We start from the raw sequence: 523579 nt of genomic DNA, 5'->3' as shown, positions 1-523579 counted from the left end.
CTAAAAGATAAAGCTAAGAGAAAGATTTGACCTCACTACTTATAGACAGTCAGACTGCAAATCGTGGTAACTCATGGAAATCTCGGCAGCTCATTATGAAGGGTGCTAGCTGAGGGGAAGCAGAACAGCCAAGAGTGATAAATAGATTCCATTGAAGCTCATGTGATGTACATTATGAGTTTTTGTTGATACAGCTGTAGATGATACTGTAAGAGCTTTTTAAAACCCCATTCCCTGTAGTGATCTCTTTTCTCTGTGAAAGGGAGTAAGAAATTCTGGAGGATCTCATTTCCAGAAACAAGCCAGGTCCCAGGAAAGCAGACTGGAGTTCAAGACAAACATTCAGCTCCCTATAAAGGATGTGTTACTGGCCAGAGGATTTGCCACATAATTATTTTGGATTCAATAATGAGAAGAGCAATTTATGTTAACCTTTTACTCCAGTTCAGTTTAGGGACACTGAGGCACCTCTCCAGGACTGCAGGATTAGCAGTGATGTCACATCCAGTTGAATGTATTTGCTGTGTGAATACAGCACTACCTAAGGTGCTTAAAATCAGAATTTCTCTAGCTCCAGTAGTGGACACCTAAATTTAAATGACCAAGACTGAAAGTCTGGAGGAATTCTTGGGCTGTTCCCAGAGTAAAAGGAACTTAAGGTGCAGAAAAAGGACTGCCTATCTCCACCAGTCAGTGCTCTTTAATTCTGGCTTTCAGGAGTGATCTCAAACACCTAAATGAAAAGGCTACAAAGAGAAATTGCTACTTTATGCAGTGAACTGCTCTCACACTTAAAAAAAAATCCAAGCTTCATGAGCAGGGGCATTCTGGAAGTGCAGTTCAGCCCTTAAGGAATTTTTTTTATTATATACACAGGATGCGTCACAGTCTGAGAAATAAAATATTTTTAAAGGACTCTTCTCTCTACAGCTGAGATTGGCAGGTGAGAAGGGCACCAGAGGACAGGTTTTAAGAACACATTTTTTAAGGTTCTGTTCAAATTCTAAGCCATTCCTACCTCTCAAAGCAGGTACATCATATTGAATCATTTTTTTCATAAAATGCACATGTAATTCTGGAAAATGAAGAATACAATAAACCTTCATTCTCAATGTTACTCTGCTGTGAACAGGTATATTTTTACATACATCAAACTGACTTAAGTGTTCTTAGATCTCTTCCAAAAAATGCCTCTGACAATTTTTCTGTTTGCCAACTCTTTATATTAATAAGTTGAGAACTGTCTTAAGACAATTATTAAAAAAAAAAAAACAGCTTGATTACTCCTACATTTATTGATTAGGTTATTAACATTTGAAAGGCTCATTCAGCCTTTACCAGTTGACAATGATGGGGTCAAAACAATTTTTTTTTTTTAAATAGATGATGAGTCAAATCCAACTATGGGATCAATGTGAAGTGAACAGAACTACATCAAACTTATATCCCAGCTTGGTCTGCAACTGGGAAGTTGAGAAAACAGTGGCTGTAATTCACAATTGGAGCAAAACAATTTCATATTTCCTGGACTCTTTTCAAAGTTATTCTAATTAAATTGATACCTTTTTTCAGAGAGGCAACAAATGCTGAGAAAGACACCTGTGATGACTATAATTCACTGTCTCTTTCCCAGATCTCTCATTATATGGAAGAAAACCACAAGCAAATATTTCCTTTTCTTCCTTTCTCAAAGGTCAGTGGTTCCAAGCTAACTAACTTCATTTCATGCAAATATATAAAAGAGCCTCATTTTTTTCAGAGACTCCCCAAAACTAAATTAAATAAAAATGGCAGGGATTTTTAAGGACACAGTACAGTTTAAGGAACATTTCTTCCATTAATTTTAGAAGAGGTATAAAACTGACTCAACAATAAAAGCACCTCATCCATCTCCTTTGCCTTTTGACCATATTTAGGAGAAAAAAAAATATTATAAAAAGCAGCTAACAGTTTTGTTTCCATTGAATAGACAACTAAAACTTCTGACCCTCTCTGGTGCTGTTTACATGAGACTTATTTCAGCATAAAATGGCATTTTTACCATAAGTTACTTCCAGGACCAGGAACTCTTGTCACCAAAACACAATTTTCTAGATCACCTCATTTTAGAGTGCCCTTTAACAGCATCATATAAAAAGCCATTACTCACAGAAACCAAATGAGAAGCACTTCAGGGAATGGAAAATACATTATTATTAGCTAATCTACATTAATTTCATGCCAATACAGGGACGCTTATTAGCAACTGTTATACAGATCCTACTTGCAACTTCCCAAGGCATGCATTCCTTCACAAGTATATCATTGTACATATTGAAGGGCACTTAATTTGCATGTCTTAATAGCTCAGTAATTAGTTAATAGCAAGCACCTGGGCAGGAATTTGCATCCTTCTGTTTCAGATTTTGTGGTATATTTCCTTTTCCCTTTTAAGTAAAGGATCTGATAGCTGTTATTTTGCCCAGTTAATCAAGTTTGTTTCCACTCTGAAATCTGCCAGGCCTAAGTCTAACATTTACCTTATTAAGAACAAAAAGGCTTAAATATGTTAGAGACATGGGATTCACCTAGGAATTGCTGAGACTCTCCTGGAAAAGAAGCCTTTATATCAGAAAACCAAAAAGTCAGTGAGCACCAGTCTGTGTGCACCATCCTCCACTCAGCAGGTGCACTTAGATGACAAATGCTGCATGGAGGAGCCTGTCCTCCTTTTACCCTTTGAAAAGAACTCTCCCGTTAATCTATTTTTACTGATCATCATGAAAGGCAAATCATCTTTCCTGAAACATTTAGCTGGGTAGAAGCAGCAGCCTAAGGTAACAGGATATGGATTGTTCATACAAAATACTCTTGTAATTATTGCCTCTGATAGTCAGCAGTGAATACAAGAGCTATTCTCATTTTAGACTAATTAACCGTGAAAAAATGTCAGGCTCTTATTATCAATCTCCATCACTCAGCAGGAGCAATACTTACAGATAAGGTCAGAATTTACTTCCATTGTCAAAAGACAATGTCAAAGACAGCATGCTATAGCATGGACCAGAGGAGACATGTCTGCAGAGCTAATTCCCAAATTCAGCTTCCTTGGGTGCCCTTGCTGGCATAAAAAGCACAGGCAGCAGCAGCCACCTTAGCTCTAAAAAGTTTCATGTGCTGGCAAAAAAATGCAACTTTCTGGGATATTCATGTAGATTTTCAAATAACCTACAGCTCCTCACAAGTTTTAAAACCCCCTATCTGAAGAAAAGTCAGGATGCTCCTCCCTTTGAGACCAGCAAGTGGTGAAATCACATCCTTTCACTTCTGACACAGGCAAGGGAAGTTCTGTCTGTTCTGCAGCACTCCCAAATATCAGTATTTGTCTTTTTGATGCAAGCAAAGAGCTGTGGTTTAACTTTAAGCACAGGCATGAGATGTCTGAGCATATTTGTTGGCTGTGGCCAGTCTGAATTCTGAGCATCTCAGAGTCATAGATTACTTAGAAACCCATACACCCAAAATCCAACATGTGGAAGTCTGAGAAAAGACAAAGCCAAGACTCACAGGTCACAGGCACCAAAGAGAGCAGTCATCATGACAAGAGCTTTTTAGGGCACATTATAAAAGCAAACCAGCACGGCAGTGGGCTGAAAAATAAAGGTTGGATTCCCATGCAGTGATATAACTCTGAGCACTGCCAGGTTCCCTTAGACAGTTTCTGCCTCTGGTTTTCCTGGATGTGAGCCTTTGCTGCCTACAAACTTTCCAAAAAGTTGTACAGGGTTATTTGCACATGGAACAAAACATTTCTGTGCCACTCAAAATTATTTTCACTTTTGTCCCCAAGCACAACTGGTAGTCTGCTGGTTTCAACAGAAGTGTAAGAATAGTAACCAGTTGTAATATTTACTCTGCTTTATAAGTTAAATAAAGTATCATACCCAGTAGGTATGTATCTAAAACCCAAAAGAATCTCTTAACAAGCTTGTAATTTCTGTCTACGCTGAGTGTCCTGGTTTGTAAAATAAGCTTGTATTCTATTTGCCATCTGTTGGAGGTTGGGCAGGTTTATTATCTCTTCCAAGAACGATGGTTTGCTCCAAAGAAGTAATCGTTTGTTAATGGGCCATTGAGTGACTCACTGCAGGCCTGGTAACGTAACACCATCCCATTGTGAGATGCTCCACCCAGAGGGGGAAGCCAAGCACTCTTTTATTGGATAAAGGGGTACCTTTTGGGAGACAGAGCAGCTCTCTCTTTGTGGGATTCCCAGAGAAGTGGCTGGAGCGCGGTGAGGCGGCGGCGGCGGAGCTCGGAGGCAGCCCCGGCGCAGAGGAAGACCGGCCCAACTGCCACCAGATCTTCAGAGGAAAACGATACCCTTCTAAAGATCACCACTTCAGCTGCAATTCATCAGCCACCGCAAGAGGAGCAGCTATCATTTCAACCGGACTGCTACCAACACCCCGACTCCTCAGGTTGTGGACTTTATCACTAGTTTTGTTTGTACCAATTGCATTTGCCTTTTTAAATTGTTATTTAGTTTCTCCTAGTAAAGAATTGTTATTCCCATTCCCATATCTTTGCCTGAGAGCCTTTTAATTTAAAAATCCTGGTAATTCAGAGGGAGGGGGTTTACCTTCTCCATTGCACAGGAGGCTTTTGCCCTCCTTCACAGACTCCTGTCTTGTCAAACCAAGACACTGAGTATTTTTAAAACTTCTCCAAGACATATTAAATATCTGTCATTCCATAGCCAGAAATAAATTACCATTGAATACTTATTTTGTGTAACAATGAAATGTCAGAGAAAGCAGATGAAGTTTACTTACTTATTATCATGACTGGGATGGTTATTAAAACCAAATGTTCTGTGCCACTCTTTCATGGAAAAGGCCAAGTACACTGAACACATTTTTGTTAAATAAACTGCAGATCACATGCATCTCACAGCTTGTATCTCCTGCTACAAATACTTTAAAAGGACCGTGTGTTTTTTAATAAAATGGCCTGGTGGTAAAGTGATCTACAAGTCACTGCATTTCAAGGACTAATTTGCTATGCAATCCCCTCCCTCTTGCAATCTTGTTCTCAGGGTAGAGCAGAAACTGGAACCCACCCAAAGCAAACACTATAGATCTTTTTTGGCAGTTTTTATAGCATAAGTTTTATATGGAGACTACATGATAGATGCTGATGCAAGCATTCTGCAGTACATGCAGTCTCCAAGACCTTCAGTTTTTGCAGACACTTATGCACACACATAAATTAAAGTAATTTCATTAAAAGCGGATGTACTGTTCTGATGAAAAATACTCTGTCTGTCCCTGAACACTGCAAGATTTGCAAGCCTACCATTCTATGAAAATCTGGGTTAGACCTCAGGAACCAAATGACCTTCACGTGCTCTCTAGGGGAGTCCCCCTTAAGTTCCAACTTCCACTATTAATGAGGAGAAACTCTCATGACCCCTAGAAAACCTCAGAGCTGTTTAATGGCCATGCTGGCCAGACCTGCCGGGGCTAATAGCACCATTAATGGGCCCTGATGATGACTTGTTCTGCTCAGCGGCTGAGGATGCTGGGGTCTCAGTAAGGCCATGCTCAGCAGGAAGGCTGTGGAGAAGGGGCAGAGCTCTGCTGACACGGGGCTGGAGCTGCATGCTCCCACCCTGCGAAGTCAGAGAGACACCTCAGCATGCCCTGGCACGGGCCAGGCCCCTGCAGGGAGTGCAAGAGCTGGAGTATCTGCCGGTGAAAATGGACAAGGAAAAAGTCCCATCCAGTGCTCTTAGTTGAAATATCCCTCACATTTGCCAACAGAAATTGCAACACAGTGAGACACTGGACCGTGCTAGTAAAGGGGTTTTGCCAAGGGTCAGGCTTTGGGGAGAGGTGTGGCAGCATCCTCCTGCAGCCACACCCATTTAGTCACTCCCTACTAGAATATTTCTCAGGAAATGAAGTTCCCACACATAAGGAAGCCAAATATTAATAATGCCTAGGCAGCAGGCAGGTATTACCACACTATTACTCACAGTTCAATGCTGAGAATGCAGGTGGCTGCCTCTGAATCCCCCAAAACATATATTATGAGTGAAAGAGTAAATCTTTGCTAGTATTTACCCAGTGAATGTTAAGCAGACTGTCCCTGCTGCCAGCAATGCCAGGCTGGACAGTCTGATAAAGCACAGGAGAAAGTTTTGGTGCCTCAATGGTTTCTCTCTTAATCTCCAGGACTAAATACAAGAAATCAGACAAGCTTCTTCTAGTCACCATACCAGCTGCTTTCCACAAGGACAAGCTGGTGCTCACCTAAAACATCCACTAATTTCCCTAAATCCAATCTGAGGATTTTGGTGCCTCTTGCAAGCAGATTTACAGGAATTGGCTATCAGAGCTCAGGTGTGGTACAGACACCACTGTGAACTTCTAATGTTACTGCCATGATTGCAGCTTTGGAGGCTGTCAGAACAGCCAAAATGAGAACCTATTCCAAAGAGAGACCACAGAAAGGCAAAAACCTTTGTAAAATGCACATGCTAGCAGCTATGGCAAGATTATTTAATTCCTGTCCTTTAGGGATGTGATGACTACTATGAAAATTCACTTTAAAAAGCTGAAAATTAGGCTACTGAATTCCTTAATGGATCTCAGTCTCATAAATTCCAGTAGACTTTGGTAAATAACATATCTTTACTAGGGAAGAGTATGTGATAATTTATTGCAGTGAACATTAAATAAGCACAGTATCTGCAAACTCAAGAGGTCAAATAATCAGAGAATTTGCCTGCAATTAAATTATTTCAACTCTGTAGAATACAGTTTCTATAGTGGCAACAAGCTTTTACTCACAATGAAGAATTAATCATAGAATCATTTGGGTTGGGAAAAACCTTAAGGCCATGGAGTCCAACTGTGAACCCAACACTGCCAGGGATATTATTAAAGTTAACAAGTGGGCAAGTGTTGAATGCAAATTAGCTGAAGACATATAATTTTAGCATTGGAAACCACATATATTGGAACTAGAATACTGGAAGTGACAAAGTGAGTGACAGAAGACACAACACATTAAAAATGACAGAAAAAATGTGATTCTAAATAAAGCTCTTGAGAATAAAATAAGAGGGAGACAACACCTAAAATTTAGGATAACAGTTTAAGAAATTCATTGAATTAGTTTGCAGAAAGATTTATTTTCAACCTATAAGCTAAAAGTGCCAGTACACCATGATTAAAAAGAAACTGTAAAGTCTGTACTTCTACCTATGAATTACAGAGTTCTAGAAAAGTAATTCCCAGGAAGAGTGACATTCACTCATTTCTGCTATCTTGAAACCAAATTACATCATGAACCAATGAGATATTATTTTACATATTTGAAAGACTTATCCAAAGGGAAAAGTAATCTAATTTTGTAATACTTAGAAAAATAATTTTCTGGTAAATTTGCATCATTTCTACAGACCTCCTAACAACTATGGAGTCTCTTGTTCTCAGTCAAGGTGAGTTAAGAAATCTCAGTCCTGATGGTTATTATTAATGAGTTTTCAGCCTAGAGGACAAAAAAAAAAAAAAAAAAAAAAAAAGGAAAATTCTATTTATTTGAAAAATAGGGTAGAGTCCTTGTAATGTTTCAGTTCTATTGAAGTAGGAAATATATGTTAAGCAGCCCAAAGCTTGTACGGGCATCCATTTATTTTACTGGAAATATGTAGACTTTTGAGACTACCAAAGGTCAGAACAAAGTAATCAGGTTTCTTACTGCCACTGGACTGAACTCCATTGGGAATGATTTACATGACATTTACATTTTTTCTCCAGGATATTGGTAATCCAATGCTAAAGACAGAATAGCTGCTGGTGAGTCCCACCTGCCCTCCTCAAGGATGTGAGCATCACCACAAGTCCACTTTTAAATAAATGGAAACACAAACATCAACTCTATTCACTGCAGCAGAATAATTCTTTCATAAGTACTTCTTAGCATATATGCCAAGGGGTACAAAAACTTATTTTTGTGCTGAACTTCCTCCTATCAAATTACAAGATCTGACAGCAACATTTTGTCTGATATTTGCCTCAGAAATGCAGTTTCCCATCAAGGCTCCTTTTTCCTAAATTATGCAATTCTTTAGCTCTAAACAGACTCAATACCCCACATAATAATTTAAAAAAAAAAAAAAAGTTCAGTAGAGGGGATAGGAATAGATCAATCCATTGCAAAATACCCCTGATCATCTCGCCATGCAAATTCCAAAGTGTGACCACGCATTAGAGAAACTAAATGAAATGCTACTTTTCCCCTTAATGGGCTAGATATAAAGCTAAAATTCATGTTTAAGTTATGAGATACATCACTAGAAATGACAGCAGAATCCACATGTGTTCTGGTATGGGATCAGTAATGTGTTTTTCTGGATTTATGCACGCCATGAAATGAGGGGTTTGGTACACACAGGGGACAGGGGCAGCTCAAAGGGATGTATTTCAGTCTGTCCTGTATTTCTGGAAATCCAGTACTTCAGCTTAACTCTTGCCCTTCCCAAGTGATCTTTTTGGAAAGATCAGAGTGAGAAAACAAATCAGCTTTTACAAAGCAGCTAAGAAAGTACATATTTTCTTAGTGCTACATTACAAACAAAGTCATTAGAAAAGACTCTGTGAGTGGAAAAAAAAAAAGAAATATTTATTTATTTTGTAGAGTTTTAATGCAATTAATCCAATCCTCAGAAAAACAGAATCAATATAAACACAATCATGTTTGGAACTTTCTACTTATGTAATGAGATTAAGTACTCTGAAATTTAAATTCTATTCATTTTGAATGTGGTGACAGTTTCAGATAAAAGTGTTTCAGAGGTATGTGAAATATGTTTTTAAAATGAAGTATCTTTAACACTTGGATGCATACTCTCTGAATTAAAGCCTTACTGCAAAATGTGCATCTATATTTCAGAATACATTTTTCTATTAACAGGTCTGAGTTTCAAATTTTGTGTACCAGGTATGTAGAAATTTCATCCCTGAGAACTAAATATTTCAAGTTGTCCTTTAAGCATTTAAAGTGCAAACAGTTCACATCATAGTAATAGAAGTTATAACCAAATAATGTAAATGTGTTTTTCCCTGGAAAACAGCTGTGACAGGAAAGACATTTCTCTAGCTAGACAAAAATAACAAAAAGAAAATAATATTCTAATTCCCTACACCAACACAATACATTTAGATTTTCTCCTATCACAGAATATTTACAAGCAGAAATAGGGAATAAATAGCAGAGCCATGATTTCAACAATTCCATCAGGCAAAGACTAGAGCAGGTGACTACATAAACTAGCAGTTATGTCATTTCAGCATCCTAATTAATGTAAGTAAGGGGGATTTTCCTCTGAGCAATAGGTCTGCATTAAAGTTCCATAAGTTTATTTTATGCTAGTCAGAATGACAATGCACATTTCTACATGGCTACATGGCTTCTGGACATAAATGCAGCCAGTTATATTGACAACGGGATTTTTGAATTGCTGTAGAGATTCAGCATTTAATTGAATTATTGGTCATCAGCAATCAGTGATGGTGGCAGCCTAAGCAAGAGAAAGGAATAAAAATGTGTGTACAGACCCAATCAGACCATGAGAAAGAGTTTTTATGATGACTGAGGAAGAAATACCATTAAATACTTTTCTGGTTTACTTAGGACATTTCACAGCATTAAAGCACACGTGAATGAACACTGAAAACATGTAGTTAAATAGCACAAGCACGGGGTATTGGGTGGAATTGCAGCTCAGATTAAAAGTATTCAAGATGTTCCCTTTTCCTCTGTAATTCCACTGTCACTGATGCCTCCCCAGTTCTTCAACAAGGGAGCCAGGATCAACAGGCACAGGGGGTGCAAAAGCCCAGTTCAGCTCCAATGAAGTCACTCATTCCTGAGCAGGGAAGGAGGTAAGGGGGACACTGCCACAGCAGGAGAGCGCACCACGCGAGCTGTATCCTACTGCACACGCACGAGGGGGAGGCATTGGCCAAATTTTATGTGCTGGAATTAGGACCCTTAAGGCACGTCCTTCACGCCGTGCTTTGGGTGCAGCGCCCCGGGGCTTCCCGTGGCTCAGGAGCTGTGCCGAGCCACCTCCAGCGCCGCAGCCCAAAGCCGCGGGGCTCGGGCCGGCCCAGAGCGGAGCGCGCTGCTGGCAGCGCCGCCGGCAGAGCCCACCGCGGCTGCCGCGCTCTGCGGTGATCGACGGCGCGGTGTCTCCGGAGCGAAGTCCCTCAGGAACCAGCCTGCTGCAGAAAAGTGCTTTTAAAATCCATGAAAGAGAATCCACTGCAGACTCCCATCACAAAAATTCATTTGCTGTCTTAGTCTGTATTGCTTTAACCACATCAGAGTTTTGAGGGCGTGGCAGGAAAACGCCGCTTTTAAGGTCCCCTCAGTGACTGCAGACCGTGACGGCTCAGAACTGTTTCTCAAGCTGTGTGAACTCCTGTGGCCAGGCACATGTCAGCTTTCTGTACCTTCAGGCAGCCACACAGCACAGCAATGACAATAAACTGGTTTCTGGATATGTGTGCTCTTGACTTACATAAATTTCAGAAACAAAATGCATAGATTGAGGCAACAGAATTGTTAATTAGGTGGGAAGAAATGGCCTGTCAAGCTTTATGAAGGAAGTTTCAGAGATGATGAGGCTCATGTTGCAGATATCACAAAACAAACAAACAAACAAACAAACAAAAACCCCAACACTTTATGCAGACAGATTAGGAGCAAAATACTCTTAAATATTCTTTCCCCACCTGCTTGGTACCCCAGTTGACACCATGGCTTGTGTTAAAATAATCACCCTGAGAGAAGGAATCTCAGATTCATAACAATTTGCTATTACTCCATGAGACTGTGTTCACTTCAAACTACAAAAATAACTTGGGTTAAGTCTAATCCATTCTTTTATGCTACCATACTTCAGAAGAAAAGGCGGTGTAAAATCTAGAAAAGAATCAAATTCAAGGGTACTAATATCTATTTGACATTAAAAAACCAAACCAAAACAAAAGTCACCAAATAAAAAACCCAAAAGTAATTGTCATAAAAATCTCTCCATGTTTATGGCATTTTAAACAAAGAACAAAAGAATAAGAAATTTATATCTATGCTTATTTTTTGTTCCTTCACAATGGTTACCTAGATGCAAAGGAGAAAGAATGAAACCAGCGGTCAGGAAACCTATGATTAACATAATTACTTAATAAAACCCCCAAAAAGGAAATCAACCTAGAGCAAGATACTTTCATGCACTAAAGCCTTTTGTCTTCAAAACTGTGCAAAGAGCATAAATTAAGGGATTATAAATTGAAAAAGAACAGCTTCTACTTTCATACTTTTTTTTGCCTTTGGCACAGGGACATGAAAACAACAGAAAACTGGCCCTGCTTCATTCAGTAATCAGGCTGGTAAAAGAATTTTTAAAAAAAAAACCAAAGCAGAAGCAAATCGTTTCAACTTCCCCCTCTCTGATTTTACACAGGAGCTGCAATTCCACTGATGCCAGAGAAGTCAAGATCAATTGATGCCATTGAAGCAGGGACAGGTACCGGATGCTGGAAGATGCTTTCATATTCTATCCCAGAGGCACCGTTGTATTATCATCAGTCAAAATAATTAGAAGAATTCTGATGCTGGCTAAAGCATTATCTGCATAATTTCAAATAAAGTAAATTTTCCTACATAGCACTTCAGAAGGTGACTAATTCCTACACCTGTGGAGATTTGCCTTCCTGACTTCTAGATTACCTCAGCCAATTTAAAGTAATTTGGGGCTTCTATGTTCTGCTCCTCAGGTCCCAGAACTCAAGAAAAGTGTGACATTCACTCAAAGTGAATTATTAACTTGATAAACAAAAATCCAGCTTTGCACAGTGCAGATACTCATTATCACAAGATAGCACTTAGATGAGAAGCTTAAAAATAAATAGAAAAACAAGGCACTGTAAGGATCACCAGAACAGCAAGATTTAAAACAACGAATGTTGATAAATTTGGGAAACTATCACCTCCCAGGCTTCTAGGCCTCTTTGTTTACAGTTGTTCTAGAAAGACACACTCTGGTCAGGTGAATTTGAGAAGATATGGTCTGATACTAGCTAGAATTTACCTTTTGGATCTCTTCCTTCTCAAAATAAAAGGCAATATTCAAATGTAGCTCTCTATAGCACAGCAAAGACTGCCTTTACCAACAAGAACCACAGCAGTAAAATAATGGCATGTATGTGAACATTTCTGGAACCTCTTTGTAGAGATTTAATCACTAAGCATAATTCTGCAAAAGGCTTCATTTTGTTTCTGTGGCAGTAAAAGGTTTCATCTTGATCTTTTACCATTATATACTCCACAAGAGAAGAAAACTATGGCTTCTGATAAAATTTTATACCTATTGTCAAAGAAACATGAATCAGATCAGCAAAACTGCAATCCCAGCTCCACAGACAGAGCATCTTCAAAGCTCTCCCTTTTCCAAGTAGTTGGTTTGCCAAAACAGCCCAGCAGTGAGCTGTGCCCTGAAATGCAGCCTGACACCCTCCCTGGGCTCTGCTCCACTCCTGCCACGTGAACAATTTGCAGTTTTATCAAGAAACTTGTTTCTAAGACTGGTACACACTTTTACAATCCTCAGGCATTAGCTGCTGTTCCACCAGTGGTGTTGGGCATCCTAATTTCATGAACTGAACTATTTTTAACATCTCCTTGCTGGGACCCAGCTGAAGGCAGCTCGATGGGGATGGGAGCAGCCACAGAAATATAATGAGACTTACTTCAAACAGCAGCAATGAAACCACACACTGCAATTACAGGTGTTCCTCCTTTCTGCTACCTAGTATCTGCCAGATAAAATGGATCTTTGCTGCTGTGTCAGAAATGTAATTTTACAGACCTTCAAAGACCTTTAAATGCAGTGGCCTCACTGCCCAATTTCCACTGAAGTGTTCTGGAAAAGCACAGGTGCAGGAAGATGCTGGTTTGGGGCAGTGTGGAATAAAAACCCAAGCTGATTTATTTCATTAGGAGAGAGAGAAAAGAAGAAAAAGAATGAGATATAGCAAAAGGGGATGAATCATAAGGACTAATTTAAATTTTGATTAAAAAAAAATAATCAAGATATAATCCATAACACAAGTGGGCTTGAACACAATTGACCCTCCTGGCTTCCAGGGCACACTGATCCTCATATTTTATTATAATAATACAAAAATAAGGGTGCAAAACAAGTAGTTGGTCTAGAAATACAAATCTTAAATCAACTTCCAACTAGTTTTGTTTGTTTTCCTTCAAAAAGTTAATGGTAACAAGAAAACATGAGTTGCAGAACTAACAATACTGGTAGGTTTGTGGCTCCATATTGTGTAGCACATTGCTGGCACTAATGAAAGAGATTTGTTACATTTGGGATATTTTGTGCAAATTCCATGAAGAACTCAAGTTCTAAGCACATAACAAAACATTTCCCTTATGGACACTAACTGGGCTGCTTTCCTTTAATTAGCCATCTGCTTCCATGCAATTCTTCCAGATATTTTAAGTGGAATATCCATCAGGTCAGGTTTTACAGTAATCTGACAACAGGTTAAAAAGTTACTGGGTGAACACAGAGGGACAGACTGACAATGTCTCCAAAAAAAATTTAATTGCCTCAGGAAACAAGCTAAAATAGATGCATAATTTATAGCTGCTTCTGAAGATGGGACTACTGCCAAGCTATAATGAAGAGCTCATAAGTTAATTTGATTATTAAAAAAAAAAAAAAATACATCAGCGGAAATGTACCAATGCTTCAAACATTTGTGGATTTTTGAGGTGCAGGCACAGCAAATACTGCTCCCACAGATAAGGAGGGCTCCTGCTGGATGGACAGATGAATTACAGGGTAGGTCAGATTTTTTAATCCTTAAAGAAGTTTAGTGGAACTTTGATGAAATGTTCAAATAAAATACAACCTAAACTCATCTTTACCTCACTTAGCCCACACTGAGGTTCTTTGCTAACCCCCAGTAAGCTCAAAACAGCCATTAAAATTTGAGAGCATTCTTGCACAGTGCAGGGGATACTATTATTATCTCTGGTAAACCACACTAAGAAATGCTAAAAAAACCCTGCAGTTCATAATAGTTTAGACTATGGCACCTTTGATGCACATTTTTCACTTTTTTTTCACAGCAAAATTAGAATTGTGATAGGCAACAAGAGACCTCTTGCAGCTGAATGGAGATACTGGAGAGCAGCACAGTGCTTCTACCAGCTGGCAGGTCAGGCAAGTGTTCTGTGATCACCTGACTTTTTCTTTCTACAAATATATACTTAAATATTTCCATGTAGCTGCACTGGAGATGCTAACTCATTGGTCAAACCGAAGAAACCCACATGGGCTGTGGGACACAGCAGTGACCCAGCGTACACCACCCTTTACTTTAAAATATGCCATGCACTTTGACTTTCATAAATCCAAGCCAATCCATAGGATCATTCCAGTTTTGTCATTTGGTGAAAGGGGAAAAAAATATATAAAACAAATAACAGGTGAAAGAAGCAACACATTTCTTGCAACACCCACATAACACCTCAGAGAACCACTGCGCAGTTGTCACTCTGAAAAAATTAATTCTGTCCTGCAAAGGAAGAGAAATGCCAGAGTTTCTCTGCAAGTTCTGGTGGCTCAGCAGTTTGGTGTCAGTGCCTGGCTGGCTGCACTTGCAGCACAAATAGGTTACACAAAGCAGCAGTGTCACTGGAGTTAACAACGCCCTTGCACACACAGAAAAGGGACTGAACACAGAGTCCATCACCCCAGGTCTCCTCTGCTTCACAGCTGGGTTTGTGCTGGCTGGCACAGTACTGCTCTGCCTGCTGAGACTGCTCCAGTTCCTAAACCCCCCTCACACCTGATTAACCTGCAGTGACAGTCTTTTCCCTCTATTAACCCAGTATAGATGATGACGCACAAGTAAGACAGACCACATCTCTTCCATAAAGAGATAAGTGTTAGACAGATACACCACATACCCAATTAATTATGATTTTTATAATTTGGGCTCTTAATGGTTTCTTAGTCAGAAAGCCGTTATGAAAAAGCTTTGGAACATAAATACTGCATAAATTTTCATAACTTAAGACAAAAAGTTGGTCGATGTTCTCTAAAGCTGACAAACTGCATGCTATAGTAGTTAGAAAGAGAACAGAGTTTAGGTACAACCTGCATGCAAACTCATATTGCTCCTATCCACTTCTTACAAACTGGCAATTACAGATGGTCTCATAACAGACTTGGAACAGAAAATAGATCTTTGCATTTGGAATGTGCAAGTTACGCTTCTACATTAACAGATTTGTAATTCACAGCATGACATTCAATGAAGGAAGACATGGTAAGGATGTTGTACATTTTAACATACTTACATAATGAGCAATTATGTTGAATATATTCAGAAATAGAATTAATGTAGGTTGGGTGAAGTCCAAAACTAGTAATAGTTTTTCTTTCTAGAAGTTCTGATACCTTGAATGGCTCACATGGATTTTTTTGGTGCATTGATGCTAAACAATTTTCATACAACAAACAGTGAACCCAGCCTGAAAAAGTAACAATTTCATTTTGGAAATTACATAATGAGATATTGTGATTCTATAATATTTGACAGAAGCATTGCTAAGAAGTGCTTTATGATAGCACATTCTTTTATTTTTCCAGTCATCGCAAAACTTCCAATTTTTTTATTGTGTCAGGAACAAAAATGGGACCTGCTCCTTTTTCCTTGTTAGAAAGAAAAAAATTAAAAGGACACAAGTTCTACAAATCTTGAAATACTGCAGTGGTAGGGAGATGATATGGCCTGAAGAAAGGAAGAGCTACTCACATGGATGCAGGGATGGACAACCTGGTGCACCAGTTCCCTGGCCCCTCATCTGTCACATTCTGCAATGCCACTGTCACCTGCCCAACAACCACAGCAGCAACACCCAGGTTTAGAATCAAAATTTGAGATGTTTTTCAATTCTAAAATTGTTTTCTCAAACTCTAGACCACTCACATGCACTAGCCAATTAGAAGAACAAGGGAGGGTGTGATTTTGTCAATGGGAATGAAAAAGCTGCCTTTAACTTTGCTACTCTTCAGTGTCAATCATTCCACCTCCAAAAGTCTTTCCATGCTACATCTCAAAGATGGAGGACTGTATGGAAAATTTGTAATTAATCCAAACTAATGTTACACAGACACAAAGTGACCTTATTCCAATCAGTGAGAAAGGCAATATAAAACCCACCTGCATCTGCAGTCACTTGCACAACCTACTTACACCATAAATAATTTAGTCAGTAATGATCCATAAAAAAGAAAGCTTATTTTGGTTTTGTTACTTACAGCTTGAGCTTGTAAAATCAGGCACATGGTGATAACTTACTTGAAGCAGCTTTGGATACTGGGCTGAGGCATCTTGTAATTTAACCATATATGACTCAAAAAGAATTCATTATTTTTAGTTAACCATAGTAATTTTATGGAAACTTGAACATCTTGCACTCCTGGAAGGGACCATATCCTGCTGCACATTCCCCTCCCCTCAGTGCTGTGCTCCTTGGCTGTGGGTGCATCTGCAATGCCTGGAGCCTCTTTTAGTCTTCACCTTCCTGCTCTGTCCATCACTGCAGCTGTCAGCACGATGGTTTGGGGGCTATTTTAACCACAACAAAGCATCTTCGTTGCTTCTGTTTCTATGCTTAAGTGATTTTTATGAGGAACTATTTTAAATACTAATACTTTGATAGATTTTTTTGGTTTAATTTTGTTCTTTACTGCACAATTGAGTGCAATGACTACTGACAAGAACAGGCAGGAGATCGTGCTCCTTTAGAATGCCTTTATTAAAAAGAGACCAGCTCGGATGGGGGCCCGATGGGTCACACGCACACCACTGCTGCTTCCCGGAGTGGCATGGAGGAGGAGGAGGAGGAGGAGGAGGAGGAGGAGGAGGAGGAGATGGAGAGGAGCAGGAGGAGGAGGAAGAGGAGGAGTGCAGCTTTGTCCACTTTGCATGCAGGCAGAACTGGGGATTCTGTCCTCACGAGAGCGGGAAAGGCCAGGCTCTAATCTGGGGTCCTTACTCTGACTGACATCTCTGTAGGTTAGAGCAGGAGGTTAAAAAGGTCCTAGTGGACACCAGGACTAATTGCTCACCTGTTGTAGTTGTTTAGGTCCTTCAATTTTGTGGTGGCTCGCTGTTTTAGGGGTTTTTCAGTGATGGATTTGTTGTGTCTCAACATTTGCATATGGCCTCTGATGTCACTTCCTCCTCACAGTCCTGGGTGCCATTTCATTTTCTAGGAGGCAGCAGGGGTGAAACCCGACCCAACAGAGAGGGATTTCTAACAGCTGATGAACAACAGGGTAATTAACAGGGGATGAACAATGGGTAACTGATCCACAACAAGGTAACAATAGGCCTTTAGGAAATAAGCAATTTATTATGCATAACACTTATAGAACCTATGACCTGCATTAAAACCCAAAGTGATGGCAGGGCAGCTTATTTTCATGCCACAGTAGCTGTCAATCATCCCACAAAGTGGGATTGGTTGCTTAACCAAGACTGGACCTTTCTTATTTCAGGAGTAGAAGCACTGTGAACCACTCTGGACCGGCAGCAGTGCTACTTCTTTATGCTGAGGAGCTTATAAGTCGCACAGCCACCAGCCATTTGTCATTTTCTCAGGTCAGAAGACTGCTTTGGAAACAGGATTTAGCCCATGAGTCACTATTTGGCCTTCTGTTCTCTAGAAAAATCAATTATCAGTTCAAACTGCCTTACTTCTGTGACTCCACAGCCATAAGGGAAGCACCTTGGATGTCCTTTCTTCCAGAGCAAAAAAAGAGAAAATTACAGCAGCATTATTGCCCTCTTTCATCCTTTCCTCTTTATCAAGTTCTCCAGTTCCAGAGTGCAAAGAGCAAGAAGACCTTGGTCTTCTGCAGCTATGGTCAGCATTTATTTTCAGGGCCTCTTCAACACTAATGAGTGTCACAGAAGAGATAAAACTATATATTAACAATCATGTTTGGCTTCTGTGCAAGCAGCCACTTTTACCTGGGAGGCAAGAATGAGTGATGTACCTCTAAATAATCCCCATGAATAACACTTTGGAAGACTACTGAAAGCATATTAGGGTTACTCAGCACAGCTGGGAAATTTTTCTTCTCAAAGTTGAGTATATTCCTCAGTCCATTCAAAAGTGTCCCAAAACAATGAAGGGCTTCAGGCCTTCATTTCCCCTCCCAGCAGAGAAGCATATGGAAGTCACATGTAGAAACATTTTCCAAAGTAGCCACCAGTAACATCACAGAGGTTTCTTTAGCCACATTCTTCATAGCTATAGTTACATTAGTAAACATAAAATGTACTTTCCTAAGTTAAGCCAACTAATTTAGGACTGACAAATTGAATTACTCATTTCACAAGTGTTTCACATTCATTTCTCAGCAAAATTAATTCTGAAGAAGGAAAGCTGCTTCTATAGTAGGTATTAATATATTTAGTGTCACACTTGTTTCTCCATGCTTCGCCTCCTCAGTTTTATATATTTTCCACACCAAGGAAAACAAATGGCATAACCACAATAAAATATTGGTGTCAGTTTAAGCCTCAGTTTGGAGCACTGGCGAGTTTTCAGCAAAACTCCAGTCTGGTTAGAGATTTCCTCCATGTCCCTGGTGTCCTGAATTCACTGCTGACATCCCAGAATACTTTGTTCTCTACAACTTGAAAGACTTGTGGATTTTCACAGATGAAAAACAGACATCACATGCACTCTTACCATAGGAAACAATTGTGGGGGGGGACCCATGACCTATTCCTGCTGCCCAGAGGCAGCAGATTAAGTGTCCCCAGGGGGAGAGAAGACTCAATTAATCACCACAATTATACAGCAGACAAATACAATTAGACACAAATACTTCAGCCTGATTTCTCTGCTAAGTGTTTAAGCTCAGGGAAGCTGGACAGTCAGTAAATACAGAACTCCACATGTTTGATTTTATCAGAGATAGTAGAACATCACATCAAAAAGCTCACTTCCCAGTGAGTCTGATAACACATTTGGACTGCAGGGTGGGTACCAGCCATGCTGCAGGAATTTATATACATTTTGAATTGTGAGTGCCTGGAACTTGCAGTCAGGAGTAGCAACAGGGAATTTTGTGGAGCAGAGTCAGACTTCCCTGCCTCAGGCACTGCTTTGTCTTGAGTCTTGCTCCCACATTCCTTGAAAGCTGAGGCCAAAGCACAACTCAAACACAAGCAGCTTCCCCTTTGTGTGCAATAAAATTCTCATAACCTGGCTCCCAGGAGACCCTGGGACTCGGTCTCTCAGACACAGAGACTGAGACTTGTTTGCCTCATTCACTTTTAATCAAATACCACTGTTTAATAATAATAATAATAATAATAATAATAATAATAATAATAATAATAATAATAATAATAATAATATAACTACTATAATAATATCATTGTAAATTTAATTTCTCAATAAAAATATTTTGTGTAGGAGACTTCCTGAGATGCAAGGCTTAGGGTCACCCTGTCCACCATAAATCCTTGGTCAGAAGTTAAAAGTGCAGTCACCTTTGAAGCAGGTGCTTATGACTTCTGCTGTGCCACGGCAGACATTTCTGCTACAACATAACTCTGGCACTTAGTATCTGTGACATTAATTACAGTAAATTCAAGAATTCTCTGAACTGGACAGAAACATGTTCTTGAATCCCTTTTGCACAGGTGTGGAGACTCTTTTATCAGTGCCAATTTAGGAAAAAAATTTGAGTTGACTGCAAATGTGGATCACAGCACTAAGATGGTAAAGGTTTCTTTGAAATCTAGACAGCTTTAAGAAAAGGGAAATTTGTTTTAAAAACAATACAATAAGCTTGAGACAAATTCAATCATCTGCAGTCAAATACAATTTCTCTTTGTTTAACATGCTCTCACCTTACCCTCCAGAATATCAAAAACCTCACTTTCGGGTGCATGTCTGTATGTTAGCAAAAGATACACTTTTGTGCTAAATTTAAAATGTTTGCCATGCACTTGGGAAATAGGAAAAATAAAAGATGTACTTAAATACTTTGATACAAAAAAAAAAAAAAAAAAAAATATTTTTAGCAACCTCTTCACTTAAACAGAAACTATTTTTCTCTTTCTGAGTGTTCTTCTGGACTCAGTAGCATGAGATTAAGAAAACAAGTCATTTCAGAAAGATGGGATCATTCCTCCATCCCAAGTGTGTTTCCCTGGCTGGTGTTTGACTGTGAAGGAATTCTCTGCATACATCCATACAGCTGCAGATCTCCATTAGGAAACACAGATGCAGCTGAAGCAGGCAAGGCAAAAATAAAACCCTTACAAATCTCCCTGTACTAAGTGCTGGAGAATATGTGCAACATCTCCTGTGGTGCTGCTGTACATGGGCTGCTGACACCGTCACAGGAGAGAAGAGAGAGGCAAACACATGAAGTAATGAGCACTGCCTGGTCTTCCTGGGAGCCTGATCTCTGGCAGAGGTTTACCCTTGCATGTTCAGGCCACTGACCCCAACATGAGACCTCTTGCCACTGGAGGTACTATAGAAGAAGCATTAAGCAGACCAATCAATCCAGCCATACAGACTTTAGAACATGAGAGGGAAAACTGTCAAGTGATTTCAAAGACTAGACTGAGTTTTGACTTGGTTTTTGTCAACAATTCAGCTTGGAAACTGTTACCAAGGAAGGAAACGTTCATGAGAACAAGGAACTTCATTTTTTGCATTTAGAGCTTTTCCTTTTAAAAAGTAAATCAGTGAACATTTTCAGGACAGAGCCCCTCTTGTGCTTCCATCACCCCCTTATAACCTTTCTCAAGGATTATACACCAGATTGAACCATTCCTTTATTCTACTGATTCTCCCACAAAACATACCCTAACCAGCCTACTTCTGCAAGACAAAAAGAGTAGGAAGGTGCTTTTTATGGCAACATAAGTTTGTACAAGGCTATTATCCTATGACAAGCATAAAGCCAGTAAAATACTTACTGGAAAGAGCTACTGAAAAGGTATCCATTTTTAAGGCAAAATTTTATATAGTAGTAAGATTAAAAAGCAAGTAATATATCCAACTCAAAAGATGCCAAATGCAGAGAGATAAAGCATACAGACAAATATTACTGGCTTCCAGACAAAACTGGTAACTTTTTTTTAAGAGCGATTCTGATATTTCAAAAGATTTCTGAATCAGAATGAAGCCTTAAGATGCCTTGTTTCCTGCAGGAGCATAATTGTGAGTAACAATCTTCTGGAAACTGTAGGTGCTTTTTAAAATAAATGAAGCACTTTGCTCTCTCAGGGACAGGTGCATCCTTCATCTCCCAGTTCTGCTGTGTCCAGAGTGCTGACTGCATTTCACTGGATCCAGATCTGCACCTTGACCACAGTGGTGTCAACAGTGACCCACCACCCCACCGGACAATCTGAAGTAAGTCTGCCAGGGTGTCATGGGAAGCTTGTGTAAGCAAAAGAATTTGTCTGCTGAAGACCTTTAGAGATGAATAAACCTTAAATAAAACTAATAGTTTGGAAAAAAAAAGAAGCTTGTGTAAGCATTTTCTTGAGAAACTGATGAGAATTCAGATTTGAAACTTGCTTTCAAATCTGATGAATATAAAGTTCTTCAATTTTCTAAAATACTGCAGAACCAACACTGCTCTAAAGGAAGCCATCAATCAAGCATATATCCCAAGTTCTTCAAATACAAACCACTGAAATCCATTTGCTATAGTCCTGACAAGGAATGTCAGAGTGCCTTTTTGCACAAAATCCTCTAAGGTTTGTCCAGAGACACTTTAATCTATCAGTGTCCATTTGGGAAGATTAGTTAATCAATCCCCTCTATAATAGAATGTAACATTAAATGGTTTTTAATTTTAATGGGTTTCCCCCCCCACTTTCTTCCCCTTCTTGCCCAGAAGAAAAGCACAGCCAGATATTTCTTGTTACTCTTACTAAGCCCATTTCTATATCCCTGTGTATTTCTTTTCCTCATTCCCGTTTCCACTTTATTTCAATGCTTGATATCTCTCTATTTATGCTGTATCTCCACAGTGTTCCTCAGCAGAGCTGTGTTTGTGTCCTTTACCTTGTTATTGCAAGAGTGACACTTCCTGCTTGCACTCACTACAACAAAATTGCACTTTAATCAATAAGGTTGTTCCCTTTTGCAGCCCTGGCACATTATCAGGACAGGCCTATGAATAGCAGAAAATATTCCTTATTTGTCCCTGAAATGAGGTGTTCTCAAACTCACCTGCCTTTTATTTAGAAGTTAGTTTCTCATATCTCAGCTTTCCCTCACTGTTAACTAATAAGAAACTAATATATAATCTTTCTCAGGCAAGAGGTATTAGTTTGGATTCATGATGATATAAATATTTGTGTATGACAGGCCTACCCTCAGTACAAACATTTTGTATGGATTTTTGTTTTCTGCTGTAGCTAGTTTTAAGTCCTTTCTCCTCTTCCTCTCTGATTCAGCTCTAGATTCCTTCCACCAAAACAGTAACTGCTCTTTCCAGATTGGAAAAAGTTAAAAGAAATAGTGTGATGAAGTCAAAAAAACCATTTTGGCTGTAGTCTTCTCCACGCAGAGGAATCATGTGCCTCTAACAGGAGAAAGCAAGTGCAGGAATACTGAACAAATCAGAGTTCAGAGCCCAACCTGCAACTTTATTTTGCAAAGGGGTCTCCAAACAAGATTTTCAAGCACAGAGAGTAGAAGTACAGCAAAGTTTCAAAAACTTTATAGCTGTACTGTGGACAAAACTAGTTCTGCTTGTTCTTCATGTTGCCCATCCGGAAAGTTATCAAATGGTGGAAAAAGGCTTTAATGTCCATGTAATAGCTGAAGGTATCACACAAATCTAGTAAGTCTGAATGCAGAAGTGAGAACAAAGAGTGCTATCACATTCTGCAGCCAGGTCACTCCAGTACTCCAGATAATCACACTTTTTCAGGTCCAGGTTTCTTACCACTGAAATACAGTCAGAGGTGTGATCTGCAGCGACAAATTATGGCCAGACACAAAAGCATCAAGAATGGAACAAAATAAAGCAACGGGAAAAAAATGTCATTTTTCTTTTTCTTATTTTGGATGTAGCCAGGATTATTATTGCTTTATCAATTTATTACTGCTTCTTCCTTTCTTATCACCACTGCCAATTAATCCCAAACTGCAATTTGTTTGCTCTAAGACACATACTCAGCAGAAGAGTTGTCAAACACTGGCACTGGCTGCCCAGAGAAATGGTTGAGTCACCGTTCCTGGAGGGCTTTAAAAGAGATGTAGATTTGACACTTGGGCTCATGGTTTAGTGGTGGGCTTGGCAGTTCCAGGTTAATGGTTGGACTTGATGAGCTGGGAGGTTTTTTTCCGACATAAATGACCCCATAACCTTATATCTACAACTTTGAAAATGGACTGTCCTCAACTCCAGGTAATTAGGAAGGCTTGTGGCTGGATCTGCTCTCAAATATGATACAATGTAGGTCTCAAAGGACTGCATCAAAGGCAGAAATAGGGGGCCAGGCACAAAAGCAGCCCCTAGACAAGGGATGAAAACATCCCTGCAAGCAGCATAAGAGCAGAGAGCTCTGCACACCTGGCACAGGTAAGAGGCTGCATTCTGCAGTGGCTAGGGACAAATTTCCAACCACACACCACAGCTTCATTTCCTGGAATGAACAGCACTTGATTCCTCACTGCAGTGTACACAGAGCAGAACATGGCTTGTCATCCACCTGCATCCTCCAGGCTGGGAGATTTTAGGGTCTACAACTCTCCCACTCTGCCTTTATTGTGCTGGTCAGTTCTCTGAAGCTCCATCTGCAGCTCAGAAATCAGCTGCCCAAAAGAGTTCCCAGATTTTTCTCAGAAGTCTTGTAGACAGAACTTCTTTCAAACAGGCTCAGGTTATTGCAAGGTGCCAATGCCACAGCCCATAAGGCTGCCAACATGATCTCAAGAACAAAGATGGGCTCCTGGCAGTGACAACTCCACAAGATTCCATAGCCTACCACAGAGCTATCACAGCTCTCCAACAACCTTTACTTCCTCTGCATTTGCATATCTTGCATATATTTCCATATCCTTATTTCCCTTTTTTATAGTAGGAAAAGCCTTTAAACCAATATTTGGGGTTATATTGATCTAACAATAAAACAGGAAATAGAGCTCTTAATATATGTTTGGTAGCAAAAAGATACACAGATAATTTTCACATGCAGGACAGCAATCTAAAGAAAGGAATCCATAAAATGAAATCACTTTTCTGAACATTAGTCCCATAGCACATTAAATTCAAAACTTGGTGTAAATTAAAAAATGCTGTGTCTGATAAGTAACATTTTTTTCCATGGAAGCCCTTGTTTCAGAGTTTAATATTTGGTAAAAGTAATATATCAAATTCAAAAGTCTTAATTAACTAGTCATGAGATATTGAGTTTAACACTGCATATCCTCCTTTAAGTTCTTTCTAGGCAAGGTCCTGGGTGAGATTTGCTTATACAGTAGAGCTGAATTTAACTAATGGATTACAAATTCTAAAGAGGAAATAGATTTTTAAGGGGAATCCTGAGGCTGGACAAGAGAAGCAGAGTAATTTGCTTTGAGGAGACAACATGGAAGATTTAAAATGTGATCACACTGGTTCATCCTTGCATTCTATAACTAGTAAATAAACCCACAGTTACTAAGGAGACTAAGAGAAGTCCCTGCAATGCTAATATAAATTATGGATCCATGTAGAAGAAAAACCCTTGGGAAAATTAAACTATGATCTCTCTTCCCTTGTCATTTCCCAAGCCTATAACATTCCTGACAGGCATTACCTAGTTTCTTCTTTAGAGAAAAAATTCTGTTGACAGATTCTTCTTGATATCCTTTTTACAGAGATGGGATCAGTACAAGGCACAGCATTCAGGATGCAGGTACACCAAGACCATAGGGCTTTCTGCTTTATTTTCTCTCTCCTTATAAATCCTAGCATTCCATTTGTTTCTTTTTAAGAGCTGCTGACACTTTCATATTTCTATTCATTATGAATTAATCATAAATAATATCAAACTTTAGCATGAATAGCTAATACATCCATACTGCTAACAAAAGCAAACACTCTCTGTGGTAAAGCCAAATAGCAAAACAATGGGAAAAGGCATTTTTCCTTTATGTGCTTTCTCAACAATGCTTCAAGACTATTTAAATTTTCAGTGCGAACTTGAGAGGTGGGCACTGGAAGCTGCTCTCATCCCATTTTGTTAAATTGAAAGAGGAGAGATTTACTAATCCTAATTGTTGTCTGCTCCCAACTACTTCAGCACAGAGAAAAAAGCTGATCAAACTCATGGGTTGGAATGAAGCCTTGTCCTTCTTAAGTTTAAATTCACAAGTTCTTGTCACCAGCTCTCACACATATGCATAGCATCTATCATCTCCTCTCACATACTGTGAATATGCATGTTGAATATTAATTTACTACTTTTTCCTGTCTCCTTCTGTGAAAATAATGTACTTTGACCCCACAGCCCTCAGAAACAGAAAATATAAATAAACCAGGACTCTCAATTTCTGAAGTTCAAAGCACTCTGGCACCTTGTATTAACTGGCAGACTTTTAAGAACCCAATTACCAGAGTGGTGGATTGCTGTAGATGATTCCTCTGCCTTAAACAGATTCTGTTTGCAAGGGTTGCTCAAAACCCACTTTATCTCACACTGTACATCCTCCTTCCAACATGTCAGGACCTTCCAGCTCCAGCTAGATTAATATTTGTTCCTCTTCATTTGGTTTTATTTGTCCATCTACATTCCTGAGGGGTCTCTGACAAAGGCATTTGCATAATTGGTGAATAGAGGGGGCAAAATGGTTTAAATTCCAAATAGTGTCTGCTTTTGTAGCAATGAATAGCCGTGATTTTCTTTTACACCTTAAAATGCTCCAAAATATGGCTTTGGCCTGCCTGGGGTAGAAACAGTTCCACACACCATCTGCCTACAGCTTTCACATTTTTACCTGCCTTTAAGTTCACTCATATCTCCTGACCACAACAAATCTGCAACCAGATTTCTTGATAGCAAACAGAAACTGAAGTTGAGGCCACATGCATCCTCTGAGTCAGCAGGACAAGAGCCTGACTCAAACTAGATGTTTTGTTCCACTAGCCCAAGCTCACCTGCCTGTTGACCCAGTAAAAAAAAAAAAAAAAAAAAAAAAAAAAAAACAACAGCATTTCCTCTGACAGAACACCACATTCACATGGTTTTGTGGAACAAGCAATGCCCACGGGGCATCTGGGGCCATTCTTTGTTGGACCCTTCTCAGCAAAACCACAGAATATAAGCCAACATTCCAGAGACTTATGAAAAACCATTGCTTTTCCAATAATTAACAGCATAAAACACTAAGGATTGTTAAACACATTCTGGGTTTGGTTTTTTTAAATAAAAATAATAAATAAATGGGAAAAAACAAGATTTGGAAGAGTAATGTAAGCATGCATTAAAGATAGATACTAAGCTTCTGTTTCCAAGGACAAACCCATTGGTATTAGCAAGCCACAAGTGACCTTTACCAGGTAGTGCTAGAAATTTTCCACTGCTATCCAAAGATCCTGGAGTATCCCTGAGTACCTGTGGTGTAACAAACCTGTAATCAAGAGAGCAAAACCAGAGCAGCTGGCAGTGCTGCATCACAGGGTGCTTGCTAGGGAGTACTTTGGGAGACATGGGATTCCCAGGGCAATGGGATTTCAAGATATGCTGCAGATGGAGCTACTCTACCAGTCATGCTTTAAAAGATCTTATCTAATTTATTAAAACTAAGAGTCTGCTGGAACAAACAAAAAACCCTGAGGCATATTGTAGCAATTGGCACAGATTTTCAAACACTTGATCAATTCTAGTCCTGACCTCCACACACAGAAGTGAAAATAACACTCCCAGTTTTTTCAGGAGTAAAATGTCCAGCATTACTACAACAAAAATGAAAATATTCAACCATGTAAATATTATGAAGTTAATGTCTTCCTCTGATGACAAGAGGAAGAAACATCTTCAAGCAATGGTTACAAATGTGACATTGGCCCAGCAATCATCTATTAAATTAGATAACTACTGCAATTGAGAACACTTGGACTGCACTTACACAGGAAAAATCTCATAGGACAAAATATCTTCTCATCAGAAAGGACAGGCTTTTGGGAAGATGGTTTATTCTGAACAGAAACTTAGTGAATTTTCATGCTTTTGAAAAGATGATTTATTCTAAACACAAACTTTGTGATTTTTTTCACTTCATTGATCAAATGGAGCAGGAAAAAAATCTAGTTGATTTATTGGCAGATCTTGGAGACCAGTAAAAGTATTATTTTTGTATCTTCCAGACCAGGAAGATTCACAGCTTGAAAAAGCAACCTTCTGTCACAGAGCAAGAAATAGATTAAATATGAGAAAAGCAATATGTTTTTGTCATCGGAACTTGCTGCAATGCTATATGCAGGTATCTGAAGCATTTTTCAGCACTGCAGAGCACATTAAGAGATTAATTCATGTCACTATACACTGTATTACATTCCAGGGTAAGTAATTTGCAGTAGATACCAAGTTTCCTACTTTCTTTGCACAAAGTTAGCAAACTGAGCTTGCAGTAGGGACTACAATGAGTCAGAAATGTTCTGGGGTTTGGAAGAAAATGTCAATCCAATGAAACCAAAATGTTTAGAGGGCCATTGGTTCTGCAGCACTAGCACTGTGGCTAGAACACGGGGTGAGAGATCCTCCCCAAAGTTGAGGTCATGCCTCTCTCCTCACTGTGCTTCAGGGCAAAGGAAGACTCACAGGAGGGAGTGCAGGTGTTCCTCTGGCTCCAGTTGCTCTCTGTACTGGAAGACAAGGATTCCTGGATCTCTGTGCACTGCTGTCATGGTTTAACCCCATTCTGAAACTCAGCCCCACACAGCCACTTGCTCAATCCCACACCAGAGAATGGGAAACTTGAGAAAACATAACAAATCAGAAAACTAAACCTGCTATTCTACAGTGGTCCATAATGTCACACCTGTAAGTTCGCCAGGAACTGCACCAAAGCTCTGGGGCAAATACAGTGAATGAAGAACTCATACTTCAGAGGATTTTATGTATGCTAAATACAGTGTACATTTGCTTGGAAGGGGATATATTTCTCCTTGATTTACCCATGTCAGTTAAATGTCACTGCTATCTTTGGCTGCCAGAAGTGGTAAATAAATGTGATGTTAAAAAACATGTACAGCCCAGTCAAATGTAGCCTTATTGCAATGAATCAAGGGAAATACAAAAATGTTTGCAATCAAACCAAGAATATCAACCTATTACATTTTAGCAAATATTGTTATTTTACATATTGGTGCCATTTTATCCATATTATATTCTTTTTCTAATGATTTTTGTCACAACCGTTTTCTTTCATGTAAAATTACACATTTCCCAGTAATTTGATCTCTGACATGTTTTGTATTTGAAAATTTCCACTTGCTTTGGATTACAGAAGAGCCAAATTAACCTGGGCAAAAACTTGGCAAAAGGCAGAAACTATAATTGTCAAGTCCTGGTAATCCACATCTGAAAGCTGTTAATCAAAATTGCACAAGCACAGCAAAAATATTGACTACTCTTCCTATTACCTTGCAAAAATAAACAGATTCATAGCTCTGATGAGACCTTTGCTCATTAATTCCCTGTGAGAGTTAAATTTGATAACTGAATGTTCTAGTCACACATTATTTTGCCATGTTATAAAATTCTAAAGTGAATTAATGTAATAATGAAAAAATCCTGACCAACAGAGGTTAAAAGGAAAAGCCCTGTTTCACAATCCTGTAAAAAAACTAGTAAATAAATTCCTTTTTAAATCTGCTTGTGAGAAAACTGTAGGCTAAATATTTGTCCCTTGTTCACCTTCCCAAGTCTAAAAGCTTCCATGTATTTACATTAGACATTCTAATTTTCAAAGCATATCCAAAGACATTCAAAGCAAATGACGTGTAAGTATTTTTTATAAAGATCTTATATCTGGGATTGAATGGGGCTGAGCCCACAGACAGCTGGTTAAAGAACAGCTCCCAAAGCTCTGAGGCAACAAATTCCTGAGTCTCCCTTTCATCATCAGGATTCTGTCTCAGGCAGGAGCACAAATTACCCAGCATCACCCAACCTCTCCAAGAAATGGCAGGCAAGTGGGGTGGGATTACTGCTCCTGAAACCACAAATGCATTGTCTAGGGCTGACCTAGAAGTGCACAGGAACTCCTGAAGGAGCATGGACTGAAGAAGAAACCTTTGTGATGGAGATATCAAGACTCACATGAAAAGTTTTTCTGGCAGAAAACACAAAAAAAAAAAAAAAAAAAAAAAGAACATATCATCAAAGATGTAGAAAATACTACAAGTTGTGTACTATGGGCAAAAAAATTTGGAATCAGAAGACAAGAGAAAAAACTTTGTGCCACTGATTTCTTTCTCATCTTAAAAGAAAAATCTCCTTCTGCAGAGTTAATGAATGGAGAATCAACTGACAGTTGTTCTGTATAAGGCTCTACAACACGACCTTTCTGAAGCCATGTAGCTCCAAGACATTCTTTTAATTGAAAAAAACAAAACAAAAAAGTGCTTCTGATTAAGAAGAAAAAGTCAAGAGGTTGTTAAATTCAGTGTCCAAATGTGGAAAAAACCATCAAAACATCATCAGAGCATTGTTTTCTGTCTTGTAACAGCACTCTCTATTAAACCGCCTCTTCTGATCAATTTTTTCCTCCTTTAGAAAAGTCCATGCTTTTTTAATTGCATGATATGTAGGATAAAAGAAAGTAACAATGCATGTGTTCCAAACAAGCTGAAAAACATGAGTCAAAGTTTCTCTGAGACAGAAATCAATTTTCTGTAAGTCAATCACACCTGGTTTGATCAGACAGGGTCTTCCTTTGATAGGAGGAATCACCAGTGCCAGAATATCGATATACACACAATCAGTCTCAATGATGACGTTCCCTGTTAAGCACAGTCCTTGAAATTCTGTGGGTGGCACCTCACCAAATTCCCCACAAATTAAATAGAAAGAGTCCATCCATTAAAGTGCCACAAATCTCTAGGGACAGGGAAGGCATCTTTGAGGATGTCCCACTACACCATTGCCCCATTTTTAGACTCTTGCCCAAACATCCTTTTTTGTCTGCCATCAGATAAACAGGGGATATTGGACTAGACCAATCTTCAGTTCAATTTTGTGTGGTCAATTCTTATGTGATTAAATAAGACCTATTTTTTAAGTCTTAATCAATACACTAATTAATTTATATGAAACCAAAAAGCCATGCATTAGGGACATTTGAAGATACCTTCCAACCCAAACTATTCCATGATTCTGTGACACAGCAGATGAAGAGCAGAATCCCCACAGAATATATAACAGCCTGCAGTAATGTAAAAACTGGCCCATCCCCAGGTAGCTGCTTGCTAGCTGGCAGTACAGGCAGCAAGTGCCACACAGGAGGTGTCTACAGCAGGGAGGAAACAACAGAGATGATCAGCACATTCCCATGGCTCAAGCATCTCACAGGAGATGGTCAGTGCAAAAAGGAGCAGCATCCTGGCAGACAGAGAGCATGGAACTCCTGTCGAACACCACAGTGGCCAGAACACTGTGTTAAGCACTGTTCCTCTCACTTCCACCATTGGGTTTCTATCAGCATCCTCTAAGGCATAAAAATGACAAGTCTGAATCATGCCTTGGTCAGCTTTCATTGGATTTGTCAGTGAAACAGAGACATTACACACATAGGGGATTCAGTTCACTCTGGGAATACAAAGCAGCACATAATTATCTTTTCCTTGCAGGATGCTAATTCATCAGTTATGCTCACAAAGAAGAGCTATTTCACTTGTGGCCACAGCTCACTGGCTACAGAGAGCGATACACAACTTTTCCAGGCACTGTCCTGGGGAAGGCTGTGAGGAGATCAGAGAAAAGAACGAGAAAAAATTCTTATCTTCACTTGCTACACCTGCTGTTGTGCACATGTGGAATGTGTTTTGGAGATTTGTTTACCAAAGGGTGATTTCTTAATTGGCCAGTGGTGATGGTGTTTTGGATTTTAAGGACCAATCTGGTCTGTCTGTATTGGACTGTCTGTGCGGGTGATAAGTTTCTTAATTCATATCATATCATATAACATAACATAACATAACATAACATAATATAACGTAACATAATCGATCAGCCTTCTGGAATAATGGAGTCAATGCTAATGATTACCCTCACGTCAGAGACGCCCTGCTATGATATGCACTGGCACACACACAGCTGCAAGTTGTCCCTTGCTTGTGAGAATGTTGTGTTCTCAAGCAGAGCCATGTGGAAACCAAGGGCAGGAATTTTTGTTCTGATGTTCTAGATTGAGCCCTACAAGATAAAGGAAGAACTTCAACTTCCATATATCACGGGCTACCACTAAACCAACAGAATAGTGCAAGTATCTTAGAAACTAGACAACCTATAACAAGTATATATAAACCCCATTTATATATAGATTTAAGAGCCCATCTTTGTCACCCACCTTAAAAGTGCTGGCTTCTCATCAAATCAGTAACTGTTCTTCAGCAGAAGCAGACAGATTGCCTGAAACATGTTGTGAATTGCTGAGCTCTGTAAATATAAACTAAAAAGGTATAAAAATGTGCTTATGAAAAATACATAGCCAAAAAAAATGAAGAAAGTACGCATAGCAAAACAAGTGAGCTATAAATGCAAATGATGCTGCAGAATTTAGGACGTTGTATAAAATAAATAGATTTAACCATTTATATGGGATACTTAGAAAAACCTCACTTTCCATGTTGACAGATGAAGAGGATTTAATTAACAGCAGGGGAAGAGTGGAGGGCAAATTATCCCCAGTTGGATGAGAAAAAATTATTTTTAGTCAAAAGATTTAAAACTTTGAATAGTGTAAATTATCTTGCTTCAAATCTTCATTCAGCTTCTTAAGATGGAAGGAGGAAAAAAAATCCTCTGGTGGAAGTTTTTCTTTTATTGTTTCAGCAAGGTTTCTCATGTTCTTCCTTCAAAAACTTGTCCTGACTATTACTAGAGACAGAGTGCAGAGACAGGGGAACCTTGCTTTTATCTGATGTGACAACTCCTGGGTCAAAAACTCCTAAAAACGCTAAATCCTGAGGCCTACAAAATCTTTGTATCCTCAAGTGTACAAATCCAAATCCAACAGGAAGAATGAACAAAGGTATTTTTTACTGCTTTCTGTGGACAATAAATGGGACATTTGAGACCTCAGCACAAACGAGAACTGTAAAATATATTCACAGTCTTGTCAAAGCCTAAAGACTAATGACCTAATATGAAGTCATTAAGTTGGTGATACAAAGATATCCATCAAAATTTTATTCAGAGGTGTGAACACAGAGGTCTGAACACAGAGGTCTGAACACTTCAAGTGAGATCAGGATAATATGAGATTGTAAGGCAGTAAAAGAATGTGTTTCCTTTTGCTTTTCAAGTCCAGTTGAAAATTGTCATCCTCTACAGGCAAATCATGATGATGGGGAGGAAATTCAATTCACAACTGAGAAAAATGTGCAAATCCACTTGAAAGTGAATCAGAGAGAAAATTTTACAGAAGTCTTAGCCACTGCTGGTGGCCCATGGTGCCACTGCTCTGCTCTCAGGGTCCAACAGCAAGTCCAAAGGACAGGGCAAAACTGGTGAGTGGGGGAAAATGTGTCTGTAAAATTTCAGATAGCATAAAAAACCAAAACATTCAAGAGTAGCCTAAAATAGGCTTTAGAGCAAGTGGATGAAACCATTCATTCTCCAAAATAACTTTGGTGTTCTTTGGTTTGGGGCATTTTTGTTGAAGTCACTTTGTAGAAAACAAAGATCAGTAATCTCACATCAGTTTTGACTTTCTGCCCTAAGGTATAACCACCTACCAAGAATTTATAGTTATAACAAAATTCCCCTTATTATGTTGCTTTAACATAGAATTTGAATTCCAACCTTGTTTTTATAGCATGATTCATTAACTCTTACAAACTTCCTGGATGAAATTTATTTTCCATCCTTGAATTTTCCAGAACCCATTTAAAAAACTTGAGCTTACCATCTGAGAACTAAAACCAGAATGAGTACACTAAAATATACACAGAAGCCTTCCCAGATATTCAGATTTCTCTGTACCCACTCATATACCAATGCAGAGACCTACAGGTCTGATCTAGACATCATTTTAACTCATGTTGCATTGTGGAGATTTCATGATGTTATGCTGATACCTGAACTGAAATTACACCTCAGAAACACTCAAACTCAGATGCAATTAAGGAAGAAAAATTACAAGTCATTCATTTTTAAGTTCTAGACAGTTGTTTGTTTTTTTCTTCAAATGATTGCACTATAGCATGACTAAGATAACTGACAGGTTTGGGTACATTCTGTAATGATTCCTGTATATGCTCTCTCATCCTCCACTATGGGATGTTTGTTACAAGAATTTGCCTTAACAGAGTTCCACATGAAGAAGCAAGGAGGAAAAATCAAGTTCAAATTAAACCAGTCCTTAATAATTTATTTCTAGAGACTAATGCCAGGGTCATTAATTTTTTTTTTAATTACCTTTCTGAGTTTGATTTAAGCTCAGAAACAGGAACAATGAAGATTTGTTGCCAGATTTTAAGGGACTTGTTATGATCAAGAAAAATTTGGCAGTTGTGTGAGAAAAGATGAAATTTGCACAGAATCGCAGTGTATCTAAGAACCTTAGTTTGCAAGGGATCATCAGGCAAGGTTTCAGAAATAAAATCATCATATGTCACTCATAATTCTTAAAAGGCAATGAAAAATCCACAATATCTTGCATTTATGGCTTTTGAGAGGATCAGATATTCTCTATTAGTCAAAATCTTTTCAAAATTTATAAGCGGAGGAGGCAAGATTTGGCTAATCTACAACATGGGCTATCAATGTCCTTGGCTCACACTAATGCAAAATTTTAAATTCTATCTGTAGGGGAAAAGGCATAAGGACTAAACCTGGGGACCAAACATTGACACAGAGAAAAATTAGAGGAAAATGTAGTTTTGTCTGCAACACTCAAATAGCCTCAAGCAGCAGTTCCAGAGTCTGAAGGCAACTCACAAAGGCTTTGAGAACTGATTTTTAGCCCCATCAGGAGCAGAGTCAATAGCAACAAATCATCTCTCTGAATAGGGAAGACAGGCAGGTCTTCAGAAACTGTTTTGGGCTCTTATGGAAACTAACAGAATATTTTCTTTTCAACCAAACTTCACAAAGTGGGGACCATTGGCAGTGCTCCCTTGCTGTGTCATGTTAACTAAGTTGTTCTGTTCCATTAAGTTTTATTAAGTGGTTTAGTCCTGCACCCCCACATAAGCGGTCCTGCCCTCCCTTGCCCTCCCATCCCCATGTCAATCCTCTCCTTCCTCCATCCTGCAGAGTCATCCCAGTGACCCCGCCCCAGGGTTTTGTCTTTCACTCAGCAGCCCTTCCCCTCCAGCTGGAAATTCCATCAGCGGCGTCAAGTGATAGGGCAAGACACTGGGGTCCCCTCGTGCCCATCTCCCTGTTGGTGTCCACCCGGGCCCATCTCCCCAGCTTCCACTCCCCGTTGTGACCCCATTGGTCTGTGGACAGACCATCCCCGCGTTTACACCCCCTGTTCAAAACTGGTGCCCTGTGAGGGTCAGGGCTTCTGCAGGCTGTTGTCCCTGGGCCGGGGGCTCCCAGGAGGCTCCCAATAAACCTGGACTGGGAACCCCTGCAGAAGTTGGCTCCTTCTGCTGCCGCCGCTCGGGTCTCTCTGTGGCTACGGGCCAGACCCAGCGCTGCCCTGCTGACCCCCAGGGCAGCTGGAGGGTGGCCCTTGCTGCCCGCAGTGCCAGCTCCAGCCAGGCAAACCTGAGCCGTCAGCGTGTGAAACTGGATAAAGTTAAAAAAAGGTTTTGCAACTGTTGCAGTTCTTCAACGTTTAAACTACTTATATAAAAGTACGTAGGAGCTCTTGCTTTCCTGTGAAATAATGCTCCACAGAACATGACTGCATGTGTCAGTAGTTCCCTCCTGTTTCCAGGACTGAATAAACTATTAAAGTTTTAGTGCTGGCATAAAAGCTCTCTGAAAACATTTTTCTCACTCAACATGTAGAACATCAGATTCCCCTGGTGAGCCCAATTACAGCTCACTAAGTTAAGCCAAACCCCAGCAATAAGATGTTCACTTAAAATACCAAAAATAAGTTTTGCTCAGTAAACAAACCACAGTTGTGGACTGGTTCGGTTTCTGCTTTGTTTCCAAGTTATGGAAACAGGTTCAGCAGCAGCAGTTCTGTCACACAGTCAGTCTCAGCACTCAGTCAGAAAGGCTTCTGACTTTCTGATGTAATTCAAACAAGTTCAGTGGCAACTGAAGTCTGTGACAGGTCTTCTTCACCCTAATCTTCAGATTAGGGTGAATGAATTTTGCAGCTGCTTTAATGTCTGGCTCTGCATTCAGATTTTTCAATAGGTTCTATCACAATGCCAACATGCTCATTCTTACCCAAAGAAACAATGAGTTTCTATCTCAGCTGTAAACTGAGACCAAATCTACTCGAATATTGTGTAAAAACGGATTAAGTGGAATCAGAATTAAACTATTAACACCTGCAAGGCAGACAAAAAGCAAAAACAAAATAAATACTGTCTGCAAAAAAAAAAAAAAAGAAGACAATTTAAAAAGGAAGTAATAAGTAATTCCATTTAAAAAAACTTAGCAGGAGATCTAAATGTATCATCTAGACAGCTGTACTGTTCTATAACAGATTCTCATGATGATAAGAAAAGCTTGACAATAATTCTCTATTTTAGACAGGAATAACTTTGCTGAACAAAATTATTTTGTTCCAGTTGCTCTCCAGCTGATGTCTTTTAAGTAGGGAACAGTTTGCAGGGGAAGCTAAATGAGATTACCTGTATTTCATCTCCTAATCAAAGCTGGCCAGTTTGCAGTGCAATCTGTATTTGAATCTCATTTGCCTATGTGAAGATACTTCACATGCATTTAGCTTCAGATATTGTGTATTACTGAAAACCAAACAAAGCAGAACCATATTCTGCTACCTTGAAAGTAAATGCAATCTCTTGCTTTGATTTTGGAGATAACAGCAGTGGTTCCTGAATGCAGACAGGACGTATTAACAATAAAAAGCTCACTTTGGCTTCCTAAGGCACAGGGAGACATAGACTTTCAAAGCCATTAACTGCTCTGACAAACCTACAGAACAGCTCTAGGAAGAGTTTCAGAAGCGAACAAAAAAACCCAGCCCAAACCAGCCAAACATCAGTGCACCCCCCTCAGACCCATCAGAGAAGGAATGAACAAATATTTGTCTCCTGCACTTTGCCCAATAAATGTGGGATGTGTTGCTACCAAATGTGATTTTCCTTGCACCCATCACAGCCTGCCAGTTCTAGCAAATCTTCAACTCACCTGAATTCCCTGATAGAAAACTGTAAGTGATATCACTTATCTGTTTCTCAATCATCACAACATTTTTTAAATAACCCCATTAGGTATACTCACTATCGTAACCAAGTATTCCCTTAAATACTTAACCTTCTTGCAATAATAGAAAAGAAAATTTGATTCTTTACTCACTGTAGAGTATACAAAACACTTTTACAAGCTTACAAACACTTTTGGATGATTATCCTTAAGGATTGTTTTGGGATAAACTATAAAAAAATGAGGCTGGAACACTGCTTACTATAACTCTGTGTTTGACCACATAGGTCTTTTCCTCCATAACTACATAAATTCCTGACAACCAAGAGGGATTACTCATTCAAACCCAGAAGTACCTACACTGGCTTTAGAATTGGGGCTGAATTAAAATATTTCTTTCTCTTCACTTCAAATTTCAGTGACATAATTCAGCTGAAGATAAACAAGTAGTAAACATTATATGGCAAAATACCATATATGTGCTATTCATCAAGCAAATATCATTTTTCAGTTCAGTGATGTCTACAGAACAGCCGATCAAATCTAAGCAGTTCTGGCAGTCATCTTCACTATTCCACAGAAGTTTGTATATTAGCACCAGCACCTCAGTAATTTCAATCGTGACAAAAGCCATGATAAGCAGGGGGCTAATCAGCAAATTCTATTAAATTATTTGGCCATTTAATTCTAGGTGGATAATCATGCTTGTCAAAAAAGTTGCCAGCATGGCTGAGCATCCAGTTGGCAGGCTAGACCAATTAAGGAATAAGTAGATGAAGACACAAGAGGTATCTTAGATTAAATTCCGATTCCTGTCATATTTCATAGGAGATAACAGGAACACAAGGCAAAAGAACCTAGTCTTCAGAGGCTTTTACTCACACAATAACTGTGTGCTCACTTTGCTACAGCAGCTTAGAACATGGGGAAGAAAAAGAGTGGTCAGAGTCACTCTCTCTCACCAGAGCAGTGGCAGAGCCAGGAGCACCTCTGCATCCTTTACTCACCTCCTGCTCAGGCTCAAACTCAGCTCTGCCTGCCTGGCTTTAAGTGTTAATCCCAACTCTTACCACTAGCATTGAATGTGCCTTCCTTTTAAGTAAAAAACAAAATACACAGGAAGAAAGAGGTGATGAAAACGGAACTGGATTTCAGTTGATCATCTCTGCTGAGAACTTGGAAAATCACCTCATGAGTAATGAAGTCAAGTGCACTGCTGGCTGCTCTCAGCAAGAAGGGAAGGGATCCTTTTGACACAATCACATAAATATTCAACAAACAAATGGTTTTTTACTTCCTGCAGAGCACTCGCTACACAGATCAACTTTTAGTCTGATTCCTTATATCACTGTACTTTTCCTCTTAGCATAATTTATATCACAACACAAGCATTTTAGGGCATAAATTGTGCTACCTCCAAACAGACAATGATTAAATATGCTAAAAAGCTTTTAGCAAGTATAGGTTGACTGAGTCATTAATTGCATTTACAACATTGTGCTACTAAGCAATCTTAAAATGAAAAATACAGTATGTCAAATAGAAGTAAACAATCTGTTATTTTATACATACCTAGGCAGAAGGTGAAATGATTGCTCAAAATAAACTGACATCAAAAGTTCATTGCTTTCCAGTGAGTATTTCTTGTTTCATATGATGCTATTGCTTTGCAAAAGAGTATTTTGAGAGGTATTTGGTTGTAGCATGAATTGCTTTTTGAATAAAAGTTCCACATTATTTCAAGCAATTCTTGTGGTTTACACCAGCATGATTGAAATGACTGGGTGCAAGATGAACACTGGGGTGCCTCTGTGCCGTTCTCTGTGAGTACTTTGCCAGCTCAGTGAATCTGTCAATTTACAGATGAAGCCTTAACACTTTAAGAAGGACTTTGTTTGTAGAAACAATCTCATTTTAGAAGGTATACTCGAATTACAAGCATGTAGCAATGTAGCACTCTTTGTGAGTCATTATCTTAGAAACTTAGTTCTGAAGGGAGATGTGTCAGAGTGTGACCACCATTTCTGTAATGGCATTTTTCATGACAGCATCTATTTGAGAGAGCAGAGCAGATGTTTTCCTGTTTGCCTCCTGCCAATCACAGAACCTTCAACTCCTTTCCAAAGTCTTGGGAAGGTAGGAGTTACAAAAGTAAGACTCAATAACCCATCAGTGGGTTATTCCTCACTTGCCCTAAAATAATACACAGAGCAGAATACAGAAAAAAATGGGAGAATGGGACATAGGGAGCTTCCAGCAGCTTATCACAGGAGCCATCCCTGTAACCCCCCACCACTACCAAAAACCTGCCCACACAAACACAATACACAAATATATCAGCAGCTCAGGACAAGGAGCAGAGCTCTCAGTCTGGGGTGTTAAGTGCCACCAAAGGACAAACCACAATACCATTATTTCCCCATTTCCATGAGATTTTAGTTAACCACTTCTCTGAATCCTACTATCCCTGCTCTGCTACTTAGGTTTCTGCCCAGCAGCTGCATCTGCTCAGAATGTCAGATTTCCTACTGAAGCTAAGAGAGACCTTGGCCCCACAGTCATTGCTGCCTGACCTTGGCCGGCAGCATCACAACAGAGGCTCAGTTAGGATGAAAACACTTTGCACTGAGTCAGCCAAGTAGATATATATGGTATTTTACTTCAAGGGTATACGTACTTTGAAAAACTGAAGCCTTTCAAGATTTTCCTACCCAAAAGTTAAATATTAACACAAGGCAGGACAAGGGGCAGCAGGGCACTAAAACACCTACTCGTGAAAGATAGATGCTGTTCATTGAAGTCACAGAAAAAGAACTTGTCAAAAAAACCAAAAAACTCAGTAAATATTTCTCCATACATTTTGCTAAGGCGTACAGGCAGATATATGTTTAGATTTTTTTAAGAGTACTGGGCAGGTTTTTACTAAACACAGAACACATATCTTATTCACTGACATCAGCTGTTCTGACCAAACCCGCCTTGCTCTTCAGTGGATTTACCTGTCCTACAGCCAGAAAATTGCTTTTCTAAAGAATCAGAATAAACTAAATCCAAATGTAACATCCTTCCTAACCCTAAAATTGACCAAAATAATTATGCAAATTCATAATTCTCACTGCCCGGAGTTACAAGCATTGAGGTTTCTCTGGGAAATCTTCACATCTGAGATGTAACTAAGCCCTAATTCTTAAAAGACGCAGCACCTTCCTTGGAACACACAGTGAGTGACACAATTCTGTGAGCCTTGTCACAAAAGCCCAGAAGCACAAGGAGACTCAGCCTCTGCCTTACATCCCTGGGTCAGCAGTTTTGCTCCCTATAAATGCAGGAAACCCTGCCTGGAGCCAGCAAAGACGTAGAGCAGCAGGACTGAAGGGCAGCAGACAGGGATGTCTGGGGAATCACACATGTCCTGAAGCATAATCTGCAGCAGGTCACCTCCAAAGCACACAAAGCTTGGATTCCACTTTCTCATGAAAAATGCAGAGTTCATTTGGGGGCAGCACATTAACTTGAGGCAGCTTAAAAGGTACATCAGCATCACTAAAAGCAGCTTGCATTTAAAGTCTGTGATACAAACAGTCTTCCAGGGTTTGCTTCAAAAAGACGAAATTGAAAAATTTCACAAGAAGTGATTATTATACTAATAGTCATTCAAAATGCAACAGCATTCTTTCCACACAAGGGAATTAGTTTGATTTCCCTTTCTAGCAGCAGAATTAATATAGTGTTTTAAACATAGATATGCTTAATTTTAGAACATATGGACTCTGCCATGTGGTTGTTTACTTAGATGGGGTGCTTTAATTTGCTTGGCACTTTCTAGTGTTTAGGGTGTCTTTTAGAATAAGGAAGAGATGTTTGGATATATTGTGGACTAAACCAGAATATAATTAGAAAGCAAAAGCCTTAAGGGATCCTTCTTTGTTATATCCACAACACTTGAGCACATTATCTAGCTCTGTGTTCTATAATAGAAGACCCAACATATACTAAGAGACAAACCAAGAATAAAAATAGCATCATGAGCAGTCCTCCATATGTGTTTTCAGTAAGTACCATGCAAATGCAAAGAAGCTACAAAGAAACTGACTGCATATTTTTCATATATAAATTCTGCCTTATCTGTTCAGAAAAAAACAGTTTACAGATCCCTTAGGAGCTCCCGACAGTTCATGAAGAAAAAAAAATCTGTGCCAAATATAGCATTTATAAAACTGTTTATTCACTTTTATAGGTATATAGACTATTTTACTCAAGGATTCCCCTAATCAAAAGTTTAGATTTAAGCATAATTTAGTAAAATCAGCCATGATCAAGTGTGGAGTTGCGTTATTTGTATGTTTTATTATCCCTGTATTATGTATTGGTTTATTCCTTTGTACCCCCATGTACAACTTGGTTTATCCCCAGTTTTCCCGCCTTGTCCTCCCTTCCCGCCTTTCCAGTATCTATCCATCACCCTGGAAGAGGCACTTTACCCCTCCCTGGTGCCTTGTCTGTCACTCGGTGTCCCTTCCCATCCATCCAGAAGCTTCCACCTTGGGCACTGGGTGATTGGGTGAGGGCCAGGGGCCCCTCTCATATCCTTCCCCCATTGGACCACGTTATATCACCCCATCCCGGGGCCACTCCCTACCCCTATCCCCATTAGTTGTCAGTTACCCCTCCCCAAGAGTTTATAAGCCAGTGTAAGAACCCTGTCGGGGTTCCTGTTGGCAGGCATCGTTCTGGAATATTTGGCCCCGTTGGGCTACAATAAACTTGGACTTAGCCCCCAACAGGATCCGCTCTTCATTTATCACCACCAGGCGTGCCAGCGCTACCCGGAACCCACAAAGGCACTCTCCAAACCCCAGCTGGGACCAGCGGAGGGTGCCTCAATCGCCCGCCCTCGCCCCAGGACGAGAGCTAGCTGGGGCTGAGAGAAAGGGATCTGGGGCGGGAGCGCGGCAGCTGGTGCCCAAAAAGAGGCCCTTTCCGTGGCGTTGGACCCCTTGTCTGAGGATTTTTAGGGTCGTTCGGACCCGAAGAATCGTCCTCCTGGCCGTCAGCTACCCCGGAGGGAGCAGACCCACGTTTTAGTGGGTGGCGCTCCCAGGGACAGGACCGGCAGCTCCGGAACGCACCGCCGGAGTCGGCTCCTCTCGTGGTGAGGTTTTACGATTGGGCTTTTCGTTTCTTCCCTACCCTCCCGGACCCCCCGGTTGGTATAGGGGTCCCTGGCGCTTTCCCTGTCCTTTTTGGTTGGGGGTTTGTCCCTTTTTAGTGGGTTTCTTTCTCCCTGGGGTTCGGGGAAAAGATCCCTGTTTTTGGTGCTCCCTGGCGAGCTTCCAGTGCTTCCCTTCCCGGGCGGGAAGCTATAAGGACTTGGGAAAGAGCGGGTGGGGCGGTCTTCTGTTTTTCGTTTTCGTTTCCCCAATCGTAAACTTTGCAGCACCTTTTAACATCAGACAGCATGGGTGCAAGGCTGTCAGTGCCGCAGAAGAGCGTCTATTCCCAGGTTGTGGGTATCCTTTTAGCGGGGGGTATAAAGGTTAAAAAATCAGAAGTTAAACGGTTTGTCCGGTGGCTGTCGCAAACCTTCCCGGACATTTCGGCAGCTAAATTATACCAAGTGCCCTTTTGGGACCAGGTAGGGAGAGAGATCCTGCGGCAGTCAGATCTCTCTCTCTCCAAATTCACCCATTTGGCTCTCCAAATTCAGGATATTATTAAAAATCATTACGAAAGTCTGCCACAGCCAGCCGCAAACAAACTGATCCCCAGTTCGGCTGTTAGCTCGAGAAACCCTATTCCGCTTTCCTCTCCCTCTCTCCCGAAGTCGGGTATTCTCAGACGGGCATCCCGGCGTTTCCCGCAGGCAGATTCTGGCCCCTCTGAGAATATCCTTGACTCCCTGCAGGACGGTGCAGGCACTGTCTCTGCTTCTACCTGTTCTCCTTCTTCCCCGCGCTGTACAGCCCCGTCCCGTGGAAACTCTGTTTGTTTTAAATTGTTCCAGACCCCCGAAGATCCCTCATCCCCTATCCACCATCCCCAAACCCCACAAAATGGCTTCCCTTCTCCCCCCTACCCCAGGGCACAAGATGGTGGACGCCACATGGCTTTTCCCACCACTTGTGCTTCTTCTTCCCATGATCCCTATCCTCCCCCCTCCCAAAACCCCTTCCGGCAGACCAACCCTTTCCGGTCCCACGACTTCTCCGCCCACCTCTCTCCTCCACCCCCTGCAGACTCCTCCTCTCTTGAATTATTCAACACCCCACCCCTCAGCTCCAACCCCGGGGAGGGGAGTCCCCAACATACCACTCCCCCTGCTCCAGACCATGCCTCATCCCCTGGTTCCCACGACCCCACTTCCAGTTCCCACGCTTTCGGTTCTGGGGGGGGGGAGCGTGGGAACCCCGATCCACCCCAATCCCTGCCTGCCTTCTCGGCCGCACCTGTCACCTGTACCCCGCGGCGGGGGGGTAGGCCCCTTGCACAGTGGTCCCCCATCCCCCAGCAGACCATCAAGGAGCTCTGCAAGGCCAAGAAAGAATTCGGTAGGGAAAGCGAATATTTTAGAGGCTTATTGAAGGCAACCCTCTCCTCCAAAGAATATGTCCCCACGGACATTCGGACTCTCTTCTCCTGCCTTATCACCCACGGAGAATTTTTAATCTGGGAATCCGAATGGAAGTGGGAGATCAGGGAGGTGTTGCCTGACCTCTGGGCCAATGCAGATAGCTCTAGGGATGAAGATGGGGCAATAATATCCGTAGACCACTTGTGCGGGGAGGGGGATTGGAAAATGGGGACCAAGCAGGCAAAAAAAATACCTCGAGAGGAGCTGCAGGTCGGCACCAGGGTGGCAGACAAGGCGTTTTTTAAGTTAAGACCCAGAGGTACGGCTATTAACTTCTTGTCCCTAAAGCAGGAACCCCTAGAACCTTTTGTCGCGTTCGTGGATCGCTTGCACCACGCGATGGAGGCTCAGGTCCCGGATGAGAAACTGAGAGAGGGGATGCTTGCTATGGTAGCAAGGCAGAATGCAAACGACGCTTGCAGGCAAGCAATCCTCAGTCTGCCCCTGGACCCTGAGCCTACCCTTCAAAGCATGCTGCAAGTCTGTGCGAGGAAGGTGACGGTTCCTGCTAAGGACATTCCAAGGACTCCTAAACCACCAACAAGGAGAGTGGCTTTTGCTGCAGCCGTGACGCCGCCAACCACCCCTTCTCCGGACCGCCGCCCCACAGGAGCACCCCCGAGGAGTAACCCGCAACATCAGGCTTGCAATTTGTGTAGGCAGAAGGGACATTGGGCTTCCCAATGCCCGCTGAGGGACGAGTTTTTTAAGTTTAGGCAGCAACATCAGGGGAGGAGTGCCCCCAACCCTGGGGGAAAACAAAAAAACTGAGTCATCAGCGCAGTCCCTCCCTGCGCGAGGACATAAATATGGTGGGCTATATAACACCAGAGGAGGGGAGGGACAAACACCTGCAATGCCCACCTGAGGACATTTCACCGGACTGGACACATCAGACTATGGCTGACGAACCAGCCTATATGAGGGAGGACATGGATTTCATATCCACCGCTTGGCTGGGTCGAGACCCGAACCAGCCCAAGCCGATACTTAACATCGTATCTGATTTCTCCCCATATAGGTTGGCCCTGACCGAGGCTCTACATCTAAGGGACAGCGGCTGGCATTCCATCGCCGTCGACACCGAGAACCCAGGAACCTGGAGGAACCTCCACAGTAAGTACATCGTTCTTGGGGACACAAAGTTCACGCCTCTCGAAGTCACCATTGCACCATCCCTGACATCCAAGAACACTGAGCAATTGGTGGTGTGGCTGCACTGCTCCCATCCTCCGGTCTTCCTTCCCAAGGGCCAAGTCATCGCCCAGGCCATTCCAGTACCTGGGCCTCCGGCACACCCTGAGGATCTATGGAAAAAATAAGCAAAGAAAAGTTATCACGTGTGCCAGGCTCAGGTCATAGGGAAGGAAAGACCAAAACTGTCCTGCTACATGCGGAAGGATGGGGAGTACAAACACCTAAGCGGTCTCCTGGATACAGGGGCAGACGTGACAGTCATTCCTTCACGGGATTGGCCGTCACGCTGGGAATTGCAAAACGTGGCGGGAAAAATTCAAGGCATAGGGGGTTCTCAATTGGCTAAACAATCAAAAAACATCGTAAAAGTTGAGGGGCCGAACGGGCAATCGGCCTATTTACGCCCGTTCGTATTAGATTACACGGAACCCTTGTGGGGGAGAGACCTGATGGCCCAGTGGGGGGTCACAATTAACATCCCGACCCCCCAGGTTTTTCGGGCAGCGGTCACTGAGGAGCGTCCTACCCGGAAACTTAATTGGCTCACAGACACACCAGTGTGGGTAGAGCAGTGGCCGCTCAATAAACAAAAATTAAAAGCGCTCCGAGAGCTCGTGAAGGAGCAACTCGCCAAAGGGAATATCCAGGAAACAACATCTCCATGGAATTCCCCCGTCTTTGTCCTGAAAAAACCTGGCAAAGACGAGTGACGCCTCCTCCACGACCTCCGTGCCATCAACAACATAATAGAAGATATGGGTCCTCTCCAGCCAGGGATGCCGTCCCCCACGATGTTACCCGAAAATTGGGAATTGGCTGTAATTGACATCAAGAATTGTTTCTTTCAAATTCCCCTACACCCTAATGACGCACCACGGTTCGCCTTCTCGGTTCCTTCCATCAACCGAGAAGCCCCAATGGAGAGATACCACTGGAAATGTCTCCCCCAAAGGATAAAAAACAGCCCTATTATCTGCCAGTGGTACGTCTCTTCATTGCTGTCCCCTGTGCGTGCAGCCACCGAGGGCGTGATCATCCAGCATTACATGGATGATATTCTTATTTGTGCCCCCAACGGCGATTTACTTACTCACGCGCTTGAACTGACAACCAGTGCGTTGGTTGCTGTAGGGTTCGAACTGCGAGAAGATAAGATTCAAAGGATGCCACCTTGGAAGTACCTGGGTTTGGAAATCAACAAGCGGACCATTGTTCCGCAGAAATTGGCCATAAAAAATTCAATTCGGACTCTAGCCGACGTGCAGCAGCTGTGTGGGTCTTTAAACTGGGTGAGACCCTGATTAGGTATTAACAACGAAGACCTAGCCCCTCTTTTCAATTTATTGAAAGGGGGGGAAGAGCCCAGTTCTCCCAGGGAACTCACTCCAGAGGCCAAAGCTGCTTTGCAGAAGGTTCAGGAGGCAATGTCTGCCAGGCAGGCCCATAGGTGTGATCCGGGCCTGCCCTTCAGATTTATCATACTGGGCAAACTGCCACACCTCCACGGAGTCATCTTTCAATGGGCAGACCCCCTAGGAAAGGGCAAGGATCAGGACAAAAGGGACCCACTCTCCATCATAGAGTGGGTATTCCTGAGTCATTCACGATCCAAAAGAATGACACTGCCACAAGAGCTGGTGGCAGAGCTAATCCGCAAAGCGAGAACGCGGATTCGGGAGCTGGCGGGGTGTGACTTTGAGTACATCCACATTCCTTTGAAATTGAAATCAGGCCAATTCACAAAGGCAATGTTGGAACACCTGCTGCAAGAAAACGAATCATTGCAGTTTGCACTGGACAGCTACACCGGAAAAATTTCCATTTTGAGACCGGCCCACAAAATTTTCAATTCAGAAATCCAATTCACTTTGTCAACGAAACAGATTCAGAGCAAAAAACCCTTAAAGGCTCTAACAGTTTTTACAGATGCGTCCGGAGGGTCCCACAAGTCAGTAGTGACTTGGAAAGATCCTCAAACTCAGCAGTGGGAGGCAGATGTTGTTGAGGTGGAAGGATCCCCTCAAGTAGCTGAGTTGGCCTCAGTCGTTAGAGCTTTTGAGCAGTTCTCTGAACCTTTCAATTTGGTCACCGATTCGGCCTACGTAGCAGGTGTAGTGTCCAGAGCACAGGATGCAATCCTGCAAGGTGTCTCCAACGATGCCCTCAACAGGTTGCTGTCAAAGCTGATAAGGCTAGTCTCCCACCGGGAGCAACCATTCTACGTGATGCACATCAGGTCACACACCGACCTGCCGGGGTTCTTGGCCGAGGGCAATCGGCGGCCGATTCCCTCGCTGCTGCCCCCGCACAGCTGGCGCTGCTCCCGGACAAGTTCCAGCAAGCAAAGATCAGCTACCAGCTCTACCATCAGAATGCGCCCGGCCTGGTGAGGCAATTCCATCTCACCCGTGACCAAGCCCAGGCCATTGTGGCCACATGCCCATCCTGTAAGTCGCTCCCACTACCATCAGTGAGCGCAGGGGCTAATCCTAGGGGTCTGAGGTCCTGTGAGGTGTGGCAGATGGACGTTACTCATGTCCCCTCCTTCGGGAGGATGAAGTACGTCCATGTCTCCGTGGACACCTTCTCCGGAGCAGTTTTCGCCTCTGCCCACACGGGGGAGAAGGCCAAGGACGTGGAGAAACACCTGATACAAGCTTTCTCCATGCTGGGCATCCCAAAATTGATAAAAACAGACAACGCCCCTGGGTACAAGTCCAAGGAATTCGCAGGCTTCCTGCAGCAATGGGTAATAAAACATAAAACTGGCATTGCCTATTCCCCATCAGGTCAAGCCGTGGTGGAACGGACTCATCAGAGCATTAAAAGAATGCTCAAACAACAACAAGCATCATCCAAGAATGAGTCCCCCCAGGTTCAGTTGGCGCGGGCCCTTTTTACACTAAATTTTCTAAACTGTTCCTTCGAGTGCCTCAACCCCCCCATCGCGAGGCACTTCGATTCATATGAGCAGAGCAAGGTCAGGGAGAAGCCGCCAGTTCTCATTAAAGACCCTGAGACCTGGCGGCAGGAGGGACCCTATGACTTGGTCACCTGGGGACGGGGGTACGCTTGCGTATCCACGCCCTCAGGCCTGAGATGGGTCCCTTCGAAGTTCATCAGACCATACATTCCTAAGATCCAGAAAAGAGAACCAGAAAGTCCTCGGGTTAGGCACGCCGCCCTCAGACAGCGGAGAAGGTCCCCCTCACCTGATCCCCCCTCTTCCCTCTCTGGCTCCTGGGATTCTCTGTTCCCCTTTGAGTTGGACCTCCCCTACCTCGAATATTAATTTATATTTCAGTTGTTTTCTAGAAAAACAGGACTTTTGCTGCTGCTGGGACTCATTGTGTTTATTATAGGCTTTAGCGTAGTGATGAACTGGAACCCTTGAACAAGGAAGGGTTCCAAGAAGAAGAATTTCCAGAAGAAGGAGACATCTGGTTTCAAAATGAGCCCAGAGACTGTGAAGCCCCTGTTTAAATACCTATTTTACCCTCTTCCCCTCTCTTTCTTTTTAAACAAAAAAGGAGGAGATGTGGAGTTGCGTTATTTGTATGTTTTATTATCCCTGTATTATGTATTGGTTTATTCCTTTGTACCCCCATGTACAACTTGGTTTATCCCCAGTTTTCCCGCCTTGTCCTCCCTTCCCGCCTTTCCAGTATCTATCCATCACCCTGGAAGAGGCACTTTACCCCTCCCTGGTGCCTTGTCTGTCACTCGGTGTCCCTTCCCATCCATCCAGAAGCTTCCACCTTGGGCACCGGGTGATTGGGTGAGGGCCAGGGGCCCCTCTCATATCCTTCCCCCATTGGACCACGTTATATCACCCCATCCCGGGGCCACTCCCTACCCCTATCCCCATTAGTTGTCAGTTACCCCTCCCCAAGAGTTTATAAGCCAGTGTAAGAACCCTGTCGGGGTTCCTGTTGGCAGGCATCGTTCTGGAATATTTGGCCCCGTTGGGCTACAATAAACTTGGACTTAGCCCCCAACAGGATCCGCTCTTCATTTACCACCGCGAGGCTTGCTAGCGCTGCCCAGAACCCACAAAGGCACTCTCCAAACCCCAGCTGGGACCAGCGGAGGGTGCCTCAATCGCCCGCCCTCGCCCCAGGACGAGAGCTAGCCGGGGCTGAGAGAAAGGGATCTGGGGCGGGAGCGCGGCAATCAAGGCCTGCAGAATGCAAGTCATGTCTGTATACCCTGGGACTTTGATAGCTGTGCAGCTGTGGAAGAATCCAGAGCCACATTGGTCATCTGTTTAATAAGTATAGACACAGTTTGACTTAAAGAAAACAAGATTAAATTCCTGATATTGTTAGACTAACAAGAAATTTGTTCAGAAAACTTCTACACTATGGAATTTGTATCCAATTATAAGACATGAGTAGCAGAAGTCACAGCTTCTATGCAGAGAGGAATTGGATGGAATTGTAATTGTAATTCAAAGTCCTTCCCAAAGAGGAAGGTAATAGTGTTAATGAAAATCAGCATATCAAAGTGTGTTTGCATATCAAAAGATAACTCAGCCCCAGATAAACAATGTTCATTTGTATTCTTACAAATTCCCAGAATTAATCAAGGCACAATATAAAATTCCCTCACTTAATTAGCATGAACAAAAGGGAAGTGAAAGTCCCTACATACTTCTTTGAAGATTCATTAGTGCTCACCAGCATCCTGATAACGTTCAAGTGCAATTAGAGAGGGGTACCAGAGCAGAATACATTTTAAGGAGCCCCAAAAGCAGAGGACTGAGATGCTGCCAGAAGGCACTGCAGAGAAACACAATGTGAGGTAACAGCTTAATGACAGGCATATTCTCTGCAGAACAGCTGCTTTTGTTCGATGCTTTTTTTCCCCTGTAAATTTATTCTAGTTTTGTAACCACTTCACCAAAATAAAATTTACCGCTCTGATTTTTAAATTGTCAGCAAGAAGACCTCCTACTTACTTTTTACTTCTTTGAAATTACTGATGTAGAGGTACAAAGACATTATGTAGCAGCCTGAAACTTGAGACAAGTTTGAAAAGTTGAAGAGATAAAGTGCACATCCCACTAAATTGAAGTGGTCAGTGCTAGAACTGGGTTTTTCCCAGTGGTATCTCCAACACTTCACTATGAGATATCTCATAATAGAAGTCAGTGCATAAAGAGCCTGTGACAATTGTGAAAGCTGTACCATCAAAAACGGGACAAAAAGTTTAAACAAGGAAAATATTTATCAGTAAAATCTTCTCAGAAGTCCATGACTGGGCAACGCTGAAAGGTAAAAGAGCATCACTGATTCAGAGCCCTATCCTCAGGAAGATTCTCCCTGGCATAAAGGGTGCAGGAAGCACCAGTCATCTGCCCTGTTATGTATGGATGAACAGTCCTTCTTTGGAACTCATTCAAGACCTTTAATTTATGGATAAGTTTCCTATTCAATAAAGGATTTTGGATTTTTCATATTTGGGTTAGGATTATGTGATGTAGTCAATTTAAAACATTTGCAAACTGTTGAGAATATTGATAGTTTTAGCCTCCAATTCTTCAGTAAAAATATTCTACATCCATTCCACCACTTCCCTCAGTGAAGAAGTAGAAATAATAATTGGTACTACATAACTGGAGAGTGACCTCCCTGTCTTTACCTTGGCCCACGAGCTGTTCCAACCTCTTCCCACCCCCACTCCCCCCCACCCCGTGCCCTGTTGAGGAAGGTGAGCCAATAAAGGGGCTGGGAATGTGTCTCATGTTTACAGTAGGATGGCAGGTCTGATGGTGAACTATAAGCATGAGCCAGTCTTGGATTGAGCACTCTAAGGCCAATTTGTTGCCTACTACCACTGCCTGGCTCTTGCAGTTCTCACACATTTCTGAAGGCAAGAACTCATTTGCTACAGAAAAGGAAACAAGAAATAACATTTATTCGAAGGATCCTTTGCATCCTAAGTTATATACTCACAATTACTCTGCCTGTGAATAATGCTTTCCTTGGTATAATTGCTGGGAGCTAAGGTGTATTATAAAAGAAATGGTGGATGTGATGCTGCATAGAAGTAGGCCTGAGGATAACATTTATACAAGATATTTATGAAGCATATATAGCTTTAAGCAGATAAATTACCATGGGTTTAGAATACAAACTGGGGGAACTTTCATCCAACAACCAGGTATGTTACGGTCCTGCAATTTGGTTTCATGAACTCAAATAGCAGTACAAATACAAGAAAATAAACACAAACTCAAATTTAACTTGGACCTGACAGAAGAAGCTTCAGAGCAGTCTCAGTACTTCACGAGAATTACCACACAGAGGTACCAATGATACCTGTTGTAGTGAGAAATTAGTCCTGGTAATCATGCACACCACAGCAGTGCCAAGAACTTTACTGGGATAACCTTCGTGCTTCACTGGACACAGGAGTGCACTTCTGAACTGAACCTCAGCAACACCCCTCTCCAGAGTGCTCTGATGCACACTGTAGCATCTCAGAGCATGGGAATTGAATCCCCTCCAGCTGCACATGGCCTAGAAATTCTATCCAGCTGCATCACAAACCCGGGCTAGGGCTAAGCTGAAGTTAAAAAAAATACAACCAAAAAACCCCGCACAATCTGAAATGCACATAGCATGGACATCAAAATGCAAATAGCATGGACATCAAAATGCAAATAGCATGGACATCAAGCCCTGAGGAGATATTCCACACTCTCTGTTCCCACTGGCCTGCAAAAGCAGTCTAGCCACGATGCCCAGTGCTCCCATGGGACTCTCCTGCCCATTCCACACCAACTGCCTGCTACTCACAAGTCCACAGGGGCCCCCCATCACCTTTCCAAGTCTGTGCCAGGCATCTCCCTGATGCAATGCCATGAATTTACCCACTGATCCATGACACTGCACACAGACCACCCAGGGAAACCCACAGCTGCTGTGGTGTGGGGTCCCACCACACTCACGGAACAGCAAGCCCTGCAGGTGGGACTGCCCAGCATCTTGCTGCAGTTAGGAGAATTAAAGGACTGACCCATTTCACAGAGGAAAAGCTGCTCTGCAGTGGAGTGACTGGAAAGCAGCTGGATCAGCCAGCCTGATAGAAGAAAAGGCAACAGAAATTTCAGCTTGCCAAGACAGAAAGAATCATAGTCACAGTATGGGAACAGAGCAAAAGGTTCACTCTAGGACATTTAAGTCAGCAATTATTCAAAGTATCCTGTCTTCAGCCACTGGCCATGGGATGATCACTATATCACAGAGAAGAGAGTGTTTTGCAGCATATCAAATATTGTACAATTGGTACCACCATTCAGCTGTAACTTGAAGCCACTAACTGGCTTTTCAGCAATAATGGCTCCAAGCTATTTATCTAGACTTACTAACAAAAACAGTCAAGACAAAACCCTATGAGATAATTTAGTCTCTTTCTTTATCAAGTTTATCCATGCTGACAGCAACAAATCCTAATTACTTCAGCTAAGCCATTTTAATTGAAAGCATAATCCTAGCCTGCTGGATTAGTAAAAGAAAAAATAAATCATAGGTCTGTGTGTAAGAGAATTTTTTTTGAGGACAGCTGAGTAGTTTTGTTGTGGATATTCAGAATTTTTCTGCAGTGCATTAATAGTCATTTATTTACCATAAAAAGACATAATAAAAATAGCAAATGGGTTAGAAAGCCATGAATACAATAATGTAAAGAGAGAAACTGGCAACTCAATCTTTCTGCTAGAGGATGTTAAAATGGCAAAGCAAACATAAAACCAATCAAGTATAATGGAACAGGAAAACTAATAGAGCCAAACAAAAATTAAGAGTTCAAACATGTGTGATCAATAGAAAGATTTAAAAGGAAGGAAATAAAATCAAACCAGTAAGACATCAATAGCCAATATAGTTAGAGAAAATAAAACTGGTGCATTTGAAGAAATCACACATTTTAAAATATAGTGAGAACAAAATTAAAGTAAGACAGATTATTGTCAAATGCAATTGATAAAATCCTAAACAAGGATATAGATTAAGGAAAAGTACAGTAGATAGTTGTGTACTCTTTTTTTAAACAGACATGTGTGTCCTGCCTATCACACACACAATACAAAGATTACTGTCTGTGACAGAAGGAGAAATCCATTTAGACTCCACATTTTCCAACTGGCACATCCAAAATATTTGCATCTATGAATCTGTAAAGCTCCACTCAGACAAACACAGAAGGCTTCTAAATTGAATACGAGTCAGCAGTGCCCTGGCAGCCAGGAGGGACATCCATGTCCTGGGGTGCACCAGGCATAGCCAAGGGGGGAATTGTCCTGCTCTGCTCTCACCAGGGTGGCCTCACCTCGAGTGCTGGGGCAGTTTGGGGTGCCACAATACAAAAAAGACATTAAGCCATCAGAGAGCATCCAAAGGAGGCGAATAGGATAGTGAAGGGCCTTGAGGAGAAGCCAGCTGAGGTCACCTGGAGAAGAGACTGAGCACAGATCTCATCGCAGTTCCAGCTTGTTCATGGGAAGGGGCAGACCCTGATCCCTTCTCTGTGGTGACTCCCTCGTCACAGGACCCGAGGGAAGGCTGCAGTTGTGTCAGGGGAGGTTCAGTTGCAGATTCGGGTCAGGCTCTTCCCCCAGAGGGTGGCCGGGCACTGAACAGCTCCCCGGGGCAGTGGTCACAGCAGCAGCCTGCCGGAGCTCACGGGGTGTCGGACAATGCTCTGGGGCACAGGGTGGGGCGCTCGGGCTGCCCTGGGCAGGGCCCCGAGCTGGCCCCGATGATCTCTGTGAGTCCCTTCCAACCCAGCATATTCTGTGGCTCTGTGAAATTCCAATGTTTAATAAATCAAATAAACAGTTGAATTTCACAAGGCTTGAAGGACTCCCTGGGTAGTTTTAAGATGTAAAAATGGCAAGGACACCCATGGAGTTACAGTCTGTATAACATATCAGTCTACAGAACAGTTACTGTGACTCTCATAACAAAAAAGAATTAGAAGCTAAAATGTAATTAATGACAGTCAACATGCTTTCATAATCTTTCCACAGCTTTCTAAGTCTTCTCAAACAAACCTGTAAAGCTGACAAGATTACTCATCTGGTAGATCAAGCTATCTTGACATATATTTGAATCTTTTCAAGCTGTTAGATTTAATTCCATATAATGTTGGCACCAGATATAGTCTGAGAGGTATCAAGAAGGATTACAGAGCTCTGGAAACAGCAGTAAATGACTCTGGAGTGCAGGTAACCTTTTCATCATTCCTCCCACTCAAAGGGAAAGAGTTTGAAAGGGCAGTGCAATCTGCCAAGTCAAAAAAATGATTACAGGACAGGTGCCAGAACCAAGGCTTCAGTTTCTTCTTCACCCAGAGGATGGGAGGGCACTGGAACAGGTTTGACCAAGTGCTGCCAAATATTTTTATGAGCAATATAAAATCTTTGCTAATAAAGTTGGCAGCTAACACAAAGTTTAGTATTGTAAAAATGAAGACAGGTAATAAAAGATACAGGACATGTGAATTGCCAACAGACTAGTCTAGTCAGAATCCATCTAAACCTGTTTTAATACAGCCAAGCTCCAGGTAATGGTGGCAGGATTACAGCACACAGACACAGTAACTAGCTCAGACTGACCTCAGGACATGTCTGGAGTACCCTTCATAAAATGCAGAATAACTTAAAATCTGGGTAATGGCAGTAATTATATATATAACCCTAGTAAATTGTTGCTGGAAAACCACATGCTTTCAGAAAATGAGTTGCACAAAGGGCAGAATAACAGGGGAATGAATTCAAAGAAAAGATATAAGAATAACCTGGAAAAGCAAACTTTGCAGTGAGGGGCATAAAAGCTTAAGGCATATAAAAAAGGTATGTGATTGCCCTATGGTAATTTCACAATGAAGCACATATGATGGTGGGGAATTTTTCCTTCTGATGCAAATAATATTAAAATCCAATGGATTAAAGTTTAAACTTGCAAAATTCAGCATGACAATTAAGATTTAATTTACCAATGTAGGTAAGCAGTGGTATACATAAATGGAAAATGCATTGAAGAAACTATATCAGTTCAGACCATTGAGGCAGTGTGTTTGAATCCACCTTTAGAGGTATGAATAAATGAAGCAAACTGGTGTTTGAGCTGGAATCCTGAACAAAGACTGTGAATGTAAGGGAGTACCCCAAGCAACAGGAGACAGAATGGTCAGTAAATGAGATCCTGCTGTGCTGCAATTCCTTTCATTTTGTAAAATCTTGCACCTATTCATATCCAGAGCAGCATCATTGGGACTCACTATCACAGACAAATAACTAATATTTGTGAGTTTTATATTGTTGTAAAAAATATAATCACAGCTGAGAGGAAAAAATCATGTAACTGATCCATCAAAATAAAAATCTTTGAGCAGTTAATTTAGATACAAATGAATTGCTGCAGAAATGCTGCCACCCAGCTGTAAAAAAAGCACGGGGAGACACTCTGCTCCCAGAACAACTCAGCTAAGTGTAAAGCTACTAAAATTCACTGACTTTTTAGTTATTTGTATAATTTTATATATAATAACTTTAGTTATTATATACTTTTCTTTGCTAAGTTCAGTTAAAATCTATTCTGCCAAAAAAAGGTGAGTATATGTATTTGCTTACAATACACAAATTAAATAACCTTACAGACTCTATAAAAACTTCTGAGCACATAAAAATGTACATCTGATGCATTTCCTGATTATTTTTTGCACTAGAAGGCCCTTTTCATTGATCCATTATATTAAAAAATAATCATTAAAATCCAGTGTAATTTAGATAGTGGCAATACACTTCATTGAGAGAAATTGATGGGTCCTTTTTTAAAGGGGGGGGGGAAATAAAAAGAAAGTTCAAGCCAAATTTTCAAACATGTAATGATATTTAACACACAGTAAAACCAATCTCATTAGCAATATTTTTAAAAGTTCTATTGAGAAGGAAGTTTCTAGATGAAATTAATAACTGACAGATGACTATGGATGCCTGAGCAGTGAATAGAGAGTCAGATGTTTTACTTTCATGTCTCTCCTATATAATACAGAGATCAAATAACTAAGCCTCTAACACATTTAAATACTCACTCTGAATTACTGTATTCAAACCTGACATTTAAGACCAAGAAGATTTTTGGGGGTTGTGCTCTTGACTCATTTAAAATAAAGATCAGAAGTCAACAAATGAATAGTGAGACCTGAATTTTAATTTACTTCACACTGCTGATTAAATCATAGAATCATAGAATGGCCTGGGTTGGAAGGGATCTGAAAAATCATCCATTTCCAGCCCGCCTGACTTGGGCAGGACACCTTCTACTAGACCAGGCTGTCCAAAGCCCCACTCAACCTGGCCTTAATCTGAATAGACAGGGGCACTAGTCCAGGCGTAGCAAAATACTGAAATTCCGAAGCTATTAAGACCATGAAACAGAGATTAAAGGTGACCTTTGTACAGCTCTCCCACAAGACATTTTCTGGAACTGCAAACATTAAACTGTTCATTTTAGCAAATCTTGCCATGTAAATCCAATATATTTCCCCCTCTAAATAAATTAGAGAAAAAGCACAAGGGAAGGAATTTTAGTGGTTAAGTGTTCTGATCATGTACAGCATAGAAGACAACAAACTAACCAGATTTAGCCTAAGTTGCAGAGTTCCCCAGACAGGTAAGGGGGAAGTGCCAAAGGATCAGAGTTCCTCCACAGCAACACACACCTTCTACCAAGCAGTTTTGCAAAAAAGTTGTGAACCAGTGCAGAAGGTCTAAATCTCAGTAATCCAAGAAATCTTGTCTAGTGTAGTGCTCCTGCAACACTTGAGCTTAATTTAATAAGAAATAACCTAGTAGTGCAGAAGTGCTTGCTCCTCTTCAGGCTCTTTAACAGACTGCAGGCACCAAGGGAAAACACTGCAGATCACAGAGAATAAATGCAATTCCAGCAGTCTAATTCAATCACACATTAATTCAAGGTTGGGGGGGGGGGGGGTGGGAGGGGTCGGGTTTCAGCCACAGTTCCCTTGATGTCATGCCAAAATCACGAAATTCTTATTTCACATGGTCATTGCAATTATGTACAACGAAGCTATGTTCCCTTCTGCTGGAAAGATTCTAATTGTAATGCTCATTAACTGGTAACCAATGAAGTAAGTTTAGATAAAACTTTTATCTCTTCCTAACAAATGGAGTGATTAGCAATAGGATAATAGACTAATGTCACTCAGGAACATAAAGGGCTGTTTATAAATTAAGTACAGATGATTACTCACAGTAACAGAGGATTATTCAGGCTGTTAGTGCACCTACTCAATTGCTACCTTTCACAGGAGGGTTTAGGCACATGGCTGTATCCAGACAGAACAGAATCACAGAATGGCCGAGGTACCTCTGGATCCTTTGCACAGAGCAGTGTCAGACAGAGTAGACGGATCACTTTGTTCAGATTAATTTTGAATCGGTCCAAGAATGGCCATTCAACAGCCTCTTTGAGTCACCACCTCAAGTGTTCAATCACTCCCAGAGAAACATCTTACGTTTTATATCCTGTATTTCAATTTCTGTTTTCTGCTTCTTGTTTGATTGCTTATTGCCTTGTGTTTATTGCCACACCGAACACCAATGGGAAGAGTCTGCCTCCAACATTTTTACTTCTTCCACCATCAGGCATTCATTATGCACATGGATAAGAGCCTTTCAAGCCCCCTCTTTAGCAGGCTGAATAGTCCCAGCTCTCCCAGCTTCTCCTTGTGTGTAAGATTCTTCAGCCCCTTCACCTCCCTGTCTCTGCACTGGACTCACACCAGTGTGTGTCTCTCATACTGGGGAGCCCAGTCCTGGACACAGTGCTCCAGATGCAAACTCACCAGGGCTGAGCAAGCAGGAAGGGTCACCTCCCTTGGTGTGCTCTCAATGCCCTTCCCAAAGCAGCCGAGGAGGCTGCTGGCCTTCTTTCCCACAATTGCTTACTCACAGTCAGCTTGGTATCCACTAGAACGTGTCTTTTACCTGCAAAGCTGCTTTCCACCTGGTGCTGGTATGTGGGGATACTCCTGCCCAGGTACAGGACTTTGCATTTTCCCTTGTTGAATTTAATGAGATTCCTGTCAGCCTATTTCTCAGCGTGTCCTAGTCCTTCTGAATGACAGTGAAACCACCTGGTGCACCAATCACTCTTCTCAACTTCATATCCTTTGCAAAACTGCCCAGAGGTCACTCTGTCATGTTATCCTGGTGAGGAATGGAGAGTGCTACTGGCCCCATCACTGACCCCTGGGTGCAGCACGAGTAACTGGCCTCCAGCTGGACTTCCTGCTGTAGACCATGACTCTCCCAGACCAGATCAGACATGTGAATCATTTTGCTTTTTGAAAGGCAATACATTTTCAGCAAGGCAGATGACAAGTGAGTTTCACCATTTTGTACTCTAATCTGGCAAGTGGTGAGTCAAGGCAATGCCACTAATTACAGTTCTGTTGACATTTCAATTGCTTCCCACCAGATTAGGAGCGATCCATAAGCATCACACACATTCTTGAGATCTTTGTTTTGCATAAAAACTTGCATTATCCATTTCACCAAAACAGCAGGTATTTATGACTGGTGGCAGCTTCCATACCATGAACATAATTATCTACAACACAGCAGTTCAGTGGGATATTAAAGACAGATAATGACACTCATACAGAGCATTTAAAGATGGACTCTGCCCCCCAGAAACAATATGATTGTTCTGGACTCAACAGCACTCCAAAGAACAGGTGAAAAATTCAACAGAAGCTTTTTATGGACAGGAAAGAACACATCCAGAGGCAATGCAGCCTCTGCAGGTATGTCTATGGGATTACACCATTTTGTCTTATACAATACTTCCCCTGACTGAAAACCATAAGATTTCTCTTCAGGAAAAGACTTTTTCCTATTAGGCGAAACTGATTGGCAGAACTTATCCAACTATTAAAGAGTTCAGAGATATGCAGACCCTTTGGGAGTCTTAAATCATTAATACATCATCAGGGTTTGGAGTTTTCTTTTATGACAAGGATCACTTTGATAGAAAAGTGGAATGAAGTGGGCAAAAAACAGACAGAAAATAAGCATTTTCATTTCAAAAAACCATGCAACTTCTAAACCCAGGAAAGTCTGACTATTTTTCTACTACTCTTGCAGTTCAGGAGATAAGCCTCAGCTCCATCACATTTCACACTTATAGCTTTGGGCAGTCATCAACTTGTATACTCAGTTACAGAACTTTTGGGAGCTCTAGATGCTTATGTTTGAACTACAGAATCCCATAATAGAAATATCTTTCATAATCTAAATACATTCTAACCATGGGATGTTGCTCAACCACTTTGCCCACATAAAATTCAAGTTACTTAACAGAGCATTTATTTATGCACCTATAACCTCAAATTTTCATGTATATGAAGCAGAAAAACATAGCCATATAAAGTTTTCCAGAATGCACAATTACAGAAATGTTTCAAAGATGAAACAAGAAGCTTGTTGCTTTTTTCATTTTAACCAAAGCTGTGTTGCAATCTGATCTATTTTCTTAACTTGTTTTCATTAGTACTGATCCTATTTAGCCAAAGGAAATAAAGGTCAAGTGACATATGGTCCCACATGGCACAATCCAAATGAGCTAGAAGGAAAGATATGTTTTTCACTTCATTTGTTGATCCTATTTCCTTTGACACATGCAATGCTATTAACCACTAACAATTATGTTGAAATAGTACTCCCATGAAGACAGAGACCAGAGATCTGCAATTTATGCAAGCTTAGAATTAAGGCAGAACTGGTGTTTTTAGTAGCCCTTTAGCACAGTATCTTAATCTGTTTAAGCAATAAAAACCCTCCAGTACAAAACCACCACATTATGCTGCTACTGAAGCTGTTTCATTAAATCAGAAGATATCCAGTAACAGTTGGAAAAAAACCCCATCCACTGCCCATGGAGTGTATCATTACTGGGAGCTGTGAAAGAGCACCATGTGACAGCAGGACCTTCTACAGCTCTCACCTGGCAACTCAAAGCATTAGGATCTATTTAACCAAATGAATCCAGCCCTTTGTTCAGCAGCTCAAGGCTTCTAAAACACCCTGTCTCACAGAAACCCCATGAAAATATTATTTTCACTCACATTTAAGTTATTACCTTAGTCTGTCACAACTTTCAGGCCAAAAATCATACATCTTTCATTAACAGGTTTTTCAGATTTTCATCCACACAGTGGCAACAATCCAGAAGAATCCGTCCATTTCTACCTACAGTTCTGTTCACAAATCCTGAAATTGTGGTGCATAATTTTTTTATTCTTGTTATTTCACTATGTTTTTTCTAACAGATATGTAAAGTTGTTTTGCACAACATCTGAAGAGTTACAACACTAGACTCCTTCAGTCTGTGTGCCTGTTCCAGGGTGATATTTAGACTGGGGTCTTCCCACTGTTCTCTGGTAGCAAAATTTTATTTATCAAGACATTCTCTCTATTCACTCTGTGTTTGTTTGAACAGGTTTCATGATGGTGCTTAGGTTGTAAAATGCATAAGTATGAATATACGTATGTATTTTAATTTTTTTAAATAGCACTCTTGAACATAAGACTGTAATCAGAGAACCTGCACATTTGCAGATCAAAACCAATTCATTAATAAAGTAGGACCTGCAACCAGTTCATTAATAAAGTAGTTAAAAATAGTTCATTAATAAAGTAGTTAAAAGCAACTTATGGCAGAGATGCACTTGAGCTGTAAAACCCAGAAATGTCCTTACATACATGCTCTTGATTGCTAGTTTTATAGAATTAAGCCATCGAATCAAAAATACATCCATAAGTAGATTTAAAACATGAGTAAGTCTTTCATTAAAAAATAAAATAACTCATGTCCCAAAATCAGCAAGACCAAAGATGAAAGATGTTCTCCTCTGAGACCATGCAGTATACTCTGTGTAGGCACATTCCTGGTGTCTACACTCTGCAGAAGTCACTGCTTGAACTATAGGAATGCTTTTTAATTTTTTACATCAATTATATCTCTTCCCACTGCAAAACTCCCACTTTTTAATTAGGAACATCCACCAGTCAAGGTCTTTGTAGCTGTCTTTTTATCACAGAGTAACTAGGAGACATCTTAAGCACCATGTCCTCACCAGCTTCTGCTGGGTAATCCAGGAGGTCCTGTGCTGCATCCCACAGCAATCTTCCAATGCTCCTGCACTCCTGCCAGCACACCTACAGACTAAACTGAACTTAAGCACAGTCACTTCAGGATGAAGCTGCTTCTCCACTTGAGACCATGGGATCAGGCCAAATTATTTTTGTCATCAGTAAGTAGAATCCTTTATAAGGTTTGCTAGCTTGTAGAGTAGTGCTTCCCTTTAATTTTTAAATTACTTCCCACTTGATATCTTCAAGCATCTCTGTTTCTGCTTGATTTTTGTTGTATAAGGAAATTCAGAGATCTGGACTAGGACTGGGAATCTTTGTCTTCCTAAGAATAAGTTAGACAGCAGCAAACATGGCTAAAAGGTGACTCCTGTAGAAACAACCTGGAAATTCCCAGTGAAGTATATTCCCTACAAGTGCTTAATTGTCTAATTCATACACAGATGAGTGGGTAGGGAGCACCCAAAAACCTCTCTTAAGGAAGCACAGTTTCCTCATCCTGGCTGATGCATGCTAAAATTTCCCACATTTCATCCCTCCCTGAAGAAAGACGTGTTCTTGGAGAGCACAGCCACACTGGTCAGAAGCCACTGGAGCTTTCACCATCAACACACTGCGCCGAAAAAATATCATCAGCCACAGCCAGTCCAGAATCAGCCACTTAATCCAGAGTTGTTGATAGCTGAGCCATTTCCCTTTGTCTCTGTGCACATTGAGATGATTTCTACTCAGTATCCATGATGACTCCAGGCCTTCCTTTCCTGCAAGCACTAGAGCCAAAGCTTTTATGGGATCATCTCAACACCCACCATTAAATCTGAGGGACAACATCTCACTCAGAGGCCAACTCCAATACCAGATTGCCCACAAGCAATCAATGGTGGTGCCCAGGCTGCAATAAACACACCTGGCCAGGTCACTGCAATCCCCTTCATTCACAGCCCCTGTTGTGCTGCTGTGAGCCTGGGGAGCATCCCAGGATCTGCGTGTCTCATGCCAAGACTTTGGAAAGGGACACCACACAACAAGACTTACTGTTCCCAAAGCAATTCTTCAGTTGGTTTCAGCTGTGCTTAAAGGGAGAGGAATTATGCAGTTTTATTAAGTAGTGTTATTCTGTGTTAGTATTTAAAAAAAATTACTAGGAATGGGACAGATATTAGCAGCCCCCACAGTTGCTGTTGCCAGATGTGGCTGACAATCTTTTGCTGCCTGTTTTAATAGTAATGGAAGCATTTGCAAGGCACTTACATTTTCATATTTTTCTCCCGGCCTCCACTGCAGAGTTTAATTCAGTTCCGACTCAAAGACCAAGAGAGAACATTTCAGCTTAAATATCTCCACCAGATACTGGCTGTCACAAAGAGCTGCAGAATTTCCCAGCCCTTGAGAATGAGCCCCGACCACTGCAGGCACCATTATCATATCCTCTTGTTCATGAACTGTCCAAACACCATCTCAAAGGCAGTTAACACTTGTGCCTCCTTTGCCTTTAGTAGAAGACTTTTACAGGCCTTCTTGGGGCAATCTACTTTTAGGCTGATTATTAACTGATTTAATTATGCCTGCTTTATTTGTACCCACCTGTACTTGTGGAAATGCTGTCTTCCAAAGTGACTTTTTACTTTCTCTCTGGTACTTATCTCCTTGCTGTACCAAAGAAAGCAACTATACTCCTCACCTTTTTTGGTAAGTTTTACAGGCCGTGCTTTTCCAGTTGCTGATGAAACAGGCAATTCATTCCCTGGGTCATCTTTCTCTGTACCTGTTCAAGTTTAATTTCCTTACCTGTTACAGTGAGCTCATGGGCACTCTGTGCCCCCTTCCCCGGGACCCGGTGACTCTGATCAGATAACCCTGGACCCTCCTTTCTGTCCCAAGGGGTTGGCGGAGAGCCAGGGAAGCCCACCCTGCCCAAAGTCTGTACAGACCCCTGACATTTCCTGTTCGTTCTCTTTTGCCCTTCTCTCCCCTTGGACACCACAGAATAAAGAGAGCTGAACCAACATATCTGGGGTAAGAGCCTCTTTTGGAAATCTTTGCCATCTCCTGATATTCCTCCCCTCACAGCCTCAGACCTCTGGGCTAGCCTAATATTTAGGGGGCTGTGCGAGGGGGGGGAACATCACTTACCCTTGTATACAGTGTAGAGAAACTACTTCACTTGAAGAACTGCAGCTGCAGCCACTTCACATTAAATAAACTTTGTTATGGATAAATGCACCCAGACCTCACTCGAGTGATGTTCAGGACATCACTCGGGGAATTTCCATAGGTGTAAGGAGCTGTTAAGCATCCTGTGCTCTCAATTTTTGAAATGTCTCCCTCAGGCACATATCATGCTAAACAGAAATGGAGTTATGCACATGGCCAGCCCAAAGCATGGGCTCAATTTGAGGAATTCCTTGGTTTGAGGAATAACCGATGTCTCAAATTTTACAATAGGTTTCAATAAGAAAAAGATGTCTCATTGTGAGGTCACATGGTTGCTACTATTAACTTAAGAACTGAGCAATTAAAAAATTAAAATTGACACCAACTCTGTCCTTGAATAAAGAATCAAGAGTCTTATCCTTCTCAGCTTCCCTAGGCAGGGAAAGAAGCAGATGCAGCAAGGAGCTGACACTTCTCACGAGACCAGATCCTCCAAGAAAGTTTCTGTCGAGTTCACATCCAGATGAATCTCTAAGCCCAAGGCAGAGAATTGCTTAATAGTCAATTGTTGGTATTAAACCTTGTAAGAAGCAGAGCTTGTTCAGTTGTGCCTGCAAGGCTTTAAGAAGGAGCAGCTCTAGCACTCAGCATGACTGCCCTCCCAGTGTGACTATCCAGGATGGATCTCAGGTGTCCTGCTGCAGCCCAGGAACCTGACTACTCACCCATGTCTTGGTTTGGAAAGACAGGTGTCTGCTAAGGAAGGCAGCAGCCTCCCCTGAAATGGAAAAAATGTAGACCTCCCCCCTCCTTCTGAATTGTTATAAATTTGAAATTCGGGGGGCTTCTCAGGTAAATATATGGGAGCAGGAATAACAGTTCTTTATTAGGGAGGAAAATAAAAATATAAAATAAACAATGCAGTGAACCAAAACAACACTGACAGAGTCAGAATACAACCTGACACCCTGTTAGTCAGGTTGTTGGCCACAGTCCAATTGGGAATTGTGGCTGCAGTGCTCCTGGAGTGTCAGGTGTGGTTCTGTTGGAGCAGTGATCCTGTAGGAAAGGTGTAGTCTTCTTCTGAAGAGGCAGCTGTTCCTCTGGGAAATCCAGTGCAAAAAAAGCTGTGCTGGTATTTTAGAAACTTGAGATTATATCCAGGTAGGAATGCTTGGCTCCTCCCTCTGGGCGGAGCATCTCACAGTGGGATGTTCTAGTTCTTATCAGTCATGCAGTGACATTCAGTGGCCCATTATCAGCAGATGTCTCCCATGAGAGAGGATTGGTTGTGGAAGAGATAAGGAAAACTGCCCACTTAACAGAAGACAACTGCCATGCAAATGGCAAATGGACACATCTTGCCTTGCAAACTGGGACAACCCACTACAGCAAAGCACTTGGAAGCATCAGAGCACAGGCTAACTGCTTAAAGAAGATGCTACACAGACTACAGCTTCCCCTGTTCTGACCTCATCCAGCCAGTCTTCACTTCAGTTTTTCATTAACTAGAATTTCTACAAGTAGAAAGACTAGAATAAACAAGGGTAAGAATGTCTGTCTCCCCTGCACTGTCCAGGAAGTGCCATTTCCCTGCTGTGTCGTGTGAGCAGCTCCTGACTCAGCCATTCCCTGAAGAATCTCTGTGTTTGTGGCATGAGAACACATCATACTGAATGCTGTGCTATGCCAGATGACCTCAGCCTCTAGACACTCACTTCAGAAGCTCCATCTTTGCATGTGACAATGAGGTAAGGGAGGTTTTCATTAGCAAAAAAATATTTAGAGGGGGAAAAAACAAAGGAAAATATTAATAGGACAAAATTTCTTTATACTGAGATGTATCTTGAACTGCCAGAAGATGCTTCCTAGTAACAACAAACTCTGAAGAGCAACATTTCAAATACGAATAAAGTGCACAATTGAAATCCCTCCTCCTCCAATGCAGCATCTCTTTCAGGGAAGGCACAATCCCTATCATGTCAGGCTTCTCAATGCAGAGCTATGATCAAACAAGATAATCCATCACCATGTTCTTAGGCTAGCTCTAGGACTAAACCAAAAACCTACACAACTTTCCCAACCTCCCTGGCAAGAAACTGTTATTTTTACATGCTATTCATCTTTGGAAAATTTAGTCTGAAATAAAAACAACAGATGGCCTGATGCTGAAAGCTGTCATACAGCTCAGTACCATGGGGACCACCCAGTCAGTGATAAAATGTTTTATTATATCAGCTAGATCTGAGAAATGTAAAAGCAGTTCTGTAAATTTAATCACTGGCTGTTGGAAGAGCTGAAGAAAACCTCTCCATTTGTCATCCATATGCTCAATAGAAATAAAAGGCTGGCTTATAAATGATAGGTTGCAAACACTGTAACGAGTTCTGTAAATTCAGCACCTTTCATGAAATTCCCATTTTAATTTCATGACTCAGAGGCACTGAGCATCTCAGGTGGAATTAGTCCAGTGCCTAATGCAATGACACTTCTAGCAAAAAGTAGTACATTATGTTTTACTCACTTTGTGATTTTTGAATTAGCACAGCATAGTGCAGCACAAACATACAGTAAAGTACAAATAAGTAAATGCTCCCAAATCTCCTGCTAGTACTAACAAAAATATCAAAGCAGCATGTAGTTATGTTGTTTTATTCAACAGTCCGATATCTCAGTGTAAGAATGTAATTTATTCAATTATTTACTCAAGAGACTCCTGAAAGAATAATACATTCAGAAATTCCCAAGATATGCTCACCAGTTGTGTTTGGAGATTGCCTATTTATATTTTACAATGTCTTCACAGAAGAGAGATTAAAATGCCTGGCTGTGTCTCCCCTGCCTTGGAAGCAGGGAAAAACACATCAATACTGCTCTGAATCTGGCTCCCCACTGCAAACCAGAGAGCAACATGCCCTGATGAAAGCTAAGAAAAAACACAGGAGTTTAGCTGAACAATTTCAACATAAAACATCTTGCACTTGGGGTAAATTGAACAGCACTTTAGCAACTGTGCATAATGGCAGGTGTAATGTGCAAGGTTAAGAGGCTAATCAAGTAAAAGTCCAGAAAAAAAAAGTAAAATAAAATAGTGGAGATCTCAGACAGGACTGATATCTCTGGCAAAACAGTTCCAACCCTGGTGCTTCATCACAATCCTGACAGCAAATCCAAGGAGAGAAACAAGTAGGGCCTGCTCCTTTTACTTTTTATTACATTTCTGCTGCTGCCTCTTTGTGAACTCCAGGATATTACAGGTACTTTTGATCTTTATACCATCACCACATTAACATGCAGTGTAATTCACCTCTGTGTCCTGACCCTGGAGTAACAGAGAAACTGTTGCCCTGGATTCATGGCTCAGCTAGTTTCAAAGTAATTTATATAATTAATAATTCACATGCATCATTCTGTGAGCAGCAGGTAGAGCACAAGCTCCAGGAATGGGGCTCATTTTGCAGGAAAGTTTATGCATGGGTCGTTTATCTACTATGTAGGCTCAAGGAATATACTGGGAACTTAAGGACACAAGAGGTATTCTTATCCTCAATACTGTCATATTTATACAGAAAACAATGATAGTTGTTGCATAACATGTATTTTCAGTATGAAAGTAGTTCTGGCAGCTATCTGCACTTTAGGGAACAATCAGAATTACCTTAAGGACCTCTGCTCATCCAAAGGCAAACTGCCCAGGTACAAAGCCCTGTTCCTAGGGCCATGCTACCTACAGGAACCAGAAAACTGAAGAGATAACTAAGGAGAGAAATGGATAAAAACAGGAAAACTCAGCCACCCTGAAGACAGCATACCTGTCAGCTTCTATTTCTGGCCCTGTGTCCTGACATTTCCCGATGTTAAGGAAACTTTCCTGTCTGACCTTTCAGGTGCCACTCCTGGGGTGACAGTGGCACCACCCCAGACTGTCACTGCTCAGACTGAAGCCCCTTTGCAGTGGCAGTTCCAGTGACCCAGTGGGTCCCCACCTGGCTCCCTGCACACCCCACACTCACACAGGATTCCTCACTGGCTCATGGCACAGTAACACAAATCCAGCTGGAGCTGGTGCCTCCAGGGAGGAAGCCTGAACAAAGGAATCCCTTTTATACTCTCACAGTTTTTGTGTAATCTGGGGTTCTCCTGCTGAACCATCAGCTCCTGCTGTGCCTGAGTGCCCAGTCACCTGGCCAGCAGCACAGGTGCCTGTCACAGCAGGTGCAGAAGAGAAGGCTGCACACTGCTAAGTGCACAGTACTTGCAGAGTGCTGCAGTGCTGAGCTACACTGGCACTCTGCAACATTCAGCTGACACCTGTTTCTGGCTCATCTGGATTTTCATGCTCACATCAGTGCTGTGAGAAGAAAAAAGAATGACAGCACTTGAAAAGGAGAACTGTATCAAGAAGAGTAATGATAAAAGAGTGATCATGGGGAAGGAACACAGTACTGTGTGACAAGCAGAGCCCAGTGATCAGACTAAGATACCAAAATGTACTGATCTCATTGGTTTCAGTGACTAAGAAATTCATACTGTTCTTAAGTGCATTTTCTCTGAACTTTAGGTGTTTAAACAGATTTAAAGATCAGATGCTTGGTCATTTGCTGGCACATAAATCCCAGATAATGCCTGCATCCTGAACAGTTACTTCAAGTGCAAAAGTGAATCATGACCATCTGCCCACTGCAGCAGGGTCCTTGGCTGTACCTGCCAGTATCATTCTTCCCAAAAAGCCACCCTCTGGCACTGCAGCTCCCACATGGACATGCCACAAGCAGTAGCTTGTACTCTCACGAAGGCCCCTGCAGTCCCCAGAGATTGCCTACACTTCTGTTTAATTACATGTTGCTGAGGCATATCTCACCTGAATTCTTTATCATAGAATGGTTTGGGTTGTAGAAAACTTAAAGATCATCTTGCTCCAACTCTCAGGAAGAACCACACACTGAATTGGGTTAAGACACCAGATTCCAGATCAGAAAAATTGCCTGATAAGGTCTTCAACACAGCAGTACCCTACCACAAAACCTATTCCCAGTTCAGAGATCCTTTGATTGAAACTCTTCAATCTTAAGGCACTGTGATTATTTTCAAGAATTATGAGAGTTAGATCCCCAATGTGATGATGCTCCATGAATCAAAAGAGATTGCCTCTCTCAAAGTTGCTAACAAATGCCCAGAGTACACAGCAGCACACAATCAACTAGAGTTGGACTGCACAAGAATCCATCTGAGCCTGCAGCAAGTGCTGTCCTGTGTTCTCAGTTTGGCACAGAGTTCCTTCTCCTGCCTCTGCAGCCTGGGGTGCCAGTCAGACTATCTCGTTCTTTCACTTTTCCCCAGAAACCTTTTCTTTCCTGCATGAAGGCCACTCCAGCGTTTTGGAGAACAGTTTCATTCTTTTGTTTCTCCAGCAGCATTAGCTGGGACACACAGATATCAGTATTTAGCAGTGCCTTCCCCCAGGGCCAGCCTGCAGCCTCCAGTGGCACAACGCATCCACACACAGGGATGGCACAGGAAGGTAAATGAAGACTTTTAAATTTGTGTGAGAAAACTATCAAATACCTCTGCAATTACTCAGACATATTTCTTTTAGAAAAAGCTACATCAGCCTATTACAGACTGTGTGGGGGGAAAATAACTATATATAGGATTGGTTTTAATTTTAAATACTGTGTTTCTTAACAGATTAAAAACTGAGCTGAGCAAATATACTGCTTAGTGTGAATGAATTTAAATGGTTTCATCTCGGTAATTTCCAGGCAAGTGCAATCAAGTAATAATACAAGCAATAATGCATGCTGCTCCTTGAAGTATATAAGTTCTGGATAAGAAAAAATTTCATTTAATCATTAAGAGCAAATGCTTTCTCAAAGTCATCAGTATGATCTGCCTTTTGGTGCAAAGTATCTCAGCCTGGTTTTTTAAGACCCTGGCACCTTTCCAAGATTACTTATATTTCTTTCTAGTTACAGACGTCTGAAATTTTCTACTCATGTTTGTTTTGAGGGCTTCTATTCAAGTAGAGTGGTCTCAGGTTATTACAACTTCCTTCAAACAGGGGCTTGAGTCATTGATTTTATTGCTTAATGATAAATTGAAAAATTAAATAACCCAAGAAAAAAAGTTTTGTCAATACTTGAGATGTTGGCACCTCCCGCTGGTAGTGATAGATTAGCCTGGAATCTATTATTTTTTCATGAATAGCCTATTACTGTAAAAGAATGCATTATAAGTATTTCTGTTCATTGTTCACTTTCACCACAAGAAGTGTTATTTATTTTGCTAGAATCTACAGGAGTTTCTCTTGTGCCATCTGGCAACCTCATTTGCATGTTTCACATTGATTATAGAAGCACCATTAAGTCTCCTCAACACAATACTTTATTTTTATTATCAGAAACTGTTTTCCTTCTGATCACCAGCAGTAAATCCATATTCTTCCCAGCTAAACATAATTTCACATTCCATTTAATCTCAGATGAGTTCCTTCCCATATACTCAGAATATAATTTAGAATACAGATGTCAGGGATTTTTAGAGCCCTGGCTTTCAAGCACATACACCGCTTCATTCACAAAAGTCAAAACCAACTACCTGACAGATGTGAAGTGCCTGCTGCACAGGGAATCCACACAGGATCCACACCACACACTTCAAGAGGTAGAAAGGGAAATTTATTTCATTCACTGGCACCACGCATCGGCAAAAAGTCCCTTGACTTGGAACACCACCAGGAATGGCCCATGCTCTTATACCAAAAAAAAAAAAAAAACAGCACCCACCTTTGTTCAGGACAATCCCACCTGCTCTCCTCAAAGATTCCCCATAGTCCATAAAAGGGATAAGCAGGCACTTATTTAAAGGGAACACAAAAGGACAGCCCTGGAACTTCCACACAAGACATTGGGGTAGGAAATTAAAGAGCCAGAAAGAACCATCTGGGTTACCAGTCCCCTGCCATTTAGGGAGCTACTCCAAATGCTTCATCCCTCTGTAACTGAACACAGCCACATTCCTGAAGTGACAAAATCACCAAATTGAGCATTTTCAGTCAGGCTGTTACCTGCCACCTCTGCTTAAATCACAACAGATTTAGAGCAAGTTCGGGTTTTGTGTGTTTGTGTTTTGGCATTTGGTGGGGGTGTCTGTTTTGTCATGTGTTTACATGTGTTTTACAGAAACAGAAAGTATAACACTTATCTAGGCTTCACACAACAGAAAAAAAAAGCCTACAGAAATATTAATGGTCACATAACCTACCTCTGTTAACCAAGTGAGTAACACCCAAAGAGGCTCACTTAGAAATTAACATAATATAAAACACCTACATAATGCACACAAAGTAGTTAAATATATGTTATTACTTAAGTAAATCTTCTAAACTGCTGACTGCTGTATGTTCATTAGCCAAGAGCCTCGATCTGAGAAGTTAAAATATCCTTGGCAAACACCCCCAACACACAAGTGCCACACAGCTCCACCTGGACACAAGGCTCTGACAACACCCATCTAAGCTTTGCATTTTTATTCCCAATATTTTATCACTCAACTAAACCTCCCAGCAAACCTTCAGTCACTGCTGCATCCCTGTTGTTCATTTCATATTCATCCTGAATGTATCCCCCTATATTCTCCCTACCATTTTTTATTTGTTTTGCCAACCAGCATGTTGCTTTCTTCCATGCCAGACTTCACATCTAAGGACTGTCTTAATACATGCAGTACTTGTTCTACTGCTGTATAACCTGCAGAACCCACAAACAAAGCATGACAGTGACAAAACAGCCCAAGTGCCAAGACAAGCGCTCCATCCTGAGCTAGGCATATTCTCAGCTCCTCACAGCCATCTGTCAGTAACTGCACCTGACAAGGCAAGCAAACACAAGTACCTGAGGCAACAATCACCTTGCTCCCATAGCTGTACATATCCTACAGCTCTAATGAAATGAGGTACAAGCTGTGGTGGGAGAGCTTCAGTGACAGCTGCAGTTTATGAGTGGCATTTTTCATCTCAACAACCATTTCAGCCATTGAAGGTCCTCTCAGGGCTTGCTGTGTAACACTTTTTTTCCCAGGTGTACTTCTTTTCCTCACAGTTCCAGAGTTCAGGATTTCAGGCAACAAACCCTCCCATTTCAACATCAACCTGCAGTGATCAATAAGGGAGATCACCCTCTGCATCAGCTTCGCAAATTCCAAACCATCACGCCTTTGTAAGGCACAGACCAGTCCAGTTCTGCCAAAGAAGAACAGAAATTCTTATGGGCACTCAAGCACCTTCTTCAGATAAGGTAAGCTCCAGAAAGAGCCAGTAGATCTCTGTGTAAGTATCTTATCCAGAAAATACTACACAGGTTCTCAGCCTACAGGTTCTCAGTGAGTATTAGTGCATGTGTGCTGCAACACGGGAGACAAAAACTACAAGTCTGGTTTTATTTCCCAATGCAAAATACATTCTGTTCCAGACACAGGATCAAATACTTACTTGGGTTTTGGAGCAAAACCCAAAACAGCTTGGAAAAAAAGCATAAAAGGGTTATTTTAGCACAAGCTACATTGTGAGGGAAAGCAGTTGGCACATTTTTGAGTACACAAACTGTAACTGTATGAATTTGAATTATAATGAAACTGGGGAAAAAAGGACTAAACACACACACATATTGTTTTAAGTACACTACTTTCAAAGTAACTATTTAACTAGTCTTAACAACATCTGAATCTGTGAAGCTTTTACTGATTCAAAAGCAAAACTACCTAGAATCATTATATTATTATTCTATCATTATTTCAAATCACTAATTAAAACCTCACAGGAACAAGCTAGTGGGGTTCCAGAAAACCAGCTACCAAAAAAAAAAAAAAACAAAAAACAAAAAACAGCTTTCTACTGTATTTTCTAGTGGCAGCTCTTCATCAGAACAGCTCAGACACAATGTCAAACCTCTTCATGCTGTGAACCTTTACACCTGAAAAAGCAGCAAGGATCTCTTGAAGTGCAGTTTTTAGAGGATACAAACCATAAGAGGTTAAACTTGAAAATGCTATCCTCAAAACTGCACAAACATCTTCAGCTGCCTAAGGCAGCCACCTTCGCCCCTCAAAATAAGTATTTTAACCATAAATATAGAATATTGAAAACCACAGGCAGTCAAAAGCTAAGCCCCAGAGATACTGATTACACAGTAACTCTGAGAAAATATAAAGAAAAATAATACAAATGCAGACCACTAGCTAGAAATCCCTCACAACCCTTTGCACTAGTTAAAGGGTCGGAAGAAAATTCACACGGTAGTAACTAAAAGAGAGCCATTACAGAAAATCACAGTAGGCATCTATAACAGTTAAATAAGAAAATGCATGCTAGACAGTAATAAAGCCTTTCTTCCTCAAGAACTGCAATATTTTACCTTTATTAAATAAATCAGAAGAGTCTGTACTTAAAGATACTTACATACAATACTTAGAAAATTCTTTAAGCAGGTACAAGACAATAAATCATAAACAAAAACAGCAAGAAAATTATATTTAAAGTAGATAAATAACATTTAACTATTCTAGACCCAAAATGTTGCTTTTATAAATTCTTTATAAAAGAACTAGCTCTCTTTTAGCAACACTACATACTGACTTCACTGTGACACAGCTACACCACCAAACACCTAAGGATATACAAATCCCACAACTCCACCACATTACTGACCACTCCCTAGCCAGGACCCTTATATAAACCCACCCTTAGCACAGTTCTGGAGGCTGTTCCTGTACATTTGGCAATGGCAAACAGCTGCTGCTTCCATACAGTACAGGGTGTGAAACACGAAGTTGCTTCTGTCTGGTAAGTGGAGCTGTTTTGGGCCTTTTCTTTATCTGGAGGGTTTCTTTTTCTGGTTGTTTTCTGGGTTTTTTTCTGCTTTAGTATTAAATTTAGTTGTTTTCAGTTACTGTAAAGCACAGAATGTAGCTACATGTGTGAAAAATATAATTAGTTGTTTCTTGAAAGGCTACAGGACAGGCTCTAATAGCTCTGCAAAGCTGTCTAATACAACAGCTTATAGGTATTAGGAGAAAAAGCACAGTAGCACTGCAAGTCCAGTGGGAGTATTAATGACTGCAGCACACTGTGACTCACAGAACTGTTGCTTACCCTCAAATGAGCTTGCTGAGAACAAGAAAGTGATAGTAAAATAAATGTGCAAGAGGGCTTTCTCCTCTGTGAATTGTTTTACAGAAAGGATGGAATCCCATGAGTGATAAGTCTCATAGGGGTTCTGAAGGGACGCTCCTTGAGTAAGGACTGACCTCAGCCAGGGTCTGTGGCAATACTTCAAAGCAAAGCAAAAAACTAAGGTATTCTGCAGCTTGGGCTGTATCCTAGCAGGTTATAGTTTGAGAGTTGAACTCCTTGTCAAGGACTTCATCTCATTTTTTATACAAATGTTGCTGCAGGGTTTTCTTCTATCTGGACAGCTACCCGGTCTCCACTAATGCTGTAACAAAGTTTGTGGCTTCACAGTAACATCAGTGAATGGTAGTGACTTCATAGTAGGCTTTTGAAACCATAAGGACAGAAAGGCAGCTCAAGCAACAAATCAATTTTGTGTTCCACAGCATGACCTAACACAATGATCTTGCAGCTGCTTTTACATGCTGAATGGGGGTGAAATGCTGTTCTACAGTAACTATAACTCTGAGCAGAAATTAGATGTGTGGCAGGAGCAAACACTCCACAGTAAAGGCTTATCCCAGTGCATAAAATAACTTTTAAGACATACCCAAAAATAAGGGTATGTCTTAAAAGTTAGTAAGTAAGCAAGCATTAAAAGCCATAACTACAAATATGTTTGTAGTAGAGCAATGGCAGCAAATGGCACGTAAGCTGTTTTAATGACAAAGTAAATATCATATATTTTCCTGGAAAAAGAACCCACAAATATTGTTCAGAAAGTAACATAGACTGCTGGTTCCATGCAGAGCAGGTAAAACCAGATCTACAGAATATCTGTGTTGTCACATTCAGTAATTTATGCCTACAGCTTAACTCCTAGTAAAGTCAATTGTCTCTATAAATGAAGTGGACTCACCAGAAAAAAATAGTTATGCTGTAATTAAATGAGTTTATTTCCTTTGTGTAGATGACACAAAGATATGCAGTTAAAATGCAAAATTGTATGCGAGTATACCCTGTGAGCACACCTTCTGCTGCATCCTAAATTTAAGATTTGCTTTCAGCTTGTTATTGTGTGACTTCAGTTAAGTATGCAATAAGGCAATTAGGAAATGACAAATTATAAACATATTCAAATTCTAAACTAGTTCAAGTTCCAAAAAGAAACAGCTACATGTGAACAAAACCAAATAGCCTTGAAATCATGAATGAAGCATGGCATGTGTTATAAGACATAACTATCAGGATCTGATGACTAATTTTTTTCTTTTAATGAAAGTAGAAGTTGCCTGTTTGGATTTTTTTTGTTTGTTTGTTTGTTTTTCTCTTTAGATGTGGCATGACACTGTGCCTAAAAAAATATTTCTGAACTACATTTTGTAGTATAAAACTGACTGGCCATATTAACTGCTGCTTATCCTGACAAGAAGGATTTGGGAATGCTGGGGGATGAGAGGCTGGACAGGACCCAGCCATGTGCACTCACGGTCCAGAAAGCCAAGTGTGTCCTGGGCTGCAGCCAAAGCCCTGTGGGCAGCAGGGGAAGGAGGGAAGGGATTCTGCCCCTCTGCTCCACTCTGGTCAGACCCCACCTGTTGAGAAGGATGGATAAATATAATTATTCATAAATAATACAGCCAAGATAAAACAGTCCTCCCTGCTAGCCAGACAATGCCCCTGCCTACGGATGGGTCCAGGGGTCAAATCATCTCACCCCCCAAAAGATGTATGGTTGGTTCACCCCACACCTGTAACCCTCCCCTAAAACATCAAGTGCCTGTAACCCCATTGGCCCGAGCCTTGTTCCAGCCCACCCTAAAGCCCCCTGAAAAGGGGGCTCCAAGGGACCAGACCCTCTCTTGGAATTTCCCCCTCTCTTGGATCTTCCCCTCCTCTTAGAACTCCCCATCTCCTAGAGCATCCTTTTGTCTCTCCCCTCCCCCACCTCCTTAAGCCTCGTGTGCTGCATCTGGCAGCTCAAGGCAGGACCTTTCTGCATCCCCAATAAACCTTATTCCCCAAGAGCAACCTTCAGAGATCTCTCATCTCTATTCACCTAAACCGTCCTGGAGCAGCAGAGCTCGTTACACCCACCTGCAGTGCTGCCTCCATCTCTGGGGTCCCCAGGACAGGCAGGACATGGACCTGGTGGAGCAAGTCCAGAGCAGGCCATAAAGGTGATCAGAGGGATGGAACAGCTCCCCTAGGAGGAAAGGCTGAGAGAATTGGGATTGTTCAGCTTAGAGAAAAGAAGCCATCTGGGTGACCTTATTGTGGCTTTCCAGTACCTGAAGGGGGCCCACAAGAAACATGGAGAGGGACTTGTCACAAGATCCTGGAGTACCTGGACCAGGGTAAATGGCTTCAGACTGAAAGACAGCTGGTTTGGATTAGATGCCAGGAAGAATTTCTTCACTATGAGGGTGCTGAGGCACTAGCAGGTTGCCCAGAGAAGCTGTGGCTGCCCCATCCCTGGAAGAACTTGTCAGGTTAAATGGGGCTCTGAGCAACCTGGTCTAGTGGAAGGTGTCCCTGCCCCTGGCAGGAGAGTTGGAACTGAATGGTCTTTAAGGTCAATTCCAATTCAGGCCATTCTATCTATGATCTACTGTGGTCTTGTGTTCTCTGTACCTTAATAAATCTCTATAAACACTTGTGAGGTGTTGGATTCCTACCAAAACAGCCAAGTTTAGCCTCCAGCGAGGCTAAACACTGCACTGGTACAATGCCCAAGCTGAGATCTGCTGTTACTGTGCAGCTTGAACTCTTAACACTCCTTAGCATTTGATCCTCAGGGTTCCTATCACTCATCTCAATTACAACAGTTAGTGATTTGCACTCCTGAAAATCTACTCCATGCTGTTTTCAAGTACACAAGAAATTAAACCTTTAAGGACCACCCGTGAAAAGTTTGGGTCAAGTGATTTGCCTTGTATCATACAAACTCTGTGATAAAGAGCTGAAATAAGTACAGTCATCCACAGAGGTTTCTTCCTCAAGATAAATAATACTCTCACAATCTGCATTCCTGATCTCCTTAACTAACCCCATTTCTGGAGAGAAAAAAAATCTGATTCAAAGCTTGTTCACCACAGACTTTAATTCTTTACAAGCTCCTGGCCTTTAGGAAACAAATTATAGAGACTACTGCCATGTTCATATACCCTCCCCTTAAGCAGACATTTTATTGTCTGATTAGTTCTTTCAAACAACTTAATTTCTTAATGTGTCTATGCAGGACAGCTTCAATATGTAGCAAAATCTATACTACTGTAGATTGGCTTTAGATTAATGATGGAGATCATTGCCTTGGTCTATCAGTTTATTTAGGTCTGCTATTAGCTGAGGTGGAAGCACAGTCTGTGTCACTGGCTTTTTAAGTGTTAAAAGCAGAGAAATGGTGAAACTGAGTTTTGTTGTCTATTACAAGCTGAAAGAGTGTGAAATAATGTTACACAAACCTGCATTGCCTTCACCTTTTATTCTTGGTCCTATAGGAGATTACGTGAAGGGAAAACACTCCCTAAAACAGTCCATCTTTAAAAAGAGTATTTCTTGTAGACTGTCTGCAGCATAGTGAAAAACAGAAGTAACTTAAATAATTGCTTGCCTTTTCTTCCTGAAAAAACTCGACTGTGACCAGTTCAGTGGACAAACAGGAACCTAACAGGAAGCTAATAAGTAACTCACATGTGCTAAAAATATCTGTTCTACCCACCAAGTTTAGAGTCTAGGAAGATAACTTCATCTGCACTGTAATACACCAACATAACTTTCTCTGCTTATTTAGACCATTCCTTGTTTTTATCACTTTGCTGTAATCTAAAAGAACACTCAGAGATACACCTTCTCAAGTGAAGGCAGGACACAAACTCTATTTACATCACTTGCATCACTTGATGTTGTACCTGAGCTTATTCTACTGTGTTGACAGGAAAATAATTTTCTTTTTCCCAACAAATTCTGATGCCTCTGACTTTGTAGTGAGATGGGTAGAGCTAAATCAGCTTGATTATACACTCTGATTGTTAAGCTTTAACTGTTCATCTGCGACTTGGCTCCTGGAGATCAGTCTTAGCTGGCAGGGAAGTGGATATCGATGATGCCCCGATGTGGGGCTCGGTGTCACGCTCCCAAGCTGAGCTCTGTCGTCTGGGTATCAAATCTGAGCTCAGCTCTACGCTTTGGGTGGCACCCCCGAGCTCGGCTCTGTCCCCTGGGTCACGCCCGTGGGCTCGGGCCTGTCCCTTGGGCGGCACCCCCGAGCTTGGCCCTGTCCCTTGGGTCACGCCCGTGGGCTCGGCTCTGTCCCCTGGGTCACGCCCGTGGGCTCGGGCCTGTCCCCTGGGTCACGCCCGTGGGCTCGGGCCTGTCCCTTGGGTCACGCCCGTAGGCTCAGCTCTGTCCCCTGGGTCACGCCCGTGGGCTCGGCTCTGTCCCTTGGGTCACGCCCGTGGGCTCGGCCCTGTCCCCTGGGTCACGCCCGTGGGCTCGGCTCTGTCCCCTGGGTCACGCCCGTGGGCTCGGCTCTGTCCCCTGGGTCACGCGCGTGGGCTCGGCTCTGTCCCTTGGGTCACGCCCGTGGGCTCGGCTCTGTCCCCTGGGTCACGCCCGTGGGCTCGGCCCTGTCCCTTGGGTCACGCCCGTGGGCTCGGCTCTGTCCCCTGGGTCACGCCCGTGGGCTCGGCTCTGTCCCTTGGGTCACGCCCGTGGGCTCGGGCCCGTCCCTTGGGTCACGCCCGTGGGCTCGGCTCTGTCCCCTGGGTCACGCCCGTGGGCTCGGGCCTGTCCCTTGGGTCACGCCCGTGGGCTCAGCTCTGTCCCCTGGGTCACGCCCGTGGGCTCGGCTCTGTCCCCTGGGTCACGCCCGTGGGCTCGGGCCTGTCCCCTGGGTCACGCCCGTGGGCTCGGCTCTGTCCCTTGGGTCACGCCCGTGGGCTCGGGCCTGTCCCCTGGGTCACGCCCGTGGGCTCGGGCCTGTCCCCTGGGTCACGCCCGTGGGCTCGGCTCTGTCCCCTGGGTCACGCCCGTGGGCTCGGCCCTGTCCCTTGGGTCACGCCCGTGGGCTCGGCTCTGTCCCCTGGGTCACGCCCGTGGGCTCGGCTCTGTCCCTTGGGTCACGCCCGTGGGCTCGGGCCTGTCCCCTGGGTCACGCCCGTGGGCTCGGGCCTGTCCCCTGGGTCACGCCCGTGGGCTCGGGCCTGTCCCCTGGGTCACGCCCGAGCTCGGCCCTGTCCCTTGGGCAGGCCCGGCCTGGGGCGCTACTGCAGCAGCAGCCGGGCCGCGCTCGCCGCCTGGCGGCCAGGCAGCGGCAGTGCCCGCCGGCTCTGGCTGCCGGCCCGCACAGCCACCGCTACGAGGCCGCTGCCCTGGCTCAGCAGGGCTGCCTCCCGTGGGGGATCAGGACGCGGCTCCGCTCGGCCCCAGCGCCGCTCCCGTCCCCTCTGCCCCCGGCGATCCCCGGAGATGGGGCTCCCTCCGTAGCGCCGGACGGGAACAGGTCGGCTCCCCCGAGAAATGGGCTCGCTCCCGGCGCGGTCAGACGGTGGCCAGACCCCCGAGGAGCCGCCTGTCCTGCTGCTCTGTCTTCTCGGGGTGCCTCTTCCATAAGCTTTGCCTCACACCACTAAAATCCACAGCTTTTTCACCTCCCGGAGCTCTGCTGCAACCTCCCTCCCTCCAGTACCTCCTTGGTCTCTTTATTCACGTTCGGTTCTCCCCTACACACTGCCTAAGGTGTTCCTTAGCTTAAGTGATCCTTCAGCTCACTACTTCATCTCCTCAACACCTGCAATCCAATCCCTGAGAGTCAACCTTCCACCCCATAAAATGGGCTCTCTGCATCCCAGGGACTTTCCTGGGGCGCAGGTCAGCTGGGAAGGCTCCTGCCCACAGCTTTGCTCTTCCATATAGCAGTGCAGCTGGTCTGTGCCAGAGTCGGCAGAGCACACGGATGCAGGATGTGAACCTCCCTGCCAAGCTGCTCACATCTGACAAAATCTGGACGTGCAGGGATGCCTGCTTTTCTGGGGAATATTCCTGGCCATGGCAATGCTTTCAATTACTCATTTGGATGCACAGCAATGGGTGTTCCTGCAAAAACCCTCCTGCAGTGCCCCAGACACTCCACTGATAAGGCCTTAATCAGCACATTCCATGGAGCTGCTCAAGGAGTTGTGCGGAAGCTGTTAACAGTAGTTGAACAAGATCAGCTGAGGACTAAGGCTTCTACCTAAACTGGCAGTTACTGTGTCACTGCAGAATGCCATCAGCTGTCTCAGGTCTTTTGCAAGTGGCAGATCAGAGGGGCCCCTGAGATCACAGGCAATGAGGGATCAATTCAGTGACGCAGAAAAGTCTGAGTGTCCATCGTGCATCCCGGCTCACCAGGAGCAGAGACCTAGAGCAGAGGGTGGGGGGGGACACAGCTGTGCTGTGCCACAGGGAGAGAGGGAGGGAGATGGAAGGCATCAGCCCGTCCATCTTCAGGTGGCATCGGGCCTGTCTGGAGCCTCCCTTCATCTGCTGTTTTAGCAAAGGTCACACGTTCTCGTTCGGAAGGATTTCTCTCAGAGCTGAAGGCAAGAAAAGCACTTTTACTTCTGTGCTTCTGCCTTCAAACCATGCCCCGGTGTGTCCGCCGAGCCAGCCGAGGCGACCTGGGATGTGTCTGTTCGAGCTTCCTCTGCCGTGAAGGGAAAAGTACCCTTTTGTCCGAGGGGCTCCCACAGCCCCTCTCTCAAAGGGGCGGCGATGCACGAAGCTCTGCCTCCATCTCCCGGGAGCTCTCCCTGGAGTCTCCGTCTGCCTGGACGTGGCCTGCCTGCGAACTCCTTCGCGCTGCGACGCGTGACAGCCCCGGGGCCCCTTCCCCCTCTGCCGCGGCTGCCTCGGGGCCGGCGGGGCCCGCCCTGACCCCAGCCCGGCCCCCGCTCCGCTCGCAGTCCGCCCGCCTCTGCCGGCCTGTGCGGACCTGCCGGGCAGGCACACCCAGCAGGGTGTGAGCGCCGCGAGAGCCGAGTGCTGGCACGCGTGGGCCCGGGAGAGCCCAGCCCCGCGCTCACCTGGCCCGGCTGCGGGAGCCCGACGTCCGCGGGGAGCAGGTATTTGGTGCCGGGGCGGCTGCCTCGGCCGTGGGGATGCTGTCCTGTGCCGCCAGGGCTGGCAGGGCGGCACGGGGAGGGGGTGATGATCCCGGCTCTGCGGGAAGCTGTGGGGGGAAGGAACGGGCGGTTGCCCGTGTTGTTCCCATGTTCTGGAGAGCAGGAACGGGGAGCCCAGGACTGGCTGCCCGGGCATGAGACTGAGAGTGGGGAATCTGTGCTAGGCTGTGCCGCTCTTGCTGTTTTGGGGTCACCCTATGCCCCATTACTGAGCCCATGTTCTATTCTGTGTCCTACGAGGAAAGGGAACAGTGGGGTTAGGCTCCAGCTTCTGCTGACCTGCCCGGTGGCACACAGCCTGGGCTGGCTCAGCTCGGCTCCTCCAGGACAAGGGGATCTTGATCTGCATATGGCCACCAGGTTGTCCTGTGCGAGTAACCCTGGGCCACAGAGGTCTTTGTGAGGCTACCAGCACACACTGCCGTGTCGGGTGACTGTGGCAATGGGTTAGTTACCCGTTCAGATTCCCTGTGCCTCACACACTAGGGCTGTGAGCGTGCTGTGGGGGTTGTTTGGTGTGGCCTAAAGGAGGGGTCCTTCCAGCCGTGATGGAGCCCCAGCTCCCACTCTGCTGCTCTCCCGCTGGAGCCTGGAGCAGAAGCTGAGCAGGGTCTGGCATGTGCCTATCCCTGCTCTGTCTGGGATGTGTGCCCTGCACAGAGGTGTTGTGCCATAACCACTAATGCTACTGCTGCAGTCACACTCTGAGCTGGAGAACAGGGTAGCATTTCCCCTCCAAACCCTCCAGACAGCACCACTGGGGAAGATTTGTGACTAGTTCTGTGCCACTTTCTGCCAAGCTCCAGTCTTGGCGGCAACAGTCCCTTGGAGCAGCTGAGCTGCAGCTGGTGCCCACAGCCACTCCTTCTGTATTGCGAACCCTGCGTGGGAGCCTGCCAGGAGCTGCTGACACCAGTGCTCTGCCCACGTGAGCAGTGACAGGGAACAGAGTGACTCCAGGTGAAGACTGGCTGAGCCCACTGGTCCCTGGTGGAAGTGGTGACTATTTCTGGTGACAGCAGGGGTATGAGCCTGCAACCAGAGCTCCTGGGCATCAGGAAGGGAAATATCTGTACTTGTATTAAGGCTGACTCCCTCAGTGCCATCACTGAGTAGGTCACAGCTGCTGATCTGTGGCAGAAGGTGGAGGGGGCAGCAGATGTGGGGCTCTGTTTTGCTGCTCATCATCCTCTGTGCCTTGGCTGGCTGGACCTGCTGATGGCAGCCCCTGGACATAGCCGAGCCTGCAGAAGCTGCCTGGCCAGGGATAGGGTCCTGCTCATAGGGTGCTGCCTGCCTGTGTGTGACCCTGTGCTCAGGGTCAGGCAGGCTCTGCCCCCCAGCCCTGGAGACTCCCATGGAGTGGTACTTAGGAGCAAGGTGCCAGGCTGGGATGCTGCCCTGTTACAGGGGCAGAGCAGGCTGACATTGGCCACAGCTAGGGAATGGCAGAGCTGCTCTGGTCTGGCTGGCTGAGCCAGGGAGGGGCTGGGCTAGCTCTGCTCCCTCTCTCCACAGCCCAGATTGGAATGGGACACAGCTCTATGAGGCACACCATTGCTTCCAACATTGGAGAGGATGTGGCTGGGAGGATGTGGTCAGTTGTCTCTCATGCCTGGCTCAGTGGTCACAGTGAAATGAGAGCCAGGCTTAATCTGCAGGGTGATAGTGTTGCATAGTGTGCCTGGCCTGTTGGGGAGGTTGGGGTGAGGAGGAGCAGCTCCACAGCAGCACAAGCAATAGTAAAGATGGGATTTTGCCAGATGGATTGAGGAAGACCTTGTTTTGGGCTCACTGCTTCTTCCAGCCAAGCACCAGGACTCTGGGGGTCACAGCAAAGCATCCTGGCTCTCTCCCCTTGCCAGCATGGGGAACTCAGTGGTGGCCCTGCCTCCAGCCTGGATCTCTGTGACTGTAGAAATGGGCTCCCCCACAAGTACTTAGACTAAAGCCATCCAGTGCCTGCTCAGCTGCAGCTCCTTCAACCACACTTGGGATTCCTTGGTGTGCAGGTTGAGCTAAGGGGCTGCCAGGATGGTCCTGCATCAGCAAGGACCTGGACTTAGGGATAAGAACAGGAAATTCCCAGGTCATGGCATGGCACTGGACAGTCCTTGCAGGTGGGGAAGCCTGGGTGCAATGCTGCTGTCAAGCTGACTGGCTAGGCTGCTTGCCCCTGGACAGTGCTGCTGCATAGTGGTCCTGGCTCCCAGGCAGAGGGCTGAACCCTGGGCAGAGGAGCGGGCCCTGCTCCCTGCCAGCTCCAGGCTTGTTCCAGCTTGTTGGGTGAAGGGTCCCAGCATAGCCTGCTGAACAGGTTGGGCTGCACCCTGTGCTGCTTCTTCTCCTGACACCAGGCCTTGCCTGGGGACACACTCAGCAGCCCCACTACATCCCAGCACCCTGGGCCACCTGCCAGGGTGCCTGGACATAAAATGCTTCAGTGCTCCATCCACATGGGGTGGAGCCAGTATGGTGAGAGGTTTGTGCCAACACACTGTGTGTATCCCCGCAGGACACCTGACCTTTGCTGACAGTCTGCTGCTATGGCAGACCCCCCTGGTTGCTGCTCTACCTGTGCTACCTGCCTGCTCTGCCCCTACAGCTGCCAGTGGGTCACTGCCAAGAAGGAGAAGAGGAAGGGCCTGAGAACCACCAAGGTGATACCTGAGTGATGCTCAGCTGGGGCTTGCCTTTGTGGAGTCTCATAATGGTGGCTGGGGTGGGGAAGGGCTCTGTCTGGGATGCTTAGCCAAAACACTGAGCTGCTGACCTCTTGCTGCTGCTCCTGCTTCCCAGACCTGAGCCCCAGGAAAGCTGGGGTGCTAACTGGCACCCTCACTGCCCAGGAACTGCCCTAGCCTGGAGCAGTGAGAAGGTGTTCCTGCTGGGTGACAAGAAGGGTAAAGCAGCGTTAGTGTACATCTGCAGTGGGGCTTGCACGTGCCTGGGGCAGAGCAGAACCCTAGGGCTCAGCTGGCAAGCAGGTCCTGGGGCACCTGGCCAGGCACGTTGAAGACACAGTTCCTGGGCTGGGTGTGGCCCCACCAAGGGGGTGTCCCCAGCAATTTGTAACCTGGGAGTGGTGAGGCCCTGGGATTTTCTGAGGTCTCCGACTCCCATGGGAGTGGCTCTGCTGCTGCTTGTCCTGTCTTGCCTGGAATGTACAAATAAGTCTGGGTTGCTAGGTGTCCCTCTGGTGCCTGTGGCACCCCTCACACATGTGGTACTAGTGGTTGTGGACAGTGCAGCTGGACCCAGTCTCAAACTCACCACTACCAGGGCAGTTCTGAGGCCCTGCACTGCTCTCTGCCCCGCTCATGGATCATGCACCTAGAAAGGAATGGGATCTTGCTCCCTGCTCCTCCTTATGTCCAAAGTCCCAGCCTGTTCCCATGGAGTGCTGCATGGGAGAGGAGGCAGTCTTGACACAGGGGCTATTCTCCCCAGCCTGGCATAGGCAGATTTTTAGTTTGTTGTAGGACATGCTGATCCATCTTTCTGTAGCGTGGATCCAGCCAAGGCTGGCTCTGGTCCCTCTCCATGGCAGCTCAGTGCCTGGACCCCTGGGCCTGCTGTGATGCCCTGTGCTCCCTGCTGCTGGCTGGGTGATACCCAGGGGTTTCAGAAACCTGCCTGGAGGCTAGGTGCCCTGAGGGTACGTGTATAACTTTCATCTCTGGCTTTCAGTATGACTGCAGCTGGTTCCTTTTCCTCTTCTGCGTCTTCCTCTTCACACTGGTGTGGCTCTACTTCGCTATCATCATCCTCAATGATTTCCACAACTTCAGCGAGTGAGTAGGATCTACATCTAGCCTTGTTCCCCACATCACCCTTGCCCCTCTGACCTTCCCCTTTGCTGGCAGATTCATCTTCAGGCAGAGGAAGCTGTGGCTAGATTGGCCCCTGGTCCTGCTCATAGCTACAGCTCTGCTGATCAGCTACTCGTCTGTGCTGCTGGTGAGCCCTCCTGATCCTGCTGGGCGGGGGGGAATGGGTCTGTGCTGAGCACAGGCTGCCCTGTGCCGGGAGGAGCCTGCAGCATCTGGAGCCGGGTCAGCCTGAGCACAGCCAGAGCCCCTGCCTGTGCCAGGGGCCTGAGCTTCTGTGGCTGAGTCCTGTGCCCTGTGAGGGGTGAGGCGTGGGGTACAGCCCAGCTCTGACAGCTCCTTGCCCTTGCAGGTCCTTGCTTTGTGCTTGCAGCTCTGTGGCCAGCCCTTGAAGCTACACTGGGTGCACAAGGTGAGAGTCTGGAGGTGCAGGGAGAGGTGCCTGCTCTGGCTGTCCTTGCACCTTCAGAAGCTGGGACCAGCCTACTGGGCCTGTGTATGGCTGCTGTGACCCCACTAAGCAGCTCTATCTCTGCTGACCAGTCATCAGTTCCTCAGCCACATGTCTCTGGGATGGGAATATTCCCAGTGCTCAAAGCATAGAGCACAGAGCTCAGCTGCAAACCCAGATGGGGAAAGTGGGGTATCAGGGCTTGGAGGGGCTCATAAGGAAGGGATGAGGAGTCTGCCTGGACTGCAAGATGCTGTGTGCTCCCCTAACTGCCCTGTGCATGCTCCACAGATCCTGCTGATCCTAACTGCCCTGGTGGTGGCTGCAGCCTTCACAGGGCTGGGAATAAAGTGGGCGGAGGAGTGGAAAAGTGCACGTGTCTCCCTGCAGGTGAGTCACCTCGATAGCAGGGACTTCCCTGCTGTACCCAGAGCCTGACCTGTGGGCTTGAGCTGAAGGCTGCTGACCGAAGCCCCTAGCATGGCTGTGTGCACTGGGGGTGAATTCCCTGCCCTTGACTTCTGCTGCCTGGTCAGGCAAGGTGCTCCTTCTACCCCTGCAGTTTTGCCTGGAGCAGCTGCCACCAGACTTCTGATTGCTGGCTGGACTAGAGCAGGGAGTCTGTTCTCTCCGCCAGGAGCCTGTCCCTCTCTCCCTTGCACAGTGGATCTTCCAGCAGTACTGGCTGCAGGGGCAGATCCTGGCATTGGGGCATGTGTATTTTGGGGACAGGCACTGGTGCTGGCTGACACTCTGGTTTTTTTGCCTCCCCAGGCAACAGGTCCCTTCCTGCACATTGGAGCTGTGGGTGGAATGACGCTCCTTGCCTGGCCCTTGGCCAGTTTCATCTACCGCACCCGCAATACAGGTAATCGCCCTCCTAGCTCTTCACCTGTCACCTTGGCCGGTGCCTTGCTTCCTGCCACCCTGCAGCTGAGCAGCACTGTTGGCAGAGTGCTACTTGGGGAGCATCAGTGCAATCGTGGGAACAGGTCTCCAGTGCTGTAGTAATGCCTGCTCTTGGTTTCTTCTCACGACCAGCCCTTGTTGCAGCTTCAGCCCTCCCTGCTTTGCAGCTGAAGGAGGGCTACAGATGTCAGAATACTGCAGAAGTGCTGAGTTAGGCAAGGGCATGTAGCAGGACAAGAATAAATCCGCAGTTCCTGAGGCTGAAGGTGCAATGTTTGACCTAGGGCAATGACAGGTTAATGCCAGGTGAAGTAGCCTTGGTTTATTCCTAGTGACCTGCAAAATACTTCCTCTGTACCTCATTCCTTCTAACTTCTGTCTGTGCCTGCAGGTCTCAGGGTGTTTGTGCTGCTTGTATACGGTGCAGCGATGATTGCACTATACCTGGCTCCCTTGGGAATTGCCTCCCCTTGCATCATGGAGGAGAACCAGCTGCCCCCCAAGCCAGCCCTAGTTGGCCATCGAGGAGCACCCATGGTGAGTGACCAACACCCTGGCAGTGCTCAAGGTGGAGAGAGCAGGCTGCTCCACTAGGAAAAGCCAGATCCTTGTGGCCACAGGCCTGGACAAGCTCTGGCCAGCCCAGAACAGTGGTATCCCCACAGCAGCCAGGGCAGCTCAAGAGGCTGTGTGGTGAGGAGGGGATGCAGCAGCTGCAGGACAAAGCTTCTTCCTAAGCACTGCTGGACCAGGAGCATGTGACTCCCAGCAGAAGGCCTGGCTGTGTAGTGTGGGCTGGGGAGCAGGGATGAGCAGGCTCTGGCTGTCTATCCCCAGTCCTTTTCCACCCCCCACCACGTCCAGGTCACACCAGGCTCATTGTGGTTGCCCTAGAACCAGGCCAAGCTGCTGGTGCATCCAGGCAGGATGAGTGCCCCCTGCCCCATCCTGCCCACGCTCTCTGCACTAACACCATTCCTTTTTCCAGCTGGCTCCTGAGAACACCCTCATGTCACTGCACAAGGCAGTGGACTGTGATGTGCAAGTCTTTGAGACAGACGTCATGGTGAGGTAAAGGGGCTCAGAGGGAGGAAGGGGATCTGTGTCTCTTGGGATGTCACCTCCCACAGGGGGCATTCTGGAAGACACCTGGAGGACTGATAGAGCCTGCATTTGGAGACAGCCCTGTTCAAAGGGCTCTGCCACTCCCACCTTCCCAGTATGGACAGCTTGGTGTCCCAGTGATCTGGGAGAGGTACTGGGTTTCTGTCCTCCCCATGCAGATTGCCTTTTGGGAAGGGAGGCTCCATTCAGGGAAGGGGTACTGCTTGGAAAACAGACCCTGGCTCCAGTTCATCTCATGTAATCCTGTTATTTGAACAGGTGTTTCCGAGAGCAAGGAAATACTTGGTTGGTGGCTTGATCTTTAGGTGCACATTTTTGTGTAAAGGGCCACAAGCAGAATAAGGATGAGGGTTACTCTGGCAGGTGGCTGGGAGGGGGTAGAAATGCTAAGGCAGGGATAGGAGACAAACAACTTACAACATATGGCTTTCCTCTGTGTTCTTTTGCCAGTGCTGATGGGGTCCCATTCCTCATGCATGACGAGGAACTCACCAGGACCACCAATGTGCAGGCTGTGTTTCCTGAGAGGGCTGCCCTGAACAGCACTGCCTTCAACTGGACAGACCTCCAGCGGCTAGATGCTGGCAGCTGGTTTCTGGAGGTCAGGAATGTCCTTAGGGTGGTTGGTTTTTTGGGTGAAGCATTAGCCCTGCCCTGGGACTCCAGCATCTTTCCTGGTCCTAGCAGACACATGGACAGGGTCCAGAAGCCTGCACAAATCCCTTGGGTGCAGTTATGCCCCAAGCTGCAGTTTGTTCTGACTCCTCAGCTGAGTCATGGAGGAGGCTGCTTTGAGAGGGGATGTCTCATATTTGCTCTGAGCACAACCTGCCTGGGCTTGAAGGCAGCTGTGGCCAGACTCTTCCCAAAAGATGACTAACTACTGCTGAGCAGCTTTGAATGCCCACAGGTGTTGGGGCTGCTTGAATTCTGCTGTTAGTGGGGAGAAGGGTGCAGGTCCATGGATGTGCTTAGGGAGGTTCTCTGTGCCCGTCTGCACTGGAGAGCAAGTGGAGAGGCCAGTGTTGGAAACTGAGAATCAGAGACTGGGAGTCCCCCAGGCACCAGTTTGGGATGTGGAAGCTGACAGGTGGTCTGCCTGCGATGACTGCCCCCATCTCACCCTTGCAGCGGAGGCCATTTCCCACTGTGCAGAGTCTTTCTCCTGGAGATCGCAAGGAGGCAGCTGAACAGAGGATCCCATCCCTGGAACAGGCTCTAGAGGCAGCCAAGCAGAGCAACATCTCCATCATGTTTGACCTTCGGCCTGAGAACCACAGTGACTACCAGAACTTTGTCAATGTCACCCTAGGAGTGATTTTACAGTCAGGCATCCCGCTGCAGCAGGTGAGCTGGTCACCACCCCACCCCTGCCAGGCCTTGCTGTCACACCCCTGCTGTGGTGGGAGGTGCCCTGCCAGCCACACTGACCATCCCTGACACCCCATACACCCTGTCCCCATACGTGATCCCTGCTGGGCAGCCCTGCCCAGGTGTGGGGTTTTCTAGCTGGGAGAAGTTGCCAATAATTAGGGTTTAATGCCTATGGCTTCAGACCCCTCAAAATACTTCAGACCCCTCCAAATACTTTGGTTTCCCAGCACTGGCCAGCCTGGTGTGTAAGCAATGACTCAGGCGAGGGAGGAGACCAGCACTGCCAGCATGAGCAGGAATACAATGCTGAAGCTTTCACCTCCCCACACTCCACCACACCTCTCCCTGCAGCTCTTGGACTCCTGCTGAACTCTCCTGTGTTCCTTTATGCTTCATCCAACCCCTGCAGCACAGGATATCTGCTGCCTCAGGGGACAAATCAGCACTCAAATCACGTTTCTTGGCCTTTTGGGAATGCAGAGCAGGAGGAGACATAAAAATGACTACTTATATAGTGGTGATCCAAGGTGCATTCTTGCTGCAGAGCTGGGGATAAATGAATTCACTTCTTGAGCCATTCAAGGACCCAAAGAGGACTTAACTGTTGCAGATTTCCTAAGCTAGAATTGCTTTCCCCCTTCAGTGGGACCTCTGCTTACTTCCTGGCTGGGGCAAGCTCTTAGGAGACTGTCCTGGCTGAGATCCTCATGGAAGAGCTGAGTGTGGAGACCGGGGGCAGGAAGCAGCTGTCTAAGCAGGCCATGTGGGCCTGGACCTGTGAGGGAATATTGGAAGAGAGCCCACTCTCTGGAGCAGCTCTCCTCTGCACATGCTCTCTGGCTCTCGCCTAGGTCCTCTGGCTTCCAGATGGGTTCAGGGAAGATGTCAAACAGCAGGCCCCAGGTGTCCAGCATGTCTACGGTCGGAAGAGGTCTGAGAATGAGAAGGAGGCAGTACTGCGCATCAATCTTCCCTACCAGGACATGAGCTCTGAGGAGATCAGGTGAAAACGCTTTGTCCAAGTGCCTGGGAGCTGTGAGGGTCTCAGGACTGTCCCAGGGGGCAGCAGAGGTGAGGGTACTGAGTACTGGTGTGCTTCTGGGAACAGCTGGGAGTGTGCCTTGTGAACAAGTGTCCCTATCAGCCAGGGCTGTCGCAGAGGATGCAGCTGGCTGCAGTCCTCAGACCCTGCCAGCAAATCTGCCCTCAGTCTGGATCTCCAGATAGTTGTTCCATGTGGCTGCAAATGCTGGATCATATCCCAAATGTACAGCCCCCTCTGGCTGTGCAGAGTGTGGTGGTGCCCTGCTGTCTGCTATTCTGATCACGGCTGTCCCCATGCAGGCAGTACCGCCAGGAGAACATCTCTGTCAACTTATATGTGGTGAACCAGCCCTGGCTCTTCTCCGTGCTTTGGTGTTCAGGGGTGAGCTCTGTCACCACCAACGCCTGCCAGGTGCTGAAGGAGATGAAACACCCCATCTGGCTTCTGGTAAGTGACCCCTCCATCCTTCACCCTGCCCACAGCCCTGTGTCCTAGACACTTGTGGGTCCCTTTCTGCAGCAGCCCTGTGCAGCTGCCTGGAGGGTGACTTCTGCTCACTGCTGGCATGGGAGCATGCGACCCTGTAGAAGGAACTGGTGGCACAGCAGGCAGGGCTGTGCCACAGCACAGCACCCCAGCTGGCGTTCAGTGGCTCGTCTCATTGCCTTGCAGCCCAGCAGCACGTACTTCATGATCTGGATCGTTGTAGACTGCGTTTCCTTCCTTATCATCATCTGGGCTTTTTTCTTGATGAAGTAGGTCTGATCCCTTTCCCCTCTTGAGGCAGGTCTGTTGGGGGAGGTTGCAGTGTGCCCTGGGTGGCTGATGCAGACCCAAAACTGCTGCCACTCCTCTCTGGATTCAGATACTGGGGGTGTCCTCTTGTGTCTGGCTAAGTAAAACAGAAGAGTGTGGGGGTAGCTTTTATCTCCAAGCTGCAGCTAAAAGTCTGCCCTGACCCTGCCTCAGGTTGCTGGATGCCTTAGTTCACACTTGCTAGCCCACTCTGCACCCCAGGGCTTGGTGGGTTGAAGCTGGGAGATCCTGGTCCTGCTCCTTTTTTCCAGTGCTGCAGGCACTGAGAGCAGTTCCCTCTGGGACTGAGGGGCCTCACAGCCTCCAGCTGGCAGCTCAGGGGAGGGAATGGTGAGACCAGACTTGCATGCTAACATCGATCCTATTCCGTCTCCTAGGAAATGTTCCCACAGAAGACGGCCAGCGGGTGAGTGCACACGGAAGGGGAGCTTCCCTCCCTTGGAGCCAGGCTCTGCCTGTGGGACTCTCCCTGACAGGCAGGCAGCTTTCTCCAGCCAAACGTGATGGAATGGTTTGGCATGGCTGGGGGAGGGAAGGGAATCCCAGCTCAGGGAGTTTCTCCTGTCCTGCCATTAACAAGTAGCCCTGTGGGACAGCACTAGGGAATCCCACATTTCCCGAATATCCTCAAACCTGCTTTTTAGGCTACTTTGCCTGTCGATGTGGGATGGTGGCTGCCCACAATGACTGTTTTTTTCTGTCTCCTCAGAGTCTGAGACAGATGTGCTGCTCACAAAGATCAACAGCTTGATGCAAGAGTAACGCCTGTGTCAGCTGTGGGGAAAGGCAGCCAGAGCCCTGCACAGCTCAAGCGGGGAGCACTCCTCAGGCCACTGCAAGGCTCCTTTCCTTCGAGCCTCACTTCTACCGTGGTGTTCGTGGTTCCTTTCATGGTGCACAGCCGCCCTCATCTGAAAAGACTTGGAACTGAGTTTTCATTGCCAAGCTAGCAGCAAGGAACTAAAGCTTTGCAGGGGTGGCCTAGGGGAAGAATATTTATCCAGCAGTACTGGAGCTGAGACCTCTCCCATGAGGTTTGGACAGGAGCGGGGATTTGGGTCACTCTTTGGTGGAGGGGAAGGGCTGTCTCTGCCTGTTGTCAGCAGCTCTGCAGCCAGGGATGAGACACCTGGCTTAAGGACTGTTCCCCTAGGGGCTGCCCTATCCCATGGCTTGAGGAATAGAAAGGGAATAGGGTGGATGTGGATGTGTAGTGGCTTTTCAAAAGACAAAGGGAATGCCGAGCTCTTCACCCTCTCATCCTGGACATAAAATCCTTTCCCTACTGCTGCTGCCTTCATCTTCACAGGACAGGGTCCTGGCACTCCATGCAGCAGTTAATGCCTGTTGCTCGGGAAACAAAAGGATCGGGGCTGGGGGTGGTGGGTGTCAGGAGCTGGCAGGACCGTGCTCACGCTCCTGCTGCTGCTCACGTTGCAGCAGGGCCTTGAGCAGGGAGATGGGTATCGTATCGGTTTGACTTGCTGCTGTCTATTTATGTCAATAAAGCAGAGGAGCGGCAGACCGATCCTGAAGGGGTGCGGCGGGCACGCCTGCGTCCTCCCTTCCGCACCTTTCCCTGCCGGCGGCGCTGCCGGCCCGGAGAAGGAGCCGGCGCAGCCCGGACGGTACCGGCCCGAGGCGGGCTCGCTCCGCGGCGCCTCCGTGCCACCTACTGCCGGCGGGGAGCCGGGCGGGCGGCCGGGCCCTCCGCAGCGGGCAGGGAGGCGAGGCGGAGCCGGGCGCGGCTCGCGGGGCGCAGGCTGAGCCCGCCCGCAGCCCGGCGGGCTCCGAGCGGAGCCGCGGGGCAGGGCGGCGGTGGCGGGGCGCTCCCGGAGGCGGTGCCTGCGGCCGGGGGGCGGCTCCCGGGCGGGGCGCGGCGGCTCGGCCGCTCGCGGGCTGGCACGGAGCGGAGCGGCCGTCGGCCACGGCGGAGCGATGATCCGCCGGGAAGGTAAGGAACGCACTCCCCGGCCCTGCCCGCCGCGCCGGGGCACCGCGGCCCCGCGCTCAACAAGTGTCTGCCCCGCTGGGACCGCGCCCGCTGCTCCGCGCTCCTGCCTGGCAGCTCCCGCCCTCGCTCCGCACCACGGGCGGCCGTGCGACCCGGGAGTTAAGATCCGACGACTGGGCGCTCTCGCTCCACGCCCTCCTCGGCCTGTGGACACGTTGTGCTGCCGTGTCTCAGAGTGGGTGGCCGCGAGATGCTCTGCTTGCAGATCCCTTGCGTGCTGCGGGGAGGAGAGCGGCCATGGGGGTTTAGGTTCTGCGAGAAGGGATTTTCTGTACGTGGGACTTGCGTGCACCTTGAGGCACGTGGACATGGGCCCTGGACACCGTGTGCTATTTCTTGGGAGCTGTAGGAACGGTCCTGCGGTCTCCCTGCCACGCTGGGTGCGCAGCACTTCCCCAGATCGGGAGCCCGCAGTCCCCTGCTCCGGCTGGCTGTCACCGGGTGCGGGTGGCCAGCAGCACAGAGGTCAGCGCGGTGCCTGCCACTCTTGCTGCACAGTGGAAAGTTTACCAGGTTCGCAGTCTTTGTGTCCTGGTGTGGTGGCCCCCAGCTCTCCATCTGCTTCTTTAGTTCTGCTGATAAGGTCAGGAATGACCAGGCAGTGATATCTCAGCCCTGCTCATGGTATGCTAGGCAGTGTTTGAAGCCACTGTTTCACCATGCAGAAAAGGAAGCTCTTAGTAATAGCACAAGTCTAGGATTGCCGTAAAGCCATCAAGGAAGTCCATGCTTTTCCTGGAGTAAGTGTGGAGCCCAGCTCCAAGTCAGAGCTGTTCATGCTTCCCCAGACTCCTTTCCCTGGTTCAGGTCCCACGATGAGTCAGTGTGGGCTGGTGACACCAGCAGTAGGACCCCCTTTTCTTTTCAGCCGAGGAGAAGCTAGAAGGCTGGGTGAGTTGGGATACCGGGTGGAACATACCCAAGCAGACACAGGCCCCCTTGTTTGATGACCTGAATTCTCAAGAGCCCTCTAATGAGCAGGGTCATCCTTTCTGCATGAGTTCCTGGCTTCAAAGATGAGTCTCCAGCAGTGGCGGGACAGCTTCCCTGCCTTCTCACACAGACACTCTTTGTCTGCAGTCTGCCTGGGTGACAAAGTGAATTAAGTAATCACTGATGGGACAGGGATAGTCTGAAGGTCCACAGGAGCTCACTACCTGCCTGAGGTATGGGTCACATCTGAGGTCGAGGCTGCACTGGCTGTCTGCCCAGAGAAGTGTGGAGGTGTCCAGGTGGGGAGATCACAGCTGCACTATTTTAGGTCCAGGGTTTTCTGATAGCTGTCATTAACCAAAATGTTGCTTCATGGCAGCTTCCAGTTCTCCTCCTCACCAGCATCTCCTCTGACCGCAAGGCATTGTATTCCTTTCCCATTTGTCTCCTGCTGACCCACAGCTGCTTTCTGCTTTGAGCAATTCTTATGCTTCACCCTGTAGAAACCCAAGTTTTGCCACTCCTGTAGCTGAGCTGTTTGCACTGTGAATGGGCCTATGCTCAGTTTTGCTGCAGCCATCTGGCCCTGTGTGGGAGGCTGCAGTTCCTGCAGTAGTATTCATAGCCCTGTGCAACCAGAATGTGTCCAGCTCCTGAACAGATTCCTTGTCTGGGAGGTGGCAGAGGTGTTCAGGCTGCCCAGTGTCACAAGGTTCAGAGTTGAGTCAATCTGATTTTAGCCCCTGATTTTCAGGGTTGGTGGCAGAACTAACTTTTCCTTCAGTCCCTGCTCAGGTCTCTGCAGGCAGCCCTCAATGGCTCTCAGCAGGGTTAGCTTTCCCAGGTGTGTGTAAGGAAGTCTGCTTTTGTGGCTGTCGGACTTCTAAAAATCCAGACTGGAAGGCAGCTTGAGGCATAATCCCAGGCTGCACTCAAGCCTTCCCTTAGCATCCTGCAATGTTAATGCCTTGTTACTCCTGTGTCATCTCTGCAGACACTGAACGGGCAGTGGAAATTCTGACCAGATACCAAAGCACCCTGCAGTCCCCGGAGGAGCAGGAGTTAAAAGCTTCCATTGGAAAAGTTTCGCACATCTTCCAAAGTGAACTCTTCCAGGCTCTGCTGGGTAAGCCCCTGCCTTGCAGTCCCTTGCAGTCCTTGCAACCTTGTGTTTAGTGGGGTTTCCCGGGAGCCTGATCCCATGCCGGTGCCTGGCACTGACCAGTGCATTCTGTGGAAACACATGGCGTGTAATGCCAGGGAGCTGGGCTGTCTTTCCCCTCCAGGGCTTAGGCAGGAGATACCAGGGCTGTGATCACTGGGTGTTTGTAGAGAACAGCATTCCTCAGTCTGATTGAGGGCAAGGGGTAACACCTTCTTGATCAGGCCATGCCTGATCTATCCAGCACCTGCTAAGGGATCCTGCCCTGCTGCAAGCACTCTCCCTGCAGTGCAGCCCAGGTGTGTCCAGGAAGGAAAACGAAATTTTTCTGTCTTTAAGAGAGAACCCACAGGTACCCAAGCTCTTTTGGGGAATTCTGTCCTTTCTTGTGTTTAGACCCACCAACACTTACGAGAAACACACTGTTCCAGCAGTTCCATTTCACACAAGACTTAAGAGCAAGGCTTATCTTGGGGCTGGACACCAGAAAATGGCATTTTGAGCACTGTATAAAGTTCTCCATGAGGACTGAGACTAATGCAGCTGAAGTCTTTCAGGACTACGCAGCTTCTCTGTGCAAGACACACAGCTATCTTGCTATTCTTAAGTTCTGTTCACTGTGGGCCGTGGGAAACATGCAGCCTTGGTGGTTTCTGTTCCTGGATCTCCTGGGAAAGAAGCTGAGTTTCCCTGGTGGGAAGGGAAAGCATCCCAGAGGCTCTGCACTCTTAGAAGAAGACCCAGGCCCCAAGGTGCAGAGCTCCACATGTGGTCTGTGGCTCACTCTCAGTGCATTTTGACCCAAGGCTGTCCCAGCCCTGGTGCTTCCCCTTGCTGCTCTCTTGAGGCTCTTACCTTTTCTTCACACCTCTGCAGCCTGAGTTCCACTTCTGTGCCTGCAGAGGTGAGTTGCCAGCAGCTCCTCTGTGCTTCAGGCTTTCCATTGAGGATGAAGTTGAATGCTGTGTCCTGAGCAATTTTATTCTGTCCTTTTTTTCTCTTTTGCTGCTGGAGCATCATCTGGAGACCTTCAGTTCCCAACATGTCCTTTTAAAGTCTTTGTGCTGGAATGTCTATACCAGCAGCAGCACAGGCATGTGCCAAGGGTGGACTCCCTGGAGCAGGTAGGCCCCCATACTGAAGGAGCCAGTGTACATCTCCTTTCTTATCTCTTAATTTATACAATCCACTCTCTAAATTATCTCCAGCCGGAGGCAGGGATCCCAAGCAGGGCTGTGACCTTGACCAACCTGACATTAGCCCAACACCCCTGGCTGCTTTTGTGTGCTGGCCAGTCCTCCCTGGGGCTATGTGAAGGCAGTGAGACAGCTTTCCCAAAGCCCAGGGCTGTTGCTGTTAGTGCAGAAGTGCTGTGGTGAGACTGTGGCTGCAGAGAACACAAGCTGGCTGCAGCTGCACACCGGCAGGCAGATGCTGCAGCGTCCCCAGCTCCCTGCTCTCAGCCACTTGTCTTGGTGTCCTATCAGCCCTGGCACGAAGGAGTGTTGGGAGTGCCGCTTGTTTACTGGTGACCTCTTCAACTGGTTTAACAGGATATTAATTCCCTGTGCCAGAGCGAGCCTTTCTCTAGATGTGTTTACCTAAACTAGGAATTTGCACTAATTATTTCCGCCCCCCCCCCCCCCCTTGACTGCCTCCCCCTGCTTCCCCTTGGAGTGTAGGTTTGTGAATGTCTCTGTCCCAGCATGGACATTGTCTGGCTGTGTGCTCGCTGTGGCTGCACACAGCTGGCACACACTGGGCTGCTTTGTGTCCACGGTCTGTACCCACTGGAGCACAGTAACAGCACTGCAAGGGTGATAGAACGTTTCTATTTTCATTTTTATTTTCACCCCTCCTTTTCCCAGTGGGCCTCTGTGTCTCTGTCTGAAGTCTGCTCCGAGTCACAGGGCTGGCTCAGTGTGGAAGGAGGATTTGCAGGAGAGCACACACACTGCTTAGTGTAGAACTCCCATCTCACTGCCACACACCATGCCAGAAGCTTCTGGCTCTGAAGAGGCCTTAGCCTGCAGAGTCCCTCCTTTTGCAGCCTTTCAGCAACACAGCCCTGTTTTTTTCTGCCTCTGGGAAAGGTGAATGTGTGAGCATGGTCCATCCCTGTCCTCAGGCCACCTGCTCCTGCAGGTGATGCCGTCCTAGAGCACACAGTCTGATTGGAGTTAGAACATCAAAATACATCAGGCCATAGTAGAGCTACCAGCGGTGCCAAATGTCATGGAGCTTGCCAAGTTAATCCACGTGAAAAATGCCAGGGATATGACTTTCTCTATGCTTTTTTTTTTTAAAGAAGAAGCTGGTTTGGGGTCTCCAGAAGCCCCAACCTCTGTTATGTCCAGGACATGTCAGTGTTTTGCTGGATGGATCAGTCACTGTGATCATGCCCAGTGTTGCTCTGCACATGCACCGTGTTCTGCCAGACTCCTCTGAGCATGGCCCAGCCCTTTAAATCCTTGTGACCACCTCCCAGTCCCTGGAGCTGGCTGTGCCGGGGGCACACTGCCGGTGCCAGGACAGCCCCTGTCCTGGCGGCGGTGCGGGAGCTGCTCTGCACTGGAATGTGCCAAACCCTGCTCCTCACAAAAGAAATTCCTTGGCTGTGCAGAGGGAAAACAGGCTGTGCTGGCTCCCTTCTCCTGGCCCCTCTCTCCCTGTCTGAGGCTGTGGAGCCAAGAGCGTGACTTGCAAGGAAACAGCCCAGCAAAGGGGTGCTCCAGGAGCCTGCGTTGGGGCGATGGTGACTCTGCTTTCTCTTTGCTTGGTGGAGCCCCTCAGGGAGATGCTTCGTCTCTTGTGCTGCTGGGGAGGATGGGACTTGCACACAGAAGCAGCTCCCTGACCTTTCCTTCCCAGATCCAGGGCTGAAAGGGGCCCTTGAGCCCTTTGCAGGGGGAGAAGCTGGTGGACAGGCAGGGTCTGTGTATGTCCAGCTGTCCCAACCGCCGGCGGCCCAAGGAGCTGAGCTTCTTCCAGAAATCCTCTGGGACTCAGCTTCTCTTCTGTGCCTAAGCAGTGGCCAGTGCAGATCTCTGTAGGTCCTGTCAGCTGCTTGGGCCCCCAGTCCTCCCCTGCTGCTCCTTTTACCCCACAAAAGATTCTTCCTGAGCATCCTTAATGTGGTGAAGGCAGAAGGAGGGGCAGACAGTGCTTCCCTGGGCGCAAAACCCCAGCAAGACCTGCCTGCTAACAGCATAGCTGGGGATGGTGCAATGGCTTCACCAGCTGCCTGCAGGAGCCAGCGTGGAAAACTGGAGGAATCTGGAAGTTTCCCAACCCTGAGCACTCCTCCTCTTGCAGATTTGCCCATAGCAAGGATGGAAACTTACAGCTTGCTTGAAAAAGATCTGCTGTGGCAGCCATGGGTGTGAGTGGCAGTGGGACCATGGCTGGGGGTCTGCTGTGAGGCTGGGGTTTCTGCTTGGGGTAAATCTGTGGTTCTGCAGCTGGTAGAGTGCATGCATTGGGGAAGAAATGTCATTTCCTGGAAGTGCATGTGCTGGCTGGTACAAAGGCACTGCTTTAGTGCAAAGATGCTGGTGCTATAGAAATATTTAATTACATTTGTTTGACATGGTAACCCCAGGAAAAGATTGTTCAAAGAATTTTAATCTCTGTAAATCTTGAGTTACTTTTTCTTATTAGATCCAGAACGGATTTGCATGTCATCAGACAGAAACTGGGCTATAAGACAGAACATGCAGCTTCATCTTTTGCTACCACAACATCCTCTTATGGAGGCTTTTCAGGTAGTGCTGCTCTTAAAATGCACAGGTGAGACAGACTTGTTTGCAATTTGTGATGCTCATAAGAAATGAGAGAAACTAGCATATATTTAAATTATCTTAATGCCATGTGCATGTGTCCTAAAATGTACTTCTGTCCTTTGCTGCCTGAACCCTGTCCACCAATCCCAAAACTCCTCTAATCCCTGGTACCAGCAACAACTCTCTCTTCTGGCAAGCACCTAAACTGGGCTGAGGGTTTTGGAGGTGGAGAGTGGCTGCTTCAGGGGACAAGTTTCCTGCCCTTCAGGCACCTTGCCATCTTGGCTGCCCAAGGCTGTGTTCCTGCAGCAGATATCTGACAAACGATGATGCCAGCAGCAGCACACCCCCACAATGGGACTGTTCAAATCCTGTTCTCATTCTTGCAAAGTTTTGTGTGTTCCCAGCGTAATCCACGCAGCCAGAAGCTGCTGCTATCCTGTTATGCAATTATTATTTTTATAACCAGAGGGAGAGATGCATTAGCATGAAAACAAAGTCCAGTTTCTCTGGCTGTGAAGTGAGTTCTTACTGCGACCTCGTGTCTGGTTTGGGAGGTGTGGGAACTCAAAATGTCTCTCAGACATTTTTAGAGGTTCCAGGCCTTGGTCAGAAACATTCTAGACCCTGGCAGACAGCTGAAAAACAACTGTGATTTTGAGTTTGAGCCATGGAATGAATTACCAACTTTGGAGGTGGAACAAGCAATCACAAAAGGTTAGATAGTATAGTATAAGTAGTTACGAAGTAGAGGGGAAATTTTTTTAGTATTGTACAGGGGGGTTTTAGTGCATGTACAGGGGGGTTTTTACTTTGTACATGGGGGTCAGAAGTTCTAAGATGGAGGAAAGTGGGCTGAACCCATCCTTCCTTCTTCTTCCTTAACTCCATGTTCTTGGTGATGTTGGCACTCACAGATTGGTTTAGAGTAGAAAAACACTTGGCAACGTAGGTAGTAGGTATTGGGGAATAATTGTAAACATGTTATACGTAATATATCTTATAAAAGATAGCAGCAACCCTGGGCGGAGAGAGAGACGAAGAAGACAGCAGATAGAGAGGATGTCAGGGTGTGTGTGTGCCTCTACCCAGGCCACTGATCAAATAGCCGCAGTCCAAGAACATAATCTGTTAGATAACTAGCAATAAACTGCCTTGAGAACGAACAGCTAAAGCCTGCGGAGTTTTTCTTTGGAAGCACGGGTTGGAGGAGGAATTTCACCACCACATGTAGCCCCAAAACAAGGCTGGGGTTCCCACAGGAGGGTTTCAGGGGCTGCCAGCAGCCTGTTTGGCAGCCTGGGGGCTGTAGAAGGGGTGCCCCAGGTGTAGTGGGGACATTTGGGGACTCACTCCTCACATCGTTGCCAGCTGCCACATGTCTCCCAGGGCACAGGACAGAGCCTGGCAGCACAGAACAGCAGCTCCAAAAGTGGCACTGATGCCAGGCAGTGGCACGGTGCTCCCTGCACTCAGGCAACCCCAGAGCCTCGCTGGGCTGCCCTTGGGCACCCAGCTGGTCTGCCAGAGAGTGAGATTTATATCAGCTTTGAGCCTACAGCTGGGAGGTCAGCTGGGAGCTGGAAGATTGGGGTTGAAGCTGCTCTCGTCCCATCTGCATCAGGGATGTGCTGCTGCAGGGTATGAGCACGTGGTTAAGCACCAGGAGAGAGGATAGGGAATTGTGCCTGGGCGTGCAGCCCTGCTCTGTGAAAGCAGCCCTGGTGTCATGGGCAGAGTGGGAGCTTCAGACAAAGTTTATTATAAAAGCCCTCCTGTTAAGTCACGAGGTGAAGAAAGGACACTCTTCCTTTCTGAACTCATCCTCAGAGAGGAATCTGGGTCCAATTTAGCTCCAGACTTCATCAATGGTATATGTCTAAAGGATTATACAGGTGTGATTGAACCTTTATACATCTTTGTCCCACAGGATTAAGGATGATAAATCTAATGTATTTATATAAATACATTAAATGATTTGTTTAAATTTATTTCAGTAATTATAAGTATTAGAGAAAAAAAGAGCTTAATCAGAATTATTTATTAAACAGTATGGATAGCTGTAACTACTAATGTAGTGCATTATTTTTGAAGCAATATTAAAGCAATTATATTAAAGCTACCTCAGCAATTACTAAGTAGAGGTTGATGTTACTCACCCATAACAATGGTCAAAGGCAAATCTTTGACTCAGCTTCGAGGAGTGACCATGAAGGGTGTCTCCACCCAAGGGAAGGATCTTCACATGCCTTAGGGAGGTATGATGGAAGTTCTCACTGTGTAAAAGTGTGACTGACCTTTTATAGTATAAGGTGACTGACTGTCAGTCATATGCATTTTTTTAGATCATGTGCTATCAGACTTATTCAGCAAAATATGCTTTGTGCTGAAAAAGGTGTGAGCAGCTCTTCTGTTTCTTTTTCTTACACTCCTGACTCTCACTTCCATATCGGAGTGCACGTTCTTGCTGCTCCCAGCTCCAGTCAGGGAGCATGTCTTGCATGTCCTCGTGGTAGGATCTGACAGTTTGGTCAAGCTGGTCTCAGTATTCTTCAGCACTAAGAATCACAGACCCTCCTTACTTGATCTTATCACTGCTTAGCAGACCCTCCTCTCTCAGGACTTCACTGATGAACCTGTAAGACAAATTTCCACCCACTGTACCCCTGCTTAGGCAGAGCATCCTGTTACAGCCAGGGACCAGCCTCAGGCAGTGGTCAGCATTTCCCTGCTTCCACTGCCAATGCTCACCAGATTTCCTGTTGAAATCTTTGTGATGCGGGCATTTAATACCTCGTGATGCCATGGTGTGGCAGAGTTTCAGGTGAGAAATCATAGACTGGAGGGAAGTGCAGGTGCTTTATCCATGAGCTCCCAGGGAGTGCCATGGGAATGGCCACATCCCCCTCAAGCTGAGAGCCACAGCTTGCCCCTCCAGTCACTCATAAAAGTGGAGCTCTCCAGCTTCCTCCACAGCAGATGCAGGTACAGAAAATAATATCAGGTTCCTGCTGTGTCTTTTCCTGCTTCAAGTGCTCATTTATGCCGCCTTGACTTTTTGGCCCTGCCGGCTCTGCCAGGCTTCCTGTTTCCCAGGCGCTTGAAGGGATTTATAATTTTTTTATGGCTTTTGGAAGGCGTTTACCAAACTCTTTTGGCCGACCTCTTGGAGCTTTACCTTTAGTGTGTCAGCTTTTACCATCCATTCTGGTTTTCTCATTTAGATGCAGCTTCAGCAGTTTAGATTAATGTCTTCTCATTTTCAATAGCCTCTTTTCCTCTGCAGTCAAGCCTTGCTTTCCTTCCCTTTTGCCTTTACACTGTCCTCCAGCCAGACACTTCATGTCTGTTCTGATGTCCCAGTGGGTCTCTCTGAATAGGCTCAGAGCCTCCCACTAGTTTATGTTACTCTTTTCAGTTTCTTCATAAAAACAGATTCTCACTTTTGATGTAGTTTCCTTTTTGAAATTAAACACTTCTGCAGTGGATATGTTGACCACTCTGGAGGTGCTGGCTCTGGAGATAACTGGGGACTGCCAGGGGCCTGCACCTGCTTGAGTGTGCAGCAGTGGGAGCTTCCTTAGGGAGGAGCAGAGCCCACTGCAGCCCTTCTGCTCCCTGGAATCCTCTATGTGTGACCTGAAGAGGGTAAAATCCTCCTGGCTGGGCTAGGAGAGGGTCTGGGCTCCCACCTCTGGAGCTATACCTGGGGAGCTGTTCTCAGGTTCCAGTCTCACCCCATTACTGTCTCTGAAGCAGTGAGGGCTGGCATACCCCATTGTCATACCTCTCTCTAGAGCCATTATGATCTACAGCAGCAGACTCGGGTCCTTGGAGCCCAGAATGAGGGTGCTTGATATCTGTTGTGGCAGTGTGCAGGTGGGAAGAGGGGAGATGTCAGGAAGGGAGCTGGGGTTAACAGAGCTCTAGTCATCAGCTTTAGAGCTTGTGCACAGAGTGCCTTGTGGCTTCTCTGCCTGTCCCCCTGGGAAGGGAGTCCCTCCACGGGGTGGTGGGGAGCTGTGATGGGGAGGGAATAGCCCATGAGCGTGAGGGCAGGCAGGCAGGGGAGCTGGCACAGCCTGGAGGACAGCAGGATGGGGTGGGTTTTGGATTGATGGTGCCGAGCAGAGTTTGCTCTTAGTCCCTGTGGACTGTGTGGTCACTGCTCCATGGACATTCTTATGCCTTACAGAGCCATGGGCACTGCACGGTGAGCCAGGCACCCCACTACACCTCCTGCCTTGCAGAGGAGGTGTGGTGGGCAACACAGCAAGCTCAGGTGGCCAGCAGAGCCCTCTCCCAGGATGCCAGACTCTCCCAGAGGGCTCAGACCCTGGGGGCAGAGCAGAGGTCACAGGTGCTACATGCCACAGAGGCTGCTGTCAGGCATCAGGCTGCCTCCCAGTCCTGAGGATGTCTCTCCTGCTGTTTTGCAGATATCCATGAATTCTACGATTTCACGCTGCGCTCTGCACCTGTGCAATCCCCAAGCCTGGATGCATGTCATGGCACAGCCAGGCAGCACCTTGGGTCCAGCGAGCCCAGCTCCACAGTCACACCCAGAGAGCCCCAAAACCTACCTGAGGTAAGAGCCACCCTCGTGGTGCTACATGGCCACACCCTGCACATTCCTGTGCTGAGAAGGACTCAAGGTGCACCGCAGGCTGCTGGCCACCACAGCCTGCACAGCTCACATCCAGGCTGTTCCCACACATTCTCTGTTGTAGCTTGTCTCATTAAGGAGGCAACCTCTCTGGTTCACAAGCGTTAATTGAATTACTCGTAATGTGAACAGCTCCAGCTCTGGCTCCTGCTCTGCAGTTGCAGCTGGATTATTTGCTCCTCTCTGACACTGTCTCCCATGGAGGCATTTCAGCTCTCTGATCCAGCCACTTTTGAAAAGTGAAGTAGGTTGAGTCTTTCAAGTTTCCCTTTTCAGGATTTTTTCCCAGCTCTCAGATAACTTGTGTCTCTCTTATTTGCATTCTCTTCAATTTTCAACAGCCTTCTAAAAGATACAGCACCAGGTGGAGAGGCAGGAATTGAGCAGTAGGGTCTCGGTTATCTCAAAGGCACCAAGGTAAATAAAATTGCCCCGTGTCTTTGCAGGCCTTCTTTCCATCTCCCACTTGCTGCCTCCATCCCCCACTCACTGCCCTGCCATGGCATGCTGTAGGGTCCCTCTAATCTAGGGATACACTTGTGCAGAAATGCAAAAATTCAGGGATTCCTCCTTTCAGTGAAATAACCCTATCAGACAAATACCATTTTCTGCCCCAGAGATTGAACTGGCTTCCCATCATATACCTGGGGGTACTCCAAATTTAAGTGTCACATAGGGAAGATGGAGCTGAATGGTATCATCTAAGGAAGAAAACTTTACAGGAGCTTGGGGATCAAGAGCAAAGAGGACAAAACAGCCCACAATATTCAGGAGATATTAGTGTTCCTCTGACTCAGGAACCGCTTTAGTCCCATTTTTTTTTTGCCCCCTTCACATTGCCAGTCCCTCTAGTTAAAGTCAAACCTGCAACTCTGGTATGTGTTTAATAACAAATTTTTAGTGCTGTTATGCCATAAGCAGGGGGATCCTGTTTTGTTTTTTTTGGGTGTCCTGTAGCCTTGATCCACCCAACAGTGATCTCTGCTGGCAATAGCCACCAGTCTCTGTGGCCAAGCCAGTCTGTGAATCCCAAGATTGAGCAAGGACATTGAAAAATCAATGTAGAAACAAGCACGGAAGCAGCTGTGGGCCTTGCACAGCTGCTGTGAGCGGTGCCCCTGCTCCTTCCACTGTGCCCTCTCTGTAAGGGGGACGAAAAAATCACCCTGTCACAGGGTTTCCTGGCACTGAACAAAGCCCAAGCCACTGACACCATCAAATCCCTCCCCCTTTCCCCCCAAAAAATGTGTTTGAGATATCTTGTGTTGCTGAAACATGAAATGCAAGCCAGCAATGGCACAGTCCCAGAGTCTGGGGCCAGCAAACCTCCACCGTTGCTTGCAGTGACCCTGCTGGCCTTGGGGCCAGTGCCCGGCCGGCTGACATGAGAGGTGAGATGCCCATCAAAGGCACTAGTCCCCTTGCATGGGGAAGAGCTCATTTTGGCCCTTCCAGAAGCAGTGGAGAGGCTGCAGACAGCTGGCCTGCCCTAACCACATGCCCCCCACTTGTCTCATTTCAGGACTGCTCCTGGGACCGTGAGCAGAGGCTCGCCATGGGAGCTGGGGACAGAGCTGAGGGGACAGCGCCACGGCTGGTGAGGGTGACAGCACGGCGGACAGAGGCACCGGCCAGTGTCTGCAGCCTGGTGCTCAGCTCTCACAGCACCCTGCCCCAGGTGAGCCTCCACGCACCCCACGCCACCTCCCGCCCTGCCAGCCCTGTCAGCGCCTGGCACTGAGGGGACAGCACCGGAGCCACATGCTCTCAGCACTGCAGGGATGGCGTGTCCCTCCCCTGGGGCTGGCAGTGTGTCCTCCTGGCTGTTCTGCTGATGCTCACACCAGGAAATCAAGCAGTCATTTGTGCCAGGGGCTGGATGGCCCTGAAATCATCCCCTTGCCTTAGCACATGTGGCCCTGTGTCAGCCCTCAGGGCTCGGAGGGCAGGTGGATATGGCACAGGAATAACGAGGCTGCGTGGAGCTGGAAATCCTCCCGGATCCATCCCTCTTGCCCCCAGTTCTGGCACGCTCCCACGTTGCAGATTTCCATATTTTTTTCTCCAAGCTCTTAAATGGCAGGTCCATTCCTCAGCTTCCTGGAAGCTTTTCTCTGCTGTCTTATTTACTTGGAAACGGCATATAGTTGGATGTGCATCGTAAAGCTCAGCCTCTGCTTGGTGCAAGAAATCGTTTGGGTTATGCATTTGAGGGGAGTTTTAGGGACGACTGAAGGGCAAAATGTACTTTTGGGAAGGATGAAGTGGCCAGGAAGAATGGAGCTCACCACAGAATTGAAATTATATGAAAATGTTTTTCTTAGCAAAGTTTGAAATAATGCTTGTTTGCTAAGTCTTCTTCCAAAGTATTTTAAACACGAAACTTGCACTGCCTCTCTCTTCTGTCCTTTTTTAAATGTTTTCCTTCTTTTTCTGGACTGCAATAAAATGGGTAACACCCCATTTTTTTTCTTACTGTTTAATTTCTCCTTTTCTCTTGTTTCTCTCTACATTTTCATCATTCACCATATCTTTAGCAGTTTTTGAAGGGCAAGACGGTGGTTTTCTGAATATGACAAGAAGATGAGCTTGGCTGCTGATTGCCATTTGCCAGTGGGTGGGAAACACCACCACAGGGGAGTCACAGGGCAAAACCCATGAGAGGGTGAGAGCCTGAGCAATTTGGAACAGATTCTGTTGTGATTTTAAGGGATTTTCTTCCTAACTGTCCCAGGCCATGAAGTATAGCAGCTCTTGCATCCAGCCCCAAATGTCTGGCTGAGTTGCAATGTCTCCTTTAGCAGCAGGCACCTAGTTTTAATTTTAAGGCTTCATGCAATGGGGAATCTGCTTTGTCCCTGGCCTGGCTGGCCTGATGATTATTTATCCTTCACATTAAAAATCTGTATTTTACTGTTAGCCTCTCTTTCTCTTGGTTTAGCTCCCAGCACCAGAAAATTTTGCTGCCTTTGTTTGCTAGGATGAAGGACCTTGGCAATCAGAAATGTTCCCAACATGTAGGTATTTATAGATGCATCTAAGATCCCTCTTAACTTTCCCTTAGATAAACTAAACAGATTGGCTTCTTCACTTGCTCACTGTTGAGGCAGGTTGTTCCAGACCTGAAATAATTCCTGTCATTCTTTTCAGCCCCCTTCTTTCCTAGCCTGTGTCAGCATGGGGCTAGTCCTTGGTACCAGGTGCTGGAGCTTCTGGGGTCATTCATTTGCAGAGCCTGCAGCTGCCAGCCCTGAGCAGGGGGGTGACCATCCTGAGATGGAGGAACAATGGGGACCTGGGTGGGCAGACTGGGACTCTGGGAGGAGTGTGCTTTGGCAGTGCTCTCATCTGCAACCTCCTTCATCCCAGAGGATGGTCATTTCACAGCATGGTTGCAGACAGAGCAGGGAGCTGGAGGTGAAAAGCTGTGAGGATGGTAGTGTTCAGTGCCAGGTATTGCCATGCCTGTAGTCCCGCCTGAAACTTGGCTTTCTGCAGAAACTCAACAGCTTTCCTGAAAACTGGAGCCAAGCAGTGCTGGAAAGCTGCAGGCTCGAGCAGAGGTCCTCTGCAGCAGCCCCTGTGCTGGGATGCAGAGTCCTTTCTCACAGTGGTGAGCCTTTTGCCAGGATGTCACCTTCACTGCTGAATACAGACCTTGCCCTGACAGAGGGAAGCATTTCCAGCAGTCCTCCATGTGGCAGGATCAGGTGCCTGGGGCAGGCTGTGCTGCTGGACCACAGCACAGGCCCAGTTTCTCATCCTTCACTCCTGCATGAAGGCACTGAGGACACCTCAGCTCCTGCGAGCATCACATCCCATGTCAGTTCTCAACAGCAACAGCATGCAGGACAGCACAAGGGCTGGACAATGCCTACACACCCAGCTCCTGCCCTGCTCCATGGGGACTTGCTGCTTTTCAGCCTTCAGTGTGTACTTTTTATGCCACAGGCATTTCCAAAGCAGGTTTCAGAAAAATACCTGAGCTGGAAAATTGCACTTGGAAGAACCAGGGAAGCTTTTATAAGTTAATGATAGTTAATGCTAGGGCAGGGGAGCACCAGCAGCCACTCAGGTGCCATCAGCCCAGGAACAAGAGCTCTAGTGGATACCCTGCCACAGATGAAAGGCAACATGACTTGGCTTTTCCTACCTGAAGTAAGTGCAATTCTCTTATTGCATCCATCAATGTAAATAACTTTTCCGTTGCCCTGGCTTTGTCCTTTCCCCTGCCTGCAGCTCTCTACTGCAATGTTAACAGAGCAAAAGCTACCATGACCTGCTTCAGCCAGGACGATGCATGTCAAGTGGATTGCCTCTCCACACAAATGCTTGCAGGAACAGGAAATTTCTCCCTGCTTGTGAGAATATGGGTGTGCTGTAAAGAGCCCTGCGGCATGCAAAGGGCTGCTACAAAGGAAGAAGTGCCGGTAAATACATCACCAACATGTGCTTCCTGTTGAGGCTTAGTGGCTGAAACCATCTCTCCATGGTAAAGTGGATATTCAGCCCTCAACGGGGCAAGAGCAAAGGGACTTTTCCAGATAAAAAGCCCTGTTGAGGCTAATAGAGGCAAAACCCTGCCTGAATTCTGGGGCTTGTGCGGTTTTATTTACTGAATCCTTAATTTCAGCCTTTTCCCGAGCCCTGTGGTTGCCTCAGCAGGACTGCTCGGGGCTCAGGAAGGCTCAGGAGCTTGCTGCTGCGGCCGGTGTCACTGGCCCGCGCTCCCAGGCTGCCAGGGAGGCCGCTGCTCTCGGTAAACGCCGTTTCCATCCTCCGTGCAGGGAGTAGCCAGCTGCACAGATAAATGAAAGAGGAACAATGCCGCTGATGAGCAGTGCTTTGCGCCTTCGAGGAAGCGCTGCTCTTCCCGTGCCACCCTCTGCTGCTACCCGGCGTGGCTCCGCAGCGTCTCCGACTCCATGCCCGTCACCGCGCAGTGCGGGGCCGCCCCTCCGCCTCCGCCTGCCCGCTATCCCGCCCGGCTGCCGCCGCGTTCCCACCGCGCTGCCGACGCCAGCGCGCAGCCGGCCCTGGCTCGGCCTGCCAGCTGACACGGAGCGCAGCCGGTCCTGATGCGACAGAGGACAGGCATTCCGTGCGTGCTCTGCCATCGGTGGTGCATAAGAAAGCTCGCTGACGGGGGTCACTGCTGCTCCGGCAGGCTCTGGGTGTGTGGGATGCCTCTGAGCACGCCCGCAGCGTGAGAGGTGCAGTCTGCGCTTCGGATCTGCAGGGCTGAGGCCAGAAATGCCCCAGTCCCCCTCCCTGTGTCCCAGGGAGGACACAGCTCCGACATAAACGCCCTGTCAGGGTGCTGGCGGCCCTCTCTGCTGCCCCTGCTGCGGAAGAAGATGCATCCGTCTGCCCCATAACCCATGGCTCAAGTGCCAAAAGGTCCGTGGAGCTCCCTGGGGCATTTGGCAGAAAAAGGCAAGCTGTGTCACCAGCGTGACGACCGACCGACTGATTCTCTTGTCCTTCTCTCAAGTATCTTTTCCTATTCCCCCGAGTGCCTTTGGCCAGACCGAAGGGCGTTCCCGTGCTGTGCGCCTTTGCCTGCCAGGAGCAGCGGGTCAGGAGGGATGGGCGTGTGGCAGATGCTGCAGCTGCAGAGATGCCAGCTGTGAACTCCCTGCTCCCCTGGCTTGGCTGCAGCCTCACGGCTCTCCATTTTTTCTGTGAGATACAGGAGAGAGGAAGCACCAAGGAGCTGTTTGCTGTTGCGTGGAGTGTCAGGGAAATGAAGCAGATCTCTGATGTGGGTGAATATCTGACAATGAAAGCAGCCCCAACAAGAAGCCCATCAGGTTGCTTGGTTGCATGTGCCCTGCTGTCTCCACCACCCCATGCCCTCTCTGTAGGCTGACTGGGCAGGCAGCTGAAGCTGTTGCTGCAGGCCAGACTTTACAAGGCCACTGCTTTATCTCGATCTGAGCTCATCAGCATCAGCCCTGCAACCCCAAAATCCCAGGAAGCAGCTAATGCTCAAGCAACAGGACCGCAGAAGCAACCAGCTCCTGGGGGAACTCCCCCCTTCCCATTGCATCCCCATGCAAATGGAGAGCACGTTTATTTTAGAAGAAGCAGAGAAGAAAAGCAGCAACCCCCAGCCCAGAGGCTACTGCTGCCCAGTGTTACTTTCTGTGCCTAGAGGTCACTTCAGAGCATTCAGATGCTCTCCAGCGATTTTGTGTTTTCCCATTGCAGACACAGGCTCAAAAGCCAAAGTGCTGAACTCAGGAGGGTGGCTGTCTGTAGTAACACACATAGACTGAACCACACATCAGCTCTGCACAGCAGGGACACCCAGCTGGGCAACCTGTGTCCCAGGGATGCTGCTGCTCACGGGGTGGGGGGGGGGGGTGGGGGGGGGGCAGTAAGCAAGGGCTGTGTCAGTAAGAGATGTCACTTCAGTGGACATTTTGGGGTTGAACAGCCTCAGCTTTACTAGAGGCTCTTGCTATTCCTGCTGTGGAGATGGACATGCTTAGACTTCAGTTCTCCCAGCTCAATATCCAGCTTCAGCAAAGGATGAAGAAGTCAATAGAGACACCAAGCTGTCAATCCAAAATCTCATGCATGGTCACCTATTCCTACTCTACCTGGGGACTTTTTGTCTAATACCAGCAGCAAAAAGAGGATCCTTGCAGATACAAGGTTTTTCTGGCTGTGCAGCATAAGAAAATCTTGATGGATGTGGTGTCTCCATTCACCCAAGTCATTGTCAATTTTTTTGAAAGTATTGTAATGCAGTTCTCCCCATGCACTGGCAGAAAGGGAACAGTGAAGGGGAGGCTCTGGGAAGTGTTCAGCAGAGAGCCATGCTCCGGAGCCATCCAGACAGGCTTGGAGTCCATCCATCCTCCCTCCAGACCAGTGCTTCATCTTTGCCTCCGTGTAGTGTCTGCGTCTGCCTGTCCCCAAGGGAGCACAGCTGCTGCAGAACTTGCACACTGATGAGATTCACAATCATAGGTTCCATGTGTAGCTCTAAAACCAAGAACCAAGACCATTCACAGGCATCTCCAGCAGCATGGGGACTGATCAGGGGCCAGGCCTATCGGTGTCTTGGCCAGGAGCTCAGTGAGCTGCTGCACTGCTTCTGCTGGGTCTCTGTCTGCTCTGCTCATCAAGTTTCCCAAATGTGCTGATGCAGGGTCCACACAGTAGCCCCCAGGTTCCTCCTTTCCTGCTTTGCCTTGTCAGGTGATTGACCATATCCTGCCACAGCCAAGGCGAAGAACTGGAGCCTGTCCCACCAGGGGCTCGGAAATGGAAGCCAGAGCCTGGGATGTGCCACCCTCTCCTCCACATTCCACTCCCTATCACAGCCACCCCAGCACCTCAGGAGGGTGAGGACAAATCCCTCGAGCGCATTTCTGCAAAACAAACAAGCTCCTTTCGCCATTTTTAAATAAATAAACCAAGCTTGAAGGCAGAGCCTGGCAGGCCAGCTGCTTTCCATCTGGAGTGCTGGAGCTGGGAGAGCGTCACTGTATCTTAATGGCATCAGGCTGGACAGAGATCAGGATTCTGGTGGCAGAAGCAGTACTGATAATGTTATAAAAAAAGCAGCAATAATAACTGCTCATGAAGGTTTATGGTCTTTAGGATTTGGAGGATCAGTATCAAGCTATGCTGAGATGTATTATCCTCAGCATTGGTAGGAGCTGGGGGAAGTGCCGGGGGAGGACAGTAAATGAGTGTGGGTTTGGAAATCATCCCTCCAATCCAAGTGTGAGCCCTTGGAAAGGTGCTCTCTGCTGTGTGCTGGCTCCTCTTGCCTTGCTCTGCCTGCTCTGGAGGGTTAAACCGTGTGTGGCTGCAGCAGTGGCAGCATTTCAAGCCAGTCTTGGCCCTGTTGCAGGAAGCAAGGATTCACCCCAGGGCAGCACCTGCCAGAGCCCTGCAGCCTGCAGGTGCAAAGCACCTTGTCAGAGTCTTGCTGCCATCGCACCTAAAAATTATTCCAAGTGTTGAGGCTCAGGCAAAGGCTTCCTGCAGTCTGTGGCCTGGATAGCTGTAGGGGCTGGCACTGCTCAGGTACACCAATGTCTGTGCCCAAAGCACTGGCATGGAGACCATTGTGCCTGGCCAACATTGCTTCCCCAGCCTCACAACCAGCTCCCACCTGCACGTGTCCAGGAAACACAGCAATGTCCTGCCAGGCTGTTCCCCCCTCCTTGAGGGGTATTTTTAGACCAGATCATTTCACAGCCTGGGCTACAGCAGACTGAGGGAGGAGCAGTGGCAGAGGAAGGAGGGGGCACTGCACTGCAGCACAGGGGGAGACCAGGCTGCACCTGGAGCTGGGCTTATTGCAATCCCATTGTTGCACTGTCCATTCCCTCCCCCTTGGCACATACTGCACAGCTGTTTCCCCTCTCTGCAGTGGTAGATTTTGCACAGCTGAGTCTCACGGGGTGCTTCTGCAGGAAGATGTCGTCAGCTTTAGTAACTCCAGCGCTGTGCGAGCACTCCTGCGTTCCTGATCTGGCCTAAACAAGAGTAGGGTGCTGAAGGGGCTCTCTCCTGCCTGCTCTCTCTCACTCCCCCGTGGCCTTTGGGGCAAAATCAGCCCAGCTGTGTGGCTCTGGCCAGTGTCCAGGGATGTCCGATCCCTGCAACCTGATCATCCCGTGTGCAAGCCTTGCAGTCAGGGTGAGGAAAACTGGCACATCACCCTCAGCACCATCCACCCTCCAGGGCTTGTGTTGCTAGCATGTCACTCGTGAGGAAGGCCTGGGTGCGCCTGTGCCTCAGGTCGGCTCCTCATCCCGCAACTGCGACCCGCTGTCAAGGTCACCTCGGAGCTTCCCAAGCGGCCGTGTGGGCACGGGCGGGTGGCGGCAGTGTGCCTTTAAGCGGGTCCCGTGCGCGGGCCGCGAGCCCGCGGCGCGCGCGCTGATTGGCCGGCCGAGCGGCGCGCGCGGCGGGGGCGGGGATAGCCATTCACAAATTTCCGAGCGGCCCTTCCTCCCTTAAAGGGGCAGGGCCGGGCCAGCCAGGCGTGCGCCTCCCGTCCACCGCGAGTGCCCGTGGCTCCAAGGGACACCCGCACTGGTTTGTCTCCCCGCGGCTGGGCAGGTTTCCCGGCCGGGAGGTGTGTTCTGGGGCAGCACTGCCCGGATGAGGCAGCAGCATCCCTGTGAATCACTGCCTGTGGGCGGCGGGAGGTGCAGAATGGGCTTTGCTCCATCTGGAAGGGGCAGGTTGGAGCAGGGCTGGCCGAGGAAAAGGGAGAATGCGTGTTCCCCACAGAATTCCCCTTCTTGTTCCCCGAGCAAGGTGGGAATAATCGAGGAAGGGACATCTCTGGGCCCTGGATGGGGGAAGGTCCCTCTGGGCAGGTGTGCGCTGCCCGGGCAGCCCCAGCTCTGGGCAGAGTGCTGCTGAGCCCTTGCCTCCCTTTCAGAGCCGCGTGTTGACCCACTCTGAGGAGAGTGCCTGTTCCTGCAGGGATGGGGCCTGATGAGGAACCCTGAGAGTCAGCCTGGGGGGCTTTGTGGCCCCAAGATCATTTCAGCTTAGGCAGAGCCAACCAGGAGATCTTCACAGGCTTCTACAGCCCAGGCAGGGTGTGTTGGGGTCCCACTAAGGCTGAAGTATGTGACCATAGCCAGGGACAGCTTGGGGCTAGTGAAGGATGCAGGGAAACAGGATTGCTGGTGGTATTACACTAGGCACAAGCCAGACATCAAGGTACATGACCAAAAAATTAGCAACTGATTCTCTTAAAGATAGTGAGATTTCGAAACACCTCGCTGTGGCCCTGGTGTGGAGTGGCAAAGTTGTGCCCTGGTCACACTGTCAAACCTTCCCTCTGCTCTGTCATTTTCTAAAGGAAATGAGGCACACACAACGAGTGGGCACCCACAGGCCGTGGGACACGTCAGTGCTGTAATTGCCGTGCCCTTGCAGCAGCAAGGCTCCCCCCTGCTCTGGAGGGAAGTGCTTGAAGGCAGCCCACAGCCAGCCCATGCCTCCAGTGCTCCAACACAGGGCAGGAGCATCCCTGCCAGGATGGGAGAGCAGCTGTGGGCATTGTGAGGCTGTCAGGAATTCCATAAAGCCTGCTGCATTCGACTGTTATTAAATAACGCCTCCAGGCTTTCCTTTACAGGCAAGGAGCCTGAGCTCTGCTGTAAGGACCTGCTTCAGGTCTCCATCACTCCTCTCCCCTCCCCCAGACAGCCATGAAGACAGTTGTCCACGATGTGAGTTGCAGAAACCAGCCAATGGTGTTTGTTAAAGACTCTCGTGCCATTGCTGCCACAAGCAAGTGTGGTATTCATATGTCCTCTGAACAGAGAGAGAGACTTAGCTTTCTCAGGAGAAATCCTGAGAGAAGCAGAGAAAAGAGTATCAAAACAATTCTTATCTCGTTTGCCGGCCCTGTGTTTCTGCACATGTGGAATGTGTTATGGAGATTGTTTACCAAAGAGTGATTTATTAATTGGACTCTGCTGATAGTAGTTTGGATTCATTGACCAATTATGTTACAGCTGTGTTGGGACTCTCGGCAGAGAATCACGGGTTTTTCTAGTTAGTGATAGTTCTTGTTAGTGTAGTATAGTTATAGTATAATATAGTTTAATAAAGTAATTAATTTGCCTTCTGATATCATGGAGTTCCTGCACAGCATTCCCGCCAGTCGGGCATCATAGCACCAATAAGCGAGGATGCAGCAACTGGGCAATGTATCAGGGATCATTAATAGAATAAAAATGGTTTTGCCCTGGAGGAGAATAATTTGTTGGGCATCTGCCCTGAAAGTGCTGAGAGCTATTGCTCCCTTGGTATGCCTGGTTAGTATTCTCCCAGTTGCACATTTCCCAGCGTGAATTGCTGCTGGTGGCAGGAAGGAATGGCCATGAAGTGAGATGTTTCTTATCCTGTCCCTTCCCTCTCAGCTGTGACTGCACAAACCCTCCAGTGCTCACAGGAGCCTCCAGCCCTATTTGTGCCCAGTATCTGTGCAGCCAGCTCTGCAGACCACCTCTTCAAGTTCCAATTGAGAAGCCCCAGGCCCAGCAAATGGCAAATTCCTGCTGGGTGGAGTCTGTGTTAGTGCTAAGCAACTGACTGTCAGACTGAGCCATGTTCAGTTGGTCCTTCTCTTTACTGCTCATCTCCTCCTAGTCTGTCCACCCAGATATGTGTCCCTGCTGCCTCCCTGGGCTGCATGTATTGGCTGTCCTTTTGCAGGTGATTGTGATGGGAAAAGGTACTTCTCCCCATGCAAAACTGTCCTCCCCCTCCTCCCAAGCATTATATAGACTCCCTCTCTGCACCCAGGCTCAGAACAAACGTGTGGCTTCAATTCCCCTGGCAGGATCCAGCTCCTCTTGGGTGACAGTCAAGCTCTCACGTGGCTGCTGTTTCTGCAAGGAGCTGGCTGCCTTCAGCCTGCCCCATCTTCCAATCTCCTGCTCCTAGAAGGGCTGTAGGTACTACAAACCTGCAGTGCCTGGTGCCTCACACTTGCCTTCTTGCAGGACTTCATGCGAGAGGAAGGAAGCGGCAGCAGGGGCTGAAATGCTGGTGACACCAGATAAAACCTAGCTCTGTGCCACCTTCATGCCTTGTAAATAGCATCATCTCCGGGAATTCCTTGACACTTTGCTGAAACTAGCACCTGTAAAAAGAGCAGCTGCCAAAGCTGAATTTAAATAAGACAGGGAGAATACGGTAGGAAGAGGGTAGAGAATGAGAGAGCTCTTGAATTGCTTCCCTCCATGAAGGCACCTTGCAGGAAATCAGCTCTCATCTCCTTTAGCCCTGCTCAAAGCTCATGCAAGATGCCCACAGCTGCCTCAAAGTGCTGGGCACTGTGCCTATCCTGCCAGACACAGGCCTGGGCCCCCCAGTGCAGGTGCCCACTTCACTTGGTCTCTCAGCAAAGCCACCTCTAGTTCCCAAAATGCCACTACTCACTAAAACAAGCCGTGGTCCCTGGCCAACCAGCCCTGGCCTTTTAAGTGTGATTAGGTATCCCATGTCCTGTGCAGCATTAGGGAACGTTGCAAGCAGGCAGCAGCAACCATGGATTACTATTTTCCCTTTTAACTGGGGCTAGCAAGTGGCACATGTAGTTCATTACAAATGCAAAGGAATGAAACAACTCTTCTGGCAGCTAAAATGGGGTTTAGGGAGGGGAGATGCAAGGGGTAAGGAAGGACTCTAAAGTGCTGTGACAGCTGAGGCTCAAAACGCCTCTGTTTGCAACTGGCAATGAAGCACTAACAGATAAGAGAGCTGGGGAAAGTGGCATGGGGTGGAGGCTATAATACTGGCCCTCCAGGGCTGGCAGTGAGGGTGTTTCCCATGTGGACATGCCCATTACATGAATGGCTGTGAAGGCTGCAGAAATCGAGCATTGAGAGGACCAGACATCTTCCTTGCGGAGGATGCACCAAAAAAAGGAAAAAAAATGGGAGGGGAAAAAAAATCAAATTAAATGCTTCTCTTTACTGTTCACTCAGCTCCTTATTAAAGCATTTTTCCCTAACAGCTCTTGTCCTTTGCTTCTGCGCTGAGTGAATGCCCATGTCCTTGCCTGCCCCCTTCCCAGGTCAGAGTGACAAGGGATATGTCTGGAGCAGGGCAGGTGTGAGCAGTTGGGGTGACAAACTCTGCTTGTGCAGTTCCCTGGTGCTTTCCTCCCACCCAGGTCGGCCTCTTGCAGACATGGGGCTCCTGACTGAGCTTGGCCCAAAGATGGCTTTGGGGAAGGCCTGTGGCACTGGAGAGGCCTCCCTGGGTGGCCACTGCAGGGTCCCTGCAGCCTAACCATGCCATCCCAAGGTAGGGAGTGCAGTGGGAAGGAGGTTTGCAGCTGGGATGGAGCAGTAATTAGTTATGCCAAGGTACTGAGCACATCTCATTGATTAAGTTATCTCAGAGGTGCCAATGGGTGGGTAGCCAACAAGGAATTCATGTCCTTTTGGTCTCATGGGTGAGACACTGGCCGCCTGCCCTTTTTTACAAGGCTTTTTGCTCTACTTTGGTACAGCAATCCTCCATCACAGCTTCAGTCTAGTCCCAGTCCCTCCTGTCATCCCCATCTGATGGCACAAGGAGCAGTATCATGTGGTGATAATCTAATTTCTTAAAACCTGAAGTGTAAAGTCCTCTCTTAAAGCCAACACTGCATGCTTTCCTGCCATGCACTCAAACACAGTTTTTCATTGATTAATTCTGAACAAGCTTGCTTTGCATGCCAGCAATCCCACGCTGCCCTGCCCTAGTGAACTCCTGAGGTCTGCAATGTCCTGTGGCACTGAGCTCTGCAGTGGAAACACTGTATTGTGTGCTGCCATTGGCTTCATCTTGGTGCATCTCTTTGGGTCCGTGCCACAGTGCCCCTGTGTCCAGAGACAGCCCAGGGGAGCAGCAGGGTGAGCCTCACCAGTGGAGCTATTTCTGAGGGCTCAGCAGTGCTGCTGTGCTTGACTGCTTGATGTCACCATGGTGAGGACAGGTGCTCTAGGCTTGCTGTCCAGGAACATTATGATTGTCCTGAGCCTGCAGCAAGGAAATCTGTGTCTGAGCCACTCCAGCATTCTGTTGCATTAAACCACCCCTGTGATTGAGGTGACCTGAGCACCATCTCCAGACGGGGAAGTGCAGGCAGTGCTGGAGAGGACAGGTGCAGCACTGTGCAGTGGACAACATGGCACTTGGGGCCAACGCCAGTCCTGATTTTGGGGTGTCTTCTGCCCCCTTCCCTTCACTCAGAAAAAAACATTCCACTTGACTGCTTAAAAGCAAACCCTACAGGAGTACCTCTGTGTGTGGAGGGGAAGTGCAGAAGTAATTTTGTACTGCAGTTTAAAGAGCTAAAGGAACAGGGAGTGGGCAGGGGCATTTATCTGACCAGCCACCATGCACTTCCTGTTCCCACAGCCTTGCTCGTGCCCAGGGCCGTATTACACCAGCTGCAGGAGGCCAGGAGGAGCCTTGCAGACCTTGGAACCTGAATTGAGGTGTTGCACCACCATATCTTGTGGCTCAGCTTGTGTCTTTTAGCCATAGCCTTTGGGAGCCCAGTGCACATTTCATCGCTTCTCTACATATTTATGTACCTTTTCTTTAAAATAGTTTTTCACCCAGCCTAGTGTTTTTTACAACATTTAGGCATTAAGAGGCCAGATTCAGGTTCTAAATGGTCAGATGTGGGGGTTTGTAGTGGTTTTTCTCTCTCTCCCCATCGATTTGTCTGGATGGCTCTTCTGAACTTCTTCCAGTCCTGTGCTTCTTTGCAAGAGGTGAAGGACTGCTGAGCTGCACTGGGAGCAGCACCCCTGCCCTGCTGCACCAGTAGGCATTTCTGCTCTGCTTTTACAATCCCCTGATGGCAGTATGTGGAAGGCCCAGCAAAGGCCCTCGTGGTTTCTACACCATTCTACACCTGTGGCTCATGGGGCAGTGGCAGTATCCCCAGGGTGCTGTTCTGGATGGAGCACATGTGGTAACATTTTCAAAAAAGCAAGGTGAGAACTGATAGAGATGCAACAGAGGTACTGCTACCAGGCTAGCGACCAATTCAGATCTGGAAAAATTATTTCCTACTCCAGTGCGGGCCACAGCTGAAGCAAAGCGAACCCTTCTTGGCGTCAATCGCAAAGCTGGCAGGGCTGGCACGGCCGCGCGGGGCTGGGGAGCGGCCGGCGCTGCACAAGGGCTGCCCGGTGCGCCGGGAGGCGGGCTGAGAGCAGCCGCAAGGTGATCGTGAGGCAGCGCAGCGCAGGATTCTGCTCCTTCTGGATGCCGCCTGCGCGGGGTGCAGCGGGGGCGGCGCGGCCGGGGTCTGCCCGGAGCGCGGGGATGAGCGGCGCCCCCGACACCGGGGCGGGGCGCGGAGGTTCCGCCGGCGCGGATTGGTCGCTGCGGGGCAGGGGGGGCGAGGGATGCTCCGCGCCGCCGCAGGTGCCGCGGTCCCCCATCGAGCCGAGCCGAGCCGAGCCGGGCCGGGCCGGGCCGGGCCGGGCTGGGCTGAGCCGCCCCGCGCAGCGGAGCGGCTCGGAGCTGCTGCCCCGCGGCCCGCGCCAGGAGCGGCCCCGGCACTGAGTGGCATTGCGGACGATGCCGCGGCGCGCCCCCGCGGAGATCACCGCCCTGTAACACCATCCCCCTCCCTTCCTCCTCTTCCTCCTCCTCCTCCTCCCACGGGGCCGGGGGCGCCGAGCGGACGAAGAGGCGGCAGGCGCGCCTTGCGCGGGGCGGGGGCCGCTGCCGCCCCCTTGAGCATCCCTACCTCCCTCCTCCCTACCTCCCTCCGCCCTTCCGCGCCGCCCCCCTCCCTCCCTCCCTCCCTGCCGGCTCTATGGTGTGAGGGCAGCGATGCACAAGCACCACCACTGCTGCAAGTGCCCCGAGTGCTACGAGGTAACGCGGATGGCGGCCCTGCGGCGCATGGACCCCCCGTCCTACGGCGAGTGGCAGCACGAGCAGTACGGCTACGGCGGCTACGGCTCGCAGACCCTGCCCGCGCCCGGGGGGGCCGCGCCCGCCGCCCGCGGCAAGGCTAAGCTGGGACCCCCCGCCCGCGACCCCGCCGCGCTGAAGCCGCCGCCGGCGCCGGGCAAGAGCGCGGCCAAGGTGAACGGGAGCGGCCCGGGCTGGTGGCCCGAGTGCACGTGTTCGAGCCGCGACTGGTACGAGCAGGTACGGGCCAGCCCCGGGCAGCGGCTGCCCGGTGCGCTACGCGACGGGGCGGGCGGCTGGCGGGGTAACGCAGGGTTCCTGGCGGGCTCCCGGCACGCTGTAGCATCGCCCCGGGGGCGCCGCGAGCAGCCGCCGGGGATGCTGGCGCTGCTGGGGCTGGGTACCGGCGTCGCTGCGGTTGGCCGTCGGACTCGCTCGGGTTGGCGTTGCCGTTGTTCGGGCTGGCTGCTGCGGTCCTGCCCAGCGTCGGAGCCTGGCACTGGAGCAGTCTTCCCAGGGCCGAACGGGGCCAAGTGGATCTTGCTTGGTGCAAGGTGGTCGTCGGACGTGATGTATTTTGGACACCCCACCTGAGGTGATGGCTGCTTGCGATGCCGATGCCTGAAGCCCTGCCAATACCAAGGGCATCCCATCATGCTGTGTTTAGCAGGCATGGTGCGTGCTGCCCGCTGGGCAGCCTCGTGGGTTCACAGTGTTGCTTGCCAGCGTTCCCAAACTGTCACCCACTCTCCACTGAGTTGTGGTTTCCTCGCTCTGCTGCTGCGTCCCTGCTCCCCGAGATTATTACGTAACCCTGCTCTGGTCGGTGGCGTGCTGTGTGCATTCTGCCCCATTTCACTGCCTCCATTTCTTCCCACACACATTCATTTTATTAGCGTTCTCCAGGACCTATTCTCGGGCTGTGTCTCTCTCTCGTAAATGGAGAGACCAGTCTTGTTTTGAACCCACAACCAGCTTAGAAAATGGTTGGATCTTTTTGCAAAGCATTAAAATGGAGGCTAGACCCTGCCTGAAAAACAATTTACCCAGCTTGAGAGAAAGGCATTTCCCTTTGCTGCTTCTGCTTTCATTCATTATCTTCAACCTCACATGATTTCTTACTGATCTTTCTAATTATTATTTCAAAATGCTGTAGCAGGCAGACACACGGGAATCAATGGAAATTCTCTCCTCCTCTGCTCTCAGCAAACACAACCCTCTTCTTCCCTTCCTCTGTTTTTCCTTCATTACTGTCTGTAGCTCTGGTTGAAATAATTAGATTCATAACTGATAGCTCAGATTATATTTACAGAAGGCACCAAAAACTCCAGCCACTTTCCTATGAGCCTGGTCCTGCTTTCTCTCTCTTTCTCTGCCACTCTTTGTATCAAAATCAACCTCAGTTATCTCTCGCCCGCTGATTCCTGGCAAGCATCCTTTCATGTTTCCTCCACTATCTCTTTCCTTTCCTCCATCCAAAGCAGCAAGCTCAGGGAGCAGAAAATCAAAGCATGTTTGCTGCCTCCTTTGCATGAAAGGTCCGGCCCAGTATTCCTAGTAAGACAATTGCAAGCAGTGTGAGAAGGAAGTGATGCCAGCTGCATTGCTGTCGTGGCAGGCTGGGCAGGGGAGCCTTTCATGGTTTTGCAATGGTGGAAGAGAAATCATTGTCTCTTTGTGGTGCTGCCATGGAGCTTGGGCTGCTCGGAAAGTCCGCGTTGGGAATCTCTGCTCTGCCTTTGCCTTTCTGAACATGAAAGGAAAATCAAACGCTTCTCACGGCATTGCAAGCAACAGAGGATGCCAGTGTTTGAGGCTGTGTGAGCATAGCGGGGTCTGCATGTAGAATATGACGTGTGTGGTATGTGCACTGCCTGTATCAGAGCAGGCAGCCGCTCCCTGGTGTGGAGCAAATGTATGCTGTGAGTAAAGCTTGCAGCAAATGCCTCAGCAATGCTCTCCTCCTGATTCAAGGGGGCAAAGCGCCTGGGCCCCAAGGTATCCATGTTCTTTTCAGTCCAGTGGTGGGCAGAGGGACAAAAGGTGGTAACATGGAAACATCTAGGCATGGCTTGTGCCCAGGCAAGCAGGTCCAGTTGGCTCTGGGAGGCTGGGAGATGTTGGGCTCTGGGTAGATTTGGCTGGAGGTTGCAGATGCAAAGCAATCTCCTTCACAGGCAGCCTCCCTTTCCAGGAGAGCCTTGGCTGGAGGCAGGGCTGCCATTTTTCAGGGCTGCCCCTTTAAATGAGTTCACTGTCCCTGAAAGCACTTCCAGCAGCTGAGATGGGAAGGGGTACAAAGGCCAGGAGGCTTTCCCGAGTAAGCAGGGGTCTGTTAACCTCCTGGGGAGCTTGACCAACTTTGATATAAGTGTTTTTTCTGTCCTTGCTTCTTCATGCAAGCGGAGAAGCATGTGCTAGTGCTCTGACATCAGAAACATGCTCACGGTTGGATATGGTGGTGTATGTTCTCTGACATCATGGCATACTCGTATACCCTGTGTGCAGCTCTACAGCATGTGAGACGTGCCCACACGTGCTGCCCAACACACAGCATGGTCCCAACGTCAACCTGTACCTCCTCCCACTTCCAACCCCCATCTGTTCTCTCCTTCTGCCTCTCCCCTGCTCTAGGACACATTTTAGCTTGCTCAGGCAATGCCAGTAACTGAGAATCCCTAATCCTCACAGAGGGAGGGAGGAAATCTCAGAGGTCTAGGTAACTCACATATTTTTTGCTTTGCTATTCTTCTCCCCTTTGAGATGTCTTCCATTTCTTTTCCCTTATCTATCCATGTTCCCTGCTCATTAGTTCCCGGTCCTTGCACTCGATGTCATTGCTGCACTCTGTTGTTTCTGTCACTATCCCTCCTGTTGTCCCTGAGCCCTCCTTGTCCCCTTTGCTCACTGGTGGGGAATTCAATTCCGCCCCTGCCGGACTGGGGTGACAGAGGACATCCTGGCTTTGGGGGAGGAACAGCAGTGTGATCCAGGGAAGCAACCCTGATGTGCAACGCTAGAGGAGCAGACTGCTCAAACCCCTCCTCTCCCCTGCACAGCAACGCCCATGGCCCCTCAGGAGAGGGGTGCTCAACTGCCTGGCCATGCCAAAGCCCCTTCTCCAGCCCTGCTCAAAGAGCTGAGGGTCCAGAAGAAGCACCTTTCCCTCCCACAGGGAACGTCCAGCCCTGAGTCTCAGCTCACTCTAAAGACTCCAGTGCCAGTCACAGTGACGGGAGCGAGGGCCCCCCATGCGAGTCTCAAGGGTGTCACCAGCATTTTCATGTGCATTTTGGGTGTCTAGGCCATGGGCTAGGGCAGGGGCCCAGGGCGGTGCTGTTCCCTGGCTTGTGGTGAGGAAGTGCCCTCTGCCCCCAGGGTTGTCTCAGGTTTGCTGGCCCTGCTTGGCCAGGAATGCAAGGTCCTGCTGCCCCCGCTTCTGTGATCCCTTTCTCCCTCTTGGGGTGGTCATTGCAATGAGACCACCTGCAGATGCCCGGAGCATGCCAGGCTTGTGTGGCCTCCACCCCTGGCAGAAGTGTTTCATGGCCAGGCAGGTGGAGGAGTGGGATAGATCATCCCTGCCCACCCTCAGCAGTGAGCATTTCACTGATTTTCAGGGGTGGTTTTCGATGCACAAACGTTGCTTGTTGAGTTCCTCCCATGCCCTGGGCAACTAACTGCAGTAGGTAGGCACAGGACAGCACATCCTGGCCAGCATTTGCTGAGCCTTCTGACAATGTTGGACTTAGGGCTCCTGTCTCTTGGGGCATGGGTGGCAGAGGGAGGAAAGAGCCTTGGAGAAACTGGGGGTTCACACCAGGTTTCTGAGTGATGAGCAGGTATGGCTGGAAGGAAGGAGGGAGAGCACCAAGGGGGGCAGGCAGGAAGCCAAATGCAGGTTGCTTTGTGGGAAATGGCTGAAGCCCCAGATGTTCCCTGGGGAGATGCGAGGGAGGGTGAGAGGAACAGGGTGCCGGGGACATGGAGGCAGTGGAGGTGGTGAGGTTGGCAGGGTGATGTTGCTATGGCTACTCCCGTGCTATTCATAGAATAAATTAGCTAAATCTTTGCACTGAAACGTGGAGGAGGAGAGAGGAGGAAGGCGTTCTCCGTGTTTGGAGGGAAGGAGAGAAGCCAAAACAGGAAGGGGGTGAAGTTTTCCTTCTTTTCTCTGTGCCTGCACTGTGGAGGGGCATTTCAGGGAAGCATCTCTGCCTGAGATGCCCAGCACTGGCAGGATGTGGAAGGATGAAGGCAAAGAGGAGCTGTCCCATGGGGAAGTCCCCCCACAAAGCTTCCACACAGAGCCCCACGTGGCAGGATGAGTTCTGTATCATGCCAGCAGCACAGGAGACATCCTTTTAATTAAAGACAGCCAATCTGTGAAAGGTATTTTTGGCAACCTAAATGTAGATGCAACTGTAGTGAAACTTGTCCTTTGCGTCTGGATCCATTGCTGAACACAGTGCTTGTGTGTTCCTGGGCCCATCCAACTGTTCAGCCCCTGCTCTCTGGTCACTGGTGGTTCCCCTGTCCTCCCTCCACCTCCAGCATCTCTTCTGGCATGTCCCCCTGCCAGCTGGAGTTGCAGAGAGTCTTCCCTCTCCCTCACTCCTCATCACACTCCACTCCCTCGCGAGAGTTTGATTCCCCTTCCACAGACCTGTTTGTCACCTCGTCACTCACGATGTGTAAATCTACGTGTCTGTTCCTAATATATCCCCCTCCATCTGATCTCACCTCTCAGCTTGTTTCTTGGGCATCTCCATCTGGTGATCCTGCCATCATCACCCAGCTGAGTTGCTATAACCAGGTACTGAGCTGCTCTCCTTCCCCTAAGCCCAGCCTCACACCCACCCTCAGCCCCTTGGCCCCTGGGAAGAAGCTGATTTTTCCCATGGCTTTGATGTTCCTTTCCTGCCCCATAGATGAAATCAAGGCCTAGATAATGTTTTTTAAAGTCATACCCCTTCCTTGTGCCTCTCCTGGCTTATCACACAGATGCTGGGTGAGCTGGTTCTCCTCACCCACCCCAGAGCATCCCATGTCCTGCTGTCACCCATCTCCTGGACTGAGGGTGGGGCATGTTCTCCCTGAAGGTCAGATGGCTCTCAGTGCTCCTTCACAAAACATGTTGAATTCATTTAGGAGTTGACAGCTGAGGACATTTGCCTCCTTAGTTTATTTATTCACCTGTAAGGGTTTCCCCCTTTTCTTTGGGCATGTGAATCCCTTGGACAGGTGCTGTACACTTGTGCTTGTTGGCTTTTCTGACTCATCCCTTTAATACAGTAAGGGATAATGCTAGAATTAGAGAAGTGAGTTGAAGGACTGAGCTTAGCTCCTCTCCAGCTGGATTACCGACTGCTGCCTGCCAGCCAGCCCAGATGTGCAGACTGCAGCCCTAGAACTGTGCCTGGCTGCTGGGTTTGGGGTCTTGAGCTGCTGGAGGGAGCCCTGGAGCAGCACAGGGCGAGGTGCTGGAGCTAGTGTCTGAACTGCCTGTGCTAGAGATGTGGCTGCTGCTCTAGAGGCAGCATCTGAGGCCACAGAGGTGGGAGAGACCACATCAATGCCACATGTGGAAGAAGAGCAAAGTACCTGCCAGAAATGGGAGGATGTAGCCCTGCCACACTGCTAGAGGAGGAGGAGGTGGAGAGTCCATTTGTGAGGCATGCAGGGCCAAGCACAGACATGTTTCAGCAGGGGTGTGTGCAATGTGGAGGAAGTTGCTCCTGGTGAAGAACCTGGAGGCAGCAGGAAGCCCATCAGCCTCCACTGCCATCACCTGCTGTCATTCCTGTTGGAGGGATGTCCCATGCCCCCATGACTGCGCTTTCCACCAGCTCTTCCACCACCACTGAACCTGCCTGAGCCTAGTCCTGACCAGTGCCAGGCATTCAGCAGGGATCTGCTGGCCATGCTCAGAGTGTACAGTCCCACGGGGGGTTGCATGAGAGGGAAACCCAGGGGACAGCTGTACCAGAGGCCCAATCCAGGTACCCTGGGTGCAGGGGAGGGTGGGAGGAGGAAGCAAAGCAGAAGCTGTCACTGTTCCTGGAGAGTTGCCTTGTTCGGGTAAGCCCCTCTGCACGTCTGTGCTATTATGGGAGGAGAGACGCTTCCGTTCCTTGTTCCTTCCAGAGCTGTGAATGCTCATTTAGAGAGGGGAAGTCATTAAGACTAATCAGGACGTAATCAGGGCTGTGGTGATGTGCCGGGCGCCCGCTGCGCACAGCCCGGTGCAGGATGCCCTCCAAGGGGACCGTGGTCTCTGGGTGCCAGGGGAGAGCAGGCCCTGCACTGCTCTGTGCTGGGCACCAGGAGCTCCGTGTGGGGCATGAGGAGGCTCTGCCTGCCACCCCAAACCTCACGCGCAGGCAGGAGGGACAGTGAGCCTGGGGCTCAGCCTGGCAGCTGTGATTCAGGGATGGGTGTAACCCTTGCTGTGAGGTTGTGCCAGCACTGTGGGTGCAGTGGGCTGTGTTAATGCTCACAGCTGGTTTTAACACATGCAAAGATGGGATGATGTAGGGAGTCCTCAAGGGCCCTCGTTGCAAATCCAGCAATGTGCTGTGAGCATGTATCAGGGACTTAGAGATGAAAACTTTGAATGCAGTGTTTAACAAGTTCAGAATACCTGAATTTGGAATGAACTTCGCAGTTTAACTTGCAGAGCTCGCTTGATGGGGCTTGCCGAAGAACCGTTCCGAGGGTATAATTATTTTTGGGACCGTGTACTGCTTCAGAGCACCTTGGACCAGACCCTAGATACCTTCTTGTCACCTTTGTATTAACTGGAATTTTTCTTGAATCTCTGTTGATGGATCTTGGTTTGCTTTTTTTTCCCACAGAAACCGGTTTCTTAACACTTGTTAGCTGGGTGTGCTCTGGAACTTACTAGAAGAAGAAATTAGGATATTTGAATCCCAGGAACTAAAGAAATCTTTATTTTAACACTATTCCTTATTCCCTTTTTTCCCCCCCTATACATATGTATTTGTCTGAGAGGAAGATAAAAGCATGTGACTCTTTCACATAATAACAACTCTTCCTGTGTGAAAAGGAATCAAGTAAATTTTATTTGGTACCAACGGGTCAAAGAGAAGCTACTGAAGCCCAGCGGCTCTGCAAATTGGGTCACTTATTTTAGTGGGCTGAGCCTGGAACAGGATGTCTAACTTTCAAGTTTGAACACCCTGGCCTTAATGGTTTCTAAATGGAAACTTATATTCAACAGAGCTTCTCTTTGGGAAGCTTTCTTCCTGTGCTACTGAGTAAAGGCTTTTTCCGGTGCCTATTTAAGCTACTTAAAAAAAAAAAAAAAAAAAGAAAAAAAGAAAAAAAAGAAGACACCAAAACAAAGATTAAACCTTCAGTAGCTGTTTGTGTTCACATTACACTTGGGGCACTTGAGTGGCTTTGCCAGAGATCCTTGTGACCAAGGACCTTCCAAGTCCCATGTTCCCTGTTTCCGGATGGCAGCAGTGCTTTGAGCCAGTGCCAAGGTGCAGCCGTGGGGCTGGCTGGGGCTCTGCTGCCACAGCCCCAGAGCCTGCTCATGCTACCAAAACAGCCCAGCTTGGGCATCTCCCAGGGGCAACCTGGAGACAAGGGCTGTTCTTGCTTGCAGGCCACCTGGCTGGGTGGGACTGGCACAGTAGGTGCAGGCACCTGCAAGCTCCAGTCAGCCCCAGCATCCTTCCCTACATCACTGATGCCACGTTTTGAGCTGTGCAGGAGGGCAGGGGCCAGGCTCAACCTGTCACTCCCCTTCATGCAGGCACGCTTGTTGGGTCATGTCCTCCCCCTGCCCAAATCATGTCAGCCAACAGGTTGCTTGTGCAGGAGGTGAGAAAAAGTGTAGAGAGAGTTCCTTTCTCCAGCCCAGTTAAAAGGAAGGGTAATTCATCTCTGGGCAAGAACTTCTTCAGCCTCCAAAAGTTTCCATCTTCTATTTTCTTTTGTTCCCCTTTCCCCTGTCCCACAGGTTTCCCCTGTGGGAACCTTGAAAGATCAGCTCTCCCTCAGAGGTCTCCAGCTCTGTTGATGCTTCCAAGCAACCTCTGCCCTGGCCACCATGTAAAGCCCAGGAATGCAAAGAGAGGTGAGCACAGGGATCTGTGAGGATGGGACCAGCCCTGCCAGCTGTGTGGCACCTCTGCCCTTGAGAATGGAAGGATTAGGTCAAAACACGAATTTGGTCTTGAGATGTCAGAGAAGCCCTACATCTCATGGGCCAGCTGGTAGCAGACTTCAGTCTGGGAAGGAATATACCATGCATTGCTTCCTAACAGGAGGACTGTGAAATGGCTTCTCTGGGCACAGCCTGGTGAAAACCAAGGGGGTCATTGAGGGCCCAAGAGCAACCTGGAGGGAAGATGCCGGCGCCTCTCTGCTCTACACACCTCCTCTCCAGCGAGACTCATCCCCTCCTTGCCTCAGGGAGCCTCAAGAGTGAGTTTCTGCCTGGTCTTGACCACAAGTTCAGGTTGCTGTGGAGGAGCTGTGTCCTCTCAGGTGCAGTGGGAGCTGCGTGTTGGGCTCTGGCTTGGTGCAGGAAGTAGCCCAACATTGGGAAGAGCAGCATCTGGGCACAGGGCAGGCAGCCCTGGCACAAAGCAGATGAGCGTGTCAGTGCTCATCAGGGTGAGCGGCACTGAGCAGGGGCTCTCTGGGTGTGCTGTGCAGGCAGGACCTCAGCTTGTTCCTGTGAAATTAATTCAGCTTGGTGCAAACCCGGTCCCCACAAAGGCAGGATCCTGTTGGTGTCTGGGCACCCTGCAGCTGACCCTGCTGCCCAGCAGCACCGTGCCACCCTCAGCATCCCTGAGCCAGTACCTGCTTTTCACAGCCAGAATTCGACACGGCTCGGTCCTGTGACAGAGCAGCTGCTTTCATAGCTGTAAATGCACAGCTTTCTCCGTGGTTTAACACCCTTTAAAAAAAAATTAAAGCAGATGGAGCTAGACTACAAGCAGCTCAGTGTCAGCCCTGATTAGATAATTCTGTTGGGCATTTCCCCACTCGTGACCTCTGCTCCTGAGAGCTTTTAAAGGGATGTAAAGACCAAATTTCATTTATCTCCAGAGCCATTTCTTTCTGAGTGCTGCTATTATACCTCAGATGGTATGAAACAAAGGATATAAAAAGACAGATTGAATTTTCACTCTGATCCAGTCTGGGGAAATAAAGGAGTTAAATTAGTGCTTTGCTTCTCATGCATTAGCCCAGTGTCTGCAGTAGTCACTCTGTCCTGCACATTCCTTCTTGCATGAGACATGGGACACAGCACCCTTCTGCAGAGAGCAGCTCTGTGTGTTTGGCCTGCTATTTGCCATCTCTGGAGGCTGCTGTTATTCTCATTGCTGGTTAAGATGAAAATGTGTTTATATGTGATCACAGTCCAGTTGCTCTTGTCCTGAGACATCTGTGGCATGTGTGTTTTTCCTCCAGGAGGTACATGTCTCCTGACCTCTGCGAGCTGGCCCCATGCCGGTTCTGTGGAGGATGTGAAGCTATGGCAAAGCTTTGGGATCTCAGTTCTGGAGAAATTATCTTGAACTTTCATTTCAGAGTCTCCCTGCCCAGCTCCTTTGTGCCAGCCCTGAGAGCAGTCCTTGGGAAATGCCACAGGGCAGGACCCAATCCCCAGCAGCAGGCTAGTGAACCTCCTCCATTTGCATGTAATTACAGCTTTTCTTTTGCTTGGAAGTTTTGGGAAATCATTTGCAATTCCTACAGCGGACAACAGCAGTAGCAACTGAGGTGAGGGGTGGCACCTGTAGACATGTGGAGCTTTGGTGCTCCCAGGTGGCTGTGTTAGTGTCACTGGACTGCCACGACCCAAGTGGAGTCCAAATAGCAGCAGCCTCTCTCAGATCACTACCCAGAGAGGATATCTAAGAGTAGTTCTGAAAGGCCACATCCTTTTTTCCAAGCAGTGCTGGCCTGCCTGGCTGCTCCCTGCACGTACTGCAGTGATATTGCTCCAGCCTGGAGAGGAGGAGACATCCCTTCTGCCCTGCGTACAGACCCACAGCCTCCTCCTGACTTCAGCCACAGAGGCAGCTGCCCCAGACAGGCACGATGCTCTCCCAGGGTCTCCAGAGGGAGCCAGTCCCTCTCTGGGGGCTGCCTGGGGCAGATCGCTGCTCCCTCCATCAGTTCCTGGGCTGTGGCTGCCGCTAGGGTTGTCGTGCAGATCTCGGTGAATGCGAAGCTCTGCTTCTCTCAGCCCCCATGAGACCAGAGAGCTTTTGAATCCTGACCTTCAAACTTTATCCCCCTTCACCATGGTTGCCTTTGACTCCTGTGGCTGCCCAGATTTTCTCAACAGCTGTCCTCTGCCTTGCTGGCTTTGTGCCCAGATCAATCTGTCTGCATCTTGCAGTGCCCTCTTCACTCCCCAAGGTCCTCCTTGAGTCCCTTCAGCCTCCATCCCCTGAGGCCAAGTGCCTCTGCCTGATGGAGAGAGTTCAGGGCACCTCCAGCTCCACTGGACTTTGATGATCCTGCTGCCATGGAGTGGGCACTGTAGGATTTGGACCTCCTCTCTTTCTATTTGTAAACCCCCCCCAAGCACAAACAGGGATTGGTAAATACTATTGTGATTAAGGGGTTTAGATGGAAGAGATCTGACAGCCCCCATTGAATGTGATCTGAATGCACAGCCCGGTTCCCTCTCCTCCCTTTGCATGCAGCAAACCCCTGCTCCTTAGGGCATAAATTACTTAACTGTTCTCTATAGAATTGAAGTCATGGTTAATTCACCAGCATGTTCCTGCTGCCCAGCAAAAAATTATGACACTCTCTCTCCTCCTCTGGCTAGTAGAGCTGCTCAGTACCTCTGCCTGACTGGTGGAGGGAGGCAAAAGCTTTTTATTTTCAGGTGTTCTGATTATTTCTGAGTCTTAGGTCTTGTCTGTCTCTTCAGTAGGACAGGCAAAGTGCAAATATTGAATTATTTGCTAGTGGAAGCCAGAACTAATGCCCAAACACTTTTCTTGTAGTAGTTGGAATAGCTGGCTGCAGGAGGTAAGTGGGGATTTCCTGATCTGAATTCCTCCTGACCATGTGTGGCTTCGTTTTAGAGCAGCAACTCACATTCGGTATCTCCTGGGTCCCATCTGGAGCCTGAGTGGGAAATTGTGCTCCTAGCAGTATTTTGAGATGTAAAAAATCACTAGTGTGGAATGGCTGCAAAGGATGCTCAGTGCACAGGGAGCAGGCGAAACAAAATATGTCCTTAGGGCTCACCACTGTGTGAGCGAGGCAATGTGATGTGTGATTTTTGGGCTATTATTAATTCAACAAAGAGTGGAGTCAGGCTCAGTGGAGGACTCAGGCTGGACCTGCAAAAGCCTCTATAATATTATTATATAGAGCACTTCTCCCTGGGAGGGATCCAAAGCATCATTTGTGAAGCTGAATTCTTTTTATAAATCATGGGGCATGTGATAGGCTACATTCACTTAGGCTGCATCTTCTGCATCCTTCCTGGAAACTCATAAGAGCTGGCATCTGGATATTCAAACCTTGATGTGTTACTGGTTGTTAATTGCTGGCAGTAGAAGTGCTTCTTTTCTGCCTTGGAATGTGGAATCCCTTCCTAGAATTGCACTGGGGACTAATAAAAGCCACTGCCAGGTTTAATATATTCTATCTCTCAAATTATCTGGATTAAATACAAGGACTGTGTACTGTTAGAGAGGGGATATTCCCAGTTTAACATTGCTTCTGGGACTGGGAGATCCCAAAACACTGGACCTGAAAATTGCGATTCTCTTTTGTGTGGAGGAGGGGTTTGGCAGGAGTACTTGGAAGTGGTCATATTTGCCTGAGTTAGAGAATTAATTGCCATAAAAACTATGGGTTTGTAACCAATAGTTACAGCTGCAGGAAAGATCAGAAAGCATCTGAATAAATCAAATTAACTACCTCCTGCTCCATCCATATGAGAGCAGAACCTTCCAGGGCAGGATTTAAACCACAGTCTGGTTGGTCCTTAACTCTCTCATCCACTAATTGAGGAGAGAAAATAATCTAGAAATAGGGTCAACTAAAACAGGACATGGTGGGGACTGCTGTGCTGGGTTGTGGAGGGAGTCTAGTCTCAGTCAGGGGCAGGTAAACCCAGGCAGGAGCGATAAGGAGGCAACTGGCTGCTGTGAAAATATCACAGAGTCAGGGTGGGCCATGTGGTCCAACACCCCCGTTAATGGGCAGACAGTGGTCCCTGTGACTGCTTCAGCAGCCCCCCTTGACTCGATGTGTGCTGGCTGAAGTTGTGATGCCCCAAGGCAGACGGCTCACTTCACCTGCCCCGGTGGCTCGCGTCTCCTTGCGTGTCTCGCTCCGGCTGCTGTCCTCCTCACCAGCCTTGGGATGATGAAGGGAGCTCCAACGCACCGCTGACCTTCCAGGCTTTGCACTGCTCCATTGTGTCAGCCTTGGGATTTTGCCTCTGTGTTTTGGCCGCTGGTCCCTCACGCCCCGTGCCGGCGGCTGGCGGAGCCCCGCGCCTTCAGCGGCGGCGGCGCTGGACAGCTCCGGGCGGGCCCGGCCTCCCGCCGCCGCCCCGGCCGCCCGCTCCGAGCCGAGCCTCGGTCCCTGCCCGCCGGCCGTCCCAGCCCGTTCTTCCCGGCCCGTCCCTCTCTACTCCGGCCGTCCCATCCTTCTGCCCGCCCTGCCCTGTCCTTCCTTCCGCCGTCTCCAGTCTGCAGCTCTCTCGTCCCGACCCTCCCCTGGCCTTACCCGCCCCCGCGGCCTGCAGCGCCGCATCTCCGTCCATCCTTTTCCCTGCCCTCCCTTCCGCCGGGCCTCCGCAGTGTCTGCCCTGCCATGTGCAGCGAGCCGAGGGCAGAGGCAGCCCAGGGGAGGGACCCGGAGAGAGGTTCACGGGGAGCCCTTCAGGGCAGGAGGATGCATGTGCTGCTGCGGAGGATGGGCCGAGGCTGCCGAGCACAGGCTTTACCGCAGGAGTAATGAGGATAAGGGACCAAATGTTGTCACCTCTCCCAGGGCATGGTGGCCCTGTGCTTAGAAGGAACAGCAGCTGTTGGAAGGTGCTTGAAAGCCTGGTGTGCTGGAAGTAAATTCCTCCCTCAGAAAGGCTTCTTTCCCTACTCCTCGTATCTCCTAACCCCTCCCTAGTGTGAATTTCACTTAGATTTTGGGAATCTGACATAAACCTGAGAGAATTCCCAGTCTTCCCTATCTCCCTTCGCAGCAGCCAAGGCCATGGAGTGCTTGGGACACATCAGCTTTGAGGACAGGACTGATGCCCAGAGCCATGCTGTTGTCCTGCTCCTGTCCCAGGGCTGTTGGACACCTGGAGGAGGGACAAACCTCTCTGCTGCTTGGCCTGGACGGTCTGTGATGGCATGGCCAGGGGAGAGGCAGTGCACCACAAAGGGCTGGGTTAATCGCTCAGCTTGGTGACATCCCACTTTTGTCTCCTCACAGGCCAACCCCGCTCCCATTATCGTGAATACAGACTCGCTGGAACAAGGGCTCTCTGTAAGTCTCCTGGTTTCGTTTTGCTTCCTTTGATCAAGTGCTGCATTTTCCCTGCTCAGCAATGCAGGAAAGACTTTTCCAGCTCAAGGAGGCCCTGGTAAGGCAGCAGAAGATCCTTATACCCACACCATATCCCCACAGCTCATCCCACCCCCAAACCTTTCTGGGGCTGGGTGACACTGCGCAGAACCAAGGCCAGCAGCAGGAGATGATGGGGACTCCAGCACAGGGAGCTACAAGGCAAAAGGCCTCAGCAGAGCTGTGGGTGCCAGATGGTTGTGTTCAGGGTTAATCATACAGCTATTTCCTCTGTTCCCCATGAAGGGGGATTGAGAGGCTCTGCTGGGGCATCCTTTACCTTCCTGCACTGCCTCAGCCTCCTTAAGGCAGCCCTGGCCCCTCAGGAGTGGGACAAAGCTCTCTGGGTGCTTGCTGGTATTTCCCTCACCACTCCTCAGGGCAGTAGGGCTCATTGGATGCTTCTCCTCTCCCAGTGAAGGCTGCCAGCAGCTGAGCAGTACTTGGTGATTGTCTTTGCAGCCATGGTGCATTTGGCACTCCTGATGTAGTATAAGATAATGCTTCTCAGTTTGTTGCAGACAGGGTTTGCATCCTGCTGCATCCATCCCCAGAACATTTGTAACTCATTCCTGTGGGGCACATGAAGGGAGGAGGGTGGCCAGCATGGGTTTCTGGCCAGCAGCACTGGCTCTGTGCTTGTGGGGTGCTTCCCTTCTTTGCCCAAAGGAGCCCGGTTAACAGTTTTCCAGGGCTGAGTGCTTTGCATCGGGTTTACTTCTGATGTATCAAACTTCAGCTGCCTTCCACAGCAGTGAAGCAGTGCCAGGACTCAGAGCTGGGGTGGGTCCAGCTTTGGAGTCAGGGTAGTGGGACACAGATGACTTCTGGGGGTTGAATTTCCCCTGTAGAAAACTGCAGATCTCAGTCCACAGCTTGTGGTGGGTCAGTGCACATCAGAGCTGGACTGGGCTGGTTGAGAAGAGCTACAGAAAGGAAGGCAAGCCTGGCTGAGACCTTTCCAACCCTGGCTGTATTGTTTAATTAAGCCTGAATTTAAAGCCACCTGACACTGGGGAGAAAGGCAGTGGTGCATCTCTCAGTGTGGTGATCCTGCATCCAGCAGCCTTGTATGAAATGTGGCACAGGGGAGCTGCTGTCCACAAAGGTTACCTTCCCCAAATACATGGCATGGCAGAGGGGTTCTGGGTTAGAGGTTCTCTCACTGTGCTGCCCTGGCTGCAGAGCAGTGTCATGTTGCAGCTTCCTCTCTGCACTCTCCTGGCTGTTTTACAGGGAGCTGGGAAAAGGGCAATGTCTCCTAGAGGGAAGGGACCACCATCATGCTGGACCAGAGCAAGTGAGAAGTGTGCTGTGAGCAGGGCAGGGCAGGGAGGTATTCCTGATGGAAATTCTGCTTTCATATCCATTTTGTACCCTCCCTCAGTACAAAATGTCACACCTTCGGAAGAACATTGCCCGCTCATCATTGCAGGCACCATCCTTTGCCACACTCCATCCATGCCCATCCCTCCTCCTTGCCTGTGGGCCCAAGGGCAATGAGAGGTGAGCCCAGGGGCCAAGGACAGGTTTTGTCACCCTGGGCAGGTTCCTGAGTCCAGCAGAAGCCAGGAACCTCTGGGAGCCCTCATGCAGGGCAGCAACCATTCCTTCCACTGCAGTGCACTCCACTTTGCTGGCCTCCTGGCTGCTTCCCTGGTCTCCTGCTCATTAACTTCACATCCTCCCTCTCCCTCCACTTCCATATCCCTGTGCACCCCTTCTCCCTGCACTTTGGCTGGCTTTCAGGGGGTTCTCTGCACCCCAGACAGATGCCAGCATCATGCTGGGGGTGACAGTCACTGGTCCCATCCATCCAAACTCAGTAGAACATGCTGGGAGAAACTGTCCTGGAGAGGTCAAAAGAGCCACCAGGTTATAGCTGTGCTCTGCTGGCTGTGATCTGGTGTGTGTCACCACTGGGTACCCAGAGTAGGGGAGACACCTCAGTTTGATTCGTCTCAGCATCCAGCCTGGAAACCCTCTTGCCTTCTACTTCACATTATACAATGAAACAAGCCTTGCTCCATCTTTTCCTTCTCTGGGGTGCTGGATTCCTCAGGCTTCAGAGAAAACAACTCCCAGAAACCTTGACAGTTGCCCAGGTCAGCAAAGGAGCCACACCAGGAGCTTTCTGCAAACACCAAAATACCAAATCTGAAATTATGGGATTTTTTTACAAACCCAAAATTTGAAGTCTTTTGGTACAGTATGTATTTGGAAGGGTTAAAGTCACATCTTCCAGTCTTTAATTACTTAACTATTCATTGCTTTCCTTAATGATAAACAGATGGAAGTAGTCTAGTTCCTTCCTGTTCTAGTTCTATTGATTGCATTGGACTGGCTGTCGGGCTTGATTTGGCCCTGACTGTTTATCAAGAAGTCTGTTCTACATTCCAATGTCCCCATCCACCCACTTCCATCCCCAGGAGCATGTAGCACCAGCAGTGCTCTAAGGTGGGGGCTGCAGCACTGGGATGGCTGGGGCTCAGTGTGTGGCTTGAACCCAGCACCCCCAGGGTGTAAAAACCCAAATAACCCATTATAAAATGCCTGCCGTATTAAAACCATCCCTTGATGAGTTTAAGGGAAGTGCTGGAGGGCATCGCCCATGCTCACAGTTTCACATCTTTTTACCCAGCATGTCCATAATGGGGGCACAGCAAATTGGAAAGAGAGTTTCCATGGCACATGAGGTCTCTGCATTTCAGAGCTGCCTCTCTGAAGCTAAAACAACTTCTTGCTGCTAGACAGTTCCAAAATGAACAGGGAAAGTCACTCCAAAGCCCTTGAGGAGTTGAAGGTTTCAGAGTCTGGGTCCTTGGAGCCTAATTTGGTGCCTCATTGCCCAGCAGTGAGGTGCAATCACCTTCAGTTGCTCAAAAGCCAGGTGTGAGGAAGACAGGTGTTTTCCAGGCCTGATCTCAGGCAGTGAGTCCCTCACACTTTGGTCCCATGTGCTGGCTGGGACACATCCCAGTGCCAGTTCCTGCAGGCAGTGTGGCTGTGGTGTCCTCCCAGCTGCTGCTGGGGCTGTCACTCTGCCCAAGCTCAGCAGGTGGGTCCTCACGGCCCTCTGCCAAAAGACTGACCAGAAATTGGGCATTTATTCACTCTGTGCACAAGACCACCACTGTGGGCACTGCACACGAGGGGGTCAGGGATAGCTGGAAGCGAGTCAATAGGTCTCAGTGGTGCGGCGGGACGCGTGGACATGGGGAGGTGAACGAAGGCAGCTCTTGACCTATTTTCCCTGGACCCCCTGTCATGTGCAGGCAGGGAGAGCTCTCCTGTGCCAGCACTGGCAGTGCCTGTGCCAGCGGGGGTGGGGGATGTGCCCATTGCACCCGCTGCCCTGGTGGGGCTGTTCCCCTTTCCCCATGCCAAGGCAACTGAGGAGCATTGCCAGGTGCCCTCCACACCCAGGGCTGGCTGGCACAACCGAGGGCTGGCTCTGCAGTCTTCACACCCTCTCCATTATCTCAATAAACAGCTGCTCCACCAGCAGGTCCCAGTGCTCATCCTCATTGCATCCTAAGCACAGGATATAGGCAGGATCTTGCTCCAAAAGGGACTGTGAGCGGTATTATTGTTCTTGTAGGGTATTTGCTCTTGCAACCTGGTTGTCTATCTGGGTTGCATTTGAGGAACCTGATCTTTGTCTTAGAAATCTGACCTTCTTTTTTTTATTTAAAAAACAAGCAAAACCACAAAAGCAGCCAACCACCCCCCAGCCCAAAAAACCCACCTCAAATCCTTACTCTCCAGCAAATTCCAAGGGGTGTTCCATGTGGGCTGATGCAGTGTTGGCCGGCAGAGCCTGCAGACAGCTTGCAGTAGCTCTGGAAGGTGTGTGTTCTTCTGTTTATCAGATGAGTGTTAGCTCTGCAGCCTTCTGTTGATGAGCTAAATGCCGTCATCAGTAACTATTTCCCTTCTGCTCAAAAGAGGAGAGGGCCAGTAAAGGCGCCTCTTCCTGAGCCATCAGGTGGACTTGTTGCATGGGAAGGACCTGGAAAAAAATACCCATATCCTTTTCCATGAGAAACCAGGTGATGCTTAGGATCAGGATATGCTGGGACAGCTAATTGTCCCCTGACACTGCTGTCAGCTCTGCAGGTGTTACACGAGGAGACCAGGGTGTGGTGCATCTTCCCACCCAGGCATCTTCCCACTGGAGATGGCCCCAAACAGGATCTGGGGAAGAGCACAAGGCACTGACAAAGGACAGGGGGAACAGCTGGCGGCAGAGCCAGGTCCTGGCAGCTCTGGTGGGTATCATGGGGAGGTTTTTGCCATCAATGAGTGACTGGCATTTGATTTTCTGAAGCTGGAACGTTCGCTTTGTTGGCTTGTTCCCTTGGTTACGTGGTATATATTGAGTTCCTTATTTGGCTTCCTTATACAATTAACTGGCTTTCCATTGCGTGAATTTTGAAAACATAACCAGAGCTAAAACTTCATGGTCAGGCCTGGCTGACCCCAGCATGCCTAGCCTGTGCAGGCTGCTCCCAACAGACGCCGTGTCAAACAAGCACCTCTATGGCCAGTTTTCCAAGAGCAGTGCAGAGCACTGCTCAGCAGTAGCAGCCCAGGAATTTGGGGGGTGAGGCTATCCCAGCTCAGCTGCCTGGTAGCACCAGGGTGTGTGACGGGGTCTGTGCTGGGCTCTCAGTGCACCCCGGGTGCCGCTGGCAGCAGCCACTCCTCGCCAGGCTCATGCTGGCTCTCACCACGGCTCACAGATTGTCACAGTTTTCTGCAGATCCCCATCCTGGAGGGATGTGTATGCTGTTCCTCTGCGGTCGTGGGTGTGCATATGGCTGGCTGTGTGGCAACTGTGTTGAATGCCAAAGCAGAGAGGACAATGTGTGTAGTAGCAAAGGGTGCCAGGAATCTGAGTTGCTGGAAAACCGGGGAGAGGCAACTCTGCACCCCACGCAGCAGGATACTGACTTCAGAGAGGGGATGGGATGGGCTGGAGGCCGTGCTGAGGGAGGCTGTGCTGAGGGAGGCTCTAAGGGTGGCATGGGCCAGCGAGCCAGCTGCATTTAGGATTAGTCAGTATGGGAAGATGAGAGGAGGGAGAGGTGGCCCAAGCCAGAGGGGGAACCTCTGGCAAGGGAAGCAATGCCCCTCTGCCCATACAAGCACAACACAGGACAGGAATGTGGCTGAAGGTGGCACTGACCATGTGTCCCTGACCCTCTGAGGCTGGCAGGGATCCTGCTGTGGGTTAATCCCATCACTTCCCGTGGTTTTCTGCTGCAGGATCCTCCTGTAAGAGCTGGCCAAAACCTTTCCCAATGTGCTGGGAGGATCTGAGCATCCTACTATTGGAGTATTTGGATGTCCCAGCCCTGGGCTGTCCCCTGAAATCTTCCAGTGACTGAGAGGCACCAGGCACGGGGCACATCCAAGGAGGGACAGTACATTCAGCCTGTGTTTCCTGGAGCCTCATTCCCATATCTTTGCCCAACCTCATCTTTGAAGTGCAGTACGGGGTGTGGGGTTGCTTTGGCATCCCAGGGCAGGGGATGAGAGTGTGTGGCACAGGTGGCACAGCCCTACCCCAGATCCTGTCCTGCAGCACTGCTCCTCTGCCTAGGACCCTGACTGTAGCCACCTAGAAAAACTCCTGTTTCCCCTTCCTACCTATCAATAGAACCTCACCGTTGCCTCACTAGGTTTTCTTCTGTGGTGTCAGATGATGGCTTTAGCATAAATGATGGCTGCTGTCCCTTCTGTGGAATGACCCAGCACTCTGGGGGTGTGGAGGATGGCAGAGCTGTGCCTCTGCAGGGGCAGATAGCAAGGAGCTAAGAAAGCAGGACACAGCCAGCATGCTGGTGCCTCATGAGGAGGAGAACTGTGTCCAAACAAATGCATGTCAGCTCCAGTTTGGAATACAGAGTGTATACAGAAAGTGGCTCCATATGAGCCATTAGTTAATGGTGGATGCAAAATCCAGATGAGGAACTCTGCAGAGTCCAGAGGCCACAGGCAGAGGCAGGACTGCACAGTGAGAGAGGTGTTTGCCTGCTGAGTGCAGGGTTCCAATGCCTCTGCCTTGTCATACAGAACTACCCATGTCCCATCCCTAGTTTCCCAAAATGACTCAAATTATGAGGCTGAGTTCAGTCCCCTCCACAATAAAAGGATATAAAGCTGTTAGAAAGCATCCAAAGGAGGCAAAAAGGTAGTGAAGGATCTAGAGGAGACCATATGAGGAAAGGGTGAGGTGACTTGGCTTACTCAGCCTGAAGGAGAGGAGACTGAAGATAGACCTCACTGCACCTCACTATAGTCTGCAGCTTCCTTGTGAGGGGAATCAGAGGAGCAGACACTGATCTCTTCTCTCAGGTGTTCAGTGACAGGACCTGGGGGAAAGGCATAAAGCTGTGTCAGGGGAGGTTTGGTTGGACATTAGGACAAGTTTTTCACGCATAGGATGTGGGGCACTGAACAGGCTCCCCAGGGACTGGCCATGGCCCCAAAGCTGCCAGAGCTCCGGGAGCATTTGGACAACACTCTCAGGCACATGGTGGGATTGCTGGGGAGACTGTGCAGGGCCAGCAGTTGGATTCCATGACCCTTTGAGTTCTCTTCCAACTCAGTTTTCTTAAAAAATGTTACTGTTAAGTGTTGGATGTTTCAGTACCAAATTGCATTGCAAATCTTGCTAAATTTTAGACCTTGGCAGCTGTTTGTGGCCTGATCCTGTTGATCAGGAGTGAAACTGCTACATTTTTCTTGTGCAGTGTTGATTATGTGGAGAATTGATTTTTTTTTTTTTTTTGAGCCTACATTTACCATTTTACAGCCTACAATTGCATCCTTTTTTGTTTCTATTCATTATGTTTCCAAGAGCTCTGCTTTGATACTTTGGGTATGGGAGACTTTTAACCATGGGGATCAGTGTGGTGTACAGCACTGAGACAGGCTACACCATTTTTATACATAAGGGCACCACAATATTTTCACCTCTTACTGTGCCCCGCTCTCTCACACCTCGTTTCCTTTGCACCCAACTAATTTCATGGAATAAATTGTCCTGAATTTCCTGTTAATACCATCATGCTACGAAAAGATTTTAAAAATATAAGCTGCTAAAGGTGTTTATTATGTTATTATGTACAGATTTTTTTTTTTCCTTTAAATGGACCGACCCCCTCTCTTCCCTTCCTCAAGCAGTGAATTCCTGAGGTTAATTATATGCTGTGTAACAAAGGTGTTATTTCTTTTTGTGCTTTCAGTTGTGTTCCTTTACATGGCTGGAGAAATGAGCTGGGAGAATAAAGGCTTTGCACAGAAGTGCATTAAAGTCAGTGGGTTTTGGCTCATGCCCAGAGAGAAAAGCAGCACATGGTTTAATTCCAGGGTAGGCTCAAGCAGTTGCATTTAAGGTTTTTTTAGTGGTGATGGTGCAGCTTTTAGGTTGGATTCTTCATGTTCAGCTACCAGAGAGGAAAAGCAAATTCCCCCAGGACCAGCAGAGAGTTGTAACACACTGTCTCCCTCTCTCCAGATGAATGGCAGTGATGGGATATTCAAATATGAAGAGATCATCTTGGAAAGGGTAAGTACTCCTCACTCACCCACCAGCAGCCTCCTCCCACTCGCCCACCCCCAGCACAGCTGGCCCCCCACGCATCCCTGCACAGCTGAGGGGGATCTCTGGGCTCTGCTCCCTGCTCTCTCTGGAGGCTTTCACAGGTGTTGCACCTGCTTTGCCAGCCTGGCTCCCACCAGGGTGGGCTGGCTGCTCCCCTCTCCCCCTGCACACCTCGCCAGAAGGGAGGGAGGAGGGCTTCTCCCTTGCCTCCCTCTTTCACACCCTCACCCCCACAAGCTCATCAGTGCAGAGCATGGGGGGAGGCTCTCTGTCATTGCCTTTGTCAGAAAACAGAGGTGTGGGGAGCTCTGCTTGTGTAGACACAGGTGAGCACAGGGACCAAAGGCACCCTGCCACCAGGCTCCCCATCACTCTAGGGGACACAGCCTTGAGATGCTAAGCTGCAAGAACAGATATAGTAAAACAGCCACAGTGAAGGAAGTTCCTGCTCAAGCCATTTCTTTGTTGGCAACACAGAGGTGATGGCATGCGCCACACCAGCCGTGGCTAGAATTAGCTCCCACCATGTGTGGGGCTTGTCCAGGGGCAAGCCAGCACCACACAGGGCACGAAGGGCTTTCTTGTTGCCCAGGAAACAGCAGGGGAGGAGGGATGGAGAGGGAGCAGGGAAAGCTGGCCCAGGGTTTACTCTGGGAGACAGGCACAGCCCCGCTGGCTGGGAATGGCTGTGGTGGGAGGCTGCCCGTGGCTCTCCACAGCACACCTTGCCTCCCCCTCGCTGCCGTGCCAGGCGGCTCAGCCTCGCTGCGTGGCCAGCACTGCAGGGAAAGACGCTCATTATTCTGTTCCTCTCTGCCTTTAGTCATCTCCCTCCTTCCCTTGGCTCTGCATCACAGAGGTGGGTGGACAGAAGGTTATCTGGGGCTGCCGCCTCACCCACTGCTTCCCCGGCGTGCCTGATGAAACCAGCCCAGAGGTTCCTTCCTTTTTGGGCTAAGTGCTTCTTGCTCTGGACCCAAATCACAGGCAAAAGCCTTGTCTCAGGGGTTCAGAGCATCCTCTGTCCTCAGCCCATAGTGGGAACAGGGAAAGAGCTGGCAGAGCCACACAGAGGGGAAACACTCATTGATGCCCTCATTTCAAAGCCCCAAGCAGTAATTCATTCTCCAACAGCAAGACACCATGAGGGAATCTCACTGCTTAGCAGCCTGGGCTAGCATGAACCATACCCAGGTCGTTCCCCTTCACCGAGTCCCTGGTGGGATCAAACAATCCTGTATTAATGCAGGAGAAGCACCCTGATGCCTGCAGGTGAGGCTGTCCCCTTGCTGGGGTGTTTGGCTTCTAGAATTGCCCTCAGTACCCCAAAATCACTGGTCATTCATTGTCGTTAATCCTTGTCTTTGTTGTAAGGACAAGCGTAATTTCAGCAGCATTTTGGGGGCAATAATAGCAGAAACACAATGTTCAGAAGGACATGGCTTTGTGTTTACCCACCACACATGTTTCTACAGCAGTAACTGCCCTGGCATCAGGGCATCAACCCTGATGTCAGCTAAAAAATCCATTAAACTCCTTTTTGAGGTTTATCAGAATAAAACTTAACACCTCCCAGATAATTTCCAGGCTTTATAGCTAACCAAGGACCTTCCATAGGCTGGCACAACTAATGGCTGGTGATCATTTTGCAATCTCACCTGCCTTGCTGCAGCCAGGCTTGGACTCTGTGACAGTAAAGAGCTTTTTTGAGCTAGGCACAGGGTAATCAGAACACAGCATAGAGGAAGCAGCCTTGACCCTTTACTGTTGAATGCCTCTGTGTCACATGCCAGCCAAATCACAGCTGGCCAGAGAGCATCTGGGAGCACTGCACAGCGACAGGCATTGGTGGCTCCTGGTGCTGTGTCACAAGCATCATAAAGCCAGCTCTGCATCGCTGCAGGAACTAATGCTGGGGCAAAATTGCTGGGGAGAAGTGCAAGCCCCAGCTGGCTGTTAAATTATGGCTAAATTATCCTGGGGAGACAGAGTTCCAGTGTGGCCCTCTGAGCCACAGGTCCCCTGGAAGAGTAGAGCACCCCCTCATCTCCCACTGAGCACTGGGGCCATGGGCAGCCAGGAGAGCTTGGACTGAGCCCACTCGTGTACAAGAGAGGCAGGCACAGGGTGACTAAGTGTCAGTTCTTCCACATGAGGAAACATGGCAAGAAGCCATCTGATTTTCAAGGCAGAGCAAAAAAGGCAGGAATTGTCCACTTGCATCAAGCATGGATCTTGAAGCAGCGCCTGTGAGTGTGTCACTAATGAGGATCCTGCAAGTGGGAGAGGCAGCACAGGGCCACAGCCACTCAATCCTGAGATGCTGGGGGAATGGCCTAGAGATGAGCTGTGGTCCCTGCATTCCCTCCAGGCATAATTCGGCAGGAGATGCTCAAATGATGCTTCAAGCATGTCCGTGAGGAAAAGGAGACAGAACTGGAGAGCCCATTCCATCCTGATAGCGACTTCCAAACAAACCTGTAAATTTTGTCATCAGTATTGCTGGTCCCCAGCTGGGATTTGTGCCAGGGCTACATCCCAGGGTGCAGAGGGGCAGGAGTAGGAAGCTGGTGACTGGCACAATCCCCGCTGGTCTGCGCAGGCTGCAGCATTGGTGTCTCCTCCTGGGGAGCAGCCAGCAAGGGGAGGTTTTCTCTGCCAAGGACCACCTCCTCTTCCCCCAGCTCCCCGCCTGCCTGAGTCTCTCCGTGGCGACGCGGTGATGAGGGAGGTCCTCGGCGGCTCCCACTCTCCCCTCCATCTGTTCAGTGCTCCACACTGCTGCGCCGAGCACTCATCAGCCTCTCCTCCGGCCAGCATTCCTCTGCCCCCTGAACCAGGCACCCCGGTGTGTGATAGATGCTGTAAGGGCTCCTGTGCCCCAGGCAGTCCCACGGCTGGAGGCAACCATTTAAGAAGGGCTGGCAGCAAGCAGTTGCCCATGGGGGAAAGACGCAGTGTTTGATTTCCCACAGGGTAACTCTGGCCTCGGCTTCAGCATAGCGGGAGGCATCGACAACCCCCATGTTCCAGATGACCCGGGTATCTTCATCACCAAGATCATCCCTGGGGGAGCAGCAGCCATGGATGGCCGTCTAGGGTAAGTACAGGGCTGGGGTAACAGCCAGGGTGTCACCCACGATCTCTGCATGGACCTTCTAGACCTAGCCCCTTTTTCCAACATGGTCCCTGGCCTCCATATGTCTCTTTCCCACAGCCAGATCCCCTCAGGACAGGGTTGTCCACCATCGTTGGCCACCAGCCTCCTGTCTGTAGCCACCCATCCTCCCCTCCCTGTATCAGGCTCCTGCTCCCACCCATCGCTCTACAGGCCAGGGCAGGGATCCAGCCTTCCTTCTCATCTCCCACCTCCATTAGGGTTGCACTACAGGGACCAGCTCCGCTCTCCCCTGCTTTGGGATGGACCCCTTTCTCACCCCCAGCAGGCCGTGATCTGGCCAGCTTGAGCAACTCTCATTTGTGTGGCTGGAGGAGGGTGGCAGAGGGTGACCAGAGGAGGGTGGCATGGGCTGGTAGTTCCCCAGGGATGCTCAGGGCCATCCTGTGCCCACAGGGTGAACGACTGCGTGCTGCGGGTGAACGACGTGGACGTCTCTGAGGTTGTGCACAGCAAAGCTGTGGAAGCCCTGAAGGAAGCAGGCCCCGTGGTGCGGCTTGTGGTGCGCCGCCGGCAGCCCCCGCCAGAGACCATCATGGAGGTTAACCTGATGAAGGGTCCCAAAGGTGAACCCCTCACTCTGCTCAGTTGGCCAGGGTGCCCCACTGCCCCACAGAACAGTGTGGGGTGACCCCTCAGTGTAAGATATCATGAGATGCAGGGCAGCCTCACAGGGGATGCAAGGTGGCAGCGCTGCAGTGCAGGATGCTGCAGGATGGCCGAGCAGCATGGAATGCTGTGGGGCATGGGGTATGGGACAGACCCACAATGCTGTGCACGGTGGCCAGGCTGGCCCCAGGCAGCAGTGTGGTGGCCCATTGCCTGCTGGATTTGGGCAGGGTGTGAAGCCCAGTGAGGCACAGGGGCTGTGGTGCCAGCCCAGGACTCTATCTGTCTGTCCCTCACTTGCATTCTCACCCTCCCTCAGGCCTGGGATTCAGCATTGCAGGGGGCATTGGGAACCAGCACATCCCTGGGGACAACAGCATCTACATCACCAAGATCATCGAGGGAGGTGCTGCCCAAAAGGACGGGCGCCTGCAGATCGGAGACCGGCTGCTTGCGGTAAGCCCCACGGCCACTGTGAGGTGAAGCTGAACGGGTTCCACTGTGATGCAGTGTTGATCCTGAACGCCAGCAGCCGTCCTGTCAGCAGCTTCACCCCTCTTCCCTGGGGACCCAGCTGGGATGTTGCTGTGGGAGGGCAGGCACAGTACTGGCTGCAGGCAGGAAGGCCAAACCCAGCGTGATGGGACCATGCCTCTGGAGCTACTGTGGCACCTCCCCTATGGAAAACTACTCCTGCGGGACTGCCCTGATCCTTGCTTTCCTGCTCAGCCAGCACTTTCCCTCTGGCAGGTGAATAACACAAACCTGCAGGATGTGCGGCACGAGGAGGCAGTGGCCGCCCTGAAGAACACCTCTGACATGGTGTACCTGAAAGTGGCTAAGCCTGGCAACATCCACCTCAACGACATGTACGCGCCCCCCGACTACGCCAGCAGTACGTACACCGCTGGCCACTGGCTGGGCGTGTGGGGCTGTGGGGCACCTGAGCGTGTTGGGTTGGGGAGCAGGGCTGAGCTGGTCTCCATGTCCTCATTGTGTATGGATTTCTGCTCCTGATGACCTTCTCCTCCCCTGCAGCCTTCTCAGCCTTGGCTGACAACCACATAAGCCATAACTCCAGTCTGGGCTACCTGAGCAGCGTTGAGAGCAAGCCTGCCTATCCCATCCCTCCCCAGGTGACTCCGTCCCGGTACTCGCCTGTTCCTCGGCATATGATCGGAGACGATGACTTCACCAGGTGAGTACCAGGCAGGAGCATCCCTGTCATGCTCCTTCTCATTCCCTCATTTTCCCTCTGTGGTGGCTTGATGTCATCCCCACTGCCAGTGCAGAGCCTTGAAAGGCCATCTGTAGGTGTGTGATGCAATGCCTGAGATCCCTATAATGAGCTCTGTGCTCACCCCCCTGAGACCAGCCCTGCTGTGTCAATCACTGGCTTGCTGCAGTCACTCCCTCTCCATTCCCTCTTCTACTCTTTCACAAGCCTTACACAACTGCATTTCAGCTTCAATCTCTTGCTTATTTTATAATACCTGGAATACAAGGTGTTCCCCACTCTTATGGAGCCATCCAGCAGTGCCACAGCCTCCCAGGATGTTCCCAGGTGGAGCTGTGCCGGGTGTGAAGGACCAGGGGGAGCATAGCCTTGCAAACAAGTGGGGGCCCTCCCATGCTCCCTGAGACTGGCATCCCAAACCACCTCCACTCAGGTATAATTCCAGTGACTGCCAGCCCCTGGCCTGATAGCCTCCTGTCCAGCCCTGTCCAGCCCCCTTTGCCCCAGTGGCATCTTTTATGCTGCATGACCAGGTTTGTTTCCTGAAGCAAGGAAATAAAGAGGAGCACAAAGAAAACATTGCTCTGAGCCTAAATGCAGTATAAAGCCTCTCCAAAGCCTCAAGCTGAGGGTGGGAGAGAGAGACCTGGAAAGTCCTGCTCTACTAGCTGATTCTTACAGCTTACCCTCTTCTTGTCACAGCCTTGAGGCCAGTGCTCTGAATGTGCTATCCCCAGGGCCAGGACTTTAGGGCTTAGGCTGATTAATAAGGACCAGCACTCAACTTAGGCTTAGGGCCGGCTCTGCAGTTTGGAACAAGGTCACAGGCGGGTTTTAGGAGTGTGCCTACAGTAGAAGATGCAGGAGCTTCGTCCAGGAATCTCCCATCCTGCAGGTGAGCAGTGGATGCTGGAGTGGGAGACCCTGACTTGCCATCTGCTGTCAGGTCTGCCATCCTCCTGGAGAGTGTCTGCACTCATCTTTGTCACAGGCCTGTCACACTTCTTGGTGCTCAGCCACAGCTGGATGTCCCTGCACACCATGACCAGTGCAGCACTGTCTTCCACCCTCACCCACCTCTCCCACTGGTCTTGGCACCATCAATGCCAGTTCTAGAGCATGTTTCTGGCACTGCATCCTCAGCAGGTGTAGCAACTTCTGTGCTGTCAGGGCACAGGGAAATGATGCCACAGGCAGGAGTAGTGCTGTCTGCCATTACAGTGCACCACAGAAGAGACTGCATCACAATATTTGGAAAACACACCAGAGACCCTGGTCCCAGCGGGGTGTCCCTTCTCGCACGTGCCAACATTCCCATTTAGAGAGCAGAAAGAGCAACCCAGCTTAGGCTTAGCCAGTGGCAATGGCACAGTGAGGGCTCAGCAGTGGCTTTTCAGTGGCAGTGGCATAGCGATGGCCCAGCAGTGGCTTGCAGTGCCAGTGACACAGTGGTGGCTTGGCAGGGGTTCAGTGGGCACTTGACAGTGGCCATGGCACAGCGATGACTCGGCAGTGGCCCTGATGCAGCACGTGCTGGTGGCCACTAGAGGATGGTGCTGCCTTATGGAGGGCCCCACTGCAGACAGGCTGGCACCACTGGGCCAGTGTGCCCAGACACAACCCCCTGCTACCCAACAGATCCACAGCCTGCAGTGGGCTCAGCACTTGGCTCGTGCTTCCCAGGACAGTGCTGAAAGCCTCCTGTGCATTGCTGACCCCCCAGGACAGCTCCATCACTGCAGGCCTGCTGGCACCAAGATTGTGCACTGGGACCAGTGTGGTCCAAATGCAACTCACTGGTGTGGGGAAAGGCAGCAGCTGCCCTGGAAAAGAAGCTGTCTCCCACGAGGCTCTTGCAAGCCATTCCTTAGAAAAAGCAGCCTCTCCTCCTCCAATGGGCACAAGTGCTACTTAGATGTGGATGTAGCTCCAGTGACCCTCATGTTCTGCAGCACCTAGGGCTGGGAACCAAAGAATCTGTTTACCAGTGAGTTCCACCACAGCAACCAGACCCAGCACAGCCCCACAGGATCCCCTCAGCTGCTCTGTGCCAAGGTCCCAGTGTTAACACTGTGACACTCAGCATGGGATCTGTCTGGATGATCTGTGTCATGCCTCCTGTGAGGAGGATGGAAGTCAAGAGTGCACGTCAGGACTGAGACCTGTGATGTACCTGTCTGGGGCTTCATTTCCTCCCCTCATTCTTGTAAGGTCTCTTTACCTTCCACCAAACTGTCTGGTCCTCACAGGTGCTGGGGATGCTTCCCCCTACACTAAGCTGAGGTTGTGCTTCCTGCACACTGCTTGGGCAGCAGCAAAACCCAAGGGGCAGAGCAACTTCATGTCCTGGTTGGAGGCAGGGTTTGCAGACCCAGAAACTTGACCTATTTCTTCCCTTAGGAGAACTCTAGCCTGAGGCACAGGTTTGCTGCAGAGGGACTGATAGCTGCAGCCCTCCCTGCCCTCTCACCACTGCACCTAAGCCAAGCACTGGTGACATGTTAAGGACTTGGGGTGGATCCTCTTTTGACGGAGCATCTCCATGGTCTTCCTGATCTCCTGGATCTGGTGTGTTCCAGCCCCCACAACCCCAGTGCCCCAGGGTTCTCTCAGCACAAGTCTGCCAGCATTTTAGGGTGCCCTCACTCAGTGCCATGCCTGGGCTCCAGCATCTCTCCCAACATAACCCAGAGATTTCCCTCAGATACCTGGCAGGTGAGTGGTTGATCAGGCTGCTGAGCTCAATGTCAGGCCTTTGGTCCTTGTGGTACCTGAGGAAGTGCCCAGGATCCAGCCACAGCAGATAACACTGATGGTCTCCAGTATCATGTTGGCTTACAATCACCACCAGCCTGTGGTAATTGTCTAGTATAATTTATTCCTTATTTCTGTCCAGAGCTTGATCTGGGAGCTGCCGTTATTCCCATCACATTGTTTTTTTCTCCTAGACGAAAACTGATGCTGGAGTTTTGGTGATGCCAGGCTGTCTTTCTGCTTTTGCCTACCTTTTGTTTGAGCTGTGACAGAATTAAGTAATCAAAAAATGCAGTACTTCTGTTGAGCTGTGCAGAGTCTGTGGCACTGGAGGGGTGCATGGGGTTGTAGGCACACTTGCCATGCTGTGGAGGGGCTTGATCCCACCCTCCTGGCTCATGTCTTCTGATGCCACCCTGCAGTTCAGAGTTTCTGTGTGTCATTTCACTGTGGATGCTCTGTCTTCGTGTTGTGTTTCATGTCACACCGCCTTCCACCTCTTCTGGTTTATGAGTCTCCACAGTGCTGAGGGCTGAGTCACACCAGGCTGCACTCAGGTGACTCCAGCCCCACCAATGTGCCACAAACCCTGGGCACAGAAAAGCCTGTCATCAGCTTTGCTGCTCCTCACCCCAATGTCTCCCTGTCCATTATGTGTTCTTCCAGGGAGCCCCGGAAAATCATCCTGCACAAAGGCTCCACCGGCCTGGGCTTCAACATTGTTGGAGGGGAAGATGGTGAGGGGATCTTTGTGTCCTTCATCCTGGCTGGAGGCCCTGCTGACCTCAGTGGGGAGCTGCGGAGAGGAGACCGTATCCTTTCGGTGAGTTGGTGGGGCACCCGCTGCCCCTTCATGGCCTCCCACAGCCCCGGGTGGGCAGCTGTTCCCTACCACCCGAAGCACGGTTCTGTGGGATTCATACCGGGTGCCAGTGTGTTGGCACGGCCCCGGGGTGCTTGCGGTGGGGGCAGCCCTGGTGCCTGGGCTGGCCGAGGGCAGGTACTGGGGATGCCGGTACTGGAAGTGCCAGTACCAGGCGTGGTACTGGGGGTGCAGTGGCAGAGTGATGAGGCTCTGGGAGTGTGGGTACCGTGGGTACCGTGGGTACCGGTACAGAGGCGGGGCAGCGGGGCCGAGGCGCAGGGCAGACCCCCGTGGTTCGTGCCAGCACGGGTCTGGTTCAGCGGAGCCGCTCTGTCCCGGCAGGTGAACGGCGTGAATCTTCGCAACGCCACCCACGAGCAGGCGGCAGCGGCGCTGAAGCGGGCGGGACAGACGGTGACCATCATCGCGCAGTACCGGCCCGAAGGTATCGCCACACCGGGCGACCGGGACCGGGACGGGGACGAGGCGAGCGGGACATGCAGACGAGTGTCTGTGATATGCAGATGATGTCTGATATGCAGATGAGGGGCTGTGATATGCAGATGAGGGGCGGGGCATGGCCGGCGCGCTGCCGAGGGGCCGGGGCGGGGGACTGCGGGCGAGGCGCCGCGGGGGCGTGGCCCGGGGCGCGGCGGGTGCCGATTGGCCGGCGCGGGGGGGCGGGGCCGCGGCGTCCCGCCGGCCGTGCCTGCGCGGCTTTGTGCGCGGCCGGGCGGGTGCGGGGCCGCGCCCCGCCTGCAGGTGAGCGCGCTCTGCCGCACGGGCAGCCCCGCCGCGACCCCCGGTAGCGGGGCCGCGAGGGGGCTCGACGGGCCGGGGTCGTCTCTGGGGGAGGGGAAGAGCTCTGCTTGCTGGAGGGCGTCGCCGCGAGGCCCGGCTCCGTGGGGTCCCACGGGCCTTGCGGGAGGGACCCCGTGGTCAGGAGAGCTGAGGGGTCCTGGAGGGCAACCGCGGTGCGGGTGGGGCTGGAACCGGGGCGTCGCTGCTGAGTTGGAGTTCGTCCCCACCTCTGAGCATCCCACCTGGGGCGCCGCTCCGAGCCTCTCGCTATCGCTGGGTTCCGATTTCCTCGCAGCGGCCGGGCCGCTGGTGGCGCTGAGGGTAGGGAAGGGAGCGGGCAGCTGCCTGCGCACAGCTCCCCTGGGCAGTAGCGCTGAGCGAGGCCCGTGGGCTGGGAGGGTGCCCTGCCGGCCAGCCAGGGGCCGGGGGTGATCCCGGGCCTGCGGCCGTGCCCAGGGCGGCACCGTGCACTTGCTGGGATGAGCCGTTCCCATCCGCTGGAAAACGTGTCTCTCCTGGGCCCCGCTGGCTTTCTCCACCAGCTATTCTAGTCCTCTCCAAGGAGGCCGATGTCCCCCCCAGGCATGCCCTTCATCTTGTGCCTCCTCTGTGGCATTGCTGGGTGATGTCCTGCTGGTCCCTGTGTCCACTGTTCTTCCATCCCGTGGCAGAGGCCACTGGGGTGTGAAGTCATTGGTGCTGCTCAGGGCTGTGCTGTGGGTGTGGGGTTTGTTTGTTTTGGCTTGATTTTGGTTTTTTTTTTTACTTTCTTTCCAGGAAGAGTTTAATGTTCTTGTATTTCTGGCTCCCTTTGCCACTTGAGATTTGGCAAAGACACCAATCAAGAGTGGTTAAATGTCAAACTGGACAAGATGTTTTGAAACCCCCTTAGACTGAGGCGGAAATGTCAGTGTGTTGTAGCTGGTGACTTTCCTGGCACGTGTGGGCTGCAGCCATCTCAGGTGGCAGTGCTGTGGCTGTGGAGTACAGGCGGTTGTAACTTGGAAGTTGCCCTCAGCGCTCCAGAGGCTTGAAGGGCTGGGAATTACAGAGAAAGATCTCCCAGGTGTGAGCCCCCAGTGTGGGTGAGGCTGGACCCACTCAATGGGCCATGTACTCTCAAATGTTTGCCTTTTCCATGTTTGTCACGTGGAAAGAGCAAGAGAGCTGGATTTAGGATGCCAAAGGAGGACATGTTGGTGGGAAAGGGAATTTGAGTTCTTCCCCACTAGCAGAGGCAGAGGATGGCACCTGTTTCTCATACCTGAGTGTGGGCAGGGCTTGCCTTGGGGTACCGGGTGAGCACAATGTGCTCTGTGTCTGACCTTGCTGGGGCTCCAAGGTGGAAGAGAGGCTGCTTGTGCAGGTCTCAAGGGATGAGGGGCCCTCCCTGTTTTGTCCTGCCAGACACTAGGAGGGAAAAGAAGCAAAGACCAAACCAAGAAAGGTTAGAAAGAGGAGGTTCTGTCCTGCCTTTCTTCTGAGCACCAGCACCTTTGACCACTGCTGCCTGCTGTCAAGGAAGGGGAGTGATGGTTCCTTGGAGTTTTTGTGAGGTCCATTCCCTCCAAGCACTTCTTCCCCTGACCTTTGCCTGCTATCACCTGGATTTAGCAATTCCCCCTTCTCACACGCCATCCAACAAAGCTTTGACATTCCTCACCTGAAAATACAAAAAGTTGCATTATGGCCTTTCTCTGAGTCAATCTGTCCAAAGGGGAGTTCCAGAGCTGTGCAATGAGTTCTAAAAGCTTCTGAGCTTTCCCTATGGCTGTGCTTCCTTCTGCTTTCCAAGGCCTGTGGAGGAGTCTGTGCAGAGGGAAGGTATCTGGGGCCAGGGTGCTAAAATGCCAGGCTGAAGCTGTTGGTAGTTTTGCAAGTGGCTGGGCTGAAACTTGTGACTGAGCACGGCTGGGCTCCGCTGGTGGCCCAGCCTGGGCCTAGGCAGAAGTGTTTGGTACAGGGCTTTATGTGTACTCATTGTTTCTTTCCAGTGTAGCTCCCCTGGTTGCCAACATCTTTCCTTTGTGCTGTCTCCTGGTTCCCAGATGCGGACCCACGGCTTTGTTGGCCTGCTGGGTGTGTTTGCAGGTGTGTCACACACGCATGCTGGCTCTGGGATCCTTGGGGCAGGCACGTGATCCCTGCCCGTTGATAGTGGTCTATAGCATGTGTACACTCAGGAATTACACTCATGGCATGGAGCTCACCCCAGGGGACAGAGTCAGGCCCAGCTCTAGGAACACCCACGCCCTGGAAAAGGAAAAGCAGTGGGAGGGTACAGTGGTGTTTTTATCGAGCTGCTGAGTGAGAAGTGCAAACATCCTGGCACACAGCGCAATGGCACTCACAGCAAGAGGTGCTGGCTCACCTGTTACATACTTTTCAGTCTTGATAAGCATGTCCTGAACGTGTTGAACACTGTGAGGATCAGCCCTGGCTCACCTCCCCGCTGCTGCACCCTGGGCAAGCTTCCTGAGAGAGTTTCAGCTGCACAGGAGGTCTTCCAGAGTCAAAGTACAGAGCTGAGGTGGCCCTAAGTTAGGGAGCAAAGACAGGAGCACTCCGTGCTGGGGGTGATTGGGTGATCTGCTGGTAATTGTCTTAGACTGTTCTAATGTGCAGTTAAAAGTGTGCCCGTGGCACCTGGGAGTACCCTGTGCTCAGTCCTGGGGTAACCCTGTCTCTCCTGCTCTGGGAGGGAGGCAGTGGGGCTTTGGAGCTGGCTGCTCCTCTACTTTCTGCCCTCCCACAGCTGCAGCAAATCTGGGTTGGTGACTCCTTGGAATTCCCTTCCTAGGGCAAGATTGTGTTTGCTCTCTGGGAGTTAAAGCCAGAGCAGCCCCTGTGTCCCTCAGCTTGCTGCAGCCAGCATGGTTTGTGCTTCTTGTCATGTTAGTGGGCTTTTCCCACCCCTCCAAGCAGCGTGGCCACTCCAACAAAACTAGGAAAGGCTCTTTCTGTGAAGTGCCCTAGCTGAAATGGGGGCATTTGATTACTTTGCCCCTGGGCTGCTTGCAGGGGGGTGCATAAGCCATTTCTGGCAGGGCGGCGGCATCCACAAGTTCCACTTCCAATATCCCCACCCTGATGCTAGGGGTGGAGAAATCTCCTTTTGCCCTATGTTTCCTGTCCAATCCCAGGCAATGCATCCTCTACGCTTCTTGTGGAAAAGAGGGGTGCAGGAGGAGTGGGTCTGTGTAGCAGGAGCAGTGGTCTCCTCGGTGTGGGGTGTGCAGGGAATCTGTGCCCCAGCAGGGTTTGCCATGACCTAGCTGGGTACAAGGGCTGTAGTGGTGCTTTCTGGGGGAAACAGCCCTTCTGTACCAAAGAGGGTTTACGAAGAAGCTGTACCCACTTCTGACAAATGCTCCTCTGGGATTCAAGAGCTTATGGGTATTCCAGGGAGAATGAGCTGTGTGGGTCAAGAGATGTGGAATGAGATGAAGCTCATTCCTATCTGCTGAGAGCTCCGTAAAACCCTGCTGCTGCTTCAGTGGCAGAATTCAGTTTTCTTGTAAAATAAGTGTTGTCCATGCCTTCCTGCATCTGTGTTTCCCTTTGCCAGCAGGAAGGCAGGTGAGGCAGTGGGTGCCCCTTGGCATGGGGCAGTCAGGGGTTCTCATGGTTTCTGCATTAGGCAACTGGCTCTGCCTGATGTTGCATAACAGAAGGGGCTTTGCATGGAGTTTCTGTGAGCCACTTGGCAGTTTTTGTGTCTATTGCTTTTTTTTTCCCAGTCCTTAAGTAAAAATGTATCTTTGGCAACTGGGTGTAGCAAGGGGATACCCAGGCTGTAGGGGTGGAGTCAGGAAATGCCGAGCTGCAGCTGCATCATCCTACAACTCCAGCCCTGCTTTTGTCTGCACTGACAATCCATGGGAGAGGGGCTGGCTCCAAAACAAAGCCTACAGAGCATTTCGAACAGCGTTATTGCTCCCCCCATGTAATGTGGCTCCACAGGCCCAGCACAGCTGTCCTCTGCTCTGCAGCGAGCACTTGCCTCCACAGCTGAGATGCTATGCTCCCCTCCCCAGAATTAAAACCCAAGTCACATTTATACCACTAGGTCATGTACAGGACTTTCTAGGCAAGTCTTACAGCACAGATGAGCATGGTCTTCTCTCACCTGTAACTGCAGGATGTGCCCAAGGGACAAAATCAAGGATGTGAGGCAAGATCTGGCAGTGTGGGCTGTGGCAGTGCCAGCAGCTTTCCTGGAGCTGCAGTTGCACTTTCCTCATTCAGCCCTGGGTAGGGAGGCTAGGTGCCTCCACCCTCTGCATATCAGCCTGACCTTTACTCCTGGTTGAAGGTCGGGCTGGGGTTCTGGTGGCGGCTGCTCCTGCCCAGCTCCCTGGTAGGAAGGTGCTGGTGTCTTCTGGAAGGTTCCCCAGCTCTTCCTGCACATCTCTGCCACTGGGATGTAGAAGCAAAAGGTGAATTCCTCCTCCCTGCTCCTCTTCCAAGGGCAGGGACTTTGTGTTTTGCCTCGCTTTCCCCATTCCTGCTGAGGAGAAGATCTTTGCTGCCAACAAAGCGGTAGCTGGGGACTCCCCCAGTGGCTGAAGTTGTGTCTCGCTGCTCCAGCTGGTGAGCAGTGATCTGGTGGGGCTTTTGCTCTCTCTTCATGTTTTGAACTGCTCTGTAGGTCAGCAGCTTGCCAAGTCCCGCACAGCCTTTCCCTCAAGGAGCTGCAGCTCAGCAGCAGTGGAGGTCACAGCAGCCATTGCCTGAGCTGCTGTGTGGGAAGTTGTGGTGGGGTTGGGAGCAGCTGGAACGCTGCCTGCTCCAGATGCCCTGCCTGAACTCCTGCAGAGTTCTGTAACCTCTTCAGCTTTGTCGTCCCTCATGTGCGGGGACAGACAGGCTCGTGGCAAGATGCCTTGTGGGAGGCCTGGCTGGGTGTGGGGATCAGCCCAGGGGCAGCTGTGCCTGCACTGACCAGCCCTGTCCCCACAGAGTACAGCCGCTTCGAGTCCAAGATCCACGACCTGCGGGAGCAGATGATGAACAGCAGCATGAGCTCCGGCTCCGGCTCGCTGCGGACAAGCGAGAAGCGGTCGCTCTATGTCCGGTAAGGGTGGGATGGGCGCGTCCCTGCCGCGGGGTGCAGGGGGTGCTTGCGGCTCAGCCTGGGCTCTGCGGTGCCTCGGGGGCAAGCGTGTCAGGGGCCTGGGGAGTCAGTGCTGTGGGTGCATCACAAGGCCTGGAGGGTGCAGCAGGGAGAGCGGGGCTTGTGCACTGGCTTGGCAAGGCTGGGTACTCAAATGCCTCTCCCAAGGACTGTTCCTCAGTTTGGAAAACAGTGGTGTCTGCAGAGCCTGGGTGACTGCTGGCCAACACACTGAGGACCACTGGAAAACGGAAATGGTGGACATCCAGCCCTGCTTCTGCCCCAAGCAGGTCGTGGCAGCTTTCAGGGCACTCTCCTCGAGCCAGCTAACAGGCTTCTCCTTGTCTAGTCCTGCCATTCCTCTGTCAGGATCTGGCTGGATGGGAGATGAGCTCTTAGGAGGATTATTGCTCTGAGCCCTCAGAGCACTTTTGGTCTGGAGCCAGGTGCAGGACTGGCAGGCAGGGGTTAAACAGCCATGCAGCTCAAACTGCTGCAAGTCCTGTGTGGACAGGACAATCCCTGCCTGCCTCCTGCCACCTCCTGCCTGCCGCAGCACCTGTGGGATGAGCACTAATGAGTAATTTTAACTTGGTAATTAAAATAATCCTGTAAATCCTAACCCTGAACAGCCTGTTGCAGGTGAGGCTGACAGGAGCAAGGGATGATGCTTCTCCTTCCTTGTGAGAAGATGGCAAGGACAAAGGCTGCATGAGCCTCAGCCTGCATCTCCTATTGCATGGCTGCTCCATGCAGGAGGACTTCAGGCATGGTGGATATGTTGCAATCCTGGTATGGCAGGAGGGGAGAGCTGCAGCTCTGGGTTCCTGCAGTTCACACCTTCCCACAAGTCTCTGCAGGCATCTTGCTTGATTTAGCATCTCAGAGCTTCCTGGGGGTGTGCAACAAGCTGGGTGCAGTGTTGAATAAACATCATCTTGTTAGTCCTGCCCTCACTCCCCTGCTGTCCTGTGAACACCCTCATGTGTGGAGGAGGGTTTAGGCTGGGTCCAGCTTGAGTTGAGTCTGTTCTCTCCCTGGAAAGGTGCTCATGTATCAAAGAATTCTTGTGAACCAGAGAGCTCCCTGTTGCCTCCATGCTACTCATAGCTTTTCGTAATTCTTGGTGCATCCCCCCACCATGGGGCTTTAGAGGCATCCACAGCACTGTGTCCCTTCACACATAGCCCAGGTGGATCTGGGCTGTGCCTTGCTAAGAGGGTGATCCCAGGAGAGAGCTTTTCCCCAGTATGGCCCATCACAACACTCTGCTCAACAGACACCCTGCAAACGTGCTTGAAAGAGCTGCTTGGGTGCCCAGGCTGCCCCAGCCCTTCTGGGCGGGGTAGTTTCAAGTACAGTTTACCCGAAACCAGCTGAGCTGCTGTGCTGCGGACAGGACTTCAATTACAGGACTTGCTACCCAGCTGCTTGAGTCAACCCTGTGTGGCTGCATTGCATCCTCTGTGCTGTGGAAGGGCTGGATCTGGGCACCCAAGTGCCTTCTGGAGCTGATTTGGGGGTGCTGAATCTTTGTGCAGCAAAGGCAGGGGCAAGGCAGGTTCACATCCTGCCTGTCACCTCTCTGCACTGCCGCAGGGCAAAGTCTGCCAGCCCTGGGGCTCTGCCGGGTGGAGATGGAGGTCAGGCAGGCATTGTGCCTGGCCATCAGGAGGAAGCCATGGGAATCCTTGGCACTGCTTCCTTGCCCTCCAGCCAAGCCATCTGCTCTCCTGGCTGTCAGCTGGCCTGGGGACAGAGCGGAGCTGCCACCACGGCGGGTCCTGCAGGCCAGCGCAGCCAGGGGCTGGTCTCCCGGAGCACCGTGCCTTGGGGTGGCCAGTGCCTCCTGTGCTGGCTCTGCAGGTGTCCTGCCTGTGCAGAGATCTTGCTGTACCTGTCCTGGGGTGCCAGTGGCTGCTGCAGGAGGAGCAGGGGCCCTGTGCCGCTCTGCAGGGCAGGGTGCACAGAGTGGGCAGGGCTCCTCACAGCCTGCCTGCCTTTGGGAACCGGTCTGACCAGTTCCCCAGGGCCTTGGCCAGCGGCACTGACCTCACAACTGCCTGCCAGCCACATGCAGCCTTATCTTCTGGCCTGGAGCTGCCTGCAAGGCTTGATTACCTCTGGCCAGAGCACTCATCAGTGCTCTGCTGCCAGCTCCAGCCATGCTGCCATGCAGAGGGAACAGGCACAAGAACTGCCCCAGCCCTGAGCAAGCTGGGCAAGGAGAACAGATCTGGTGGCTGAATGTATCTGGATGCATAGGGCACATTGGGTCTTGTCCCAAAGAGACCTCCCCATGGAGCAGCCCTTCTTCCCATTCAAGACCCAGCCCCAAGTGCCCTGAAAGGTTTCATAGCCCAGCACTCCCCTGGCAGAAATGCCTTCCAAGCTCTGCTGCTCCACAGGGATATGCCACATGATCCCACAGCCCTTCCACTTAAAGTGTGCTTTTAGATCCCCTTTGGAGTTCCCACAGTGGAAGAGGGTAATGAGCAGAACAGAGGATGTCTCTCCCGCGTGAAGAAGGTTTATTAGGGCCAGAATTAAACCAGCAGCAAGTCAGTGTTTGCAGTGCCTAGGCCCATACTGGGCTGGGGGTCTGTATCCCGGGAGCAAATACAGGGTTTTGCTGCCAGTACTTTTGATGACCCGTTCCTTTCTTTGTGCTTTTGCAAATTGATGCATCAAAGCAGGCACAGTTTGTGTGATTTGATGTTAGTAGAATGAGTTGCAGCTGAAGCCACGGAAAGCCTCTTATGAGTACAGGCTGCAGTGCTGTGTGTGATGTCCATGTGTGGGAAAAGTATTAGTGCTCCTCTAGCAAAAAACTAAAGTCTTTTCTATAGCTGGTTAGTTTAATTTTGAAGATAATTTTAAACTAAAGAAACTGTTCTCAGAGGAGGTGTTTAGGGGTATGAGAAGGATCAGTTGTGGAAGCATATATATATATACTCTGAGATGCATTCCTCATTCACAGGCTCTGTACATAAATAAAGGCTATGCTCAATGCTGTGGTGGTCTGGTGGTCTCTGCCTGTGCAACCACCCACCAGCAGTGAGGTCTGATGTTTCCCATCCCATTCCTTGGCCCCACAGCCACAGAGGGATGGTGGGGAGCAGCCCTCCTGCAGGCTGCTGCTGTGAGTCTGGCCCACTCACTTGCCACAGACACTTTCAGTGTGGCTCATGTGCATCCTGCAGCTGAGGTCAGCAGTGAGTTCTCTCAGTCCAGTCTCAGTCACTGTTGTTCCTGCATTGCACTCTTCAGGGTTTGTGTTGAGCCTGTCAGCCAAGGGATGTGCTAGTGGCTGGCAGCACTGCTCACCTTGGCAGAGCTTGGGTTAAACTTTTTAAGGCATGAAGGTGACAGTGCCCCAGGAGTTTGGCACTGCTGCTGCCCTTGCTGCCTGGCCATACTCAGAGAAGGCATCGCTGCTCTCTGCTCCTCCTCAGAGCCCTATTTGACTATGACCGGACCCGGGACAGCTGCTTGCCCAGCCAGGGACTCAGCTTCTCCTACGGGGATATCCTGCATGTCATCAATGCCTCCGATGATGAGTGGTGGCAAGCCAGGCTCGTCACACCCCATGGTGAGAGTGAGCAGATCGGGGTCATCCCCAGCAAGAAGAGGTGAGTGGCTGTCAGCAGGAGTTGTCACGCTTGGTGACCCCAGGATTCCCCCAAACTCTGCAAGCAAGCCCTGCAGCCCTCGGGGCCCTGCTCAGGCTTGGATCTCCTTGTGGTCCCAGTGCACCTGCCCCCATGCGGCGTGCAGGGCACCTTGGTTGCAACCTGGGGCTGTGTGCAGGTCTCCCTAGGTAGGTGTTCTCCAAAGCTGTGTGAGACTCCAGGTGAGGAGGAGAATGGTCAGCCCCCTCTGTGGTCCCTGTGGGGATGTTAGCCAGTCTGGGTCTCCGTGTGAGAACAGAGTCACAACAGCAAGGCTGCTCCTTGTGTCCCCCTCTCAATCTGTTCAGCTCTGTAGCCAGGTCCCATTATGAGGTGGGAAGTCACAGAGAGCAGAGGAGGTGGCTGCTGCTGCCTTCAGGTCTGCAAAGCCAGCCTTGAGTCTGTTGTCTATCCCCGTTGGGAAGGCTGGCTTGGCTCCTCTCCTGCTCCTGCAGACACTGGCCTGGGCCAGACCCTGGGCAGGCAGTTCCACATCTGACCCTCCCTTGGAAGAAGCTTCTATTTGCCAGTGGGGCCACCACCCAAAGGTGCCTTTATCTGCCAGAGGAGCCACTTGGGCAGCGTAGAGGGCACATGGATGGGAATAGCAACTCTTTCTCTCCTGATCAGGGTGGAAAAGAAGGAGAGAGCACGGTTGAAAACAGTGAAGTTCCACGCCAGGACTGGCATGATTGAGTCCAACAGGGTAAGTGCTGATCTGAGGCTCAGTGAGGCACCTGGAACTGGTAATTAATGAGGGCAAGATGAGTCCCAGCAGCAAAAGCTCGGCAGCTCAAACAATCCCAAGGCAAAGAGCTGTGACTGGACCTGCCCCAGACCCACATCTGCTTGGCACAAACCTCCATGAATATGCAGTGATTGAGCAGAGGAGCCCAGGATGGTGCAAAAGTATTGGGGAAGGACCCATGTTTGGAATGATGGGGTGGCAGAGCTCATGGCTTGGAGCTGCCTGCAGGCAGCTGGTGAAGGTAGCTGCCCTCACACCTCACGAGCAGTGCCTAACAGGCCAACAAGCAAGGAAGAACAGCCTAGCTACTCCTGCAGAGCTACTGACTGCCCATCAGCTTCCCAGCATCCCTACCACATGTTTTTCTCCATGCTTAATTTTTTCCTGCATTACAGTCTCATGTAATCTCCATTATTTCATTTGAGGGTGTCTGCCCTGACAGCTCCTCGTTGTCTCTTCATTTTAATTTTCCCCATATGCATTAAACACCACTGTTTTTTCTGTCCTCCTTCCATCTCCATGTTCTTCAGTCGATCAAAACGAAACGTAAAAAGAGTTTTCGCCTCTCTCGAAAGTTTCCATTTTACAAGAGCAAAGAGAACCTGGCCCAGGAGAGCAGCGGACAGGAACGTAAGTAGCAGCTGGCCAGAGAGGGCAAGCCTGCAGCCCTCAGGTTCCCTGCCCTGAGGGAAGAGATTTAGCACACTTCCATAGCCAGGGGTTCTCGCACCTGCCTGTACTCAGGTCTGTGCTCCACAGTCGTGCCAGCAGCTAGGGAGAAACTGGAGCTTGAAATGAAAGCAACAGCTGTACTCTGGCATTCTCTTCCTTCCTCTCATGTTCAATGTCTTCATCTTTTCATCCAACTTCACACCCACCCAACTCCCTGCTCTTCCTCCCCCTGCTCTCCCCTCTTTGCTGCAGGCTCTGCTCCCTCCCTCTGCCTGCTTCCCTCCAAGTGAGGGGCTGGCTGCCTCCTGCAGAGCTTCTTCTGCCCCTGCCAGGGCTCAGCACCTGGGGAGGTCCCAGCTCCATCTTCCCTAGAAGTGACTTACAGCTTCACATTCCCACTGGAGAGCCCTTCCAGCGGATTAAACCCTGTGGACACAGGGAAGCCATGACCCTGCTGCCCACCCATGACTGAGGCACATCTTCGGTAGTTGGCTACAGATGTTGGGGATCCACAGCTCTCACTACCCTGAGATCCCAGTAAAGGCAGGGTGTTTATGTTGTTGCCCCAAATCCTGATGTGGGTAGCACTGGAGCTGCTCACCAAACCCAACCCCTCCTCCGAGTGGTGAGCTGCATCCACTCCTTGGGCAAGCATCCAGGCTGGCAATGCCCACATAGCTGTAAAGGGGTGGTGGCCATGGTAGAGCTGTGTCTGTGCCCCAGTGCCACCACAGCAAGCATATCCCCTCCCCTCTGGGGCTGTCTTGGGTGTCATACAGAGGCAAGAGGTTGCTGCTGGGCTGTTCCAAGGGCTCCTTGCATCCCTGTGCTGCCCATGACAGGCTGGTGCCAGCTTCCAGTGATTTTAGCAGACAGCACAAGCCTCTGGCCCATGCTGAAGGTTGTCTGTGTGTCTGCCCGTCTCTAGTAGTGCCTGCACATCGCTGGGCTCCAGTGAGATCCGTGCAGAAGATGGGGGCTCATTTTTGGGCTGCCTTGCAGTGAGATGACACAGCATGGGTATGGGGCAGGCCACTCTCTTTACCTGCCTGCATCACAGACACACAGCCAGCTCCCTCCCTGTGCTCTGCCCCTGTCCATCCCAGCTTGCAATGGGGGGGGGTCTCTGCCTCACATTTCCACAACCTGTGCAAGCATTGTGGTGTGAGGCAGCTGGCACACATGGGTGGGGAAAAATGCGCCCTGCTGCCAATTGTTATAGGACTGTGTGCTGTTCCTGGCCCCAGAGTGGCCAGGCTGTGCAGAGCCACTGTGCCCTGCCAGTACACTCCATGAGGAGAAGCACTTCAGCCCCTGTGCCAGCAGCTCAGGGCTGCAACTGCTTGCTGCTAGCTGATGCTGCTGTGGTTGCCCTACCCTCCCAGACCCAGGGTGGCTCCTGGGGGCTCTTTGGCAGAGAGGGTGAGCTTGGGGGTCAGAGGGGGTCCAGCCAGAAAAGGCAAGATGTTGGCAGTGGGCTGATGGTGCCAGCTCTGAAAATATTTGACCTCACTTGCAGTTGCAGCTCTGGGCCATTCTGCACTCCTGTCACTAATGCTGGTCTGGCTCTGTCTCCCCCATCCCTCTGACTCCCCTTTCCTGCGCTGTCTTCTCTCCCCTTCTCCCCCTTCTTGCTGTCTGTGAAATCAGGACTTCCCTGGGTTAAGTGACGATTATTATGGAGCAAAGAACCTGAGTAAGTTGAATTCTGATGCACATTGTTCCCTTTCTGTGGCTGGTGGTGCCTGGGGGGTGGCTGGCTGGGCTCTGGCTGGGGCAGCTGTGCTTCCCTGGCTGCAGGGCAGGAGGAGCCCTGGTGCTGCTCCACTGCCGGGAGGGACCCCACGTGTGTGGTGGAGGCTGTGGGGCTTGAGGTGCCACTGCTGCACGTGGACGGGATGGGAGTGCTTGGGTGGGGGTGTTGGCCATGCCTTAAGTGCCTGCTACACCTCCTCATCCTCTTCTTCCTGCTTCTGTCTGGGTTGGTTGGTGCTTTAGCACTCAGAGCCACTTCCAGTGTGGGTGGGAAGTGGCCAAGGTGGGTCTGCTGTGAATGGGATGGATGACAAAATTCTGAGGTGTTCCCACCTTTCTCTGGGTTACCACATATGCAGAACTGCAGAATAATCACAGGAGCATCATGGGCTTCTCAGCTGGGGCATGAGTTCCCTGCCAAGCTCTGCACCCCCCAGTCAGTGCAGAGCCTGACTGAGGCAGGCAGTGGCTGGCAAGCCTCTGTGGGGTGGTCGCAGCATTAGGATCAGCCTGAGCAAGCAAAGCCCCAAACTCTGTCCCATTCTGTCACTGTCTCGTCTCTGTGCGTCCCAGCCCCGTCCCCAGAAGTAGGCTGCCCCATCTCTGTGCCAGCTCAGCTGTGCCCTCCCCTGCCCGCTGTGTGCATGCTGCACTTGCTCCCCTGCCAGCATCGTTCTCCCTGTGCACTCCAACTTCCCTCGGCCTGGGAAGCCCAGTGCCTTCACATCTGCCCTCCTGGCCTCTCTTGTCTTCTCCTGGAAGCATCCCCCTGCATGTCCCCAGGTTCCCAGCAAAGGGTGAAAGATGCCGCCCTTGCCCATGTGGCACACTCGTCCCAGTGGGTGGTGGGTTGCAGGTTTTTCGGGAGGCCAGCGCTGTCCTGCCCTCGATCAGTAGTGCTGGGTGACAGCCAGGGAGCCCCGGTGCCTCCTGCCCATGCTCCTTCTGAAGGGGATCTCTCTGGTTGCTTTGCAGAGGGCGTGACATCAAACACCAGTGACAGCGAGAGCAGTTCCAGTAAGTGTGTGTCCACCTGCTCTCCCGCCCCGTGTACGTGTGTGTGTCCCTGTATGAGTGTGCATGTTTGGGCACTTCCATCTTGTCTTGTCCCAGTGGTGGTTCTGTTCGGAGGCTTGTCCTTCCTGCTGGTGACTCTGAGATGCTGCGGCCAGCTCCCTCCTCGGAGCCAGGGAGAGCAGGGGCTGGGGAGTAGGAATGAACCTGCCTCCTTCACTGCTCTCTCCTGGCTGCACAGCTCTGCTCCAGCGCAGGGTGGTGGGTTCACAGTCCATGATGATCCCCCTGTAGTGCCTGATACAGGAAGCAATGGCCAGAGGCCAGGGCAGTAGCATAGATGATTCCTGGAGCCCAAGCCTGTACAAGAGCATGGGGTCCAGCTGCAATAGATGCTCCCTTTCTCCCCTGAAAGTCCCCTAAATACCTAGGGAGGACAGTACATCCCAGTGGGCTACGAGCGTGCAGTGGTGGGGGAGGGAAAGAGCAGTCTTGACCCAGAGCTGGGACATGAATAATTAAAGTGACTCAGGGGCGCATAACTGCATGCCCATCATGCTTCACATGCATGGGTGGAGTGATGGGGACAGCCTGGAGTGTCCCCAGAGGGGCACTGCCAGGCTGAAGGGGCGGGAGCCAGCTCCTCACAGCTGCAGAAGGGCTGAAGAGCTGCTGCAAGTGCTCACCTACGTCCCCCTGGCTCTCTTGCAGAAGGACAAGAGGACACCATCCTGTCATACGAGCCAGTGACACGGCAAGAAAGTAAGTCCTGAGCTGAACTGCCCCATGCCCACTCTAGTGGGGCTGCCTGTGTCCCCAGCACAGCCAGGGTGTCCGGTGCACCCTCCCCTCCTGCCACACCAGCAGAGGATTGGGTGGATGCAAGAGGAGTCTCGTGTGGCATGTAGCTGGGGAGCCAGGTGTGCACAGCTTTCCCTGGCCTCCACTGCCCAGTTTCAATCAACACAAAAGATTTGTGTTGTGGTCTGCAAGACCAAGGGAGAGATCCAGAGCTAAAACTGAGCTGGGCTTTAGTCCTCAGCTGAGGACAAGACCCCTGGCCACACCCCCAGCCTTTAGCACTGCTTGATGCTCAAACCCTGCAGACCCTTTCATAGGCTGTATAGTCCCAGTCTTGGTGGTCTGCCCTTGCCAGAAGCTGGATCTGACTCTTAGGCTCCCAGGGCTCCGGGGCATTCTCACCCAGCTGTCCCGGTTGCCTGGCTCCTGCCCCAAGCAAGGGAGCAGCTTTACTGATCCGTGACCCTGGAGACCTGCAGAACCTTCCCCGGGGCCAGGCAGATGGTTTGGGTCAGTTGGGAAGTACGCATTGACCGTGACCAGGAGGAGACAAACTCGCACAGAGGAGGCACCTTTGGGTGCCCATGTGAGCATGAGCACCCACTGCCAGCAGGGAGAGGGCAGGTCAATGCCAAGAGTGGCAGTAGGGTCAGCTGCCCGTAGCACAGGTGGGCCTCAGGTTGTGGCTCTTGTTTGCAGTTCACTATGCGAGGCCGGTGATCATCCTGGGGCCAACAAAGGACCGAATTAACGACGACCTCATCTCTGAATTCCCACACAAGTTTGGTTCCTGCGTGCCCCGTAAGTCCCAGCCAGCGCTCAGTGCCCTTGCTGGAGGGAGGGGAGAGAGGTGGTTCTGCTCCTTGCAGGGTCTTACCTGTGGTGTGGGGAGGGAGCTGGAAGCACAGGTGGATTGTGTCCCTCCAGGTTTGTGGTGTGTCACTCTGGGCTCACTCTTGATTCCCACTCTCCTCCAGACACCACCAGGCCTCGGCGCGAGAACGAGGTGGATGGCCAGGACTACCATTTTGTTGTATCCCGGGAACAGATGGAGAAAGACATTCAGGACAACAAGTTCATCGAGGCTGGGCAGTTCAATGACAATCTCTATGGGACCAGCATCCAGTCAGTGCGAGCGGTGGCAGAGAGGGTGAGTGTCAGGTGCCATTCCTGGGACTGGGATGCATCCAGCCCGAACCCACACGTATTCAGCAGTTCCCCTCCTTTTCCCTTGGTATTAATGAAGGGCTGTAACCACGTTAAGCAAGCACATCACAATCCTCTCCTCCTTCCAGAGTCCTGCCAAGTCATGTGGCTGCTTTTCTCAGCTGCGTTACTCTATCTCATTGTGGTACCTCTGTCATCCAAATGCCACTCAAAAGCCTGGTACTGGTCCCCAGCCTTGTGTTCAGGAGCTCACAGGACAGAGATACCTGGGTGCCCTCAAAGCAGCAGTGTTCCTCTGGAGGAGTCCTGGGGTTACCCAGGAAAATCTGAAGGGCTGAAGCTGTGGAGTTGCGTTATTTGTATGTTTTATTATCCCTGTATTATGTATTGGTTTATTCCTTTGTACCCCCATGTACAACTTGGTTTATCCCCAGTTTTCCCGCCTTGTCCTCCCTTCCCGCCTTCCCAGTATCTATCCATCACCCTGGAAGAGGCACTTTACCCCTCCCTGGTGCCTTGTCTGTCACTCGGTGTCCCTTCCCATCCATCCAGAAGCTTCCACCTTGGGCACCGGGTGATTGGGCGAGGGCCAGGGGCCCCTCTCATATCCTTCCCCCATTAGACCACGTTGTATCACCCCATCCAGGAGCCACCCCCTATCCCTATCCCCATTGGTCGTTGGATACCTCTCCCTTACAGTTTATAAGCCAGTGCAAGCACCTTGTGCTTGTTCCTGTTGGCTGGCACCGTTCTAGGATATTTGGCCCCGTTGGGTCACAATAAACTTGGACTTAGCCCCCAGCAGGATCCGCTCTTCATTTATCACCACGAGGCGTGCCAGCGCTGCCCGGGACCCACGAAGGCACTCTCCAAACCCCAGCTGGGAGCAGCGGAGGGTGCCTCCATCGCCCCTCTCGCCCCAGAAGGAGAGCTAGCCAGGGCTAAGAACAGGGATCTGGGGCGGGAGCACTGCATGAAGCACCTTGGGAAGAAATAAAAAACTCCCAGGCATTTCCATGCTATGGCTGTGCTGGTTCTGAAGCCCTGATGCCACAGTTGAAGGCTGGAAGGGGGAAACAATTTGATTATCTGTGATTTCTCCAACTGAGCATCTTGAGTTACCAACTCCAACTAAGTTACCTGGGGCTTATAGTTTCACATGTCCAGACAAAGGTTCAGTCCCTTTGCATTGCTGCTGTCCTGCAACAAGCAGGAATGTGAGGCCATTGGGAGATGGCTTGCATCTCAGGAGTGGGGTTCCTTTCTGTCTCCTCCCTTTTCAAGCACATCTGTATGAGCAAGCCATTTCCCACACAGAGTAGACTCTGATCCTGCTTATCTCCTTTCCAGGGGAAGCACTGCATCCTGGATGTGTCTGGCAATGCTATCAAGAGGTTGCGACAAGCACAACTTTATCCCATTGCCATTTTCATCAAACCAAAATCCATTGAAGCCCTCATGTAAGTGCAGCACCATGTTCTGTGCTTTTCCAGCTGCTTGTCCTGCTGCTTCTGGCCCTGTTAGTGCAGGCTGGAAAGGATGTGAGAGCTGAGCTTGCGAATCTTCTGAGCAGCAGCAGCAGAAAATATTATGTGAGGTGATTCAACAGCTTGAGAGTGACCCTGAGATCAGAAATTCTGCTGGATCCAAGGGACCTGGGAGAGCCATTTCTCAAGTCAGAAGGGGTCAAATTGCTTATTTCTGTGTTTTATGAGGATGAGAAAACCTAGGCAAGCAGGGAGACTTTTGCAGCGGTCTCACAAATTTAAGGGATTGTCCGAGTTTGAATTCCCTTCCATGTTATGGTGAAGGAGGGTGGGGTGGGTGGCAATGAGAAGAGCTGATGGAAGTGGAGATGAAGTGTCAAGGCAGCCTGGAGTCTGTGGGGAAGGGCCCAGCTGAGCTGGGTCCTGCACAGCTTCTATCCCTGTGAGCAGAGAATTCCCAGGCACCCTGGCTCTGTGGGCTATTTTTGCTTCTGTTCATTGCTAAGAAAAAGAGCTTAAAAGTTTCCATTTTTTGTGTGTGGCAGGGAGATGAACCGGAGACAGACATATGAACAGGCCAACAAGGTCTTTGACAAAGCCATGAAACTTGAGCAAGAGTTTGGAGAATATTTTACAGGTGAGTGTCTTGAGCAGGCTTGTATCTGATTTACTTCATTTTTCCATCTAGCAGCTGTGACCTCTCTACCAGCGCTGTCCTACTGTAGGGTCATGGGAAAACATCCAGTTTCCTCAAAGCTAAAAAGAAATGGCACTTTGCCAGAGGGCTCTGCAAGGGGACTGCTCCAAGATCAGTGAACAGAAGTAAACCAGTCATAGAGAAGGAGACAAGTTGTCAGGCAAGATTTTCTGAGTTTGTGAAAGCTTATCATCAACTTCAACAATAAAAAAAAATCTAAAAATCCCCAAGCAGGGGAAGCACAGGGTTTCAGAGTGGTACATGTACAGGAAATAAACTTCCTGCATGGGAGAAAAGGGGAGCATTTTCAAAAAGAGAAAAGAAAAGTTTCTAAAGAGGAAAGATAAAAAATTAGTGACCTAAATGGTGGAGGCAGTCCTGAGTTATTACAAAATATCTACCAAAAAAGACAAAAAGTTTGGCTTGCTTCCTAAGTAGCCTTTCTCAAGAGCCCGTCGGGGGTTGCTGACGCTTTGTGCCTGCTGAGGTGAACTGCTCATGACACAAGCATCCTTGTGCATTAAGGAACTAATTTTTGTAATATGATTAATTCTGGAAAACCACAGGCAGGTGAAGAGGCAGAGGAACTGGTCTTCCATCCTTTTTCCAGTGCAATAGCTGTTTCTTCTGAAGTTGAGGAACGATAATGTTGCCAAACTGTGCATTACCTAACAGCTACTGGGAAAAACCACAAGCAGGATGTTTTCCAAAAATTTATTTCAGCTGGGCAAATACTGGGGTACAAACACAGTTAGCTTTCCCCAGACCTCCTGTCCCGAGTTCCAGAGCTGCTAGCTGTTCTTCCAGGAAGACATGCCACAGTTTTGCAGGCCCTCAGCATGCCACTGTGCACTTGGAGGGCAAGTGTGATGTTGACCTGTGAAAAAGGAATGCTGTTGGCTGAAATGTGTTGAAAGAACTGGGTAATGGACAGAGAGATAGTCACTGTTACAGGTTCTGTGTCAGCAACTTAGAATGAGGGAGCAGAAGTACTGGAGGATGGTCCTGGCTGGGTTACAAAGGCTGGCTGGATTACCAGAAAGCTTTGGCCCTTCTTGAGCCTCTTGGCTGTGATGTGAGTGCCTCGTGCTGTGTCTGTGCTGAGCAGCAGGATGGGGCAGCGGGTGCTGCTGGGAGCCTTTCCCAGCCTGAGAGCTCTGTGTTCCCACCCTGCAGCACAGGAGGCCAACACAAGGAGCCCTCAGCAGCTGGCCAGAAGGAAAACCAGAGGGAAGGGACAAAGCTGGCACCTTGGGGCAGGTGCTTGGTGCACCCCAGTGAGCTGCCCCAGCCCTGCCTTCCCTGGTTCTGGTCAGCGCAGCCGTGGCAGTGCCAGGCCCGGTGCGTGACGCAGCGTGCAAAGCTGATTAGCAGCCTGGTGTGGAGAGCCCAGCTGGCCCTGCACACGGCCAGGAGCTCTGCCAGCTGGGATCAGCACCAGCTAATCCCCACCGAGGTGCTGCTTTAACCCTCTGTGTCACTGGGCCCACGGCAGCTGCTCTGACACCACCTGGTTCAGTCCCTCTGGCTACGCCCTCCAGCCCTTTCGGGCAGCAGGAAGGCTCTCCCATCATTCAAGGCAGTACTGCCTGGTGCTCAGGGTCTGGCTTGTTCTCTCCTCTTCCAGCCATTGTACAAGGAGACTCTCTTGAAGAAATTTACAGCAAAATCAAACAGATCATTGAGGACCAGTCTGGGCACTACATCTGGGTCCCATCCCCAGAGAAACTCTGAAGATGTCTCCCACCTGCTTCCCTGTGAGCAGAAGATCTCCGAAGTCCCACCCATCCAAGCCCTCTGCCCCGAGGGGGAGGGATATGAAAACTATTCCCGTTCCTTTTTTAGATCGTTGTAAAATTGAGTTTTCTAGTCCTGTTTCTTTTGTTGGGATGAACTCATATCATTCATCACGTGACTGTTCCCACCATTCCTGCATGGACCTTCCCACTGCTCCAGTAGAGACAGACAAAAACCAATTCAAGGTCGTTTTTTTTATTATTATATTATTATTATTATTATTATTATTATTATTAACTAAACAAAGAATCAAGATGGAAGAAGGCGGCTAAGGACTAATGTAAGAAAATAAGTGAAACAATGGACTCTGAACACATGAGCTGGTATCAGAGCTCCAGGGGCATTTTTCCAAGTGTGGCTGTCTAGCAGCTCTGAACAGTGCGGCAGATGGGCAGCAGAAAGCATTTTATTTATCTGTATATGTAATTTATATATAATATAGAGGAGAGATATTATATATATATTATATATATATATGTATGTGGAATAGGAAATCTGAGGGACCTCTCTGAAAAGGTGTTGTATTATTGCAAGGTTCTTTCAGTTCATATGTCCCAACCACTCAGCGTAGGGAGTCCACTTGGGCAGGAAGAGCTCAAAATGGTACCAGGTGCTTTGGAAACTTCTCCCGTCCAGGCCAGTTCCCTACAGCCACCCTGGGTCTGAGACAGGCCACAGACTGGTACTGCCTGTGCAGGAGGGATCAGAGCAAGGAGCAGCAGTTGGCCTGTGAGAGGCTGGGAGACAGAGACTGAGCAGGAGGTTGTGGAGCAAGAGAATGGATGATGCTACGTATTAAATTGCACATTGTTTTACACACCACCTTATGTGTTTGCATGAGAGGTTTCCTTTTGGTTCTATTTTTTTAAGCTGACTTTAAACCAAAACCATATTGTGTGTTGTGTTGGCTTTTTTTAAATTATTATTATTATTATTATTATTATTATTATTATTATTATTATTATTATTCCATTTTTTTCTTGTTAATGATGAACTGAATGGATATAAAATCCAGTTTTTTAACTTATTTTTTAAGCTGGCTCTATTGTAAATAGAATCTAGATCTGTGGTGTTTAGTTAAGAAATATTTTACTGGCCACATGGAACAAATGTACTCACTGTCCTGTGTTGCTGTGAAAAACCGGGGATGTTGGACTGGTCCTGTACCTGTGGGTGCAGGTGGAATGACCCTTTCTGGCTTGTGGCAGCACACTGCCATTCTCTTCTGCATTAGCCACTGGCAGGAAAAGCCCCCAGCTGTGCCTTGGATGGACACTCACATTTTCCAGATCAGTAACAGAAATGAAACACTTCTCCCTTCCCTGCTCCATGCTGAGTTCCCAGCCCTGCTGTGTGCAGGTGCCAGGGGTGGCTCTCCCGGGGAGGGACCCTCCTTCCAGCAAAGGTGACTGCATGGCCACCTTGCCTGGCTGTCTCCGATATCTCTGAGTGAATCTGTGGCTGAAGCTGGGCTCTGCTGCCTCCCCCAAGCCACCCCAAAGCCCTGAAGTGGTGCGCCAGCTCGCCGGCTGAGGGGCAGGGCTGCCCCATCTGCTGGGCACTGGCATTTTTCAGGGGAGGCACCGAGACACTTGGCCCTAAGCTGAGACATGTCTGCCTTTGAGGACACTTTGGCTTCTGTGCTTGAGGGGGGCTCCAGACCCTTGTGTGCAGCTGGGGACACTCACGTGGCCTTTGAGGAGTGTGTGCTGGGTACTCAGAGTTCAGGTCCCAGCACTCCCACCGTACAGAGAGCTGGTGAATGCTGTTCCTCACACAGTGCCACACCCCACAGCACAGGAGGTCGCTGTCCAAGCACGACCAGGTAAGTCTCCTCCTGCCTGCGTTTGGCAGGGATGAGCTGCGGTCCCCTCCCCAAGGTGATGGCTCTCAGTGTGTCAGGCAGTGCCCGGTGCACAGGCCACGGCTGCCAGCATGAGCCAGGGCTGCTGTGACACTGTCCATGTGCTGCGTGGGGAAAAGCCTCCTTTGCCCACCCTGCATCCCAAGGAGCCCTGCAGGGACCAAGCAGTTTCTGGGACCAGGACACAGCGCTGCAGGAGAGACACAGCTGTGAGCACAGCGGAGGGCAGAAGGATTCTGCTGTCAGTGGGACCGACCCTAAAGGAGCACACAGAACTTCGTCAATGGATTCCTGTCTGGCATCCAGCCCCTGCCCCGCTAGTCCTGCTCCAGCTGCTAAAAATGTCGGTCCCTGAAGAAGTGGAGTAAGTGAAACAAAAGTCCTTAAGGTGCTAGTCACACATTCCTATTTTTTCTGGTCTTTTTTCTTTTTTCTGTTTTTTTCCTAATAGCCTGTCTCCCTCTATCAAGTCACATGGAGAAAAAGATGATGTACTCCATGGCATAGCTGACAGTATCGAATCGATCATGACAACAGTAGTTGGTTAACAGTGTTTCTTCCAAGGAGACATATATTTTTAATAAACAGAGAGTTGCAAAGAACTCTTGTCTTTGAGACCTTCTTTTAGAGTCCTTCATTGTGTATCAGATCTGGGTTTTTTGGTGCTGGTGTTAGCAACTCTTGATATGGTCTCTCTATGGCAAACTGAAGTGTTGACAGTGGTTTAGGAAAAAAATAGCTTTTTTTAGTATAAAAGGTGATGCCTGAAAACTTGCCTAGTGGAAAAAGGAAATCTCAAAAAAAAAAAAATTGAAAATAAAAGAAAGGAAGTGGGCTTATTTAGAGCTGCAACTCAGCCACTGAAAAGTGCTTTTGGTTGAGTTGTTTTAACCCAAGTTAAGTCTGGCCTGATGACACAACACCATAATGTATTCTGGATCATGGATTGAATTCTGGGGAGGTTGCTTTACAAGTAATAGGGTTTATAGGCTGCTACATAATTGTTCTTGTATTAGATATAAAGACAACAAAGGAAATACATAGTCCAACTAATATAGAGCTTCTTTTCACAGTTTTAACATGCTGTTTAAATATCAGAGAGAAGAAAAGTTATAAAGACAACAAGTATCATTTTTACCTTCAAATGCAAAGAAAAGGAATGTTCACTGAGAGACAAATGTGGTTAAAGAAGTGTCACAGTACTTTCATGCCTGAATCTGCTTTGTCATTTAGCTGAGCTGAAGGAAGGGTGAAGGGGGTTGGTTTTTAAGTACTAGATTTCTTTGCACAGAAGAGAAGCAAATTGTGATTTCAGGGGAACAAGGACGTTGTACCAACTGAGCATGGGCATACGTTTGCTGAGTGTTCAGTTTGTGAAGATCACTGGACAAATTCAAAACCATTTAGAAACTCCTTTAACTGATCAGATCAACAGGCCGGGGGTGGTGGTTGTCCATAAAACACCAGAAGATTAAGCAGTTGCTAAGCAGACCTGATGCTAAAATTAACCACTCTCAAAAATCAAACTTTGCTTGCATGCTGACAGATTTGGAGTCATGGATGAAGCAGCACAGAAATATTGTCTGTTGCTGCTGCCCCAGTGCTGCCAGGCTGCCCTGCCCAGCCCAGCCCATGTGGGGCTGCAGACACCCCTTCCCTTGCAGCCCATGGCCTGTCCTGAGCTCATGTGTCACCTCCATCTGCTGGGACAGGGAAACATTCAGGGTCCCAGGAGGGAGAGCAACTCGGGGTTATCTTCTCAAATAAACCCTATCACTCCTGTAAGGCAGAACAACCTCTGGAAGAGAAACGTGATGAGGAGGGTGGTCTGGAGAAGGAACTTGCTCTGTTAAAGCTGTAATCACCCATTTTCCTGGCTAAGGATAAGTTGCTCTGCCAACCAGGACTTTTGCAGTCTTGGCCCAGAAAATAGAAGAGCATTGGCCTGAGAATGGTCCTGTCTAGTTGTGAAATGTAGGACTTGGTTCTTTTCTCTTCCAAGGTGTCCTGCTAAAGCTGCCTGCAACCAGCAGGAAACTAATCTCTCCTAAGACGCCTCTAGAAAATTAGACTGTAAGCTGCTTGTGCTATAGAGAAACATGTCTGTGCATCTGTCTGCAGCTCTGGGTAATTAGCTGTCTTAGCTCAGCAGAAGAACACAGGTTGTGCTGTGAGGCTACTGGAAAAGGGGCTTTAAAGGAATGTAATTAGAAATTTCTCAGCATTTTTTCTCCATTGATGGAGCTGTCTTAGATACACCCGTTGTTGCTAATGATGCTTGGCAGCACAATCTTCAAGAACTGCTGTTCTCTGCTTTCCTCAGGCTGTCACAGCAGGATTCATGGCACTGAAGCTGCTGTTGTCAAAGGTGTTTCCTCAGTAATCCTTGGGTACACCTTGACCTTCGGTGTTTATTTATATCCCTTGCCTCAAAAAATGCAGGTCATTTGTTTACCCTTAGGGTTTTTAACCCTCAGAAAAAACACTAGACAATGTGTAATGTGTGTAGTGCAGCATTTCTGAATGATACAAGCACATGGGAGCACCTATGGGACTTGCTTGGGGCCACACTAGACTCAGCACAGGGATGACTCTGGAATTTCCTCCTCTATTACAGTGCACTACTTGAAAAAGCTTCTACCCAATCCTCTAGTGAGCCTCAGCCCTCTTCCAATTACCTTGATGTATGATTACTGTGACCACTTTGAAGTGTTAGTGGCCAGCCAGCTCCTCTTCCTTTCCTCCCTCTCCCAAATGCTTGATGCAGCCACAACAGTGGGAGCAAAGCTCTTCTCACACTGTCTGGTGGGAGGTCTACCCTCAGTGGAGAGCTGCTGGAGAAGCCCTGCTCATGCTGCAGGTGCCTCTGGGTGAGAGGTGGTAGAAGGGGCTCCAGGGCTCAGCAGCTCAGCTGGTATCTTCCCTGCCCTGCCCCATTCCAGACTCTTCTCAGCAAGGATGTTTTTCCCAGGGCAGTCTCCCTGTCCCATCAATCCCAGGGGGTCGGTTTGGACTCGCCCTCTCCCTGGACCTATTCCAAATTCACACTGCAATTCCCTTGTGCCTCTGCACTGCTGCTCCTCCCCAAACAGTTACAAAGTCAAATTAGCAGGGGAAAGGGGCATAAAATACTGGCTGGGGAAAGGGGAGGGAAGTTTGTGACCTCCCATCCTGGAGGATCCATTTGTGTTCTGAGAAGCAGGGAGGACTCTGAAGTACAGAACTAGTGTCCAGCACACCCTGGAGCTTCTACAATGATGTGTAAATAGGAAAGTACAGCTGCAATGCCACCCTCTGGAACCATCTGTGGACATCCAGGGATGAGAACACAGGCTCTCTGAGCTGAAAGAAAAACAGGGATCAATGAAAAGGTAAGAATGGGGGAGGAATGAACAGCCCTGTTGCTGTTGTTGGCTTAGAAAATATTTATAAACCGCAATCACCCTCGATGGGCTACTGAACTGTAAAGCAGCATTTAGCCTGGTAAAATAACCTGGACCAGCCTGCATCTGGACCAGCAAACACCTGCAAAGGTGCAATTGCACACAAACTACCTACTGGGAACAGCCACTGGAAATGCAGCTAATTACAGTCTGATTCAACTAGGAGAGGAATTCTTGCCCTACTTAAAAACTTTGGTAAATACTAAGCCTGGAATAAAATGTACTATGTAAAAATGTTCAGGAAGAGATGAGTACTATCAGCAGAGTCTGAAACTTATCTGATATGGGCTCTTCAGTGCTGTCTGTAGCATAACAGAAATCAGAGTATCTCCAAGGAAAAAATTCAAACCATTCTGGCTGTAGGCAAACCCACATTTAGTGCTTGCTGCCTTCTAAGGCTGTATATAATTACCTCCTTGCACTTGCTGGGCAAACATGACCTTTCTCACCAGGTACAGTGTGACACCTTTACCTGTATATGTGTGTGTGCAAGTCAGAACTGAGCAGTAATTAAAGCCAGCCCGGCAGGCTCCAAGATGATGCTGCAGGCAGGATGGAAACCTTTGAGTTTGTGGCATTGTTTAGAGTCCCCCAGTGCTGTGATGCAGCATGATCTCCAAAACTGACTCCAGAAGAATTTTCTGTGGCATTTGAGACCTGGGTTTTTATAGATTTAAAGGTATTTCTTAGTTAAACAGCCAGTACATTGTGCATTAGAGATCTGAAAGCAGTGTCTCAGAGACCCAAACTAGGTCTAGTGAACAGATTTAAGTTCACCGTGAAATGGAGAATTTAAACTAAACAGATCCATTCCCCTGTTAAGGAACTCCCCTGTGCTACCTTTCAGATGCCCCTCCTGGGGTCACACTGACACCAGCCCAGACTGTCCCTGCTGGGACCGAAGGCCCTTTGCAGTGGCAGCTCCAGTGACCCTCATTTCCTCATTTGGTTCCCTGCACACCCCACACTCACACAGACAGGATTCCCCACTGGCTCAATCCCAGGTTTCCCGCAGCCAAGTCCCAGATGTGCTCAGACTTGCTAAGCACCTGCCTGAGCCAGGGTTCAATGAGCTGGAAGGGAGTGCAGCCCTCACAGCACTGCCAGTGACAGCTGCAGCTTCTTCCCTGAGCTCAGCAGTGCTGGTTTTCCTATTCCATGGGACAGTGAAACCAGCAAACAGCTCTGAATTCTTGTTTCCACTGAAATGGACTGGAAACTAAACAATCTGATAAATATTTATGTAGCAAAGCAGCTATGACAACCAGAGGAGATGGAATAGTTTTTAAAAACTTTTATCATGTTCATTGCCATTTGCTACTAAAACCAGATATTTAAACCAACCTGTTACACAATAGCAGAGACATCTCATATAAAAGTTAAATATTTATTTCTAACCATTAAGTAGCTCCAAAGAATGAAAATTATCCCCTAAAGGAAAACAATTACATTTCTTGAATAAACACTTCCTAAAAAGTACACAACTTCTTTGCCAACAAGAAGGAGATCCTAGTCTCTTTCCCACTGCTCCCATGGCCCTGTGCCTTCACAGAGCTAATGGCCTCTCATTCAGCAGAAAGTTTCCCAGAGAGACTGCTTTGTAGTTGTGGCTGTCATTATTCTTCACTTGGAATAAATCCTTTTGCTCTGTCCAGCTTGTCCAGAACCTCACTATAAAGGCCAACCATCTGGAGAATATGAACACCACAGTTGTCAACAAGAATGGATAAAAATGTACCATTTAACTAAGTGTATCATTTAACACAGAATAGAACTAAGAGAATAGGTGGGAGACTACCACCAGCTTCTAAACCTAAAATTTCAAACTGATGTAAAGATTTTTGGCACAGGTTAAATACAATGGTTTAGGGAAAAAAAAAAAAAAAAAAGATCAGTGCAACCTAACGAAAGTGATTTAATTTACAGTCATAAATCATAGTTTATATGTGAGTCTTATATCAGTACATAAACCTATTCACCAAATCACAGATGTTGGGAATTGATGTTGAGGGTGGGGAAGACTTCTGATTGTCAGCTCTTACTGCCCTAACTGATGTATTTAAAATGGTGTAAGATTTAGAGCCAACCTCTTGATTGCTCAGCTTGTACACCAGAGAATGAATGGTGACACCAGCCAGGCTGCATTGGGTTGCAATCTAGACAGGAGCCAAAAGCTGTAGAAAGAAGCTTACTTGTGACAGAGTAAGAAAAAGTGTCATTGCAAAGTGTCACCTACAAATGTGCTAGCCTGGAAATTTCTCCCTCAGGAGAAATTTCTTCCCTTAGGAAGTGGCTAAGCTACACCTGAGGAGATGAGCTTTAGTGATTTTCTTCACACCATTTTAAACCCTACTTATGAGATTATACTAGAAACCAAGCTTGAAAGTATGTAAGAGCTGATTTAAGTGAACTGGTACAGCACCTTGACTTTAGTTAAAGCAGGCAAAGGTACAAGGTTCTACCATGGCCACAAACAGTCAGTTTATTTCTATTCACCCATTTACATCATCGTTCCAGTAAAAGAATGCTATGTTATTCTCTCTATTGTCTATCAAAACTTTTCTGACCTCACTTTGAAAAAACCTTTTAGCACCAGGGTCCCCCAAAATATTTAGATACCATGATTCTCCTGAAACTCTAAAGATCATCAGTGGTTTCTTCCCCCAGATCCACATCTCAAATTCAGGCCACACAGCCAATCCCATATCTTCAAATCCCCCTGTGCACACTTACATGGCCTTCATAGCTCTTCTTCAGAGATCCTAAGTGATTAAGAAAATGCATTCCCAATCCACACCACTGCTCAGCTTCCTTGTATTTACCAACAGTATACTGAAATATTCCTGTATTCCAGGCTCTTGTCATCAGCCAAAGGATCTCCATCTCTGGGTAAGCATCCTGAAGTAGCAAACATGCAACAGCACCTCATCAGAAAAACTGACAAGTTTTTCACTTCAAAACTGACAAGTCAAGAGTGTGTTAGAATTTAATTTTAGAGTAAGAAAACAGTGGGATTCTTTCCTCCTAAGCAAAGATAGAAAAAGCCCTTACAAAATCCAAGGAAATTTGTAATACAGTCCTGAATTTCCAAAAGACCTTTCTTTTGAAGTAATTTCAGTGTATCTTTTACTGAAGAAGTCTTAGCAGCTCCACATATAACACTATGTAATGTTCATTTTACCAATTATTCTCAGTCTAATAAGAATTTTTTCAAACATGCTCAGGATCATCTCCCAGTCTCTTGGTTTCCTGATCAACTTACTGTGCTGCTGACTACACTCAGACCATCTTCAAAGTAGTGCCACACCTCCTGCAGCACACAGGTATCCAAGTCTGTCAGTCCAGTTGGCAAAGAAATGTTAATCAAACTGTGTAAGCATTTGCTGAGGATTAGAATAGAGCAAGAGAGGAAACATTAATTGCCATGTGCACAAACAGTTAGTTCTTAGTATTAGGAGGACACTGAGTTATGTGTCTGTGATTGTCAGACATGTCTACCTTGGTGCTTACTACACTCCTATTCTTGTAGCAGAAACATGCATTTTCATACTACCATATCTTATTCATACAATCTATAAAAAAATAATTAAGTACTAATTGCTCTTGACACTATTTTTATTGCTGGTCACTACAGTAACACAGAAAGAAAATCACAGTATTTCCTAGGGTGCTACACATGACAGCAAGAAAAAAGTACCTTTTCTAACTTCACCAACAAGAGCTACGTAGGCAGCATCCTCAGAAAATCAGTAACAAACAGAGGGTTCTGAAAACAGCTCTGTCTTTCTCAGTGTGGGGTGAGAAAGGCAGTATCAAGAGTTTCCTTTGCCATGTGCTTATTTCAAGGAACTTGGAAAGGATAAGTAACACACAGATATACCAAATAAATCACATATGTACTATGTGGCATCACTGCCTTACAGCTCAGAGCTTTCCTCTCAACCCTTAATTTTTCTTGTCTTTGAAATACTCAGCAGAGTAACATTTTAAATTAACACCATCCTCACAAGAAATAACCAGAGACATCTTCTGGATCCAATTTTCATTTTCCTTCCTCAATAGATTAATTTATTAGAAACAGGACTGTGCCAGAAAATATGCCAAGTAAACAAACTGCAGCTAAAACATCTGTTAGGCAGTCATCCTTCAGAGTTACATTGGTTGGCCAGCAAGAAGTGGAACCTTGCATATAAAGGACAATCTACTTTTTTTCAAATTGCAGGCTTTATTCACTGTCAGCATTTCCAGTCACAGGCTCATGGCAAAGCTTTGTGATAACACTAACCTAAATTTCACAGCATCAATGACAGCCTGCTTTCTGTGGAGGTTCAGTGCACTCTTGAGAGCTTTCTTACACAGTACAGGATACCGAGCTGGAGATTCCATTGCCAGTGCTTCAAAGTAAAAGAAAACAGAGAAGAATAAAAGATAAATTACTGAAGTCAACTTCAATCTCTTAGGTCATTAAAATAAACTACAGCATGTAACCATATCCCTTGTGAAAAACAACTGAAAAGAAATAATCTGCTTAATGGGCTGGTCACAAGCTACAGCATCTCTCCCTCTTTCTTACTAAGCACATCACCAATGAGGACAACAAGGCAGAAACACAGAAAGTTTCATAATTCTCTGCTGTTTACTTCCAGTGCAGTAATTTAAAAAAAAAAAAAAAAATCTGGTGGGGGGCACTGTCTAGAGAGTTTTGTTTGTCTCCTTGAACACAAAAATCCACACAGAAACCTTATGCAGGAGCAGGAATTCAGAATGGTGTCTCCAGGTGCTGGAGTGTTCTCCCTCAGGGCAGGGAGGACAGAAGGTGTTTATACAATCCAACAGGACACCCTCCAAAGATTTGCCATGGTAGTTCTAAATGCTCCTCATTTTTCTTGGATCCTGCTCTAAATTTTCAAGCATGTTTTCATGACTAGGACTTTGTGATGAAAGTATGGCACGGTGTAGAGAAGTGCTATTTACAAATTGACTATAAATCTTTAAGCCATTAAGATAATGTTGAGTTTCAACTTAAATATACTTAAAGTATCTATCCAGAGTCCAAAGCCCAAAACTTCTGTACTGGGGCATGAATCAGTAAGGGTCATTCTCAGGCCTTTGCCAGTTTGGAGCATGTAAAAGTTCATCTGAAAACCCCTTCCAGGCTCACAGCTGTATGAGTGTCTCAGGGTCTAGAAATAGAAAGATATCACAACTTTCTGGTTCATCAACCATGTCATTTGTAATTTCAAAACACAGCTCTCCTAACATTGCTGAGATCCTAAGCATCTTTGCTTCAGGACAAAATATATATGATTAGACCCATTTTCTGTATGTTGTACAATATCCTGGTCACCTCAAAATAACAGGAAAGAGGAATAAAAGCTATTTTTTCAGACTTGAAGATCTATAAAAGTTCTTACATGCAATGATTTCAAGTGTCTTGATCTCTATTTGTGGTTGCTCCCAAACTGACTCCATAAGATTGTGAAGTGTTGGATCATTAAGTTTGGATCTTGCTTCAAATTCATAAAGCAGCAACAATGTGTCTGTTGGGTCTTTAGCAAAATCTCCTATGAAAGAGACAGGATTGACTGCATGTAATGATGTATTTTCTCAAAGCCACACTGTGTAATATAAGATAATTTTTGCTTCCAACAGGCAAGAAAGGCACTCGGACTTAACAGTACAGCAAGTGGAATTTGCCATTCAGTGAATATCTAATGGATTTTTTCTACCAATATCCTACCACAAAAAGTAAACCATGCAGCTGCTAGGCTAACAGCCACTTAACACCTCAGCTTTTGTCATATTGTCATCTATCTACTCCAATAACTTCCATCTAAGACAACAATTCCACATGCTCCGTATTTTCCATTAATATTGTGACTAAGAGTTACATGTGCTGAAAACACACACTTTGTAGCTTACCTGTTAATTTCAGCACCTTCCATATCTCCTTGCATGTCTGAAGATGTTGAAGGGCCTGACTAAAAAGCTCCGTCTATTTTACAAAATTAAGTAAGTTATTTTTTCATTGTTTTAAAAGCAAAACAAATAATTATGTCAGAACTAGCTATAAAATAAATTAAGAACCAGCCTAGTTAGTAAATCACCTCTACCAGTTACTGGAGTTTTGAGGTTTTTTTTCTCTTTTTCCAAGACCTCCACATCTCAGACAAAGCCACTTCTCACTGAACATTTCATTAGCCCAGAAAGAACTGTCCATGTTCCTATGGGACATAACTGTTTTAGCTCCCAAGCATAAAATGGTGCTATTGAGACTGACAAACCACTAAATACCACAACAGAATTGCTGTGCATTGCCCTCCACAGAATTGTCTACAATCACTTTATACCAGACTTCTATACTTCCTTCACGTCTGCATCTTCCTTTATCTTCTAACCACAGTAAGCACAATGCCCTCTTCCTCCCACCCACAAAAAGACGTATACATAAAAAAAAAAGTGAGTTTTATCACAACCACAGTGGCAACTACTTTCAGCAGCAGCAGTAATTGTCTTTCTGACCAACCCACAAACAACAGCAGACTCTTACAATATATATATTGTAGATTGAAATTCCTCTCATAAGTTACTGCCATGACCCTTTATCGCTACAAACCCATTCAAAGACACTGAACTAATTTACAGAAATTCAACTGTTACAATTGACTAGAAAGGTGCATCAATTCTAACTATGAAATATTCCCTTGCTTACATTCTCAATATCCCATTCTGAATGAAAAAACTAGGACTTCAAAATCAGAAGGAAAAAATGCTATACTGGTACACTCAGAAATAGTTAACAGGCTTTGCCCTACCTGTTCTGAAGGTGTTACTTGTTGTCTCCCCATTTCCAGATCAACTGCAGCTGCCATTAACAGGCATGTCTTCTGAGCAATTAGAACAGCTTTGTCAGAGGGACAAAACTGGGACAACTAACACCAAAAACAGGAAAAGGTAATGAGAATTTTACCCATAAAGAGCAATTTTCTTGGGAACAGATAATTGCTGACCCTCCTCTATGACACTTGCAGGAATCAGTCACGAGTACTACATATTCATGTTGTAATTTTACTTGTACAATTTTACAAAAGGATTACTTAAATATAAAGTGTAAAGCAGAGTTGGAGTCCCCTCTCTACAACCACATACAAAGCTGACAGTGTTGGTAGAAGTCCACAAAGATTAGGACTCAAGTATTTAACATGTTTGTATTAATGATACAGTTTACAAACATCAGAATCCATTTATTTAGAAACTTCTCATTGAAATCTTAAGTTTATTACATTCCTAAGAAACAGAATGTAAAGTATGACAATAATGCACATTTGATATTACAAGTCAATCTCCTTGTGACAAAAATGCTCAGTTTTCAGAGCACACAAGCATGTCTCCACAGAGATACCCAAACCATGGATGTGACTTCTAGAAGAACTAGACAGATTAAAATATTCCCCAGTTAGAAACACAATTAGCAAGAGTAAATACCTTGAAAGACAGCACAAAAAAATCCCTCATCTTTTCAGGGCTGTCCTTGAACTGCACAGCTAAGTTCCAAGCTAACAAAGACATAAAAGTAGAGACTAGAATAAGAATCTGCACTGCTACATGTGTGCCCATCTAATCTCTAGCAATAAGCAGTTCAGGTCCTACAATTCTATTTCTGAACCAATATGTCATCAACAGCTCATTTAACAACAGCAAGAAATACTGTTACTAGTGATTTGTTTAAAATAGCTAATTCATGCTTTCAAATTTTGCCTTGATAATTTCACCACAACCAAGAACCAATTCTAGCATACACCCTGCCAACAAAAGTATGCACTGGGAAAAGCTTTTTCTTATATTAGTTAACAAAGCCAGCATATGAGGGGAAGTGTTGTACAGTATTCTCAAGACAAATAAAAAAGCAAAAGGAAAAAAACCCACAACATCTTGAACCATTCCTCATATTACCCCAGCAAGGTCAAGTATGTAGCAATTAAGCACACAATTCTGAATAAGAAATGAATGAGCATCTAAAGGCAATCAAATTATTTATGTATGAGAGCTTGACCAAATTAAATAATTAGATTCTACAGCAACTTTCACATTATTTTATTCTATAGGACATGTCTTTGTAGTCTCTGAATTTTTTATCTTGTGAGTGAGATGTTGCCTTCGAAAGGTCATGATTCCATTGATGCTCATGTCACTGTAACAAGCATCTGCTGCTTCTCCCCCTCCCTTGCTACTCTTTATTGGAGTACAGTTACACTGTGAGGATGTGTGCAAAAGCAGATGTCTTCTGATACTGATTGCAACTGTTTTCTCACCTGTGTGCTCTGACAGAAGCAAGAATCTGAAAAATGGTTCAACTTGTCACTGTATGTTTATATTTCTATTTATAGTCAGCAAATGTAATCCTTTACCAAAACTGTAACAGAGACTGCAAAATGAGTATCCAGAGACAGCACTATGCATAAAGATTAGGGCAGCCCCATGAGAGCTGCATTTCCCACTAGAAACCACTTTATCTGTGATATTTGTTGTTTGGATTTTACAGTCTGTAGTTCAAGGCAAATTAAGGACCAATAAAGACAGGAGATTCAGTTTAGATTCTGAGAGCAACCTACCAACTTTTCTAAACCAGTGAGCTTCAAGGATCCTCATGTCCCCTGTAAATTTTTCTTCTGTGAAAGACTCAGCAAGTTTCTTGTGAGCTGCAGAAAACATAATTCAATACAAAAGTACCACTTTTGGTGCAGAATAAAAACATTTCCAAGTCTAATCCTTACACTACAAAACAGAGATTTCCAAAATGCCTGTGTAATTTCTGATGAAGACTTATTTTCACAACTTAAATCTAATATTCTTCAGAAAGTCCTATAGAACACAGCAAAAGGTGCCACAAAAAACATTTTAGAAAAGATGCCAACAAGTACTGATCTTCTAAGTTTACTGACACTGAAGTCCAATGCAGAGCAGTTTTACTTAATTTCACAAGGAGGGGACTTGTATTTAATTACCAGTTTGAGGCCTTTCTTCTAGGAACCTTTTATTGATTTAATTCTGCTCTTAAAGCTCTTCTACTTTCATCAGTACTGCAAGTTTTTGATAGCAAAACTTATGCCACTGAGATACAACTTCACAATAGTATTGACTCTCCAGCTTTAGTTTTCATTGATTTCACTAGGAAATTGAGAGCCTGGACTGAAATAAGGAATCTAAATACTTCATTGGTATGGATCTAATCATATAATAAAATGTTCACATATGGAAGAACTCCAGAAAACACAAACAAAACAAAAACATACCCAAGTTCAAGTAAGTCAGTATTGAGTTGATATCTCCATCTCTAGAATGGAGAAAAAAATCAATTTTAGGAAATAGATTCATTTTTTTTGCAACAGAAGAAAACCAGAACATATTATTTATGTTGGAATATACTTTTCCAATTATGGATAGATCCACTCATCTCTCCTAACTTTGGAAAGATATCTCACTATTGTCAAAGTTACAGAGATTGCTTAGCTCACAATCTCCATTAAAAATACCTGACAGGCATATACATTAATTAAAGAAGAAAGTAAAGAGCAAATTTTAAAAGAAAAGTTTAGACGAGTTGAAAATAGGTTCCTATGTGATGTCATTAGGTCAAGTTAGGAAGTCATCTGGGTGGACTTTTACCAACATAAAAAATAGTATCTTGATTACTCTGCAAGAAAAAATGCCCAGAAAGAAAACATTACACAATTTGAACATATCCACCATAAGAAAATGGTTTTTGAAACAGACCCACCTTTTCTCTGCATTTTCTGCCATGACTTTTGATAAGATCAGACGGACCAAACATCTAAATTGAGAAAAACAACCAATGAAGAAACAAGATGTTTTTTTCAATGGTGTACTTTGCCCTAATTCTCCTGAAAGGATCCCACTTTTCTTCCTTATGCTTCTCCTTGTAGGTATATTGAATTCTTACTTTAAGGATGCAAATAATTGTTGGCAGTCTTGTAAATGTTCAGACAAATACTCCAAAGCTTTGATAGCCACAATTTGTTGGTCATTCTGAAAAGAATTAAAACACGTTTTGTATATACTGCACTACCTCAGTTACCACAAAAAATACCCAAACCAAGACAACAGCAAAAACAAACCCCAAAGCAACCACATATTCCAAGTCTGTGTAGCCCTGTAGCAGGAAAATGAACAAAGGACTATGCACAGAATTGCCTGAGAGTGCAGAGAAAGCTCTAAGGAGAGATCATATGATTCCCTGCACAATGAGTCTGTGGCAAGAGCAGGACTAGAACAGGTTGGTAAGGCTTTCACGCCTCACAGGACTGGGAACAAGGCCCTGATAGCCTGAAATGCAATCAGCCAGTTCAGCGAGCACTCAGGCCACCAACCAAGAGGCAAACAGGAGAGACAAAGAACTTTCATCATAGATTGATGTGTGTTTTTACAGTTTCCCCCTCCCTCATCAAAGATCAAATCCCAGAGGCAGAAGAAGATGCTACATTTTGTTAAAGAGAATTTTACAGACATACACAATATAATATCCAGATGCCAACATTTTTAACTCAGAATTCTTTCTTTTTATGTCAAAATTTTACATGAAAATAATTTCTACCTTGCATTACACAACACATTTGAGTGAGACCTTTGTTGTGGAAGCATGAAATACTAAGAAATCCAGTAAATACAGGGAAATATTAAATTTAGGCCAGGCTGAAGAGCTTATACTTATATCCTATTATATCAATAAAGCAAAGACAACATTATCTGCTCTACCTCTAAAGCAATTTGGGCAGCTAAACTCAAGAGGTTGCTGCCTGTATTTTTATCCACTCTCAGCTTGTCTTCATGTTGTGACAGCTTTTCTGCTAGCTTCCCCATTTCTATAACTGCCTCCATAGCTGAAAGAGACAGAGGGAAAAACCAACATTTTTATAGAAGCCATTGGAAGGTAGAAAGTTCTACTGTTTTAATGGTTTATAAAAGGCTATTTTTTTTTTTTTAAATGAAAACCCAAGACAAGAAAACCTGAGCATACCAGCACTTCTCCACAAATCGGCATTTCCCCCTAGGGAGGCACAAAAAGCTTTCAAGTTACTAATCTAAGGAAACAAAGATGCCATACAAATGATACTCATCTTACATTCTTAATTTTGTTCAGCTAAGTAACTGTTTGTTACCAAAGACAGAAGACTTTCTCTAATACATTGTCTGGGCATCATTCCAAACTCCCACATCTTGGCTTATGCTAAGGGCACCACTGCTTTTATGTTCACACTGTGCTGTGTTTCCCACTCTATATTATGTGAACAAATTATGCTGTCAATAAAAGTTGTATAGAAAATAATTAAATGGCAGAGAACTCATTGGAAAATAAGCTCTGCACATTACTCTGTATTCTAACTATAGACTGTATTTCTCCATTTTCATTACTTGAGCTAAGATCCTCATTAAAATATGAAACATTAGAACTCATTATAAAGGAGAAAGAGGCTACAGAGATACAACATTCTGTAAGTCATCTCAATAATTCATGTATTTCTTGGTAACTTCAGGCTCCATCTGTCCAGAGAAGTTAAGAGCAGCAATAATGGTTCCCTTAAGTTTCATATTGTATATGCACACTAAAAAGTACAGAATGATTCTCACCCTGGGATAATACTACTGCTTCTGCCCATGGGAGGATTATCTTCTCTAGACAGAGGCTCCATCCAAACAAAAACAAATATAGCAATGGACTCTGCCTCTTACGTATTGTGTGCTAAAAAAAAAGATCCCACTTTTACAACTTAAATCTACAACCTGACATTTTCAATGACTTTAGGAACTCTTCTTCTATCTACCCTCTATTGTGTCTTTCTCAAGATGAACAGCCCAAAGCTGCTTAGTATTTTTTAATATATTTGGCATTTCTCCTTGTAGTGGACCCTTTAACTTTCAGGTTGTACCTTTTTCAGTATTGTTCTCCAACATTGCAATCTTATAGACACTGAATTTAGTAAAGATGCTGTTTGGATCACACCTTTCTGCTTGTTTAACTGCCTCTTTAGCCTATTCACAGAAGAGATTAAAGGAAATCAGTACAACATTACCTTGAAATTAGTATATAATTTACAATAGAAAAGAAATAAAAAGATACACAAAATGTTAATGGCTACATTGATGACATCTATGGAATAACTCAAGATGTTTGACAGGGCAACATCTGCCCTTGAAATAAAAGTGATGAGACCAGAAAACAGCACCAAGGGCTGACCAGAAATTAAAGAGCCAGCATTCCTCAAAAATAAAAGCAATGCAAATAAAGATATAAGTATGTCTACATATGTATTAAATACACCTTGTCAACTTGTTTCAGATGAAGATAGCAAGAAGCCATGTTCCTCTGCAGCTTAGCCAAGTTCTGATCTATTTGCCCAGGTGTATAGAAGCTGACAGAATAATTGTACCAGTGAAGGGCTTCAGAATAGCTTTTCTCCTAGAAAATATAAAAACAAAATAAAACCAAACCCAAAACCACATTGCCATATTAGGGTGATAAAACTGCCTATGTCTTTCTAATTTTTTTAAAAAGGTCACAGCAATGAAAGATTTAGATAGTCAAGTACATTCTAGTGCATCGTCCAGGTTGTCCCAGGTGCAGAATCCACCACTTTCCCATGTTAGACTTCATACAGTTGGTGAAAGCCCAGCCCTTTAATTTGCCTAGACACTGTGAGAGACAGTATGCAAAGCTTTACTGAAATCCAAAGGGATGACATCAACTGGCTTCAGCTGATCAACAAGGTGAATGACCTTGTCCTAAAAGGAAATCAAGCTTGACCAGCAGGACTTCCGCCTGCTAGTGCTGGCTGTGACCAATGACTGCATTGTCCTTCAGGTGCTTTGCAGTAACTCCATGATTTTTTACCAGGCACTGAAGTGAGACTGACAGGCCTGTAGTTTCCAGGGTTGTCCTTCTTGCCCTTCTTGAAAACTGAGATAACTTGGCAGCTTTCAGCCAACTGGGACCTCTCCAAGTTCCCAAGACCATTCAAAAATCATTGAGAAGCCCCACAATGACACCAGCCAGTTCTTTGACTACTCTTGGATGAATCCCTTCAGGCTCCATAGCCATATAGGAACCAGTTGGAGCAGGAAGTCTCACATTAACTGTTCCCATGCACAAACCTTAAGATGAGGCTACCTGAAACTTGATTTTATAATTGAAAACAGCACCCAGATGGATGAAAATAAAACTACTGCCAGCTGGAACAAGGCTCTTAGTAACAGTTTACACTCTAACCAAAAATAGACATATCAAAGAGGTCAGAAAAATAATTTCATTTCACTGATATAAATAAGAACACTACTATTTGGTCCCAAACCTCATAATGTTTGGCAGCTCTGTCCCACAAGATGATGTGCAGCTGATTCAAGGCTTCAGGCAACAGCTGTTTCCCAGTATAATGACCTGAAAAGATACTGCAAATCATCACTTTACAAGAACTTTACAAAGCACACTGAGAAGGATCTAAGAACTATTCTACAACCTGCAACAAAAAACAGGGACACAGCAATAGTCTCAGCTAGGAGCCAGTGTTCCATCCCCTGTTCATGAAAAAAAAATAAACCCCAAACCAACAAATCCACCAAGCAAAACCCAAAAAAACCCTGTGGGCAAGAGAAAAATATTTTAATGCTTGAAGAATGTAAATGTAGCTCTTGCTCCTAGCTAGATGCAACACAAAATAGGATTTGTTTTACAGCAAATCTGACAGTCAAAAAGTACTACAGTGCTACAGGTGCAACAGACCTGAGAAATAAACTATTATCCAGCTCCAACAAGGACATGCAACCTGCCTTACACTGACAAACAAAAATAAATTGGGCTGGATGGACAAAGTATTAATATTAAATAGAACTCCTGGTTACTGTTTCTAATTGCACATGTATCATTCACACATGGTCTACACTAAGAAGGAGGAATTGCTCCAGCAAATGAATTTAAGCCTAAACTTGATCATGACTGTCTTTCAATATGGAAGTTGAGAGTTGCCAAGTAAAAGAAACATAACGGAAAACAGACACAGAGAAAGAAAAATTAGAACAAGCAAAAAAAAAAGTGAAAATTAGAATGCAAGACTTTAGCCAACTACATCCAGCTTTCAGAAAAAAGCAGTAAAAGATGGATACCGACCTACAATAACTTCTTCAATCTTTTGCTTCGCGAGCAGCTCCCTCTTATTCTGCAACAGGAACTCGATGTGGAACAGGGTAATTTTTCCAAGGTCAGGTGAAGATTCAAATCGCTCAGGAACAGATTTCAGAAAATCAAACCCAAGTGATTCCCTATTCACAGAGATGCATTTTTAAGAGGCTACACCAGAAGAGCTGTTAATTTTCCATTCTAGAGATTAACATATTCACACCATACAGCATGTTTGTCATTCAATCACATCAACAGAATGAATCAAGGTATGAATTTGTTACAGTTCATCTATTCAATGGCAGCTTCCTCTTATCACATGCTTCTTCCACTGTACTCACAAGAGTTTATTCTTCTCATTTGCATCAAGATACAAGCATATACATACATAATCATGATGGAGCACTTAACAGGGTAAAAATCTGTGCCTCAATTTATTTTGCAGTAACTGTTATCCTTCTAGTGTTTTTCCCAAAGATGGTTCTAGGATGCAAAGTCATTCTGATGGTTGGTTAGAAAAAAAAGTCAGTCTGATGATTTCAGACATATAATAAAACTACATAATGAATCTTAATCATTCCAAGGTAAGTCTACAGCACTGCAAATTGCCACTACACTTATTTCATACCCTGTTCTGTTGCTGCCATAATCAGTATATCCTTGCTATAGAAGACAGGCTCCTTCTCAAAACCTTTCATCTTACCTCCATGAGCTTTGATTTGAAATAAAGCGTCATTGTATAATAGATGTTCTTTGGTTATAAACATGCAAAACCTCCAAACATTGCGTTTAGCCCACTTAGAGATTCTTTCATACCTTCCATGCTCCAGCAGCAGTTTGGCTGTATTCAAACAGAAGTCTAAAGACATCTCAAGGTGTGTGAATTCTGCAACAGCTAGACAGAACACAAAGCACTTGAGATTATGTAATCGACTTAGACACCTAATTGCTCAATTTACCACTTATCTCTTACACCTTCTTTGAAAGACAGAAACAGAACTGAAAAAAAAACCAGCAACCCCACAACAGATCTACAACAAACTGAAGAATAATACCTATTGTGCTTTGACTTTCCTTTCACTGTACAGTTAATGCAAACTATAGAAAAGTGACAGACTGATAGCCCTGGAATTCCAGTCCTTTGTCTCTTTAAACAGGAACAGCATAAACTTTAGTAGAATTTTTTTTTTTTTTTGCCTCAAGCTGCCTTTTATCAAAATGTCTCATCCTTATCCAGCAGGAACAACCTAACACTGAGGTTAGTGATCAGGCTGTGTGTGGTAGCATATTGCAATGGGAACTACTTCAGCATAATGCCCTGAGATCAGCTGTTGGATTGACTGGCACTGATAAGCAGGTATCAGTTTTACACCACTCAACTCAGATAAAGTTTTGAAACTGTTACTCTGTGCTGAATGGTTAACAACAAAATAGATACATTCGTAGCTTAGATGAGATCCGAGAAGGAATACTCAAGGACATGACCAGAACAGTTGTTAAAATAAGCATTTGAAGGCAGCTGATGCAAATGTGCAACACAAGATTTTAGTGAAATGCCAAAAATTTAGCAGGAATCTTCACTCAAAAGACAGCACACACATTTCTGCCAGCCATACAAGAAAAGAGACAGCCACTCATTAATAAACTTGCTTGAAAAACTGACTGGAGGCTTAGTACCTCTAAACAATAGCCAAGTATGTTCTGATAGGCAACTCTATGGCTTCACAATTCAAACTGAAGAACACAAGTCAGCTGCTGTATGTTTATTTGAAAGTGTAAGGTTTAAATGACTGGCTACTTGAAATCTGGCTGAAAGCCCCAAGGAGGAATGTGGAGTTACCATTTCTGCTAGACTGGCAGCATTCAAACCCCGCAGCTCTCTGCAAGGAATTCCTCATCACATCCTACATTTCTCAGATTATTCATTACATATCTGATAATTTCCAACCTTGAAACATACAAAGCCTCTTTTCCTTAAGATTTCATTATTTATGAAAATTAATTTCTCTGACACATTAATTATCCTTTCTATATTAAAGTCTCCCCAAAAACCTTCTTATCCTTTCATTTCATATCAGAATCAGTTCTGTTCAAGTGATAAATGTGAGGAATAAGGAGAAAAGTGTTTATTTGACTTAAATAAACTCTTGTAATACAGGTTTATAACAACACACTGATGAGCACATGATGTGTCTTGGAAAAATCTGCAAAATCCCACCCAGAGAACAGCAATGCTTCACCATCCATTCTTTTGTGCTTCTGCATAAACTTATGCATAAGTCTAAACAAACTGTAGCTTTACATTGCTATATTTTCACTCTCTTCATTCTAACAGCCTTCAGAGTGTTCTCCCTTCCCTATTTGCAGCAAGACTATTTAAATTATCATCTGGATACCTCCTCTGTGAACACTGAGGACTATGTCTCAGTTCAAAACCAAAAGGATATTTAGCTAATTCAGATTCTGCCAAAAACAAAAAATTGGTTTTCTGTGTATGACACATGCAGTCTCCTTGGATATGGAGTAATATAAAACCTAGGGAGAGCTGTAATACCTGAGCTGATATCTTCATCTGATGCTCCACTTTTAAGAAGAATTTTAACTTTCAAAAAAAACCCTGCTGGATGCAAATTCTCCTGCACAATGGAAAATAACACATTATTTGGACAGCTCTTTGTAGAACAGAGATCCTGTGAGAGCACAGCACATTCATAATACAAATAAATATTAAGGAATCACATACTCTCCACTGAAATCTTCAGTACCATTTTAATGACTGAGGCAAATGGTAGGCAACTTATGCAGTAAATTTCTTCCTAAATGCAATGTGCATCTTTATTATTTATTCTTACGCTGTCAAAAGACCAAGGATAACAAAAGCAAAAGATGTAAAATTCTCAGTTTGCTGTGGCCCATTTTTGATACTTTTAAATAGAAGCTAAACATTACTGAATGATAGAAACATTTCTTGCTTTTCTATGTGTGAATAAACTGGATTAATCTAGAATTAATATGAGCAGATTCAAAGTAGCTTATTGAAAGAAGAAATTCAGGGGTCAACAACAGTGGGAGCAAGTGGAAATAATGAGGACTGTATACTAAAGCTCTCACTAAAACAGTGCATATTTCAGGTTCTAGAATCAACTTTTTTTCTGGTTTTCCATACCCTCACACAATATCAAAATGTGCATTATCAAAAATCATGATAAAAATACATACTGCTTCAAAAAACTTTGCAAAAGCAAATAATAGAAGAGGACAAAAGGCCTAGATACTGTAGTAGCACATTATTTACATTACTAAAATACACTGCCTTTTATCCTGATCTCATGAGCATACGCGTTATGATCAGTCTGTAAATTCAGGCATCAGGCAGAAACTGAATTTCAGCTTCCATTTAAAACAAAATTTCATACTTAAAACTTGTTTTGTACAAAAATGAAAATGAAATTTTTCAAATGATCAACCAAAGACAAATAGGAAATTTTCAGATTTCATTTACTCCACGCTGACATGAATAGATAGAAGCACAAAATTAATTCAAGTCTCTATGGGAAACAGAATTTGTAAAGGATTAAGAGACCTCACTGTAATAGCTGCTTAGAGATATATTAACTCCTTCAAGGTAGCTGGTATGTTTATACACCTCATTTTTCAGGTCTGCTTGCATGCCTGTGTCTGGGTGTTGCTTTGGGGATCCCCCAGATAATGACGCAACGGAAATAATTTTACTCTTTGTGCTTTAGCTGTGGGTTTGTGGTTCTCCCAGCCGCCTGCTTGTATCAGCTCACACATCTGAGAAATTTTAGTCACACCATCATCAAAGGACTTTACTACTAACACAGAGGAGGCAGGAGGACAGCTCTACTTCTACATGCAAAAAAGTATTTCTCTACAAAAAACAACTGGAAACACCAAAATATCCATAGGAGCATGGAAACATAAAGTAAACACACCTCAATCTGTTGTCAAGGATAACACACCAGTGACTAATGTGGTCCATATTATCATGTCAATAAATGCTTGAGTTTTCATCTATTGCAATCTTTAAATAGAGCAAAAATTACTACCTGGTTTGCCAAGCTTATAGCTTTCAAAGCCTTGTCCAGGTACAGACTGCAATCCCACTCAAAGTAGGTCGTGGCTAACAGTCGCAGCACTTTAGCCTGGAAATGAAAAAATACCCACATATGAACATACATATGAATACAAAAGACTTAAATTCTAAGGTCATGAAAAATAAAAGCTCTCTGAGGCAAAAAAATCCTTGCCTGGTATCAGATATACAAAGTGATTTCTCACATCTGAAACATATCCAGTCTTGAAGCAATGCAGTACACACAGGAAACGAATCAACTAGAATTCAGAGAAAAACAGAAGGGTTGCAAGGAAAATCAGATAACTGGGGGAAAAAAAGAATGAAAGAAGAAATTGGAATAACAGGAGGTACATGCTTCACAGAACAAAACAAACAAAAAAGTAGGACAAAGACCTACATGATGATGGACTTAAAATATATAAATTATTTACATAAAGAGAAAGAAATTAAAATCTTCATATTCACAGGTGGAAGTAAAAAAATAAACTGACTTCTGAATGTGACAGAGAAACATCTATCACAAATGACACAGCTCAACTGACAATGTATTGAAAGAGAAGATGAATGGAAGAAGAGATGGCCTTTCAGGATCTACTTCAGCCTTACTTTCCATACTTTGATTTCTGTGAAATAGTAGAATCAAGTGTGATTTAATGGCGCTCATCAGTGACTGCTGCTCATAACTGTACTTGAAATTCTGCCAAACTTCATAGAGAATTGCTAAGAAGGAGACCAAGACATCACTGGGCAGTTTGGCACAAAAAAGGCAGATAATACACTGGAGTAAGTTTAACAAAACTCTCCTATTTGTAAATAGAAATTTCTCTATTTCTTACCTGCATTTCTTTGCCAACAGAATATTTCATGTCCATCTTCCCAATGTCATAACTCTGGCTATCAATGACAAATGATAGTTAAAATTAAACAGGATGACAGAGATAATTTCAGTCTTCTGATATGTGCAAAATTCCTATTCTTTCCCACTTCCTAAGCAGTTAAAAACTACAAAAATCACACAAACTAATCTCAGTAGTCACTTTTACTAGAGAACAGAAAATTGTGGGTTCTTTCTATCCTTACATTAAAAACTGTACTCAGTCACTGTGGGAACCCCAGGCTTGTTCTGGGGTCCCATGTGGTGGTGAAATTTCTCTTTCAACCTGTGCTTCTAAAGAAAAACTGCACAGGCTCTTGCTGTTTGGTTTTAAGGCAGTTTATTGTAAGCTATCTAAAAGATTGTCTTCTCGGGCTGCGGCTGCTTGGTCAGCGGCCCGGGCAGAGGCACATATACACTTTGACATCCTCTCTGTCTGCTGTTTTCTTCTTTTCTCTCCCCGCCCAGGGCTGCTGTTATTTTTTATATTATATATTACGTATTACATGTTTATAATTTTCTCTCAATATCTACTACTTATATTACAAAGTGCTTTTTTACTCTAAACTAATCTGTGAGTGCTAACATCACTAAGAACATGGAGGCAAGGAAGAAGAAGGAGGAAGAACAGGATCAACCCACTTTCCTCCATCTTAGAACTTCTGACCCCTACGTATAAAGTAAAACCCCCCCTGTACAATACTAAAAAAATTTCCCCTCTGTTTTGTAACTACTTTTACTATACTATCTAACCCTTTGTGACTGTTTGTTCTACCTCCAAAGTTGGTAACTCATTCCATGGCTCAAACTCAAAATCACAGCTGTTTCCAGCTGCCTGTCAGCGTCTAGAATGCTTCTGACCAAGGCCTGGAACCTCTAAAAACGTCTGAGAGACATTTTGAGTTCCAACAAATCACTTTCTTCAACCCGTTGCAGCACATTCTGTAACATCTTCTATTCAAACATTTCAGTAGGTTTTATCAATTTTAACCACTGAGATTTTGAAGAACCAAGTGTTTCCATTCTCACCTGACATATAATATGGCAATATATAAAATCTATACATGACTTGTCTCCAGACCACAGCTCATCAACAGCAAAGACAGAACCTGTAACTCGTGCTTCCCCACATTTTTCTTCTAAAAGTTAAATGGCAGAACAAAGAACCACCCAGGAGAAAACACAGTGATAATTCCATAAAACCAGATTTGATTATAAATGCTGTGAATGAAAAACTGTTAGAAAGAAAAACAGTAACTGGGCGCTTGTTTTCTAATATAAGATATTCTCAGACCAGGGAAATATTAAACCACTAGATGGAGCCACAATCTTTCTACAGATTATTATTTGCAATGTGCAAAGCTTTATTTCCTTCTCAAATTTTGCCATCAGGACTTGGTATTTAATTGTCCACAAGAATAAAATATAAAATAATCTCCAAAGCACCAGCTGTAAATAAGTCTGAGAATTTCTACAAATCCTCTTTGACAACATATACAACCATAATGATTTTGAATTTGATCTGTTGCCCTCCATTTTCTTCTAACTATTTAAAAGAAGAAGACATAAACACAAATTTTCTGTAGGGAGCCTGTGACCATGGCATAAGGATGCTCTTCCTGATAGCCTCACCCTTAGTAATACCACAATAGTTATTTGGATCCCACAATAATTATTTGGATCCTACCCAAACCACCTCTACCTCTTCCTTTTCAACCTTGATGTTTGTGTCTTTCATCAGTCAAGGACTCTTCAGAAAACTAATCCCTTTGGAAGAAATGCTAGGGAGAGAATTGGCAAGAACCACTGGAAATTGATTTTAATTCTAATGACATGAAAATCCATGTGGGAAAACAGACATAGATTTTAGGCAATAGTGTACAACCACGACAAAGTATCTGCTCATATAATTCGGTTCAGCTAAAATCTTGTATTCTCTCATATTTAATGAGGCCTCTACCTTCCCTTGCTCCCCCCTCTCCTTCACACACAACGTTTTTACATCTCAGAAGTAGGGGTTTGTTTATTTGACTTTTGCACATTACCTGAGCCAGAAGGAGCTCTGTTCATACTTCTTCCATTCATAGGTTTCCACTCCAAAATTGTAACAGAGGATTGACAGGTAACAGGTCTGGAATAAAAGACTCCTGTTTCTATAATGTTCTTGTAAAACATCATTACATCTATGGCACTCCGGTCTCAGGTTCTTCAAAGTTAATTTTACTTCCAAAATATCACCACTGTTACTACTTCTGGCCTTTTGCAAGGGGATGCTGAAGATGACTAAATGGAATCATTAATTGGGTGGGAAAGTGAAAAGGCAGGATTTTTTAAACACACAAGGAACACAGAGTTCTTCAATAAATCACATTGAAAGCACTAGAACTGTGTAAATTAAACAATAAAAATTAAAATTTGAGAGGAACAACTGTAATACTATATTATCTTTTTTTTTTTTTAATAACAAAAAAGGTTTTACATAATTAAGTGACAAGGACTTTACATGTTTCATGGTAGGCTTCTTCCCAGCATTTCTCTTTAGGGTTAAAAAAGGATGACAAGTTTTAGAAGAAAACCACTTTTGAATGCTTGGTTATTCAGAGCTTTATCAGTCACCCTGACAACATCTGTTCATAACAACTTGCCTTTTCTTTGAAATTATTTGCAGCTGTCATATGTCATCCAAAGAAGAGACAAAAAGTCATTTTATATGCTAGCAGGCTGCCAATATTTACATCCATCTTGCCTCTGCAGTATCTTTTTTTTTCCCAAACATAAATGATGCTTTTTGCAAAGGACTGCAGATTTCAAATTCTCAGACAAAAATGAGAAGGGTAGGACAACATCTTGCTTCAATTGTTTTTTGGGGTTTTTTTTTTTTTTTTTTCTGCAATCCAGAGGCAAAAGCACAGAGTATGTATATGCACAAACACAAAAGAGATCATTCTTAGATGTGAAATCTTATTTTTCACAGGTTCATTTGTGAATGTTTTCTTTCCAGGAGAGAAAGTTTCCTGTAGTGCGCATTGGTTCATAGACTATTGAGGATCACAATCCTCTCCAACTGATCTCTGGTACTACACAACACAATAATCTCCCTGTGATACTCTCCAGGGACTCTCTGGTACAATGGGAGCATGAAAGAGTTTAGGATTGAGAGTTACCCAGCAGTCCAAAAGATTTAGATTCACTCAGAAATCACTAGCTCTTTCAATTTTCCTCATTTTTTAAATACCACTTTTTAAATCAGAAGTAAATTGTATCACTCTCTCATGATCAGAAACCTTTACTTTGTCTGCATCAGTGCTCCTGGTTTGTGAAGAGTTTTTATCACAAGTTTAGTATTATTAAATGAATGAGTTCAAGCAGAAAAAATGAAATTAATTTAGAATTAAATGAGGAACAGGAGTGCAAAGATCCCAGTGAACATTTTCAACAGTAAGAAGTTCTGCTCTTATGATTCAAATCAAAGCTAGACCCCTGCAACTTAATCACTCAGATGCACTTGAACATGGCCTGCAGATGACAAAAAGCAATGTAAAATCAGTTGGAGTTTAATTGGTAAAAAACACAAACTCCAAACATATTTCCCATATTTTTCTTTAAGAATTTGCATCTGCCCCTTTGAATTTTATTATCTGTACCAGAGAGACAGGAACAAATTGTTTCTTAAATACTGGGAAAACACATAAACAAATGAAAATAAATGTCAGGAAGTTTATTCTGATATAACTATAATAGACTTTTATCTTTGCAAACAAAAAACTAATCTGCATATGGTAGTTTGTTTTCTCTGTGAGACAGGAACTACAAAAACCACAATTTAGTGCAATGGGAAGCCTCCATTCATAGCTCTACAGTTTCATGAAGATGAAGATTAGTACTGATGGTACTGATAGTCTTGCACATCAATAACTTTGTCATTCAGCTCTTCTCTTGTCCCATCTGTCCCCAGACAAATGTTCACATGGGTACAAGATGCAATATACAGGATCAAGATGTAAAATGCAGCTGGTTCTGCAGAGAGTAGGTAGTATATTCAATTTAGAAATCTTTCTGCCTTGCTTGCTGATTTGTCTTCTCATTGTTTAGGAAAGAGTTTATTATTCTATTTCAAATTTTAATCTAAGAGAAGCAATAAAAAAATGCACTCTGAAAAAAACTCTGCTGTTTCCACACAAAATTTTTAGCAACAAAATCTCAAAGAGGCAACCAATTGCAGAAGAGATCTTCAGTTCAGAGTACTTTTTCAGAATTTTATAAGGCATATGTCATCCTTTAACATATAGAGAGGGAAGTAGGTTCTCAAAGTTTGAAATTATAAAGAAGGGAAGATTTCACTTACTTCTTTTGGCAATTTCATCAACATATCTTTGCAGCGCTGCACGCACATCACCGCTCTCTGAAAGTCCCCTTGAGCAACTGCCTGAGAAAGCAGCAGAGCATGCCAACAAACTGTTAGTGTGCAACTGGTCTTTAAAATTCACTAAAAACCTCATTCTTTAAAATAGGACTTGGGTTTTCCACATGCAGTAAAGCTAGGTTTGGGATTAGGTATCTGTCCTTACAGTGCTATAATAATTCTGTCTATTTTTCCATATTTCCAGATGATAAAGAGATCCAGAAAATCACTGCAGTCCTCAGGTAGTGTGCAAAGGCCAGAGACATGGGACAAGATCATTCACATGTTAAGATGATACAAGAACTCAGCAAAATTTATATCTCTTCTCTTTTATGATTCCATGATCAAATTAAAAATATGGGTCAATGCCTTGTCCTGTTTAGGGTAGCTCCTGAGAATTTTGGAGATAGCACTTCCCTTCTAGATAACGAGGTCAGTGGTATGACCAACAAACGCAGGAAACTACATTCTTTGTATTTGCACTCCTGGTCTGTAATACTCTGTAGGACTGAGAGTATTCTCAGACACTTCAGAAGGAAAAACAATTCCCCTCAAAACTTACAATTCCTAAATTATATACTTTAAATTACAGTTATTTGCCTTGTTCTCCAGTCAAGCACAGGACACTGTTGGAACTGACCCATTTATGATTCATACAGGCACTTGTTTATTTTATAAACAGCCATGATAGCCAAATCATAAAGCAACAAATCTGAACTAGAAGATATAAACACAACTGCAAGAATAACTGTGATAAATGTGGAAAATTAAAAATCATTAAATGATTTTGCAATACTGAATGCAAACATGAAATCTGCTATCTTATATCTAAGTGCAGGAAATCTATCCCTCAGCAAGTCCTCAATGCCAAGCATTCAGGCATCTAATAACCGAGTCAGATTTCCCTCTATACCTCTAGTGACTTATAAGGAAAACTGAGAACACATACTGATTCAGCTTGGTAAGAGAGTACTTTGAAAATGCTTTTCTCCACATCAGCTTGCACTTGAATATCTGCTTCACCATCACTCCCTTTCCGTAACTTCGCATACAGCTTTTCTATACTCTGGAAAACAAAATGCAGACATCACCCATGGAACTTACAAATATGGGTCTATGTAAGAAATCAAAACTGGGAAAGAACTTACACTCATGGCATTTTCTAGAAATCCATCTGCAAGACCAGCTTTTCCAATATCTATCCATCCTTTCCCAGTTTTCATAGACATCTGAAGGATGAAATGGTAAGTCTTTTGTGAAAAAGCAGTCACTTTCAAGAAAGGCAATGTAAGATTTCATCTCGTTGTCACACATACAGGACAAAGGTATTTCATCTCTGCAATTTCTGACCAGCAACTCTCACTTCTGAATGAACACTCAGATACAGCATAAGCCTTACAGTGGCCTGCTAGACAATATTATAAGATACTGAAATAAGTTTATTTCCTGCTAATATCATATTTTTCACTATGAGAAGATGTGATGCTAACCACACTGTCCAGACATTCCTAGCTCCAATGGCTCAGCAAGAGCCATTATAGTGGGACCTATATCTTACCCTGTAAGATACAGATAAGATATAGGTCCCACTTCAGCATGTACTTTGTTTTCTTAAAAGGGAAAAAATGGGATCATCTTTCCTTAAGTGATGAGAAGAGAGTCAGCAATATTCCTGCCAAAACACCAACTATCTTTCCAGATCTAGATGTATATTCCACTCCCATTCCAAAGCAAAGGTAATAAGATTTGAAGACTTCCCTGGGGGATCAACTATATTTCATTACTCACCCATAATTAGTCTTACCAAAATCTGTCTTCTAATAGTTCCCTCCGGAGGATCGCTGCCTTCACAAAGGCAAATCAGTCTGCAGGCAACAAACCGCACTGCAAGGAAACAGTGCAGGCATTCAAAAGTTGCCTTTTCTCTATTTCTTCATTTTTTTTTTACAGAAAGTCAAGCCCTGCCATATCTGAAAGACTATCTGGCATTTTAAATCACAAGACAGAAAAATCTGAAACTTCAAGAGTCAAAGCAATCTGAATTTTAGCCAAGATGTTTAAAATTGCTTTCCAGACAGTAAGAAAAAAAAAATATTCTTATTAAAATACCTACTAAATAATTTGGAGAGAGTTTAAGTTAAATACATGGTATTCAAATATTTAATTACACTGCAGGTGCTTACAGTAACAATTCTTGAAAGCCTCAAAATAGCCTTCAGCAAAATAAGGAAATTAAGTTTAATAATCTTTACAGTTTCAAAGTAAAAAGCAAAAATATTTTCAGGCCTTCCTTAGACATCAGGGATGGAAAAGACACTATTTAATGTACTTTAAACAGCCTCTCCGTGGCCCTTCAGCAATGATCTGAGAACATCGTGCTCTACTTTGTGTCAACTTACCCTTTTCCCTTTACCTGGTATAATTCATATGATGCAGATTATACATCATTTTGACTATAATCCCTCAGGACAAGAATGTAGGCTTGACACTGCAATCCCACAAAACCACAGAAAGAACACACTAAGGCAAAATCCCAAAAGCTCATTTCTGCTTTCCCCCAGCCCTGCCCCTGGCCCAAGAGAACCTACCAGCTGTGCACCTGGCTAAAGCAGGTCAATAAAAAGAGGACTTAGAATGTTTCTGTATGTAAACGTGGATGAGATTGTTTTTTTAATGTAACTATCTCACTTGATATAAATTAAGTGACCAACGGTCTAAAATTTATCTGTGTTATTTCCATACATTTTTAGATTTGAACCACAGTCTCAGAAGGCAAATTACAGCTTCCTTTGGTCTCATCACCTCCTTACTGGTGCTCTGGCATGGAAAGGAGAGTGATAAAAATGCCTACACTGATTCTGTGTCACAAGAAGATAAGTATTGCATTAGGATGCTTCTTCTTGAACTGTTTATACAAGCCCACCAGTACATTTTTGTCTTTCTAGACCATGTCTACAAAGGCTCAAACAAATCTACAGCACTACTTATGTGCCTGGCAGCAGAGAGTGTTTAGTTTCCATGCTACAGCACATAGAACACCTTTAGGAAGGTACAGAACATACATACGTTTGGCTCTTTGCTCATCACTGATAACAGCAGCTGTGTGTTTGGTCACAGTCCAGTTCCACAAGCTGACTGCACTCTCTTCAACCTGAAGGGGAGAATTCCACTCAATTAAATTTTGTCCCGGATATGGATCCAATTGAAATTTACTACTGAAAAATAAGCATCTTTCATGTGTTTCACAGGAATGGCCTCTCCAAGTGTTTGTCAACTTCCGTTTACACCAGAGTGAAAGGTGTGAGCTTTCCATAAAACTGTCACAGGATCCCACAGGACATGCTGGACAGTGACCTGAAAACAGGCATGCTGAATGGATGCAGCATTTCTTCACCTAAAATCTGAAGGGGTTGGAAAAGAACTCTAAGAATTCTTATCACATTTGAGAACGACCTGTAGTAAGGCTTCACCTCTTTTGCACATCAAAAAGAACACTAAGTAGCTTAATTACTTTAAATACCTACACTGGGAAACTTTGGATATTAGCAAACAAAGAACAAAGGTTACTGAGTATATACTCTTGTTCAAAAGATACAACACTACATAAAAGCAATAATCTGCTTTAGCAACCCACCTGAGGGGCTGCATTTTCCATCACTTTATTCTACTTTTCATGAGAGATCTTGCCTATCTAGGAGAGAGTTCATAGCCCCTCTTATTGAAGTGGCCAGATTACAAATGAATGATTTCTCCTTTCTTCAAAAATAATTTACCCCAATTGACTCAGGAAGAACTTAAGGATAGCACTTTTATGCTCTTGTATTTCTTTACAAACTGTACTATTGACACTTTCTGCTACACCTGCTAACTTATTTTGCTCCTTGTTGCAAATTTAGGACTTCCAAAACCAGTGTTCCTTAGCTGATAATTGCTACTTATTAAATGTCTCTTGAAAATATAATTTTAGAGGAAGAAGCTGGACTATATCTCAGCTGGTCTTCTTCCTTATTTCAGATTCATATATTACCAGATTTCTCTTTGAAAAAAGAGTTTTAAAAGTAATGTTTACTTCTTTCTAAGTACTCCTCTAGGAGAAATAAACAGAAGGAAAAAGCAAACATTATGAACAACCATCTGATAAACTTTAGCAAGGACTGAAAATTAGTACCTCAAATATAATATTGTGTACTGGAATATTGTTTACCAGGCAGTTAAAATTACATGCTTGCTTGTTTTCTTCTTCCTTGGGTTATCTGCTGTCACTATGGGAATCCACAGACAAGGTGAGAAGGGCCTCTCCTCTGATCCAGTACCAAATGCTTAATGCATCAGTGCTCTCTGCTTCCATTTTTCCTTGAAATTACAACTAGATACTACTAGTAGTTTGAAATAATATATACCTTAACAGCACAAGTAACCAGTATTTTTTCCCATTATTATCATAGAATGGATGGGTTGGAAGTGACCTTAAAGACAAGCCAGTTCCAATACCTTTCACCAGACCAGGTTGCTCCAAGCCCTGTCCAACCTAGCCTTGGACACTTCCAGGGATGGGGCAGCCACAGCTGCTCTGGGCAACCTGTTGCCAGGGCCTCCCCACCCTCACAGTATATTACTAATATCTAATCTAAGTCAACCTACTTTCAATGTAAAGCCATTTCCCCTTTTCCTATTACTTCAAGCCCTTGGCCAAAGTCCTCCTCCAGCTCTCTTGGAACCCCTTTAGGCACTAAAGGTGCTGTAAGTTCTCCCCAGAGCCTTCTCTTCTGGCTGAACTCGATCTGCCTTTCCCAGGAGAGGTGCTCCAGCCCTTCAGTCACCTTCATGACTTCCTCCAGCAGGTCCACATCCTTCTGATGCTGGTGACCCCAGACCTGAACACAGTATCCAGGTGGGGTCTCATGAGAGCAGAGTTACTGACACACATATTTTTACATTCAAGATCATTTCACATTGACTTTTAAAAATAACATTTCCCACTTTATTTTGGACTTTTACGCTATTGGGGCAAATGACGAAGAAGTGAACTCTTTTCTTTACGTTTCAGTAGTGTTACACTTTTAGCCTCACCGCCAAGGATGGGAAGCAGCAGCAGCAGCTGGTGTTTAGGGAGCTGCAGCACCAACCTGGGCCAGGGCTGTGGGGTGCGAAGCACATGCACGCCCCGTTTCTTCAGACGGGCTGGGAGCGGGGGACTCTCCCTCCGCCACCTTCCCATCCCCTTCAGAGATGCTCTCCGCCGCCTGGAACAGCTCCTCCGCGAGGGCAGCAATGCGGGACGGCGCCTCTTCCCTCAGCAGCTCCTGCACCAGCGCTGTAAGACAGGAGGACAGCGGGGCATGACACGCAGCCCAACGTCAGCCGCCAGGGGCGGCGCTTATCGGGGAGAGCCCAGGGCCCACAGCACCTTCCGCGGCCGCCGCCCGCGGCCCCGCCATGGCCCCTCAGCGGGAGCGCTGCGCCCCGCACTGCGCCTGCGCGCCCCAGCCCAGCGCTCCAGGCGGGCCCCCGAGCTGCCGATTGGCTGTCCGGCGGCTCCGCCCCGCCCCCGCCTGAGTGACAGCCGGCGCGGCCAATCGCGCGGGGCGGGAGCGGCGTTTCTCGCGCGCCGCTCCCCGCGTCCGGCGCGCGGCGGTTCTGGAAGGATCCCGGCGGTGGGGCCGGCGGGCGCCATGTCGGGGCTGCTGCACACCACGCTCAGCGGGCTCAACAGCGACTCGTACTGCGAGATCAGCCAGTACCGGGACCAGCACTTCCGGGTGCGCCCGGCGCCGCGGGTGGCGGGACCCGGCCCGGCCCGGCCGGGGCGGGGAGGGCTGAGGCCGGGGCAAGGCCGTGCGAGAAGCCGGGCAGCGGGAGGGCACGGGGCGGTAGGAGCGGGACGGCGAGCGCGCTGAGCCCGCGGCGTGCGCCTCTGTGCCCGCAGGGTAGCAGGCAGCTGCAGGAGAAATCCCTGAAGATTTCCTCCACGCTGTATGTCGGTAATCTCTCCTTCTACACCACCGAGGAGCAGATCCAGGAGCTGTTCTCCAAGTGCGGAGATGTCAAGAGAATTGTCATGGGTCTGGACAAGATCAAGAAAACCCCCTGTGGCTTCTGCTTTGTAGAGTATCCTTTCTGGTTCCCTTTTGTCAGTAGGGATGTGGTTGGCGCCTGTAGTTCCTCTGCACTGCAAGTGTATCTGTACTGCTGCTGGAAAGGTGATAGCCAAGTGCTTCCTACCAGGCACATCCCGTCCATCCTTGCCCCTTCCTCACTGTGCCCTGAGACCGATTGTGTAGTGGTGCCATACGTGACAAGTGCCACCAGAGCTGTAGTTTCTGGAGGCGGCAGAGAGCCCCTTTAATTCATTCGTTTAATGGTTTTATGGCCAGAATGAGAGCTGTTACATTCATCAGTCTGATGTCTTCCATGTCCAGAGCACGTTTACTTTCTTATCTCAACTTTACACCTGAAGGAAGTAGCTGGATAAGCCATGGGGGCGTTTTCAAGCAAAGGGTACATGCTTATACAGGTTGTGCCAGGAGCTGTCTATGCAGAGCTCTCCTGTGAAGCCTGCTCCTTTTGTTCTATTTCAGTCAAGCTTTACATAGTACAAAAAGGCATATTACTGATTTCTTGCCCTTAGCAAGGCTTTAATGTCTTGTTTCGTTGTCTTGTCTGTGCAGGTACTAACATTAAAGTACAGAATCCTTTCTGAGCCTTAGCTGGTCTTAGCTTAGATTTACATGAGTGCAGTTTTTGATCTCATAGAGAAGAGCAGGAAGAGTAGAAAAGGCTGGAAGGCAGTAGGGGGGGAGTTCTGCTTCTCAAATACAATACTTTCCCTGTTTTTTTTCCCTGTACCCAACAAAGCACACTTAGTTGTTCTTACAGAGTGCCTCAGATACTACACGAGAGCAGATGCTGAGCATGCCATGAGGTTTATCAACGGCACACGGCTGGACGACCGCATCATCCGCACGGACTGGGATGCAGGGTTTAAGGAGGGGCGACAGTATGGGAGAGGAAAGACTGGAGGACAGGTAAAGGCAATGCCAGTTCATCCCTGAATTTGATCCTCTAAGACTCCGTGTACTTACTTGCTGATTTTGTCCTAGGGAGAACAATGTGCAGGCTGTAAAGACCTGATAATGAAGTTTACTCACTCCCAGGTTGTTTTGGTAATTGACACCTGGTGTTAAAGGCTGGAAATAGAACTTAAGGCCACTTCTGTCTAGGACTCCAAAAGTCCTGCAATGCAAGCAGAATGTTCCCTAAACCAAGCTAGTACTTTTGAAATGATCCAGAATTTGAGTAGAGGGAAGCAGTGTGGCTGCCAGGCCAATCTCAATAACAGCAGTTTCCCCAAGGGCAAGGATGAGGTTTAGATGAGATAAAATGTTCTGAAGGCCAAATCTGGCAGTTCAAAAGGGTGTATGGAAAAGCTGAACAAAAATACTTTGGGGTCTTCTTTGCTTCTTACCTGAAAAATTCTCAACAATCAGATACATCCTTTTGGTCATTTTCACCACCATTACCACGTTTCTGGTGGATTAGTTGAAGAGATCTCAGACGAGTTGAAGTGCTTCTAATCTGAACTTCAGTTCCCCACCAACTGAACAAGGAGGGGATGATGATTCTGAAGTCTAGTAGGGGACAGGCAGTGCTGGCTATTAATACATGTGTTGTTGCTGTGCCCCAGGTGCGAGATGAATACCGGACAGACTACGATGTGGGAAGAGGTGGCTTTGGCAAGATCATTCAGATGCAGAAGGCAAATCACCAGCCTGCAATCTATTAATTGCTTCATGATTCCTAGCTCACAGAGGACTCTGTCCTTCCAGAGCTAGCCCTGTTCTCACATTTGGGTTCAGGGTATGGAGTGAAATCCAAGTTCCTGCAAAAGGTGACTCTCCTTAGACTGCAGATATACATGTGTTCATTCTCCCTTCTTTCTGAGCTAGAGGGGATGTTCTGTGCTGATACAGGGCAACAAGGGAAAAATGGACAGCTCTGTAGGATTTTGGGCAAGAAGAAATGTAGCATGTCACACACATCTTATGCTATGACATACTCTTCGTGTTGCACTTAAGCAGGTGGCTTCCTCCAAGCTGCAGCTGCCACTGTGGTTGCTTTCAAACTGAACTTTTTTTAAAAGCTTGCCACCATTGGAGCCCTCCAGGTGCCTGGGCACCCAGTGAGGATGCACAAGAGATTCAGGTTTCTAATTTACAACCTTACCTGCTTAATAAACAGTATCACTGTCTGAATGAGAGAGAAGTGGACAAGGTCTTACGCGCTTGGAGGTGCTTGTCTGCACATCTAGCCCTTGGGTTGGTCAGGGCCTGCAGAACATTTCTCTTTGTGATGCCCCCAGTGCTGCCTTGCTTTTCGGATCCTCACTGTTCGGTGTGGTTTTGTTAAAAGTTTCTGGTTTTTTTTTTTTTTTTTTTTTTTAAATAAACAGTTGTTTTGGGTCTGACTGAGATTGTGTCTGACGGTAACTTTACCCCTAGCAGCCCTCATAGAGCTGTGTTTTGTATTGGTAGCTAGGAAGGTGTTGATAAAACACCAGTGTTTTGGCTTTTGTTCCCACAGCATCAAGGCTGTCTCTGACATTCCCACCTCACCAGCAGGCTGGGGTGGGGGCAAGATCTTGGGATATTCCAAACGATATGGCATCTGCTGAGCAGCAATAGCTAAGAGAAAGGACATGGGGGGCATTCCTTATTCAAACATCTGTCTTCTGGAGCAGCTGCTCTGTGTACTGAAGCTGTGCTTCCCAGGAGGTAGCCGGACATCTCCTGCTGGTTGAAAGTAGAGAATAAATATTTAGTTTTTCTTTGCTCCCACATGCAGCCTTGCTTTTGCTTTATTAAACTGTCTTTATCTTGGCCCACAAATTCCGTTCCCATCTTACTTTCTCCCTGCCCCGCTCCCACTGAGCAGGGATGTGAGAGAGCAGCTTGGTGGGTAGCTGGTGTCCAGGCAGGGTCAGCCCACCACAGTTTAGTGCCCAGTGTGGGGCCTGAGGCAATGGCTGTTCTGTGCTAAGTGTGCTTTAGCCATAGTAGTTACTAAGTAGGCAGCTCCTGTTGAGTCACGGTGTTTGTTGGCTGCATTTCTTATCTCTTTACTTTGCTGGGCTTTGGGAACATGTTAGTACAAACCATGGCTCTGTGCTTTGCCCTGGCACAGATGGCCTTGCTCTGCTGGGGGAGCTGCCTTGTGGAGAGGATCCCATTTCCCACTCCCACCTGGTGTGGGTGGCTTTATTGTTCCTGCTCAGCCTTACATGAGATGTTTAATACTAGTAATTAACACAGTTGACATATCATGGGGTCTGTGTATTCTGATGTCATCCTAATGTAAGAGAAGACAATTTTTTGGGTGAGTCAATACTGAAATGTGCCCTGAGGTGGCTGGTCCGTGGGTGGCAGGATTTGGGCAAGTGCCTGGGCTAGTTATCACCTCCCATAGCCTGGGACTCCACCTGAACAAGCAAGTAACCCTGGGAAACTGACATGCCAAAGGTGCCTACCCCAGTGAAAACCAGCAGGTTCTGGCACTGTACTGGGGCTTGGCATGTGCCTGCAAAGCCACAGTTCAGGGATGCCAGAGGGCTGTGTTTAACTCGGGAACCCCAGCCACCTCTGAGAGTAACTTGATTGAGACTGGGGACAAACTCCATCTGAGGTGATAGTAGAGATAGGGGCCCAAACAGGATCAACGATGCTTGCCCCAGTTGTGGAAAAAACCCAGTGGACAATGGGTCTGTATCACCAGTTATTAGGGGAGGAGGGAGAAGGGTTCCATCAAGAAGCTGGTCCTCGAGAAAAGAAAATGCAGGAAGGAGTGAGGGAATTCAGGCAAGAAACACAAACCACCCAGTCTAAACTCATCAGAACTTTTGAGATGGGCAAAAAATACAGCCACCAGGTATATGGAATCCTTACTGGCTGTTCTGATGCTGGCATAATGGGGTCCAAAGTCATCAGGAAGATAGGGAAGCCCAACAGCTCTTCAGCTCTTGGGAACAAAATAAGGGATGTCACCATGTGCCTATGGATGTAATCAAGATACCAACTATGCCTCCACCAGCTAACAAGGAGACCCTAGCTTTCCTAGGCTTTGGGGAAAGTGCACGTTCCAGGTTAATGTTAGCTTGTGAACTCTCTCCATGGAGTAACCTAGACGAATCACAGAGTGGGTTGGGTTGGAAGGGACCTTAAAGACCAGCTAGTTCTAAGCACCTTGCCATGGGTAGGGACACCCCTGAGGAGGAAAGTGACACAAGTGGCTTGGTGGGCATCTGGTATCCAGCTATGGTCAACCCACTCCAACAGTGAGTCCCACAGCAGTTGGAGTTTGTGTGTCAGGATCACTTTATGACACAAACTGGGGAGACAGGGGAACTCATCTGTTGGTGTCTTAAAGTTGCTGTCACTTGTAAACATGGAGATAGACACTAGGAGGGTGCACAAGTCTCACCGTAGTTCTCTGCACTTCTGTCTTGCTAGCTTTTCCCCTCCTGCTGTGCAACAGCTCATGGCTGATGTCAAAAAAAGTTGCTTATGCTCCGAATCAGACCAGTCCTCATGTTTCATATCAGCAGTTCTGGAAAATTCAGAAGAATTTTCCCTGTCCTGTCACCTGTCCCACAATTGGAGTAGCTTATAAAACATTGCAAGTGCTCAGTGGTCACTTCAGAGAGGAAGGGGCCAAGAACTCCCTCCCTGTGTTTTTTTTAATTTTAAGATGAGCACAGCCAGCACTCTCTAGCCTGTTCTTACGTACGAACAAGAGACAAGAAGAGATGTAAACCCTTTCTGATCTGTCTGCAGGAACCTCTCAGCTAGGGCAAGTAATTCCGTTGAACAAGTTAAATTCTGTGTAAATTTGGTTTGTATTATGTAAACAATAGCAGCTGCTGCCTGCCCAGTAATGTGTCTTGATTTTTCATGCATTATCTTGTCCAGGATGATAGAAACTGTTGCACACCTACGTGCAGACCAGACAGTTAAATTAGTTTAACACTCACCCCAAAGTCTTGATAACTGTGCTGGTAGGGGTGTTACATTTAGTTTGTCAAAATGTCTCTTACCTGTTTGTTTTGCAAGTCAGGTTGCTGTGCCCGTACAACTGCCACAGGTCTTGAAGGAACTGCATGTTTATTCTTCAGCAGGTTTAAAAAATGTCAGCATTGACCAGCCTGTGATGCAGGCTGCCCCTGAGATGCAGTGAAATGGAACAGGACATTGACTTAAAAATGGAAAAATAAGAGCAGTCATCTGTCCAGCCTTGCAAAACACCAACAGTGTGAGGTCTTGAGTGGAGAATACAAATTAGAATAATTGCTTGGGTAACATAGCAGCAAAATGGGAACGCTTAAGGAGGACAGGAGGATGTAACAGCCTTAAAACTGTGATTAGCAAAGAAATCTCTTGTGTATGAAGTTGGGAAGCCAGCACACCTGTGCAGCCTTTGGCCATCCTGATGGTGGCAGAGAAGCAGTAGTTCATCAGGAAGTGACCACACTGATGGAAAACTACCCATCTGCACCATAAACGTGCCACTTGCACTGCCTGTGCTGCCTCTGCCATCTCCTCTCTGCACCACTCACTCACAGGCTCACTTCCCCCATAGTGGGGTGTGGGTGCCATTGGGGTACAACTGTCTCAGAGAAGCCCCGGGGTGACACCCTTCTGGGTGCAGGCATCATCACAGCACATTGGCAGCTCCAGGACAGACTGAGAGGGACCGCCCTTTGGTTAGTTGCATTGTGGACTGGGGGATAAGAGCAGGCCCAGGGCACCAGCTGCAGCACTGGGAAGAAGGAGAGTAAGCGAAAAGCAACCATGTAGCAGCAACTCATCATGCCAGACCTGCAAAGGCAAAGCGAGGCGAGCGTTAAGCCTGTGTGTTTAGAGAGCTGACCACCTGCCACAGCTCAAGGCAAGAGGATTATTGGATGCACACAGGCTCCTCACAGCTACTGGGTCATGTGAGCTTAAGCTCACCACAGAGAACAGAAGAGTTGGGGCCTGCCTGGAGCCAGGTGAGTAAGGAGTGGTAAGAATCTCACGCATCACCAGCTTTGATTTCCTGGAGCCCTTCTGGACTGTGAGGGCTTACAGCACAACCCAGTGCTGCTGCAGAAATATCAGGAGCTGATACCAGTTTACTCTGTTCCACCAATTACTCCATCTGCCTGGAGTCAATTCCCTAGATTCCAGGACTCAGGTCCTAGTGATGGGTTCATCCCATTCAGCAGTCACTGCAGCTCCACTCCACCAGCAGGGAAGGGGATCTGACAGTGCTCAGGTTTACAGGGAAGAAGACGGCACATTAACTCCTCACAATGAAGCATTTGGTGTCACAGAGCAGACTTGCCAGCCTATTTTAATTCCCAAGCGGATCAAAATTTAATCTGCGGCTACATCTCTGCCTGCCAGGGCCTGTTCTGGCCAGGGAGTAGTGCAGGGGCAGACTCTGCAGCTGCAGCTCTCCCTCCAGAGGCTCAGCAGCACAGCCCCACATCTCCATCTCCATCTCCCAGCCTGCATGGCCACACTCATAGCCTCTTGGCAGCCCCCCTGGAGGTGGCAAGCATCTGGTGTCCAGAGAGCTGCTTTGAAGGCTCCACCAAAAAAGCCCCATGACCCCCAAAACCAGCTGGATATGAAGTTATGAATGCCATGGGATGTGGTAGAGCCAGATGGGGAGGGAGGCTGGCAGTCACCCACTCTCTGCACCCCCAACACCCCAACCCACCAGCACTGCATCCCTGGCATGACCCCAGAGCATGTTGTCACCAGCCTGTGGCCACCTGCCTCCTCAGCATGGCTTGGGCTGGACACAGCGGGACTCAACAGCCCTCCAGAAACAAGGAAATCACAAACCAAGCCTGGGGAGGAAATGACGCAACTGTCAGGGCAAACCGCATGCAGCTGCCTGAGGGCTGGTTGCTTCCCTCCCCATAAGGGTGGCTTATCACAGGCATCTCAACAGCAAAGCCAGACTCTGCTTTTTGCTGATTTTCTCAAACCACAAAATGGCCCCTTCCAGACCAGTACAGGAGGGAAACCCACCCCACGGCCCCCAGCTCCTGACAGGCTTCCCCAGGAACACGCTTCTCTGGCAGGCTCTGCGGGATGGAGCCTGGGCTGCTGTGGGAGCAGGCTGCTGGGGCACCGGGTACAGCGGTGGGAACAGATGGGTTGTGCAGAGAGCACACACTGAGCCTCTGCTGGGTGTGCTGAGATGTGCAGTAACCCCAGCACAGCCTGGGAAAGGCAGAGGTGCTCAGCAGAGGGTGTGGTGCTGTCCCTGTCAGCCCTGCTAGCCTGCACAGAGAGGGAGGCAGGGACCCCCAGAGTGTGCAGAGCTGGGGCAGCCTCCCCAGGCCAGGATGCCTGGCCCGGAGCCTGGCAGTGAATGGGGCTTCTGTACCCATGGCTCAGTGCCACTAACTCCCCAGCCCACCACACCACAGACTGGTGGCTGCCAGACAGCTGCTTTCCCTGATGAGCTGCCATGGTGGGAGCTGTCCAGAGCTTCCAGAAACCTGCTCCATGCCTCGAACTCTGCCAGTCCCAGTGGATGCCCGGGATGGGATGGCAAAGTTCAGTGGGATGGCCTGTAACCAGGCAGGGATGTGCCCATGGGCACAGAGACCCACAAACAGACACGGGCATGAATGTGTACACATGTATGGAGGACACGAACACAAATAGAGGCACAGGGGGCTGTTGCAGTGCCCAGCCAGGGGGTGACATCACAGGCCCATTGCCCTCTAGCCTTGAGTAGCAGCACCCAAAACTGGGTGAAGGAGCACAGGGCTGGCTCAGAGCTCAGCAGGGACCCATGTGCTGCCTTGGCCAGAAGATACCCTTGAGGTGGATGGTGAAATCAGCATGGCACACTGGGGCTCCAGCCTCACTAGGAGGGCTAGCAGCACCCAGTCAGTCACCTGGGGGCTGGAGCCTGAGGCTCTGGCAGGGCACCGCAGCCTGGGACACTGGGGCAGTGAGTGCCTGTCCTGGGGCCAAAGCAGGAGCCAAAACTCCTTTTACAGTAGGGACAGCCCTGGGAGAAGGCTCACAGCCCCAGCACAGGGGCCAAGCAGAGCTGATGGTGTGGGTACCGCACCACTGACTGTGCAGTGACCCTGCACTACTTGCCAATGAACAGCAAGAGATGCCAAAACCAAGCATAGTCCATCTGTCTTAAATTAGGGTTTTTTTTGGATAGTTATGTCAAGTCTGATTTAGACCAGACCAAAATCTGGAAAATCATCTTTTCTCATGGATGCAGCCCAGCTTCTGGTCAGGCTTCCTCTGCAGGCGATTGCTGGCACCTCCAGGAAGCATCATTTCAAAGGCCTTTACTGTATCCTCTGCTCTGGAACTCGGTGACACAATCCCTGCCTGCACATGGCCTGAAAGGCAGAACCCACTGCAAGCTGCTGTCCTGCCCCCCAGGTACCAGCAGCACTGGCTGGAGCTGGTTTGAAGCACTGCTTCACAGCTCCTGTCTCACAGCAAGGACTACCGGCTCCAACTAGCAGGTTTTGGGCAGGGATGTCACCCAGCACAGCTGGGACCAAGCACTGTTGTGCAGTGGCACCAGCCTGGCACCCAGCCCAGTGGCATGTAGGGTCCTGCCAAGGGGCCCATGATCACAGGCCCTTAGCAAAAGATGCAGCAAGACAAACAGAAAAAAAGCACTTTAAAACATTTAATTTAATAGATTTAAAAAATCACTTTAAAATTATGGAAAAGCAGATGAGGTTGGACACAAGTATAGCTACACTGAGGACATCTCACAGACACTTGAGCAAGATATTTATATCAAACAGCATGGTCAGGGCAAAACCAGTTTGCTAGCAGTTGAGTACCAAAAAAGGTTTCAGTAAGCCTTCTTGCAGAGCTCCAGCATGGAAAGCAACTTTCATGGCCGGAGGGCTGTGCTGGTCACTGCCCCTCTGCAGGACTGGAGGAGGGAAGAGACCAGCTCTGGGCCATCAACACTCCCATCGAGCCTGGGGAGTTTCCTGTGAGGGGAAGAGGCAGCACATGACCCAGCTCCGCAGTACTGACTCTGTGTTTTGCCAGTGGGTAGGGTCAGAGACACATACACCAAACTAAGGAATAGTGGAACCCCTATCCTGTAATTTCCATACTGTTTTAAGTCCTCAGTTTCCTCTAACTGGACCCCCAGTTACCTGTCCACAGAGTTCATCATTCTCCTACATAATACACCCTGTGACTATAGTCACTCAAGCTCTACAACATCCAAATAGCTTGAGAACATTTCATGCTTTGGTACCATATGGATTGTCTACTATCAGTGGAGGTAGTTGGTAAGCTAATTGTTTCATAATCATCCAAACCTTAACATACTATGCAATTATCAGAACAAAAAGCAAAAGGAGTAGCATCAATAAAAAAACACCAGGGTGAAGCACTCAGCTGAGAATTCTGGTAGCTGTAGGCATCCATCCAAAAAGAATGTCCCACCATCCGTGTTCTCAATCTTTTTTCACCTGCTCCATCCCATTGTCACAGCATAGGTCACAGCACATGTCACAGCTGAGATGGCCACAAATACACAGAGCATCATCATACAATTTCAGAAAGCTTCAACCCACACAGAGTAACACAGACCACTTCAGAAGGCTTCAGGTGTCCATACAGAGTAACACCAGGCCACTTCAGAAGGCTGCAAGCATCTGCCCGTCTTGTTCTTCAGCCCAGCTTCCATACCCTCCTGTTCATGCACTGCCCTGTGTGCCCCTGCTCCCTTTGGGGGTTGCTCAGTGCCCCTGGGCACTCCGTGGCTCAGTGCTGTCAGTGCTGCTCCCCTGCTTTTCACAGCTGGACCCACTGGTGACCACAAACTGTGTGCCTACATCGCATGATGGATTTCTGCCATGCCATGATGGACAGCAATCCATTCTCCTGGGCTTGTTTCAGCAAGCCTCAGGCCTGTGTGTTGGAACAGTACCTTTACCAGATCATACCACTGGGAGTAACTGCAAGTCTTGAATCAGAGTATACCTAGATTCCGAAAATTGACAGGATATAACAGGAGGTAAAAAACTAAAAATCTTCAATTAAAAAATAGAAATAAAAAATAAATAACTAAAATTGTGTCATCACAATAAAGTTACAGGTACAAATATTGGAGTGAATACTTGTATCTTCAGTACCGTTATCAAAAAATACAAAACACAAGAGATTCTCATGCATCTCGTTGTACACAATCTCACAAAATGTACCGCTGACTTTCAGCTCTTGGCCATTCATTTTCTGCAGGGTATTTAGTATTACATCCAAAGCAGCCAAAGCTAACAAATTAGTATTGTGAATGTTATTCCAGAATGCATCCTGCACAGAAGAATCCAAACTCAAACTAAAAACTTCTTAAGAGTTTAAGAGATAACCCTGAGTCTAGGGTTATCCCTGAAACTCCCTGATCATGCAAGTACACCATCCAAGAGAAAAGAGGTTCCTGTTTTTTCCTAAACTGTCCAAATATTTAATTTACTTAATGTTGAGTATAATCTTCTATGAGTATCCCTCCTGACCATTAGGATCTAATTCCACCTTTCATCTCCATGCTGGTCTCACATCTACAGATTCATCTCAGGAACCAATCTCATCAGAATCCACAGAATCCCAAATATCTCCATTCCATTTATCAGGATCCCACTGCACACCTGCCTCTGCAATCACTGCATGCATTTTCTTGCAATTGACTTGCCCCCTCCTTTCCTTATATTGAGCTACTCTAACTGCAGGCTTCTCAGCAAATCTGGTAAATCCAACTTATCAGCAAGCAGCTTATTTTGGCATTTTAGCATTACAATTTGATTCTGCAACTCACATCTGTTGATCTGTGTTAGAACATTTCAATAACTGTTCCTTTTGTTGGTGTTTTGTTTGATATACTGTTAAAAAATTCCATCCTTGCTTTTCCAAATCCACAAGTTCTTTTCTTTTTTCAGTATGTAATTTTTAGATGCATTTCAATATATCCAGCAGTTCAACTTCTTTTAACTGATTTCCCCATTGCTCACATGGTCCTCCAACCATAGGTCACTTGAGGACCAGAGAACTGCATGGAAGATCTTCCCATCTGGGAATTTCGGACAGGACTGATTACTTTCATTTAGGTTTTAAAAGCAAATTGTTCTGACCCTGCTGACTATGCTAATTTTGTTTTGCTGGCGAGTAGGGTCAGAGACACAGACATCAACTGAAGGAACAGTGGCATTTACTATGATGGAAAACTGCAAAGAATCACAAAAGGATAAGCTGAGCAAAGCACCTAACCATGAGCAAAGAATTATAAAGGGACAAGCTAAGCAATGCTAATCATTGCTAGGAAAGAATGCCTACAGTGATAAAGGAAGATACATCACTGGTTACCCCAGGGTTGATACATCACCCCAACCCAAGAGACATCAGCTCTGGGGGGGGGGAAGCTGTCACAGCCAAGGACTGGAGAACCACGCCAGGAACTGGAACTCCTCCTGCAGTGCCTCCTGCTTTGCAGGCCACAAGGCACCCCCACTTTGATGTCACAGTGGTCCGGTTTTTACACTGCTAAACAAACCAACTGACATAATTTCTAGTTTCACTTTCCTGTCAGCTTTCTCCCAAAGCCTGGCCAGGGCTCTAGGAGGATCCAAGGGAGTTGTCTTTGATCCTATACCTAATTAGTCCAGATGTGGCCTTATCGTTTCTAGATACATAAAGGTGAACATGTTTTGCCAATAAGTAAGTACATATAACAATACTTGGTTAATGAGTGGAAACATACAACATTTGGTTGGAATATTCATCCTAGGTCAGTTTTAGCTCAGGGCCTGCTGTTCACACCTTAGTACTTCACTCTGGGACTCAGTCTCTGGAGGAGAGGGGATGGATGATCTTGTCCCAAAGTGGCAAAGAGGTCCATGAAGCACAGGTCCCCAGGCTCTCAGACCGCAGCAGCCCCGGGGCTGAGGTCCAGTCCAGGATGGTGCAGAGGTTTTTCTACTGTGGTACGGGCTTTTTCTGCATTTTTCCCTTCCACGCTGTTCCAAATCCCATAGGTGAAGTAAATAACAAAACCTGCAGGACATTTTCCATAATGAAATGTGCAATGGTGGCTTGTCAGCACTAACAGACCCCCAAGAGAGACCTGTGGGCACTGCACTCCCCACCGCAGGACACCTACCCACAACCATGCAGATGGCAAACCGTGCCCAGGTGCCTGCACTCAGCTGTACCATCAGCAGGATGTTAACAAAGGTGCTGAAGATTGGCAGGAGTGGGAGGAAAGGTACCTGCAAGGGACAAGAAGTGCTGTGTCAGCTTGAGGTGACAAGAAGTGCTGTGTCAGCTGGAGCTTGCTGGTGCCTTGAGGAACCAGGCTGGGCTCGAGGATGCTACTGGCCAATGGAAGGACCCCTTCCCTGCCACAGCCCAGAGCACCCAGACACTTCCACACTGAGGATTGCACCTCAAAGAGACACGTTTCAGGGCCTGGGCTTTTCTGGTGACTGCCTGGCAGCAAGCCCTGGCAGACCCTGCAATACCAGATCCTCAGGGAGTCCAGGGGGGTGCAGACACCTAGATGCAGGGGGCTTTACTCACTTTGAAGTTTAATCGTGCATTACTCTGAGGCTGCCTCCAAATGATGATGATGAAAACAAGCAGAGCCATGAGGAGCAGAACCAGAGCCACAACACAGTCCACACTGGCATCCCTCAGCGCAACCACATTGAGGGTCAGGACCACACAGATGACTGTGATCAGTATGGCTGCAAGAGAGGAGGTAGTTGTGGGGCTGCATGGCACATGGTCTCCCTGGGGCCCTGAGCCTCATCAACAGCTGTGCAGAGGCACCCACTCCTCTTGGTCAGATCCAGCATGCACTGTCTCTAACACCCACCCCCCAAAGCCTTAGGAAAGTGCTTTGCTGGAGACACTTTCCAGACCAGCAAGCTGCAGGGAGCCTGAATTTGGCTGGGCTTGGACCCAGCTCTGACACTTACCCAGACCTGGCTGAGCCACCCCATTCTGGCTGTACAATGGAGCCATTGATAGATGGATCAAAACTCACTGGCTGAGCCCAAGCACTCTCAAGGGGCTGGGGACTGCCCTAGCTGGTGGCCAGTGTGGGTCAGGCTCATCACAGGGATCTCCCATGATCACCTGCACATCCCCAGCTCAGCACTCATGCCCTCCAACAATGCCTGTGCACCCCAAACCACAGCTGTACCCTGCACTTGGCATCCTGCTTAGGGTTCAGCACCTGCTGGCACTGCCAACAGCAACTGGCAACCTGGCCCCTCTCCTCTGCCTGGCATGCTCTCCATCCCTTCCCAGCTCTACAGAGACGCACCAAAACACTTCAGCCTGTGGCAGGAGGGGACACCAGCCACCAGTTTCCACTCACTCACCAATGACTGCAACACAGACATAGACAATGCGCCCCGAGAGCACAGTCGGGGTGTCCCCAGGCGGGTTGAAGAGCATCGCCAGGGACAATGTCTCTTTGTGCTGGGCACTGGCAGGAGCAATGGCTGGGTTCATGATCACTCTCTCCTCCTCATTCCCATTCAGCTCCAGCATTTCCATGGCCTTCGGGGAGTTTGGCTGCCTGGGCTGGTACCTGAGCAGGTAAGACAAGCTTGCAGCAGAGTCCACACAACTTCCTAGCCCAAGGGAACAGTGGGCAACACCTTCACATCCCTGCTGCTCCAGCAGTGGCTCCGCAACAGCCACTCCAAGGATATGCCCAGAGACACATACAGGCTCTAGTCAGCAGCCTCCATCTTGGGGGCTTGACACTTCCCCAGGATGCATGGCCCTGGAAAAAAGCTGTGGCTACAAGCCCCCAGGACGATGTAAGGAACATCCACCCTGGGCACCGCCAAAAACGAGGAGTCACGCACCGGAGGATGAGCACGCACACCGCCACCAGGGAGTAGGCCAGCAGCGTGCCGATCGACATGAGATCCACCAGGTCCTTCAGGTCAAGCAGGAGGGCAAACACCGCTGCAATGAGGACATGCAGCATGAGCACAGCTCCAGACGACCACAGGGCTGGGTGTGAGGAGGTGGCCAGGAGCCTTACCTGCGAAGAACCCCGAGACAAAGGTGGCAATCAGAGGGGTCTTTCTGCCACTGTGGATCCGGGAGAGGAACCTGAAGAGCAGCCCGTCCTCTGCCATGGCATGGATCACTCGGGGCATGGGGAACATGGAGCCCAGCAAGCTGTCATGGAGAGAGATTAGGCAAGCTGTCCACATCTACCACCCACAAGGGGAAGGGACCAGCTCTGTGCCCAGAGCAGGACAGCAACCGGACAGAGCAAATCCCCAGCCCCACCAGATTATTGCTGTCCCTGTGCTGTACCCCAAGCAGTGGCAGGAATAGAGCCACTCCTACCTGGTGGAGAGGGCACAGAGTGAGCCAACGGCAACAGCGTAGCGGGCGGGCTCCCAACCAACTGCCTTGAAAGCCTCAGGCAGAGGGCTGCTCTTGTTCAGGAGGAAGTAGGGCACCATGAGAGTCAGGGATGCAGAAACCCCAAAATAAGCCACAAAGCAGATGAGGAGGGACACGATGATGCCAATGGGAATCGAGCGCTGTGGGTTCCTGGCTTCCTCCCCTGTCCAGACACAAGAGGCCACATGTGCCCCACTACACTGCACAGCACGGGGCAAGTACTCCCAGGGAATGAGCCAGAGTAGGGACTTTCCATGGCAGCACAGGACTGGAAAGCAGCAAGCAGGGGCTGTTGGAGAGGAGAGGCTCTGGCCATGCTGCTGCTGCACTGGCAGAAAGGATGGAGCTGCCTGGAAGCCTGGGCTTGCAGACCCCCTGGCCATGCCAGCCCTTCCCCCCACCAGCAACTCCCTCTCCCTACAGAGCCTATTGAATGGAAGTCATCCTTGAATGTGTGCCTCAGCTTTGCAAAGGTGTGCTGCACCAGGCTCCCAGCAAGGAGCTCAGCAGCAGGAAAGCAGGAGGCTGCTGGGCAGCCCCTGGAGGCAGGGTGGCACAGGCAAGGTCAGGCAGAACAGCCTGTACCAGCCACCCACTAAGTAGATTTCTGGGGTAATGAGAGGAAATTAAGAGACCTGCCTGTGCTCCAGGAAGCAGCAGTTTTGCATAAACCTAGTCATTTGGAAAAAGGCTGCTTGAGGCACCAGCATTCCAAGCACTGTTGCAGGCTCGGCTCAGCAGTCAAAAGGCTCCCTGCTGCTCTGGGAGCTGGCTGCGCAGGCAGGCTGCAGTTCTGCTCCCACCATGTGGTGTAATGAGCCACTTTTCCTGGGGCAGGGCAGGCTCTGGGTCCTTTTGTCTGGCCCAGCTGAAGACACAGACTCCACAGGGAAATCTACCAGGAAGGGTGAGACCAGCTGTTTTCCCACACCATGTAGCATCCTCCCCATCAGCTCCTAGCCAGCTGCTGGCTGTGCAGGGGCAATGCCCATGCCACCCTCAACCAAGGCAGTACCTGTGGTGGCAATGCAGTCAAAGCCCACGAAGGCATAGAAACAGGTGGCAGCGCCAGTCAGCATCCCTTCCACTCCAAAGGGGAAAAACCCACCGGAGCCAAAAGCTTTTTTCCTGGGAGAAATGCAGGAGAGCAGCTGCTGTGAGGAGCAGGGACAGCAGGGCCTATGCCTGCCCTATGCCAGATCCCAGCCTGACGCAGTTGCTCTACTTACATGTTATCCGGTGGGTCTGGCAGCGAGCAGTTGACACAGTTCTCCTCTGAAAGCTGCCAGTTCTTGATGTCTCCCTTGATGAAGCCAGCAATGATGACAAAGCTCAGCACCAACAGGTTCACCGCCGTGAAGATTTTGTTCACAAGGGCAGATTCGCTGACACCAAAAGCCAGCAGTACTGTGGGGACAGAAGAGGTGAGTGAGGATCCATCAGGCTCCCATGCCATCAGCTATGGTACCAGGGAGCCACTCTCATGCACACCCACCAGTAAGCAGCAAAATCAGAATCAACGCAAAGAAGTCTGGATGCTCGGCCAGCACTCCTGGCAGGTGCATTGGGATCTTGTTGGTAAAGAAGGTGGAGATGTGGTTGCCAATGATGTTGTCAAATGTTGCACTCCAGGCTCGAGCCACACTGGCTGTACCTGGTTGATGGCAAATCCATGCATTAGTCTGAGCCCAGGGCAGATGGGCACCAGCCACCTGCACCTGAGCACCCACCTTCCTGCTGACCCCACCCCACACCCTGCCCCCACAGCTGCCAGCAGGAGGCTAACCCCAGAAGCACCCCATGCTGCCAGCACGAGGCTGGAAGGAGCCCCACACATGCTGCCTGGCCTCGTACCTATCACATAGGAGAGAATGAGGTTCCACCCGGCTATAAAAGCCCAGATCTCACCAACGGTAACGTAGATGTAGAGGTACGCAGAGCCGGCCTTGGGGACACGGGCCCCAAACTCTGCATAACAGAGTCCAGCCAGTACAGATGAGAAAGCAGCCACCAGGAAGCAGAGGACGATGGAGGGACCAGCCATCTCCTTGGCTACCTCCCCGGCCAGCACATATACACCAGCCCCTAGCGTGCTGCCCACACCCAGGGATACAAGGTCCAGTGTGGAGAGGCAACGAGCAAAATGTGTGTCATCAGAGCTCAGGTCCACTATGCGCCGGCGGATCAGCTTCTTCCCAAAACTGGTCATTTTTTCCCCCAACATCTCGTCTTCTCCTCAGTGAAGCTCAGCTAGTCAAAAGCCCTGCAAGAAATGGGAAATGTGAAGCTCAGTGCCCTTCAGGCAGCAGGACTTGGTACCACGGCAGGGTAGGCAATGACGGCGACAGGAGCCTGCTCCCAGCTCACTCATCAGCACCATGCCCCTGCCCACTGGCTGGCCACAGACCATGGTGATGGCACCCTCCAAGGCACTGCGGGGCTGCACATACCCTGCCTGTGCTGCCCTTGCACCATGACAGTGAGTCAGGGATGAACCCAGTCAGTCCATGGTGGGAAATGCTCATTGCTCAAGCCCTGTGTGGTCTCAACCATAAAGCTTATAGGCACATTCCAAAGCCTGCCCACTGTTTGCCAGGCTTGACAGTATGGAGATCCTTCAGTCCAAACTTGACTGCTGGCACATTTCTCCAGCCTGGCACATAGGTGTGCACAGCAGTAATGATGTGGAGACAAAGAATTCCTCCACCACAGGATTTAGCAGGCTGGGCTGACTCACGATGCAGCCATTCCTTTGTTGCTTCTGGCATCTGCACTACAATCTCTATAGGGATGCATAATATACAGCATGGGTTTCTGGTGCAAACCCTTTGTCTGCTAAGCAGTCTGCCAGCTCTACAGGCTGAATGTGTGCCATCCCCACTCCTCTTTCTCACAGCAGCCACCTATCCCCAAAAAGCTCTGAAGATGGGCAACCTGTGAAGCAGGCATCCAGCACAGAGGAAGGAAAGTGGTTCCCAATGCCCATGCCCACAGCTGGCACCTCTGCCTGCTGAACCACCCACCCATCAATGTATTTTCCCTGCTGGCTTCTCCCATCATCGAGAAAGTGAGAAAACTCTATACAGGTGCCCAGGACCGCATGCCACACTACACGTATCAGCCTAAACACACAAGGATAACTTTGTGACCATTTCCATAGAGGATTATCAGGATCTCAGTGACAGCCACCAACTCGGCTATTTCCCCATAACCAGCAAACCATCCTGCTTCTTGATAAACCTCCTCCCGTGCTGGCATGTCTCACAGTCAGCCTTGACCGCAAGTGCAACAAGTGCCCCAGCACTAGCACCATCCTCAACCACTACCTGGACAACTCTAGCTGCCTTCCCCAGCGCTGCCCAATTGTTTCAAGTATCTCCAGTACCCGACTCGAGATCCGCATGAATCAGGCGGCAGCCGGAACCTCCCGCTGCATCCCGGCGCCTACCGCAACCCGGTAGCCATCGGATCCCGCCGCGACTCGGCGTAGGTGTCGGAAGCTGTTAGCTCGGGACCACAGCCTTAGACCCCGCGGGGGCATCTCCGGTCCGAGGAGTGCCAGTCAGGCTCCGTCCCACCGCGGAGCCCGGCGATGCCGTGGGTATGGCAGAATCCCGGCGCGGCCCCGCCACGTGCGGGCTGGCGGCAGCTGATGCAACAGCGGCACCGGTTGCGCCAAGCCCCTCCGGCCCGGCGGCAGCGCCCGCACCACTCACCAGCGGCGCGGCTCGGCTCCGCCCGTGCGACCCCCTTTAGGTGGACTCGGCTCCGGTCCCCGCCGCGGCCGAGAGCAGAGAGAGGGGCGAGTTCCGCCCCGACACACTAGTAGGGGAGGGCGGGAACAGGCGTAGATAGCTTTGCCCCAGAGCCCCGGGAGGAGGCGGAGAGCACTAGAGCCGAGCGGCCATTGGAGCCCGCGTCCTCCCAGCTCCTCCCGCGCCCGGGTTCCCGCGCTGGTTTTTCGGAATATAAATTCCAGCCACAAATGGCACCGGGGCGAGGCACGGCCCGGCCGGCGCGAGTTCGGACGCTGCGGGCGGCAACTCCCAGCCCAGGGCGAGGCACCTTGCTCCGCCGGGAAAGGCCACGGAGGGGCGGCGGAGGGTCCCCCGAACCCCGATGTACCATGAGAACAGAGCCTGCCCCGGCCTTGCCCAGCCGCGGCTGGGAGCGAGGCGAGGAGGCGAGGCCAGCCCGGCTACAGCGGCTGCGAGCGGAGCTCAGCCCGCGGCTTGTGGGGTGACTCTACCCCGACCACCGTACGCTCCGCTACAGCCCCCTCAGTTCTGGGAGCAGCAGGCAGCTCTAAGTGATGGGAAACGCCAGTCCTGGGAGAACTGCTCGGCAGCCAGGAGAGAGGAAGGGACCAGCACCATCCCTCCCAGCACTCAGGCTGGGACCTGCCCGTCAGCAGGCCGCGCCTGATGCAATCCAGTGCTCGTGTGTCGTGAGCTCCCAGTTCAAAGCGGTAGCTCACACAGAGGTAAGCCAGCCCCTCGCTGGCATCACTGGCCTGCTCCGGCGCCGCTATCGAGGCAAAAAGCTTTTCAGTCGCTTGCAGAGCGGAGGGAAGCAGAGCAGGCAGGAGCGTTACGCATCTGCCTCCCCCGCATCCTCCAGCGGGGCAAACGTCGGGAATATGCAGTGATGGAAAACACCAGCTCATGTTTCTAACTGGCAGTGACGAAAGCTCTGCCCCCGCTTCTCAGAATCGAGGAACTGCAGTTCAGCAATCTCCCCTTTCCCCCCTGACCCCACGACGAAGTAAGTTCAAGGGGCAGACGGCAGCATTTCTGGTACCACTCAGACACTTCCCGCTCCTTACAGGGCTGCCAGCTGTACGCAAGGATCCATCTGGACAGCACCATCACCAAGAATGTTCTCAGGCAGGAGAGGCAGCACCACGGGCACAGCAGGACTTCAAGCAGGGTCACCCTGTCCCAGACAAGCAGACACTGTGTACCCAGAACAGTGAGGGGGCAGATGACATTACTTCCCTATTATGAGAAACCTTCTTGCAACATCGGGTGCTGGGAGGCAGTTTCCAGAAAGGAGCAGCATCAGGACACCAGAACATGTCTCCAGCTCCCAGACCTCATGTGCACCTCACGTGTCTTCCCATTGTCCCACCCTCACCTCCCAGTCTTACTGCTCCTCATTCCCATCATCCAGGGCCCCGATCCAGTAGCACAGGCCAACAGCTGGGAGCCACAGAGGCACGGAACAAGCAAAGTGCATGTCTCAACAGGAGCAGCAGAAAGGCAAATAGTGGCAAGGCACACATAGCATCAAAGGAGGGTAGGAGATGGCTCCAGCCCATAAAGGGGGCCTGAAGTCCTGCAGAAACAGATCCACGCCAGTCCTTGGATGTCCCCACCACCTTCCACAACTGAAACATTAGAGTATTTCAGATTGGAAGGGACCCATCGGATCCAGCTTCACCCATGAGTGCCTGTTTACAAATAGCGGGGCATTTTTTCAAGTCAACTCCCTTAGTACCTGCACCAAGAATTTATCTTCACCATGCATACACAGGGAACACACAGCATGTTAGGGCTCTCTGCTGCAGATTGTGCCAGCACTGGAGCTGCCCCAGCAACCAAGTGGTCTCCCACACAGGGAGACAACCAACACAGCTTCCCTGTGCAGCCACCCCTGCGTAGAGTCCATGGCAGTGACCCAGGAAGCAGTGTGGGCTACCTGGGAATGTGCATTCCAAGGCAGCCAGGAACACCACCCAGAAATAACAGGAGCAGGAACAGGCCAGCCTTCCCAGCCCAACCTCAGGGCACTGCCAGCACCAGGCTGTCCAGTGCCTCACCAAGACACAAGGCAGTGCAAGAAGGCGCCTGCATCAACCAACCACAGAGAGAAGGCAGCAGAGCAGGGCTCCCAGCACCGGCCTGCAGGAACAGTGAGGGACTGGACTGAGTCCCAAGAGCTGCTTCCCACCACATTCCCCCCAGTTATAGTAAAAACATGGCCCCCTGGATCCAGGAAGAAATGATGATGTCTGGCTCCAGATCAGAAGGCTTTATTACAACTATATTACATTAATATACTCTTTAAAGAGATACTGTATTATTCTACATACATACTTCTTGCATATCTAACAAACTGGTGACTCTGCTGAGCGTCAGAGCCACAGCTGGATCCAATTGGTCATTGAACTCAACCTTCACCAGAATCCAATCAAGCAATCACTTAACATAAACAATCTCCATCCTACATTCCACATGGGGAAAACAAAGGAGCAGAGATAAAGATTGTTTTCTATTTTTCTGTCTGTGCTTCTCCAAGAAATCCTGAGAGACAGAATTAGGTCTCTCTGTCCAGAGAACGTGAATGTCACATGAAGTCATGGATAATAAAACAGTAATAAATAGCCAAAGGCTGCAGAAGTCTAATGTGCCATCAGCCAGCATTGGCTTTTCCCAAATCCAGTGTGAAGGTGGTCTAAGGAAGAAACCTGCCCATACAGATGCCTACCACCACCACACATCCAAGCATTCCACATGGAAACACCGTTTTGTCTAGAAATGCTTCCCCAGAGTCACACTGTACCTCCATCCACCAGCACCCAGCTCCTTCTTGTAACAGACCTCAAATCTCTGGCTGAGCAAAACCAGCCATAGCCAAGCACAGACCTGCCCTGTTCGGTCAGTGGGCAGCACTGGGCATTGCCTCTACCAAAGCAGACAGCAAGTCACCTTTATTTTACATGCAAGGAGTTGAAAATTAATTCACTCCAGAGCTCTGCATTTACCAGTAGCCCAGAGGCTCGCACAGCTGGACAATGGCTGTTGTCTGTTCCCACGTCCCAGCTGTCAAGTCTCTCCCCAGGTCACCACCGTTGAACACTGCTGCATCTTTCAGACGGATTCCTGTCTGAAAGCAGGAATCATTCCTGTCAGAAAGCAACAGCAACTCTGGCACTCAGCACCTGACCCCCTGGGAAAGGCCACGAGCTGTATCCTTCCCACCTCGCAACCCTCAAGGGATCACTGGAGCATCCCTGCAGCCTGCCCAGAAGCAAAGGCTCACCACAGTGATGGAACATACCTGCTGCTCTGAGCTGAGCCTCCAAGAAGGAGATTGTCTGCTGATAGGTTTTACACTGGGCAGTCTTGTCAGCTGCAGACAGGAGGCAAGAAGGTGTGTGCTCAGCCCATCCTAAATACTTCATGCCCAGGCTCCCAAGGGCAGCAGCTGAGATCCTGCTCTATCCCCTAACCGTGAAACCAGCTCCACTCCCATGGACCTGCAGGTCCTGGGCTCCAGGTACAAGCAGGGGATGTTCCCTGGACTGCAGGTATCCTGCAGTCCTCAGAACACGCACCAAGCTCACCCTTCACTTGTTCCAGCTCTTGCTTCACACACTTGAGCTCCTTGCATAGCTGATCACTCGCAGACTGGCAAGAGCAGGGTGCAAGTGTGATGCAGGGAGTTGTACCCCTACCACAACACAGCCAGAGCACAGCCCATCCCCTGGAGGAGCACTGCAACCCATCCAACACTCCAAGCCCAACACCCTGGGGACCACCGCCAGGACACATCCATCACAGGAGCGGTGCCTGGCAAAGGAGCCACTGCAGCGAGCATCTGCCAGCACCCTTAGGAAACAAGAATGCTTTTGGCAGGCTGCAGCCACAAAATGAAAAGCCCTAAATCTGCTGGAAAATGCATAAACTTATTTTGTAGGTAGGGGATTTCCCAACTTGGAGATTCATCTTGAAGGCTTTGCACTCCCCATCCTGAGGCCATGTCCTACATGTCAGGACATATAAAAGTGACAACACAAGCCACAGGAAGTTTGCATGTTTCAAAAGGCCCTTAGAAAATCTAACTGGACCAAAGCCTGAACATGGAGAGGTGGTAAAGCTATACAAATAACATCCATGGCCTTGTGTAAACCCCAGAGAAAAGCTGAAACAGCTCAAGTGCCAGCCAGAAATTGGCAGGTCCAGATCTCATCATCTCCTGCCTCTGGCATAGCTAGCCCACACCAGAGACTGAACAGTGCTCCATGGTGACAGGAAACAGCTGGCTCTTACCTGCTCAGCAGGGACTGTATCTTCACACCCTGAAGTCAGGCCAGGGGCCAACTCACTGAACAAAGAGGACTTTGCACACACCCATGTCTGGTCATTTATATCTGTGAAGAGAGGTGCCAGCATTAGAAGCCTGCTATCCTCAGTTGCTCTTCAACCTGGCCACAGAGATGCTCCCAATCAGGGAAGGACAGAACCTGTCCAAGAGAGTCAGAAGACTCCCACACTTTCAGCCCAACAGCTGCTGCTGGCTTGGTCTGTACGGGTGCTGCTGGGAGAACATGTTCCTGCATGGCCTTGCTCCCAGCAGCTCTGGGCTCCTGCTAGGAGTCTGCTCTCAGTGAGGTCAGGCAGCTGCCTGGGCAGGGTGGGACAGGCTGTCGCAGCAGAGTGGGGCAAGCCTCCTCACCTACCCTCCCTCTACAGGGCTCAGGAAAGCAGGCTGCCCAGCTGCAGTTCCTGTGAAGGCAGCACCCCCTGCCTGCAGCACAGGCTGGAACACCCACAGCCAGGACCACACCTGGTCAGCCAGGGCTCATCTGGGGAGCAGCACTGCCCAATAAGCAGCTGCCCATGTTTCTCCACAGCCCCCACAACACAAGGCAGTAATCTACACCTCCATACTGCTCACCTGCTCCCAAGACAATGCTTGCTGCAACCAGCCTTTCTTTGCTCTCACTATTTTCCTTCAGCTCTTGGATCCTATTGTGCACCAACTCCTGTGTAGCTGATCCTGAAGAGACCCAGGACAGGAAAAGAAAGAGCATCAACTCCTGCTAAGAGTGTGCCCTGACTGACCACAGCCACTCCCTCTCCTGCAAACGAGCCTCGAGCACCAGATTTGTTCAGGTTCTTTGCTGGATGCCTCTCCAGGAAAAGAGAGAAAAGAATTCACCTAGCCTTACTTGCTCTGCACTTCACCTCCCCTCCTCTGATGTCCCTGATTGAGAAGCAAGACGTTGTCTATTGCCATCTGTGTAGCAGTTGTCTTCTGTTAAGTGGGCAGTTTTCTGTATCTCCAGTTAATGGACCCATCAATGTCTCACCACATGGCTCAGAAGTAACTCCCTCCAGGAGCCAGTTCTGTTTAACAGGGGATCAAGGACACACCCATGACTCAGAATGACATTAGCCCATTGTGAGATGCTCTGCCCACGGGGGAGGAGCTAAGCATTCCCACCTAGATATATCCTGGGATTTTTAGACAGAGAAGCAGCCTTCCCATAGGTTTCTAAGAGGAATAGCTTGGGCTTTTTCACTAGACTGTCAGAGGAAGACTGCACCCTTAAACAGGATCACATCTCCAACAGAACCACATCAGCCACTCCAATTTGGATTGCTACCAACATGCTGGCCAGAGGGGTGTCAGGTAGTGTTCTGACTCTGACAGTGGTTTTTCTTTTGTATTATTGCATGGATTTTGTTTCTTTTCCCAAAAAAACTGTATTTCTGACTTGGAGTGTCTCACTGGTTTTGCTTTCAAACCAGAACATCTGAATCCAAGTATGTGCAGTCTCCCACCCCAGTCCTTTCCCCAGGATCAGCTTTGACCCTGCAGCCCAGACCTGAACGTTCTTCCCATGGCAGCAGTGTCTGTCTCCCACGACTCTGCAGCCTCTGAGGCTTCTGGCAAGACTCACCTTTATTGAGGCAAAAACGCTTGGATGGAATCACTTTTTCCGAAGGCTGCAGTGACAAGAGGGAAGCCATGATAGGAATTCCTGTAGAGAACCTCGAGGATGGTTGTTTATGACTCCCAACCTTGGCAGCAGCTGTAGTGAACAGTAAACACAGAGGCCGCTATTCCCAAGCAGCTCCATTGCCCCTTCTTCAGGCAGCCCAGGGCTCAGCAGGCTGCCTACCCTAGTCACACAGGCACCAGTACACTGTAACACCCACACCACCAAGAGAGAAAGACTTCAAAGTCAACAGCCCACACAGCTCCTGCCAGCCCACACAGGCTGGTGGCCAGAGAGTGTTAACACATCCCTTGGGGTATGAGAATATTTCCTAGGCTCCTACCTGTGCTGCTCCCATGGGCTCTCCACTCCACATGTCCTGTCCCCAGCCAGGCTGCAGCCCAAGCCCTTACCCTTCTCCCTTCTAGATGCAGCACCCTAACCCACATGCTTCCCTGCTTTGTGTGACACAACTGGCAGGTGAGAATTACTTTTCATCTCTCTGTCCTGGGGGCGGTTTGGGATTTCCAGAAGGCTGTGCCTGCTTCAAGGCCCCGCTGGGACATTGAGGCCTGAACCTGGCAGGCAATGCCGGCTTCAGCCTGGTCCCTGGGTATTGTACATGCAGGTTAACCTGGTGGGAAGAAATGGTGATGTCTGACTCCAGTTCAGAAGGCTGAATGATTTCTTTATTATAACTATACTATAATACAGTAATATACCATTTAAAGGAGATACTAAGACTACATACCTATTTTTATAACTACCATATCTAACTTACAACTCGTGACACTCTCTCCAGCGTCCAGACACAGGGGGATCTGACTGGCCATCAGGCTCAAACAATCCTCACAAGAATCCAATCAAGCAATCACCCCAAGTAAACAATTAAACACACTCTACATGGGAAAACAAGGAGCAGAAATAGAAATTGTTTTCTCTTTCTTCTCTCTGTGCTCCTCTATGAAAAAACCCGGAGAGAGAGAAGAATGCGCCTGCCACACCAGGGGGAGAGAGAGGGCTCTGCAGCGCCGGGCGGGCGTGTCCGTGCCGGGGCTCCCCACCGTGACCGCGCTTACCTGGGGCCGGAGGAGCCGCGATTCCCGGGCGCCGCGCTGTGCCGGCCGCGGGGAGCTGCAGCGCCGGCCAGGCCCGTGCGCGGCGGAGAGCGAGCCTGGCGGCCGCGGTGCGGGCAGCGGGCAGGGCTGCCGGGGCCGCCGCCGGAGGGCCGGCCGGGGCCGCGCCGAACCTGCCGGGACAGAGCGGGGCGCTGGGGCCACCGCCGGCCGCGGGAGGCACCCGGACTCCTCTGGGGCCGGGACGGGGGCAGCAGCGACCTCGCAGTCGCCCGCCCTCGAGTCTGGGACCCGCCCGTGGCTCGGGACGGCAGCGGCGTGCAGGCGCTGGGTCTGGCGGGCCCGGGCTGCAGCCCGCTGAGCACCCCCGGGCCCGGCGAGGGCTCCGCGGCCGCCCTGAGGCGCAGGCCGGTGGCGATGAGCGGGGTGGTCGGCGAGGTCAGGTGCCGGACATCCTGCAGCAGGTCAGGGCAGTCTAGCGAGTCGGAGCCGGCCCGGGGCGCCGACATCGCGCCTCGGAACCGCCGGGGCGAAGCGGAGAGAACCGGAGAGCCCCGCCCGTGCCCGCTCTATTCCGGCCGTTCCCCCGCCCCGCCGGTGTCCGTCCTCTCCCGGCGGTTCCCCCGCTCCGCCCCTCAGGTGCCGCTCTATTCCGGCAGCTCTGCCGCCCCCTCGCCGGTGCTCGCTCTCTCCCCGCTGTTTCCCCGTCCCGCTAGCCCCCAGGACCAGGCAGACAATTGGCTTCACAGTGGTTTAATGCGAACGGCACCGGGACGTTACACTGGACAGGGTGCAGACAGCTGGATGGATGGCAGCCCCGTGCAGGGCACGGGAAGGAGCCGCCCCGAGCGCGACTGGCGGCACCAGGAAGCCGGGACCGAGCCCCTCCGAGGCCACGGCCGCCGCCACCGGCACCAGGCTCCGTGCTGCCGCACGGCCTTTCTGGACTGGGCCAGCCCCCAGAGCAGCTCCCTCGTGCTTTCAGCAACTTCCCCCCAGGAGCCACCTCTCGCCCAGCAGTACCAGGTCCTCACCAGAAAACAGAGGAGAGTAGGGAGGGCCTCGGGGACTGTGCCTTGACAGGAACGGGAGGGCATCCACCGTAGGCCTGTGCTCCAAAAAAGGCTCAACTGTGCCACAACAAAGTGACCAAGCACTTATAAACCAGCCAGCCTTGACCTGAGGAGCCCCCAAGTTGAGGCCCAACCTCACTCATCACAGCTGTGGCAGCTGGGGGAGCCACCAAAGGACACTTCTGCTGCAGCAGGTCACAGCCTCGTTGTCCCCTGAAGCTCTGAACACTTCCCTGACCAGTCGTATGTTCTCACTTTCACACAAGTGACTGCCTAGCTCACTGGAGAACAGGGGAGAACACACAAAGAGCCACTGCCAATTCTCCTGCTTCATAAGCTATGTCTAACGTAGGACTAACTGCCCATTTTCTGCTGACCCTTTCTGGAGAGGTGGCCTCACTCCAGGCCCCACTGTTGGACTCCTCCAGTGGCAGCCAGCACAGATGCATCCTACAACTGCTCCCACCGGCTCTCTCTTGCTCCTCCTCAGCCAGACAGTCTGCTCCTCCCAGCTGCTGGGGCCCAGGATAAGGTCACTGGGCTCAGCCAAGCAGGGTGCTGCAGGCAACACCAGCCCAGCAGCCCATAGTACAGCAGGCTCTGGTGTTTCTTAAACTCTGCACCAATGCATCACAGTACATGTGGCTACAGCCCAGACTATCCCATCTCTCATGTGCCAAATGGCCCACAAAGAGCATCACGAGAGCACATGGGATGGAAATCCCTCGAGCTGCCAGCAGCACCTTAGAAAGGAGGGGGAACAAATACACCAAATAGGTCTGTAATGCAGGAGGCTGATAGCGGGGTTTGAGTAGGTGTTGGGTCTCAGCACTTCCAGACAGTGAAGAATGGGGGTTTCATGCAGGGTGAATGGGATGGATGACAGACTGACACAGCCAGGCACCTACTCATTGGCTTGGATAAACCTTACTAAAACTCTAATACCTGATATAATCACTGACCAACATGACAAGTGCTATTCTTCAAAGTCTCCTGCAGAGATGCTTGGGGCTGCACAGACAAGGGACTGAAGGTCATCTCGTATCTTCCTGTACAGGGAGAGAGGCAGCTCCTACACCAGAATACCATTAGCAAATTCCTGCTCCACACCTATCCACATCTGCCGCTAGATGTGGTACAACATGCTCACTTGCATAATCTTCACATCTTTAGGCCACAACCACAGCCCAATAGAACAAACTGCTGCCAGTTACAAAATAGGAAAATACTGAACAAACTGAGAGGTTCAAGAGAGGAAAAGCTGGTTCAGAGAAGACAGATTTAGTGTAAAAATAAATGTCATTTTTGCAGGAGGGAGGGTGGAATGGAGGAAGACAGTGCCAGGTGCTCCTACTGGCGCACTTTCCCTGGGACGTAATTCCTATCAATAGTCTCCTCTTGCAGGAACATATGTAAGCAGCGCTCGTTCTGTGCCAGTGGGTGTCCAGCAATTCTGGAAGAAAATCAGATGTGGAGGTTAGCACAGCTGCCTCCAAGACCCCCACAGCTCTGATATGTGCAGGAGAGAGGCCCGCAGCCAGCTCAGTGCACCTGCACCATGCTCAGCCCAAGGTCATGCATCACTTTGCAACAGGACAAGTAAGACATGCCTGGACACAGGCTGGTCCCTTCCAGGCCGTGCCCTGAACAAATAGTACCATGTTGGTGGGTCTCTGTAGCAGAGCTGTTCTGCTAATACTCACTATGCTCTCAGGAGAGAGCACAAAGCACAACGCCCACTTAGGGCAGGACTTGTTCCAGTTTCATTACATGGCTGTAGACACCACACTCGAGCACTGGCACCTGCCAGAAGCAGGTCAAGACTAAAGACTCTCTCACAGTCAAACCACACAGCCTAGCAAAAGCTAAAAAGGCAGCACACAGCAAAGCCAGGACATCAAACTTACTTGTTAATAAACTGTTCTAGGCCCTGCCTCCGCTCCTCAATGAAAGACTCCTCAAAGATGCCTTCATCTCCTCGGAAGGGAAGCTGTCGTTTCAAAGCTTTTCCAGGCAGTGGTGGCACTACAATCTGAAAGGACAGAATCGTCATGAGCAGAACACCTACCTGCAAGCAGCTACCTTTGCTGTTTGATGCTCATCTCCAGTGCCATCACATGGATAGAGCAGAAGGTGCCCACCGTCAGAGACTGGCTAAGTTTCATGTCTCTAAACATTTTTGGATACTTGGCAAATGCCTGTGTGTATGTTTGATGGGAGGGGCAGATCAGGTCTTGTGAAGGCAAAACAGTGAAATGTTCCACCCCCAGCCCAGAGCCAGCATCTCAGGCCGGGCAGAGCTGTTCATCAATCACACACTGTGGGTGGTGCTAACTGAGCAACCAGAAGCTGCACCTGGGGAGGATGCCACTAAGGCCCTGGGGCTTAAAAGCCCCCATGAGGGAGTTGTCTGGCCCCTGCATCCTCCTGGATTTTCCACCTCACCCATGCTGGAACCCTAGGAGTTGGTAGCTATGTGTGTTTTTCTATATCTTTTCTGTGTTTTTCTCTCTTCTAATTCTCTTTTCATGCAACTTTTTTTGGAACATAGCAACTTAAGGTTTTAAAGGTTTCAAAGCTAAGTAGGATAAGTTTATGCTAAGTTAATAGTAAATTAATGCTAAGTAATGTTATAATAAGTGTTTTCTAAGTGTATTTATTCCTTTGCCAAAATTCTTTCACTTTCTGTATTTTTTCCAGTAAACTTTTGTGCATTTGTGACCTCTTGAGAATATCTGGTTGGGATTTCTCCTTGCACCAAACTAAAGCAACCTCAGTTTAATCCCTGGATTTAAGTGTCTGGGGTGCAACATCCACCACCACAGCTTCATTTCTGGGAATCTCAAAGATTATTACTGCAACTGTTCCCACATCCTGGCTTAAGGAATAGGGAGGTCTGAGCCAGGCCTCACCTTACTGTCTCTTTCCAGCTCATTCTTCAGCCACTCAAAGTCGCTGTATCGTCTCCTCACACATGACTCCTTCAATTTGAAGATGGGGAGGTTTGTCTGTAATGAAGCAAAGCAGTTTATCTGCAGGTTGCTCTGGAAGCCACACATGTAACTGAAACCTGAAGCTGCAGTGAGAAAATCAAACCTCCTGAGGACACATGATGGGAACTCTCAACTTCCTTATTTAGGACAGCACAAACACCAAAATCCTTCAGATCCATGCAAGCCAGCCTCCTCAGTGCCAGCCATTCCCTCCCCCTTGAGTGACCATTTCTGAACATGCCCTCTTCTCAGGGGCACACACTGGAACCAGTGCTGACAACACGATTGTCAGGAGAATGATTCCACCCACCCAACCCAAGTTTACTCCATTTTAAAGTTTTGCAGCAGCCTCCAGAACAAAAGAATATCTGACCTGACACTGGCATCTCCATGGAAGAACTGAGGAAATCTCGTCCTAGCAACTGTTCAAGGCCAGATCTTATCTACAGTCTTCTCCCAAAACAGAGCACCTACCCTAACAGGCTTTTCATGCCCATCCTGTGTCACTGGAGAATGGTACAGCAATTCCTCACATTTTTCCCCTGACACTGGAGTACAACAAATGACAACTGCATTAACTTTACTTTTACCCCATCAACACAGCCTGAATAATTTCAGGAACTGAGGTAGCAAAACCTTCTGATAGACAGGACTCAGGATATTACTGAAACACAATTAAGTGTGTTCTTATGAGGTCTGTGAAATAAACCCAGCTGCTTTCAAAGCATCTCTGCAGGTTTCAGTGGGACTAAGAGGTTCCCATTGCCACCTACAGGCTGATGGGAGTCAAGCACCAGGAGAAAAAAGCAAACACCAATTATTCTGAAAGGCAGAGGAATCTAAGCAGTTAAATCACGCTATAAGCAAAAGTCAAACCAGCACAACACATGCTAAAGGGACCTTGTTTTAGGGGAAGCTCAGTTTTACTTCTCCCATGTGCCAGACACAGAGCTGTGAAGGGGTCCCCAGTTCAGCTCGTTTAAGGCCCAATGAAGAGAACTCTGCTCAGCCTGCTATGCACGCTCCTAGCTCATGAGCTCTTGGTAAAGCAGCCAGCATGCAGTGTGAGCAGGTCCCAGGTTACTGCCCCCCAGCTCCCTGCCTGAGATAAGCAGCTACGTGCAGCCATCCCTGCTCAGTAACTGCCCAGCGGGGCTCTACAGAGGGAAGGGACGCAGGAGCCCGCTGAGGCAGCACCTCCCTGTCCGTGTGCGCACCAGCCCCGCTGGATGCCGAGCGAACCCATCAGCTCTGACCTTGAGTCTGGCAGGCGCGCTGCTCGCCTCAGCCCGGCGCTGCCCGGGGCTTCGCGGCCTCCGCCCCCCGCTGCTCAACAGCGGCACCGCTCCGGCCCTACCCGGCCGCCGTCCCTCGGCCCCCGCGTCCCCAGCGCTGCCGCCCCTCCCCGGGCCGCACAACCGGGCAGCCCAGCCCCGCAGGCCCGACCGGGGCCGCACCCGCATGCGAAGCTCGTAGCTAGTGTATCTGGCGCGGCCCATGCCCACGGTCTGTGGGTTGAAGATGTCGATCTCGAGGAAGTTGCTGGGCGGCCCGTACGCGTCCGTGAGGTCCTGCGGCTTCGCGTTGAGGCGCCGGGTGTCCGCCACCGCCGCCTCCGACATGGTGGTGGTGCCGCCGCCCCGCCCGGCTCGCCCCGCCTGCTACCGCAGCCCACCCCGCCCGCGCATAGCAGCACGGCGCCCGCCCGCCGCCTACATAAACTGACAGCTATCCAGGGTTCGGGGCCGCTCAGCCGCCACCCCGCCCGCACATCGCAGCACGGAGCCCGCACAGCGCCTGCATAAAGTGGTAGTTATCCAGGGTTCGGGGCTGCTCAGCTACAGCCGTGACAGCGCCGCCATACGGCCGCTCCCTGCATAAGCGCAGGGATATTCAGCCCGCGGGGCTCGCTCGGCCGGCCCCGGAACCTGCATGGCAAGCTTGCTCCCGGCGTTGCTGCCGTCGCCTGTCCCGCCCGCGGCCGGGCCCCCGCGGGACAGGGCACAGCCCGAAGCTGAGGCGGCCGCGCTGAGCGCACCCCTGGAAACCGGGACGCGGGTCCGAGGAACGTACACAGGGACTGCAACATACAGCGTCTGGAATACAACCAGCCCCGGGTACTGTGCAGCGCGGGGAGCGTGAGGCCCTGGAACATGGTTGCCGCAGCTCTGACGGGCAGATCAGCACGCAGACCCATCACGCCTTTATGCCAGGGAGTGTCCCGGAAATAGGCTCTCATCTGTGACGGGATGGCGGAGAGCAGCGCTCTCGGCCCGATCCGGAGTTCCGCGGCATGTTCTGAGGCGGGCGGAGGAGCTGCGACCGCCTCAGGGCTGCTACCACCACGCCACTATGATCTCTCTGCCATCGTAGGGGAACTAGGCCCGCACTGGGCCTGGCAGGTTATGTAAGCGCAGCTCGCCAGGATGCCCGCTGGGAGCTGTAGTCACATCAACGCACCGCCTGCCACGCTCACCCGTAGTGGGACACGCCCCGCCCTCCGCCGCAGGGAGAGCTGGGTTCTGTAGTCCGCCGGCCGTACCTAGCTGCCTGTTAACGCCCCGGCTGGACTACCGCTCCCGGCGTGCCCCGCGCGCGCAGGCGCGGGGAGCAGCGCTGCTCCCTGGTAAACACAGCAGCGCGGCGGTGGCGGGCCCGGGGCGCACAAAGGGGTGGCGGGTCCGGCACTCCCGGCGGGGCTAAGGCGGTGCCCATGGCGGAGCCGGCTGGGGCCGCGGCGTCGCCGGACATCGACCCTGACTTTGAGCCTCAGAGCCGCCCGCGCTCCTGCACCTGGCCGTTGCCGCGGCCCGAGGCGGAGACGGGCGGCGCGGCTGGCGCGGCGGAGGAGGGCGCAGGCGGCGCGGCGGCGGGGCCCGGCAGGACCGAGGGGGCGCGGGCGGGCGGCGCGGCGGCGCGGAAGGGCGGCTCCCGGCGCAATGCCTGGGGCAGCCAGTCCTACGCCGAGCTCATCAGCCAGGCTATCGAGAGCGCTCCCGAGAAGCGGCTAACGCTGGCGCAGATCTACGAGTGGATGGTGCGCTCCGTCCCTTACTTCAAGGACAAGGGTGACAGCAACAGCTCCGCTGGCTGGAAGGTGCGTGACGGGCCGCGGCGGGGGGACAGACTTTGCGTGCCGGGGCCAGGCCGGGCGAGGAGCGGCTCCGGAGGCGCCTCCCCGGTGCCCGCCCCGCCGGCCGCTCCGTGCTCACCTTTTGCGTTCAGGGCGTCGGTGCCAGCGCCTGGTGCCCACGCTGCAGAGCCTGGGCTTCAGTTCTGCTGAAAGCTCCGCACCCCGCCCAAGCTTCGGCTCTGTCCACCTGGAGCAGCCGCTAGGGATGGTTGTGGCGTGACCCCGCGAGGCTGCCCCTTGCGCTCTTTGCATTTAGACACTTTTCCAGGAGCGATAGGAGAGTCGTTTAACAGGCTACGTCCAAGATTCTGTGCCGGGTAAAGCCTTGGCTGAAGCGTTTTTAATCACAAGGCCGCAGTTCTTTGTCACGTGACTGTGCTAAAGCTCAATACAAATAACTGTGTCATAGCAGGAGTGCTTGGCTTTCAAGAGTCTCTTGAAAAAGGGTCCTGTTTCCAGAATCGTCATGGGGGCCTCTGCTGGAGTTTGGAACAGAGAAAGCAACATTCTGCTCTAAAGGCTCAGCAGTGTCTCTCGTTCTGGAAACACGTGTGTGCAGGGCTGCGTTAAAAGAGCTCCAGACTATTTCAGTTCTCTGCCTGTGGTGACTTTGTGCTCCCTTATCTTTAATCTAAAGAATTCCAGCAAAGAGAAAGGGAAATATGAGAGGTAGCTTGCAAAATAGCCCCTCAGCCTGTCCTGATGTATCGGAGCAGATGCCATGGAGACTGGACTCTGAGGAGTGTGATCTGTTGCTCTCAGACTAGAGACTGGAATTACACTCTTGTTTGCAGTATTTATTAGCAGTTCATGCATGCTGCAGTTCTGCATCTGTGACTCCAGCCACGTGCTCCTCTGCTTGTCTGACCGAGCAGTAGGTGAGGACAGAGAGTTAATTTCAGATAGTAAATAAAAAAATAAATGTCTCTTTCTGGTAGCTTGGCTTTCAGCTGGCACAGCTCTCTGAAGTGGCACACCACGTGGTGGTGTGAGTGCAAACATTTGCTCCAGAGAGTAGAAACATGGTGAGAGGGATGCAGCTGTCACAGCTTGGGCTGGCAGTGTCAATACAAAACTTATCACCTTTCCCATTTATCACTAATTCACAGTTCCTAGAGTGTGCATCTAGTTTAACTAATATGGATTATTTTCTGTTACTTGTATGTGTAGATTGAATTTTGCATGCTCAGTTCTGATTTAGGACAGTGCTTGGGTTTTGGTGTTCTTAGTGAAAGATAGTTCTTGTTTCTTCAGGCTGGGGCTACTCTCTTGGTCCTGCTGCTCCTGCGTGCAGTCATGTTAATTTAACAGAACAGGTGCATTTTCTTGTCAGAAATATGTATGAGTATCTGTTTGGTAGTGCTTTCTGAAATGCTCCCCAGATACTGTGGTGAAGGTGGAATATAGTGAGATGTCCTGCTGGACTGGATGTTGGAATAAGTACACTTGTGGCTTAATCCACTATGGCTTTTCTTTTGTTATATATCCATTCATGTGTAATGGGACCATCACTCTTTGGTTTTACTTTGTGTTTTAATAATGTGTCACTTTTGGGACATGTACCTGTTGATTTAAATTCCAGAAGTTCACTTTGAGAATTCGTGCATACACAAGAGTGAGATTCCTGGTCAGATGCTGCCGTAGGTTTTCTGTGATTGATTTTTTTAGTGTGGTTTTTCAGCCTGGGAACAGACTAATTCTGGCTTTAGAAGGAGAAGGAAAAGAAACTTTTTGCCAAGAAAGATGAGGGCAGGCAGAACAACAGCTGTGGTGGGAATCAGCCTGCCTTATGAATAGGGCAGTTTAAAGCTCTTGACTTTAACCAGCAAACAGAAAATCATGATAGAAATACAATACATTTTCTTTCCTGCTTACTCGCAAAATCCTATTGGCAGAGCTTGGCAGGATATGCGACCATGGAACTTACTTTTAATCTTTCTGTTAACTCAGAGTTACATGGGTTTGCAAGAGGTTTTGTTTGTTTTACTGACATTAGTCTGTTTGCATTCAGATCCCTTAAGTGAAGGGAGGTCAGACATTTACCTTTTACAGATGGGGAGTCAGTCAAGTGAGTTCAATTTGACTTTTGTGGACTTGGAGCAAAATTAATAGGTGCATATTTAAGACAAACTGGATAAACAAAAGGCATGTCTTCACTTGAGGAATGGACTGGTCTGTTTTGTTTATTTTTTGGGTTTTTTTGTTTGTTTGGGTTTTTTGGTTGGTTTTTTGGTTTGGTTTGAGATTTTTTTATTTGTTTTTTTTTTTGTTTTGTTTTTTCATTCTTGTTATTTTTAGAGCAATGAAGATCTGTTTGGGGGTTTTTAATCTGTAAAGTTAAAGAAAAACTTATTGCCTTAGAAAAACTTATTGTCTTAGCTTTAGTGATTTCTCAATTTGAATGATTTTGCATAAAGGCAATAAATGTGAAGCTGCTCTTAAAGGTAGCTGTATAATTTTGATGCCTGTTAAGATGGTTGGTACAGCTCTGGAGTTCTGGCATTTCTGTCTCGTTTGGACAGAGCCAAACTGGTAATACATTTTATTTGTATGTAGTGCAGTTAAATAGAGAATTTTGATTAAGTAAGGAAAAGCAATATGTCTTTAAAAACTCTTAATCTACTTTGGTTACTATAAACCTCATAAACTCATTGTTGTTTCCTAATTAACTTAAAGCTGCCCTACTCCACTATACAATAGGGGGAAGTGCAGCTGTTGCAGATTGCCAGGGTGTAACCTCCATGAATTCTGGAAGACTCTGTGTTTTCAAGGAAGATGGTGTTGGCTGTTCCTAAAGTGCTTCGAGCACCTTGTAAAGGACAGATTTGCTGTGTGTACAGTCTGTCCTTTCCCTGCAGGAATTCAGCTGAAGTTAAGAATTAACCAGTCTGCAAGGCAGAAGTGTCCTTGCAGGGTGTGTTGGTGGGGCTTCTTGAGAATCCTTCCCTGGGTGCTCTGCAGGATAGTCTGGGTATCTGTGGGTAAGAGCATAATTCCTTTTGGTTTTGAGATTACTTGCAAGCGGAAGGTGTTGAGGGTTTTGGTTAAAGTGCATAAACCCTGCAGAGAAGCAGTTTGCACTGGTTGTTAGATCCATGAGTATGAACAAATTTGGCACAGTGAGGAACAATACGAAGGACTCGCCATTCTTAGTGAAACAAACTGTGTATTCTCCCCAAGGTCTTGTATTTTCCTTTGTAGGAACAGAATAATCAGATGTCTCCTATGTATTTACGTATACAACATAAAGAATGAATGATTCTGCACTATTGCACTAATTATGGGAAGCAGATTTCATATCTCTGCCTCCTGGTACTCCCTATTTATTTCAAATGTGTGCATGGATATACACAACATATGAACCCTCATACACATATATATGTACATGTGTATATATATATGCAATAACTCAAGGAGCTGTATTACAAATTAAAAATTACTAAGTGTTCTGTTTATCTAAAACAGATATCTAGCTCTTAATCTTTGTTAAAGTGGGCAGCATTTTCTTGAAAAACCTTCCATTCCAGCCTTGGGTTATGTGTGTATCGCATGTAGTTGATATTAAATGTTGACCAGATGGATCAGGAGACCTGGCTGAGAGCTCAGTCAGAACGTCACTTCACTGGCTTTCAGTGCCAGCTCCGATGGTCCCCAGCCTCTACCAGAACTGTGGATATCAGATCTCCTGGCTGAACATGTGCAGAGCTCCCTCAGGTTGGAGCAACTGTTCATCCTGTGGCCCTCTGAAGCTCCTCCATGAAAGAGACAAAAGGAACCCTGTCCATCTTCTGGGCTATTTTGGCTGTGCTGCAGCTGGTAGATTCTGCCAGGCTATCTTTATGCCTTGCAAATAAATTCCAGTTCAGTAGATACAAAATCGTGTGAACATTAGTTTTGGCAAAGTTGAAAAGTTTATTGTTTATTGGTGTGCTGACTATCAGTCAGCTTTTTTAGTTTTTCTAAAGTCAGATCTGCAAATATGCAATGATAAATTCCTAAAATAGGCACATTTGCTGTTTCTTTATAGCTGCTGGTATGTCCCTGTATCATTTAAGATTATTTCTTTTTGCTCAGATTTGTCAAAACCTTAGGTTCTTAACTTGAACCGCTAAGGGGCCAAATCATTATCAGGAGAACTTTCTTTAATTTCACTAAGAAACCCTTTACATGGATGGGAACATCTGGTGACAGTGCTGGGCTTACTTTGACTTTTGGTAATGATAATTGCAAGATAAAGGATTACAGAATGGTTTGGGTTGGAAGAGACCTTGAAGATCATCTCATTCTATGTCCCTGTTGTGGGCAGGGATGCCTTCTAATAGACCAGGTTTGCTACAAGCCAAATCCAGCCTGGCCTTGAACACTTCCAGGGATGAGACAGCCACAGCTGCTCTGGGTGACCTGTGCCAAGGCCTCACCACCCTCACTGGGAAGAATTGCTTGATATCCAATCTAAACCTGCTCGCAAGTTTGAAGCCATTCACTCTTGTCCTATCACTCTACACCCGTGTGAACAGCTCCTCTCCTGATTCCTTTTAGGCCTCCTATAGGTACTGAAAGGCTGCAATGGTTTGAGAAGACGTTCAGAATATTTCCCTGTGTTTCCTCACTGAGTCAAAACTGAATGGATGCCATAAACCAAAAGGATACATAGAACTTCAGCTCAGATACTTGGCTCTGAGCAAAGTGTAATTCTGCCCAACTTTCAGCCTGGTGCAGGTTTGTGCATAGATGAGGCACAGTGTGGAGTCTGGGGGTGTCTCTGCTGCACAGAGCCACTGACCTCAGTCTCTGAAGAAAGGCTGCTTTCTGTGACTGTGTTGAGAAAGCCTGTAGTGTTTATTCCTAAATTCATGTGCCTGAAAGCATACAATTCCCCATTAAATCTTCTGACACTAAAAAATGAAGAAGTATGTGTTCTAAACTGAATTGGAATAGCGATGTCATTGCTGTCATCACTGGTACGTCATTTAAATCTGCCTGCTCTTTAATGGTTTTGTAGGTACTCCTGACTGTTAGTTTTGGTTTAATTTGGTTTCTTGGAAGTTGCTGACTTGCAAAGGGGAGGGGGGGTCTGGCTGTTTGAATCCAGGGTAGCTGAGGGTGGGTAGAAACTGCTGGACTCTTGCCATTGCCTCATGTGGCCCAAATGCATTCGTGTGGTATTGGTGATGTGCTTACCCCTGCCTGCAGGGAGATGTTCCCTGTCCCAGCTGCTGACAGCCTAACTGGGTTTCCTTAAAGCAGGGGGAAATAAAAAACAGAAGCTAAATGAGGGCTGTTCAGATGCCATACTGAGGAGTCCATGATGGAAACCTGGTGAGCACAGATGGACGTTGTCCATCATCTTTCTCTTAGAGTATATTACCTTTTAATCCCGGTAGTCTTTTAATGGTCTGGCCACAGCGTGTAGTCTGGTATAGGTGAGGTGGGAGGAAGGCAGTGCATAGAAGTAGGACAGTAGTGCAAATGTGGAATCACCAGGTCCTGTATTCCAGGAAGAAAATTGGTGAGTACTCTGCTGTGAAGAGGGCCAACCATCACGATGTAGCAACATATATTTAACCCTGCTTAAAGTGACACTAACAGGCCCTTTTTGTTGTAATGCACTGAAGAAGCATGAAATATGAGAACTCTTTTTGAAGCCTTGTTGAGTGTTGTTGTTCCCCTCAAAAGTTGGGAAAAGCTTGTCTTTTGATGAAAATTTGTCTACTTCATCCAATGCCAGTCTAATTACTTGAAGATTTTGCTGCTACTCTTCCCTGCTCCTTGTCAGTTTTTTCTGGAAGGCTGCTTTGCTGAATGATTATTCCTCGCAGCACAGCTCAGTTTTCCAGGCAGTCCTCTGAGAAGGCTGTTCCTGGGCTGCTGGTATTGCTTGTTCCAACAAGTTTATTCTGCGCTATCTAATGGTAAACAACTTTTGTTGTGTATGCCTGCCTGTCTTGTAAATCACCTCAGTCTTTGCTTTTTAGAGAGCTAAGATCTTCTTCTGGCCTCCTACTGAAAGATTACAGAAAGGAAAATGTTCTTCTCCTAAGATAGAGATCCCCATCCACTGAGCTTGATGTCTGTGCTCATGTGTGCTTTCTGGAAGGGGATTGCTGGGAAAGTGTTTCAACTCCCTGGCTCTGGAGCAGTTGTTTACTTGCTGGTGCAAAATCTCTACAAGGAAGACTTTTCCCTGAAGCCTTTGGAGCCAAGTGGCTGAGACAGGCACTGACAAATACAGCAGGCGGAGTGTTCTCCCCTTGAAGCCTCCCAAGAATGCCATGGCAAATGATAATTCAGCACAGTTATGGGCCTGGCAGTGGAACACGTGGAACATGGCCCTGCACTGGGATGAGACCAAGTTCTTTGTATGCCTGCAAGGCAGTGAGAGTGTATTACAGGCAGTTGCAGTGATTGCATAGATTTTCTTTTTTTTTTTTTTTTCCTGTCACTCATCCTTTAGAGAGACTTTTTGCTAAGAAATCTGATCCTCTGTGGTTTGTAAGTTTAAACTACATGATGTTTCCTGGGAGAATGGCCAGGAAAGGAAGGAAACCACTGTGTCTTCTGGAAGGGTACCTGTGCTGCCTTGTCTTTCTGAGCATAGCTTGTGCTTGGCTCTGAGTGCTCTGCTAGCATAAGCCATGCACCACTGCTGCGTGGATGAGCTCTGCTGGTCAGGGCACAAGAGCCTCCTTCTGATCCTGCAGATTTCAGTTTTATGGTAGGGAACCTTGGCTGTACCTACAAAGTTGTACAGTCCCCTGGGAAGGTTGTCAGTGGCCTTTAGTCTTCTGTATTCACTTCACCCGAACATTTTCCATGGTGTCTGTGGCAGTTGCCCATGAGACTGACTGAGCAGGACAATGGCTTGGTTGTACTATCAGCTCCTGTGGTAATTCCCTGGTGTTAGACCAAAGCACTGTTTGGTGCTGGGGAGGATCCACAGCAGCACTAATGTTGGTGCTGGGGCAGGCCTGTTTTGATGGTAAGAAGACTTTCTGTCCTTTAACTGTGGCCAGGAGATTTTATCAAAGAAGAAGACTTAATGTTCTGGTAACTAAGATTTAGGGAATAGTTTGCATAAACTCCTAGCCACACTTCTATGACTAGTCCATATATCCTAGTTTGAAGACACACTGGTTGTGACCTAGGGAATGATCCACCCTTCAGTGTACAATAAATGTCTCTAGCCAAACTTGATTTTTTTGCATACTGTGTGTGCTTAATTTCAGACTGGTTTTGTTTGAATGTGGTTTGCAGGAATCATCTTCGATCTATGGTGGATTTAGAGACACAGGCTGGCACTTTTTTTTTTTTTTGTGGCAATATTTATCATGCAGCCATAAGTAACCACTATAAGATACCTAAATAAATAGCAATGTTCTCCCCTAACTAGTGGATTTGAAGGATTCCTGCCTGCACCTCTTCTTCAGGTCATGCTTCTTTATGATCAAAGAATTGCAAAGTCAAAAACCTGTGTGTTCTGCAGATGCTTAGATCAGCTGGGAGCCTCTCACACTGCTGAAGTTGTGCATCTAAAAAGTTAATATCATCTGTATGTTTCTGGTGAGGGTTGCTTAACACTGAGAAAGGAAATATGTCAGGGTTGCCCGGGTGACTGAACTCTGTCATTTCCTCTTCTGTCAGGTCTGACTTGCAGTTCTGTGATTATTTTAGCATGATTGATCTGTCCCTGGGTTTCTCCTTGAGATTGGAGGATGCCCTCCATGTGTTAGGTGCATTGAATCACGAGCAGGTGCATTGTGGTGCTGTCCCGCTGCAGCCAGGCTGGTGGGTGTGTGGGTTCAGGGGGAGTTTGAGACACTCTGGGCTCCAGCCTGCAGCCTTGCAGGCAAGCTGGGTCCTGCAGGTGGGTTAGGGCTCAGGGCACTGTGCTGCAGTGCTGAGCTGCCTCATGCTGTCTGCTGCAGAGCTGCAAAGTGATAACTTTGGCATTGCAATTTAGGTATCAGTTAACCCTGTTGAAAGAAACATTCCGTTATTTTCCTCTGCCTCCAACTACAACTACATGGTGCTTGACCCCCACGGTGAGGTGGTTCAAAAAACAGATAAAAGAGGCAGGAAAAGTAGTGTCAAAGGAAGGATAAGGCTGCTTTTCAGTTTGGTTTGCTCTCTGAACTAGCTTATAATATCACAGATGCTTGTGTTACGGAAGGATGAGAGTTTGAAGATGAGGAAGGAAGGAGTGGTACAGCAATTATCTGTTTCTACAGCTTTTCCATTATGTCAGTTCAGCAGTATCATGTAAAATCACTTTGAGAATGTTTTATAAAAGGTACCAGACATCATTATGCTCATGCGAATCCTATTCTTGTTCCAAGATGTCTTATTTCCAGCTGCTTTCCAGACAGAAATTAGTTACACAAATTGTCTCTTACGATACTCAAGATGCCATCATGATTTCACTAGCTACTTTCAGGAGAATAAATGAAGAATTAGTGACAACTTAGTGGTTCTTATTGCTGCAGCAGTGTGCATTTACTTGGGAAAAGGGGTGGGATTCATTGGAAATGAGAGCAGCAGCCTTGCAGGAGACAGTGCACCAGTCTGAATTATGTGTTTCAACACTTGAAGGAAAGGAAAACTTTGCTTAGCAAAGATGCCAGGCAGGACTATTGTACAGCTATTACTGTGAACAGCTCAAGTAATAAAACTGTGTAAGAGCATTGACTGACACGTGTTCCATCAGGCTCTGGCTGTGCAGTCACTCTCCAAGAACATGTGTATTCTTTGATACTAGTTGCAGCATGCAGCCAGTCTTCTCCAAATCCTCAACAGCCAAAGGTTAAAATGAAAGCTAAGCCAGGATGATTCTCAGATTTCCTTCAGTCTCCATAAAATCTTTCCACTTTGCCTGTATTGTTTATCTGTCTGTGTCTACTTTTTTCTAGGATAGTGCTTTTGGTGAGGTGGCCAAAATTAGCATGGGGAGGACTTTTCCGAGAGGAAAAGGGTGGGGAGAGGGAAAGCAGCAGACAGGAAAGAACTGTGTTGAGAGTTGGTGGAAAAATATAAGAGCGCAGTTAATTTGTTCAGAATTAAGAGAATATGCATGACAACTGAAGTTATATATATAAGTATTAAAACTTAGTTTAGATGAAAAAGATGTTGCACTTGGACCCCTGTTGTGTTTCCAATGCAGCACCTTTTAATGATCTGTAATTTGGCCATCTGAACAAATTAAGTGCAGATATCAAATAAATTCATAGGCCTCAAGGGGAGTTTATGGAGGATCTGTTCAAACAATGAGATTGTTGCTTCCTGATTCTAAAATACTGGGCATTTATCAGTTGCAGGATGAAAATTGAGTTTGATGATGGTGTACAGATATGTTAGCTTGTAGTTTTCAGCAAAGCTAAACCAAAAGGAGGGATCTGGGAGAGGCAAGGAATGTGTGTCTTACCCAGCAGAAAGATGGGAGAGGCTAAAACTGGCATGTACTGTGTGGGAGTACAGTATCCACTGAATGTCTTACCCTGTCAGGAACACGCACCAAGGAAAGCACACAGCCTCTTTGCAGAGGGAGCCTGGCAGTCTCCAGGATTCTAGGACTCTTGTTCCTTGAAGTTTCTCTCCCATTTCTTCAGTTTTGGGGTGAAGATACTAATGGGTGCACTGAATAGAAGCATTTTGCTATTTCTCTTCACCCAGTCTGTTGGATACCATTATGCTCTGTTTGAATCTGACTGAAAACTGGCCATATAAACATAAAAAAAATTAGCCAGGCTTATGCTGGGTAAAGGGGTTGACAAAAGTGTGTGAACAGCCATAGCTCAAATTCAGGTAGGCTCATGTTGAAATTGCAGGTTGTGTTTTAGAACTTGTTTACTTGCTCTGTGATATGCCTAGTTTTTTGAAGATTCTGTATGGTTTTTAAAGTTATTTTGTATTAGTATTTTGCTAGCTGAAAGCTGCTAGTTGTCATGGTAGCTTCACCCTTGATACTGCAGTGAAACATGGCACTGCTTGCTAGTGCTGCAAAACATGTTCAGACAGAAATAGCAGGTTTTTATAGATTTTTGTTATAACTGGCTTCTCTGGATACTGTCTGAATGTCTTTAAGCTTATGTGGTTTCTGGGTGGGAGGTGTGTCTACTGTCAGGTCCTCACATTTTGTGGGTTTTAATTTTTTTTTTTTTTTCAGAACTCTATTCGACATAACCTGTCCCTGCATAGCAAGTTTGTTAAAGTCCATAATGAAGCCACAGGGAAGAGCTCTTGGTGGATGCTCAATCCTGAGGGTGGCAAAAGTGGAAAAGCACCAAGGAGAAGAGCTGCCTCCATGGACAACAGCAGCAAACTTGTAAAAGTCAGAGGTAAAGCATCTAGGAAGAAGCCTCCTCTCCAGTCTGCTCCAGAATCCTCTGCTGACAGTCCTGGCTCCCAATTTCCTAAGTGGCCTGGGAGCCCATCCTCAAGAAGCAACGAGGACTCTGATGTGTGGAACACCTTCCGGCCTCGAACCAGTTCCAATGCAAGCACCATCAGTGCCAGGCTTTCTCCTATCCTGACAGAGCAGGATGACCTCCATGACGAAGAGCTGCTTCCTTCTCTCATGTACTCCAGTGCATCCAGCAATGTTCCACCAACTGTGACTGAGGAGCTTGAGCTCATCGATGGCTTAAATCTGATGTCTCCCAGCTCATCTGTGCTATCTACCCAGCAATCTGCCTCAAGTGGTCAGATCCAGAGAGATTCCAGCTTTTCCTTGCAGAGCCCAAATGCAGCTGGTCAGACTTTTGGCAACTCCCTGTTTAACCCTGTTGATATTTCACTGCAAAGTTCTGTCAGCCATTTCTCTGCCCCTCAGACCTTGGAATCTCTTCTGACACCTAGCTCTCCACCTCCAAGGGATGTTATGATGACTCAGGTGGATCCAGTTCTCCCACAGACTGGTAACAGGATGAGCAGCCGAACTCTTCTGCTTCTGGGTGGACAAGCTGCCCAGAGTAAGATGAGCTCAGGCAATCCACGAGGAAAGCCTGCAGAGCAGCAGGCAGAACCAGTTGGTGCCAGTGTTTTGCCATCAACGCTTCCCATAGTGACATCTCCTCAAAACACTGCCAGCATCACCAGTTTGAAGGCTCCAGTTTCTGCAACAACTGCCCAGTCAGTCCAGCTGGGCAGTCCAGTACTCCTTTCATCTGCCAGCCCTGCTCCCTTGGGATTGAACCAGGACAGGCTTCCCACTGACCTGGACATTGACATGTACATGGAGAACCTTGAATGTGATATGGATTACATAATCAACAGTGAACTCATGGATGGAGGACTGGACTTCAATTTTGAACCTATTCTGCCTACTCCCAGCTATCCCAGCACCTCACAGGCCTCCAACCATACCTGGGTACCAAGTTAATTTCAGGAGCACAAAAAGGTAGGTGTAGTTGTGTAAAATGCTACCAGCAGTCCTGTCTAGGATGGTTCCTGTGCCCAACTCTGCAGCAGTTAAAGGAACCTCTTTGAAAGCATAGTAAAAAGCTTTTGGAAGAATTGTGTTCACTTTTAGGAGGAGAAAAAGCTGTTTAAAGGTAGGTGGATGTAACTTCCTTAACAGGTAGTCAGCTCCTTTATGAAATAGAAGAGCAACCTGAATGAAACTCCTGTTGCCTCCTATCACCCAAGATGGCTCCATCACAGGACATCAGGCAGTGCCTACAGCTCTACAGTTGACATGAGAGCATGTGCTGATTCCATAAATAAAGACATCCACCAGTATATACAGAATGGTTGAACTGAGCCAAGCACATACCGTATTTCTATCCAGGTTGTTATTATCCCTGCAGAATTCTCTAGGATGTGTAGTAGCAAAGCATGTCCGTGTCATGGCTGTCTGCTTTGGTCTCTGTGTAGCAGGTCACAGTCATTCTTATCACACCTTCTTAGTGTCTGTAAAGTCAGATAAGCTGGCTCACCAACATTAACTACTGAATTACTTCCCATTATTAGAATAGGAAACAGGAGTCTGCAGTGTGGATGGAAGTGGAAGGAAGAAGGATGTGTTAGTGCTATCCCATGTGCTGCAAAGCTGCCTCTTCAGCAATTTGTTGTATTTGCACAAATAGAATCAGTTTGGCAAATAGTGTATATGACAAGAAGACTTAAAAATATCTTAATTTTTGAGGCAGTAACACCCTGACTTGAAACACTTAAACCAGAGGCAGTGGAAGAACTAGGGAACTGGAGCTGAAGGCCTGCTTCACACTTGGAACTCAGCTGATGGAAAGTGGACAGGCTGGAGCATAGCATTGGTTGGAAAGTGGAAGCCTTGCCAAGAATATTTCCTTTTTAGGAGACAAATATGGTATTTGTTAGTGTTGCAAATTCAACTGCTAATAGTGTCCAGCTGAGCAGGCAGGAGTAAGGGCAAACTGCTTCAGCTGTGGGAAGCCCTTGAGCTTCAAAATCATGGGGAGAGAAATTATCATCTTCTTGACCTTAATGCTCCTTCCTAGGCTCCTGAGTAACTTAGAGGTGGTTTGGACCAGATGACCACGGTCAGTGCAGCCATTCTCTGCAAGTGTCTTTGGTCTAGACAGAGTAAAATGCTGTCCTTTGAGCTGGTGTTACTTAAACTATGTGAACATATTGATGCACCACTGTATATTGAGGTTTTAAACACAATATAACTCCCCCGTATTCCAAGTCACATCCCACTGCTTAGGATGTCATTTCTTGGTAGTGTTCTGTTCATACCTAGCAGATCTGTTTATTGTAGGAAGAGGAGGATCAGTCAAGCTTTTCTGTTTTCTTATGGGACTTTTTATAGTGATGTGTGTTAACTGTGCATTTGCTGAATTGCGAATGTCTGAATTTAAAGATCTTTGGGTAAAATACAGAAATTCAGTTTCAATTTCAAAGAGAAATTTGGTTGACAAAACTATGGTATCCTTCTGTGTTAGGACTGTTTGTAATTTAGTGACAGAGGCTGTGGCTTTTTGAGCAGTGTTTCCACTGGATATTGTTCTGAGCTGTTGTGTTGTTGATTTTGTTTGTTTGTTAGGGTTTGCTTTTTTGTTTTTATGCCATGCTAGGGCAGGCCGTTATATCTGTGGATTTCTCAAGGGTGAAATATTTTTCACAGAAGTGTTTTCAAAACATATGCAAGCTGTCCTGCACTCCTGGGCCAGGTAGACAAGACCCCTTTTTAAAGCATACCAGGTATAGATTATTTTTTAGGAGTGTAAAGCAGAGAAGCTGAGGAATTATTTATCAAAGGGTAGACTCTAGTACTGTTGAAAATGTGGATATAATCAAGTGCTTAAGAGAGAGAACAGGAGCTCTTGAAAGCAGGGTTATGTTCTTGTTCAATTTTATATTCTGTGTGAATTGCTTAATCAAAACAGAAGAGCTACTGATGTTAAAGCCCCTGGATGCTCTTTGTTCCACACATGAAGTTGAGGTGATACTTTCTGGGAAATGTGCTGGGCATGAAGGACTGAGATCTGGAATAAGTTCTGAACCACTATTGTGTTTGAGCAGAAAGCGTAGCTCCAGCACACATCTTGGTGCTCTGGTCACAGCAGTGCTGCCCCAGGAGGAGAAGCCACACCCTGACAGTGTGCTTCAGTTCAAGGTTTTTATTCTGTCCTTAGATTATGTTTGCCTTTTCTGAATTTAGCAAAGCTTTTCTGTTTTGCCTGTGTCCTGGAGTCCATGGGAGTGGGATGAGGGATGCTCTTATTTTTCCCCGAAGGAGAGTGAGTATTGTGCAACAGGCTGCACAGACAGGGAGGTGAATCAGGTTTCTAGCAAAGGGGGAGCAGGGCACATGTGAAGAGAAATAGGAGTGTTCCTGGGAAAGAAGGCAGAATGTTTTCTCAACGAGTTACAAAACCAAGTGAGCTGTGGACATCAGTGTCTGTAAGGAGGTGAAGACTGTGCCAATTGTCCCTTACTGCAGGGAGTTCCTAGGATCACTGTTTGCAAATCACTGTTCAGGGAAAGCTATATATTGCTCTGGTGTGGCGGGCATTTTTCCTTTCATATCCTTTCTATTACTGTGCTTTTCTCTGTGCTAAATTCACATTGGCAAAAGCTATTCTTAAGTGATCACTAACATAAAGCTGTTCTGAGTAGTTCCTGTGGGCTTAACTGGTGGCCATTTGGGTCAGTTACTGGTGTAATGCTGAGCAAAAACTGTTTATCAGTTAATCACAGTGATCACATTCTGATTTGAGCAGCCAGAATGAAAGTGAACTGGGGAAATATTTCTCTTTGTAGACAAGAGGATATCTTTAGGAAAAGTACTTAAATCTTATCTCCGGCACTTAGGAAGATAGGAGCTAGTTTGTGTTACCCTTGGTGCTCAAAGCTCCCATGATTTTATCCTCTTCTTGCAAGTTAAATGCCAAGGAGCTTGTCCACAGCTTCCCCAGGAGTCTGAACCCTGCCTATGTTTCTTTGCATGGAGATTACAGATCAAACATTGAAGCTTTGTCTCTGCCCATAGTGATGCAGCTCCCACAAACTAAGCTTAATTAGCCACAGAAGCAGACAGGATAGAAATAGAACTGCCTTTTTTGAAAAATGCTGTCATTTTTATCTCATTGGTGAGTGTAAAATCCATTTACTCTTTTGGTGAATATTACTTAATTATTGCTAGTTATTCAGTTAGACTCCCTATAGCTTCAGAGTCTAGAAAACTCTTTATCCATTGCCCAGTTTGGTCTGGATTCATGCTTTTCTTGCTTTATCGAATTCCCTTTGCTCCAATCATTGGATTTTTCTCTGACAGAACATAAATAAATAAAACCCTCATAAACTTGCAATTTTCCAAAGCAGCCCACTGCTCTGTTTTAACTTACTGTCTTTTCTTGTTTGGGGCTGATTCCCTTTTGTAGTTTTAGGGTGGTTTTTTTTTTTTTTTCCTTTTCACAGGTTTATTTAATGCTCATTGTTACTGAATGCAGCTGATGGGATGCCCTACATTTATCCCATTGTTTTGCCTTTCAAAGTGGATCATATACGTACAGTGATGGTTTTACATCAGTGTCCTAAGTCAACTTAGACTTATTCTAAGACTTGTTTGAATGAGTTGTGACAGTTTTATTGAGGTGAGGCAGAAGATCTGAGATCTTTAGACTTTTGGGGGATTGACATAGCTAAAAATGTTTAATTATTTGGAAGGTAGAGACAGGATTTCTCTAAGTGGGTGAGCTTAAACACTTTGTGTGTGATCTTTAAAAGTCTCTTTTTCAGTCTTTTCCCTACCAATTAGTATTTGTGGTTGTTTAAGGTGAAGAGTAATTTTCCTCTTCTCTGCTACTTTCCTGCAATGCCTCTGATGTTAGCAAAGTCCTTCTTTAAACATCCTTATCTTGCAGAGCCTTGTTGGTGCTGTCAGCTTAGCAGAGGAATACTTACTGCTTACCTTTTTGTCTGTTTGTATTTTACTCCGAAGCTTGGAGCTGAGCAATTGCATCCTCCACTTGACTCTCTGTTGATCAAGGTTTCTTGTGGTCTGTTTGTTCTGTAGGGGCAGATTGGTAGTAATTAATTCCTTATCTATGCATCCAGGATTCCCACTGAAGCAGAGCTCTAACCAGTCACTGTTATTTTTCTTCTTCCTAGTGTCCTTCAGGTTTTGAACATTGGGTTCTGACTTCACTTCCCACCCCAGCAGAGAAGAGAATGGAGCATGTTGGATTCAGTTTCCCTGCACATCATGCCTTGGGCAGAAGGGGGCTGCTCATCTGGGAAGAAGGGGCAACCTGCATCTAGCTGCAATAGGAAGAGTTTAAAAATAGTAATCCTGTAATGTGCCATGGCTCTTCCTACAAGCCTGACTCTGCCTTGGACCACCTGGAGAAAACCATGTCCAAAGAGGAACCCTGGTAAAAACCCCAGCCAGAAGACTCTGTGCCAGGCAATAGTGTTTTCCTGTGTGATGAGTTGGGTTTGCTGGAGGAATCTCTCACTGGCTGTCCTCTCTCTGCTACGGCAGAAAGTCTCCCAGTGCCTCAGACTGGTGGAGGGCTGGCTCTGCTCTCGCTTAGCTTGCCTCATGGGGCAAAGTAGTTGGACTTTCTGATTAAGCCACCAGATGTGCACTTGGTATCCTGCAGATTCACAGAGGAATTGGTGGGAGCTTGTTGGTAGAAGCCCTGTGGGACAAGGGTGTGTTGTTTCAGGGGTTGGTTTCAGTGTGCCCATCACTGGAGCATCCATCATTGTTCTGCAGGGAAGGGTGGTTGTTGTGGTATAGAAGGCTTCCAATTGTCCCCCTGGTTGGAATAGGAGGACATTGAGTTTTTCACTGTGCCAACTGAGCCCCATTGAATCAGAAGCATGTTTTGAGAAGTCGTCACTATGCTGTTCTCAGCACTTTCCTGATACACCAGGCTGCTGTAAAATAAGCACAGGTGCTAGTAGCTGCTTTCTGGGACTTAAAAATATTGGTTTGAGTTTGGTTTTGATCTGTCTTGCTACAGCAGCAAAATGGAAAGCCTGGGTGTGGCCTTAACAGAGCCCTGGTTGCTTTTCAGAAGGGCATTTTCTATAGATGAAATATTTTTGTACTAATCTGGGAACTTTCTACAGTGAACATGAAGCCAATGTAATGTGTGTCCCTATTATGCATCTCTCCATCTGAGAAGACAAAAGTGACAGACTCTTTTTCAGAGAGAGCTGTATTAGGAACAAACACATTTGTAGTTTGATGATGTATATGATTGAGGGGAAGGAATTGGCAGGTCCCTCTGGTTTCAAACCACTGTGGGGAAGAGTTGTACATTATTGTAATCTATATGTAAAAGTACATGCAAATTACATAGAAGCTTTTCTAAACCTTTTTAAATATATATTATATATTTTAATTGAAAAACAAAATTATTGGATAAAAAGAAACAAAACAAATTTGCTGCATCTGTCCCCTTCGTACCAGATATCACTACAGTATGGGATGGGGCAGGCCTAAGAAGCTGAAAATGTTGGAAAATTGGGAAGGACACAGCCCTGTAACTGAGGAATGGCTGCTCTCCCCAGAAGAGGCAGAGGGAAGGTGCCTGGCAGGGCATTCAACCACAGCTGATCAGGCTGGGCATTCCTGCCAAGCCAGGAGCACAATGGAGGGAATGCTAATCATTAACAGTGTTCCTTCTCAGCTAATCTGAGTAGCTGGCCTGCAGCTGATCCACAGGACAGATTCCTTAGTCTGCTAAGGAGATGGTGTGGACTGGATCGTGCTAGATCTGCTGACACTCTGCATAGCCCTTATGGAGGGCATGATCAGTTGTATTTGGTAGCTCACTTTGGTTTCTGAGGGTTTTTGTTTTCTTGCTGAAGCTTCTGCTACTGCTGAGGAACTTTTGAAGCCTGTAGGCTCACCCTCAGGGGTCTACCTGGGATCCTGTTATGTCTCTATATTCTTGCAGAACAGAAAATAGGGGGTCAGAAGATAAATTTAGAGCATTAGTGTCATGTTGCTGTCACTGTTTTGGTGTTTGCAGTGGCAGGATCTGTGGGAGACATGGTGCTTTCATGGTGTTCTGGTAGGTCTGGTCTGGCAGAATGCAGTCCTTTTCAAAGGTGGCTTCAGTTCAGGAAGTTTGTATTATGCAGTGCAATGAGCTACACTGTTTCACCAGGTTGTCTGTTCTGTTTTCAGTGGAATGGAGTTTGGAACAGGAGTGATTGGCTGATTACTTCCAACAAGGAGCCTTCAAAAGTCTTATCTACAGTATGCTATGCTATCAAAGCCTTGAATAGTTTAATAACCTTTGTTTTGAAGGCTGCCTTCATGGCAGAACTCCCAGTGATGTTTCAAATTTGCCCACAATCTACATGTCTGGCCTCGCCTCATTGTAACAAATAAACAAAAGGACAGCTCCTAAGCTGGGATCCCAGGGTTTGCACACTTGAGGCATGGATGAACATTCTCACTGGAGTTACTTCATAACACAAGTGGATAGATACCCTTTCACAACACGTGATGGCATGTGCCACACATAAGAATCAGCCATTCTGAGCTGCAGTGAACAGACTGGAGAGATTTATGTTATTTGGCACATAATATGCTACCTTGTTAGCTTGAGTCCTGAAGGGAACTTGATCCAATGATGTACAGAGCAAGTTGAATGGCTGCCCATGATTCGCAGCCATGTAGCAAAGGACAAGACACCAGTATGTGTGGTCATGTTAAATGTGAGTCTCTGGATCATTTCCCATGAAAATGGAACCCAAAGCAATAGAAAAGACAGTATTAGTAGCCAGTGGCTCAGATCAGAAATCCAGGGTGAGCTGTTTCTGACTGGGGTGCTCTGTGGAAGGGGGAGCTGTTACAGAGCGTCCCTTAGCTGGCAGCGCTGGGGAGCCGGCCTGACCTCTGCCTGCAGACAGCCTGGCCCTCAGCCCTCAGGGAGCGCCACAGGGACGTCTGCCATGGTCTCAGCTGCTTCATGGCCTCGACCAGATCCTGCCGAAGGAGGTGCAACACCAGGGCTCATCATGGTTAGTGCCCTAGTGTGAGTTCAGAGAAGACCCTGTCTTTTGAGTGAGGAATAGAGCCCATACCTATTTTTTCCCATATTCCCCTGGCCATACTTTTGGAGATAGGGGCACCTCTGGCTGGAGTCCTGCTGTAATAGGCTCCTGGCAGTGACATTTCTGCCTTGCAGGAGTCTGTACAGGTGCTTTGTGTCTCTTCAACACAGCAGGAGCTGTCAGTGGTTAAGAAGCTTGAGCGTGCACTAGTGCTGAGAATGGTGTTCAGAAGACCTATGGAGTGCTCAGTAAACCATTAATGTAATGTTTCAGGCTCAAGCAAGTAACTTACCTTCTTTTTTGTATGTTTAGCAGGATAGCTTGTATTGTGGGCACAGAGGGCAGAGATGCAGAGAATTTGGGAGTTCTACAGACGCTTAATTTTCATAAACCTTGAGCTTTTTTAGCCTGAGATACTTCCTCATAGGACACAGGAGACTCAAGTTCCTAAACTGCTGCTTGCAGAAAGGCTGTACCTGGCAAGGGGTTGCTCAATCCTTGTCCAGTTTTTTGTATTCTTGCCCAAAGCATTTGCTACTTGCTGCTACTGGAGCCTGGATAATGTCTTGGTGGCTCTTCATCCTGCATTAGCACCACAGGCCCCATACTTTTGGCTAGTTTTTGCTCTGATGAAGGATTTGGGATTTTGAGACCATCTGTGAGTGGGGTGAGAAGGGAAGGGCCGGTGACATGGGGAGTGGTGCTCCTGGATAAGTGCCTGAGGGGAGTGGACAAGGGACTTTTGACACGAAGCATTACTTCATGCTGTGTTCCTTGTCCTCACTGAGCTCAGGCAACAAGCTTCTCCATCTTCAGAGGATCAAATGCCATCTTACACAGCATTGAAGCCACCATGCAGCTCAGGGCCACAAAGGATTCAGGTAACTAGGCCCATAGAGCTTAGTATGAGGCAGACTTGTTGCTTTTATTTACTCTTGGGTTTAGCAAATTCCTTGAACTTTCTTTATAATTTAAGCATATTTAACTTCCAAGCATGTACTTCCAGCTTCATGTCAGAGCTTGGAAAACTGAAAGCTTCTGTGAGCCCTTAATTTTCCTTGCTGGTGTGTCTAAAAACATATCATCCTTATCCTGTGCTGCTTTAAAATAGCAGTCAGATCATCCTGATGAGAGGAATGAAGCATTCCAGAGCCTGGATGTATTCATAAACAAGAGTCATAATAGAAGCAAGTAGCACTAATCAGCTTTTCCAAAAGAAATGCCTAGAAATCTTTTATGTAGATAAGCATTTATTAATTTTCTTACTTAGTTGCTTATTTATAGACACATTCAAATGCTTCAGGGCTAGCCTTGCTCCAGGATTGAGTAACCTGTGTCTGGTGCCATGGGTTGGAGTGCCTTGGGAGTGGTGTGCTGGACTGTCACCAAAATGTGAAAGTTTGGATCCATTATTAAAAAAAAAAAAATAAAAAGCAAATCAATCAAGTCTGGGACATGAGCATGGACAGAGAATAGCTTAGGGCTTGCCTCAGTTGCATGTCTAATGAAAAACATGTTCTAATTAATGTGGGGAAAAGCAAGCAAGGGGTGACTTCTGAAGCCTGAAAGATCTGTCCATGTGAAGGTTTGGAGCATGAGCTAACCCATCGCTACACTTACTTGACCTTCAGGAAAGGGATCCCCTCTCTTCCACTAGCCTGCGTATCTTTCCCTGCACCTTGACATGTCTGTAGCTGATGGAAAGCAGTATCTGATGGGATCAAAATCACTTGTAATACTGTGGTGCAAAGCAAGGAGCAGAGGCAGCAGAAGCTGAAGGTGTAAGAGCTGACAGTGATGCATTTATGGTTCTTTGGCTGAGGCAGTGTTATGGTGTGTGGTAGAAGGGGATGTTCTGGGACACAAAAACAGAGCCCTCGTTGCTTTTCAGAAGGGCAGTGGTGTGGGGTTCCCCCAGGGTGTCTTGGGAGGTTTGGCTACGTAGAAGATGGTTACTTGTCCTGAAAGCAGCTGCCTTCATACGGCACTGGTGTGGTTCTGTGAAATGGTGCTTCCAGCACAGTGGAGTCTTCACCTGCTGCAGTCCCAGGAAAGCTTTCTGCATTGCTAGCACAGATGTCTGCTGAACACAGGACACCACTACCTGACATAGTTTCCACCACATCCCCTGTGCACTCTTCCACCTATTTCTCACAAATTTTTTTTTTAAACAAACCTCTGCTTTTGTTTGCTCTCTGTAGCAGTGTAACTTCTGAACCATTACAGGCTTTGTTACCATCTGTGCTAGCAAGACTGTAGAGTGTGCTAGACTAGGGGGGAATGTTTGAAAAATAAAAATCTTTAATACTCTGCGCTGTGTCTCATCCAGTTTGTTCTGTTCTCATGGCAAGGGCCAGCTATTTTTCCTTACCTTTGTCTTCTTTCCTCTGCCATCCTCACCTGTTAGGGCTGCTCCTCAGTGGAATGCCCCGTAGTTGGCCAGAGGAAGAAGGGTTGCAGTGCCACCACCCACAAAGTCTCTGGTGTGTTCTGCAGTGTGTAGAGCCCCTTGTTACAACTTGCTGGCAGTGCGTGGGGATCCATGGGGTGCCAAGCCTTAAAACTGACCCTGGGGAGCTTCAAATCCTGCAGGTCTAGTCTAGAGTTGGTTAGCCATTAATTTCTTGCCTTTCTACACCTCAGTGCTAAAGATGACTCTGGTTTTTTATAGCTATATTCAAATATCTTTGTGTGTGTCAGCAGCAGTGGTGGCAGGTAAGGAGATGAGAGAGAAATGAGGGAAGGAGTGTAGAGTATGGATTCCACTGGCCAAGTTAGACACACAGAGGGCAAGTTAGGGATATTCTAACTCTGCTGAGGGTAAAGATTCATTTGTGAAACTGCACACTATGTGTACAGCCAGAAAATTTTCATTCAAAGTGTTGGATACTCAGTATATTATTTTTGAATGCTGTTTTTCACTACAGTTAATGCAGATAACTAAATAACTCTACGGAGCTCTTAAGGGTTCTGCTTCAAGATTTAACACAGTTTACAAAAATGGGGAATTAGGAGAAGATCCTTAGGGGAATTCTCTGCCCCTCATCTGCTCTTTGGGTACTTAGGGCTTCTTGCAGGCACATAATGATGGGTGCTGTTGGAGACACAAAATGCCCAAGATTTTACAGGTGATTGGATCAAAGTGAGTGTGTTCAAAACTTGCCTCACAACAGAGGACCATGCATTTACCCAGTAGCCATTAACACTTCTTTTACCTCTGAGCATTGTCCTGTGCCATTTAAGCATTGCCAAGGAGAACAAAATGGGACCTGAATGGCTTGGCTCAGGGTTGCTTTTGATGCATGTGACTGTCTTCAGTGGTCACCAAGAGTCCTGCTGTGTTCTGTGTTTTCAGTGCATTGTGTTTGCACCTTTCTTGCAGTCTTGGAGACCTCCTAGCTCTCCTAGCTTGTCACCGTAAGTATTTTGCCTATGGGTAGTTGCCCACAGAACAGCAGTACCTGAAGCCAGTGCAAAAACAGCTTTTCTGCTCATCTGGGTTTCTGGCCACAGTCCTGCTTTGCCTCCAACCCCTACTGGTTGATGAATATCTGTGTGCCACCAGTGATGAGCCCACATGTGGAAGCACAGTGGGGAAGGCTGCTGCCCTACTGTGTGTGTCCTTTGTGGTGGAGCTGGTGTAGGAGGAAGGAGGGCTGGGGCACAGGTAGGTGCACACTGCTTTCCCAAGCTGTCCTCGGCTCAGGTGCTATTATTTCCCCTTCACAGTTGTGGTGAGAGCAGCAGCCAGAGCCCTGGCTCTGAATGGGTGGGTTGTAGGAGCTGTAGCAGTGCCATTGCTGCAGTGTGACTTGGTGTTGTCCATGGGCTAGGATACACCATTCCTCCCACCGTGCAGCTTGGGAATGGCTCAGCTGGTACAAAAGCAGTCTTGACTGCACCTGCCAGCACTTCTTTCTGCTGCAGGCTTTGCAAGAAACTCAGTTACTGCTTTGGGCATGTGCCTGCGTCCTCCCCTGGGTAATCCCCGGTCCAGTCACAGTGTCCCAGCTCCCATGTGCAGGATATCCTGGAAGGTTCCTGCACAGGTGAGGCAGTCTGGCAGTTCTTCCAGCCACAGAGCAATAGGGAGGAATACCCTGGCCCAGGCACACGAAGGATGCAGGGGCCACTGGGACAGGGACCCAAGCATTGAAATAGTCAGACTTGTGCCATGCTGTGTGTGACTGCCTGCAGTCTCTCCTGGCCTTGCCAGCAGCTCTGCTTTTTTCAGCTCAAGCTCGAGAGAGCATGGAGCCCTTCATCTTACTGGTGTAGCTGGAGTGTGGCAGCTGCCCCCAGCCCCTGCAAGGCCAGCCCTTAGTGCAGGTGTAGAGATAAGGTAAAAGGGAACCGGCCTCACATCACCTGGGACAGGCAGCCCCTCACCCCCAGCCAGGGCCATGTTGTCACTGCCTTGTCCCTTTCCTGGCCAGCACGGGGTGGTGGTGGGAGGTGAGGGTGCTGCTGCTGGCAGCAGGCTGGGAGCCAGCCCCAGGCTGCCCAGCACTGCAGGTGTGCTGCTGGCTTCACAAGTGGTGAGCGTTGTGGGCAGCTGGCTGCTGTGGCTCATCCCAGCGCTGCAGGGGACAGAGCTGCTGTTGCAGGGACAGCAGGGAGACTGACAAGCTGGCTGGCAGGCAGCTTGCTGTAGTCAACCCATGCTACCCCCTGACAGCAGGCAGTACACCCATCTGCCTGATCCCTGCCCAGCCCTCACTGGGGCTGAGTGATAGTACAGCAGTCAGTCCTAGCACTGGCTAGCCAAGCCTGGTGGCAGCTGGCCCAGCACCAGTCATGCTTGTACTGGTGTTGCTGTTCCAGCACCAGTACTGACTCAGCTGGTACTACCCAGCACCAGCTGTCCTGGCATTTTACTGCCCAGGCACCAGCTTGGCCCACTACAAGCTGGCCTAGCCCCAGTGGAGAGAAAGCACCAGCAGCATGGATCAGGAAGAAGCTGATCCTGGTTCCTGGCTTTTCTCACTGAGCGTCTTCTTGGGAGTGTGAGGAAAAGGCTTCTTCAGCTGCAGAAGCAGTACCCCCACCTTGGCCACCTGTGACCAGGTACTAGCCCACTCCTTCCTTTGGCAGACTCCACTCCTCCTTGCTGGAATGCCACAGCCCCTTAAAAACTTTTCTCTTTTCCTATCAAACATGCAATGCTGCAGCAGTTGCTTATCTAAGCGTGGCAAGAGGACATAGCTGAGCTGAACAGGATAGGTGTAGTCTCAGTGACCAGCTGCTGGCCATGGACCAGAGCTGTCAGTGCATGACCCCAGCATGGCTGAGAATGTTGGGGTTTTTTGGCACTTGGGCCATCTCAGTGCTGTAGTCAGCCAGACATTGCTGTCCTACCTACACAGCAACCATGCAAGCTTGGATCCCCTTCCCGACATCTGGCAGAAATAAAGCACACATCCATGTCAAACATAATATATTTCTAGCAAAAATAGGCTTTTTCTGTAGCTTCCATACACAAGGTTTTCTCCTGTATATTTACGCAGTAAACAGGTCGACTGAAGCAGTGTGCACTGGCTGACTTGACAGCTGCCCTTGCTTCAGGCTCCCATTTTACAATGGGTGGCTTCATTCCCCTTTTGTGGCTGTTCTCTGGAGCATGTACTGGTGCCCTTGTACCTCTCCAGCCAGGGGTTGTGGCACAGGCAGGGAGCTGCCCAGGGAGACTGGGGGGGAATTGTGGTGTAGCCCCCCAGGCAGAGGACAAGGCTGGTGGACAGGCTGCCTCCGTTCAAATGGGGCAGTCCCAGGAGTGCCCTCCAACCCGCATTCGAGGAAAAGCTTCCTGTAGCTTACCCTGTGCTGACCACAGGCTCCTCCACCATACTGTTAAGCAAGTGACTGGGCACAGGACCTCAGCCCTCTCATGGTGGTAAGAAGATGCACACCACATTAACTCAAACACATTAACAAGCCTCCCCTTGTTCCTCCTGCCTCTCTGGTGATGTGAAGCAGAGGAGGGGCTTAGGACTGCCAAAGTCCCCAGCAGAAACCTCCAGTGCCTGAACACTGTCAAAGGCCTTCTCATCCTGCTGTCAGAGAAAGCAAAGCACGAGGATGCCTTGCCAGCAAGAGCTTCACAGTTTGGAGTTTGCTGGGTCATCTCTTGTCCATCCCAGAAGGGTTACCTGGGGTTACCATAGACCTAAAGGACATAACACGTAGGCAGCAAGTGCATCCCCTTGATGTCCTGAGGAAGGGCCCTTGCTAGGAGCCAGCGCTTCTTGCTGCCTAACCCTGCAACTTAGAACATTGCAACACACCCACGTACTGCCTGCACTGTTCCAAAGTGAGAGACACCACCCCGATGAGGACAGGTGCCCAAGCGTGGCTTTGCAAGCAGAGCAGCCACTACAGCACAGGGAAGGAAGCCAGTTCTCCCCTCTGCCCTTCCTGTGCCACTGAAGCTCCCACAGCACCCAGGCAAGGAGTATCCCTCTAATCTGGCCCCAGTTCCCTCCCACTTCCCTCTTCCCCATGTTTTTGGCAGTCCTCCTTGGACATGTTCAAGTCTCCAGCATCTCAGCAGCACGGACTTGCCTCACAGTTTGATAATTGCACATAACAGGGCCACTCAGTGACCCCCACAAGGCTGGGGGGGAACCAACAAAAAGGAACAATACAGTCAAGTAAACTAAATCAAGAAATCCCTCGCCGTCAGTCCCAGCGTGATGGGTCTCGCACGAGTTCAGAGAGAGGAGGCTGCCTGGCCCTGCTGCAGCACAGCTCCAGCATCTAGGAGATCATGTACTGGGTGATGGCCTGCAGTGCGTACAGCAGCTCTGCCTGCATCCGGGCTTCCAGGATGAGCAGGTTCACGTGAACCTGGGGAAACAGCAAGAGAGGCTCAGGCAGCTGAAGTGTGCTGTGCTCAGCAGTGCAAGCAACGGCCCACCTGGACACGAGACTTCTGTCATCAAAATGCCACCAATTTTTCCAGCTCAGGCAGCTCCCCTTTTCCCCTCCTCCCAGTCCTGTAGGCTGTAGCTGCTTCCCAGAGCTTCCTGCCAGGGAGTCCCCTGCATACTGGAATGCACCAGCATTCCAGGCTGGCAGCAGCACAGTCCCTGACACCCACAGCAGCTGCTTCTGTGAATTATGGCTTGACAGAGGGCTCACCAGGAGGCACTCACCACTGGAGTAATGACTTTGAAGATGCTTGTGCTGCTGGTGCCCCGGTCTCATCACAGTGGGTAGCCCCATGCCACGCTAAGCCCAACTCCTTAGAAACAGCCAGTTTCCATTCCTCCCCACCTGCCTCAGACTGGTTTGGTGGCTCAAAGATCTCCCATACTCCCCTCAAAACACCCCAGTTTGTAGCCCCTGCCTACTTCCAGCCCCACCACAGCCAGAGCCAGGGGCCAGCTATCCCACCTTTTCACTGTGCTTGAACTGCTTCCAGAACCTGTCAAACATTTCTGAGTTTGTCTTCTCTGGGTAGCAGGTTACAGTTTTAATGTAAACTTTGAGCATTCGCTCCAGGAGCTGATTCACTTCTGCATAGTCATAATCATCGTACCTGTGGGGAGCACAGGGGTGAGTCACAAGCCAGCACCTTGCCTTTGGTCTGCCTGGGGCATGGCACAGCCACAGGGTAGGGGGGCACATGGCAACAGCCACCAGGCACTGAAACCCTGCCCCAAAACCCCCTGCCCTGGATAGAGCAGTTCAGTATCTCTCCCCTGCCTGTCTCAACATCCAGGCAGGTGATTTACCTCTGTCCCTTCTCCATGCTCATCTGCATGAGAGACTGAGTGCCTTACCCTCCTCCCACCTGGGTCAGCTCAGTTTTCTCCCCTGGACCATGAGGTTGGTTTCTCTACCTAATGCCAAACATGCAGTGGATGTAGTTCCAGATGCCCCGCTTGAAAACAGAGGGTTCACAGCCCTGCCGCTTGGCCATGGCACTGCTTTGCAAACCATCCACCATCCTAAACTTCTCATCCAGGAGATGCCCAATGTCAGAGTAGAGCCGGTTGACCAGTGAGAAGCCATGGTCTTCCCAGGAGTAATCCTGTTGAGCACAGCAAGAGGATTTTGCAATTGCAAAATGGAGCTTGGAGCATGTTCCCAGGAAGAAGGGCTGGAGACCTCAGGAAGCAGAAGAATTCAGTGAATATGCCCTGGAGATACCTCTGCCCAAACCACAACATTCCTTATCAAGCAGCTTTTGAATTGTTTTTACCCTTGCCTCTATGAGGGCCATGTGAAAAAAATCATCAACCCTTGGAGAAAGAAGTCACTTCCCTCTTCCCAACCCTAGTGGGGCAGGGCCAGTCTGCATGGGCAATTCTGCCACTATTTATGGGAGGGGAGGGGCAGCAGCTCAAGCTGCTGCCCACCAAGAGAGCAGGAGTCTTACCTGGACTCTGAATACTTGTGTCTGATCCTCGTCACGCCTGGCAAAGTCTTGGTATCCAAAATCAGGGTCCTGCATGTAGCATGCAAGGTTGGTGGCACCAGTGACTTCCCCATCAGTATCTGCAAGAGGGGAGAGCCCTGCAGCTGGGTCAGCTGCCCTGTTCTCAGCCACATCAGGGATTGAAAGCCAGCCCTTGTTCTGCCCCACATGCATTCCGTGAGCCCCTCTGAACCACACATCATGGAAAATGTAAAACATAGAGATGTTTGTGAACATATGAACTCCCACCCTGCACACCCACCTCTGCTCCCTGCCCCTCACCTTCCTCTCGGTCCTGCTGCAGTAGCCTCATCTCATCCCTGCCCTCAGTCTCCACATGGATCTGCTGCATGCGTTCCCGGAGGGAATCCAGCTCCATGCAGGAGTCCAGGGACTGCACAGACACAGGCTTGGGGGTGAGGGCAGTGGTCCCAAGAGCATCCCCCCATCCCCTGCACACCCACCCTCGGGGGCTCACCCGCTTGCGGTTGATGCGCAGCAGCTCCTGGCTGTAGCTGTTGCTGGCAGTGGCCTCGCAGAAGCACTGGTTCCCAAGTGACAATGGCTTCAGTGAGCCTCGGCCCATCAGCCCCTCGTCCTGCTCGCAGCCACAGCCGAAGACAAAGCTGGCAAGTGCATGGCAGTGTGCCAGGAGAACAACGGCATGCACCAGCTCTGCCAGTGACCAGCTCCACTCACTGATCTTCAGCAGCTTCTGCAGAACATGGACAGACCAGCAATGTGACACACGTAGGTGGGCAGGGTGCTGGCAGCCCCTGGGGATGCTGCTGTCCCCACTGCCATCATGGTCCCTGGCTGATAGCCCTTCCCAGTACCTCAATGTGCTCCTTGGTGATAAGCCATGGCCGGTGTGCCAGGATCTTGTTGATCTCGTTGAGATTGCGGAGTTTGGGGGGGATGAATTCGAGGCCACGCAGCCACTGGGGGTCACCCCCTGCCCGCAGGAACTGCAGCACATGCAGGTTCACCAGGTACCGACACTGGTGCCGGGCCGCTGCCTGCAAAAACAGCACGTCAGCATCCATGCACTTCCCCAGCAGCACAGGCATCCCACACCCACCTCTCGCTCAGCCTCCGTATGACATTGTGATTTTGGTCCCTGATGCGAAGCCCACAGCACAGGCTATCTGCTGGAGGTTAAGGAGAGCCTCACAGGGCTGAGCAGAGCCCCCGTCCCCTCTGGCAGCTCCCAGCAGGGCTCACCATGATGGCGATGTAGTGCCGGCAGTCAAAGGGCAGAGGGCCATCCATGTGCATCAGGTGGTGCTGCGTCTTGAGGAAGCTGTCGAGGTACTGTGGGTGGTAGCCCATCTGCTGGGTCACCGCCTCCAGCCGCCCTCGGCTTGTCAGCACCTTCACAAAGAGGAACTGGGGGCACTCAGGGTCACTGTTGGACATCTTCACTACCTGCAGGAAACACGCTCTGCTTAGCTCTCCTCAGAGCAGCCCCTGCTGCAGCAGCACACTCCAGCTAAGCCCAGGCTCTGCAAGAGGCAGCGATCCCTCTCCCAGCTAGGTGCTGCCAGAGGGACACTCGTGGCTGTCAGGCAGAGCACTGCTCAGTGACACAGGTAGCAAGACACACGGGTTTGTCTCTGGGAGAAGGCTCTGCATGGTGAGTGGAAGCAAAGGGCAAACCAGGAATGATGTTCCTTTTAGTGTGCAAGAGCAGATCAGGAGCAAAACAGCACAAAATACATTCCAGAATGGAGCAGCCCATCTGCCAGCATGGAGCTCTCCTACCCAGTACCAAGATGTGAGAGAGCTGTGGAAACAGCAGAGGGGCTCCCAGGCTCCTGCCCTGGCAAGTCAAGAGGCAAACCATGTCCTGATACCTTCGATGTGATCAGGAGCACACAGAAGAGCTCTCTGCATGTTGCCCAAGCAGGCAGCATGGGCGTGGGTCCTGCAGCACAGAGCACAACTCTGTGCCCACCAGAGAAAACACAGATGGGCAGCTCAGCAAGGGGGGCCCAGACACTCCCAGCAATGCCCATGCCAGCCTTGCACCAGGGCCCCAGTCCAGCACAGCTCCAGCCCCTCCTAAGAGGGTGGTGGGAACAGAGGGCAGGGATGTTGGAAAGATGCCCAGGCAGCTGCCATGCTCCAACAACAGTGCTGCCACGATTCCCATCCGACAGCATGGTCTGCACCTGCAGCCTGCCCACCCGAGGTACAGGTACAGCAGGTGTTAACCCTTGTCACACAGGAAGTCACAACTCCTGCTCACATGTGGGAGCCCAGGCAGCACCCTTGGACGCAAAAGATGCATCTCTTCTCCCAGGCTTGAACTGAAATCTCTCCTGTGAAATTCTGGCCCTGCTGACACCACTGTCTTGTTCCTTCCACCTGTCTCTCCAGTGCAGTCACCCAAAGGCTGGTGACTGGAGCATGGCAACAATAGTGGCATAGGAGAAAACCACCAAAGCTACAGGGGTGCGTGGCAGAGCACCCAGGGGTGAGGGGCAGACAGAGCAGGGGTGAGCTGCATGGCAGCACAGAGCAGTTGCACCTACACAGGCAGTGCAGGAAGCGGCTCAGGCCATTTTCCACCATCCTGCACTTCTGGTGAAAACACCATCACTCAAGTGTCAAGAGATTTACTTGACATTTCGAGTGTCCACTTCCTCTGCTAAAAGGGGTCCATAAAACCCCAAAACTCAAATTTAAATGTAAAGATTAGAAGTACCAGCTTCTTTGATCGACAGCAGAAGATGAAAGCCAGAAGTGACCTGCAAAAGCCCCTACAAAGTCCCTTTGCCTGGAGAAGTGAGATGCTGTGAGGACACCCAAGGGGCTACAGCCACAGGTATTCTCCTGGAGGGTTGAGGTGGAGGAGCCAAGGGCCCTTCCACTCCCCCCCGGGGAAAGGTGGTCCCCAGTAAGGAGCTGTGCAACCATGGTTCAGCCTTTAGTGCTGCCAGCTCTCCTCACTCCGCTGGTCTAGGTGATGATGGAGCAAGCAACCAGACAGATATGTCTTTGGAGGAGTTGATGAAGGAACTGGGGGATGAAGGTGCAGAACAGCCACCTCCTCGTCTCTCAGCCCATGGCCAGGCTAAACTGCCCACTTCCAAAGACACCAGCCCAGCCGAGGGTGTCTCCACCAGCACCACCTGCCACATTCCCACAGTTCCACCTCCCCAGCCTCCCGCATTGGCCCCAGTGTCACCTTCCTCATCCTCCTCGGCCACAGCCCTCCTCATCCTCCTCCCGGAGTGCATCCACTTGCACTCCTGAGCTATGGGAGCATCGCCTCCCTGCCAGGGGAACCTTCGTGTCCCCGAGCCCCCTGAACTCTTTAACAGGCACCTAAAGCGCGTACGCACCACCAACCTCGTCCCCTCCCCGCTCGGCGGACCCCCGGGAGAACGGTGCCGCGGTGCTCCCGGCCGGCAGCCGTGAACACATAAGGAAGGCAGGAGGCTGAAGGAGCCCGTACAGCGCCGGGATGTGCGGGATAGGGGCCGGCGGACCCCGCCGCGCTCTGCGCCCGGCCGGGGCTCATCCCTTCGCCCGGCGAGACCGCAGCTCCGTCGGTACCGGAGGCTCCTCCGATAATGTTCGCTGGAGAGGGTGCCGCGGCAGCACCTCTCGCCTGGCCCTTCTGCCGGGGCATTCGAGAGGACGGGGGAAGTACGAGTGCCTGTAGCAGGGCCCCTCCGGCGGTGCCGGCGGCCGGTACCCGGGGCCCCATTGTGCGGGCGGCGGCGGCGGCAGCGCCCCCGGAGAGCGGCGCGGGCAGTGCAGGCGGAGAGAGAAAAACAAGTTTGATTGGCAGTGATGGAGCCACGGCGCCTCCCGCATCCCGCACAAAGGGGACGGGGACGCCACCGCCGCACCGGGACCGGCACCGGGAGCGGCACCGGGAGCAGGAGCAGGACCAAGACCAAGCCGCCGGGCGCGGCATCTTGAGAGCGTAGCCTCACCGGCCCCGCGCACCGCTAGCGGGCAGCGGGAATGTCCCGGCCTGCTGGTGCCGCAGCCGTGCCGGCCCGGTGGCGGCGATCAGGGCGAAGCCCGGTGCTGCTGTACGGGCTCCAGTGGTGGCGGCGGGGCGGGTCCTACCTGCCCCGGCAGCCGCTGGCATCGGCTTCCTCGGGGGTGCTCCACGCTCTGGGGACACACGATCATGGTGAGCCCGTGCCGTGCCGTGCCGTGCCGAGCCGAGCCGAGCCGAGCCGAGCCGAGCCGAGCCGAGCCGAGCCGAGCCGAGCCGAGCGCAGTCCCGCTGGCCGGCCCCGGTGCCCCCGCCCGGTGCGGCCGGCGGCAGCGCAGAGCCGGCACCGCGGCAGGCAGGGGGCGGGCCCGCCTGCGCCAATCGCCGCCGCCAGGGGGCGGCCGCCGCCGCACCACGTGGGCCGGGCGCGCAGGCCCCGCCCCGCCGCGGTGGGCGGGCCGGGCTGCCCCGCCGCTGGGGGGCGCTGCCGCCGCTGCCGGCGCCGCGGGGGCGGAGGGGAGCAGGGCCGGGAGCCGCTCCCGCCCGGTCCCGAGCCTGTCCCGGGCCGCTCCCGCCCGGTCCCGAGCCTGTCCCGGGCCGCTCCCGGGCCTCTCCCGGGCCGCTCCCGCCCGGTCCCGGGCCGGTCCCGAGCCTGTCCCGGGCCGGTCCCGGGCCGGTCCCGAGCCGCTCCCGGGCCGGTCCCGAGCCTGTCCCGGGCCGGTCCCGGGCCGGTCCCGAGCCTGTCCCGGGCCGGTCCCGGGCCGCTCCCGGGCCGCTCCCGGGCCGGTCCCGAGCCGGTCCCGGGCCGGTCCCGGGCCGGTCCCGAGCCTGTCCCGGGCCGGTCCCGAGCCTGTCCCGGGCCGGTCCCGGGCCGCTCCCGGGCCGCTCCCGGGCCGGTCCCGAGCCTGTCCCGGGCCGGTCCCGCCCGGTCCCGGGCCGGTCCCGAGCCGGCCGTGCCAGGCCCGGCTTAGGGTCCCACGCTTCTCTCAAGCAAGCAGTGATACGAGGGGAGGGCGTGCTCTTATGTGCCTCTGCCAGGGAAGGTTGACGCTGGACATCAGGAGGAATTCCTTCCCAGAAAGGGTGATCAGCCACCGGATTAGACTGCTCAGGTTGGTGGTGGAGTCAATGTCCCTGGAGGAGTTTAAGGAACTGTTTGACGCGGTGTTCAGACAAAGGTTGGACTCAATGATCTCCAACGTCTTCTCCAACATAACTGAATCTGGGATTCTGTAAGAGCAGCTGCAGGGGGATGCAGTCAGTGTTGGCCAGAAAGGTCTGGTCATCCACAGGGACAGCAGCAGTGGCTGAGGGCTGCAGGTGGCCCCGGAGCAGAGCCCCTTGCCCAGTGCGGTCACAGCAGTGCAGGGAGCCCTGTGAGACAGCCAGGAGGGGGCTCGTCCATGTGCTTGATGTTGAACATGTTGCCATTGTGAGCCTGGGACAGCACAGCTGGGACAGTAGGACTGGCCCCTGTCTCGCTGTGTGTGAGACGTCAGAGGTGTTCAGGCGTTGGGGCTCCAGTGGTGCTTTCCTCAGGCCCCGCAGAATGAACCTGGGCAAACCCAGAGCTCTACTGCCACCAGAAACTGGGGACACGGGTGAAGGAGCAGCGAGGCCTGGGGGGAACTGCCAGGATGACACAGTGGCTTGCCGTCTGAGCCAACACAGGCAGGACACAGGAATAACCACAAAACCACGGATGAAAAGCAAAGAGGAAATTTATTTTCATTACCTCACCGACTGCAGGACCCCCAAAGCAGCACCCAGGCAGAGGCAGATAAGCAGGGATGCAGGCACTGTGGATCTTGGTCCACCCTAGAGGATCACTGAACCTGCTGGTTTTGCCTGTTTATTAAGGATTTGTGCAGTTGTGGTTTACCACTGTGATTTGATCTTTCCCACAGCAGGCTAGGAATCTCAAACATGTTAAATAAGGTGCCACTATGTCTATCACAGGCCTGTGTTATCTAAACATAGAAGTTCTACTTACTACAAAGCTAAACAATGATGAGTAAGGTATATGTGTTTTTCCTACATCAGCTGCAAGGCACTTGAGCATATTTACAATCTTTCTTGCCTATCTTTCTTTATTTTTCCACACTTACCCCCCTAGGACTCCTCATCCTGTGTGTCCCCATCAGTCGCTCCTGCCTGCTCAGCTGCAGCTGCCCACTCACCAGGACATGTCCCGGGCTGTGCTTGTGGGCACCTCAGAGCAGGGAGGGGCACTTGGCAGGAAGCAAGACTGGGGGCCCAGGGCATTTGGCAGAGGCATGGTAGGAGCGAGGAGCAGGGCCTGAGGAGCAGTAAGGTTTGGGCAGCAAAGCTGTGGAGAATGAGGCATACAGGGGCGCAGGAGCGTGTCACACTGTCCCATAGCTGTTCTGGTGGGGGCTGTGTTCACTGTGGGTGGCTGGGGGCCCAGGCATTGGAGGTGGTGCATGATTGCTGCTGTCCCAGAGGGGCTCATGGCTGTCCTTTTGTGGCAGCTCAGTCACATAGCAGATGCTCTCGCTGTAGTTGGGCTTGAAGCTCTCCACAACATCTTTGGGGACTCCAGTCCATTCCTCCAGGGAGCAGAGCAGGGTGAGAGAAGCCACCATCCAGCCCAGCCCCAACCCCACGCAGCTGGGGTGAGCCCAAGGCAGGGCTGCCTGCACTACCTTACCTGGAAATTGCCATTGTGGGTGATGAACAGCTCATCAAAATTCTTGCTGGGGTTGGGAATTCGGGGCATCAGGATGACCCATACCCTGTGCAGGAGAAGTTGTTAGAGGGAAGAACCCCAGTGCTGCTGTGACCAGTCAGGTCCCCGCACTCACCTTTCCATGCGCACCAGCAGGATGACGAGGACCACCAGGAGCAGGCAGGAGGCAATGGGGACCAAGACCGTGCGGATCCCAAACCAGTACAGCTGCTCCTTTGTGCCTGGAGAGAGCAGGGGTGACACTGATCCCCAGACAGCACGCCACCAAGGCAGTGGGGTGGGCCTGCAGGTGGCCCTTCGTGGGTGGCCATAGCATTGCTCATGGCAGGGCTCAGCTGGGAAAAGAGCATGGAGAAGGGGCCTGTCCCCAAGCCCTGCCATCCTATCACCATAACTAGCTAGTGACCCTGTCCTGGCCCAGCCATGGCCTCCAGTGCTAAGCAGCCCCTGGCAAAAGTCAGCAGATCCCACTGGTGGGGTGTTTTGCTTCCAGAAGTACAAAGAATGCTGCTGCTAGCATCCCACATGCCCAGATGGGTCTTGTCCCTACAGCTGCTGTCTCAAGCCATTCTCTACTTGCTTAGCCATCTCTTGCCTACTGAGCCCTGCCGTGCTCCAGTCCATCCTATCCCACTGCAGCCCTCAGAACATACCCTTACTGGTGGAGTTGCTGCCCCAGATGACAGGAACGCTCCACTCGCTCCAGAACTGGGTTCTGCCACAGTAATTGTTGATCTTGCTGCGCACGTAGAAGGTGTAGGACTTCTCATAGTCCACGCTGGGTAAGGAGAAGACATCTCCATTCACTGAGAGCTCCTGCAGAGACATGAGCCCTGTGCTGCTGGCTGGTATCACCTTGGAGGCTGGTGCACAGCTCACCCCTGGGCACAAGCCACAAGGGTGCTGTGCCCAGGGCTCTTACCGTCCAGCTGGTGTCCTTGTTGCTCTTGTACTTGACAGCGTGCTCCAGGCACTTGTCTTTGGGGTATGGGGAGGCCCAGGTCAGCTGCAGCTGATTGTTGCTCATGTTGTGGATGGTCAGGTTGACAGGTGCCTCTGGTTTCACTTCAAGGGACAGGTAATGCCCAGTGAGGGCTGGCCCCGTGGGAGTTGGGAGCTCACAGGGGAGCTCTGATAACCCACAGCCCTGCAGAGGAGAGGGGGGTTCCCCCACCACTCCGTACCCAGGTCCTGCAGCTCCATGCGCTTGCTGGGGATCTCCAGGGTCTTGCCGCCAACACTGGCATTGATGAGAACGTGGAAAGGCTGGAACTGGATGAGCTCATTCTGCTTGAAGTGGCAGCCAACCCTGACACCCTGGTTCTGCAGGTAGTGCTTGCACTCCACCTCCTTGTCAGATGTGTTCTTGTACCTGTGCCACAGTAGGTTACCAGGACTCCCCAAGGCCTCTCATGCCCCAGCCCTTGCCAGGACCCCTCTCCCCAGCACATCCCGTTCTGCTTGCTCTGGGCACAGAGCTTGCCCCACCCTGGGCTTGGGGAGGAGGAGAGGCCTGATGCTAGGACCAGCAATGCTGGCAGCAGCCCCCCTGCACAGGGACCCGCTGCTGGACACTCTGCTGTAGGACTGGCCATGGGGCGGGGGCACCTACCAGTAGAAGAGGGAGTAGTTGACCGTGGGCATCTCTTTGTTCCCCCACGTGCAGTTCATGTACTCCTCATTGAAGAGGACACACTCCACCCCTGCAAGCAACAGACACTGCTGGACATGACAGTGGTAGGTAGCTGTGCCAAGGCCCAGGGGTGCACAGGAGAGATATGGCACGTGTCAGATCCCCATGTATCCCTGTGAGCCTCCCTCTGTGTCAACCATACAAACTCATCAGCCAGCACTGCAGGGGCAGGAGAAAACCAGAGTTGAGCTTTCCTGGGTTGTAATGTAACACAATGGAGAAAGCAGGCTGTTTCTAGACAGATGGAGAAAGAGTGGAGATGGAGGGCACCTTCCCACCCGCCCAGAAGGTCCTGGGATACAGGGGGGGTTTTACTGACAGCCAGACAAGGAGTGGATTTTTTTTTTTTTTCAGAAAACAGTGGCCAGGATGAGAGTGCCACGTGGAAAGAAAAGCCTCTGTGTCCTGTCACCTTCCTGTGCACAGCACTGCTGAGGTGACCAGGAAGTAAAGGGCAGCTGGTGCAGATCCACTGGCCGTCCTGGCCGGCACCCACAGGTAGCACAGACCAATAGGATTTGCCAGGAAAGTGACAGGGCAGGAGCACTGCAGGACTAGTAGCAAGAGGGCTGGTGGGGGCAGAAATGCTCCAGCACTGCAGTGGGCACAAGGACACCCCAACAGAGCTCCCTGCCTGATCCTCCTGGCAGCCCCACTGCAAGGGGCCATATAGGTGCCTCAGGTCCTGGGACACATCAGGGGTCTCGGGGCCCCTGGTGTGTGCCACAACAGCACGCCAGCCCACACAGTCACACATCCTGTCCTCGCACGCCATCACTGGGGAGCTCTATTCCCCAGCCCCAACCACAAAAGGGGCCTGTGGCCTTCCCATCTGCCCCCTTACCTGGGTGGCTGCGGGCAGCAGCAGGGTAGGGACCCAGCCCACAGAGGAGGAGGAGGAGGACAGGCACGAGGAAGGTGTTAGGAGCTGCCATGGAAGCTGCTGACCGGGGACGCGTGCGAACAGCCTCAGCCAGGGCTGCCGGCTTCCGCATCACACTGCTTCCTGCCCCACGGCACCGCCTGCACCGGGGGCCCACCCTACGTGCTGCCCCAAGGGCCACCTTATGGGAACCATGACTCACTCTGGTGGGGCCCCATAGCTCATCCCAGTGAGATCCCACAGCTCATCCCACTGGGACCCCACAGCGCATCCCAGTGAGATCCCACAGCTCATCCCACTGGGACCCCATAGCTCATGCCAGTGGAACTCCATGGTTCATCCCACTAGGATACCGCAGCTAACCCACTGGGACCCCACAGCACATTCCACTGGGACCCCATATCTCATGCCAGTGGAACTCCATGGTTCATCCCACTAGGATACCGCAGCTAACCCACTGGGACCCCACAGCACATTCCACTGGCACCCCATGGCTCATCCCACCGGGACTGTGTCACCCTCCCTGCTCATTCCCACGCCTCACACCTCTTGGACCTCCCAATTCATCCTGCCGTGTTCCCATGGCTAATGCTCTAGGGAACACCACCAGGAGCATGGCTGGGATGGGGATCTCAACGCCCAGCCCGCCTGGATCCCCGGGAGCATCACCGGCGGCAGGGAGAGTCACAGCGGGGCTTGTGTGTGTGTGACAGCACGGCCGGGCTGCCGGGGTGCTGCCGGGCGGTGACGGCCGCACCGGGCCGTCGGTGGCCGGGCTGCCGGGGTGCTGCCGGGCGCTGACGGCCGCACCGGGCCGTCGGTGGCCGGGCTGCCGGGGTGCTCCGGTATCGGGGCCGGGGGCAGCCAGGGCCGGGCCGAGCCGGGGGCGGTGGCACGTGATCGTGTCCGGACACGCCACCGGCGCGGCCCCTCCGCCAGGGGGCGAACGCGCGCCCCTCGGGCTGCCTCGTCCCTCTTCGACACTTTCCGGCTTCGTTCGGAGCGGGCTCAAGCCGTCCCGGCATTGCTCGGGGCTCTCCTGCGGCGTTCGGCTCTTTTTGTCCTCGCTCGTTCCTGCTTCGGGGACTTCGGCTTTCTCCGTTCACTCTCGGATTTCTCCGTCTCCGCTCGGTGCTCTTCGTGTTTCCTCGGTAGAGTCACAGCATTACTCGGGCATCTCCGTCAATTTTCGTCATTCTTCGGCAGCACTCGTGTCTTTCCGTTGACGCTCGTACTCCTCGGGAGTACGCTCGGGACGCTCCGTACTCCTTCGGCCCGGCTTCGGCGGCGCCCACCTGCCCTGGCGCAGCGCGCAGGCGCGGGCAGCCCCGGCGGCCCTTGTTGTGGCCCGGCCGCTCCCGCCGGGCCGGCCCGCCATGGCGGCCTTCGGCGTCCTCAGCTACGAGCACCGCCCGCTCAAGCGCCCGCGCCTCGGCCCGCCTGACGTGTACCCGCAGGACCCCAAGCAGAAGGAGGTGCGGGGGCCGGGCGTGTTGGGGGGACCCGGGGTGCAGGACCGCTGTGCCGGGACCGGCCCTGAGGAGGCGCCGGGTTAGCGGCGCGGGGACCGGAGCTGGGCGAGAGGCACGTCCCGCCGGGACCCCGGGGCTGGAGGGCGCCGGCCGGGCCCGGGGAGCCGCGGTCCCGGTGTCCCGGCACTGCCCTGGGCGGTGCCTGGTAGCGGGGGCTGGGGGAGGTCGTGGGAGCAGCCGGGCCTCGCCGGGTTCAGCCCCCGCGCTGGGGATCGCGGCTGCGGCGGTGGGCGCGGAGGGGCCGTGCCGGGCGCTGCTGACCGTCCTTCCCCGCAGGATGAGCTGACTGCGCTGAATGTCAAGCAAGGCTTCAATAACCAACCGGCTGTCTCTGGGGACGAGCACGGCAGTGCGAAAAATGTCAATTTCAACCCGGCGAAGGTGAGGGACGTACCGACGGTCGAGGGCAGGTTTGGCAGGGCAGGCGGCTGGATATTGGACAGTCGTTCCTTCCCTGTGTCGACAACTAGGAGATCTTTGCCTTTTGTATGGGTGTTTTTAAGACTTGACCCTCTGTTTCTGTAGAATCCAAGTTCTGCATCCATTTAGAACCGTGTCCCACCTCTGAAAGAGCGGGTTCTTGTCTGGCTCAGTGCATCGTAGGGGCAGGGCTATGGCTGTAGTCTTCATTAAACCAACATCTAGGACTCCTTAAATTATGCAATTAAAGCACAAGGCTTGATAGTAGGAGAGAGAAACTTCTTCTTGTTTTGGCTACGTGATGGTCATGGTAAAAGGAAAGTACGATTTAGTGAAACATCTGGAAATTTAAAAATGAGAGTTATATAATAGGCTTCAACTCCATTTTTCCAGTCTCTGAAATCAAGATGTTGACTTCCTGACAAAACAACTAGTAATGACCTAGGTTGGAAGGCAATCAATAAGCACAGGATATTTGTTTTCCTTGGCTGACTTCTGTCTGAGGAGCCTTCTGTCTGGTTTGACAATTATTTTTAAAAGTTTGTGTCCATCTCAACTTGAGTCCCTGCTTGATTATGGTATGAGTTGCCTAGACACATTCATCTCTGCTAAGTATAAGGAAGGAGTTATTGGCAGTTACTTTGTGTTTCAAAAGTTGATACTGGTGAGACTTCTGGTAGGAATGATATTTTAAGCACACTGATCAGGTCTTTGACCTCTGAAATATAATATATCCTTTTTTTTTGTTTTTCTTCTCCAGATCAGCTCAAATTTTAGCAGTATTATTGCAGAAAAGCTACGGTGCAACACCCTGCCTGACACGGGGAGACGAAAACCCCAGGTCAATCAGAAGGATAACTTTTGGCTGGTAACAGCACGTTCTCAGAGTGCCATAAACAACTGGTTCACAGATCTGGCTGGAACTAAACCTCTTACTCATCTTGCTAAGAAGGTATGTTACAGGAGAGGCAGCCTGGCAGGGCAGAGAATTTAATTTGTGCTTGTTTCTGGAGGTTTTCTGAAGGTCTTTACTGTTTGGAGAAGATCCTTGTCTATACATTTTGTGAAGTTTTCAGCTTGAAGAGTGGATGTAGGATTTGTAGTGACCTGACTAGTCATCCACACTTTGAAATCTGGTCTCTTGGCTGTTATTTTGAGGTGTGTTCAGCTTTACCTTTTGCTTTGTAGGACAAGACTGATTTATTTTAAGGTTCCATTGTTTTCAGAAGAGATGCCACTGTTGCCTTTGGTCTGTTGTTTAGAGGATGTTTCTGTTGTGGAGGGTTTCTCAAGTTCTCAAAAGTCATAGTGAGAATTACTGCAAATAATCACCTAAATGACTTCCCAGACTTCTGTTCCATTGAGACGTTTCTGCTTTCCAGCAGAGGAAAGTACATTTTGCTATCACTTAGTCTTGGCTAGGCTACAGTATTTCTATGCCCTGGGGTCTAGGGGTAGATATTTACCTTATAGCTGTGAATTCTGTAGAGTATGAAAGAAAGGTCTTACTCTGGCATTTTGTCAGAGTGTCTTGGTTTGGAAAGACAGGTGTCTGCTAAGGAAGGCAGCAGCCTCCCCTTATATGGAAAAATGTAGACCCCTGCCTTCTGAATTGTTATAAATTTGAAATTCGGGGGGCTTCTCAGGTAAAAATATGGGAGCAGGAATAACAGTTCTTTATTAGTGAAGAAAATAAAAATATAAAATAAACAATGCAGTGAACCAAAACAATACTGACAGAGTCTGAATGCAACCTGACACCCTGTTAGTCATGGTGTTGGTAGCCGTCCAATTGGGAATTGTGGCTGCAGTGCTCCTGGAGTGTCAGGTGTGGTTCTGTCGGAGCAGTGATCCTGTAGGAAAGGTGTAGTCTTCTTCTGAAGAGGCAGCTGTTCCTCTGGGAAATCCAGTGCAGAAAAAGCTGTGCTGGTATTTTAGAAACTTGAGATTATATCCAGGTAGGAATGTTTGGCTCCTCCCTCTGGGCGGAGCATCTCACAGTGGGATGTTCTAGTTCTTATCAGTCATGCAGTGACATTCAGTGGCCCATTATCAGCAGATGTCTCCCATGAGAGAGGATTGTGGAAGAGATAAGGAAAACTGCCCACTTAACAGAAGACAGCTGCCATACAGATGGCAAATGAATAAATCTTGCTTTTCAATCTGGGACATCAGGCTTGGTAGCAATTGAGATAGCTCTCTCTCAGTGGAAGCCTGCAAACAAGGTGCTTGTGAATCTGGTATGCACTGTGGAAAAAACATAACTCCCAGCTGCGAAATGGTCTGAGTCATTCCTCGGGGGAAAAATAAAATAATCAGATTGTCCCAGAATCTGACTCTCTATAAACTTAGTCCTTCTTTATGTTTTGACTGTCAGTTTCCTGAGGTCATGGTGAAAGCTTGAACCTTTCAAGGTTTTCCCCTGTTTTCCTGCTATGAGCTCCATCCATTTTCATGAACTTAAATGTGAAAGAGCAACTGTCAGTAGCCAAGTTGTCTGACTTTCAGGCATCAGAGAGTAATTGGGAAGAATGTAGGAAATGTAGCAGGTGAATGAACATCAGTAGTTCAGGGATTTTAAGGTATCTGCCAAGTGGACCTATTTTAATGAATTCTTTTCATTCGTCTGTGTAAACACACATACTTTTGCTCTCCAGAGTATTGTGTGGAAATGAGCCCTACAGCTGCACTTTTCCCTGTGATGTGCTATTGCTTCCTGGTTTATAGTCCTGCAGTCTGATGATTTCACTGGTATCCTCCTATGTTATATCTTGAATTTTGAATCTTGGATTAATGAATTCTGTCCTACTATGTACTCAGCTCCCTGATTCTTGCAGTCTTCTGTTGAGTGTTGAGGATATTTTGAGACTTCTGTAACCCCTTGGTTTTATATACAAAGTGAAGAGTCCTGTCTTCACTTTGCATGACATCTACTCTGTCCTGAGTCTGTATCTTTCATAGCTCTTTATGTGCTCTCGGGAGGATTACCTCCAAGATATTTGCAAGATTCAGAGCATGGATTTACAATGACGTAATTACGTTTTTTGTCTTCTTTCAATTTGTTTTGTTTCTGTTTGTACTGTAATGCAGCTCTGGTACTATTGCTTTCTGACCACAAGTGAATTTTGGCAGCAGGTTTTTTTGTGGTAGAGGTATTGTGTTGCTCTGTTCCCTTTTTACATTTTTCATACCTGCAGCAGGTATAGCTGCTTTAGCTGCTTCGGTTCTTATTCTAAGTGCTAGGTTCAGTTTTCCCTCTCCATTTCATTACAGGTTCCCATCTTTAGCAAGAAGGAAGAGGTCTTTGGTTATTTGGCAAAATACACTGTTCCAGTAATGAGAGCAGCATGGCTCATCAAAATGACTTGTGCCTATTATGCTGCCATCACAGAAACGAAGGTGAAAAAGCGTCATGTCATTGATCCCTTCATTGGTAAGCACTCTGTGTGCAGCACTGGGTTTGTCCATCACAGCTGTTTCCTTCTAAGCCTGCTCCTGATTAGTAAGAGGTAGCCTAGAAATCCAAATAAACTTGTTTCCTGCTCATAAATCCTTGGTTCTGATGCGAGTAACTGTCTGAACAACAGGCCCACCTGTGAAAGTACATTGAAAAATAAATCTTAGCAGCCAAAAGTACTTCCCTTTCTCCCTATTAAGTTCTACTGAGCTCCTTTGCTGCCTTACCTGTTTTTTACTTACCATATAAAGATTGTAAAGTTGCAATTTAGTGATGACTGATTAGCTGCTTCCCAAGTGAATATGTACATTTCTCAGAGAATTTTGGTATGTTTGTGTTTCCAATTTCATTAAGCATTACTGGATCAAACATTGTGGCCTGCTCCAGATTGCTGTGGAGTAGAAAAGTTCCCCTGACTGTGTTCTGGTTTTTTTGGCTTTCCCCCTATGCACCATCCTGGTTCTCTCCTGCTTGTCTTCACCGCAGTGCTCACTGCTAACCTGTTTTCTCCAGAATGGACACAGATCATCACCAAGTACCTGTCAGAGCAGCTGCAGAAAATTGCAGAGTTCTACAGACAGCTTCCAGGGCAAGGCTGTGGTTCAACATCAGGACCAATGCCCCAAGAGGTGGAACAGGCTTTGAAGCAGTGGGACTACAATGAGAAATTGGCTATGTTCATGTTTCAGGTGAGGGACTGGCAGGGGCTGCTGGGTTGGTGTGAGCAGCAAAGGGAAGGCAAGTGGATGCCAAGTGATTTATTTCTGCAGGATGCTCCCTTTCCTAGTGGACAGACCACTAGGACTAGATGCAATTTTGAACGCAGTAATAGGACTGGGGTAGCAAAGAACTATGAAAACCTCCAGAGTTATTTCCACTGTTGGAGTGCGAGTGCAAGCTGCTGCTGCTCTGCCTTGCCTTAGTGGAGGTTATTTCAACTTTGATCTGTTTGTTCTGCTTTTATCTGTCTGCAGGATGGCATGTTGGACCGGCATGAATTCCTGACATGGGTTCTCGAATGCTTTGAGAAGATACGGTCAGGAGAAGATGAATTTCTGAAAATGCTCCTTCCTTTGCTGCTGCGGGTAAGAAATACACTCTTAACGCATTTTAGGAAAGTGCTGACTTTTGGTTTGGCCATCCCCTTTCTATTGCCTAAGGGGATAATGAGTTGGTTTGCACTAAGAATGCCAGGGAGAGTCCCTATGAGCATCCTTCTTAGCTCATGCAAAGATGTCTTTTTAGTCCTGCTCTTTCCCAATTCTTATTCTCCTTTACCCTTTTTCCCTGCACTGGATTTGGTAATCCCAGCCCGTGCCAGAGCTGTGATAGTTGCACTGATTATGTGCCATTACATGGAAATTGCCTCCTCCCTGTCCTCCTCCCTGTCCTCCTCCCTGTCCTCCTCCCTGTCCTCCTCCCTTTCCTCCTCCCTGTCCTCCTCCCTGTCCTCCTCCCTGTCCTCCTCCCTGTCCTCCTCCCTGTCCTCCTCCCTGTCCTCCTCCCTGTCCTCCTCCCTGTCCTCCTCCCTGTCCTCCTCCCTGTCCTCCTCCCTGTCCTCCTCCCTGTCCTCCTCCCTGTCCTCCTCCCTGTCCTCCTCCCTGTCCTCCTCCCTGTCCTCCTCCCTGTCCTCCTCCCTGTCCTCCTCCCTGTCCTCCTCCCTGTCCTCCTCCCTGTCCTCCTCCCTGTCCTCCTCCCTGTCCTCCTCCCTGTCCTCCTCCCTGTCCTCCTCCCTGTCCTCCTCCCTGTCCTCCTCCCTTTCCTCCTCCCTTTCCTCCTCCCTTTCCTCCTCCCTTTCCTCCTCCCTTTCCTCCTCCCTTTCCTCCTCCCTTTCCTCCTCCCTTTCCTCCTCCCTTTCCTCCTCCCTTTCCTCCTCCCTTTCCTCCTCCCTTTCCTCCTCCCTTTCCTCCTCCCTTTCTTCCCTCCTCCCTTTTTTCTCTTGGAACAGATTCTGGGCAAGCCTTTGAAGTACTGGGAAGGCTGGGTGTCGGTACGTTTTTGTACATTAAGTCATTGCCAGAGAACATTTCAAAAGTTTTTCTGATGCTTAGTAGCCACTGAGTGATCCATGATGCTAAGGAGCTCTCTGTAAAAAGGAACTGCCTCTTCAAGGCAGTGTCACAGAGTGTAGTACATTGGGAAGGTCGGGGTTTTCCCTTGTGTTCCTTGTGACAAGGATGTTTGTCCCTCCTTCCATCTTCCCCACAGTACTCTGGAGAGTTTGTGCAGTCTGCCTACCTGTCCAGACGTCTGGCCTACTTCTGCACCCGCAGGCTTGCTATGCAGCTGGATGGTGCTGGTGGGCACCCACCACACATCCTGTCTGCCCAGACAGGGAATGCTCTTCCTTCAACTCCCACCCCTCAGCCAGCTGCAGGGAATCCTCCTCCCAGCCCTTTCAGCGACTTATTACTGTGCCCCCAGCACCGGCCAGTGGTGTATGGGCTCAGCTGTATCCTTCAGGTAGGTTTAAGTAATAGTGATTCTGAGGTCAACAGGGACAATTTGTGTGCCATCACAGAAAAATTACTACAGTCTGAGTTGGCAGTAAGTACAGAAATATCAAACCACAATTATCTTTGCTGATGTGTTACAGAGCTTTTGTCAGACAGTGCTGTAGCAGTGCCCTTGACTGACTTGCATAAGAAAAATTAGTTGAAATAGAGCCTTTTGCTCTACTCACAGGTGCCTTGCATAGCTGGGAAAAGAAGGGATGAGAAAAAAAAGAAAGGGTTATTTCCCATGTGTATATCAATAGCAGGTTTTCATCTAGGAGAGGAAATTATGCCATAAATGAAAGTGCTTTGTTATTTTGTCAACTCTTAAAAGCAACCATCCTCTCACCAGAAAAAAAAGTTCCTACCCACAGAACAAAAAAAACCCAAAAAAACCCAACAAAAAAAAAACCAAACCCAAAACCAACCAAACAACCCACAACCAAACAGCACACACAAGAAACAGACCCCACTTTATGGAAAAATGTAGTAGTTTAGGAGTGGTAGCAGGCTGTGAAAAGACTATTCTAAACTCATAATATTTCTAGGTGGGATTGAGTAACTGTTACATTGCAATAAAAGGGCAAAGTTGCCAATGCCTGACGAATAGATATTTGAAGAACAGGTGCTGTTGTGACATTGTGGGATTCAGTCCTTACTGTCCTGTGTCAGAGGGAGGCAAGTTCTGTTCAGTGTTCTGTTCAATGTCAATGGCATTTATTCATGACTGTGTTTTTCTCCTTCAAGAGGAGAGTGACTAGGTGAGGTGGGTACATGCAGGAGTGGAGACTTGTTAAAGCAGAGAAGGTTCCAGAGAGTACAGGATGGAGCAGGAGTTGGAGAGGAAGAGAACACAAAACTTGTGAGTCTGCTGCTCAAGAGCGGAACTTGAGATGAAGGAGCCCTGGCAGGATTAAGAAGCAATCAGCCAGCTCTCAAAAGAAAATTCCTATAGTACAGTTGGCTAGAAGTAAGGATCTTTCTAGAAGCAGGGGTTAGAGAGCAATGTAGGGTTATAAATAAACCCTTTCCATTCTTATTAAGTCTTGTTTGCTTTCTGTTGAAGTTTAGAGGGTTTTTTTTCTATTTTCTTTGTGATAAAACATGTCTCTAATACAAAAGTCTTGTATCTGGGGAGCTTACTTTAGGGAAAATAGATGAGCATATCCACCTCAAAGGTTTGTTTGATTTGGAGTTCAGACAAAACCTCCTTAAAAAGTTTGCATTGGTAAATGATAGTCTGATCTTTAGCATGTCTCAGTGGAAACAGGTGCATTTCTAAGAATTTCCATCATTCTAAGAATGTACATAATTAACCTTTGCTGAAATGTTCTCAAGATAAGACAATTCTTTGGTTTGAGGGTTTAAAACAGATTTGTGAGCCAGAAAATGTAGGGGATTATCATAGGAACTGTTTAGTGAAGTTTTGTCTGTGTTTATGTGAATGTACAAGATCATAAAAAAATGAGTGTATATACCATGATATTGTTACTATAATAATAAGACTTGTGATTATCAAACAAAATTATTTAATTAATTTAGGTCTGTTATCTCATATTTCTTCTAAGACTTTACACACAGTTGTACATTACTGATGTAAATGCTGCTTCTAGACCATGAGGGTTGGATTATGCATTGGGGGTGTGAGTTTGTATGATCCAAGGGGTTTTTCAGAGCTTAGAAAAAAAGAAAAAAACCCCAACCCACCCAGACAGTAAATATGCTGTATAGAGGATAATGAGTGCCTGGACAATAGGATAAAGTAGTGGTTAGTTATGTAAGAATGTAACTTAATTATTTTGACCTTTATTTGCTCAGTGATACTGACTTTTCTATCTGTTGCAGAGTATCATTTTGTGTTGCCCGAGTGCCCTTGTGTGGCATTATTCCTTGACTGATAGCAGGATAAAGACTGGCTCTCCATTGGACCACCTGCCTATAGCCCCATCCAACTTACCCATGCCAGGGGGGAATTCAGCCTTTACACAACAGGTGAGCAGCCTTCAGAAAAGGGTGCTCTTGTTGTTTGGGATAACAGCTGTATCTTAGCTCTTTCAGAATTTTCTTCTCATGTTTTGTGATAAGCAGATCTGGAGGTGCTGTCTCAATCCCTGGGAATTAAGCGCTCTCATTCTACTAAAAGCCAGATAGTGATGTCCTTGGAAGATGGGCAAAATATAACTTTAAGTAAAATTGCTGTCAATCTCTTTGTTTTCTAATAATTTTGTTCACAGGACTTCTAAGGCATCCTTTCGTATGTTTACACAAGTCCTTTGTTTCTAGGTTCGGGCAAAGCTGCGTGAAATTGAGCAGCAGATAAAAGAACGTGGCCAGGCTGTGGAGGTTCGCTGGTCATTTGATAAGTGCCAAGAAACCACAGCAGGTAACTTGCTGTAGGTTAAAGTTTCTTTCCCCCTGATCCATGTGCTGCTCTGACAAAACTCCTGTCTGGCTATTCTTTTTGATTTTTTCCTATTTACTACTGTTTGTGTTTACTGTCAGCAGTAAGACATAGCTCTCTTTTTTTTTTTTTTTTTTTTTTTTTTTTCAGAGCAAAATCTTACAGGGGTCCATTTCTTCCGGTATAGGGAGAGTTTCTGTTACTAGGAGCTGGAAATATTTTCCAGGGAACTATACTCTTGTCTGTATGCCATGCTTTTAATGCTTTCCCCGAAAATCTCCTGTTGGCCACAGTGGGAGTCAGGATATTAAAATGGGTGGACCTCTGCCTGACTGGTAGAGCTTTCCTTGGGTAGTGAGCCCAAGCAGTGAGCTTACACTACCTACAGAATTGTAGTATGGTCTGGGTTGGAAGAGACCTTAAAAATCAAGTGGTCTCAATTCTCATGCCATGGGCAGAGACACCTTCCCCTAGATTTGGTTGTTCAGGACCAATCCAACCTGGCCTTGAACACTTCCAGGAATGAAGCATCCACAACCTCTCTGGGCAACCTGTGCCACTGATTCATCACCCTCACAGGGAAGAATTTCTCCTTGACATCTAGTCTGAGTCTCTTCTCTCAAGTTTAAAACCGTTCCCCTTTGTCCTGCCCTTGTAAAAAGTTTCTCTCAAGATTTCTTGTAAGCCTGCTTTAGTGTGATAGGTGACAAGGTCACACTAGAGCCTTTCCTTCAGGCTGAGCAATCCCAATTCTCTCAGCCTTTCCTCCTAGGGGAGCTGTTCCATCCTTCTGATCACCTTCATGGCCTGCTCTGGACTTGCTCCACCAGGTCCATGTCCTTCCTGTGCTGGGGACCCCAGAGCTGGAGGCAGCACTGCAGGTGGGGTCTGACCAGAGTGGAGCAGAGGGGCAGAATCCCTTCCCTCCTTCCCCTGCTGCCCACAGGGCTTTGGCTGCAGCCCAGGACACACTTGGCTTTCTGGACCGTGAGTGCACATCGCTGGGTCCTGTCCAGCCTCTCATCCCCCAGCATTCCTGGGTCCTTCTCTGCAGGGCTGCTCTCCATCTGTTCATCCCCCATCCTGGATCAATACTGGGGTTGCCCTGCCCCAGGTACAGCATTTTGTATTTGGCCGTGTTGAACCTCATAAGATTCTCATGGGCCATTGCTCAAAGTTGTCCAGGTCCCCATGGATGTCATCCATCCTTCAGGACTATCCACCAAACCACTTGGCTTGGTGTCATCTACAGACTTGCTGTGGGTGCACTTGATCAGTGTCTGTTACCAGTCATCGCTGATGTCCATTGGGACTCTCAGCCTTTGACCACTGCCATCTGGATGTGACTGTCCAACCAGTTTCTCATACACTGAACAGTCCAGCATGCCTGGTGCTGTGTAGGCCCTCCCATTGTCAGAAAAAAAACAGTGTTTTGGTGGCAACACCAACCATGAAGCCATTTGTTAATAGACTGGGCCCATCTTTTTCTTCCAATGTCGTTGTCTGTAACTGGAAGGATAGAAGAGAAAACAATCTCTGTTCCAGAATCCCTTTCTAATGGTCAGTTCCAAGGTCCTGAAGTCCCTTTTGATTGTCTTTGGATTACACTTGTGACTTCATTTCCTTCTGTGTGGGAGACCAGTAAAGTCTGAGGGGTGGACCAGGCTAGGAAGTTTCACAATTTCATGTCCTTAACCTGGGCACCAGGAATCTATCAGACTTCTCTTAAAGAAGGGTCCATCTAGCAATTGGATAAAGGGTCCAAACTTTTTCTTCCACTTAGAAGAAAATCACCTACAGCTACAACCCATCTTTTCTTCCTTCCAGTGGAACTGGTCTTGATATAAGATATAGGCCTTTCTGACCTTAGCTGACTGTGGCAACACATCTGGTGTTGCTCTAGAGTCTGTTGTACCAGGTGCCAAATACACATTTTTCTTCTCTGTTCTCTCCTAGGTTTCACTATTGGCCGTGTCTTGCATACCTTAGAAGTTCTGGACAGTCACAGCTTTGAAAGATCTGACTTCAGCAACTCTTTGGATTCCTTGTATAACAGGATATTTGGGCTGGGTCCAACCAAAGACAGTCATGAGGTGCTCTGGGACTTGGCTGCTGGGCCCTGGTCTTGAATTTGGCTGTGTTCTTGTTTATAACCACACTGTTATTGTCCTGTGTCTGCAGAGAGCTGACTAGGTAGTGGCCTTTGGCCAAGAGACATGATCTCCATTGAAAAGGATTGCATGCAGCTCTGCTAGGGAGGTACTAAAATGATGAGGGGGGAGGTCTGTGCTCTACAAAGTCCAGCAAAGACATGTAAACTTGAGAGAATTCACTGATGAAAGACATCAGTCTGAGTACCAGATTGGTGCTAAGGACTTGTTATGTCAGTATTAGCCTGGTCACATTTTGTGCTGGCTGCTGATTCCTGGGACCTCACAGTTCAAGTTCCTTTTAGCCTGGGAGTTGGTGTATTTATGATGTGTAGGGCCATAGTGCATCCACTACTGCATTGGTTTCTAGAAGAGCAGCAGGACTGGCTGTTCATATACTTTGTATGAGGGTGTCAAGAAGTTGTGTAATCACTCAGTGCTGTGATTAGCACTCTATAGATGTGCTGCTGGAACAGAGATGATTTTCTGAAGCAGTCAGTCTGGAGATTTGTCAGGGGATGTGGACCTCACGTTGCAAAATGGAGTCAAAGCAGGAGGGCTTTATCTTGACATCTGTCCTCCCTGTTAAGAGGAGGGGAATGTAGCAGTCTTCAAGCTCTTTTCTATGGGGAGTAGACCCACTGTTATATCTGCTCCCCTCTTTTGCTTGGCTCAGGTTCTCACTGCAGTGCTTATATCCCCCCAGATCTCCCCAGACGATGACGCAGTGGTGGCCTTGCTGTGTGAGTGGGCTGTCAGCTACAAACGCTCTGGGCGCCACAGGGCCATGGTCGTGGCCAAACTCCTGGAGAAGCGTCAAGCAGAGATCGAGGCCGAGGTACATCCTTATTCCTGGAAGGCTGGGAGCAGTAAAGGAGAGCAGAAATTACCTAACTCCTATTACACTAACAGACGAAGGCTGATCAGTGCAGTGCCTCTTGTCACTGGTGCTGCTAATTATGGCATTTGCTCCATCTGACCCAATGTAGGTCATAAAGGAGCCTGTGGGATGGTACATATCCCATTTCTTTGATACATTTGAGGACAGCTGATTGCAGTGCAGAAGTGCTGACATACTTGGAGACTGTGCAGTAGCTTACAGAAACCTGTGTGGTGGCTTGTTATAAGAGCAAGACAGAAAAATTCTCTTGAAGACTTTTTTTTGGAGATATATGGTTAGGAAGTTTCTCCTCTGTGTCAGCAGTCAGTACTTTTTTCTGTTTCTGCAGAGATGTGGGGACTCTGAAGTCGTGGATGAGAAGGGCTCCATCTCCTCAGGCTCTCTGTCAGCAGCCAGTGCTCCTGTCTTTCAGGATGTCCTTATGCAGTTCCTTGACACTCAAGCTCCTATGCTAAGTATGTAAATAAGAACTTGTGGTCTCACAGTTTCTAGCTTTCCCTCTCTTGCAAACTTTGAATTTGTGTGCAGATCTCTTGTGTGTAGGTAATGGGTGTATCTTAATTCTTTATCTGGCTTCCTTGCAATTCAGAGCTTATCTTGGAAAGGGAGGAAAAGCAGCTTGCAGGGCCAGATGACAGAAGGTTGATACAGAGGGACTTCCATTAACAAGAGCATTGCCCAAGGATAAATTAGTTTAATCAGGAATTACTTCAGGCTGAGAACTAAAGGGAGGTTTTTGACTGTTGACAGAGCTCTGCCTCTGTTGGGAAGTTCTACAAACAGGTTAAGGGGGATAGGATAACAGGTCTGAATGATGCAGGCAGCTGTTTGTACACCCAGGAATAGCACATTCTAGGCTAAAGTCCAGTGCCTCTGGGCTCTGACACTAGAGAGATTTTGACTTACTTAATTGCTAGTTTTTGAAACTGGACTTTATGCTTTTAGTCCCTGCTGTAACCTCAGAACTGTGTATCAGTCACTGAGTGGAAATCTCAGGAAATGCTTTCTCTTGCCCTAGGTTGGGTGGCTGGTGTTGCTTATAGTGGTGCAGAACTACTCTGATAGCTGTGACTGTCTGTGTTGTCTTTTCAGCTGATCCTGGGAAGGAAAATGAGAAGGTGGAGTTCTTTAATCTGGTGCTACTGTTCTGTGAGCTAATCCGACATGATGTCTTCTCCCACAACATCTACATGTGCACACTCATCTCCCGGGGTGATCTTGCCATGGATTCTCACGGGCCTCGCCCTCCCTCACCCTTTGATGACGCTGCTGAGGAACATGACCGGAAAGAGACAGAAGGAAGCAGTGGCATCAAGCTGGAGGTGAGAGCATCAGCCCTATAGCCCTCCTGTACATCTCTGTGTTGTGCTTGCCTGTTTTACCAGCGTTGCAGTCTTCTTGCTGTTGCCTGCTGGAGAATGTACCACTGACTCCTGCTCGTCCTTCCCCCAACTTATTTCCTTAGTGTTTCAATTTAAGGTTATGTTCTAAATGACTGGAAAGGACCTGCAGATTGCAGAAGGGTAGATAGGAAAATCTTGCATGGCTTGATACAGAGCAACATATCATGAGGTGCTTTGTGAGGCCTGTCCATAATATTTGAGGTGTATCAGGCTCCAGCTTGCCAGGCACCATGGGTGTGGTGGCATACTGCTGTCATTGTCCAACATGGACATCAATGTAGTCTTGTATTCTCTTGTTCCCTGATGCATCACTGAGATGTAAAGCTGCTCTGTCTATTCCCAGGACACAGGTCTTTCAGAGCCCATGGACATTGACCACAACCCCAGCATGCTCTTTGATGATATGGAAAAGACAGACTTTTCGGTATGTTCCAGCATTTCCTCTTGCTCAGTAAGTAGGGTCATGTGTTGTAGTGATCCCAGGAGCAGCATGTGCCTTGCTTTTGTGTATCTGCTGGAAGTGGCAGGGTTGTAAGGTAGTTCACATTGCAAAAGGCTCATATAACCTATTTATGTAGCTTGGTGTTCATCAAAGCAGATTGAGTCACAGTTGTTCCTGGGACCTCTTATGTTCTGGCTACTGCCAGCCCAGTGTTGGGCAGGGTAGGAAGTGGGCTGCTTGGAAGTGGATGGGAAATGAGTGACCATGATAGCATCAGATTGGGAGTGACCAGTTGGAGAAGTTTTCTTGATCCTGGGAGAAGACATTAGTCTGCTTTCATCCTTTCGTGTGGCCTTCATTACTATTTCAGGTTTACAGTTCTTCATATCTGTGGGCGTAGTTCATGGTAGCAGAACACTTTGAAACACTTAGCAGTAAAAGTAACTTGTGATGATTGAAAAATCCCTGAGTATCTACATCTGTCCAGCCATCTCTGACCCTTTAAAGTACATGTCAGGCAAGTGTGATGTAAAACTATATGCTTTCCCAGGATCCTCACTTCTGTGGAAGAGGCTGTTTCCAAAATGCTTAGCCATTAATTTATTACTCCTACTGCTACTACTACTGTGTTATTTCCTGTTGTGTTTAACTTAATATACAACATGGACCAGAAGCAAAAATAGGAATAGTGTCTTGGCACTTTATCTTGATTTTTTCCTTAAGAACTGGCTGTTTTTCTGACCCTTCATTTTCCTCCTCCTTTTCAGGCCTGAGCAGAAGTACATTCCTTCAGCAATCTTTAGTGTTGCATGACTGTGTTACCTAACAACATCTTCTTGTTCTTATGTCTCCCCAGATGTTTTCTCCACCAATGCATTGTGAATCTAAAGCCAGCCCTTCCCCTGAAAAGCCAGATCCTGAAAAGGAAGCAAAGACTCTGCTGAAGGATAAATCTGTGGAAGGAATGCTAGCATCGCTATATGACCAGCCTCGGCACATCCAGTATGCAACACACTTCCCTATTCCTCAGGTACAAGACCTGCTCCTCTCTGCTCCCCTGTTGCTGCCCTTGTCATGATGCTGCTGTCTCTCCCTACTGTGGCTGGCTAAGGAGCAGTCCTGCTTTTCTGGATGGCTCTTTGCTTACTCCCAGAGAAGCTTCTGAGATGAAGGTTTCCTTTTTCTTTCAGAGATGCAGATGCAAAACAAGACTAAAGCATATAGCCTTGTAGTTGCTAATGCAGTTGTCTCTTTTGGTTCTCCAGGAGGAGTCATGCAGTCATGAGTGTAACCAAAGGCTGGTAGTTCTTTTTGGGGTTGGGAAACAACGGGACGATGCTCGGCATACGATCAAGAAAATAACCAAAGACATTCTAAAAGTCTTAAACAGAAAGAGCACTGCAGAGACAGGTTAGTAGAGCTTGAGACACTCCTTCTTGAAGTAAGAGCGTCTTTCCAGTTGGCTGATTTCCTTGTCTGGAGTCTTACAGTGAAAGGATTTTACACAGTCTACAGTGTCTGATAGGAGGTACTAGTAGATGAGTCTGGAATGGTGCTCTGTTTTCAAACATACTAACCAGCAAGTAAGACAATTGGTTTCCTGTTGGCAATGTCTGTTTAATTGTCTTCAGAAGAGAATTGAGTCATATAAGGTTCGGAGTGAGACCCTGGCCAAACCTTTGGCTTTTCATATTTTATTTTATTTATTCTTGCATTCAGATCCTTCTACAAGAAGCAGGAAACACTTTGCCAATGCATATTTGGCAAAGACTTTACTAAATGTATTGTTCTGTTACTCTTCAGGCATGTGCTAAAGGCATAGGATAGGAAGTTTTGATACCTGGGTCAAAATTAACAGAAAGCATCTGATGTCCAACAGCTGAGACTCTCACTACAATTTTTCTTTCTTAGTCTGATACCTGAAAGGGAATTTAAAATGTGTTGAAAAGATGATGCTTTAAAATGTGGAGTGCTCTGCCAAAGAAACTTTTGTGGCTGAGCATCTTCAGTCCAGAATGCCTGTTCTCATCAGAGAATATGTATATTTCCAAATCAAGGCAGAAGGATACTCCAAGGAGTACTTTCATTTGGGGATAAATTTGATGTTTGCCCTACTGTCATTCTTAGGATAGGGTTTGTTTTTTTTAATTAAATATAGTCCTTATCAACCTAAGGTCTAGGACTCAGGTTTTTTGCCTATGCTTCATGACAGGGGCTGATCTTGCTGGGGAACTGTCAGAAGCTGATGGCTGATGTTTAAATCCTCCAGTGAGGAAGGCAACTTAATACTGTTTTCTGATGTTTTCAACTTTGGTAGGTGGGGAGGAAGGCCAGAAGAGGAAAAAGAGCAAGCCAGAAGCATTCCCAACAGCTGAAGATATCTTTGCAAAGTTCCAGCACCTTTCTCACTTTGATCAGCACCAAGTCACATCTCAGGTATGAAAATTTGAAGACTGCTGCCCTTCTTTGGCCCTGACTCTTTGTATTACTGAGAGCATCTTCCTGGAAGGAGATGAGCCTGCTGAGGGACTTCTGGAAGGGGAGATGGACTCTGTGTTGTCTTGCACTTGCAGGTATCTCGTAATGTCTTGGAACAGATCACCAGCTTTGCTTTGGGAATGTCATACCACCTGCCTCTGGTGCAGCATGTGCAGTTCATATTTGACTTGATGGAGTATTCGCTCAATATCAGTGGTCTTATCGACTTTGCCATCCAGGTAGGGCAACATGCTCAGGTGCTCCCTGGGGAGGGGTTTATCCACCTGAGAGGCAGCAGATCTGTACTGTGATAGTTGGCCTGCTCTGGTCATCACTGGGGATGCTCTGACCAGTGCCATGGAGGTGGTCAGATTATATGGTCATTGTGATGCTTCTGGGCTACAAGCTGTCAGGAGTAGGTTGTTTGTGGCAGATAGTCTTGCATGTTCTGTTCTGAGGATTATTCTTCCAAAGGTTTTGGGCTTGTTTCCAAAGGACTTGCATTGCATCTCTGTCCCTGGTTGCAGCAGGACCTTGTTCTGAGTCAGAAGGGGATTGTCTGTCCCTGGCATCTTGCCTACCTTGCTACCCTGGAAAGATCCTTGGCACATGGCAGCTCAAGCTGCCTTCTGGATCCTGCTAAAATCCTGTTGCTGTTTCTGCAGCCTGTACCAGGTGTCTCTTGAAGCCTAGCTGGTGGAATTGTGGCTCTTAGCCTGGAAAGGATATCAGAGTGAGACTTAATGCAGGATAGTACTACCAACAAACTGCTTAAAACTGCCTGTGGCCATATCACAATTACCCTCTGATACCTAAGCCCTGACAGCCCCTTGTACTGCCCAAGATATTTTGCCAGCTGTTCTGGGGTGCATCCCTAAGCAGAAAGTGCCTGGAAGTGCCTTTCCTGGCAGGTCCTATAGGCTGTGGGTTTGGTGTGCCTCCTCCCTTTCTGACCATACCTTACCCCTGTGGCTGTTGAAGGGTTTTTCTGTCATTGGGTGCAGTTGCTGAATGAACTGAGCGTGGTGGAGGCAGAACTGCTGTTGAAATCCTCCGACCTTGTTGGCAGCTATACTACCAGCTTGTGCCTGTGCATCGTGGCTGTGCTGCGGCACTACCACTCCTGCCTTATCCTGAACCAGGACCAGATGGCTCAGGTCTTTGAAGGGTAAGGGCATCTCCCCCTCTCTGTGTGTAAGGAAGCAGTATATGTGCTGGGGGTTCCTAAGGGGCATGGACATCTATATCCTTCCTAAAAGGCAGCTACTTGGTGCCTGAGGGCTCAGCTCACTTTCTTTTGCTTCTCTGCAGTCTGTGTGGGGTGGTGAAACATGGCATGAACCGCTCAGATGGCTCCTCAGCAGAGCGCTGTATCCTGGCCTATCTCTATGACCTGTATACCTCCTGCAGTCACCTCAAAAGTAAATTTGGGGAGCTCTTTAGGTGAGTCTGATGCAGCTGAGGTGCAGTGGGTAGTGCTCACTATAGCATTTTGACTTAAACTTTGCTTTTGATCTTGTTTGATGGGATTGCTCCTAAGAAATTCCTTGTTTGGAAAGGAATGGACAACAGAACAAGGAGCATCATTAGGCCCCTGTTCATGTCATGGTACAACTGTGCCTTGTGGTTTGGGGCAGAAAACTGTAAAAAGTGTGTAGTGGATTTAGGCCCAAAGGAGGGTGAGGGGATAAATAACCAGAGGTTTCAAATTACTTACGAGGAACTGAGTCTCCTCCCCCCAGAATAGGAGTACTGATATAAATTTTGTAAAGTTCTGGTTGATGTGGAAAATAAACTGAATGTTCAATGTGTCTTAGAATGCAAGCATAGAAAGCAATGAATAGAAAATAACAAATTTATTGGTCTTTATTGGTACAAGGGATCTTGAGTTTCAACATGTTCTTTCCCAGAGACAGTTTGCCTTTGCTCATCAGAGTTCAGTGGCTGCTTAGTTTTTTGTGTCCTAATCACTTTTCTGTCCTGTTTAGTGACTTCTGCTCCAAGGTGAAGAACACAATCTATTGCAATGTTGAGCCATCTGACTCCAACATGCTATGGGAACCAGAGTTCATGATTGACACTATTGAAAATCCATCTGCACATAACTTTACATACACCAACCTGGGCAAGAGCCTCAATGAAAACCCAGCCAATCGCTACAGTTTTGTCTGTAATGCCCTGATGCATGTGTGTGTGGGACACCACGATCCTGACAGGTGAGAGGCAGAGCTTTCATGGTTCTACTGAGAAAGTAAATTCTTCAGGTGAGGGTAAGGAAACCAGTAGCCATATCTTGGCTGTCTTGGGGTGTGAAGAAGGAGAAGCCAAGGCTGGGGTCCTTTAGAAAATCACTGACCTGATGGCATGCATGAGTAGCAAAGCTGACCCTCTGCTTTTTTCATTATTTATTTAACAGGGTGAACGACATTGCTATCCTGTGTGCTGAGCTAACTGGCTACTGCAAGTCTCTAAGTGCCGAGTGGCTGGGTGTGCTCAAAGCTTTGTGCTGTTCCTCCAATAACGGGACCTGTGGCTTCAATGATCTCCTCTGCAATGTTGATGCAAGTGCAAACATTCAAAAGGGGAAAAGGAATTGAAGCAGGAGTGGAGGGATCCCTTGGGAGAAGGCAAAAGTGAACAAGGGATGGAGGCTTTGTCTTCTGAGGGCAGGGAAAATGCTTTGAATACCAGGGGCTGTCATTGGTGTTTGTTTCAGCCTGGGCAGACCATGGACATTGACCAGGGGTTATGGGCCCTTCTGCCTCCCAGCTCCTAGGAATTGCTGACAGAGGCTGTTTGGATCACTGGCTGATCTCCTCTCTTTCAGGTCAGTGACTTATCTTTCCATGATTCCTTGGCCACCTTTGTTGCCATCCTCATTGCCCGGCAGTGCTTGCTGCTGGAGGACCTTATTCGCTGTGCTGCTATCCCCTCACTCCTCAATGCTGGTAAGTGCATCCCTGAACAAACCTGTCTTACTCTCAGTTCTTGCCCAAACGCTTGTGCTTAATGCATATTTGGTGAACTCTAGAGTTGTGAAACATGACTCTAATACTTTTTTTTATACTTAGTAACCAAATGTGGTGCTTTAGAGAATTTTGGGCCTTTTGATTTCTATCAAAAGCTAATTGTGCTAAGGCTTTTCACTGCCCTGCTCTCTCGAGTTTGTGTGCAAGCTGAAATAAACATGGGGAGCTGTTATCAGCCTCACTGTGTGACCATTGTACTCAACTCTGAACTCCAGTAGTATGCCTCCCACTGATAATAATGTTCAGCTTAGCATTTTGGCTAGACTAGCCAGCTGGGCTTACAGCACTTGGGCCACTGCCTTACTCTGCCACCAGCCTTCCTATCTCTGCTCTGGAGATTGTAGCATCCAGACTCTTGACAGGGTGAAGTTGGAAAGATGGAGCAAGCAGAATGCAGTGCATGTCACTGGGGATAATACTGAAGGATTTGCTTGCTTGCATGTTAGCTGCTGCACATGATCCATATTTGTAAATACTGTAAGGCTGCTGCAGCTTCTTGGCTGGCTGCTCCAGGGCAGTGCACTGTGAATAGCTTTTGGATTGAGAGTCAGCTGTCCTGGTGCTTAAGAAATCTCAGTTGTCTCTTTTCTTTATATAGCCTGCAGTGAACAGGACTCGGAACCAGGAGCACGTCTGACCTGCCGGATTTTACTCCATCTGTTTAAGACTCCACAGCTGAACCCATGCCAGCAAGATGGCAGTAAGTGAATGAACCTAGAGCTTTTTTTTATTGTGAAAGTACTAAGGTTCTTGCAGACCAAAGAGAGATATGAAACCTTATGGTTAGAAATCATAACCTGCTTCCTTTGAATAAAGCAGGCGAAGCCTAATGCAGGCGAAGCCTAATTTTCTTCATAGGACAAAGAACAGTGTCTTTCCATTTATGTCACTCCATGGTAGCCAGGCATTGGGGAGAAGGTTCTTGGAGGCAGGAAACCAGCCAGTAGAGGTGGCCTTGCTGTCACTAAGCCATTAGAGTAATGATCACTCCTTCTTTTGTGTCTTGAGCTTTGTATTGCCTCTTAACTTGGTGCCAGAAGCTGCTGTTTTACAGCACTCTTTTTTTGTGTGATGGTGGAAACATTCCAGGAAGCTCTGTTCTTGGCTTCTCACCAGTATCCTGGTAGCTCAGATTTCTAAATCCAGCTTGTATTTTAGGTCTAGGGTACTGTTGGCAGCTTGGAGTTCATGACACAGGCTCTGCACCCCATTTGGACTTCATGGTTCATTTGTCACAATGTGATTGGCACTATGCTTCTTGAAACTTAATTAAATGGGCCCCATCTTACAGTTAGGAAACCAACTGGCCTCGGGATTCTCCGAGCTGGATTTTACGGTACTTGCTGGCACTAGCATAATTCAGGCAGCTCTGGAGCCCTTGCCTTTCTCTCTTGCTGAGTATCACCTTTCTCCTTTTTCCTCTTTGCAGACAAACCCACTGTGGGAATCCGCTCTTCCTGTGACCGTCACTTACTGGCAGCTTCCCAAAATCGTATTGTGGATGGAGCAGTCTTTGCAGTGCTGAAGGCTGTCTTTGTTCTGGGTGTGTACCTGTGTTAGCCTGAACAAAAAACATAACCACATTTTTCAGGGGAGTGGGAGAACGGCACTGTATTGTTTGTTTTGGCTGTGCAGAAGGCCAGAGGAGATCTGTTCTGGTGAATATGTGGTGTGTCTGTAGCTGTAAACATGCTTTGAGTCTCTTGGCTGCAGAGAGGTCACTGATCACAGAAAGAGTTTACAGAATCTCAAGATGTTTTTTTGAGTCAGACTTTATGGTTAGAGTTGTTGTGTAACACTTGTGCTTTCCTTTTAGGAGATGCAGAACTGAAAGGCTCTGGCTTTTCCCACCCGGGAGGTGTTGATGATCTCATGGATGATGAGCTGGGCACCAGGAAGGCTGGTGGCCGGGTAGTGACTGTAGAAACAGCTAGCTTGGATATTTATGCCAAGTATGTACTGAGGAGTATATGTCAACAGGTGAGTCTGTCCCATCTCTAGGTGCATCCTTATCTCGTCTCCAGACAGTTACATCTCACATGCCTTTCTTCTTCAGGTTGGGTCTGGCAGGTATTTGTTTGAAAGATCAGTGAAGAGCCTGCAATGTTTCTGTCATGTGACAGTACTGAGGATTGCTCACTGTTGGCAAAACACAGAGACAAGCAGTGCTCAAGAATTAGATGTTGCAGTATGTGGGACTGTATTCCCTTTGCTTTGGCAGCAGCACAGGGCTCCTGTTCAAGGAGGGGAGTTCTGGGAGTGGTAAGCTGAGATGTGTGCTGAAGGCAAAAATCAGCACACGAATGACAGACAGATGGTTTATTAAAATGATAAATGGTGTCTTTCAGGATGCTGCCTAAGTGTTGCTTGCAGCTAGGCTGTTGATGTATCCCTGGGTTTTGCATTGCTCTGATTAGTTAATTAAAACAATGACAACAAAAGCCTTTTGCTTAGCCTAATCTGACAGCACCAGTATTTCTATTCCTTTGCGAAAAATTTACACTTGAGGAGCTGAAACCTGGCTAATAATGTTGCAGAATAGAGTGGCCATGCTGTATGAAAATGGATGTTGAAAGGTATCCTTAGCCTCAGTTATAAGTTTATTCTCTCAGCAGGAAGGATGTGGTGTAAGAGTCTGAAACTTTTTATTTATTATTACTAATGTGTAAACCCATTAGTGCTGTGTGTTGTCATCATGCTATTGTTTATTAATTGGCTGACTGCATAGCAATGTTACCAGATTACCAAAAAGGAATTGGAACCACCTATTTTTAAATATAAATTTAACATTCTTGATATCGCTGAAACCTGACTGTAGCATTTACAGAAGTAGATACTCCCTTGCTGATCAAGGTCTATATAGGAAGGACAAAGTCTATATAGGAAGCAAGTAGAGATGTTTGTGCCCAGCAGGGAGTAGCAGTGTCAGGTATCACTGCGCATACCAGTTGTTGGCAGCACTGATTATGTAGAAGTAAGCGTTCCAGCAAACACCCATGAGTTACCACCACCAAATTGTGCCACAGCTCCTGCAGGCTTCCTGCAGCTAGAAAAGGGCTGATAAAATGCTGTGTTTATATTAGCACCTCTTCTGTGAGCAGTGAACTTGCACTATCGATACCTTAAATTGTAGGTTGTGATTTCTCAGTCTCAGATTCAGGTATATATTTTATAATAGATTTCATTGTGAGGGGACTAGGGAAAGGAGCAGACTATAATTAATTTTTTTTTCATAGACTCATAGAATGGTTTGGGTTGGAATGGACCTTAAAGATCATGAGCAGGGCCACCTTCACTATTCCAAGTTGCTCAGGGCCCTGTCCAACTTGGCCTTAAACACTCAGAGTGATGGGGCATCCACAAGTTCTCTGGGCAACCTGTTCCAGTGCCGACCTTTCAAACCTGTCCAAGTCCCTCTGCATAGCATCCCTTCCCCTCCAGCATGTCTTTCATTTGTCTTTATACCAATAGAGTGGATTGCAAATGAAGTCTGAGTTCTTGTAAGAAGATGAGCAAATGATAAAATGAGTCTTCCCAAGGAAATGTGTATTACTTAGGCAATAAAGAGAAGATACTGTGATGTAGCAACACTGAAGGGGGAAATGCAATAGGCAGTGGAGAGGTCACCACATGTCATGTGCAAACTCATGTGCAAAATGAAGATAATGATCTAGGCTGTGGTTTCACAAGGATTTCAAACCAAAGTTTTGACCTTTCCAGTTTATGTGCTTTAGTGTTTAGTTTGCTACCCACTGCTGAAGGGTCTTTCCAACTTTCTAGGCATAGCATAATGAACTGGATCCTCATTTCTTCTTTTGTTGCCACTTCTCAGTGGAACAATTCTCTGATCAGGCTTCCTCTGCAGATGCAGAAATGCTTATATAGCAGTCCTCTGTTGATTTTAATTTAATGAATTTGCCTAATTTTAAGTGTGAAAAATTTCTGCACTAACAAATGCTGCAGGTTAACTGTAAATTGGGTGAAGTACCTACCTCATAGTTGGAAACTGCTGCCCTTATTATTAGCATATATTTAGGGAGCATAAACTGAAATCAAGAGGCTGACAATAATAGTTTTCTGTCTACCTTCTGACTTTATAAGAGGTTTGCATCCAGTCAGTCACTTTCCAGAGTCAGAAGTAAATTAATTGTTTTTTACTAAGTTTGTCAGTGTGTTTTCCATCACTATTTGAGAATTAAGGTGTGTGCTTTACCCCAAGACATGTTCTGGTTTAGTACTAGCTGCAACCCTGAGTTACCTAACTTAGGACCGCTCCACAGCTTTGTTGTGCTGGAAATAGACTGCACAATTTTAAGTGATCCCTTCTGATCTTCTAACCCAAGTGGCAGTGTTGAGGGAGCCTGGACACGGTAGTGACTGTGTAGTGTTAAATCACACCAATATTTTCTCAAAAGAAAGAGCAACTACTGTGTTTCATTACTGCTGACTTGTCAAAGTTTGTTTCCTCTGTTCTGATTACTGTGCTGTGCCTGACGCCTGCTGAATGAGGATAGTACAGTTCATGAAGAGAAATGATTATCAGGCATAACTGAATACTAATAAGGCTTTTACGATTTTGATGTGTTTCATGCATCTCTCTGAGACTGAAAGCAGGGGCGTTGGTTTGGAATCAGACATCAGTTTGACTGTGCTGACTCTGCCTTCGTCTTGCAGGAGTGGGTAGGAGAACGATGTCTGAAGTCTCTCTGTGAAGACAGCAATGACTTGCAGGATCCTGTCCTGAGCAGCACTCAGGCCCAGAGGCTGATGCAGCTGATTTGTTATCCACACCGGCTCCTGGACAATGAGGAGGGAGAAAATCCTCAGCGGCAAAGGATTAAACGCATCTTACAGGTGCAGGCTGCTGGCAAAATCTGAGTGTCCTAGTAAATGCCTCATGTAAATGCAGCCCTCTGAGGGGTCTGATACTCGTTATGGTGGGACCTGAGGCTGTGGGTTGGTATAGTCTGAACTGAGCTAAGGAATTACATGAAGTATGTATGTGTGTGTATTGCAGAATTTGGACCAGTGGACCATGAGGCAGTCCTCACTGGAGCTGCAGCTCATGATTAAACAGACAGCAAGCAATGTGAGTTTCTGCTCAGAGGGGATCATACAGGGGAAGATGGCGTGGCTGCTTGTGAGTCAGTGGGGAGGTGGCCTGGCAGAAGTAGGGATAGGGAGAAAGTAAAAATGAGGGAGTTAGACTGTGGAAGCTAAGCACAGGAAGGAAGCAATGAGTCTGAGACCCCTGGAGCAGCAGCGAAGTTAGCAAACTGAGTTTGTACTGAGTTGAAATGTGGAAGCAGTAGGTGCTCTCAGAGAAGGACCTGACTGTCTTTTTCTTTTCTACATCCAGGAGATGAACTCCTTGTTAGAAAACATAGCCAAGGCCACCATTGAGGTATTCCAGCAGTCAGCAGAGACCAGCTCTGCTAGCTGTACTGGTAATGGAGTCAACAATATCAGTAGCTCGACAAGTGCTACACCTGCCAGCAACAAATCCAAACCTATCCTCAGGTAGGTGTAGAACCAGCATGCAGCTCTCCTGTAGACAAGTCTGAATCTTAAATTGCATTGCAAACAGCTTTCCTCTCCTGTGTTGTCAACAGCTCCCTGGAGAGATCAGGAGTGTGGCTGGTGGCCCCTCTGATTGCCAAGCTTCCAACATCAGTGCAGGGCCACGTACTGAAAGCTGCTGGGGAAGAGTTGGAGAAAGGACAACATTTAGGGTCATCATCCCGCAAAGAGCGGGACCGCCAGAAGCAGAAGAGGTGAGTCCAGGGGAAAGTGCAGGCAGTGTTTGCTGTGCTGATCCCCCAGCCTGGCAGTATAGCTCCTTCTCTGTTCTCTCACAGTATGTCCCTCCTGAGCCAGCAGCCATTTCTGTCACTGGTGCTGACATGCTTGAAAGGTCAGGATGAGCAGCGGGAAGGCCTTCTCACCTCTCTGTACAGTCAGGTCCAGCAGGTAGGGGTCTTGTTTATCCCCTCACTTTCCTCAGGAGCTCACCCCTCCAGCAGATGGGCTCTGGAGCATGGCCTTGGGATGTTGCTTGTCTTACCCTCTTTGGTATAGGGATCTTGAGCTGACCATTTCTGAGTCACCAGACAGTGAATGGTACAAGCTGCTCTCTAAGCTTCAGCATACAGCTGGTGAGGTTTGTCCTCTCTTCTGTATTTCTTAGATTGTTACAAATTGGCGAGAAGATCAGTACCAAGATGACTGCAAAGCCAAGCAGCTGATGCATGAGGCCTTGAAATTGCGGCTGAATTTGGTGAGCAGTTGCAGCAAAAGAGCTTAACCATCTGGGGTGAAGAGTTGTCTGCCTTTTTTTTCCTTTGGAACAAGCACACACTACAGGGTCTATATATGTCCTGAGGCAAGGAAGTAGGAGAGATATTTGTGCTGCTTCTTGGTCTTGGGCCCTGAGTAGAACAGGGTGCATGAATAAACTCCCTTGCTCTGTTTCATCAGGATGAAATCCAGAGACTTGGTCTCTTTTGTAGATGTGCCTTCCCTTTGAATGCCTTTGCAGCCCACAGCAGTACTACTTGCATCTGAGGTTTGGCTGCTGACAGCATTCTCCCTCAGCTCTCAGTAGGAATTAAGCTCCTTTAAACTCCGGTTTAAGCTTCTTTCTCACTTCAGAATCGCAGTGGTTTTTGATGTCCTTGTGACTAAATTCTATTTCTCTGCCAGGTGGGAGGAATGTTTGACACAGTCCAACGCAGTACTCAACAGACAACTGAATGGGCCGTGCTTCTCCTGGACATCATCAGCAGTGGCACCGTGGACATGCAGTCAAACAAGTAACTTGGAGTCTGATTTCTGCTCTATACACTTCCCAAGGGAGGCAGTTGTTAGCATGGCCCTGTTTCTCATGGGAACTGGCTGTTTCTCTAGATGATCTGTCAGAAGTGACAGCTGAAAGAGACTTCAGAGTAATAGCAGGCTACAACTTAGATCCTGATAGCCAAGTACATTCTGTCATATTCAGAACAAACTTGGCTTTTCCAGATGCAGAGATATGCAGGGGAGAGCTGAGTCTGCTTTTTAGAGATGCTGAATGGATACAGAGGAGTCCAGTCTTAATCTGTGATACTGCACCTAACTCAAGTGGGAGTAGAACTCAAGTGTGGTATATAAGGAAAATGAGGATTAGTGTGGGAGGTTATTCTGAAGACTGATACTTCTAAATGTGGGTGGAAGTCTTGACAATCTAATAGTGTTTGGTGTTGCAACGATGGCAGAGGCTTTTTATCAGCTTTTCAGGTGACTGACCTTTCTGCTCTCACCAACAGTGAGCTCTTCACCACCGTGCTGGACATGCTGAGTGTTCTCATCAATGGCACCCTGGCTGCTGATATGTCCAGCATCTCTCAGGGCAGCATGGAGGAGAACAAGCGTGCATACATGAATCTTGTCAAGAAACTCAGGGTGAGGGACACCAGGCCCTGTATGGGGACCAGAGCATGCTGTGTTGTTGTTGTTCAGCTGTGCAGATTTACCTGTGTCTCATGAACAGTACCTGTCCTGTTTCTGCTGTTTAGATGAAGTAGTAAGGGTGGCCCCTATGACTCTGTAGGCCTGAAGGGTATAAAGGTGAGAAGTAGTGCAGGGATGGAGGCCAAAACCAGAAGAGGCATAGGTGGGTTTTAGATGTTTTTTTTTTCCTGAAAAATTCTTCAAGTCCTCTTTGTTCCACTTGTGCAGAAGGAGCTGGGAGACCGTCAGTCTGACAGCCTGGAGAAAGTGCGACAGCTACTACCACTTCCCAAGCAAACCCGAGATGTCATCACCTGTGAACCTCAGGGATCCCTCATTGACACTAAAGGCAATAAAATAGCTGGCTTTGATTCCATCTTCAAGAAGGAGGTAAGTTAAGCAGTTTTGTCTGTATCACAGCTCCTGAGTGCAGGTGTCACCTTGTCCTCTGATGCCTTAAGTCTGCACAGCTTTGGAGGCATCTGTATGCAGTGCCTCATTCCTAGCCTCATTCCCTGTTTCTCTTCCTTGAAGTGACTGGCTGCACGCATAACCATGTCCAAAAAGGGCAAAGACAGAGTGTTAATGCTTGGTGATAGCATGCTGCTGTGACCTGAGATGTTAACTAAATTTGGGAGTTGTATTTATGGTTATATGAAGTGTAAAAAGAAACACATAATCCATGTCACATAAGTTAATGGCAGAACCAATGTGCAGGGGGCAGACAAAGATGGAATGCAGGAGACTACATAGTTGATGAAGGCTTTTAGAAGTGACTGCTTTGCCACCTGGAGGAGCCAGGATTCAGACTGTTTACTGAGAGATCTGAATTAAAGCCTGACAAAAGCACAGAGTTACCTGTACCCTTGTAGGAGCAGCAACAGGGACTTGAAGGTTCTTATCTCTTTTGCTTTAAAGGGTTTGCAAGTCTCTACAAAGCAGAAGATATCTCCTTGGGATCTTTTTGAGGGTTTGAAGCACTCAGCCCCACTCTCCTGGGGATGGTTTGGGACAGTCCGGGTGGATCGCAAGGTGTCCAGGTTTGAGGAGCAGCAGAGGCTTCTTCTGTACCACACACACCTGAAACCCAAGCCCCGCAGTTACTACCTGGAGCCTTTGCCACTGCCTCCTGAAGAGGAAGAGCCTCCTACACCTGTGGCTTTAGAGCCAGAGAAGAAAACTGCTGAACCAGCCAAGGCTGATAAAACAAGCTCCAATCCTGCCGCCTCCACTGAGGAACGCAAGAAAAAACAGAGCAAAACCAAGAAACGCAACCAGTCTGCCAGCAAAACTGAGGTAATGGAGTGTCCAGCAGCTCTGGATGTCCCGTGTCCACTATTCCTAGTCACAAAACGCTCCCTAGAGTCTTCCTGAGGAGCCTGAGGGTGGTGAAGATGTGATGTGTTTTTCTCTCAGCTGGGAGTACTGGAGCTTTATCCTGCTGTCTCTAGCTTGGGGCAAGGCAAATGCTTTCTTAATCCCTGATGGAAGGAAAGGAGTCTGCCCAGCTCAGATAACATGCTTGGCTTCCTCCTGTGGACTTTTAAACCCTTTAATAGTCTTCCTCCATTCACGAATTCCCAGTGCACATTGATCTTTCTTACCGCTTTGTCTTTGCAGGACTTTGTGTTGGGCCCTAGCCGAGGGGTTTCATATGGAGTCGGCATGCCTACAGATCTCTTGCATCACCAGTCAGGAAGCACCATGTCAAGGCTGGCATATGGGCAATCACCAGTGGGTCTCTATGCCCAGAATCAGCCTCTTCCAGCAGGTAGGTGCACCAGAGAGCCAAAAATATTTCACCTCTTTGGGGACCTTTTCTGTGAGATGGTCCTGTTCAGGACCCTTCACTTTCTCCTTTTGCTTGTCACGTCTAGGTGCAATGATGAATGGTCATTGTGGAGCTCTGAGGTGCAGCAATAGCCATGACTGCTCTGTCTGTTTCTCTTCCTCTTGCAGGTGGCCCTCGCCTGGATACATCCTACAGGCCGGTACGCATGCCACTGGGAAAACTGGTTCAGAGTCGCCCTCCCTACAGTGGTGTGCTGCCTCCAGGGATGGGGAGCATGATGGGCATTGACCCCTCCTACAAGCCAGCAGTGTACAGGCAGCAGCCTCCAGTGTCCCAAGGACAGATACTGAGGCAGCAGCTGCAAGCAAAGTTGGTAAGTCAGAGCTGTGCTCTTGCTGTCGTTGACTCCACAGTATAGCATGGCCAGGCTGTTTGATGCTGTCCCTTTTACCCAGAACTGCCCAACTCTCTATCTGCTCTTGAAATAATGTTGTTTCTTGTGTCTGTTCCTCTGATGCCACCTGCTTTGTGGGCCCATGCCACTAACAGTTGTAGGAGGTTGTCACAGGATGACCCCTGGGGGAATGAGAGGTGCATGTCCTGGCTGGGGCTGGCAGACTTTTTTAGTGGCCTATTTGTCCCAGGTCAGGGTGAGACAGAAGTCATGAGCATGTGCCTGCTGTACAGCAACCTTGTAGGTTAGGCAGTGAAGCCACAGTGAAGTCTGGTTTAGTGGCAGCTGCTGAGAAGAGAGCAGCATGTTCCTACCCTTTGGAGATGTTGGAAAAAGCATTTCTCTCTTGCCTTCCAGCAGGGCCAGGGCATAATGGGCCAGCAGCCCGTGCGCCAAATGGCTCCAACCCCGTCTTATGGAGCACTGCAGCCCTCCCAGGTAAGTGGCAGTGACTGCAGGTAGGGTTGGAATCTGGCTTCGGCACAGGGCAGCAGCCTTGCTGCTAAACCCTGGAAGCTCTTGGCTCCTCTTTCTAATGAGCTTCCCTGTGACACTATTTATAGGAGGCTGATCTCCTATGTTCTGTATTCCTTTTCATCCTGTGACTAAAAAAGGCCTTTTTCTTTCATTTCAGGGTTACACTCCTTATGTCTCCCACATAGGCCTTCAGCAGCACCCCTCTCAGTCAGGCACGATGGTACCTCCTACCTATTCTGGTCAGCCCTATCAGAATTCCCACCCCAGCTCTAATCCTGCTCTAGTGGATCCTGTTAGACAGATGCAGCAGAGACCAAGTGGCTACGTGCACCAGCAGGCCCCTGGCTATGGGCACACCTTGACCAACACACAGAGGTACCTTCTGCCCTATGGGATGTTAATAAGCTCTAGTTCATTAAGGGTTTCCCTGTTCTGCTCTCAAAACTCTAATAGCAAACTGTGAAAACCCTGTTCTCCATGCTGTACTTTGCTTCCTCAGAGAAACATCTTTATCCAGCTTTCTATCCAGGGGAGAAACAGAGATAGGATGAAATTTGGAAATGCTAGTTGTAGGCAGGAAACTGTTACTAGACAGAGAAAGATGGCATAGAAAAATATGAGGAAAAATTACACAGGAAAGTCATAGTTCTGGTTTTAAATCTAACCAGCAGATCACCATCAAAGGGCTAAATCTGAGATTTCCATTGTTCTTGAGCAGGAATAAATCCACCCAGAAAGCCATGCAGAACAGTGGGATGGTGACTGTTTCTTAGGGCTTCTAGAAAAGCAGGTTGTATTAAGCCCTTGAGAGGCTCTCATGTCCCTCACCTTTCTGCAGAGACAGCATGGATTGTAGGGGGCTGTTTGGGCTGTCTCATTGATGTCAGAAGTTGTTTGGATTAAAGAAAGCTGGCTGCCTGTGAATCCTTTACTCCATGAGCTTGTCCTTTCCTCTTGCAGGTTTCCTCATCAGTCAATACAGCAGACCCCCATGATGAGTGGGATGAACCATTTGGGTCCACAGGGAGTCCCCTCAGGAATTCGACCCAGCCAGATCCTTCCTGACCAACAGCAGCAGCAGTACCTGAGGCAACAGCAGCAACAACAGATGCTGAGGGTGAGTGGCTCCTGACAGGAGGAAGGCTGCTGGAGCTGGAGGGGGCTTGCCCAGTGCTGCTTACCTCTGCTTCTCTGTGTCAGGAAGGATGTCACTCTGTTGGAGGCTGTCTGTGGTAATTTGCTAGGCAATTCTCCCTTAGAGCTGGCCACTCCTGATGGAGATTCCTGCTTCACTGCCTTGTGCCAGTCACCCAGCATGAGCTAAGTCTGTTCAGTCCTTGGCCTGTGTCCCACCTCGTCCTGCTCCAGCTGAGCCAGTAACTGCAGAAAGTTAGCTGTTGTGCAAGTGTGGCAGGAGCTAGAAACAAAGTGAAAAGCCCCCTATCTACAAAAGAGTTGTTCAAGGTCATCTTCAGGGTCATATCTGTATTTCTCAAAATCAAAATAAGTGTTTGCTACAGTTTCCATTGGCAAAAAATCTGGGATGAATCAGTCCTTATATTCTTACTTCTTACAGCAGATGGTGAAAAATGATCCAAAGCCAACTGTTAGACCCAGCTCTCTAGGTACAAAGATCACAAGGCATGAGTCAACAGACATGGGTATTCCATGGATTTGCATTATGATCTTATGAATACTAAATTCTTACACAAAATAAATATATATTTCTAGAAATTTTAGAAATGTATTGAATTGTCAGAGAAACACAAATAATATAATTGGTGAATCCAATACCTTATGACAAGGCCTAGCAAACCTGTGGAATATGGGGAGACTTTACATGGCACAGAGTGCTGAGTCTTTTTGTTCAGAGAGCGGCCTGAGCGAGACAGTGGTTCCTGCAGAGAGCTGCAGTCAGCAGTATCTGAGAATTGCTGCCTCGCACTGGACAAGAGAACTGCCTCTGGCATGGTCAGCAGCTTAGTCCTTTTGATAAGTAGCACCCCCTGACTATTCTCTTTGAGTTTCTTTTAGCATTCCCCATCACTCATATTTAGAAGAACATGCCTCAGACAAATTGCTAACACTTCTCCTAGCTCAGTAACTTAATGAATACCTTCAGCTTTTAGCTGACTTTGCTTGGCTGCTTAAAAAACCCGCAAAGGTGGTGTGCCCAAGCTATCCCATTAGTGGGACTCCTGCTGTGTTACCTGAGGTGTGCCTGGTGCTGGAGCTGGCTTTCATGATGCAGTGGCTTGTGGAAAGGTTGGGTGGCCTTTTGATGTGTCTTACATGGGTTGGTAGACAGCTGCTGCAAGAAGGTAGGACTTGAAGCTGGATATCCTGGCTCATTTAGTCAGTCATCTGCTTTTCTGTGTAGCCAGGTTGCAGCAGCTGTGTCAGGAACCTGTGACCAAACTGGTGTAAGTTGGAAGGCTGTTCTAGAAACTTGCTCCCTCTGAATTTGAATCCTTGATCCAATGTGTTCATAACTGGCTCTTGTAAGAATTATTATTGTCCACTGTGTCCTGTTTACTGGCTGTTCTTTCTCACTGTTATTTGCCCAATGTTCATTGCTAGAGAGCACTTGCAGCTTCCAAAGGTCAGGGTTTTCTAACCTTCTTTCATAAGACACTGTTCCTTCTCCTGATTGTATTTTTGTTTGTTTTCTGAGTCTGCTCAAGGCTTGAACCTTGTCCTTTTGAGCCAGTGATTGGAACTGTACCTACCGTCACCACGTTTGGTTTCTTATGATAACATTAGTATTTTTTATTTCAGCTAGGAATATTTTTTTTATCTAGAGAGTTAAAAACTGGATTGACATATGAGAGAATTGTCTGAAAATTAGGAGAAATGAAAAACCGTGAGATTTCTGGGTATGTTCTGACTCCAACACACTGAATATTCTTCTCAGCATAAGTAATTCTGTAAACATTTGGTTTTGAGCACTGAATCCAGTTTTATCCACATCCTTTATTGAAGTGTAACACCAGCTGTTGTGAGTGGCAGGGAAGGGCAGCAAGATAGATTGAAGAGTTGGGGGACATGACTGAGAAGGAAAGGCTGAAATAGCTGGATGTGTTGCATTAGAGAGACAAAGACAACAGGAGAGATAAGTCTCCAAATTTTTAATCTTATAAAGAAAGAAAAAAACCCTTTATCTCTTCTTATCCCTAGGCTGTCAGACCAGAAATGGCCTTAAAACACAACACGTGAAATTCAGGGTAGAGATTAGGAAAAACTCCAGTAGTAGGAGTAGCTGACCTGGAGTGGATTGTGTAAGGAGATTACAGGAGCTTTGTTGCTACCTCTGAAAAGAATCTGAGAATGAGTCAGGCAAATACTCATTATTCATTATTGCTGATCTTAACCAGGAGGAAAAAGATGAACCAGCCAGCCTTTTGAATCCTTAGTTTTCTATTCTTGCACCTTGTTTGCTCCTAGTAATGACCAGTAGAATTAGGGTTCTCTTCCTGTTGTCTGTCAATACCTCATCTTGCAGAAAACTTTGTTGCTGTCCCTCTATTTCTTGCCACTTCTCAGCCTGGGGTGGAGTCCTGGTGAAATTTGTGTAATTTAGGTACCTGTAAGGAAAATGGTGCATGAGGTGTTTTACTCCATGGAACTCCTTAAGCCCTCGGTGTACCCCAGTGCTGTGTGCATTGCCCTGATGGTCCCTTCTCTTTTGTCTTCGCAGCAGCAGCAGCAACAGCAGCAGCAGCAACAACAGCAACAGCAGCAACAGCAGCAGCAGCCCCAGCCACCGCAGCCCCAGCCCCAGCAGCAGCCCCAGGTGTCCACAGTGCCTCAGCCCCAGGCGCAGGGCCAGCCCCCAGGGCTGGGGATGCAGGCTCTTCCCCCCCAGCAGCCCATTGTGAGTGTTCCCTCGGAGGCACAGGGACGTGACAGTCCAGCACAGATCCAGCAGTGCATCCTCCCCTTTCTGCCTCCCTGAGCTTCCCAGGGCCTGTGTGAATGCTGAGGCTGCCAGCCAGGTGGTGTGGCTATAACTGTGTTTCTCTCTTTACAGTTCCAGCGCCAGGGCCTTCAGCAGACACAGCAGCAGCAGCAAACAGCTGCTCTGGTTCGACAGCTTCAGCAGCAGCTTTCCAGTAAGCCTGAGTATTCTAGATCCTCTTGCTAGTCTCCTCCCTGCTGTTTTCTATTGGAGGTACTCTGGTGTAGAGAAGTAAGGCCGAGCCAGACTGTCTGTCTGAGGACATAAATTACACTGGCAGGGAGGTGGCATCAGGACTTAGAGCTATCAGCCCAAGGGGGAACAGCAGCAGGGAGGGCAGTGCTTGCCAGCTTGTGAGCAACCTTCCAGACCTTCCTCCTGCTGCCTGCAGAGGGACAAGGGAGCTGAGTCTTTGTAGGGATTGCCACACAGCTTTCCTGAAAGGATCCAGTATGCAGCTTTAAAATAATCTGGGGGTATTTTCTCTGCTGCAGGTGACCTGTGAGGGGCACAGGGAGGCTGTAATCCTGGAGCAGTCACTTGGTGGATGACCCAGAGACATTGTGGTCATGTTGTGAGGCAGACAAGACTTCTTGGAGGCAGGAGGAGTACTCTAGAAAGTGTAGCTGCATGCTTGCTGTCTTTGTGGTGGTTACAGCAGGGTAATGGCATAGATGTTCTTCAGTCTGGCAATGTATTTCTATAGTCTGTATTGAATTACTAGCTGGAGGATCACAATACAGAATTCAGGGTCTGTGCTGTTCCCTTCTGAATTGCCCGTTGTCATTGTCTTCTGTCACATTACTGGCTTTTCTGCTGTAAAAATGGTGGAAATGCTATGAAAATGCTCAGAAATTGACAGCACAGTTGATAGTTTTTTTGTTTTATTTTGCACTGAGACTGATCTGGTAATGTGTGGAGTGGGGAACTTGGAAACCGTGCTTATACTTGTTCCTGATGGAAAATTCTTAGTCCTTGTGGCCAAAAACCTCCCTAAACCAGGTTTTAATGTGCTAAGCTTACTACTAGCCTGATTCACAAACAATAAGTCTGTGCCAAAGGATCTCAGCTGGGAGATTCAAATATAGGAAGACCTTGTATAGGAATCTGGATACAGTAAAACAGCCATATTTTTGTAGCCTTTCTGTACAGCAAATTGAGCTGTTGTATCTGGAATGGGTGTGTGGGTCCCATGCAGCCTTGTGTCAGCATTCAGCTTCCATGCTGCCTCCATGGGTTTGTACCACCTCCCCCTGGAAGCATCTGGAGTTCTCATTTGTAGTATTAGGGATGGAGTGGAAAGCAGGAAGGTAAACCAAAACCAGCCTGCATAGGAGTGGGACAAGAGTCTTTTGGGCCCAGGATAGGCTGCCTAGGATACACTCATCTCCTTTTACTTTAGTGGCTTAGGATCACATATGCTGATGTTGATGTTCAGGAAAAAGAATGACATAATTTTATGTATCGGACAGTACTCATATATAGTGTAAATCACAAAACAGCAGTCCCAGCAGTTTGGAAGTTCTTGAGGTTCTTGAATGTAACTTTACCATGTTTCGTGCCTTTGTGGCATCTGGAAGTCCTTTGGGCCTGTACAGTGATACTGGCAGGAAGCCAGGGAAATTTTCTCTGAAACCTTTGGTTTCTGGGAGTGCTTTAGGATGAGTGACACTAAGTAGCTCAGCAGCTTGTATGGCTGCGGAAATTGTGTCATTTTATAGAGCTGACTTTCTTTCAAAATCAGAAATAATTAGTCCATAAACATCCTCCCACCTACTTGCCACCTTTCATGGCTTTCTTATGGTCCTCCAATTCCACCATGAGGGATGGAGAGATTTTCCCTGGAAACTTCAGGATCAGGGCAAGACTGTATCTCTCTCTTCCTGAAAGAATGAGAGATCCTGGCTGTGCTGCTGCTCAAAGGCTCAGGCAGATCTTCAGCACAGGGAGTACCATAGTGGTTATATTTTCCTTCTCATGGCCTGTGACACTCCTCATGCTGCACTGGTGATGTGGGGAGGGGGATCTCTTTTCTAAAGTAGACCTTGTGACTCTTTAACTCTGTCTTGACCTCAACAGATACACAGACACAGCAGAACAACAACCCATTTGGACGCTACTGACCTGTGGCACTTCAGCCTGATTCAGGAGGGAGAGACATCACTGTGGATGGATACAGCCTCTTCAGCCTGACCCACACTCTGGGGCAGCCCTCACCCTGTGTCCTTGTGCCCCCAGTGCTGCTGCTATCTGTCCCACAGGGAGATGCCAGGAGGAGCATTTTATTGTACAGAGAAAGTGTTTTTACTATCCAATTTCTACAAATGTTTATGGAGATCCCTTGTGGCCGATAGTCTCCCTTCCCACTTTGGTTTCAGTTTTTACTCAGTTTTTAGTATTTTTGTTAAAATTATGATTAAGACATTGTAAAATTTTGTACTTTATTTATACCAGATGAACTCCATACTGCAGACATTCTCAGATGAATACAGAGAGCTTACTTTGCAAACTGAGTGTGTATTCAGAGCCTGCCTTTCCTCCTCAGCACTCCTCCCAGTACAGCCCAGCAGCACCCTCCACACATGGTCTTCATCTCTTCCTCAATAGAACTAATGTCTGCATTTTTAGCTTTTGTGAAGGCTAAACAATTTTGTTTGGGAAGGAAAGCTCTTCCCTGTTTATTTCATAAGCTGATGTTCACATACTTGCAAATGTTTGTGCAAGCTTTGTAGGATTTTTATGTTGATTAAGGGCTTTACTGGTAGTCGTGTTGCATGCTCTGCCAGGACACCGGTATAAAGGGAAGAGGGGGTTCTCTTGCAGGGTAGTTCTGAGCTCTAACGAGCCCAGCTCCCTCCACCACAGCACTTAAAGAGATGCTCAAGCTCCTTTCCTCTGCAGTCTAGGAGGAGCTGCAGACAGTGCACTCACAGTGCTGCTTGCTTCTCATCACAGCACGGTTTGGCTGATAAGCACCAAGGCTCCTCTGTTAGCTCTTTCCTGACAGCCAGGGTGCTTTTTCTGCATGGGAAATGTGCATTCTGAACTTCTGCCCTGCTTAGTGCAGCCTGCTGGCATGAGGTCTGATCTTGGTGCTTGCTATTCCTGCTGTCTGTTGAAGCTGGAAGCCACTAGCACCTCTCTTGGGTTCTTCCTCAGGAGTTGAACCTATGGTCCCTGTGGTAGCTTTCCTTCTGTCCCATTTGTGTGGGATAGGGTGAGACCACGCGGACTCAGCAAGGAGCTGCAGCTGATTTTCATTTGAGGGCAAATAGTTCTGGAGGGTGGGCCACTGCATGAAGGCAAGCTCAGGGAACTGTGAGGGCTGGCAGTGCCCCTTGTCCTCATTGATGGGCCAGTGTCTGCTGTTCCAAGAACTGAAGCTTGAGCCCTTTCCTCCTCGGGAGCACGTGTGAAGCTGCTCTCTGGGCTTGCTTGGCGCTACACCCTCTCTGCCCTGCTTGTCCCCAAACACCTGCGCCTATGCCAGACTCTTGCCGTGTGGCTGCAGGACCATTGGAAGGTGTTGCTGGCCAGGCCTGATGAAAGGGGCTCAGTTGTTCGTGAGGACAGGGGCTTGCTCCCTCAGTGCATCCCTGCTTGTTGCCTTCCGTGCAGATCAGACTGGGGTGCAGCCCTGTGCTGGCTGTTGCATTCCCCATCGTCTCCCCCCTGACCCGAAGGCTGCTCTTTGCAGGGAATCTGCTTGCCGGCAGCCCGTGCTCGGTGACCCAGAGCTGGAAGCCCTGCTCCTGGCCGCGGCTGTGTTCGGGCCGCCCTGCTCGGAGGGACCGGTGCCTGCGGCCGGAGGACTCTGTTCCCCGCATCGTGCCGGGGGCGCGGCCACTGCCCGGGGACACTGGGCACTGTCTCTGCCCACAACGTGCCCCTCTTCCTCGTGTGTGCGGTCATGGCTGCCAGCCCCCTCCTCTGCCGGCCCTGGGCGGCAGCTGAGCCTGCGCCAAGCGGCGTCTCGGATGCTCCTTCTGCATCGCTGCCGCGCCGGGGGTGGGAGCGGGGCGGCTCTGCAGCAGCCGGAGCGGGCCGGGAGGCAGCACGGCCGTGCTGGCTGCACCGGGCTGCGCTGGGGTGACCCGTGCACAGCGGGAGTGCTGCAGTGCGAGAACACCGAGTCGGATGCTGGCCTGCTACGGGCTCTAAGGGAGGGATCTGGTGGAAGCATCCCAGGAGCCGCCCTGCCTTCCGGAGAGAAAGGGGCTAACTCGTCCCTTCCTGTGGCCAAGTGCCTGCTGCCGCGGGATGCTTTATTGCATGGCCCAGCAACAGAGCTGGCCCTACCCTTCCTCTGGCAAAAGCTTCTCCCAGCTGTGTCAGCTGCTTGGCAGGCCAGGTCTGTGTGGGATGAGCAGCACTCCAGAGCTCTGTTGCGGTGACAGACACAGGGCTGCCACATGTGTCCGAGATCCCACACAACCTTCGGTGGCTGCCCAGAGGTTTCCAGTGGGTGCAGGAGGTTCCAGGGGGACGTGGGGACCGGTGGTCACAGCACGGGGCTGTCTGGGGAGCTGTGCTCTGCCTGGCCTGGCTGCGTGCCTTGCAGCTGCTGTGCTGCACATTAGCACTGAGCCGCGGCCGTTTTAAGCAGGTCTGACAGCTTCCAGCCCTTCTGCTCCTTCTCCGAGTCGTGGCTAAACGCTGCTTGTGACAGAGCCAGAGGCAACTGGGGGCATTTTAATACACATTGCCCATTGAGTAATGCACACAGCTGCCCTGCTGCGGCCACCAGTCTAGGGAGGGGCTGGTGCGGGGGTGTGCCTGTTTGATGCTGGGCTCCCTGAAGGCAATGCCACACCTGGGCTGTGCCCAGCATCTGAGGAGAAGCCCGAGATTGCAACAAATCGTGATGCACTGGGGGGGAAGGATGGCCTGAACCAGGCTCTGCCCTACACACACACACCCCACCCAGCAGCCTGGCACAGAGGGTCCCCATGGACCCTGGGCAAAGGTGGCTTGTCAGGCACTGTCAGAACTGGTGTTGTGCAAGAAAATCGATCACTGCTCAGTCAAGCAACTGAAGCTGGGTGTGGAGCAGCTGTGTGAGTACCCAGCTCTCCTGCAGTGCTCATGGTAGGGAGTGGGCGATGAAGCACCATGGCAGCCGTGCTTCATGACCCCATCCTGGACTGGTTTTGTTGGGCAGCGGGACCCAGGGAGCCTGATGCTCTGACTGCTGCAGGGCAGCTCAGCATCGGTCCAGGGCTCCCTTCAAGATGCCTCTCAGTCAATGAACCCTGGTAAGCACAGGGCAGGGTTGTGCATCCATCCCAGGTACTGCTGGACTGTGTTGCCTGCTCAATGGCATAGTGGGTGGCAGCTTGCAGCTCACCCTCTATACATACATACATATATATATACATGCACACATGCACACACACATATATATATATATATATATATAAAATAGGGTGAGCTATATTAGTATGCCCTATATACATCCTGTATATAACAGGCCAGCAACAAAATCAGTCAAGCTGCTGACCACCCATAAGCAGTCCCTGTGAGAGGCAGCAGGGCAGGAGAAGCAGGAAAGCTCTGCCCTGCTCTGCAGCAGCAGCTTGAAGGCACTGGGGCAGGTGAAGCCCAGCTTGCACTGGGGTGCAGGGATCTCCCTGCCACTGCACTTTCACAGATTCAGTGCATGTGCCAGAAGTGTGTGGGAGAGTTGAAATTAATTGCTGCCCTTCAGATGCTGCCATGCAAACATCTTAAACAGGAAACGGTGCCTGCTCTGTGGAGGCATTGCAGCTGATGCTACCTTGGCAATGGCAGAGGGAGGCAGCAATCAGATACATCCATCAAGACCCAAATCCATGCCCTGTTTCAAATGATTTCTGTAATCCCATCAGGCAAGACTGAAACATTGCTATGGGCAGCGGCAGGCTGTAGGAGAGGCAGCTCCTGCCAGGAGGCCATGAGTGGGAGGGGAAAATGCCCCCATGCTCGGAAGGGGAATGACAGAGGTGCTGGGTCTTGCTGCGCCATGCTGCTGGGAGCCTATGGGTGGCTGCTGACACTGAAGCCCGGTGCGTGGCAGGGCTGGGCCGGGCCCCAGGGCTGAGGCTGGGTTGGGGCACCCCATACTGAGTACCTGCCGAATCCTCCCTAGACTCTCTGGGCACTGCGGAGCAGTACGAGAGGCGGGGACCGCTCCCTTGGCTGTGGGGAAACGTGCCGGGGCTGAAGGGTGTTCCGGCTGCCGTGGGATGCGCGGAGCAGCACGGCCCGGGGCTATGCGAGGGTGGAGCGGGACCCTTGCAGAGTGACTGGGGCAGGCACAGGTTGCAGTGGGGCAGGATTCTGTATGCCCAGGACAGTGCAGGATGCCCGGGGCCGCGCCGGGATGCCCCCACAGACGGGATCGTTTACTGGGGTGGTGCGGGGCGCCCCAGGCTGTGCAGGTGTTCCGGTCGGGAAGGTGGGGGTGACCCCCTCCGCCCAGGGCCGATAGCAGGGCAGGTTTGGGGGACCTGGGGAACAAGGGTGCAGGGGCGGCTGGTGCCGGTACCCGGAGGGAGCGGTACCGGACTGCGCGGCGCTCGGCGGGCGCGGCATCCCCTCGGCGCCGCGACCGGGGCGGCGCAGGTGCCGGGCCGTGCGGTACCGGGCGCGGCGGCGGGGCTGCGAGATGTCCGATCAGGGCGGTCGCGGTGTCGGTGCCGGGCAGCGGTGCCGGGCAGCGCGGCGGCAGCGAAGGGGTGCTGCGGCACGGCCCCTCCCCAGCCCGCCTCCGCCGTGCCCGCGCCGCGCGCTCCCGGTGCGGAGTCGGGCCGGACTGAGCGGGGCGCGGGACGGCCGCCACCGGCATGGCCCAGCCGCGCCGCCGCTCCCGACGGTGAGTGCGCCCGCCGCGCCCCGCCCCGCACGGACCGGCACGGCACGGCGCGGCGCGGCACGGCCCGCGGCGGCTCGTGATGGGGAGGGCGGCCGGACCGGCCGCACGGCGCGGGGCTGGGCTGGCCGCCGCTCCGGCCGTGGGGCTCTCGGGGCGGGGGCTGGTCCCGGTTCGGGCCGCGGTCCGGGAGTCGGGCGGCGGAGCGGGGCGCGGCGGGGCGGGGGTTAACGGGTGGGGCCGAGCGCGGCGGCGGCGGTAACGGCGAGGGTTAAGGGGGCCGGATGAGCGGCCGCGGCGAGCCGGCGGGTTGCCATGGCGACGTGCTGAAAGGGGGATTGTGCGCCCGCCTCAGCTGCGCGGCCCGCGGCCCGGCCCCCGCCCGCATCCGTCGGGCCGTCCGGTCCGCTCGGCCCGGCCCGTCAGACCCGGCACGGAGCGCGGAGCGGGGCTCTCCGGCTGGAGCGCTCTCACCCCGGGGGACTGGGATCCCCCCCGGGGCTGTGGGGTGTCTGTGGTGTGGTGTAGGTACTCAGGGTACTGCTGTATGTAGGTCCTGGGCGGTGGGTTATTTAGGGTGCAAGGATGCGCCTGGTGCTGACAGGCACGAGGCTGTCATGGTGTGAGCATCCCTGGGTCAAGGGCAGGCAGGAGATCCCCTTGGCTCAGTTTATTTGGCATTGCATTCGGCATGACTTTAGCCATTGGGCTTCTGGAGTGAAAGGACATTCCCTGTTTCCCTCTTGGGTCCGGGACCGAGTTGGAGGCAGGCTTGCTGTCAAAAAGCTTGCCACACTCATTCCTGACCGAGGCAGCAGGCCAGATATCCATCCATTCATCCATCTACCCATCTGTCCCTGAGTGGGGTGTTGCTGGTGGCCTCAGCCATGCACGCTGTGGCTGGAGTTAGCACCGTTCACCTGAGCTTCTCTCTGTTGTGCTGGAAGCCATGGAGCAGGACAGGGGGGTGGGTGATGGTCAGTTCTGGGATCTGTCTGCATCCGGTGCTGTCAGCAGCAAGGGAGAGAAATGGTGACGGATCTGAGGCCTTTGTCCAGCCAGTCAGTTTCTGGACCACACTCTCCTAAATGGTGACACCTCCTAATGCCTCTACCGGCAGCCTTTCCCAAGGCCACAGACCTCCCTTAGGGAGGTGGCTCTGACATGACATCCCTGACAGGCTGGGATTTTTGTTCCATCCTTTGAGAGTACCTCATCTGATGCTACTGCTGGCTCGGCCCCAGGCAGAGCCAGCTCCCCACAAGCTCCTGTTCTGGCCATGCTTTGTGCCAGCCTGGTGGGACCTTCCTTCCTCGGCAAACCAGGGTCCTCTGTGGAACTGGGAGCAGCTGCCAACTGGGTAAGGAGTGGATGTGTCCTCAGAGAGGGAGCTGCTGGTTGCCAAGGCAGGAGTCACTCTTAGCTCTGGGAAGTGCCTTTGCCAGGCGTGCACCCCAGCACCCATGCCAGCACCCGCTGCAGGGCTGGACACCCAGAGGTCTCCACTGGAACCTGACCTCTGCCTGCTCTGCCGGCTGCAGGTGGCCGCCACCAGAGCTGCTGTCTGCAAAATGGTTAAAGGCTGACATTTAGAGGTCACACTTTTAGCACTGTGCATGTGTTTGCTTCATTTGCATTTGCAGTTAGCCGGGCTCGAGGCTTTGCCACTCGCATGTGCAGTTGCCATGGTTACGTGTGCAGTCGGGATGTGGAGTTTGGTTGGACACCTGCAAACACGCAGCTCTCAACCTCCAGAGCACAAACAGAAGCTGCCAAGGTGCAGGGCAGCCCTCGGACATGGGCCTGAGGGCCCTGCACAGTGCTGGGCTGAGAAAATGGGAGCTGCAGTGCCCCATCTTGGCAGGGTGTGCGTGGTGCTGCCTTGCACAGCCTCCAGTTGCCCACAGCAGCCAGCATCTAGGGCAGCCTTGTTAGAGAGGTGGATTGAGCCGATGTCAAGGGGGTTGCCCTGCATTTTTCATCTGGGGCTGGTTTTTTTTCCAGAGCCCATGTAGAGGTTTTTGTCTCAAAGGGCTGGAAGGAAGCTGCTCAAGAGCAGAGTGGTGAGGGCAGCCAGAACCTGGGAGTCGTGAGTGGAGCTACTGAGCAGACTGCCCAGGGACAGGGGCCTGCCAAAGCTTCAGGAGGCAGCGTGGGAATTGGCAGGGCACTCTGTGAGGCTCCAGATGTGTCTGTGTCTGTCCTGGCTCTCTGTGGGGGCTGCTCTGGGTGCTCATGTCCAACACAGACAGGAAATTTTTTTTTCCAGATGTCTTTTGATCAGCATCATGTCCGCCAGCAAAAGCAAGTAGATAGTGACTGTCAAAATCCTCTGGCAGGTCCATGTTGGCCTTTATGTCAAGGGAGGAGGTGTTTTAGGACAGCTAATAAGAAAGGGACCTTGAGGTCATCAAGTCTCTAAGCTCCATATAAGCAATTCCCAAACAGCATCGGCTCAGCCAGCTCCTTAAGCCCCCCCAGCTACAGTGAGTCTGCTGCCTCCCAAGCAATTTGCTGCCATCTTCCTGCATTCTTCCTTCTAGAAGCTATTTCTTTGCAGCAGGCAGGGGAGAAAGGAAGCTCTCTTGGCTGTCCTGGAGCTACTGTGGCCTCAGACAGAGCAGTGTGGAAGTGTCCAGGCTGCACTGGTGGCAGCTGGAGGGATCCAGTAACAGTAGAAGGGTGGAAGGATGGTGGGAAGTGTCAGGGATGGGGACACAGAGTGTGTGTATGTGCAACAAGTTATGGAGCTGTAGAGGAGCCTGTGGAATCTCGGAGCAGAGCACAGAGGGGCTGTGTATCTGCCATCCTGAAGCTGTGCACCAAGTGTAGAGGGATGGGGACAGTTTGGCTGTGTCCTTGGAACTGCAGTGCCACTGGGAGGGAAGTTGCCGACTCCCTGTGGGATCCCAGACAGAGATTGCTCCACTGGTGGTCTGTGGTTATTGGCTGCCACTGACAGTGCTTTGAAAGGCAGCCAAGGGCGTTGTGGCTCTGGGTTGGCACAGAGGGGAGGTGCTCGCAGGCAGCACAGCAGGAGGAGGCAGGTTGCAGGAGGAGGCAGGTTGGATCCTGGTACCAGGGCACTCGAGGAGAGCTGGGTCTGAGGACTGAGCTGAGCTGAGCTGGGTGGTGCTGGATGGGGGACTGAATGTTCTGGTGGGCTCCTACCGTGATACTCCCCAGAGCTGGGCGCAGGGAGCAGGCTGTGACCAGCACTGTGTGCTGCTGCCCTCAGCAGGATTCTGCTGTGGGTGTGAGGGGAATGAATAAATGGTCCTGCAATTGCCAGAGCTGCCAGTCTGAACCCACATCATTCAGACCCTGGAGCGAGTCTGACTGAGAGGAAATGGGGATGAAGAGGGAGCAGTGGAAAGACATGGGTGCTTCTGGCTGCAGCTGCCAGGTCCTGTCTGGTTTGTGTAGCTCCTGAACGTTTTCCCTGGATGGGAGGTTATGTGCAGTTTGGAGGCTTGTCTGGGCTCAGTAGTCATGTGGTATTGCAGTCCATGATGAAACCTGCATTCCTGCTAAGTCTTGAAGTTGTGTGTGGAAACTCTGCCCTTGCAGTATATTCCTTTTGCCATGTTGTCTGCCTGGCAGCAGGGACAGCACGTGAGCAAGATTTTGTTCTGGGGAATGTTGTTTGGGATGAGACCACCTTGGCAAGGAGCTCAGAGGATTGTTGGTAAAGAAGCCTTGTTCCTGACACTGCAAAATGCAGAACAGTGGAGTAACATCTGTTATTTTCAAACTGCATCTCAGTGCAAGCACATCCTGTAAAGTGCCTGGCAAGCAGAGTTGAAACTTTGCCTGGTGGCCAGATGCTCTGACCGTGCCAGCAGAGCAGGTGGCAAAGTTTGGGAAAGGTTGCAGAGAGGGCATGTTACAGGGCTTGTACATTGCTTGAGCCTTGTTTGGGTCTGGGCCTGGGCTGCTGAGGGCAAGGATGGCTGGGAAGAGTTTGGTCAGGAGGCTTCCAGGATGGGCTTGGGGAGGCGACTTCTGAGAATGCCCTTTTGTGATGATCAGGGGCTGCAGGGACTTGGCCTTCATCGAGCAGTTGGTGCTGCTTGAAAGGAGTGGGAGAAGATGCCCAAGTCTGTAATGTGGCCAAAATGTCTGTGTGGCACTCCTTGTGGAGGTGATCGTGTCCATGTCCTGCTGCTGGCATCCAGTGCTAAAGGAGTTGTGAAGGTGAATGTGTGAGTGCAACTGTCTTCATGTCTTTTTTCTGCCCTCACATAACTCCAGGCACCACTGAGCAACTTGAGGATTCGTGGGACAGTGATGGAGGAGAAGGGGACAGTGGTCGCTCTGTGTGTCTGTCTCTAGAGCTGCCCACGGGGAGCTCAAGAGAGTTGTGTGGGTGTTGAGATCATTGTGCAGTCAAATGCCTGGAAGTTGCAGCAGAGTTGGTCAGAGGTCTGGTGGCCTCTGAAAAAAAAAAAAAAAAAAGGCTAAATAAAGCAGGGTTCTTCAGACTGGGAAATAAACAACAGAAGATGGATAAGATGTGTCTACAAGAGGCCAGGAGAGAAGCAATAGAGGTTAACTGTTCATTGTTTATTTTCATACAAGTACAAGGTCACATCAAATTAAGCTCTCAGGAGGTGCCAAACAGGAGGAGGGGCATTGCCTCTTACAGATGTGCTATCAAATCACAGAAGTCCTCAGGACAAGGTGTCATGAACAGCAAAACCTTGCATTAGTTTTGGGAGAAATGGGATGATATCAAGAAGGACAAGAGGTTCCCTCAGAACTAAAAAATACACTGAGATCCACCTATGGCTTGAGCACCTGCTGAGCTGTGAGTTGCTTTTGTTTCTGACTGCTTGCAAGTACACAGAGCAAGGTGGACTTTTGGTCTGCTCTGTTATTTTCATAACATTCTGCCCACCAGAGAGTGTGGAGCCAGGAGGGAGCTCTGGGCTGTGGTAAAGAAGGATGGGTATATTCCCATTCAGTCCTGTTACTTAGCTTGGCACAGGGTGATAGATTCGTGCTCAGTCCTGCTTCCTCACTGAGAGCATGGGATGCTTTCCCCACATGATGGAGGTGCACCTGCTGGGAGATGCAGGACCTGTGCTAAGCACCAAGCCTTGGCTTCACAGGACCCTTTGCTGGAGACCTCTGACAGGCTTTTGTCTACTGATCAGGTACTAATTCAGTTGGTTTGAAAATGAATGGCAGTGTATCTTCCTGCTGTGTTCCCTGACAGCTCTGGTTCCCTGGGCACAGGGACACGCTGGCAGCAGAGCTAGAGTCTCATCTTAGAGCTGGCCCAATCCCCTGGTACTTGCTGCACATGATAGGTACTGTGGGATCACCAGGGATCTGATTCTCATCTGCCCCTCCTCCAATCCCCTGTCTCTGCCTGTTCTCATACACATCAGTGTCAGTTTTGTTCCTGGTTTTGTCCTCAAATGATAAAAGACTCATTTCCTGCTACCTGTGAGGTCCCGTTCAGCTTTACCTTGATGAATGTGGGATGCCAAAAGGCTGTTCCCAAGCTCCTGAGCAGTCCATAGGCATGCAAGGGCAAAAGGAAGATGTGAGCCTTGATTTGGGAGTGGTTGGTTTCTTGTGGGAGAAGTAGACTTGGAGAGGAGGATGCGGGGATGAGCTGGGGATCCAGCAGTGCCCCGTGGCTTTTGGCTGGCAGGCAGCAGTATGAGGTCAAGTGAGGCTGTTGCTTATGAAGAGGATGCTGTTTCTCATCCTTATTAATTCCAGGAGGACTGAGGGAAGTGTCCAGCCAGTAGCACAAAGGTGTCCTTGGAAACTACAAAGCAAGATTTCCCTTGGATAGCAGCTGTCCTGTGCCTTAAGAAAGAAGCAATCTCTGTTCCTGTCTGGTCTTTTTGGTCTCTGTTGCCATTGGGGTCTCTGGATGAGAATCTGAGATTGCAGATTTGGGCAGGGAGCTGCTGTACTTTGATACTCACTACTTTAAGAGAAGCCAGTTGGTTTCCTACTCTTTGTAACAAAAATCTCCTCCTGTGTCCACCGGGAGCAATGTTTCCAAGTGGGCATTTGCTGAGGCAGAGCTTTGCTCAGGGACCTCTGAGGAGCAGCAGGGATCACAAGAGCTGTCTTGGCACTTGAACTTGACTTTCCTTGGCATTGTTGGTCCTTGCAACATGCCTGTCTGTCCTGCTTCATTCTGGTCTGCTCCCTCTGTTGAGACAGGGTATCCCCAGGCTGCCTGATTTGCTCCAGTCCAGCTTATTTCCTAACATGAGGTGGTATTTGCAGTAAAACACATTAAAGGATTTTTTTTTTGCCAGAGGTTTTAGGCTTTCTGCTTTTTTGTGCTCAAAGATAGAAAATATGAATTTACAAGGGAAAATATAAAATACACTTTGGATTAAATTTGAATGGGTTTCCTTTCTAGCTGCTGGCTTGCCTGGCCTACAGTCTTTAGTGAGCCCTGGCTGCATGGGCAGGACTTTGTGGAGCTGCTGTGGCTGCAGGCTCCAGTCCAGGGTGCTTCCATGGTCTTCTGCTAAACCACACCAGCTTTGGTTTTGGTTTGGGAACATGAGCAGCTGAGTGCCTTGTTGAGGGCAGGCTCCCCTGCTTAAGGAAGCTGCTCCTCTTAGCTGGCTAGAGGCTGTTGTGGGCTCGGGCTGCACCATGGGCTGCACCGTACACCTGGGCTGCCGAGGTCCTTCCGAGGCACTGACACCACATCTGTCTGGGCTGCCAGCTGTGCACACAACCTGTGCTAGCGGTGGTCTCTGGCTGCGACAACTGTATGAACTCTTTAGGTTGCTTACCGGAGCACATACCAAATCTGTGCATTTCCAGAATTCCTGGGAAAGCCTGTAGGGTTTCTGGGGAGACCAGTAACTCTGGCATGGGCTTTTCTCTCACTGAGGCGCAGATGGGCGGTTTTGGACGCTGTGTCGTGCCAGCAGCACTCGGGGGTAGCCCTTGTGTCAGGGCCCCGGGCTCCTGGCGTCTCTCCGCCGTGAGCCGCTGCCGCCGGTGCCTGTCGGGGCTCTGCCCGGGAGCTGCTCCGGAGCTCCAGCCGCGATCCCGGCTCTCAGCAGCGGCGTGGGGCGAGCGGGAAGGCAGATGTGAAGAGGGGGAGGGTGGCTCCTCCAGCACCTGTGCCTTATTCCGGAGCGTGCGAGTGTGAAATTCAATTTGTAGACAGCCGTAGCTGTGAGGAGCACGGGCCGCAGCGTGCGGAGCAGGCGGGTGTGGGAGCGGCGCACGGCGCGACCGCCGCCAGCCTTGCGGAGGCTGACGTCAGGCGGGACGGGGCTGGTGCGGGACGGGGCTGGTGCGGGACGGGGCTGGTGCGGGACGGGGCTGGTGCGGGACAGGGCTGATGCGGGACGGGGCTGGTGCGGGACGGGGCTGGTGCAGATGGGGCTGGTGCAGATGGGGCTGGTGCGGGATGGGGCTGGTGCGGGACGGGGCTGGTGCAGACGGGGCTGGTGCGGGATGGGGCTGGTGCAGATGGGGCTGGTGCGGGATGGGGCTGGTGCAGATGGGGCTGGTGCAGACGGGGCTGGTGCAGATGGGGCTGGTGCAGATGGGGCTGGTGCAGATGGGGCTGGTGCAGATGGGGCTGGTGCGGGACGGGGCTGGTGCGGGACGGGGCTGCTGCGGGATGGGGCTGGTGCAGACGGGGCTGGTGCGGGATGGGGCTGGTGCAGATGGGGCTGGTGCAGACGGGGCTGGTGCAGATGGGGCTGGTGCGGGACGGGGCTGGTGCAGACGGGGCTGGTGCAGACGGGGCTGCTGCACATGGGGCTGGTGCGGGACGGGGCTGGTGCGGGACGGGGCTGGCGCGGGATGGGGCTGGTGCAGATGGGGCTGGTGCGGGACGGGGCTGGTGCGGGACGGGGCTGCCCACCGCTGTGTTCTCTGCGAGCGCAGCTCCCGCAGGAGCTCTGCCCAGAGGTGCTGCCCCGGGATGCTGTCCCCTGCCGTGCCGGGGCGCGGAGCGTGCTGCAGCTGGCAGGGAAAAGGACCTGGTGCCCTCTGCCACCGACAGCTTGCAGGGTGGTGGTGTGGATGGAGGAGTCCATGGTGCTTCCAGCAGCAATGGCATTTTCCTGCCCCCACATTTGGATCTTTTGGATGATCTTTCCAGTGAAACCTGCTTGCTGGTGTGAGCAGAGGGAATGTGCATTACAGCATTAGCAAATGCACCTTGCACTGATCTGTGTTCTGTTGTTCCTCTGCTTTGCTACCAGTGGTAACTGGTCCCCATCTCCTGCCCCAGGTCAGGGTATCCCATTCCCTGCTTCTCCGAGAGCAGCCCTCTGTTGTAGATGAAGAGTCCAGTGCTGTGAGGAGGGGATTGTGGTCTCCCAGGTCAGCCACAGAGAGCTGAGACTTATCGTGCCCCCAGGAAAGCTGCAGTGTCATGGAGCAGTGGGTCACTGCTGATGCCAGTAGACTCAAAGGGACATTTGCAATATGGTCAGAAAATTGTGTCTGATCTTTGGGCAGGGCCACTCACACTAACATAAAACTCAGCATTTGAGTCCAGTGGGGTGTGCTGGGGCACACAGCAGGGCGGTGGGCTGGAGTTCAGCTGGGGCGTCTCTCTGGCAGGACAGGACAGGACCTGCAGCTCTCCCAGCTGTGGGAAACTTGGGAGCATGGGGTGGCACAGCCCTGCATCCCAGGCTCTGTGCACCTGTGTTTGTGCAGAGCCTGTCTGGTGTTTCACCTGGCAGTAGGGACTATGGAGGTGGTGTGGACAATGAGCTCAAACATCTCCTGGGACAGCTTTTCTGGGCAAAGACCCTGCAATGAGGAAACAATTTGGTGCTGGACTGCAATGCTTGGCTTTTCCCGTGCCCTGAGGGAGCGCATGTGGCGCGGCTGCCTGCACCACCTCATGGGTGGTAGCTCTCTTGGGATGGCCCACACCATTCCTTGCACAGGGATGTGCTCTCCTCATAGAGCCATCTTGCTCCACAGGCTTGGTGTTTCGTGGTACAAGATAAGGCAGTGATAACATGTGCACAAAGATGGTTCTTGTACACTGCCACATAACTTGTAACCTTATCTCTTCACAAGAAAACTTATTGTGTCATGTTACAGCTTCTGTGCAGAAGTTAGTTCCTGCTTGTCTTCAGCTATTTCCTTCATCTTTGTTCTTTGTCCTGGGTTTTATTACCTTTATCCCAGATTATTTCCATGACCTGTTTCACAATTCTGCTCTGGAAAACCTTTCTGAGCTGATAAAAAGTGGAGTGATGTTAGGCAGAAATGGGTGGTTGGGGAAGATGTTGGTAAAGGAAACAGTCCTTTACTGGCTGTGCTGCTGAAACCAGAGGCTCCAAAGCCACTGTCTGAATTTCAACCCTTGATAAGTGGATTTGGCTTCCTGCTTTGAGTCAGTAAAAATGAAACATTGACAACTTATTTTGGATGAAGCTGTTCCCATTCAGAACACTCTTGGATTTTGTGCCCACCCTAATCACATTTGCAGGAAGTCCATGTATTTTAAGCTGCAGTCGGTTCCTCTCTGCCCAGCCCACCTCCTTACATTTATAGAGCCTCCCCCAGTCCACACTAGTCCATGGAAAGCATTGGCTGTGCACACTCTCACCTGCCTGCAGCCACTGATGCTTTCTGAGCTTTCCTTGGCACTGTTCTGGCACAGGTGGTGGTATGGGTAGGACATGGTGCAAGTTGCCTATGGCCTGTTTGTTGTCTTCATGTCCTTTGTATGGCTGGGTGCCCAGAAAGGATCTTGAGAGGCTGGGGTGTGGGAACTCAAAATGTCTCTCAGACATTTTTAGAGGTTCCAGGCCGTGGTCAGAGGCAGTCTGGACCCTGGCAGGCAGCTGGAATCAGCTGTGATTTTGAGTTTGAACCATGGAATGAATTACCAACTTTGAAGGTGGAACAAGCAGTCACAAAGGGTTAGATAGTATAGTAAATGTAGTCACAAAGTAGAGGGGAAATTTTTTTGGTAGTGTACAGGGGGGTTTTAGCACATGTACAGGGGGGTTTTCGCTTTGTACATGGGGGTCAGAAGTTCTAAGATGGAGGAAAGTGGGCTGATCCTGTTCTTCCTCCTTCTTCTTCCTTACCTCCATGTTCTTGGTGATGTTGGCACTCGCAGATTGGTTTAGAGTAGAAAAACACTTGGCAACGTAGGTAGTAGGTATTGGGGAATAATTGTAAACATGTTATACGTAATATATCTTATAAAAGATAGCAGCAGTCCTGGGCGGGGAGAGAGAAGAAGAAGACACCGGACAGTCAGGGTGTCAGGAGTGTGTGCGTCTCTGCCTGGGCCGCTGATCAAACAGCTGCAGCCCGAGAACATAATCTGTTAGATAACTAGCAATAAATCGTTTTGAGACCCAACAAGAAGAGGCTGCGGAGTTTTTCTTTGGGAACACGGGTTGGAGGAGAAGCTTTACCACCACACGAGACCCCAAACCAAACCCGGGGTTCTCACACTGGGGTATGAGAGAGTTTTGGGCAAGGACATTGCATCAGCAGCTTGGTTTCATACTTGCTTCAGTTTCAGGCATTTCAGAAATGGGGGTGTCATTGAGCCAGCCTCTTTGTGTTGCCAAAATCTCCTTTCTTTATTAGACTACAAACCTGCTTTTGCTGACATAAGAAATATTAATGTGTTTGGACTTGGACTTTCAGAAGCTTATTGATAAGAGCCTTGTGCTTGTGTAATTGTTCCCTAACACAATTCAGTCATAATGATCCATGTTAACTTTAAAAATGGCCCCTGTTAGCCATGGTAATTTCCAGGGCAATCATTTAGGAGAGGAATCATCACTCTGGCAGATGTGAGGAGGATGGTGTTGAGCAGGTGGATAATGTCAACGTGTGGCTTCCTGAAGCTGGAGAAGGAAGTGAGGGGAATGCTGCTGGTGGAGTCAGCTCTCTCTTCGCTGGGTGAGATTTGCACTTGGGCTGTTAGCTGTGGAGTGTTGATCACAGATTTGAGGGAGATTATACTGCCTTAGAGTAGGTGCCTGATGCTTGTTTGTGATGTGTGGGAGAGTGAGCAAGTTGTCTTGGCATGAACTCTGTGCTGGTGCCAAGGGCTTGCTGAAAGCAGATTGTCTGTCAGCTCACTCCTGAGTACTCGTCTGGAAGTTCCAGGGTTCTGTGCATGCACTTTTGCATTGTCAGTCACCTGCCTGCACAAAGCCAGAGGTGGGGTAATTCTAATATTTATTTGTGAAGCACTGATTAGAATAGAATATAGAATATAGAATATAGAATATAGAATAGAATAGAATAGAATAGAATAGAATAGAATAGAATAGAATAGAATAGAATAGAATAGAATAGAATAGAATAGAATAGAATAGAATAGAATAGAATTATTTCAGCTGGAAGGGACCTACAATGATCATCCAGTCAACTGCTTGGCCCACTCAGGGCTGACCCAAAATTAAGGCATGTGGTTAAGGGCGTTGTCAAATGCCTCTTAAACACTGACATGCTTGAGGCATCGACCACCTCTCTAGGAAGTCTGTTCCAGTGTTTGACCACCCTCTGCCTAAACAAATGCTTCTTAACGCCCAGTGCAACCCCTCCCTGGCACAGCTTTGAACCGACCCCACGTGCTATCGCTGGGCACCAGGGAGGAGAGCTCGGCACCTCCCTCTGCACTTCTCTGCTCAGGAAGCTGCCAGGAGCCCCGAGGTGGCCCCTCCGCTGGTGCCGGAGCTGCGCTTTGCGGTGTGGCGGGGCCGGTGCTGACGGGACAGCTCCGGCGGGCTGCGGGGAGCCTCGGCCCGCCCGGGGCTCGGGAGCCGCCCCGGTGCCGCCGGCCGTCCCCGCTCACCCGGACACAGCTGGGCCACATCCCGGTGCCGCCGGCCGTCCCCGCTCACCCGGACACAGCTGGGCCACATCCCGGTGCCGCCGGCCGCGGGGAGTCCCGGGGCTCCGAGGTCCCCGGGCTGAGCCCGGCGCTTCCTTGGCTGCCGGCGGTTCGGGCTGGGGAGCGAGTGCGGGTCCGGCCGTGCTCGGAGGGTGCTGCTCCTCGGCCTCTGCCCCTGCAGGTGAGTGTTTGCACCTCGAAACTGCAAGTTGCAGGGTGAGGGAGAGAAAAACTGCCACCGTGTCTTCATGCTGGGTTCAGAAAAGCCATAATGTGAGATAATCCAGATTATTCCTATCCAGAACGTGGCAATAAATAGCTTGCTTCCAGCAGCTATCTGAGCCATGTGGGAACCCGCCAGTCCACCGGGAGGCTGCTGCCACTGCCTTCTTCCTGTCCTGGCAGAGCCTTCTGCTCACACAGCAGCTGTGGGCTGTGCCATGTGGCCCTGTCTCAGCTTTCCACCAGGCTCCTGGGAAGCAGTGAGTGCGAAGGTCATTCAGAATCTCTACTGACTCAAGGTGAGCGTGTAGCCCACTCCAAAAAACTCCAGGCTTTCAAGCACAGTTGTCCTTGGATCCTCTATAATGGTCACCTTCTTGCATCAGCAGTATTGGGTGCTGACCCCAATAGTGTCCCTCCTGCAGTGCTCCCAGGCTGTCCTTCAGCAGCATCACCAGTCACAGCTCAGTGACACTGAGAAACCTCCTGCATTTTTTGAGCTCTTGATGCTAAACAAGAGTTGGAAATGATCCAGGTTATCTCACCTGCTGGGTAGCATATCTTCTGGAGCAGGGCATCGAGCAGCGTGCTGACATTCAACACCAGAAATGTCTGGAAAGGCTGAAATGTGGGCAAGGGAAAGGTCTGCTTTGCCCCTGGTGTCCTTCCCAAGGTGGGCTTGGCTTCTTCATGGAGAACTCATTAAAGGCTCTGGAGCAAATGGTGACAGGCCATATTGCAGTGGGAGGCCTTTGGCACCACAGCAGAAGTGGCTCTTGAAATTGTCTGTTTCTAGGGATTTTGAGTAACATTCTTCTGTTATGAATGGAAGCTCTCGAGGATCTTGGCATGTGTCTGGGAGTTGTCAAAGAGCTTCTGTCCCACATATGTTCTTGCAGCGTTGAGGAACTTAACTGACACTTCTCACGTGGTCCCACATCCTCTCCCCAGGGCAAAGGATGTGCAGTGGAGTGTCTCATAGGCTTCTGATGCTCAGCTTAAAATATTGGTGGCACTGTGGGTAGGAGCTAGGAAAGGCAAAGCATAGGGACATATCTTGATGCAGACAAGGGTGAGGTTTGTAATGTTTTCCTTCTGTTCCATTGGAGTGACTGTGGTGCCTCCATACGGGGGAGCTGCAGATGTGCCTCAGGAGAGTGAGCTGGGGAACACTGGACTCTGGGAGAGGCCTCTGCAAGTGGAGAATGGATGTTTTGGGCACCACGGTGCTGGGAAGCCTCCTGAGTGCTCTGCTCTGCAGCCTAAATGCTGAAGGGTTCATGGCCAGGGTGCCTGTGTATACCCAGATGGTGGCAAATGCTGAATGAATGAGGGCAGGGGCAGACCTGCCAGCTAGGATAATGAGAAGTGTAGGAGACTGGGCTGGAGGGGCTGCTGGGAGTCACTTGGTCCATCCCTCTGCCATGTAGCACCCTTTACAGGTAACCATGGAGTGCTTTAACTTTTCCTGGTGTATACTTAACTTCTCTTTCTTAATATGGATGTGTCTCCTACCTTGCACAAAAGGGCAGAGTGTTCTGAATTTTTTTTACAGTGGCCTTTGCATGTTATAAAACTGTGCCCTGTGACTTTTCTTGTCTAGACTAATCCCAATCTTCCAGACATTTCTCCAAAGCTTTTTGATTATCTTTCTGGTCTCTCTTGCATGGCCTCCCTCAGTCCAAATTTTTTGGGGAATGAACTGGTCTCTGGACAACAGTAAAATTGCTTGGTGTGTCTTTATGAGTTGAAAGGAGAATAATTACTTCATGTGTAAGCTGGCTTTTCACACGTCCTCCTGTAGTTGCCTTTTTTTGTGGCAATAATGTGTTGGCTCATGTTCAGTTTGTACTCACCTGAAGCCCTTGTGACCCTTGTGGCAGAACTGCTGCTGTCTCTTCTTCTGTGGCCTCTTTGTGCAGTTTTTTTTTGCCTCCCAATGCCTTACAGTCCTGTCCATCATCTCTCAGTGCTTTTCCCAGTCTGTCAGGAGCATGTCAAACTCCCATCTTGGCCTCTAAAGTGCTGGTGTGTCACGTGCAGATTTTGAAATGTACTCTGTTCTGTCATTTAGGTCATTCATGGAAAAGCAGAGCAACAGCAGCAGCAGGGCAGACCCTTCTGAAACCCTACATGTCCTTTTCAGTGTAACTGTGAGCCATCTATCACTGTTCACCAGCTCTGTGATGGACCTGGGAAATGCCCCCACAGTGCTGTGGGGCCAGGAAACGTCTGCCTTTGGCATGGATGGGTAACCTGGGATGAAACCTGCAGGCTTAGGGATGCTCTTGAGGGACTGCTGGGACACAGGGGCACAAGCACATCGGTCCAGTTGTGCTGCAGCTTCTCTGCTCCCCAGGGTTTCCTGTGGGCTTTCTGCAGTATTGTAGACAGGGTGGGATGGGGCTGGGTGAGAGCTGGGATTACTGCCCAGCAGAGGAGAGGAGATGCCAGGTGGGGAGTGAGTCTGGCAGGTGCCGCTGCCTGAGAGCTGAGCACCAGCCTGAGCTCCTGGAGCGCAGGCTGGTGGACAGGTTTGGAGCTCAGCTGAAGAAGAGAAGGCAGAAGTTTCTCATGCTGCTTGCTGGGTGCATGTTTGCTCTGAGGTGCACGGGCTGGCCCTCATCAAAGTACAACCGGCTCAGATGGTGAGCAGAGCTGCACAAGGCACAGTGGCTGGAGGATGCAAGGGGACATCCTGTCTGCTCTCTGTTGGAGCTCATCCGTCTGTGCCAGCTGGGTGCTTTGAGGTCTCCACCTGTTCTGGCTCTGAACCTCATGGGACACAGAGCCACGCGAGTGCAATGAACTTGGGGTTGGTGCTTCAGGGCAGGAGGCTGGGCCCCGATGAAGGGTCCAATACGAGAGCAGGCTGGCTGCCCGCATCTCCTCGGCCTCCTGCCAGAGGAGGTGTGGATCCGGCTTGTCTGGCTGGTGTCGAGATGCCTGAATATGCATCTGCCAGAGAGGCTTCCAGAGGATCCCACCCGCCCAGGTTTCCATGGAGAGCGTCTCTTTGTTGAGGAGGAAGTGTCTGGCAGACAGTGTGGCCGTGGAAATACCTATAGAGCATTTGTTTTGCACAGCACATGAATAACATCCCCAACAGCTAGCAGCCTCACTTCCTCTGCTCACCCACCAGTGGCCTGGCAGAGCGACCTGGGATGCCTGCAGTGTCTTTATGCTCCCAGTTTCTCACTGCATGCTTGTCTGAGCATTCCCAGTTTGGCTGTGTCTGCCCAGCCCAGCTCCATTTCTGGTTGGCAGGCACGGCTCCTGGCAGGCAGCAGCCCATCTTCGCTGGGGGACACATTTGGCTTCCCTGCTTGGAGGCAGGAGTGAGAGTTCTGTAGGCGGCAAAACTGGGAAAGTTTTTCTCCCACCTCCCATGGGATGTGAAGGGAATTGCTTCCCTGAACGAAATGTCCTTTCTCTGGTCTCTCAGTTCTTTCTCATGCTTTGGAAGACCAAGAAGCTTAAGAGCTGTTGAGGCAGCAGGCAGCAATGCAAGGCACATGCAACAACCCACAGTGGAAGGGATTAAGCTTGGGTTTTCATGGCAGTCTGTCAGCATTAAATTAAGGCTAAATTCCCATCCTAAATGTTATGTTAACATGAAGTTACATCAGAAAGCACAGAGCACAGAACAGCAATATGAGGGTATCGGATGTGTTACAGGGGTATTGTAATTATCCCAAATCAGGCATTTGAAACCCAGGGAATTTCAGATATAGGATTTGCATCATTTTTTGGGTTTGTACTTGAAGAAAACCAAACATAGGAAGGCTTAGAAGCATGTCACTGAGATTGTTTGGGTGCTTTATTCTGTGCTGCGGGGCAAAGAGTCTTTAAAAAATGATGGAACCAAATGTGGAATTACAAATGTTAAAATACTGTGAGCTGTATTTGAGTGTTAAGGCATTGTGTCTCTCCAGAGTGACATTAGAGCTGCTGGGCCTTGACTGTGCATCTCCATATCTGGACATATTTGGCTATCACTGTTGCAGCTCACCTCTGTGCCTCATGCTTTGTAAAACTCGTAATTGGAGACAGTTTTAAGTCCTGTAGCATCATTTTGTTTAAGTTAAGAATGTGTACTTAATTCTATCTTAGCTTAGGTTTTTTTTGTCTTCAGATTTTCTTGTTTTTTCCGAGCTGGATGAGGATTAGACAAAAACCCAGAGGAATATAATCATAGCATAATTCTGAGGAGCTGTAGCAAGAAGCTGTTTTTTGGCTGTGCTTTGTAAAAAGAGATTCCTCATTGTGTCAGGACAGGATGGTTACAGTGGGCGTGCGGAAGCTCCACGGATGCAAAGTGGGTTGTGAATTCAGCCCTGTGACTGGTGCACGCAGCCCAGCTGGGCAGCTGTGCAGTGGCACTGCCTGGTGCCGTGAAATTGCTTTCCTGGAGGAGTTGGTGGAGCAGCAGTGCCCAGAGCAGCAAGTGGCTGCAGCCATGAGGAAGCTCTGGAGCTGGGAAATCAGCTGGTGAGCCACCACTGGCAGGGCTATGGTGTTCCTGCAGACAGAAAATGATGACAGATCAGTTGAAATGGCTCTGCAGAGAGCACTGGATGCACTATCATAAAGATTGGAAGCTGCCTGTAGCTTACAGTCATACAAATTAGATATGACAGTCATTAATAATTAGCTTTATCCTAACCTGTGGTACCGAAGGAACCTAAGCAGAAGATTTACACTGGGCAGTTTGCTTTCCAGCAATGTCAGGCAGAGTGATGAGTCTGAAGCACCTTTGAGATCCTGCTTGGGAATACAGCTTTGGGGGGTCCCAGGCCAGCACTACACCCCTGGGATGTCGCTGTTAGGCAAAGGTCAGTTCTCTGCTGAAGAAGGAGCATTGCGGCAAGGAATATGAGATGAATGATGGTTTTCTTCCAGAGCTGCAGGCAGAACAGGGCAGCCAAGGCACTGTGCTGCAAAGGCAGCTCCAGAAGTGATGGGCAGAACTGAGCTTGGGGTCTCTGAGTGCCTCAGCTGTTTTCCTGGCCCTTGACTCAGCTTTTATTTCTTAGGCTTTGGCATCTGTTTGGGGGATAATGCAGCGGTGTCTGCTCCTGCTGGTGTGTTTCTGTCACTGCCTGGTGGGGCAGGAGGAGGTGAAGGGGAGTGATGTTCAGAGATGTACTGCCCGCCTTTGTCTGGCATTACCTGCATTCCCTTGGCTGCCTCTGGAGAGGTGCCTGCATGCCCAGCCCTGTGAGGCCTTGCTGCTTGGGTGGGCTGAATGCAGTAACATGATTTTCTGAGATGAGTGTTTAACATTTACTGTGTTACCCTGAGGCTGCCAAGTTCTTCGGGTGTATCAGGAGGGCAGGCACAGCATGGGCCCATTTCCTTAATGACCAGCAGTGAGTTGCCTGCACATGTGCAGTACAGATTTGAGACACCTTCTCTGGGGTTTTTGATCGTGTTTTGTTTGGTTGGGGTTTTTTCTGGGTTTCTGTTTGTCTGTCTGGGAGGTTTGGGGGTTTTGGGGGTTTTTTTTTGTTGTTGTTGTTGTTGTTTTGGGGTTTTTTTTTGTGGTGGTGGGGGTTTTTTTCCTGCGGATTTTCCTCACTGGATGAGGTGTTCTCTATTTGTGGAATCTCTGCCCAACTGAACCTCCACCAGAGCTGCAAACTCCCATCTGCATACAGCCCTTATTTTGTGCTCCAATAATTTCAAAGCAACTCTGCTCCCCTCTGAGCCTGGAAGAGATCTACCGGGTGGGGGATGTCAGGATGCCCTGGGGCAAAACAGAGGTGCCTCACCAGCGCTGCCGTCTCTCGCGGGGTGAGGACATGTGGCTGAGACGGGACGAGCGAGCATCCCCGGAGCCAGCCCGGCCGAGGAGCGGAGCGGGCCGGCAGCTGCGGGGAGCGCCGGGCAGCGCGGCCCCCGCGGTGCCCGGGTCCCCCGGGAGCAGCCGAGGCGGGGGGCACTTACATAAGCTCTAAACGCGCCAGGCGGTGCTGGAAGGCGAAGGGCAGAGCGCTGAGAATGCACAGAGCCTCCGGCGAGGGCTCCCTGGCACATCCGCGGGTCCCCATCTGCAGTGCCCTCCCTTCCCCGGGCCCGGGCGGCTGCCACGGCATCCTCCTGATGCTGCCGGCCCGGGCGGGACGCGGGAGCGAGCTCTGCCTCCCCGGGGCAGGGAGGAAGGGAGGGAGGGAAGATGCCCGCAAGCGCTCTGGCTGATCCCCTCCCGCCCGCCCCGCAGCCGGTCCTGCCTGGGATCTCACTGCTTCGGCCAGAGCAGGGCGAAGCTGAGGGGGACTGCGTTGGTGGGCGAGATGGGTGCCTGGCATGTGGGTCGAGTTTGCCGCTGTGTGAGGGGCGCTGGCACCCGAGCAGGGGAGCAGTGCTGTGCTGAAGGCCAGGCAAGGGGCGCAGGCTGCGTGGTGTGGGAACACGGCAGCTCCGGCTCACCGGGAGAGAAGAGGTGCCAGTGGGGTCTTGCACAGGGGCTGTGCTTGGCACGAGGGCTGTCCAAGGAGCTCTTTGTGGGGAGGGACATAGCACTGTCTGCTTATCTTGGCACCCTTACTCTGGGCAGCCCCTGAGTACTGGGGACAGGCTCTGCAGGCATGGGCAGATCATGTGTGTGTCTGCACATGCTCTGCTTGTTCAGCCCACTTTTGCCTGCTCCCAGAGCCACCTGTCTGGGTGGTGGCAGAACCAATGAGGACCCATGGGTGGGAGGCTCAGCCAAAGATCCTGGCTCCTTCTGCAGGTCTTCAACTCTTCCAGAGCAAGTCTGCTGTTAATTGCCTCCATCTCTCCACAGTATCAGCAGTCACCTCCGGGCTGGGACGCTGGCGGGAAGGCAGCAGCAGGCAGCTGGGAGGCTGTGAGGAGCTGGTGCCACATCTCCCTGCATCCGTGCTCCCGACTCACCCAGCAGAAGGTGTGGCTGGGCTGCACACTCCTGACTCCTGTCTCTTCTGCTCCATCTGTTCCTGGTGGGCAAATTGGAGACTTGGTGTGATGGGGGTGCTCTGAGACCTCGCCCCAGGAGCTTCAGGCCTGGATGTTGGTGCTGTTTCTCCCGGACAATGTGGCTGATACTCTGGAGAAGCCCTCTCTTCCCCCCTGTTCTCCAAGTGCCTGAGCTGGTGGCCAGCTGGGACCTGCGTCTCACCCTGTGGTTCCTGAGCTTTGCCTCGATGGTTGTGCAGATGGAGGGCCAGGTCTACTCGCCCACTGTCAACACGCACTATGGGAAGTTACGAGGGGTGCGCGTGCCGTTGCCCAGTGAGATCCTGGGGCCCGTGGACCAGTACCTGGGGGTTCCTTATGCCGCTCCCCCCGTCGGGGAGAAGAGATTCATGCCCCCTGAGCCACCACCATCCTGGTCAGGTATCAGGAACGCTACCCACTTCTCACCAGTCTGCCCCCAGAACATCCACAACGCCGTTCCTGAGATCATGCTGCCCATCTGGTTTACCTCCAATTTGGATATTGTGGCCACATACATCCAGGATCCCAACGAGGACTGTCTGTACCTCAACATCTACATCCCCACGGAGGATGGTGAGTCCCCACTGGGGTGACCGCAGGAGAGTGAGGTGGGGGTCACTCCACCCCTCCCCAGCAGTGGTTGGTCTCACCTGGGTGTTGTGTTTGAAGCATGTGGTTGTGGACCCTGCAGCATGCTGTCTGTTTGTGGAAAGCTTTCTCTGGCCACGCAGCTTGCCCTCTTGCCCTCAGCTGCCATCTTTGTCTCGCGTGCTCCTGCTCCTCCACGCCTCCTGGTCCCACCCCTCCACCTCCATGGCATTGTCACGGGTTCCTCTCTTGTATTGCTAAATCTGAATCCGACTCTGACTGCAGATCCACAGAGTGACAAGCTGATTTGTGCTCCCCACAGGCGCCGAGTGCCAGGTTCTGTCTTGAGTTGGTTCGAGTTCGTCCTTCCTTCCTGCTTCCCACCCTCCCCAGGTCCATGCGCTAGTTGTGGGCGTGGGCTGCGGCTGGGAGGAACACTCTCTGCCTCTCCCTGGGAAGATGCTCCGGCAAGAAAGGGACCACAGAGCCCTTTTCTGGGCCCTGGTATGGATGGGAGGTTGGGGTGCACTGGCAGACACATCGCTTGGCTGCTCCTCTGTCCGCCGGTGGGACAGCAGCAGAGCGATGAGCCTGGCGTGCCGGGGATGCACGGGGCTTGGTCCTGTTGGGGTGAGGCTGAGCGGCGCTGGGTGCCTCCTTGTCTAACCTTTTCCTTTGTAGGGGATCCCGCCTGAACTGTAAGTAGAGGGCAGGGGAGGCAGCGCCTGCCTGCACGCCCGCTCCAGCCTCACTGCAACAGGAGCCCCCAGGGATTTTCAGTGGGCCAGAAGGGACCCGCAGTGGGTCTGCTGCACACAGCAGAGCAGCCTGGCAGGTCAGTGGCTTCTTCCAGGCTGACTGGCTCCACTCCTCTGTCTCTGGGGCCCATGGAATGCATCATGCCTTCCTTCTCGCCCAGCACGGCTGGCCCAGAGTTTTCCTCCCATGGCGACGCTCCTTCCCCACCTCCCGCGGTCCCAGGGGCGGTGGGAGGGTAGCAGCGTGGTTGTGATTGCATGCCCACTCCCATCAGTGGTACCTCCTGTTATTTTGTAGTCTTTTATTCATTTTACAGTAAAACGGATTTCCAAGGAATGCACCCGAAAGCCCAACAAGAAAATATGTAGGAAAGGAGGTATGTAGCAAGCCGACCGGCAGAGAGGCACAGAGAGGAAAGAGAGAGAGAGTGAGAGAGTGAGAGGGTGCCTGGCTGGCCCCCGGCCTGCAGGACGCCTCCAGCACCTCTCTGTGCTGCTACCCGGACTGTGGACCCTCCAAGCAGCCCACCTTGCCACCCCCTGCTTCCCACTGGGAGGAGCGCCACAGATGCTCCAGCCAGCTGGGAGCACAGCTCTGGGGTCAGGTCATGAGGATGCTCATGTTGTTCCAGGCCTTTCAGAACAGCTTCTCTTGGGCTGAGCCTGCACTCTCACCTTCATCCTACTGGCACTGACAGCCTCCCCATCCCTGGGCATGAGGGGTAGCCTCTGGTGGCAGGTAGCACTGAAATGCATCCACCCTTTGGGTTGGGTCACCCCACTGGGGAGTGTATGGACCTGCTCAGGGAAGGACCTGTGTGATGGGGGACTGCAGTCCATCCTGGGCTGAGCTTTCCCCCCGTTGCATCCCTGATGATTTTGCATCCAGAGCTCCTTGGTCAAAAGCATAAAGCCTCTCCTGGCTGTGTAAATGCTGTAGATTCTGCCCTGAGTCTTGTGCCTGCCAAGGCTGCTCCCCACTGCTCACACTCCCATGCTAGTACCAGTCCTGCCAGGTTTGGTCTCCAGCCCATGGCACAGCAGTCTCCCTGAGCCCTAGCTGCCCCATGGGCAGCTGAGCACCTCCAGTTCAGACACATCTGCTTTGCCTTGCCTCCACTGACCTTCTCCAGTTGCCCCTAAATGATCCTGTATTCCCAACCAGTGACATGCGCGAGGGAGTAGAGATGTACAAATGGTAGCTGGCTTGGTTCCATGTCAAACCCAATGCCTCACCCATCCCTCCACACAGCTCCCTTGCAGGCAGGGAGAGCTGACTGCTCTGTGCATCCTAAAGATGAACGTGTGGATGGTCAGGCAGCCAAGCTCTTCTGAAAGGCTCAGTACAGGGCGCCTGGCTGGCACGGGCTGCTGTCCTGGGCAACCTGCAGCAGCAGCATCCCTGCATCCCAGCCTCTGTCTCCCTGCACCCCTGGGTTTGGTGGGGTCAGTGCAGCTGGGCTTGGAGGTTTGGGGAGCGCTTTCCTTCCAGCCATTTCCCCCAGTTCTGTTGTTTGGTTTCTTTGCTTTGCTTTTCCTGTTGCTGTCCTGGCTATTCACACGCCATCTCTCTGAGTGCCAAGGCTGCCCCTGAAAGGGCTGCCGCATTAGGGAGTCTCTGCACGCTGCCTCCGGAGCCGGCTGTGCCAGTGATCACCAGCCACTTCAAAGCGCTTCCTCTCCCGGCCCTCCCACCGGCTGCCAGGGCTGGCAGACCCCCGCCAGCCCCAGCCCTGCAGCCAGGGCCAGGGAAGCAGGCTCCAAGTTACTGCCAGAGAAGGGGATGATATAAGGCATGACAAAACACCTTGGGTGTGCTGCTCATCTTCTGGGTTTCCCTCCCTGCTGGCTCCGCTCACAGGCTGGGTTTCTTTGCAGCCCATCTGCAGTTGCCTCTGGTCACCTCCCAGGGAGCCGGTGGGGGACATTCCCTTTGTCCCCACTGGCCTCTGTTGACTCATGGACCAGCAGATCCCCAGTGCCAGCCATTTGGACATCAGGTGTGGCGTGCCAAGAATTAAAGCACCCAGACACTTGCACTTCCCTCCAGCTCTGGCCAGGCTCTGGTAGCTGTTGGCTTGAATTAATTTGAGTCACTTGTGATGAAACACAGAAGCTCCCACACTCCTCGTTGTGTATCCTAGGTTAGTAATGCTTGGGGAGAGGGTAATGTACCTGCAATGCTCATTTCCTCAGGTTGAACATTTGAACATTGACTCATTCTGGAATAATTATGATTACTATTTCTAAGGCCACAGATGAGCAGTGATAAGCTCTCCTCTCACAGAACAGTATTTTGGTGGTTGAAAATTCCTCAGCTCCCACCTTACTGGAATTTTCATGACTTTTGCTACCGCTAAGCTCTGTGTATTTCAGAGCAGACAAAGGACTAAGAATTTATCAGTCACACTTGTTTATCTCTGGGACAGAAAAACATCCCTGTTTCCGTGCCCAGTTGCCCACAGTCATTTCCTATGTGGAAATTGTCTAAATGCCAGTCTCCTCCATATGCATTGGTCCCTTCTCTGGTAGCAATACCGGGCAGCAGTGCTTTGAGAGCAGCTAGCCATGCATGGTGCCAGGAGAGCTGACAGTACTGAGGCTCATTTGAGGCTCAGATTTTGCTGCAAAAATAGTGCTGCCCACCCAAAGACCATGTACACATACACATGCACAGACACACTTCCTGAGAGTACAGTACCTATGTGCAAGATGCAGCTCTGCCCCATGCTTTGTGCTGCCAACACTTCCAGCCTGTTTTTGGCTGTGGTAGATGCCAAGATGATTTTTCCTTCCCTTCCTCACCAGCCTGGGCAGGGCATGAGGAGGTGGATGTCATTTTTGGAGGGGAAAAATGTGGTTGCCCCGCACTTAGCAGCTCTTCCTGGTTTTCATTAGTGAATGCCCAAATCTCTCTGGCTGGGACTGTGAGGAGTCTGCGACATTACAGAGACAAATGTGCAGGCCCAGTGTCTTCCTCTGCTGTGTGAGGGTGGCTGGAGCTCCCAGCAGCTCCTGGGCTTAGGGAGCACTTCGGCAGCTTCTCTGCTGCTCTCCAAGAAGCTGACTTGTCCAAGTACCAGCTGAGGCTTCCCTACAGCTGCACAAATTCTGCAGTGCTTCCTTGCTGGAAGCTTCTTCCCAGCCCCCTCAAAGGCTGCTGCTTTGCAGAGCTGGCTGTGGGCAGACCACCGCCCTGGTGCTCCGCTTCCACTCCGGGGAGCGATTTGCAAAGGTGAGGGTCGGTGTTTGTGCTGCTGGAGGCAGCAGAGCGTGAGAAGATGCAGTGCTTTTATAGAATCCGCTCAGAGATGGAGACAACTCCTGTGCATCATTCCAGGGCGGGGAGGGGCAGGGCAGCACCAAGGTGTGCTGCAGTCCTGGAGCTGGAAGGGCCCTCAGACACAGGTCCCAGCTGAGCTGTCCCTGCCTGTGCAGCAGCAGGTTCAACAGCTGCACCATTCTTGACCCTGTTCTTTGTCACTACCAGAGAGGCAGCTGAGATGCTGTGGCTGGCAGCAGGTGTACCTTTGGGTGCATGTAGCCATCAGAGGCTCCTGCTCCCTGCAGCATCGTGTCTACTTTGCAGGAGTGGGTGCCCCGGGGAGCTCCCGCTGAGGAGAGGGTGCTGGAGCTGCCTATGGGTGTTCTGAAGAGACATTTGGAACTGGAAAGGTGTCATCTCAGGCTCCTGCTCTTCTCTTATCCACACCATGCTGAGAATGAAGGCTCTGAGAACTGAGGCTCCTTACCCTGCTTTATCTCTGTTTGCACTGGTGTCAGTGCTGCTGGTATGGTTTACTTAAGATAGAATAAATCCAGCATGGATGCCCGTGTTTCAGGCAAAGTGATTTTTTTTTTTTTTTTTTACTAAACTTGAACTTAAATCTTCCTAGTGCTTCCGATAAGAGCATATGCATCCTTCCTATCGGCCCGAACAATGTCACTTTGCAGTCAGCTTAAAGTGAAGTGCCAGACAACAGACATTCACCTCCTGGGTTAGTGGAGGGTGTTTTTGATGGGTAAGGAGAATAAGAGCCACGAGCCCTTTTAGTTTTTTCAGCTGTGAGTCCGCAGGCTTGAACCCATCCTCATGAGAGTGGGTGCTGCAGGGCTCTGCGTGGTGGTGTTTCTTAGAGCAGAGGAAGACCTCCTGGGCTGGGTGTCCCTGAACATGGCAGGAGCCAGTGGAAAGTGAGGGAAGTGAAGCTGTGATTGCTCTCACGAGCTGTGGGGATTGGTGGGTTGTGCTGGAGGTGAACATTGCAGCAAGAGGCAAAAAGCCCATGTGGTCACAAGAATCTGTGTTGGCCGTAACCACCCTGGCCAGTTCCTGCTGATGGGTGAGGTTTGTGCTTTGCATCTGCCACACACCTGCCACTGCTGTTCCCCTTCCCCTGGCCTGCACCACTGCACTCCTGCTTTGCTTAGCTTCCCAAGTGCTGCTTTCTGCCATCTCTTCCGTGGTGCCTGAAGCTCAGGTTGCTGGAGGCTTGTCCCAGCCATCCCCAAACTCTGCAGCAGCAGTCTGCGGCTGGATCCCTCCCTGCTCAGCTAGGACGGTTGCTCAGGTCACAGAGATGTTGTCCACTGCCCTCTTTTACAACCTGACAAGTCCTCATAGCTAATTCCTCCATTCTTATCTGCACTGAGACTTTTTGTCCCCTGAAGGAGACCAGGCTGGAGGGCTGCAGCCTGGCCAATTCCAGGGCTTTAACAGCACCAGGGTCTTTGGGAGTGGAAAATTATCTCCAGCTGCCTGTGGTCAGCTTCTCAACTCTGAAGTACAGTGTGGATCAAGGCTCACTGGCTGTGGTCTTCATTAGAGAAAAATCCCTATTCCTTAGAAGTACCAAGAGGTTGGTGCATAGCACTGGTTAGCAAATACTGCACGAGTACTTTGTCATTTAAGTGCATTCTGGGCATGCAGCTCTTCCTAGTGAAGACACAGTAGGTCAAGCTTGCAGCCTCCTGCAAAGAGGCCGAGTGGCTGCGCACGCCCGGCCAAGTGTGTGGCTGGGGGCGGGCTGGGCAGGCAGTGTGGGAAGGATGCAATAGGAAGATGCTGGGGCAAGAGATGACAGGGATGGAGGTGGTGCTGGCTGAAAAGAGAAGGATGTGAGATGCTCAGAGGGTGGATGGGTGGTGAAGCAGGAGGTGACGGGGTGGGGAGTGGGGGCGCTGGACCATGGTGGGGAAAATCAGCACAAGAAACAAGTGATACATCCTTGCCCTTGGCAGGAGCAGTTCTACCTCACCTCTTCTGACAGTGTGTCTCGCCTGGTCTTAAACACCTCTCCAGGCCACCTCTTTGAGTGCTTCACTGCCCTTTCTGCCAGAAAGGTTTTCTTCTCATCCTGCTTCCTGTAGCCCCAGGACTGCCTGAGAGGGACTTGCTGTTCCACCTCACAGTAGTCTTTCATGTGTTGGGATGTTGGGATGCCTCTGCTCCAAGGTTTCATGTGACCCAGCCTTCTGTAAACTTTTCATACCTGCTGGATTTTTCGAGGTTTCTGGTTGCTACTCCTCCAGATTTTCTCCAGCTGGTCATGGCTGCTTAAGGCATTCTACAAGCCTCTCACCCTGATGGAGCTGCCTCACAGTCATTCCAGATCTCTTCCTCCCCCATCACAGATTCCTTGTAAATTCAAATCCTGTCCCACTCCATGCTACCATTTCTGTTATCCACCTCCCGTGTCACCTGCAGAATGCCACTCCCAGACTGACAGTGAGCATGGCTCCCGAGTTTTGTCTTTCTGACCGGTTTTGTGCATGGAACCCTGTAGTTCCATGCAGCCACAGCTTGCCCCTTGCTCATGGGAGCTTTGCTGGGGGCTGTGAAAGCCCTTGCAGTGTCAATGGGGCCCGTTGGTGGTGGCAGTAGAACTCTGGGATCAGCTGGGTGCCTGACAGGGTGTCAGAGCCCCTTGTCTCAGGGGAAAGTCACTGGGCAGTGCAGGCACTGTGTGGGTAAGTCCTACCTGGGGGAAACCCTGCTGTCTCCCCAGAGGTTGCCATCATCTGGGGAACTTTTTGTTGCAGGCATTAGGGAGGAGAGGAGTTGCAGGTGTTGGTCTGCAGCTCTCAGGGGCTGAGAACACCCAGCCTCTTCCTGAAATTCAGAGCTCCAGAGCACAGAGCACTTGCCTTTGTGCCTACATTGGCATACAGTCCTTTGGAGGGGTGGGGTTTTGGCACAGGTTTTTCAGCACCCCTGCTCCCTGCCAGCCCACAGGCCACCTCTCCTGACTCCTGCTGGCTGCAGTTTGGGGAGTGCCAAGCTCAAAGCAAGCCATCCACAGCAGCATTCCACATGGGGCTACTGGGCTGGCCCATGCCCCAGTTGGTGAAGGGACACAGAACTGTAAGGCATTCAGGATGTTACAGAAACGAATATGTTTAGGAATCTGCCTTGGTCAGGTCAAGCTGATTGGTGCCTTTGAAATCCTCAGTGAAACATGGAACTAGTCTTGTAAGGAGGGAGTTGGTGCAGGATGGAGCCAGACAGCTCATGGGAGTAGGTGTCATGAGGGATCCCTGCATGCTGTGGTGGTCTCATGCAGTGGTACCAGTGGTTTGTGGCTAGGAACAACAAGGAGCCACACACCATGTGAGGGTGATGGACAAAAACCTGCCTGGTGGTCAGTGGCCAGAGCTGGGAGCAGGGCTCCTGTTCCCAGCTGGCTGCTAGGAGAGGGAGCCTTACCTGGAGCTGAGGGTGCATGACCAGGTGGGGGCCAGGCTGGGATGCAGGCGGATGGGCAAGTGCTCTGAGAGGCTCATGCACCACCAGCGCTGATGCTGTCACAGCCTCACTCGTGCCTCCCCTGCCACCCCAGCCCTCCCCAGGGAGGATTGGGGAAGGGGCCCGGGTGAAGTGGCACTCTGGCACACTCCTGGGGCAGTCCTGCCCGTGCCCACCACTGCCCTGGCTCTGGGAGAGGTGCAGTGTGAGTAGCCAGCGGTGCTGTGGGGCACAGGCGTGGCCCCACTGTCTCTGCTATCATGCTATTTTTGAATTCTCTTTTTTTTTTTTTGTGTTCTTTTTTTTTTTTCTTTCTTTTTTCTTTTTTCTTTTTTTTTTTTTTTTGTTTATTTTGTTTTATTTTTATTTCCTTTTCTTTTCCTTTTTGTTCTGTCTCCTCATGTTTGGTCCCTAGGAGCCAGCGCTAAGAAACAGGGCGAGGACTTAGCGGATAATGACGGTGATGAAGACGAAGGTATTTCTGTGCTCGAGGCTGCCACTGCATGACACGCAAAGCAGCTCCGTTTGCCCGCCATCCGCTGCCACCCCAGGGAGCCCTGTGTGTGTCTGTCTGCCGTGCCAGGCAGCTGCGCGGGGTGGGGGGCAGGCTGGCCGGCTGTGCAGGGCACCCAGGACCTTCCCCTCCTCCCGGTGGGGGGAAGCTCATGGGGTTTTTCCGCTTCAGGAGAAGTTTGCTCCTGCTCAGCTGGAGCGAGGGCAGGGAGGAAGCATGGCAGCTTGGGAGGAGGGAAGCCCTCGGGCACCTGGGCCCATTTCACCCTGAGCCCGGTCACATCCCACCTCCAGCCTCATCCCTCCAGAGTCGGTGACATGCATCCGGGAGCCAGCAACCTCCTCATCCACCCTTGCCTGGCCCTGCCGTGGCGGTGCCAGCAGCCTGGACACTTGGCACCCAAAGGGCGTCTGGCTGTGCACAGGAGACCCAGGGTCCAGCCCCGCCTGGCTTCTGCTGACTTCTCTCCTTCTTCACCCAGTGGAAGTGAGGTCTTGCTTGCAAGCACCAGCCAAGACAGAGCAAGTGGCCCTTCAAGCAGATGTGATTCTAGATGTATGCCAGGACTAAGCAAGCTGCAGAATAGGCTATTTTTAGTAAAACAGGGTGATTTGTCTGCAGGTTGTGGAGTCAGCATGTTTGGCTGCAGAGAGGTTATGAGGAGGTAGGAGGAAGAGTTGGCCAGGGTACAGCCCTAATGTGCTGAGGACAGTAAAGCCTCATGGTGTGCAGAAGGCCCAGGGCAGCTCGAACAAGGCCTGGCAGATGGCATTTAGGATCTGGGAAATAGATGAAAAACTTTTCCTTGGCAGTACTAAAACCCTGTTGTTTACTCCGGCTAACCTGTGCCCCATGATCTCTTGTACCAGGCGTAAACTGGCGTTCAGCCTAAGTGAGGCGACTGTGCTCAATCCACACACACCAAAATGTGCTGCAGCACGCTGGAGCTGTTTATTTCCTGGTACATCTGTACGTTGTTGCCATTCTGCCGTGAGGAGGGCCCTTCCTGTGTCAGGGAGAGGGTGCAGAATGGAGGAGAAGACATGGGCACAGGCACTGATGTTCCTGCCCCTCACATTTCAAGCAGATGTCCTGGTGCTGATGTAGCTGTGCCACACAGGCACTGTCTGTCCTGGAGGAGCTGCAAGCACTTTTTGCTCCCCTGGTGTGTGCATTTGTCTGGCTACATTCTGGCAATAGGAAAAGAGCCAACACAGGTTTCTGGTTTGGTGTAGCCTCATTCTCCTGGAGATAAGAGGTTTTCTGTATGGGAGGCCACCTTTAGGCATGCCATGGGCTACAGCTGGAGGTGAGAATGGCCACAGGTACCATTCAGCCTGGCCTGCAGCCCCCTGCAATAGGCAAACCACAGGGAGGAGTGGACATGGGCAGGGGCTGGGTGGCCGTGAGGGAGCATGAACAGCCCAGCTGGGCGCTGGCGTTGGTGTGGCTGTGCCCCGCGAGTCCCAGTCCTGGTGGGGCTCTGCTGCACTGCTGAGGGAGGCAGGCAGGGAGCAGCAGCTGCCTGGGGCAGCTGAGGCCAAGCAGGCCCTGCCAGCCCACCTGAGCGAGGTGCTGGGCGTGAGTGAGCACAAGGGAGGACAAAGTCCATTGGTGCTGGATGGCCAGCCCAGGACAGGGCTGGGCAGCACAGGCATGTGGGACCTGGCATTGTCTCCATGGCAGGTGCAACTGCCTCGTCTGTGTGACATGGGCAAGGTGCACCAGGATATTATTCCCTTGTGAGTGGCCATGAGGGATCTCCAGCCAGTGGGGTAGAAGGGGCAGAATGTCCCCTGAACAGAAGTCAAGAGAGGGAGCGTGGCTCCTCCCTGTCCCCTGGGCTCCCACCATCCTTCCTCCGAGGGTCCCATTCTCCATCCTCACTCCATGCCTCATGCCCTGTCCTCGTCCAGATGCCGTGCTCACCTCCCTGACATGCACACGTGCATACACGGTCTACCTCATCACCATGTCTGTGTCTGGGCACTGGGGTGCCATGGGTTTACATCCAGACAGGCAGGTCTCTGCCTTCCCAGGGGAATGGGAAGTGGGAGAGTAAGACATTGGAGCACACATCAGTGCTCTTCCCCCTACTTCTAGGTCCTGCACACCCCCATCCCTGCCCCCCTCCACAATGCCAGCTTCCAGGACTCACGGAGTGCTTGGTCCAGCCAAAGACAAGACATGGGGCTGCATCCTGGGGCTGGACTCTGCAACTCCCACCCACAGCAGACCTGACCTGGCTCCCACACCATGCCAGAGCCCAGCTCTGGGGAGGAGCAGCAGGGTCCAGCCAGCATCCCTCCCTCATGTGCTCAGACCCCTGAGGGGACAGCAGTGTGGGGACAGTGCAGCAATAGCCACCTCCCAGAGAGGGGCTGGCAGGGTTGGTTCAGTGGTGTTTGGCTTTGGGAGTCCATGCTGTGGCCCCCAGGAGAGCTCTGGCTTTGGCTCCTAAGCCCCCTCCCTGGTCCTGGCAGCTGGCATTGCCCTTGCACTTGGTCTGCCTGTCGGGCAGGGTGCTGTGGCCGTCACTGCGGTCCTGTGTTTAACCACCTCTCCTTCCAGACATCCGGGACAGCGGGGCCAAGCCGGTGATGGTCTATATCCATGGTGGCTCGTACATGGAGGGCACGGGGAACATGATAGACGGCAGCATCCTGGCCAGCTATGGGAACGTGATTGTCATCACCCTCAACTACCGCGTTGGAGTGCTCGGTACGAGCTGGCTGGCGTGGGCTGTGCCAGCAGCACGGCTGGGCAGGGGGACAGCCTCGTGTCTGACCGCACTTGGACCAGCCAGAAAGGGGGCGGAGGGGGGCGGAGGGCCTGGTGGGATGCGCTGTGGGCACTGCCCCTGCCTTCTGCCCTGGCAGCCAAGTGGGTGCCACGTGGCAGAGCCCCCAGCACGTGGTCACAGCCTAATCTGGGTCCTGGCAGCAGCCCCCACCCCGGCTCATTTACACAAACTGGCTCAACTGAAAGCAAATATTGGTTTGTGGTTAAATGAATAATAAATGTGTTTACCCAGCATCTCCTCCTGAGAGGGCTCAGACGGGTGAGGTGCCAGCGGGTACTGCCTGGCTGTCCTGGGGACCTGGCAGCTCTCCCTCCCTGGGCACAGGCAGCCTCCACGCCAGTTGCGCTGCTGGGACCCCCTCAGCAACCCACAATGATGTGGTGGCCTGCAGTGGGGACCATAGAAGGTGTCAGGTGCCATGCAGAGGAGGGTGGCAGTCCTGTTTCCAAAAGCACTGGTGTCTTAGAGAGGCAAAATGAGGACAGAGGGTCAAGAGACAGTGCAGTCCTCTGCCTGAAGCAGCAGAAACCCCCAGGGGCTGAGACACAGGAGGCTTGTGTGGAACACCACCCGTGCTTCTCTTAGCAGTATGAGAACAAGCGGTGTAGAGATTTGGGAAAAGCTACTTTCCAAGCCAAGCTGTGGCCCTCTTCCTAGCCATCCAGCCTAGCATGGTGCTCTCCCGTGGGCTCGTGCCTGGTATCTGGGGCAGCACATTCCTCTAATGGCCTCCAGAGCCCATAGTTTCATGTGGAAGATGATAGTAAACCTATTCAAAACCTTTTAATGTTAGAAGTCCAGCCTTTTAGATGGATAGGTGCAAAGATAAGACACATGAGTCGCAATATGACATTAGATTTACCTGGTGCCTTCATCATTTCGATTGAGGTGGTGCACCACACCCAGCCAGACCACTTCCAAGTGCTAGCACAGACCTGGGGCCGCTCCCTGCGTGCTGGGGTTACCTGCCTCAATTTTACCTCCGACCCATGGCTTTGGCTTCCTGCTTAAAGTCAAAGCAAACTAAAGTGATAACTTATCATGGGTGTTTCCTGTGCTATTGAAAGCATTTCTCACCTTCTTCCTCACTGAGAGCCTTTGTGTTTTAAGCTGCAGTAGGTTTCTCTCTTCCCAGCCAACCTCCTTGCATTTATGGAGCCTCCCTCCCCCCACCCCTCCCATCCACACTAGTCCATGGAAAGCATTGGCTGTGTACACGCTCACCTGCCTGCAGCCACTGATGCTTTCTGAGCTTTCCTTGGAGCTTGTGCGAGATGTCTTGAGCTGCTGTAGCACAGGTGGTGGTATGGCCCGGACAGAACTTTGTGCTCTTTATCTTGTCACTACTTGTTGTTGGCCAGAGAGGCTCTCTGAGGTTTGCAGCTCAGCCTTTCACCCCACCAGAGGGTGTCTGGAGCCCTGCTCCAGTTTAAAACTCACAAAACTCTCTTGGTAGCATAGTCTCATGGTGGGATAGGTCTCACAGAAGCTACCCTAGGTCTGGGGAAGAGGGGTGGGAAATCAGGACCTTGCCTGTTTCCTCATCCCTAACTGGGCTCCCCTTGACCCTCAGGGTTCCTGAGCACGGGGGACCAGGCTGCCAAGGGCAATTATGGGCTGCTGGACCAGATCCAGGCGCTGCGCTGGGTCAGCGAGAACATCGCCTTCTTTGGGGGAGATCCCTTGCGGATCACTGTCTTCGGCTCTGGCATCGGCGCCTCCTGTGTCAGCCTGCTCACCCTCTCCCACCACTCTGAAGGTAGGTGTCAGTGCCTGAGGCTGCTGCAGCTGTGAGCAAATGCCCTGCTGATGCTAACGCCGGGAGGGGAGCCCACCCGGGTCCTGCTGCCCAGCCTAACAAAGTCAGGCCTGCTTTCTAATCAGCCACTGGGGAGTCTGGACCTCAATGGGAAGCAAAACCTTCTCATCAAGGGAAGAAAGAGGTCAATGGCAGAGCATGTGGGAGCCAGGGATGGAGTGGGTGCTCCCCATGCACAAGGCTGCAGCCCAGAGCCTGCCCCTTGGCAGGGGGAGAGGTGGGGACCTCTCCTGTGGTGTCCTGCCCTATGCTCCGGTTTTGCTAGTGCAGGTGTGGAGGGGGTGTAGAGCATCATGCAGGGCACTGGGAACAAGGATCTCAGTGCTAGGAAGGGTATTCATCTTGGAATAGAGGGGAAGACAGAGCACCCCAGACATCCTTCCTGAGCCTGGGGAGGGATGGAGGGCCCTGCGTTGTGAGACTGGCAGAGCTGAAAGTGCTGCGCCTAGCAAAACACAGTAATGGAAGTAATATGATTAATGTCTGTAAATATAGAAGAGTGTTTACTCAAAATAAAGAAGGGAATTATTTATGCTAAAAGACTATGTTGGAATAAGAGCAAATGCATGTAAACCACCTGCAAAGACATTTACATCAAGCACTGAGGGGGAAAAAAATTAACCGTGAGACTAGAGGTGTTTTTGATAAACTTCCTAAAGGAAATTATAGGAGCAAAGCCTGACCCGGATATGGTCCAGAGGGGAGCAGCCTGCCAGGGACCTGCTCATGAGCTTTATATGAGGGTGCAGCCATCTTCCAGTGCTGGGTCTCCAGGTGTTGTGCTGAGGAGAAAAGGACATGTGTGAGCAGTAGACACAGGCATGAGTCTGCCCTTCAGAGACACATGGCAAATTGCACTCAAAGCTGAAGAGCTGCTGCCCTGCTCAACAGCCTGGGAATCACTCAGGAATGGAGACCTCCAGAGCCTCAGCAGGGTTGATGGCTGATGATGGGGAGTCTTTTACAGGCTGAAAGCTCCTGCAGAAAGAAAAAGTGTTTTTTCTGCTCACACTGAGTGTGAAAAGCTGGGGAAGGAACACTATGTGTAATGCATTGTCAATGCTTCTAAGAGTACTCCTTTCCATCATAGGAGTGCAGGAGTGTGTGCTTGGCTGCCCAGGTGGCCCCAGCCTCTTGCAGGGGTACAGACTGGAGCAGCTTGGAGAGAGGCTGCGGGTGGATTGGAGGGGCTGCTCCTTGTGACTTTTCAGCCATGAATAATAGTCCTGCCAGTCTTGCCACACTTCTCAGGTGATGCTACACTTAATGCCACTAAGCCCTGCACCTGCATGACGAATCCTTTGCTGCTCCATCCAGCCCCAGTGCCTTTGGTGTGCCCCCCCTGCATCTCAGAGGTGCTGGGTGCCCAGTACCCTCACTGCTGGGGCAGGGGAGCTGCTGCTGGCTGTAAATGCTGTGAGGAGGGAGGGGAGTGCTCAGTGTTGCAGCCAGTGTCTCATAAAGCCAAATGGCCATAAAACGATCTCAAAAAATTCCCTGTGCCAGGCACCCATATCCCCAGGGATGAGTAGCTGGCTCTGGAACACAGTGTGGGAGCAGTGCTAAGTTGCAGCCTGCAGAACAGGTGGGTTTGTTTTTACTGCATCAAAATAAAACTTCTAGTGATCACAAGCGATTAATGAAGCTGCTGATTTGTGCCTTCTCTGCCAGGTGCTGCAAGAAGCAGACACTGGAGGCTTGGTACAGCACCTTTTGGGTCTGGCCGCTGGGGGAATCCACAGCTCCCTGCCAGCTTCAGGCCTTGTAGGTTCACTCTGATTCCTCATCAGTGACCAAAGTGCTGTTTTTCTCCCCAGCCAGCCATACCAGGGAAGGAGTAGTCTGTGCCAGGCAAACTTTGTATGCTTCCTTTGCCCCATCTCCTTCTCCGTGGGGGCTTCTGTCCTTTGTTGCCAGCCCTCCAGATCTCAATTGGACAAGGCACTCAGCACCCTGCTTTGAGCAGGGCTTGGCCTAGAGACCCCCAGAAGTGTTTCCAGTCTCAGCTACTGGGCAAAGCAAAGAGGAAATCAGGAGCTGGCAGCATCTGGTGGCAGTCTGCAGCTCCAGCCACCCTCTGGCAGAGTCCTGGCCCCACCACTTGAGTCCACTATCCTGTGGCAGCCAGTCCTGCAGGAGGCAGGGTGTGTTGGGACCCTCACCATGGAGGGGAAGAAGAAGGAAAGGCAGAACTTCACCTTCTTGCCTGGGCCTCAGCAGGCTGGAGAGGTCCAATGTGGAGTGAGGGGTGCTGATGCCTCCCTGGGCTGCTTGTCAGGCTTCAGTCAGGTGCTGGCATTGAGTGGGAGGACTTGATGAGTCTGGGCTCTCACAGAGTCCTGGGTCCTTCTGGGTTGGGATGTGGCTATACAGAGACATGGTGAAGGGGTTCCATCAGGGACATGACCAGCTGATAGTGATATCATCTGCCCTGTCCTTCCCCAGGCAGTGGTGGGCAGGGCCAGAGCCAAGCCTGGTGCGTCTGTCTGGGAAGTGATGCTGCTGGCAGGGCGCAATAGCTGCTTCTGGGACAGCATCTCCAGGGAGCCAGGAAACCCCATCCTGGCTCCTTGGCACGTGGATGATGGCGCAGAGCAAGCAAACCCATGGCCAGTCTCCAGCCTGTAGGCTGGGTATGGCTTTCTAGGGCACCAGGAGGTGACAAACAGAGCTTGTGACTTCTCTTTGTCCCAGTGCGTGGGACTGTACGTCAGGTACTTGGCAGAGTGAGGGCTGTGCGTGCAGACAAGAGCTATGGACATGGTGGCTGGGAGCCAGGAGCCTCTGAACACTTCTGTTGCGGGAAGGTGCTGCTCAACTTCCCTGCAGAGTGGCACAGCCTTGGTTGCACAGGGCTTCTCTTCATTTCAGGATGCCAGGGGCAGCCCCATGGCCACCACACCACTGTGCCAGCCCCGTTCAGGGATCACCTGGAACAGTCCCTCATGGCAAGCAAGTGCTGGGGTCTGGCAGGGGTGCAGGCAGCACTTGGGTGCAAAGAGGGCTGGTCGGAGAGCAGGGACCCCTGGGTACACCCCGGACTGGCTGCCTTTCATGGCCCAGAGGCTCTGCTTCCTCACCACCCTTTGTATTCTGAGCACAAGCACCATTGACATGGGACTGGAGCGAAGCCACGCATTTCTCTGCTTGGGCCAGGGCCTTTGTGGCCTCGTTTTCCAGGGCGAAAGTCCACTCCCTCTGTGTTCCTGGTGGCAGAAAGGCCCTCTTTGTGCATCTGGCAGCGTGCTCCTGCAGGGCTGGATTGGCACTGAGCAGCCCCAGCTGGGCAGGAAGCAGCAGGGAGGGGGTCGAGGGGGACTCTGACAAAGAGGTGGGGTGGGACACGGCAGGGTTAAGTGTCCCCAAGGAGGCGTTAACCCTCCCACTGCTGCCAGCCCCCAGCCTGGCTCCTCAGTGAAGCAGGTGCCAACCTGGGCTGCAGGATGGTGCTGAGCCAGGGGCAGCGTGTGCCCATCAGGGGCCCAGGTAACACGCACTTGGGGTGGCTGGGGTAGCACAGCCTGCTTGGCAAGGCCAGACTGTGATGTAACTATGGCCCCTCTTCTCCCCACACCAGGACAGGGATACTGGGTCATCCCCTGCAATGGGATCCTCAGGGAGCACAGCAGCCCTTGGTTGCTTCCAGGAGCATCCACTTGCATTCCCAGCTGCCATCCTGCCATCCCTACAGCAGCCCTGAGCTGAGCCCCCTGTGTGAGCCCAGCTCAGCAGGCAGCACAGCTCAGGGACAAGGCCAGGTGTGGGCTGGAGTGCTGGGTCCTTGCAGGGGTACAAAAGCATCAATGCCTTCTCCATGCTGCATCCTGCACTGCAGCACTGGGATGCTGGAACCCTGCTGAGAGCTTCCTCCACTCCCTGCCTGTATTGCAGGTCTCTTCCAGAGAGCCATCATCCAGAGCGGCTCAGCGCTCTCCAGCTGGGCAGTGAACTACCAGCCTGTGAAGTACACCAGCATGCTGGCTGACAAGGTGGGCTGCAATGTGCTGGACACCGTGGACATGGTGGACTGCCTGCGACAGAAGACTGCCAAGGAGCTGGTAGAGCAAGACATCCAGCCAGCCCGCTACCATGTGGCCTTTGGGCCAGTCATTGACGGGGATGTGATCCCGGATGACCCAGAGATCCTGATGGAGCAGGGCGAGTTCCTCAACTATGATATCATGCTGGGGGTCAACCAGGGTGAAGGGCTGAAGTTTGTGGAGGGTGTGGTGGACCCTGAGGATGGCGTCTCAGGCAGCGACTTCGACTACTCAGTCTCCAACTTTGTAGACAACCTTTATGGCTACCCTGAGGGCAAGGACACCTTGAGGGAGACCATCAAGTTCATGTACACAGACTGGGCCGACCGGGACAACCCTGAGACACGTCGCAAAACTCTGGTGGCCCTCTTCACTGACCACCAGTGGGTAGAGCCGTCAGTGGTGACAGCAGACCTGCATGCCCGCTATGGCTCCCCCACCTACTTCTATGCCTTCTACCACCACTGCCAGAGCCTGATGAAGCCTGCATGGTCCGATGCAGCCCACGGGGATGAGGTGCCTTACGTGTTTGGGATCCCCATGATTGGCCCCACAGACCTCTTTCCCTGCAACTTCTCCAAGAACGATGTCATGCTCAGCGCTGTGGTGATGACCTACTGGACCAACTTTGCCAAGACAGGGTGAGTGGGGATGGGTGCTGTGCCTTGGGGGTCTGTACTCACTGCAGCTGTACTCACTGGGGTTGTGCTGTGGTGGAGGGGTTATCACGCCCAGCTGTGGGACATTGACCTCCCTGTGCCCAGAGGTCCCTGTGTGCTGCACCTTCACTGGGGCCATGGCATCAACCACAAAGCAAGAAGCTTAGATCATGGCCAGCCCAAGCCACTGGGGTGGGGAGGCTTATTGGCCCTTGTTATCTTGGGTAAGACTTGACCCAGGCCTGGGTGCTGCCCTGTCATTCAAGACCTTTGGCCAGCCCACCCTGTGGCACCGCTGGCAAAGGTCCCCTCAGTTTCTGTCTCTGCATCCAGCTCTCCCTCTTTGTTTCTTTGGCTTTTTCCAATGCTAGTTCTGTTCTGCCTGTGTTTCACAGGGACCCCAACAAGCCTGTCCCCCAGGACACCAAGTTCATCCACACCAAGGCCAACCGGTTTGAGGAGGTGGCGTGGTCCAAGTACAACCCCCGTGACCAGCTGTACCTGCACATTGGGCTGAAGCCACGGGTACGCGACCACTACCGGGCCACCAAGGTGGCTTTCTGGAAGCACCTGGTTCCTCACCTGTACAACCTACACGATATGTTCCACTACACCTCCACCACCACCAAAGTGCCACCACCCGACACGACACAGAACTCCCACATCACCCGCCGGCCCAACAGCAAGATCTGGACCACCAAGCGCCCCGCCATCTCGCCTGCCTACAACAGTGAGAACGGGAAGGAGAAGTGGAGCCCAGAGCAAGAGGCGGGCACACTGCTCGAGAGCCCCCGCGACTACTCCACTGAACTGAGCGTCACCATTGCCGTGGGCGCCTCCCTCCTCTTCCTCAACGTGCTGGCTTTCGCCGCCCTCTACTACCGCAAGGACAAGCGCCGGCAGGACACGCACCGGCAGCCCAGCCCCCAGCACGGTGCCTCCAACGACATTGCCCACGCGCCTGATGAGGAGATGCCCTCCTTGCAGGTGAGCCAGGGGCACCACGAGTGCGAAGCTGTGCCATCCCACGACACCCTGCGCCTGGCCGCTCTGCCCGACTACACCCTCACCTTGCGCCGCTCTCCGGACGACATCCCGCTTATGACCCCCAACACCATCACCATGATCCCCAACTCGCTGGTGGGGCTGCAGACCCTCCACCCCTACAACACCTTCACCGCCGGCTTCAACAGCACGGGGCTTCCGCACTCACACTCCACCACCAGGGTATAGCTGCCCGCCGCCGGCGCACACGCATGCACGCACACACACACACGCAGCAGACACTGGCAGAGGGACCAGCGGGGCCCACAGAGCCCCCAGACCGAGGGGCAGCACCCACGGACGGTGCAGCTCCCAGCCCAGAGACCTGTGGGGTACCAGAGTGGCCCCAGCGCTTTCTTTTGTTCCTATCTAACTTTTGAGAAGTGCTTTGACTCTCCTGGCCTCAGGGCCCCGTGGGTTGCCCCGTGGGATGCCAGTGGGGTGCAGGAGGGACATGGTGTAGTCCTGCACAACCCACCCGTGCAGGTGGGCAGGGGTGCCCCACTGTCAATGGCCACAGTGTTCCCAGTGCCATGGCTGTGCCTCCCAGTGGGGCGTTCACATCCCCTGTGCTGAGCCCACAGAGCACCCTGGGACTGACGAGGAGCGGGACCGGGCATCCCTCTCGGCCAGTGCCCAGACATCCCCAGGCATCTTGGCGACCCTGGAAAAGGCTCCTTCACTGTGCTGAGAAGTGGCCCTAGGCCATGGTGCTATAGGCAAAGGGAATGGGCAGAGTCCAGGGACCTGGCCTCGTGCTGGATGCGGGCACTGGGGCTGATGCTGGGGCTCAGGGATGCTGGGAGTGGGGCCCTGGGCTGGAGACTTGGCACCTCTGCCCCTCTTTGCGCTGCAGAGAATCTCTTTTGTGTCAGTCATTTCTCTTTGCAGAGACGTTTTTTAAGCAGATCTTTAGTTCTTTACACACTAACGGAGTTGCCGCGTTTTGTCCTTTGTAAAGATTTTAAAACCAAGTGTTCTTGATATAAAATAAAAAGCCAGTTAGAAGCCAGCGTGTGCGCACGGTGCCGGCCCCCCATGGAGCCTGCCTGCCGTAGTTGGGCACCAGGCAGGGCAGTGCCTCCCGCACTGTGGAACTGCGCTCTTTTGTATTTTTTGATATTCTCCCTCCTCTGTCACCCGTGCCCACATATATCAGCCAAAAAGCCTATCCAATGGCCTGCCTGCGAGCACCCCCGGCCCGGTCCCTCACTGCCACCGCTGGCCAATGCCACCCACTGCCCCGTGTGGGCATCACCTGCTCTGAGCACTGTCTGTTCACTCCCATGAACCCAGGACAGCCCCTCATGCTCCCCACCTTGTCCTGCTCCCCCAGGAGCATCCCACATTCCTTCACTGCTGTCCCAGGCTGTGCTGTGCCCTCCCTGCCCATGCTTGTTGCCCAAAAGTAGAGCCAGTGGTTTGCAGCCTGTGCCAGGAGTGGGGTGACAGGAGCAGGGTGAGCTGCTCACCAGCATCAACTCTGCCTCCTAGGTATTGGGGCCTTTACCCCATGGTGGGGTGACCCCAGCTCTGGCATCCAGGATGTGCAGCTGGAACAGATGCCTGGGTAGGGACTCTGGGGGTGATGCAGTCTATGTGGGGCTGGGAGCATCTGCTGTGGCCACTGAGCCACACGTGGCTCTAGGCAAGTGGCTTTGGTGTGGTCGGGCATGGAGAAGGAGCTGCAGGGGATCCCATGTGGGGTACCCCAGTCTCAGCCCCCAAGGTGAGCACTAGCACCTGGGGTCTGGGGAGGCAGAAGAAAGGGACAGGTCCTCGTGGGGACACCATATCTTGTCCCTGTGCAAGACGGTCCGGCTGGCAGACGCTGCCTGTGCTGGCGGCCGTGACGCACCGGTGCCGGCTGGCCCTACTGCCCGGGGCCAGCGCATCGATGGCCCTGCTGGCCCTCCTGCCCGGGGCCAGCACATCGATGGCCCTGCTGGCCCTACTGCCCGGGGCCAGCACATCGATGGCCCTGCTGGCCCTCCTGCCCGGGGCCAGCACAACAACGGCCCTGCACCCGCCCGGCCCCACCCGGCGCAGGGCTGAGGGTGAGGATGCTCGTTGGAGAATGTATTTATACCCTGTCACCCGTGCAGAGTAACAAATTCCAAATAAAACAGAAGTGATATTTTTAATAGCGGTGTGTCTCGTCTGTTCTTGAAGCATGCAGGGCCCGGGGACTCCTGGGCGGGGTGGGGTGCCCTGTGCTGGTCCTCACGTCCCTGGCACTCCCTCACAGAGGCAGCAGGAGGACCCTGGTATCAGCCACCATGTCAGGTTGCTGGACCCCCACGTGCAAGCTGGCACCATACCATCCAGGACTGTCAACACCATGTGCCCCAGTGGAGGGGTGTCCCCACATCCCCCCAGCCCTGCTGCCCCCTGCACTGGGACCCCATGTGGGAACGTATCTGTCCCACAGCCTCCTCCCTCCCAACTTCAAAACCCCTTTCCCAGCCTTTCCCAGCTGAGCTCCCCTCCCCCTATTTGCCAAAGAGAAAAGCTGCTGGTTTCATGTCTTCTTAATGTAATTTCAACTGGAGTTGCCATGGAAACCAGGAACGGAGTGGGGGGGCTGAATCGCCTCCAGGCAGCGTGTAGACATCGGAGCCAGGGCCAGGGCCCCGAGCCAGGGGAGCCGGGGCAGGCAGGGGGACAGGCTGTGCAGGAATCCGAGTGTGGGGCTCTGTCCTTCTCCCCACAGGGAACCTTCGCAGCTCCAGTGCCATGGGCACATGTCACCCTGTTCAGCACCGTGCTGAGACCCTGTGCTGGGCCCCCCTAAAAGCCCTGGTGCTGCCCATTGTGGCATCCCAGAGGGTGCCTAGTGCCCTTTTGAAGGGGTGATGACTTTCTGCCCCAGATTAGGGGATTTCCCTGCCCTTCTGTCCCCTCTCCTCATCCTTGCGCAGCCCCAGCTGCATGCTGCCACATCTGCCAGCATGGCCAACTCAGCTAGGACCCCAAGGCAAGCTGGTGACAGACAACCCACTGCTATTGTGCTACCGCCTTTGCAAAACTCCTGAGGCTGCCATCTGTCCAGGGTGTCCTTGACCATCAACAGTTTTCCTTTGGAGACCTGGCAAAGCTCAAGGGACACTGTATCCCAGAGGGTATGAACAGTTTATATCTGCATGACAACTGTGAGACATCCTCTGCTTCAGGGGACATGTTTAGGGCTGTTGGCAAGGAGAACCATAAGGGAACTCAACTGCAAAGTTGTCCCTGGAATTGGAGGGGAGTGAGCAACCTGTGACTGGCCTCTGGCTGCTCGGGGATTCACAGTCAGCAGGAGGGCAGGGATGCTGCTTTTCACAGAAGCATCACTGGGATAGTGCCCTGGTGCTGTTCCTCACACCTCTGATGCACCCAGGACACAGGAGAGCAGATTCACAGGCAGGCAGAACAAGCTGTTAAGTCTTAGACTGCAACCCCCTCTGCCCTATGATGCAGCAGCACAAAGGATTTCTGTGCTCACCCACTGCTAGTGACCTTCCTGGCAGTTGACTCAGACCAGAGGGTTTTGTCTCTCTGAGAACAGCAGCCTAGATCCAGGGATGCCTGTGCTGCTGCCAGTCCAAGCCTGGAACCCAGCAGCCCCTGCACTGCAGTGACCATCCAGTGAGGAGGCTGAGCCATTCACAGGGCCAGCCCTGCCAGGAGCAGAATGGCCGGGGAAAGGGGACTCTGGAAGCCTCCCCAACAGTCCTCCTGTCAGTGGAGATGTTTCAGTGATGGTTCAAACTTGACTTTGTCCATCGTTGCTGCCCATACAGCCTGCTGCGCTGCAAGTTCTCTGACCCTAGCAGGATGCCAGCACCTGCGTCACCTCAGTCCCACCATCCGCATGCTGCTGACTCAGTCCTGCCCATCTCATCAGCCGCTCTGCATTAGACGTGCCCACGCCTTTGAACTCGTCCGCTGCAACTTCAGACATCAATTAACTTCACAATTAGCGTCATTAACAAGAAGTCCCTTTCTGGCCCACGTCGTCGCGGGCGGGGCACTTTTCTGAGCCCTGGAGGCAGCGCCGGCCACGGCTGTTCAGTACAGCCTGTCCTTCCCCGACGGCGTTTGCACTTTAACCTGCTGCCAACAGGCGAGGGGGCTGCCTGTGCTCCCGCCCACCCCGGGACCTCTGCTCCTCCCAGCCACCTCCCTGCAAGGACAACGGGCGGGCCTCGTGCTGGACAGCAGCGCCCCGGTTCCTCCTCCTCTTTCCTGTCGGTTTCTTTTCTCCGTTTTTACTATGTTTTAGATGGATTCCCTCGCTGAGTCCCGCCGCCCCCGGCCCGGCCCCGCCGCCCCCGGCCCGGCTCCGCAGCGCCACCTGCTGCCGCGGCCGGCGACCACCCCCCGCCGCACGGCCCGGACCGCCGGCGGCCGCTCCGCGCCCGGCCGCCGGCGCTCCCAGCCACGCCAGTCCTGGCTCCCAGGAATCCCCAGTGACCTCCCGCCTGGTTCCCAGGGCCCTCCCAGGAACCCCTCTCCCCGCGCCAACCTCCCATTGTGCTTCGTTCCACTTAGCTTAGCCCACCCCAGTGCTCACCAGTCTGCCCTCCTCTTGATACCCCCCGTGACCCCCACCCAGCCTGATCGCGCCAGCTTGGCCCCACTAGCCCCTTGCTCCCCCAGTGTGCCCTCCGCTAACCCCAGAACCCGTCCAGGGTGCGGGACCTGGGCGGCGCCGCCGCCGCCGCTCCTCGCCGGCGCTGCTGACTCAGGTGCGGCGTTTACCGCAGACTGAGATTGTGTCCCCTATGCCCCAGCCAGCCCTGCATCACCGGCCGTCCCCGGTATCTCACTGCCCATCGACCCCCGCCCCGCTGCGGAGGCACTCCTTAGCGGCCCCCAGCCGCTCCACGGTGCCACCCTGCCGTCCCCATGCGGGAGGCACCCGGCATCATTGTCACCCTCATGCAAGGGATGGCGCGCGGGCTCCTGCAGCCCGGCCCGGGGGCCCAGGATGAGCGGCAGGGTCGCCGTGTCCCACACGGGGTGCTGGGCGGCGGGACCTTGAAGCGGGCCAACCGAGTTAATCGTTGACAGGCTGTTTGCCTTTTCCCGGCTGCACTTTTACACATTAAATCTGGGTATTGGTGGCTCCCCAGGGACCAGCCGGCAGCCTGAAGCACCAGATCAAGGTGCTCCAGGAGCTGGGGGTACCCAGAGTCATCCCCCGGGTGGAGAGCAGGGCTCTGCCCGCTACGGTGGATGTGCCTGGCTTGCAGCGGGGAGGATGCTCACCGCAGGGGAGCGGGGCCACGGGGACCAGAAATCTCCCCGGGGACCATCCTGGGGGGCTGGCCCTGCCCCAAGCGCTGTAGTAGCCCCGGGGTTGGCCCCGACAGATGCTCGGCCGCGGTGGTGGATGCGGTGGGCGTGAGCCAGGCTGGACACACCTGCGGTGTTTATTTGGCGAGCCGTGGAAGGAGCAAGGCTGTTTGGGAGGGGGTGGGTGACGTGCCTGCAGGGCAGTATAAAGTCCAGAGTGGTGCGGTGAAGACTGATTGCTGCAATCCCAAAGAGCATTGATTGCCCTGGTGTTGAGGTGAGAAGCTGGCGGGCACAGCACCGTTGCGGGGGTGGCTGCGTGTCCCCCAGCTGGGGAGCACCAGCGGGGCCAGAGTGGGGGCTGCAGCAGGGCTCGGCCCTGGGCCTGGGAGAGGAGAGCCGCCAATGCTGGCCCTCATGGCGGGAGTGGGAGAAGGGCAGTGAAGACACAAGCGGCATCCTCACAGCTTTGCTGGACGGTCTTTAGCCGCCACCGCTTGCATAGCTCCGGCTGCTCGCACCTTGGGCTAAGGGGAGGAGGTGGCATTTGGGATGGAATTAATTGCCCTGCCAGCCTACACGCACCCAGCTGGGAGGGTTTACTGGGTGTGCTGTACCCCACCTGAGGCTGGGGACAAAACCCAAGGGACATGGCGCCATCCCTGCAGGGATGGGGCACAGTGTAACAGTGTGGCTGGGACACCAGCCTGAGGGGCACAGGGGCTGTGCGAGCACAGGGACTGTTGTCCCCACCAGCATGTCCGAGCACTAGGGCAGCGTCAGTGAGTCCCTCTCGGGGGAGGAGCGCAGCCCCAGCAGCGTCACTGCTCCGGGCTTTCTCCCACGTCTCCAACGGCACACGCGGGGCAGCTCTAATGCCCTCACAGACGTGGATGCTGGAACCAGAGCCTTGAGGAGGACTCACAGCAGCGGTACCCGGTGCCACCCAGCCCCACGTCGGCACACGGGGTGCTCGGTGCCAGACCGCTGCTCCAGTGCCCTGTGCCGTCCTTGCGGAATGGGCGCAGCTGGGCTCGGTCAAGCCTCCTGAGGAACGGACCTCAGACACCCTGGGTGGCCCGGCCGGCAGCGATGTCTGTGGCTGGGTCCCGCCGGGCAGAGCCACGGGCGGCCCGCGGGTGGGGAGGCCGTGGCCGTGGTCGGTGCGGGGAGTGGCGGGGAGGTGGGAGTGGGTGCGGGGCCGAGCAGCGGGAACGCAGCACACTGGCACTTTGTTTGGCCAGGGTGGGCGGAAGTCAGGGCGTTAGATCTGAATGCCAAAGTGTGTTGTTCAGGGACCGATAAAGGCCCCATTGTATGCAAATACTTTATAAAGCAGCATATGACTTCCAGTGCAGGGCAGTGGCAGAGAGAGACGAGGGCAGGCGGAGCAGAGCTCTCCTGCAGGAGGCATGAGACCTTAGAGGGGCCACTGGGGGCAGCTTGCGAGGACCCTTCCTCACCGGCAGGTACGCGTCGTCAGGATCCTCCACACTGGGGGGTGGCTGGTCCCAGCCACCCAGACTCTTGCAGGGGTGGGAAGCAGCTCCCGGGGCTGCTCAGTGCCAGTGGATGGCTCTGGTGAGGCAGGGGTCTGTGCTTGGGGGTGGGCTCGCCCTGTGTTCCTTGGGCAAGGAAGGCCCTGGGAGGGTGGCAGTGCAGGGCTGCACCGGGGAGCTCCCCAGCTCAGGGCTTCCTGGCCATGCTCCTGCAGATAATGGGAGGACAGAGGGCGGCACTGGTGCAGCGGAGCCCATGAAGTTCTTTGGGACCATCTCTAGCCAAAGAACTCAGCACTGGGTACTGGTGGTCCCTGCAAAGGTGTGGGAGCTTCACCCCCTTTCTCTGTGGCAGCTGTGGGTTAGGATCCCTGTGCCAGTGTGGGGCGGCAGGACTGGAGAATCTGGCACTGCTGGGGCAGCCAGTCTCCTGCCTGCTCTGGCCAAAATGCTGCCTTGAGCTGTATCAAGAGCAGGAGCCACGTTGCCATCCTCCTGTCTGCTCATCCTCCTGCTTGTCGCTCCTGCTCTCCACCTGCCAGGGCTGCCACTCAGTTGTTCCCAGGTCCCTCCTGGGGCTGCTGCCGGTGGAGCCAGGACCTGCTGGCTCTCACCCCGGGACCTTTCCTGCTCCTAACAGCGCTCCTCACCGCTCTCTCCTGCAGACGTGAGAAACGATGAATTGGGCCGGCCTCTACACGGTGCTGAGCGGGGTGAACCGCCACTCCACTGCCATTGGCCGCATCTGGCTCTCCGTCATCTTCATCTTCCGGATAATGGTGCTAGTGGTGGCAGCCGAGAGTGTCTGGGGGGATGAGAAATCTGCCTTCACCTGCAACACCCAGCAGCCTGGCTGCAACAGCGTCTGCTATGACCACTTCTTCCCCATCTCCCACATCCGCCTGTGGGCCCTGCAGCTCATCCTTGTCACCACACCAGCCCTTCTCGTGGCCATGCACGTGGCCTACCAGCAGCACCAGGAGAAGAAGCTGCTGGTGCTGACAGGGCATGCGGATGCCAAGCACATGGAAGAGGTCAAGAAGCACAAGATGCGCATAGCGGGTTCACTGTGGTGGACATATGTCTGCAGCGTGGTCTTCAGGCTGCTCTTCGAGGCCGTGTTCATGTACATCTTCTACATGCTCTACCCTGGCTACCAGATGATGCGGCTGGTTAAGTGTGAGGCTTACCCCTGCCCCAACACTGTCGACTGCTTCATCTCCCGGCCCACTGAGAAGACCATCTTCACTGTCTTCATGCTGGTCACCTCCAGTATCTGCATCATCCTCAACATGGCAGAGCTGGTCTACCTGGTGGTGCGGGCTTGTGCCCGCCGAAGCCAGCACCACACCAACCCTTCATCAGGGAAGGGCTCCTTCTATGGGCACAAGCATTCCTCTGAGTACAAGCAGAATGAGATCAACCAGCTGCTGACAGAGCAGGATGGTTCCCTCAAGGACATGCTGCGTCGCAACTCTGGGCTGCAGGAGAAGGGTGACCGCTGCTCTGCCTGCTAGGGCCACCACTGTGGGGGCTCTGGCCCCACAGTTGCCCCATGGGCTTGTTACTGTCCCTGTCCCAAGGATAGCATCCCTCAGGCGTGAGTCTGGCTCTCCTAGATGGCCAAGAGGGCATCCTGGGCCATTAAATCTCCATTCTCAGGTGTTGCCTCCCTCCTTTCTGCTCTGGCTGGGATATGCCAGGAGCTGGGGTGTCCATCCCTGCATCCGAGCCCTGGTGGGTGTCACGAGGGGCTGTGGGGACTGCAGTGCCAGGGCTGAGCTGGAGCTGTGGCTGTGTTGCCCTGGCAGCCGGCAGCAGCCAGTGACCCCTGGGTGGCATTGATCAGTGTCCAAGGGCTTGCACTCCCCCAGCACCAGTCCCTGCAGCCCCGAATATAATTAGAAAAGTGCCCAGACCAAAAATAGAGGGAAAAAGTTTCCCCAGTGGCTGTTTGATGTGCCAGTCACAATGAAAGCCAATGGGGCACGCAGCTGCCTCGTGCCCCAATAACCCCATGCTTGCCGTTGGGTGGCTGGACAGACGGAGCAGGCAGACCTATCCACACCCCACGGAGGAGCTGGGGACCAGCTGGGAAGGGGCCTCGCAGCATCCCCTGTCACCCCACTGACAGGAGTGGACGGCGCGGGAGCACTGGGCTGTGTCCCACGCACTTACGGTGAGAGGTCCCCGTGCCGGATCACCGGTGCGGTTGTTCCCTGTGGTGCTTCCAGCTCTCTGCTGGAGGCCTTTACTCCCCCTGCTCTCCTTGTGACAGGTTAGGGGGTCCCCTGGGACACAGGATGGGGACGCTCCAGGGACAGCCTTGGGTTGGGTCTGTGCACACCTGCTTGACCAGGGAGTGGGGAGGCATTTTAGCGGGGTGCGGGGCGGCTGTGTCTGGAGAGTGGCTGTCTTGCAGGGCACCACAGCAAGGGCATGGGGGACTGGAGCCTGCTGGGCCGGCTGCTGGAGAATGCCCAGGAGCACTCCACAGTGGTGGGGAAGGTCTGGCTCACCGTCCTCTTCGTCTTCCGCATCCTGGTGCTGGGGGCTGCCGCGGAGCGGGTCTGGGGTGACGAGCTGTCTGGCTTCTCCTGTGACACGCAGCAGCCCGGCTGCCAAAATGCCTGCTATGATAGCACCTTCCCCATCTCCCACCTCCGCTTCTGGGTCCTGCAGATCATCTTTGTCTCCACCCCCAGCCTTGTGTATCTAGGCCACATCCTGCACTTGGTGCATCTGGAGGAGAAGGCACAGCAGCAAAAGGCAGCACGGGCCAGCAGTGGGGCCAGGCGGCAGCGCCCCAGGCAGCCCCAGCTCCCTGCAGGGAACACGAGGGCACGGGTCTGCATGCAGGGGGCCATCCTGAGGACGTACATCTGCAACATCGTCTTCAAGGCTCTCCTGGAAGTGGGTTTCATTGTGGGCCAGTATACTTTGTATGGGTTCCAGCTGAAGCCCCTCTACACCTGCAGCCGCTGGCCCTGCCCCAACACAGTCAACTGCTACATCTCCCGGCCCACTGAGAAGACCATCTTCATCCTCTTCATGATGGGGGTGGCCTGCGTGTCCCTGCTGCTCAACCTGGTGGAGATCTACCACCTGGGTCTCACCAAGTGCCGTCAGGGGCCAGGCCCCAAGTCCCGCATCCTGACCGCTCCTGGCGGGCCTGTAGGGCCTGGCAGCACCTATGTCACTCTGCCCAGGGGTGGAAGCCCCCTGGCTGCTGGCAGACCCCCCCATGGCCTGGCACAGCTGAAGAAGGCAGGTGCATGGCTAGGGGTGGTTGGTGGGTCCCACAGGGACGTGCGAACGGCAGACCTGTCAGTGTAAAAGTGGCCTGCCGGGAGGGTCAGGGATGGGCAATGCATGGCTGGTCACGGTGGTGATTGTGTCTCCAGTCTCCGCTGGGCCCAAGGCATGGACCCCATGGCCAGCAACAGAGCTGGGAACAGCCCTGTGGACACTGCTCAGCTGCTACTGGCACTCCTGGGAGCAGCAGGGCTGAGAGTAGAGCTTGGAAGGGGGAGAAAATAAACACTTACTGCACCTCACTTGACTCCTGCTCTGCTCACAGGCACCGGCATTGCCCTCCAGCTGCTCCCTCCTATGGACACTGCATGGCCAGGGCAGGACCACTGCTGTGTTGGGTGGGGCTGCAGCACTGTGGGCAGAGGGCAAGGCAGGGACAGGCAGGGCATGCCATGCTGGCACCAGTGGGCACTGGGGCAGAGGCCATCACCACATGCCAGAGCTGGCAGGACAGCAGGGCCCAGGCAAGGTAGGAAGTGAAGGGAGCACAGGCTGGGATGGACAGGAGCGAGGTGCGCAGCAGCACAGGGACACTTGCCCTGTTCTCCTACAATGCTTACCCTGCTCAGAGGGAAAAACCAGGGGCTGCCAAAGTTTTCCACATCTTTATTTGAAATGAATGGTTTTTCCAGAGACACAGGGTTAGTCCTACTGCCCTGGCATCACTACAACAAGACTGCTGAGTGGCTCACTCTCCACATGGACACAGGGAACAGATGGCCCCAAAACAATATATACAGGCTCAACAGGAGACCCATGTACAGCTCAAGAAGACTGACCAGAACATGAGAAGGGGCAGGAGGCAGCAGGGTGGCACAGCTGGAGCCAGACTTGTCCTGGGCAGGGTGGTGACAGTCTGTGGCTGTGGGAGGGAGGGGGAGGCCAGGCAGGGCTCCCTGCTTCTGCCAGCAAATGCCTGGGCCCCTGGCTGGAACAGAGGTTTCCACTGACAGCACCTTGCACAGGGGAGGGTCCTTACACCAAGACAGGGAACACTGGGGAGAGAGGGGCAGCACTAGCACAGACCCATCTCCATCAGTTTGCAGCAGACTCAGAAAACATTGACCAAAGAGAGGGAGGCATCCTGGCTGCACACAAGGGAGGTAGCCCTGTGACAAGGCCAGATCTCTGCCCACGAATTCCAGTGCAAGCTCCATCCACTCCCTGCAACCAACCCAAATCTCTTCCATCCTGGGACAAAAGTTCTTCCCCTGACCCAACAGCTCTCAGGCTGCCTGTGGCCCATATGTCCACTGGCTTGAAAATACAATCCTGCCCCAGCAGCAGAGCTACTGTTGGTACCTCCAGCCTTGTGAGGGAATGCTAAAGAAGAGGGAAGTAAAAGCTTTCGGGGCCACTGGTCCGATGGGGCACTGTGTTTTGTGCAACTCCTGCCCTGGGGCACGGGGAGAGAGGAGGGCTGGGGGTAGGGGAGGAACAGGGCTGGGCAAGGGGAGCTGCACCAGGGACTCTGCCACTCCTGTGCCTTGGGAACAGGCCCTGGGGAAGATGGCTCACCCAGCAGCCAAAATGGGAGACACAGCTGAGTGAGGGGGCCACGTACGTAGGGAATGCCTGTAATGAGCTGGACTGGAGGTCCAAGTCTGGTAATGATGCAGGGACAGCACTGCTGCGACACCATCCCTTCCTATGCTGCATGGCCCCTGCCCTGCAATGGGAAGCAGCAAGATGAGGTGTCCAGGGCTGGAGTGCAGCCAGTCCAGCAGCACCTTGCCCTCAGTCCATGTCATCCTCCAGGCTGCTGAGCCGACTGTGCTCCTCGTAGATCTCCCTGACAGCCAGGATGCGGTTCAGCATGCTCTCCAGCATGCTCCGGTCCATGGGGATCACCGAGTACCAGAGCGGGGACTCGGCGATGCACGACCGCTCGGGCTGCAGGTAGAACACATCGTTGCGGTTCCGCAGGCTCTCGGGACTGTGGAGAGAGAGGAGGGTGAGACCTGGGATACCAGCTTCAGGAGCTCAGACAGCCTGGTCTGATGTGTTTAGCAAGGGGTGTTCACAGCTCATCACAGCCTCTTATCATTCAGTAGGATAAGGACACAAACCCATTCTGCAGCTCCTTGTCCAAGGCCAAAACCCCTAACTACTCAAGCACTGGACTCCTACTGCACATTCCTGCCAGTATGGAGAAGGGCAGGAAGCAGAAGAGGCCAGAGAGAAGCATTCTCTCAAACTTGATCTAATGAAGCTGCACAGAACCTGGGCAAGACTGCATGCTCACGTACAAATGTCTGAAAAGCAGCAGTCACTCCACAGGGTTCCATCAGAACTATGAAGTAGCCCCAAAATAGCACATGCCTCTTCTCCAGAGAAAGCCTCACCATTTGGAGAGATAAAACTCATAAAACTTGACTGGGCAGCGGAGGGGATTCATCCTGTTCTCTCGCTGTTCCAGCATCGGTACCTCCTCCTCACGCTTTCGTTTTCCAGAGCTGCCATCTGCAGAGGGGGAAAGAGCTGCATCACAGCTGGATCCTGATGGGAAATGCAGGGGGAGGAAAAGAGATGTTCTTCCAGACCCACCTCGGCTTTTCTTCTGTTTGGCAGGAGCATAGTAGCGGATGCTCACCACCTTTGTCATGCCACGAGCTGTGGTGCACTTGCGGGACTGGCGCACCACATTGGTGAAGGAGAGCTGCATGTGCTCCTCTGCTGTCTGCAGCCCGAAGAACTTAGTGTTGAAGAACATGAGGGTGTTGAGAAGCACAAAGGGTGAGTAAACACCCAGCTGTTTGCACTCCCAGAGGTGCTCCTCCTCGACACGGGAGAAAACTGTGTCTGCAACACACAGAGCAAGAACCAGGTCACATCAGCAGTGGCTTTGTGGTAATCCCTTCATCCTGCCTCTGCAAACTCACTGCAAAAGACTGCTGCTTCACAGCATCTCTTTTTTCATAAGATTATCTCTCCTGAGCCATGAACAGAGCTAGGGCTCTGTTCAGCCATAAGCCTCCCCAGATCACAGTCAAACCACAAGTGAGAACCCAAATCAATCCTAACTGCTCATCACTACAGATGGCCAAAAAGCAAACTCCAAGTCAGTGCTCCACCACACGCGGTGAGAGATTAGGGAAAAGCAGCAGGTAGGAGAGATCTGGCCAGTTCCTGCCTAGATACACAGGTCTGGAGTCAAATGGCTCTGCCTGGGACAGCCAATCTGCAGAGATGAGGCTGGATCTATGAGCTAACTACTGACAAGACACAGCAGGGAAGGCAGCCCAGATCACAGCATTATGAAAAGCCTCTGCAGAGCTATAGGTTAGGCCATTCACAAGACAGCAGCACAGCAACCTTGTCCAAGGCCTAGCATCATGTGCAGGGCTCATCCATGAGCTGGGAACACAAACACATGCATCAGTGTGCCTCCTGGCTTGGCATCCTCCTTGCCAAAGGGTGGAGACATCACTGTGAAGTATTATAGAGATTCAAATTGTCCCAGGATACAAAGTACATGCGCTCTGCTCCCAGCTCCCCTGACTGGGCAACAGAAGCTGCTGAAGCATAAACCACACTGGCTCTGCAGTTGGTTTGGGTCAGTATGACCTCAACACACAGCAGGACTGTGCTGCCTATGCCAAGGCTGAAGCTGGGGGAGCACAATCAGGCCAGAGGATCCAAGGCTACAAGCACAAACTGGATATATGCGGGGACTGAAGGTACTCTGAAGACACGTACTATTTGGTAAGATTGTGGGTTGCCAGCCACTCAGGGATTTGTTCAGCTCCTGCACGAAGGTCAGGTAGTAAAGGTCTGTAAATATATTCACCATACGATTGTTCTCGAGCAGGTACTAGAAAGGACAGAGCACACAGTCAAGAGAAACACAGCAGCACCTGGAATGCAAACCCTCCCCAGAGAGCCCAGGGCACGTATGCAGAGTACCCCTCCTTGCACCACCGGAGCTGGTGGACAGATACTTCTGAGAGCTGCAAGGAAAACCCTGAGGCATGACAAAGCAGACTTAGTGCTGAAGAAAGGCCTGAGTTTGGGGAGATCCCCCAGCCCTCCTCAGAGTTGTGCAAGAAGGGTGCAAGGTTGGGGAATAGATGCCACCCTACTCTCTTGAGCTGGGGAACAAAGACTAAACCAGGTGGGATGCTGTCTTGGGCTGAGGCACTAAAGGAGAGTCCAGCCAGCCTCTCTGGGTCCCCAGAAGGCAGAGAATGAAAGGTACGAGCACCCCTCACCAGATCTGACCCCCGAGTCTGGCTGCAGGGGACTTGAGGGCAGCAGTGCCTCCCTCACCTGCTGGATGCCAAGGCAGAGGTAATAGATGCTGTCCGGTTCATAGCGCTCCCCATTGGGCCGGGTGATCTCCTTGACAAACTGGGCCAGGCCGTAGTTGAGCTCAGCTGCTGAGCAGGCTAAGATATCTTCCTTGATCCTCATGGGCTTGGCTGCAGAGACAAGCACAGCAGCCTCAGACACCAGCTTACAAGGTCAGAACACCTCAACACCCCAAGGTCCAGCTTCTGGGAGGTTTCTGCCACTCCACTGCATCCAGACAAGGCACTTACGGCCAAAGCGTAGCTCCTCTCCCTTGCTGGTTTCTCCCCCTGCATACTTGGCTTGTACCCAGGACTTCCAGGCATTCACACCGTATGAGTAGTTGAGCACTGTACAGCTGGGCTGGCTGCTCATTGAGTCCCGAGAACAGCTTTCAGAGAGCATCAGGCGCTTCTGCCCCTGCAGAGAGGTGTTCTGTGAGACTGGGCACCTACCAGGGACAGGTGCAGGAGTCCTGGCTACCCCTCACACCTGCTGACTGTCAGCTCCCTACAGTGTGCCATGGCAGCAGGCACTGTTCTGCTGGCAGCCAAGCCAACAAAGTTCATTAGTTACGAGGGTCACAGGCAAGAAAAGAGACCAGCTGTCACATGACCTGTAGCATTCAAAGCTCCTCCGAAGTGGCAAGCAAGTATTTTCATTCAAGGAGTGGCCTGCAGGCCAACCATGCCCTGAATGCAGAGGGCACAACCTCCCCAGCACACCAAAAACTCTGGTACACTTCACCTCCTGCATCCCAGGTGGCAGCTCCCACTCCAAACCCGAAGGGCTCTAAGTAGGCAGTACCCACAGAGAACTCACCTTCCGGACAGCTCGAGGCAGATCTTGCTCTGTGGACACATCATCTGGTCCCACTAGCCCACAGTCAAAGAGGAAGTCCACACTGGGGTTGATGTCCAGAGGATCTGAAAGGAAAAAGAGGCAGAAGGCCTCAGGTAAGACTTCTCATCCTGCCCCCTGTGCTGGCCTGATTTTTACAGCAAAATGAAGAGGGAACACTTCACATCCTGTACCACTGCCTGGCGTGAACTTTTAGCCACAGCCCAACACAGAAAATATGGCTCTGGCAGACAATGCTAAAATTTCTCAGAATAACCAGGACCCCACATTTTCCTCTCTGACAGTTTTTTGTTTGTTTATTTTTTAAACCTGAGGAAAATTCCTCATTCTCTGGTGCCAGGCCAGTACTGTGGACAGCCTGGCACAGGCACCTCAATTTCTGCTGTTTGCTGTTAGCATCCTGGCTCAGCATTGCTGTGCTCCTGCAAGTCCCTGCATCTTCTTCCACCTTCTGTTAACAGACATTCAGCAATTCTGCCATTTCTTAGCATGCCATGCCATGTCCGGGTTTCTCATCTAGCTGGATCCTCTAGAATCATCACTCATGAACACATCACTGCTGCTGCCCTGCTCTTTGTGCTGTTAAAAATCAGCTTCTCATTCCCCCTTCTCTGGGTCTTATGTTCACAGCAGGTAAGTTTAGTCTGGATAAACTCACACTTCTTCAGAAGTGGTGGTCTCTCCACCCCTACTGCAAGCAGTCACTGCAGGGCTCTCACACCAGGTCAATCAGAGGGCAGGGGGAGGTAAGTGCACACAGCTGAGGGCAGTGGAAGGACCCTCAGCAGCCATGCACACCTGTGTCACCCAGCTCTTACTCTTAGGGAAGTCAGCCTCCAGGTCCTGGCCTGGCTCATCGAGGACATTTGCCATCTTGACAGCCATAGCCAACACATCGTCCCGCGCTGGTCCAAACAGATCACAGTCCTCCAGGAGACCCTCTGCACTCTGGTTACTCACCAGGTCTGAAATAACAAAGTTCATCAGAAACCTAACTTTCTTGAAAGTCTTTTGTCTGTTTTCCCTGTTACAGTTGGAAGATGAAGTCAGAATCCCTGTGATCAGAGCAGCCCCACCCCAGCTTTCCCTGAAACACATTGGAAAGTTGTTTGTCTCCCCAGCCACAACCCCATCACTGCCATTTGTAGGAATGCAGCCCCCAAGTAAAAAACCTGCAAGACCACGGCTGTATGCAGCTACCTTTTGTAGCATGGAAGTTGCTTTAGGGAAGAATCTGAACAGCCACCTGAATAAACTGAGAGAACTGCACATGTGCTATAAGACTGGCACCCACAAAAGGCACAGTGACAGACACTGCTCCCTGCTGCAGTTCTTCCCTTCTGGTACCCCCTCAGTAGAAGTTAAGGACTTGCTCTTCCCTGCTTCCTTTTGAAAGGCTTTGGGAGAGCCATAATCCTGGCAGGTGTTTTAGCTCCAAGAGCTGGCAATACCCCCTCGATCCCAGCTGTTGGACCAGACCAAACCATGGCAGAACCTACCACACAGGTCAGAGGAAGCTTTGTCCAGTTCCTCAGCCTCTGCAATCATCTCAGCCATGGCCAGGATGTCGGCCTCTAGAGGATTGGAGGGGATCTTCACCTTCAGTTCCTCTATGGTCTCCACAATCTTCTCTGTGCTCTCCAGTGTGGTGGGCAGGAACATTGGCACAGGCACCTGTGGACAGCAGCACACCAGGCAGAAAACTGACACTCAGTAGATTGACATAAAAGCAGAGGCAGGAGCAGAGCATGAACAGAGACGCAGGGAGTCTTGTGCAAGGCAGGATCACAACAGCAGGAGAACACAAGCAGGTGAAGCGTGTTGCTTACCGGGACAGGCATGGAGAAAGGCACAGGTACTTTCTGGCAGTACATATGCATAGGCACAGGCACGAAGATTGGGACGGGGATTGGCAACACAACCAGCTGGGGCTTCCAGTCAGCCTCTGACAAGAGCAAAAATACATCAGTGACTTTGATCCCAGAAGTACCTCCACCCAGCTCTGCTGCATGCTGCCATGCCCCCAGCCGTCCAGCACCACAACCCTTCCAGCCACCAGCTGCTAGAACTCAGGGGCAGAGCTGGAATAGCAGCAAGTCAAGGCCAGCAACAAGAGAACAACTTCTTGTCTTAATCAGAAGTACAAATTCTGCTCTTACATAGCCCTGCTAAGAAATCTAGTTGCCTTGTATATGCTGCAGGCCACACACACATGCCCAACAGGAACTGGAGTGGAACTTGTTTAGCAGCCAGCCCTCAGACAAGCTAATGATCTCCAGAGGAACAGGAGCCATCCCACAAGAGGTAAGATCATGCTACAGAGCTCTCTACATCTCTCCTTTTGCTGGTGATGGAAATAGGCTCCCTACACCCTGCCCTGCCATGTATGCCATGCACCTGCCCAGACACTCCTCAGCATGGTGCCAGACACCCAGCCTGCTCTGTGTAGCATTTCAGGCTGGATTCACAGTTAGTCTGGAGCAGGGACATGCCACTTGCCTTTACAAAATGCCCCTGTAATCCTTACAGTTTCCTACCTGTCTGACATCCTTTGGACTTCATTTCAAACTTGCAGGAGACACCCCGGTTCTGCATCAGTGGTTTACACATGGCAGCTTTGTTTTTCCGAGGGGTAGCTGGAACCAGAGGTGGGGCGGGAGGTGGCACAGCTGGGGACGTTTGGGCTGAGGAGGCCTTTGCTGACAGCTGAGAAAATGCAGAAAGCAGGATGTTGGTGTCCACCTGAGGCAGCACAATCTCTTCCCTATTACAGGTGCAGGCAGATGGAATGACTCCCAAAGCACCTCTTGGAGCCTGGCAGTCCTCAACACATGGACACTCCCATGGTCAGACTGTGATGAAAGACTGCCAAGCTGTTCCTGGCAGGCAGCAAGCCTGTGTGCCACCTCTACTGTGCCAGGAGTCCAGCAATGGTGGCTCCTGTCCCATGGGGTAGAGGGGAACAGTGGTACAGCAACTACACCCAGGCACAGGAAAGCACTCTGCAAAGAGGAACCAGTGCCACAGTGTGAGGATATTCTGGAGTTCATAACTGACTCCTGGAGAACAGTTGTTCTTCCCCCTTGCAGGAGTCATGTTGATGCTGCCTTCCTAGTTCTCTTCATTGCCCACTACCCAGACATCTCAAAATGCATTGGTTGTAGAAGAATGAATTCTCCTTGAGCAATGGCAGAACTGTCCTCTCTTTGGGGACAGCCCCTTTGTCTTGCAAACTCCTACCTTCTAATGGGTCTTACCATGTTAATTTCTGCTTTCTGGGTGGAAGGGACAGTTGGTTTTGGCTCTGAAGTCTGACCTGTAAGAGAAAGCAACAACTCTTAAGTTCAAGAGCTCCTATGCCAACATGTCCCACTGCTGGGACTGGAGGTGCAAGCAGCCAGAGAGCAGCGACAGGCTCCCTAGAAACTGCTCCTGGCCACTCCAGGAACAGTTAATGTTTCCACAATCTCTAGCCCTAACACCTCAGAAGACACTACAACTCCAAAATCAAGTTATTCCCATGTGATTTTGTGCTCCCTTACAGTCCACCCCTTCCCCATCACAGCAGGTCAGGAGAAATCCCAGCCCCTTGTAGAGAGAGGAATCCAGGGCTCTAATCCCAGCTCTGCCTATTGGCTTGCTGTACCGAGCCATGGCCCCTCCCTGTGCCTCCATATCCCTGCAACAAATATCTTGGCAAAGTGCTTCGAGATCCCTAGGAAGAAGGTGACAGAGCTAGTAGCAGCATTATGAGAAATCCCAGAAAGCAGAGAGACAGCTTTGCCCCAGCCCTAGGGATGCAGTTCATTCCCCTAAGGAAAGAGAGGATCACTTGCAGGCAAGAGGCGCATGTGGCAGACGCTGGTCTCAGGTGGTGACGCTATCACCCTGCCTTGGATGATAATTCCAGCTCACGTGCTCTGCAGAAAACCTGCATCCATCTCAAAGGCTGGTGAGCTAACAGAGCACCTTCATCCCAGTCTCCAGTGATCCCTGGTTACCCATGTGACTGGCAAAAAGAATTGCCTTCTACTGGTGGGCAATGCATGAAGGAGACCCTTGCAAGGACACCAGCAGGTCCCAGCACCAAAGGCAGTGGCGGGTCCATTCACAGCTCCTATACACAGACAGGTCCTTCAAGGAAGGACCCAGATTCCTAAAGGTCCAACACAGGGATATTCACACATCCTCGGACCTGAGGAAATGAAGGATAATTCTTGTATAATTTGAGGCCCATCAGGCTCCACTTGCTGACCACCACAGGGGGCAACAGATAAATCCTAGCTGGAGGAAGCTTCCTAGTCTGCAGCTCAGCCTTCAGCCATAGGATCTGCAGCAGTCTCAGGGGCCAAGAACTCACCCTGACAACCCAAAGTAGATGGGCAGCAGGTCCAGGTAGGAAACACCAGTGGCCTAAATGAGAAAAGACAAGCTATGGCTTATGAACAGAATTTCTGCTGCAGCAGAATTTAAAGCAAACACAATTGCCCCACTGGTCAGTGATTTAGGACTAATGAAAACAAGATTCTCCTGCTATGTGCTATGCGTCCAGGCTCCCAGGAAAGCTGCAGCTTGTTCTTTATTCTCATCCCAACACCAACAAGGAGCTGTAAAGGCACTGCCTGCAACAACTGTGACTTCTACCCTCTCCAGCTGGACAGCCTAGTGCAGAGCCAGCTCCTTTTGGAAGCCTTTAGGCACAGTTTTGAAGCAAAGCTCCTCAATCCCATACTACATGAACTGTTCCCAGCAAAGAACACCTGCTTGGATGATCAGCTAGAAGAACTCTCAAGGATCACCAGATTGGTAGCAGCCACTGGATTAGGCAATCACTGGCTGCAAGAGAGTAAGCAAGAATAAACAGCTCTGTCCAAGATTAGCCTGAAATCCAGGTAGCCCCTTGCAAGCTGGCAACACAGCTGCCAGGTCCACAGGAGACCATGCAAAAGCTGGTCCTCCCAAAATCTCCTGCACAGCACAATGCAGCTGGAAAGCTCTGTGTAAGTGGGTCCTGGCTTCGGTATCCTTCCTTTGCAAACTCAGCAGTATGCCACAGTCCCAGGGCAAGGATGTCCACAGCTGTCCCAACATTTGTCAGGGGACTGGTGTGCCAGAGCATACAGAGGGCCCAGTTCAACCAGCAGCATCCACTAAGCACAGCAACTGTTGGGGCAGTCTGGAACTTGTGCTCAGCTGAGCACTGACAATTGAAGACAGGCTTTTTCTTGGCTCCCTTTAGTCTTTACAGGTTGCACGGAGATGCAGCAGTGGCACAGTGATGAGTGATGCCCCACATACCAAGCAGCACAGTTCTGGGGGCCTCCAGACATGTGGTGGAGGAAGCCTGAGACTCTCATGGTTGTTCTTGGTGGTGAAGGTACTTCTCAGTCTTGTGGTCCATGGCTCCAAGGAGACAACAGCTGAACAGTGTGAAATACGCTTCCCTCTTCAGGCAGAGCTTGCCCACTGTGCCTGTCCCAAAAACCGTGTTACAGATCTCTCAAAAGCGACATGCTTTGACAGCAGAGGACAAATGGAACAGCATGGCTAGGGCTGTGGAATCACTTGGTGAGCTGCAAGAACCAGCATGTCACACACCTCTTCCTCCCTTGGGCAGCAGAGCACTGTAAAAGCAGAATTCCCATGGGCACCCCTGTGCCGGCAGAAACCAACAGTTCCTTTTCCAGGTCACTCCACTGTGCTGCCACTTGAGTGTCACCTCACACAGCCTGTTATGGAGCATGGTTCTTGGAAGGCAGGTTGGGCTTCCCCTAGCTGGGGAAACTTTCTGCTTCTGGCAGAGCAGCTCTGCTTTGCTGCCTAAGCAGCAATGACATCTGGAGCTTCCCCTGCTCTATGATTAGTGCACTACAGTCAGGGGAGGAACCTCAAGAGTGTGGAGATGGAGAATGAAGTCTCTCATGAGAAGGTCCTTGTCTTCGTTTTCCCTCCTTGGCACACCCTAGCCAGGGTTTTACATGTCATGAAATCCCAGCGAGGCCAGCAAAGCCCTGGATCTGTAATGCAGGTATGTGTCGAAGCTTGATGCACTGAACCAAGTCCCACTGTAAGCTGCAAGCACTGTAACTATATCCCCCAGGTCACCCAGGAGATCGTGGCCTACGAAAGACCAAACAGAATGAGACTGCAGGTGTCCGAGGGCCAAGCAGTGTCTTGTCACTGTCACTAGGAGCACCTTCCATCCTGAGGGATCCCAAAGCACTTTGCAATCTTCCATAAGGAACTGGCTTGAGTTAATCATAGGAAATGGGGCAACAGGCAACGAAAATCTCCTCTCCAGCTGGTACTCCATGGATGCAGAATAGGGTTATCTGGGACACAAGGTTGGCAACTCCCCAAAGCTGCAGTGAACTTTGGGTAAGTGGTAGGACTCCAATCTAACATCGCAAGACACAGTGCCTCCAGCAGCTCAGTGCTCCCTCAAGACCATTCTAGGTTCAGCTCTGGCTGAAGGAGAGCCCACCTACAGCATCACCAGCACCACTTCCTGCAGCACCCTTCTTTGTCCTTGAATGTTTCCCATCCAAGCACTGACCTGGCCCAATCCAGATTAGTTTATGAGATCTGAGAAGGTCACAGCTCGGAGGTGGTGTGAGGCTGCAGGTGGATTGTCATGCCAAACCACGCTGTCCCCTAACCCTGTAAATCGAGCTCTCCGCTGGTAACTTGAGGATGTTAAATCCCTGAGTATCCTCGCTAAGAGTGTGAGCTACAGGCAGCACGCTGGCACCGGCTCCTCCCGTCTGGGCCCTGTGTGTCATAGAACCATAGATGTTAGAGATGGAGAAGCCCATTAGGTCCCACTCCGTCCTTTCCCCCCCAGGGGCCAGTGCAGGATTGTTCCCTAGCGTCTCCTCCAGTCCCAGGCAGGCAGCTTCCACCCCCTGCTGTTGAGTCTTCCCTGTGTCTCTCAGACTGAGCTATACAGGTTCCCTCCCTCCCTCCTACTCACTGTTCAGAAGGCTCTCGGGCCCCTTCTGCGTGTCCAGGTTGGGCTGGTTCTGTTGATTGTAAAATCGCAGCAGACACTGCTGGTTGCAGAAGTGTTTGATTTGCCCTCGCCAGTGGATGGTTTCCAGCAGCTTCCCCTGACGCTTGCAGGCATGGCACCGAGCTGCCTAAAGCCCGCATCAGCAGGAGAGAAACAACGAGTAACTAACCACACCCCCTCCGAGTGCAACACAACTCTCCAGTGAAAGGTGCACATCACAAGGTGCAGTGAGCTTCCCCACAGCAGTGCCCTGCCAGTGCCAGCCAGGGACTCCAGCGGTGCAAACTTCTCACAGCAGCACTGGCCGCAGATCCAGCACTCTGAGCTTCCTCAGTGCAGTGCTCTGTCTGGCAGGATCAGCTGGGGACTCCAGCTACGTGAGCTTCCCCGCAGCAGTGTCCCGTCATTGCCAGGCAGGACTCCAGCAGTGCCAGGTTCTCCGCAGCAGTGCCAGCCAGACTCCAGCAGTGTGAACTTCCTCAGTGCAATGCCCACTTAACTGGGTGCCGTGCCCACCACAGCACTTAGCACAAGCTGCCAGTGCCAATACTGACCTTGAAGTACCAGAGCAAGTATTTGCTTTTGCAGTCTTCACTACAGAAGTCCCAGGTGCTGCCCTCCAGCTGCTCGGTGACCGCCCGCTGGCAGGTCTGAGAACAGTAGGTGCAGGTGATGCAGCACAGGCCCAGGTTCTTGGTGAAATCCTGTTTGTAAAGAAGCACACACCCTGCGGAGAAACAATAGGAGTGAAACCTTCCCAGGATGAACTGGGGGCCTCCCTGACCCAAACATGACCAGAATCCAGGTCTGCAGAGACAACAGAGCACACGCAACACACTGTAGGGAACAATCCAGCACTGGCCCCTAGGGCTGGGATAAGATGGGACCTCACGGGGACTTGCCATCTCTCACCTCCATGCTTCTAGGAAGAGTCTGACTCCAACCTCCTGTGTGCAGGAACCCAGCAGGCAGGGCAAGGCCAGGTCAGGCCAGCCCAGACGCAAGAGTGTAGAAGTGCATGATGACAGGAGGAGCGGAGCTGCCACCTGCTGTCTCCCCAGCCCCCAGAGAGAGAAAAGCTGTGAGAAGGCCCTCCCTAAGGACACAATGAACGGTCAAGATCTTGCCCTAGGGCCTGGCTGGACAGCAAGCCATACCCACAACAGTCCTCCCTTTGCTGCATGGCAAGGCTCTTGCCCCAAGACCTGGCTAAGACAATCTCCCCTCTGTTCCTCTCCATGCTCTCCTCTCCTCCCCCAGCATGGGCTGGCATGGGGGCTCTGCCTCTCCCATGCCTTCCCCAAGTACCTTCACTGCAGAAGTTCTTCTCCACTCCAGAGAAACGGATCTTCTCATGCAGCAGCTTCTCCTGCTTACAGTGTTCACACTGAGACACCACCCCACGCAGCCGCTTGAAGTCCTCGCAGCAGTCCTTGCAGCAGAACTGATACACCTTGTCCTGGCAAAGAGACCACAGCCAGGTCAGCCAGGCTGGCAGGAGGTTCCCATACACTTGTCAGGGAAGCAAGAGAAAGACTACAGGGCTGAGTTAAATCTCCATGTCTCCTGGCACAGGATTTGGCATGAGTGGTCTCCTCCTGCCCTTCTGACATCCTGCTGAACATCAGGAATGCAGCACTTAGCACAATCTCCAGGCACATCTCTGCAGCTAAGGCATTCAGAGGACTGGCAGAGGAGGGGCTCTGCTTAGAGCAGGGGGATGAAGTACCCAGAGGTTCTCAACAGTGTTGGTCTCCACCTCAACATCCCCCCAGGGGAAGTCCTCACCTGCCAGTCTAGAATCTCCGGCTTCCCGCTGAACAGATTGTGACAGTAATGGCAGTTGAGGTGGATCCCACCTTCTGGGCTGGTGCGCTGCAGGAGACAGAGACAGCTCATGGCGGGAGAGCAGTTGGAGGGCAGCAGTCACCTGCCTCACAATGCCACCTCCTTTATGGCTCGCAGCCTGCCTGTCCCCCATCAGACCTGCTGCCACTATGGGGACTCAGTCAGTCCATCACATCATGTCTCAAGCTCCTGGAGGGATGATTCTTGAGAGCAATTTCACTTTGCTTCCAATGTGCTCAGTCTAGCTTGTCTCAGGAAGGCAAGATTTCAACCTGCCATGCCACTGGATTTGAAAATTTGAATGATTCTTGGGGGTCTGGTGGTTGAGATGACCCCAAGATTGTAAAAAGTCTTTTTCTCCCAGCCTGCACAGCCAAAGAAGAAGTTGGAATGCACAGTGTTGGCTTCTCAAAGTTGTTTCTTTTCTCTTATCTATAACATTCTTTCTCAAGGAGCTGGGTCTGTCTAGCAGGTCAGTCTGCGACAGACTCCCACCCCCTTGGAGTGGTGTTACCATTTTATACCAAAAACTACATGTGCTATGTTTACAATAATGTGCCAATATCTATCATCTATGTTATCTACCTTAAACCAATAGAAAAGTGTCACCATCACAACAAGACATGGAGGGCAAGATGAAGGAGAAGGTCAGGACACACCCAAATCCCTCCATCTTGTCCCCTTGAACCCCTTCTTAAAATCCTAAAATTCTAATTTTTCACTGTGTTAATTCAACTACCACACTACTCAAACCCTTGTGGCTTGTAATTCCTCATACAAAGTTGGCAGGTTTTTCCATGGGCTAAAATCGAAGCCACTGGTGTTTTTGACTTCATGCCAAGGTCTTCTAGCCCCCTGCTAGGGTCTCAAGACAGCCAGGGCAACCAGAGGGATGTCCTGGGTTCCCACAAATGATGAGGGCTCTATTTCCTCTTCTGAGGATTTCTCTAAAAGTTCTTGCAGCACAGGTAACCAATTTCTATTTTCAAGATAATGCAACTTAAGAATTCAAGCAGCCTCTCATCCCATTTTCTGCTAGATGAATCTGCAAGATTAAACAGCATTTGGTGTCCTGTCTACAACCCATTTAGCATTTGGTGTCTTATCCACAAGGATATACTTATAAATAAAGTAATTCCTGATTTTCTTTCTGGTAACTTCAGATAAGACATTCTGCAAGTGCCTCAGTACAAGTGTTTTTCAAGCCCAAATTTAATTTTTGGGTTTTTTTTTTCAGAATACTTCCTATTTTAGTTCAGCATTGAAAATTAAGTGGACATTGGAGAACATCCTTCCTATGTGCATCATTCTAGGCTGCTCTTTTGCTCCCTGGCCCTCAAACGTTAATTCTACATTTGCCTGCTTGTACTTGCAATAAATTAATCCTTCCCTGTGTGGCTGTAAACCGAGATGTTCATACTGAATAGTTTATCTGCTGTAATTCCATAGCCTTTTCAAAATCCTTACTTTCCAGGATTTGCATCTCCACACTACGTGAGTAAGACTGACACAGGATCTTACACTGAAACTGCTTTTAAGCACACATTAGGAGTAACCAGCCTTGTCAATTAATCCAATTGCTTTGCTTTGTGTGACTACCCTGAATGCAGCATGGACTAACACTTCAACAGTTTTTGTTTAATCTGCTAAATTTCATCATGCTTACTTTGACTTTATTGCCAAATGATCAATGAAGATGTTGAAGTCCTTGGGCTTAACACTGATCCCCAAGAAGCCATTTTAAAACATTCTCTTCAGTGTTTTTTCTTTGACAAGTGTGTTCTGAGATCTGCTAGCAAGACAGTTCCTTGCCCAGGTGATGCATGGGTTTACTCATATGTTTACAATGCTGATTTTATACGGTAATAATTCAAGTTAGATAAATTAATGAAGTCCCAGTTGGGAAAAGGGGAAAAGTTGCAACAATTTCTAAAATGGGTAGAAAGGAGGACCCTGGGAACAACTGAACTGTGCAGTGCCTGTGAAGATCATGGGACAGATCCTTCTAGAAGCTGTGCTGAGGCATATGAAGGACAAAGGTGCCAACACAGCAAACACAGTTGCACCAAGGGCAAGTCCTGCCTGACCAGCTTAGTTGTCTTCCTCAATGGAGTGACTACATCAGTGGAAAAGCAAAGACCTATAGGTGTCATCTCTCTGGACTTCTGTAGTCTTTGGCACAGTTCCCCACAACATTCTTCTCTTTACACTGGAGAAAGATGATTTGATGGCTGGACTGTTTGGTGGATGAAGAATTTGGTTGGGTGGATGCATCCAGAAGGTAGCGGCCTAAAGTTCAATGTCCAGATGGACATCAGTGACAAGTGGTGACCCTCAGGGGCCTGGGACCAGGACTGTTTCATGTCTTTATCAAGGACACAGTGGATTGAGAGCACCCTCAGCAGGTTTGCAGATGACACCAAGCTGAGTCGTTCAGTTGAAATGCCTGAGGGACAGAGTGACAGCCAGAGGGACCTGGACAGGCTCCAGCAGTGGCCCATGGGAATCCCACGAGGTTCAACAAGGCCAATGTGAGGTGCTGCAGCTGGGTCAGGGCAACCCCAGCACCGATCCAGGATGGGGGATGAAGGATGGAGAGCAGCCCTGCTGAGGACCTGGAGGTGCTGGTGCATGAGAGGCTGGGAATGAGCTGGCAGCATGAGCTCACAGCCCAGCAAGCCCAGTGTGTCCTGGGCTGCCCAAAAAGCAGCATGACCAGCAGATCAAGGGAGGGGATTCTGCCCCTCTGCTCCACTCTGGTGAGGCCCCACCTGCAGTGCTGCCTCCAGCTCTGGGGTCCCCAGCACAGGAAGGACATGGACCTGTTGGAGCGAGCCCAGAGGAGGCCATGAAGATGATCAGAGGGTTGGAACAGTTCTCCTGTCAAGAAAGGCTGAGAGTTGCGATTATTCAGCTTAGAGAAGGCTCTGGGGAGACCTTATTGTGGCCTTTCAATACTTAAAAGGGGGCTTGTAAGCAAGATGGGGACACATGTTTTGGCAGAGCCTGTTGCAATAGGACAAGGGGTAATAATTTTAACCTAAAAGAGGGCATATTGAGATTAGCTATAAAGCATTTTTTTTTACAATGTGGATGGCAAAACACTGGTACGGGTAGGTGCCCCAACCCTGGAAATATTCAAGATCAGATCGGACACGGCTCTCAGCATCCTGATCTAATTGAAGATGTCCCTGCTCACTGCAGGGGAGGTTGGCCCAGATGACATCCAAGGTCCCTTTCAACCCAAACTGTCCTATGATTCTAGTCTTATGAAGTCTACAACACTAAAAGCTCTATAGCTACACTACTCACTGTTTGTGACCTCAGTAATCAAGGATTCATAAAATTCCCAAACAACCAACCCACCAAAAAACCCCAACCAACCAAATGCCTCTACTCCCCCCCCCGCCCCCCACCCCAGCAAAAATAAAGCCCCAGACAAACCAAATCTCAAAATGAAATGCTGCAAGTGCTGGTAACTCACTCTTACCTCTAGATTTTCTATGTTTTCTCAGTTGCCCAAGACATGTCCTGGCCTGAGTTTCTCAGGTCTTCCTGGCTGTTACTTTGTTCTTTGACAACTGTACAAAACTAAAATTCTTGAAATTGCCTATTAAAACCACAGACATCTCACATATGCTGAAACTTAACATAAGATTACAAATCACCAGTCAAGCCTTTGAGGATTATTAAACAAGAGGTATTCAGGCCTGCTAGTTATAAATTTTTAGACAACACATCCTGGAAGACTTATGTTTCTCAGTGACACCTGGCTGAGAGGGCAGCTCTTCCCCTTTCCACCCAGCTATCAGGTGTGCACTGGTGCTTTGCTGACTTACTTGTGCATTTGCTTTTGCTCTCCTAAGGCCACTCTATCTCAAATCACTCATGCAGCACAGCTCTGCACTGCCCTCCTGCTGATAGACATAACCTGACAGACAGGAATGAACTACAGCCCACTTCATCCCAATGGAGGATGGGGGAGATAGGGCCAAGACTGGGATTTGAGCAATCACAGTCACTGCAACTCCTGTGTTCCAGAAGAGACTTTCTTAGGAACCCTCCCTGAGGAGCTCAAGGAAGGTGGAGCCTCTGCTTTGTGTGAATGGAGGCATGAGCTCCATGGCCCTGCCCAGCATGAAGGATATTTCAGTACCTGGAATTTGGTCCAGCAGCTGGGGCTGCAGAACTGGTAGACAACCCGGTCTGTCTTGTTGTAATAGCAGGGTTCAGATAAACTCTTTCTGCAGAAGCTGCAGGGTCTAGGGGGACCTGATGGAACAGACAGGAATTGGTGAGGGCAGCAGCACAGGATGTGGGACTGGATTCTGAGGATGGCATGCAAGCTACTCACTCATCCTCAGTCTGACAAGCTATTACCAAAAAGCAAGGGACAAGAACGCCAGGAAACTAAGAGCACCAGATTCCACTAGGACAGAAATGTTAAACAGATGGACAGCAGAGTGGTTCACGGAAGTAAACCAGGCTTGATAGGAATTTGGACAAAACAGGCTGCAATATTTGTCCCACTCCTGGACACCCCAGTATACCATGTAATGGGAAGGGCAAGGCCAGCACAATCCAGCACACAACTGCTCCCTGCATTCACAAGAAGCAATGTACAATACCCTCTATTAAGATGTCTACATGCTGCAAGGGTTCCTCCCTCTGCACTTCCACTTGTCTCACTTTACTCTTTTACCTTCTTTTCAGTCCCATCCACAAGCAATAAACAATACCAAGGAAGGAATTAGAGAGGTGATGATTCCCTCTACACAGGTGCTCTTACCAACTAAGCCTGACTGCTTCACTTTGTGAGAGGTAGTGCAGCAAATGGAGCAGAACAGGCCCATCTTGCCACTGCGATCCACGTTGGGCAGCATGTCAAAGTTCTTGCACAGTGTCTTGCACCACATGCAGGGGTAGACCCGAGTGTTCTTCTGCAAACACAAAGCAGAACAGAGCTTCCAGGAGACCATCACAACTGGCAAGGTCCAGCTATCACATCCCACCCCACTACAGGACTGCTGTCCTGCACTGACCACCTGATGCCAGGGACAGGCTCACAGTCTGCAGATTCAGGTAATGGCAGCAAAAAAACCTGCCTTTGGCACTTCAACTTCTCATTTCAAGAGTAGCCTGGCAGGAATACAGAGTTTGGCAACCCCTTCCAAGACAGTTAAGTGAAGACTGCTCAGGTGACAGGGGAACATACCCAGCCCAGCCTTATGGAGACATCCAGAAGACAGTCCATGCTAATTGCATATACCAGTGTCACTCTACCATCAGCTCACTGACTTTCTGATGCATGCTTGGGTCCATGGTGGACCCCATGCAGATGAAATAAATTCTGTTTACCTGCTTCAGTTTCCCCACAGCAATCTTTTAACTGCTTTGTCAGCAATCAAAGACTAAGGGGATTTGAATCACCTGCTATTTAATGAAATTCCCTGTGCCACACCAAGCAAAGTTGCTGTGTGCCCACACAGAACCTCTCCACCCCAGGCAGCTGCCCCCACACACCTTCTTGTAACTGTTGAGACACGCAGAGTTGCAAAAGCGTTTTTGCTGGCCTTCATGGAAGAGGTACTCCAGGGGCAAGCCCTTGTTGTAGATATAAAGTCCACAGTTGTCACAGCAGTTCGTTTTCAGCCCCTTGGTGGCCCGGAACTTGGTGAAGCAGGCATCACTGCAGATGCGGTGAACCACGTTCCCGTTGCTGACCTCGTGCTGGATCTGCAGAGACATCACTGCTGTTACTCCCCAAACCACCACAGGCCTCCTTCCAATGCAGCTGTACCACTACAAGCACAGCCCTTGGGACAGCAGGCACTAAAACTCTAGAAAGTGCCATACTGGAAGCTGGTGTAGACTCAGGGTAGCCTCCCTTGCCAAAAGTCAGAGGAGCAACTGGGAGAGCAGAGTGATAGGAACCACTGAGCCTCAGGGCATAGAAAAGCTTGGGAGTGAGCCCAAGCCAGCTCAGGCCTGAGGCCTCAGACCACAAGAAAACCTGGCAAATGCCCTGGTCTTGACCAAGACTAAGTGCTGCGAGTCCTAAGCACTTCATCCAGGACATGGGAAGGACGAGGGATTTGCTTACCTCGCCAGGTTTGTGGCAAACACTGCAGCGGCTGGTGTCTGAGGGATCTGCAGACTGAGGTGCTGGTCTGTGCTGCTGGGCCTCGTAGAGGGAAAGGCAGACAGAGGTACAGAACTCATGGAAAGAGCCACCAGAACCAATCTGGGCAACCACAGAGTCCTTGGTGTTCCAGATCTCCCTGGGGATCAGGAGGGGATGCATTAGCGCAGGGACACGTGTGTCCTGCCGCAAAGAGATAGGATGGCTCACTGCAATGTACAGGACTTTTTGGTGTCCCAAAAAGCTGGCAAGAACTGTCCTGGCCCAGGGGAGTGGTGCCTGAAGACAGAGCATGCAGGAGGTTGTTTTGAGGGGAAGCTGGAATATGGGGCACTAAGTCTGGAGACAGGCAGAGAAAGAAAGAATGTGAAGGGGTTGTAGGGAGCATGGGATAGGCAGTGTATGAAAGAAGACATGGGGCAGCAGCTGGCAGTGGGCAGGAGTGATGTGGGTGAACAAGGGCCAGAAGGGGACTGGCAGGAGAGCTGTGGAGCAGGTGAGGGGGTGTCGTGGTTTGACACGGAAAAATAATTTTTCCCGGAAAGAAGAGGTCAATTTAGATATTGACCAATTGAAAGTAGACACGCTTTTGAGAACACAGAGGAATTGAAAGTAGAATTCTCAGAGAAACTCGTTTTCTTTAGTTTTAGTCAGCGTGTAGTACAGACTTTCCCCCCCCCAGTCACGAGCTGGGTGGGGGAGGGGAAGTCTCTATGGCTTGATGGAAGTAATTTTGAAGAGTAGAAGAACTGAAATCAGGCTGATTCTTGCAAATAAAAGGGTAAAAGAAATTTAAAATGTCTCTATTTCTTTTTTCAGAGTTCCTCTCCCGAGAGGGAGAGAGAAAGCTGCAAGGAAAGAAGAGCGGGGGGAGTTGCAAAGTACTTAGTTGTATGAAAGTTGCTAGATGTCCGGGCATTGAGCTATTCTGAAAATTCGGACTTTTAACCTTTTTTTAAGAAATGAAAGCTTTATAAATTTTTCTTTTCCCTCTTCGGTTTGAAAGAGAGGAAGAGGGACACTTTAGATCCTGGGATGTTGGAAGGAAAAATTCTAGATAGAAGGGAAACAAGGAGTGGCTTTTAACTGGATTTTTCCGTATTAGCTACAATTCAAATCAAATCTTTTCTTTCAAAAGAGACTGTGTTTTGAGAAGATGCCAGTGAGTCAAGAGACCTGCTTCAACTGAAAAAAAGACAAAATTAGAGTAAACAGAGAAAAAGTTGGAGAGTTTGTGGTAGCGCCCCCTTTTTTTAGAAAAAAAAGAGAAGAGAAGAAGATTTCTGTTCTTGAGCCTTCAGCCTTAGGGGAAAATGGGGGGGACTGTAGTCTCAAACAATGAAAAACTGAACTGTTATTTTTTCCCCTCTTGCCAGGGCATCCTTGAAAAAAAAAATCCTAAAGGCAGTGACCATCCATGCATTGGTAGTGAGAGCACTGTGCATGGAAAAGAGAAAAGTCACTATGACAAACTTTTTCTCTGAGCGGTGCCATGTGTAACATGGAAACACAAGATGTAGAGCTGTGTTTCTTGAGAAGTCTGTGGCACAAGAGAAACTCTGTTCCCTCGATGAACTGAGTATCGATTGCTTGAAGAGTAGAAACCTGATTAGAGTCCAAATTGTGTCTCACTGTAGTTTGTTAGAGTTGGGTGGTGGGGGGGAGGAATGGTTTGCAAGGTTTTCATTTGAATCTTTGTGTAGTTTTTTTTTCCCTTCTTTAGTTTTCTCTTTTCTTTTGTAGTGATAATTTAATAAAGTTTTTTTTTCCTGTTATCAAGCTTGAGCCTGCTTTGCTCTATTCTAAATTCCACTTCACAGCATTCCAGGTAGGAATCACATTTTCATGGGGGCACTGACCTTGTGCCAGTGTCAAACCATGACATTTGGTTCCCTGACCGGGAAAAGATAAGATAAAATCAGATAAGATAAAATAAGATAGTGATAAAGTGAATGCTGTGAAATGAGATCAAGAAAAATAAGAGCAAAGCATGTGTTAAGTTTTGAAATGAATTGGGGTAGAGATTTAGTGTAAATTGCTGTTTTATGTAAAATGTGTTGAATGTAATTTTGATAATGATTTTTTTTTTTTCTTTTGTAGTCTGTGTTCTCAGAGGCGAAAGGTAGAATGTCGTGGTTTGACACGGAAAAATAATTTTTCCCGGAAAGAAGAGGTCAATTTAGATATTGACCAATTGAAAGTAGACACGCCTCTGAGAACACAGAGGAATTGAAAGCAGAATTCCCAGAGAAACTCGCTCTCTTTAGTTCCAGTCAGCGTGCAGTACAGACCTTCCCCCCCCCAGCCACGAGCTGGGTGGGGGAGGGGAAGCCCCCATGGCCTGATGGAAGTAACTCCGAAGAGTAGAAGAACTGAAACCAGGCTGACCCCTGCAAATAAAAGGGTAAAAGAAATCTAAAATGTCTCCATTTCCCCCCCCAGAGTTCCTCTCCCGAGAGGGAGAGAGAAAGCCGCAAGGAAAGAAGAGCGGGGGGAGCTGCAAAGTACCCAGTTGTATGAAAGTTGCTAGATGTCCGGGCATCGAGCCATCCTGAAAATTCGGACTTTTAACCCTTTCTTAAGAAATGAAAGCTTTATAAATTTTCCTTTCCCCTCCTCGGTTTGAAAGAGAGGAAGAGGGACACCTTAGACCCTGGGATGTTGGAAGGAAAAATTCTAGATAGAAGGGAAACAAGGAGTGGCTTTTAACTGGACTTTTCCGTATTAGCCACAACCCAAACCAAATCTTCTCCTTCAAAAGAGACTGTGTTTTGAGAAGATGCCAGTGAGTCAAGAGACCTGCTTCAACTGAAAAAAAGACAAAATTAGAGTAAACAGAGAAAAAGTTGGAGAGTTTGTGGTAGCGCCCCCTTTCCCTAGAAAAAAAAGAGAAGAGAAGAAGATCTCTGTTCTTGAGCCCTCAGCCCCAGGGGAAAATGGGGGGGACTGTAGTCCCAAACAATGAAAAACTGAACTGTTATTTTCTCCCCTCTTGCCAGGGCATCCTTGAAAAAAAAAATCCTAAAGGCAGTGACCATCCATGCATTGGTAGTGAGAGCACTGTGCATGGAAAAGAGAAAAGTCACCATGACAAACTTTTTCTCCGAGCGGTGCCATGTGTAACATGGAAACACAAGATGTAGAGCTGTGTTTCTTGAGAAGTCTGTGGCACAAGAGAAACTCTGTTCCCTCGATGAACTGAGTATCGATTGCTTGAAGAGTAGAAACCTGATTAGAGTCCAAATTGTGTCTCACTGTAGTTTGTTAGAGTTGGGTGGTGGGGGGGAGGAATGGTTTGCAAGGTTTTCATTTGAATCTTTGTGTAGTTTTTTTTTCCCTTCTTTAGTTTTCTCTTTTCTTTTGTAGTGATAATTTAATAAAGTTTTTTTTTCCTGTTATCAAGCTTGAGCCTGCTTTGCTCTATTCTAAATTCCACTTCACAGCATTCCAGGTAGGAATCACATTTTCATGGGGGCACTGACCTTGTGCCAGTGTCAAACCATGACAGGGGGGTAACAAGCATGGGAGCACTGAGGCAAGGGGAATAAACACATACTTTTTGCAGAAGGTGCATATCTTCTTGCCAGGTGGTTTTTTTGAGAAGGTGGTGAGACAAGAGCTGGAGCAGAAGAGCTGAGGAAGCCCTTTTCGCTGGTAGGCGGTCTGGCCCTTCTGCAGCGGGGTCCGGCAGTTGGCACACGTCATCTTGGTGAAGGTGGAGCGGGCGGCTCGCTGCGCCATCTGAGCGCGCAGCGACATCCGAGTGGAGCGGCGCGTACGGAAAGGAACGAAATCCTCGTCGTTGGGATCATCCACCATTGCATCAGAGTCTTCATCAGAGACTGGAACTGCAAAGCACCAGAGGAAGATCAGAAACCCCTCGTTAGAAAGTGAGAAACTCTGCTGTGAGACACATGCTGGGATTTTCTGAGTCACTTTTCTAGAGTCCTTTTAGGTACTTTTTTCCTGTCTGGGTGGAATGATAAAGGGACCCTTAAAAGAAATTCTGTTGTAATTGGAGATAAATCAAGAGGTGTTTAAACAAACTAGGCTTAAATACAATTCCTGTCTAGGAAGTCATGATATGCCAAAGTTGAGCAGAAGCCCAAAGTGGAACATCTACCCTATAAGAACTGTTAGATTGGAAAGGGAACATGCTGATCACCAGATTCTAGCATAGGCAGGCAATAAAGGAGCAACACACAAATACTAGGAATGCCAGGGTGACATTCAATATCTCAAAGAACAGACACTTCATGTACTTCTCCAGGAAAATCTCCAAAATGCAACCTTCCTTCAGACAGCCTGCTCACATAGAGAGAAAGGAAGAAAGTTCCTGGGTGAGGAGATGGAAGATGGGTTTCCTGGGAACAGCCCCGAATCTCACCCTGTTACTTAGTGCTTGGTGCCCACACACCACTGTAAAAATACTACAAGACTCCCTGTTTTGACCTAAGTGTCCTGAGAAAGCAAGGCAAGTACCCCAGGATGAAGATCTGTGGGCTGAAAGGACCTGTCCTGTGTAGAAGGGAAGTCTGCATGGAAGTTCCAGAGTTCCCACTGTACTCACACCATGAACTACCTGCCCACAAAGGATCTGGGCCATTCTCACTGGCTGAAAACAGGGATTGGCCAACCCCCGTTACTCACTGCTCTCTGAGGAGTTCACAGTCTCAGGCCTGACAGTTTCTGATCTTCTGGGTCGTTCGCTTCTTTTGTGCTCCTAGAAGACATTCAGAAAATAGTTAGGCTAACTAGCAGCTAGGACAACCATGGATAAATATCCCAGATTATGGTGAAGTTCCAACTTCTGGGATTTGGTTGCCCAATACCTAGGTTGAAAACGGATAAAACTCCATGGATACCTGAGCAGAGCTGGCAAGACAGAGGAGAGGGGGAAGTAGGCTTATGAGAATGACATTTCAGCTGAGGGTAGCAGGGACACACTGAAGCCACATTACAGCATAGTGGCAGTGCACAGGGATCATTCTGTCACAGGAGTCATGCAAACTCCTTTCCAGAGGGCTGACAAGACAGCCAGTGTCCCTCACAGAGTCTGGCAACTGCCAGCCACGTTCTCTGCTCCTGTACCATACATACTTGACTGCATTCTCCTCACCTTCTCAGCTGGCAGCTCGCTTCCCTTCCCAGACAGGCTTTCTCCTGGAACAGAATCACAGAAGAATCTTGTATCTAACATCTTGCTTTTCTCCAAAAAAAAGAGCACAGGTGTTCTCCAAATGCAGCCACCCTTTGGGTCAGTCAGCACATGAAGCCTCAGCCTGTCCTGGCTATCAAGTACAGTTCTGGTGGTGGAAGGCTCCTAAACCCACCATTTGTAGCTGCAGATCCAAACACACAGACCGGGAGGAGCCCTGTAAGGGGGAGCCCTCCCTGCATGGGGGAGGCAGGCTGGGTGGGGAGTTACCTCCAACTGCTTCTGAACATCAAGACTGAGCATCTCCTGGGGATGACCAGCCTGGGCAGATGAACTTTGCCTGCTGAAAACACCTGCTGGTGACCCTAAGTTCCAGCAGTCTCCAGCAATGGAGGGCATGAGCTAAGCTGATGTGCAGCCACAGCTTTACTGGGGAAGCTCCTTGCTTCCACAAGCACCAAAAATACCAAAATTCAGTTCAAGCTATGAAAGCTAGAGCAAGAGCTTGTGCAAACCAGAACATTATTCCCTTTACATAAGAGGCTTTGACCAAATCTAGACCATCAAAAGAGTCAGCTATTTCCATAGCAGGGGATGAGCTGGAATGCAGAGCAGACTCCAGCTTCAGCAATGTGCAGCTGGATGACCTCCTGAGTGAAAGAAAGGAAGCCAGGTTCTGCTGAGCCAACAACTTACCTGCTGGTGGTAAGGCTTCCTGTGCTTTGAGTACACTGTTTTGTTTAAGTGAGTTCTTCCCATTATCATCCCCTTCCTCTGCCCGGTTTTTCTCCACAGGCTCAGGGGGGAAAGCTGCAGTTCTGTTGTCTGTGCTCAGTTGCATCTCTGCCTCCCCTGCCAGCCCTTCCCTCTGCACAGGTGAGCTTTTCCTTGGTGCCTTCAACTTCATCTTCTTTGTTTGTTTAAGACTGAGTTGGGGTGGGGGCACTGTGGGACTTGAGGACTGTGCTGTAGTTTCTTCTGTGTCTGGGGCGCTGCTGAGGTCCCTGGAGTCAGGGACAGGTTGTTTGGGTGATTCAGGGGCATTGTCAACAGACAGTGCAGGAATAGCAGCAGCACCATCTTCTCTTACATCCCCAGAACAATTTTTTGGTGCATCCTTCTCTTCTTTCCCTGTTTCTGGACCAACAGCTTCTCTAGACAGGGCAGATGAGTCTGCTGGTCTGCCCTCCACGTCCTGGGAAGGTTGTGCCTTACACAGCCCATCCAGACCCTCTGGTTTATCCACCAACTCAGAAGTTTTACCCAAATCATCTAAGACACCAGGTCTCTCCAGCATACCCAAGACATCAGGTTTATCTAGAACACAGTCATTTGATTTATTTAGTTCAGACACGCTGTCTGCTTTCACTACAAGGTCCAAGTCCTCATCTGCAGTCATCTGCTTGGATTGATCCCAGCCAGGGGGCTGAAGAACTGAAACTTCCTGGGTAGAAGCTGTTTGGGAGCCCAGGAGATCTTCACCAAACTCCATGTCAGCAGGGAGATCACCAATGAGCGGGTTGTCAGGCAAGGACAGAGGGTCCAAAGATCCTGAAAATTCACTTGAATCCATTTAGAGAAGATGGAAACTGGAAATAAGAGAGAGACTTGCAAGTTAATGAAAAGCAGTCTAACATAGAACATGAACTGTCCACTCTTCTGAACATTGCTGGAGTAAAACAAGGCCCAAGAATGCTGCCAGGGCATAACCAGGATACCAGATACCAGTAGGTAAATCACCTCTACTTGTGAGGGTACAAAGGTCATCAGCAGGATGCAGCAGCAGCATCCTTTGGGGCCTTTGGGAACTCTACAGTCCTCACACACCTCACCACAGCAAACAAACTTGCTTATGCTAAATGACACACTGGGGTATCAGCAATGGCTCGAGCACCAATTCAGGAGGCTCCAGACTGATGTTCTGTGGTAATATCCCCAGCCCTGCCTTCTTCTCTATCCAAATAATCTGGTCTGTCCTTCCTCCTGATCTGTTCTTATGGAGCTAACATATTTTTAATTTTTAAAATACCTTCTTTCTCTCAAACATAGAGGTAGAAATAACTCCTTTTAAGCCCTGAAGTGTGAGTATTAACAAGATGTATTAATCTTAGCATGCATTAATCTTGTCAGAGGACAGATATAAACAATGTTACAGTATAACTACAGCTACTGTATAGCCCCAAAACTACCTAGGCTAATATTCAGACATGGAACAACTGGAAAACCTTAAGTTCAACTAGGACTAGTTCTAAAGGTGGTAAAGCTCTGATGTTAAAAGCAGTCATAAGAAGAACAAATAGCAAGATAGACACAAGCAAGCAATGCAGAGTCAGGAAAAAAGACCAGTGTGACTTTGCAGGGCTTAAACAGTGACTTGAACAGGAAGGTGTGATGCAGACTGCCAACCTCAGAGGGAAAGTTACAGCCCAGCTTCCTCACGGTTGACATTATCATAAGACAGAAAGGTCAAGAATTTGATATGAGGCAAGTAATATAGTCTAAAACTGAATTATACCCCCACAAGGAGACAATGGTTGACCAACTTGAAGAGGGAAAGGGAGAAGCTGGAGTCTGCCAGTGGGAAGGCAGTGTTAAGACTTGAAGTAACACTGTGTCCCCAAACAGGCTCTAAGTAGACACTACAAAAAGGCACTAGACTCAAATGATGTGGCAACAACCTATCCCTCACGATCAGAGTAATTCCAAATCTAAATTTAGCACTGTTTTAAGCCCTGAATGAGAAGACATGGTATTTTTGATTATTTGGGCTTACTGCAGGCATAACTCATCTATATCAATGAAAGAGGAAGCCTGATATAATTTCACTGATGATGGCTGTTCAACTCTATTTTCATATCCTTCCCTCCAAAAAGACAAGCAAATTTTCACTCACAAATTATTTGCTTAGAACTAAACAGAACATACTTGGACAGAGAATGTACCCAAATTCTGAAATTTACAGAAGCAGGAATTTAAGGAAATCATACCCAACAACTGGATTTCAAAGCCACTGCCTCCTTATTTTATCTAAATACACAGTAATGTTTTGTGTTTCCTGGTGGCAGATAAAGCACTGTTCCCACAATCCCAAACAGCAACTAAAGCATATATAATCTTTATAAATGCTCAGCAAGTTTCACCCCCAAAGACTTCGGTGTTTCTGTTCACTTTTAGTTAGAAGATGAGACAAAACTTTTAGAATAAGCCAATTGCAGAGCAATGCAGGATCTAATACATGTTTTAGATTGGCTGACATAAACAAGAACAAAGTGAAATAGAAACAAAGACATCTGAAAGAAAGATCCTAAGGATCTGAAGTAGATGAGAACCCTTCCAAGATGATGCATGGTTTTTTTCTGCTGCTCAGAATATGAGCAATGTCTCCTGCTCAAAGATATTCCCCACCCATTTTCACAGACAGACAGCTGACCCTACAATAATAAATAACCTCAAGGCATCCAGATGAAGGAAAATTTATTTATAGGCATACTTAACAGAGCTAACATACCCCTCAGAATCACACTTTGCACAAGTTTGCAATGAACCACTAAGGTGGCACTCCTAACATAATTCCCACTTTCAGCTGGCCTAGTCTTTGCTTGGTAGAAACAGACCCTGGAAACATTTGGAGAGTAAGAAATCCACTTGGGCATTCCCTTCCAGAGCATAACGCAAGCAATAATCTACAAACTTATCCTGTAACCCATGTTACAAGTGGATCAAAGGCATCTGGTTTAACAGTGTACACTTTAACACTGCTTTCAAACTTTGGGTGACACAATACAAGACAAAACTCTGACTTAATGGCAACGTCCTTGACTGACAGAAAAGTCTGAGACCAGAAGTATTCTGCAGATTAAGGCAACTCCAAACTATCAGGATGTGGCTGGAACAGAACTTTCTGCAGAGGCAAGGCTGCAGTAAGAGCACTCACTCACATGCTCTATTTGGAAGCATAGCCCCCTGTGCTCGAGGTCCTGTCCCCTCTCATCACTCTGTCTGAATCCTCCCAGCAGAACAGCTCACGTGCTCTGGAGAAGGAATCAAAACTTCTTCTTAGGACTGCAAAGCTAAGGACTGCTGCAGTCAGTTCAATGAAAGGACCACATACTCCTGCTCCTTTTCACACCAAGAATGGATACCTGGGGAGAGAGTATAAGAAACACAACTAAAAGGATGTTCCTCTTCAGCACATCCCCCACTCAAGGACTCAGCTGCTGAAGATCCACTTGGCTTGAGCTGCACTGACAATGTCCCTGTTAAGAGTCTGTACTGGGCAAATCCTCTGTGAATCTGCCTAATCCCACTTTGAACCAATTTATACTTTGGACTTCCTAAAATTCCAATGATTTTAAGTCCTGCAGCTTAACATTTAGTTTTTAGAAGTATTTCCCTTTTGTTTATTTTCAACCTGCTGCAGCAGAGCTCCAAGGTGATACAGGGCAGATGAATGCCAACTCTTGATATATTTAAAAGAAACTAGAAAAGCTGATGGAGTTAAGAGTTGAGGCTGGACTCTAGGTGATGCTGACGAACAGTGTGAGTGGGAAAGCACAGAATGTCCCTGACAATGAATTCTTTATAGCGGCTTTCAACTACCAGCTGATAAGGATGAGGAAGGTGGCTCTCAAAATAGGAAAGAATGGTATTTTCCAGTTCTGTGGGTTGTTCTGAAATCAAACTCAACTTGAAGAAATTAGAGATGCTCTTCTGCAGCAAGGTAAGAAGCTCTGTCTGCTCCAGCCAGTCAGATTTGTCTGGGCCTTCTGTTGAGCTTCACAGTGAGTTAAGCTGCAAACAGACCATGCACTTTATCTCTGGTAAAGTCTTTTCTCACTTTCCACAACAGAAACAGAATAGCTTATTGTTTCTGGCAGGTGCTGAAATGATCCACCACAAGTCATCACCTCTCTTATTCCAGGACCAGCTAATGCACAGCTTAGATCACTGGGCTGTTCAAAATCTTCATCTTTTCAAGTCACATAACTGACAGCAACAAGAGTACAGTGCAATATGACTTGGCCAAACCAAGAGGAGGCAGTGTGCTAAAATCCTGCACTTAGCAGTATATATAACTGCACAATTTGGGAGCTCCTTACTTAGGAGTAAGTACTCCCGGGAGTATTCAGTAAGAGATACATTCTTGGGAAAAACAAGTTGAAGGAGCAAAGTCTCTTGCACAACAGTCTGCAGCAGAATGCTTCTCAGGTAGCAAATAAGCATTTCCAAGGAAGTGATGGGGCAGCTGAAGGTCCTCCGCAAGTGAGCAGGACTGGCACAGAACACAACACTGATGTACCTGTACCAGTACCTGTGACTACCAGACCTGCCAGCTTCTTCTGCCAAAGAGGGGCAACTGGATCTTCTCTCGTATCTGGAAGCTCAAAGTGCAACATCTCTGCCAGGACACTTAAGCACATCCAAGTGACTGTCTGGGACTTTTTCCAGCTTATTAAAGACATCAGTGCTGCTGTAGCTCAGGTAACCATTAGCAGGGGAATTTGCGGCCTACCTACAGAAATGAGGATCTACCATCAAACGTTTAATTAAAAATAGATAGCGAGAAAAAAATGCTGTTATTACTCCCTCCTGATGAAGAGAGCATCTCAGAAGTCTTTACAGCCCACCAAAAAAAAAAAAAAAAAAAAAATCCCACAGCCATGCAGCTACTGCTCTCCTCTAGTGAAGGAACAGCAACTGCTTGGGTATCTGTCCTGGACTCCTGTTCACGGACATGTATTCAGAATTCCAATTCTTTTGAAGGCTGAAGGATTATCTTCTTCACTATTAGAGATAATTTGAAATATGAAAATAATTAACTACAAGCTACAAAAGATGCTTAAATCAACATTTCAGCCACTTCCCATCTACAAGGTCTGTAAGACCTAAACAGAGCTTGGGCAGAAGCTTCTATTTTTTTGTGCCAAATTTTTGAACAGACAGTAACACTCCACCTAGTATTTCTCAACAAAAATGGTATCAATACACACAGTTCAATCAATAAAACATTAATAAAGTCTTGTGGTGTCCTACCAGCATGGTTTCAGTCAACATATCTTTATCAGCAACATTATACTTTGAGTGGTGAGTACAGCAGAAGCCAACTTCTCTGCTGTGACTTATCTGAGTTTATCAGGACAGCTGATAGCATTCTAAATTCAAGCACTGCAAACCTTTATTATGTATTGGCTAACTCACTTCAACACAAATGAATTTACAAATCATCAGTAAGCTAAGCACATTACTGTGGACCGTGTTGTAGTCTAGTCAAAATTCTCCAGAAAGGAGCAGAAAGGATTTTGTTACTTACTAGTATTTTTGGAGAAGCAGCTCTCTGAGCTGCGAACTCAAAGAGCACAAAGCCCACTTGGTGACATTCAGTACAGTGCTACTTGCACACAATGCCATGTTAGATAATAATTCTTGGCTACCATCTACAATTGATAACAGTTATTGTAGATCTTCCAATTATTGGAAGAGTTGAGATGCTTCAAATAATAATTAAAAAAAAAAAATCTGACACAGTAACACAAGAATCCCATTGCTTCATGAATCAGCCATGGTTTAGAAAACACCCTCCACTACTAAAGCTATTTTGTTCCCTGAAAAGAAATGGGGAGACGTGACCCATCTCAAAAAAAATCACAATGTAAGGAGATCTACAGCAGACAACTTAGAGATATAGAGGGATGCAGACATGGACAAAAAAAGCTGGAAATCAAAGCTGGACAAGCTCATAAACACATGATTAAACAAGTGAGCATGGGATCTGTAAGCCTTCTGAAATTTGGAGGTTTTACATGCAGTGACTCACTACAAGTCAGCTACAGCTCCTGCAGATGCCACTGGTCAAGTCTTTGTGCTTTGCAGGTGGGGTTTGGTGAACACTGTCTCACCTCCAAATGTATTACTGGTTCTCAATCAGTGCAAACTGCAGCAGCTTTTACCACATCCCCTTGAGGCCAGTCTTTATGTGTGACTGGGGCTGTCTATACAACAGTAACTGGTACACAGGGGGAAAAAAAGGCCTTTCCAGAATTTCACCAGCAGCACTGAAACTCCAGAAATTGTTTTTTGATAGTCCCAAAGCCAGGAAAGGAGATCACCACTAGGTTTTCCTTTAGCAGGAGCCTCAGCTCAGGGCTACAGGCCTCAAATGTAGTATTACAGCCACCCTGAACCCAGAAAGCCTAAATCCCCCAGCACCGAGCAGCTGCTGCTGCAAAACACAGCCATGAGTCTCCTGTAAATTCCTTAAAGGCAGTAACGACCAAACTGGATTTTGAGCTTGCATTCCAGAAACTTCACCTCAGTTTCAAGAAAGTGCAAGAAGGACAAATTTCAGAATTGCCTGGAATTAGGTTTATCAGGAGACTCCCTGCAACACTTCAAATATAACTGACAACATTCCTCAATCTCAGCATTATCTGCTGCTAATCATAGCAGTAAAATCCTCATCTATCCAGATTGCCATCCTGGAAGCAGTTTGAAATGGCTTGGAACCTCTCACATCTTGTAAGACCAGGATCTCCCAAAGCACTAAGTGGCAAGGCTTTGCAACAGAGAAAAGAGTAACAAGTCTAAGAACATCCTTAGCAGCAATGCCATCTGGAGAGCAATTCAGCTTCAAGAACCAACTCCACTCAAGTCCACGAGAAAATTCTCCAGGTGTTTGTACAGCCAAAATAGTGTTAAATGCAGGGGAAAGGGGTGAGTGGTAAAAAAGCTTTGGAAACACTATCAGAAGCACAACAAAAAAGGCTTGGATGTACAGCATGTTTGAGCAGACTGTGTCCAAATTGCCTTAATGACATCAAGACAATGATTAAAAAAAAAAAAGAAGACCTGGAAATGGTAAAAAAACAGATGGTCATCAGGTTTGTCTACCTGTTGTCCAAATGCTGCAGGAAGGCATCAGAACACCTGACAGAGTGTTCTGGCATATCCCACAAACAGCTACAGACAGCTGGAGAGGACAGCTGCATGGACTGCAGGCCCAGAGGAGTGCTCCTGCCTGGGAACGGGCCACAGACTGCCTAAGAGGTCCTCAAAACCCAACTGGACAAAGCCCTGAACAAGGCCTCAAGCCAGTTTTGCTGTGAGCAAGAGGTCCACTGGACCAGACACTTATAGAGGTCCTTTACAACCCAAATCTGCCTGTGGTTCTGTGAATAAACCTTACTGCACAGGGAAGAGAAAAAGAGAAGGGCAGAGTCTCTGAGAGGATGTATCTTTAAAGGCAAAACATGTAATTTTCCTTAAGAGGCCTTGCAGAGCCAAAATACTGGAAACACAGTGTGAGCTGTCTCCTCTGCCTCACTGACAGTCCCAGATCCTTCTGCAAGTTGCCAGCCACCGAGGTGCTGGAAAGGGATCTCGGTGCTGGGAGACCTCACCTCACACACAGCTCTTCAGTCTGGCCCTGCTAAGGCTGTGTTGAGCAGAGCAGTATCTCACCTCATCTAGAGACCAATTCTTCACCCCCTGTGCTGCCCAGGGCTGGACCAGCAGAGCAGGCTCACAGCAAGTGGCCAGGAGACAGCACCAGAGCCCATGGCCAGCAGGACTGGTGAGGATGGTCTCAAACACTGCCATTTCCTGACATGTACCATCAGCAGAGGAAGAAATTAATAAAACACTACTGAGAGTAAAACACAAATCCAGTCAAATGCTTAGCACTGCCTTTGCAAAATTAACAAATGCATTGTCACAGCTGTAGCCTATTTCATACTTCCATTGGATGGCTTTGACCATAACCCTTCTGCACCAAAGCTTCTGCCAGTACATCTGTGTCCATCAGAGTAGTACATCCCTGACCACAAGACATCCACAAAGATATCATACAAGGGGCTTTGCCCCCAAAGTGAGGCCATGGGCTAAGCCTGGGCCCTTGCTCTGGCTGCCAGAGATGTGGAAGAATCTGGTGTTACTCACTGTCATCCTCCAAAGCAAGGGCACTCACAGTAAGAGGGATGTGAGCAGGTGCAGAGAGAAAAAGAGGTTGTGCAAATATGCACTATGGAGCTGTGAGGCTCAGGTTTGTCATTGCAGCTCTGTAGACTGTGGATATTCCTTTCATAAGGCTGGGCTCACAATAACAACAGGGCTATGCTCTTATCACCAGCTTTAATCCCAGGCCAGACAGGGTTAAGTGAGAAAATGTAGATTAAAAGTTTTCTTGGGGATTGCAGCTGCAATGAAAAAGAAAGAAGTTACAGCCTAGAACAAAAGCCAAACCTGGAAGCACAGCAGGAGCAGAGGAGAGCACAAATGAAGCAGCTCTCATCCTCATCAAAAGAGACTCCAGGAACCATCCCTCAGAACTCAGTTGAAAATCCTACTCCCTGCCATCACCTGGGCATACACCACAGCCAGCTCTCTGCCACCCCAGGCCTGCCTCCACCTCTACGAACCACACAGGAGGTACCTGATGATACTCCCCAGGGCATCTTGTTGGCCACAGCTACACTGCTCACATGGGGAGGCTTCAGCAGATTGGAGCCTCCTACAGCAGCCCAAGGCAGCTTCAGCCCCGTGGGGCTGCACCTTCCTCTCATGGGGCCAGATCCTTGGGAGCAGCACATGGTGTCCAGGGATACACACCCCCACCAGGCCTTGAGGAGGCTCCAGACACCCCCACACAGGGGAAAGGCTGTCAGAAAGGCTGTCCAGTCCACAGAGCAGCAGCTGCTGAACCCACAGGCTTTGCTCTTGTGGGTGGGTGACAACACCATAAAGGCTGAGCCCCTGGGGACACAGGGAGAGCCGAGCCTGGGCGGGTGCCAGGGCAGAGCGCTGGGGCAGAGGCTGCCCGGGCTGTTTGCTGCCACTGCTCAGCACAGCCCCTCAGCAAGGACAGGCCCCTGGGCCGAGCACCTCAGGGCCTCCCAGGAGGCACGAGCCCTGGGCCCAGCCCGTGCCCGGGCGGTGACAGGGCCGGGGCGCAGCCAGCCACAGCCCCGTGAGGGCTGCCCCCCGCGCCTCCCTGTGCCAGACCACACCAGGGGGCCAGGCTGGGGCTCCCCATCCCCCGAGGGGGCCAGGGACCTCCTCCCACAACAGGGACAAGGATCCCACTGGGTCTCCATGGAAGTGGGGCGGGAATGAGGGTCAGGTTGGTGTGTTCCCCAGCCACAGCAGGGGTCCCAGGCCCCAAACTTCCGTACGACACCCCCCCAACCCCCAATGCAGGGGGCACGGGGTGCGCTGTGCAACGGGTCGGGGATGGGGCTCACATGCGGGCTCCCCATCCATTCCGGGTGACTCCAGAGACAACCCTCCTCCAGAGCGAGGGCCCACGGGGGTCTCCATGGAACCGAGGCGAGGATGGCGGCCAGGCAAGTGCGTTCCCCAGCTATACCAGGAGAGGTGCGGAGACCACCGCCTCCCCCGCACTGCAGAGCAAGTCGCATTGGAGTCCTCATTGGGCTGGAGCTGAACCGGGGCGGGGGCCAGGCTGGGGCTCCCCAGCCATCCCGAGGGAAGCCCAGATCCCCCATAAGGGGCGAGGGTCGCACGGGGCTCCTCCCCTCCGCCCCGGGACCCCCGCAGCGCGCCCCCAAGCGGCCGCCACGGGCAGAGGGCGAGCGGCACCGCCACGCCCCCTCGCGGGGCGTCGGCCACGCCCTCTCCGCAAGGCGTGTGTCCCCCTCCCCCCGGGGGGCTCATCCACCGCCCCCACGGTACCGCGCCGCCAGCGCCCGCCCCGCCCCCTCCTCGCGGGGCCCCAAGACCGGCCCACGGCCCCATCCGTACCTCCCAGGACACCGCCGGGGCACGCCCGCGGCCGCCACCGCTCGTACCTGGCTCTCCCGGTGCTGCACCGCCCGCTCTACCCAGAACCCGGATTCGCGTTGCGGCCCCTTTAAATGGAGGCGCCGCTCGGAGCCCTCAACGCGCTGCAACCCGACGGGGGGGCGGTGGCAGCGCCCTATTGGCTGGGCGGAACGAGGGACGCGCTCTCATAGGCCGCGGTGGGGACTGGGCTCGCGAGACTCGCTAACGAGAGGCTGCCGCGGAAACGCGGAACGGAGCCCCGAGCGCGGGATCGGCGCGACAGCCCGGATCGCGACGGGCGGCTGGAAAACCTGGGGCGGATCCACCTGGCGGAGCGGGTCCAGGCGGGCGGGCAGCACGGAGCCGGGTGCAGGCGACGGCCGCGATCTGGCGGGGCACGGCGGGGTGCGAGGGGGGAGCACGGCGGGGGGCGCGGGCCGGAACGGGGCGCCCCGGTTCCCGCCGGTGCCCACGCGGCCACTCGCAAAGCGCGGAGCGGATCCCACGGAATGGGCTCGCCACCCCGCTCCCCGCCCCCCCCACCCGTTAACCCTCTCGCTACCACCTCTCCCGGCCCCAGCCCCGCTGCCATCCCGGGGGGTCCGGTCCGGCCGCACCGCCACGGCCTCTACCTGCACGCGGAGGACACCCACCCGGCCGAGCCCGGGCGCCGCCACCGCCTCCCCAAAGCTGGAGCGTCTCCCCGGGGCGGTGAGTGACAGCGCGGCCAGGCGGGGCTTCCGCGGGGGCCCGGGACGCAGCACCGCCCCCGGGAGGGACCGCCTGGGCCGGCGCCCCCCATTCCCGGCACCGCCTTCCCTCAGGATCCCCCTCCCGTGCACGGGCTGCGCTCCCGCTCCACCGCGCAGAGCCCGGGGCGCCCTTCCCCAGCCATGACAGCGCCCACCTGGCCTCGCCGCCCGCGGCACCCCCTTCCCGCCTCCATCCGCGCCCCCCGCGCTGCTCCGCCCCACCAGGCTTGCCCCCCCCTCCCCGGGGGCTCCCCTGCCGGCGGAACCCGGGCCCCCTCCATCTCAGCGGCGGAGCATCCAGCCCTTGGCCGCCCCGCTCCATCGGGGGCTCTCCCATCGCTCCCGGCCCCGGGAACCTGCGGTTTCCCAGCCTGCGGGCACTCGGGGGTGCCGGGGCTGAGCGCGGGCTGGAACCTGGGGGCACAGCTGGGAGCGGGCGGCGGAGCCGCTGGAAAGCGGGCACTCCGCAAGGGCCGCGAGCTGCCCGGGGCTCCCAAGCCCGGGGAGCGGGCCGGCCGCGGGCGCCCGGCACCTGCACCGGTGAGGCTGCGGGAAGCGGGAGGGTTTATTGCAAGGCGGTGAAACGAAACCCGCCCGAGGCACGATACGACCGCGCTCCTAGAGCGCCCAGTGCGTTCCCAGGGGCAGCAGCCGCGTTCCTCCCCGCAGCCGGGCAGCGACGGGAACGGGGTCCGGATGACGAGGGGGAGCCCGCGGCTGGACGCGCAAGGAGCGGGTACAGGGATGGAGAACATCTAGAGTAGACCGGATCGGCACACGCAGGCCCCCCGGCGGTGCCCGGGCTCCGATGCTCACTGGCCGAGGTGGAGGAGCCAACCCCGGAACCGCCCCGGTGCCATCTGGGCGCGCGTAGGGGGGCGCGGTAGGGCGGCGTGCGCTCGGCGCCGCCGCTGGCCCTTTAAAAGCGCGCGGCCTCCGCGCGCCCGCACTGAGCCTGCGCGCCGCGCGCGGGGCGGCTCGCGGCGCTCCCTTTGTCCCCCGTTCGCCTCTCACCCAAGCTTGGTGCCCGCCGCCGTGATTGGCAGCGCGCGCTGCTCCTCCGCTGACCAATGGGGTCCGCGAGCAGCCAGCTGGTCCCGCCCCACTACGGCGGCCGCTGTGAGTGACGGCGAGCTTGGCCAGTTAGCAGCGCGGCGGCGGGCGCCAGGTAGCCAATAGGAGCTCAGGGAGAGGGTTGCCGTGTTAGGCTGCGCCAGTTCCGGCCGCGCGCTCTCCTCTCAGGGCCGCCGCGGTCCCGGTGCCCGTGTCCGTCTCGGTGTCCGGGGCCGGTATCCGTGTCCCTGTCCGGTGTTGTCGCTAGGTGAGGTCACGGGGGCGGTAGGGTCGCAGCTCGGCCCCGCTCCGTCGCCGCCGGGGCTCGGCGCGGCCTGCGCGGCCCGCCCCGCCCCTGCACGCGGGGCCGGCTGGAGCCACCCGGGACCGAGCTCCAGCCCGCTTCCCGACCGTGCGTGTGTTGTTTTTAGGTGGGGGAGATGCAGGGCAACAAGGGGTTCAACATGGAGAAGCAGAACCACGCTCCGCGCAAGCAGCACCAGCAGCACCCGCCGCCGTCCATCCCCGCGAACGGGCAGCAGGCCAACAGCCAGAGTGAGTCCCGGGCCCGCCGCGGGGGCCCGCCCGGCCGCGCTCTGGGTAGGCGCTGAGCGACCGCTTCGGTGCAGCGGGAAACCTCGGGTTAGCTGCGGCCCTCGGGGGTGCAACAGGTTTCCGCAGGAACAAAAGAACCTGGTTTTCCAAGTTAGAACAATTAGATTCCCAAGCAGGCTGCAGCATCTCCTGCTAAATCAGTTTTTTTCCCGTTGTTGGAAACTACGGTCTTAATTGCACCTGGGTTGTATTTGTGGGTTTTCTTTTGGTTTTGCTCAGTCCGCTCGAAGGTACATGCAACTCCTGTGGCGTTTGTTCATAAGTTTTTTGTGTTCGTAAGTTTCTTGCGTTCCCAAAACAAAGACAATCGATATAGAGGTTCTGTCTTTGTCTCAAAATCTCTGGAAAAGATTACTTACGGTTTGGAAGTTAATGAGTTCTTGATAGTATGTCTGTAAGCGTTGTAATACCACAAGGTCTGTCTTACATTTTCTGGTTCCTGTTTTTTTACCTGGGCATAACAGATGGCTTCTCAATACAGGTTTTCTTAGGAAACTATAAACTTAAGAAACTTGATTGCTAGAGCAATTACTAGATTATACAGAAGTAAGAATCTGTGAAGATTATGTTGTAGTGAAAATTGTGTTGCAGCAATCTGCAGGCACCTCTTAAGACTGAATTTTTTTATAACAAGGAACCAGGAGATGCCCAGCTTTACTTAGTATTTAATGCTAGTTGACATTGCTGAAGGCCGTTCTGCTGCAGCAGGTTTCTGGGTTTTCCTGGTCAGTGTGGAGTGGCATTCCAGAGTGGGTTATTGTGAGCTGGGACAGAACGCGTTAACAGCTTCAGGGGCTTGGACTGATCTAACCTGATAGTTGAGAAGTGGCGAGACATCTCTGTTAGCATTTTTTGGGGAGGAAAGAATGCTTTAGTTTTATTAGATGTGGATTTTTTTAAAAATTTTTTAGAAGTCACCTGTGCACTCTGCATGATTCTTTTGAGTGGGGTTTTTTGTGTCAAAGATACTGACTAGGCTGTTAAAAATCCGGCATGTTTTTGTTAAGTGGTCGAGTTAAACAGGCGCTTTATCAGTTCCCAGACAATAACAGGTAAGAGTGGCAGAACAGCCGGTTCTAGTCAGGTTGAAAACAGTAACAGTACAGCTGTACTGAACAATTTCCACAGGAATCAGCTTGTAGTGAGTGACTGTGTCTTACTACTTTGCATGGATCTCCTGAGGCAAAACATTGGTACTCTGTGTACCCTTGAGTGTAACTCTGTTCCAAGTCCCTGGTGTTGTATCCACATCCCTTGCAGCTGATGCCCAAATACTCATGGTTATGCTGTGAACAAGGCAAAACGTTTCACTCCTGCACCTCTGCTGTGTGAGGTAGATAATTCACTCTCACTGCTCTTCTCTGGGCACACTGTGTCTGGTTATTTAGTGTGAGCTATGGAGTGTGCTTACTTCTATCAAAGGGTTGTCCTTGCAGTGTCTTTCATGCATTGTTTTTGCATGGACAGTATTTCCCATTTAGTGCCCTGTTTTGTAACTGGAATCAAACCATTTTTGTTCACAATTTTATTTCATATATGTGACCATGACTTGTGTCCTCTGCAAAGCAAAGGAGTTGCTCCCTGTGCCCTGTAGTCCTGTGTGATTAAGTTCCATGTGTGTTTAGGGAAATGAGACACTTTATCAATAGGATGATAAAGTGATGCTAAATTCACTACTGTGTCTGGCACATAACAGAGCATTAAGGATGTTGTTGGACTCTTGCTCAATTAAGGGTTAAAGATTGTATATGCTTGTGGGGATTTGAGAATGTTACCGTTTGTGTTTATTTCCGTTGTATAGCTCAGAAAGTATTTTAACCTTAGACTTGATCTCAGAGGTCTTTTCCCACCTTAAAAACACCTTCTAGTGTAATTTACTGAGTAGGGATTTTTTTTCTTGTACTTAATCTTGTAATTTTTCTGAGGTCTCACCTATATGGCAGGTTTTCTTTAAATTTTGAATTGGTATTTTTCACCATTTCAGCCTTCTCTTCGTATTGGAAACCCATACTCTGGAATCCATATCTTAGAATGACAGCTGTCTGAAATGTTATCTGTCTGAACAAAATTTCCTCTTATTTTCATATTTTTATAGATATCTGGAGTTGTTTCAGTGTGTTTTTGAGTAAAAATCTGTTTTCTGGCTAAACTGTGGCTTTTCTGTAATTATTCGTGTTGTAATAGCAAAATCCTGTGTTGTGACTGCAGATAATTTTTTGTGGTCCAGTTACCTTGACCAGATCTTCAAGTTTGAGTGAAATATCTGGTGTTATTTCAAGCTGCAGTGTGTTGTTTTCTCCAGTTCTAGACTGTCATTCACTGGTGTTAATGAGCACTGAGGTTCAGTTTTCTTCAAAAAAAGCTATGGGGCCATTCTGAAATAAAACCCCCTTGTTGCTGGAGAGGTTTAAGACCAAAATGAACGAGTGTGTTACCTGTATTATCCTGTGTCTGTGTGGTCACTGTGATGAAACCTAATAAAATTTATCCCCCCAACTGTAGAGCAGCTGTGTACCTTATTCCCCTCAGATGAAGGCCTGACTATTGACCTGAAGAATTTCCGGAAACCCGGTGAAAAGACCTTCACCCAAAGAAGCCGCCTCTTTGTGGGAAATCTGCCCCCAGATATTACAGAGGAAGAGATGAGAAAGCTGTTTGAGAAGTATGGCAAGGCAGGGGAAGTCTTCATACACAAGGACAAAGGCTTTGGTTTTATCAGGCTGGTGAGTGATACCTTTGCACCTTTGGGGAGTTTTTGTGGTGATGGCTCACAACAGAGCACTATTGCTAATTGAAAGTAGTAGATGTTCTGATGTCTTGCTGATAACACCTGCTGATGATCTTAATAACCTGGAATATGGGACTAGCTTCCAAGTGGTTTGTCTAGAGTTTGTTATGAAAAGAAATGTGAATTTAGGCAGCTTGTGGCAACAGTTATGAGAGATCTGATAAATTTATTCTGAAATCAACTGGTAGAAAGCAGAAAAAACCCACATGAATGCAATGCTATTATAGACAAAGTGAACTTCTCTGTTTCTGGAATATGGAATTCCTATGGGCATAGTTTGTCATGCAGCATTTCTGGCGTGATTAATGCTCTTGGGGTAGGGGATGTCTAGATGATCATGTTGAAGTGTGTCTGGAAGAAAAGTAGCTATCACGACAGAGTGTTCTCAGATTTCTGTGGCTCATGCACCACCTTTGTGAAAGCCCTGAGGTGAGTGGATGAGGTTCCCACACCCATGTCTGAGCCACTTCCATGCAGTGCAGCTGCTTGGTAGTTACTTAAATGAGTGGAAAGTGGCATAGGTGGTCTACACTATCAGCATTTCTTTATCAGACTTGGTTAATAGATGAATCTTAGTTTTTTTTTTTTTTTTAGGTTTTTTTTTTATTTTAAAGGTGCTTTGTATTCTTAATAGAATGATGTGTCATAGTGAAAATTTCATTGTTTAGTTCATACTAGCTGCTGGACTAAACTTAGGTATTTGTTATATATTTCTCGCCCTCCCCACCCCCAAACGCTGGCTGTTCAGTCATTCATGAAAAGGAATAGCTGTGCTCCTTGGCACGCTTCTTGCCAAGCTATGGGAGAATAATTTATTTCTCTCAGAAGTACTTTTTACAGAGAAATAAGCTTGTGTTTAATCCCTTGTGCCTTACTGGGAGCTTTAATGACGGCTCTTTTTATCTGCAGGAAACTCGCACTCTGGCAGAGATTGCCAAGGTGGAACTGGACAACATGCCTCTGCGTGGGAAGCAGCTCCGAGTGCGCTTTGCCTGCCACAGCGCCTCGCTGACAGTCAGGAACCTGCCTCAGTTTGTGTCCAATGAGCTCCTGGAGGAAGCCTTCTCAGTGTTTGGCCAGGTGGAAAGGGCTGTGGTTATTGTGGATGACAGAGGACGATCCTCTGGGAAAGGCATTGTGGAGTTCTCAGGGAAGCCTGCTGCTAGGAAAGCGCTGGATAGATGCAGTGATGGGTCTTTCCTGCTAACTACGTAAGTGCGGATGGGGAGCCGTGCTCTGCTGGCATGTGCAGGCTGGGGGGCATTGGCTGGTGAATGCCGGTTCTTAACACCACAGTGGGACAGATGGGGCATGAGGTGGTAGGGAATTGGCCTGGGGAGAATTTTATTTAGCTTTGTTCCAGCAAGAGACAATCTTTGCTGAAGCTCAAGTCTGAAAACTTTCTTCTGGGAAGCTGCTAGTGGGGTAAGTGCATAAAACTCCCAAACAAACTTTTTCTCCATAAAACAACCTTAGGGCAATTAAAGCGGCCTTTAGGAACAGGATCTATTTCAGAGACCATCTGTATAACTTGTTTTGAAACTAAGTGCAAGTGTTTTAATTGTACGCTCAGGGTCACTAAAATGGAGAGTGTTGGGATGGGATTCCGCAGGGTGGAATGCCGCTGTGGGCATGGGATCTGTTGGAGAGGCTGTTCAGATAGATTGGATTGTTTGGAGTTTTCACTATTATAAACTGTTTTTCCTGTGCTTGAATGTAATAAGGCAGAAAAGCATGTTCTCTCATAATTCTGTGAACTTGCTCAAGCAAATGACCAATTCCAATTGCATTCCACAAAGCAGTTTGTTGTTCTGTTAAGAGGGAGCCATTTCTGATCTCTTGGAAAAAAAGTACTCTGTTTTGTATTACGCTTCTAGAATTTGTGACTAGAACACTTCCTGAAATTGAGCTATATTGCTCATTTTAAAGTAATTTTTTTAAGTTTTGTGCTTCTCACCTCCTGTGGATCTGCAGTGGCACAGCTGTATACAAGTACATTCAGTTTCAAAAAGCAGGTTTTGCTTATTTCTTTCTCAATGCCTGCTTTTCTCCCTGATGCTTGAGGATAACCAGCATAGTGAGTAGTGCTCTACAGGAGGATTACTGTTAGGAAGCTTTTGCTGATTCAGAAGTCTATATCTGAAAGAACCATGAAAACAGTTTTAAAAGTGATCATGCAAAACTAATCACTATCAATGCATAACTAAGGTTAACATTCAGTCTCTTTATAGGTATCAGGACATGAGGTTCTGATATCGAAGACCACAAACAAGTCTGCTATTCTTTTCTAGTTATGGTTTGATTTTGATTAAACTTGTTCTGGTTTGTCCTAGTTCAAGACAGGAAAGGTAGATAAAGTGTTTGAAATCTGTTCACGTTAGAAAATAAAATTATTAATAATGAAACACATCACATAAAAAAAAAAAGCTGTATTATGGATCTTCAGCTGAGGAAATAGATTTTAGCCTTCCATATCCTGCTTTTCTGGTGGAGCTGGGGTACCCATTGCCACTTGGCACAACTGGATCATCTCTCTTCATTTTTCTTGCCCTGGCACATGGGACTGAGGAGCTCATGGGAAGCTGGGGTGCAATGTTGTGCTGAGGATGAAGAGTGTCAGTGCTGTGGTGGAGAGCTGATTCAGAGACCAGGTCAATACTTTCTTCTGCATGCAGAAGCCAGGGAGACGGAAGCACACATCTGCAGTGTCTGTTGTGAAGTGCACCAGTGGATTCCCTAGGGGGTGGAAATTCAGACAAGGGCCCAGTGGACCTTCCTAGAGCACTTGTTGCCAAGCAACAGTAGCACATGGTGGCCTCTGGATGGATGGTACAGCCTGCAGCCTCTAGTGAGGAGTGGTTGTAGTGACTCTTTGCTTTAGACAGCCATAAAAGGCACAGATGGACTTGTGCCACTCTAGAGACAAGACTTCATGCTGAGTAGATCCTACTGGAGCATGTCAGGATTCCAGTTAAGCTGTTAATTTGAAGCAAGTAACTACAAATATTATTCTTCCAGTACAGTTTTAGTTTGGCTTAAACAAGGATTCTGATTTACAGTTACACTCCTAGTCTAGAAAAAAAAGTTCAAAATGATTCCTGGTTTCACTTTTGTTGATATCCCCAGCTGCTCTAAGTTTCTTTGAGCAGTGCTAAAAGCAATGCAAGTTCTGCTTTCCACAACTGCAAGTTTGTTCTTGAATTTTCATGAAAGCACCTCACTTTTTCTTTACAGATTCCCTCGCCCTGTCACTGTGGAGCCCATGGATCAGTATGATGATGAGGAGGGTCTACCAGAGAAACTAGTCATCAAAAACCAGCAATATCACAAGTATGTGCCTGGCATGCAGCAGGAGAGGGGAGTGCCTGTGGGCTAGTGTCTCAGTCTTAGGAGTGCTCATCAGGTCCTCCTTTTTTTCATAAATGTGACCTGACTTTGGAAGGAGAATTGCATTCACTCTTCGCTTGCCATGATTGGCTGAAAGAAAACAGTGATTTTGAATCCACACTGCTGGATAAGACTGGCAGCCTTCAGATATTTTCTATAAGTCCATTTCAGTTGTTGGCATAAAAAATTAGGTCAGTTTGAGATAACACAAATGACATGAGATTACCTGAGTCATATTACAGAAAGCCTTTGTAGGAAACACTTGGACCCACAGTAGAAATTTGCTTTCAAGAGTATTTCTAAATATCTTTACCCAGAATGTCTTGGTGTCTTATGAAAGCTGTGTTATTGCTTGTTATGGAGGAGGACAGCTTCCATGCAGGAATAAGATGATGCCTGAGGAGCAAACTGGTGTCTCAGGCACAGTTAACTGGGGTCTGCTATTGCATTTGACACACAAATGGAATTTTCTTGGTTATTTCTTGCTCTCCTTCTTCTTGCTTCTCCTTCTTCTTTGCATTCACTAGCTCTTCATTGTTTGACAGGGAGCGTGAGCAGCCTCCTCGGTTTGCACAGCCTGGCAGCTTTGAATATGAATATGCCATGCGTTGGAAGGCTTTGATAGAGATGGAGAAGCAGCAACAGGAACAAGTAGATCGCAACATCAAGGAAGCTCGAGAGAAGCTGGAAATGGAAATGGAAGCAGCTCGCCATGAGCACCAAGTGATGCTCATGCGACAAGGTATCAGTCAGATAAATAAATACAGGATGGGAGCAGAGCCTTGTACTGTCTAGGAGTGGGTGGCTCCACAGACTGGCTAGAGATCACTGAAGGAGAGGTGTTGTGGTTGCTTCTCTTGTAACCAAGCATGGTAGCAGCAAATAAATGGAATCAGAGCATCATTTAGATGGAAAAGATCAGCAAGTCCAACTGTTAAGCTGCTTTCAGGTACTTGTAGAGCAATAAAGTCTCCTCAAGTCGTCTTTTCTCCAGGCTGAGCCCCCCAGCTCCCTCCACTGTTCTTCATCAGACTTGTGTTCAGACCCTTCCCCAGCTCTGTTCCCTTCTCTGGACATGCTCCAGCCCCTCAGTGTCTTTCTTGTCATGAGGGGTGCAGAGCTGGACACAGGATTTGAGGAGTGGCCTCACCAGTGCCCAGCCAGGGGACAGTCACTGTCCTGGTCCTGCTGGCCACACCATGGCTGGGACGGGCCAGGTGCCATTGACCTCTTGCCCACCTGGCACACCTGGCTCCTGTTGAGCTGATGATGGCCAGCACCCCCAGGGCCTTTCCCACCAGGCACTTTCCAGCCCCTCTGCCCCAGCCTGGAGCTGCAGGGGGTTGTTGTGAGCCAGGGCAGGACCTGGCACTGAATCTTGTTAGACCTAATGTGGAGAGATGTGACTGTATTGGTAAAGGCTCTGTTACCTTTTTCTCTTCTATGTTATAGCATAAGAGGTGGCATGGGAGATGAGTCTGAGTGTGTTTTTTACTGTTGTCTTACATAGATTTAATGAGACGCCAGGAGGAGCTGAGGAGAATGGAGGAATTGCATAACCAAGAAGTACAAAAACGTAAACAGCTGGAACTCAGGTAAGGGGGCAGGTTGTGAAATGCCGTGACTCCAGAGCAGAATAAAACACCTCTCCGCTGCACCTAATTGTTCATTGTGACAGTTTAATTACTACGTCAAGTGTGCCTGTTACTTTGGGTTTTTTTTTCATTGGAAAGGATGTACACTTGGTTTAAGACGGACGAGTTAGGAGTTTCTCTCATTGATTAGCATGAGCTTCTTCACATTTCTTTGTCTCAGTTAAGGTCCTTTATGAGGCAGATAGAATAATCAGAATCTCTGCTGTAATTTAGTGGCTTCAGTGCTGCAGATTGGGAAATCGCATTCCAGCATTTCTGTTTTCATTTGTGGGGTAACTTTGTTGCAGAGATTTCTCTCTCCATTGTACCACTTCCTTGTCTTGGGGTCATTTTGAGAAGCTCCAGGAACATTACCAGACTATTTATAATAGAAGGGGCTTGAGAGCCATCAGGCTTGATGCATGATATTGCATGTAGTCAACATGCATTTGGGAACTGCTGTGTATATAGGGGTGGAAAACACTTCCTAAGATCATGAGTTCAGCTGTAAATCTAACAGTGCCAAGCCCACCATGTCCCTAAGCACCACATCTACACATCCTTTAAATCCTTCAAGGGATGGAAACTTCACCACTTTCTGGGCAGCCTGTGCCAATGTTTTGTAACCATTTTGGTGAAGGAATTTTCCCTGATGTCAAATCTAAATTTTCCCTGGTGTGACTTGAGGCTGTTTCCTCTTGTCCTGTCACTTCTTACCTGGGAGAAGAGACTGATTCCCACCTGGCTCCACCCTCCTGTCAGGCAGTTGTAGAGGGTGGTAATATCCCCCTTGGGCCTCCTTTTCTCCAGGCTGAGCACCTCCAGCTCCTTCAGCTGCTCCTCATGAGACGCATGCACATAAGTGGTTGGTTTGTTTTTTTTTTTCCAAATGAGCTCAAAACTGAAAGTTTGAAGTGTAAAGTTTCCAATGAAGATCAATGAGGCAGCACTGCAAGACAGTGATGCAGGTGGTTGGTGTTTGTTGTTCTGAGCATCCTTGGACCCTCTTTTAGGCAAGAGGAAGAACGCAGGCGCCGCGAGGAGGAAATGAGAAGGCAGCAAGAAGAGATGATGAGACGCCAGCAGGAAGGCTTTAAAGGGAATTTTGCTGATGCGGTATGAGTGCTTCTACATTTCCATTACATGTGTCCACTCACAGTAGATTTTTCCCTTCCACAGCACAGCTTTCTGTGAATTTTCAACTTGGTTGGAGGACTGAACATCAGTAGTGCATTCTACCCTAAATTATTGACTCCCTCCAATTTTAATACAGTTTTCTCTGGAAACTGTAAATCTCCCAGTTCTGTTCCACTGCTCTTCACATAGGACCTTCTGTAGCTGTCTTGCTGTTCAGAAAAATATACGCTGACTAATTCTATTCCAACAGCAACACATTCACTGTCCTGAAGCACTGCAGCAGAACCATGTTCTGATTACAACTGGCAATATCCCTAGCTTGCAGCCTGTCTTAGTCATGATAAAATGATCCTAACTGGAGGCATTGCTGCAGGCGTGGTATATGCTTGTACTTAAAAGTCAATTGGTCAAGTATTTTTTTCCTAGTGTAACCTGTCTTTTAATAACAGTGTCTCTAGTTCTATAGAGAAATGCCTTACAATTTATTTCCGGTCCCAGCCACTTTCTATTGTGGAGGCAGCTGTAGGGCTGTTCAGGTGGTGTAATGGCATTGCTGCAGCTGGGGTAAGTGTTCAATTCTTGCTAGTGAAACTTGGACCCCAGGCAAAATAGCTAAATATGTGTCAAACCAAAGGGCCAAGAGCATGGCTGAGCCAAAAGTTGCAATATTCTTGTTGTGCAGCAGATATACTGATTTCTACAAATAATACTGCCTTCATATGATAAATAATGGCCCTGAGACTGCAGATGAAGTGAAAGTTGTCTTCATTTACCACTATAAGTAGTGCCCTCACTGAAGTGCTCCTGGTTTTGCAGTGAGAGAAATCTGTGATAGGTGTTTCTGATGCTTGGTTAATAAAAGAGAAATTGAGCTCACTAAATGGCATTTTAATGCGTGACCCAGTATTGTGTCTTTATGTGAGCTGGCATTCCTTTCAGCAGGAAAAGCTTCTTAGCTATGCTGAGGGAGTAGCAAAACTAATTCTATCTAATGTGTTACTACTGCTCAGCACATCTTTCCATCAAGATGTCTTTGTTAAAGTCTGTGCAGCTTTGCTGCTGGATGTTTTATTATAATTCTGAAAAACAGCCTTTTATAATGAGATATTTAAAATAAGATCTATTCATTCAGCAGCTATCACGTGACAATTCCTTCTGCCTTTTTGAAATTTACCCTGGGAATTAACTTTTCTGTACATAGTTCAGTGATAAATCCTCAGAACTCTTTGAATTTGTATAATTACATTTTTAAAAGCCTGATTATCAGTCGAAATGAGTGTCTGTCTTTCCAGAGGGAGCCACCAGACATGCGAATGGGACAGATGGGTATGGGAGGTAAGAATATTCTTTGTTCCTGTGCATGTTCATTTCCTTATAAAATCTACACCTTTTTTTTTTCAGTGATCTCATTTTATTGGCTTCTTAAGTAGAAACTCAAACTAATCTCTCAGGCTAGTAAGAGGAAGTATTCATGTGACAGGAAACACAACATGCTGTAACGCAAGATCAGTTGGTCTTGACCTGATAGTGCAAAGCTGGTTAATAGACTGTACTCTGTCCCTGCATGGAAGAATGTTTTGTGGCTCTGGGGTGATGAGCAGACCCCAGTCACTGTGTGTGTGTGCCAGGACTATTCCTCAGTTTTCTTTTCCAGGTACCATTGGCATGAACAATAGAGGAGCTATGGGTAGTACCAATGTCCCAGCTCCTGCACCTCCTGCTGCTGGTCCTGGAGCTATGATCCCTGATGGAGCCATGGGAATGGTAGTGTATCTCTATCTGCTTTTTGTGCACACCTTTAAAGTGCAGATTATGTTGTTTCCAGTATTAAGCACTAGCTGCTGAAGTTGAAGCTTCATTGTCTACCCAGACCTGTTGCTTCACTCCTAAAATCTTTAGAAGTTAATATTGCCTTGATACTAGCTGATAATTTTCAGGAGATTGAGCCAGGTCTAATAACTGCTTAATTTCCTTCCAAGAGAGCTAGTGATAAAATGCTTGTTAGAAAGATCTTAGCAATAATATATGGTTGTTTTTAAATTACCTAATGGGAAGCACTTTGTTAAATTGAGAGTTTTTTTATTCTTGCAAAAGTAGGTTCTTGCAGGCATAAAGCCAAGTTTTCAGGAGTGTTCTGTTCATCACCAGTTTCATAACCAGAAAAGGGTTATCTCCTGTTCTCATATGCAAGAATGAGTTCAGCTAATTTGCTTAGGAGGTCAAAAGCAAAGAATCAATGGCATTCACACTTATTTGTTTGACTTCTTAAAATTTTTGTATTTGATTTAGTTTTAAACTTTACTGCAGGGCTTTGCGATAGACTCTGACTTGTGTGGCATTTGTCATTCCTCTCTGTCACATGGAGGATTGGTCCTCCCACAGTGTCAGCACTTCCAGTCACCAGCAGAAGCAGCAGCAGTCACAGTAAAGTTTGTCCTGAAAGTTCATCTTCTTTCAGAGGTTTCTATTAACTGGTCTAATAAACAGTTTTCCTGGAAACATTCCTACTCAGACTTCTTGCTCTGTCGTGACTGCTATGACACAGATTTTTTTTTTTTTTAATAATAAAGAACAGATTTATTTGTCTGAAAGCTTTTGAACCTAAGTGGTAGGGACAGCAAAGCAGCTGAGGTTAAGGGAATGTTCACTATACATGTGAATTAAGGGAGAAGATGAAGCCAGGAGTGGAAAGGGAAGGTGAGTTCAGATGGCTCACCTGCTCCGCAGCAGGGCCCTGGTCTGTGAGGTGGTGCACACAGTCCCAGTATGCCTTACTACAGGTTGTGTGGAGAAGAGCTTTGTTCTGCAATGGTTCAATGCTGCAGGTTTGGGACTGTGGGGATGTTTTTGGTGGGGTGAAGGTTTACAGTGAGGTCAGCTGGAATTGTTGAATCCTGGTAGAATTTGAATCAACTCAAACTGCTTTTAATTGCCCTTTGTTCTTCCTTGTTTTTCTTCCTGCATCTTCTGCACTTGTCCTCATTCCCAGACTCCACCACCACCTCCAGATCGCTTTGGCCAGGGTGGAGCCATGGAAGGCCTTGGAGCGATGGGAGGGAACCCGCCTGCCTTCAACAGGGGAAATCCAGGGGGGGATTTTGGCCCTAACAAGCGTCGCAGATACTAACAGGATTAAGCTATCCCCTGTACACGCCTCAAAGAAGTCTTGGCAGGCCACACAGGGTTCAACCTGGGCGGGGAGGGGGGACATTTTAAAGATAGTTAATTAGGGCCTGTTTTGGTAAAGCTACTCTAGGACAAGGGGAGTGCAGTCTGACTGGTAAAGGTTTGGAAAATTTCATGTGGTGCATTCCTAATTTGAAAGTGAAAAATGAATTCTGGGAGGCTGCCGTGGTTCAGTAACAGTAAAATCTTGCAAGGACCCTAATGCCTTGACCATTCCAGGTTTCCTATTTGCAGCTGAAATCATGAGACTAAATTAGATAAAATTTCAGTATGTCTTGGCATTTTCGTAGTGTAGTGTACCTTGCTTAAGAGCACAGGGGAGTCTCTGGAGAACTAAGGCAGCATTTGGGTACTTTGCAGCTCCCATGATTTTGTAAATTTATATAGCTCCAAATGATCCGTCATGTAGTGAATTGAAGGAGGTTTTCTTTGTTTCTTTTTTTTCCCTCCTAACTTGTTAGTTACTCTTCTTACCTGGACCATTTGTTTCTTTGAAGTAGTTTGACAGTCATACAGCCTAAATGGCTGGGAGGTTCTTGTTTGGATGAATTTTTTGATAACGTGTTGTATCTCTTTATTTTACTGGTAGTAAAAATACAATCTGTTGGATAAAGATACTGTATCTCATGCTGAAGATTTAACTGAAACAAATGTTTGTATAATCCTAACCTTGCCTGTCTTTTGTGTAGAAGTACTACAAGATTTTTCATTTAGTGTAAACTGTTTGAACACAAACTGTAATTGTCCCACTAAAAAGTTTTGAGTTTTTCTGAGGAATGTTACAGGAATGCATTATTAAAGTGGATTTTAAGCCTTTTTTATCTGGTGTCTTGTTTCTTCTGTTTTTTTTTTTTTTTTTGTACTAATGTCTACATGTGGTTTGAATTTAATGAAGATTCAGGTTATGGTGTGAAAGTTGTTCTTGCATAGCTCTGTAAAGAGGGTGTTCAAACCATGAGAATTTTCTAACCGTTTTCTTTCTCACAGGGCAAGTTTTATTTGTGTGTTGGAATTTGACCTTCAGCAGATTAGAAGGTGGAAAGGGAGCTGCTGACCTACCTGGGATGTGTGTTGTGGCTGCAGGGAGGTGGAATGCAAGACTTGTCCGTGTGTCGCCAGGAGCCTGGAGCTCAATTCCTTTCTCATGTGCAGAGTACAAAGTTGTTTGTGTGCTCTGTGCTGCAGTTGCCTTTGGCTGGGACCTTCCCAGAACTCCTGTGCTGGGATAGGAAGGAGAGGACTCACTGATGACGATAGTAATGCTTTATCTGGTGTAATACATGAGGAAATCTGTAGGGACTGGTGCCTGCTGTGACTTGTGTTCTCACACTGAGTCTCTAGAGTTGAAACTATGAAGGGGGAAGCTTAGAAATAAATTTAGGTGGGAAAGAGAGGAGGGAGAAAGTGTTACAGCCTAAAAGCATAAGAAGGTGCCTTGAAAAATATGAAATCTTGGGAAAGATAAAAACATTTTAAGATGGCTAATGTTGCCACAGCAAGAACCTTAAATTAGGGTCTGGTCCTGTACGTACTCTTTAAGTAGGGGAAGATGAAATTATCACTCTGGAGCCTTGATTGGTTTACCCCTTTTTTTGGATGGCTTTTATTTAACCTGGAATGAGATTATAAGATGTATGGAAGAGAGGCTGCAGCCAGTGCTCTTTGTTTCTTTTTCTTAATTTGTTTTCCACATTTGAAAGCATCAGCAGCTGGTTTGCTAAGATGATATGGTATCTAATGGTGGTTATCAGCTTGATTGTGAAGCATGAAGAGATTGGTGATGTTTTTATCTGGTTCATTTGCTAGAACAGCTCACTGTTGCAAAATCTCAAGTGAGAATGCTATTTAGCTTTTCTGTTGACCCGTGGAAGATGGATCTATTGTTGTAGCTTGTGTCTGGAATGAGGCTGGCAGACATTCACTAGTGCCGTGGCTGTTGGGTAAGTACATTGTTTAATTCTGAAGTGTGAAATATGAGGAGAAGAAACTATGAAGTTGCAACCAGGTGTCTGTATTACCTCCTTCACCTGCCAGTTGCTCAGCTGGCTTGTGTGTTACTGAGCAGTCCAAGGAGAAATTGCTGTCCTAGTGAAACAGCAGAGCTCAGATGTTCAGCCTCACTCTGCTGCTGAACAGTCCTGAGCAAGTATAAGATAAGGGTGGGTCTAGTTACTGCCTTTCCCTGTGAGAAAAGGGTGTGTAAAATCATAGGGAAGGAGGAATTTAGCACTGCTCAAAGCCCATCTAATAAGATTTCAAATACCTAAATTGAAGATCCGGTGGCAGCAATGAAAGAAAACTAAATTCTGTTATGGATTCTATAGGCAATTATTCTTAATTTGCTTTAAAGGAGGAGACTGAAAATCTGTGACTAAGGAAATTGTAAAGCAAACCTTTGCTAAGATTTTCAGAGGCATGTCAGGGACAGGCTGACTAGCGCAGGAGCACTTACAGTTAGGCACAGGAACAAGCAGGGCTGCCTCACTCCAGAGCAATTCCCTGCTCTGCTGGAGCACTTTGGAGTTTGGTGTTGGTGCTTGCACTGCCTGTTTCAGGTAGCGAGTGCATCTCCTGAGGCACTGCTGTACTGAGCTTCAGCTGCTGTGCAGAAGGGAATGCTTCCCTCTGCATGCCTTTCCAGAGTGCTGGCTATTACGTAATTGCAGACTGATGAAATATTTTTACTCTTCTGAGGAAAAACCGTTGCCTTTCGCTGTCGTATTTGATAACTGGTTTAAAATGCAGTTCTCCAGTATCAGTTTGTATCACACCAAGGACTGATGAGCAATTTGGTTTTGCCATTTTGCTCTTAACTTTAAACAACCATCGTGGACTTCAGAAGTTACAACTTGTGCTTTGTGCAGCTTCCTCTTCAACAGTAGTGAGTGCATTTGCAAGAATCAAATATAAATGAAAAATCCAGCTGGTATGTGGATAATTTTGCCGTACCAAAGCAGTAGACAAACATTTCATTTTTTTTTCCTGGCATGGTGCCTCTCACTAGCAGCTCTAATTTATCATAGAAAGCTGCAAGTGATGGCATGTGCTAAACTACTTCTCCAGTGAGCTACCTTTGTGGGTTGAAAGAGAGAAGATGTGATTTTCTATGGCCTTGCTGAAAGGAGCCATCATTTATTCTTCTCGTGGTTGTGACTTGGGTACCTAGTGCCAGATATAAGAGAGAAAGGAACCAAGGAGCTCAGCCAGGCAACAGGACCCTCAAAAGGAAAAGTGCCAAAACCCCACACTCAGTGCCAGTTCAGGGTATTTCAGTCAGCAGATTTTGATTCAGGATGCCAACTAATGATACAAAATTGAGTCTTAGGAGTAGACTGAACTCTTCTTTTTGGACTGGTTCCAACTGAGGACTGAAGGGCATTTTTTGATGAGGAATATTGCATGCGCCTTCAGAGTGAGTAAAGGTGTAACTCCGCTCCAAGGAATTATCTCTGGAGTAAGACACTGGCTGAACTACAGGGAGAAAATCCTTGTCAGCTGGGTAGCTGGTTCCAGTTTGAGGTTGTAATTATCCAATGAGACTGAAGTGTTGCAGCAATAGTCCTGTAATAGCCCAAGCTGCTTTTCAAACCTGTTCTCCGAGCTGTTGAGTACGAGCAGTGCAGACCCCTTGGACAGGTGCTACATAACTCCTTAGCAGTGCTATCTGAAGAATGGCCAGGCTGCAGAATTGCTCAATGCATGTTCTTTCGAGAAAGATTTTATTGCCCAAATAAATAAAACATTAATCCTGCCTGCTGCATACATAGCAGTAATATGTTTTATGGGGATATCCCTTCACCTAATAAGCCTTTAGTATGGAGGAATTACTCTGTGTTTTAGAAATACAGTGTCTTGCTGCTACCCTGGCTCCACAGGGCATCCTGAATGACTGAGGGGTCAGGGGTGTGCTGGGTTTGTTTCCCTGGAGGTATCCAGCATGTTCTCTCCAGGACCTCACAGGGCTGTTTTACACTGACCCTCATTGTTCAAGGGCAAACACATTCAGATAGATTTGAGAATAATTTGTTTATTCTACTTCCTTTTTTTATGTGTTGTACATGAAATTAAGTGTATATAAAGCAAAGAAGCTTTATTTTTAATTGGCAGCTGGGAGCTCGGTTCCTGTCTCAGGTGCAGAGTACAGAGTTGCCTCAGCCCCAGTCCCCCTGGGGTACCTGCTGATGATCTCTGCAATGTGTGTCAGCCTGTTGGCGTTTCCTCTGAGGTGTGCAGGGTAACCTGAGCTCCATATTCTCACTGGCATGGGGTCGGTGACAGCTGCAGCTCTGCTGACAGCTCGTAGAAAGAACAGGGAGATCTGAAATACTATAGCTCTGCTCAGCCCCCAGGATGGCAAACTCCCCTGTCAGGCCTCTGCCCAGCTCCCTGGGTCCCCAGTGATCTTTCTCACCTAAGCAGAGGCTTAGGTGAGCAGGTTTTTTTTACCCACCTTTGGGGCTGTTGGGTCAGCTGTGACCTGGGGCAGTACAGTGCTTTGAAGCCACGTGGATCATGTGGGTGTGACAAGTTCCCCACTGCCCTCCTGCTTCCCTCCCAGCTTTTGGGTGGATGTAGGTTTGTACACAGGTGACCCAGGTGCAAAGAGGTGCGACAGGAATGCCTGTCCTCCCCTGCAGCAGGGCTGGCTCCTTGCTAAGAAGCTGACAAGCTTCCCCAGCCTGATGTTGCTGCTGGCTGAGGCATCTCAAGGTGGGGGTGGCAGAACTGAGCTATAGTAGCAGGACAGTGTGAAATAATCTGGAGTCTTCTCCCTGATAAACTCCAGAATTCTGGCAACAATTCACCCTAACTCTGAACTCTGGAGATCCCCTTGGAATGACAGAAAATTCTTCAGGCTTTGTAGAGGGATTAAGTGGGTTAAACAAACATTGTAGGTCAGGGTTAGAATTGCATCAGCCATGGCAACCCCTGTGGGCTCAACTCCTGAGCAGACTCCCTGGCCATCTTCTGCCTGCAGATCTCGTTCTTTGTAATGTCTGATAGTGCCAAGGACTTATATCGACCCCAGTTCCTGAACAGAAATGGTCCCCAGATGCTGTGTGCTCCTGGAGATCAGGGCAGGACCCAGGAAACAGCTGTCCCTGAAAACAGGAACAGCACAAAGAAAATATTTGATTTAGACACTAAGAGGAACTAAGTAAAACCTTTGATCTTAAGAGAGTTTCCTGTTTGTAGAGGAAAACTCTTAGGTCTCAGAAGGGGAGCAGGGGGTCTGAGCAAACCCCTTCTGCATACAGGGGACCAGAGTAACATTTTGTGTTCTTTTGTCGTTACAATGATCTTCCAGGGAGCAATTTTCATCCCTGATGTGATGACAAGGGAAGATGGGTCTAAGTCTTTGTGTGTGTCCTTCCTTGTCCCTTTTCCACAATCTCTGCTGGGCAATGTGGTTTGTCCTAAGATAAGATGAAAACATCAGGCAGGTTTTGCAGGAGGAGCTCTCTGAATGCTTGTATGATTAATGTATTCCAGAGATGGGGGAGCTGAACTGATTGTGATTGACTGTGGTGCACATCGACCTGCAAAAGGGTATAAAATGCTGCTGGAGTCTGGGCTAACCATGGAAACTGCTCTCCCAAGGTCACAGGCAGCTTCCCGGTGGTGTTTGTTATCCCCGCCCCTCTTGGGGACACCTGCAGGGTATGTCCAGCCAGAATGCAAGGAACACACAGAATGCTCACTTTTGGAGGAGTAGTGAAAAGCTGTAACATCTGCAGCTCCAAAGTTGCCTTACAGCTTTGTAATTGTGAATTCTGCAAGGTCAAAGACTGTAAATCTATATGTTTCCAGCCAAACCTGAATATTACAATCCTTTACACAAATACTGTAACCAAATCTGAGATTTGGTTTGAGCCACACCAAGATTTCTCTGAGAAGTTTAGAAAGTGAGTGGGTCTCACTGAAGCTTGTGACTCAATGTGAGGGACCATTCCTGTGTATACCATATTTTGTAATAGATGGTAGAGTTGTTGTTTAGATACTGCATTTAAAAACTGTATTAACCATAAATCACCCACATAATCTTTTTGTGCTACTTCTCATGTCTGGCCAGGAACCTTCCCTTGACCACTCTGTTTCTCTTGGGCTGCACAAAAACCAGCATTAAAAGATTACTTGAGCATGTGCACAGCCTTGGTCTGCTGGTGCCTCTGTTTAGCAGGTGCTTGTGCCTCCTGGGGCCGGGGGAGATCAGCACGAGTTTTGCCCTGTGTCTCTGGGAATCGTCTTCCCTTCCGTTTCAAGGATGTCTGAGCGTGGCTGGTCAAAGCCCGTGTGAGCACTGGGGTGATGCCATGGCTCCGTGACAGATGCCGCCTGGCAGGATGGCAGGCACTGGTATAGGAGCTCTGCACGCCACCCCGGGCTGGGGCACCCTGCGGTGCCCGTTCCCTCTGCTGGGCCAGGGCCAGCACACAAATGCTGTGGAGATATCCCAGGCGCCAAGCCCCATCAGCTGCCCTGTCCCTCTTCAGCCCCGTCTCCGGTTACAGCCGCCTCCCACCTCCCCCGGCTGCCTCTAAAGATAGGCAAAGCCACCTCCCAGCGCCTGGGAGCAGCGCAGGGGTCCCGGGCAGGGATAAAGCTGATGCGATTTCTGGGGAAGGAGTGAAGGACACTGCGAATACTCCTGAGCTATGGCATTGCTGTGCTACAACAAGGGCTGCGGGCAGAGGTTTGATCCCGAGCACAACGCCGAGGGTGAGTGAATTCGTGTGCCTTGCACCAGAGGGAACGGGAGCTGTGTGCCGCTTTCCCGCAGCGTGGCCAAGCCCAGCGCAGGCAGCACTCGGCAGGAGCAGGCTCCGGAGCTGCTGCCTGTCGCAGGTGGCTCGTGGGCAGGACTGCTTCTCCTGAAAGCTTTTGCCCTGTTTTCCCTTTTCAGATTCCTGCCTGTATCACCCAGGTGTCCCCATTTTCCACGACGCCCTGAAGGTGAGTGGGGCTGCAGCGGCAGGGCGTGACCTTGTCCCCAGCAGGATTGCCCACACCTGACCAGCCTGTCGTATCCTGGTATCTAGGGCTGGTCTTGTTGCAAGAAACGCACAACGGACTTCTCCGAGTTCCTCTCCATAAAGGTGAGTGACCTGCCAGCCCAAATGCACCCACTGTTTCTCTATCCTTTCCTTCTGGCCCCTGTCCAGTCCTGTCCCATCCCTGTCCTGTGTCAGGGATGTCCCTTTTCCCCTGCCAGCCAGGAATTTGCTATCTTTTTCCAAGTACCCTCCAAGCAAGGGTGCTGCTCCCAAAGTGCAAGGTCAGAGCCCATCTCTGCAGGACACTGAGCCACCACATCATGGAAACTCACTGAGTTTGGGAACAGCCACCAGCTGAGGAGGACAAAGCAGTCATCAGGCTTATCTCTGCTGCTTAGGGATGCACAAAGGGGTTTCACAGCAAGGAGAAACCCCCTGAGCCTTCCAGCCAAGAGAAGACCTCAGCTGAACCAAAGGCCAAACCAGTGAAGGAGCTCATCGTCCAAGGACCAAAATCAGCTGAAAAGATGCTGCGTGAAAGACCGAGGTGAGATAGGCTCAGCTAAACAATCTTGCCCTGCTGTGTCACTTCTGTGTGTGTCCTGCCCTGCTGCTCTCTCAGGAGAGGCAAGGACACTTAAATCACAGAAAAACCCACTTGGCCTTTGCTGCTGCTGCTGTTTCCCAGCTCTGATGAGCCAAGACAACTGCTGCCAATTAAAGTATCCAGGTCTCTGGAGCAGGCACTGGAGAAACTGAACATGTCCTCTGAGGACAAGACGCTCGAGAGCAGTTGTACAGGTAGGGACAAGCTGATGGATGGCACCAGAGTTTCACATGGCAAGTTCAGCACAGGGTTTTGCATGACAGATTCAGGGCATTCAATGAGTGCTGCATGTTCATCTACCTGCAAACCTGCAGCGTGGAGGGATGGTCTGTGCTCAGCTGGGGAGCTGGCAGAGAGCTGGGGGAGGATTTGAGGGCAGGCATGGGCAGTGTGTGTCCTGGGTGAAGTTGTGTTGCTCTCGCAGGTGAGGAGGCTGGCCAGGTGAGAGCTGGCACCATGTGCAAGAACGCAGCCTGCAAGGCGGTGAGTACCTAGCAGGGTCCCATCTTCACCCTCCTTGTGGCCGGGAGCATTACAGGTCCGGGTTCAGGGCAGGTGGAAGGTGGCAGTGCCCACGTGCTCCATATTCTCATCCCACCCTGGGAGCAGCCACCTCTGTCACCTCCCACCCACTTTCCTGCAAGAGGCTTCCAGATTGGTGCCACATTTGTGTTTCACTGCTGCTGATTGCTTGCAGTGAAATACAGCGCATATTCAGGACTGGACACATAGGCAAAAATGCATGTGGAACAATTCCCACCTGCATTGAACTATGCAGCACAGCCCAGTTTCCCTCTTGCCCAAGGCTGCCTTGTGGAGCACTGCCTGCCTTGAGGATGAGTGGGAGGGATTGAGCTGTGACAGGGATAGCATGCTTGGAAACCAGCAGTAAGGGAGTGGGGAGCAAAAGGCAGGAGGCAGAAGAGGCCATAAGGCTGACATGCTCTGGAAAGGAGGGGAAAGGACAGCAAAGACAAATCACCCCTTGCACCTCAGACTGAGTTTCTGTGGTGTCTAAACTTGCCCACTGTCCTTGCGTTGCCAAGCCCTGGGCTGGGAGTAGGCTGTGTTTGGGAAGGGTACAGAAGGGCTGCTGGCAGGGGTGACATTGTGGTCCTGGCAAGGTCAGGGTGGCTGTCCTGCCAGCAGGGAGCAGGGACGAGTGCTGGGCTGCTGGCTGGGCATGGCCCCAGGGTGAGTCTTCACAGGTGCTGGACCTGGCAAAAGGGTGATGTTGGGCATTGTGCTGTGCCCTCTGCATGGAGGGGCATTGATGAGTGAACACCTGTGTCACATCATCCTGTGCCAGAGACGCAGGCAGATCTTTCCTCTGCTTCTTTTTCCACAGATCTACCAGGGCCCAGAGAGCAACACAGAGGTTTGTACGTTTCATCCTGGCGTTCCTGTCTTCCATGAGGGGTAAGAAACATCCCTTTACCAGAGAGAAAAACTGACTGTGCCACAGGCTGAAAATGCTGCATGGCAAGGCTGTGCGGCCCCAGCAGCACAGCCCCTGCAGTTGTGGGTGACACCCCACAAGGGGACAGGTGGGCAGGGGCAGCTTCTGGTTATGACCCCCTCTCCCTCCTCAGCCTGCTCTGGTCCCCTCTTCTGCTCCTGACCCCACTCAGGTCACCCTGCTCTCCTCAGGATGAAGTACTGGAGCTGCTGTGGAATCAAAACCACAGACTTCAGTGCCTTTATGGAGCAGCCGGGCTGCAGCCATGGGTGTCACTGCTGGACAGAAAAGAAGGTAAGGGGCTTCTCAGCAGAGGCAGCTCATGTGAGTAATTGGCTTTATTGGCATTTGAGAGTGCTCCTTCCCTTGCTCTGCATTCACACAGGTTTCTGCATTTAATTGTCTTAGTATTCATAATTGCTGACAGATGAGTGCACAGGGTTTGAATGCCTAATATTCACCCATCTGCCCTTTAAGATGCTGCTCTGCATTCACAAGATGTGTCAGCTCTCAGACCCAATGGGCAGATGTGCAATAGAAATCTGAACAAGGCAGGACCTGGCCCTGGACACAGCATAGCCAGCATTGTAGGCTGCCACATAGAGACAGGTGGCTGAACACAGGAAAAGTCATACAAAAAAAACCCAAAGGCTTTGACAGATGATTGACAGATGACAGATAAATGAATTTGGCTTTAACAAAGCTTTTCTTCTGCAGCTGCTTCTCAGGAGGGATCTCATCCACATACCAACATGGTGTTGTGGTAGAGCCGTGGGGACAAGATCTCAATTCTCAATACTGTGTCTGGAAATTTCCCCAGGAAAGTTCTTGACTGGAAACAAGCTTGAGCTGGGAAAATTGCACCAAAGCAGCCCTGAAAATGCACTGTCTTCCTCTGAGTCAGCACTGCTCCCAGCAACCCTCTCTGAGCCCAATCTCTTCTTTGTTCTGGAGCAGAAAATATATCCTGAATGTAAAGGAGGCTGCTGTGAAGGAACTGTGATGCAGATGTTTCATGCTAATTGTCACCTAAATCTCGGCCAGACTCCTCCTGGAGCATTTCTTTGGCTGGCAGTGTGGAGCCTGCAGGGGCTCTGTCTCCTTGTGATGGTCAGAAATGAGCCTGCTGGGGACGCAGGCCTGTCAGTGCCTGTGGTGCTGACAAGCTGGACAAAGGTGAAACATGCTCATCTGACTCCCAAATGTAGCATGGTGGCATGATCCATGTCCAGTAACAGCCCCTGCATTGCCCTCCAGGCTGAGTTTCCTGACTGTGCACACCACTTAGGAGCTTGGGTATAGCAGAGTGACTCTGGAACTAGAAGGAGATGTCTCTGATCTTAGAGTACCCTGAAGGAACCCCAAGCACAGCACAGATGTCCCATGTTACATGGGACAGACAGCATGGCAGGGACTCCCACCTTTGCATGAACCACTTCACCTCAAAAACCTGCACGAAAGGCAGGGTTTGTTCTTGCTTAGCTGGTGCCAACCTGAAGTAACCGGCACAAAGGAGAAGTGCCAGGGAGCATCCTCTGGCTCAGACATCCCCTCTGTTGGGGCGGTGCTGGGCCCCAGCAGTGCCGTGATGGGTTCCTCTCCTTGGCAGGACAAGAAGGCAGTGCTGTGCCGGCAGGACTGGCACCAAACCAGCAGCCAGGTGGTGGTGACAGTGTATGCCAAGAACCCCCTGCCTGCCCTCAGCAGCGTGAAGGCCAATCGTACCGTGGTGAGTGGGGTGGGGGAGTGCCCTGTCCAGGCCCACCTGAGTTTGCAGAGCCAGGGGTCAGCTGTGTGCCTGGTGCTCTTTGGTGGCCTGTTACCCTGTTGCTACAAACAAGGCTGGCACTGCTAACCTGCTATCCCTGAGCTGAGAGTCTGGGGGCCTCACTGCTGCATCTGCCCAGCAGCTCTGGCTTTCAGCTTCAATTTGCTGGCTTTGAGTCCCTTGACCTATGACAGAGGTAAACCTGTCATGCTCTGAAAGGGGTGAAATGTAGCCAGGTGCTGAGGGGATCACCAGACCATTATACTGGAGCCAGGATGTGGGATGCAAAGTGGTGCTGAAAGTCAGCTGCACTGTCTGGGGGAAGAGCTCTGGCAGTGCTGTGCTACCCTCTCAGATAATTTTCTGTTGATCTTTCAGCTTGAAGCTCATGTCATCTTTGAAGGAAATAAGATTTTCCAGGCAGAACTGGAGCTCTGGGGGGTAAGATCCTGTTTGCTTTGCTTTCCCTGTTCCAGCAGTCTGCATGGGGCTGGGCTGCAGTTCTGTGAGGCAGCCTGGGTTTTTCATCCTGGGCTGGGTTGCCCACATACAGGCATTTATGGCCATCTCTGCTGGGAAATGCCTTAGGGGTTGTGAGGAGGCTGAGGTGGCTGCACTGATTGATCCAGGGCTAAGGTCAGAGGTGGAGATCGCTGCCAGCCCTATGGGTGTTCTGGGTTTGGTCCCAGGCTGCCCCAAATGTTCTTTGGCCTGGCAGGACCCCATCTCCCCCACAATCCTGCTGTGAGTTGCGGGCAGGCTGCGGTCTGAGCAACGAGACTGATTTTTCAGCTGCTTGCTGGCTGGGGAGCGGCAGTGAGGCTCAGGAATTTGCATGTGCATCTCTCGTCTGTATTTGTGGTGCGTGCTGGCTGTGCCTGCAGGCGCTGGGGCTGGCAGGTGTGGGTACGGCTGTGTGTCAGCACAGCTCGCTGCTGGGGAGTGTGGCTGGGGCCAGCCGAGCTCTCCTCAGCTCTGCATGAGCGCTGTGGTGCTGCTGAGACATAACGTGAAGCTGAGCCGCAGCCCCGGCTTCTCCTGGGACAGGAGGAGATTTCTCCTCTAGCAGGGCTTTGCCAGAGGGGGAAGGCTGAGCGTGTGCTGCCTGCCCGCCCCTGCCCGGCTCACTGCGCCTTTCCCTCTCTCTAGACCATTGATGTAGAGAAGAGCTTTGTGAGCATGGTCCCAGCCAAGGTGGAGATCACACTTTGCAAAGCCAGCCCTGGCTCCTGGGCCAGGCTGGAGCTCCCCCAAAGCAAATTGCAGTCCTGTGGTGAGCAAGAGAAGGAAGCTGCAAACACAGAGGAGCCTGGGGCTGTGCAGGATGAGGACTCTGATGACAGCTTGAGCTGGTCCGAGGAGGAAGATGAAGAGTTGGAGATGGGAACACCAGATATGATAACATCAAGTAATTGATGGTCAAGTGCTGCAGCAGCCGAGCACTGCTGGTTCCTGAACTGCTGGGCATCTTGGCACCAGCTCCAGAAGAGCAGACCTAGTCCAGAACCGTGTGCAAGCTGCAGCATGGCCTCTTCTCGGGTCAGAAGGGACAATTAATAAACACCCAGAGCAAAGGCTGTCCTCCGAAATCCATGATGGGCGCTTAAGAAACATCAGCAGGCGAAACCCCGCCTCTAACTTCCTCTCATGTGCCTGGCTGGGGCAGGACTATTGCCCTGATTTTTAAAAGTGTTAAGTTTTCTTTTATAGTTCTTTTGAGAGTTTTAAAGTTCTCATAAAACTTCTTTAGCCTTCTTATAATGTTTACATATTTCTACTGGAGTTCGCACACACTGTTCGTGTAAATAATGATTGTTTTACATTCTTATTTGTGGGAAGAGAGAATTGATGGACTGCTGGTTTGACTAGTGTGGTTGGAGAGGCGGTAATTTCATCCTCCAATCCACTGTCAATTTTGGAATTCTATATATTGCGACGTTAGAAATAAAATTAGCTCTTTTTCTCTCTTGAGCTCACCAAGCTTCTGTGTACTCATTGCGTGTCCGATAGCGACACAGGACAACAGGAGGAGTCTCTGTGCCTGCACGTCCCTCACCCCGGCATTTCTGGGGGTGGACACAGCCTTCCCTGCCGCTTCTGGGGGTGCTGAAGCCCGGGCTGAGCCGAGTGTAAGCTCCGGCGCTGGGGAAGCCGGGCCCGGCGGCTCCTTGTCGGGAGATGGTGGCCGCGGACACGGGAATGTCACCGCGGCGTTCCTGCCTTTAGAGGCGTGGGGCTGCCCGGGAGCAGCAGGAGCTCCGAGCGCGTTCCTGCCTTTAGAGGCGTGGGGCTCCCCGGGAGCAGCGGGAGCTCCGAGCGCGCCCGGGCCGGGCTGGGCGCGGGCGATCCCCGCGGGGGCTGCGCTCGGAACGCGGCACGGCGCCGACCGGAGCGTTCACCCTCATGAAAAACCCGGCAATCTTCCGCCACAGCGCCGCTTAATTGGACAGTCTCGTGTAGAGAAAGCCAACGCTCAGTTTTGCAATTCTTTCCTTTTGCGAGCATTATCTTTTTTAGAGATATAGTGTCCTTACTAAGAATACATGTTACGTACTTGTAAAAAAAAAAAAACACACGTGCGTATTTCTGCTGATGGGTTTTGAAGTGAATCTACTGAGAAATCATCCAAAGTCAGACCAAACCCCCTCGCCCAAGATATATTCGGAGAAGGCATAATTACAAAATAAGGAATTTAGCATCAGCAGGAGCATAGCGGGGCGGATGGCGGGGCTGTATCGGGGCACGGGAGCCCTACAGCGCGGCCGCAGCCCGAGCAGACGCCCCGCTCCGCCCGGCTCCGCTCCGCTCTCCGCCCCGCCCGCCCGGCTCCGCTCCGCTCCCGCCGCCCCGCTCCGCCCGGCTCCGCTCCGCTCTCCGCCCCGCCCGGGCCCGGGGCCGCTCCCGCCGCCCGCCCGGCTCCGCTCCGCTCTCCGCCCCGCCCGGGCCCGGGGCCGCTCCCGCCGCCCCGCCCGCCCGGCGCGCCCGCGGCGGCGCCCCCTGGCGGCCCCTGGGGAGCGGCGGCGCGGAGGGCGCGTGCGCGCGGCGCGGGCGCGGCCGGGCCGAGGGTCCGCGGGGAGCGGCGGGGCCGGGGGTGAGCGCGGGGCGGCGGCGCGGGAGCGGCGGGGCGGGCGGGGCGGCGGCGGGCCCGGCGGGCGGCGGGCGAGCGGCCCCGGAGGGCCCCGCGCGTGGCTGCGCGTGTTCCCGCCCGGCCGTGCCGGAACATCCTCCGCGCCCGGCCGCGCTGACAGCGGGGCGCGGCCTCGGCCGGCCCGGGCGCGGGCCCCGGCCCGGGGGGGCCGTGGCGGCACCTGTCCCGCCGGAGGCGGCCGGCTGCGGGGCCGGGCGGGGCAGCCCGGGGTACCCGCTCCGCAGCCGCGTGGCGTGCCGGCTCCTTCGCGTCCCGCGGCTCCGGGGAGCGGGCGGCGCGCCGCGGCCGCGGAGCGTGCGGAGGGGAATGCGCCGGGCGGGGCCCGGCGGTGCCGGGGACGCGCTCGGAACGAGCCTTTCTCCGCTCCCGCCGGTGTGCGGGCAGCGGCAGCGGCCCCGGCAGGCCAGGTCGCGCTTTCCCCTTCCCGCAGTGTGCCGAGGTCGGGTTGGGCTCCGACGCCAGCGCGATGCTAATCCCTAGCAGGGGCACCGCGACAAAATTAAAGCGACCTCTGCTCCGAGTGAGCGTCATAAAAAGTTGGCACAGCATGAGGTAGCCCTTGGGAAGGTCCCTTGCTTCACCGCTGAGAGGGAGGGATACGTAAGGATAGGAGGGTTGGGTTTGTTCTCCAGAAACTGGCAAAGTGCTGTTGCAGGAAGAGTAGTGCAGGCTGGTGACCTAAAACACTCTGAGGGGTGACAGGTAATGTCTCATTCAGCAGCTGCCAGGGAGCTGCCCTTCATCAGCTCAGTGGTTCTCTTCTGCATGTTTGAACTTTCATTTTTATAACAAGCTGCACTGAGTTCCTGTTTAACCTCAAAAAGCAATGCTGCTTTTTATTTGTTCTGAACTTCTCTCTTTCTCTTTTTTCCCCTGCGTTGTTTTCTGGTTTTATTTGGTTTTGGTTGCTTTTTTTTTTTTTCAGGAACCAGTGCGTAATCAGTATCGCTTTATTCTTTATGAACACTTGTGATTATCACCATAATTACTCAGAGTTATAAAAAAGCTTTAAATGCTTTAATTTAAATGTTTTTATGTGTACCTTATGCTTGCAACGTGTGTCCTGGGCTGGGCGTGCAGTACTTCTTGTGGCAGCATCATTAGCTCTTTGCCTCAAGCTCATATTTTGATTTTTAAAAAGTTCACATTCTCTTCCGTGTAAGATGTAAAATACATTACTTGAAGGCATACTTTGGAGCCAGTTTGCCGCTGTTCACCAGCACAGTGGTTTTTCTGCATGGAATTCAAGATTATGAGATGTCTTTCAGATTAATATTTCAATTTAAAAAACTTCTAAATATTATTCATAGGAGGGACTCTACAGAGATCCTGGAAAAACTACAAAATCTGTGGTTTGCAATTAGTAGGAGGAAGCTGAATGTGTGGTTTGATTTGCTTATGTGATGAGGCTGTGATTCTTTTGGGGCCCAAAGTATTTTCACACAATCTGGTGCCATGTAAAGATTTGTACCTTTACAGGGAATATTTTTTTACTTTACATGCCAGTATGTGTAAATCTGATGAACTGCTGAGAGACTCCTTGACTCTGGCAACTTTTGCTCACATTTTAGAATTGCAATACTTGATGCAAATGAGACTTGGCAATTGTTGCAGTATTGTAGTGCATGAGCCATGATAAAATACACACTAAATCCATGCATTAGTCATACCAAAACTCTTTGAGAAAACTGGTATTGATTGAGCAAGTGCATTTTGGTTTGTTTTTGTTTGGGGGTTTGTTTGTTTGTTTTTGTTTCTGTGTTTTGTGTTTTTCTGTTTTCATTTGGGGGTTTTTGTTTGATTTTGTTTCAGTTTTGGTTTTGGTTGGGTTTTGTTTGATTTTTTCTTTGTTTATTCTTGTTTGTGTTTTTATTTTCTCCTTACCCCTGCCCTCTTCCTCCCCCTTCTCCTCAGTGAAATTTGGGGGTGGAGGAGGAGGAATCAGAGAAGTGCAATCCAAAGAAAAGCGTGGAGGGGCTTTTGTTTTTTGAAAGAAGATTAGATTTTCCTGGTGTAACCTTGCTCTTCATGTACAGCAGTGGCTTTGTTACAACTGAGACTGCCAGTAAATGCCAGGTGACAAAAGATGGTAGGACAACATACTAACAGTTTTTTATTTTTCTTTTTACCTCAAATAGGAATCAAGAATGCTTAAACTGGATTTATTCATCCTGCAACGTGCTTAAGACGCCTCTCCACAAAACTCTATGTCTGAGGTACTGTTTGTTTCTTTTAGCCAACAGTAGTGACTAAAGCCTTGTCAGAATCTATGAAAGATGGGAAGGACATGGTTATTAACTTTTTATAGCTTTTGATGAACTGACTGTGACCCCCCAGGACCTGTGCAAGTTGCTTGGATCACCTAGGAGGTGAGTTAGTGAGTGTGGGCACAGCACCCTGCAGCCCTGGCTCCTGTTCTTGCACCTTTGCTGTGCTCACCATCAGAGGGTCACTTGTGTTCAAATAAACTGTGAAAGGTCCCTGTCTTGATTAATCCATGACTCTGCACGTGCTTGCAGGAGGAATATCCAAGTTTAATACTCTTCAGCTTTTGATTATGGCAGGATATGTGTCACATTCATACACTTGGGATCTGGATGTCTGCTTGGGTTTGAGTTCCAGAGGGCTGTGCAGCTGCACCTTGTCACAGCATTATTGTGTCAGTTGTGCATCTCTCTCATGAGCTTCTGCCCTTTGGAAATATTAATGATCCATTCAATATCTTGGATTCATGGAATGTAAGGTGTTTGATGTTTGGTCTGCTATAAAATTTGGAGTATGAGTGCCTATAGTAAGAGGTTTGTGTAGGTGAGTTGCCGAAATACCTCATGCAGAAGACTTCATTTTCACTGTAGATTCCTAAGAAAAATTGCTTATGTGTGTTTCATCCCTGGGGAAAGAAAATCTTTAAATGAAACCAATTTCAGCCTAATTTGACAGAGGTATAGGTTTTAAAAATATTATTTTAAAGATTTTGAGGGGTTTCTTTTATTTCCTAGAAACAACTTGTGTCAGAAGGCATGAAGGGCTTTCTAGCATTGGCACTGAAGGAGCAACCAGCAAGAATTGCACTCCTGTTATGTGCTTGGGAGCTGAATTTATAGGCAAAGAGCTCGGGAGAGAGCAAGCTTCCTCAGTTCTGTTCATGTGGAGCCTGGCTGCTGGACTGCACAGTTCCTGCTGTGCTGCTGAAATCTGCCTTCCCTTGTGGATTTTTTTCCCTTTCTGCAGGCACTCAGACTGTTGGAGTTTTGTTTCTCTTGCAGGTAAATGGCAGGACAGAAAGTGGTGTGAAAACTTTGAGAGGTGCTGAGAAGTCCAAGTAGGTCATTCACTGCTGAAGGATATGAGGGATGAGGTCTCCTATTTAACTTTTACTGCTCTTTCTTGGCACGTATTCTGAAAGCCTGGCACTTCTCCATCCCTTTGGCACTTGCCTAAAACAATGGCAAGTAAGCTGAGCTGTTGTGGGATAGTAACAGAGTCTTGATTAAATTGCTGAGAACTCCTTTCTCTTCACTGCTAGGCCTGGTGGGTAAACTGTACATGTGAATTAACTCCTTTGCATGGGTGAGGATGGTGTGATATATTTAGAATGGCCCTATCCACCCAGTTCTTTGTTGAAAGTTCCTGCCTGACTTCATGTTTCAGGCAGACAGAGTGAATTGTCTCTGATCTAGTTTTTGTTACTGAAAGATGAGTAATTAAATTGTTGAGATTTCTTAATTTCTGCCTGCCCCTGGTAAAGCAGGATCTGGTTCTCCAAAACAGCGAGAGCTTGATCAAATGTGATGGCTGAGCAGAATGACACAGCTCAGTACAGCTGATTTTAGCTAAATTAGAGAGTTTTCTGCTCAGTTTTGGCCAAAATGGGGCCGTACCTAAACTGTAAAGAGAAGGAAGGAAGAGCTGACAAAATCATTGAGAGTGAGTTTATCGGAGAGCAATATCAAAGCTGAAATCCACCTAGCAAAGAGGCATCTGATGTTAGCAGAGCAAAGGCAGAGGCATATCCTGCTAAGAAGTAGTTCTGCAAAAGGGTTTTAGAAGTGTAGGAAGTATAAAAAGCATAAATCTAGAACAGGATCCAGGTTCCTGTTTTCTCTCTGTTTTCTGTCACTGTATTCTTCCCTCTCAGCGAACAGGGAACTTGGGAAGGTCTAGAAGTTGTTTCTCTACCACAAAAAAATCTTGATGCAACGTGAAGTTATTCTGTGTGTGTGTTCCAAGTAGTGAATTTCCCCAGCAAATGTTTGTCTGGAGAGCAAACTGTCCATGTTAATGATACCAGAAAATGCTTAATTAGGTCAGAACAGGAGCAGCTCTTCAGATGATGTCTTGACATGTTGACTGAAATCTTGCACATTCCAGAGGAAGTGCCAGGTGTGCAGGCAGCGAAGTCAGACTTAGCAGCATCTTCTGAGAAGGAAACTAACCCAAACAGGGTATGCCAGTTTTCAAATTCAAAGTCATTGATGGACAAGATAGAAATAACTCTTATCTAAGTATTTTTGCACAACACTTCTGTGTGGGGTGATTTGGTGTGTGGTTTTTTTTCCTAGTTGCTTTTAAAAAAAATTATTATTTAATTTGATAGTTATTCCCATTCTGCTGTAACTGCTAGAACCTCAACTGTAATAAAAGTCCTTTCTCTGCAAGGACTAAGGAACCTGGAATACCTCTCACTACTTTGGATTTTCTGTTCACTCTTGCTGTGTAACCTTTCAACTTGACTTTGAAGCTTGTGCCCAGCTTTCTGTTTCTAAATTTTTTTTTTGATATATTGACATGTTAGTCTGTGTTTTTGTTTCTTTCAGTTCCTATTACTTGTCATATGTGGAGTTTTTTTTTTCCTAAAGTTTCCGTAAAAATTCTTTTGAAGGTCACCAAAAAAATCCCAAACAAACCCTAAACCAATTTTCCTACTCTTTGTAATATTTGATGGTAATTTTGTTTTTGGAGGATGGGATTTTTTTTCAATGTATATTTTTTTTCAATGTATATTTATATTGAGATAGCATGCAGTGCCAAATTCAAGGGTGCTTAAGAAATAGGATTTTTCAATACGAATTTGAACCCAGGCTTTTTACTACCTTAGTAGAGTTTTATTGTGGGCAAATTGTTTACTAAAAAAATAATTAGAGATTTCATACATTATGAGTTATTAAATACATTATTAAGTATGTGGATTTAATAGAAAAGACCTGGTTGGGGGAATATTAGTTTGCTTGGTTGTAACTTAAATTAAAAAACTCTTTGTCTTCCATATATAAATCTTTAACGAAACTACCCTTGCTCACAGTGTAGTTTTCTGGAGTCAGGTACCTTCTTTTTACTCTTTACTTTTTGATTAATTTATCTAAATTTTGTGTTTCAATACATGGAATGTGTATCCTGGTGTGTGTTTGTTTTTCTGTATTGCATATGCTACACACGATTCCTTTTAGCTCAGCCAACCTCCTTTAAAGGGGCCCTTCAGAGAATCATACTTAAAAGCCTACAAGCTCTTTAGCTGTGTTTGTGTAGTTAATACTTTGCCCAATGCCTTGGCAGGTTTGCATTGGGTTATTTCCCACTGCAAATGTTGCTCTTCTAAAATCCAACTTTTAGTGAGGTAATTCAAAGTATTAATGCCGTGAAAAGAGCATTCATGTTTCAGGCTTTTTTTTGTTACTTTATTACCGATTTCCAAATTGAATCTCTGGTGACCTCTTAAATAAAACACCAACAAATTAATCTTTGAGTAACAGAGTTTCATTGGACATTTTGAATCAGATTGCGTTGGCTGCTGATGATCTGGGATGCACGTGGCTTGGGAGTTTATCCATTTGGGAAGCTGTGTTGCCTGAGGGTGCTGGTGTGGTGATCCTGCAGCCAGTGCCAGTCATGTGCAGTTTAGGGATACCCTGTCACTCTGTGCAGAGCTCTGGACAGAAGTGCATAGAGATGGAAGAGATGTAAGTCCTTGGGGGAGCTTGTTTGGCTTTTAAAGAGAGAGCTGTTTAGAAATGTTTGCAATTTGTTTATTTTAGAAACTAGGGGTTGGGCATATAAAAGGCTCTGTGTATCATCTGGTTCTTCATGAGACTTTAGTTGCTGACTTAGCTCTGCCATCTCTGTGATGTCACTTGTTACTGACTGGTCAAAATGAATTGCCTGTTACACAGATAGTTCATTTGGGGAAAAAACCTTTGTTCTGGAAGCAGTGGTGTTGATCACCACTAAGGTTTCTGGCACAGCATGTTCTGGTACTTCAGGGGTTTGATGTAAGTGCAGGAATGAGCTTTAAAACCTGCCCTGTGCTGCAGTCCAGCCAGGCTGTGGCAGCAGTAGCAGCACAAGGTGGTTCCTTCCCATGAAGTGTGATTTCCATAGTATCTGTGTAGGTGCATTGATGCTTCCTTAAGCACTGTGTGTTGTAGTGACCAGTCAGTGTCACTACAGCTGTCCAACTGCCTGTTGCAGCTTTGTGCCAAAGCTAAGACTTTGACTAAAAGGACAAAGTTGAGGCTTAAAAGAGAATGAATTTATTTGTTTGCATGGTCTTGAAGTTCTGTATTCCCTTTGCTACTTTGATGGTGTTAGAGCTGAGATCTTTCTGGAATATGCAATCAAAATAGTTTAGATTGGAAGGAACCTTTGAAAGTCATCTGGTTCAACCACCCTGCAGTGAGCAGGGACATCTTCAATGAGATCAGCTTGCTCAGGGCCCCATCCAGCCTGGCTTTCAATGTTTCCAGGGATGGGGCAGCCACAGTTTCTCTGGGTAACCTGTGCCAGTGTTTTACCACCCTTACTGTAAATAACTTCTACCTTATATCTAATCTAAGTCAATCTTTTCCTGGTTTAAAGCCATTACCCCATGTTCTATCATAACAGGTCCTGCTAAAAAATTCTTCCCACTGTTCTCTTCTGTTTGAAGCAGGAGATTTTCTGCTGGTTGCAAGTTGAGGATTACTGATAGTACCTCAGAGTTATTTGGGTGAGAAGGCACATGCAAGTTCCTTCTTGTTCACGCTAGCAGTGGAAGTTACAGCACACATGAAATGTACAACAAATGACTGCTTGTAGTGCCATGCTATTTTCAAACTTCTTGAGGGTTCATGTGATGAAAGGTTAAAATTAATTGTGTTTTAGACTGAAACAGTTTGATTGTCAAGCCTACCTTTCACATATCAGGAAAGGGATATGGAAAACCTCTAAGTGTTAAGTATCTCCTGAGTAACACTTCCCCAGGAAAGCTGTTTAGTCTTTTAGTACATGTGTTTTTCTCAAGCTCATTATTTGGAGGACACCAAGTAACTCAAGCCTATTAAGGCCTGCTTGTTCTGTCAGTGATTGGTGAGCGTAATCTGTTCTTGGCTTCTTTAGAAAAATTCTTTATGGATTCTAATCTGGGTTACTATGGCTAGTTAGATTTCAAAGAACAGCTTTCCTTGAACGGGCTACCTTCTGAACCTTTTATCTGGTGTTCTGCAAATAGTGTAGTTTATTCAGGACTGATTGATCTGAGTGTAGCGAATTATTATTGTAAACACTAGCAGTGCAGCCCAGAAATTAGTATCTTGATTTTATTTATAACTTTTGGACTTTTCTTTGTGGTAAACTGTTTAGATAGCAGACTGTGTAGGCAAGTGTGAGTGTTGGAGTGTGTGTGTGTACAGAGGTGGGTGTGTGAACCTACAAATGAGTATCTTGTTACTGGGTCACAATCCCTTTCCACTTGCAGGTGCCTCTAAGGGCTTGTCCTTTTGCCTGTGGGAAACATTCTGGCAGTAAGGCAAGACTGTGGGAATTTGGTTAATTTGTACTTACATGGTTGGAATGCAGCCAATTGTCACTTAGCTCTCCACTCATTGCATCTCCATTTCATGATTGTCTTTCTAGCCGGAGCTCTTCAGAGTGGCTTGAGACACTGAACGTGATAAGAAATGCTCAGCTATATTAAAAGCAGTTGCTAAAGCTTTACAGTGACCACCACTGAGTGTGCTTTGCCTGACTCCTCTCTTCTTGCTTTGTGCAGGAGTTTATTTCTGGGTGAAGAATGCAGACTATAAAGTGCGTGGTGGTCGGAGATGGCGCGGTGGGAAAAACTTGTCTCCTCATCAGCTACACCACCAACGCCTTCCCAGAAGAGTACATCCCCACTGTGTTTGACAACTACAGTGCCCAGATGACCGTGGATGGCCGGACAGTCAGCCTGAACCTCTGGGACACTGCGGGCCAGGAGGAGTACGACCGCCTGCGCACGCTCTCCTACCCCCAAACCAACGTCTTCATCATCTGCTTCTCCATTGGCAGCCCCTCTTCCTATGCAAACGTGAGGCACAAGTGGCACCCTGAAGTTTCTCACCACTGTCCAAATGTCCCCATCCTTTTAGTGGGCACGAAGAGAGACTTGAGAAGTGACCTGGAAACGGTTAAAAAGTTGAAGGAGCAGAGCTTGGCTCCCACTACCCCGCAGCAGGGGACTTCACTGGCTAAACAAATTGGAGCAGTAAAATATTTGGAGTGCTCGGCATTGAATCAGGAGGGTGTTCGGGAGGTGTTTGCTGAAGCTGTCCGTGCAGTTCTGTATCCTGTGACAAAGAAGAACACAAGAAAATGTGTCTTGTTGTAGTTGCCTTGGGTGATGGATGTTGGAAGTTGACTAGAATCTTGGAGGGCTTTTTTAACGAGTTAAATTGAAGATTTGCATCTTGCACTAACAGCTCTAAGCAGAAAAGGTTTATACAATGAATATTCCTGCAGTCTTACTGCTTCAGGGAAAGTGAGAACAGTTTTGTTTTTTTTTCTGACTGAGAGGTCAAATACCTACTAAAGTTCCAGTCTCCAGCTTCTCCAGGGATCACTTGATTATTTTAGTGGAGGAAAATAAGAGGAGACCTCTTTGAAGCCACTTCTTTACTAGCTAGCCATCAGTTAGTAGATTTGCTGAAAAGCACAAATTCTGATAACTTTGCTTTAAGTATAGCTGCTGCTTTTCCCATCCTTTACTTACCGATTGAATTTGTTTTACAAACAGAAGTCTGGCTGTCCAGTTGTTTTGTCAACTTTAAGCTTGAAAACAATTTGTTTACTTTCAAAAATGCCTGAACTATTACTGAGATTCACCTTGTAGTGAACTGTGATTGATTGTATCAAGAGTTAGCATTAGGCATGGTTAATGCAATGAGTAAGACCAAGGGAATACCTGCAATGATTTATTAATAGAAGCAGGAGCTGATTTCTCCTATGTAAGGAACTTAGAATAATGATGACTCACTCAAATGAGTGATTTTCATAGTTTTGAGGTGGAGAAGTGGAAGAGTAGTTTAGATTCAAGTCTTCCGTAATCTTCTAAACTGAGATTTCATTTCACTGTCCAAAGAGACATTGCACCCTGGGAGTAAACTTTTAACAATTACCTTCTCAGGCTGACTGAGGTATTTGGGATGACACTTCTCAAAATGAGATTTTCATTGTAATCCCTTTGATGAATCCCAGAGACTTGACAGCAGCCTGTTTGCTCTTGAGGAATTAATTGGTTCAATTCCTAATATTCTTGGGGCCACCATCTGAGATTTTTATGGCAAATTCCTTCATTGTTTTTCTGTGAGAAGACTGACAGAAAATTTGGAGGTTCTGTTTACATGAACCCCTGCTTCTTCCTATTTTCAGTTTAGTCTGTAATGGTTAGCCAGTCACTGGATAGGATTACCTGGGCGTTTTTTTCCTCTCCTGGATGCTCAGTTATTATAAACTCTTTTTAACCGAAGTTCTATTTACGTACTTTGTAATTTTCTTTAGCAGCTCCAGTAAGTGGCAGCTGCCTTTTATTTCCAGGATGTGCACTGTTCTTTATGTGTGGTTCCGGGACCAGCTGAGGAGTGAGCACATGAGCCCTTCCTTAGACTCAACCTTCCAGCTCCGTGGTATGAAAGCAGCATGCTTCAAAGATACTTTGTGTGAAACCACTGGTGCTGGACTGCGCTTTGTTGTCTGAAGTTGACAGTGCTGTCTTTGTCTGGCTGCAGCCTCAATTGGTCATTCAGAACTTGCTTCTTCTTGTGATTCCCACACATGCAAAACTGCACTGGTGTATACCCTGGTCAGAAAAAAAAGTGCCTCATTTTAGCAAGATAACAGAAAATACATCACCAGGGTTTTAGGGATCTTGTGTTAATTTGACCTTGCTTTATCTGATGCTGGCAAAAATATCATGTGGATGGAAACATTTGCAATTGTGTCCTAATTCCACTGTTTGGATAGAAGTGTAGGTATTTTTGCCCTAATTCCACTATTTGAAAAGGATGTGCCCTTCTTCAGCTGGTGTAACTGATGCTGACACTAACTGCAGCGTTTTTAATCTGAGACATGCTCATTTTGGTACTGCTTTAGCCAATTGCAACCCACAGATTATAAATTGCCATTAATCCAAATACTGGTGCCTGTGGTTGGTGAACTGACACAGAGTTCCAAAGGCTGAGCACAGGAGCACCAAAACACCCGTTCTGCAGGATGCTTGCAGAAGCCAACAGACCCTGCACATTTTTCTTCACCAAGTGCCATTGCCTGGAGTGTCTTTGTGTCTCTTGCAGTTGCAGAGGAAGTCCTGTTCCAGATGTGGTCCTGCCCTGAAGGCTGTGAGGGTGTAGAGAATTCACTGAGATAACCTCTACTCACCACGTTCTGCCTTTGCTTTAGCTGTAGGCCTTTAGTGTGGGCTGGGCTTGCAGGCAGCAATTAACTCCGTGCCTTGTAATTCAAGATTATTTTTTGTAGGTAAATTTCAGTAACTGAGTAAATAGACTTTATCATGTTTAAAACGTATTTATTTAAGCCAGTGCACATGGTTTGTTTTAATGCTGGTCAGACCTAAATCAACTGCCTAGTGACCCCGGTGCAAGCCCATAACCTTTGCTTTATTCAGAAATGTACTTCTGAAAATCTGTGATATGTTTGAACTAGTCTTAAGAGGTGCCTGAAATTAAAATTCTACTTCTTTTTTTTTTTTTTTTTTTGGCTACATATATTTGCAGTTTTGTACTGAAGCTACTACTGTTTTTAAAAAGTTTTAACTTTTTTACATACTGAAATCTTTTAATCCTGTGCCTTTTTGTGGTTATTCCTAACTGAATTACATGAATTTTGTGGAGAAGAAATCTTGTGAACAAGTATTATTGCACAACTCCTCCATTTCTGTAGGCTCAAGCAGCCATCCTGGAGTGAACTGGAAGAGAGTGTAGTGAGATAAAATTCAACTGCTTAATCAATTTATTTGATTTGGTTACACTATTGATTACATCATGCCAGAACACCTTATCCCCACTTAGATTACTTAGCAAATGGATTGCACAACAGTGTTGAGGAGAATAACAGGATAGTGATGAAAATGATCAGAGGGAACTTTGAACCATCAAAGACTTTTTACTCACTTTGGAGAACCTGGTTATTTAAATGCTGTGTATTTCTGTCACCCTCTGATGCGAGTAAAACTCCTGGCTAGTAGCTGTTTTCCTCCAGCCTCTGCTTTTCATGAAGGTGAGCTTCAGGACAAATCCAGCGAGCTTTTCCTTTCAGTGGGCATTCTCCTTTCCTGATCCTTTCCCCCCACCCTGGAATTCTTGGTCCTTTTTTTGTAAGTAGTCCAGTGCTTCAGTTTACAATCAGTTCTGTTTCTTCCGTGCTTTATTTTTCTTCTGTGGGCAGTTGAAAAATACAGACTTCACATAATCCCATGGCTGGATTTTGTCTTGTTTTGGCAGGTCAGAAAACTCAGTGTGAGTTTCCTGAACAGCTCAAGGTCCTTCGGTTTCTTATTGAATAGAGATGCAATGCGTATGCCTTAATTCACAGAAGAGACTCAGTGTGAAGACACAGATTTTTACCTTTGCTTTGTGAATGATTTCTGAACTGCTTGGTTGTTTTGTTTTGTTTGTTTGTTTGTTTTTTTTTTAATGCAGCTGAAGCTGAGCAGTTCAGGAATTGTGTGTCCAAAGGATATCCATGAGGTGTGCTTAGATTTGGAAGTTCTTTCTTCAGTTTACAGCTGTAGCTATTTCTAAGAAATTTAAAATAGAAGAACCTCCCTGTGCTTTGTCTCCGGGTGCTAAACCTCATTCTGTAGAAACCTTGGTGCTGCTTGGCCCGATCCTGAGAAGTGGATGGATCTCAGAGGGGTCCCAACCCCCAGAGTGGGCAGCAAGGACCACCCGTCAGCAGTAGAAGCCCAAGACTCTGAAGTGTGGTACCGATACATACACTGGCAACGTGATTTTATGCTATACAATAATTTGTATTACACCTAACAGTTTTAAAGGATTTTTCCCTCTTTTTTGTTGAATAAATGATGCATAATTACATTGTAATAAACCTTTCCTCACCTCTCCGTCTGTCGCATTAACTCGCCCTGCTATTTGTACCGCACCTGTGCTGAAGGCGGCCGTTTCCTGTGGCAGCCGGCCCGCTTCCTCGAGGCAGTGAGGGAGTTTCTGGGCAGGGCGGGGCGCGCGCGTCCTTGCTGCGGCGCGGGCCGGCGCCGCGCGGGGGCGCTGCGGGCGGCGCCGCGGCCGGGGCCGCTCCCGCCGCCGCTTCCGGCTGCCCTCGGGGCCGGGGCCGCGATGTCGGACTCGGAGAGCGAGGAGGAGGCGGACGGCGGCCGCGCCGAGCCCTTCTCCCTGGCCGGCTTCCTCTTCGGCAACATCAATGAGGCGGGGCAGCTGGAAGGGGACAGCGTGCTCGACAAGGTATGGCCGTGTGCTCCGGGAAGGCACCGCGGGCGGAGGGACGGCCGTGAACCGGGGTGCTCGGGGCGACCTGGGCTGTATCGGGCTGTGCTGGGGTGAAACGAGCGTGACCCGGTTTGTGCCGGGGTCTGCTGGGCTCTGCTGGGGTGAACTGGGATGTACCGAGGTGCTCGGGGTGTCCCGGGCAGTCCTGTGGTCTGCCGGGCTGTCCCGGGCTGTCCCGGGCTGTCCTGTGGTCTGCCGGGCTGTCCCGGGCTGTCCCGGGCTGTCCCGGGCTGTCCTGTGGTCTGCCGGGCTGTCCCGGGCTGTCCCGGGCTGTCCCGGGCTGTCCTGTGGTCTGCCGGGCTGTCCCGGGCTGTCCCGGGCTGTCCCGGGCTGTCCCGGGGTGCTCGGGCTGTCCCGGGCTGTCCTGTGGTCTGCCGGGCTGTCCCGGGGTGCTCGGGCTGTCCCGGGCTGTCCCGGGGTGTCCCGGGCTGTCCTGTGGTCTGCCGGGCTGTCCCGGGCTGTCCCGGGCTGTCCCGGGCTGTCCTGTGGTCTGCCGGGCTGTCCCGGGCTGTCCTGGGCTGTCCCGGGCTGTCCCGGGCTGTCCTGTGGTCTGCCGGGCTGTCCTGGGCTGTCCCGGGCTGTCCCGGGCTGTCCCGGGGTGCTCGGGCTGTCCCGGGCTGTCCCGGGCTGTCCCGGGGTGCTCGGGCTGTCCCGGGCTGTCCCGGGCTGTCCCGGGGTGCTCGGGCTGTCCCGGGCTGTCCCGGGCTGTCCCGGGGTGTCCCGGGGTGCTCGGGCTGTCCCGGGCTGTCCCGGGGTGTCCCGGGCTGTCCTGTGGTCTGCCGGGCTGTCCCGGGCTGTCCCGGGCTGTCCCGGGCTGTCCCGGGGTGCTCGGGCTGTCCCGGGCTGTCCCGGGCTGTCCTGTGGTCTGCCGGGGTGCTCGGGCGGGCTCCGGGACGCCGCCGGCGCCCGCGGGGCTGGGCCGGAGCCTCCCAGCTCGGGTCTCCCCAGGAATCCAAGAAGCACCTGGCCGGGCTGGGCGTGCTGGGGCTGGGCAACCTCATCACCGAGATCACCGCCAGCGAGGAGGAGAGCGCCGAGAGCGAGGGAGCGCACCTGGACGAGGAAGGTTCGGCGCTGGGGTGGCTGTGCTTGGGGAGCAGAGGGGCTGCCGGGGCACGGCTCCTGCTGGAGAGAGCAAAACGCACCCAGGTCGGCGAGGTCTGCAGGGCATATCGTGGTGGTCTCCGGTCAGAGGTCCTCTGTCAAAGGCCTTCCCTTCTCCACCTTGCTAAACAGAATGCCACAGTAGCTCCTGATCAATTTTGCACTCGTTTCCTTTAATTTTTTATAAGTGTTTTATCTTTCATTTGTCTCTCCTCCTTCATAAATGAGTTTAGTCTGTATTTGTATTAAAGAAGCCTACTTAGCACACAGTATAATAATATTTTTTTCTGAACTTGTTGAACAGTTTCCATGAGTAAGTGATAAGTGCTCCTTGTGCTACATTTGGTTGCTTACCAGTCTTTTAGGGGAAATTCAGAGCCATGAGAGCTTTTGATTAGAATGAGGGGGAAAAGTACTCTGATGGCAGATGCTAATCAGATAGTTTTGTTTTTTTCAATAAAGGAGGCATAGAAAAGGATTCATAAGTACCTAGTGAAGTCTGATGCAACTAATATAAGTTAGGATAAAGTTTTGTGTTTCTCCTAGGCTGGGTTAAGAGCACAGAGGATGCTGTTGATTACTCAGACATCACTGAAGTGGCAGAGGATGAGAGCCGTCGGTACAAGCAGGCGATGGGCAGCCTGCAGCCAGCTCGGAGGCCAGGTAAAGGGGATCAGCATTGCAGCACTGCCTGCAGGAGCTGTTCTGGGGCTTTGTGCTTTTTAACTCCTTGCTTCAAGAGCCCAGTATCAGCTTTTGTAAAACTGTCTTCACTGGATGAAGCCACTACTTGCTGTCTTCCTCTTTTAAGGAATCTGTTCTTCATTGGAGTCACTTCAATCTTAGTATCTTTCTCCTGTTTTACTCTTGATTTTTTTTTTTAAAGACTCTGTAGAAGGTAACTTGGTTCTTTTGTTAGTCCCAGGTATCTCTGTCCATATTCTGGCCTAGAATATGCTTTCAAAAACAAGCAGTTTTTCCATTTCAGTAGCTGCTGGTGTAAATGCTACATCTTGGCATGTTCTTTAAAGACACTTAACTTTTCTGGTGACTTTCTGTGGTTAGTGAGATATTAACCCACGTTTTCTTTATTTGTTCTACAAAGAGTGAATAAAAGGATGTGATAGCAGAATATATAAACTCATAAGCAAGTTGTAAATAAAAGGAGGTCATAGCAGAATGTAAACATACGCATAGATTTTAAATGCTTCAGTCATCTTTCTGTCAGTTTCTCTTTGTCCTTCCTTCCTAGTATTTTTTAAATTTACATCTTGCGAATGAGTTTGTGCGGGAAGCTGAGCTGCTAAGAGTTTTCATCTAGTTACAAGATGAGAATGGTGTCTATGCTATCAGGTTTGAAACAGAATAAATGGAAAGGGTGCCTGGTTTTGTTTTATCATCTGCTCCACCTGTGGTGTTGTCTCCTGCCTGGTCAGATGAAGATGAGGATGATTACGATGCTGATTGTGAAGACATTGATTCCAAGCTGATGCCACCACCACCACCACCTCCAGTACCTGGAAAAAAAGAAGATGAAAAGGATGCAGCTGCCATTGGTGAGTGAGGACTTTCTTCTTCTCTCTGGCAATGTGAATGTCTGAAGGAAGCAAATGCCCCTGTGCAGCAGTTCTGCGGCACCACGCATCACCAAAACTCGGTCTGCATCTGAAGGTGAGTGTTTGTGGTGTTGCAGGATTGGCTGAAGTCTAGGGTGAAGTGTTGTATTTCCAGTGACTGTTGAAATACCCATATTGACAATGAAACTGTTTTTTTGTCTCATCCTCTCAGTTGTGGCTGGGGAATTCACCTGGAACGCTTAGGATAAAATGAAAGGTTAAACCAGAATGGTACTAGAATGCCTGCACAGGCTTAATAACTTGCATAACTTCATATAAACAGTAAATGTGGCACTGTGGGGTTATGCTAGGGGAGAGGGAGGAGACCTGTTTGTTTATGAGGTGCTTGTTCTATTGTAGTATCTGAAGATGGAGACGGTATCATTTTGCCCTCCATCATTGCTCCTTCCTCTGCTGCCTCTGACAAGGTGGATTTCAGCAGCAGCTCTGATTCTGAGTCAGAGATGGGACCTCAAGAAGCCAGGCAGGCAGAATCCAAGGAAGGCAAATTCACACTTCCTCTTGCAGGAATCATGCAGCGAGATGCTACCAAACAGTTGCCAAGTGTTACAGAGCTCTTCCCAGAATTTCGACCAGGCAAGGTATTGTAAGAGATGTGTGGAAGAGATGTGTGTGTCATGTAAGCCCTCTAAATATGCATTGTACAGTGTTTAGGGGTATGTACTCAGTAATCACATAGATGTTCTTGCTCACTCAATACTTTCTTTAGTTTCTGTTTGCTGCTGTTTCCAGACTGATTTTATCTAATAATTTTCCTGCCATTTGCAGGAATCTCTTAAAAAGCATCCTATAAATCAGGGTGTGAATGTTTTGCTGACCATAGCGAAGGCCTGTTGATTTGATTCTTTTGCCAGATGATTAAAAAACAGTGTTAATCTATCTGCTTCCTGGCTTTTCTGGTAAATACTTGCTCCTCCTTTTATGCTGTCCTGAACTTGGTGTGCTTTTCCTGTAACAATTTGTGATCTGTATCTTTACTTAATTCTCTTTTGAAACTGCTCTGAGCATAAATTAGAAATAACCTCAAAGCAAATTGGTTCAAAGATTGGTTGAGTTTTGCACAAAGTAAATTCATTAGAATTCTTTCCTAAATGCTCCCAAGTAGAAAATGCAACTTATATATTTCAGTAATTATTCTGGAAGTTTTAAAGCTGTCAAAAAGAAAGGATAGGTAGGAGGAGAAGTACAATGAAAATGGGTTTATAGTTGTCAAACAGATAGTTGTGGACAAAGATAACTTGGTTTTATGTGTGCCTCAGAGAGTTTGTGTAAGGAGCTGTATAATTTGCATAATTAAGTGTTATGTTTTAATGATTCAGCTGAACACTGTCTGTTGGTAATCTAGGTGAGGCTCTAGCACAGAAGTCTCCCTTCTCAATGTTTTCTAGACTTTTGCAAACTTGGTGTTTTCTGTATATCAGTTTGTGTGTTCATTCCTTGGATGCTGAACACGAAGTATCAGAGACTGGCTCAGTGCTGGGTGCAGGGTGGGTGCAGAAATCAGTGCAAGCAATTAATGCTGAGCACTTTCCAAGATTAATTAATGAGCAATAGAGCTGACAAAGCCTAAAGCCCTGTAGATTTTGTTAGAGAATGGGTTAGTGTGTATGTTAATATAGCATTGTGTTTTTGGATGAAACCTCCTAAAATTGCATGTGCAGAAGCAGACTTTTGTGTTCATTTAACCTATTAGCAGCTTAATTATGTCTTGAGACCTTTGCTCTTCATGACAGGTCATTGAAACCGGATAAGGGGTTCGTAAACAATCTGTGTGAGTTTTGGAAAGAAGGTTTACATGGGTATAGGCAGAGGTGGACAGAGTGGTCATATAAACATTTCCTTTGGGGATCAGTGTAACAGATTAACAGAGAACATGAATAGTATATATCTGCAAAATCTTTGGTTCTAACTCCTGTTTCCTAAATATGTCAGTTAATTTAGAAATAATGTTTTACCTCTTTGAAAGAGTTCTTAGAAGAAAATAAATGTAAATGTTTAAAAAAGAGGAATCATACCCATAGACAGAAGGGGAGAGAAAATGTATCATTACCATCACTGCAGGTTTTGGAGGCGTGCAGTGTAGGGGAACTATGTTATAATGGAAATAAAAATAAGTGTGTTATTTCTGGGCCATATTATTTATCTGTTTGCTTAAGAAATCTCTATATAACTCTCTTTAAGCTTGTCTCTTTTGCTGATAATTTTTATTAACTCTTCTTCAACCTCCATCTGTCTTTCTGAAGATTGTGGATTGTTCAAAATGAAAATCAATTACTTCCAGGTGGTATCTAACCACATGTCCAATATGTAAAGGCAGTCTTTCTTCCTTCTGACTCTCTCTGTGTCTGAAATTAAGAATATATCCTTTTGAAAAGGAGGGGGTCCATCAAACAGAAGGATCAGAAACTTTTTTTTCGAGTATGACCAAGAGGTTGTTGGTTGCACTGGGAGCTGGGGTTGTACCACACGCCGAGCTTCTGAATTTCAGAGTGCTCTCTTGCATTACTGTTCTTCAGGTGAGGGCAGGCATTCCACAATGTCTGTTTTCATTTGATCCTCTTGTTTTTCCATGTTGGTGTTCAGGTGCTGCGTTTCCTGCGTCTCTTTGGCCCAGGGAAGAACATTCCGTCGGTCTGGCGAAGTGCCCGGAGGAAACGCAAGAAGAAGCATCGGGAGTTGGCGCAGGAAGTGCAGATACAGGAGGGTGAAGTTGTGGTTGAGAGTGGAGTGGAAGGAAAATCTCCTTGGGAGTATGAGTTTGCTGCTCCTCCCCCTCCTGAGCAGTGCCTTTCAGATGATGAGGTGGGATATCTGAGACTTAGAGAGGGTCACCAGCTAGTGCTGGGGGTAGTAGTGGAATAGGATTGGACAGCAACTGTTAGAGGAAGGAGGGAGCCTTTCCCTCAAAAGAAAAGTGGAGAACAGAGTTGGCTTGTATTCCAGCTGGGTAGCAGCTCTTCTCCAAATACTAGTCAGTGTCTTCAGGTGATTGCTTCTTACTGAGAAGGCTGCATCCATGGTACAGGATCCATAGGAGAGCTTACCCTCTTTGTATCAAGAGGAAATCTGTGTGTTCTTGGAAGTCTAATTGCAGAACATTCTTGAGGCAGCTAGTAAGTATGGAAAAGAACTTCTTAGAAATGCATTTCTTCTATGAGAATAAGCTGGGAAACTCGGAAGGAAGAGACCTCTTACTGGCACTTAGGTAAACCACCAGTGTAACTGTTCCCTCCTTTGCTGTGCTTCAGATTACCATGATGGCACCTGTGGAGTCGAAGTTCTCCCAGTCGACGGGTGACATAGACAAGGTGACAGACACCAAGCCCAAGGTGGCCGAGTGGCGCTATGGCCCTGCCCAGCTCTGGTACGACATGCTGGGCATCCCCGAGGACGGCAGTGGCTTCGATTATGGCTTCAAGCTGAAGGAGAAGAACGAGGAAGAGGCTAAAGGACACACAGAGGAGGGGGTGAGAGGGGAGCCATGGGGCAAAGTGTGGGGGGATATGGGGATTGCTGCACGATGAGAATCTGGTGATGGGCTGGTGGATTGTTGTGCACTGCGCAAAATGAGACTTTGAATTTTCCTCCATTTGTTTGAAAGGATGTCTTTTAAGTCATGTCTTCCAACAATTATTACTCCCTTCCAGGATGCAGAATCAACGAAGGAGAAGGATGATCTGCTAGCTGATGAGCACTTCCTCATGGTGACACAGCTCCAGTGGGAGGATGATGTCATCTGGAATGGGGAGGATGTCAAGCACAAAGGGACTAAGACACAGCGTGCGAGCTTGGCGGGCTGGCTGCCATCCAGCATGACCAGAAATGCCACTGCATACAATGCCCAACAAGGTGATCAGGGCTCTGACACCAACTTTACTTGCTGTAGTGAGCTGACTCATTAGATGCTCAACTGCAGCACTTAGTAAAATTATACATGTACAGTTGCGTATTTATACATTATACATGTATAATGTATAAATGTAGAACATGGTTCCCTCTGTTTGGGAATGCTTTTTGGCAAAATCACAGCCCCTCTGAGAATTATGAGAGTCAGCTCCTTTCCAAAAACAGAGTAGATGACTTCTGTTAAAAAATCCCCGATCCCAGCTCTGTCTTTCTTCTTTCCATGTAGAATACCACATGCTGGATCCATCTACATTAATATCAAGAAAAGCTGCCCTTAGGATTTCCTCTTGTTATAGGCTAGTGGAATTTTGTTTACTTTTGCTTTTATTCGGAAGAATTATGTAGAAGTTTCTCCTCAACTAAAAATTTTATTCTGTTTTTTCTAGATAGGAAGTAACAATTCTTATAAGCCTCAGACTTCTTTTAGACATGGATGCATTTTAAATTGAAATTGTTCACATAGAATGAATGTTTGTCTTCTGTTTGTCATATCTTGCCCTGCTTCTACAAGGAAAGACTAATGGGGTTGTCAGATCTTTATTGGGTACCAGTGTCAATTCTTTAGTGTTCAGCTGTGAGTACAAGACACTGAGGTGTTGGGTGGGTGAATTGGAGATTATTTGAAGAGGTTGCAGACTCTAGCAGTCAGCTCTGTGTGGAGTGTGTTTTTCTAAGCTTTCCCAGTTCTAATGACACATGTCACTCTTTGGGATATGAGCAAGTAGGTCCATCAGGCTGAAATTCACTCTCCATGCAACCCCCTAGTCCTGGTTTAATGCCCTACAGTGCCCCTGACCCTCCCACTCAAGCTGACCTTGCTTTTGTTTTCCTTTTCTCTAGGTTTGAACCGCAGTGGCTCTTTGCTCAATTCACCAATTCCTCTAGCACAGAAACCCAATGTGGCAGGAGTCCTGGGCATAGCAAAGTGCAAGGAAAAGGCCCCTGAACAGCAAGGTAATGGCCCATGAGTAGGTGCATTTGACACTTATTTCTGTGGTAGAAAGGCTACTTGTTTGCTATAAAACATTTTGGAGGCTATGGTTCAATAGAGCAAAATATTTGAGTGTTGGTGTTGGTTTTCCTTGTTTTTACAGAGACTGGGTAGCTGAGAGGAGTTTTAAAAGATTTTATTCCATTATCAGTCTTGATGAGTAGTGAAATACAAGGGATGTAAAACTCAGTGTCATTCCATCAGATGTACAAGACTGTGTGACCTTTCTATCAAGTTTTAAGAATGCCTTACAGATCCATTTCCCACACACTGGTAAAGCTCAGGCTTGGGGCTCTGCTTCCTCTTTGCTTTCAAGATCAGTTTTCTTTTGCCTTTTAGAGGTTCTGCCTCAGGAAGCCTGAAAGATGGGGAAGGTAGAGGGAGTACGATGTGGGCTTGAGATTTGAAATAGTTTTCTGCCAAGGCTGAAATAGTTTTCTGTGTATAAAATTCTCAAGGGTTCTACTTTATGATTGTTGCAGTTTCCCTGGATGAAGACAAGCCCTGGTACTCCATTTTCCCAATTGATAATGAAGAGTTAGTGTATGGCCGTTGGGAAGACAATATCATCTGGGATGATCAGGCAATGGAAACCTACTTGGATCCCCCTGTCTTAACACTTGATCCAAATGATGAAAACATAATTCTAGGTACGTTTATGGTGTCCAGAAATTTGACTCGAGTAGGAAAAGACAAGGGGAAATGAAAGCAAGGGTTTATAATCACATTGCAGTGGAAATAAATGGACTGGGGCAAGACTTATGGCCTTCCTTTGTTCTGGCTTTTGAAGTTAATTTGCAAGTCAAAGGCCTGAGCGGGAGGTGGGAATGCTAGTAACCTTTATTCAACTTCCAAGTTAAATGCACTGACAGGAAAGCAAAAATTAATACCTTGAAACTTAAATTCAGTGTGATTAATCTGGCTCTTAATGTGTTTTAGGAGTGGCTATCTTAATTTGACTTGCATGCATGTTGGTTTGAAGAGGAAAGGTAGGGATGTAAACTTGTGCTTTTAGAAATTCCTGATGAAAAGGAAGAGATGACTTTGAACTCTCCATCCAAGGAGAACAAGAAAGAATCTTCTCTAAAGAAGAGTCGGATCCTGTTGGGAAAAACAGGTGTCATCAAGGAAGAACCACAGCAGGTCAGCATAAGCTTTAGTATCATAGCCAGGGTTAGGAATGGTGAGGAAGGAGTGAGCTTTGTTGGGTTTTTTTGACACCTCTCTCTCTGTGTTTAAAATTGAAATAGAACATGTCTCAGCCAGAGGTGAAGGATCCCTGGAACCTCTCCAATGATGAGTTTTACTACCCCAAACAGCAGGGACTTCGAGGAACCTTTGGAGGCAACATCATCCAGGTAGCCACAATAGTCTTCACTGAGCATGAAAGACCTTGAGTGTCTTGGTAGGAGATTTCTAGCTGTGAGGATAGGACTGAAGATTTTTAGAAAAACAGAATTTAGACTACAGCAGGTCAGTTAAATGTTCATGATAGATATTTTTAATGTTCAATTAAAATTAGGAGTTTGAACTAATTTTTATTGATTGCCCCATCAAACTGAGGTTTAGTTGCTTGATCTTTCTGTGTCCTACTTGCCATGCTTTTGTTTGGTGTCTTACTATGTAGTATTCTTTGTAAACCAATAGTGGGAGGGGAGAAGGAGGTGCAGCTTGTACTTCTGCTGCTATGTGTGTCTTAATCTGAATATTATAAAATTAATTTGATTACTGCTCACTAGCCCTAGGTGAGGAGATGATGGTTTTTTCTTCCTTCTTTGTGGAATTCAATGACTGCTAAAACCTCATCTGACTCTAGCATCTTTTGTAATGGGAAAACTGTATGTAATTCCAAATTAATTTCTCCTCCACTGATAGGGATAATGGCTTTACATGTAATTCCTAGTAAGTAAGAAGATCCCATCATTGGGTACCATTTGAAATAGTAAAATTGAAGCCTTCTCTGTACGCAAAGGAGAGCTCTTTATATGGAAGTAAGCACTTTCAAGTCAAAAGGCAGCATTTATGATGACAAGGGAATTTCAATGCACTTGTGTTTCTGCTAGGAGACCTAAAAATACCCCTGGGCTGTCTTATTTAAGGTTTAATGGATAGGAGGATGGTCTGACTTTTGAGGTGGTGCACGTCCCTCTTAGCACAGCTTGTGTTCTGTACCAGCACTCCATCCCAGCCGTGGAGCTCCGCCAGCCCTTCTTTCCCACCCACATGGGTCCCATGAAGCTCCGGCAATTCCATCGGCCTCCCCTGAAGAAATATTCCTTTGGCGCCTTGTCCCAGCCCGGGCCCCACGCTGTGCAGCCTCTGCTGAAGCACATCAAGAAGAAGGCCAAGGTAGAGTGTTCCTGTGTGCCTGGGAGCGTGCCATGGCTCCGGGGCTGCTGGAGCCGTTCTCCTGACGCTGTCCCTTGTTCTGGCGCAGATGAGGGAGCAGGAGCGCCAGGCCTCGGGCGGGGGCGAGATGTTCTTCATGCGCACACCACAGGACCTCACTGGCAAGGATGGAGATCTCATCCTCGCTGAGTACAGTGAGGAGAACGCCCCTCTGATGATGCAGGTTGGCATGGCAACAAAGATTAAAAATTACTACAAGAGGGTGAGTATGCAGATTCTGCTGTTGGATAGTGATTTCCCTCTGCCTCTCACTGAGAGCTAACAGAACCTCCATTGCACCTTCCAGAAACCTGGCAAAGATCCAGGAGCTCCAGATTGTAAATATGGAGAGACTGTTTATTGTCACACATCTCCCTTCCTGGGTTCCCTGCATCCAGGCCAGTTACTGCAGGTGAGAAATGAGGTTTTGACATTTAAAATACCAATAAGCTGGATGTGACATAATAGGCAGAGTACCTTTTACAAGCCATATTTATTCAGTCATAAATAATGCTCAGCTTCAAAAAAAACCCAAAAAACTAGCTTTCTTTTTAGTTCCAGTTTATGTCTCTGCATACTAGTAATAGTAATTACTATTAGTAATTCAGTCCCTAGCTTTCTTTTTTTTTTAATCTCAGTTGTATGCTTTTTAAAGTTGTTGTAGGAGTTATAAGAGTTGCAGGAAGTGAATCTTTGCTGTTTTGCTTCGTATTAGAAATAGTGTTACAGGACTGAGAGGAAAACCAAAAGCTACTTGAATGCTGGAGAGCTCAGTAAATAAAGTGTTGGAGGGGATAGAAAAAATGGATTTCTTACAGTCCAGGATTTTATATGTACCTTCTGAGAATTGCACTTCTAGGGTGCCAGTCAGGTTTACAGACTTCTGCTTTTGAGCCTCACTGTGTTGTTGAAATATATACATTTGAGATGGAGAGAGGAATTAAGAATGTTACAAGGACCACCTGGCTAATTATCCATAAATGTAAATATAAATGGTTTTCAGTTAATGCTAGCTGCTTGTGTTGCAGCAATAATTCTTCCATTCTGTACCACAGGAAAAAGGTAAGGTGATATTAGGTCATATTAGAGATGTATGACAGAACTAACAGTGCTAATTTTGTGTTGGGCTGATTTCTGTGGTTATTGTGTTCTTTTGCAGATGTGTTCTTTCTGTCTTTTTTTTGAAAGTACCTTCTTGAAGGTCCTGAAGTACTTCTAAATGTCCAAAGAGTCCCCCAACCTCTGCATTTGTTCTGATGTTCCTTAAGCTTTTGTTCTTCATCCTTGACTGCTTCCTGCACATCTGTGTATGCTGTGATATAAATGATGGTGTACCATTGCAATGAACCTTGGGGTATTGGGTTTTTTGAGATCTTTTTTGTGATTGCATCACAGAAGGTTTGATCATAACTTGACTTTTGAACTTTGATTTGTTTCTCTTAACAGGCATTTGAAAACAATCTTTTCCGGGCCCCCATCTATTTGCATAAGATGCCTGAAACAGATTTCCTGATCATCCGGACAAGACAAGGTTACTACATTCGAGAATTAGTGGATATTTTTGTAGTTGGGCAGGAGTGCCCACTCTATGAAGTACCTGGTCCCAACTCTAAGCGAGCTAACACACATATCAGAGACTTCCTGCAGGTATGTGATAAGAGATTATTTGGGCATCTGGGGGGGTCTTCAGAGCAAGCCCATGGCATAGGCTTGGGTCTCAGGTGGATAGTCTTGATTTGAGAATCTCATTGTCCTGCTGTGACTCCCTTTTTTCATTTGTTTTCTTGTGAGGTTAGAGCACTACAAGAGTTGGATGTTAACCAGACAGGCCATTTTTGTTTTCATTTAACCAAAGACTTATAAAATCTCTCTTCAGTTTTAATGGCATCCTATCTGATAAGTAAATTATAAAGGCTTTTTGTTACCAGAATAAAAGGTTAGGAGATTATATATAAATGTGCAAAACTGAAGAAGTTAGAGTTTTGAAGTGGTCGTGCTGTGTAAAATGTCACTTAGATGGGTTTTACTAAGAGTTAGTTAAGGAAACTTATCACTGTGCTATCAAACAGCACAGAATTAGAGTTGCCTCATAGGTATTTCTTAATTTTCTAGATCTTGTGGTGGTTAAGCTTTGAGACAGTCCATGAGCATTCAGTAATTATCCTCAAGTTCATATTTTGGAGAAAATTTATAGTCATTTACTGTCAATTTAACTCAAAATTATAACTCCAGAGGTATTTGCAGAGCAGGAGAAAACATGCTGTTCACAGAATTTCTGTGACAAAGCATGAACATTTCTATTGTGTTAAAACAAACTTTCAAGACAAATACGTTTTCCACATCTCATTCTCAAAAATAGCTGAACCTGAAGCAGACACATGGCTTGGAAAACTTTACTGATTAAATTTATGAGAAACAATGTTTTTTAAGTAGTAAGTCTGAAGCAATCACCAGAAACACTGGCTGTACTGTCTGTGCGAGTTGGTTTATTGTGTCCTTGGACAAATGGGTCTCGTTTTGTAGGTTTTTATCTATCGCCTCTTCTGGAAGAGCAGGGACCGTCCGCGGAGGATCCGCATGGAGGACATCAAGAAGGCCTTTCCCTCCCACTCCGAGAGCAGCATCCGCAAGCGCCTGAAGCTCTGTGCTGATTTCAAACGCACAGGTACCAAGGGATTCCAATGGTGGTCAGCCATCCTTTGCTGCTCTTGGAGCTCCAAACACGGCAGAAGGAGGGACCATCTCCTGATAAACCATTCTTGAAAGCTTCTAGAACTGAAATGCAATCTGACAGGGGTTCTGTATGTTCCAATTTTTAAGAATGTGCACTTTCTTTTGGCACAAGTATGCTCGATGGTGAGAAGTGACTACAGTTTAGGCATTTTTAAATACCCTTTGGGCACTGGTTTACTCATTAAAGACACAACAAACACATTCCCTTCCCTCTGTGTGTAGCTGTGTTGTGTTTAGGAAGCAAATACATATATGTGAAAGCTGGGACTGTGATGGCATCCAGCACCTGTGTTTCACCTGTGCATTTTTCAGGGATGGACTCAAACTGGTGGGTTTTAAAGCCGGATTTCAGGTTGCCAACAGAGGAGGAGATCAGAGCCATGGTGTCCCCAGAGCAGTGCTGTGCCTACTACAGCATGATTGCAGCAGAACAACGGCTCAAGGTAAATCCTGGTAAATCCAAAGCAAATTACTGATATTCTGTGAGGGGTGAGCCTAGGTAACACCTTCTGCCTGAAGCTAATTCTGCTACAAAGTAGGCAAGTTAGGTGCCTAACTGTTGTGTCACCTGCTAAGTTTGTTGCTGCATAAAAAGGAGTTAAGTTTTAAAGGAAGAAACACTGTATTCTTACCTCCTATTAGCTGAATATTGAATTAGCTGTGCTCAAAAGTACTAAAGGGAAGGTACAAGAAAAGGTTTATTTTTATACCTGGAGCTCTACAGCAGAAAGTAACCAGCAGGTGGCTGTAAGAGACAGATTTTTTTTCTTAAGTTAAGTACACTGTTGGGTATGGAGTTCATCAAAATACTGGGCAGTTTGACATCTGTGCTACTGTTGGCCACTGTGAATCTTGCAGACAGCTGTCTGGAAATTTACTTGTTCAGCATGGCAAGTCTCCACAGAGACACTTGTTGTTCTGTCTCCAGTAACCCTTTTAAGACTTAAGTTTCTCATTTTTTTGCCATAACATTTTTCTGCAGGATGCAGGTTATGGGGAGAAATCCTTCTTTGCTCCAGAAGAGGAGAATGAAGAAGATTTCCAAATGAAGATTGATGATGAGGTATCATCAGAGTGATGCATGAGTGTGTACACCAGTATATAAACTTGAATGGCGGGAGAAAAATGAGGTCCTTATATTTAAAGGACATATTTAAAGTCCGATTCAGTGTTTCCAATGTTCGCACAACTTTCCTGGGAACTTCTGCTGGCAGCTCGTACCTGTCTTTGGTGATTATTCTTGCAGATCCTTTCAGGGCTAAGCTTACCTTAAATGCCTTTTTGTGGTTCCTTAGCACTTTAGTTATTCACTGAAGTGTTATCAGGGCAGCTGAAGGATCAAGAAGAGGAATTCACCCTCAGTGTGTCAGCTGAAAAGTTCTCAGTATGACTGGAAGACGTGCAAAATAAAAGCTTGGACTTTGACAGGGTTATGATTGTTTATTTTCTTGCTGGCAGGTGCGCACAGCTCCCTGGAACACCACACGAGCCTTCATTGCTGCTATGAAGGGCAAGTGCCTCCTAGAGGTGACTGGTGTTGCAGATCCCACTGGTTGTGGGGAAGGATTTTCTTATGTCAAGATTCCAAACAAACCAACCCAGCAGAAGGTATAGTTCCCAAGGAGCAATAGCTGGGAAGTCATGTGGGAGAAGTGGACTAAATAAGGGACCTAAGGAAGAGAAAATATCAGATGAGCCTAGGAGAGGCTCTTACAACATTAACAGGCTGAATCTTCCTCTGAACAGGACGATAAAGAGCCTCAGCCAGTGAAGAAGACAGTGACTGGCACAGATGCGGATCTGCGCCGACTTTCCCTCAAAAATGCCAAACAGCTTCTGCGGAAGTTTGGAGTGCCTGAAGAGGAGGTGAGTGTGAGCCCGGGGCAGGCTGCACGCTTCACTAATGGCCTTAGCAGCTGATGCTGGAAGGGACTTATAAACATCTACTTTGACTTCATGTGGAGGGGAATTGAGATCCACAGCCAGGCACCTCAGCTATGTGTCTCTAAAATCTCTCCTTTTCTTCCTCTGTGCAGATAAAGAAGCTGTCCCGGTGGGAGGTGATTGATGTGGTCCGTACGATGTCCACAGAGCAGGCACGCTCGGGGGAAGGGCCTATGAGCAAATTTGCCCGTGGCTCTCGGTTCTCTGTGGCAGAACATCAGGAGAGATACAAAGAAGAGTGTCAGCGCATCTTCGACTTACAAAATAAGTGCGTTCTTATCTGATGTTCACAGCCTTGGACCCCACCCTGTCCCCACCTCAGAAGTCCAGCACTGTGCATGCCTGGGGCTCACTGATAGGTGGTGGTGTAGGTGTGCATTCAACTTGTTGGGCTTGTGAAATACAGCACTAAGAAAGAGGCCTTTGCCTGTTAATAGAAACCCTCAGGTTTAGTGTCTTGCTGTCACAGACATTTTGGAAAGGTAGAATGCATTGCAGAGTCACAACATGAGATCTCCTACAGTTCCACACATCAGGAGTTCACTACCTTTTTTCCTTTCATTTTTCTGTTTTGTTCTGTTATGAGCAATTTGCCATCTCTCTCTTGGGTAGCAGGTAGCAATCCTATGTCCTAGTCTTAGATCTGCCAGAAGAACTCATGCATTATTCCTTGTTCTGGCCTGAGACTTGAGAGTGGTGAAGGACTAAGGTGTTGTTAATGAAGAAGAGATCATCTATTTTGAAGATTGTCTTTTAGCAGGGGTTAGAAGGACGGCTGAGAAGGGAATATATTATGCCTGTTGTAGTAGTGATTTGTATAATTAATTCTAAAATCTTTGCATCATTTTTACCTTTGTATTTCTGGGAAGGTAACGGACCGATTTTTTTTTATTAATTTGTGAGGGCAACATTCACTGACTTCAGGATGCCTCCTATTTCAGAGTTTTGGAATCCACTGAGATCCTGTCAACAGACACAGATAGCAGTTCAGCTGAAGACAGTGACTTTGAAGAAATGGGAAAGAATATTGAGAATATGTTACAGAACAAGAAAACTAGTTCTCAGCTCTCTCGGGAAAGAGAAGAGCAGGAACGGAAGGAATTGCAAAGGATGCTCCTGGGAGAAGACAATGACAAAGACAGGGGCAAAAAGGACAGGAGAGACAAAAAAGGGCTGTGTAAGTAATTGCAACCACCAGAATTATGCCTGGGAAAGGATGCAGGACTTTATGGCAGGCTGCAAAGTGTGCTGATCTGGCCTCTCAAGAGAGTGTGGATTCTTTATCTGGAGCTTTTCCCTCTCTGGGGGTTCTTCCTTCTCTTGAGCACTTAGTGGCTGAAAGTGCATGTGAAGTGTATTCTTTGCCTCATATCTTTCGTTTATTTTGAGCTATAAACTTACTCTGGTATTTCTTTAGATAGTCACTGCTTCTTCCTACTGAAGTTTCTTTTTTTTTAATTCTATTTTGAGTGGGGAGCTGTTTTTCAGTATTCTTCTCAAGATGTGTTCACACATAGTTCCTGCAACCATCTTACAGTTGTGTAGTTGGATCTTCTGTGTACGCACAGCTCTGCGTGTGCAGCAGGCACAGTCTGCAGGCTGATAGCAGTGTCTGTTACACTGTGTGCTGTGCCAGTGGGTTTGGAGGTAAATTGGGCAGCTGCCAGATTTGTATCTCCTGGAGATGTCCTTGTTTTAAGTGCATTCCAACAGAGAACTTGACATGTCCCTGACTGGCTGGTAAAACTTTTGGCCTGTGAATGAACTTCATGACCACTGTTATTCGTTGAATGTGTGTGAGCAAAGCTGAGCTCTGCATCTGAGTCAGTTATTGTTGCCACCTATTCTCAATTTGGGAATAAATCACTCCTAAATAGTTACTGGAATCATTTATAAGGCAAATGTGGAGGATTTTGATTATTATTTCCTTATTAAAAGATATCCAGTGTTACGTTGTACAAAACCTCTCAACCTGAATTATGAATGGTGCTGGAAAGATTCTATGCTCAGTTGACACACTGGTTGGAACACTCCTTGGAAAACTGGATAATTCTTGACCCTCATTTTCTGTCAGATAACCATACCTATGATGGAAAGCACTGTAACTAATCCATCTGCAGGGCCAGATGCAATTGCATTTCAGGTTGCACATGTGGGTCCTTGTTGACTGTAGCTGTTCCTTCTGGCCCTATAATCTATGTGGGTAATTAGGTAACTTTGTTTCAGCTGGATTTCATTTAATGATAAGAGATCATGAACAAGCAAGGGAAAGACTTCTATTAGGTTTTCCTAAATACTTTCTTGAAAGCTTTTAAGCCAAAACTATCTGCTGTATTTAAACAATAGTATTTCTACAGTGTGGAAGAAAAATAGAAGCAAATAAAGCATTTCCTTGTGACAACAGCTTCAGCAGCCTCAGCAAACTCTCACAAGGATGATGACACTGCCTCTGTGACTAGCCTGAACTCCTCTGCCACCGGCCGGCGCCTGAAGATCTACCGCACGTTCAGGGACGAGGACGGGAAGGAGTACGTGCGGTGTGAGACGGTGCGGAAGCCCGCTGTCATCGACGCCTACTGCCGCATACGGACCACCAAGGATGAGGAGTTCATGTAAGGCCTTCCTGGTCTCCTCCTCCTGTCTCTTAACCTTGCCTATAGGCCTGCTTCATTCCATTGACGGCATGAAGAAATGTAGAATTGAGCGCAGAAGCCCAGCACAGTGATTGTGGAGAGAAAGAGATTTAATGGCTGTCCATTTGGAGGGTGTCACAAACTTCATGCAGTGATTGAGCTGTCAGAAGAGTACCTGGCAAATCAGGAACTAGGCTGGAAAATGTCTGTATTCTTTTTCTCCCACCTAGACGGAAGTTTGCCCTGTTTGATGAGCAGCACCGTGAGGAGATGCGGAAGGAGCGGCGCAGGATCCAGGAGCAATTACGGCGGCTAAAGCGGAACCAAGAGAAAGAGAAACTCAAGGGCCCTCCAGAAAAGAAGCCCAAGAAAATGAAAGAGCGTCCAGACTTAAAAGTAAGGATATCCATACAGGTTCGGGCTACTGGAGAAATTTTCTGTTCTAGTGGTGTACTAAAAATCACACTGGGGGATTTTAATGATGCTTTACTTCAAAACTAGGAGCCCATATTTGAATTCTGATCCATCACTTTCTATTTTTGCAGTTAAAATGTGGAGCATGTGGTGCAATTGGGCACATGAGGACCAATAAGTTCTGCCCTCTTTACTATCAAACAAATGCCCCACCTTCGAATCCTGTTGCAATGACAGAGGAACAGGAGGAAGAGCTGGAAAAAACAGTCATTCACAATGACAATGAAGAACTCATCAAAGTTGAAGGAACAAAAATTGTCCTGGGAAAACAACTGATTGAGAGGTAAGGGAAAAAGCAGAGATACTGGTGGGGATAATAAGGATAGACAACGTAGAGCTTAATGCAGAATACTCACATGTGTATTAGTCACAGGAATAAAGTGACAGGGCTTCACATAAATTGTTATTACAGTATTTCAATTGAGCATTTTGTATTATGGCAGATGGAACCAAAGCCAGTACTGGGGGACAAATGGTCTTGATTCACATGAGGGCTGGAGGAAGTATTGTGCTTTTTTGTTTGTATCTAGTGCTGATGAGGTTCGCAGGAAATCCCTGGTACTGAAGTTTCCTAAGCAGCAGCTTCCTCCAAAGAAGAAGCGTCGTGTAGGGACAACGGTGCACTGCGATTATCTCAACGTGAGTGAAGTGTTACTGAGCCAATTGCAGCACCTCCATTTCTGTTTGTACCAACTGGCCAAGCCCTTAACTGCTCCTGTGCAACCTCCTCGTGCATCCTCATGACTGCCCAGAAAGTTAATAAGCCAAATTGTCTAGGATTTCTGTGAGTAAAAGTTTTGCATCTTGAAACTGTCTTCGTTTTTCTGTCTCTCATTTTTTCAGCGTCCCCATAAATCCATCCACCGGCGGAGAACAGATCCCATGGTGACACTCTCATCCATCTTGGAGGGCATCATCAATGACATCAGGGATCTTCCCAATGTAAGTTTAAGCTCTGATACCCAAATCCTACATCTCAAGAAATATGGTTGAAGTAGGGCATGTGTTGTAGACTCCAGAATGTGGCTAGTTTTGTATGAATACATGTTCAAGGCTCATATGTGATTTAAAAAAAACTTTTTTCAACAAAACCAGCACAAGATGAATGAAATATAGCAGTGTGTAATGCTTTTATATATGTGGCGCTGGAGAAGATCTGTCCTTCACTCTTTTCTGACCAGACTTTGCCAGAAACTTGCAAAATCAAAAGATTAAATGGCAGATTCGAGTCGAAATGAGAATTTTAAAGTTCAGTTTCTTGACTTTTCTGCTGCAATCTAAAATACCATTGAAAATACAACCGAAAATCTCTGTGAGATTTTCCTTCTTGTAATGATGTTAGAAAGTATTGTGTGGAAGAAAGTGTTTGCCATCATGGGGTTGAGCTTATTCTATTTTCCCTGGTTCATTTAAGGAACTGTTTGTGTGAAGGTTTTATACATTAGTGCCTGTTTAACTGTGGAGGTTAAACTGAGATTAGCTGTGCTAATAACTGTTTGTTACTTTTCCTCCTCAGACATACCCTTTTCACACGCCTGTAAATCCGAAAGTTGTCAAAGATTATTATAAGATCATTACCCGGCCCATGGATTTACAGACCCTGCGTGAAAACGTCCGTAAGAGGCAGTACCCATCCCGGGAGGAGTTCAGGGAGCACCTGGAGCTCATTGTGAAGAACAGTGCCACATACAATGGTAAGAACACAGGGAAATCCTCTGTCTCCTAGTACATAGTGCATAGATGAGCTGTGAAATTTTTAGAGTCAACAAAAGCAACATAAAAGTAGAACAAATTCTCTTTAGATGGCAATAGCGAGCATATATTTTTCCAGGTATACCTGAAAGATTATATTAATATTAATGAAGTAATTAATAAATAAGAAATAAGTGAATTCCAGCATGTAGCAACAACTAAATGATGACCTCGATGTGGTAATTGAAGTTCAGTTATGGGTCTGTGTCTTGGGGTGACTTCTGCATGTTTCAAGTCCTGTCTACCTCCTTCATAGCTAAGCAAAACATTGTTTTCAGTAGATTATATTATTTTGCTTTATTGAATGAATCTTTCAATGCAAATAGGAAAAGCTCACACCCATTGAAGCCAGTGCCTTGAAGCATGCAGCTTTGAGTAGAGTTTGCTGTCATGATTTTGCATATTTTGATTCTTAGTCGCAATAAACGTTTTCCCCATTTGGGAAGATCAGGAAACTACTTTAAAAAAACTGAAAGAAAGCTGGTTTAAAATAAAAGCATAGATTCTGTGGTAGAGCAGGTATCTGCTGGGGAAAAGTGCTGATTCATTGGTGGTCAGCTTTATTCTGACTGCTGACAGAAAGGTCTTTGTCAAAAATACTAATTTGACAGAAAAATGTTCCAGCTGCACTGACTCTGTCTAGGCTGTGCAGCATTGAGGGTGACACTGATAGCACTGGGTTTGTGTCTTTGCTGCTTCCTTTATTATTTTGACAGTTAAATCCCTTATTTATCCTAATAAATAGGACAAATTTTTTCATAGTCCTGTTGCAAATGCTTGTTTCTATGTCTGAGGAATCCTGAAATTATTTAAAGCTGTGAGTTTTTGAATATTCCTTAAATGTCCATCTTGCCTTCCTTAGCAGTTATGTTTCAGTGACTGGACTTCGGGAAGGAAACAGAAATTTCATTATTTATACTGTAAATATTTGGCAAAGGTGGAGGGCTTGGAGGCCAGTTTGCCACAGGCACAGTTGCTTTCCAAAGGGTTTCCACACTTCACCAGAATGTATGCCCAAAATGTTATTTAGTACAAATAACTTTTTCTCATATAAAATGCATGCTGAACTTGAATAACTGCGTGTATTAAGAATATAGTTGAGTATATACACCTAACTGTGCTGGAAATACTATCAGTGATGCTTTAAGGGTAAAGATAAATCATGTTGTGATAGGTCTTTTTAATCAAGCTGCACTTGCTGTGTGTGTTGGCAGGGCCAAAGCACTCACTGACACAGATATCCCAGTCCATGCTTGACCTGTGTGATGAAAAGCTAAAAGAGGCAAGTTCTATGAATGTGTTGTGGTCAGAATGGAGGGGGAATCAGGGGTGGTTGAAGACTTTGCAAATAGAGGATGTGCATAGGCAAAACACAGGGGTTTAGGGAGCTTAGTAGAAAATTTAAGGGAATTCTTCCTTCTACCCCAGGAGACATTTGAATTTTTACCATTTCAAACAGTTCCCATGGGAGCCTTTCTGAAAAAAACCCAATCAGATGTTTGTTTTTTATCCTATTTTCTTTATCTTATCTATAGGCTTATATGTTGACTGTTACCCCCTATTAGCTACAAGTGTTTTCATAAAAAACATGCATGGGAGTCTCTCTGGGACAGAGTATCATGATAGTTCATTATTAGTTTATGGTCAGCCACTGATTTTCCCTACTTCTTTTGCAGAAGGAAGATAAACTGGCTCGATTAGAAAAAGCAATTAATCCTCTCCTGGATGATGATGATCAAGTGGCCTTCTCCTTCATTTTGGATAACATTGTGACTCAAAAGATGATGGCAGTTCCAGATGTATGTATCTTGAGTGATAGTGTGTAATGTGCAAAATGTGCTGATCTTGTTGTGGGAAAAACAGTGCTATTAAATAGAAAAGTCTTCTGTAAAATTATTAATTTGTATTATACGTTCCTACTGTTGAACAGATATCAACAGGCCTAGTTAAAAATCCAGCTGGTAGATCTTTTCTCTGTGTCCCTCCTGAACCTAAATGATTGGATTCAAGGGGTCTTGTTATAAATACCTTAAATACATTTGGAGTGTTAATCAGTTCTGCAGGCTTGTTTTATGACATTTGTAGCTCAAACTGTAGAAAATCCTACAAAGGAGCTTTCTAAACCTCTCTGTTTTCTTTTTTTTTCAGTCTTGGCCGTTTCACCATCCAGTTAACAAAAAGTTTGTTCCTGATTATTACAAGGTGATTGCTAATCCAATGGATCTGGAGACCATCCGCAAGGTGTGTAGCTTGGACTGAGCAGTCTCTTGAGAGGTGTTTGGACTTGATCACTTACTGGGTGACAATTCTCTTCCAGAATATCTCCAAACACAAATACCAGAACAGGGAGACTTTCCTGGATGATGTTAACCTCATCCTTGCCAACAGCATTAAGTACAATGGTAGGTGTTAGAAATGAGGCTTCAGCTGCCTTTTGTACTTAAATTAATTCATCTGGGCACCTGTACTGCCAAAGTGTGTTGAAGCCTGAGGCTGTGATTCATAAACCTGATGATTGTTTCCCTTTCTTGAGGAAAGAGATGCTTTAACAGTGCTGTTTTCACTGTCAAATGGAGCTTTATTACCATCTGGTGCAGAATGGTGCAGTTACATTTGGGGAGGATGTTCTGCTTGCTCAGTACATGTTTCTGATCCAATTATTTGTTTCTGGGAGTTTCCTTGAGACGAAGTACAACCTTCCTGTGTCCTAAATCACACTTTTAATGCTGGAACAAACTGGTTGTACTATTTTAGCTGAATGTGAGCTCTGCTTTGTGTTTCTCCTTACATCAGGAGTTGGGATTTAGGGTCCTGTGTAAGCAAAACCTGTCTTGCTGTCTTGGCAGCTGGAATTGAAAAAACATCAGATTGTATAAAGAGATTTGTTTCTTACTACAGGGTCAGACAGCCAGTACACAAAAACAGCCCAGGAGATTGTAAACATCTGTTACCAGACTTTAGCTGAGGTATGTGGGCAACTTCGGTGGAATATTTACAGTTTGAATTTTCTGTTCTGCAACCTTAGCAAGCTTTTTTGTTCTTAGTATGATGAGCATCTGACTCAACTTGAGAGAGACATCTCCACTGCTAAAGAAGCAGCACTGGAGGAGGCAGATCTGGAAAGTCTTGATCCTATGACCCCTGGTCCCTACACTCCACAGGCAAGTGACCAAGCAAGGCATTCTTTCTTTTAGTTTCAATCTCCTGAGTGTTTGATCCCAATTTTCCTCTTCGTTTTATGTTCTCCATCTGTCTGCAGTTTGTCTTTTAGCAGAATATGTTGTTGGATGGTGTGCTAACACTTGCTTTTTAAAAATAAATATAAGAAGCAGTTTAGATGCTTCAGAGAGTGAACCTAAGACAACAAAAGAGATTTCCCAAGCAAGTTGTAACTCTGGTCTGCAGATGAGCTGTGTACAGGCAGGTACAGCTGAGTGCTGGTTGTAAGGTTGAGGATTGTGCAAGTGTAACATTTAGGAACCCCCAGAAGTCAAGCAGTGGACAGGTAAGGAGAACATGAGGACAAAACATGGATGTAGTGCTGAGAGGAATCCAGGGAGCTGTTTGGTAGTGGTATTGTTGGAAAGGCTCATTGCTGTGGGTAAAGAACTCCCTAATAAGGTCAGCGAAGTCCAACTGTAACCTCATTGCTGGGATTCTTTACATTTCTTCGTTCCAGTTCTAGTGGAAAATAACATTTTTTTAACCTTTATAATTTTATAGCAGATAATTGTGTGTGTCAGGTATTTTCTATGTGTTACAGAGCAAGTTCACGCTGGGCTTCTTTTCAAAGTTTACAGTTTGTCAAAGATTTATAAGCTACTTAGACTTTTTTAAACATAATTCTTCTTATTTTTGGTTGTTTGGTTGTTTTTAAAAACATCAGTTAAAAACTTTCACCAGGAATGACAAGTTAATTAATGAAAAATAAAATTATCTTTGAATTTGCCTAGGAAAGCAGGGGGTGTCATCCTAGTGTCCGAGATGTGCCTTTTGTTTATTTTGAAAAGGTCATAGGCCTTGGGAAAGATCTCTGTGTTGATAATTGAATGATAAAATGCAAATGTTGTGGTATAGAAAGACGTTCATCGCAGTTGTAGACCAATAATTTTTCAGTTCTGTGCAAGTCTGATGTAATTACGTCTGGAAAGTTGCATTTAATTTTAGCAAAGTCAGAGCAGAAAAGAAGGGCTTGAAGTTCAGGAACAATTTAAGATTATTTTAAAGATAAAAACAAGTTTAAAAATTGTTTAGGCAAGAAGACTGTATGGCTGAGCCAGGATAGCAGGAGGACACAGGTGGGTTTGGGCAATATTTAACACTCTCCCACCCATCTCTCTCCACAAAAATACTCAAAATGTAGCATTTTAGGGAGGTAGAAAGTGTTTGCTAGAAATTATCATCACATTCATCTGGCTGGGAATGCTAAAACTGTGTATCATGGGAAAAGACCTTCCTGCCAATAGGAAGTATTGGGCTGTAAGAAAGTATTTGGAGATGAGTTACTGAAACTATTTGTTGACATATTTTAAGAATTCAATGGTATCAGTGGTGATCCCAATGTATAAGAGAGTGAGGGACAAAGATGCCATTCTCCTATCTGATGGTTTCCTTCCCAAGAGCAAGGTTACTTGGTCTGATTTTATTCCAAGCTGGTGATCAGGAGAGAGGAAAGGAGGCCTGGGCAGGGAACTGTCCTTGGTAAGAGGAAAGAGCTCTCTGAGCTTCTCCATTGACCTTGTCACCCTTTCCCTCTGCTTCTTGGCTGGAGGTACAGCCCCACTTCCCACACTCCCAAACTTGCCACAGATGGCAGGTCTGGTGGAGATTGCATGGCTTTAGTTCCCTTTTTTAAATGCAGTTGTGACAGCCAACATTTGTCTCCCCATATGGGTCTTCAGAGGTTGGCCTCCAGGATATAAAAAGCAAATACAGTTGAGAGCTGTCTGTGCTTTGCATGGCTGTTTAAATCTTAGGAAGACTGTTTTTCCTAATGTAAGAAATATTTCTGTTGTTCTTTTAAGACTTTCAGTATTGTCATTACCTATGAACTGTGTATAGTAAGGGAACTTCATTAAAATCTTAATATGTAATGCCTCATTAACTCTTCAGAGATCAATCTGCATGAAAACTGCAAGTTAGCTTTTGGAACACTTTATCTAAGTCCCCTTTTTCTTCCTTGTGTCAGCTCTAGGGGTTGAAACAGTGACTTACATAGGATTGACTGGAAGCTGAAGCTTTGCTGTTTCATATGTGCTAGACTTTTCCCAGTTCTCCTTGGAGCATTTGGGGCTGCAACACTGTTCCCATTATAAGGAAGTAAATTAAAAGGACCATGCTGAGTCAGACCAAAGGTTGATGTAATCAAGTCTCCTGTCTCTGGCAGAGAACAGAAGTAGGTGGATGCAAACATGCAGTGATCATTTTTTCAGCAAACCCTCTCTGCTTCTGGGAACTGGTTGTTCAGGCACCTTAAATTTGTGTTGGACCTGGAGCATTGTAGTCATGAGCTGCAGAGAGGTCTGTTCTCTACACATTTATTGAATCCTTTTGGAGCCCATTTGGGATTTTGGCCTTTGTAGAATAGCACTGTATAGAAATACTGACTTCTATTTTAAAATCTGCTATTTGGCAAATTTCAAAGCTGATGTTTTGAGCCATTGCATTTACCCCATTTGTTCTTTAAGAATAATTAGCTCATTTTGACCAAACAGTGTGTAATAATATAACACTGTGCCAAAAAAGATGCATTTAGTCCTGAAGTCCCAGTCTTGCCTCTCAAGATACTGTTCCAGTCTCAGTTCAGTGCCTGAGAATGTTCTGTCTCCTGTTTCCACCTATACTTTAGCCACCAGATTTGTATGATACCAGCACTTCCCTCAGTGTGTCCCATGGTGCTTCATTCTATCAAGATGAAAGCAATTTGTCTGCTATGGACACTCCCATCACTACCACAGGGAAGCAAGGAACTCAGGTCAGAATCCTCCATTTTCTCATCTGGTTGGGGAGTTGTCTTGTATGAGCAAATTACTAAAAGGAGGCAATGAGTTTGTAGGAAACAGGTGACAAAGATCAGGTTTTCCAAGCAGAGAAGGGAATCTCTTCCAAAAGTTATGATATTTTCTTCATTTTGTTTGCTCTGAGGCAAACATAAAAAAAAAATAAATTAAAAAGCACTGGGAATTGAGACGCTGCAAAACAAAAAACAGAGACTCAAAAGCTGCAAAAGAATCTGCCTAAGGCCAGGTATTTATTTGCTTCACTACTTCTGGAAGTAGAAACCTGGTGACTCATGCTACAGAGGGTTAATATGCAATCCCTTGTTAATTCTGAATAGGGAAATGGTGAAGGATATTCTACAGATTCACAAGATCATAATTAGATTATTATGGTTGCATCCAATGATAATTAGGAGCTTGGAACAGATGGTTGCCACTGTAGATACCTCATAGTTGTAAAAGGAAAAGAAAAAGCACACAGGTTAAAGGGATTAAATAATTAGAAATGAACTTGTTACAGTAACCACGAATATTTTTCCTTAGTCTTTATTCTGTATTAAACAAAACAATAAATGTTGAAGGAGAGAGAATAGCAGAAGGATATGCAGTAATAGGACTATGAAAATAAATTACTAGTAGGATGAAGAAAGTGAGGAGTCATAAGACTGAAGGTGATACCAGAAAGACTGGTGAGAGCTATTCTGAACAATGCAGGCAAACAGAGATTGGTTATGAATAGTTCTGTGTAGTATTGTAGCCATCTGTAGCTTTGTGAATGCCTTCTAGATTTGGAAGTATTCAAGCTTTCTGTAGAAATTTATAGTCTTTGGGACAGAATCTGCATGTTTTCTTTATCTTGGACTCATGGGGACTGTGGGAAGAACAGGAAGGGAAGGACAGGAAAATATTTGAGGGAAGTGCTGTATGCTTTTAAAGTATATTATGAAAATAAGCACTTTTTTTACAACCTAGTGCTATTTTCCAGAAATAACTAGTTGAACAAGGAACTCTGGTCTGTAAGGCTGGAGATTGCCAATTCAAGGATGAGCACATCAGGTAGAAGTGTGTGGAGACTGTGCTCTCTGATCTTGCAATAAAAAGGATCCTTGCTCTGAGAGTGATACACATATTTTCCTTTCTGTCTTTCCCTTCCTGTACTCCCACACCCATCTCTGTGGCCCAGGTGTCCCTCACACCCCTTGGGTGGTGTCCAGTATATCCTTCCTCAGTGCCACTGCTGTTCTGGGTGATGTCAGCAGTGCCCTCCTGAGTGTCACTGCTGTTTGTGTTCCCATCCAGATGCGCCAGGGACGAGGTAGGCTGGGCGAGGAAGACTCTGATGTGGATATTGAAGGATTTGATGAGGATGATGATGGCAAGCCCAAGACTCCAGCCCCAGTGAGTGTATTTACAGAAATCCCAGCCACAGTGTATGTGCTGACTTGCAGAGCTGTCTGTTGTGCCTGCTGCCCTGAGACAGGCTCTGAAATGCAGTTTGGAAAAGTTAGCACTGCAAAATGACACAATGCTTCAGAGTGGATAGAGTGGGAAATCTATGATAGAAATGGTAGCATGCTGCTGGATCTTCATCATCCCTGTTTGTGTGACCCAGGAAGTTGAAGATGCAGATGGTGACCTTGCTGATGAAGAAGAAGGATCAGCCCAGCAGACCCAAGCCAGTGTCCTGTATGAAGACTTGCTTATGTCTGATGGAGAGGATGATGATGATGGGAGTGATGAAGAGGGAGATAATCCTTTCTCGTGTAAGTGTCCTTTTCTGATTGTTCATTAACCCAGCTGATCTCATGCTTCTATCACAAAAACATGCTCTAGAGAGCAGAGACCAAAGGGGCAAGATGAGGAAACTGGATGAACACAAATGGGACTGAAAACAAAAGTGTAATGAGAATGCTGTATGTACAGACACACATGAAAGCAGAGTTAAGACAAGATCTTGTTGATTGTATGTCATAAAGTAAAACTGCAAATGGTTCTGAAAACACTGCGAGTATGATTTGGTATGCAGAGCCAGGAATGGGTAGTCTAGTAAAAGTACATTTATTTTGACATGAAATAGGGTTATCAATGTTAAATGTAAAATGTTAATGTTGTCATAAAAAGCAATGTTATCACAAACAGGAAGAGGTGTACAGAGGTTATTCAGATTGTTTCTATGTTTTAATACAAACTTATGCAGAAAAGCATATAGTGGTATTTAGCAATGACTTCTGAAAATTATTAGGAGGGAAGAAGGGGGAATTTTTCAGAGTAGACAAGACATAAGGCCTTTCTGAGTAATGGTGGTAATGAGATTGCTTTGGAATAACATCAGAATTGGGCACTCAGTAAGTGGTGTCACCTCCCAGACACCTTTTCTGCTGCCGTGTGGAGACACGACTTTGTAAACATTCCTTACAGTCAACACTGCAGCCTTTAAACACAGACAGTAGTGGGTATGTAAGTGACAGAACAAACCTGTCAGTTTGTGACCAAACTTTGGTCATTACACAGCTATCCAGCTGAGTGAGAGTGGCAGTGACTCAGATGTGGAGCCCAATGCAGTGAGACCCAAACAACCTCATGTTCTTCAAGAGAACACACGGATGGGCATGGACAATGAAGAAAGCATGATGTCCTATGAAGGAGATGGTGGGGAGACATCTCATGTAATGGAGGACAGCAATATCAGGTAATTAGAACTGGTTAAAATCTCTTCTCTTAAAAGATTTTTGAAGTGTTCATCATAAAAACCTGAAGAATATCTAATATTTTGCTTAAAGTTAACTTGTGACTGTTCTTACTGTTGCAATCATAAAAACCATTTAGTCTTACTGACAGAAATTTGGGATGCTGTTATATTTTCACTAATAAAAATACCAATTAAATTAGAAAAAAAACCACAATTTTTTTTCTTTTAAGTTAGATGATTTCTTGCATATTTGTAGTGGTTTTTCATGCAGGACAAAAAAAGGTTTTTACAAGCTATATCCAATTACAAGATGCCTTTGAAGTTAAAAAGTGATTTAACAGATTGACTTTTTTTTTTCCCTCTAAGAACAAGTATGTCCTGACTTGAAATTCAGTTGTTTAGTTGAAGTCCAGAAGTCTAGGAATATGCATCTTCTGTATTTTGGAAGGTGTTCAATTATTAGAAAATTAAAAGTACAACAGTATCAGCTTTATTTTTTTGCATTCAAGAGAACAGCAACCTACTCTGCCTTCTTTGGGCATTCTGTTGAGTATAAGTATTTGATTCTCTGTTCTTCTACTTGTGGAAGTCAGTTCCTTAGTGTCATTATTGATATTTGCCTAATAAATCACAGGCATCAGAGCTAAAAGGTAGCTGGGCTGGCAGGCAATGGTCATTCCAGCCCAGGATCTTGACCAGAGTCAGCAGGAAGTACTGGAGAAGATGAGAATGGGTTGAAAACATTCCTGCACTTTCTGTCTGCAGGGAAGGTGACAGAAGCTGTGGGAGCGATCAGTTTTTCCTGCCTGAAGTGTATCAGAGTGGAGTGAAGATACTGGAATTGTTTCCTTGGAGAACTGTTTTTTCTTTAGTTTCTGTTTTAAAAAGCTGGCCAGTGACAGAATTGAAATGTGCAGTGGTTCCCTAGGGTTCACAGGACTTCAAGCCAACTCTTAAGCAGTTAAATACAGAATTGATGGTATCAGCAACTAATTTGAAATTTTCTTCTTTCTTCTAGTTATGGCAGCTACGAAGAACCAGACCCAAAGTCCAACACAAGAGACACGAGTTTCAGCAGCATTGGAGGCTATGAGATCTCAGAAGAGGAAGAGGAGGAAGAGCAGCAGCGGTCTGGGCCAAGTGTGTTAAGTCAGGTCCATCTGTCTGAGGATGAGGAGGACAGCGAGGATTTTCACTCCATTGCAGGAGACAGTGACCTGGACTCAGATGAATGAAGTCCCTTCCCTGAGATAATGGTCATCCTGGGCCACTCTTGCCTCCTGAATTTCTCTTGTCCGAGTTTGGTGTGAGGAACAGTGTAGTGTGGGCTGTGTTAACAAGATTTCTTTTAAGATATATTTTAATTGACTATAAAACATGTTATATGAATGAGTAAATGATGAAGAATAAGCATTAGACAAGCATGTCCTGCTGAAGCCTTGGCTTATTGTAGCCTGTACTGGTTCCAGAATCCAGATAGAGATTTGTATGGTTTGTTCTTCAGTCTTTATAGGTGTAAAGTAATTCCTCAGAAATACTGGCTCTTTGGATAAATGAGTATCTGTCAGGAAAAATGCTTGCTCAGAATGAAATACTTGCTGTTGATGAACAATTTTAAGGCAATTTTCATTTCATAAAGGGGAGCTTTTTCTCTGGGACTACAAATACAGTGTCTGATGTCTGACCCCTCAGTGGTTTTGGGAACTGCCTAACTCCTACCAATACCTCAGAAACAGCTGCCCTGCTTTTTCTAGAAGTTGCAGTAAGTTCCAGGTTCCAGAAACCAGACTTTTGGTGATTTGAACCTTTAGGAAGGCTCCCGGTTCACCGGAGACTGCTAACTTTCAGTGCCCCGGGGAGCTAGTGCAGTCCCCGGAGCTCGGTGTGGAGTCCTGGTGCGGCTGACGGAGCTCATGCAGTACAGCAGGAATGGGGACACGGACGCCTTGGCTGCCATTTCTCTGTGCGGGTACACGGTGAGCTCCGGTGTCCCGGTTATTGAGCTCTGCTGTCCGTGTGACGGAGCTGCACTGTGTCTGAGCTGATGCCGCGGTGAGCCCCACCGGCCGATCCCCGCTGTCCCAGCCCCGCTGTCCCAGCCCCGCCGTCCCGCCGTCCCAGCCCCGCCGTCCCAGCCCTGCCGGCCGATCCCCGCCGGCCGAGCCCCGCTGTCCCAGCCCCGCCGTCCCGCCGGCCGATCCCCGCTGTCCCAGCCCCGCTGTCCCAGCCCCGCCGGCCGATCCCCGCTGTCCCAGCCCTGCTGTCCCAGCCCCGCTGTCCCAGCCCCGCCGTCCCGCCGCCGCGGTCCCGCCGGTTCCGCGGGGCCACGTGCGGGAGTGCCGGGAGGCGGCGGCGCATGCGCAGTGCCGCCGCCGTTGGCGCAGCGCTGCGCGCGGAAGGATAACTTTATCTCGACCCGTGCCTATTGCAGCAGGTCCCTCCGCCCGCCGTGTGGCAGCGCTGCCCGGCGCCGCCCGGACTCTTTTCCGCGGGGATAGTTCCGGCCGCGGCCATTCGGTACCGCCGCCGCCGCCATTTCGGGAGCGCCGCCTCAGCGCGCCGCGACCGCGGGCAGCTCGGCCCGGCCCGGCCCGAGCGCACCTTCTGCCGTCGCCGCCACAGCTTCCCCGTCTCCTGTCCCGATGGCGACCTCCGTGGGGAACGTGGCGGACAGCACAGGTACCGTGCGCTGCGGCGCTGCCGAGGACGGGCTGGCCGGGGACGGCGGGGGCCCGGCCGTGCCCTCGGCCCCGGGGCCGCTCCCCGCCGGCCGGGCCGGCGCCCAGCGGAGGTTTCCGGACGCGGCCGGCGCGGTGCCCGCCGCCCGTGGGGTCTGTGCGTGCCGGGCCCCGGCGCGGTCCCGGGCGCGCTCCGGTGGGCGCTGCCCGTGGGCAGCCCCGGGCCGCTGCCGGGGAGGTGTGAGTGCGGCGGGCTCGCTGCTATATTTACCAGACTATCAGGTGACTGCGTTAGAGGGCGAAGTAGGGTAAAAGCCTGACCCAAAGTGTGCGTTGGTTTGCCCAGAATCGCTCGCTGCACTTAGGCAGGACTTTTTTTTCAGCAGCCTGGTCGAATGGAAGGTGTCCCTGCCCGTGGCGGTGGCATTGGAACGAGATTATCTTTAAGGTCCATTCCAACCCAAAACGTTCCATGATTCTGTGGCATAGACGAACGCTAAAGCGCTTTTCTGAACAGTAAAATTGCGTGTTGTATCAAGGAAAGATCCTGCCCTAAATTTAGTTCGCAGATCCAGAACTTGAGGAATGGAGGAGAAATCTGACTTCCTTTGTACAGCAAGAGAAAGAAGTGTTGGCTTACTGAAAGGGTGAAAGGACAGCGCAGCTTTATCCCCCAGATTTTGAGGGTTTCTGTAATCAGGGGGGGTGGGGAGAGCTGAAATGATGCTTGGGAAAAGCAAAAGGAAAAGGAGGATTTTTGGAGAAAGAGACGGGACAGCGGTGCAGGAGATAGGGATCTAAAGAGAAGCGGTAGTGATACGGAGAAGTGCTGCAGTACGGTGTTTCGTACTTTCTCAGCTAGAACTGTGTGTGGTCAGCGAGGCTGCAGCATCCTCTTGTAGCCGGGATCCTTGCGGGTAAAAAGAGCCACGTGCACGCTGGGAGGGAGTCCTGTGCTATCCAGCACCTCCCAGCTGGAGGGAACCACTGCTTCTGTCTGGAACTAGATGGTGTCTGAAGGCAAGGTTGAGCTTGATTGCAAGTGCTTAGGATGGTATTTGTGGGGGGAAAATGGCCTTGGGTGCCTTTCTGGTGGTTCTGTGCAGCTTTTTGTTTGCTTGTATCGTCCAGAACCCTCAGGGAAGGTCATTGTCACAGCACTGTACTAGACTTTTCCAAGGTCACAGTCAAAGCATGCAGCACAAATTAGCCAAGGTACAGAAATTAATTTATGCAAGACACGAAAAGGGATTTTCCTGGCTGTGACTTCTCACTGCAGTTATTTTCTTTACTAATTGATTCAGTGAGCATCCTTTCATGGGCTCTTTTATGGATATTTTGCACTCCATAACTTCCAGCCAACTTTGTATTAAAAGTTTCATTTGTTCTGGGCTTCGTGATGTGGCTGTCCACTTCTGCTTTTCAGTGTACTTCACAATCGATTATAAAATAACTGCTTGGAGGTAGATGACTGGCAGTTTTACACTGAGGTTGCCCTATCTCTGGAGACAAAGGTTTTGGCTTGTTTTGTAAACAGAGGCTCTTGATAAATTAAAGAAAGTGTCAAGTGTTTCTTCGTTTGTTGGTTTTGTTAGTAGTTCTCATTTTCAGGGGTTAAATCTCCACTGCCTGCTCTCTTGATCTGGCAGTTGCACCTGCAGTTTGACTTCTTGCTTTAAGTAGGCAAAATGTAGCATTGATATTATGACTGAAAGCTTCTTTCCCTGCAGTCATAAGTCTTGAAGTGAAAACTTCTGGGGTGTTAAGCTTTGGGGTGCTTTTTAGTTGGTTTTTTTTTTTTTTTTTTTTTTTTTTCTTTGACATTTACTAAAACAATTGAAATGTATTTGAAGAAGAAATTGAGTTCATGAGACACGCTATTCCTCTATCTGGTTTCTCTGTGCCATCAGCGGAAGTTGGCGCTGACTGCCAGAAGGGCAAAACCTGTTAACAGCACAGGGACCAAGTGAGGAACAGTTTGCTGGTGCTCCAGTATTACTGTCAGCACCATTTATAAGCAGTGTGGTTTTCAGCCACAGTTCAACATTCTCATACTGAATAAAGGTTGTACCTTTTTACCTTTGCCAGTATGTTTAACCACATCCTGAAGTCCACGTTGCTCTTACTCAGGGTTTGAAAAACAGGAATCTAATCTGGATCAAGATACTTGGTTACTAATTTGTCAGTTATCTAAAAAGAGACTGGCAGTGGTAGTTCAAATTTACTGTGGCAGAGACAATACACTATCTGGAAAAAATACTGTACTTATATCATACAGGACTTGGAGTCTTATACTGAAACCTACTGGTGCTAAACCCCCAAATTTGAAAGTAATTTAAATAAATTACATCAATCCCAATTTCATAAAATAAATGCTAGGTAGTAAATCTGTATTTATCTTTATGATTATATAAATTATATGATTATGATTATTTTTGCCATCTTTAAAGTTCTCACAAAATCATGAACTTTTGTACTACCTTACTACAAAAATGTAGGTTCAGGTATTGAGGTGCTTTCTTGTATTAGGAAAGGTTTATCTGTTTCATTTAGAGTCCAAATTTTAAAACTGTAGGATGAGGTGGAAAGTGTTTAATGAATGGAATTAAGGGGCTGCAGAGTGCAGGAGGGAAAATGAGAGATACTTGGAGTAATCAAACATTTTAATAGTAAGAGTTGTTGATATAAAGGCAGAATTTGAAGGCCAACACTTCTTTCTATGATGAATGGTTGTGGGTTTTCCAAGTTGCACTTGCTTATTACTTTGTAAGAAATTTTACTTACTTCTCTCACTTCTGGTTGCTTTGTCTAAAATAGGTGGCATTTCATTTAAGTATTTTGTTCTCTGCAGTTGGGTATTAAATACTAAAACTGTTTTGTCACTCCTGTTCCAGCTAAGCCTCCAGGAGCAGTAACTCCTTTCTACCCTCTCTGTTTAATGGTTCCTCCTGTAGGCTAGTTGCATAATCATTGAAGTGTGTGTTTGTCTCTCATCAGATATTGTTGTTCCAAGACCATTTTTTTTTCTGTGAAGGGATTTTGACTCCTCAGAGGAAGTATGCAGGATTCAGTGAATGTTACCCATTGTGCTTTTTTTGCCTTTTTTTTTTAAGAACTTTCACTACTTACACAGCAAAATTTTCTTTTGTTCAAGTCCTTTATTAAAGTCTTTGTCTCCTGTCCTTCATTTCCCTATTAAACTGTTAGAACATTTTTTAACATAGCAAAGATTAAGATTTTCAGTTGTGGGGAGGAGTGAGGAGAGTCATTGTTCTGTTAGCAGCGCTTCCATTGTTAGAAACCAAAATATCATATCATGATAGGAGTCTTTCAGAATAATGGAAAATTATTGACTTGCAAATATTCACAGTTGTTACAGTCTGCATTTTTGCTATTAATATCTGATGAAGTCAAGGACTGGTTCAGATAAGATCTTAGAGTCCCAACTGTCACCTGCTGTAGTGTTTAATATAATTTCAAACATTTTTATCCATTACTTGTGTACATTTGTTTTTTGTTTTTTTTTTTTTTCATTGTTTTGTTTTGTTTTTGTTTTGTTCCCATCATCTAACTTTTTGTTTTCCCCCTTTAAATGTTTTGGTGATTCTCCAGAACCAACGAAACGTATGCTTTCCTTCCAAGGGTTAGCGGAGTTGGCTCATCGTGAGTATCAGGCAGGAGACTTTGAAGCAGCAGAGAGGCACTGCATGCAGCTCTGGAGACAGGAGCCTGATAACACTGGTGTGCTTTTGTTACTGTCGTCCATTCACTTCCAGTGTCGCCGACTGGACAGGTAGGCTTCTTCCCTCTGGAATTTTGCTTGGACTTGTCAGCTTTACAACAGACAGGAGGCCTTGCCATTACCGTTGTGCTATTTTAATATTGTGCATATTAACATTGGAACATCAGCCACATTGGTGTGTGCTGGCAGGATTTACAAGTAATGTTCATTCCACCTACAGTCTAAGGGTGATGGTGATGAGCCAGGGACGGGCGAAATGACTCGCACGATTTCAGGAGGCAGAATGAGTGTTCATAGGAGTGTTATAAGAGCGTTCTCTTTTATTGAGAACATTAATTCCATTGGTCTTAAAGTAAAAACATTTCACCTGATTGGTACACTGGACTTAGGTCAGTATGGTAGAACATATCTATAAACAAACAAGATAATAGATTGTTTACATTCCTCCTGGACTTTTTCACAGGCTTAGCCTGGCAGAAATCTTTCTCTTTTTCTATCTGACTGAACTGAGAATATCCACAGAAGGGTTTGTGGTTTGGGTTTTTTTTCCTTTAGGTTGTAAAACTTCCTGCACAACATGTTTAGTTAAAGGAATTTTGTGATCTGAAAGTTGTTTCTATGTTCTTTCTGCTTGTGTGTTCCTGATGTTGCTCTCTGTGCCTCCAGCATTTTGAATTTCACTTGTTCTAGCTGTAAATTCATGTTTGCTGGTGAAGGAAGTGAGAAATTTTGACTTAGATTTGTTTTACATAGCCTTCTGATTGAAGTCGTCGTAGTTCAGATATTGGAAAATAGAATGAGTGAGGGTACAGCAGAATTTTACATGTAAGTCATGTCCTGCTTCTCAAAAAGAATATCAAGTGGAACATTGCTTACAGATGTTGGAAGAGGGATTTCTGTAGTGTTTTTTCCAAGTGTATTTGAGCTCAGGTTTGGTTAGGCAACTTGAACCCTTCTCACTGTAAATGAGAGCTGTCTTTGTTCAGTACAACCTAAAATGGGAACCAGGGCGATCAGAGTTTAAAGTGGGAGCATAAAAATACAGGACAGCTCTGTAAGTCCAGATTTGTTGCCTGTATGTTTGGCTCACCTAGGCATGAATGTTCACTAGAGTAACTAGATAAACAAACACTGAATGTCGAAGGTGGGTTTGTTTGGGTTTTTTTTTTTTTTTTTGTTTGTTTTTGGGTTGTGGTTTCTTATTTGCTAACTGATCTATTTTCTTCAGGTCTGCTCACTTCAGCACTTTGGCAATCAAACAGAATCCACTGTTGGCCGAAGCCTATTCAAATCTAGGCAATGTGTACAAGGAGCGTGGACAGCTGCAGGAAGCAATTGAACATTACAGACATGCACTGCGCCTCAAACCAGATTTCATTGATGGATATATTAATTTGGCTGCTGCACTCGTAGCTGCAGGTGATATGGAAGGAGCAGTACAGGCATATGTATCTGCCCTTCAGTACAATCCTGTAAGTAATGCTTTATTTTATAAAAGTACATTCTTTATTACTGCCTTAGGACACAAAAGTAGCAGCTTTCAAAGAACGAGTAATTGATAACCCTTCCAACTTGTATACCATAAACTTAAGCAGTTAATACTATTTTGAAGGCTCTTCGAGAGGCTTTTGTCACAAGTTGTGTATTGCAGTAGGGGCTACTTGTTGGTTGTTTTTCTCTATATGTAAAATACTTAACTTTTTAGATAAAAGATAAGCAAGGTTTGGTTTTACTTTTCTGAAGGCAGAAGCTTCAATGAATGGCCCCATATTTAGCTTTATGTGCTTTAAGGTAGTAGTGCAGTGAGGGAATTGATGCTTAGACTTCAATGACAGATCTTGGAAAATCACCAGTTATTACTTTATAATGAAGTCAGAAATTTGATGGCAATGAGTGTTGCCTTGGTAAGATTTCTGCTGTAGACTGAATTAGATTTCCATTGTGGACTGGTTTACAGGAGCATGAGTTCGGGTTTTACAGGCTGAAACTGACTGTCTATAAGTGACTCCTGTAAGATTAATTGATCTGGTGTATGGGTTTTTGGTTGTAACTGTTTCAAATTGACATTTTTAGTAAACAGACTACAGTCCTCTGTTTATTTTGCATCATGCTCATTACATTTGTATAGTGTTTGTCAGTGTGATAAAGTTATTTGCTTGCTCTTTGGTCAAACATTTTGATAAAAAGTACTTCAAGTGCAGCATTGGTCCCATGTACATAAATCCTTTTTCTGTAGGAAAAGCAAAAGCAAACCCAGTCGAGCAAGAACTCAGACCCTTATTTCACTGTGTTCTTAAGCCAGTGTGAACTTGTCTAACTTAATATGGCAAATAATGTGACTAGTAGATGCACTGGTTAGAATAATGTGAGATGATGAGATTTTTTTGCAGGAGTTGAGTTTTGTTTAGGTTAGTAAATCCTTTCATTAGTGTTGACAAAATGTCTACATTCTCTCGGGTCTTTACTGCTGGATAATGCTGTTGCAGATTTTTCTTTTATTTCAAACAAATGAAACAACAAGAACACGTAGTAAAGCTGTTGGATGGATTAGTGGGCAAAACAGGAAGGAAAACTTCTTTAGGGATAGAGGCAACAAAATCACTTTATATCTATTTAAAAGCCATAATGGCAACGGTATACCTTAAGAGTACAGGTTTGGCGTTGTGGCTTGGAAAAAAAAAAGGGGGAGCTTGAAATGCTTACATCTGGCAAAAGGACTTAAGTGGGTGGGGTGGGGCATTTGTTTTCAGTTTTTTATTTCTGTGTAGTAGGAATTGTATGAAGTACTACTTCTTTTTAATTCTTTACAGTTGTGCTTTTACAGTACTAAATTTGCTCAGAAAAATAATTTACAAGAAAAATAATTTACATTTGTGATGTTTTTAAGAATCTAAATTAAGCTTTAGAGGACTGGGTTGTTCCTTGCAAATTTCTCTGTGAAGACTTGTGGGGAATCTGAAGGTGATGGTGTGATTTTGATTTTTCAGGACTTGTACTGTGTTCGTAGTGACCTGGGGAACCTGCTCAAAGCCCTGGGTCGCTTGGAAGAAGCCAAGGTAGGTGTTGGGTAGAATACATGTAAACATCAGTGTTTTGAAAACTTGAACTTTGCACCAAGTCTTCAAATCTGCGTTGATCAACAGACAGTCCGAGAAACTTCTGAAAACTGAAGGCAGTGAAACACCCCAGAGTAGTTGCAGGGCAAGATATGGCATGTCCATGTTTAAAAAGTTGCTTTAAGTCAAGAAATGGAAAGTTACCAAGCCTTGCTGCTGAACTAGACTATCTGATACTATTCTGAAGTATTGGGCAGGGGCTCCATCATGCTTTCATCTGGAAATAAGTAACAATCCTTCAGATCTGAGGCTTGCCTGCTGGTGCCAAGCAGAGAGCCTGTGGTTAGCTCGAGATCCCTGTACGATGCAGGTGCTATTGAAAAGGCTGCTCTTCTAAAGTCCTTTGCGGCTTGTAAGTGGAGAAGAAACTTATCCAACTGTTACCTTGTAATATTGTCTTAAAGATTTTTATTCTTTTAACTTTTCCCTTCCCTTGATAGTGGAAGAAAGGCTAGTAAATAATAGCTGCAGTATGTGACACATACCACCCCCCACCCCCATCCCCCAATATCTTTTCTTCGTCTTCCCTCTCCCCTCCCCCAAAATAAAAAATCGGAAGGACAAAGCTGGTTTGTTTGGTAAATGAACTGATCAAAAGAAAACTTGCTGTAGTGAAAAGGTGGCTTCTAGCAGTCGTGCGTTTCCTAAACTTGAGAATTTGAACACCAAGATGAGTTTAAAATTCTTGGCACGTTAAAATTTGGATTGCAGAAAGAAATTGTCTTGTTACAAGCCACCTTACGCGTCCGCGCTGCAGGGGTGAGGAGTGTGGAGAAGCCAGAACCTCTCTGGGCTCCACGGCTGTCGCTCCAAGCCCCACGCGCATGCTCAGAAGTGGAGTGTATGAACAGCGTAGCTGTCTGTTTGGCTGCAGCACCATTGGGGGAGGGTGGGGATCTTTGTGGCGTAATGGGGACTGCAGGTTCAAAATTCAATATTGCTTTGTTTCTCATTAACAACTTGGATGCGTGTACCACCTTAGGGTAGCCTGATTGATTTGGTCGGATCCAGGTTGAAAACATTGTGCAGCAGCATTCGGAATTGAACAGTCTTTGAGACACTTGGTTGTCAGCCCACCAAGCGGACAGCTAACATGAATTGCACTTCACTGCAGCTTTAGTGTGACTGGTATAGGCCAAGACACTGCGCCTGCCTTAGGTTGCTGACTTCTTTGTTTCAGAGCTCTGGAGACACCTAGTTTGAAAGTGTTATTCCGTTTTGTGAGAACTTAATAAACGAGGAAAAACATCTTGAGTAAATTGCAATGTGTTTCTTTGGTTATCAGTCCATTTGAAAGATCAAGCCAGCAGATTCCTTGCAGTTTGAACTAAAATTTAATTTCTTTGTAGATGTTTCAGAGCCTTTCTTCCAAAAAAAAAAGTCCCTGCTGTATGCAATTGCCCGATTAACCCTCTCCCTTCTGCATGTCTCCCTTATTACAGACAGATTATCCTCATTCCCATGTGTTAAGACATATCCAGAAAAATGCAATTGCTTTGTTGAACTCTTACTAATGATCTTGTTTTATTTTCTCTCTTGTTTTTGGTTTTTCACCACTGATATTGTATTTAGAAGGTTTCAGGTGGGTGAAACCTCCTATTCCATGCGTAAGGTGCCTCGCTGAAGGGAGCTCGAGGCCTGGATCTAGGGCAGACACACACCTCCTCCTCCTCTTCCAGCAAGGAACGCACCGAAAAGTCACATGATGAGAAATATGGTAACGGGTTTGTAACTGCCACAGCAAAACCATTTGCCTCCATGCCTGAATCTTCTGTCTTGTGGCTTCAGAAACAGCTTAAAATATTTAATTACAAGCAAGTAATGTAAGAATATTTTATACTATTAGCCACAAATTCTTTCAAAGAAATAAAGTAAAAGTAAATTAAAATATTTTTTTAAGAAATAATTGGAGATAGTTAATAGTAAAAGCTTCTAACTCTTCCAGTTGTTCATTTTTTTCCTTTTTTCTTCTTTGTTTGGATTGCAGCGTTCTGCTCTTCTGATGATGCGCTGTGATCCTGCAGTAGCGCAAAGGCTGCGCAGCGGTAACGCGCATTGCGTGCGATTAAAGCCCCCGTGAACGGTTGACTCGATGATTAATCTCTGATCGGGCAAATGCCCGAGCTCCAGGCTGCAGCCTTTTGGACAAAATTGGGTTGTAACGCATTTACAGAGTGCAGACATCAAATTTAACAAGCGAGTTTTGTATGGGCCTGTCTGGTAGATTAATGATTCTGGTTGGCTGTTCACTGCACCTTGGGGCAATCACTAGAGCCAAGCAGTTCGCAGCGATAGCGTGGCGCCGTGCTGGGTAGGATGCGCAGCGATTTCTTGCGCTTGCATTACAGGGACCTAAACCTTCATGCAATCCTGTCATTTGAGGTTTTGAAGCTGCAGGAGAGGTTGAATTGTATTTGAAGAAACTAGGAAACAAGTTATGGATGGGGTGTGCCATCTCATTTGACAAGCACATTTTGAGCTGAGGAATGGCTTTTATCTTTTTCAGTAGGATTTTTTTTGCCTTTTTTGGTTTTTTTTAAGTAATTTCTATCTGAATTAAAATATTTGAAAATTTTGTTTCAGAGTGAAGTTGTTTTTACATGGTATTTTTTGTTTTTTACGCACTTAAAGGCAGCAGATGTTCTGGTGAACTACTTGAATTGTTTCTAAGATGATTTCTGTGGCAATTTGGTGTCTGAAGGAATGTTAATCTGTTACCAGCATAACTGAAAAATGGTGGGCTTGCACCTGGGTTTTGGTTTGCGCTGGCGCAGGATCAACAACAGTTTGCAGCGCATTAGTTTTGGCGCAAGCTAGCCTATACTGCAGGGTCACTTTTGGCTGGTTAGAGAAGGCATACTAACAATTTTTTTTTCTCATTTTTTTCTTTTTACAAATATTCCCCTTCCCTTGTATCTCTCTTCTTTAACTATTCCAAGGCCTGTTACTTAAAAGCAATTGAGACTCAACCAAACTTTGCAGTGGCTTGGAGTAATCTTGGCTGTGTTTTCAATGCCCAAGGAGAAATTTGGCTTGCAATTCATCACTTTGAAAAGGTAACTACCTAAGGGAGTCAGCTTCACTGCTAGATTTATATTTACATGCAGTTGTGTGCTTGCAGGTGATAAATATTTCAGTAGTGCAGAACTTTGTATGATCCTGTTAGTTAACAGCTCATGGTAATTGTTCTTTTATGCTTGCTGATGTTTCAGATTTTCTCTATGCTACTAGAGAGAGACACGTAGAACCCTCATAGAACTTCACATATGTCAAATATGAGAAAATTAATTAAATTGTTCTTCAGCCCTTTCCCAGACTATTTTTTTAAAAAATCTGATTTGCTTATCATGTTTTGCATGTTTTGTGTGTGAGAGAAAGCATCAGCTTGGTGCTTAAATCTATTTGCATTGTGATTTTTGTTTCAGGTATTACTGTCCTTTGAGTAAATGAGAAGAACAGCTTTAAGTGACATATTAATTCCTCTTCTCCAGGGTTATTTTTCACTACTGTTCAGATTTCTCTAGATTAGTGTCATTAAGTAGTTGTCTGAGACCTTCCAATTAGTGTCTGATTGGTATCTTAATTAATTTTGTCCTCCTCTCTGGAGTTTCTAGAGTGCCCTAAAGCTGAATTTAAGATGTGGCAACAGTTTCTTCATTAACTTCATAACTTTGACTGTTACAGAAAAAAGTAGCTGCTCAAGATTTTTTTTTTTTTTGATCTGTGTCTAGTCTGTGACAGTTGAAGTATTTTAATTTGGAATAGTTCTCATGAGACTGTAAGAGTGGGGCTTGTCAAATACTCAAGCTTTGTACTGCAGTTTCTGTAACTGCATCAGTTTTAAGTGATTTTTTGCATTTTATTAGTTTTGAAGGGAGCAAAGATGTTTTAGTTAAATGGCTACTCAGTTTTCCTGGCACACATGATGTGTTTGCTGTTTCCTTGTTTTTGTGAGCAGCCTGTTTTCCTGCACTGATAAAGCATTAAAATTCTGTCTTATTTTGCAGTAGATAAAGGATGCAGATAAGGTTTTTTATGGTTTCTTCTCTAAAAACAAGCTAGAGATAGAATAGCATCAGTAGACAGGAGTGTTATGTATAATCAGTCTAATGTGAAATAAGTGCTTAACACTTTATTGTGCAGTAGTTGCAACTCAAGCAAACAAATAAATTTGAAAGTAGTAAGTGCTGTCATTTCTACATATAAATAACTTAGCTCTGTGATTTGTGTGTTTTCCTTCTTTACTGGGTTATTGATAAAGATTTAAAAGCTTACAGGTTATGTTTATAAAATTTTTAAAAAGCAGCAAACAGCTCAGTTTCACAAAAATGTGTTTAATGCTGAAAACTTTTACTTCAAAAATATTTTCAGGCTGTAACACTTGATCCAAATTTTTTGGATGCTTATATCAATCTGGGAAATGTTCTGAAGGAGGCAAGGATATTTGACAGGTAAGCAGATCAATACTGTTGCTCTCTGTAGCTTGTCAGATATCAAGATACAGATTATGTTCCTTCTGTAAATTGTCTATGGGCAGGGGTAGCAAAGACTTCGACTCTAAGCTTAGCAAGCAAATATCTTTTGAAGTGTAGACAGACCAGGCTACTGGTCTGTTTGAATAAAAATAAATAATTCCAGTGATATGTGTTCTTTCTTCTTGCTTTCTTGTACTTAATGCATTGTCAAAACTGAGAGTTTCTTATGAAAGGAGATTTGAAATTAAGGCTACAGAGAGTGAAAATAAGATGCACAAAAGAGACCTGAATGCTAAATTTCTCTTTTTTGATTATGTGATTCATAACATAATTTGCAAGTGTGTCCCTTCTGAAATTTCCCTTTAGTGTGAGACAAACTGGAATGCTGGAATTCAGCTAAATATCTGATTAAATATTCTGTATTTCTGACATGTCTGCCTCATGTTATTGCCTTGGGTTGCAGTTGTGTTCGTGTGTTGTTGAACTAACCTGTTCTGAGACCTCTAATCTGATATGTGAATCTTCTGTTTCTGGGAAAAGATCCAGGCTGTGTTTATATGCAATGTAGCATATTGCATCTGTTAATAGGTTTTTAATTTCTGATAGCTGTGGTTTGTGGCCCCAAATTTAATAAAAGCTTGCAGGGAACAGGTTAATTATCTGCACTGCACACAGTCTAAATGATGCAGTGATGTCTGATTTGACCATGAACTAGTGGACCAAACATAATAATGTTTTTCCATAATTTCAGATTTTGCATCACCTTTTAAAGATTTGCTTTATGTACATAATGGTTTTCCTAGAAATTGGATTTGAATCCATCAGCCATTTATATAGTGCTATAGGAGCACATAATTAAAGATTTCACTTTTGAGCAAAGTGATTCGATTATTTAAGCCTAAGCAACTAATGGTAGGTTAGTGGAGAAAATAAAGATGTAATGTGATACTGTTTATCTTGTTAAAATTGAATAATGGGCAAAAAATGGGGTAAGGGAAAAAAAGGGTTTTTCTCCTAGTAATAACAAGAGTTTAAAAAAAGTAGCTGAAAGCTTTCCTTGTTTTCCAGAAGACTTAATGTTGTTCACTATACACTGTACAGGTAAATAATTCCTGCTCTCTGGATGATTGTTTACCTTCTTTTTCCCCCCCCTTATTTTGTTACAGAGCTGTGGCAGCTTACCTGCGAGCCTTGAGTTTGAGCCCAAATCATGCAGTTGTGCATGGCAACCTTGCCTGTGTGTACTATGAGCAGGGCCTGATAGACCTGGCCATAGACACCTACAGGAGGGCCATTGAGCTCCAGCCCCACTTCCCTGATGCCTACTGCAACTTGGCCAATGCCTTGAAGGAGAAAGGCAGTGTAAGGAGCACTTCTTTCTTAAAATTACAGTGAATGTTTTTTTAATAGACACCAGCTGTCACCAAGTTGTTGAGTTGTTGAGCAAGTTGTTAAGATGGATGTTAATGTCACTTAAAAGGAAGAATAATCCAGGAAATATCTCATCTTGACCTTTTAAAAGTGATTGTATAATGACTTCTCATAAACAGTGTTTTTACAATAAATGTTACAATATTAACAGTGCCCCTTTTTTTGAAGGTGGTAGAAGCAGAAGAATGCTACAACACAGCCCTTAGACTGTGTCCCACTCATGCAGACTCGCTCAACAATCTGGCAAACATCAAGCGGGAGCAGGGCAATATTGAAGAAGCTGTCCGTCTTTATCGAAAGGCTCTTGAGGTACAGTTGAGTGTGAGGGGAGAGGTGGCTGCTTCAGGTTGGGAATGGGTAATAGGACAGAGGTTTTTTTCCCCTCTCTCTAAAAAAAAAGTAAGAAAATAGAATAATAAATGCAATTTTTGCCGTGGTATGCTTGTGACGTTTGAGACAGAGTCAACTTCTTTTTCTTCCAGGTGTTTCCAGAGTTTGCTGCAGCGCATTCAAACTTAGCAAGTGTTCTGCAACAGCAGGGAAAGTTACAGGAAGCTCTGATGCATTACAAAGAGGCTATTAGGTAAATGGATACTCAGAGTCCCAGCCTTTTCTAATGGGAAGGTGCCTAGATTTGTGCAGAAGGTGGCTTAGTCATGTGTTGTAATTTCCATAGTTGCTCTTCAAATGGAATAGTCTGGGTATGAGCATGTTTTTTCATTGGAGGAGGAGCTTTTCTTGTTCATGACATATTATCTTTATTTTTCAGAATCAGTCCCACATTTGCAGATGCTTATTCTAATATGGGAAACACTTTGAAGGAGATGCAGGATGTTCAAGGAGCTCTGCAGTGCTACACCCGTGCCATTCAGATAAACCCAGCTTTTGCTGATGCCCACAGCAACCTGGCCTCTATTCACAAGGTAGCACATGTCAATGATTCACTCTTAGAAGAGTGTGGTAGGGTACTGTGAGTAGTTACCCTGAGGATATTTTTACCTGCTGACTCATTTCTGTATTTTCACAGGATTCAGGGAATATACCAGAAGCCATTGCCTCTTACCGTACTGCTCTGAAACTGAAACCTGATTTCCCAGATGCCTATTGCAACTTGGCCCACTGTTTGCAGGTGAGGAAGATGAGGCTTTGTTTGTGATTCTTAGGATTCCTCTGCAGGAGATTATTAATTTAAATTAAAGAGTTAGACTTCAGTCTTAAATCAGGAGATAAGATTATACAGTCGTCAACAGTAATTACAGAAGTTCTCACTTCCATTTTTGAAAGAAATATTAATCTCAACCTCTGATATTACTGATACAGGCCAAAGGAAGCTGTTGTCCTAATCTTGATGTTTTTTCTTTTTTATAGATTGTCTGTGACTGGACAGACTATGATGAAAGAATGAAGAAGCTGGTTAGCATTGTAGCTGATCAGCTGGAGAAAAACAGACTGCCTTCTGTACATCCACATCATAGCATGCTGTATCCCCTTTCTCATAGTTTTAGGAAGGCTATTGCTGAGAGACATGGAAATCTCTGTTTGGACAAGGTAGGAAGTTCTATACAGGCCAATTGTTGATTGTTGATTGAAGTTCTTTGAGGCTTTGCCTGTTCCTACTCAAAACCTAATAGTCAGATTTGTCAGTATTATCATTTGTAAGCTTTCTGAGTCATTGACATGTGAAGAGGTGGGATGTAATGTTCATAGCTGTTAATGCTTGTGAGTTTTGAGTGCTTGTGAGTGCTTTGTGAACTTGTGCAGGTTGAAAATGTGCTGTCAGCTGGTGGGAGGGTCCAGTTAACTAGTGGAAGAAACACTTTGTCAAAGTGACTTATCTTGAGTAGCCTGATAATCCTGTCAGAGATAGTGGTTACAAGCTGATGCCTGGGCAAGATGGAGAGCAAAGAACAGAACAAATGCTGACGTGCCTTGCAGCAAAGCTGTTCTGGTTACTAGTGGCTTGTGGTTTGAGAACTTCTGAGGGTTATGGTGTGGTATCAGGATATTTAAGAGTCAGGGTGGACTACTGAAACTGTTAAAATAAGCAGAAATGTGGTAGTGATGTCTGTATTTGTCTGAGAGCAGAGACATCACACCTTGTGACACAGTGTGTGGGCACTGCACTTGGCTCCAGTGGAATACTTAGAATACAGGTTTGGAGCAGCAGATGTCCATGACTGCTTGGTTGAATGTGGAATAAGGTTAATTCTGCAAACTCCTAGGCAGGTTTTGTCCTGTTGTTTAGATTTTTAGTTCCTGAGATTGTAAACACTTGAGTGTTTTCTTGGCAGATTAATGTTCTTCACAAGCCACCATATGAGCATCCCAAGGATTTGAAGGCCAGTGAAGGTCGACTTCGTATTGGCTATGTGAGCTCTGATTTTGGAAACCATCCAACCTCACACCTAATGCAGTCAATTCCAGGCATGCATAACCCAGACAAATTCGAGGTAAAAATAAATATGGCATCCTTAAGGCTTTAAATATGCCTATAAGTGGTAGTTGTTTTTCCCTTAGTGCAAGTAATTAAATGAGGAAAGAGCAAGTTTTTGCTTCTTGGGTTTGTTTTTTTATGGGTTCAAGAGTTCTTCAGCCCAAATCATCCTCTTTTACCAATATGAAGTACTGTTTTCAGATACACTTCTGGTTTCCTACTTGGGAGAACCAGTCACTGTTAAAAAGCTTCCCTGAGGCTTAGCTTGTCTATTCAACCTGATTCATAGTTATGATTCTCACTAATTACAAAGTCAGAGGTGACTTGAAGGCATTCTTAGAGATCTAATTCTTATGCAGATCTGTCTGTTAAGGTACTTTGCCTTGCACTGATGAGAACATTGGATATATATGTCTGTGCAGGATGCAGTGCCATACTCTGGCACCAGAACTAGGCCTTGTTCAAATTTGTCAAAAAATGGCCCAGTGCCTCTTTCTTGACTTCTTCCTCAACTGGTAAATGCCATGTAAATAAATATGATTTGTGTGAAACTAGATGTGATTTAGTATCACAATATAGCACAGTTATTTTATGGACAAGTTGTCAAAGATACTTAATTTTTGGTGCATCATATTTTAGGTATTCTGTTATGCCCTGAGTCCTGATGATGGGACAAACTTCCGTGTAAAAGTAATGGCTGAAGCAAATCATTTCATTGACTTATCTCAGGTGAGCTTGTTTCATGCATTGACCTTTTAACAAACCTAAATTCTTCTAAATAAAGAAAGAGATTAATCTCTAGTTTGAAATTCTTAGTTGAAATTATTTCTTGAATTAGGCTAATGTTAGTCTTGAGAATTTGAAATTTGTAGATGTATTGGCGTTATGCCCTATCTGGGGATGTGATGGTTATCTTGTGACCTCTGATTATTAAAAAGTAACATTATCAATATTTAATAACTCTCACATTAGGTCTCAAGAGAAGTAATATTTAAATGCTGTGGAGAAGTCAAGATGTCACAACTACAAATTGGTTTAAGCTTGCCTTAGGTTCAGTGTGAAAACTGACCAGGATTTCAGTATACACAGCAGTCAAGGCAAAACCTTGTAGAGTAGTTAATGGGCTTATTATTGATCTTGATTTTGATCTTCTGTACTACCTTAGTTTGTAAATGTGCCACTTGCCCTATGTGAGCTTTAATTACTAATTTTAAATTACTAATTAATTACTCCACCTTAGAGGAGTGGGTGTGATGGAGGGTGTTCTGGTTTGTATAATCTCAGTTTCTAGCCTTTAGCTTTTGTTTTACTGCTGCTCAGCTTTACTGCTGCATTGAGGATTTACACTTCTGTAAAACCAGGAATAACAAGATTTAAGTCTCACTTAAATTAAATTATGCAGTTGGCATCTGACCATTGTTACACTGATGACTAACTGCATTTATTGCTGGAAGACTGCAAACAAAAAGAACATGTGTTAATCTATTTATTTATTTATTCTTAGATACCATGTAATGGAAAGGCAGCAGACCGCATCCATCAGGACGGGATTCACATTCTCATCAATATGAACGGCTACACCAAAGGAGCCCGAAATGAATTGTTTGCCCTGAGACCAGCACCTATTCAGGTAACTAAGTTACAGAGCTCTTAGTAAGCCAGAATCAACGTCAGAGTTTTTTGGGGGGATTTTTTGACTAAGGATTTTCTAAAATGCCTATGGAAAGGGAATGAGCGAGCCTTAATCAGAATCATTCTAGGCTACAGGAATTGTCTCAGGTGAGAGAAGCTGTAATCACTGGTGGCTGGTGTTCTGGCTTCAAGCTACACATTGTGGGGAAAATCTGCTTGAGAGATCAGTTTTAGAGCATTTGAACTGTTCACTGTCTTGGTATGGAAAGTTTGGAGTTAGGGGTTGATCTTCAGTTGGTAAAGCAGAAAAATGAACTTGAACCTATATGTGGCAAATGTAACTTAAAAGTCATTAATTTTTAACTGCCTTTATTTTTGCAATGCACATGGAACCAAAGCCTTGCTTGTTTGTTTTTTAGGCGATGTGGCTAGGGTATCCTGGAACTAGTGGGGCATTGTTCATGGATTATATCATCACAGATAAAGAAACTTCACCAGTTGAGGTGGCTGAGCAGTATTCAGAGAAATTAGCTTACATGCCAAACACTTTCTTTATTGGAGACCACGCCAACATGTTCCCCCATCTGAAGGTACGTTGGAAGATAGGGCAGGAAAAGTAGGTGTTTTCCATAGGTGTCTTTATGAAGTGGCAATTGGTATAGTATTGTAAGGGATCTTGTAACCTCTTGAAATCTTTTTTTTTGACAGAAAAAGGCAGTCATTGATTTCAAGTCCAATGGTCATATTTATGATAACAGGATTGTTTTGAATGGCATTGACTTGAAGGCATTCCTTGACAGCCTTCCTGATGTCAAGATTGTTAAGGTGAGAGCTACTCTTGGCTGTGTACAGTTCTGGGCACTGCAGGTAGTACTCCCTCTGATCCTTGTGTGATTTATCTCAGATGAAGTGTCCTGACAGTTGTGACAACGCCGATGGCAATGCCGCCCTCAGCATGCCAGTGATCCCTATGAACACCATTGCAGAGGCTGTGATTGAGATGATAAATCGTGGGCAAATTCAGATTACTATCAATGGCTTCAACATCAGTAATGGATTAGCAACTACTCAGGTGAGGCACTTCAGGATACTGTTCTCTTCGTGTTTATGTTCTATATGTATGATTGAACATAACAATGAAGAAGAACCTCCAAGCAAATGTGTTTTCTGTCACGTTGATTCCTTTAGTTTTCATACTGAAGGAAGCTCATTATAAGCCACAGATGTACTGGAAGATGATCTTCCCCCCCAGAGATAGAGGAATTGTATCTAGAGGTATCTAAAGTCCAAAGAAATTCTTTCTTATTGCATAAAGAAGATATTTGCTTGTTCTGAATTTGAAGGCAAGATTTCCTTATTGCCTGCAGCCTGCCAAGATTTGTGACCTGTTACTCAGTGTCAGTTGTGTTTTTCTGTTAGAAAAAAAATTGCTGAGTAATAGAATAGAGGCAAAATTATTCCACTGCATTTCAACAAAATTAATTAATCTTCTTATATCTTTCAGGATTTTGCACTATATTACCATCTCTCATTGTTTAACAGTTCATGGGATTTTAGTGACAATTACTGGTGTTGTTTAACTCTTCTTCCACTGCAGAACAGTATTTCCCTTTTAGAAATGCCATATTCTAACATTAGCATAACTTGTTCTCTTGTGAATTTTATTCAGTTTACAGTCCCTCGGGAACCTCTTTTACATCATTTTGATACCTTTTATTACCACTGCTCTGTTAGTAATCTCATACCTTGCTGTGAGTTCTTTTCTCCACAACTGAGACTTTTCTTTGAGTTGGTAATAGTTTGTCTTAGTTTGGTCAGTAGGGCTGTTAGCAATTTTTTCTGAAATTGTCATCTGAGAATCATAGAGAATTCTTGTCTTAACACTCCACGACTCGGATGAAACACTCAGCTCTGTCTCTGTGCACTTCTAAAACTGGATTTCTGTCTTCCAGTGACATTAATATAGCACTTCTTTGTGCTGAGGTCAGTTACTTTTGGGCATAGATCAACAAGAACTGAGCATTGTGTTTTTTGGGGTCTCAGTGACCTGAATAAGTAGCATATTTACCAGCTTCTGTTGAGCTGTTGTGCATCTTCTAACAGTCAGTGACAGTGAGTGATTGTCGTTCACATCATGTGTGTCATCGGTGGCTGGCTGCAATGCCACTGTCTGAATTTTAAATACATATGTATGTAAAAATACATATATATAATGAAAAAGGCTCTAAGTAGCTGTGTTGCCCTCTCTGTGTATCTGGTTTTGATCTTGTCATTGCATGTCATTAAAAAAATCTAAAATCCTGCTTCCATTTTACTAATCCTCAAGACTCTTGCATGGTAACTTGATTATTCCAACTTCATCCTCTGCTGCTTTTTATTAACATATTCCAATTCTTTGTGAAGGCTGTAATTTCTCATTTTTTAAAAAGTTTGGTATTAACTTCTAATTTTCAGTATTTTCATTATTTTCCTTGTCAACTGGTCTTACAGTCTTATCGGTTACATATGAGTCTGCATCTATTGATTATCTGTTCTGTCCTTACTGTGTTCTATCTTAAAAAAAAAAAAAAACAACCACAAAAAACCCACACAAAAATAAACCACAAAAATCCAAACAAACCAGGCCTCACCTTTGCTTTCTAAATACCTTTTTATTCTGTCTTTCAGTTTTAATTTAATTTTTGGTCTCAAGGAAATAACGTGACCTTAAGGAGGATAGGATTCCATGTGTAATGCCTCTTTATATGATTCTTCTTTCCAATTATTCCAGTTACTTGGAATTTCGGGGAGATATAGGAAGGGCATGAAAATGCCCAGTGTTTTTTGCCTTGGTGGTTGCAACATTGTGGCATCCACAAGCGTGTACACATACCAGTTAAATTCTTGCTGTGGGTAAGTAGACAATTTTGTTTTGTATCATAAAACCAAAGATATGCTTACAGTAATTTGTTATGCTAACAAGTGTGTCTCAGGACAATTCTACAGCGCATAGTCTTGTTTCCTGCAATTTCAGTGTTTCAATAGCTTTTTTTTCTTTTTCTTTTAGATAAACAACAAAGCAGCAACTGGTGAAGAAGTTCCACGGACTATAATTGTTACTACCCGTTCTCAGTATGGCTTACCAGAGGATGCTGTTGTGTACTGTAACTTCAATCAGCTCTATAAGATTGATCCTTCCACCTTGCAGATGTGGGCTAATGTAAGTATCTCTATCCAGTAGGAAATCTAAGGTCAGACTTCCAGCAAAGCTGTTCATGTTAGCAGAAATTCATGCAAGTTAACTTCTCTGTGGAAAACATTGACCTTGAGCCATTTGAATCCTTACAGTGCTCATGTTGCAGGGCTTAGTGTTAGTAGCATATAGAGGGTTTTAGATGTATTTCAAATTATATCTGTGTATCTAGCCAGTGAAAATTTGTTTGGGACAGCTTAAGTATGCTGGGTCTCCATTGTGAAATAATTTTGGATTTCCTTAGTCTCTCCAGTTGATTTATAACTGGCCTTGGCAGTTGGTACATTGATAAATCTGAGTGGAGAGCATTTTTATCAGGTTCTAGCTTACTGCTGAGAGCTACTAGGGGCTAATTTTTTTTTTATATTCCATAGTTTGGGCCTATACATAAATGAGATTATAAATTTCAATATTTACTCTCTTAAGGAACTGTTTTGTACACTGTTGCTCAGAGTTGCTGTCTCTTTCAGTGGAATCAGAAATGCAATCCCAGTGATCTTGTTCATAATGATGATCTTTAGTTTCTGCTGTATACCTCAAACTTCTGAATGATGATGCCTTCCACTTCATTTCAGTATGTGGCAATTTATTGTTTAGAAAACTAAATGTTCCTCTCTGAACTTCCTGTATTTTCATTTTTGTTACAGATCTTAAAAAGAGTTCCCAACAGTGTGCTGTGGCTGCTACGTTTCCCAGCTGTAGGAGAGCCCAATATCCAGCAGTACGCACAAAACTTGGGTCTTGCCCAAAACCGAATCATCTTTTCACCTGTTGCCCCCAAAGAAGAGCATGTGAGGAGAGGACAGTTGGCTGATGTTTGTCTGGACACTCCCCTTTGCAATGGGCACACAACTGGCATGGATGTGCTCTGGGCTGGGACTCCAATGGTCACTATGCCAGGTAGTGCAGTGGGGAACCTACACTGAACACTTGGGTTGGAATGTTAGTAATTTTTTAGTAACAGCAAACACATCAAATTGTGCCTTTTGTAGAGGCAGAAGGAAAGTAACTCCTAGTGTGTGATAAGGTACTTGATAAACTAATTCCTGGTTGTTTTTGTTGGTTTTGATTTGCCTTTTATTTTCTTCAGGTGAGACTCTTGCCTCACGAGTTGCTGCCTCACAGCTCACTTGCCTGGGTTGTCTTGAGCTCATTGCAAAAAGCAGACAGGAGTATGAGGATATTGCTGTGAAACTGGGAACTGACCTGGAATAGTAAGCAAACTTGGACTCTAATGTGGGAACATCAAGAATGTAGAGTACTGTATCTGGGCACAATGCTGAGGCATAAGTAGTTCTAAGCCTGCAGATACTTTATATGTAAAATAGCTGGGCAATCCTCTTCTAGAGGTGTCTTGTGTTGCAGTTGAATCGGCTTCTGCTTTTGTGGTAACTAAACGGCACTCCCAGTTAAGTTAACAATTCTGAAGAAACTATGTGCAAAAGTGCAATACAGTTCACATTTTGTTCTTTTTAAATGGAAGATTGAGCAGTTTGTCACTTCAAATTAAAATAATGCTGTGAAGTGTTACTGCACTACAGATAATGCAGCAAGTTAATGTTGCAGCTCTTCTGATTTGAAGTTGTTCTGGTCTGTATCAGAAATGAGAGGAGCTAGAACAGGAATTTGGTGGAGGTGGGGGAGCAGGTGTTTTTGAAACAGTTATACAGGCAGTTCTGGGTTAGCTGAAAACAGGAGGTTTCAAAGGTAAACAGTGTGATGTGGTATTTTAAACATCTCGTGACTGCTTTAACTCTCTTTTGTAGCCTGAAAAAAATCCGTGGCAAAGTCTGGAAGCAGAGAATATCCAGCCCTTTGTTCAACACGAAGCAGTACACGATGGATCTGGAGCGGCTGTACCTCCAGATGTGGGATCACTGTGCTGCGGGCAACAAACCGGACCACATGATCAAACCCGTGGAGGCCAGCGAGTCTGCATGAAGAGAGACTGGCTGTGCCCACAGGAACTCTCCAGGAGCTGAGCCTCTCCAACACTTGTGCAGAGATGATGAGCTAAAAACTGTGCATTTCTACTTAATCTGCCTGGTACTCTGTGGCTGAAGTAATACACGATGGTGATTAAAGCACAGCCAGACTTATTTCTTGCATGATAGGGAAAGACTCAATAGAGCCTGGGATCCTTTTATTCCATGAGGAATTTGAGTGGGATTGAGCCGTGTACACGTGAGCCTGTGTGTATGAGTGACAAAGTGATTGCTGGGGGAAGTTTGAACTGCCCAACCAGTTTATGATATCATGGATTGATTTAATCTTCCTTCAAACCTCTCTCCTTTTATGTGGATTGGGAATTGGAGCGTTTTACCTTTGATTTTGGGTACTCCTGTTGGTATATATGTGGTTCTCCCATGACAAGATTTCCAGCTAGCGAGTTGCTCCCTGTGTTAATTTCTAAACCACGTGGACTGAAAGGGTGTATGTGCTGGTGTAGTCTTTTTTTATAGGTTTTATAAACCACTTGAGCCTATATCAGCCTTTTAATGTTTGACCTCTGTTTTGGAGCTCTCTCTGTAATGTGTTGGTTAAGATAAGAACGTTTGTTTTTTTTTTTTTGTTTTGTTTTCTAAGCTTCTCCAATAACTCAGCTAATTGGCTTCATGATGGCAGCTCCTATTCTGTTAAAAAACCAAAATTGATTTGAAATTAATCCTTCCCACAAGTGTTTGAGGTGAACACAAACTGGTGCCAAATACACATCTTTCAGGAATGATTGTTAATTATGTATAGGGGTGCAGTCCTAGGTACTGTAGCGAAGACTTAAAAAAAAAAAAAATAAAAGCTTTGGTTTGCCAGTTTGACTGATTTGACCGGTGTGTCACGTTTTGTGCTGCTGTCGGAAAGAAAACTTTTCCCTTCCGTGCTGTGGCGCCGTGGGCAGCGGTGGCGCTTTCGGCATTGCGGGCTGCGCCGTGCGCATGCGCGGCGCTGCGAAGCGCGCGGGCCGCTCGAGCGCCATGGCGGGAGCGGCGGCGCGCGGCGGCCGCGCGCTCGGAACCGGGCCCGGCCCGGCCTCAGAACGGCGGGACCGGGAGCGGCCGGACCGGGAACTGCCGGACCGGGAGCGGCCGGACCGGGAGCGGCCGGACCGGGAGCGGCCGGACCGGGAACCGCCGGACCGGGAGCGGCCGGACCGGGAGCGGCGGGCCCGGCCCCGGGCCGCGACACCGAGCGGGGCCTCGGCCTCGGGCCGCAGGAGCCCCGGCGGAGGCGCCGCAGCGAGCAAGGGCTGCCCGAGTGGCAGGTGAGGGGAAACAGCGCCCGAGCCCTGTGTCCTGACTTGTTTTTATTAAATTATTAACATAGAGAGTTTTTAAATGTATAGCTGTTTATATATGTGTGTGTATACATATATATGTGTGTATACATATGTATGCATATGTGAAAAACGCCAGTCACTTGGTTTGTAAAATTTTAATAATAAGAAAAAGGTTATAAAAATATTAATACAATTGCAGTAATAAAATTTAGAGTTAGGACGATTACAAGACAATATAAAGCAAAGAATTACGGACGCCGGGATGCTGTTGGACACTTAAGTCACAAAAAGCATACCTTGTGAACAAAGCAATAACCTTAAAAGCAATAGCCTGTTGCATATTCATATATCTCATACATGATGCATAAATTCCTTGCAAATTAAGAACTTTTCTGGTTTTTGTCAACTTCTCCTTAATCCCGGTGGTTCCAAACAGACGGAGAGAAGGTGGAAGACTGTCTTTTCTGATAAGGAGGCAGTGGCTCTTCATGGGCCCCAAGTCACTGTCACCTCTGTGTGAAGAGCTTTTTGATTATCTCATCTTCTCGCTTAAGCTTGTAACATCCAAATCGGAGAGTTTCTATTTTAACATTATGTTGTAACCTAAAACTGTATTTAACATACTACTTAAGATAATTAATAAAGCATAACTTTCCAACATTACACATATAATATTCATTGTAACAATTGCGAAAAGCCAATAATAAAATATGCATTTTTCACACATATATATACATATATATATATATACACACATACAGTGTGTGTGTATATATAAATACAACATACTACATTGCATGTAGTATGTATTATAGATATTGATTTATAATTTGAGATTACACCATCGTTTGGTTTATGGTGATTAGTAGGGTATGAGTGTGTTTCAAAATTGCAGTCTTCAAGGTTTAAGTAATGTCCATCTTACAAAAGCTGTCTTCCTTCTTTTTAAGCAGCTGCATAACATACTTTTGCAGTTGTTAATGTTTGGTTCATGTTCTCATAAAATGAAATAAATAACTTGGTAAGGGTGTTGTGGGCTGTCTACATTTGCATGGGCATAGCAGTCCAGGTGGTAATGCCTCCATCCTGCCTCTTGAAATAGCTGTATGACAGCTGCTGCATTTTGCTAAATATTCATGGCAGCTCTGTTAAAGTGCATTTTATGTAAAAGCAGCCTCTGATTCATCAGTGCATGGGTTGAGGCTTCAGGCTTACTATAACACACTTCTCTGACAGATCACAGACCATGTGTAAAACAAGAAACAAGCTTTCTATAAAGAGTTAAAATAATTCAGCCTGTTTGGGACTTCAAGTGTTTTTCCCAATGTATATTTGGTTCTCGGTGTTCATGGGGGTTTCAGACCAGTGGAGGTGCAGATCCTGCTGTGACCTAAACTTCTGCATTTCATTTTAGCAGCAGTGCCCTGTACTTCTCTTCCAGCAGTGATGACGAATTTGAGATGTGTAAGTAATGACACGTTAGTTTGCTATGGAGAAGTAAGAAAAATTACACATTTTTGTCTAATTATACTGAAGCATTTTTATATGCTTCATTTCTTTCACTGCTTGTGCTACACAGTATTTCTCTCCTTGCAGTGCAATCTTGGTTTCAGTGCCACAGGGAGTCTTCTTGAATTGCCTCAAGTTTCAGTCTTTTTGCCTTGCATTGTATTTTTCATGCTGCCTCAGTTTTGTCTGTTCCCTATCACTTGCTTCCCTTTTAGTCTCCAGAGACTAGAAACTGCTGCCAGCTTTGAGGAATTGAGTTGAAATTATATATTAATATGATTAGGGTTTTTTCTTAATACTTTATACCAAATTTTTACTAGTTGCAAACTTAAAAATGCATAACAAGAGAATACAGAACCTTGTTCTTAATTAATCTTTTTTTGTTTCAGTTTTAGCTAGACTGAAAACTCCCAAGTCTGTTTCTAAAAAGGCAGATGCAAGGTGGGTGCTGTCATTAATGAATTTTCTGTGTTCACATTTTAGTGTTCTGTATAATATTTATATTTTACATATTTAATCAGAATAGAGGAAAACAATCTAAAACTGTATTGATTCATAGGCCAGTCTAGGAGAGAGTGCAGATAGACCTGTTAAATCTTCAGTTATGTTCAGGGCAAATGTAAAATGCTGTTTTAGTAAGGCACACTTACTGCTTTGTTTTTCTATTTACTCCTACCTTTATTCCACAAAATCAGCTTTTTTTTGCCTTTCAGTTTGAAAGACTTCATTGATGACTCGGATGATTTCTTCTTGGACTTGAAAGTGAAAAAGAGTACAACCAAGAGTGGTAAGCAATCATCTATAATTAAAAAAAGATGCTTTACTGTTCTTTGTGTTTTCCTATCTTTCAAGGGATTTCTTCTGTGTTAAGACAAAGGCCCGTCTCCTAAATGCAGCTCCCAAAACTTCAGGCTCTTTCTTTTGAACTGCAGCACAGAAAGATCTTCAGACATTGAAAAAGCTGATGACTCCTGGAAAGAGAAACACTTGCTGCCAAGAATTGCAGTATCCAGACTCTTCAAGTGACACTGAAGATTCTGTCTTTGTAGACAGTCCATGGCATAACCTCCAAAAAGATGGAGTGAAAGACTTGAAAGAGAGTCAGAAGTGCATCAATCTTTCACCTCCACAAAACCAGAAAGACTCAGTTTCCAAAGGCAGTCCAGATTTGCTTGTTAGAAGGAAAGAAAGAAGCTGTGAAAATACAGAAAATAAGTTGCCAACTGTGGCACTAGGACATGGTGCAGGGGTGGAATCGGAGAGCTCAGATGACAGTTTTGGATCTTTAATGGAACGGATAAAGAAGCGAAGTCTACCCCGTAAACCAGTCTTAAGCACAAGCAGAACTGTCCTTCAGCCAAGCACAACAGGTGAGCAGTCCCAAGCTAACATGCAGTGGTTCTTTCCACTTGTGTGGCATCAGCCTCTGAGGTGCAGCCCCAGCACCTTGCAAAGGATTTTGGTGCAATCAAAAATTACTCCTCTGAGTATTCAGAAAAGTCAACTTGTGCTATCAAGATGTAAATTTTTCAATATTGCTTGTTTTTATCATTGTAGGCACTTTCAGTTTTTAAAATTATTCTGAAAGCAAATCTGGTGGGTCCTTCCGATGGTTTCTAATGATTCTGTGATTTCTTTTTTTAATGTGCGCTGTGTAATCCTGTGACTCTTCTGTTGGACTAGAAAACATCAAGCCACCCTGCAAAGATGCACAGCCCGTGAAAGGGGAGACAGTCAAAACACCAAAGCCAAAATCCATTTCACTTCAAGAAACACCTTCCATGATAACGACTCCTGCAAGAATTCCTGGGAATGACTCAGTCAGTTGCTCACAGTCAGCAAAGACAGAGAAAAGGTGAGTGTTTCTTCATTTTTCCTATGTTCTAGGACAATTACAGATGGACAAAGAGATGCTAATAATTTTGCATAGGATAATGTGATTCCTCTGCTACCTAGAACTTCTACTAATTTAGCATTTGTTCATGGTTGAGTCGCTGGAAACCAGAGTTTTCAGTCTCCAGTATGACAGGGAGGATGTACATGATCTCTGCCTAGGGGAATTGATGACAAATCTGACAAATGTCAAATCTTCTTTGTAAATGTTACCTCTCTTGCTATTTCTTGTCTTTTACAGCATGTGGTGGCTCTACAGATTATATATATCCAGCTGCTTACCTCTGAAAAGCTGTCAAAACTGATTCTATTAGTAATTCATGCCTTTTAAACGAGAGTGTATTGATTTTTTTAATCTGTATCATTATAACTTGGAGAATTCATGTTTCTTTTTCTATAAGTGGATGCAAGTTTGGCTTTTCAAAATAATGCATTTTTCATTTCTAATAGCTGCCCTTATTATGCCTCCTAGCCATGTGCTGTTTCCTTTAATCATTTTTAGTGGTGTATACAATACCAAACCTTTAAATGATACCTTTAAAGGTGAGAATTTAAAAGGTCACAATGCCTGCAGCATTGGAGTTAGTAATCCTGGTGAAGTATCTGCTTCTCCTGAAGTAATCCCTGAGCATTCCTGTACTGTCTTTCTCTGTTTCTGAAAACATACCTTTATTGTGATGATCATGTTAGAGCTGTTCATATATTGATTAAATTTTGGTGTAGTTGTGGCTCACTGTGTCACAAAATCTGAGTCTCTTTTCCTACATGGGAGTCCTCATAATCTAATTTTGTGAATTAATGAAGTAACTGCAGGACTGTTGAAACAGCTCTGGCCCTTCATGCCCTCAGAGGGGTAAGAAGACAACCATGTGCCTCATGAGGGCAAGCTGGTGGAAAGAATCAGGAGAGGTTTATGCCACTTGAAGCATCCCTGAGATCTTTATTTGCTTTCAAGTGTCCATTACTTTCCCTTTGTTTTTCCATATCTCTGTACTTTAGCAAACTGCTTAATGGCTTTTCTTGCAGGATCAGGGTATGTTCAGTGCCTGGCTGTTTCTTGCAAGATCTTTCAAATCCAGCCTCCCACTATGTGAAGTATTTCAAGAAAAATAAAGAAGAGCTGACCCAGAAGCTCTACAGACTGTTTAATAGTACTATCTTTGAGCAGAAGGTTGGTTTCAAAACAAAACTACCATTTAAAATGCTGGCTAATATGTTGCTCCTCACTTTTTGATGTGATTGCTCTTTATCCTCTTTAGATTGTAGAAGTTATGTTTGAATTAGTCCACACAATTTCTTCAGAAGGGGTTTGTCACCACCATGATGCAGCAGTTTTCTGTTTGGCTTTGCTTTCCCAGCTGTAGTGGAAATGCTGCACGTAATCTGTGTTCCTTCCTATCGGATGTTCATGTTTGCCTTTCTGGAACAGATTAAAAAGGTGGTTTAGGGTGAGCATAAAGCTACAAGCTGTGTTTCAGATTTAAAGTTCACTTGCAGAGGACTGCTGTCTTGACCTGGGATCATCATCTGGTATACTGGGGACTCCCCTCTGGAGAGAAATGTCCTTGAAAGGAGGGGTACTGCTCTCAGTAATTCCAATGGGGTTTCCCCCAGAAAGGAAAGTGGTTTTTATGCAGATGATAAAATAGTGATGAGCTGATAGGCTGAGGTCATGATTTCACATAAAACTGAGCTGAACAGACTCATTATTGCTGGAGCAGAATATCTTAGTGCTCAGTGCTTTAGCCCTGTACTTGGAGATAAAATAGAAGGAACTAAGGACTTCTGTCTCACCCTGCATTGTGAAACTCCCATTGTTGGTTACAGAAAAACTGATGGTGGGAATAAGAGGCCATGGAGGGGAGTTGGCATCTTAGGTGTTAAGGGCACGTAACAGAGACATCCTGGACTGGCTTTGCACTAAATACAAGGGGGAGTCAGAGGTCCAGAAGGTAAGAGAAGAGGTAGGGGAGGGAAAATGACATGCACTGTTTTGTTTTTCAGTTACCAGAGAACATGGTGATAATCTGGAATAAGAAAATGAGAAAAACAGCGGGGTATTGTGTAACGGGGCAGAGGGAAGGCCCTGAAGGGAAGCGTTACGCTCGCATTGAACTCTCTGAGAAAGTCTGTGACTCTGCAGGTAGGTCTAAGAAAGAGTGTGTGGATTCTTTGAGGAAGCAAGTTTTAGAGATAAAAGCATAAATCTGATGCTTAAGAGATCTGTAACTGGAGCCTGCTTTGAAATTTTATATTATCTTGTGTAAATAAATACATGTATGGATTTATTCACATTCCACAGCCCTTTTGAGAGGCTGGGCAAATGTACAAAATGTGAGATCAGATGGAGTCACACTAACTGCAGTATTGTTTTTATTTCTTAATGATTTGAAGACCTACAGGCTAGGTGTTAGACTCTTAATTCTGTGGTGTAATGGCAGTCTAAAATCTGACTTCTTCCATCACAGCAAGACACCTTGTTGGTAGTATTTAAAGCTGGAATAAAGACAGGTCAGTGCCAAATTAAGTTCTGTTATGTGGTGCTATGATTGTTATTTGTCCCTCATCCCCTCCCAATATGGGAAAATGAATCACCAAATGGTTTGGATGGAAAGGGATCTTAAAAACCATCTTGTACCAACTCCCTGCCATGGGCAGGGACACCTTCCACTAGAACAGGTTTCTCCAAGCTCTGCCCAGCCTGGCCTTAAATACTTGCAGGGGTGGGGCAGCTTTAGCAACCAAACAAAAAACCCTAAGCAGATTAGGTGTATGGGGGAGTAACGAGGATGCAGAATTGGGGCTGATCAAAAACTGGAAATGCTCTAAGTAAAACCTTGTTTTGGAGCATTTTATCTTATCAAGACATTGGCGGTTTTAACCTTCAAAATAATACTTGAATCTTAATACTGAATGAGTGTCAGAGGCCAAAAGCAGTGACCAAAGGTGAGCTTGTTCTTCCCCACACCTGACTGATGTTTGTCTTGTTTGCTTTACCTCAAGATCGCCTTCGGGACACGCTGATCCATGAGGTTTGCCATGCAGCCACCTGGCTCATCAACGGCATTCGGGATGGACACGGGCGGTTCTGGAGGTTCTATGCCAACAAATCAGCTGTAATTCATCCAGAACTGCCAGTGGTGACACGGTGTCACAGCTATGAGATTAATTACAAATTCACCTATGAGTGTGTTCGCTGCAAAGCTACGTGAGTAATGTTTTCTTCTTGCATATGACTGCGTATCAACTTTCTAACTTGGCAGCCTCCTAGAAGTCAGGGTAAATAGTTAAGCAATTTCTTACTCTGATGTTTTCTAGCGCCCACAGAACCTCAGTATGTGATTTCACATTTGTTTCGAGGTGGTTTCAGTTCTAGTTCAGAGGTCAGGAAAGGCAGAAACGTCACCTGAGGACCAGTGGTGATGAGGGAAGGTCTTTGGGAAGCATTAAGAGATACATACCTAAGCTTTGAAGGAACAAACCCTCATTAAAAACTGGGTACAGAATATTTCACAGTGATTAGATGAAACTACTCGAGGAAGCTTCCAGCTTAAAGTCTTGATGACTTGAAATTATAACTGCAACCTCACAGATGTGAGCAGCACCTGTGATGGGAAGGATTGACACTAGGATGCAACCTGTAATAATTATACCATTTATCTTTTTTTTTTTTACCTCAGGATTGTATGTGTAACTCTCAGAAGTACTAGAAGGAAACACCTCACATATTCTGAAGTGTTTATTAGGACTGTGCAATGCAGTAGTTGCTTAGATGCAACAGAGCATTGAGAAGGTTTTTTTTTTTGTTAATCATGTCTTTGAGGAGAAACTCCAAGAGGCCATTGATACATGGGTTGTGGAGGTACTTGGAAATGTTGTAGCACTTCTACTGGTAGTCTGAGAGTAGAAAGAGACAGAGGAAGGAACCAAGCTGAAAAAGCAGTGGAAAAAGTCACAGGGTAGAGAAGTGTAACACAGATTTGATTGTACCACTGTGTAATGTATTGTTCTAAAATACTGCCTTAGTCATCTGACCTGAGCAGCAGAGAAAGGGGCCCTTTCCCACGAGGCCTGTGGAATCCAAGTGCTCGCTTTGCCTTTCAGGATCGGGCGGCACTCGCAGTCGCTGGACACGGCGCGGTTCGCGTGCGCCTTCTGCGGGGGGCAGCTGGCCCTCCGGCAGCCCGCGGGCAGGGGGGGCACCCCTGCCAGGACACAGCTCACGCCCTTCGCCAAGTATGTGAAGGAAAACTATGCACTTGCTAAGAGAGAGCAGCATGGGCTGAGTCATGCAGAGGTCATGAAGAAACTCAGTGCTGATTTTGCTTTGAAAACCAAGCTGGAAGATTCCTTTTAATAGCTCAGTATGCCTCCTTTTTGGTGCCACTTAATTTTGTATAGAGAGTAGTAAAAGTTCTGAGCAGCACTTAGACATAGCATGTCTTCAGTGACTCCAGTGAGTAAGGGATTTACTGTTTCGTCTGGGCAGCTGATAGGCTGTAGACTCTGTGTGTGTGCTGAAGAACTGCTCTGTGTGCATTGGGCTGGGATTGCCAGAGGCAAAATAGTCCAGGCCCACCAGTCCAAGTCCTCTGACTCTGAATGACTCCAAGGCACGAAAAGGGGCATATACCCGAGTTGGTCTTCAACATGGGTTCAGATTTTCTCCCATGTAGACTTTCCTGAGAGATCCTTGGCTGTTTTTGTTAAGTGGTAGGTAGATGATGCCTTAAATGAATTTCTCCAAAGCCCTTTAGCCCTCAGTAAGTAGTGTACTTCTGTCACTGAGATTTCATAGAAACTAAAATACATGCAGAAGATCAGGTTGGGGAAAGCAGATTCAAACACTTTCCCCAAGAATGAGAAGGTCTTGTCATGGTTTAAGTCTTTCATATAAAATGCAACTGAATGAGTGTTATAGTGTTTGTGTCTTCTGTAAGCAAATTGCTCAGGGGTTTAATAATTTTGATAATCAATAAATGCCAGTTGGATACAAACTCTTGCAATGAACCAGGCTGCTTTGTTTCAGTTTCATCACGGCTGTGTAGGAATACAGAACCCTGGTACCAGCCCAGCTCTCCTGGCTGCGGATCAGCACAGTCATTAACATCCTTTGGTCATTGGGATTACAATCCAAGGATCCCCATTCCAGGAGGCCCAGGGCTGCTGGGTTATCTCCCAAGAGCCCTCAGGAAGCCTGGGGCCACTGACACACCACCCGCCCTTCTCCAGCAACGATGAAGGTAGACAGCATTGGAAATAGAAACCAACAGCAAAAACAACAGTACAAATCACTGACTGTTCAAAGACTGATTAATAACTGATTATCCACAGCACTTCTAAGGAAAAAGAAAACAGTACTGAGCAATATACTTCAAGAAGTTCTACTCTTAGGGTGTTTGCCAGTAGAAACGTAGAGTGAAAAGTCAAGTCTGACAAAGCAATGGGGTTATGAGGCTTCCACATCTGACAGCACTTTACAACTGCTAATCAATACTGGCTGTCACTGGCACGGAGTGCCTCTTCCTCAGCTCTGTCACTGTAACTGTCCCATCCTATGCTCAGAAGACAGAACACACAGGAGGATGTACATGATGGGGGATACTGTGAAATGAACAGCAAAAACATTTAAAGGGATTAATTCAACAACAGCTATTTCATTCCAGTCTTGGGAAACTTCTGCAGTTAAGTTCAGCATGGAAGAATGTCAGACTAGTATATCTATGAGTTCTCCGCCTAGCATCTTAACCTTCTTCCCTCTGGGAAGGAACCACAGTCCTCTCACTGAGCCAGCTCATTGAAACAGTTCATTTTCTAGAGAACCTCAGTGCTGAGCACACACCAGCATTACATGGAGTAAGAGAATACAGACTGACCAAAAAATGCAGACACTGGCACTTGGTAGCATTCAATTTTTACTCCCAACAGCTCCAGCTTTGGAATTCTTTATTTGGTTTGACATATGCTAAACACAGATCTTATGTCAAAGATCTTCCAGGTCTGTTCCCAAGCTTCCCTCCTATTTCTTAACCTGCCTGGATGAATGACCAGTGATCCAGAACATTACTAGGTATAAGATCACAGTCAACTGAAACTACTAAGAGAAGGCAGAATTTGGCAGCATCGATATGACAGCAGGAACACACGAATTTTCCCCTGTAACCCTCATGTTCCTGGAATGTAAAGCAGTAGGACTTCTGTCAAAACATAGAGGGAGAAACAACAGGTTCCCTAGGTGTGTGCTCTCCAGAACAGGAGTCTTCAGGTGCTGCCCAGCCCCACCACTGAGCCACAAGTGCAGCAACTGCAGACACAGCATTGCTTTGCACCAAGCTGGGGCAGGTAAAGTCCTGATCCTGGAGCTGTGCTCTTTTCTGCAAGAGAAGAGGCACAGCCAGTGCCTCTACTGAGGCAATGCAGGGCCACCCTTCAGCCTGGTGTAGTTTTGAAGCCTTTTTCATGTCACTTTCCTGAAGGGTCTTGCATTTCCTTCTCACTCTAAAGCAGCAAGTTCCTCCAGCAGCTGCTCCTTCTCCTGCTGCAGCTCCTGCACGCGCTGTTTGTTCTGCTCCAGTCTGTCCTCGAGCCACTGCAGCAGGGGCCCACTGATGGCAGACATTTGGCTGCAGAGGTTCTTTGTGAACACTGCAAAGAGCAACAACACATCATGCCAGGACAACACACACAAGACTCGGTGTGCTACAACACCCCCAAAGCCAACAGCCAGCCAAGGAAACCCTCCAGCATCCTGGCCATGGCAACCACACAGGAAGGTCTGAACCAGCAGCTTCTAACAGGCAAACACCATTTCAGTGTGACCCAGACAGGGATGACAGTTCTGCAATGAAAATCTGCATACAGCTAATCACTGATGCTAATTAATTTCTAAATTTAGAAGTATCACAGAATGCCTCATTTCCTAAACATGTGAGAATGAACAATGGGGTGATAAACTTGGAACAGAAATGGGATTAGGATTCACCCCATCACAGTGGCAGAAGGAAAGATGTCACACCCATGTAACACCTATACCATGCCAGGAGATGGAAGTATACATACAGGTCAGCCAGCCACTGTAGGATTGATCCCGGGGCCTGTGGGGTCTGATCCAGCTAGCTCTGGACCCCCGCCCCCTCTCAGTCTCACAAGGACAAAAGTAAAAGACTGGAGGCTCTCTTTCCTCTTGGGACCAGAGTCCCACTTTATTGTGGAACCACTCCAGGGACGTCCAAGGGAGGCAAAGAGAGGAAAAGAGGTCGAGGGTCTCGCTGGGGGAGATTTTAAACCCAGGGGAAGGGGGGTGGGGGAGAGGGGCCACAGCCAATGGGATACAAGTGAGGAGGCGGGGAGGGGAGGAATGGACCAGGGAGAAACCACCACCACTGGGGCTTCGAGGGGAGGGAAATACAAACATACTGTTCAGTGCAAAATACAAAACCCAGTGCAGAACAACAACTGAATAAACTATTTAGTGCAATACAACAAGACACTGCTTTAACACTCAACAAATCCCAAATCCCATTTCCTGTTCCAACATAAAAAATAACCTAAACAAACCAAGCCCTAAACCCCCAAACAATCCCAAAGTCTTCCATAATTTTAACCAATTCTACAAAGCCTGAAGGATACAACATTCATGATTCACCCAGGATTAAGGTGTTTTACGGCCTTTGAAGTTTTTATTTTCAGTTCCTAGTTATAATTCTGTTCCTGTGTAACAAGATTCCATCATTTTGATCCTGAGAGCAGCATGTGCAAGAAAGGAATCCTTACCTGAGCCATTATGGATCTTGGTTACAGAGTCAAGATGGGTGAGGCTAAGGGAAGGAAAAGAAAGCAGGTTAGAGACAAAACAGCAGGGAACTGTGTATTAAACACAGGCTGTAAAACCAGCTGCCCACAAATTACTAACCAGATCACAGGTACACCTAAACATCTTCATCTGCTGAAGCCCTGCACATTCACAAGGATAACAACTCATGATCACAAAACCCCAAAATTCTGCTGCTAACCCCAGGCTCAGTTCTACAGAAGCACAGGAGCTGCTAATCCTTCTTAATTTCTACAGCTTTGCTAAGCTTTGGTTGTCTTAGTAATAGCAACAGTAGAACGTGCCAGCAAAAAAGCCTTGGAGAGGGGCAGAGCCCCAGGGCTGTTACCTGTGAATTCTCCTGTAGGCATCCTGTTCTTCTTGGCAAAGGATCTTGGGCAGCTCCACAGCTGACTCCAGACAGACCTTCCCAATGGTTTCATGGGGGACAACATGAATGGGAATTTCAATCCTTTCATATCTGGAAGGTTATGAGATGTAATTAAAAGCAGCAAACAAAAAACTGACTCCTACAACCTTACAGCAGTCTGTCCAAGGCCTGGCAGTGCTGCACATCCACTTTTGGGAAATATGCTGGAGCTGACAGGCAAAGGGAAGCATTTTATATCCACATACTTGTCTTGAGTTTGAGTTTGAATTGTAAGGTGCAAACCTGAGGCCTCTGGCTCTGAGTGGGCAGCAGCCTCCTAAAATTCCGAAGGGCACAGGATGTGTCCCAGACCCAAGCTGCCCCCACCTCAGACTCCGCCAGCCCTGGCAGTGCCAAGCACCTCCTGCAAAGTGACATCAGGAACCTGGGCTGGTGAGTTCTGTTTCCCATGGAAAAGGGCCGGAATTTGTGTCCAGAGCCTGTGGCCCCAGGCTCAAACTCTAGAGCTGGAAGCAAAAAGGTGGTGCTACACAACGAATTGCAGCACAAATCCACACCCTGACCTCAAATCTTAAGTGAATAAATTATCTAGGATAAAAGAATCACTCCTAAACTTTAGATTCTCTTCCAGCAGCCTGCAGGAGCAGAAATCAGGAGACCCTGTGCAGGCATCTCTGTACATTTGCTCCTCACAACAGGCTGAGAAGCCACTTACTAGAGACAACCCAGAGAAAGGAGAGACAAGACAAAATACAATCAGACATAATATTCTGTACTCACTCTGAGCTCTTCTGGGCCTGAACAGACTGGAAACAGGTATAGAGAATTCTGCCTGTCTAAGAGAGACAGCAGAAAGTCAGATTCCAAAGGCAAAAAACATCTAAAGGGCAAAGCAAAGACACATTCCTTTAGGAAGCTTTCAATAGAATTCCAGATGTTTTGCTGTGATTTGCTTGCTGGAGGTGCTTAAAGCATACATTGATAAACCCTTTAATGATGAAAAAAGCAGCAGCTGCTGGGACAGCCTAGACCTGACTGTCAGCTTATCACACATGACAGCCAAACCTCCTGGAGAGGCTGGAAGAGGGGCAGAGCTGTGTGTGCTGGACACCTGAGGGAAGAGCCCATTTCAGAGCACTTTGCAGCTGCTGCTGCAGCCCCCTGGGCAGCTCAGAGCAAGAATCACTTGTTCTCCTGTCCTTGAGAGCACAATACAAACCACTCCCACCGTGCTTTCCATGTGCTCCCAGCACAGCTCTGCCCTTGCAAGCTGCACCCAAGGACTTCAGTTCTGCCCTGATGTTTCTCATGAGCCCCTGGAGGGTTTGTTGCCATTTTTAAGTTGCCTACCTTGGTGTTCTTGTCCTCAATGAAGCAGGAAAAGATCAGCCCTACAAACCCTTGGTCCATCATCTGATACATGGCCTGTGTGCGGACATCTGCAGGGACAGAAATGAGTGAGAGCTGCCCTGCTCACCTGCAGCACTGGGAAATGATCTGCACCTTCTGAAGGGTGATCTGGAATCTGGTAACAAATGTCACAAACATTATGTTTATATCCTCATTCTGGGTGAGTTGAGTTTAAATAAAGAACTTCATCCAATTTAAAATGTAATTAAATAGCAAATCTTAAAAATAGAAGTTGAGCTCACAAAGCCAAGAAATTATCTCACAGCCAGCCTGCTGCCACAGATCACCAGGAAGTCCAATACATATAAGGTACGCAGGTACTTCTTTTATGAAAGTTTTCACCTATGCATCAACACTCACAGATATCAGAAATCATCACAGCAGGCCCAGGATCCCCACAGCTTTTTTGCTGTTCCCCACACCCAAGGTCTGTTTTTTCCATCTGGAAGAACAGCAGTACCAGCAGTGGCTGATCTGTGACTCCTGGATCACGTCTGAGTCCTTGGAGAGCACACATGGGAATGGAGCTACACTGGCAGGGGCCCCTGCAGCCCACCCAGACAATCAGGGAACGTTTCAGACCCAGAGCTCTTGGAATGTGTGGCTCTGGAGCTCCAGTGCCAGGACCAGCAGCTGGGGTTTCCCCCAGAGCCCAGGGCTGCTCTTACCGACGTGTGATGGCCACACGGTGATGTGGGGGTGGGAGTGGTACCAGCCCACCACCCTCATGGGACGTCCTGTCATCTCAGCCAACCTGTGTGGGGGTCAAGGAGTTTTTGGGATAACAAAGGGAAGGGCTGTATGTACAAGGAAAAACAGCAGAGTTTTAAAAGGGCTTCCTATGAGTCAACAGAATTCCAGATCCCTTCAGAGGAGCGGTAAGAAACAGAGCAGGGAGCTGATGGGAGCCTCTTCCCCAGCACCATCAGGAGTCACAGCTGCAGAAGCAACTGGATTTTGTTTGCATGTGGCAGCAAACAACGTTTCAGCAGCTGTCCAAAGCAGCACCACTGAGTGTGTGTAGGGAAGAGGCTCCCCAGTGCAGCAGCTGGAGCCTTGCTGACCTTTCCTCTTCCACTCAGCCTCCCTGCTGAACTGCCACCCCCCTCCATAAACACACTGCAGTTCTACCTGTAACTAAAGATAAAACAAGGATAAAAAACTTATAACACAGCTCCACTGCAAGGACTGGAACCAACAAAGACTCCAGGGAAAGGCAACAGCCCACAGCCAGCACAGCAGCTGCCGGAGGGAGCAGCTGACAGCCTCAAGCCAACTGCAGGCCTAAAATACAGCCCATGGGAAGAGCTCCGAGGTAAAGCACTTCACTGGCGAGCTGCTGCTGTCTTGCTGAAGGATATCTCTGCTTCAGTGGAAGCAGCTGAAAGCTGCTCCGGTGAGATCTCCACACGGTCTTTCCTCTTGTCCGAGCGCCGCAGGATTATCACAGAGTGGATGTGGACGATTCGGCTGGTGTCCACCTAATGACACAGAGAGGAAATCGGTGATTGCTCTGCTGGAGAAAGCACAGCCCGCAGGGCACGGCCGCCAGCTCTGAGCACCACGGGGCACAGGTGCGCACCGCAGGGCTCTGGCCATAGGAAGCTTTCCTGACTCAGCTCCGACTCTCTCAGAGCTCACCGACGCGCTGGCGGCTGCCGGCGCTGCAGACGAGAGGGGCGCCGGGGCCGCTCCGTGCGCGGTGCCGGCGGTCACGGCCCGCGCCCCGCCGTCCTACGGCCCCGCGCGGGCCACGACCCGCAGAGGCAGCGCCGCCACCCGCCCCTCCCCGGGGCCGCCCCTCCGCGGGCGGTACCTCTCCGATGCAGAGGCCCATGACCTCCTCCTTCTCGGTGCTCAGCGCGTGGTTCAGGCACACCAAGAACGCGTCCGCCTCCAGGTGCACCGCCTGCACCGCCATCTTGCCTCCCTGAGCGCCCGCCGCTCGCCCCGCCCCCTCGGCGCAGGGACCAATAGCAGCGGCACCCGCGGGCCCTCCCAGCCAATCGGCGCGGCCTCCGCCCGGGCGAGCGGTGCGTCGCGGCGGAAGGGCCGTGCCGCCCACGGGAGCGGCAGCGCCGGGGTTCCGCCCGGCGGCCGAGGCCCGCGGCGAGCGGCGGGGGATGGCAGGGCCGGGCCTGAGCGGGACGGCCCGGCCCGGTCCGGCTTAGCCCGACTCGGCTGGCCCCGGGCCCGGGCCCGGCCTCCGGGGCCTGCGGGCAGGCGCGGGCAGGCGGCGGGTGCGGGGGGCGGGGGACGGCAGAGCGCGGCGCACGCGGCGCGGCGGTGGCGGCGCGGTGCAGGTAGGTCACGGCGGGGCCGCCCGCACCGGGGCCGCCCCGCACCGGGGCCGCCCGCCCGCCCCGCGGGTCCGGCCCGGGGCGCGCGGTGGCTGTGCCGGTCGCTGCGCCCTCCTCCCGCCCGCCCCGCCACGGCCGGGCCCGTCCGACGGCCGCGCCACACCCCCCCGCCGGCCCGGGCCGGGCCCGGCCGCGCTGCCCGCTCCCGCTCCTCCGCCCGGCTCCCGCGTCCCCTCCCTCGCCCTCCCCGCCTCTCTGCCTGCCTCCCCCCGCATTACGGCCATCTCTTTGTCTTCCTGTTGTTTTAGATCCCACCAAAGCTCGGCCTGCCCTCCCCACGCTGCTGGACAGCCCGGCTGGTCGGTGAGCATCTGCTACCCCTCAGTAGTCGGGCAGAGCGCAGCGTGCAGCCACAGGGGCTCGCTCCAGGCAGGGTAGAGCCCAAACCCCCGAGATGAAGCTTTAGAGTGCCCTTAAGTCACCAGATCATCAGATCCCCGAGTTGTTGCCAGAGCTGGGCTGGGTTTTTGGGGAAGGCTCAGCACCCTTGTAGCCCTGAGGTGCCAAGGCAGCTCTCGTGCCCCAGCAGAAGGCCAGGCTGGCCCGCCTTGCTTGGGGGCTGTAGCTGTGTCAGCACAGCACTGCTGAGCCTCAGCAGTGCTTTTCCTTGGGACCTAAATGGCAGCTGAACTCCCAGTTGCTTTTTAGAACAGAAGGTGATAAAGGGTGGAGTTTATTCAGCACACTGACCTCCAGCTCTGAGGTGGTCCAGGCAGCATCTGGAGCAATTTCTATCACTGTTTCCGTAAAATATTTTAATGTACCCAACTTAAAACCAAATAAATTGTCGTGACTACAAGTTGCATTCCTCCTCCTGGCCCTCTTGACATTTATCCATGTATTGTGGCTCAGAAATCCATCCAGGTCCCAGAACAGCGTTAAACTTCTAAGGTTGATGCTAAGGTGGACAAAACATCTGCCAGTATTATTCCTGTCTGTGCTGTGGGGACTGGGATTTGAATCTCCCCAAAACAGCACTTCTACAGCTATGTTGATGGGAATGTTAAAGTCTCAAAGGATGATGCTGCAATTGCAAATTTAAGCTGTTAGTTTTTTTGTTGGTTGTGTTGGTTTTTTTTTGATAGGTTGTGAAGCAAGCAGTGTAAGAACTTGGGTTTAAAACTTGTTTAAAGTATAAGTAAGCTCTCCTTCCACCCATGTCTTCCTTCAGGCTTTGTTTTTGCTTTCTAATCAAACCTGCAGCAATAAGACACTGTATGTTTTCAGGTGCACTGTCTGAGCGTGTGTTTGTGGAATCTCCAGTTTCTTTGGTGTGTTTGGGTGCTGCAGACTCCTGCCCCACCTCTAACCCCATTCCTGCCCCACCCCAAACCCAATCAACGGTTTTGCCTGACCTCAGGATTTTCCATGTGGCACTACCTGGGCACCTCCACAGGCCAGACTGAGCCTTTCAGCTTTGCAGTTCTGGGGAAGCTTGGGGCAAATCAGTGGGGCAAAGGGTGAGAACACACATTAACCTCTGCCCATTCTGCACAGTGGCCTCTGCATGAGACCTTGCTCTGTTGTCCTGGGTCTGTCATCGCTGCCATCTCCACTCACCATGAACACAAATGTGCATGTTGTGCTTTAGTCCTGCCACCCGTAGTTCAGCCAGGCTGAACCAGGGCACTGTTTGCATAGGAGACCTTCCAGGAGAGCTTACCTACAGTAGGAAACACAGCTCACTTACTGAGATATTTTTCTATTACTGGAGCCAGTCTTGAGCCTTCTGGTTCTAGGGATGATGACCTATAAAAATTCCAGCTTTGAATGGAATAAAAGCAAGTTCTTGGGCATTTCTTATCATGATGGAACTTTTTCCAGTTTACTGCAGAGTAGGAGTGTGTCCTGGCCGAATTCCACCTGGGGTGATTATATTCAGCTGACTGAAAGTGATCAGTGACAATTGCTGCATTTCACTGTTGTGCAGAGTTCCACACAGATGTTTAATTTGTAATGTAGCTTAGGTTAAAACAGAAAGGAAACGAATTACAGTAATGTCCCTTTAACCTTAATTCCTGAAGGCCTTGTGAGGCTTGTCAGACTGCAGTCACATTCCTCTAAATGCCAGTGATCCAGCTGGTGGGGCATTCCTTGGAATGCCTGTCCCTTGTCACAGGATGGCAGCAAGAACAGTGGTGCTTTGTGTAGGGCACGTGCACATCCCCACACATCAAGTAAGGAAACAAACAGAATGGGTGAAAAAAAGAAGTAATAAAAGAACACTCAATGTTTTGTTTGTGATGGTGCTGTTCAGGCTGATCCGTGGTTGGTGTTTTGTTCTCCAAAAGGCTGAGTGCTCCTTTGTCTCAAAAAGGTAGAGAAACACTGATATTAAGATATAGAAGGCATCATAGAAGACTATTTTCTGTTATATACGCACCCTAATGCATAGCAATTTATATTTTTCTCTCCCTGACTTTCACTCCTTTATTTTGTACCCAGATTTCTTGCTCCTGTTTGAAATATGCCTTATAACCTTACAAGTTGTCAGAAGACCACTGTGTTTCACTGGGATAAAGAATATTTCATCTGCTTCATAGCAGCAGGATGTTGTATGTGTTACAGCTTAACTTTGTTCTACTTTACACCTAGATAAAGGATGAAGACTGTCTGTACCATTTTGATTACCTCTTCTAGGGTTCAAAGAGAATCATATCCCCTGACCTCCATTTGCTAATGGCTCAGCTTGATCTAACTGGCACACAGATAAAGGTGCTGTTAAACAAAAGTTACAGTAGCAGGAACCACCTCAATGCCCCAAGCTCCTCCGCCTGTGGTGGTGGCTCTCTGTGACCAGCCAAAAGCCGAGTGACGCAGTCCTGAGTGCTGCTCCCGAGGAGTTTGGGTGTGAATGGACAGTGCTGCCACCCCTGAGAGATGAGACAAAGGATCCCGCACCCCGACAGCTCAGCGAGCTCCAAAGATGAGAGTCCTGCACACCGAGCTCTGTGCTTTGTCTCCAGAGTGATCTTCGTTCCTGTTAAGCTCACCTCACTGCTGGTCACGAGTTTTGCTTTTGGGATTTAGACCACCTCTTTGTTCCCCCTCGTTTTACACAAAGACTGTTAATAGGACTGTTAGCGGAATGAGCAAAGCCAATACTCACAGGGTTTAACTTTGTACCAATAGCACCTTTTGCCCCAGAATGCCTTACCAATGCCGCCCAGCACGCGTGTCCCAGTGTACGACTTGGCCTGACGTTTCCGCTGCCTTAGGCACCACCTCAGCCTCCCGAGCTGACTTTTAGGGACATTTCCGCACGTAGCATCTCAGCCGAGGAGTCGGACAGCGCCTGGCTGCCAGGTCCGGGAGCTGTGTCCGTGAATGTGCTCGGCGCTACTGAGCCCGCGGGATGGCCCAGGGAGGGGAGGCTGCGGCTCCCCCCGTGCGCCTCTGGGTGCGCCGCGTGGGGGTTTACTGCGATGAGCACCGCAAAACCTGGCTCGTGGCTGCAGAAGAGGCAAGTGCGCGCTTTGAGCTTCCCCGTGGTTGTAGCTTTGCTGTTTCGGGTGCCTCTGCCAGTAACTGCCTGCTCTGTTTGTTACTTTCCCCCAGGAGGAAGGTATGCTGAGGGCTCGGATCCAAAGAGTTCAGGTTCCCCTGGGTGAGGCGCTGCGACCCAGCCAGCTCCCCCCATCCCGGCTGCCTCACATGTGGCAGCTGTCCCAGGGTGAGCAGTACAGGGATAGTAACTCTCGCGTTTGGGAGATAGAGCACCATCTCATGGTAAGGATGGTGGCAACAATAGACCATAGTCATTCCTGTTTGTGAAGTCATTTGAGATCCTTGAGGGACGGCAAAGGACTGTTACTTTGTTGAAGTCCGTTAGCTCAACCGCAGTTAACTGTAGACGTATTGAACTTTTCCTTGTCACTTACAGCTTGATGGTGTTGAAGAACTGCTGCTTAAACTCGTGCCTGGGGATTAATCTGGTATGTGCAGACATTACCCCTGCTTTATACTGTGCACTGTTTACTCCCAGTCTTTCTTTACTATGAATTTTTGTCTTTCAGGAGCAGTGGCTCTAGGAAGATGCCATTGTCTGTTTTGTACAATAAAAGGTTCTCTCTCCACTGAAATGCAGCCACCTTTGAGGTGGAAGCAGTTAAACAACACACAGCAGCAGCACACAAGAGTTTAGGACAGGCAGTGAAGAGGAGTATTGTGACCAAGTGAAACATCAGGGGGAGTTCTAGGTAGGCAGAATGTAATTGCCCCAAATGGAATTTGGCCAGGATGCTGCAAAAATGCCCTAATGATACTGGAAACTGCTGTGGGCTGGTGACTTGTCAGAAACAGGAAAGGCAGCAGCGCCCAGCTCTGAGCAGAGGCTGAACTGTGGCTCAGAGGGTTCAGTCTCACCACCACTTTCAGTGACACTGGTGCTTTCCTTAGAGGTCTCCTGTTCAACTGCTGGTACCACCAGCTTTTGCTTGGCTTTTGTTCTTACACTGACACAGTTACAGGTCACAGCTACAGAAAAATCAACTTGAGTGTCTGAAATCCTTTTCTGATGTATTTGAACAAGATGGAGCTGTCCTCCAGTCTGATTGAGGGGTTTTTTGGACAGAAGGAGAGAATTTCCAAGAGACTTTCTCCTGAAATAAAGTGAAAAGAGCCCTTCTTGTTGCTTTATGGCATATACACAACTGAGTTGTTTGGTTGATTACTTTTTTTAAATGCCTTCTCCAGCTGTGGTTCCATGACTTGCCACCAAATCCTTGGTTGTGTAAAGCTTACAGATGTGGATTTCACATAAATATGTGTCTCAGTATAAGGTCTAGAGATAGAAAACTTAGAATTTAGTCAGCTGTGTTAATTTGAATATTTTCTGGAAATTTTGTATATCCAAGTGAAAAAGGATACATTTTAACTAGAGAAAAAAAAAAGGCTTTTAAACTTAGTGACATGAAACTTCCTCTATTCATTGTCCCCATCATCATCTTTTAGCCAGACACAGAGAGTTCTTGTGTGTGTTGGCAGGCACCTGCAAGCAGCAGTAGATGTTTTCTGAATGATGACAGTAGGGGAAATTGGGAGCTCTTGAAAGATGTGGCTGTAGGACATTGTCTTTCCCCTACCCCCTGTAAAGAACCCTGATCTACAGTAACATTTTCCTGTCATTTTAGTTCCTGAACATGTCCCGGAAGGATCCCTGCCAGAAACAAGCCTGTGAAATACAGAAATGCTTGCAAGGTACCAAGTGCCACTTTGTCTTTGATGTCTTGATTTTTGGTGGAACTTAATTCTTTTAACTTAACCTTGTCCTTTCCTTTCACGCTGAGAAGGAACAAAGCACATTAGCATTGCCTGGTCACAAAATGAACAAAATTATAACATCTGATTTTAGTAGAATTACTTTGTGCTTAATTGTAAATAATGAGACATCATTAGTATAAAGCAGAGGATTAGTAACAGTAATGTGCTTATAGTGTTCTCCATGCTGGCAGTGAGATCCCACATGTATTTTTGGGATTCAGCCATGGGCAGGGAGAGCTAGACTTTATAATAAGCTCTCTTACAGTGTGGTTAGCGAGGGAGTGAATGGAGTGCATGAGAAGACTGCAGAGCTGCTCCAGGGGCATTTCAAGAGAGGTGGGACAGAATTCTGTCCTCGAGGTGTGAGATGGTTTTTCATGTCCCCAGCAATTGTCTGGAGAAGACCTTTAATGTCCTCATGGTTTGGAGCATTCTCCCACAAAGGACTACCTTATCTCCTTCTACTACTGCAGTTAAAAGCTGATAGTTGACCCTGTTTTAGTCCCATCTGTGGCAATGTTCTTTTTGTAACATTTGTGGAAGTTATTCCAGGTGCTTTCCTGTGTAGGTTTGTGTACAGTTTTGATCTGAATGGTTAAGTGTTGGCAGAGAAGCTCTTTGCTGCATGTACACATCGCTGTCACTGCTGCTGTTCATGTATTGTGCTGTGGAGGTCTCTGAAGTGTACAGATGAAGCAGCTGAGTGGACAGAGAGCAAAGCAATTTTCCTCTTTAATTAAAGTACAGAACCTTAACTGAGAAATGTACCCAGTGTGTGAGATGGAGGCTGGGAGCTGGACCTTTGGGAGATACTGACTTCTCAAAACTTATTGTTCCAAAAGATCTTGCTGCTTCCTCTGAGAGACTGAATGCCTGCTGTAAATCTCTTTTGTGTTTTCTTATCTGTGTGTGACTTTCAGCAATGCATCCTTGACAGATGATAGTGTGCCTGTATGTAGTTACAGTTTTAGAAACAAAGATGCAAAGGCAGAGGGACAGTTAGGAGAGCCTTGGAGTACTCATCAACTGCAGGTTATGGCAGAGAGAGACCAGCTCTCCTCTCCAAGGGCCTGCCATACGTTTTGGGCTGCCAGCTTGCAGAAATCACCACAACATTTTTCTCAGGGGTGATCTCTGTGTGTGTATCACACCTCACTCACTAGCCCAGTTAGGGAATTCATAGCCCAATGATCACAGCAGTGTGGTTTGCTCATTAACTAGAAGGTGTTCACTGCTGCTTTCTGGGCTCTCCACGGGTGCTGTGTGTCTCACATTATGCTGCTGTCGCTTCTTTTAATATTTTAAAAGTCAGAATGGGTGTGATTGCAGTTGTGTCGTGGTTGCAGAGCTCATCCAAGGCAGAGGAGGTGGCTGTGCATGCCCTGTGTTTCTGGGCAGACAGGCAGGTGGTTCTTAACTCAAACCAGACTGAGTCTTCCTGCAGGGCTCCTCTCTGTCAGCCTTTGGCCACAGCTTTAGGTGGCTGCACCTAAAGAGAGGTTTTTGTGAGCAAGAAAATGATAGAAGCTTGTAAGCAGCTGAAGAGCTGGGCTAGGTGTGCTCCCCCAGGGAACACAGCCTGTTCCTCTCTGCAGACCTGGTGTCTCCTTCTTGTTTTCCAGCGAACAACTACCTGGAGTCCAAGTGTGAAGCTGCGCTTCAGGAGATGCGGAAATGCTGTGCTCGGTACACCAAGGGCAGATCCGTCTGTTGTTCAGGGTTTGAGAGAGAAGAAAGGGAGAGAGAAAAGGCTAAGCTGACTTCAAAAGGAATTCCCCCACCACCTCAGTAACACAATGCAGCTCCAGCAGGTGCTGGAGCATGGACTCACTTGAAGAGCTTGTGTGTGTTTTTTTCAAGCCTTCTTTAGACTTTCAGAAAAGCCAGATTGCTCCTGGAACACACCATTCAGCACACCAAAAAGCATTACACAGTACCAACATATGGCCTGGTTAACAAACTTTATTTTCTGTATGAAAACATAATCTATGTTGCCTCTGCATCACACCTGTGAAATGTCAACTTGATGTTTTTAGGATGCTTACCTTACTCTAATCCATCCTTGTTCTAAAAATGGAGAATTGGAACCGAGTTATTCTGGCTTCTGGAGTGAGAGGTACAGGAAATGAGCTCAGAAGAGTGAGTTTAAACATGAAACAAACCCATCTTGATACAACAAAGGTATTGCTGCCACCATGCAGTAGTTCCAGACAATATTTGCCTGTCCAGTGGTTCAAGCTCAAGAATGGGAATCAGGTCTGATGATTGTTCCTAAGTCTTGTATAGATCATGAGTGACTACAAGTCACTTTGCCTAAGTGCCTCACTTTTCCACTGGACAGAGTTGTTTATTTTATATTTGAATTGCCTACACGCTGCTATTTGCATGATAAAGATGTTACAGGAATATAATTTCAGGGACTGCTACAGGGATAGGATATTTTTTTAAAAAAAGCAATATTCATTTGAAAGATTTGACTGTTGATACAAAATTTATAAATTTATGTCTAATTTAACACCTTTAAGCAATATGCTTTGAATCCAAGTCTAGTTAAAACTGCTGATACCCAAAGGCCTGTCACAGAGCCCTGGGCTAGATCCAAGAACTGACTTAGGTGCTGCTTACTGAACAAGCAGTTGTAGGCAGTAATTTTCCATACAGCATTCCAGACTCACTCCCCAGCCGGCTGTGTCTGGACCCCAGGAGAGATTGCTTTCCAGAAGCTCTCGGCCATGCAGCAGAATTTCCTGTGACCTGTAGGAAGAGCTCATAGACAGGTTCCTGCACCACCCTTCAGCGCTGCCTGTAGCAGGAGTCCAGGCACCCAAATATCAGGCTCCCAACCCACTAGCCCTAACTCTGTATTAGATCTAGCCGTAAAGGACTTTTGTGCTGTGATCAAGTACAACTTACTAATGAAATAGAGCTTCTATAAACCACTGAGGTCTAGGCACAATAGTTGTGTGTACTGAAGCCTAGAAGAGCAAACCATCTGCATTCACTGCTCTGAAATACCATGGTACAAAATAAACAACTGGAACAAATTGTGGTCTCTGGTTGTTTGTTGGGCTGCAAGCTGGGCGTCTTGGCTGCTGTTCACAGCCCAGAGCCATGTGAGATCATGTTTAAATAGAAGCTGCTTGATATTTTTATAACTGGGGCTGAAGATCAGAGTAATTTAGGGCTTGTCTTCCCCTCCCACCACCCTCGCCCGCAAGAAAAACCCTTAAGACAAAACAGGGGGTTTAGTGTCCCTGAAAAGTAGGGAAAAGTGATGACAATGTTGTGAACCATCTCAAACACTGACAAGTAGCTAATTTTTCTCTTTTGTCCTATCTGAGCAGGAACAGTGGAAAGTCATTAATATATGATAATATATATATTTAGGCTTTTGTTGCACCTATGAAAAAGAAATAGCCTTGTCTCCATGCCCATTTGAAGTTGGGTGGAACAAATTTGCTCAGCAGAGGCAACCCAGGCTGGCTACAGACCCACCTCCTGCCCTAGGAGCACCCCACTTCTTGGGAATATGGGTGATTGGTGCCAGGATGATAAGGGAGAGGGGTTTATTGAGATAGCCCAGGTTACCTGCATGGATGAGGGGAGGCTGGTGCCCTCATACACTCATTTACGTTGGAACAGACCTTTAAGATCGAGTCCAACCATTCCCCCAGCACTGCCAATTGACCACTCACCCATGTCCCCAAGTGCTGCCTGCTACACTCCTGCTGCTGGTCTGGCTGTAGGTGCTTCCCTCAATCACATGAGACAGGAAAGTGCTGGTTTCCAGGAAGCCAACAGACTTCACACAGAGAAGCATTTAGAGCAAAACTGTTTAATAAAATATCACTTCAACAAGCATTTACATACAATATATAAAACCACTTCAAAAGCCTAATGTGTTTGAAATCTTCTCATAGTGTAACAGATGTCAGAAGTTGTTGAAACAAGACTGAAAGGAGCAGGAGTGGGGAGGGGAAGGGACACCCCATCTTGGCACCTGCACCAATGAAAATGCATCCCCATAGAGACTGATCCAGCATCAAAGCTTCCAGTGTTGCCCCACAGCATCAAACAGTGCCAGCTGTGAGCCCAACACCAGCACAGCAGAAAGATTTGCCACATCCTGATGTCCTTGTCCATTCTCTGCCTACATTTACATCAAACTCAGCAATAATCTGTTGTTTCCCCAATAAGCAGCATTTTAGCTCCCTCTCTGGGCCATTTCTCTCCACAGCAGCAAACTGGGACTTGAGCAGAACTCGCCCCACCTAGGGCTGGGCAGAAGCAGAGACTTATGTGAGCCTGAAAAACATCCCTAAGGTCTGTTAATGATTTTTGCTTTGAGCTTTGTTGTTGGAGACAGCTTTGTGGAGATCAGTGCATCTCAGAAGAAGTTGCGTTCTGCAGCCCACTCAGCCAAAGAGCAGCAATGCTGTTGTCCTACAAGAACAAGAGATAACCTGCAAGACCAATGTATCTATTTATGCATGTTCATGTCTGCAGATCCTACAGAAAAGCAAACCAAATCCCAAAAAATCCCACCACCATCTGTAACTGCTAAACACCAATTTATTTAAGACCTATTTGCTACATTCCATCACTCCTGCAGTCCAGGATGGCCTTTAGGAAGGCCATTGTTAAAGGATGTGAGCCCAGCTGCTCCTTCATTCTCCTTGGCCATGTATGGCAGGACAGGAGCAAAGACAGCAGCTTCTATCTCCTCATTACCTGCAGCCTCTCTTCAGATCCTGAAGGTGAGGAAAACCTCAGCTTAATCAATGTGGTACTATATGGACACTTCAATCAGCAGAGCTGAAACAAAACTACCAAATGCAAGTGCTCATTCCAAACCATCTGGTGGAAGAACCCACCATTTCAGCTCTACCAGAAGCTCTTGGGGAAAGATCCCCTTTCCAGCCATACTGAGAGCAGCAGATCACAAAGCCTTTGCACAGCACTGGAAATGGGGTGCAGCTGCTGAGCCAGATGCTGCAAAACACCCACCCAGAGTGTCATTGTTCCCTACCATGTTTCCCATTGAAAGATGAGCTGACTTTCATATAAAATCCCACATTCTGGGCAAGAACTCCTTCCTATACCTGCTGGAAGACATCACCACATTGTCAGACAAGTCTCTAAGCTCACAGAATACCTCTGGGGGATATATGTTTGTACTGCACACAACTGCACTGAGTCAGACTGTCCAAAAACAGCTGAGCTCTGTACCTGGGCTGCCTCATCTCCTGTAGAAGGGCTGCAGCTGATGGAATTAAGCAAACAGCTTTTCTTGTGGAAATGGCAAACACAAAGAAGGAACATAACTAAGGCAGAAATATGCAAATGAACCGCTCTCACAAGAGTGCGGTCTGATTTTCACAAAAGTTTTGTCATTTCAGTTGCTTGCAGAGACCAGGGAGAAGGAATTTGTGCTCTTCAGAGGCAAGTAAAGGACTGCACTCCAGATTTCACACCATCCTCCTTTCTCCAGTACAGCTGGCAACAGGGACCTGGACCAGTACAGTATACCCTAAGCAGGGATGCATTTCCTGTCTACAATCCTGTCCCACATGGTTACAGCTCGAGGAGCATAACCAATACCAAAGTGACCAGAGAAGGTTGTGGTAGACATGGAAACCCCAGCCAGAGGCCCAGAGTGTTTTACAGTAAATGGCACAGCTGAAATGCCCCCATCTGCCACAGCCAGGCTGGGCCTGCTGGAAGCAGGAAAGAACCTCAAAGGCTGAGCCTTCAGGTGGTTCTACAGCACAGGACTTGGTGACTTTCAGAACACATCATGAGGAAAGGGCCTGGAGAATCAGCCTCAGTGCTCAGTTTCCATCAGCAGTACCAGTGCTGCAATTTCAGTACGGGGAAGGATACCAGCAGAGACAAAGCCAAATGGCCACCTATGTGCAGTGAAATATCAGGGGAGGGCAGGAAAATCCATATTCCCCTGTCCTGGACACAGCTCAGGCTGTCCTTTGACACTTCTGCACCCACCCCAGGATAGTCAACCACATTTTGGATTCCACAGACCACCTCTGTGCAGAGGGAAGCAGAGGTGTTCCAGGTGTCAGGGCAGAAATACTGAAAGCTAAACCATGATGAAGAGCTGACACATAAAGAGTGGTGAAGAGTTTGACACATATACTGGCAGACAAAGGTACATGTAACAGTCCTGAGCACCTGGAATAAGCACATTTAAGAAGTTTCTCTGCTGCTACATTTTTATGAAGTAGAAGCTCATCAGAATATTTGAGACTGGGTGTATTTGGTGGGAAATCATGATACACTGAGAGTTGTAAGCTTCCAGACCAACCCCAGCACACTAACAGCCCAGACAGAACAAAAAGGTGGAAATCAGAAGCAGCGTTGTAAGAAATAAGGACTGAACCTGTGAGCAGATGGGACTGAGCCTGTTGGCAACATCCTTTGACTTCTAAGTGAGAGATAACAGCAGTAGGGGAGGGGAAGTTGGGCATGAAAGGAGAGTGCAGCTTCTAGGATGCCATTCCAAGCATGAATCCTCCAGCAAACCCTCCAGTCAAGATAACATTCTTCTTCAGAAATATGACCACCTAAGCAGGGATGAAAAGAGACAACAGTGTTCAACAACATCAAGCCACCCATTGACCCTCCTGCTAAGAAATCCCTCAGGCTGTTCTTGAGGCAAGTCATGCTCACAGAGATACCACTGCTCAGATTTGGGAAAACTTCCTATCTAATTACCTCCCCTCCCCAACTGCACCAGCACACAGCCAGATCTTCATCCTGCTCAGCCATGAGCAGCCAGCTGCTCCAGGAGAATGCTGTGGGAAATTATGTCTTCCTAAACTCTAGGCAGGCAGCATCCACAGCTTTTGTCATCTCTCCCATTTTGCTGTCATCCAAGAATCCCCTCCTTGTATTTGCACAACTGAACATCCTTAACAGCTCAAGAATCAACCCCGTTTTCTACTGTCCCTCCAGCACATGCCCTGGGAGAGCTGTCTCACCTCATCCACTCTGCTTTTCACTTCTGGAGGCATTTGATTACCACTGGTGTGAAATTTCAGCTGCTGCTTGGCTTTGTTCATGTCCCGTTGTACTAGGTTCCAGTCCACCTTGATGTATCCTGTGTGGTTTGCAATCTAGAGTTTTGAGGATTAGAAAAAAGCTCCTGAAGTCCTGCATGACCACAGCTAAACCCCTTGCTCACCCACCTTCCCTGACCACAGCCACCTCCCACTCACTGGTCCAGTGGGCACACTGGCTTAAAAATCGAACAGAACACCAACCCTGGAGCTGTATCAAGTGTTCTGCAACATCTGTCTCCCACAGTAATCCCCAAACTGCTGGGCACACACTGCATCTTAGCCCACTTCAGCCTCTTTTCCTCACTGTAAAGCTGGCATCACCTCCCCCTAACAACTGCCATGGATATTACTGGGACTCTCTGCAGTTCTCCTGCTCGTGTGGGTGGACACAGCTATTGATAGCCCATTCCTCTCAAACTATTTTATCTGCTCAGGGTGATTCAGCTGTGGAACTCCCTCTACCCAGAGCAAGCTTCTGACGTTCAGCAGAACAAGCAGAACCAGGTGAGGGAGAATGAGTCACACACAAGACCTGTCTGCCTGAGGAGCAAACAGGTGAGAGCTGAACAAGGCCTGAGAGCTGCTCTACCTGCTCCAGGATACACCAGATACATGAACACATCTGAGTAGCTTCCCTCAATGCCAGGCCTCTTGGAAACCAGCAGAAGTGGTAGAGGACAGAGAGAGATCCCCTTCCTCTTCTCTTCCCCAGTGCTTTACAGTGAGCCCCACCTGTGCTGGCTGACTCCTCAGGAAGCCAGGCTGGCAGGAAGCATGCCACAGACATGGGTAAATTCTTCTTGACATGCAGGGCTGTTCCTGCAGGGACACTATGTCCACAGCCACAGGACTCAGTATGTTAGCCTGTCCTGCAGCAGCAGCATGGCTCACTGCAGCTGAAGGCTGTCCCATGCTCCACTCAGGTGCCCCTGCAGTGAAAGCTCTCCTGTGCCTTTGGCCTAGCCTTTGGTAGCAGATCCTCAGTGGATGTGCACTGGCAATCCTGGGGTTTATGCACACAAACCCTGCCCTGCTGTTGCATCCATGTGCCCTGGAGAACACACACCTTTGACATTTACAGCCACACAAAGCTCCTGGCAGAGGGGGTGGACTGATCCCACATACCCCAACAGGCAGTGGTTCCTAGAGAGACCTTTGTCCCTAGCAGCACAGTTCTCAGAAAGCCTGGGCTGCTGTTCATACACACCTGAAGTAGGAAAAAGCCTCCTCCCACTGCTGTTGCTGCCAGCTTTCCAACTTTCTGGAAGATGAATCCAGTACACCTACAAATCAACCAGCATTCAGTCAGGAGAATGAAACACCACACACACACATTATGCTTCCCACAGGCAAGGCTGCCTTTGGCAGCAGTTACCCAAGACTGGAGACAGCCTGAGAAAGAGCAGAAGAAACCCATGTGCAACCAGAGAGAAGGATTTGCACCCAGAAAAAATTGATGCTTTATAGCTTTTCACTTTGTGCTGTCACATTCCAGCCTTTTTCACTTTGATTCTTATCTCTTCAACCTCATCTTTCTCCTAAAAGAGTAACCAGAAACCTGTGATTTCATCAAAATCAACAAGTGATTTTACGTTTTGACGTTGTTTTTTTTAACTGGTATCATCTCTGAGGGGAAATTAGGAAGCACATGTGCTGCTCCATGATAGAGCATGTGGAGCAAATCACAAGCCTCTTTCTTACTTATTTATAAAGTAAGCAGCAAACAACCACTTACTTTACCTTTTTATTTCTCAGAAGAGAAAAATGATGGAACAAGCACATAGCATAGTGATCTATACTGGTCTCCAAAATGGGTTACCTGCTTTCAGCATGAAAAGCATTCCTGCATCCAGCACCACCCATTGCTCAGTCAATGCACAGCCATGGGCTGGTGTGTTGTGCCACCCAAACCACACTTTCCTTGGAACACTGTTTCCTTATGAGCATTGCAAACAACACAGCAACCTGCCTTTACCCATGTCTGAATACACCTAGTGAAGGTACAAGACAGAGGCAGCCAGGTCACACTTCTGTCAGAAGACAAAGCTGTCATACACTTAAATAATTACCCCGTTACCAGGTGAAGATGAGTGGCATGGTAAGAGGCAAAAAGCAGTGAATACACGAAGTTTTCAACTCAAACGATGTTGTGGGAAAGAAGTTAAAATAGAGCCACCCTCGGTCCCAGCTACAAATGACACGAAACCCTGGGAACTGTGAGCCCAGGAGGTTTTTAAAGCAGATGTCTGAAGCCCATCCACCTCCAGTGGAGAAGGCATCCTTGTTTCGAGGGGTTTTTGTCTGTTCTAATTCAACAGCACCATTTTTTTGCCAGAAGTTAAAAATAATTACAGACTGGTACAATTCTCTTTGCTTCAAGACAGTCTCGGTTCTTCAAGTTCTAGACAACATTTAAGATGTCCCAGCGCTCAGCAGGCCCTGCCAGGGGACAGGAGGCTGAGCAGCCGCCTTCTCTGACTGCTACATGATCACCCAGCACCTGTCAGAGTGACCCCAGAGACCCAGCCAGTGCCTGCCGCGAGCAGCACGGGCAGCCCGGCCCATCTTACCATCCCGTGACCCCTCCGATCACCAGCTGCGTGGCCACATTGTATTTCTCAGCGCTCGACCCCGAGCTGGGGGCGAACATCTTGCGCCACCAGGGCCGGTTCTTGGTGTACTCCGCCAGGTCCAGCACGTTGAATGTGTCGTCCTTGGCACCTGCGGGCACCTGGAGAGGCTCAGTGCTGGGAGGGCCGTACCAGAGCCCCCTGCAGCTGCCCGGTGCCTCCCCGCGGGCACGGCAGCCCTGCCCAGACACAGCTCACGGGGCCGGCACTCCCCAGGCCCCTCAGCCCCCTCCCGTGCCCGGGACCGCTCGCTCCCTCGGGCCGCCCCTCGCAGAGCGGCCGGGGCCTGGCGCCGCGCCCGGGGCCGCCCCTCGGGCCCTCAGGCCGGGCCGGGCCCCGGCAGCCGCCGCCGCGCGGTGCGAAGGAACGAAGGAACGACTCCGCGCTCTGCAGCGGGGACGGGGAGCCGGGGACCCGCTGCCAGGGGGAGAGGGGTGAGGGGATCCGCGCCCCGAGCCTGCCCCGGCCAGCCCCGCCCGGCCCGGCCCGGCCCGGCCCGGCCCGGCCCGGCCCGGCCCACCTCCGCCCGGCACCGCCATAACGCTGCTGCGCTCCGCGCAGGCGCGGGCAGGGCGCGCGTCAGCGGGGAGAGGGAACCGAGGGGAGAGAGGAACAAAGGGGAGAGGGGAGAGGGAACCGAGGGGAGAGAGGAACAAAGGGGAGAGGGAACCGAGGGGAGAGAGGAACAAAGGGGAGAGGGGACCCGAGGGGAGAGGGGAACCGAGGGGAGAGGGGAACCGAGGGGAGAGGGGAACAAAGGGGAGAGGGGAGAGGGAACCGAGGGGAGAGGGGAACAAAGGGGAGAGGGAACCGAGGGGAGAGGGGAACCGAGGGGAGAGGGGAACCGAGGGGAGAGGGGAACAAAGGGGAGAGGGGAGAGGGAACCGAGGGGAGAGGGGAACAAAGGGGAGAGGGAACCGAGGGGAGAGGGGAACAAAGGG

At 48.3% G+C, this 523579-nt stretch overlaps 23 protein-coding genes across 56 annotated transcripts; 15 read left to right on the top strand and 8 right to left on the bottom strand.

Annotated features, from left to right (window-relative positions):
• Positions 1 to 70594: 70594 nt before the first annotated feature.
• Positions 70595 to 91246, top strand: GDPD2 (glycerophosphodiester phosphodiesterase domain containing 2). Of its 3 annotated transcripts, XM_021534590.3 has the most exons (17): positions 70595 to 70783; positions 70909 to 72668; positions 82677 to 82821; positions 83852 to 83955; positions 84028 to 84121; positions 84344 to 84403; positions 84734 to 84832; positions 85217 to 85310; positions 85743 to 85888; positions 86340 to 86422; positions 86927 to 87077; positions 87608 to 87823; positions 88702 to 88853; positions 89195 to 89342; positions 89568 to 89650; positions 90089 to 90117; positions 90421 to 91246. In XM_021534590.3, the coding sequence occupies exons 3-17, from the start codon at positions 82708 to 82710 to the stop codon at positions 90471 to 90473; spliced, it is 1626 nt and encodes a 541-aa protein (XP_021390265.1). In that variant the 5' UTR covers positions 70595 to 70783; positions 70909 to 72668; positions 82677 to 82707; the 3' UTR covers positions 90474 to 91246. The 3 variants fall into 3 exon arrangements, with proteins under 3 accessions (XP_021390265.1, XP_021390267.1, XP_021390266.1); XM_021534591.3 differs by lacking the exons at positions 70595 to 70783; positions 70909 to 72668 and adding an exon at positions 79955 to 80101; XM_021534592.3 differs by lacking the exon at positions 89568 to 89650 and having other exon boundaries at positions 70595 to 72668.
• Positions 91247 to 91573: 327 nt separating this feature from the next.
• Positions 91574 to 169755, top strand: DLG3 (discs large MAGUK scaffold protein 3). Of its 9 annotated transcripts, XM_077786606.1 has the most exons (25): positions 91574 to 91665; positions 93653 to 93784; positions 97481 to 97609; positions 102042 to 102190; positions 103791 to 103946; positions 131174 to 131227; positions 138834 to 138884; positions 141896 to 142020; positions 142495 to 142664; positions 143027 to 143163; positions 143458 to 143602; positions 143746 to 143905; positions 147365 to 147521; positions 147906 to 148008; positions 153327 to 153441; positions 156936 to 157112; positions 157782 to 157857; positions 158430 to 158529; positions 161302 to 161343; positions 162052 to 162102; positions 162841 to 162942; positions 163119 to 163291; positions 164659 to 164768; positions 165341 to 165432; positions 167120 to 169755. In XM_077786606.1, exons 1-25 carry the CDS (start codon positions 91650 to 91652, stop codon positions 167224 to 167226), a joined length of 2829 nt encoding a protein of 942 aa, XP_077642732.1. In that variant the 5' UTR covers positions 91574 to 91649; the 3' UTR covers positions 167227 to 169755. The 9 variants fall into 9 exon arrangements, with proteins under 9 accessions (XP_077642732.1, XP_077642733.1, XP_021390257.1 ...); XM_077786607.1 differs by lacking the exon at positions 97481 to 97609; XM_021534582.2 differs by lacking the exons at positions 91574 to 91665; positions 93653 to 93784; positions 97481 to 97609; ... (1 more) ...; positions 103791 to 103946; positions 158430 to 158529 and adding exons at positions 117594 to 117943; positions 160222 to 160267.
• A 4315-nt stretch (positions 169756 to 174070) lies between these two features.
• Positions 174071 to 201619, bottom strand: TEX11 (testis expressed 11). The gene is made up of 29 exons (XM_031504836.2): positions 201564 to 201619; positions 201283 to 201470; positions 199223 to 199307; positions 197961 to 198040; positions 197305 to 197385; positions 197106 to 197222; positions 196100 to 196180; positions 193800 to 193885; positions 191717 to 191774; positions 190852 to 190947; positions 189336 to 189417; positions 187598 to 187676; positions 186773 to 186924; positions 185961 to 186046; positions 184934 to 185071; positions 184542 to 184644; positions 183370 to 183494; positions 182558 to 182643; positions 182375 to 182428; positions 181890 to 181930; positions 181209 to 181295; positions 180082 to 180152; positions 179412 to 179528; positions 178519 to 178591; positions 178011 to 178160; positions 176882 to 176990; positions 175859 to 175979; positions 175330 to 175494; positions 174071 to 174284 (listed from the first exon to the last, which is right to left on the bottom strand). The coding sequence occupies exons 1-29, from the start codon at positions 201592 to 201594 to the stop codon at positions 174213 to 174215; spliced, it is 2814 nt and encodes a 937-aa protein (XP_031360696.2). The 5' UTR covers positions 201595 to 201619; the 3' UTR covers positions 174071 to 174212.
• Positions 201620 to 201749: 130 nt separating this feature from the next.
• Positions 201750 to 204992, top strand: LOC110472684 (nuclear cap-binding protein subunit 2). Its single transcript, XM_021534604.3, has 4 exons — positions 201750 to 201915; positions 202083 to 202264; positions 203043 to 203181; positions 203841 to 204992. Exons 1-4 carry the CDS (start codon positions 201829 to 201831, stop codon positions 203937 to 203939), a joined length of 507 nt encoding a protein of 168 aa, XP_021390279.1. The 5' UTR covers positions 201750 to 201828; the 3' UTR covers positions 203940 to 204992.
• A 5871-nt stretch (positions 204993 to 210863) lies between these two features.
• On the bottom strand, positions 210864 to 227475 carry SLC7A3 (solute carrier family 7 member 3). Of its 4 annotated transcripts, XM_021534568.3 has the most exons (14): positions 226337 to 227475; positions 225328 to 225429; positions 224700 to 224800; positions 218500 to 218908; positions 218141 to 218299; positions 217875 to 218052; positions 217661 to 217773; positions 216586 to 216808; positions 216272 to 216411; positions 216090 to 216192; positions 215595 to 215806; positions 214786 to 214952; positions 214367 to 214475; positions 210864 to 214260 (listed from the first exon to the last, which is right to left on the bottom strand). In XM_021534568.3, exons 4-14 carry the CDS (start codon positions 218867 to 218869, stop codon positions 214127 to 214129), a joined length of 1908 nt encoding a protein of 635 aa, XP_021390243.2. In that variant the 5' UTR covers positions 218870 to 218908; positions 224700 to 224800; positions 225328 to 225429; positions 226337 to 227475; the 3' UTR covers positions 210864 to 214126. The 4 variants fall into 4 exon arrangements, with proteins under 4 accessions (XP_021390243.2, XP_077642734.1, XP_077642735.1 ...); XM_077786608.1 differs by lacking the exon at positions 226337 to 227475 and having other exon boundaries at positions 225328 to 225738; XM_077786609.1 differs by lacking the exons at positions 225328 to 225429; positions 226337 to 227475 and having other exon boundaries at positions 224700 to 225010.
• Positions 227476 to 228188: 713 nt separating this feature from the next.
• SNX12 (sorting nexin 12) lies at positions 228189 to 233190 on the bottom strand. Its single transcript, XM_021534566.2, has 4 exons — positions 232975 to 233190; positions 231437 to 231532; positions 230432 to 230556; positions 228189 to 229977 (listed from the first exon to the last, which is right to left on the bottom strand). Exons 1-4 carry the CDS (start codon positions 233137 to 233139, stop codon positions 229875 to 229877), a joined length of 489 nt encoding a protein of 162 aa, XP_021390241.1. The 5' UTR covers positions 233140 to 233190; the 3' UTR covers positions 228189 to 229874.
• A 964-nt stretch (positions 233191 to 234154) lies between these two features.
• Positions 234155 to 255460, top strand: FOXO4 (forkhead box O4). Its single transcript, XM_021534565.2, has 3 exons — positions 234155 to 234614; positions 244810 to 246042; positions 250239 to 255460. Exons 1-2 carry the CDS (start codon positions 234231 to 234233, stop codon positions 246022 to 246024), a joined length of 1599 nt encoding a protein of 532 aa, XP_021390240.1. The 5' UTR covers positions 234155 to 234230; the 3' UTR covers positions 246025 to 246042; positions 250239 to 255460.
• Positions 255461 to 258568: 3108 nt separating this feature from the next.
• On the bottom strand, positions 258569 to 265814 carry LOC110472666 (sestrin-3). 2 transcript variants are annotated; one of them, XM_021534563.2, is made up of 9 exons: positions 265660 to 265814; positions 262795 to 262998; positions 262407 to 262589; positions 262049 to 262285; positions 261853 to 261964; positions 261532 to 261668; positions 260993 to 261183; positions 260544 to 260688; positions 258569 to 259994 (listed from the first exon to the last, which is right to left on the bottom strand). In XM_021534563.2, the coding sequence occupies exons 1-9, from the start codon at positions 265723 to 265725 to the stop codon at positions 259905 to 259907; spliced, it is 1365 nt and encodes a 454-aa protein (XP_021390238.2). In that variant the 5' UTR covers positions 265726 to 265814; the 3' UTR covers positions 258569 to 259904. The 2 variants fall into 2 exon arrangements, with proteins under 2 accessions (XP_021390238.2, XP_021390239.2); XM_021534564.2 differs by having other exon boundaries at positions 261532 to 261650.
• A 1420-nt stretch (positions 265815 to 267234) lies between these two features.
• On the bottom strand, positions 267235 to 270924 carry IL2RG (interleukin 2 receptor subunit gamma). The gene is made up of 8 exons (XM_021534603.3): positions 270779 to 270924; positions 269854 to 269944; positions 269426 to 269613; positions 269164 to 269306; positions 268895 to 269057; positions 268357 to 268462; positions 268203 to 268287; positions 267235 to 268101 (listed from the first exon to the last, which is right to left on the bottom strand). The coding sequence occupies exons 1-8, from the start codon at positions 270867 to 270869 to the stop codon at positions 267898 to 267900; spliced, it is 1071 nt and encodes a 356-aa protein (XP_021390278.3). The 5' UTR covers positions 270870 to 270924; the 3' UTR covers positions 267235 to 267897.
• A 1216-nt stretch (positions 270925 to 272140) lies between these two features.
• MED12 (mediator complex subunit 12) lies at positions 272141 to 308207 on the top strand. Of its 2 annotated transcripts, none has more exons than XM_077786604.1 (44): positions 272141 to 272292; positions 272626 to 272730; positions 273530 to 273721; positions 276043 to 276202; positions 276740 to 276915; positions 277201 to 277311; positions 278435 to 278689; positions 280567 to 280713; positions 281005 to 281104; positions 283079 to 283215; positions 283979 to 284110; positions 284502 to 284628; positions 285266 to 285495; positions 285920 to 286000; positions 286875 to 287048; positions 287284 to 287428; positions 288336 to 288454; positions 288592 to 288735; positions 289501 to 289664; positions 289808 to 289939; positions 290485 to 290712; positions 290913 to 291057; positions 291324 to 291444; positions 292124 to 292225; positions 292955 to 293068; positions 293342 to 293505; positions 296200 to 296379; positions 296543 to 296614; positions 296885 to 297045; positions 297138 to 297299; positions 297384 to 297495; positions 297713 to 297802; positions 298228 to 298337; positions 298830 to 298965; positions 299242 to 299403; positions 299932 to 300309; positions 300634 to 300784; positions 300973 to 301178; positions 301617 to 301697; positions 301894 to 302111; positions 302697 to 302853; positions 305437 to 305610; positions 305767 to 305848; positions 307774 to 308207. In XM_077786604.1, exons 1-44 carry the CDS (start codon positions 272194 to 272196, stop codon positions 307815 to 307817), a joined length of 6480 nt encoding a protein of 2159 aa, XP_077642730.1. In that variant the 5' UTR covers positions 272141 to 272193; the 3' UTR covers positions 307818 to 308207. The 2 variants fall into 2 exon arrangements, with proteins under 2 accessions (XP_077642730.1, XP_021390234.1); XM_021534559.2 differs by having other exon boundaries at positions 305434 to 305610.
• Positions 308208 to 312451: 4244 nt separating this feature from the next.
• Positions 312452 to 352690, top strand: NLGN3 (neuroligin 3). 4 transcript variants are annotated; one of them, XM_021534555.3, is made up of 8 exons: positions 312452 to 312547; positions 331402 to 332147; positions 333238 to 333297; positions 340081 to 340140; positions 342751 to 342900; positions 344556 to 344741; positions 348693 to 349482; positions 349896 to 352690. In XM_021534555.3, the coding sequence occupies exons 2-8, from the start codon at positions 331670 to 331672 to the stop codon at positions 350731 to 350733; spliced, it is 2562 nt and encodes an 853-aa protein (XP_021390230.1). In that variant the 5' UTR covers positions 312452 to 312547; positions 331402 to 331669; the 3' UTR covers positions 350734 to 352690. The 4 variants fall into 4 exon arrangements, with proteins under 4 accessions (XP_021390230.1, XP_021390231.1, XP_021390232.1 ...); XM_021534556.3 differs by lacking the exon at positions 333238 to 333297; XM_021534557.3 differs by lacking the exons at positions 333238 to 333297; positions 340081 to 340140.
• A 3188-nt stretch (positions 352691 to 355878) lies between these two features.
• On the top strand, positions 355879 to 358987 carry GJB1 (gap junction protein beta 1). 3 transcript variants are annotated; one of them, XM_021534553.3, is made up of 3 exons: positions 355880 to 356104; positions 357181 to 357296; positions 357992 to 358987. In XM_021534553.3, the coding sequence occupies exon 3, from the start codon at positions 358004 to 358006 to the stop codon at positions 358841 to 358843; it is 840 nt and encodes a 279-aa protein (XP_021390228.1). In that variant the 5' UTR covers positions 355880 to 356104; positions 357181 to 357296; positions 357992 to 358003; the 3' UTR covers positions 358844 to 358987. The 3 variants fall into 3 exon arrangements, with proteins under 3 accessions (XP_021390229.1, XP_021390228.1, XP_021390227.1); XM_021534554.3 differs by lacking the exon at positions 357181 to 357296 and having other exon boundaries at positions 355879 to 356104; positions 357967 to 358987; XM_021534552.3 differs by lacking the exon at positions 357181 to 357296 and having other exon boundaries at positions 355890 to 356104.
• Positions 358988 to 359082: 95 nt separating this feature from the next.
• LOC110472661 (gap junction alpha-3 protein-like) lies at positions 359083 to 360883 on the top strand. The gene has a single exon (XM_021534551.2). The coding sequence runs from the start codon at positions 359766 to 359768 to the stop codon at positions 360660 to 360662; it is 897 nt and encodes a 298-aa protein (XP_021390226.1). The 5' UTR covers positions 359083 to 359765; the 3' UTR covers positions 360663 to 360883.
• Positions 360884 to 361227: 344 nt separating this feature from the next.
• ZMYM3 (zinc finger MYM-type containing 3) lies at positions 361228 to 396896 on the bottom strand. The gene is made up of 25 exons (XM_077786605.1): positions 396755 to 396896; positions 386649 to 387541; positions 385914 to 385957; positions 385445 to 385517; positions 384351 to 384642; positions 380756 to 380933; positions 380176 to 380388; positions 379442 to 379592; positions 378809 to 378924; positions 374593 to 374679; positions 374113 to 374263; positions 373359 to 373531; positions 372766 to 372931; positions 369050 to 369108; positions 368330 to 368498; positions 367622 to 367737; positions 367292 to 367466; positions 366611 to 366757; positions 365754 to 365857; positions 365183 to 365351; positions 364911 to 365062; positions 364341 to 364455; positions 363189 to 363443; positions 362987 to 363104; positions 361228 to 362577 (listed from the first exon to the last, which is right to left on the bottom strand). Exons 2-25 carry the CDS (start codon positions 387523 to 387525, stop codon positions 362379 to 362381), a joined length of 4299 nt encoding a protein of 1432 aa, XP_077642731.1. The 5' UTR covers positions 387526 to 387541; positions 396755 to 396896; the 3' UTR covers positions 361228 to 362378.
• A 380-nt stretch (positions 396897 to 397276) lies between these two features.
• On the top strand, positions 397277 to 412099 carry NONO (non-POU domain containing octamer binding). Of its 4 annotated transcripts, none has more exons than XM_031504834.2 (11): positions 397277 to 397439; positions 398965 to 399133; positions 401651 to 401871; positions 402846 to 403147; positions 405171 to 405266; positions 405869 to 406065; positions 406834 to 406918; positions 407971 to 408073; positions 409387 to 409429; positions 409749 to 409858; positions 411084 to 412099. In XM_031504834.2, exons 2-11 carry the CDS (start codon positions 398974 to 398976, stop codon positions 411219 to 411221), a joined length of 1455 nt encoding a protein of 484 aa, XP_031360694.1. In that variant the 5' UTR covers positions 397277 to 397439; positions 398965 to 398973; the 3' UTR covers positions 411222 to 412099. The 4 variants fall into 4 exon arrangements, with proteins under 4 accessions (XP_031360694.1, XP_021390223.1, XP_031360693.1 ...); XM_021534548.3 differs by lacking the exon at positions 397277 to 397439 and adding an exon at positions 398659 to 398801 and having other exon boundaries at positions 401678 to 401871; XM_031504833.2 differs by lacking the exon at positions 397277 to 397439 and adding an exon at positions 398659 to 398801.
• Positions 412100 to 417843: 5744 nt separating this feature from the next.
• Positions 417844 to 423624, top strand: ITGB1BP2 (integrin subunit beta 1 binding protein 2). The gene is made up of 11 exons (XM_021534602.2): positions 417844 to 418000; positions 418185 to 418234; positions 418321 to 418377; positions 418674 to 418822; positions 418964 to 419076; positions 419307 to 419365; positions 420231 to 420301; positions 420533 to 420635; positions 421951 to 422070; positions 422488 to 422550; positions 423259 to 423624. Exons 1-11 carry the CDS (start codon positions 417937 to 417939, stop codon positions 423523 to 423525), a joined length of 1116 nt encoding a protein of 371 aa, XP_021390277.1. The 5' UTR covers positions 417844 to 417936; the 3' UTR covers positions 423526 to 423624.
• Positions 423625 to 425138: 1514 nt separating this feature from the next.
• Positions 425139 to 435014, top strand: LOC110472657 (rho-related GTP-binding protein RhoG). Its single transcript, XM_021534540.2, has 3 exons — positions 425139 to 425200; positions 427396 to 427473; positions 433281 to 435014. Exon 3 carries the CDS (start codon positions 433302 to 433304, stop codon positions 433875 to 433877), a length of 576 nt encoding a protein of 191 aa, XP_021390215.1. The 5' UTR covers positions 425139 to 425200; positions 427396 to 427473; positions 433281 to 433301; the 3' UTR covers positions 433878 to 435014.
• A 2796-nt stretch (positions 435015 to 437810) lies between these two features.
• On the top strand, positions 437811 to 467971 carry TAF1 (TATA-box binding protein associated factor 1). Of its 4 annotated transcripts, none has more exons than XM_021534537.3 (40): positions 437811 to 437985; positions 438979 to 439096; positions 439681 to 439797; positions 440571 to 440690; positions 441111 to 441352; positions 443355 to 443573; positions 444020 to 444238; positions 444419 to 444620; positions 445518 to 445631; positions 446151 to 446318; positions 446684 to 446811; positions 446919 to 447026; positions 447844 to 448017; positions 448106 to 448279; positions 448364 to 448468; positions 449503 to 449703; positions 450580 to 450721; positions 451102 to 451232; positions 451772 to 451852; positions 452248 to 452397; positions 452536 to 452655; positions 452826 to 453001; positions 453675 to 453910; positions 455138 to 455345; positions 455597 to 455762; positions 455912 to 456123; positions 456371 to 456479; positions 456684 to 456782; positions 457357 to 457534; positions 458807 to 458874; positions 459269 to 459391; positions 459741 to 459833; positions 459910 to 459994; positions 460491 to 460558; positions 460637 to 460753; positions 463441 to 463566; positions 464891 to 464989; positions 465204 to 465354; positions 466103 to 466280; positions 467299 to 467971. In XM_021534537.3, exons 1-40 carry the CDS (start codon positions 437860 to 437862, stop codon positions 467513 to 467515), a joined length of 5868 nt encoding a protein of 1955 aa, XP_021390212.1. In that variant the 5' UTR covers positions 437811 to 437859; the 3' UTR covers positions 467516 to 467971. The 4 variants fall into 4 exon arrangements, with proteins under 4 accessions (XP_021390212.1, XP_021390213.1, XP_021390214.1 ...); XM_021534539.3 differs by having other exon boundaries at positions 437812 to 437985; positions 441279 to 441352; XM_021534538.2 differs by lacking the exon at positions 463441 to 463566.
• Positions 467972 to 468790: 819 nt separating this feature from the next.
• Positions 468791 to 491840, top strand: OGT (O-linked N-acetylglucosamine (GlcNAc) transferase). 2 transcript variants are annotated; one of them, XM_021534536.2, is made up of 22 exons: positions 468791 to 468959; positions 472601 to 472751; positions 473929 to 474172; positions 475688 to 475756; positions 478756 to 478872; positions 480188 to 480267; positions 481458 to 481653; positions 481891 to 482031; positions 482205 to 482305; positions 482492 to 482645; positions 482750 to 482851; positions 483091 to 483270; positions 484014 to 484172; positions 484796 to 484885; positions 485661 to 485786; positions 486208 to 486378; positions 486497 to 486613; positions 486693 to 486860; positions 488835 to 488987; positions 489668 to 489920; positions 490111 to 490234; positions 490787 to 491840. In XM_021534536.2, exons 1-22 carry the CDS (start codon positions 468923 to 468925, stop codon positions 490959 to 490961), a joined length of 3108 nt encoding a protein of 1035 aa, XP_021390211.1. In that variant the 5' UTR covers positions 468791 to 468922; the 3' UTR covers positions 490962 to 491840. The 2 variants fall into 2 exon arrangements, with proteins under 2 accessions (XP_021390211.1, XP_021390210.1); XM_021534535.2 differs by having other exon boundaries at positions 472571 to 472751.
• A 152-nt stretch (positions 491841 to 491992) lies between these two features.
• Positions 491993 to 500693, top strand: GCNA (germ cell nuclear acidic peptidase). The gene is made up of 10 exons (XM_021534530.3): positions 491993 to 492279; positions 493712 to 493758; positions 494193 to 494244; positions 494517 to 494590; positions 494736 to 495173; positions 495487 to 495658; positions 496723 to 496867; positions 497701 to 497839; positions 498700 to 498904; positions 499801 to 500693. Exons 1-10 carry the CDS (start codon positions 491993 to 491995, stop codon positions 500051 to 500053), a joined length of 1812 nt encoding a protein of 603 aa, XP_021390205.3. The 3' UTR covers positions 500054 to 500693.
• Positions 500694 to 501598: 905 nt separating this feature from the next.
• Positions 501599 to 507246, bottom strand: BRCC3 (BRCA1/BRCA2-containing complex subunit 3). Its single transcript, XM_021534533.2, has 8 exons — positions 507124 to 507246; positions 506669 to 506788; positions 505976 to 506063; positions 505248 to 505336; positions 504678 to 504733; positions 503856 to 503987; positions 503470 to 503513; positions 501599 to 502341 (listed from the first exon to the last, which is right to left on the bottom strand). Exons 1-8 carry the CDS (start codon positions 507226 to 507228, stop codon positions 502190 to 502192), a joined length of 786 nt encoding a protein of 261 aa, XP_021390208.1. The 5' UTR covers positions 507229 to 507246; the 3' UTR covers positions 501599 to 502189.
• A 302-nt stretch (positions 507247 to 507548) lies between these two features.
• LOC110472650 (mature T cell proliferation 1) lies at positions 507549 to 515973 on the top strand. Of its 7 annotated transcripts, none has more exons than XR_013340808.1 (7): positions 507549 to 507610; positions 507916 to 507970; positions 510263 to 511130; positions 511226 to 511396; positions 511551 to 511602; positions 512800 to 512866; positions 514552 to 514587. XR_013340808.1 is itself a non-coding variant. In XM_077786599.1 (7 exons), exons 3-7 carry the CDS (start codon positions 511023 to 511025, stop codon positions 514719 to 514721), a joined length of 516 nt encoding a protein of 171 aa, XP_077642725.1. In that variant the 5' UTR covers positions 507591 to 507610; positions 507916 to 507970; positions 510263 to 511022; the 3' UTR covers positions 514722 to 515973. The 7 variants fall into 7 exon arrangements, 6 of the variants coding, with proteins under 6 accessions (XP_021390200.2, XP_021390203.2, XP_077642725.1 ...); XM_077786599.1 differs by having other exon boundaries at positions 507591 to 507610; positions 511226 to 511344; positions 514552 to 515973; XM_077786601.1 differs by lacking the exons at positions 510263 to 511130; positions 511226 to 511396; positions 511551 to 511602 and adding an exon at positions 508895 to 509127 and having other exon boundaries at positions 507595 to 507610; positions 514552 to 515973.
• Positions 515974 to 516748: 775 nt separating this feature from the next.
• FUNDC2 (FUN14 domain containing 2) lies at positions 516749 to 523210 on the bottom strand. Its single transcript, XM_021534523.2, has 5 exons — positions 523159 to 523210; positions 522579 to 522729; positions 521216 to 521291; positions 519928 to 520062; positions 516749 to 519510 (listed from the first exon to the last, which is right to left on the bottom strand). Exons 1-5 carry the CDS (start codon positions 523175 to 523177, stop codon positions 519433 to 519435), a joined length of 459 nt encoding a protein of 152 aa, XP_021390198.1. The 5' UTR covers positions 523178 to 523210; the 3' UTR covers positions 516749 to 519432.
• Positions 523211 to 523579: the final 369 nt, after the last annotated feature.

This window comes from Lonchura striata, chromosome 14 (assembly GCF_046129695.1).
Source record: "Lonchura striata isolate bLonStr1 chromosome 14, bLonStr1.mat, whole genome shotgun sequence".
NCBI classification, from domain to species: domain Eukaryota; kingdom Metazoa; phylum Chordata; class Aves; order Passeriformes; family Estrildidae; genus Lonchura; species Lonchura striata.
Note: the sequence above shows the minus strand (reverse complement) of the source record. Positions and strands in the feature narration are given on the sequence as shown.

Bases quoted from the DNA above. Each gene is read 5' to 3' on its own strand.
- LOC110472657 (XM_021534540.2), top strand. From the start codon at position 433,302: ATGCAGACTATAAAGTGCGTGGTGGTCGGAGATGGCGCGGTGGGAAAA.
- OGT (XM_021534535.2), top strand. From the start codon at position 468,923: ATGGCGACCTCCGTGGGGAACGTGGCGGACAGCACAG. The intron at 484,173-484,795 runs GTAAAAATAAAT...ATCATATTTTAG, and splicing joins ATAACCCAGACAAATTCGAG to GTATTCTGTTATGCCCTGAG. The intron at 490,235-490,786 runs GTAAGCAAACTT...TCTCTTTTGTAG, and splicing joins CTGGGAACTGACCTGGAATA to CCTGAAAAAAATCCGTGGCA.
- ZMYM3 (XM_077786605.1), bottom strand. From the start codon at position 387,525: ATGGATTCAAGTGAATTTTCAGGATCTTTGGACCCTCTGTCCTTGCCT. The intron at 374,264-374,592 runs GTGAGGACTTCC...TCTCTTTGCCAG, and splicing joins CGGAGATTCTAGACTGGCAG to GACAAGGTGTATCAGTTCTG. The intron at 362,578-362,986 runs GTGAGGCTTTCT...CTCTCTCCACAG, and splicing joins GAGTTTTATCTCTCCAAATG to TCCCGAGAGCCTGCGGAACC.
- NONO (XM_031504834.2), top strand. From the start codon at position 398,974: ATGCAGGGCAACAAGGGGTTCAACATGGAGAAGCAGAACCACGCTCCG. The intron at 401,872-402,845 runs GTGAGTGATACC...TTTTATCTGCAG, and splicing joins GCTTTGGTTTTATCAGGCTG to GAAACTCGCACTCTGGCAGA. The intron at 408,074-409,386 runs GTATGAGTGCTT...CTGTCTTTCCAG, and splicing joins AAGGGAATTTTGCTGATGCG to AGGGAGCCACCAGACATGCG.
- NLGN3 (XM_021534555.3), top strand. From the start codon at position 331,670: ATGTGGCTGATACTCTGGAGAAGCCCTCTCTTCCCCCCTGTTCTCCAA. The intron at 333,298-340,080 runs GTATGTAGCAAG...TTTGGTCCCTAG, and splicing joins GAAAATATGTAGGAAAGGAG to GAGCCAGCGCTAAGAAACAG. The intron at 340,141-342,750 runs GTATTTCTGTGC...CTCTCCTTCCAG, and splicing joins TGACGGTGATGAAGACGAAG to ACATCCGGGACAGCGGGGCC.
- GDPD2 (XM_021534590.3), top strand. From the start codon at position 82,708: ATGGCAGACCCCCCTGGTTGCTGCTCTACCTGTGCTACCTGCCTGCTC. The intron at 83,956-84,027 runs GTGAGTAGGATC...CTTTGCTGGCAG, and splicing joins GATTTCCACAACTTCAGCGA to ATTCATCTTCAGGCAGAGGA. The intron at 84,122-84,343 runs GTGAGCCCTCCT...TTGCCCTTGCAG, and splicing joins GCTACTCGTCTGTGCTGCTG to GTCCTTGCTTTGTGCTTGCA.
- LOC110472650 (XM_077786599.1), top strand. From the start codon at position 511,023: ATGGCCCAGGGAGGGGAGGCTGCGGCTCCCCCCGTGCGCCTCTGGGTG. The intron at 511,345-511,550 runs GCAGTACAGGGA...TGTCACTTACAG, and splicing joins TGGCAGCTGTCCCAGGGTGA to CTTGATGGTGTTGAAGAACT. The intron at 511,603-512,799 runs GTATGTGCAGAC...CTGTCATTTTAG, and splicing joins CGTGCCTGGGGATTAATCTG to TTCCTGAACATGTCCCGGAA.
- LOC110472666 (XM_021534563.2), bottom strand. From the start codon at position 265,725: ATGATCGTGTGTCCCCAGAGCGTGGAGCACCCCCGAGGAAGCCGATGC. The intron at 262,286-262,406 runs GTACTGGGAAGG...CATGTTCTGCAG, and splicing joins TCACCAAGGAGCACATTGAG to AAGCTGCTGAAGATCAGTGA. The intron at 260,689-260,992 runs GTAGAGAAACCA...TGCTCCCCACAG, and splicing joins CACTGCATGTTTGGCATTAG to GTACGATGATTATGACTATG.
- MED12 (XM_021534559.2), top strand. From the start codon at position 272,194: ATGGCGGCCTTCGGCGTCCTCAGCTACGAGCACCGCCCGCTCAAGCGC. The intron at 272,731-273,529 runs GTGAGGGACGTA...TTTCTTCTCCAG, and splicing joins TCAATTTCAACCCGGCGAAG to ATCAGCTCAAATTTTAGCAG. The intron at 292,226-292,954 runs GTAAGTGAATGA...TCCTCTTTGCAG, and splicing joins CCCATGCCAGCAAGATGGCA to ACAAACCCACTGTGGGAATC.
- FUNDC2 (XM_021534523.2), bottom strand. The intron at 520,063-521,215 runs GTGTGTATGAAC...TCAAAACTCTAG, and splicing joins GAGGCTTTTTCCTACTTCAG to ATTGCAAACCACACAGGATA. The intron at 519,511-519,927 runs GTGAGACAGCTC...ATCCCTGCTTAG, and splicing joins TGAAAAGCAGAGTGGATGAG to GTGGTCATATTTCTGAAGAA.
- BRCC3 (XM_021534533.2), bottom strand. From the start codon at position 507,228: ATGGCGGTGCAGGCGGTGCACCTGGAGGCGGACGCGTTCTTGGTGTGC. The intron at 505,337-505,975 runs GTAAGAGCAGCC...CTGTCCCTGCAG, and splicing joins CGTGTGGCCATCACACGTCG to ATGTCCGCACACAGGCCATG. The intron at 504,734-505,247 runs GTAGGCAACTTA...TGTCTCTCTTAG, and splicing joins TTGAGGACAAGAACACCAAG to ACAGGCAGAATTCTCTATAC.
- GJB1 (XM_021534554.3), top strand. From the start codon at position 358,004: ATGAATTGGGCCGGCCTCTACACGGTGCTGAGCGGGGTGAACCGCCAC.
- LOC110472684 (XM_021534604.3), top strand. From the start codon at position 201,829: ATGTCGGGGCTGCTGCACACCACGCTCAGCGGGCTCAACAGCGACTCG. The intron at 201,916-202,082 runs GTGCGCCCGGCG...CTGTGCCCGCAG, and splicing joins ACCGGGACCAGCACTTCCGG to GGTAGCAGGCAGCTGCAGGA. The intron at 202,265-203,042 runs GTATCCTTTCTG...AGAGTGCCTCAG, and splicing joins TGTGGCTTCTGCTTTGTAGA to ATACTACACGAGAGCAGATG.
- FOXO4 (XM_021534565.2), top strand. From the start codon at position 234,231: ATGGCGGAGCCGGCTGGGGCCGCGGCGTCGCCGGACATCGACCCTGAC. The intron at 234,615-244,809 runs GTGCGTGACGGG...TTTTTTTTTCAG, and splicing joins ACAGCTCCGCTGGCTGGAAG to AACTCTATTCGACATAACCT.
- LOC110472661 (XM_021534551.2), top strand. From the start codon at position 359,766: ATGGGGGACTGGAGCCTGCTGGGCCGGCTGCTGGAGAATGCCCAGGAG.
- IL2RG (XM_021534603.3), bottom strand. From the start codon at position 270,869: ATGGCAGCTCCTAACACCTTCCTCGTGCCTGTCCTCCTCCTCCTCCTC. The intron at 269,945-270,778 runs GTAAGGGGGCAG...TGTTGCTTGCAG, and splicing joins TGCTGCCCGCAGCCACCCAG to GGGTGGAGTGTGTCCTCTTC. The intron at 269,307-269,425 runs GTACGGAGTGGT...TGTCCCTTGAAG, and splicing joins CATGGAGCTGCAGGACCTGG to TGAAACCAGAGGCACCTGTC.
- GCNA (XM_021534530.3), top strand. From the start codon at position 491,993: ATGGCGGGAGCGGCGGCGCGCGGCGGCCGCGCGCTCGGAACCGGGCCC. The intron at 492,280-493,711 runs GTGAGGGGAAAC...TCATTTTAGCAG, and splicing joins AAGGGCTGCCCGAGTGGCAG to CAGTGCCCTGTACTTCTCTT. The intron at 493,759-494,192 runs GTAAGTAATGAC...TTTTTGTTTCAG, and splicing joins TGATGACGAATTTGAGATGT to TTTTAGCTAGACTGAAAACT.
- ITGB1BP2 (XM_021534602.2), top strand. From the start codon at position 417,937: ATGGCATTGCTGTGCTACAACAAGGGCTGCGGGCAGAGGTTTGATCCC. The intron at 418,823-418,963 runs GTGAGATAGGCT...GCTGTTTCCCAG, and splicing joins ATGCTGCGTGAAAGACCGAG to CTCTGATGAGCCAAGACAAC. The intron at 419,077-419,306 runs GTAGGGACAAGC...TTGCTCTCGCAG, and splicing joins GCTCGAGAGCAGTTGTACAG to GTGAGGAGGCTGGCCAGGTG.
- TAF1 (XM_021534537.3), top strand. From the start codon at position 437,860: ATGTCGGACTCGGAGAGCGAGGAGGAGGCGGACGGCGGCCGCGCCGAG. The intron at 443,574-444,019 runs GTGGGATATCTG...GCTGTGCTTCAG, and splicing joins AGTGCCTTTCAGATGATGAG to ATTACCATGATGGCACCTGT. The intron at 466,281-467,298 runs GTAATTAGAACT...TCTTTCTTCTAG, and splicing joins ATGGAGGACAGCAATATCAG to TTATGGCAGCTACGAAGAAC.
- TEX11 (XM_031504836.2), bottom strand. From the start codon at position 201,594: ATGGCGGGGCCGCGGGCGGCGGCCGCGGAAG. The intron at 191,775-193,799 runs GTAATGTGCAAA...TGTCATTGATAG, and splicing joins CAGAGCTCCTTCTGGCTCAG to CCAGAGTTATGACATTGGGA. The intron at 184,645-184,933 runs GTGTATTTAATA...TTCTGTGAATAG, and splicing joins ATCTGAAACAAGTTGACAAG to GCTAAAGAGGCAGTTAAACA.
- DLG3 (XM_077786606.1), top strand. The intron at 157,858-158,429 runs GTAAGTGCTGAT...CATGTTCTTCAG, and splicing joins GCATGATTGAGTCCAACAGG to TCGATCAAAACGAAACGTAA. The intron at 162,943-163,118 runs GTAAGTCCCAGC...ACTCTCCTCCAG, and splicing joins GTTTGGTTCCTGCGTGCCCC to ACACCACCAGGCCTCGGCGC.
- SLC7A3 (XM_021534568.3), bottom strand. From the start codon at position 218,869: ATGTTGGGGGAAAAAATGACCAGTTTTGGGAAGAAGCTGATCCGCCGG. The intron at 217,774-217,874 runs GTAAGTAGAGCA...CATTTCTCCCAG, and splicing joins CCAGACCCACCGGATAACAT to GAAAAAAGCTTTTGGCTCCG. The intron at 214,261-214,366 runs GTAGGTGTCCTG...AATGTCCTGCAG, and splicing joins TGCCATCTGCATGGTTGTGG to GTTTTGTTATTTACTTCACC.
- SNX12 (XM_021534566.2), bottom strand. From the start codon at position 233,139: ATGTCGGAGGCGGCGGTGGCGGACACCCGGCGCCTCAACGCGAAGCCG. The intron at 231,533-232,974 runs GTGCGGCCCCGG...GCTTCATTACAG, and splicing joins GCTACGAGCTTCGCATGCGG to ACAAACCTCCCCATCTTCAA. The intron at 230,557-231,436 runs GTGAGGCCTGGC...CTGTCCTTTCAG, and splicing joins AGCTGGAAAGAGACAGTAAG to ATTGTAGTGCCACCACTGCC.